We start from the raw sequence: 576,716 nt of genomic DNA, 5'->3' as shown, positions 1-576,716 counted from the left end.
TAATGTTAATAATCAAAAAAAAAGATAAAAAAACACAAACACAAACATACATACATACATACATACATACATACATACATACATACATACATACATATATATATATATATATATATATATATATATATATATATATATATATATATATATATATATATATATATATATCTGTGTGTGTGTGTGTGTGTATGTGTCTGTGTGTGTGTGTGTGTGTATGTATGTATGTATGTATGTATGTATGTATATGTATATATATATGTGTGTGTGTGTGTGTGTGTATGTATGTATGTATATACATATACATATATATCTATATATATAGATATATATAATATATATATATATAGATATAGATATATACATATACATATAAGGTGAACCATCACCCAAGTTAAAGTTTAGTGGAGACACTTTAGGCTGGAAAAGGCCATCTGGGAGGATGAGAGCTTTATGCGAGAAGCATATCCTGACCTATTCAAAGGGAAAGAATGAACATCGAGAATTGTGTTTCGCACAAGGGTGAGGGGGGGGGAGAGATGTCACACCCCCAGTTACTGTAAATATTTGTTTATTTACTTTTATTTACTTTTACTGCACAAGACTGGGTAGCTTATGGGCCAAGCAGAAAAAGAGCCTAAAAAGAATTTTAATGTTGAAGGTTGTATTTCAATTTATCTTAAAGGTTAATATGGGTCTTGGAATTCATAGGAAAAGACCCTATATGAAAATTTTCATTTACCAGACAATTGGAAGACATTTACTCTCTCTCTTTCCCTAGAGATAAAAATTCTCAGTGGGAAAAGAAACCAAGGAAGATAAGATCAGAAGCTAGAGGAAACTTGATAGAAGGAGAGAATAAAATTGATACCTTGAATAAGATATTGTTAAGGTGGGACAAGATGCTCCTAGATTAAGGTGTTCTTGAGCTAGACTAAGAGCCAATGGAGCCATTAAGAACAAACTTATGATTCTATGAGTTCTAGATTGGACTGGTGTGGTCTTGATGTCTAAGAACATGCCACTCTAGCTTGCTATCTATAAAATGTTCTGGAATGTGGAAATGCTTAGGGTGAGAATTTGATGTAATTTCCATTCTCATTGGTTGGAAAAAGTGGTCTAACCCCTTAGTGAATTCCTCGACTATATCAAACTTGACATATGAGTAATACATTTACTTTCATATGTTTCCTCGAGAACAAAATAGTGTATTCTTTTTATTTCAGAGCAGAGTGATTCCTATAGGAATTTATGTAATAGAAATAATGATTGCCTCAAAAGAAAACTTAGAGGTTTTTCTGTAAATAAACAAAACATAAAATAAGTGCAAATTAAGTTGGCAAGATTACATCAATTGTTGTGTGAAAGAAATGTGAAGAAGAGTTCTTTATCATTATAGTGTAAGTTTTTTGTTTTATTTACTTATGAAAGAAGCATAATGAGAAACAGGTTAGATTCCACAATCAACAGAGCATTAAGTCAGAATCAATCATATATATATATATAGAAGTATCATAAAAGGGCGGCTAGTAGACAGCAAGGGAATTTGGGTCTCGTACCTTTATAATATTGGTCATAGTACAACAAGAAGATTCAGATGACCACGACTTCAGGAGTCTTGAATTGCATCTACATTGTTATTTGTGCTCTAAACAATTAACTAGTATTGGAAACATAGCAAGAGTAAAGGGTAGATACCATACTGCTACGCCGGGTCAGTTTAGTTCTTAGGCCCACCTGATAAAGACAATAGCCAAGAACCAATTTAGGCCTAGTTAATCTAACCTAAGTGTAATTCACTAATGGGTATAAGCCATGCTGGAAATATTAAAGAACAATTCATATAACATATTTCTGAATAATAAATCTACGAGCATAGTTGTAAATGCATGTAAAACATTGTAACATAAAAGAATGATACATAAGATGTAAATGTCCCAAATATAAATTTTGTTGGAAATTGCTTATGAAAATTATGTCGTCAATTTAAATAATAATTTGCACAAATTCAACATTAATTTATGGGCTAAACTAGAAAATACAATCTGCAACTCAACTGTGATACCATTGTTATGTTTCAAATATAATATTACTGAAAAATTGCTTCAGAAATTTAAGTTGTTAATTCCTTAAATCATTTGCACAAATTGAGCCACAAATTTAATAGAAAAAACTGAAAATGTAAACTACAAATGAAGAATAGACAAGATACACATGTGGTAAACTCAACCTTATTTTATTAATATAGATAATACATGCAACTACTGGAAATGGTTGAGAGATTAGCGTCCCACAAATATATGTTACAGGCTAAAATTGGGCCTCCAACAACCACTGATCTCTTGAATACAAGCTGCGAATTTTGGATGAATTCACTAAGGAGATGGGTACTCACCCACTCTCATGTAACATCACCTGATGTTTTCCGTCATGGGGCTATTGCTGAAATTGGGAACCCTCGGTTCTCCAAACCTATCTACAAGAAAAATGCTCAACTCAAGGATGTCCCAAATGATCTCCTCCTCCTCTTTTATAGACCAGATGGATAGATTTTCAAGCCTATAGAAGAATCTTATTTTAAATTTTTATTATTATTTTAGAGTATCCTCCATTGACTTTACCTTAAGTGACTTTTAGTTTTATTTGATTTCACTTAAGTCACTTTTGGATTTTTCATCCAATTAATTAAATGACTAATTAATGTCATTTTAATCAGGGAAAATGGTAAATGTCCCACTATAATCTCTCTAACCAATGTAAGTCACTTCTCAACATCCCATCCTGTAGATCTCCTCGTTCTAGTTCCAATGAGCTATTACACTAAGGTATTCCATCAAATATTTCTCTTTGAATGCCACCTCAAGCGAAATTGATTTAGTCAGACTCAATAATAACCTCGTTTTCTGAAAGTTATCGAAATGCAATGGAATGAAAGACAAGTTGTGAGAATGATAAAATATTCCAAGAGAATTCCATGAGATCCCATAAAAACTCTTCAAAACTCCCGCAGAACCCCTAATGACATAAACCTGCTCCCATGAGTTGGCCATCATGTGCCCTAGAAATCAACCCTGGTTGTACTATAGAGGAAAATAAAAATGGGGACATGACAAATCCTCCCACCCCAATATTGCTTGCCCTTAGGAAATATGTATATGTCCACTACAAATGCATTTGTAAACTGATATCAAGATCCCAAATGAACCACTATACCATGTCATGCCTCCAAAATAACCAAACATGAATGGGTACCTCATTACTTGGATCCCAAACATACCACTGACTCAATCCACCATCCATGGATCCACCTGGATCCCAAAACCACCATGGCCAATCATTATCTCCACTAACTCAAGTATGGTTGTGCTCTTTCTCTAGTCATAGGTATTTCTATACCAATAGAATACCAACTCATTAACTCTCTCCAATATAACTCGTGGAATAGGCCGAGTGTTGTTGGGAAAAGTATCCAATACGGAATGACCCTATCCCACTCTAAGGGTGATAGTACCTCAGCAACAACTGAATGCAAAGCTATTCAAGATTACTTCTTTATGAGATGTAAGAGAGAGGAGAAAGGGATCCACTAACCGTTGTCTTCCGCTAATGGTTGATCCAGTCTTCCCTCTTTGCTGCTTGCTCCTAGCTCCTTGTTCTTTCACCGGCCCAGCTACACAAAGATCCTGTAAAAGCACAAGAAAAGGAAACTACAAGAAGCATACATCCATAACTGATTCAAGGATTAGAATAAATCAAATATACAAGCATCAATTCGCCATAGAGACACATGCATATAGAAGAACCTCAAATGCTTTTATTAATGGAAGAAGTAAAGTTCTGAGAGTGTTACAACCATAAGAGGCCCAATCCAGCAACACCTCCCAGCAGAAAGAAATCTCCTCTTCACCTCCTTCAAAGCAATCACCCAATAGTTCTATACTCAAACCAACAGCACTTCCTTACTTGCACAAAATTCCAGCCTCCTTAGACCTCATGAGAGAGCTCTATCTATAGGAGTTTTGGAGAAAGGATGAGTCAGCTTGAGGCTAGCATGAAGCTGACTAGTGTCCTCTCCCACTTCAGTTATACTTCAGTTCTTGAGTCCACTTGGAGTTTCTTGCTTCCACTTGGAGATCTAGATCCTCTTACTCATCACAAGGCGAATTCCCTGATCCAAGTGTCATTTTGGAAGCTTCCTGGGCATTTGACACCTTGCAGAATGACTGTGCCACTTGGCCAATCTCGCCCAGCGCAGGTAGCCTTCATTGCTTTTGACATTCAGCGCAGGTACAGAGTGGAGCAGTTGACATTCAGCGCAGATGCTCAGTGGAGCAGCTGACATGATCCAGAAATAGCTTGTTTTTTAGTGTTTTCAGGTGGAGAACTGATTTTCAGTGCTGTGGTTTGCTGACCTTGTTCCTCTAGGGGTAGGAACAACATGTTTAGGGACTTTGGATCCCTCAGATTATCGACATTTCATGCTTCATGCTGTAAGGCACAAAAATGTCTATAACAGTTGCCCCCTAAAGTATGAGGTCATTTATCGGGTGAAATGCTTTATCAGGAGGATCCGAAGTTCATTCAATCGCTGAGAGGTGCCCTGTAATAAAATACAATACAATACATTATTTTTTCATTCTGCTTTCATGATCTAGCTGAGGCGGGCATTCCCATGCTCAACTTTATAAATTCATTTTGGTACATAGAACAGACGATCGTCTGATGGTAGACTGATAATTCTCTGCTGAAATTATCATCCTTTGAGTAGGATGATCATCTGTTGCAATGATGTACATAACAAATGTCTTTATATCCTGAATATATATATCGCAGCCCGGATGGATGAAACTAGATCCGGGGTCTTCAAACTCGTTCGATCTTCACTCTAAGTACAAGTCGATCCATGTGAGAATTGCGTTGAAGTCGAACATGGAAAGACATCGCTTGATTACCGGTCAATAATGTAAACCGTTAACAAGCGCGAGAGGAATCACCAATAATGACAATGACCCTCAAGGTACTGCAGTACAATTCACGTGGTGTGAATAAAGGACTTGGCGTCGAACACCATGCAAAATCCTCTGGTCGAAGGTCATTGATGTATACCTGTCGCCGGAAGTGAGAAACTTGCCATTGAGGCATGCAAGCTTCAAAGTACTGGGGGGGTTGTTCCTAGATCAACTTCTTGGATAATGAGCTGAAGTCGACAAGAAGCGATCCGTCAAAGGAGGGCCTTAATGAATCCCACATCAATGACACGGAACGGAGCTAATGATTTTAGTGGAGGTGAAAACAATCTGTGAGATATGATTCAGGGTGGCGATCATGGGTGGATGAAGGATAATGTATGGCAGTGGATGGGACACGGTTGACTCTTTCTGAACAACATCTCTTGAACATATAACGACACTGATGTGATGGATCGGTAGCATTACCCCAAATGTGGATGGTTTGGCGAGGACCATGGTGATGAGACCGGTGAATGAAACAACCCAACCCGATGTGATACGGAGGACAAAGTGTCATGTTCAAGAGCGACTTGCTACCATTAAAGCTTTGAGGTTCTCCCAATTTTTCCCCAGTCATTTCTGACCAGTACCTCTTTATTTTTGTCAAGCTTGAGGAGGATAACATATGCTTGTTCTATAACCTGCCCTTCGGGCAAGCCCATCGCTATGTTTTAACGAGCCTAGCGATAGGGAAACTCGTTCTCGTCTAAAGACAAGTTTGTCGCTATTTAATCATTTTAACGAGTCTAACGACAAGGAAAACTTGGTCCTTTTCATTTTTAGAGAGTCTGAAAAGGTACAGAAAGTTATACTCCAAAATTCCTTTTTCGTCATATAATCCCTTAAGTCCGAAAAAATATAAAACAATACAGAAGGGATGAGTTTTCGATAACTTTAACGAGCCGAATAAAACAAGCGCTCGACCTTTTTGTGCAATAATCCCTCAGGTCCAAAAAGATTAAAATCTAGAGGAGGGATAGCTCTTCCGGTCACTTTAACGAGCTGGAAGGCCAAAACTCGGCAAACTTTTCATATTTTACGAGTCAGGAGAAAAGAGCTCAAAGAAGACTCGTCTTTTGAGGAACGAGTGATAAACAGGGATAGCAGCAGATTCCAGGTACAGGTTGGAATTTTCCAATCACGGCAGTGTCACAAGGATGGCTAAGTGAAATCACTCTTCGCAGCTGTTCCTCAAAATGGGTAAACAATCATATGGGGGTGAACGATTGGCCAAATGAAATGGAGGTGGCGGGTGCAAACACGACCAAGGCTTTTATGGCTAATAAATTTACGATCATAATGGTTATTTACAGGTACTGGGTTCATTTTTTAAAGAGCTTGAACGCACCAAAACACTGCTCAAAATCTTATGTTTATTTTTTAACGAGCATGAACTATGACGCTAAAACTGCTCGGATCTCGCTTTTCTATTTTTTAACGAGCATAAATTCCGCGGTAAAACTGCTCGAATTATATGGTCAAAATTTTGATTTTTTACCATTACTAGCTTTTCTCTCTTCAAATATAGTACTGCTTTTTCAATTGCTGCAACAAACTTTGTTAGAAATGAATAATATTTGCATGAAAATGAGATTATAACCCTAATATTTCACTTTAAACTGTGTAAAAAGCCATTAAAAGGTGTTTTTACCTCTCATTTACCATTTCATTTGCATTTGGTTTGTTGGAGCTCTGGAGGTGCCTCTTCCCCCTTGATTTTCACCAGCTGATTCCGGGAGATTCTGTGGACGATTTTCGGTGTCGTCTGGACCAGGTAGGAGCTAAACCCTAGCTCTTTCTTTTCATGGTTTTCTTTTCCTATTTTTTGCCTGTTTTCCGGTCTTTCTGAGCTCCTGGGGTTTTGCCAGGGCGCCCTAGGATCAGCGCAGGTTTCCCTTTCGAAACCTGCGCTGAAGGTCAAGCTGCCTTAAGGCAGCCTGACCCTCAACACAAGTGGGAGACTTCCTGCCTGCTCTGGGCTCAAAAAGACTGAGCTTTAAGGTTATTTTTGATGAATTTTTCGCCAGTTTTTCATCAAATCAGGAATTCACTCTTTCTCTTGTTTGCTTTGCAGGGAACCTTGAACAAAATGTCCCTTACATGGCGAGAACGAGAACATGAAGAGGAGGACATGATTGCCCTCCATGACCCGGTCACGGTGAATGCGCTGCGGAACTGTGGCCTGCTGAAGTTCTTCCGTATCTCTAGCATGAGAGCACAGATTTCTTTACTACAGTATATGCTTGATGCTTGGGATCCTGTTAACCAAGTGTTCCAGATTAGGGGGAAGACCATCCCCTTGACTATAGAGGACATGTACTTCTTGACTGGGTTGTCAAGACGAGGTGCCCTCATTTCCTTATCAGGTACGGCCCGGGGGACTGATTCCACCAGAGATTATGTCTGCCAGTATTGCAGGGAAGGTTCTCAGCCGAGCAGAGACGGCAAGATTGTTATCCGTGAGATTACTGATCGGGCTCTCAGGTCCATTCTGTTCACTATTGGTAGGATGGCCGGCAGCGCAGCTTTACATGTTGCCAATAGGTCTTATATGCAGCACGCCTTGGAGTGTCTCCAACTGAAAGTATTCAACTGGTGTGATGCGGTACTTGTTCAGATGAAAAGTCAATTGACCAAGGTAAAGGACGGGAAGCTGAAGAACTTTGGATTTGGTTCTATTCTGACTGCCTTCGCCTTGGAGAAAATCCCACTGATGCAGCCTCAGTACATCATACTCGACTTGCCTTCTCCGACCGAGCCACGCATGCAGAGGTGGGTTGACCACATGTCTAGGCATGCAGGTCAACCTCAGATTACTTTTACTGAGGCCTTCTTTAGGTGGTTCGAGCGTCAGGAGATGGCATTTTCTGAGTATCCATATGTGGGTATGGATTTCCGAGGTGATTCGGATTTGGTGCTACCGGATGGCGAGCAGTGGGGTGCCATTGGTAAACTCTTTGACCATACTACTGTTTATTGTTCTTACTCATAATGTTGCTGTGCTTTATTCTATCAAGACTTTTAATTGTACTCTTGGGTGCATGTAGATATTGGTCCTGTTCGTCCAGCAGTTCGTCCGAGATCGCCAGCTGCTGCCCCGGCAGGGGAGCCTGCTAGGAGAGTTGTTATTCGCGATCTTGACGACACCGAGACCCTTATAGCTGTGCAGGAGCAGGTTGAGAGCCTTACTAGTGGCCTTCCGGATGTACAGATTGACGAGTTACCTTTACAGATGCAGCGGCATACCATTGGTGTGCGTAGACGATGGACTCGTCTCTTGCGCATGATTGCACAGGCCGTGACGTACTATCATGAGCACCACTAGGCTAGGGTGCCCCCTAGCGTCTTTTTGAGTTCTTAGGTCATATGACCAACTTTGTCTTGGTTACAGAACATTATGTATGAACTTATATAAACAGCTTATATATTTTGATTTTCGGGTTTTATTCTGGTTGATTTACGTGATCCATATGTACAATCTTTGGTGATGTGTCCCTTTTTTTTTTATAAATGTTGCAAATGTCTATCTAACACATAGTTCGCTAATGAGTCAGTTAATGTGTTTAAGTTTCTTGAAATATGTTGATATTGAATTGAATCAAATCGTCTTTCCAAGATCTTAACCCTTAGGAACATGCGATAAATAGCTGGATTGCGAACAGAATATATACCATTGAGTTGCAGTATTACGAGCTGTGAGTCTAGCCTGACAATTAGTCGGCGTATGCCACGTGTGATGGCATCAGAGAGTAGTTCTATCAACGCGCTATACTCAGCGATGTTATTCGTTGATTGTCCAATACATACACCTCTGAAACTTACTAACTCGCCGCTTGGATCAAAAATGGCCCAGGCTGCGGAGGACAGGTTCCGCGAACTACGACTCGCTCCGTCGGCATATCCAACACATGTCTCTAGAAGGTTCGACATCTGCAACGGAAAAAAGGTGGATCATTCGACCAGAACAAACACTTTAGCGAAAACAAAATACAACAAAAGCATGCAGGTTACTATTTAAGCATAGTAACGCTTGAGGTACAACCCGTTGCGGGGCTGCGCCAGTGGAATTCCATCGTAATCCATTAACTCGTAGGCTCCTTTTGCTAACACCCTTTTAACAATATAGGGGCCCATCCATAAGGACTTGAATTTACCTGCTCCCAATTTATCGGATTCTTGGTCATAAAGCAAGACCAAATCACCTTCTAAGAAGACACGAGGTTTGACATTTTTGTCAAACTGAGCCTTGACTCGTTTCTTATGAGCTTCGGTAGCCAAAGCGGCGTCACGACGGGTTTCATCCAACTGGATTAATTCCAAGAAACGAGCCTCTTCTTCTGAGGTTCCGGGGAGAAGATCAATTGCGAGTTTAAGCGACGAAATTTCGCACTGGATTGGTAAGACTACTTCCAGGCCATACACCAATTGAAAAGGTGTGAACCCGGTTGCGTTCTTTACCGACGTTCGGTAGGCCCACAAGGCTGAGTACAGGATTAGGTGCCACCTTCTTTTGTGAACCCCGATCATCCTTTGCAACATACGCTTCAGGACCTTGTTGATTGCCTCAACTTGTCCGTTGGCTTGCGGATAATATGGGGTAGAGCTGTCGTGAGATAGCCCTAGCTTGGCAGCTAATTCGACCATCATGTGATTGCGAAAATGCGACCCATGATCTGTAACTATAGCCTGTGGTACGCCGAACCTGGCGACTACATGATTAAAAAAGAAAAGGGCGGCTGTTTCACCAGTGTTGTCCAATGTAGGCATCGCCTCAGCCCATTTGGTAAAATAGTCAACAGCGACTATAATATACCCATGCCCCCCGGTCGAGGTGGGGTTACATTGCATGAAATCGATGCCCCACTTGGCGAAGGGCCCAACAACAACTATCGGCTGTAAAGGTGCGGGTGGTCGTCTGGTTTTGCTATCAAAGATTTGACAAGCATGGCAACTTCTGACTGCGGTTATGCAATCTTTGAACATGGTTGGCCAGAAGTATCCTGCTCGTAAGATTCTTTGTGCTGTTGCATATCCAGACTGATGCCCCCCACATGCGCCTGAATGACAATCATTCAGGGCTTTTTCGGCCTCCTCATGGGTAAGGCACCTCCTCAGAACTGTATCGACACCACGACGGTAAAGTGTATCACCGACGATCATGTAGTCTTTTGCTTGGTATCGTATACGTTTTTGTTCGGAGTGAGAGGTGTTAGGCCTGAACTTTTGGGTTTGGAGATAAACTATGATATCCCCATACCACTCATCGCTTACAGATATCAGAAACAAACTTTCGTCCACGATTGACTCTTCCGATGTTTCATCGTTGGACGATGATGGGAGATCGCACAATAATTCTACGAAAACTAGGGCCTTCTTTGATTTGGATTTTACAAATTCCAGATCAAACTCTTGAAGGATTGCTATCCATTTTGAATATTTGCCCCCCAGCAACTGTCGCGACAGTATATAAGTCATGGGGTTGCAATCTGACAGGATGGTAGTTTTCCGAAAGAGGACATAATGTCGAAACCTTTGAATCGCTTGAACAGCTGCAAGCGCTAGTTTTTCAACATAAGAATATTTACTTTTGGTATCGTTTAAGTTTTTACTTAAATAATAGATAGGATGTTCTATTCCATCGACTTCTTGAACTAAAACCATCACAATGGTCGTATCCGCTGCAACTAGATACAGGTTAAAATCTCTTTGATAGTCCGGGGCGTACATTAATGATGCTTTTACTAGACAATCTTTCAGAGCATCAAAAGAAGCTTGCGCCACCTGGTCCCAGACAAAAGGTACATCCTTTTTCAATAGACGAGTATAACCCTTAGCAAGTTCTGCATAATTTGGAATGAACCTCCTCAGAAAGTTTGCTTTCCCTTGGAGTTTCTGAATCTGAAGCAAATTTGAAGGTGGAGGCAAATTAATGATTGCCTGAACCTTGCAGGGGTCGAGACGAATCCCATCCTTAGAGACTACAAAGCCAAGTAAACGACCAGAACCGACGCAAAACACACATTTGTGCGGATTGAGTCTTATCTTGTAGTGTCGGCAACGTAGAAATATCGCTCTTAAATGTTGCGGATGATCAGTCCGCTTTCGCGAATGAGCCGGAAGATCGTCGAGATAAGGTTGAACAATGTTCTTGATGTCATGGAAGGCATAATTCATCGCCCTCTGAAACGTCGCCCCTGCGTTCTTTAAACCAAAGGGTAATTTTCGATAAGCGAATGTGCCCCACGGACAAATAAATGCAGTCTTTGACTGGTCCTGTGGGCGGATATTTATTTGATTATACCCGGAAAATCCATCCATAAATGAAAAGATTTCACATCCGGTGCATTCATCAATTATCTGGTCGATGAAGGGTGTAGGGTAGTTGTCCTTCGGACAAGCTTGGTTTACATCCCTATAATCAACACACACTCTAATCGTCCCTTGTTTTTTCATAACAGGGACAATATTCGATACCCAATCGGTTAGAGGAACCGGGTAGATGAACCCAGCATGGAGGAGTGTTTCAACTTCCGCCTTAATGGCAGCGGCTTTCTTCGGGTGCACCTGCCGAAGCCGTTGCCTTACTGGTTTGACATCAGGATACATTTTAATTTCATGTTCAACGATACTCGAGTCAATGCCTGGCATTTCATCATATGACCACGCAAAGACATCTCTAAATTCGCGAAAAAGAGCGTTATATATTTCCAGTTCTGAAGGGGAACAACCTTTGCCGACATAAATATTCTCTACAACATCTGTTTTGGTCGAGATATTTATGGCTATAGTCTCTTCAATATGGGATAGGTTTCGCTCGGAATCCACCGTATTTACAGTATTCGTTAGGAACTCAAATACTGAAGGGTGATAAAGGTCACTTTGAGTATCTTCTTCATATTCCGGAAGAAGGGAACGATGGTGGTGATCATTCCATGGTGCCCCCTCAATCATCATTGATTGTAAGATTCCTTCGTCAGTCCCATGTACTTTCGACCAAGGATCTAATGGGGTTCCATATTCTCTAGACCTATCTACCCAAACGCTTGACGAGCGTTGATTTGGGCTCGCCTCCCATGCTTGAAACATTGATTGCTACAATATTTCTAAAGGGCTTGGGGACAAAACCATTGAATGATCCATGTTGACCTTCGTGGAAGATATCATGTTGTAGGTTGCTACAAACGGTACATTTCCTATATAAATAGGAGGTGGTAGTGCGAAAGTTCCCATCAATGTGGGGTCTTTCAATAATCCTACTCCGATATCTTGAATTGAATGGTTGCTCTCATGGATCATGGGAATGCTTCCTGTAACTTGTGAACCATTAGGGAGGAAATTCTGTTGGTCGACGATCGTAATCCCTCCTTCAAATGGGAATGCGATCTTCCTAAAATAAGTCGACACGACAGCTGCCATGGCATAAATCCATGGTCTACCCAGTAGGATGTTATAGTCAAGATTTCCATCAATGACTTCTACATCAATTTCTACTGTTTTTCCTCCTAGTTCAACTTTCAAGTTATTAAGGATACCGTAAGGGGTATAAGTCCTTCGGTCGAAGGCTTTTAATGTCGTCGAAGATCGCGACAAGGTTGGAGATCCTAAAGTTTTCCAGCAACTCATTGACATAATACATGTCGAGGCTCCCTCATCAATTATCGTTCTGTGAACAGTTTTGTTGAGTGCTTTCACTTGAATAAGGAAAGCTAGCTGAGCTGGTAACTGAGGATCATATCCCTTGTGATCAAAGGATACTAGATTGGAATCCTTAGGATCAACCCCACCAATTGCTGATAACAATGCCTGCCTTTGGGTTGGACAATTTTGTAGCACTTCAAGAGTCGACATAGCGGATGGCGATTGGGCCAAATCTTCCACTATATTATAATGCTGCGCCGCTCTGGCGCGAGGATTAAATGTCGACTTGTGTACTACACCCTTCGACGGTTTTATTGTTAATTCAGGGATGGTGGGTGTTACAACTTCTGTCGAAGTCGTTGTCGAACTGCTTGGTTGATCTTTACCTTTTTTGTTCGACACCTGAGGATTCCCATAATCTTTGTTCCTTGTCGAAATCAAAGCATCATTCTGCTGTTTCGAAACCGACAACATTAGGACTTGCGACGGGGAAGCATTTCCACTATCAACCAGATTTTGACCTGGGTTGGGAAATGGATCAGTTAACACAGCTGAGGTTTGGGAACTTTTAAAGAACCTCTTTAACTCAGCTTTGAATGGGCAATTCTTTGTGGTATGATCCTTATCATCGCATATTAGACATGGATAATTTTGTTTCCCTTTGCCAGGAGGGTTTGAAGAATCTTTTCCAGGGGATGACTCACCCTGTTTCTTCTTCTTCCCTTTGTTTTGTTTCTTCTTGCTTCCTGGTTGATTGGTTTCTTTGCCCTTATCTTCCGATACGGCATTTACTTCCGAAGCAATAATTTCTTCTTTTGCATTTTGATCCGAATTCTTACGGGCTTTCTTTGACGAAGCCTTTATCGATTTCGCGTTTGCCGTGCCAATCACGCCGTCACCGGCATGAGAGTCACTGTTTGATTTAGGAGGGGGAGGAATTGAAAACTCTGGTCTAGGGGCGTCAGGTATTTTGTCATAGAGTGTGCCGGACTGAGTATAAACTAAGTCCAAATATTGTGCACGAGCAATAACCTGCTCCTCTGTTACGACTCCCCCCTTGGCCACATCTTCCGTAATAGCCGGAAGTAATGACTTTATAAACCATTCAGCTAATAGTTGATCGGGAACATATGTTTTCACCATCCTACGACGACGACGCCACTCATGTATATGATCAGATATATGGGTAGCAGTTGTCTGTTTGAATTTGCTTAATATTTCTGTTCCCGTTTCATACCTTATCGGTAATTGAAAGTGGGTTAAGAAAGTCGTGGCTAGGGAACTAAAATTGTCGAAAGAGGCTCTTGGCAATTCAATATACCATTTAGCCGCTGGACCTGTCAATGTCCTCTGAAAAAGGCGAAGTCTTATCGAATCGTCGTTAAGGGTGTTCGACGAACACCACAGATGAAAAGTCATCACGTGATTCGACGGGTCTTCACCTGGATTTCCATTGAATTTAGGAATGTCAGATGGAAGTTTATGAGGAATCGCTGGCCACCAAGGGGCATAAGCAATCGGATCGTTGGTTAAACGGTGTAAATCGGGTAACTCTAAAGTTGCCACGAATGGTAACTATTGATTCAGGTTAGGCGAAGCGTAACCAGGGTACGATGGAATCGCTTGAGCAGTGGGTCTTTGCATACCAGCATAATATAATTGATGTTGGTATGACTGATACGGCTGGTGGACTTGACCACTGTAAAGTGGTTGGTTTTGACCGTTTTGGATATACGGTTGTCCACTGTTCGCAAAGATCTGTTGCTCAGAACCTTGGTTCACTTGCTGGAACTGCGGTTGTTGGTATTGTACAAGCCATGGTTGTGACGCCATGTTCTGTTGCGCCATGCTAACCATTGGACCAAGGTGTGGGGTAATTGTACCCGTTTGTACTTGTGTCGTCCCACCAGTTGGCGATTGTGGTTGTGACCCATGGTCAAGCGACTGTTGCATTACAACCTGAGAAATCTGAGGTTGACATGTAACAGGTATCGCTTGAACTTGCGACACGGTTACAATAGCCGGGGTGGTTGGGATGTTCATCACAGGTACACACTGTTGCATAGAATATACAATCCTTGGTTGTTGAGGTAGCATAGGTACCCAACTACTTGATGCAATTCCAGTATAACCAGAATACTGTTGAGAACTGCCATATGGATATCCTCCCGGAGGAGGTAATGAAAGGGCATACTGCCCCCCATATGGTAGCAATCTGGAACTCAGAGGGATTGTTAGTCCTTGAGTACTAGATGGCCCAAATTGACCTCCATGAGGGTCAATCTGTCGAGTTTCAACATAAGAATTACCGGGTATTACTCCGGATGAACAAACTGGAACAGACCATACTGTTGAAATAGTCCCTTGGTGGACTCCTTCTAGCTGTTGAGAGCTAGTTGGGACAGCTGGTATGCCGGCAAACATCGTTGGAGTGACGGCAGGGGCTTCTGCTGTCGCTGTGTCATTTGACACAGTCCTAGATGATGACGATTGTTCAGACATTTTAAGTCTATCCAATAGATTTCCTAGCGATTCTACAGGAACTTCCACTTGTGGTGGATTAACCTCTGATGAAGGAAAGAGAGTGACCCCTACTCCAAAATGAGTTGGAGTACTTTCTTATGGATCCTCTGCAATTTCCTCTATCGCAATCAAACCCGGTGGAAGAGGAAGACCGTCAGGTCCGTAAAATATTTCCGGTGCCGAAGAAGTGGTTGTTTCAACAGCGATAGTTGCTTGGGGAACAAAACTTTCTGGACCGGTTACAGATGGAACTGGTTCAGTTACACAAGTATTTTCCCCTAGACTAGGATCAGTATTACTGTCCTTCTGTGGCTGTTGAACTTCTTCTATAGAGGCAGGGTTTCCAGAAATGTTAGGAGTAACCGGAACCTCGGATGCAGTAGAAACACTTGTTCTAACTTTCAAAGGAGATTTTGAACCGGTTAAACGAGTTCGCTTTGCCCATACTGTTTTCGATTCTGGGGACAAAGACGGTTGACTCGTAAGCCTCCGCGAACGACGGGGTTTCAATTGACTTTCTTCCACGATTTCGGATTACTCGATCAACTAAAATATTAAAAGGGGAAATTTGTGTTTCCGAATTGAATGAATTTTATTAGACGCTTTTAGACACAACTTGCTTTTTCACTTTTTAAGAGTCGAGAAAAAGCTAAAGATGACTCTAGTCTCCTTCGATGTATTAACGAGCCCGAAGTGACAAATGCTCGGTTGGACGTTTTCAGTTATAGAGTTTGAAAAAGGCCAAAAGAAACTGCTCTGGAGATCTAGGCAGAGGGTGTGCCAAACCTTTCGCAAAACCACAGAATACGTTTTACGGTACGAGTGGTCGATCTTCGTGAATGCTGTGTTCACTGCATTGCAATCAGTAGGGCGGCCGACACGGTTTCCTATTGGATAAAGGCTTTATTCCTATAGGGGTCTCCAAATATATACGCGACGGTACGTGGGAGCACAAGTCCGTATTAGTGCCACCGACTCTCAGGAGGAATCACCCACCTTCGTCGAGATCGACAGTCACTACGTTTAACGACGCCGGAACACGTCTCTAGCTTAGACCTCTAGATGTTTGCGTTATGTTTCAAAGCGTTGTTAGGTTCATTCAATATATTTTAAGTTGATCTTTTTAAAGTTTGCCTTTCAAGGTTCACCACGAGATGTATTGATACAAATTCCTAAATGCAGTCTAAGATGAGAAGCAAGCTTTTTCAATCTTTTCGACTTATGAAAATATTAACTACTGAGGGAAAAGAGAGACAAAATATTTTCACACAGATCAAAGAGCACTCACTAATGCACTTTTTCCTTAAATCAACATACAAACTTATATGCAAAATGCAAAAATGCAAGTATTTCTTTTCTCTTTCTTAATGTTGGCGTAATGCAAAAAGAAAGCTGTTGTATAATTTTGAATTCAATTTCAAGTGAAAGCAAACAAGCTTGTCCAAAATCAAAAGACACCTTAAGATTTACTTGTTTCGACACTAGAAATATTTAAACTCAAACCAAATGACGAAAGCAAAAAACCCAATCAGCTATGAACAGCAAACAAACTAACTCTTAAGATCAAAACGACACTTTATCACAGGTCTAGATCTAAGAGGTCACAACAAGACTAGTTCACTTTCGTTATGGGAAACTGTAAATGTACAAGAAATACACAAAGAACAAACACAGTTTCTTTATACAACTGAGGCGGAATAGTGACAAGGAAAGTTGGTTTCAGATAGGCCCACTGACTGGTAACAAACAGCAAAAACAAGAGTGAAAACAGGGCAAGAAACAGCAGGAAACCCCAGCAGCACAAGGCAGGACTGGTCCAGCGCAGGTGGAACACTTCCTGTTTGACCTTCAGCGCAGGTGGCCCCTTCGGGAACTGCGCTGAAATGCAAACAGCCTTTGTACAGCCTGCACTGAAGAACGAAACTTTCGTTTCTGGTGGTTTCCGGGTCACAGATTGCTCAAAAATTCACAGTTTTTGCTCAAATCAGAAGATATCAGTCAAGGACACACTAAGGGATGACAAGGAGGATGAAAAGCTATCACTAAGAGCTTATTAGAGTCCTTGTGGATCAGCTCTTCAAATCATAAACTTGCCCAGAAACTGAGCTAGAGTAGCTGCCCTCTACTTTGTATTTGAATGATTCAAACACAGTTCGATTCGGTACTCCCTTTGTTTATGAAATGAATAGCAAAAAACACAAACAACCAACAAGATACGATCCCCAGGGGAGTCGCCAATTTGTTGTTGGGAAAAGTATCCAATACGGAATGACCCTATCCCACTCTAAGGGTGATAGTACCTCAGCAACAACTGAATGCAAAGCTATTCAAGATTACTTCTTTATGAGATGTAAGAGAGAGGAGAAAGGGATCCACTAGCCGTTGTCTTCCGCTAATGGTTGATCCAGTCTTCCCTCTTTGCTGCTTGCTCCTAGCTCCTTGTTCTTCCACCGGCCCAGCTACACAAAGATCCTGTAAAAGCACAAGAAAAGGAAACTACAAGAAGCATACATCCATAACTGATTCAAGGATTAGAATAAATCAAATATACAAGCATCAATTCGCCATAGAGACACATGCATATAGAAGAACCTCAAATGCTTTTATTAATGGAAGAAGTAAAGTTCTGAGAGTGTTACAACCATAAGAGGCCCAATCCAGCAACACCTCCCAGCAGAAAGAAATCTCCTCTTCACCTCCTTCAAAGCAATCACCCAATAGTTCTATACTCAAACCAACAGCACTTCCTTACTTGCACAAAATTCCAGCCTCCTTAGACCTCATGAGAGAGTTCTATGTATAGGAGTTTTGGAGAAAGGATGAGTCAGCTTGAGGCTGGCATGAAGCTGACTAGTGTCCTCTCCCACTTCAGTTATACTTCAGTTCTTGAGTCCACTTGGAGTTTCTTGCTTCCACTTGGAGATCTAGATCCTCTTACTCATCACAAGGCGAATTCCCTGATCCAAGTGTCATTTTGGAAGCTTCCTGGGCATTTGACACCTTGCAGAATGACTGTGCCACTTGGCCAATCTCGCCCAGCGCAGGTAGCCTTCATTGCTTTTGACATTCAGCGCAGGTACATAGTGGAGCAGTTGACATTCAGCGCAGATGCTCAGTGGAGCAGCTGACATGATCCAGAAATAGCTTGTTTTTGAGTGTTTTCATGTGGAGAACTGATTTTCAGTGCTGTGGTTTGCTGACCTTGTTCCTCTAGGGGTAGGAACAACATGTTTAGGGACTTTGGATCCCTCAGATTATCAACATTTCATGCTTCATGCTGTAAGGCACAAAAATGTCTATAACACCGAGGTCAACCCCACTCTCTTGATGTTGGGCTAATGCTATTGGAATACTTCTGAAAAATGAATCCAAATACTATTTCCCATGGAAACATGTATTAACCATCTTATCTAAGGGATTTTGTTGTATTTCTCCCCTGACTAAGAGTGATACTCCATCAATAGGATACTGACTCATGATCTCCCGCAAATCCAAAGCATGGACACCTGTGTAAGGAATAAGTCTACTATGTTGATGCTATTCCATGCTCAACTCATGCTACTCTGCTTAATCAATCAGCAAAACTTGTATAAGAAATCCTACCCCTCTCTCTAAAATGGGAAAAAGTGGGCAAGCTATATTGTAAGCCCTATTTATGTACTCTTAGAGAGGGTTGTTGCCCAAAATTACTGCATATTTGTCAATTGTCACTCCATCGATTTGCACCTCATCAATGGGTAGAACCAAAGATGGATGCACCACCATCTCCCTTGCCTAACAGGGAACTTCATGCTTCTTCAGTCTACCAACCTCCTACAAAACTATCATGTCAAACTCCAAAACCCCCTGACAACAAGTGTTTGCTAGCGCTACAATCTTGTTGGTTGTTTGTGCATCTATCTTCTCCTCATTAGTGGTTGGTACAAAATATTGTTGTGCATCCTCCTCTATCATGGGCTCAACATGAACCTCCAACTGGTTCTCCACAAAGGCTCATCATGTGTACTATGTGTATCATTCTCCTCAGTTGACTCATGCTCCACCATATGTTTCTCATAATGAATCGAAACTAGTGACTCATCACCATGAAAGTCTCCCATAGGATCTATTGACTTCTCACCATACACATTGAAATATAAATCTGGCATGTTGTCAACAAATCCACATGACTGCTATGTTGATTAGTGGTTGTCATTAATGTCAACCTAAGAAGCACCAGGGGCTACCCCAATCTTGCATGTAAATTTTGACTTGAAAACTCATCATATTATGATTCAACGATATTCTATATGGATTCTACTCGTTGAGATGTTTCTGTTTATATATGGCACACTCCGTAGTTCTTCACGGCTTAATAGTTATTCGTGTTTAAATTTAGTAACCCTGGTTAGTGGGCTAAAACCTAATGGGGTTATGGCATGGAACTCATCATTGGTTGTGGTCATTGAATAATCGATAATTAATAATTTTTTATGCTCCTAAAATACCTCCAACATTCACTTGTTGAGGACCCTCTCAACTCAAGACATTTCTATAAATAGTGACCCTCATATGTTCCTCTAGTAAGCATTTTTAAACGAACTATCTTGTGAGAAGATCTCTGTAATTTTTTGGCCCTCATGAGCTTCTAATGCAAGATTTGTTGCAGGGAGTTTAAGATTTTGTTGAGGTCTATTTAGGGCAAAAAATTATGATCAAGTTTGAAGGTATGTTTTGAAGCAAGTTTAGAGCCTTGGATTCTAGGATTTTGCTACTTCAAACAGGTCATCATGGAATTTTCGCTATAACATTTTCTATGAATATTCAGAAGTTGAAATTAAAATTAGTTTGATATGAAATATTTATAAACATCATGACCAAATTTCACATCTTGGTTCGTTATATTTTCAGAGTTATGATCTGAGGAAGTTAGGGTTTTTGCAAGATCCCAAATTCCATGTCAAACATGTGACATCAGGAAAATTGTCATAACTTTCTCTTTGAGCATTCGATTAAAATTTTGCAAATAGTGATAGAAAGAGGACAGACAATATTTTTTCGGGTATTTTTTATGGCCAAAGGTTGAAATAGTGACACGTGGAACTTCATGCAAGTTTGCTCTACTGAACCAGTGTATATTCAGGTCATCATGGGAGATTAGGCATAAATTTTTCTTGAAGAATCCAATATCAATCATACCTATGGGGTTGGAAAGAGAACTCAAAGGGCTACCACGGGATGAAATTTCAGAGATTGGATATTTGAAATTACATAGATACAACAGATTCAATATCGAGCTCCTAGAAGGAAATAAAATGTATGCATTCAAGGATCACTGCAGTAAGGACCACACATCAATAGTCAAGCGTAAGTCTGTTACAACAAGGTATGTATGATTACTGTTTGCATTTGAATTTTGAGTATAATCTCTGACATATGTTTTTGCAGGACAACGCAAGCATATTTTTTTGTATTTGTTTGGGTCTTGCTTGTTAATGCATGTTCAGGAAGGATGACACTTTAGAACAAATCAGACACATACTAGAAGGACATGCAATGCCAAAGTACCATTAATTGAAGCAAGCACAACATTACCTCAGTAGTTGAAAGTGATCCAAGAAGAAATTTCGATTCAAGTGTCAAGTTTTGTCAAAAATCCAGTGTTGTAAAATAGTCATCATTGTAAATTTGTAAAAACGTCATCATCGTAAATTGTAAAAGCGTCATCATTGAAAGAGTCATTATTGTAAAAGACTCTATCTACCTAGAGTCGAAGAGGCATTTTTGGGAGGTATAGGAGTCAATGATGGGATGATGTCATGGTTGGGTTGCAGGTCATAGTGTGATTAGGTGTTCAGTCAACTACAAGAAAATCATTGCAATCATATTGTATCATGGATCATTGTCCCCGGTACAGGAGTCCACACTCTTGTCTCACTTTTGATCATTATAGGGTCGTAGGGAGGTGCTAGGAAGGTGCATGAATTTGCCTACAGGTTGGAGCCTATGAACACTTCAGGGTGGTAGGTTGGTCTAGGATGTTGGGGCATCCATTCAGTTGACCACTGAAGAAACCAGGGCGTTGGAGCATCCTTCCAGTGGGAGCTGGAGAAGAATGCTTTTCTAGAATTCTAGGAAATTGTAACTTTCATTTTAGTTGGGGTTGAACATTAAAGAATTTATTAGAAAAGTGTTCGATGTTTTTTACCTGGAGGGGGTTTTGCACCTAAAATTCTTGTGCCTATTGTGTTCTTTTGTTTACTGTTGTTACTGGATAAACATTAATAATAATTGAATATTAACTAATTCTCTAAATATATTTAAAAGTGCTAATTGCTAATGAATATTGATTCACCCCCCCCCAGTATTTCCAACATGCTCATGCTCCTCATAGGCATCCTTGTATGAACCCATGGACTGGTCCAAAGAAGAATCCTTATCCTAAAGATCTGAAGGAATCTCCTCTTGCTCTACCTTTGTCATCTCCTTCGCATCATTCAAGCATGAGTGATCAGGTCCCCAAGGTTCTTTGCAGATGAAACAAAGACCCTTCCTCCTCAACTCATTCTTGTCGCATGGTTTTTCACTGCCAATCCTCCGCAACTCCTCCTGGGTCAATCGTCTCCTAAACAAACCAATATTATGCTTAACCAACCTTCTGAATAGTTCATAAGAAGTAGGTGAGACCAATTGTTATATCATCCAAATGGACAACAATCTATATTGCAACCTCCTACAAATGGCATCATGGACTTCCATATAAAAGGACAAAATGGACTACACGTGTTTTATGACTGTGTCAGGATGATGTTTCCTAATGCTGAAGATGCATTGGAGCATCTACAAGATCAAGTCGTCACACTCCAGCTCAAACATGAGGTTATAATATCTAATGAAGGCCATGACTTCTAGAATCTCTAGCCTCTTCCCAAAAGTAGGGCCCCCACTGCTATCCAAATCTTGAAAGGTCTCCATTATTAGTCTGAAGACTCTCTTCATAATGTAATCATTATAAGGAGGTATAGGTCTGGTCATCATTATGATACTACTGAAACAAGAGGCAACTGGAATTTTGACTCCTATACAAGGGTGCTCCAAATACTTGTGTTGTACTAAGGCAAGCATGGCTAGTTTTAGAGCCCAAATCAAGTTTTTCCATCTAACTAATGCACCTTGGAGAGGAGTGAAGAAATTTTATCCAACTTGACAAGGGATTTTATTGAAAACCCCATGAATCTCAAATTATTCCCGAGTGCATAGATTTTGTATCCCAACTCATTCACTTTTTGTGTCTGCACTTGTTGTAGCAACGTAAGTATCCCCTTGGAAAAGAATCTGTTGATTGTTGCTACTAGTTTAGTAAAATAATTGATGAAGGTTTCATCCATATTTTAGAGACATTTCTTTAATCAACATGCAATGGCTCTCAAGACATCAATATCGTTCCTATGACAAAATAAAGCTACAACAATATGCCCCTTATTTAGTCTACAAATTGCAAAGAAACCTGAGCTCAAAATTTCTAGAAAAATCACAACCAACTCATGTGACCTTAAAATGTATTTCAGTATAGACAACTAATTTACTCCATCTATACCAAAAGAGTACAACATCAATGGCCCTGCTACTAGTGTCCTTTATCTCTGATCTGTTCTTCACAAAATATTGGCAGCTACAATAGCATACATTGTTCTTAAAATGTAGCTGATCTTTGAGCAATGTAATTTTTTGGACACCCTCACAATGTTTTCTATCCACGGTCTGTTGTGATATGCACCAACACCTATATATCATCGCAAGAAGACCATATCATAATTGTACTGCCGAACTTATACCGATTTCATGTTGCTCCGACTTCAAACTGGGCCCGGTCGTTTTTGTTATCATTTCGGTTCACATCCCATGTCATTATCGTACATCAAAAGAAATTTTCTTTGCACATCAGATGACATGCATACATGCAACATCCAACGCCTACTGTCATGCGAATGACTATCAAAATAAACCATCCGTGAGCAACCATCACATAGGCATGCATCTGGCTCATTTGAAATTGGAAAGTCCGACCTATTTGAAATTTCAAAGTCATACATAATGCCTTCTTCCCTGTAATTTGTTTTTCCATTTTTCTGCTAGTCTGTAACAACCAGCTCAAAATAGGCACAAAAATAACGAGCTCAAAATATGCACAAAATTAACAGATGTCTTTTCTAATCACAGGGAATTGAACGGTGGTTATTCTCGACTATTCTCTACGGTGGTTATTCTCGACTATTGGCTACGGTGGTTATTCTCGAGCTACCCCTTGCGATTTATTCTAAACTATAAATCGCTTTGAATTTTTTTTCGTACAACTATTGGATAAGGTGGCTATTCTCCGGCTACTCCTTTCCTTTTAACGAGGGGCATATCAATGTGGGAAGACTATGACTGCAGACTCAAACTTAAATTTGTTATTATTCCTCTCATAAGCAAATTCATGTTTTAATGTTTATATGCATGTCAATTTGCTAATGAGATTTTTGAATTGTGAAACATGTAAATATTTGTGCTTTTAAAAATTTACTCTCATGTTGGAAATTAAATTAAAACACAAAGCGATGATGATATGTAGTTGTGCAAGAAAGTAAATGAATAAATACAATAACTCTCACTAATTTTTAATTAATTAGTTTTTTTTTTCCAATTTAAATTAATATTTTTAAGTGTTAAAAATGAGTAGATCTTTTGTCATGGGAAGATCATGGACAACATTGCTAAATATAAATCAATTTGGTTTGCCTCTATTGAATCCACCATTCAACTAACAGTGAAGGTTTGCCTCTATTGAATCCACCATTCAACTAACAGTGAAGATATACACTAGGCAACAATTTTATTAGTTCTTTAAGCAAAAGCATTTTATTATCTTATGAATTGTGTAATGTTGGATTAAAAAAATAATTATAAAATTATAAAACTAATTATTTTGTTTAAAATATTAAGGTTTAGAGTTTTTTATTATTACAATTATGAAATATTGTTTATATTTTATGTTTTCAGTTACTTTATTAGTTTTACATATTTTACATTCAATTCAACCATTCATTAATTATAATAAAATTAAATATAAAAATTAAAAATTAAAAATTTAATTTAATTTATTACTTTTACGTACTATACATATTATATTATTAATTTTATTTAAAATAAATAAAAATAAAGTAAAATAATGTATTTTATGTTTAATTAAATTGATTGATATACATAATCATTCTATAAATTATAATTTATAATCTATATGAATCACTATTCACATTTATTTTTGACAAATTCATATACATATCCAATTATCATATATTATAACTATCCAACATGTATGAACTATTTCTAACATGAGGCTATGTGAAAAATAACATATAGTAATTTAGATACTCATTTTTAAAAACCTAAAATTTATCTATAGATAGCCATTATTAGCTATTGGTATGCCACTTGGGAAATTAAACCAATAGCATAAGTTGAAATTTTTACAATTGTGTATTTTATTGTTTGCCAAATTGTTTCTCAAAATGGAAGTAAGACCAGAAAATTAAATAAAACATGAGTTGACAGAGATGACAATGACTACATTATGACAAATCTTCTTCTTGAAAGATTTGGCTCGCTTGATCATCATTCAGTTGGGGAGTCCATCGGAGTTTGTGGTTGGAGCTCATTATCATTGTTCAAAGAGGAGAAGTCAAAGTTTGCAAATTTCTAGGCTAGAATCAATACCTTCTTGTTGAGTCTATCCACCTTGTCCAATAATTTTGTTATGTAGGTGGCCATTTCCTATTGATATTTTTCTCTACCAATAAAAATTATTTCCATGAGTGTTTTAGTATGCTAGTAAAGATTAATGATTTACATGTAAGAGGAGTCACATGCTCTGGTAGAGTTACCCACTTCAAGTATCCATTCATTGGTTTCATGGTCCATTTTCCTATCTGGAATAAACCTTGTGGCTTTTCGAGCTTGTTCTTCCACATCAAAGATTACTCTCTAAATTACATCAGGGATAATTTCTCTATATCAGGTCATAACAACTCAAGCTATTGATTGAGCTTGGGTTTGGCCAAGAGGGGGAAGCAAAGTTAGGGGCAAGGGAGGGGTCGGGTTATGTTGTTCTACCTCCATGGTGAGAATTGGAGAGACAATGTCTTGCCATGACCTAGGGAGGGGATGAACTGAGTCTAGGATCCTAAGGAGGGAAGGAGAAATCAAAGATGGAGTTTAGATAGGGAGCAGAGGAAAAAGAGAGATAGTAGGAACTCCAGGAGGGAGTGCAGGGAGGGTGACTAGGAGGCTAGAGAGGGATAACCCAACTTAAAAATGAGCAGGGCACTCCCAAAAAAGAGAAACATTAGAGGTAGAGGGTAAAATTGAGGGCGAAAAATCTCAAATTGAAGTCATAAAAAACATACGTCCTAGAATTAGAAGTCTCAGAGAGGGGATAAATGATTAATCCACAACTCCTTCAGAACACTAATAGAAAAATATCTACAACTAAAGGTTGTGCAAAATAGAAATTACAATTGCAGCAAACCTAAGACTCCTTTGCCAATTTTGCAATGAAGTAGAGGTAGTGTGCCCTAGACTGGGTTTTTCTAGCTACAAAATATTATCAATCTTGCATGTAGTGATAATTCTATTGCAGGATTGACTTTAAATTTCCTTCCTTCCAAACCTATAATCTTTCAAAATAACATGAATGTAAAAGGCTAGGAGTGCCCACAAGAAATAATGGCATGGAATACAATAAATTGCAATGAGAGCCTCAACCCTCCCTCCACTATCTCCATTACTCCATGTCATGTCATGATATGTTATTGCCTTCCCGTTAATCACCATAATTATTACTTGGGTGCTCCTGTGTTCAGAATTTAGAATGAATTGTCCTTCACAGAACTCCCATGCAATGAAGGCCATCATCACAGTGCCCTCCCATGAACAAACCAAATTACCATAGTGTAGTTGTATGCTAGGCCATGCAGAGCATCATTTGATGGGTGGCCTACCACCCATATTAAATAGATGGCCATCATCTCAATGTGAGGAGGTCACCCCACCATATGTGCACCCATATTGGGGAGCTTTTTACATTTCTACAATTTCTTTGCATATGGTTCTTAGTGTGTCAAGAAGAGGATAGAGCTAATTTTTTTCCAACATATTTGCTTTGAAGTGCAAACCTTTGTTGGCTACTTTATCTACCAACTTATTTCTAGTTCTTTGTATATATGATAGTACAATGGCTACTGTTACTTTTAAAAGGACTTTGATTCTCATTAAGCCTACTACTAGTCTCAAACTATTAGAGACCTTATGGGGGGGGAGGGGTTGGATCCATTTTGTAGGTATTTTAATCATTAGGATAACAATTTTAGAATTCCCCTCAGTGATCATTTTTTTATAATTAAAGTGCTTTCCTATTATTAGACCTTTCTCCGGGGATGAGAGTTCTTCCACATTATTAATTTCATTGCCTATATTTCTCACACAAATGTGAGTAGTTTGTCCATGATATCTCTAAATACCCCTACAAAACTAAAAAGGTTGGGATTACCCCTAAAGGCCTCATAGAAGTTTAATTTTAAGAAAATAGTAGAGGTGGTTTCCATTTGTTAGGACTTAAGGGAATGGGTTGCAGTTGTGGAGCTTGAAAATTTATGAAGGATTGGTTGAGACCCAAAAGTGTGAGAATGTGTGATTCCTTGGAACTACATTCTCAATATTGTGCAAACCAAGGGGTTGTGAGGATTGGTTCTCTTACCCTTCCCATTATGGAGCTCCAATAGTGTCCATATTTAATGACTAACGTTTGAATATCCTTATGTTCCTTTCCTTCCATATTTCCCACATTATAAATCCTAGAAAAAATTGCCATGTTCTATTCACTATAACACTAGAAAAAGGTCCAAAGTTACATTCTTAAAGTGTTGAATGAATATTGGTTCCATTCCAATTTGATCATCTGAAAAATATGACCAAGTGATCCCATATTTCTGATGCAAATCAATACTTGTTAAGTAGATGCTCAGTTATTTCTATGCTTTTCTAGCAGAATCTAGAGTCTAGCTATACCTTGAAAACCCCTTTTTTTTAGATTGTCCTAGTTCAATATCTTGTTTTGCATGAGAAGCTAAAGAAAATGGATCACCTTGGGCCAGAGTTTGGAGTCCCATAACTTTTTCCATTTACTTTTGTTGGAGTGTTTCTATGCCAACTAGTAATATGTAAGCCTCCTGTTTGGTCAATTTAGTGTGTTCTAAATTGCTATTTAAAATGTCAATCCGGGATTCGTAAACTGACGAAGTGAAGTGTACTAATATGTACTAGATAACCATTTCCCTAGTATTTTGTTGTTTTTGAGTTTTTTTTTAATTTGTTTTTGGACTTATCTTTCCCTAATGTATGATGGCGAAAATGAAAGTTAAATATGGAATATGGATGGATGATGATGATGATTTCTACAGTGATTTTTCAAAACTTAGAAAGTGCTCAAAAATAAAGCTTTAAAACAACTGTAATGGAATCAATTCTTAAGAAAAACAGTGAACTAATGACAATGGCCCAGTATCCTTGCTGTTGAATGAAAAGAAAGTTAAAATTGAACTTAAAGCAACTCAAAGCAAAGCAACTAATTCACACTACATTAACTCTTCTGATCCTTTACCCTTCAGCTCAATCTACCTTGTGGGAAGCAATCATGAACAAGTCAAGCAATATGACATCTAAATGGCAAGAAATTAAATTGCATAAAAGAAACTAGTCACACTACTTCAACTCTTCTGATCCTTTACCCTTCAGCTCAATCTACCTTGTGGGAAGCAATCATGAATAAGTTTAAGCAATATGATAACTAAATGGCAAGAAATTAAATTGCATAAAAGAAACTAGTCACACTACTTCAACTCTTCTGATCCTTTACCCTTCAGCTCAATCTACCTTGTGGGAAGCAATCATGAATAAGTTTAAGCAATATGATAACTAAATGGCAAGAAATTAAATTGCATAAAAGAAACTAGTCACACTACTTCAACTCTTCTGATCCTTTACCCTTCGGCTCAATCTACCTTGTGGGAAGCAATCATGAACAATTTTAAGCAATATGATAACTAAATCACACTACAATAAGTAATATTTTGATTTCTTACTAATAGAGTCACCTGACTTAAAGAAAGAAACCATAAACGGATGAGTAGTATGATGTCTAAATAACAGAAAAATAAATAAGCAAATCACAACTTGAAAAAGGACAGTGCTGGAATTAAACTTCAGAAAATGAAAGTTAGCAGGAAGGACAAGATGATCTCATATGCCAATAGTTATCAAAAAGATGAAAATTTGCCCGGGCTGCCTAAGAAAACCTGCAGAAAAACATTGATCAGCTGACAGCTACAAGAAAACAGAAATGAAAATATAAATAGCAGTGAATTAAGGAGCATCAAAACAGCGTGTTATGTACAGGCTAATGATTATGAAAACAGAAACGTAAGGAAATCAAATAACAACTATACAGGGCTTTAGTGCACAGGGGCCCTCTGCCACCTCAGCCAGTCAATGATCAGTCACGAGAACGAGCTTTAGCAAAGGAGTCTTCTCATGTATTAAAGCAGCAACATAGATAAAACAAAGTACAGTGGGGTAATAACAACAACAGTTCAGAAATTACATATCATAAAGCTCTTTCACAGCGTTCATCAACGCATTATTTATAATGACAAAATGCTGAAACTAACTAACTGAATCCTACGCTATTAACTATGTTGCCAAAGACACGTAGATCTCCTCAGCCGAGATCTAGCGTAACTGTCATCATGTCTATTAAATCTTCGGAGTGGTAGCTGTTGGATTCAGGTTACGGGGATGGTCTCCAGGTGTGTCAGTGTCTTCGTGGGCTGAGGACTGTGCCACGTAAACGTTCACGTGCCCAAAACAGAGACGTGCCATCGTTGAACTCCTTGGTTGCCTTTGCCTTTGACCCTCGTTGACCGTGACCTTCCATGGATGATTTGGCTGATTTGAAGGGATACATTCCATGTATCCGTCACCTATAGCTTGCCCATGTGGCTCGTTTCTTCATAGGACACCTGTAGCACAGCTTTTAACAAAATAGCTACGGAATCATGTGCTGGCTGCGGAAACCTGTGCTGGCTGCGGAAACTGAGAAGTTTCCGCAGCTGCATGAACAAAAACTAAACCAAACAACAGTCATAAGCATAGTCAGAAAACCATGTAAAAAGCTCTTTTTAAACTACAATGCAATGATTTAACAGCTGGGTGGATGAAATAAGTGGAAAAAGAAGGCTGAGAGGGTGTATAGGAAGGTGCAGGTTTGAGGCTCAACATACCCCCACTATGAAGGTGTTGCATGTCCTCATGCAACCAAAATTGAGTTATTTCCCTCTAATCCACATGTTCTGAGGCTTCTGCAAGGACATCTAGCCCTCTTTTCTTCTTCTTTGATGCTAACATCATCATCCTTGGTTTCCTGACTAGACATTTGAACTTGAGGTTAATCAATGCTCCGCTTAACTTTTTGCACTTCTTCTTCAGTTTTCTATTTTTCTTTTGCAATAGTCCTAAATGAAGCATAGTGTTATCATGGAAAATCTTGTCTACCTTACTCTGCTCTTTGAGTGCTTCATTTTCCTGTTTGATATGCCTATTTAGGACTTCTAACTCAAATACCTCCTGTTTCAAAGACTGAACTTGTGCATCAAGTGGCAGAGTGGTACTCGGTCCTGCAGCTGATTGTTCTAAGGATTCCAGGTAATTATATGCCTCTTGTTGATTAGGATCTACCTCAGCTGTCTTTCTCGGACTAGGCTAAAAATCTGGCGGAGGAGGAAGACTGCTCTCTCTTTCCGGCCGAAAAGGGCTTTCCTCACGTGGAGGACTTGATTCAATGCTTGGCTGAGCTGGAGATTTCTCAAGTGTCTCTTCACCTAAATCAATAAAGTGAGACTGTTTTTCTTTGGTTTTATTCCCCTTCCCTTTTAGCCTAGTGCTCCTTCTTAAGTATGAACTAGTACTCTTCTCTTGTGCACTCTGTTTTCCTTTTTGCTTTTTCTTGGATATGGAAGCAGCTTGAAGATCTATTAATCTTTCTGACAGAGGTTGATAATCCTCTTCTATGGATTGCTCAGGGGATGGATAAACTTCTTGGATGGTTCTTTTGCCTTTTTCTTTTCTCTGCTTCTTACTTTTAGCTCTATCTTCTTCTTCTTTTTGGACTGTTTCTTGAATTTCTGTTGTAGGGGAGTCTTGGACTGTAATGTTCTTTTGTTTCCTCCTACTTTTCTTTGGAATCTTTGGTGGACTGCTTCCAGAGGCCTGAGACGGCTCTTGGAAGTAGTTTCTTGTCAAAAATTGCTCCCAAGTATCCTTATTTTTCTTTAACTGGTCCTCAATAAGAATTTTTATGAGCCCATGATGGTAGAGATGAGGTTCAATATTGCCTACATGTTTTTGAACTGTAAAACTCATCTTTTTCAAACTTAATAGCAGAAAATGAGGCAGAGTAAGAGTGTGACCGTCTATGAAATTCATCATCAATCTAACATGATACATATACATAGAGCCAAAACGACCTTCACACGTGATAAATTTCTGGATGACTAACAGTAGACTAGACCATTCCTCTTTTAGTGTATGAACAGGGATGCCTCTTGTAAATACGGTGGTATCCATACCTTGATTTTGTAGCATGATTCTCCATATTTGATCGTCCACACTTCTATTTTTAAACCACCTTTCACCTTCTTGAGGTAGGCCCGTGGCAGCTGCTATAGTGGCCTCGGTCACTGTGAATTTCAAGTCTCCAATCTCCATTGTTTGTCCATTAAAGGACCTCGCAAAAGCTTTGGTCACCTCCTTGTTATGGCCTTTAAACTTCTGGATGAATCGTAGCCATCTGACTTTCTTCAGCAATTCCTTAGTTTGAGGATAACCCTCCAAGTATTTCGGTCCTTCCGGCTCAGCTCTCAGTAATTTTCCCATCCTCTGTTTTAGATTCCAACTGAGAGTTCTTCTGCGTGTGAGGGTTAAGGAAAAAAATAGCTCTGTTACAGGGTTTAGGATAGACTGTAGTGACTGCAATGGGGTTTAGGATGACTGTAGTGACTGCAGTCAGGGTTTAGAACGAACTGTAGTGGCTGCAGTTAGAAATGGAGAACAGGGAATGGAAGTATCCAAATTACCGGAGGAACAGAGGGTGAGCAGCACTGAACAAGTTTAAAATAAAATGTGGATACATGCGAGGAGTATGGTATAAGTGGAGTGATAAGCGAGTGGAGTAATGGCGGGATTCTTCGAATCGGATGATTGTGTATGAGGTTTTACACGTCTCAACAGACGGCTGCGGAAATTACGGCTAAGAAGAGCCGTAACACAATAGGTCACGTCTCAAGAGTACGAGTAATAAATGGAAGTGCAGTCAGTCTTGAGTTTAAACTCGGGATAGTCATGAGACCGTTAGGGCAATGAATGCGAGGTGTGTGGAGTGATATCGTAGAATAGGAGTGGTAGTGGAGCTATCGTATCAAATCATTTCTCATAGTAGAACTTGTTATGGTTTAATGACTATGCGTAATTATGACTTGAATTGTTATTTGATAAAGATTTTTTGATCTTACCTTTGTAACTTTGTCATTTCTTGCTCAAGGCTTCTAACCAATTGCTCTTCTTTGTTATCTTGGAGATGCCCCATGTCTTTAGCTCAATTACACCTGCATTTCATGATTATGGCACTAACAATTGACTGTAAATTTTGAAAACAGAGTGATGCTGGCTGCGGAAATCGTTTCTGGCTGTGGAAACTGTTTCTGGCTGCGGAAACGGTCTCCAGCTACGGAAACTGAGACAACACCCCCTTAACTGCACAAAGATAGTTAGAGGAAAACCAACTGAATGAAAATAGTCCTGAAAGGGACTTTTATTGATGGAGTGAAATGGAATGAGTGGAGTGAAATGAAAGTGAAGTGGAGTGAAGTGAAATGGAAATGAGAATGAGATGGAGGTGAAGTGAAATGGTAAGTGAGATGAAGTGAAGATGGAAAGAGAAGGAGAGGAGATATTTTTTTTTTTTGGAAAATATAGAGTGTCAGGTGTCCCTGATTTTCACTCTATATTTTCTGTATAAGACCGCCAATCTAGGATTGGTTTTCAGGCTTATACACTTTTTTTTTTTTTCAAAAACTGAAAGAAACAAAGATTAGGCTGGTGGGGGAGAGGGATTCTTCTCCACCAGCCTGATTGCAGAATTCTCTTGGAACATTTTGACAAACTCCTCTTTTGAAAATGGCTTATGATAAATTTTCAATCGGTGGCCATTCACAATAAGAGGAGTCTGAAATTCATCAATGGTCTTGATTCTTACCGCTCCATTGTTAAAGACTTTGTCAATCTCATACGGCCCAAGCCAATGAGTCTGAAATTTTCCTTTGAAGTCTTTAAACTTGGAATCAAACAGTAAAGCCCAATCTCCCTCTTGAAACTTTCTCTCTTTGATATATCTATCATGCCACTTAGCTATTTGATGTTGAACTAGATTAGTCCTTAAAATTTCACCTTGTCTGATCTCATCTAGCTCATTTAGCTGCTCCATTCTGTGCTTTTGGGCTTCTGATAGATTCATCCCCAACTGAACTGCCATCTTGAAAGTTTTGACTTGAAACTCAATGGGGAGCAGGACTTCTTTCCCATAAACAAGTTCATAGGGAGAATGTCCTGTTGTGTTCCTCCATGTAGTTCTGTAGGCCCATAAGGCTTCAGGAATCCTTTCTACCCAATCTCTTCTGTGTAGATGAACAGTTTTGGTGATGATGTTCTCAAGAACTTTGTTTGTAGATTCTACTTGGCCATTTGCTTGTGGATGGTAAGGAGTAGATTTTCTGTGCTTGATTTTGTATTCTTCCATCAGCTTCTCCATCAAATTAGATGTAAATTGACTTCCCTGATTTGTCACAATTTCTCTTGGGACACCAAAACAAGTAAAAATAGCCTCAAAAAGAAATTGAACAACTGAATTTTCAGTGGCAGAAGGCAATGCTTTGGCTTCTACCCATTTAGTGACATAATCAGTGCAAACCAATATATATTTCTTTTGTCTAGATGGTGGATTAATGGGTCCAATGAAATCTAAAGCCCATTTTTCAAAGGGTTCGATGAGTACCTGTGGCTGTAATGGCATTTCATTTGAAAGAGTCGGTCTCCCAACTCTCTGGCAGTTGTCACACCTTCTGACATATTGTTTTGCATCTTTGAAGAGAGAAGGCCAATAATATCCTAAAGAAAGGATTTTATAGGCCGTCCTCTTGTCAGCAAAGTGTCCACCGCATGGTTCATCATGACATGCCTTGAGGATGTCAGGTATTTCATCTTCCCGAACACATCTTCTGATCACACAATCTAGCCCTGTTTTAAACAATTCATTAGAAATCCATGAATAACTTGAACTCTCCTGAATAATTTTTCTCTTTTCATTAGGAAATAAATGTGGAGGTAGCTTCCCTGTAACCAAATAGTTAGCAATATCTGCATACCAAGGAGTCTTAGTAGTTACTGCAAACAAATATTCATCTGGAAACTTATCCTCTACAGGAGAATCTTCGTTAGTATTTTGGATTCTAGACAAGAAATTAGCTATTGTATTTTGTTTCCCTGGCCTATCCAACACAGTAATATTGAATTCTTGTAAAAGTAAAAGCCATCTTGTAACTCTGCCATTAGTAACAGGTTTGTTCATGAGATATCTAATCGCAGAATGATCAGTATGGACAAAAGTTTCATAGCCTATTATATAATGTCTAAACTTGTTGATTGCATGAACACCAGCTAAGAACTCTTTCTCAGTCACAATATAGTTTAACTCAGTGGCAGTCAAATTTTTACTGGTGTAGTAAATGGCATAAGGAACTAAATCCTTTTGTCCCAACACAGCTCCTAGAGCTGTATCTAAAGAATCTGTAGAAATATGGAAAGGAAGTTTCCAATTTGGCCCTCTCAAAATGGGTGCTTCAGATATTCTTGTTTTCAAAGTTTCAAATGCGGATTGACAATCAGGATCCCATTTGAATTCACAGTCTTTTGTAAGTAATTTGAAGAGTGGAGATGCTATTTTGGTGAAGTTTTCAATAAATCTTATATAGTATCCAGTAAATCCAAGAAAACTTCTAACATCTTTTTGACAATTTGGAATAGGCAACTTGGAGATGACTTCAACTTTTGATCTATCAACTTTAATCCCATCTCCTGAAATATGATGTCCTAAAACAATCCCTTCAGTAAACATCATAAAGCATTTTTCATGACTTAATGATAGGTTTGTTTCTTTACATCTAATAAGGACTTTTTCCAAATTCTCTAATGCCTCTTCAAACGAATTACCATAAACTGTAAAATCATCCATATAAACCTCTACACAATCATGGATTAGATCGGAAAAGATTCCTAGTACTGCCCTTTGAAATGTTGCGGGTGCATTACATAATCCAAAAGGAAGTACTCGGTAAGCAAAAGTTCCCCATGGACAGGTAAATGTGGTCTTGTCCGATCTTCAGGTGCTACCTGAATCTGATTGTAACCACTAAAACCATCCAAAAATGAAAAATACTTTTTGCCTGCTAAAGTATCTAATACCTGATCGATAAAGGGTAAAGGAAAGTGATACTTCAAAGTTGCTTTGTTCAATTCCCTATAATCAATGAAAACCCTCCATTTACCATTCTTTTTGGGTACTATAACCAAAGGAGAAACCCATCGGCTATCTGAAATTGGATAAATGAAGTTCACATTAAGTAACTTTTGGAGCTCTTCTTTCACTATTTCCCTAAGGTTTGGATTCATCCTTCTCTGAGGTTGTCTAATTGGTCTACGGTTTTCCTCAATGTAGATGTGATGAATGCAAGTCTTAGGTCAATACCTTTCATATCAGTATACTCCCATGCAAATGCATTAGCATGTTTTTTCAAGATTTTGGTTATTTCTTCCTGTTGTGATCTTTCCAAATTTTTGTTGATATTCAATGTTTTCCCTGGAAAGATCTCAATGGCAGAACTACCAAATTCTTCCATAGAGAAAAGAGACATTTGTCTAGATGATAGATACTCAATGTCAGAATCTAACTGAAATCATGTGTGGTCATATTCCGAAGATGTTTCAAAATTTTCTAATGTGTTCAGAATTTGACTATCTTCACTAACTTCATAAATGGTAAAGACAGGTTGTACAGTGTCTTCATCATCAATCCACTCATTATCTCCTATTTCTGTAATTGCTTTTGCTGGAGGATACAGATTGAATTTCTTTGTCGAATTACCATCAGAAATATACATATCCCCAGACCTACAACTGATGAAAGCATCGGCTGTGGCTAGCCAAGGTCTTCCTAAAATGAGAGGATGTCCTCGTAAATTACTCTTGGGAGTTAAAATCATGAAATCCACTGGATACTCCCAAGAGTCTAAGGAGACTGAAATATCTTCTAATACACCATCTGGTTTAATAATTGATCGATCTGCAAGTTGCAGTAAGGTAGGTGTAAAGAGAATATTAGGAAGTTTCAGCTGTTCCATAGTCTGTCTACTCATAATGTTGATAGCAGCCCCTAAATCAATCAAAGTATTTGGAATTTCAACCCCATTGATATGTGTTTTGACAATTGGACTACCGGGATCTACATACTTCTGCATAGTAATTTTTCCCATCATGATGTCAGCAATTTTCCCTACCAGGTGGATTCTTCTTGTGTCTCTAGGTTTCCTTCCTGGTCTTTTAAAACTCAACTCCTTTATTGTTTTTGCTAGAATAGGAATCTCTTTAATGGCTTATAACAAGGGAATCTTGATACAGACGTTCTTCAATTCATCTAGAAAATCATAGTCAGGCAACAAGATTTGTTTTTCTACCCCTTTGTCAATTTGTAATCTTTCAGGAAAAGGAGGTGTGGATGAAGATGCAAGTTGCTCAACTATAGGAGTTGTGGGAGTTAGCTCTTTTTCTTTTTCTTTCTGAGTGTTTGGGTTTTGAAGAGATGCTTCAGAACCCTTATTGGCTTCAAGAGATTCTTCCTCAGAAATGCCTTGATTTGGACATCTATAGAAGGTTTATCTAAAACTCTACCAGATCTGAGTTGTACATCATTGAGAGGAACAATCATATAGGCAGGAAATTGTTGACCTTCTATCATGTAAGCATTTTGAGGGTTTTTATTATTGGGGTTTGGCAATGGTTGAGAAGGAAGTTGATTTTACTTCTGTTGGAATGGGAGCAAGAGTTGAGAATTTGGATTCTGTTGAGAAGGTTGTTGTTGTTGTGGAAATGGCAATGATAATTGTGGATTTTGATTTGGAAGTTGTGGAGCTTGTTGATTTTGAAAATATGGAGGATATTGATAAAATTGAGCAAATCTCCCATAAGGATTTTTCATACCTTGTACCCATGATTGAAAAGGATTTTGAGGTTGGGACCAAGGTTGTTGCCAAGGATTCCAATTTGGTGGGGGTTGAAAATTCATAGAGTTGTTAAACCCTTGATTTTGCTGTCCCTGCCAAGGTCTCCTTGCAACAAAACAGAGAGACTCAATTGTATTTGGATCTTCTTGAAAGACAGCTTTGAGCCCAGGAATTGAAGGACAATCCTTGGTCTCATGATTCTCTGAACAAATTACACAGGTTTCTACAACTTTTGCATCCAAGGGACATTCCATTAGAGCATGTTTCTTTCTACACTTTGGGCAAAAGATGGCTAAAGCCTCAGCTTCTGCTTTCTGCTTGTTGTGTATCTTAAGAGTGTCTAGTTGCTCACTAAGACTCCCTAAGATATTAGTTTTGAATTCATCAAGCATGTTTCCAATCTCAGCCCTACTTATTGATCCAGTTGCAGATTTGTTTGCTCTGATGAGAGAAGGATCTCTAGGCCCTTTTTGAGTTTTAGATTTCCCCCTTGAGAGATGGACACACAGTTCTGCTATATCATGGAGTGGAAGTTGAGATATGTCTCCTTTTCCCATCATGTTCAAAATATCTATCCATTCATCTCTAATGGCTTTTAATAAAAGGGCTTTCAAGGTTTCCTCATCTAAGTTACTCATTTTTGCTCTTTTCAGATTGTATTGAAATATTTCAAGTAAATCCTCCAAGTTTTCATCTTCTTTTTGTACTATTTTGAATACCTCATCCTTGTGATTGGTGGGCATATAATAGTCTAGATACCTATCCAAAAATGTTTGTTTCATATCATTCCAAGTCCTAATGGATTGAGTGAGTAATCCCATGAACCATTTCAAAGCTGCTCCTTTCAATGTTGAAGGAAACAGTTTGAGTTTTTGAGAGTCTTCCAGATAATCATAGGTTCGACACACGACCTCAAACTCAAATAGAAATGTTTCAGGATCCTCATTTCTTAACCCATGAAAGTTTGGGAGGACAGATGGTGAAATATTTTTCATTGTTGCTCGAGAATCTTCATCGACTATAGGAAATCCAAATGAGTTATCTCCATCCCTATTTCCCCCATTGTTACCTCTACCTCCTCCATTATTTCCTCCTCCTCCTCTACCTCTACCTCTACCAAATCCGTTTACTCCCTCTTCTGTCATGGTAGTTTCCCTAGAGACTTCAGAGTCCTCTGGTTCCTCTACTAAGGGCGAATGAGGAGGAATTTCTCCCTCTTCTTCCTCAGGTGATTCTACTTCTTCAATTACAATTTGTCTCCCTGTAGAAGGAAAGAAAGGATCTATTCCTAACTTCAAATTCGAAGGATGGTGTGGGAGAGTCAACTATTGCTTCTTGAATTCCAGGAATCCTAGGGCTAGGAGTGTAGGTTGGAGATGATGGAGGTGTCTCTTGTCTATTCCTTGAAGTAGATGGAGTTGTAAAAATCGAACTCTTGGCTCTAGCTAAAAACCTTCCCCTAGAATCTCTTGCTCTATGCATGTCATTTTTTCTTCAAGTCGGGCTAATAATTCTCTTTCTGATCTTCCAGGTCACTCTAGGTGCAAGAAGAGAGCATACTCAAGAAACTATTAAACCAATAACTTTCTCTTTTCTGATCCTCCAGATCACACTAAGTGCAAGAGGAGAGCATACTTTGAGAGGTTATCAATTTCCCTTCCTTGAAATTTTCTTGTTTTTTTTTTTTAAGAAATTGGCTACCTAATTTTCACTTCCCCGGCAACGGCGCCAAAATGTTTGGTCAATTTAGTGTGTTCTAAATTTCTATTTAAAATGTCAATCCGGGATTCGTAAACTGACGAAGTGAAGTGTACTATATGTACTAGATAACCATTTCCTTAGTCTTTTGTCGTTTTTGAGTTTTTTTTTAATTTGTTTTTGGACTTATCTTTCCCTAATGTATGATGGCGGAAATTAAAGTTAATTATGGAATATGGATGGATGATGATGATGATTTCTACAGTGATTTTTCAAAACTTAGAAAGTGCTCAAAAAGAAAGCTTTAAAACAATTGTAATGGAATCAATTCTTAAGAAAAACAGTGAACTAATGACAATGGCCCAGTATCCTTGCTGCTGAATGAAAAGAAAGTAAAAATTGAACTTAAAGCAACTCAAAGCAAAGCAACTAATTCACACTACTTTAACTCTTCTGATCCTTTACCCTTCAGCTCAATCTACCTTGTGGGAAGCAATCATGAACAAGTCAAGCAATATGATATCTAAATGGCAAGAAATTAAATTGCATAAAAGAAACTAGTCACACTACTTCAACTCTTCTGATCCTTTACCCTTCAGCTCAATCTACCTTGTGGGAAGCAATCATGAATAAGTTTAAGCAATATGATAACTAAATGGCAAGAAATTAAATTGCATAAAAGAAACTAGTCACACTACTTCAACTCTTCTGATCCTTTACCCTTCAGCTCAATCTACCTTGTGGGAAGCAATCATGAATAAGTTTAAGCAATATGATAACTAAATGGTAAGAAATTAAATTGCATAAAAGAAACTAGTCACACTACTTCAACTCTTCTGATCCTTTACCCTTCAGCTCAATCTACCTTGTGGGAAGCAATCATGAACAAGTTTAAGCAATATGATAACTAAATCACACTACAATAAGTAATATTTTGATTTCTTACTAATAGAGTCACCTGACTTAAAGAAAGAAACCATAAACAGATGAGTAGTATGATGTCTAAATAACAGAAAAATAAATAAGCAAATCACAACTTGAAAAAGGACAGTGCTGGAATTAAACTTCAGAAAATGAAAGTTAGCAGGAAGGACAAGATGATCTCATATGCCAATAGTTATCAAAAAGATGAAAATTTTCCTGGGCTGCCTAAGAAAACCTGTAGAAAAACATTGATCAGCTGACAGCTACAAGAAAACAGAAATGAAAATATAAATAGCAGTGAATTAAGGAGCATCAAAACAGCGTGTTATGTACAGGCTAATGATTATGAAAATAGAAACTTAAGAAAATCAAATAACAACTATACAGGGCTTTAGTGCGTAGGGGCCCTCTGCCACCTCAGCCAGTCACGAGAACGAGCTTTAGCAAAGGAGTCTTCTCATGTATTAAAGCAGCAACATAGATAAAACAAAATACAGTGGGGTAATAACAACAACAGTTCAGAAAATACATATCATAAAGCTCTTTCACAGCATTCATCAATGCGTTATTTATAATGACAAAATGTTGAAACTAACTAACTGAATCCTACGCTATTAACTGTGTTTCCAAAGACACGTAGATCTCCTCAGCCGAGATCTAGCGTAACTGTCATCATGTCTATTAAATATTCGGAGTGGTAGTTGTTGGATTCAGGTTACGGGGATGGTCTCCAGGTGTGCTGGTGTCTTCGTGGGCTGAGGACTGTGCCACGTAAACGTTCACGTGCCCAAAACAGAGACGTGCCACCGCTGAACTCCTTGGTTGGATTTGCCTTTGACCCTCATTGACCGTGACCTTCCATGGATGATTTGGCTGATTTGAAGGGACACGTTCCATGTATCCGTCACCTGTAGCTTGCCCATGTGGCTCGTTTCTTCATAGGACACCTGTAGCACAACTTTTAACAAAATAGCTGTAGAATCCTGTGCTGGCTGCGGAAAATTGTGCTGGCTGCGGAAACTTCTCAGTTTCCGCAGCTGCATGAACAAAAACTAAACCAAACAATAGTCATAAGCATAGTCAGAAAACCATGTAAAAAGCTCTTTTTAAACTACAATGCAATGATTTAACAGCTAGGTGGATGAAATAAGTGGAAAAAGAAGGCTGAGAGGGTGTATAGGAAGGTGCAGGTTTGAGGCTCAACACCTCCTTTAAGCTAAAAGATCCTTTAGGACAATGTCCTCATTAGAGGATATCTTTCCTAGACTGGATTTTAATTCTTCCAATTTCTAGTTCTTTTGTGATGATTCCCTATGTTTCTAAGCTTATGTTCACTAGAGAGTGCGTTCACTTCTCCCACCGCCTCCATTGTTGTTGAGATTGAAGTTGCACCCAATGCTATTGGACCACTACTCTACCTTTCAATATCAAACAAGTTTTTAGCTCATTCAACTCTCCTTTCTCCAAGTTGGGCCATTGCTACCAGGAATCCTCCCAAAAGAGGGCTAAATTTATGTGCTTGATTTCCAAAAACTTGTGAGCTTGAATCAGGTGTTTATTCTTCCAAGATATATTCTAAGGATGATATCCCTCAATTCCACCCCCCATCCAAATAAACAAACTATTATTTGTTCATGGCATGCATTTTTCCTTCCATACTTTAATCCATAAAGCTTCTAGGTTTTTAAGCCACCACCACCACGTTTTATCTCCTAGTGATTGAGTGAGAATTTTAGGGTCTCTTAGTCAGAGCCCCCCTATGTGGTTAGGATAGTATAACTTTCCCAGGTGACAAGGGCCCATTGTTTTTTACTCTCTAGCTCCTCCCCAAAGGAGGGATCTTTGTATGTTTCTTATTTTTCCTAGAATGGCTTTAGGGGTTGCCAAGGATGAGAATAGGTACATAAGGATGGCTTGCAAAAGTAATTTAAGAAAGGTAAGTCTAATAACAAGGTTGAGTGTCCTAAAGGTCCAACAATATATTTTTTTCTCCATACTTTGCACGAGCTTTTCCCAAACTTTTATTCTGAGATACTTCTTACAAGTGAGGCTCCAATGTATTTATACAAAAGGGAGCTTCATCATATACCCATTAATCTTGAGATGTTTGAATGGCCATAGGGGTATTGAATAAAAATATGTTACGCTCAAATATTTTAGGAAACCAAAAACCAATATGTAGGAAGATTTTAAGATTATCTCACCTCTGAGTAGGGTACAAGAGTCATAAGTAGGCATTTTGTAGTGGAAATGTTGAGGTATAAGCATGGTCAAGTGGGAACAAGTGACCCCCCTATGTAAACCTTCTTGAGATCAAGCATCATGGGCAACACCTAGAAACATTGAGTTAATCTCTTTATAGGGATTCTTTCACATCTAGGTTTATTAATGCATTATACTTAGGCATCATTGATGGGTCTCAAGTCTATCGTTGTAGTTGAGGGAAGGAAACAGGAACCGCTAGCCCTAAATATTTCTTATCAGTCTCAAGCACCATGGGAAAGTCCTTGAACCACCACATTAGACCTTTTCTAGATACCATTTTCTTCCAAGTGTCTAATGGACACCATGATTAGGTTAATTGCGCACCAAGAATGGGTCTATAGTCCCAACCTAGGTTATGATTTAACAATAAAAACCGTATGCCCAAATTATGCTTCATAGTCTCAATCATCATGTAAAACACTTCTAATTGATAACCATGAATCTAAAATATGGTTGGTTTACCATAGGATGTTATGATACTTTTAGTAACCATGATGGGTCTTTATAGCTTATCAATGGTTAGGGAAGCATAAAAAAGGACTTAGGAATTTATCAAAGCTTCCAAGGCTTAAACATGATGAAAGATAAATTGAAACACCACATACGACCTTTCTATGAGATGTTTAGCTTATAAGTGAAAAGTGGCTACAATTAATTGGTTTTGGATAGTAGTGAGGGGTCTAGGGGCCTAAGCCATGATTGAAGAGTAAAATAAGAGCTTTACACAATAAAATGAACATTGTAGTCTTTAGGCACTATGATTAAGGTGTCCAACAATGACACAAGCATTCTCTCTAGTGTCCTTGACCCCATATGGTATTTTAGGTACCATTTGGTTGTTTTACATAAAGGGAATATGCCTAGGGTTCTTCACTATGAATGGGTATTAATTTATATAATAGGACTATATATTCAAAAATAATTAGTGGATATACATGTTTGATGGGTTAGCTTCTTTGGTTTTAGCTTCTGTTAGGGTCCTATAATTTTTATAGGATTTCTTGATTATAAATGATCATTATTATATTTCGAATGTTGTAAATAATATTATATGTTGTAAATTATTTTCAAAAAAGGTCAAAACCTTGAGAAAATAAAAAATATGCTTATATGCCATTTTATCCAAAGTTTTAGTGACAATGTAAAAAGAAGAAAGGCACGAATGGATAAAGTATTGGACATATTTTATATTTCTAAACCTTTATCCTAAGTTCAAAGCAAGAATCAAAAGGCGCAAGTGGACAAATATCTTTTGTCGCTTATGGTTAAAGTACAACAACATTGAAGGCATCGAGATTTTATCCCGCTCTTGATCAATGGACTTCATCCGTTTTCAGCCCCCCCTCTCCATCCTAGCTTTAACGCTTGGGTGGGGGGTCTGGAAAGGTGGTATTCCCCACCAGGTCCCATGGCTACATGTCCTCTCCCCTGCATTACGCAGCCCACCCCCCCCCCCCGGCTGATACCACTAACCGCCCACTACCCCCTCCATAAACCACTTCCCCTCATTCGTTGACCATGTCCCCACTTCATCACCTCCGCCACTCCTATCCTGCCACGTATCCTCCACCCATTACTCCTGCGCCAACATACACTCACCATGTCCCTCCTCATCTTCCACTCCTATTCAGCCACCTAATCATATTTCTGCCAACCATGTGCCTCCCTAACACTTCACGCCTCCATGTCATTCATCTGTCTCATGATCAGTTGAAACTATGCTTTTTCCTATACGCCACATTGATTTCAAACATTGTTTCCAAACCAATGAGGATGAATTTTTAGAAACTGAAATAGTTTTTAAGTTTTTTCTTCCAACATCCTCATGTACAAAAACCTCTCTCAGTTTTCTAACAACTATTATGGTTTGGGATATACAGATGAAGCTTTGCAGACATATTTTCCCAAATTTTCCTGTTTAGTCATACTTTTTCAGAACATATTGTGGCCAATCAGAGATGACTCTTGAGAAACTGGAAAAGGTTTGTGTTCCTAATATTCCAAAGTATAATAACCTAATTCATAAGTTACATAGATATTACAGAATGAGAGATACATTTACATATTTATAGCCTATTTTTCGAACTGTGCAAAGTCTTGTTTCAGTCACCTTTTTGTAGAGAATATTGGGAACAGCTAGAGATGAATTTTGGGAAACTGAGAGAGTTTTATCTCAAGAACATATTTATCTACAATAACCTCTCTCATTTTTTATAGATATATCTCATATTGAGATATAAAAAGGGATTATTGGACCCTATTTTGCATAATTTTGGGAGGAAAATGCTCAAAGACAGTTAGCCACCTCATCAACTAAGAGTTGCAATCAAATTCGAATTTCTCTTCTTTTTCAATAGAAATCCATAATGATAGTGCCAAGTAGATACATTAGTTTTGAATGTCCTACATTTCATTTCTATTTGTGTAAAACAGTTTAGGATATTTGTAAAAAGATCTTGAGATTTTTATCAAGATATTTTAGTTTAGAATTTGTATAAATACTTCATCATTTGAAGTAATAGATGTTGGGATTTGTATGAAGAAATCTATTGTCCAATGTAAAGCTTCTCATTGAGCTCAAATGGACTAATCAATAATAAAAATACTCTTCACATGATACTTGTGTTACGATATACTGGTGATGTTTTTCTTAATGTAATTGTGTTTCCATTGTTATAATCTGTATGTTTATTGTCTGAAATCTAACTGTAAAACAGGAGATTTGAAAAATAACATATGTTATTGAGCACCTTATTTGGACTGCGTTTACAATCTGTATGTTTTCTTTTGAAGTCTAATTGGAAATTCTTAAATGATTTTCAATCACTATTGAATCACCTCTTTTCTCCATTCCATAATTCAATTTAAAGATCAGGTAAATGCAACTAGCTTGCCCTGTGATTACTCCTTTAAACATTTGATGCAACATCCAGCTTTATTTGACTCCATTGCCCAATGGATTCCTCTTGATCTTCCAACCAAACCATTTTCAAAATCAAACTCTGAGCCCAATAACTAGCCTAAAATTCCCAGTAAACAAAGATAAATCTCACAGAGAGATCCCTCTCTGAGTTTAGGAGGGCTAGATCCTAAACTCGAAAGTGGTTTTGATGTTGCCTCTGTGGTTTTTTCTTCAGCCTTGAAATTACAAAACGCTAACATAGTGGCGACCATACTAGGGAGGACATTTTATCTTCCTCATAAAAGTGTATCAAGTTCTAGATCTGATTGTTGATGGTGAAAAGTGATCAGACACAAGAAGGTTGAATTATTCACTTGGCGACTCCATGTTTCAAGAATCTGGAGCTCAAAGTTTGCATGGAGACTCCCTTATCAAAGAATCCATAATTGTAAAGCACTTATGGTGACTCCATTCTAGTGTTGATTGTTTTCAAAATGAGTTCAAGAATACAACGCAAGTATGCTCCTATGGAGAGATCAAGAATTCCAGGTTTTCCAAATCCCATGCCCAGCAGTGATTAGTTAACTTACATTCCATTGTTTAAAGATAAAAAAGGAGATGATGTTGTTATACATTTATTTAGGTTTCATATGCACATCCGTAAGCTTAAAATCAAATTTAATGAAGATTGTCTTATGAAAATTTTTATCGCAGCTTTGGAGGAAAAGGCTAGACCTTGGTATGAAAACATGCCTGCTGCTAGTATATGTTCGTTAAAGCATTTTCATATTATTTTTTGTGAGAAATACAAAGGGGGTTATCCATCTTTGTTGTTCATTCAAAACTATTGTGATCATTTTGAAAGTTTTATTCAATATCTGGAAGATTACTATGATGATGATCAGTTCACAAACGATGAAATACTAGAGGCTTTAGATGGAAATCCTTTCCAACATTATGAACAAAAAGTAGAAGTATTGCTTGAATTGTCTTCCCCTCAGGAAGAAATAGAGGATGTATGTTGTCTATATGTTCATGAAGATTCCCCATAGGAAATAATTCTTGCAGCACCACAACAAACTGATCAACCAGAGGTAAAGGAAGAAATTCAGCAGCCTGAACCCGATCAAGAAGAGGACAACAGTGAAAATCAGCAAGTAAAGGATATTGCTTTCATATTTGAGGAGATTCAAGAGCATTCAGAACACTTGACTACAGTGGATAATAACAAGGAAAAATAGTTTTCTCCCATTCTCTTTGAAGAGAATCAGTTTCAACACATAAGAAAAACAATAGTTTGGAATGAGGTTTGTTTTCCTGTTTTAAATCATCCTGAAGATCTTATGTTACATGTTTTCCATGATCCTTTGGTAATTTTATTGCAGTCATTGGTGAAGGGAAAATTTTCTAGATTCATCAATGCAGCTATTGGATCTAGTGGAGAAGTTAAGTTTCCATTTTCTGAATTTATTTTTCCACCTAAAGAAGTGGAATGCAAAATTCAGTTGAGTATCCATTTCCTTGGATGGTTGCACTAGATGTTTGTTATCACTTGATATGGAAGTCATTTTATCAAATTAAAGTAGGTAGTAGAGTGCAAATAAGCTCAATACTTTGAGCATTTTTGTTTTTCAACGCATTCTTTCCAGTTTCAGTTTCATATTGTAGTATGAATTTCAATTCAATGTATATTTCATATTTCAGTGTGCATAATGGTTTTGATTTCAGTTTGAGAGTTTTTCAGTAGCAGAGATTTCATGGCAGAATAGGTTGCAGGTTTTGGGATCAACCCAATGGATCAAGCTACTAGTTTACGGTGTTCTTGACACTTCAATAGGAAGTGTCATCCCTAGATGGAGCCATTGTTAAGGTCCTATAATTTTTATACAATTTCTTGATTATAGCTGATAATTATTATATTTTGGATGTTGTAAATAATATTCCATGTTGTAAATTATTTTAAAAAAAGGTAAAAACCTTGAGAAAATAAAAAATATGCTTATATTCCATTCTATCCAAAGTTTTAGTGACAATGTAAAAGGCAAAAAGGCATGAATGGATAAAGTATTGGACATATTTTATATTTCTAAACCTTTATCCTAAGTTCAAAGCAAGAATCAAAAGGCGCAAGAATAAAAAGACGCAAGTGGAAAAATCTCTTTTGTTGCATATGGTTAAAGTATAGTAACATTGAAGGCATTGGGATTTTATCCCGCTCTTGATCAACGGACTTCATCCGTTTTCGGCCCCCCCTCTCCATCCTAGCTTTACCATTGGGGGGCGGGGGGTGTCAGAAAAGGTGGTATTCCCCACTGGGTCCCATGGCTATGTGTCCTCTCCCCTACATTTTGCACCCCCTAGCTGATACCACTAACCGCCCACTACCCCCTCCGGAAACCACTTCCCCTCATCCACTTACCATGTCCCCACTTCATCACCTCTGCCACTCCTATCCTGCCACATATCCTCCGCCCATTAGTCCCGCACCAACGTACACTCACCGTGTCCCTCCTCATCTTCCACTCCTATTCAGCCACCTAATCATATTTATGCCAACCATGTGCCTCCATAACACTTCATGCTTCCATGTCATTCATCTGTCTTATGATCAGTTGAAACTATGCTTTTTCCTATACGCCAAATTGATTTCAAACATGGTTTCCAAACCAATGAGGACTAATTTTCAAGTACTAAAAGAGGTTTTCTCCTAAAACATCCTCATGTACAAAAATCTCTCTCAGGTTTCTAACAACTATTATGGTTTGGGATACAGATGAATCTTTGCAGACATATTTTCCTAAATTCTCCTTTTTATCCATACTTTTGTAGAACATATTGTGGCCAATCGGAGATGACCCTTAAGAAACTGGAAGAGATTTTTGTTCCTAATATTCCAACGTACAATAACCTACTTCATATTTTACACAACTATTACAAAATGAGAGATACATTTACATCTTTACGGCCTATTTTTCGGACTGTGTAAAGTCCTATTTCAATCACCTTTCTACAGAGAATATTGGGAACAACTGGAGCTGAATTTTGGGAAACTGAGAGAATTTTATCTCAAGAGCATATTTATATAAGATAACCTCTCTCACATTTTACAGAGCTAACTCGGATTGAGATATATAAAGGGATGACTGGACCGTATTTTGCAGTATTTCGGGAGGAAAATGCTCAAAGATAGTTAGCCACCTCATCAACTAAGAGTTGCAATCAAACTCAAATTTATCTTCTTTGTCAACAGAAATCCATAATGAAGTGCCAAGTAGATACATTAGTTTTTAATTTCCTACATTTCATTTCTATTTATGTAAAACAATTTAGGATATTTGTAAAAAGATCTGAGATTTTTATCAAGGTATTTTAGTTTAGAATTTGTATAAATACTTCATCATTTGAAGTAATAGATATTGAGATTTGTATGAAGAAATCTATTGTCCAAATTAAAGCTGCTCATTGAGCTCAAATGGACTGATCAATAATAAAAAGACTCTTCACGGGATACTTTTGTTGCAATATACTGGTGATGTTTTTCTTAGTGTAATTGTGTTTCCATTGTTATTCTTTGTCTGTTTATCATCTGAAATATAATTGTAGAACAGGAGATGTGAAAAATAAGATATGTTATTGAGCACCTTATTTGGACTGTGTTTACAATCAGTATGTTCTCTTCTGGATTCTGATTGAGAAATTCTTAAATGTTTTTCAATAACTACTGAATCACCTCTTTTCTCCACTCCATAATTTAATTTAAAGCTCTAGTAAATGCAACTAGCTTGCCCTGTGATTACTCCTTTAAACATTTGATGCAGCATCCATCTTTATTTGACTCCATTTCCCAATGGATTCCTCTTGATATTCCAACCAAACCACTTTCAAAATCAAACTCTAAGCCCAATAACTAGCCTGAAATTCCCAGTAAACAAAGCTAAATCTCACAGAGAGATCCCTCTCTGAGTTTAGGAGTGCTAGATCCTAAACTCGAAAATGGTTTTTGATGTTGCCTCCATGGTTTTTTCTTCAACCTTGAAACTACGGAATGCTAACAGCTTCAGATTGAAAAAACTATTTAATCAACTTGTTATTATCCTATAGTCATAGTAATCACTATCAATTTGGTTTTTCTATGTATTTAGGTCATTTTCTGAAGTTTAGTCATGACTTTATAAAGATCAAGTCTAAAACGTCATTTGGAGAAATAAGTGGTGTTTGGTCATGAGTGTCTTGTCATGAGTGAGGTGTCATGAGTTAGTTGTTGTGTTATTTACAAGATCATACCTCATCATCGCAAGTGGTGCTGCGTTTTTGAAAGGTGGGAATCATTGTAACTAAAGAATACTTTAGACCATGAGGAGGATTAAAAGGACATGCTTGGATTTATGAAACATCCACCAAGTTCACTCTTCACCTTTTCAGATGCTCCAAACATCAACCAAAAGTTTGCTGCACTATTGAGAAAGCATTAGGGTTAGGGATTTTGGTCTAGAGATGAATGTTTTGCATTTTTGGCGAAAGAAGGATTGAAAGGGGTGTGTGTTACTAATATAGTGTCAAAATCATCACCAACATGTGCATCTCGTTTAGAGACCCCACTGTTTCATAAATAATGAGAAATAGATGGCGATGTGCACAAGCGCTGCATGTGCACATAGTCAACATCTTTTCACCATATCTCTTAAACATTGTGCCCATTTAACATGAAATTTTTATAGAATATGCATGGGGATAAGATGAATAACCCACTTAATTTTAGGTTAAAACGCTTCATGATTTTCAAGAAATGAGCCACAGTCATCTACATCCATTGTTGGATTTTCTCAAAATTCGTTTGTCGGATTTAACTAAATTTTGTGTGGAGAAGCATTATGATTATATTAAATAGATGACAAAAAATCAGATAAATTTGATTTACCGTTTAGGAGATATTCAAGAAATACAGTTGTTACACACAGGCATTGTGCACAAAAACAAAGTCATTTTTCACCTTCTCACCCACCTCCAAATCTTGGCAATTTTATTTTATCAGCATTATGTGTATTAATTCGAAATTATTAGAGGTCCAGGAGAGGTTGGGAGAATTTTGATCTTTTTCTTTGGCTAGTTGGAGTTTTTCCCTCCATCGCTACGCACAGATTACATGAACAATTTGAGCCTTTTTAAGAACTTATTAAGGGTCAGTTTTCTTGTTACAGACATCTAAAGACCTGAGGATGTTGATGGACCTATTCATGGAGATCATAGTGACAATTGGTTTCAAGAAAGTCAGAGGATTATTTTCTTGATGTGTGCAACAACCTCATTGCGCACAAACACAATCACCTTTTTTAACATTTTTTTTCACCCCAACGTTGGCAAAGGAGAAGTTTTATGACTTCATTAGTCATGATTTACCATGCAAGGACTGAAATCATGATGTTTTTTACAAGTTCGATGTATTTTATATGTAGGCAAGATTGCATTTAATGGGTCAAAGATAGTTTCCTAGTTTCCAAAAAAGTGGTTTTCCTTTAGCTATTTTTATGTAATTAGTTACATATATTAAGGGAATGGATGGATTTTGATCCCCTTAGACTTAGGAACAATATTTTGTATATTTTTTATGATTTTGAATGTAAGGAGGGGTTGTTGGTCAGATTAGAGAAGAAATTCTTTGTGCACTGTATATTTTATCAATTTTTTCTAGTGAATGAATGGAAGAGAAGGCGATTTGTAGGGATTCACGAGTCAGGTTTTTCGTCGTTGTGTGCTCCATTGATTTGAAAGTCTTCTTATGTATTTTCATGCCTTTTATGTGTATATTCTTGCTTGGAAAAAACCAAATGTTTGGTACAAAATTCATCCTAATGACGCTTTGTTTAAGTTTTCCCAAGTTTTCTATGTTTTCTACTTGAAGCAACACTTTAGAATTCATCTATGCTTGATGCTCTATTTTATTTGTCTTTCACTCTTTCTAGATTCACCTCCTAAAACAATTTAATATAAACCTACTATAAAAATTGCCTAACTTGCTCTTGTGGAAACAATCCTCTCTTTCCCCTCATATCACTAGACAAAAAAGTTGATTTGACATTACTCCATGCCCAATGGATCTATCTCTTTTCTCATCAACAAACCTTTGAAAACCAAACTTATTGAGCTGATTACCTAGCCTAATATCCTATTTTTTGAAGTAAATCGAGTGAGAGAGCCGTCTCCAGGCTAGATTCTGGACTAAAGTGGTTTGTGGTTACTGTTGAAGGCCAAAATTGTTCCTTTTTCACACCTTCCCTAAAATTCATTCACTCCATACTCTTCCTTTTTTACAATAATAATATCAATGAGGTGTCAGCATTGCAAGGTTATTGGCAAAAGCAGGTACCTAATCATATTTTATTCTTAGTTTCATTGTTTCCTTATTATTTGATTTAATATTTGCACAAGCTACCAGATTGAATCAATTTTGCAGCTAATGATCGATTATGCAGCTTACTTGAACAGGTAGTTGACAACCAGCAGGTCAACATGGAATTCAACCTAGCAGAAAAGGAGCCAAAGACGAACCAGGCGAGTGAGAAGATTGACGATAAGGATGAAATTGATATTTTGCCTCATGATTTGATTCTTCAATAGCAAATCATGAAGAATTAATATTTCATGTTATCTCATGTTATTTTTATAGTTTCTGTCGAGTAGGATAGGCTTATAAATCTCTAAACAGTTTATTGAAAGAGGTTATAAAACCTGCTTCTCACCACGATGATGAAAGACTAGTTGTTATTTTGAAACACTCTTTGCATTTATAAAAGTGATTTTGATTATTCCTCTATGCATTGTGTATTAATGTGTGTTTAATATTTGATTGATCATTGCTTACATACCATGTTTAATATTTGATTGATCGTTTCTTACATACCACTCAGAGGAGGGCCCCCTGGGGACTGTAAGATCTCATTTTATTTTTAGTTAATATTGCAATGCTATATTTTAGTTATATATCATTAGATTAACAAAGCTAATCTTTCAATTTTGATTTTTAGTGAATTCTTATGAATAGATATTAAACAGTGTGAACAGAGTTTGTTAAAGATTTCTTCCATAGATATAATCATTTCGTTGTGTGAGGATGAAGAAAATAAATCAAAAGGGATCTATTATGCACATGTAGATTTCATAGTATAATCATTTAATTTTGAATTGGAATTATAGGAATAATTATTTCAAGGCTTTATCATTGCGATTTAGATTTGTAAAGTGTGATATTTTAATTCTGCACTTAAGATTTAGTTTCATTTATGTCAATGAGAAGTAGATCTAGATTTGCTAATATTTATTTCTGCAATGTTAGATTAGCTTTCTTTTCTGCAAGTGTAAAGAGAATTTTTATTTTATTTGTTATTTACTTATGCACTTTAATTTAGTTTTATTTCTGTGAGTGTGATATTTTCCTTTCTTGCAAGACTGGTAATTTCTTAGATAAAACATGTGCATGAAAACAGCGTAATTTAATTTGAAAATGTACTCACCTAATAAAGAATTCTAGTACAACTGGTGTACATACACTTCATCATTTTACAAGCCCTGGTCGATAATTTATGTAGTAATTTAAGCTCAATTAAATTACCAAACATTTTGGCATCATTGTCGGGGAAGTGTATATAGGATTCAGTTTATCTTTTAGGAGTCTTTTTATTAAAAAATGATAAAAACATATTTATGCATAGGGAAAGAGATTCTAGGGATAGGTTTATAAGTAGAGTTATAAGTTCCATTCCAACATCGTCACTCACCCCACCACAACCTCGTAGTGCCACACCATCCACCAAAACTCATATTCCATCATTTGTAGGTAGACTTAGGCTTCCTGAGGTACAAATATCTGAAATCCAATCAAAATATTCACCAACTTCTTCTACTGAAGTTGTAGTAGATGAACCTACATCCCCAACAGAAGGAGTAATCTTTTTATCTTCAAATGGGGAACCAATTCTAAGACAAGAATTGGAAGTCCCTAGTGAAGAAGAAGAAGAAACTTATTTTATTCTATTGATAGAAGAACCAGAAGAGGAGCTAGAAAACCCAATTTAAGAACCCTATATCATCTCTGAAGAATATACAATAGTAGGGGAAGGAGAAGGAGACGTACATAATGTGAATGGTGAATTTAGGATTGGAGGTGGAAGAGGTAATGGAGGAAGAGGTAGAGGAGGAGGTGGAGGAAGAGGTGGTAGAGGAGAACCAAAACCTTTTTGGTTTCCCATCTTAGATAAAGATACCACAGTTACAATGAAGAATAGTTCACCCTCCATCCTCCCTAATCCATGGAGTAAGACATGAGGATCCTGAAACATTTATTTTTGAGTTTAAACTCGTGTGTAGATATTACAACTACTTGCTTGATTCTGAAAATTTTAAATTGTTTCCAACCACTCTTAAAGATGGAGCACTTAAATGGTTTATGGTATTAGGAACACATACCATAAGAACATGGGAAGAAATGAAAATTGTGTTCTTAGATAAATACAAAGACTATTGTATGCCTCATAACATTAAAGATGAATTCTTTAAAATGATGCAAAAAGAGGATGAAAATCTTGAAGATTTCATTGAAATATTTACTTATAATGTTAAAAGGGCTAAAATGCATAATCTAGATGAAGAAACTTTGAAATATCTTTTGCTAAAAGCCATTAGAGATGAGTGGGTAGATCTTCTCAATTTAATGGGAAAAGGAGATGTTTCTTAGTTATCATTTAGAGAAATTTGTGAATTGTGTGTACACATTTCAAGAGGGAAGGCTAGAACTGGGAAAAATCCAAGACCCTGTTATGTCTGGATTAATAAGTTTGAAACTAGGAAAGTAAGTAGAGCAGAAATAGGAAATTTTCTTAACAACTTCAAAACAGATACCTTAGGGAGTATTAGTGAACAAATAGATACTCTTAAGGTTCAAAACAAGCAAAAAGCTAAAAATGTTGCATTAACGTTTTTTTGTCCCAAATGCAAAAAGAAACATGCCCTAAGAGAATATCCTCTTGATAGTATACAAATATGTGTTATATGTGCAGAAAGTCATATCATAAAGGAATTCCCTTCAATTCCTGGACTTAAAGCAATCTTGCAAAATGAATTCGAAGCAAGCCAAGCTGAGTCACCCTATTTTATTGGTAAAAGACCATGGCCACCACAACATCCAAATATGGTACAAGGTCTTAATCCTCAATACCAATAATTTTCACAACCTTAGAACAATTGGAATACTCAATTTCCTTGGAAAAATTGGGCACCTCAAAATCCATTATGGGCACAAGGTTGGCAGTATCCTCCCAGGAATCCTCAATATAATAAATTTTAATATTCATTTATTCCATATCAATCTCCATATTATCCTCCTCAATCAAAAACTTTTCCACAATTTCGAAATCAAACTCATACTTTTAATCAACCACTTCAATTACCATCCATGTCATACCACTGAAAAACCAATCAACTACTTGCTCAACCACTTCCAAATCTGGATAAAAAAAATTCACAACCTGTTTACAATATAGAAGGTCAGAATTTACAAGCCTGTGTGATAACTCCATTAGATCTAAACAATGTCCAACCTAGATCTGGTAGAGTTTTGGAGAAAACAAATTACCATATGTTGTTATTCAGTAATTTGGAGAGAATGAATCGCTTGAAAAAGAAACATCTCTTAATCAAGAAGAAATTACTTAGAAAGATAACACCCCTATACATTATACCTCAATAAATTCAACTCCCATTGCAGAACAACCTTCTGTTTCTGTTCAAAATCAACCCTTTCCTGTAAGTCTAAAAATTCGCAAAGGAATAGAAAAATAAATTATGTTGCGTGAATATGATATGTTAGATGAATTGAAGAATGTTTTCATAAAAATTCTTTTGCTACAAGATATAAGGGAAATACCAATATTTACAAAGACAATCAGGGAGTTAAGCATTAAAAAACTATGAAGAAGAAGAAAATAAGTTAAAAAAATTCAATCAGTGGGAAAATTGCAAATATTATGATGGGAAAACCAACAGTTCAAAAATATCTAGATCCAGGTAGTCCCATTGTAAAAACACACATTAATGGTGTCGATATTCCAAACACATTGATCAATTTAGGAGTAGATATCAATATCATGAGTAAACAAATTATGGATAAACTAAAACTTTCTAATATTGAATACACACCAACATTACTACAATTAGCAGATAGATCTATTTTCAAACAAGATGGTATGTTAGAAGATGTATCTGCCTCCTTGGATTCTTGGGAATATCCTGTTGATTTTATGATTTCAAATCCCAAGAATAATTTAGGAGGACATCCATTGATTCTAAGCAAACTATGGTTAGCTACAATTGATGCTTTTATAAGTTGTAGATCTTGTGATATGTTTATCTCTAATGGAAGCTCTACAAAGAAATTCACACTATATCCTACTACAAAAACAACAATAGAAGTAGAAAGTGAAGTTTGGATAGATGATGATAATGAAGATTTTGATATACAACCAATATTGTCTACTTCGCAAATAGATGAAGAAGATCAAATTTTAAATCTAATGAATAGTAATGATTCTTCCTCACATTGTGAAGAGATTGTATAGTTGCAAGAGAATGGGAAAGCTTGTTCCTTCATATGAGATGTCTCTACAACCTTAGGTACTTATTGAACCCTTTGAAAAGTGGGCTAAGGATTTTGTTGGTCCAATAAATCCACCATCAAGGAAAAAATGGTACATTCTTGTTTGTACAGATTACGTCACAAAATGGGTAGAAGTTAAAGCACTTTCTTTTGCTACTGAAAATGTTGTAGTTTCATTTCCTTTTTAGGATATTTTCACTCGTTTTGGTTTCCCAAGGGAAATTGTGATAGATCGAGGTACTCAATTTACATCCAAGTTGGTGAAAAATATAATGGAGGAATACAAAATCAAACATCTGAAATCCACTCCATATCATCCACAAGTAAACAGACAATTTGAAGCTACTAATAAAGTACTTGAAGCAATTCTTACCAATACTATACATCTGCATAAAAGGGATTGGGCATAAAATATTCCAGAATCTTTATCGGAATATCGTACCAAATTGAGAAATACAACAAGGCGTACTCCTTATGAACTTGTTTATGGAAAACAACTCATATTTCCTATTGAATTCCAAATAACGACCTTCAAAACAACAGTCAAATTGGGTCTTGATCTATCAGAAGCCCAAAAACAAAGAATGGAGCAATTGAATGAACTTAATGAGATACGACAATATGTTTTTCACAGAACCAACATAGTTCAACAACAAATATTTAGATGACATGATAATTTTATCAAATATAGGAAGTTCCAGTCGGGTGATTGGACATTGCTTTTTTATTCTAAATTTAAATATTTTCAAGGAAAATTTCACACTCATTGTCTTGGTCCTTATGAGATTGAAATTGTATTTGATAATGGAGCAGCCATAATTAAAACCATTGATGAAGAAAAATTAACTTTCCTTGTAAATGGTTATAAATTATGAATATATCATAAACCATTAACAAAGGAAGAGTTCATAAGAAATCTGCAAGATAATCTTGATTTGAAGTTGGTCAAAGAAGATTCTTCTTCCTCTCCAACTTAACCTTCTACTTTCTTTTTCAAGAAAATAAAAATAACATATATATATATATATATATATATATATATATATATATATAGATATATATATATATATATATATATATATATATATATATATATATATATATATATATATATATATATATATATAAACATGAAAACCAACATTGTTAGCATGTTTATACAAAAAATCTAAGTTGAAAACCAAGAATTCTTGGCAGCCTAGATTTTCTTTTAAATTCCCTATTCTTGTCCCATTTCTTTTATTCCTCTTTACATAAACAACACAGGTACATAATTGTCAATAATTTGCAGCTCTCATGAAATTCTGCAACTGACTTGACAGATTACAGTCAAAACAAATGAAGATTGTGGCCAAAGCAACCTGAATGGAGATCACAACTACAACAACCTAAGCAACATACAAAAAGAGCAAATTAGTAAGGCAGAATGAAAGGTATGTAAATATTAGTTAAATAATAAAGGACAAACATTGAGTTATGATATAAATAGATGATTATAACCATTTCCTCCACCATATTATGTAATGATTACCTTTGTCATGACATAATATTGGTTTTCGCCATTCAATGCATAGATTTTTTTATAATCATCATGAAATGTGAATGACATTAAAACCTTGCTATTGTTTAAATTCATTCACCTTTATCTGTATATATCCCATTTCTCCCATACACTATCCCATTTCCTTCACATTATATCCCATTTCCTTCAACTCTGTTTCATTGTTCTTTGCCGAAAACACCTCAACTGCTACCTAAATTTCATTCTTGTCCTTGCTACACTCCATAATCCTATCAAAAAAAACAATTAGGGACTAAATATTCCTCACCATTGGAGTTATTGTACGTTCTGAGCCAAATGGAACCAATTTTCTTGAAGCATATCCACAGGTCAAGTAGCAACTACAACAATCACAATGGTTACATTTCTTTGAAAATTTTAATGGGCACGATAAGGAGGTTACAAAGTCATTTGCTCGATCCTATGATGGGATAGAAACATAAATTGGAGATATCAGGCTGGTCTTGACATAGTCATTCATGGCAGAAGCTACAAGATTTCCAAGAAATGGGGAAGTTGGTTTAAAAATTGGAAGATTAAAGAGAAAGATTTGGAAATCTTCCTGAAAGCCCCAGGTGTGGACATCTCCATTTCTAAGAAGGGAATTACAGTAACAACTTTAAAAACTAAATGGATAAATTTATTGTTAATCATTCAAAAGTTCATAACCTATGAGGGTAGGTTTGGAAATATGTTATTTTATTATGCTCGGTTGATGATGCATTTTATTGATGGCAACGAAATCTATAATCCATATTTCATGCTTTGTAGTTTAAGAAAAATGGTCGCTAATATCCAAAGAAAAATACAGTCTATTAACAATGCCTTTTATCATCACGGGTTAGTAAAACTTTTAATTGAAGCCCATTTGAGGAGTAAAGTGGATAATTGGGATGATTTTCTGGTTCGAAATCACTTTAAAGAATTTGATCAAGACGATTCTGGTTCTAAGGTAAGAAAAAATTGATGAAAGCTTCCCTCAAACCCTAAGGTTCAAAATGAAATACCTGCACAAGAAATTCCACAAGAGGAGCACACAAAGAAAGACTATGATTATGAAACCCCTCTTGCAAATGTTTTAGATAGTCTTAGAAAGAAGAAATATGTCAGTACACATGAAGGTCCATCAAAGGAAGGAACAAAGCATAACAAAAGTAGCAAGAGAAAACAATCTCTCACTGCTGAAAAACCATCAAGAAGAAGTGCATGACTTATGAAATCAGCCATTAAATAGTGTCCAAGTTTTGTTGATTTAGAAGAAGAAGAAGTAGAGAAAATACCATCACCAATTGCAAGTCCAACAAGGAAGACCCCATAAATTGACCCTGTTCAAAAAGAAATATATGACTATATAGAATCTCTTGAACAGAAAGCACAAAGAAAAATTGTTGATTTATCCTCAAATCAAGAAGAAATTATGAGTGAAGAAGTTCATTTCAGCCCTCCAGAAGAATCCAGAATTGAAAATGTTCTTAAATAGGAAATTTATGAACTAGAAGTGTTAAACAAGTTTCTGAAGTAGGAACATGAAGCAATGAAGGTACAAAATGAAATTCAAAGGACTCAAAATGATAATATTCTATTACATCTTTACCACCAGTACAAGAAAAACAAGAAATTAAAGGCTGAAAGTAAATTTCTCAAAAGTAAAATCAGGGGTTTACAATGCAGAATTTTAATGAAGAAAACAAGCATGGCAACCATAACTAGAACCAAAAAGACAGAGAAAACTAATTTATATGTTCTTGCTCAAGCTTCGAAAGTAGCTCAGTGACAAAGTGGGTCACAACATTTTGAAATTTTGTGCATGAGAACATGCAATGTCTTCTTTGTGGGGGAATGTTGAAGACCAAAATTGTTCCCTTTTTACACCTTCCCTAAACTCCATTCACTCCATACTCTTCCCTTTTTACCATAATAATCTCAAAAAAGTGTCAGCATTGCAAGGTTATTGGAAAAATCAGGTACCTAACATATTTTATTCATAGTTTCATTGTTTCCTTATTATTTTATATAATATTTTCACAAGCTACCGAATTGCATAAATTCTAGAGCTAATGATCGATTCTGCAACTTACTTGAAGAATATGTAGGTTCTGAAATACCAGTTGAGGAAAAAAATGTATGGACAAGTAGCTAACAATCGGCGTAACGATATCCACCTATCTTCATGACCCAACAAGATGATAAGGATGTTGTGTGAGAAGGTTAATGTGGAAGTCAACCCAGTGGAAAAGCAGCTAGAGACGAACTAGACGAGTGAGAAGTTCGATGATAAGGATGAAGCTAATATTTTGCCTTCCAATTTTCTTCTCCGATAGAAAATGATGAAGAATTAATATTTTGTGTTGTCTCATGTTATTTTTAAAGTTTTTGTAGAGTAGGATAGGCTTAGAAATCTCTAAACATATTATTGAAGGAGGTTATAAAACCTGCCTCTCAGTACGATGATGACATGTTGGTTGTTATTTTGAAACACTCTTGGCATTTATAAAAGAGAGCTCTATTTTTCCTCTGTACGTTGTGTATTATTGCGTGTTTAATATCTGATTGATCGTTGCTTACCTACAACTCACAGGAGGGCCCCCTAGGAGCTGTAAGATCTCATTTTATTTTTAGTTAATATTGCAATGTTATATTTTAGTTCTATAGCATTAGATTGACAAAGTTTTGATGGTGTTGGACCTGCCAACATGTCAAAGGATCTCCCCAGTAAGAAGTCCCAATTAGACCTCAGACTATTTGGTGTAGGAGTCCCAGCAGTGGGTCGTACGGTAATGCCTTGACCACGATTTCACACAATCGCGAGTAAGATAACTCTGTTGGTAGAAAGGATGTGACATATATAGTGAGCCAAGGAAGGTGCATGAGAGGTTCTAACACACGGGGGTTGAGATGAGTGCGCCCCTTGAAAACCTGTGATAGCACATAGTTAAGAAGGGAATACACGAGAAAGGATGCATCACAACATGGAAGGAAATTTAGCTAGCAATCCAAAGTGATGGTTAAACCGACAATACATTTTAGAAATATTCATACATACATACACATAAATAGTTATACATGCATGCGTAAGCAAACAAATACATATATCATTTAGAGTAAAAAAAATAGCTGAAATACAATACTACATATGCATTAAACGTGTTGGATCTTGTTATATTAATAAGTGTAAGTTCCAGTCATACAATACATCCATGTCCAACCACTAGTTATGACAGCGGAACATTACATCCACAATTGCCTGCTCCTCCAAAGAGATGTACTAGCTCTACGCAGGGGATAAGCCAAGGCTCATTACAATAATGTCCAAGCTCTCTCTAAGATAGTTCTATCGAAAGCTTGGCTTAGCAAAAGCCTTTACAATGAGTTATGAGGGACTATTTATAACATAGGGTGGGTGAACCTTGACATTCCTCTTTGTGATAGTTCATCTACCCTCATGACTCTTCATCTACTCTATGACTGTTACATCCAACTATCGACACTTGAACTTACACTTGACAAGCTGTTACATTACAATGCACATGTACCCATGTGAGACAAAATGGCTTGAGAAAGCCACGCAAGACATCATTATGACTCAGACAATCATGAGAAGTCCAACTCTTCAACATCCTCATGATGATCAAGAGTAGTGTATTGATGCCAAGATCGGTAGTCTGCGATGTTGTCCGTGTACTCCAAGGTGACATCTTTCTAGAACCTGACTCTTGCCTCCATAGCATCCAGGTACACTACTCGGGCTCCTCTATCCAACTCATCTGAAAGCATGCACATCATTGTCTTCAACGCGACCGGACCAGCAACATACTTGTGCATGGTGTCTGCACTGATCGAAAAGTCTAGGCTGGTGGCTATGCACATAACCTCGTCAAAGTACAAGTCAAGCTCTATTCGAACATGGTCCTTTGTCTTTGCCTGGGTGAGAGTCCCAATAGATGGGATTGCATGTGCACACACCACAACATCCATAGTCTTGAATACACGTGCTTGGGAAGCCTGTAGACTAGTGATGAGCTACGGGAGCTCTTCATAGTTCTGGATCTAACTCCAAATGCGTGCCTTCAACTCGACTGCTCTAGGTTTCATCATCTTAGGCAAGTGAAGTGGGGCTCCCTTGTATCTCATCATCCACGTTTTCATGTAATCAACAGCAGCATGCATGTTTGACAAGATACGTGCTCTTCTAGCACATTGCTACTGCCATTCTTTGAGATGGGCGACTGCCTTATGCATAGTACCAAACTTGGAATACAACGCCTGCATAATTGTGTCAAGGGATAGTACTTCATCTAATATTGCCTTCTTCAGTTTTGCTCGAGCGGATGTTGTCACCAACTCTCCTCCTTGCTTGGCCTTCTGTAGCTCCTTAGCCATTCGCTTATTCTCAACTATCAAAAAACAAACGCTTGATCTATCGGCTTTGGAATATGTTCTAGTGGCATCGGCCAAGGTTGTTGGATGTTTGCGCATGTCAAGCATGATCACTTGTTCCTCATACTGTGTAGGAGATGTATGATCTTCCAGAGTTGACACTCTACGATATTGTACAACTCTATGTTGAGACTCGTCGAATGAGATGTTGTGCATCTCTCTGTCCGGCTGATATCCAAGGATCTCAGTGTCTCCTTGGTCACTTGGGGCTTACTCATTTTATAGATGCAGTGAAGCTAGTGGGTCGACCTCTTGGTGGTGAGGCATGAGGTCGATTTCCTAGTTTAACTCCTACTGATCCATGTCCGTATCCATATGTTCAAGCGCTTAATCTATCTCCTGAGAAAAGTCCTCCTCCTATGATGGTTTACCCTCTTTTCCTGATGCCAGTTGTTCTGATGAGTCCACTACCTGTACGGGTGTTGTTTCATTTGTATAATTTTGTAGAATATTTTTACAAATTAGCTAGCTCTGATACCATGTAGAATTTTGTAGAATTTTTTCTACAAATCAGCTAGCTTTGATACCATGTAGAACTTTTTCTACAAATCAGCTAGCTCTGATACCATGTAGAAATTTCCCACCTGTAGATCACCTAGTAATGCAATGTACTAAAGCAAAACACTTGATCTACTTCTACAAATAATTTATTGGAAGCTTAATCGAACATGAACAACATCAATAAGAACACATATCACTGATATGGAGAATTCAATCACACATAACACAAAAGCTATAACCAGGGGAAAGACTCAGCCTAAAACCCCAACTATGTATTATCATACAAGTGGAAATATAGTCTAGATTACACAAAGCCTTAGCTCGAAAGCTATCCAGCTCTCAGTACAACCCCTCTATTGCTTATAGATAGTAAAAGGCTTCTCACAAACCTTCTCCTCTGCCCTCCAAGCCTCCTATTTCCTTGTGCAGTTTCCTTGAGGTCCAGTGTTGCCACCTGTGTGAATTGGCCTCTTCACACACTCACTAACCTCTTATCTAACTGCACAAACTTGAAGGAGATAAATCCTCATCATGGATGAGCTTCCTTTATAGGAAAAATATTCATCCAACTGATAGTACATTGTCCCTTCTCGGATCTCAATTGGATCTCTGTCTGAACTGCTATGCATCAGTTATCCATGAGAGAATACTCAATTATCTACAAATAACAGTTGTCACATGCATGCAAGCATTAACAAATTGTATCTCATTAATTTAACAAACTTGTTAAATTAATCTAACTGAACTCGACTAAGTTAAAATAAGTCAATTGATCCTCTCAATATAGAACTCATCCTTAATTCCTCAATCAGTGGAGCAAATCAAGGACACATTCCCCAATTAGTGGAGAAATTATTGCATGTTCTCACAAAGACTTCAAGTTTGATTTTCCTTAACTAATTAACTCATGGAGAATTAATTAATTAATATTCAAACTACTGGTAAGACCAAATTCGAATTTTACTTCCTATTTTAGACCAGGGACTGTTTAAAAATAGGAATCCAACTTGAACTGCTAAAAATAGAACTTCTATTTTTAGCACTTCCATTTTTCATTCCCTGTTGCCCAATCCAGCACTGATGCCCAAACTGCTATTTTTAGCACTTCTATTTTTAGCAATTTCTTGTTGCCAATTTTCAACATCATCCGTCTACACATGTTGTGCCCCCTACTATCCCTATTGTTGATGTGCTTACCTCTCCTATTTGCACAACTCCTGTTCCTTTCGGAGTTTCTCCTTCAACTCATGAAACTCCTTCGTTGTTTCCTCCATTATCCATTTCTCTCTCTGCCTTTGCGCATTTCTCTTGTCGTGATGTTACCTCTTTGCCTCTATGGCCATAGATTTTTTCTCCACTAGTGGGTCTTCTCGGAACTTGCATCTTTTCTCTTCCTCCATGTGATTGACAATCTTCCTCTTGCCTTCATTGCGCAGCAGTATGTTCACCCCTACTGTTGCTGCTACTTATGGTGCTCTTTGGGATGTCCTTCATGTTGCTTCGCTAACCATTCCACAGTGAATCCGACCAGTTCATTGAGTCTAGAGGAGTTGTAACAATATCTTCATGGGTCCTCCTCCGCCCAATGACATGCCCCGTGGATCTAGTTGAATTGTACTCTCATGCAGTGATCTTTCACAAGACAGTGCAGGTCATATGGATTGTAACTTCGGAGGTCAAATGGATACTTCTTCATCTTCTCTACTTCAACATCCACATGCTTGAAAATTTGAATCTCATATAACTTGATGCGTAGCAGAAGAGTAGTGCAAAGTGCCTTCTCCTTCCAGTGCAGCCTAGCTGTCAATCTTACCGAGATGTGATATGCTACTTCCTGCATGACGAGTATGTCCAAGCAAAATTTGATAGAACATGAAGAGGATTCTCCGCATTGTACATCTGGATGAAGGTGCTAGACGTGGGGCATACCAATCAGCAATATCTACCAGTGCCTCCATTGCTACCTTTGACAAGCAAGGTGGATCTTGTTTGAATATCATCTTATAAAAGGGGGTGAGAAAATTATCAGACAGTTGTGTGATAACTCCTCTGAAGTTGCATTCGGACAACATCTTACAATAAGTGTTCACAGCAGTCTCCGTCGATCACCATGCCCACTTCAAGCCCGGGAACTCCTGTAGGGCACAAACTGCATCCAAGATGTAGGCGTACATGTAGATTTCTTCTTGCATACCTTTCGGCAGTTGGCGAGCCCTTGTTACTTGTTCCTTCAGCTAATGAGCCAACATGTCGGACCAGTTGCATACTTTTCCATCTCTAAACAGTTGTTCCAGCGCGACCACCCAACTCTGTGGGAAGGTTTCCATGCTTTCTTGGCCATACAGTTGACATGCAAAGATGACCAAGTATTGATATGCCTTCCGCAGTATCTTTGTCTTGTAGACCTGTCCAACTTGAATCTAGCCAACTCCTTTACCCAGTTCTTTAGAATGTCTCTGGAGTTGGCATTGTTGCTGGGTAAGCTAAAGGGATTCTCCATGACAGTCACGGGCTTCGACATATGATACATCTCATCATAATCATGTGCCCTAAAGGTTGTAATATTCGTCCCACTGACACTGCTCAAGGTCATCGTCTCGGGATCAGTGTACAAGATGATCCAGTGCATCATGTCTGAGCATGGGAACATGGGGTATCTGCATGCAATCCTGTACAATTTGGACTTGTGGATGTTCACGTATACCTGGGGGTCTTCGAGGTATTCCCCAAATGTGCTTGCAAATGCATCATTGAACTCTTGCTATTTCAGCTTGATGTCCTTGTCTAGAATCAGCTTCGTATCTTCATAGGTTGGTAGACTTGCAGACACTCGCTCAACTGTTGCTCCAGTTTCACTTCCGTCAATATCCTTTGATCTTGCTCTCTTAGAGGCCATTGATCCTGAACTGTTAAGAGGCGAATGAACACCTGCTAGATCTAGAGACAAAGCGACATGCATGGCAAGAAATCTGTCAGCAAAAACCAAAGAAAATTCGGGAATGACATAACACATACCTGGGGATTGACTGGCAAGGATTGCGCAATTTCTTCTAGGAGGCTGGGAGACTAGCTGTCAAACTTGGTAAAAGCATTCTGGGTTGTCTTGGAGGCATGAATGGTTGCTGGAATTGCGCAATGCACAATCCAGGCTAACTGTGGACTGTTGGAATTGTGCAATGCGCAATTTCAGTTGGCAATGGCTGTAGGCATGCAATTTTTTGGGCCAACAATCATTATCCCTCATAATTGCGCAATTTTTTGGGCCAGCAGCCACTGTCCCTCAAAATTTCACAATTTTCTGGGCCAGCAGTCACTGTCCCTCATAATTGCGCAAATCAGGCATGGGTATAGTTACTGGGTAGAAATGCGCATTTCCTAAGGGGAAGACAGAGCCTTCCCTCTCAATATTGCACAATGTTGTCTTGGTGAGGCAAAGTACAGGCCAAGGCTGCCGAGACCCATCAACGGGCAACTGAAAGAAAATGTGAAAGTGAATGTATGGTGATACTGAATGTGATAAAAAGAAAATTATCATGCATGAAAATAGTGAATGAAAGATTCAGAAAACAGAACATCATTCATGTGGGTGAAGTGAGTCGCGAATCGACGACCATGCGTGCAAAACAATTTCATGCATGCAACAATAGTGAGATTCTAACGAAAACAGAAACACTACTAGTACAAGCTAGTATGCATGTAAACGACAGCAAGCATTCAAAGAAATCAAGCAAACAACACTCACACAAGAGAAAACACAAAAAGTGACAGAAATGCTACAAATGACAAGTTGAGACCACTTAACAGTGAATAGTTGAGCTGGATGTGTTGAAGAGTCTTGGATGTGCTATCGGATGTTAGATCTCCAAGGTCAATGTCAAGAAATGAGCTTTGAAGCGTCAAATAAATAAGTTTGAAGCTCATGACGTGCATGCCACAAATCTAGGAAAAAGTGACACTTGGAGGAAATATTCTAAAATGATCTTTGCATGTAACCTCCAGTTGCTACAAATATTTGCCTAAAATCTAGGGATGCTTTTTGCATGTTGCTTTTTCTATTCTGGGAAAAAGCAACCCATGCATGCAAGTCAAGTTTTCTTGGTCCCGGGTGGAACTGGTCAAACCAACTACACATGCAAGAGCCTATTCAAATGCTAGGAAAAAATGTGCATTTCTAAAAGGGAGATGGGCTGGTTGCCCAGGAGATTTGCCCAATTTCTAGGCAGAGAAAATGATTGCTACACAGGATTGCACAATTCATGGGCTGAACAGCCCTGCTTGGAGGAATTGCACAATTTTCTGGATGAAGCTTGACTAGCAGATTTGTGCAATTTTGGAGCCCAGCAGATTGCCAGACAGAATTGTGCAATTTTTGGAGGGAAGGTAGGTTTCCTTTGTTATGAAACCAGCTCATAAAAAGATAGAAAAGAGAGATCAACGCCTTAGAATTCAGCCTCTTCGAGGGGCAACCTCCTTTACATTACACAAATGAATAATTCTTGGATGATTCAAATGACAAAACCTCCTTTCTATATATAGGAGTCTATGGAGTCACAATATAACCCAGCCGACCTAAAAATAATAATATAAAGCCACAAAAATAACAATAGAGGGATTCTATGGGGCACAATAATAAAAATATGGGGACAATAGGGGATCAACAATATTAATAAGGGATACAGCTACAATAGTAATGGGGTAATAACTAGTATTATAGGGACCTAACATGCCCCTCTCCTTCAAAAAAGTGTTGTCCTAAACGCTTGAGTAGTTTTGGATGATTCTGTATAAAATTCTCATCCTCCCATATGGAATCTTCAACGGATAAGTTATTCCACTTGATGAGATACTCTGAAATTGATCGATTTCGTAGCTGTCGAGTTCTTGTTTCTGTGATTGCTTCCGGTTCCAATATAATTTTTCCTTCCTCGTCAAGTTCTGGAAATATTGTTTGAACTGGGAGCTTTTCGCTTATAACCTTCTTTAAACATGAAACATGGAAAATTGGGTGCACTCGAGACGCTACAGGAAGCTCCAATTTGTATGCCATAGTACCAATCTTTTGCAACGCCTTGTACAGACCATAATACTTTGGTGATAATTTATTATCCTTCTTAGCTTGCTTAAGGGACATTTGTTTATATGGTTGTATCCGTAGGAATACCCAATCGCCTACATCAAAACTTCTTTCGCTGCGATGTTGATCTGCATGTTGTTTCATTCTATTCTGTACCAACACGAGGTTATCCTTTAAGAGTTGGAGGACTTGTTGTTGATGTTTGATGTGTTGTTCCACTGCTTGAACCTTAGAATTTCCTCTTAAATATGATGTGATGGATGGTGGCTGATATCCATAAAGTGCCATAAATGGGGTCATTTTTGTTGTTGTATGGAAGGAAGTGTTATACCACCATTCAGCCAGAGGCAACCATTTGACCCATTGTGTCTATTTATCAAATACAAAGCAATGAAGATATCCTTCCAAACATTTCTTTACTATTCCAGTTTTCCCATCAGATTGAGGATGATAAGATGAGCTATGAGCTAACTGAGTACCAAGACAAGAAAATAATTTTGTCCAAAAATTTCCAATGAAAATGGGATATCTGTCACTTACAATAATCTTTGGGTTTCCATGTAGCTTTTGAATTGTTTCCATAAATGCAGTAGAAACTGTACTGGCTTTAAATGGATGTGATAATGCACGAAATTGTGCATACTTGGTAAGTCTGTCAACTACCACCATGATGACACTCTTTCCCCCATTCTTGGGTAAACCTGTGATAAAATCCATTGAAACCTCCTCCCAATGTTGGCTTGGAATGGATAAAGGCTGTAATAGACCCTGGGTCTTAATTGTTTCAACTTTATTTTGTTGGAAAACCAAACATTCTGCCACAAACTTTTGAATATCTGATTTAAGGTCGTCCCAAAAAAATTCCTTCTTAACCCTGTGGTAAGTTTTTCAAAATCCTGAGTGCCCTCCTAAGGGAGAAGTGTGCAATTCCATAAGAATTTTTTGTTTGAGTTGCGAATTCTTACAGAGGTATAAGCGATCTTTGTACCATAATGAATCATTTTTCCAACTAAATGTATCAGATGTACTAGAATCTTGTTGTAACTTTCGAATAAGTGCCCATACTTCTTCATCATTATTCCATTCCTCCCTTTCTTTGTTTATCCAATCTGGTTGGATAATAGAAATGGCACACAACAATGCTTCCACATCCTCATCCTTTCTTGAGAGTGCATCTGCCACCACATTTTGCTTCCCTTTTTTGTAGATGATTTCAAAGTCATAACCCAACATCTTTGTGACCCACTTTTGTTGATCTTTAGAGGATAATCTTTGTTCTAAAAAGTATTTAAGGCTATCATGATCCGTTTTTACCTTGAAGTGTCTTCCCATTAGGTAGGGTCACCATTTCTTAAGTGCATGTAGTATTGCCAACATTTCCTTCTCATAAATAGCTTTGTGTAAAAACTTTACCTTGATTGGACGACTTTCAAAAGCAATGGGTCTTTCATCTTGCATTAAAACAACACCAATTCCATTTCCTGAAGCATCACATTCCACAATAAAGGTTTTTGTGAAGTCCAGTGTAGCTAAGACCAATGCTTGGCACATTGCCTCTTTAAGATGTTCGAAGGCCTTTGTTGCTTCTGGAGTCCATGAAAATGCATCTTTCATCAATAATGTTGTTAGAGGTGCCGCTATTCTCCCATAATTCTTAACAAACTTGCGATAATACCCTGTCAACCCAAGAAATCCTCGCAAATGCCTTATGGATGTGGGGATTTTCCATTCCTTAATGGCTTTAATTTTGCTAGGGTCTACCTTAACTCCTTCACGAGATACAATATGACCCAGATATTCCACCTCTTGTACTCCAAAGAAACATTTGGATCTTTTTGCATATAATTGTTTCTCCTCCAATAGTTGTAGCACCCTATCAACATGTTCAACATGATCCTTCCAAGACTTGCTGTAGATTAGTATATCATCAAAAAATACTAACACAAATTTTCTAAGGAAGGGTTTGAAAATGGAATTCATCAAACCTTGAAATGTAGAAGGTGCATTGGTAAGGCCAACAGGCATGACCAAAAATTCATAATAACACTCATGAGTTCTAAATGTTATTTTCGGAATGTCTTTAGTCTTCATTTTGATTTGATGATATCTTGAACGAAGATCCAACTTGGTGAAGTAAATTGATCAATGCAATTCATCCAGTAATTCATCAATAACAGGAATGGGAAACTTATCTTTAATAGTGAGCTTGTTGAGCTCCCTATAATCCAGACACATGCGCCATGATCCATCCTTCTTGTGCACCAATACTACTGGAGTAGAGAAAGAACTTTGACTAGGTTGAATTATACGAGCCTCTAGCATTTCCGCAACCATACATTCAATTTCAATCTTTTGGGCATAGGGATATCTGTACGGCCTGATGTTTGGAGGAACACTTCCTAGAATCAGATGAATAGCATGATCATGATCACCAATAGGTGGGAGACATTTGGGAGTCTCAAATACCTTGGAATGATTGTCCAATACTTTTTGGACATCTGGAGAAATATATGATTCCGATGTGGAAACATCTAGCGAACATAATTGAGCAATTACACCTCTTTGTTCCCTTTTTAGAAGCTTTGTCATACCGTTAGAGCTAATTATCTTTTCTGGTTTCCCTGCAATACCCCTTAATTCAACTTCCTTTCCTTCGATAGAAAATTTCATGAAAAGTTCTTGAAAATTAAAAGCTAGTGTACCCAAGGATTGTAGCCATTGGACTCCTAGTACAACGTCAATACCTCCCATTGGAATGGAAAGCATTGGGCTAGTCAATACATATTCTCCCATGGATAGCTTGATATTATGGCACTTTCCAGAGCAATTTATCGTCCCTCCATTTGCAATCGTCACTTGACACTTTGGTGCTGGATATAGGAAGAAATTCAATTCTTTTGCTACCTTACAATGAATAAAATTGTGGGTACTTCCTAAATCAATCAATACTATTACCTTTTTCCTCTTGAGTTGTCCCTTTATCTTGATGGTTTGAGGAGTGGTAATTCCAGCCAATGCATTACAAGATATGTTCGGATTCATTTCTTATTTATCTAGGCTTTGTTCCTGGAGTATATCCTCTTCCTTTGACCTTTCTTGCTCCTTTTCTTCTTCCTCTTCACAATCTATGTAGAATAATTTCTTCTCAACACACTTATGAACTTTAGTGTATTTGCTATCATAACTATAACAAATCCATTTTGCTCTTTTTTCTTCCAATTGTTGTGGTGTCAACCTTATAGGTTGTGGAAGGCTAGGGGTAACAACACTTCCATCTTTATGGTTGTGACTGGTATGCTTCCTGGTTGCCATAATTTTGCTTTCCATTTTTCTTGCTAACCTGAATTCCTTCTCTAATGAATCAGGTTCCCAAATGCGAACATCATGTTGGATATTATCCTTTAAAGTCCCTATGAACACATCAATCCTATGCTCCTCTAGAATATGTTTTACCCTTATGTTCAATTTTTGGAACTCCTCAATATGCTCCATTATTGAACCCTTTTGTTTGACACTTATCAATTGGCTACAAAAAGTGTTTCTTTTTGTATCCTCATAATGTGCTGCCAATTCTTCCGTAAAAATTTCCCAAGTGATAAATTGTTTATGAGAGCAAAGCCATTGATACCATACAAACTGATTTGGTTCCAAATATAGAGTTGCAATACATACCTTTTGTGTGTTTTGCACATTATTGAGATTGAAAAATTGCTCCATCTATAATATCCATGTTGCGCGATCCTTGCCATCAAACTTCCTCATATCGATTTTTGGAATATGGTGGGTCTTTGATCCAACATTAGAGTCTATGGAATCATGATTAACATTTTTTTTGTTTTCATCATGAGTTTTCTTTACTACCCTTTCACCATCAGTGACCATTTCTTGTAGCAACTTATTCATATTTATCTTCAATTCTTCCATCTTATCACCCATGCCATCCATTTTAGCATCAATTCCATTCATCTTAGCTTCCATGCCATCCATCTTAGGTTCTACACCTTTCTTTAAACAATCCATCTTAGCTTCTACACCTTTCTTTAAACTGTCCATCTTAGCTTCTACATCTTTCATCTTAGATTCTGTTACTTCTTGTGCAAGTGACACTCGTTGCACTTGGTCTCGTAATTTTGATATATCATGTTGCATTTCTTCCTCTTCTTCATGAGTCATGCTAGAGCTTTTAGGTTGCTTACTAGGTGTTTCCATTTTCTTTCCTCGGGGCATCAATTACCAATAATATTGCTTTACTATGCCCTTTTAATTCCTTGAAACTAATTTTTCAAACTAAACTTAAGCAAAAATTTTAAAAAAAAACTACACACATTTTTTCACTTTGTAGGAGCTTGATATTGAATCTGATGTATCTCTGTAATTTCGGATCATCCAGTTCTGAAATTATGATCTGTAGTAGCCCTCTGCGTCCTCTTTTCAATGCCACCAATCTGATCCAAATTGGATTCTCCAAGAAAGAGTTATGCACAATCTCCCAAGATGACCTGATTATATACATTTCCAGAAGAGCGAACTTGTATGAAGTGCCACGTGTCACTATTTCAACCTATGGCACTGAAAAATATATACAAGAAACTACAGTCCATCCTCTTTCTGTACCTTCTTACAAAATTTCAATCCAATGCTTAGAGAGAAAGTTATGACGAATTTCCCTAGGTCACATGTTTGGAATGTAATTCAGGAGTCTACAGAAAGACCAACTTGCTCAGATCATATCTCCGCAAATATAGCGCGAAAAGCTCTGACATTCGGACCGGAGGTTCAGTGCGATTTCGTCTCAAATGGGTTTTTTTTCTCTTCTGAAACGTCGTAGAAAAAAAGTTATAACGAAAATGCCACGATGACCTATTTGGAACAACAAAACCCTAGAATCCAAAGCTCTGATACCAAATGTTATGAAACCAACTCACAAAAAGATAGAAAAGAGAGATCAATGCCTTAGAATTCAGCCTCTTCAAGGGGTCAACCTCCTTTATATTACACAAATGAACAATTCTTGGATGATTCAAATGACGAAACCTCATTTCTATATATAGGAGTCTATGGAGTCACAATATAACCCAGCCGACCTAACAATAATAGTATAAAGCCACAAAAATAACAATAGAGGGATTCTACGGGGTACAATAATAAAAATATGGGGACAATAGGGGCTCAACAATATTAATAAGGGATACAACTACAATAGTAATGGGGTAATCACTAGTATTATAGGGACCTAACATCCCTCCAGAATTGTGCAATTTCTTGAGGGCGCTTCTCAGCCTACAGCTGGACCAAGTCCGGAGAAATAGCCTGTGAGGGGAATGCAACAAGCTTTGATAGACAGGTTGTGTTTCTGCAAGAAAATCACTACATCTTGTGTACTTGATGAAGCAAGACATGCTGCTGTGAAAGGTTGGTAGGGAAGCTCCAAAACGAAGCTAGGGAAAAAAATTTGAGGGTGGTTGGAGCCGCTACAACACTTGGAGACACACTGGTAGAACTCCAGTTCTCTGAATGGACCTTGTTCATGAAAAACAAGTCTAACACTTCTGGAAGTATTGTTCAGTTCTTTGTTCGTCTTGATTTCACACTAGTCTAATTGTAAGATGCAACATCTGCCACACTCTTGGTCGATGACACACATTCCAATCTAAGGAAACGCAGTTGTTTCAATTGGGATTGAGGGGTATATTGGTGCACAAGAAGTATAATTGTCAAAGTCTTAGTTTCATCTTTGGTGTTGCTCTGCTACCAGCAGGCCTGGACAGTACCCCGGTGGAGTCACGCATGAACACAAGTATCGCTCTATGGCCAATGACCCTTGTTAGTACCCCGACAAAGTTACTTGCATCACCTCTCTGTGCAGGAAGCCTTTATCTTCTTTCACTTTATTCATTTTTCATTTTTTTCATTTTCACTTTTCATTTTTTTCTTTTTTTAATTGTGCATATCTCTTATTCATTTCAGAGGTGGAAGAGGGATCAAGACATATTGAGAGCAGAAGAGGTTGTTCCTTCAAAGAATTATTTTATTATATACCTCTGACGTGCTTGGTAAGGTTTTATTCCTCACCTTACTCTACTTGACTGAGCTGACAAGGGTTAACCCAAAAACAACCGACTAAAGTAGGTAACACTAGTTAGCGCACAAGCGTTGTGTTTTCACCAAGGTTCATTTTGAAGAGTACGTATTTTCCTTCGACGTATCATGGAATAAAAGTAACAAGTTCTTCACACAGAGGGAGGATGACAGATAACCAAGTAGCGATAGCAGTATAAGACCTCTTATACTTTACCCAGCTTGTTTCAAGATTCATACATGGTTTCATGCGAAACTAACCTATGAAAAAAACAAGCAAACAAACAACAAAGTAAAGCAGAAGCAGAAGAAAATGTGAAAGCAAAGTAAGAAAACAAGCAAGCAAACAAACAAGCGAAGCAGGTAAGCAAACAAGCATGCAAGCAAACAAAATGAAAGATAAAACTACTCCTACTCCTAAGCTAACAGTGCATGGGCCTGATCACATGAAGTGATATTTCCAATGCAACCACCGTCACATTGGTTGACCCATGTTGGTGAAGGCTTGGTCTACGAGCAACCCGGTTGTGTGAACCAGAAAATAAGAAAGATATAACAATGAAGAAAAACACACTTCATGTATAAAAGTGTCCACAAGACATAAGTGAATGTAAGTACATGACAAGGAGTTTGTGGACTTATCATGGTGTTGTGCGACACTACGTGCAACTTTGAAGCATACGCATACTCTTGACTGTGACACGCAAGAAAACGAAAGAAACAAAGACAACTTGCATCGTGCACGTGTGCTTGCAATGTAAGATTCCTCCAATGCATGAGCAATGGGATCATGCAGTTCGAGTGGAGGAAGCATGATATGTGTGTGAGATTGATCTTCAATGCATACAGATGAGTGATGAGGAGCCTCGGGTGATTGAACAATTTCCTAATCGGAACTGAAACCAAGCTCAGGATAGCGAGCGCCTGACATAACCATCAGCTCAAGCTGAAGTGCCTCGAAAATCTTGGGTGTTTCGACTTCATCATCAGATAGATCATCATAAACCAGTGGCTTTGAAAAATAGACTGCGATAGAATCTTGATCGTGATCGAATATGGGATTAAATGGATCACAACAACCATGATCAGAAAAACCAATGATTTCATCGGCATCCTCATGATCTGATGAATCAAACAAAGGGGTAGATGAAAAGTGAACCAGTTCATCCTCTGTGTTTATTGAAAAGGCAGATGAAAAATCAAGTGGATTTTCAATGACTAATTTATCCTCTCCGTTGTCGGATGATGGACTGACATCCCGTGTGTCATGTGAGTGATCAACAATGGGTGCATCCGTAGATGAAGATACACCTATGAAATCATGGATTGCAGGTTCACCAAAAAATTTAGGAAATAAAGGAGGGGTCTCAGATGAAAAAGAGTCATCCCTCACTGAGTATTGATGCTCAAACTCCCAGTCATACGCTTCATCAATGATAGTGTATGTTGGTTGTACAAAACCAACTCTGTCAGTGGCTTGATCCTCATTCATAACAAGTGTAGAGTCCGGAATGGAAGAACACAAGATATTATCATCCGGAGGATTAGCCGAGTACGAAGACGGAGGTTGTGGAACAAAATGCATATGACAACTCGATGGACTCACAACCAAATCTACATGAAAATTAAGTGAAGTGATGTTGGGAGGATGTGACAGTTGAACAGGTGTGTGAGCATGATCTCCCACATCACTCTGCAATGGTGGAGTTGTTTGATGAGGGGATAGCGTACAGTCACTTGTGATAGTGAATACATCTGTTTGTGATTGCACAACTTCATCACTGAAGAATATTGATCGAGGCTTGATTTCAAACTTCTTCTTGGGACGAGCAGATTTCTTAAGACAGTACTCGAATCGGCTTCAAAGGTAGAAAAAATTCATCTAGCTCTTTAGAGTTGAAACTGCAAATCATGAAAGCGCTACCAAAAATCCATAGGTAATTCATGCGAAGCCTTCCGTTGTTGTAAAAATTTTTGGTCAAGATGGCTTGGATCAAAATTGTAGAAAGTGTCTTCAATGATATCACAGAAGTGCTCAAGTGAGTGCACGCTATCAGCTAGCAGGCTACACAACCAACAATGTGGAGATTCGCGAAGTGTGTATACAAGAAGCAAACTGGCCTGTTCATTAGAACATCCATCTTCCTCAAAAAGCATGGAAAGAAACTCATGTAAGAACTCAGGCCAGGCCACTTCTCCTTCACCATCATACGTGTATGTAGACAAGATCTTGAAAAACTCCCTTGTGATGGTAACATATTTGGTATGTGAAAAACATCATGGAGGGAGGAGAGTTCAAGACTCCATGATAGATATGCAAAGGTTCAAAACAAGATGAGAGGACATATCTTGTAATTTGGCCTTCCTTCTAGCACCAGAAATGTTGACGATGCTGGACTCGCCAACATGTCATGGGATTTCCCTGGTAAGAAGTCCCAATTAGACCTTAGACCGTTTGGTGTAGGAGTCCCAATAGTGGGTCGTACCGTAATGCCTTGACCGCGATTTCGCACAGAGGCAAGTAAGATAACTCTGTTGGTAGCAAGGGTGTGAAATATGCAGTGAGCCAAGGAAGGTGCATGAGGTTCTAACACATGAGGGTTGAGATGAGTCCTCCCCATGGAAACCTGTGATAGCACGGAGTTAAGAAGGGAACACACAAGCAAGGATGCATCACAACATTGAAGGAAAGTTAGCTAGCAATCCAAAGTGATGGTTAAACCAACAACACGTTTTAGAAAGATTCATACATAGAAATAGCTATACATGCATGCATAAGCAAACAAATACATATATCATTTAGAGTAAACAGATAGCTAAAATACAATACAACATATGCATGAAATGTGTTGGCTCTTTTTATATTAAGAAGTGTAAGTTCCAGTCATACAATACATCCATGTCCAACCACTAGTTCTGACAGCAGAACGTTATAGCCACAATCTCTTGCTCCTCCAAAGAGATGTACTAGCTCTGCATAGTGGAGAAGCCAAGGCTCGTTACAATACTGTCCAAGCTCTCTCTAAGATAGTCCTATCGGAAGCTTGGCTGACCAAAATCCTTTACAATGAGTTATGAGGGACTATTTATAGCAAAGGGTGGGGTGAACCTTGACATTCCCCTTTGTGACAGTTCATCTACCCTCATGACTCTTCATCTACTCTATGATTGTTACATCCAACTATCGACACTTGAACTTACACTTGACAAGATGTTACATTACAATGCACATGTACCCATGTGAGACAAAATGTATTGAGCAAGCCATGCAAGACATCACTATGACTCAGACAATTGTGGGAAGTCCAACTCTTCAACATCCTCGCGTAGATCAATAGTAGTGTACGAATGCCAAGATCCGTAGTCCGTGATGTTGTCCGTGTACTCCAAGGTGACATCTTTCTGGAACCTGACTCTTGCCTCCATAACATCCGGTTACACTGCTTGAGCTCCTCTGTCCAACTCGTATGAAATCATGCACATCATTGTCTTCAATGCAGCCAGACGAGCAACATACTTGTGCATGGTGTCTGCACTGATCGGCAAGTCTAGGATGGTGGCTATGCGCATCAACTCGTCAAAGTACGAGTCAAGCTCCAGTGGAACCTGTGCCTTTTTATTTGACTAGGTGAGAGTCCCAATAGATGGGATCACATGTATGTGCACCACAACATCCATACTCTTGAATACACGTGCATGGGAAACCTATAGACTAGTGTTGAGCTGCGAGATCTCTTCATAGTTCCGGATCTGACTCTGAATGCATGCCTTTAGATCGACTACTCCGGGCTTCATAATCTTGGGCAAGTGAAGCGGGGCTCCCTTGTATCTCATCTTCCACATTTGCATGTAATCAATAGCAGCATGCACGTTCAACAAGATACGTGCTCTTCTAGCACATCGATGTTGCCATCCATTGAGATGGATGACTGCCTTATGCACAGTACCAAACTTGGAATACAACGGTTGCATAACTGTGTCAAGGGACAATACTTCATCTAGTATTTCCTTCTTTAGTTCTGCTCGGGCGGACATTGTCACCAACTCTCCTCCTTGCTTGGTCGTCTGTAGCTCCTTAGCCATTCTCTCATTCTCAGCTATCAAAAAGCGAACACTTGAGCTAGTGGCTTCGGCATATGCTCTAGTGGCATCGGCCAAGGCTGCTGGATGTTTGCACACATCAAACATGATCACTCGTTCCTCATACTGTGCAAGAGATGTATGATCTTCCGGAGTTGACACTCTACGAGATTGCACAACTCTATGTTGAGACTTGTCGAATGAGATGTTGTGCATCTCTCCTTCCGGCTGATCTCCAAGGATCTCAGTGTCTCCTTGGTCACTTGGGACTTTCTCATCTTCTAGATGTGGTGAAGCTGGTGGGTCGACCTCTTGGTTTTGAGGCATGAGGTTGATGTCCTACTCTAAATCCTGTTGCTCCATGTCCAGATCCATCTGTTCAAGATCTCGCTTTATCTCCTGAGAAAAGTCCTTCTCCTGTGATGGTTAATCATGTTTTCCTAATGCCAACTATTCTGATGAGTCCACTACCTATACGGGCATTGTTTCATCCGTCTGCACATGTTGTGCCCCCTATTGTACCTGTTGCTACTGTGCTTCCCTCTCCTGTTTGTGCAACTCCTATTCCTTTCGAAGTTGCTCCTTCAACTCATGCAACTTCTTTTTTTCCTCCATTCTCCATTTCTCTCTCTACCTTTGTGCATTTTTCTTGTCACAATGTTGCATCTTTGCCTCTATGGACATAGATGCTTTCTCCACAAGTGGAACTGCTTGGAACTTGTAGCTTTTCTCTTCCTCCATGCAATCAAAAATCTTCCTCTTGCCCTTGTCGCGCACTAGTATGTTCACCTCTAATACTTTTGCTACTTCTGGTGCTCTCCGGGATGCTGCTTCACATTTCTTTGTGAATCATTCCAACACAAAGCCGACTAGTTCATTGAGTCTGGAGGAGTTGCAACAATATCTACATGGGTCCTCCTCCGCCCAATGACATGCCCCATGGATTCAGTTGAACTGTACTCTCGTGTAGTGATCTTTCACAAGACAGTGCAGGTCATGTGGATTGTAACTTCGGAGGTCGAATGGATACTTCTTCATCTACTCTACTTCGACATCTGCATGCTTAAAACTCTGGATCTTTTATAACCCAATGCATAGTGGAAGAGTGGGCCAAGGTGCCTTTTTCTTCCGATGCAACCTAGCTGTCAATCCTGCCAAGATGTGATATGTTATTTCTTGCATGACGAGTATGTCCAAGGAAAACTTTAGTAGAACATGCGGAGGCTTCTCTGTGTTGTACATCCGTATGAAGGTGTCGAAAGGTGAGGCATACCAATTAGCGATGTCTATCATTGCCTCCATTATTGCCTTCGACATGCAGGGTGGGTCCTGTTTGAATACCATCTTGTAAACTGGGGTGAAAAAATGATCGAACAGCTGTGTGATAACTCCTCTGAAGTTGCATTCGGACAACATCTTAAAATAAGTGTTCACAGTAGTCTTCGGCGGTGACCATGCCCACTTCAAGCCCGGGAACTCCCGTCAAGCATAGACTACATCCATGTTGTAGGCGGACATGTAGATTTTTGCTTGCATGCCTTTGGGTGGCTGTCGAGCCTTGTTACATATTCCTTCAGCTGATGAGCCAACATGCCCAACCAGTTGCATACTTTTCCCTCTCTAGCCAGTTGATCCAGGGCGACCACCCAAATCTATAGGAAGGTTTCTGTGCTTTCTTGGCCATACAATCGACATGTAAATATGACAAAGTATTGATACGCCTTCCACAATATCTACGTCTTGTAGATCTGGTTGGGTGTCATCCTGAATCTAGCCAGATCCTTTACCCTGTTCTTTAGAATGTCTCTTGAGTTGGCATTACTATTGGGTAAGCTGAAGGGAGTCCTAATGATAGTCACGAGCTCCAACATCTAATACATCTCATCATAATCTTGTGCCCTGAAGGTTGCAATCTTCGTCCCACTGACACTGCTCAAGGTCATCGTCTCGAGATCAGTGTGCGAGACGATCCAGTGTATCATGTCTGTGCATGGGAACACGAGGTATCTACATGCAATCTGGTACAAGCCGGACTTGTGGATGTTCACGTATACCTGGCAGCCTTCTAGGTCTTCCCCAAATGTGCCTGCAAATGCATCATTGACCTCTTGCCATTTCAACTTGATGTCCTTGTTTCGAATTAGCTTGGTATCTTCATAGATCGGTAGACTTGCGGAAACTCGCTCAACTGTTGCTCTAGTTGCACTTTCGTCTGTGTCCTTTGATCCTACTCTCTTAGAGGCTATTGAGCCTGAACTGTTAAGAGGTGGACGAACACCTGCTAGATCTAGAGACAAAGTGACATGCATGGCAAGGAATCTGTCAGCGAAAAACAAAGCAAATTCAGGAACGACATAACACATACCTAGGGATTGACTGGCAAGGATTGCGCAATTTCTTCTGGGAGGCTGGGAGACTGGCTGTCAGACTTGGCAAAATAATTTTGGGTTGTCTGGGAGGCATGACTGGCTTCTGGAATTGCACAATACGCAATCAAATCTAACTATTGACTGTTGGAATTGCGCAATGCGTAATTTTAGCTAACAATGGTTGCAGGCTCAGTGACTGCATTGCGCAATTTTCTGGGCCAGCAGTCACTATCCCTCAAAATTATGCACAACGGGCCAAGGGAAAGTTACTGGGTAGAAATGTGCATTTCTTGAGGGGAAGACAGAGCCTTCCCTCTCAGGATTGCGCAATGTTGTCTTGGTGAGGCAGAGTCCGAGCCAAGGCTACCCAGACCTTCCAACGGGCAACTGAAAGCAATTGTGAAAGTGAATGCATGGCGATATTGAATGTAAGCTGAAGAAAATGATCATGCATGCAAAAAGTGAATGAAATATTCAGAAAAAGGAACAACATGCATGTGGGTGAAACGAGTCGCCAAATCGATGGTTGTTCGTGCAAAACAGTTTCATGCATGTGACAACAGTGAGATACTAACGAAAACTGAAACGATGGTAGCAAAACCTAGTATGCATGTAAACGACAGCAATCATTCAAAGAAATCAAGCAAAGAACACTCACTAGAAAAACACAAAAAGCAACAAAAATGTTGCAAAAGACAAGTTGAGACCACTTACCTGTGACTATTTGAGCTGGATGTGTCAAAGAGTTTTAGAGGTGATGTGGGATGTTAGAGCTCCAAGAAAGATGTAAAGAAATGAGCTCTGAAGTGTCGAATAAATAAGTTTGAAGCTCATGACGCGCATACCACAAATCTAGGAAAAAGTGACACTTGGAGGAAAGATTCTAAAATGATATTTGCATGTAACCTCCAGCTGCTAAAAATATCTCCCTAAAATATAGGGATGATTTTTGCAAGTTTCTTTTTTTATTGCAGGAAAAAGCAACCCATGCATGCAATTCAAATTTTCCTAGTCCCTGGTGGAACTGGTCAAACCAACGACACATGCAAGAGCCTACTCAACTACTGGGGAAAAATGTGCATTTCTGGAAGGAAGTTGGGTTGGGTGCCCAGGAGATTTGTGCAATTTTCGGACAGAGCAGCTGACTCCTGCCCAGGATTGCGCAATTCCTAGGTTGAACAGTCCTACTAGGAGGAATTACGCAATTTTCTGGATGAATCTTAACGGCAGATTTGCGCAATTCTAGAGCCAAGTAGGCTGCCAGAAATAATTGCTCAATTTCTAGAGGGCAGGTTGGTTTCCCTCCAGAATTGCACAATTTATTGAGGGAGCCTCTCGGCCTGCAGCTGAACCAAGACCGGAGAAACAACCTATGAGGGGAATGCAACAAGATTTGATAGACAGGTTGTCTTTCTGCAAGAAAATCACTGAATCTTGTGTACTTGACAAAGCAATATATGCTACTGTGAAAGGTTGGTAGGGAGGTTCCAAAACGAAGCTAAGGCAAAATTTTGGAGGGTGGTTATAGTTGCGACAACACAAATTTCTAGTGAATGCTTATGAATAGAGTTTGAACAGTGTGAACAGAGTTTGAAATAGAGAATGTTGAAGAATTCTCCCATAGATCTAATCATTTCATTATGTGAGGATGAAGAAAAGAAATCAAAAGGGATCTATTATGCACATGTAGATTTCATAGTATAATCATTTAATTTTTATTTGGAATTAGATGAATAATTCTTTCGAGGCTTTATCAGTGTGATTTATATTTTCCAAGTGTGATATTTTAATTATGCACTTAAGATTTAGTTTCATTTATGTCAGTAAGAAGTAGATCTAGATTTGTTGATATTTATTTCTACAATTTTAGATCAGCTTTCTTTTCTGCAAGTGTAAAGAGAATTTGGATTTTGTTTGCTATTTACTTCTGCACTTTACTTTAGTTTTATTTATGTCAGTGTGATATTTTCCTTTCTTGCAAGAGTGATAATTTCGTATATAAAACATGTGCATGAAAACATCCTAATTGAATTTGAAAATTTACTCACCTAATAAATAATTCTAGCACAACTGATGCACATACACTTCATCTGTTTACAAGCCCCGGTCGATAATTTATGCAGTAATTTAAGCTCAATTACCAAACAGTTACCTGAGCAATTTTCCTCCTCAACCTAGGAAAACTACGGAGTGCTAAAACAACCTAGGCAAATAAACACACATCCATTTTTCCAACTCACTATTATTATTTTTTATTTCAATGACATATTAAACATTATCCAGATGTTTTCTAACTAAATCACATAAGGTTTATAAATCTTACAACAAATATAATGGAGATCATATTTTCCTCCTTGGTGATATTTATCCCCACTATCTCAGTTATTCTTCCTTTCATGTCCTATTCTACCAACTCTTCCTCTAGAATAATGTTGTGACTCATTCCTCTCTTTTTGGTTCAAGGCACATGACTTCTTCAGGGGATAGATAAGTTATATTCCTATTCCCAAAAGCTTTCTCCCTTCCTGCAAACACCCCCACAAGAGTGTCAAAAGTATCGTCCTTGAGTTGGGAACTAACTTGTAAGGATTGAAGATAGTGAGAATATGTAGGATAAAGGGACTTGACAAAGGTTGTGATAGGGATGTCCATTTTAATTCCAATGGATTCCATGTCATGCATCATAGCTCTAATTTATGAGCTACTTCCAATTCTGAGAGTGAGTCAAATAAATATTTCGACTTCTTTAATGCATCATAAGCATTTTTAATTGGAATAACATGATGATTCACCTCTTCCAGTTTGTTTGAAACAAAATCAATCACTATATGTTTGGAAGGGCTTGAGAAAATTAAAACTGAAATATCTGGCTGCAAAGCTATAAGAAAGTCACATAAAAAACCTTTTGAATCTAATTAGAAGAAAGTGTAATTCCCACACCAGGGTTCTAAAATCGAAACCACATAGGCACCTGATGATATAGTTTCTTGAAGCATGATAACATCCACTATGTGGGCTCGAATGATCCACTTTAGAGTCAATCTTTGGGGTTTTCCCCAAACCCCCTAATATTTAGAGAGAAGATCTTCATTTTCCTTCATGGGAGTGGCATTTTCTCTAATAACCTTGGAGATTATGGTATTTTTTCCACTTAGAATGTCTTCCCCGATCTTAGATTGGCCCTTAGAAAGCAAGGATTTGTGACTAGAATGACTGATAGAAGGAGCATACACGGCTAGACCTCCGGACATTGAAACATCAACACGAGTCGAGGAAGATGAATAAAGAGCATTTTACTTAACGTGGAGGCCAATAGAAACATAGGCCTCTTTTGAGGAACTAACGCCCTTGTTGGTACCATTCCATTACCATCTTTTTCTTCTAGAAACACCATCATTTGTCTACCTTTTTCCTCCATAGACCCCTTATATTCCTTGAATTGATTAATTAATAGCATTATAGTTGTTAGTTTGCATTAAAGTTAATTTATGAATTTTTATGTTAGAAATTAGGAATTTTCAATAAAAAGATTACAGGAAGTCATAACATCATGTAAATGGTTTATCATTTGACACGTGGCATGACAGGCAAGCCAAAGCAATGGACAGGAACGAGGCATGGAATGTACATGCATGGTGAAAAATCGATTCTACATCAAATCAAAAGCCCTTGGTTATGCGGTCCACGCTGGTTAAACCCCAGCCTTTTGGTTAAAAAGGCAGTAAAAGCCATGGTTTCCCAAACCGGTTTCGTTTTGTTTTTTTTGGAAATCGGTTTAGATTAGAAATGACCAAAAATCATTCCTTTGTAAAAGCAGAAACCTCTACTTAATGAATGTGCATTCGATTCAAATAGGGACAGGCAGATAAAGACTGCATATTATTTTGTTTTCAAGAACAGTTACAGCTACGATTATTATCTATATACATCGTTTGAGAACATAACTCTTGTATGTGATTTCAACCTTCAGCACTTGAATATAGTCACGGTTTTACTCCAGCAGTGTTTATGCGTTAATACTCTCGTTGCTTGAGTTTACTTCAGTGTACCATTGAAACATGGACGGGTCCTGCGTGGATTGGTATACTGTTAATTTCATTTCCTTAGCAGTTTTTGAATTTGAATAGAACGCATAGTGTTTAGTGTTATTTCCATGTTTATGATTTTGTCGATTTGATTAGAAATTCTCACAAATGGTATTTATGGTGATAGCTTGAATATTTTATCATTAGATCATTGAACCATATCTTGTAAGAGATTTGATCCATTGTTATATTTTAAAGCATCTCCATAGACTCTGTTTTTCATGCATTTAAACTTTAGTGTGCTTTTGATTTTTTTTATGAATGCTTAAGTGTTAACTAGACAGGGCTTTTGTGCATAGCATCCTTGTAAGAGGATTAAAATCTCAGTCTAGCAATACGTTGTATACTTAGGAAAGTTAGATAAGTTAGATGTTCTAAGTGTTAAGGTGAGAGGAAACATATTTTAACCTCCTGTAAAGGAGTACTGCAACCTATCACAATAAACACTTAGTTAGGAATCCTTTATGTCTATAGACTGTAGACACATGCCTCGAAGTTTACTGACCCTGGTTGATAATAAATCTAGTCTAATCTAGCACCCTAGATTGGCCACTACAGCCCTTATAATATGTCGAAGGAGGTTTCCCACAAGAGTTGGATGAAGAGTTGGAACCATAAGGAAAAGAGTTAATTCCTTAAACCATTTGCACAAATTAAGCCACAAATTTAATGACAGAAACTAAAAATGTGAATTGCAACTACAACTAAAGAATAGACAAGACACACATGTGGAAAAATCAACCTTATTTTATTAATATAGATAATACATGAAAATGTTGGAAATGGCTAAGAGATTAGCCTCACACAAATATCTACTACAAGATAAAAATGGGCCTCCAACAACAACTGATCTGTTGAATACAACCTACGAATTTTGGATGAATTCACCAAGGAGAGAGATGGTTACCCACCCACTCTCACGGAACATCACCTGAGGGTTTCCATACTGGGGCTGCTGTTGAATGTGGGAATTCCCAGTTCTCTAAACCTCTTTACAAGAAAATTGTTGAACTCAAGGATGTCCCAAATTACCTCCCCCTCCTCTTTTATAGATCTGATGGATAGATATCCAAGCCTCTAGAAGAATCTTATTTTATTAGTTTATTATTATTCTAGAAGCTCCTCCATTGACTTTACTTTAAGCGATTTTTAATTTTACTTTATTTCACGTAAGTCACTTTTGGCCTTTTTTGTCCAATTAATTATTTTTCCTTCATTAAATAACTAATTAAAGTCATTTTAATCAGGGAAAATCATAAATCTCCCACCATAGTCTCTCCGGCCATTGGAAGTCACTTCTTAGCATCCCATCCTATATGTATATCTCCTCATTCTAGTTCCAATGAGCTATTACACTAAGGTATTCCATCAAATATTTCTCCCAGAATGCCACCTCAAGTGAAATTAATTAAGTTAGGCTCAATAATAACCTTTTTTTTCTGAAATTTGTCGAAATGAAACAAAACAAAAGGCAAGTTGTGCAAATGATAGAATATGCTAAGAGAATGCCATCAGATCACGTAAAAACTCCTCAAAATTCCCCCAAAACCCTTGATGACATAAACTTGCTCCCATTACCTAGCCATTATATGCCCTGTAAATCCACCCTGGTTGTACTATAAAGGAAAATAAAAATGGGGATATGACATAAGAAACCCTTCTCTCCTAGAAAAACAATCAAAAATCTGATGGCGCTCACATAATATATAACGAATCCAAATATGGACTCATATCCCAATCAAGGGATTCCACAATGAGACTTAGATATGGAATTAAAATGAATGAGCCACCAAACATGGGAATACAGTCATAAAATCAGAGCTTACTTTTAGAAATGGAATCATAATCAATATAAACGATTTCTCAATAGCCCTTAGTTATAACCCTAACTATATAAGCAGAACCACTTAAGAATATGGCAATCCACCCAAATTTAACCTTTTTACAAAGAATATTATTAATAGAGAAAAATTGTAATCTCTTCTTGTGAAATCGAGAAATCTTTTGCATAGGTGTATAATTAGCTAACATATTAACTCTTAGGAAACCACGACATGATTAGAGAAACAAATACCATATCCTAGATATCAACCCTAGTTGACTACAATTCGCATTTTGACAAGAAGTCTATCTAGGAGTCGAGCTATGACCGGGGGCCATAACCTGTAAAGAACAAGGGTGTGAAATTAAAAACCTGGACATGTGCAAGAAAGTCGGAAATAGAATCAAAACCAACCACCTTTGCTGAAACCATACCATGTGAAAGAACCCAACTAGCAGCTGCACAATCATAAGAAATCATTGTAAGTAAATGATGTCCAGAAAGAAGAGTTACATAAAAATGATAGAGAAACTATTAGAGTTTCTTACCTTGAGGAACCAACAACCATCTAGAGCCATGCTACAAAAGAAAAGGGAAATGAATTACCCTAGTTAATAAGCAGTTAAACTTCTACACTTTTCTTAGCTAGGGATTCATTTAGTCACAATGAAAATAAAAGATACCTCAAGAATTGTGCGAAAATGACTCTCTCAAACTCCAACTCCATAATTATGGGATAAGCCTCATTTAGAAATTGCAAATTGACTATAAACATGAGTTCATAGCCGTAACAAAGAAACCTAAGGCTGAATGAAACTTAGACCAAGCAAATAAAAGGTTACATAGTATAGAAAATTCATTGAAGAGAGCCAGTAGGTGATGGACCATTCTATGTTGTTAAACCTATTAGGGTTTGGTTACAGAGCACAATTCTCATTTTTCAGGGTGAAGGATGGAAAATGAGCCATGAATGTGGTGGATGGGAGGGGTTGGTTACCCCTTAATTGTTGAAGAATGTAACTAGGTTTGGTATTCATAATTGTTCTTGAAGACAAAATGTAATATATTTGTCAAAAGAAAAGCAAAAAAAAAAGACTATTATTTTTTAATTGACTTATTAAATCATGGGTTTCATGCTTGAGTCAAATGTATAGGACAAGCCTTCATTGTAGGATTTAGGTTATTTTCAAATTCAATTTGTGAAGACTCCTCCATCAAGTCAAAGTCTCCTTATTGTTGAAAGAATTCTCTTCAAGTCAGCCTCAAAATAATGCATCAACAAGTTGGCCTGAAAGACACATATCTTCAAGGTTTCATGTCAGCTCATTACAAGAGGGAAACTGCCATAAATAGGAGTGTAACCTTTGACCAACAACACATAAATCAACTAGCATATCTCAAAGAAAAATGCAGATTTCGTAGAGATGTTTTTCATTGCTATTACAAAAGAAGTTCAAATTTTAGAGAACAAGTTTTTGGTGCTATAACAAGAGATAAGAAGTTCAGATAAGACAGATGGTTTGACGTCAGTATAGGGAAATCAAATAGGATATCTATGCTTCAACAATTTGGTGTTATGTAAACACAGTTCAGTACTATGTCTCCCATAGTTTGGTGTTGTTATAGGTTCGATGTTATTATAGTTTGATGCTTCCAGAATTTCAGTGATATGACACATGACTCGGTGCTACTATAGTGTCACAGTTTCGGTGTCATCTCAGTTTGGTGCCACTAAAGTAACCATAGTTCGAAAGCTCTCACGATGACTTCACTATCACAGTGACATCAGTTTGGCAATCTTACAGTAAGAAGGTCTCGATGGTATCATAATGATGATGTCTCAGTGCATACACAGTTTGAAGCTAACACAGTGACATGAATCATGAACAAAGTGAAAGGAGGATGACTTGATGGAGGAGTCTTGAGTCTAAGTTGTAAGGGTCTTGGTCGTCTCATCTTGAATCTACTAAAGGAAAAATTTTGACTGGTTTTTCCCCTAGAGAGGGGTTTTTCCTTGGAAGCATGCCTACATCTTGTGTTCTCTTTTATTTATTTCTTGGCATTAATATTAATGATAAGAAAATACAATTAAAGGATCTAATACTAATATGAAGACATCACAGGTTAATGTCATGATAAGAGAAATAGTTTAACTGCCACCTCATTGAATTTCTCTAACATGGTATAAGAGCGTATGGTAATGGTTAAAGGAAGTTTGAATGAGGACACTTCTAGGCTAATGGAACTAAGAGTACAATAATCTAGTTTAGTCTTTATCTAACATATTAAAGACACCTTGAAGAGGAAGGAATAAGTTCGAGTATCTCACCACAATGAAAACAATTTGGATCATCTTCAAATGAGGATTGAACAAGTTTGATTTCATAGAGAAATGTTCACAGTAAGATAGTATGGATCCTTTCAGAGAATGGTTTCAAAATTTATGAAAGTACACGACAATAATTTCGGTGAAGATATGGTCTAGATGCTACCTTAGTGACAGGGTTTCAGTGATAAGATCTTAGTCTCATCTCAATGAAACAGTTTCAGTGCTCCACAAGAAAAGGAGTTTGGTGCTACCACAATGGTTTGAATTCACTACAGTGAGAAGGGATGGAACTTGGTACAGTTGCCTATGAAGATCTACCAAGTACAAGCACAAGGAACCAACTTAATAAAATCAAGTAAGTACTTCGTACTCAACAAGATGCACTTGCAACAATTCTAATAAAATCAGAGGTATGTAATTCACAAGGTATGTATATTCATAAGCGTTTGAATTTCTATTATCTCTAATGGTTCATAAAATCCTTGTTTCTGACTAGTCTAGGATAAAGAGTGTACTCTCTAGATAACATATTAAAACCTTAATCCTCTTCCTCAAGGGATCACAAGTAATATAGAATGTAAAAATCCTAATATTATTGAAGGAATGACTTGAGTTTCAATATTATAGGATTCCATTCTCCATGGTTTCTTAGAAGATATAACTTAAGAAATTAAATCATGTTCTTGGTATCACATGTTTTTCTTGTAAGTATGTATTACAGGTATAAAATATCTTGGACGAATCCATTGAAAAACATCCCAAGACAAGGTTTGTCAAGGAACAAAGGTATCCCTTAAACTACAAAAATTTGATTTATTTATAATAAATGTTTATTCATTTGAAAATTTATTACTAACATTGTTGTGTCCATCTATATTGAATCATAATGATTCTTGTTTTGGGTGATTCATCACTTGATAAATCTACTCCCCTCATATTCTTAATTGAGTTTATAGAACCCTAGACAGGCTCTCTTGAAAACCCTAACCTAAGGGTATGGTAATGTTAATGTATGAAACCCTAAAATTTCTTAGGGTTACTGGAAAATGTTATTTGAAGTTTTTGTTGATGATATCATGTTTGGGGTTTTGGTATGATCATGAAAACCCTAACCTATTAGGGTTGAAATAGCGTTGTATGAAATATCTAACCTTTGATATATTAGGGTTTGTTTTGCTCAATTTATGAAACCCTAAATCGTAAGGGTTTGGTTGGGCCTATAAGCAAGTCCCTTGTTATGCATTTAAAGTCTTAGGAATGAAATCTTAGGTGTGTGATTCATTTGACTGAAACCCTATCCTGGTCTAAGTCGGTATATGTATAATGTATTAATATTGTCTGACATATGTTGTGATTATGATATGCTAATTAATTTCTAGATATATTTGTTGACCTAAGTGTTAATGGTCATGAGTCCTACGGTTTTCCCTAGTCAATGTTTTATGGTCTAGGATGATGTTGATTGGGAAGTATAGGGTTTAGCAGCTAAACCCTAATAGTAGTTAAATTCTCTAGTATGTATAACCATCTGAAATTTATGAATCTATATAGTGATTGATGAGAATTTTTAGATGAAAAATCTAGGGTTTACATCAAACCCTAGCAGAAGCTATTCATGTTGTTGATTGGTTTTAATTGTTGGAGCTCATGTATGAAATCGAGGGTTGACATGAAATCCTAGTGGAAAATCTAACACTTGAATTCTAAAAATTGTTAGATACATTACTTTCTTGAATTTTTTCTAGGAAATAACTTGTCATGTCGTTGAAAGAATATTGAAACCCTAGATATAATGAGTTTGATATCTTGATGAGTTGTGGATGTAATTTAAGGTTTGTATTAAAACCTAGGCAAGAAGTTGAAGTATTGAAGTATAGTCTCTTGTTGATTATGTTTGTAAATTCTAATGCTTTCATTATTATAATATTTTGATACAGCTAAATTCATGCTTCTATAGTGTTGGTTGTACTTGTTGTCAAAGTTGTGTAGGTACATCATCTTTAAGATGGTGAATATGATCATAAGTAAAGTTAACGTGATAATAATGATATCTGAATGACTCTGATAAGAAGGATGGAAGCCTTGAAAGAATATCTGATGTTGTATAGAAGAAGATGATATCCCTAGGATAAGAGAGAGCATGGATAGAAGAGATCTCCCTAAGATTAAGATGGAGCTTGGAAAATTTCCATGGTTGAGAGGGAAGGCATAACATAGTTTTGATTGGAGAATGAATTTTTGAAGGATATGTCATTGCATGTGAGTAGGAAAAGAAAATGTATGATTGAGGAATTGTCTGTCAAAGATTCAGTTGATACTCCTACTGTGAAAAGTTCAGAAGCAAGATCAATTTGTCTAGAAGACCCCGAGGTTTGTATTTTATTATGTACATGTGAAAGTATATTATTTATTGGGGTTGTGTTAGTACAGGTAAATCTCCCGAAGGTTTTGTTAGCATGTTGGTTACTGATTAGTTTGACCAGTAGAGATTTGTTGTCCTTTATCTATTGGATCAAGGAGTGTTGAGGCTTTGTGAGTGAAGCATTGTCTGGGAGAACATCTGGTTGGCACTTTGTGTTGATGTCTAGGTTCTGAAGTTGGAAGGGTGGCATTGGTCATTGAGCTCTAACACAAACCTAGATCTCTAGGTTGATGGTTAGCAAGTAAGCCTAGTGGTACCTAGAGAGGATGAAATCTTGAGTCCATATTAGTCCCACCCAGATATATTTCTCTGGTTAGGAATCTAATTCGTGGCCTTCTGGTGCCTAAATTGTTGAGAGACTAATGGATAGTTTCCCTAGTCAGGAATCTAGTCCATGGCTCTACGATGCCTAAACATCTTCGTAGATGATGTATTTTGATATCTTCTATGTACCTCTTTGATTAAATTTAAATATGAATACCTACCTAGTTAAGAGGGAGTGTTGAATAATGTAACTAGGTTTGGTCTTCATAATTGTACTTGAAGTCAAAATGTAATATATTTGTTAAAAGAAAAGAATAAATATTTATTATTATTATTTTTGAATTGACTTATTAAAGCATGGGTTTCATGCTTGGGTCAAATGTATAGGTCAAGCCTCCATTGTAGGCTTTAGGTTATTGTCAAAGTCAATTTGTGAAGACTTCTCCATCAAGTCAAATTCTCCTCATTGTTGAAAGAATTCTCTTCAAGCTGGCCTCAAAATAAAACATCAGTAAATCGTCCTAGAAGACACATCTCTTCAAGGTTTCATGTTGAATCATTACAAGAGGGAAACTACTGTAAATAGGAGTGTAACCTTTGACAACAACACAGAAATCAATTCGTGGATCTCAGAGAAAAATGCGGATTTCAAAGAGATTTTTTTTATGTTATTACAGAATAATTTCAGATTTCAAAGAACAAGTTTTTGGTCTTATAGCAAGATATAAGAAGTTTGGGTAAGGCAGATGGTTCGGTATCATTACAGGGAAATTAGATAGGATATCTATGCTTCCACAGTCTGGTTTTATGTAAACACAGTTCGATGTTGTTATAGGTTTAATGTTATTATAGTTTGATGCTTCGACAATTTTGGTGATATGACACATGACTCGGTGCTACTACCAAATCACAATTTGGGTGCCATTTCAATTTGGTGCCACTACCTCAGTTCAGAAGCTATCATGATGACTTCAGTATCACATTGATATCAGTTCGGTGATCTTATAGTAAGAAGGTATTGGCGGTATAATAATGATGATGTCTCAGTGCATACACAGTTTGAAGCTAACACAATGACATGGATCGTGAAATAGTGAAAGGAGTATGACTTGATGTAGGATTCTCGAGTCTAATTTGTAAGGGTCTTGGTCGTCTCATCTTGAATCTATTGAAGGAATAATTTTGACTGGTTTTTCCCCTAGAGAGAGGTTTTTCCTTGGCAGCATGCCTATATCTTATGTTCTCTTTTATTTTTTTGCTTGCAATTAATCTTGATGATAAGAAAACATATTTAAAGGATCTAATACTAACCATGAAAACATCACAAGTTAATGTCATGATAAGAGAAATCATTTAACTACCACCTCTTTGGATTTCTCTAACATTAATTGTCATGGTTTCATCCAAGTCGTCTGACATTAAACCCAAAGGATCAACGAAGGCCATTAAAGCATATATCACAATATATCTCACCACCTTCCTTCCCATGACACAACATGTGGATTGTCGAGAACATTCCAAATGAAATAGGCTAGCTCTCTAGGTAATCAAATACCTAGGTCCAAATATATGAAAGCATAACCTTACAATGGATAGGGCAACAATCGTAGTTCAAAATCATATTGATGACAAATTCCAAACATAAATGCCAAGAGACTTTACATTATAACATTAAATGCAACCAAGAAATGAGCAAAGTAGGAGCAATAATTGAAGTAACCTTTTATAGGCCCCCAAACAAGGTCTAATCAATGGTGATAAAGTCTAGCACGCAAGGTGAATTACCATTTATAGTTGCTTAGAAACATATAAAAAAATAAAAAAGTAAATATATCCCAAGGTTCAGTTGTGGCCACAACCACCACCTTATCAAAACTTGCCTTGGCAACAATTTTGGATCGGTCCCCGAGAAGTTAATCTTGCATCTCTCCGAACGATTGGTTTTCCCTAAGGGATTTAGCTCTCTGGAGAGTCAAATATTCCATTCACAAATGGTTTAAGACCCTTAATAAATCCCTCGCATATAATCTTGTTTAAATCCCTTCATTCATATGTTCATTGGGATTTATTTAACTCACAAAACCTCCCATCGCCTCATTATTCCTGTCATAGCTCCTTATAGCGGAAACACTCAAAAACATGCGTAAAACCCTTTCCTGCCTATCGCAATTAATGCTAAGACTCAAGGTTCACCATTACCTTCCAGACCTAACAGTAGTATCGACCCAAATTCATATATTTTCAAGTCCGAAGCTATATCGCATGTCGCTATCGGTGGGGTCCCGAGGTTTATATATATATATATGGTGCGCCACCGGCCTCTGGAACTGATGGCATTACTATCTGCATTATATACATTATCAGGTCTATTTCTCCAATCGCATATCGCATATCGGCGGAGCCCGAGCCTTATACACAATGTGCGTGGTGATATGGCGGGCCCGCCGAGCTTATCAAATATGATATATATGTTTTCGAGTCTGGGGACATATCGCATATCGCAATTGGTGGAGCCCCAGGCTTGTGCAGATTACGATATGTGATATGCTAGACTCGACGATATTTAGAGGGCCCAATATATAAAATTTGAGGTCCGACCTAAGTGATTGGGGTGGGATTTTCTTTGTTTTCCCGTGTTTTGTAAAATTCCTGACATAACAAAGGGAGCGGGTTTTTAGTGTAAAAGGCGAGCCTGTGGAGTCCCGATAGTGTAGTCGCACATCGAGGAAGTGGAAGGCATGGGTACTGTGACCCTCAGAGGGGCCGATACTCGATTAAGATTAAGTGAAGCCCTCAAAAACCGTGCCAAGCCTATGGATTGAGTGGGAAATTGTGTGTTGCATGTGTTTTGTGTGTAAATCCTTTTTCACACTTGTTCCTCGTAGTTTTATAAAAGTTAATGAAGGCAGCGTTTATGTTTTGTTTGAGAATTTTTGTTATATTGTTCACAATCATGAAGCTAATGATAACTATCTTTGCAGGCAAGAAGTAAAGGAAGCAGTAGTGGATTTGAAGAGTCATGTATGTAGAATCGTTGTGTTTAAAGGTCTGGCCTTAAGTGTTCTAGGTCAAAATCCCACGCCTTGCCTATACATTTCGAAAGCAAAGTTGTCTCGGTTTTCATCATGGGGAGGCGACACACAGTCACCCTTTTTATCAACATCTATTCACTTCCTCAGGAAATGAAGCACTCCAGCAGATACGCTTTCTACGTGTCAGCGGTTATGTTGACAATCCTATCTCTGTATACTCGGTTTGTATATCGAAAACAATGGGGGAAGATGAAGAGACAGGGAAGACCTAGATTCATGGGCTTTAGCATAATTATTACCTCCAAAGATGAGAAAGGGCTTTTTGTTTGGATAAGAACAGTTTTGATTTATTGTGAATAAGGAGGATTGTTTGGTCGAAGAAGGAGTCTGTAATTTCTGATTATTTTTCCTTTCCTTTTATTTGTTTTGAAGCAGAATGTTGCCGCTAGCATAAATATAAATTTGATTTGTGTTTGTGCATATTGATGGCATATTGTTCATGATTAGTCTTGTTTATTTGAATATGATTCAATTTATTCATTAACTTATGAGCGATCACTGATTCAAAACCATATTAAACACCAGTTGCAGGTTTATTTGTGCAGAAAGGAATGTGTATTCCTGTATGAGTAATCTAATTGCAATCAAATATAATACAACCTTGTTCATCTATGAACTCAGTAATTGATTCTTTGGACTTGGAATTTATTTATGGTGTTTAATCTATTTTATTATGCTCCTGCAGGATAGAGTAGAATAGTTAAGTTTAGCATTGGAAAGTAGAAGTAGTGTAGATAGGATTTAATACATAGAGGTTAGATGTTCTATTTTTTTTATTTAATTGAAGTCTTCCTCCCAGAAGCAATCTATCAACGCATTTAACAGTTTACGGGGTCCTTTAAAATCCATTGGAACTAGCCATTCCAAATGAAAGTAGGTCTAATTGGGGCTTGGGATCGGGCTAGTTCCCCTTGTTGGTATAGCAAACATTCGCCATGTCAAAAAATTGGTGCTAGAATGAGGGCCTGAACCACCATCCACGCCTTTTCAAGATTTCATCTATAAGTGCCACGCATGGATCCAAGAAGATTAATACATGGATTGTGAAGGTTGAAAAGACCCCTCCTCTCATTCGGAAAAGCCTCATTTTGAAGAAGAGACACTATGGGAGTATCCTGTCACTCAGGAACAACCAGTATGAAGACTTACTTGGGCTTACGGTCGTTCCCTATCATAGCTCCCTATCTTTCAGTCATTACCTCCGATAGCAAAAAGAAATCCAAGGGTCTATCACATAAACTAAGAGACATCTACAGCCCCTTCTCTTGAAGATATTGCGCTTGATTCTTTGTAGAGTATCGACTCTCCTTAGGAAGAAATTCCTGAGGATTCCCCTTTTGAAGGCAATCCCTGGCCTGATTTGGAAAATCCTAATGAAGAAACCCTCAACCAAAACATCCCTATCCTCGATATGGCTAATATTCCTCAACCGGGTGGAAACCAACTCCCACCTCCTTCAGGAGCACTACCTCCCTGGCTCGCTCAGGATGCCGTGGCGATACCTGGGCAGCAACATCCCTTACCCAAGAATGCAAAAAAGGTAGTGCCTAAATTCGACCTTGAGCGGGGAGACACCGCTGAAAACCATATCAATTTGTTCTTCCTGGCCGTGCGCATGTTGGGGGTAGCTGATGAAGATATAGTCTGTTGCCTATTCCCTTTTACCCTGACTGGTGCAGCTTCCACATGGTACTTTAGCTTGAGAACCGGATCGATCACCTCGTGGGCTACCTTTCAATAGGCCTTTTTAGACAAGTATGGCAATGACAAAACCCCTACTGCCTTAGTCCTAGAACTACCCTGTTTGAAAATGGAAACTAAAGAAAAGGTTAAGGATTTCAATATCTGGTTCAACACCCTATTCAACAAAATCCCAGCCATCGCCAAACCTACAGAAGAGGTGCTCATGGAATTCTACATCATTGCTCTCCCTGTCCCTACTGTGATGTGGGTCAAAAGGAGTAACACACAGACCTTACAAGGTGCTATCGATGAAGCAATAAAAGTCGAGAATGAAATGCTCAGTCTCACAGCATGCCACCCTACAACCAAAGAAAAGAAAGCCTCTCAAGTATCCAAGAAGAATAATGGGAGTGATAACAAAGGGCTGAAACTAAGGAAAAGGATACCACAAATGTAGAAGGTTTGCATCGGATCATTAAGAAGCTGACAAATACAGTCATCGATATGAAAAGGAATTCTGGAGAGAGTACGAGTAGGAGTGGAGGAGAGTATAACAACAAAAAACCCTTCAAACCTTTCTATCATAAAATACAGAAGGCAGTCATGGTCCACTGGCACTGCCTGCTCCACCCAATGAAGGGAATTTAAACATAGAAGAGTTGGCTCTTATCAGATCACTCCTCAACCAAGAAGAACCTTTAGTGGAACTGGAGCCATAACAATAAGATGAGGAAGAATACCAAGTAGAAGAGCCCTTGGAAGAAGAATCCAAAATCAACGTACTATGGGATTTATATACAAATGAGAACAATGATGACCAAGGAGACAATATGGCAGAAATCCACACTAATGAAATCCACACATGAAGCAAAGGGCCACTTGGAGGTGTGATGAAGCCTGTAGATCAGACCAAGAAAGATCTCCGCCCTGTGAAGGCACCTGATCCCAAAGTTCCTGTTGAGAAGAGTAGACCCAGTGGTCAATTGAAGAATGTACCCCTATTGCAAAGCATCCAGAGAAAGAAAATGCATCTCCCACTGCAACGAAGGCTACTCAAGATGGTAAACCCCCACCTAAGAATGGAAAAACCGGTATGTTTACTTTGCCCTATCATGTTTATAACATTGATTAAAATATTGTGGATGATCTTAAGAAATATAGGGCTAATATCACATACTTTGATTTGTTGAAATTAACGTAGCAAAGACATTTTCTCTTGAAAGCTATGAATGAGAGGAACTCCGAAACTCCCACCATCCCAAGCAACCAAACCAAGAAGTCAGTGTCCATACCTGTCGACACCTCCATTGCAGCCCAAATGCCATCAGCTATGGAAGCCACTCTGTCCAAAATGAATCGAAAACCCCAAGATGTCAATGCATCCATGATAGGGAGAAAGTCAAAATCCATGACCCCACCTTTCCTTATCACATTTGAAATCCTCAACATGAATGTGCACAATTTCCTAGTAGATTCCAGTGCCTCGTCCACTGTGATTCCTTATGTCGTTGCTAAAAGACTACATGTAATACCTGAGAAAAATGGGACCCGAATTATGCAATTGGATAGGACAAATGTGAAAGTAATTGGAGAATTGAAAGATGTGGTGATTCGGATGGCTGCTAAACCACAGTACACACAAGTCATTGATATAGTCGTTGTTGATATACCCGAGGCCTATGGAATGCTGCTTAGTAGGGATTGGTCAGCAAAACTCAATGGACGTTTCTCAACTGATTAGTCCCACCTCTTGTTGCCTCAGAAAGGAAAAGGTGATATGCTGAGGGTTGATCGAGAAAGATACATGAAGTATGTGGTAACGGGACTAAATGGTCCCAATGAACCTGTAATGTTTACCAACTCCATCCTTGGGAACTATAGTTTCAATGTTTATGCTACAGAAACCTGTTTTGGAGAATCCAATGCAGGAACAATTGAAGAAACTTTGACATACACACAGTTGGAAATTCCCTCCCATAATCCAACTAATGAACTATCATGTATTAAAGTAGATGATATGAATAATTCCTTAGATATTAGTTCAATTGATGTAACATTAGATTCTATATTCTGGACACTCTATTTTGATGGCTCTAACTGCCTTGAAGGTGCAGGTGCTAGGAGTATTCTCATTGACCCACAAGGGAACCAACATTTGATGGCCAGCCAGTTGGAGTTTGCATGCACCAACAATACAGCAAAATATGAAGGCTTGTTGCAAGGCCTGAAGAAAGCCATTGATATGAATGTAAAAAATCTTAAAGTTTTTGGTGACTCACAGACAATTGTGGATCAGGGAAGGAAAAGGATACATTGCAATTCACCACACCTGGTAAGGTACCATCATGAGGTATGGGACTTAATTAACAGTTTTTATTCTTTTAGTATCACATACATACCTCGAGGTCAAAACCAAGATGCTGATCTGATGGCTAATATGGCTGCTAAACTTTTGCCTGATTTTAGATTGAAGAAAAATAAATGTTCTATTGAATTGATTTTCAAACCATTCGTGCCTAATAACATCTCGAATTGGCAGGTGTTTGAAGATGATGAGCAAATCCTTGAGTTCTTGCACTACGAGAAGACATTCAAGAATGCATTCATTAATGAAAAGGAGAATGACAAGCTTATGAATGAGAGGGAAGATGAGGAAAAGGATCAGCCCAATGTGATTCCAAAATTAGTTGTTAAGATGGAGCACTTGTATGACTTGCATGATAAATTCAAGAAACTGACTAACTGCAAAATGCATAGCTCGTCCATGAGTATGAAACGGTCGACCTTAGGACTAAAGAAGACCCAAAAATTGTCAATCTAGGCCTTTGGTGCTCTCCACAAGAAAAGGCTGCATTTGTCAAGATATTTAAAGACTACAAGGACGTATTTGCGTGGACATATGAAGACCTAAAGACCTTCGATACCAGTGTTATGCAACATGTAATCCCTTTGGAAAAGGAGGCTAGGCCCTACCAACAAAAGCTGTGTAAGATGCATCTAAGCCTAGAAACATTGGTGAAGAAAGAACTAAACAACATGTTTGATGCTAAAATCATCTTCCCGGTCAGACACACCCGCTGGATACAATCTCGTGCCAGTAAGAAAGAAAAATGGAGACATCAAGTTGTGTATTGATTTTAGAAACTTGAATAAAGCATCTCAAAAGGATAACTATCCTATCCCTTCCATGGAACACATCCTTCAATGCGTTTCTGGGTCTGAAATGTTGTCCCTATTAGATGGGTTTTCATGATATAATCAAGTATTGGTATCTCATGGGGATCAGCTTAAGACAACCTTCAACACAAAATGGGGCACCTACGCATATTGTAAAATGCATTTTGGGCTCATTAACGCAGGCGCCACATTCCAGAGAGCTATGGACATAGATTTCCGAGGGTTGATGAAAAGATCAGTAGTGGTTTACATGGATGACATCACTGTGTATTCATATCACAGAAGGGATCATATTTATCACCTGAGACAAATTTGATGCCGAAGATATGGAATTTCATTGAATACCAAGAAGAGCATCTTTGTAGTCACAAAGGGGAAACTACTGGATCATATCCTCTCTAAAGAAGGGATTGTTATTAATCCTAAAAGAATACAAACCATCATGAGAATACAACCCCCTGCCAATAAAAAAGCCATGTAATCTTTCTTTGGGAGGATTAATTTCATTAGAAAATTTGTCTCAGGCTTCGCAGAAATAGTGCGCCCCATGCAGTTGATGATGAAGAAAGACGTTGTGTATAAATGGAGCGATGAAGCCAAGAAAGCATTTCGGCGAATCAAGGAAGCCATCGCTAAAGCCCCTGCATTGGTAAGCCCCTATTTCTTATATGAGCTCTGATCTCCAAGGGGAAAAACTCAACTACCCAGACGTAGAGAAACAGGGTTATGCAGTTTTCAAGGCCGTAAAACATTTCCGCCCTTATTTACTAAAGGCCAAGACCAAAGTCATCGTTCCCCATCCTGTTGTAAGAGCCCTCTTTGTGCAAAAAGAAATGGGTGAACGAAGAGGGAACTTGATAACCGCCCTTCAAGAGTTCAACCTTGAGGTAAAATCGACACAGATAGTTCGAGGGCAAGGACTTTGTAGGCTAGCGGCAGAAGCCTTGGCGGACAAAAAAGGGGCGTTCGAAGAATTAGGAATGTTGAGCATGAAAAATGCACAAATGGAACTCAAGGAAGAGCCCTTATGGATTAACGAAGCACTGATATATGAGCGAGAGACATCGGAAGCCCTTTTGGACCCTGAGTTATGGTACTACAACATACGCTTCTATTTAGCATAGGGATCATTTCCTAAACACCTGGATGCATCACAGAGGAGAGTACTTAGATTGAAATCCAATCGGTATCATTTGGCCAACAATGTCTTATACAGAAAAAATCATGATGGAATCTGGCTGAGGTGTTTGGAGAAGGATGATGCCAACCATGTATTGAAAGAAATGCATGACGACCTAGCAGGTGGTCACTACGGTGGAGAGACCACTACTCACAAAATATTAAGAGCTAGGTATTATTGGCCCACGGTGTTCAGAGACTCACATACCTACGCTCGCAAATGTAAGGTGTGTCAAACCGCCATAGGACGAGAAAGAAAGCATGTTGTTCCCCTCATGCTTGTTATGATTTATTGACCGTTCCAGTAGTGGGGCCTAGACGTCATAGGCGAGATCACTCCAAACTCTTCACAGCAACATAAGTATATACTCACAGCGACTGATTGCTTCACCGGATGGACCGAAGCATCCCACTTCGGAAGGTGAACAAAGATGAGGTAATATCATTTATTGAGAAAGTCATTATCAATAGGTATGGCATCCTTGGCGCCCTCATATTTGATAATGCTTCTTACTTTTCATCATTGAAATTGACTGAGTTTTCTATCAATAAATCAATCCACATAAGGTATGCAAACTATTACCCCCAAGGAAACGAAGTTGCTGAGTCTTCAAATAAAAACCTTATCTGCATAATCCACAAGTCCATCGCTAACAACCAGAGGAACTGGCACAACGCCCTAACAAATGCCCTTTGGGCCGATAGGGTCACCCCTAAAGTGGCCTTAGGAAACACCCCATACTTCCTCGTCTATGGACAGGAAGCCATCTTGCCTCCCAATGTTACCCTTCCCTCCTTACAACTCTCCCAAGCTTCAAGAGGAACCCCTTCAGCCTTGCTTCAAGAAAGGATCAACCAACTAATGAGGCTAGAGGAATTGAGAGATAGAGTCAGAATTAAATTCAAAAATCACCAAATGATTGTAAAAAAATGGTTTGATCATCATCTGGCAGGAGATAAACATTTCCAAGTAGGGGAGCTAGTCCTGAAATGGGACAAGCTGAGTGAGCCAAAAGGCAAATACATGAAATTCCAACATCTATGGCTGGGTCCATTCCAAGTTGTTGAAAAAATTGGTCAAGGGACTTATAGGTTGAAAACGTTATAGGGAGAGACTGAAATGCTCCCTGTTAATGACCAGCATTTGAAGAGATACTTCCAGTGGCCACTGCATGGTGGTCACCTCCTGAGTAGGTTAGAGTTCATTTCATTTTGTTGTTAATTTAGTTGTATTTTTGTCTTTTCCTTTTGTTTTCTGCAAAGTCTATTTTCCTGCTATTTTTAATCACAGTCCTTTCTCAGCCAACTGATTTCAGTCCTCTAGCCCCATTTTACCTCTCAGATTTGCTCTCATTCACCACATTCAGCCTTTCCCTCCCTCATTAACCTGCTGATGATTCTGTTGTTTCTAAACCCATCATTACCTTGCAAATCAAACAAATTTTCAATCATTTCATGAGAACTTGAAAATCAGTTGTGGAGTTCAAACCAAAGCTGCTCATTGGCATCTGTTGAGAACTGGGTAAGATCTGTTGATAACCTGGATATCTGGAGCATGCAGGGGCATCTTTATAAAACAAAAATGTGTAACTACAGCTGGATTAGCATGGAGGGACACTGCATTTTGAATAAATCCCACTCAGACCTAGCCTATACTTAGCTGTAGGGTTTGCAGTCATTCTCCATTGGCTCCATCCACCACACTAAATTGTCTGATACCTGTTATCCACAAGTAAACCTCCTTTCATGGGCTAAGCTCACTGTCATATACCCTGTGGCAAATCCAATTGTGCTCTAGTCCTTGTGCCTGAAACTGGAAGGACTTATCTAGAATAAAATGAAACGTCAATTCCTCGTGCCAATCTAGAAGGACAGGTTGTTTGGGATCCATTTAGAGTAAGGACTGTTGTTGGGCTCAAAGTACCGGTTGACACAGCAAGCCCAACCTTGCTTAAGCAGTTTAAAAATATGGCATGATCCATGACTGCGCCCCATTCAATCAATGAAAACATAGCACTAAAATTCTCATATAAAGTGCAAGATAAACATGCCTACATCAAGTTTGATGAGCAATAAAGAGTTGAGGTACACACCTAAATAGGTATGGGCAGACCAGTGATGACCCCAAAAGGATTTTTGAAAGTGGAAAATAGGTAAAGGAAGGTCAATAAAACCCCATAATACTGCCATTGGAGAATGCCTGTCAAAACCCTATCAGTAAGTAGAAGCTATTTGTCTTCATCCCACCTGAAGCAATTAATGTGAAGTGGAACCCATGCCTTTCATTTGTACAGTTTGCATTTCAAGTTTATCTTAACACCCTGATGCTTTATCGATCTGAGGTTTATTTGGAAACAGAGATAACTGGTTCACCCAGCGGTTCACCATTTGTTGTGGCCACAACCACCACCCTATCAAAACTTGCCTTGGCAACAATTTTGGATGGGTCCCCGAGAAGTTAATATTGCATCTCTCCGAACGATGGGTTTTACCTGATGGATTTAGCTCTCTAGAGAGTCAAGTCTTCTATTCACAAACAGTTTAAACCCCTTAATAAATCCCTCGCATATAACCTTGTTTAAATCCCTTCATTCATATGTTCATTGGGATTTATTTAACTCACAAAACCCCCCATCGCCTCATTATTCCCGTCATAGCTCCTTATAGTGGAAACGCTCAAAAACATGCGTAAAACCCTTTCCCACCTATAATAATTAATGCTAAGACTCAAGGTTCACCGTGACCTTCTGGACCCGACGATAGTATCGACCCAAATTCATATATTTTCGGGTCCGAAAGCTATATCATGTGTCACTATCGGCGGGATCCCGGGGTTTATATATATATATGGCATGCCACTGACCTTCGGACCCAACGACATTACTGACTGCATTATATACATTATTGAGTCCAGTTCCCCCATCGCATATCGCATATTGGTGGACCCTGGGCCTTATACACAATGTGCGCGACGATATGGCGGACCCACCGAGCTTATCAAATATAATATATATGTTTTCGGGTCCCAGGCCATATCGCATATCGCAATTGGCGGATCCCGAGGCTTGTGCATATTGCAATTTGCGATATGCCAGACCCGACGATATTTATAGGCCCCGATATATAAAATTTGAGGTTCGGCCTGAGTGATTAGGGCGGGATTTTCTTAGATTTCCCATGTTTTCCAAAATTCCTGACATAACAAAGGGAGCGGGTTTTTAGTGTAAAAGGCAGGCCTGTGGAGTCCCGATAGTGTAGTCGTACATCGGGGAAGTGGAAGGCATGGATACTGCGACCCCCGGAGTGGCCGATACCCGATTGCAATTAAGTGAAGCCCTCGAAAACCGTGCCAAGCCTATGGATTGAGCGGGAAATTGTGTGTTGCGTGTGTTTTGTGTGTAAATCCTTTTTCACACTTGTTCCCCGTAGTTTTATAAAAGTTAATGAAGGCAACGTTTGTTTGAAAATTTCTGTTATATTGTTCACAACCATGAAGCTAATGATAACTATCTCTATAGGCAAGAAGTAAGCAGGAGTGGATTCGAAGAGTCATGTATGCAGAAGTGTTGTGTTTAAAGGTCCGGCCTTAAGCATTCCAGGTTAGAATCCCACGTGTTACATGTACATTCCGAAAGCAAAGTTGTCCCAATTTTCATCATGGGGAGGCGACACACAGTCACCCTTTTTATCAACATTTGTTCACTTCCTCAGGAAATGAAGCCTCCAACAGATACACTTTCTACGTGTCAGTGGTTACGCTGATGATTGTATCTCTATATACTCGGTTTGTATATTGAAAACAGTGGGGGAAGATGAAGAGGTAGGGAAGACCTAGTGTCAGGGGATTTTGCATAAGTATTACCTCCGAAGATGAGAAGGGGCTTTTTGTTTCGTTAAGAACAGTTTTGATTTATTGTGAATAAGGAGGATTGTTTGGTTGAAGAAGAAGCCTGTAGTTTTTGATTATTTTGCCTTTGCTTTTATGTGTTTTGAAGCAGAGTGTTGCCGCTGGAATAGATATAAATGCAATTTGTGTTTGTGCATATTGATGGCATATTGTTCATGATTAGTCTTGTTTATTTGAATATGATTCAATTGCTTGGTTAACTTATGAGCGATCGCTGATTCAAAACCATATTAAACACCAGTTGCAGGTTTATTTTTGCAGAAAGGAATGTGTATTCATGTATGAGTAATCTAATTGCAATCAAATCTAATACAGCCTTGTTCGTCTATGAACTCAGTAATTGATTCTTTGGACTTGGAATTTATTTATGATGTTTAATCTATTTTATTATGCTCCTGTCGGATAGACTAGAATAGTTAAGTTAGCATAGGAAAGTAGAAGTAGTGTAGATAGGATTTAATACATAGAGGTTAGTTGTTTTATTTTGTTGATTTAATTGAAGACTTCCTCCTGGAAGAAATCTATCAACACATTTAACAGTTTATGGGGTCCCTTAAAACCTGTTGGAACTAGCTATTCCAAACGACAACAGGTCTAATTGGGGCTTGCGATCGAGCTAGTTCCCCTTGTTGGTATAGTGAACATTCGCCATGTCAATAGGTTCAAGTAAAGGTAGAAGTTCAATTAACTTAAGATTGACTTATGCTCTTGTTAGAGAGATAGGCTGTTAGATAAATCTTTAATTGTTTCTTTACTTTACTACCTTGTGTCCTCGAATGTATAAGTGGTTGTTACAAGTAGTCGATCAAAATTGACCATAAAATGTGCTTATAAAATAACCATTTCATCTATGAATTAGATTACACTCTCGAAAAACATCCATCCATCCATCCATATCTATATATATATATATATATATATATATATATATATATATATATATATATATATATATATATATATCCAATTTATTTGTTTTTTTTTCTCTAGTTAAGACTAACCTAAGTACCCACGGGGGATTTGAACCGGTGACCTATCGCAAGGAGTGCCTTAACAGTGCACCCATTCACCATCAATCCAAAACCCCGTGGGCATATCCAATTTATTTGTTATTAATGAGTGAATATACTAATTTCAGTTAAAACTTGTACCAATATTTTTTTAGTAATTGATAATAAATTTTTAAATATATTATCATTTTTATCTATTATTTATGTTGATAAAAAATAAAATTTTAACTTCATTATTTATCATTATCATTTCGTAAACAAACCACATTAACCAGTTTAGAACGCTGATGAATTAACTATAAATGCAATGTATCTAGAAAATTCAATACTCATTGAAACTAATTGTCAAATTATGAGAGAATAAAATTATAATTAGCATCATGTGAATCTTATATTGATATTTTAAAGCTTGTAGAGAGAAAAAACATAAAATAATGCACACACACATATATATGTATAATTTAACTAATAAATGAAAATGGTCTTTTTTAGATTTTTTTATGTTAATTTTAACCAAAATTTATTAGAGATTTTTAAAAACTTGAATTTAAGTTGTTTAATCTATAGAATTCGAGTGCCTTAGGGGTTTTTCAAGGTGTTGAATCCATTTATGCATTCAAAAATGTTTTTTAAAAAACAAAGAATCACAATTGTGGGATTCTGGTGAAAAAGACATACAATTAAAAAAATATTGTCTATTTGTATTTGTATATGTTGTTACTATTAGACTAGATACAATTATTCATAAACGTCACTAATAGGTTGGTTAGAATATGTTTCTAGAGACTCGAACCTACACAATTGGGGAAACAAATTATTCACCAAACCACTCAAGTTAAGATCCTTTGACTTAATTAATTTTTATAAGAAAAAAATATAAAATTTAATATATATATATATATAAAAGAAGGAAATAATTAATTTATAATATATTATTATTTATTTTTTATTAAAAAAAAAAATTATAATTTTTTTTCCAAAGACACAAAGCACATATTCTATTTATAGCCAAAATAAAATACATTTAGTGTAGATGTCATAGCATTCGAGTGGCACATAGGCCCAAGAAATATGTTTGGTTTGGTGAGCCCATTTTTTCAGTTACAAATGCAAGGAGTGTATCATCTACTTTTATTCAAAAATAACTTATCCTATATCATTACTTTCAAAAAGGAGAGTTCATGATAAAATTTGATAACATCATGCAGTGCCCTCTAAGAATATTGTTATTGAAGGACAAAGGTGGGAAGCTGGTAATATGTTTGTACTATTCAGTGCCCTCCTTTCCATACAAAAGAAAAAAACCTATAAGCTTTAGCCACAAAAAATACATTTATATAGCAAGTAAAAAGTAAGTTTGTGATGAAAGAATATGTCAGTTTTCCAACATGAAGGTATTGTGCAAGAAGAAATTCCAATTTGATTAATTATGCCCAGGGGAATATCTAGTGTTGGTTGATTGAGCCTTCATTGCTTTTCTTGATGTCCCATTGTCCCTTTTCCAATTCTTGTCCTCTTGAAAGATGATAAACCATTTTGTTTTGTTCCATGTAGATATGTGTGAAGGATAAGTGAGAAAAAAATCTTTCTTCTATGGATAACATTTTTTTTTGTAAATTAAAACTTTTTGTATTGTAAAAATAGTTCAGAGGAACATGTTTGTTACATCTATCCATCGGAGTGGATCTCTATTTTCTCCAATGAATATAAGAGTACTCTTAGCCCAAAATTCTCTTCTAACCCCAAAGAGCAAGAAAGCACAAACCATCCAACTAGTCCAAATTACAAAAACAATCCCTTTCTAATGGGCTGCCAAAGCATAACATATCAAAGTAACAAGCATTGAAAAGTGTAACTAGGTTTAGTCTTCATAATGACATGTAATTGTTACTTTTGTAAATGATGTAACGAATAAACATACAATTATTGTTGTAAGCCTTGCTTCATGGGTTTCATGAGCAAGTGATTTTATTTTAGTTGGCTCTCATTGAGAGCCTTAGGATTGGTCATTAAAAGCCAAAGAGTGTCATGTCTGAAGAACCATTTTGGTCGTAGTATAGGGTCTATAAATGTGCCAACATTTAATTTGTCAATCCGGATAATTTGTGAACTTTGAGACGCACCATTGGAAATGCCAAAGAAAGCCCCTGGAAACCTACAAAACAAATGATAGTCTATATTGCGTATTAATCTCATCAATAAATGAAATCTTGCACTAAATGAGAATTCGAGAAAACACCAATCCAAACAATTAAATTGTGCAAGAAATAAAAGGCAATTAACAATGCGAAAGGAAATTCTAATTACGAGCGAACTAAAGGGAAATCTGAACTAGAAATCAAGCAGTGCTGGCATAATAACAAAAACACTGTAAATGCTGGAATAAATTCAAAAGAAATTCAAAACCATTATGCTTGCACTAATTCTACCTACACTAATTCTGCCTGTACTAATTCTGTGTAAAGTTAATCAAGGAAATTTACTGTGTAAATAAACTTATGAAGGAAATTAAATTAATATGAATCTCTCCTTCCTTGTCCCTAAAAATAAATCATGGAGAATTGTCCAGAAGTTTAATGGAAAGTAAATATTATTGTTTTCAACATGACGCAATTTGCTTTCATTAATATTGGCTCCGTAGCATACAAGTAATATATGGTTTTTGTAAGCATAGTTTAAATGAATATGTCAGTACCTCAAAACCATAATCACTCACATCGTTTTCATGTTCTGGAATATAGATCAATGACAGCTCATCAATGCATAAGCAGATCTTGTAAATAAGAACAACTCGAGGGACACAATTTGATATGAAGAAATATCCCAAGTGTAAGCACAAATCTCAAGTACAGGAATAATTTCTTAATGCAGCAAATCAATGAAATTTGGAGCTGAAAGGAAAATGTTACAACAAATTAAATAACATTGACTTGAAGAAGGAAAAGAGACTAAAAGTGTTACACAGAAAATAATAATCTAAATGCTAATTAGTTTAAGAACTATAGAGTGGTGTCGAGCTGGTCTAGCAGCCAACCCAGCCAGCTCACACCCTTGCTTAACCTAGTTCACATAGTAATCAGAATCATTAGATGCAATAAATGAATAGACAAAGCATGGATAAAAATTGCTTCAATTAATTCCTAAAAAAACACAGTCTTTTACATCAAGCAGACAATGCTCAGCCCCAGCAAGACAAGAGGAGCGCTCCACTAGTTATGAACTGCGTTAGGCTACATTGGGATAGCTCCTCTTCCCTTCTATGCCTTCCTCTTGTGCGCACTGTCCCTGGCTAGATCAATTTCCTTTCTTACTGTCTAATTAATTGACTGACTCCCACTCCAGGCAATTTCTCAAACTTATATAGGCATCAATTTACAAATTGGGGCTTTCCAATAGCTAATTAAAAAAACACAAGAGGCAGATCATCGATCATAACAATTTGCCATGAATAACATTAGTTTACAACTGAATTTCGAAACAGTGACAATTATGGTGAATCGTTTCTCTTTTCTTGGAACAGTGATGTTGTTGGACTCCACATAGGATGGGTGCAACGCTGTCTCATAACCACTTGGCGTAGATGTGGACATGGCATTGCGTTAACTCCAGTGCTGATGTGGATGCCATTCTACTCTAGACTTTCAGGTAATCTGCTGTTATACATGGTTTGGGGAATATCTTGGTTTCTATGTGGTAGTTTTGGTGAATCGAATTCAGGAGGAACCATAGGCACATTAGCTAGATAGCGGCCTGATGCAGGAGATGCATGTTTTGGGGATTGTGATGGGCACAAGGCTGGCAAGACAAGATATCGAAAGGGGAAAATTTATCTTTAGGCCAATGATTTCCAACTTCAATCCTAGATAAACGTTGTGCTTCACTAAGCCTTTTCCCAAGGCCAGAGTTCTCTGTTTGCACAGTTAAAAGTGTGGCTTCCGAGTCCTCTTTCTCTGCTTTTAATGTTGCTATATTTTGTTGTCTTGTTTCATCATTCCTTTGATGCAGCAACTCTAAATTTGATTTTTCCATAAGGATTTCCCTAACTTTTCTTTCTTGCACCACAACTTCAGCGTCTGGACGCCCGATACCATCCAATGTTGGCACAACTCACTAAACCCAACACTCCATTAGCGACAGTTGAAGAACCTATATCAACATCTACCTCTAGGTACTTTTTCCCATGGTAATAATTACAATCAACTACCTTGCCCAAAATATAAGGTGTACTCCCAACACTCTACTTGACAATCCAGGAACCTTTTGGAACAGATGGAATAAGCTTCAGCCTGCTATTCTTAAATTCATCATTGCTATCTACAAAATGCTGCAATAGTGACCCTGGCAGCAACTGCTTCGATATGAAATATATGACCATGCTATAGTGTGTCGAGCCAAGTACTTGGAGGTTTATAACCAGTGAAAATAGTCCCTTTTCTGCAACAATCCATAATGCATAGAGATAGCAGAAAGATTATCATAGGATTGCCAATAACATTTGCCACAATTCGAGCCCCATGAACTGGAGGGTTTGAGTACAGGTACAACTTCAAACATGATGATATCATTGTAAGAGTTTGCATGGACAAGTGCAAATCCGTTGCCAGTAAAATACTTAGCCACATCACTGCCTTCATGAATAGACATAAGACCAGGTTTGAGTTCAACATAGTGCAGGAAGCCATAAAATGGTGCAGGCAGGTAAATGAAATGGTGCAGGCACATAAATGCAGTGGTGCAAGCACGTCCCAAAGTATAATCAAACCGGTTTTAATCCTGCAACATACAAACCTTAATTAAACTCTCATTAATGTTATTTTAATCCTGTTAAAACAAAGAAGTAACAAATACTCTTTGAAAATACTCATTTATCTAATCGAAAGCATGAGAGAAATAAATAAAAATAAGACAAAACTGAGACCCAACATCCCCCCATGCTGACCATCTTGCATGTCCTCATGCAAGGAAATCTGGTACTGTTACTTCCTCACAAAAAACAAAATTAGAAACATTTGAAGGCATTCAAAATGATGTTCCTTCAATTTTGCGTGATCACACTTGTGCTATTTAAAGCTTCCTCTAAAAATAGAGTGTTTGCTGGACTCTTTATTTGCTTTGACTGATTTCAAGAAAACCTAAAACAAAATTGCCATAAAAAACTAAATTGCATGGATGGTGTTATTACTTGAATAAAATAGCTAACTTTTAAAATTTCCAAAAGAATATCTCAGAGGCATCCCTTATCAGAAGTTACACTTTAAAATCCTCATTGTAAATATGAGTGACATGATTTAAAAGCCATAGTGTTAAAAGTAGACATAGTAATACCTTCCCACGGTGATCATTTTACCATTATCCATGTATAGTTGAAGCTCCTCTTGTTTGAGCATAGTGAATTACCTGCACTAAGGGTCCCACGTCCTTAAAAATCATTCCAAAAAAATAGAACTCCAAGGTATAACAATAGAAGGATTTTAAATTCATTCTCAAAGAGATTGATAATGAGTTCAGGGAAAGCAAAAACAACCAAGTAAATTATAGTGTAGAGTTAACTTTAATACCACAGGCATGGCCCTACTGCCAACAGGCGTCTATAGCCTCGACAGGGGTACCTTTTAACCTTATGAAATTCTTTTGTCCCACCTATTAGATGTAGATTCAAAGTCGTTTAAGAACACTTTAATTTTTCTCTTTTTTAGAAGTTAATTGAAGGCGGTTGTCCTGGCTTGGTAACAAACTATCGATAGTGCCATTCACAAGAACTAACAAGAATGAACAAGTTGGCTCGTGATGAGACCTCTCGTCTTCCAGTGTCTCAACTGAAATCCATTACCCTGGCTTGGTGACCAGTGCGGTAGTGCCATTCTCCTTAAGACCCATCATCATAGTAGGTCTACTCATAATGAGACCTCCTATCCCTCAATTAATTCATTTATGTGTTTAGAAACAAAAACTCTGATTACGAGCAACCTTAGATGGGTTACTTAATATGTGGGAAAACAAATCTACTCCTTAAGAGTGCAAGATGGTGTGAAAAGTTTTTAATTACTATTATTTACTAGTTGGTCATGCTACCCTAAAGTTATTTCAAAAAACATCTCGGATAATGACCAAAAATATTCCTTGAGTTGATCATGCCAGGGTTATTTATGAAATCTTATTAGAGTTTTGTAAGCATGGTCCACCATCGGAGGTTTTTCATCGGTCCCTTCGAAGAGGAATTTGAAAATATTTTCTGGATGATAGTTTGTTAGAATAGGAAAAAGTATTACATGTAACTTAAAACAATATCCTTGACTGACATGTTAATCCATAATCAAAGTCACTTTAAAATATGAGGTATTAATTGTAAATTTCTTCTGACAAGTTTTACCATGAGAGTGCATGATAATAGAAATTTCAAAAAGTTGTGCTTTTAGGGAATCACAAATTCAAGAGTGTTGATATGCATCTTTATTCATGCTTCTCCTATTATCTTACCTTATTTCTAAAGAAATAAATATCACCTTTAAGTGAAGGCATACATCCAATGAAGCCATGTGCGTAACAAAATGTTGATTATACTCACACTTAGTTTTAAAGAATAGACTTCAAGACATACCAAAGCATGAGAAACCAATTGCTTCAATTGACATGGTACCAAGAGTTTCTTAATGATGAGGAAATAAGGTGGCTTGATGACTTCTCAAAAATAGGATTCAATGGAATCCACATATGTATGATTCCCCAACTGATGCAAGTCTTCCACAATTTGATAATCATTTTCCTGGAGGCACAAAAAATATGGTGAAAGACAAAAGATAAATCCCTCAAATTCAGGCTCAAATATTTGATTTTCAAATTGACAAGAATGGTTGAAATAGATTCTAGGGTTTCGAGTTTCAACAAAATTTTCAGAACAAGTTCCAATGAAAGATTGCTCATCTAGTGGCCTTTGAATGATAACTTCTCGGGGTAAATATTCTGCGATAATGGGGGAAGTTTCCAAATTCATTCCCTTTCCAAACATGGAAGATGTAGTATTCTGTTCAACATGGGAATCAATCGTAAGAATAGGTGGTTCCAACTGTTGTGCAACCTCATGGTTTAGATTAGGGTTTATGATATGGTGTGGGCTAAGGTTTTGGTTAATGCTTGGACTAAGGCTTGGGTTTGGATTGGGAATAGGGTTTGGACTAGGGTTAGGTCTAGGGTATGGATAAGAGTATGGACTAGGGTTAGGGTATGGATGAGGGTATGGACTAGGGTTAGGTCTAGGGTATGGATAAGGGTATGGACTAGGGTTAGGGTATGGATGAGGGTATGGACTAGGGTTAGGGTATGGATTAGGGTTTGAATGAGAGCTAGGGTATGGGTAAGGATAATGAGTAGGGTAAGGATTAGGATAAGGGGTAGGGTATGGATTGAGGCTAGGGTAAGGTTGCACATGTGGCTAACACTGTGGGGGAGGATAACTTAATGGTGCATTGGAAAGAAATTGTGGTTGTTTTTGGTACTCATATGATTGAATTTGCATGGGAGATTGCCCTAGAGATAAGGATCCAAACGATTCTTAAGGCCATGGAGATATCTGGCTCGAGGATGAGGGCCAAGGAGAGGGCCACTATGACCATGAAGTAGGATATTCGATTGGAGGAGGATTAAAAATTTTCCATGAAATTGCAGGATTATAAACATGTTGAGAAACTTGCTTAAGAAAATAAGCATTATTCCAAGTATCAAATGATAAGGGGTTTTGTGTTATACCTGGTAGTCGATTTGATTCCTTACTTGATTTCCTGAGTACCTGCAGTAATCTTGGTAGTGATGGGCAACGTTCTATTGGATGATCCTCTTCACAAATTTTGCAAATTTTCAGGCTACTAAGTGGACACTTTCCAAGGAGGTGTTTCTTTCTATAGTTGGTGCAAAAGATAAGTGGTGGGTTTTCATCCTGCTCCCACTCTTCCTGCAAATCATCCAATTTCGAAATCAAAGATTTAATAATACCATTTTTATGTTTAATCAAAATATTAAAATTTTCAATTGTTAATTCTTCATTGGATGAATTGTATGTCTCCGTAGCAGCATAAAAATTCCTCATTTGAATGATTCCTCAAAATACCATTTTCCTGTTTTTAACAAGCCAACTGGTACATTTGTTAGCACATGAATGGTGTATATATATGTGTAGGGTGGGTGGGGGGTTCTTACAACATTAAATAAAATGAGAAACCTTAAAGCAACAGTGCAGAAAAGAAATAAATTCAAAGAACATAAAATTGCAAGAGAAACTAGGTGAAGGAAAAAAAACAAATGCGGCAGATCACCAAGGTCAATCCCCTGAGCGCCTCCCCGACAACGACGCCAAAATGTTGGGTGCATTATAGGGTCTATAAATGTACCAACATTTAATTTGTCAATCCAGATAGTTCATGAACTTCGAGACGCAGCACTGGAAATGCCAGAGAAAGCCCCTGGCAACCTGCAAAACAAATGCTAGTCTATCTTGTGTATTAATCTCATCAATAAATGAAATCCTGCACTAAAAGAGAATTCGAGAAAACACCAATCCAAACAATTAAATCATGCAGGAAATAAAAGGCAATTAACAATGCGAAAGGAAATTCTAATTACAAGTGAACAAAAGGGAAATCTGAACTAGAAATCAAGCAGTGCCGGCATAATAACAAAAAGATTGTAAATGCTGGAATAAATTCAAAAGCAATTCAAAACCATTCTGCTTGCACTAATTCTGCCTGCACTAATTTTGCTTGCACTAATTATACCTGCACTAATTTTGCTTGTACTAATTCTACTTGCAATAATTCTGCCTATTCTAATTCTATGTAAAGTTAATTAAGGAAGTTTACTATGTAAATAAACTTATGAAGGAAATTAAATTAATATGAATCTCGCCTTCCTTGTCCCTGAAAATAAATCATGGAGAATTGTCCAGAAGTTTAATGGAAAGTAAATATTATTGTTTTCAACATGACGCAATTTGCTTTCATTAATATTGGCTCCGTGGCATACAAGTAATATATGGTTTTTGTAAGCATAGTTTAAATGAATATGTCAGTACCTCAAAACCATAATCACTCACATCGTTTTCATGTTCTTGAATATAGATCAATGACAGCTCATCAACGCATAAGTGGATCTTGTAAATAAGAACAACTCGAGGGACACAATTTGATATGAAGAAATATCCCAAGTGTAAGCACAAATCTCAAGTACAGGAATAATTTCTTAATGTAGCAAATCAATGAAATTTGGAGTTGAAAGGAAAACATTACAACAAATTAAATAACATTGACTTGAAGAAGGAAAAGAGACTGAAAGTGTTACACAGTAAATAATAATCTAAATGCTAATTAGTTTAAGAACTGTAGAGCAGTGTCGAGCTGGTCTAGCAGCCAACCCAGCCAGCTCACACCCTCACTTAACCTGGTTCACACAGTAATTAGAATCATTAGATGCAATAAATGAATAGACAAAGCATGGATAAAAATTGCTTCAATTAATTCCTGAAAAAATCACAGTCTTTTACATCAAGCAGACAATGCTCAGCCCCAGCAAGACAAGAGGAGCGATCCACCAGTTATGAACTGTGTGAGGCTACATTGGGACAACTCCTCTTCTCTATGTGCCTTCCTCTCGTGCGCACTGTCCCTGGCTAGATCGATTTCCTTCCTTACTGTCTAATTAATTGACTGACTCCCACTCCAGGCAGTTTCTCAAACTTATATAAGCATTGATTTACAAATTGGGGCTTTTCAACAGCTAATTAAAAAAACACAAGAGGCAGAACATCGATCATAACAATTTTCTGTGAATAACATTAGTTTGCCACAGAATTTTGAAACAGGGAAAATTCTGGTGAATCGTTTCTCTTTTCCTTGAATGGTGATGTTGCTGGACTCCACGTAGGATGGGCGCAATGCTGTCTCATAACCACTTGGTGTAGATGTGGACATGGCATTGCGTTGACTCCAGCGTTGATGTGGCTGCCATTCTATTCTAAACTTTCAGGTAATCTGTTGTTAGACATGGTTCGGGGAATAGCTTGGTTTCTCTGTGGTAGTTTCGGTGAAGCGAATTCAGGAGGAACCATAGGCACATTAGCTAGATAGCAGCCTGATGCGGGAGATGCATGTTCTGTGGGTCGTGATGGGCACAAGGCTAGAAAGACAAGATATCGAAAGGGGAAAATTTATCTTCAGGCCAATGATTGCCAACTTCAATCCTAGATAAACGTTGTGCTTCACTAAGCCTTTGCCCGAGGCCAGAGTTCTCTGTTTGCACAGTTAAAAGTGTGGCTTCCGAGTCCTCTTTCTCTGCTTTTAATGTTGCTATATTCCATTGTCTTGTTTCATCATTCCTTTGATGTAGCAACTCTAAATTTGATTTGTCCATAAGGATTTCCCTAACTTTGCTTTCTTGCACCACAACTTCAGCGTCTGGACACCCGATACCATCCAATGTTGGCACAACTCCCAAAACTAAACCCAACACTCCATTAGTGACAGTTGAAGAACCTATATCAACATCTACCTCTAGGTACTTTTTCCCACGGTAATAATTACAATCAACTGCCTTGCCCAAAATACAAGGTGTACTCCCAACACTCTGCCTGACAATCCAGGAACCCTTTGGAACAGATGGAATAAGCTTCAGCCTGCTATTCCTAAATTCATCATCGCTATCTACAAAACGCTGCAATAGTGACCTCGGCAGCAACTACTTCGATATGAAATATATGACCATGCTATAGTGTGTCGAGCCGGGTACTTGGAGGTTTATAACCAGTGAAAATAGTCCCTTTTCTGCAGCAATCCATAATGTGCAGAGATAGCAGAAATATTATCATAGGATTGCCAATAACATTTGCCACAATTCGAGCCCCATGAACTGGAGGGTTTGAGTACAGGTACAACTTCAAACATGATGATATCAATGTAAGAGTTTGCATGGACAAGTGCAAATCCATTGCCAGTAAAATACTTAGTCACATCACTGCCTTCATGAATAGACATAAGATCAGGTTTGAGTTCAGCATAGTGCAGGAAGCCATAAAATGGTGCAGGAAGGTAAATGCAATGGTGCAGGCACGTAAATGCACTAGTGCAAGCACATCCCAAAGTATAATCAAACTGGTTTTAATCCTGCAACATACAAACCTTAATTAAACTCTCATTAATGCTATTTTAATCCTGTTAAAACAAAGAAGTAACAAATACTCTTCGAAAATACTCATTTATCCAATCGAAAGCATGAGAGAAATAAATAAAAATAAGACAAAACTGAGACCCAACAAACCCTTCTTGGGGATATATCAATGTATATGAGTCTACAAAATGTCTAGATGTCCCTCCAACAACAAGCACTTTCCATCCTCTTCAAGTCAGCCTCCAAATGAATAAATTAAACTCTTGTCGGATCACAGTTAAAGGGACACATCCCTTCAATAGATCATGTCAGTTTTTTTATGGAGTCCAACTACTATATATACACGACTAGTCTCTTCGCATTCATTCACACAAAATTCAGATATCTTCTCTGGGTTTTTCGGTGATGATGAACAATGAAACATCTCTGTGATTTGGATGTGAGAATAGAACTTGGTATAAGAGGCAGAGGAAGAGTTTGGGTGTCTAAGGGAATTCAGATCCCTCTACAATTTGTATTTTAGTGGCAGTGAAGAAGATGAGACAGTTCATAGTGCACCATAGTCACACATTTCGGTACTATGAAGGTCATGACAATGAGAAGAAGATCTTGAGGGTAGTGATGATAAGGTCTTGATAAGACAATGATGTGAATACAATGTCTTGATGCAAAGAATGTCGATGCAAAGGAAGAACCAAGAAGAAGAAAAGGCAATCAAGAGAAGCAATGTCTTAGTCTTAGAGTGGCCAATAGGTCAAGGGCCTTGGTCTTGGTGTTTGTCAATTGGAATCTATATAAGAATAATTTGTGTGGGTTTTCCTCTCAAAGAGTGAGAGGTTTTGGCCCTAGCTTATAGCCTACATGTTGCGTCTCTTGTTTATTTATGTTCATGCATTGGTTACTGTTTGATGAAGAAGAACATTAATAACCTAACATGGAGAAGATCCTAATATAAACAAGTAAAAACAATTCACAAATAGTCATTAATATAAGAGAAATCACCTAATGTTAATGCCCTAGATTTCTCAACAACATGAACACCAGAAAGCATAAACATCATTCCGGATTAGAGGACAAGATGGGAGCAAGGTCCCTGGCACTTGATTCGGGAGGTGCATCGATGTTCAAATCACATTGTATGTGTCCTTCCACATGTGCCAACCTTGTGTCCATCCTATCCAATGTAAAGCATTTGTTCCTGAACATCCTCTTGATGTCCTTCAAAGAAGCGAACACATTATATTGTTCCACTTGTTTTTCCTTAAGGACCATGTTGAGCAGCATCTTCATCTGCTAGTGAATGGATATTGAGTTTAAGTATTTCTTTTTTCATCCCCTGGTATGACAAAAATCCATAACCCAAAGAGAAACCTCATGAAAAATCTTAGATTATAAATGGGACTATCTTTCTACCCCTACATGTTTTTCTAGTTTTATGATTTCCCTTCGTGTATTCATAGGAAAAATGTTAAAATAGGTGGAAGTAGAGTCTTCAGATAAGAACATGGCCCTTCATTGGCCTCACGGAGCTTCTCGCACCCCCCTCCTGCAACACATTCGTTGTCTAGGAGGCATGGCTACTAAATGGGGTCACACCTGTAGCAATAGGTGAAGTTTCCACAACCTGGAAAGGAGCAAGAGAATATACCAAACGATGCACTAGTGGGAACTAGAACACAAAAAATAGAATTGTTAGTATATACCACATATATGATACCAAATTGTGTGAGAGAGCCCCATGCTCAAAAAACACAGAGCCCTCTTCACTTAGAATAGAAACCCTCATCCCTAGAAAATTCAACTAGGTACAAAAACACAAACCAACTAGAAGACCAATATTACCAAATTTGCATAGACCCAGATTAGGCAAGGAGGGTGAGAGAGACTTAATCCAATTGCATTGACTCGTCATGAGAGACCATAGGATAAAAATGTGGCAAGGCATGTAAAATCCTAGAAAAACCCCTAATTCGCTTAGACACCAAACAACCATAACCAGAATGAAAATTAACCAGACATACTCTCACCATTAACCCAACAATAATTCCTAACAAATAACCAAAGACCGTAATTGAGAAACCAGACAGAGCTAAAATTATATAATTCAAGAGTGAGAGAAAAAAAATTGACCACCTCGCTTGAGCTGCAAGATACGAACCTCTACTGGCTGGTGCATGCAATATTCGGAGCCCACTAAGAGAATTTAACATGCACGTGAAAAAACCCTCCCACCACTACTTCACCAACACCATGCAATTCATAGACCACTCCTATTTAGGACACAACACCCAAATAAATGATGACTTAGAAACAATAAACTCTCAACCTTCCACCAGTAGCAGGGAGGTCAGATCCTCAACCTTGCCTCTGCTCGAGGCCTCCACCCAAAAATCATGAATGGCGACAAGTTGCAAGGATAAATATCCATAAATGGTTAGATACGGGTCTGTGTTGGTTGATGTAGCTCGGGCATGTGTTTTAGCCTCAAGTGGTGTCAGTGAGGCTAGGAACACAAGAGCAAACAATATCTCCAAGCCCAAGTTATTCTTTTGAATGTAAGCGTCTTAATTAAATTAATTAATCAATTTTAATTATTTTCCTAAGTTTCAACTTGAGTAAATAGAGTAATCAATTAGTAATAATTGAGATATTGTTTATTTTCCTCTAGAGGCTTCTAGTAAAGTTTCTAACTGATCTTAGCCATTGATTATATTATTTTAGATCTAGATCTTGATAGTTCATTTCTCAACGAGATATTATAAAGGAAATGAATGGGTAACTTTGGAGATTAGAATAAGGGAATTTATTGCCGTGAAGATGATACAATGATAGCGTGAGGATTGACACCAGTGAGGGTTTCAACAACAATTGAAGGAGTAAATATTTTCATAGTTTTATTTCATCTGTATTCTTCCAGGTTTTTATATCTGGAGGAGGAAGTCTCCCAGAGTTTTTCTACAGACAGGGAGGCTGAGTTATTGAGGTCACGAGGGTTCAAGGAGAGGTTGTGTTTTCTCTGTGGAAGTCAAGATTCCTTGTGGAGGTCGGGATTGCTAGGAGGAGGTTGTACAGATTTCCAAGAGGGCCATATGATTTTACAATAGATCCAAGAGGTTAAATCCCATCAAGGTTGTGAGCATTAGAGAGCCATAGGATTGACATGTGTGAGGTCGTATTTTCCAGGAGAGGTCATGTCAGTTTACAGAGGGAGGTTGTAAGCCTTCTAGTGGTAAGATTGACTTGTGGAGGTGAAGATATACTTTTCCAAAGATTTTTCGTGGTTTGGAAAGTAGTTGTAATATTTATCAATTATAGAATTTGCTAAAGATAATAATAAAACCCTTGGATTTGAAGAATTTGGTTTCCCTTCGGCGTTTTTCTAAGGACATTTTGTCTAAAAATATTGTGTCCATTTTTGTGATTGGTTTTCTTAGTTTTATTATGAAAGCTTCCGTGGTTTATTTAATTGGTGAAATTTGCAATTGTGTTTTATTCGTTAATTGCAATAAATGAATTGTTGGGACAAATAATCTATTTAAAGATAGGAGAACAACAATAATATTAACTGCAACTATAATTTTCACTTGGTATCAGAGCAGATCTAAAGCGTAGGGTTTCACTAGAGTATATCAACGCGGAATTTTGGAAGAGGAAACCAAGGGTTTAATATGCAGATTGATTTCCAGAATTTCTTGGAGGAATTTATTTTCTCTCGAGTGCTTCAGTAATGGCTTCAACATGATTGAGGGTCAAGATAGGTTGGATGGTGCATATAACTTTGGTGTTTGGAATATATGGTGCCTTCTTATTTTAGAAGAGCATGGAATGAAGGAGTTTGTTACGAAACATATTGTTGTACCAATATATCCTATCATGTTGCATGAGTACCAGAAAGATGATGCCAGGGTCAGGCATATTATTCTAGATGGGGTCAAGGACCACATAGTTCCACATTTAGTGGAAGAAGATATAACCAAGAAGATGTGGGATGACATCAACAAGATTTTCCAGGATAAAAATACGATTCAGAAAATGATCCTAAGAGAGAAGCTTAGAAGCATTAGGAAAAATAAGGGAGAAAGTGTTGTTAGTTATCTCACATGCATCAATACAGTCAGAGATGAGCTAGTAGCCATTGGAGAGAAGTTCGATGACGAAGAGCTTGTGAGAAAAAAATTGAATGGTTTTCATAAGAAATGGGATGTATTCATGCAAGTGGTTAGTGGAAGATCTGATTTTCCTAGTTGGGAATGCTTGTGGAATGACTTCACATAGGAGGAGCTTCAACTAAGCCTTGTGCAAGGAAACAATGGCACTAGTATCAGTTTTGAGCAGAAAGGAGATGACAACAAGAATGTTGCTCTTGTGAACAAGGGAAAAGCGAAGAAAGGATCAAACAAAGATTCCAACTCCATGTAGGAAAAGAAGAACGACATGTCAAAGATCAAATGTTATGGCTATCATGAGTTTGGCCATTACCACATGAATTGTCCACATAAGAAGAAAAGTGAGAAGCAGTCAACGACAGTTGCAGATGAGATTTCTATATGGATGGAGGATGGGTTTGTAATCATCACTTGTAGCAATAGTCTAGGGGAGTTGTGGTAGAGTGAAATGGGCCATGAGGCAATAGGTGTTCCAGATGTGAGCACAGAGCATAACGATGTTAAACATAGAACACCTTCCTTGCTAAGAGGGAGTGTTGGTTGATGTAATTCGAACTCGTGTTCTAGCCTTAGGTGGTGTCAGTGATGGTAGGAACACAAGAGTAAAATATATCTCCAAGCCCAAGTTATTATTTTGAATGTAAATGTCTTAATTAAATAAATTAATCAACTTTAATTATTTTCCTAAGTTTTAACTTAGGGAAATAGATTAATTGTTTAGTAATAATTGAGACATGGTCAATTTTACTCTAGAGATTTCTAGCAGAGTTTCTAAGAGATCTTAGCCATCGATTAGATAATTTTAGATCTAGAAATTAGCCATTGATTTCTCAATGAGAGATTATGAAGGAAAATCGACGGGCAACTTTGGAGATCAAAATGAAAGAATTCATTGTAGTGAAGAGGGTGCAGTGATAGTGTGAGGATTAACACCAATGAGGGTTTCAGTAACAATTAGAGGAGTAAATATTTCCAACATTTTCTTTCATTAGTATTCTTTCATTTTCCAAGATCTATTGGATGAATTCTCCTCGAGTTTTTCTATAGATAGGGAGGTCGAGTTATTGAGGCCATGAAGGTTCCAGGAGAGGTTGAGTTCTCTCTGTGGAAGTTGAGATTCCTTGTGGAGACTGAGATTTCCAGAAGGAGGCCATACAGATTTCCAGGAGGGTCATACGAGTTGCCAGCAAAGTCGAGAGGTTAAATTTCGTCCAAGTTGTGAGCATCAGAGATCTAGAGGAACCACATGTGTGAGGTCATGTCAGGTTGCAAAGGGAGGTCACAAGTCTTTATTGGTCAGCTCGACCTATGAAGGTGAAGATATATTTTTCCGGAGCTTTGTCGTGGTTTGGCAAGAAGTTGTAATATTTATCAATTGCATAATTTATTGAAGATAATAATAAAATCCTCAAATATGAAGAATTGGTTTTCCCTTCGAGGTTTTTCCAAGGACATTTTTTTCTGAAAATATTGTGTCCATTTTTGTGAGTGGCTCTCTCAATTTTCTTATCAAAGTTTCTGTAGTTTATTTAAGGGGTGAAATTTGCAGTTGTGTTTATTCGTTATTTGCAGTAAATAATTTGTTAGTATAAATAATATGTTTAAAGACATAAGAATAATAAGAGGATTAACTGCAACTAGAAATTTCACATTCGGCATGCAGATGCATGTTGGGGGCAGGCCATGCCCCCTACTCATAAAAATCACATCGTGTCGCAAGGTGGCGAACTCAGCCCCAATGCACCCTCTTGAACATTGTGTACACCCCCATCATGGATTTTCTATGGATAACATTTTGCTATAATGGAAGGAGGGCATAAATTTTCATTCTAGTTGTACCCTACATCTATTTTATAAAAACCAAGGAATATCTATAAATATTGATCTCAAAGGTATGCAGAAAATTAATTAACGACAATAATAATTTAAGAGAAAATAGTTCAACGAAATTGGTTGATGAATTTCCAATATTACAAGAGAAGGAGACGAAAATGAGAATATATGAAATAAATAAATCCCCATGAGCCACCCAAAGAAGAGTTTTGTTGTAATGCTTTGTCAAAAAAATCTCATGGTTTGTCTATAACAATTTCAACTTAGGATTTGTTCTGAATTCATAAACAATATTGATATGTGGGAAGAGAATTCTAGACGACTAGACTCTTTATTGCCATTCTAATATAGAATTAGCCTTAATTTTAAAAAATTAAAAAAATTAATATATATAAGGAGAAAATAATTAATTTATAAAATTTATAGATTGAACAATTTATATATGTTTTTATTTTAATATTTTTTTATTGAAAATTATTTATTCAAAATATTAAAAAAAAAATTAATAAAATTTAAAACATAGAAAACAGAAGTATTAAGAAGAAAACAAAAGACGAGGATTAATTAAGAAGTATTAAGAAGAAAAGAAGAGTTTTATGGATTAAATGAATTTGGTGTGGATATTGATTTCACGCCATCCATCCATATGTATATTCTTTTTATTTTTATTTTTTTAAGTAATATATATATATATATATATATATATATATATATATATATATATATATAAAGTCAATTTTTTCTTTTAATTTTTAAACAAATAACATTGTGGAGAGATTCTTTTGTAGGAAAACTAAGGCTTCACTCTTATCAAATTTGTTGGCCATCAAGTACAAACAAAATAACTTTGATAACAACTTTACAAAACTGTGATACCACATATCAATGGCCCAAAACCGTGCAAAAGTAGAATATAGCCCATTTGCCTCATGTGAACATTATTAGGATCTTAAGTAGCATTACCACCCTTACCAAGGCGGTGGAAAGCATCATGAACATGTGATTCCATTTGTACCATGTGACCCTAGAAGCTATCCATCCGATCCTAAAGCCTCTTTTGGCCTCTACAAAGGGAGTCATGAAGGTCAAGGATATGTCACTGATTATGTTGAATATCATTGAGGAAAGTGATAACTTCATTCCAATCATTGTGGTGATCTTGTGCCTATTGATCAACCGTCGCTTGAACAAGACGTATTTGGGATCTTGGGAGTCAAAAGGGGGTGGCAAGTCCACTCGCCCTGGGGAATCATTGAGCGACTGATACAATTAATATCCTTCTTTAGTAGGTGGAACCACTTAAGGCCTTTCCCCATGACCCCTTTGGCCCCCACCTCATCATGGTCTTCCTCTTTAGCGTTGGATCGACAAGCCTCGTAGAGATCTCCATAGCCCCAAGACAAATAAGCATCCCTCAGCAGTCCAGCCTAGCCTCTCTACTTGCGCGCACACCCCCTTCACAAGAGGGAAGTAGTCTTCCTCCGCACATTGGTGTCTGTAAGGAAAACATATGGATACAAGTGACCCCAATTCCTCTTTGCGATGCAACATAAATGGCTATAGCCGGCACCTGAATTAACCAAGGTCTAAAATTTTCAATACCCACTCCTCTAACAAGAAATCTCAATAAAGTCAGGTAAGCTCCAAATAAGGTCTCCGCATAGAAATTTCGCCACCCCTCCATGAGAGTGCGCCTAACAAGGCGACCCCCAACCCTTAAGGACACCAACATGCAAACCATCATTAAGAAGAGGGAGCTACAGGGCCACCTACTACTTAAACCTAAAAAGATGAGAAAGGACTCCTTCTAAGGAAATCCACAGAAGAGGCGTGGCCCATTTTCTGCCCACCCTGACTGCCAATTGGACCACACTAACTGAGAATACCATAAAACAACCACTACATATAACAAAAGGAATTGGATTCCCTGGTAAAACATGTGACCCATTGCTCTGTCACCCTTTGCAACCAGAAACCTAACTTCCAAGTGGAGATCCTCCCCAAAATTCTCTATTCTATGAACGAGGCGCATGGCGAGAACCAATTCCAGACATCACTTCGAACTTGGATCCCATATCACAATCCGAATTACTAAGGATTCCCATACTCCTCCCAAGGACCACCTGCTGCCCGCGAGAGAGCTCCCCCACTTAACTAGGAACATATTGGCTCTCCATAAAGGCCACCTGTAATTCCCAAGCAAACAGTTTCCACTACAGAATAAGCTCTCATTCAACAATTCCATAAAATGCATGCAAATGCCATTACCAACATAGTTATAACCCCAATTACATCCATAATATTCTCTTGTGGGCCTCTAACCTTGTTTGCCTAACACTTCTCTGTATCACGTCTGTTGCATAGGCACTTAATGCCCAAATCTGATGTAATATTACCCACACTTGTCATCCAAATAGAGAAATGTAAAATATAATATTAAAATTTGGAATGCAATATTATTATTAACAAATGTCATTATTATTTACATGAAGATATTTGCAAAGTACACATAAATGGGATATTTATCCATGATATTAAAGTTATGCATAACCACCATATCAAATATATGAGTTAAAGGTTAACTAACTATAGTATTAAATAAATAAGTTAAAAATTACTTAATTGATAATAATCAATTAATAGAATTATAATTTTAAAGAAAGGTTAATAATATATACATGTTGAAGTTGAAAAGATTATTATTAATAAATTATTAATAAAAAATAGTGTTTATATTAATTATTTATATTTGATTTAATTGCGAATATAATTAATTTTTAGTTTATTTATAATAATAGTTATATATATATATAGCTTTAAGGGTTAGTTTAATTGGTTGAGTTTTTATTGTTAAAGTACGTTTGTATTGAGAGGTCAAGGGTTCATATCTCTCAACACTCTCGGGGTTAGGTTCCATGGTTGAGTTGATAGGAAGTGATCCCTTTGGGTGGATCTGCCTAGTACAAATATTCCATTGACGTAGAAGTCACCAATCTCTTAATATTCCATTGACGCAGAAGTCACCGATCTCCTACGTCCGTGGACCACATATTAAAAAATGAAAGAAAAGAAGTTACATATATATGATTATTAATGAGAAATTGAATATATATTAATATTGTTTATATTTTATAGTTGTTTGGGGAAAATTCTTTTGGAAAATGCATGAAAATGTAAGGTAAATGTGAATACAAGGTTTCATGTTCAAATCCATTATTGCTTACCCATGAATGAATGTTGGGGGTGGTTAGGTTCACCCATGGGTTATAGTGGTAGCATTGTACTATGGGGTTGTTCACCTAGGGGTTATAGTGGTATTACATTTAGGGGTTATAGTGGTAATGGTCAGAATCGACCCCACGACAGATCACATATAAAAAAAGAAAGAAAGAAAAGAAGTTACATATATATGATTATTAATGAGAAATTGAATATGTATTAATATTGTTTATATTTTATAGTTGTTTGAGGAAAATTCTTTTGGCAAATGCATGAAAATGTAAAGTAAATGTGAATACAAGGTTCCATGTTCAAATCCACCTTTGCTTACCTATGTATGAATGTTGGGGGTGGTTGGGTTCACCCATGGGTTATAGTGGTAGCATTGTACTATGGTGTTGTTCACTAAGCGTTATAATGGTAGTGGCCAAAATCAACCCCACTTATGGGTTATAGTGGTAGCACTTAGGGCTTATAGTGGTAATGGTGAGAATCAACCCTATGTCAAGTGAGTATGAGATTGACCACGTTCCTTTAGACATAGAAATATTGTTTATATTAAATAATTGATGTCATTAAATTTAATTTATGACACATTCTAATTGTTTTAAGTTTTGGATGTTTTAGCTAATATTTGATAATATAATTTTTGGTAAATTTAGGTTTTTTCTTGTTTAACATGTGTTTTTGAGTGCATAAATTCAGACAAATTCCTATGAAAAAAATTAGATAGAAAACATTATTAGAAATGGACCAAAACATAAAAGAGTTAAACAATTGCTTAATTAATGTCCCTTCCAAAGTAGAAAAATGTTTTTTACAATTTAGATAAATGAAACCTGTAAATAATATTAACAAAATTATTAAAATAAAAAATGCAAATTATATATATATATATATATATATATATATATATATATATATTAATTATTAAATTTTATAGTTGCTTAGTTATTTTTGCAAATTATATATATATATATATATATTTTATTAAATTTTATAGTTGTCTAATTATTTTTTTTATTTTTTTGTTTTTTGGTTTGTTAGTTGTTATACAAACAAGTTTAATATTTATAACTTGATAAATCATAATCTAGTAGCATCTATGCGATCAAAATCACCATGGCATCACATGAGTCTAGATGTGCATAAACCCGAGCTCACCACTAGATTTGTATAGATGACTTTCTCAATATATAATACCTTAATAAAAAAACCTTGCTTTATATTTGATGAACCCACATATTCTCTCTCATATATATATATATATATATATATATATAATATTAAGTTGAGTCCATCTGAATTCAATCATCAATGTATATATATATATATATATATAATATTAAGTTGAGGCCATCTGAATTCAATCATCAATGAATATATTTGCTTTTGATCATAAAACTCTAAATTGGTTAGTTAATAATATTTGTTAAAAAAATAATTTAAAGATTATAAAATAGAATTATTTTATTTATCCTATCTATAATATTAGATAATGGAAATAAAATTGTTTATGCTTGGCTAAGAGTTTGTCTTTCTCCAAAGTAAGTAAAATGGTTAATGGCTCTAGATCCAAAGGCATATGGCAAGAGTGAAAGTCTGCCCCTTATGGACCACCAAGGTGTCATTCCAGATGGTCTGGTTTTCCTTAAATAAAGGTGATGAGTTAGTCTCAAAGTTGATTGTCCTTACTGTTGGTTTCATAACTAAATTATGGTAGGATTTCCCACTATTTAAAAAAATATTAGACAATCTAAATCTTGACTATCCACATGAATAATGCATGTGTATATATAGATATATATATATATATGAATCATTGTGCCCTGCAATCACAGTAACTCACTCGGTAAAATACTAAAAATTATATATATAAATTTTGAATTTCATGGTTTACTTCATATAAGGGTGACTAATTAAATTATCTCAACGTCAAAACTTTTATCAATATTAATAGAATAAATTAAAATTATTTTTCCAACCATATTAAAAAAAATATTACAAAATTTTAGATCAATACTTCATACTTCTCTAATAAAATAGATTATTATAAAAATCCAAAAATATCAAATGATAAATGTATTTGTAAAATTGGCTAGATACGAATACTATATCTTTTTAACTTATTTTACTTTTAATTATAAAAAACACAATTTTATTCAATCCCCTCATAAAGTGAAAAGAGAATTGATGTGTTTCAGAGCTAAACCAATCTAGAATTAATATGAACCTTTAACCGGTTATTTAAACAAAAGATTTTTTCTATCTACAAATAACCCAGCAACACAACCCAATGAAAAAATAAAAGCGGCTAGTTAATAACAATTAAGAGGTTCCTTTAAATCGAATATTCACCAACCAGGACCATAATAGAAGTGGTCACACTACCTCTACTGTTAGAGAGATTTTCGCAGTTTGACATACATTCATTTATGAACCCAATTTCTCGGACCGAAAGAGTTGGCCAGACTTTAATTACAAGTTCTAACTGTTGTCATCGCGAACCTCCGCTATTAAACATCCAAAGTCACTCGATAGCACCCGAAAAAGATAGATTTTAGACACGTTCAATTTGTGAGGAAAATTTAAAAATATATATATTTATTGTCGTGCTAACGAATCCCACAGCACCCGCTAGGAATTTGTGAGGTGCCAAACATATCCTATCCTTCACGTCAACATATATATACTCTTTGTCGGTGTGCAATTTGAAATACCGAAGTGTAATTATTGTGTTGGCAAGCTTCAACTGCTCTGCGGATGTGTTAAGGTATGTCCTGCATGTTTTGTATTTGTTAAATATGTGAAAATGGTAGAGCAGAATTAAGATATATCGATCAACGTATTAGTTTAATCAGCTGTTAGATACTATGTGGGTCAAATTCCCTTTGATGAGACAGCAGAACTAGGTATTGTGGGTGTGTGTTTTAGTTTAATTAGTTATTATTTGGTGTTTCAGTCGAGTTCTACTTCCATGAATACGGGTATGCCATTAAACCTATGTCAACCCTGCATTTAGCAACTTATTTTTACCCACTGAACGAACCGTCACCATTAACAATTTAGTTTTACCCAACGTGCAAACCAGTGCCATTACAAGGAATTGCATTGTTGTCTTGATGCACGCCTACAAGGGAGGACTGTAGTTTAACGATGCTCTAGAAAGGCCCCAGGAAAGATGCAGGTCTTTTGCTGATGAGTCCAATTATGGCTGCATTGTCCCCATCAGCTTGACCAGCTGATGCAAAGCTTGTTATTACACTGTAGGGTAAATGATATTCATAAAATATGCCCAGATGAGAGTGTTCTCAATTCACCACAAGGGGTGAATTGAGCATAGTTGATCAATTCGCATCGGCAGTCTTTGCTGAGGTTAGTAGGGTTATACAGATTTGTGAGCCTGCCCTATATCTCTTCAGCCACTGATACCAAGTTGCCGCTGTTTACTGCCTTTCCTATCTTCATTTTCCGGCCTATGTTTAGTGGATTCCCATAAACTTGTTACCCCCTTCAAAAACCTCTTGAACTATTTGCTAGAAAAGCTAAATCTTCTCCAATTTTTGTGAATGAAATCTTCTTTCTTTTCTATTTTTTAAAGAAAAAATTGTAATTTTATTCAACCTTTAAACAGGAACAAAATTACATTTTGTGGATGTTTTACAAAATTACACTTTGTGGATGTTTTACAAAATTACACTTTGTAGATGTTGTTAAGCATTTGAGCGTATCGATCGTTCAACTGATGAATAATAAAAATAAAACTACAAAAAATTACATCAATTTGTTGGGGTTAATTGTGATAATAATCACTTAACTTCCCTTTTTTTCCTTTCTTTTTCTAGACTTTTTGCCAAACCCCATGTTTGGGGTCAGTTGTTACTATTGCCAATTGATTTTCAGTTGTTTGCAATGGAGTTTCTTTATCTGAATTCAAACTCTGAGATACATGGGTTCTCTTCATGCACCCCGTATCCTTTTCATTGAGTGATTCGTCTTTCTGCACCCCATGCCCTTTTCTATTACTTTGATCTCTACCAATTCAATGCCCTTCTAGATATTGGTTATGGTTTCTGGTTAGTTCACATCTCCTTCGGATGCTTGGATGCCTTGTGCTTGTGCATCCATATTTGCAGCATTCTCCATAGTCTCTTCTTCTTCTTTAAAAATGCGGGGATTGGGTACCCTCCATGCCTTTGGCTTATGGGCCCGACTCGTTTTTTTTGGGGTCTTTTTTACATGTGGGCATGTGTTCTGGAGATGTTTTGTTTGAAAACAAATTTGCATCTAAATGTCGTGTTCTCATAGTCTAATATTTGAGTCCACTGAAAATTTTCATATTTTAGTTGGATATGATTAGGTAGACCTTTGTTGAGGTCTATCTCTACACATATTTTGGAAAATGTGAATATACCTTTTTATGTTGTGTCAAAGTCCATCTTTTAAAATTTCCCAGAGTATTTCCAATATCCTCGAAGATATGATGGTGCCAGAAAGGAAGGGGGAGATTTGGTAATCTCACCCAAACCGACATTGTTGTAACCACCATGCGTGTAGCATCAAAATCATGAAACCATGGGCTAATGAAAAGCCTGACTCTACCCCAAAACCATGGCTCGTCGTTTATAACTTTCTCCAAGTCTTTTTATGTATCAAATTAAACTATGAAGAAACCCATTAAACTTCTATAGATGTCACAGTTGGGTGTCCAGGAAGTAAACACCCACTAATGTAAATCTTCAGACAACATCTAGAAATCATTGAACTTGCATATTAATGCCTTAGATTGAAGATTAACAAATAGCGATTTTACTTGTGTATGTTTTACTTCCGTGGATGGTGCTTGTTTCGCTTGTTCAACTATGTAAGGTCCTGATATTTTTTCGGTCTAATCAACATAAGTGACAACCTTTCCTTTCATTGCATCCTTGAATGAGACTCGTCCATTAGGGTTTTGGAGCTTGAAACTCCACCTTGCAGCCTCATATTTAGTATTATGGTGGAGTTCCTTGTAATGCCATAATCTTTTAGCTAAAGGGTGTCAGGTGTCTTGCAGTGATTTCCCCTCAAATATCAAACTTTGTAAGAATACCAATATACCTATTATTTTTTGTAGCATCGGGTGTGTTCTAGCCATGAAATTTGGTGGAGCGGCTAGAATACATATATATCCAAAACCCAGAAATAATTTTTGGAAATTCCACCTGGAGATGTATTAGCCTCTATTTAAATATTTCCTAAGTCTAAACTTACAGAATCTCGCTAAGTAATCAGAATTAATGAAGTGATCCAAAATGGAACTTAAACCTCTAAGTCTTCAAATATCGGAAACAAAGTATCGAAGCAAAAACACTAAGGAATGGCGGAAACCCAAGTGAAGCGGAAAATGACGTATTGTTGAATCAGAGGCGTCGGATTTGCCAATTCAATAGTCGGGATTGAATCAGAAATATCGCATCGGAGGTGGCCAGTGGAACATATCAGAGGCAGCCCATTGGGAAGTGCGATCAGCGATCTAGCGATTAAACGTGAGCCGTTGGATCGGGTGCGCAGATCCAACGGTGGATATCGCATTATCCAAGAGGACTTAATCGTAGGCCCAAAGACTATGCGATATGCCGGACCCGAAAGGAGTTATAGATTTGGGTGTAAATCATTTGAGTTCCAACTTAAAGCTTTTTCTTCAGGTTTTTCAATATATTTATTTGTAAATGGTATTTTGGACGGGCTTCAGGCAGTAAGTAGTTTTGGAGGAGCTCCGCCCGAATCCATACATTGGCCAACACGTAGCACGACGCAGGAGAGATAAAACCGTTCATTTCGGGTGGGTTTTCCCCGTCCAAGTGGGCCGCCCGAAATGGCCGTCAGTCGTTGGATTAACGAATCGTAGATCAACAGTGGAAAAAGCACGAGCTAGTTGGATGATTGGGTCGGATGCGAACCGTCAGATTGAAGGCAGATCAACGGTCAAAGGGGCTGTTGGCGGACGAGGCATGACAGCCATCCGATTCATATGTTTCGGGATTAGCGCCGGAGAAAGGCCGGACGGTTGGGACCACTCGTGCTCGCCGGTCCTTTCGTTCAAACTGTTTCTAATATAAACAAATTAGCTTCCACGCTTTAAGCGTTTTTGTAACAAAAACGTGTTATAAAACACGATGAACGTAGAAAAGTTAAAAACACAAGGGAACGGAGAGGTTGACAGAGCCCGAGAGGCAGAGAGCCAGGGAGTTGACCGTATAGAGGTGGAGAAAGCAAAGCAGAGCAGAACCAGAAGGGTTTGGAGAACCATCCAGGGTGTAACGACCTATTTATAGAAATAATATTGAATAAATTTTAATAAATAAATTATATTAATCAAAGTAATAAAATAATAAAAATAAACTAATAATAAAGTAATTTAATATAAGTCTAATATTTATATTAAAATAAAAATTAGAAAAAGGAAAGTTAATTAAAATCAATATATTTTGACACAACATGGGAAGGGTGTCGTGAGGAAAGGAAGCAGTGGGTGCTAGAGGAAGGACGACCACCGCTAAGAATTAGTTTATAAACCAAGAATGAGAGGAAGAGAAAAAAAAGGAGGGGAGAACTGAAGGAGGAAGAGGAGCAGAATCTGAAATTATCCACAGGAAGGAAGAGCGCGGATTGTTCTGAGGTTCTGGGCACGGGGGAATAGTGTACTTCGACTCAGAAGCTTACTGGATTGAGCAGTGAGGTTCTGCTCAGTTTGGCTGGGTGGTTTCAGTATTTTGGTAACCGTAAGAGAGCTGCAGAAGACATCAGCAACTGCAAGTACACAGAGAGTTGCAGAAGACATCAGCAACTGCAAGTACACAGGTAAGTACCTTCATTAAATTCTGCTAGTTAATTCTGTAAATAAAAGAAATTAGTTACAGGTTCATGAATCTACTTTAATGGCCCTTACAATCTGAAACTTTACATTTCTGGTTAAATATTTAAGAGCCTTACATTTGGTATCAGAGCCCGGTTTTCAAACCCTTGGAATCCTAAAGGCCCATTAAACAATACTCCCTGCCGCTGCCCTACTAATGAGAAAAGATATATATATTATAATTATATACAGTATTGATGACAGATGCACATGCATACTGTTTTATTTCGGGAAATAAAGCATACTGTTTTAAAGCTCAAGTCCCTAGCACAGTAATATGTTCAAGTAAGTAGGCATGCAAGAATAAGACTGTCAATAATAGTCAAATTAAGGGCTGTGTATTGTAAATTAGATTATGATATTTTTCAGAATTCAAACTTCTGTCCTTATATTGTCCAGATAAGAAGCCTATCTCTCCTTTCTCTAGGAGTACCACGAACTTAATTCATGTAATGCTTTCTATACTCACTGAAATGAAATGAAATACTCAATGTGCAAAATGAAAAGGTTTGAAAGTGATATATAGAAAACATTAAATGGTAGCACATTCCTGTAATATGTAATGTCATATAGCTTCGTCTTGCAAAAGACAACCTGCATCCTATTGTAAAAGCAGAAGAATGATGCTTAGGTAGATACGGTATCAATATTTAATTGTCCAACTAGAAGCATGCTCAAGCTGGGAACAGACAAGAAAATCAAAGTCCAAGTAATGTGTATGAAGAGAAATTTTAGAAGGTTGATTCAAAAAAAAAATTATTTTCATATTATGTTAGTTTAAATTGATTTTATATTACCTATATAGCCTTCTTCAAGAGCAGTTCCACCATCCAAACTTAAGTTCCAGTCCTCTGACCTGCTGCTACCCCTTGGAATGTGTTCCAATTTGTTATGTCCAACAGCCTTGACATTGAAGTGGCCCGTCCTGGTAACAGATGACCACCCGAACCGGAGCGTCGCAAATTGGTTCCAAGTGAGGGAGCCTAAGCTCCACCGCTTCCTGGGAGCGGTTATTAGGTGGACGTGGCCATAGGTGTAGCAGCAGGGGGTAGAAACTCGTGCTTTAGGTGCAAACGCCGTGGATTTCATGATCCCATGATGAAATGGACTCCATACCTCTAAAGCCACAGCCAGATATACCGCCCTTTTTGCAGTAGAAAATCGACCTCTCATCTCTGCGCATTTTGCAGTAGAAAATTGACCTCTTATCTCTGCGCATAAATTCAAAGGATCTATACTGGACACCCGCTCAGTTAATCAGGTTGAGAATTGTAGTTTATCCACGTGTCATGCATACTCCGTGGGCAAGTATCATAAGGATAAAAATCCGTATTGATATGTGAAGGGTTAGCAATCTGATGTGCGTAACTTCTATGTGATAAAAGTGGTTTGCAAACGGATTGTGGTTTGAACCCACGACTTCATATCCACCAGTGCTATGTCTTAGCAATACTCCACGGTGGCCATCGGACTTGTGGTAACCTATGAAAACGCCGCAGGTTATGTCGCGAGTTCGAGTTGGAACAGCTGCAAGCTGGTCCTCATCACTGTCGTGGCAGTTCATGTGAATACCCACGGATACGTGTGAGTTCGAGTAGTGGCCAGGTAAAGAAAAAAAAAAAAGAAAAAAAAATGTATTTGGGTGCTATGAAGCACCGCATATAAAATGGTTAATGTATTATGTGATTAAAAAAAAAATTGTTGATACATGTTATATGTTGAAGTTTCCATTCAACGCCAGCCATATATGTTATCGAAGGTCACAAACCAAGGCAACGTTTAATACAAAATCACGAAGCCGAAGGGAGGAGCCCACAAGGAGCTTTACGGATTATGTTATATAGTAACGATACAAATATTAAAAAAAAAAAAAAAAAAAAACCTTTAATAAAAGTAATTCCAGAATTTAAAGGATACACTTTTCTAAATGAAACTAAATGAAAGATAAGGGTGGTTCAGAGGTATTTTATGATTAGCTTTATATATCAATATAGTTGCTACTATAGATAACCCTTGATTTATTATACCATATTTCTTTCCATATTAAAACTAAAAAAAATAAAATAATAATAATAATAAAATAATTTTTTTTTGCATTAAAATAAGTATTGTTACGCATTAGGATAGAATACCTTGCATTAGGACAAGGAGGTCGCGAGACCACCCTCCTTGACCTCGGTACCAGTAAGATCTGCCTAGCAGATAAAAATAGCAAAACTATACCCGTTTAGAAATGTGAAATTGCAAAATATATGTTAAATCTGAATAAATACTTTAAATTTTTACAAATTTCCTTTATATACACAGGAATCATTACGATGGTAAGGACATATGAACGACGACGACGTGACCGGGCAGCATCACCATCATTAATGCCACCACCATCGTCATCACCATCACCACCACCACCACCACCATCAACACCAACTGCTCCAGCACCAGAGTTGACCGTAATAATGAACTCATTGGAAGCTTTATTGGAAACATTAAAAGGGTCAACCATGGCTAAGACCAAAGAAGAACTGCAACCCTTAACAACCAATTCAGCGGAACCAAAGAATTTTGGATATAAAAGATCAAAGGAAGATATTTCTAGGGAGCTTCAGAAAATTAAACTCCCAGAATTTTCAGGAGGTCGAGCTGGAGAACGTGCTGAGGCATGGTTAGAAGGAACGAACAGATGCTTTAAATTAAGAGAATATTCTTCTTTTGCAAAAACAAAAATTGTTGTATTTCAATTAAAAGAAAGTGCCTTGATTTGGTGGGGAAATCTGGAAAAACAACTACACCTCTCAACGGATAATGTTCCTTGGGAATTGTTCGAGGAAAAATTCCGCGCAAAGTATTTACCTCCATATTTTCAACAACAACAAGCCAGAGCCTTTCATACATTAGTTCAAGGTAATAAAACAGTCGAGGAATACGAGATAAGGTTTATGGAACTTGTGAAATACATTCACTACTTAGATTCTGATGAACGTCAGGCTGAACGCTTCATATTTGGATTAAATCCTCGCATCAGGGCCTTGGTGAACATGTGGAAACCATCATCAGTAGCTGAGGTGGTAGAATGTGGCCGTTACGCAGAAGAACATCTAGGAATCCAAAAGGATGTCGGGCCAGCAGAACCTGTACAATCAGGGTTTTCTGGAAAGGCTCCCCGAAATTCATTCAGAGGAGGCAGCTCAAGGCCACCTTATGGTAATAGATTTACCCCAAGAAATGTAGGAACAAGAGCTCCCATGGCAATTAATACTATAGCCGTTGAATCATCCAACACCAGTCCATGGACATCTCGTGGAACTACTAATAGAGGAAGAAATTCGAGAGGAAACAGCATGAGAGGACGAAGCTCTTCATCTAGAAATTCACGTCCTGATTCAAGAGGACCAACGCAGGTTAACTGTTGGGGATGTGGAGGACCGCATTTTCAACGTGATTGTCCAGAAGCTTCATCAAGTGTATTGCATAGGACTGGAAAGGAACCAATGTCAAATAATCAAGGTAATCATAGAATTCATGCCATAGTCAACGACGACCAAGCAGCACATCAATCCACCGTAGTAGAATCTTCAGGTATTATTAATGGTATAAAACTCAAAATCTTATTTGATACTGGTGCCACAGATAGTTTCATTTCGTCATATGCATTAAACAAATGTCGGTTGGCAGCTCGCAGACAAAATGATTTCAGACAGGTAGAAATGGCCTTAGGAGAACTCCAATCCGTAGACTTAAGTGTGGATCAATGTAAAATTGACCTAGGGGTCTGTACGACTAAATTGAAAGTTTATGTCACGGCCTTAGGAACTTATGATCTTGTCATAGGTATGGACTGGTTAGAAGCTCATCAAGCTTGGGTAGACTGTTATGGGAAAAGAATTCTAGGTATAAATGATGAAGGAGAAGCGATTCAAATTCAAGGAATCAAGAGAAAAGTATCTTTACGCTACATATCAGCAATGAAAATGAAGCGTTGCTTAAGAAAAGGTTGTCAGGCATATGTAATTCAAGAAGTAAGTAAAGAAAAAGGACCATCCTTAGAACAATATCCGGTGTTAGCCGAATTTCCAGATGTATTTCCAAAGGAACTACTAGGATTACCCCCTGTAAGAGAGCTAGACCTCACTATTGAATTGAAACTTGGTACTCAACCAATCTCTAAAACACCTTATAGAATGACGGCTCTAGAACTTCAAGAATTGCAAATTCAATTGAAGGAACTACTGGATATAGGACATATTCGACCCAATATATCACCTTGGGGTGCTCCTGTAATTTTTGTTAAGAAGAAAGATGGATTCTTAAGATTATGCATAGATTATCGAGACTTGAATCGAGCTACAGTGTTGGGTCCCTATAATACTAGTGATTACCCCATTACTATTGTAGTTATACCCCTTATTTATATTGTTGTGCCCCTATTACCCCCATGTTGTTATTTTTGTGCCCCATAGAATCCCTCTATTGTTATTTTTGTGGCTTTATATTATTATTGTTAGGTCGGCTGGATTATATTGTGACTCCTTAGACTCCTATATATAGAAAGGAGGTTTTGTCATTTGTATCATCCAAGAATTGTTCATTTATGTAATGTAAAGGAGGTTTCCCCCTCGAAGAGGCTGAATTCTAAGGCGTTGATCTATCTTTTCTATCTTTTCTTGAGCTGGTTTCATAACATTTGGTATCAGAGCTTTGGATTCTAGGGTTTTGCTGCTCCAAACAGGTCATCGTGGCATTTTCGCTATAACTTTTTTTTTGTGATGTTTCAGAAGTCACAAAAAAAAACCCATTTGAGAAGAAATCGCGCTGAACCTTGGGTCCGAATTTCAGAGCTTTTAGCGCGATATTTACGGAGATATGATCTGAGGAAGTTGGTCTTTTTGCAGACTCCTGAATTACATTCAAAACAGGTGACCTGGGGAAAATCGTCATAACTTTCTCTCTGGGGATTGGATTGAAATTTTGTAAGAAGGTACAGAAAGAGGACGGACTGTAGTTTCTTGTATGCGTGTTTCAGATCCAAAGGTTGAAACAGTGACTCGTGGCACGTCGTACAAGTTTGCTCTACTGAACTAGTCTAAAAGCAAGTCACTGTGGGAGATTTCACATAACTCTTCCTTGGAGAATCCAATTTGGGTCAGACTTGTGGCATTGGAAAGAGGACGCAAAAGGCTACTACAGGTCGCAATTTCAAAACTGGATGATCCGAAATTACAGAGATACATCAGATTCAATATCAGGCTTCTATAAAGTGAAAAAAAGGTGTGTAGTTTTTTTTTAAATTTTTGTGTAAGCTTGGTTTAACGGAATTCAAAGGGCATAGTAAAGCATTATTATCGGTAACTGATGCCCCGAGGAAAGAAAATGCAAACACCTAGTAAGGAACCTGAAAGCTCTAGCATGACTCATGAAGAAGAGGAAGAAATGCTACATGATATATCAAAATTACAAGAACAAGTGCAACAAATGTCACGCTCACAAAAGCTAACAGAAGCTAAGATAAATGGCGTGGAATCTAAGATAAAGGGCATGGAAGCTAAGATGGATGATTTGAAAACAGATTTGAAGAGAGACATGGCAGATTTGAAGGTCGATTTGAAGACAGACATGGAAAAATTGAAGAAGTTGCTACAAGAAAGGGTCACTAATGGTGAAAGGGTAGTAAAGGAAACTCATGATGAGAACAAAAGAAATGTTAATCATGATTCCATAGACTCTAATGTTGGATCGAAGACCCACCATATTCCAAAAATCGATATGAGGAAGTTTGATGGCAAGGATCCCGCCACATGGATATTATAGATGGAGCAGTTCTTCGATCTCAATAATGTGCAAAACACACAAAAGGTACGTATGGCAACTGTATATTTGGAACCAAATCAGTTTGTATGGTATCAATGGCTTTGCTCTCGTAAACAATTTATCACTTGGGCAATTTTTACGGAAGAATTGATAGCACATTATGAAGATACAAAAAGCAACACTTTTTTTAGCCAATTGATAAGTCTCAAACAAAAGGGTTCAGTAATGGAGCACATTGAGGAGTTCCAAAAATTGAACATAAGGGTAAAAGATATTCCAGAGGAGCATAGGATTGATGTGTTCATAGGGTCTTTAAAGGATAATATCCAACATGATGTTCGCCTTTGGGAACCTGATTCATTAGAGAAGGCATTCAGGTTAGCAAGAAAAATGGAAAGCAAAATTATGGCAACCAGGAAGCATACCACTCACAACTATAAAGACGGAAGTGTTGTTGCCCCTAGTCTTCCACAACCTATAAGGTTGACACCACAACAATTGGAAGAAAAAAGAGCAAAAGGGCTTTGTTACAGTTGTGATAGCAAATACACTAAAGGTCATAAGTGTGCTGAGAAGAAATTATTCTACATAGATTGTGAAGAGGAAGAAGAAAAGGAGCAAGAAAGGTCAAAAGAAGAAGATATACTCCAGGAACAAAGCCTAGATGAAGAACAAATAAATCCGACCATATCTTGTAATGCATTGGCGGGAATTACCACTCCTCAAACCATCAAGATAGAAGGACAAATCAAGAAGAAAAAGGTAATAGTGTTGATTGATTCAGGAAGCACCCACAATTTTATTCATTGTAGGGTAGCAAAAGAATTGAATTGCTTCCTATATCCAGCACCAGAGTGTCAAGTGATGATTGCAAATGGAGGAACAATAAATTGCTCTGGAAAGTGCCATAATATCAAGCTATCCATGGGAGAATATGTATTGACTAGCCCAATGCTTTCCATTCCAATGGGAGGTGCTGATGTTGTACTAGGAGTCCAATGGCTACAATCCTTGGGTACAATAGCTTTTAATTTTCAAGAACTTTTCATCAAATTTTCTACGGAAGGAAAGGAAGTTGAATTAAGGGGTATTGCAGGGAAACCAGGAAAGATAATCAGCTCTAATGGTATGACAAAGCTTCTAAAAAAGGAGCAAAGAGGTGTAATTGCACAATTATGTTCGCTAGATGTTTCCACATTGGAATCATCTATTTCTCCAGATCTCCAAAAAGTCCTGGACAATCATTCCAAGGTATTTGAGACTCCCAAAGGTCTCCCACCTATGCGTGATCATGATCATGCTATTCATCTGATTCCAGGAAGTGTTCCTCCAAACATCAGGCCGTACAGATATCCCTATGTCCAAAAAAGTGAAATTGAACGTATGGTTGCAGAAATGCTAGAGGCTGGTATAATTCAACCAAGTCAAAGTTCTTTCTCTGCTCCAGTAGTATTGGTGCACAAGAAGGATGGATCATGGCGCATGTGTCCAGATTATAGGGAGCTCAACAAGCTCACTATTAAAGATAAGTTCCCCATTCCTGTCATTGATGAATTACTGGATGAATTGCATGGATCAATTTACTTCACCAAGTTGGATCTTCGTTCGGGATATCATCAAATCAGAATGAAGATTGAAGACATTCCGAAAACGGCATTTAGAACTCATGAGGGTCATTATGAATTTTTGGTCATGCCTTTTGGCCTTACCAATGCACCTTCAACATTTCAAGGTTTGATGAATTCAATTTTCAAACCATTCCTTAGAAAATTTGTGTTAGTATTTTTTGATGATATACTAATCTACAGCAAGTCTTGGAAGGATCATGTTGAACATGTTGACAGGGTGCTACAACTATTGGAGGAGAAACAATTATATGCAAAAAGATCCAAATGTTTCTTTGGAGTCCAGGAGGTGGAATATTTGGGTCATATTGTATCTCATGAAGGAGTTAAGGTAGACCCTAGCAAAATTAAAGCCATTAAGGAATGGAAAATCCCCACATCCATAAAGCATCTGCGAGGATTTCTTGGGTTGACAGGGTATTATCGCAAGTTTGTTAAGAATTATGGGAGAATAGCAGCACCTCTAACAACATTATTGAAGAAAGATGCATTTTCATGGACTCCGGAAGCAACAAAGGCCTTTGAACATCTTAAAGAGGCAATGTGCCAAGCACCGGTCTTAGCTACACCGGACTTCACAAAAACCTTTATTGTGGAATGTGATGCTTCAGGAAATGGAATTGGTGCTGTTCTAATGCAAGATGAAAGACCCATTGCTTTTGAAAGTCGTCCAATCAAGGGAAAGTTTTTAAGAAAAGCTATTTATGAGAAGGAAATGTTGGCAATACTCCATGCACTTAAGAAATGGCGACCCTACCTAATGGGAAGACACTTCAAGGTAAAAACAGATCATGATAGCCTTAAATACTTTTTAGAACAAAGATTATCCTCTGAAGAGCAACAAAAGTGGGTCACAAAGATGTTGGGTTATGACTTTGAAATCATCTACAAAAAAGGGAAGCAAAATGTGGTGGCAGATGCACTCTCAAGAAAGGATGAGGATGTGGAAGCATTGTTGTGCGCCATTTCTATTATCCAACCAGATTGGATAAACGAAGCAAGGGAGGAATGGAAGAATGATGAAGAAGTGTGGGCACTTATTCGAAAGCTACAACAAGATTCCAGTACGTCTGATACATTTAGCTGGCAAAATGATTCGTTATGGTACAAAGATCGCTTATACCTCTGTAAGAATTCCAAGCTAAAACAAAAGATTCTTATGGAATTGCACACTTCTCCCTTAGGAGGGCACTCAGGATTTTTAAAAACTTACCACAGGGTTAAGAAGGAATTTTTTTGGGATGGCCTTAAATCAGATATTCAAAAGTTTGTGGCAGAATGTTTGGTTTGCCAACAAAATAAAGTTGAAACAATTAAGACACCTGGTCTATTACAACCTTTATCCATTCCAAGCCAACGTTGGGAGGAGGTTTCAATGGATTTTATCACAGGTTTACCCAAGTCTGAGGGAAAGAGTGTCATCATGGTGGTAGTTGACAGACTTACCAAGTATGCACACTTTTGTGCATTATCACATCCATTTAAAGCCAGTACAGTTTCTACTGCATTTATGGAAACAATTCAAAAGCTACATGGAAACCCAAAGATTATTGTAAGTGACAGAGATCCCATTTTCACTGGAAATTTTTGGACAAAATTATTTTCTTGTCTTGGTACTCAGTTAGCTCATAGCTCATCTTATCATCCTCAATCTGATGGGCAAACTGAGATAGTAAACAAATGTTTGGAAGGATATCTTCGTTGCTTTGTATCTGATAAACAGACACAATGGGTCAAATGGTTGCCTCTGGCTGAATGGTGGTATAACACTTCCTTCCATACAGCAACAAAAATGACCCCATTTATGGCACTTTATGGGTATCAACCACCATCCATCACATCATATTTAAGAGAAAATTCTAAGGTTCAGGCAGTGGAACATCACATCGAACATCAACAACAAGTCCTCCAACTCTTAAAGGATAACCTCGTGTTGGCACAAAATAGAATGAAACAACAGGCAGATCAACATCGCAGTGAAAGAAGTTTTGATGTAGGTGATTGGGTATTCCTACGGCTACAACCATATAAGCAAATGTCCCTAAAGCAAGCTAAGAAGGATAATAAATTATCACCAAAGTATTATGGTCCGTACAAGGTGTTGCAAAAGATTGGTACTATGGCATACAAATTGGAGCTTCCTGCAGCTTCTCGATTGCACCCAGTTTTCCATGTTTCATGTTTAAAGAAGGTTATAGGTGACAAGCTCCCAGTTCAAACAATATTGCCAGAACTTGACGAGGAAGGAAAAATTATATTGGAACCGGAAGCAGTCACAGAAACAAGAACTCGACAGCTACGAAATCGATCAATTTCAGAGTATCTTATCAAGTGGAAGAACTTATCCGCTGAAGATTCCACATGGGAGGATGAGAATTTTATGCAGAAGTATCCATAACTACTCAAGCGTTGAGGACAACACTTTTTTGAAGGAGAGGGGCATGTTGGGTCCCTATAATACTAGTGATTACCCCATTACTATTGTAGTTATACCCCTTATTTATATTGTTGTGCCCCTATTACCCCCATGTTGTTATTTCTGTGCCCCATAGAATCCCTTTATTGTTATTTTTGTGGCTTTATATTATTATTGTTAGGTCGGCTGGATTATATTGTGACTCCTTAGACTCCTATATATAGAAAGGAGGTTTTGTCATTTGTATCATCCAAGAATTGTTCATTTATGTAATGTAAAGGAGGTTTCCCCCTCGAAGAGGTTGAATTCTAAGGCGTTGATCTATCTTTTCTATCTTTTCTTGAGCTGGTTTCATAACATACAGTAAAGAATCGATATCCTATGCCTTGAATCGATAATCTTTTCGATCAAATGAAAGGAGCTGCTATCTTTTCAAAAATTGATCTTCGATCAGGCTATCATCAGCTAAGGATTTCTGAAAGCGATATTTCTAAGACTGCATTTCGGACATGTTTTGGACATTATGAATTTACTGTGGTACCATTTGGATTAACAAATGCTCCAGCAGTATTCATGAATCTTATGAACTGTGTTTTTCGCGAATATCTTGATCAATTTCTACAAGTCTTTTTAGATGATATTCTCATCTATTCCAAGAATAAGAAAGAGCATGAAGATCATTTACGAATAGTATTGTCCTGCCTTAGAAAACATTAGTTGTATGGAAAATTATCCAAGTGTTCATTCTTTCAAGAAAAGATTCATTACTTAGGTCATATCATATTAGGTGAAGGGATTTCAGTAGACCCTAAGAAGGTAAAAGCAATCATGGAATGGCCAATACCGAAAAATGCACATGAAGTACGAAGCTTTATGGGTTTAGCCGGTTACTACCGAAGATTTGTGGAGGGATTCTCCAAAATTGCAAAGCCGATTACAACCCTTCAGCGTAAAGGTGTTAAGTATGAATGGACTGAGGAATGTAATAAAGCATTCTCTGAACTCAAAAGACTACTGACCAGTGCACCAATCTTAAGAGTCCCTGATATGGACAAAGATTTTACGGTATGTACTGATGCATCCAAACAAGGGCTGGGTGCAGTATTGATGCAGGATAGAGGAGTAATAGCATATGCCTCCAGGAAGTTAAAACCTCATGAAGAACTCTATGCTACTCACGATTTAGAGTTAGCCGTTGTAGTACTAGCTCTAAAGATCTGGAGACATTATCTGGTGGGACGAAGTTTTACACTTAAAAGCAACCATCAAAGTCTACAATATTTGTTCACCCAAAGAGACTTAAATGCTAGACAAAGACGATGGAGTGAATTCCTAAGTGAATATGACTTTGGAATATCATATATTAAGGGAAAAGAAAATGTAGTAGCAGATGCTTTAAGCAGAAGACCACGGATATTCTCTCTCATACCTATCAAAGTAGATTTAAGGCAGCGAGTACTAGAATATCTCATAAAAGATAGTTGGTATTTAAGGGTGAGATCTAGTCTTGAAGGTAAGAAGCCGAAAGAATCTAAGTTTGAAGGATATGAACTAGAAGATGATGGAATCTTACGATTCCATGGAAGGATGTATATTCCAGATAATAAGGATCTTCGAGACACTATCCTTAAGGAAGCCCACAGAGCAGTGTATTGTGCACATCCTGGAGTAAGGAAAATGTATGCAGATACCAAGAAACTCTTTTTCTGGTTGGGCATGAAACGTGATATCGTTCAATTTGTTGCAAAATGTTTGGAATGTCAACAAGTAAAAGAAGATCATTGTCATCCAGCGGGTCTCTTACAACCTCACGACATTCCTATGACCAAATGGGAAATCATTTCTATGGATTTCATCACTGGACTACCTCTTACTTCTCAAAGACACAATGCCATTCTGGTAGTAGTGGATAAATTAACGAAAAGCGCACATTTCATTCCCGTAAGAGATACTTACGAAGTTGCTGACGTAGCTCGAGTATTCATAAATGAAATTATCAGATTTCATGGAGTACCTAAAAATATTATATCCGATAGAGACTCACGATTCACTTCAAGATTCTGGACTTGCATGCAGTCAGCCTTAGGAACTCAACTAAATTTAAGCACAGCTTATCACCCCGAAACCGATGGGCAAACAGAAAGGGTAAATCAAGTACTTGAAGATATGTTGAGAATGTATGTTATGGATCAGCAATCACACTGGGAAAAGTATTTATCCTTAGTCAAATTCGCATACAATAATAGCTACCACAGTTCGATTGGAATGCCTCCATTTGAAGCATTATACGATAGACCTTGCAGAACACCGTTAAGTTGGGACAGGTTAGAAGATCGAGTGATAATAGGACCAGAATTAATGCAAGAAATGGAAGAGCAGGTAAGACATATTAGACAACAGTTAAAGTAATCACAGGATAGACAAAAGAGTTATGCTGATGCTCACAGAACTGATAGGAAGTATGAAGTAGGGGATTAGGTTTTCATCCGCATCAGACCAAATAAGAGTTCTATTTGATTCGAAAAAGGGACAAAGTTGTCACCCCGATTTATTGGACCATTTAAAGTCATAGAAAGAGTTGGACCTGTCGCCTATCGTCTTGCACTCCCATCTCACTTGCATAAAATTCATAATGTATTTCATGTATCTGTATTAAGGCACTATAAAGCTGATCAATCTCATAACCTTCAATGGAAGGAACTGTAGGTTTCGGACGAAGGAATAATATCGGTCGAACCATTACGTATACTGGAACGTAGAGTTCGACAACTCAGAAATCGTTTAATAGACCAAGTTAAGGTCTAGTGGGACAAGTATAGCCCTGGATCAACTACTTGGGAAGATACGGAGAACATATGTCAAAGATACCCTAATCTGTGTCAATTTTGAAGAACTTTAAACTATGTTTTGTATATATTTACTTTACTGTAAATCAGAGGTTCAAAACCATTTTGAATGATCATATATAAACGTAAATTTTTATGACATGATATCTGTTTAAATTCCGCTGGTATAGGGATACCAAGACGAAATATGATATTGATCTTACTAAATTATAGTTGTCATAATAAAGTTTAAAATATTTAAGTGATTTTGCTTCTGATGGGAATTAAGATATGATAATTCTGTTTTATTATGCGTATCAATATGATTGATGAGATAGAAATCAAAGAATAATTACATTTTAATATGAAAGTCAATGACATGAATAGAATATGACAAAGTATGTTATACTGTAGTTGACATGTGTAAATTATACATAAGCTAATTGTTTTTGAATATGTTAATGCACATTTTATAAATGTATGGACAAGTGTTTATGATTGCAGATAATATCCGTTACCAAAATGACCACGTGATGACAGAACCTCAGAACAATTAAGGCTCAAAGAGATTCTATGACAGGGTATTAACCCTAATTCTATTGAGAGGGGTGGAGGTGTTGCCCACCGTTTATCCTCCGAACCCTGGAGTCATGGGAGGACTGTGCGAGTCACGCTCCCCTAGACGTGTGATGATGACTGTCAGATGCCTACTGGGAATCAGGTTGGTATAACCGACGCTGTCATCCTTAGAGTTTATGAATGGTTAGGTCAGTATAACTGACGCCATGGCATACTCCAGTAGAGGACGGATAGGATGGAGGCAGAAGAGATTAGGAAGGATAGGATGATTCTGTAATAGCTGAGAGACCTAATGAAATAAAACATGATCATTAAAGTCATAAACCTAAAGTATACAAACCACCAAAATTTATAGTGCTCTTACATTAAGTAAGAATTTAGTCTCAATACATAATCCTAAGCACTATCATGAATATTCATATAAGATAAAATTCTAACTTCGGGACGAAGTTTTCTGAAGGGGGGTGTATGTAATGACTTATTTATAGAAATAATATCAAATAAATTTTAATAAATAAATTATATTAATCAAATTAATAAAATAATAAAAATAAACTAATAATAAAGTAATTTAATATAAGTCTAATCTTTATATTAAAATAAAAATCAGAAAAAGGAAAGTTAATTAAAATCAATATATTTTGACACGACATGGGAAGGGTGTCGTGAGGAAAGGAAGCGGTGGGTGCTGGAGGAAGGACGACCACCGCTAAGAATTAGTTTATAAACCAAGAATGAGAGGAAGAGAAAAAAAAGGAGGGGAGAACTGAAGGAGGAAGAGGAGCAGAATCTGAAATTATCCACAGGAAGGAAGAGCGCGGATTGTTCTGAGGTTCTGGGCACGGGGGAACAGTCTGCTTCGACTCAGAAGCTTACTGGACTGAGCAGCGAGGTTCTGCTCAGTTTGGCTGGGTGGTTTCGGTCTTTTGGTAACCATAAGAGAGCTGCAGAAGACATCAGCAACTGCAAGTACACAGAGAGCTGCAGAAGACATCAGCAACTGCAAGTACACAGAGAGCTGCAGAAGACATCAGCAACTGCAAGTACACAGGTAAGTACCTTCATTAAATTCTGCTAGTTAATTCTGTAAATAAAAGAAATTAGTTACAGGTTCATGAATCTACTTTAATGGCCCTTACAATTTGAAACTTTACATTTCTGGTTAAATATTTAAGAGCCTTACACAGGGGGTCTGGTGGTCATGTAACTATGTGTAATTGTCGCTAACTGTTGTGTTGAGACTCAGTGTTTGAGCTCACACTTGTAATCTCTGTTTTGAAGACATAATATAGAGGTCGCACTGAAATCTTGGACCAGGAGACGTAGCCAGGAAGTCTGGTGAACTCCTTTATCATTTGGCTGTGTTGATATGTGTTTTATTGTGTCTTTTAACTGTTGATTGTCTATATTATTCACAATCTTATCAATCCATTGCACTAAGTAATATAGGAATTTCCTGCACATAAGTCTGTAATACCTTAGTCTTTATTTAAGATCGCATTTTAGATCAAGTGGTATCAGAGCTTAAGGTATTTGTTAAGGTTAGACAAGCTTGTGTAGGAATTTGAATGCTAACTAGATTAAAGCTCCAAAGAGGAGAAGGAGTACTTGTTGAGGCTAATCCAGAGATTGGAAGAGTCTTTTCTTAGAGGAGAATGGTAGAAGAAACTCCATTGGGATCAAAATCTCAGTTTCTAGACAGTTTTATGACCATAAGAGCTATGGTGGAAGAGATGTATCTGGAGTTCAAAAAGGGTCGAGGTGAAGGCACTTCAACACCAACACAGACAAAGGAGCAAAGGAACCTTTTCTATTTGCACCTCCAGAAGACAAAGGAAAAGGAGGAATGCCTCCTCCACCATCTCCTCCATCATCATCATCGTCCTCAGAGTCATCCTCTTCGCATAAAACTAGCTCTTCTAAGAAGAAGAAGAAAACTTCTTTAATCAAATTAGATGTAAAGTTTGATTTGCCAATTTATGATGGAGAACTTAATGCAGAGAAGCTAGATAATTGGATAAGGAAAATTGATGTATATTGCAGGGTGTAGAACGTTGAATCAGAAAGGAAGAAGATCCAGCTGGCTAGCCTTCGACTAGGAGGAACTGCACTGGTATGGTGGGAAGGCAAGACACAAGTTGATCTTCAAAAACATGGTAAAATCATTTCTACCTGGAATGAATTTGTTTTTGCTATCAAAAAGCAATTCTATCCTTTGGCTTACATGTAGCAGGCAATGATGAGTTGGCAAACTCTTCAGCAATTGAAGGGACAGAGTGTACAGAGTTATACTCAGGAATTCAGGAAAAGAGCTTTAACTCTAGGTATTTCATTGGACTCACCTGAGACTTTATTGAAGTATATAGGTGGTCTTCATAGTTATTTAAAGCATACTATACTTATGTTTAATCCCACTAGCTTAGATGATGTATCAGTTCAAGCAACACATCTAGAGGCTAGAGGTAAGAATGTAAACCCAGAGGTTGGGAAATCATCTAAATATTCTGTAAACAAGAACAAGGAAAAGAAGAAACTGAAATGGAAGGAGAGGAAAGAAAACACTGTAAAGAAGGATAAACCTTCATGCACTCATTGTAAGAAAGAAGGACACGATGAGGCACACTGCTGGTCTTTGCATCCAGAATTGAAGCCTAAGAAGTTCGGGGGTAAGGAGAGAAAGAATGTTGCTGCTATTCAGAAGGACTTGGGGTCAGACTCAGGTGATGAAACAACAGTTACAGCCACAGGTATTAAAGGTAAAGATTCTGAAGCATCCACAAGTAATTCTTCATAATCTGTTGATAATGAAAGTAATGAGAGGAAAAGAAATGAGCTATTTCATATTAGAGTAATTTCCAAGCATAATAAGATTGATACTTTATTTGATAGTGGATCACAAGTAAACTTGATTTCTGAAACAATTGTAAAGAAGTTGGGATTAGAAACAAAGCCTCATAAGAAGCCATATCCATTAGGTTGGGTGTGTGATAAAACAAAACTACAAGTCATGAGACAATGTAAACTTAGGTTTGCTATTGGATCAACATTTGTGGATGAGGTTGAGTTAGATATAGTTGTTAAATTGGCAACTAGGGCCAAACTCCATGTGGGTTAGCTTATTTATGGCAGCTGATATTTTTATTGGATCCCTCTTGTTGAGAGGTGTAGGATTGATCCAAAGATCATCTGATTTCGATATGTATTTATGGAGATATGAATTTATTTAGATTATGGTTTTATTATCTAGCCGACCAGCTCTTACGTAGGCTCAAGAAGCCCAAACGTCATGACTATTCATCATATATGTTTTAGTATAAATATAGAGGACTTGAAGTCATTTCATCATCATAATTCTTGAGGTGATCTCCTCTCCACGTCCTGGGTTTTTGGAGAAGGAGAGAACATGAGAATATGCTGGCCTAGATGATGCCCTAGCTCTCACACAGATAAAGCCCTCAATACGCTGCTCATAATGAATCTCTATACGCTGGCCATACGCATAGCATTATGCTGGCCATATAATAAATGCATAGATGGAAATATATACGCACAGTATATCATACATTGGGGCAATGAAGATATACGCTGGACACTGAAACGCAGTTATACAGCCCTATCATGTACACGCTGGAAATGGAGACACTTAGCCACAGATCTAGGAAGACATTTACACGCTGGCAAACAATGAGGATGTATGTTGGTTAAACGCAGTCAAGGCATGGACTACACACGTTAGATGGTACGCAGTTCACGCGATGTGATATGGTTCATATACACAGTTCATAAAAGATGTGATACAGTGGATTCAACGTTGTAATGAAGGACGCTAGCAAATGGATACACGCTAGGCATAGAGATTAATACGTAGGCATGGTTCATGGGGACAGTCATAGTCTATGGTGACACTCAACCCTAGCCGCAGGTCAAGCCCTCATCACAACGCAAGGAGAAATATATGCAGCGCACAGTCAAGGCAGCAAGGTAAGGATGAAATGCAGTCATACATTGGAACACATACATGTCAACGCTGGACAGTCATATACTTGTATAAATGCTGGATGCTGGGCAATAATGTAATTACTGGACAGTCTTATATATACGCTGCATCGTGGTCTTATATATACGCTAGGCTATCATACGCTGGTCATCAAGACAAGGGTGCCACTATCATCAAGCCGCAGTGATAAAAGGGTTCATCTCAGCTATAGGAGACATTACACAGTTTGAGGTAATGTGAACCATACGCTGATCTTATACACAGTCATACCTCGGTCCTGTCCTAAATTATACATCTCTGCAAGGAGAGGCTTAATATGTTGCCTTAATACGCTATATAATGAAGCTCTAAAAGGAGCCTTAACTGCTATCAGGAGGATCACATCTATCCACAGTTATACGCTGCTCATATACTCTGATCATGGAGACAGTTATGCGTTGATCATGGAGACATATATATGCAGGTCATGAAGACTGTTATACGTTATTCATGGTGACTAAGTGCTGTCATAGAAGAACTTTAGATAGCATGGATTTGACAGTGGTGCAGCCTCTTGGACAAGCTATTCAAGTGGCAAGAGGGTTGCACTAACAGTGCTGGAACCTCTCTTGGATCAATGAGAACAGCTCAGTGATATTTTGGTACAACACTGGGATAATGGGCATGTTAATAAAGGGCAGCATAATAATGTAATGGACAACATGATCAGTAAGACTACATGATGATATAAAGGGCAACATGATAAGTAATGAGACTGCATGATGCAGCATAATGGGCACGTTAAGTATGGAGCAGCATACTGATGAATAGGGCAGCATGATGCATGGGTAGCATGATGTATGGGCAGCGTAGTGATCATGAGAAGCATGATGATAGCATGATGGTGCTACATAGCAAGGTGCAGCAAATGGACGAGATGCAGCTCTATGATAGGTGAAGAAGTCACCTTAGAGAATCAGTTAAAGCAATATGTCTTCAACTGATCTCTGTAGATATCAAAAGTCAAAGTGTTGAATTCTATTGTAATTGTACTATCTCTCTCTCTCTCTTTCTCTGCTGAACTTTGAAGAACATAAAAGAAGAATTGATCAAGGGTTTCCCCACACATTGTGGGGTTTGTCCCTGGCTAGCGCCACATCTTGTGTCCTCTTGTCTTGGCATGTCTTCTGCGATTTATATTTATATTCTATCTACAGTTTACTTTATGCTGATGTGATTGCTAATATGGAAAAGAAATTAAATAAATTGCTCTAGCATAGAACATACCTAAAATTTACATGGTATCGGAGCTTAGGTGAAGACAATGCCCAAGCAAGAGTGAAAGAGCAATCACCGAAGACAGTTGGGACAAGACAGAAGGATCAATGGGTTCTTCATAATTCACCTAGAGTGAAGTTGAAGCAAAGAATGTTATCAGAATGATGCAGCGGAAGTTTCTGATGGTATACCTAAAGATCACTTCATTGGGAAGTACGGATCTAAGGGTGGATGGAAAGGTAGATGTCTTGGTTATGAGTTCGGCCCTTATGCGAAGGAGTGTCCAAATGACAAAGATGCAGGTCATCAAAGACACGACCGACTCTTCAAGGAAGCAAGGAACCCAGGTAAGAAGAATCAAATATTGTTTCTGATAAAGAAGTGTTATCTTGTATTGGCCCTCTCCTTAAGATTCTTTTGGAATCTGGCATATTGATTGTAGTAATTCAAGGCACTTCATCGGATAGAAGGGTGCACTCTCTAATTTGATAGAGATGGAAACAATCGTGGGATTACACTTGGAGCCGATGCCACCTATCTTGAAAAGGGAATGGAAGTCAAAGGTTTTATGGTGGCATTCGTCAATGGAAAGGTACGTGTTTGAAAATTGAATTTTCAAAGATGTTTTTGAGTTCAAGGTTGTATCAAGTTGCAGGAAGTCCACTGGTGACCATGTCCATCGACACATCACCGGAGGTCTGTGAGTCAGATGGCGACAGAGATGCCTGAATTCAAAAAAGAGCATGAAGGTACATGTTTGAGATGTATCGAAGGAAAATCTTACAAGGGGACCATTCCCCCTCATGCAGTAGGTCCACAGGTTTGAAACAACCTGAGGAGTTTGAGATTCATGATCGGGAATCTCATGTATATAGGTGGAAGTAAGCCCTATATGGTTTGAAGCAAAACACCTTGGGCGTAGTATGAGAGGATTGATAGTTGTCTGATGAAGCTGAGATTCACTAGGATTGAAACCGATCCAAACCATTACTCAAAGGTTGTGGATGATAGACCTCTCATACCGGCACCTATGTCTGACAGGTGTAGACCCTCTCATTTGTAGAAGACAGAGGGAGTTGGATTCCGAATGTGGAAAGATAAACTGCTAGCCTGTGACTACCTCGAGGATCTTAACTTTCAGAAGTTATATGGTAGTGATGTTGGACCAGATTTGGGAGATGCCTTTGAGTTTCAAAAACTCATTCGCGTTGATGTTCTTGGTGAACCTCCGTCTGGACATATGTTTTGCAGTTAGTATTGTGAGTTCATATTTGGTTGAGCCTCACTAGATTGGTGCCAAGAATCTTCTGAGATGTCTTTAGGACACAATCTCTCATGGATTGAGATACACTGCCGGAAATATGAAATTGCATGATTATTCGAACGCTGATTAGGCAGGTAGTGTGGAGGATCACTGGAGCACTTCTTAGTGTTGTTTCTCTTTGGATTCTGCTTCAATATAATGGATGAGCAGGAAGCAGAAGTTAGTTGCCATAAGAACTGCCGAGACTGGATACATATCTACGAGTATGATCTCGTATGAAGCTTCCTGGTTGGGAAGCTCTTCAATGAGTTGTTTTGATCACATACCATTGTGATTCTCTGTAACAACCAGAGGTGGGATTCGATTATTGAGGAATCCTGTATTCGACAATTGCTCCAGCTGATAGACATCAGATACTACCTTATCTAGGATATGGTAAGTCGATGAGTAAGGAGGCTCCATTGCACTGAGATGATGTATAGGTTAGAGCCCCGGAGAAAGATCAAATTTGTGATTTTCCCGAACGACTTGGAGTCGTCGAGAGACCTTTGTAAAAGGGTCTTGCATGTTGCATACATTGAGCTCTGGGAGCTCTGGGGGGCTTGTGGTTCTTACTGGAGCAACGTACAACCCTCCCCTAGTGGTGCGCACAGGAACCAGATGATTCGCTCTCTTGTGGGACAAGATGATTCGCTCTCTTGTGGGACAAGATGATTCGCTCTCTTGTGGAACAGGATGATTCGCTCTCCTGTGTAGCAGGATGATTAGTTCTCCTGTGAGGCCTGGATTGATGTGTTCTCCATGGCGATTGTAGCAGGATTGATGTGTTCTCCTGTGAGGCTTAGATTGATGTGTTCTCCATAGCGATTGTAGCAGGATTGATGTGTTCTCCTGTGAGGACAGGATTGATTAGTTCTCCTTTCGAGGCATCCTACCCATGTAGTCTAGGACTCATGGGAAGTACCTCTCATCTGATCAATGAGCAGGGAAATGAAGTTAGGGACCATAGTAGTACCGATGGACGCATCGTTGTATCTATCGTACCAATGTTTTAAAACTCCGACTCCAACTCGGTATCGACTCGGCCGGATCGATTTCAATGACTCGGTCGTTGTAAAAAATACATTAAATATTTATTTTTTTAATAAAAAAACATAATTTTAAAGATTTTAAACATAATTTTAAAGATGTCCATTCATGTTTCCAAACACACAACATTATAATATAGATGGAAGACAACATATGATTAAAGTAGGCTCATGAACCAATCCATTATATCAAAATGGCACCCAGTGCACTGCCCAATGGCAATACATAGTCAACTGTCATACATGATCAAAGATTCAAAACAAAAAACACATAACCAAGGAGGCTAGAAATGGCCTCTACAACAATAGTAAACTGTGACGAGACTCCAGTACTAGTACTACTGGCTAGTAGCTATTGCCAGAGGAGCCAAGATCATGTCGATCAATCTCGGGATCATCATCAGAGTCAGGCAGGGGGCCCCATGGCTCCTCCTCATCATCATCATCTCCAACTGCAACTGTAGAAGTGGTACCACTAGCAGGTTGTGCAACTGCAGCAGATGCAAGCTGAGATAGAGTAGATATGCGGTTGTGCTTCTGTCGTGGTTGAGCAGAGGAAGCACCTACAACTGGAGTCCTTGCTGGCTGTGAGACTGAGGCTGGTGGATCGGGATCTGCATTCAACTGAACAACATGTTCAAGTTCAACTGATGTCTCGATATCTAAATCTAAATCAAGATCCTCATCAGGATCAAACTCTGTTGGACGACTCTCCACTACCCAATCTGATGTTGGATCAATGTCTTCCAACACAATGGGATTTGAATAAGGTCTTTTGTTCAGCAATTGGTTTCATCTGAGCCGGAGGTTGTATTGGACATAAACTAGATCATTTAACCGTTTTTGATCCAAATGGTTTCTCCTCTTTGTGTGAATCCTCTCAAAGACAGACCAATTGCGCTCACACCCAGTTGCACTGCAAGTTTGACTCAAAATATGAATTGCAAACCTTTGCAATTCAAGACAATGGCCACCAAAGGCCTCCCACCATTGTGCTGCAAAAAACATAGGAGTGTAATGAGTTAGCTCAACAAAATTACAAATTATATCTAACTTTCAAATTATAAATGATTTAACAAACTTAAAAAAAAGTAAAACTATTAAGAATTTGAAAATTGAAATTTTTGTTTACCTGGCTCATCTGCTTCTCTTGCAATCTTTGCTAGGTTCTTCCCAAAGGTACCCGAGGCATTGGTGAAGGTTGTGACCTGTCGGTGTATCTCCAGCTGATCAGACTCCAACGGGATCATGCAATCAATGCAATCAACCAGTCCATCTTTGACCTCCCCCCTCAAAGCTCCTGACTCCTTAGCTCTATAATGATACCGTGGGTTCAAAAAATACCCAACTGCATGTATAGGGCGATGGAGTTGATTGTTCCATATTTCATCAATGATTGCCCAAATGGGCCCATACTTTGCCACTCTATCCTTGTATACCATCTTTATTTGCTCCTTTGCTTGATCCATAGCCTCATAAATGAAGCCCATAGCCAACCTTTCCCCATCCACCAACCGCAACACCTTAACTAGTGGCTCAGCAAGCTTCACAATCTCTGCTGCCTTTCTCCAAAAAGTTTCTTCATAGACTTTCTTTTTCAATTCTTTACCTTCCGGTTTGTTAGACCAATTGCTTTGATTCCAATCATCACTGAAAACATCTTTTGCAAGTTTCTATGTTGGGAAAGTTGTTAAAATTGGAAACCAGGGCAAAACTTCATGTGGGTCATCTTATTCATGGCTAATAATATTTTTATTAAATTCCTCTCGTCGAGAGGTGTAGGATTGATATAAAGATCATCCAATTCCAATAAGTATTCATGGAGATATGAATTTATTTTGATTATGGAATTATTATCAAGCCGACCTACAACTCATGTAGGCTTAGAAGCCTAACAGTCGCATCTATTCACCCACCAGCATTGTGTATAAATATAAGAGGACTTTTCCTCATTTGGACTCACTCATCTCATCACATCTCTCTCTCTCTACTGCGCAGATATGAGTCTCTTCTCTACTGCGCTGAAATGGGTCTCTCTCTCTCACACATGTGAAGCCGGAAGCTGTTGAATTTGAAGTTGCAACTGCAGAAGCAAAGATTGACTTGCGTGGCCTAGAATCTCTCCTCTTTGGAACTGCGATGTAGGTTCATCTGAACCTCCTTTGAAAGCCGCAACTTTTGGTGGTGGAATGAAGTCAATCCGACGAACGGTTTGCAAGATATCGACTGCCCTAGTTTGAAGCCGGAAACTGCTGAAACTGAAGCTGCAACTGCAGAAGTAAAGATTGACTTGCGTGGCCTAGAAGATCTCCTCATCTGAACTGCGTTGTAGGTTCATCTGAACCTCTGGAAGCCGAAACTTTTGGTGGTGGAATGAAGTCAATTCGACTGTCGATTTGTGAGATATGGTCTGCACTAGTTTGATAATGAAGCCGCTAATGCTGATGCTACTGATCTAGGGTTTGCTACTGCTGACATGAATCAGATTTATTGTACTATTTCTCTCTGCTGAATTATTGAAGATAAAAGAAGATTTGATCAAAGGGTTTCCCCACACATTGTGGGGTTTGTCCCTGGCTAGCCGCCACATCTTGTGTCTTTTGTCTTGGCTTGTTTTCTGTCAATCGTTTAATGTTCTATCTACGCTTTACTTTATGTACATGTGATTGCTAATCGGTGGAATATAATAAGAAAAAGAAGTAAACTGTTATAAGCATAGAACATACCATAACTTAACATGGTATCGGAGCTGAGGTGAAGACAAAGCCCGAGCAAGAGCAGGAGCAATCATTGAAGAGAAGATTGGCAAGGCTATCCTAAAAGAACTATGGGGTCCTCAACACTCTTTCCTGCCAAAGACAAGCTCAGTGAGAAAGCTGACTATCACGGATGGAAGATGTCTATCGATCTAACCCTTGAAGATCAAGGAGTGCTGGACCATGTAAGAGGAAATATTGTTGAGCCTTCATCAAATGCATCTGCTGCTGCCTGGAACAAATGGAAAAATGGAGAAGTCAAAACAAAGAAGATCATCTGGGACTCTATCGACAAGCGCTTGGTGGCCTACATCTCTGATCTAGACACCTCCAGGGAAATCTACGACAGACTGGTGAGTTTATTTAAAGTTAATGATGCAAATCAAGTTTTGTTTCTTAGAAATAAGTTGAGGGAAATCAAGAAGGGTAAAGATGAAAGTATGCAAGCATACTTCTTAAGAATCACCGAGATCAAGAACGATCTCCTATCTATTGGGGAAACCATTACTGACAGAGAAATGGCACTCACAACTCTCAGAGGATTACCATCTGAATGGTATGTGTTCAGGACTACTCTTCTGAACAATAATGTAATTCCTAGTTTCGAGGAATTAATGGCTAGATGCATTCAAGAACAAACAAGGGTAGAAGAGCAGGAAATGCCCTTGCCTAAAGGTCCTCCTGCTGCTTTTTCTTCTCATGCTAAGAAAAGAAATAATTCTGGGTCTAAATCGAAAAGAAAGGCTGGATTTAAGGGTGGAAGAAAAGGACGATGTTTCATTTGTAATAAAGCAGGTCACTATGCAAGGGAATGCCCTGATAGAAAGGACTCTCACCGTGACGATGATCAAAATCTCTCTCATGGTAATCGAAGGAATGGAAAATTCAACAACAAAGGAAAAAGGATTGCGGGAAATCAAGGAAGAGGGAAACCATTCAAGAAGGCTAGAAATTCCAGGTATGAATCTAACACTGTTGACGATAAGCAGGCTGAATATTATCTACCAGCTGCTCTATCTATCTCCGCTCCTTCAGACTCAATGGGAATTTGGCTCATTGATAGTGGTGCCTCAAGACACTTCACTGGTTACAAAGAAGTACTCTATAATCTGGTAGAGAAAGAAACTAACCTGGAAATTGTCCTTGGAGATGACATGAAATACCCAGTGAAAGGTGTAGGCAATGTTTCTCTTAAACTGAATCAAGGTAATATGATTCACTTACAAGATGTATTATATGTACCTGATCTAAAAAAGAACCTGGTATCCATCTCGGCAATGGAAGACAAAGGCTATAAGGTAACCTTCAGCGATGGTAAGGTACGCATATGGAAAAATAATGTTAAAGATGCTTTCACTCTTGGGTTTCGAGTTGATTCTTTATATCAAGTCGGTGGAAGTCCGCTAGGTTTCATGTCTTGTGACACAACACTTCAGTCCGAACTTTGGCATCGGAGGTTTGCCCACCTTCATTACAAAGCTCTACCCGATGTAAGACAGATGGTAATAGGGATGCCTGAATTCCAAGTAGAGAAAGAAGGTGTATGTCCGGGATGTGCCGAAGGAAAGCTCAAAAGAGGACCATTCCCTTCAAGTCAAAGCAAGACCTCCGATATATTAAAACTAGTTCACTCAGACATATCAGGTATGATGCCTGTGAACTCCTTGGGAGGATACTCATATTATCTCACTTTTGCAGATGACCATTCTCGAAAGACCTGGATATACTTCTTGAAAAAGAAGGATGAAGTGTTCCCTTGGTTCCGACACTTCAAAGCCCTAATCGAGAATCAAACCGAAAAGAAGATCAAGATCTTAAGAACTGACAATGGGACTGAATATGATTCTAATGAGTTCCATGGTTTTTGTAAAGAGACTGGCATCAAGAGGGAGACTACTACACCATATACTCCTGAACAAAATGGTGTGGCAGAAAGGAAGAACCACACAATTATGGAAGCTGTTCGGGCCATGCTACATGATCAAAGTCTTCCTAAGTTTCTATGGGCTGAAGCTGCAAACACTGCCGTATATGTACAAAATTGATGCCCTCATCAAGCATTGGGTTCCAAGACTCTTGAAGAAAAATTCACCGGTAAGAAACTTGATGTTTCTCATTTTAAAATTTTTGGAAGCCCTGTATATTTTCATGTGCCGAAAGAGAAAAGAAATAAATTGGGAGCATCTGGAAAGAAGGGAATTTTCGTGGGCTATGGTGAAAATACTAAAGGCTATAGAATCTATGTAGCCGGTCAAAGGGAAGTCATAATTAGTCATGATGTCACCTTTGACGAAGATATGGCTCTCAGCAAGGTGATCAATCTTTCGACTTTGAGGAGCTCTCAAGAAGCCGACACCGGGGAACCAAAAGAAAAGGATGGAACCTACATCAGATGGATGTCAAGACTGCGTTCTTGCATGGCTCGATCAAAGAAGAGGTCTACGTGGAGCAACCTGAAGGATTTGAAATTTATGATCAAAAATCTCATGTATGCAGGTTGAAGAAAGCTCTCTATGGGCTGAAGCAAGCACCCCGAGCATGGTATGAGAGGATCGATAGCTACTTGATGAAGCTGGGATTCACTAGGAGTGAAGCCGATCCTAACCTTTACTTTAAGGTTGAAGATGACAAGCCTCTCATACTGGTGTTGTATGTGGATGACCTCTTTCTAATAGGTGCAGACCCTCTCATTCACAAATGTACGAGGGAGTTGGCCTCTGAATTTGAAATGAAATACCTAGGACTGATGCACTACTTCCTAGGACTTGAAGTGTGGCAAAAGCCAGGAGAAATTTTCCTATCTCAAGGAAAATATGTGGTGAAGATATTGGAAAGATTCGGAATGGTGGACTGCAAGCCTGTAACTACTTCGATGGAGCTTGACTTCAAGAAGTTAAGCGGTAGTGCTGCTAGACCTGTTTTACGAAATGCTACCGAGTATCGGCAACTCGTCGGAGCATTAATGTTCTTAGTGAACTCCCGTCCAGATATATGCTTTGCAGTCAACACGTTGAGCCAGCATATGGTTGAACCCCACCACATACACTGGATTGGTGCCAAGAATCTGCTGAGATATCTTCGTGGCACTATCACTTATGGGTTAAGATACATTGCCAGAGATGTGAGACTATTTGGATACACAGATGCTGACTGGGCAGGCAATGTGGAGGACCGTAAGAGCACTTCCGGGTGTTGTTTCTCCTTGGGATCTGCTTCGATATCCTGGATGAGCAGGAAACAAAAGTTGGTGGCTTTGAGCACCGCCGAAGCAGAGTATATTGCTGCTAGCATGGCTTCTTGTGAGGCAGTTTGGTTGCGAAAGCTCTTCAGTGAGTTGTTTGGATTCACATTGGATACCACTGTGATCCTTTGTGACAACCAAAGTGGGATTCGTTTGTCAGAGAATCCCGTATTCCATGATCGCTCCAAGCATATTGATATCAGATACCATTATATTCGAGATATGGTGCAAAAGGGAGCTATAAGGCTCCATCATATCGGTACAGATGAACAGGTCGCCGACATTCTGTCAAAACCCATTGGGAAAGTAAAATTTCCGACTTTCCGTGAACAACTTGGAGTTGTTCAAAGACCCTCCAATGAGGGTCATGTATGATGCATTGAGCTCTGAGAGCTCCAGGGGATGTGGGGTGCTTCTTGGAGCAGCATATGACCACAGGATTATTCACTATCCCCTGGTGGTATACATGTACACCCCATGGCGACATTGTAGCAGGATTGATGTGTTCTCCTGTGAGGCCTGGATTGATGTGTTCTCGATGGCAGCCTGGATTGATGTGTTCTCCATGGCAATTGTAGCAGGATTGATGTGTTCTCCTGTGAGGCCTGGATTGATGTGTTCTCCATGGCAATTGTAGCAGGATTGATGTGTTCTCCTGTGAGGACAGGATTGATTAGTTCTCCTGTCGAGGCATCCTACCCATGCAGTCTGGGACTCATGGGAAGTACCTCTCATCTGATCAATGAGCAGGGAAATGAAGTTAGGGACCATAGTAGTACCGATAGACGCATCGTTGTAACTACTGTACTCCCTACGCTAGGATGACCTCCATTGATCTAGGATCAATGATACTGGTCTGGGACCAGTGGTAGGAGTTGTACCATACTATGACGCTGACTTCGAGTCGGTTGAGACTGGTCTGGGATCAGTGGTACATACTCTGAGACTGACTTTGAGTCAGTGGAGGATGATATTGGTCTGGGACCATTGGAGTTGTACTCACTATGACGCTGACTTTGGGTTGGTTGAGACTGGTTTGGGACCAGTGGTACATACTCTGAGACTGACTTTGAGTCAGTATGATACATCCTCGATCATTTCTTCTTCTTCATAATTCGGACAAAAGCAGAGTAGAACAGAACAATGCAAGAGAAGAGCAGAACAAAACAAAACAGTACAGATCAGTGCAGGGCAGAACAAGACAAAGCAGAAAAGGCAAAATAGAGCAGAGCAGGGCAAGGGTCAGGCTGTACAAGGCAGTGCATTTGATGGATGAATAGTAACGACCGATAGACAGATTGCAGATGAAGTTCTCCATGGTTGAGAGGGAGTGTTAAAATTGGCAACCAGGGCAAAACTTCATGTGGGTCATCTTATTCATGGCTAATAATATTTTTATTAGATTCCTCTTGTCGAGAAGTGTAGGATTGATATAAAGATCATCCAATTCCGATAAGTATTCATGGAGATATGAATTTATTTTGATTATGGAATTATTATCAAGCCGACCTACAACTCATGTAGGCTCAGAAGCCCAACAGTCGCATCTATTCACCCACCAACGTTGTGTATAAATATAAGAGGACTTTTCCTCATTTGGACTCACTCATCTCATCACATCTCTCTCTCTACTGCGCACATATGAGTCTCTTCTCTACTGCGCTGAAATGGGTCTCTCTCTCTCACACATGTGAAGCCGAAAACTGTTGAATTTGAAGCTGCAACTGCAGAAGTAAAGATTGACTTGCGTGGCCTAGAAGATCTCCTCTTTGGAACTGCGATGTAGGTTCATCTGAACTTCCTTTGAAAGCCGCAACTTTTGGTGGTGGAATGAAGTCAATCCGACGAACGGTTTGCAAGATATCGACTGCCCTAGTTTGAAGCCGGAAACTGTTGAAACTGAAGCTGCAACTGCAGAAGTAAAGATTGACTTGCGTGGCCTAGAAGATCTCCTCATCTGAACTGCGCTGTAGGTTCATCTGAACCTCCTCTGGAAGCCGAAACTTTTGGTGGTGGAATGAAATCAATCCGACTGTCGGTTTGTGAGATATGGTCTGCTCTAGTTTGATAATGAAGCCGCTAATGCTGATGCTACTGATCTAGGGTTTGCTACTGCTGATATGAATCAGATTTATTGTACTATTTCTCTCTGCTGAATTATTGAAGATAAAAGAAGATTTGATCAAAGGGTTTCCCCACACATTGTGGGGTTTTTCCCTGGCTAGCCGCCACATCTTGTGTCTCTTGTCTTGGCTTGTTTTCTGTCTGTTAGTGTCGGTCTTGAAAGCCCTCCATCAGTGATCAAAGCTCTTTGCATTTGCATTAGTAGGTGTCTCATCAGTGTCAAAGTTTGCATCCCGTTAGGCATGCCATAACCCTGATGGAGGAGCTGGTCTATTCATACCCCTCTTGGCTTTGCTGGATCAGGTCATATCAGTCATTGAGTTTTTCAAGCTTGTCTTGATGTGTCTTAATGTCAAAATTCTAGGTCTAGGGTTTTGGTCATTTGTCTCTGCAAGGTCATGTCTTTGAAAGTCCTTGAGTGACCAGCAAGCTAGAGGGAGGATGGTAAACATGTTTCTTTGATATTCTCATTATGTACAGTTCATTTTTAAACTTGGATTTAAAAACTCTGTTTTTAAAGCCAAATTCATGATAATTTTTTGTAAAAAGAATAAATTTCCAAAAAGTCTTCAAAAAGGGCAGCAACAACCCTGGTCCCCTCGCCACAGTCCTTCAGATGATCTACCTGCAAGAAGAAGCAATTCAAAGCACTCAAAAGGTCAAATTCAGGATAAAGGAAACCAAAAAATCAGTGTTTTAAAAAAGTGTCAAAATAGACTTTATAAAGTGGGTTTATGGATGGAATTTTTTCAAATGAAGATTATAAAAGGTCATATTCCCTCCTTTCACTCTCATTGTGCATTTCAAAGCTTGCAAGAGAGGTTGTGAGAGAGTGATTGGAGAAAGGGCGAAATTACAGTGATTTCGGGCAGTTTGGAGGTGCGCGACCCGTTCAAGGAGGTGCGCGACCTGTTGGGCGGTGCGCGACCCGTCCAGACCCTTCCCACAGTGCAAAATTACTACGGGCGCGACCCGTTGGGCGGTGCGCGACCCGTTGGGCGGTGCGCGACCCGTTGGGAGGCTTGCGCGACCCGTTGAGCCGCTGGCCTGTAAAACTCAAAGAAATTCCCTAATTTCTCTTCAAATCATCTACATTGCTCGAGGTAGGGTCTTTACTCATTGTTTTGGAGGTTGATGATGAAAATAAGGTTGTATGCTATGATTTTAACCTCACATTATGCGAATGAAAGGACATAAATGGCTGCTTGTTAATGTTTGTAAAATGCTAGGGTTTTGTGACTGTTTCAAGTGATTTTGTCCCATTTGGTTCCTTCCCTCTTTTCCCCTTTCATTCACAGTCATGCTTTCATCTCTGTCCCATATTATTTGTACATAAAATGTAAACTTTTTCCCCCATCCCTAATCTATAAACCCTACCCCTCTCCCAAGCACACAAAACCCTAATTCCCTCTACCATACACATGCAAAAATAAAAGCAAAAAGAAAAGATACATTTGCAAATAAAGAAAAGAGTCATGTGAAAATAAATGTTGCTGTATATCTAAAGTCATGTACATAACCCCTACATGCCCTTGACATCCCCTTGTACATGAAAACCTTCCCTCTATGTTAAAACAATGTACATGTACTCCTTATCAAAAAATTTGCCTTATGATACACATGAACTCCTATAAGTAAATTTGGTGTATGGTTTCCCTATGTCCCTATTGATACATGTATGCTCCTTCCATGTTTACTATCACACATGTTTTTTGTCCCATATACAAACATCTTTGCAAATGATTTCCTAAATTCAAATACATGTTCCTATAAGCATGATCATTTGTAAAATTTCCCTTGAAATTCCCTGTTATTTTCATATATTCCCATTCCTTGTTAAGAAGTTCCCTCCCCTAACATTTCCCTCATGTTTGGTTCCCCTTGAAACAACATAGATTTCAGCACTTTTGCAGGCAGAGACAGCAGTTCATTTTGTCCACTTTGCTCCAAAACCATGTCAGAAACCGAAACTTATGAGCAAAGTGATGACCATTCATCATCTACAGAGGTTGAGGAACAGAGGAGGCCTCGTAGAGGAGGTAAGGGAGGACATCATAAGCGGGAGGAGCCTACTTCTTTGGCAGAATTACAGGCTTGTCCTTTGGCAGTGAATTGTTTCCGGTACATGTCATGCTATCAGTTTTGTGAGAGGATCTCTCAGATTCAGCATCATAGAGAGTTGGCTCGCTTGTTTGTCTTACACCTCCATGATGGACATGTCACTCTTGCAGGGGTGAACTTCATATTGACACCTGAGGTGATTTCAGAGGCTACAGGGATACCGAATGTGGGTGAGGTGTGGCCTAAGCGCAGGTTGCTTGATTTTGTTCACTTTGAGCCCTATGTCCGACCATCATTTGTGAGACTATTGACTGGTGTTTTCCCATTCAGATTTCTCCGGAGCGAGTATGCTCCCCTCATGAGACTTATTATGCATTACTTTACCTGTGAGGGCAGATTTTCACAGGTGTATTCATATCACATTCGCCTTTTGATGCATTTCACCCGAGTGAGGATGATGAACCTCCCGGTCTTCTTGTTTCATAACATTCAGAGGATGGTGCCGATGTTGCAGAGGAAGACCCCGGCTTAGCAGTACAGGAGCCTTTGCCACTATGGTTTGATCCAGCTCATAGTCTCTCATCAGTTGACTCAGCAGGGCATCTCATGGGAGGAGTTCATCTCCCATGAGTTTTTCACAGTGCCACCTCAGCCACATCAGGAGGCCATTCATGAGGAGGGAGGACCATCTTAGCAGCCTGATGCTCCCGTCACCCGACATGTCAGCTCCATTCCTTTGGTCACATATCAGAAAGGCCCAAGGGCCTTATTTGCAGCAGCTAGGCGAGTACTATCTCCACAGCAGGTGGAAGGGGTCTCGCCTTCATCTGCAGATCAGCGAGTGTTATCTCCACATCAGGTGGAAGGGGCCTTGCTTTCTTCACCAGCACAGGTACTGCAGAGGGGCAAAGAGCCCATCATTCATGAGGATCCGGTGATTGATCTTGAGGCCAGTTCTCCTAGCCAAGAGGCAAAGGAGATCATTCAGCATCTCAGGGCCGAGAATGATGTTTTGCAGCTGAGACTCGAGGGTGCCCAATGGATCTAGAGCAGCGGAACACACAGCTAAAGGAGGAGAAGGCGCTTGATGAGCTTTGGAGGATTCGTAGTGACCGAGTCCTAAACCGTAGGAGGCCCGGTGATCCATTGCCTGCTGACCGGGAGTCATTGCTCATTCAGGAGAATGTTCACTTGGAGAGGCTGTTGGCTAAGGCCAACCAAGAGAAAAAGCTGCTAAGGAACATGAAGAATCACTATTGGGCGAGGATGCATGTTTGCAAGGCAAAAATGAAAATGTTCCAAAGGAGGTTGACCGAGGCACTAAAACGAAGAAAAAGGCCAAATCCACTCCGTATCTTGGCTGAGGCATCCCTTAAGGATCATGGCACTCACTAGCATCATCTACAGCACAAATCCCAAAAATTTTGGAGAATTTTGGGTAATTTTGGTATTTTTGGGAAATTTACAGGTTTTGGCTTCTCAACGGGTCTCACCCCCGGTGAGACCCTTTGTCATCGTAGCTCCGTTTTGCAAAAACTCAGCATTTTTAGATTTATCAGGCAAAATTACATATGCCCATGGATGGATTTGAGTTTTTATGGGGTTTTGGGCCTTCAGAAGGTCAAAATACAGGCAAAATTTGACTTTCTGCCCCTTTTTTGAGTTGCAGAAGTAGTCTTGGGAGAATTGACTTTTGACTGGGCAAATGACCTCCAAATCCAAAAATTCCGGTTGGGTTGGAAAGTAGACTCAGAGACCTTTCCAACGAGCTATCCTGCACCTCATTCTGACACCGGGAAGGCCTCCAAACAGGGCTCCAAAGTGCGCGACCCGTTGAGGAAGATGTGCGCGACCCGTTGAGGGAACTTTGCCAGATTTGACCAGTTCAGCTCAGAAATTGCAGTTTAGCTCCAGTTTGACTTTCTGAGGTCGATGGTGGTCCTCTTGACTGTAATTATGACACTTTTTGGATACTTTTACTCTTGTTTAACTCTTCTAGAAGTTTCTCTCATGTAAAGGGTAAAAATTGAATGTATGAACTGGTTTCCAAGTTTATAGAGGCAAGTTGTTTTGACTGCCTATTTTCTAGTGCTTAGTTTAGAAGTGGTTCAAACAACTCCTAGGATAGTGAGCTCGACCCATAGAGGCAGGGAAAGAGGTTAGATCATCTATATTATGTACTTTCTTGCTCATTTTCATGGTTGGACTCTTGAGGGAGAAGCTATCATTGTATTATTCACTTGTATCTCTGCAATTTTTGGCTAAGGAAGACCAGGGTTTTGCAGTCATCTTTGGGATTCTTGTGGACTCATGTGTTGATGATGTGTATCTCAATGTTATTGTAAGTGTGTTTATGTGAATCATTTCCTTTCCTTTACTGCTGCACATTAAACAAATGAAGTGTTAAAGTATGAATTCATGCTAGCCATGCTCTGCTTTTAAATTTGTTTAATTTCAATGTTTTCTACTGTCTAAAGGGAATTCAAAGTCATTGTTTGCTCTCTTTAGCCCCTCATCTTTCATTCCTAACCATCCACTTCAGTCAAAGACATCAGCACTGTCTCCTACCTCGCCCCAAGGAACCCCCTGCAGAAACTGTGTCCAATCCCCGCACCCAAAATTGCCCTCCTCAATTTGCCACCAAAAACCCAAAAACCCCAAAATCAATCTTTTTAATCAGTTTACTAGCCTAATATCAGTGTTACCGTGTTGGTCATCTCATCCCATTGAAGATCTGCCGAGATTGACCGGAGAGAGCCTTCTCCTGCCCCGTAGGGGCTACGAGGCTGAATGGTTTGATGTAGCCTTGAGGTTTACCTTTCTCAGCCTGAGGTGAAATTTCAAGCGCTAACACTGTCGATCGTTTAATGTTCTATCTGCACTTTACTTTATGTACATGTGATTTCTAATCGGTGGAATATAATAAGAAAAATAAGTAAACTGTTATAAGCATAGAACATACCATAACTTAACAAAAGCATAGATTGCAATGTCAAAAAATGAGTAGCAAATCTAGTGATGGCAGGCCTAATAATATCCTTGCCCCCAGTGTGTTACTTCATGAGGCTCAAAATCAATGTGTGATTGTAGATAAATTTGGTTATGCTTTTGGCATGATCTATAGTGTTTTTGACCCAATCTATTTTTCCAATATCCTCAAGCATGAGGTCTATGCAATGTGCAGCACATGGGGTCCAAAAGATGGTCTTGTGTTTTTCCTCTAACAGTTTACCAGCAAGAACATAGTTAGAGGCATTATCTGTGATGACTTGAACAACATTAGCCACCCCCACCTCCTCAACAACCTGATCCAATAGCTGAAACAACAAGTGGCCATCTTTTACCTTATCAGATGCATCAACTGATTTTAAAAACATGGTTCCCCGTGGGCAGAAGACAAGAAAGTTTATGATGGTACGGTTTCTTTGATCAGTCCATCCATCTGACATGATGGTACATCCTGTTCTTGCCCATGAGTCCTTGAACTCTTTCAAATACTCATTAATGGATTGAATTTCTTTCTGCAAACGATACCCCCTTAGCTCATGCATAGTAGGGCCTTTGAAGCCTTTTCCAGCAGCATGTATGGCATCAAACATAGGCTCATAATATGGTGAACGAGCAGCATTAAAGGGGATATCAGCATCATACCACCATCTAGCTATGTACTCACAAGCAGTCTCCCTCAATTCTTTCTTCCAATGGTCATCTAAAGTGGGTTGCATTTGACTTTTACTAACTTGAGGACCATGTGCATCTGATGGAGAGGAGGGAGTGAAATAACTTTTGATAGTCACATCACCCTTTTTCATTCTACCCTTTCCCTTATCTTGAACATAACCAAAAGATGGAGGAACATATCGGAAAGGGTTGGATATATTAGTTTGAGGGATAGAGGAAGAACCTTCAAAATCATAATTGGGGTTGGTAGCCATCATTTTTTGTATCTCCCTCTTCCTCCCAATTTCAGCCTGTATGTCTCTTTGCGTAGCCTTATCTTCTTTAAATTTCTCAAAGCTGGCCAGCAATTGCTTCCTAATCTCCCCAATTTCTGGTGAGGTACATGGAGTAATTTGGCCTCTAATCCCTGCCAAGTGTTGTTTCAGCCTATTAATGCCCCCAGGACCTTCCTTAATTTTCCTATGGCAAAATTTGCATTGCATTTGACTATCAACCATTTCAACATATGCCCAAGCAGGATCTCTCGCTCTAGGTGCCATTTTTTGACTAGGAAATGAAAGCAAACAATCTGAAAAAAAAAAAAAAAAAAAACAAACAAAAAAAACATTGATTTAATGTTCATTTCTTTGACAAAAAACACTCTCTAGGCTTTCTAGATATGCACCTAAAATTTAATAAGAAAAAACAGATTTATAGAGGTGAAAAAAATATCTCCAGGCACAAACTGCCTCCTCAAGCTTGCTCCAAGAATCAACTCCTCAATGCTGCTCCAAATGGCTGCCCAAGAAGCTCCTCACTCCAGCTACAATGCTTGCCCAAGACTCCTCATCGCTGCTCCAAAAACAAGCTCAAGAACTGCTCACTAACTCTCAAAGAAGTTCTCACTTAAATGCATGAGATTGCTGTGAGAGAATGAGAGCATTTGAGTGTGTTAAATAGGGTTTGGGAGGGGGAAATGGACCCCAAATAACATTTAACTAATTCATAAAACACATTGGAGTCCAAACCAATCAGTAAACACCTTAAAATTTCATTAAAAAAATGTCAAATCGCTGTTTTGATGGGGTTACGGGCCGCTGTTTATGACTCGGCTGAGTCAATACGAAAACGGTCGAGTTGACCGAGTTAGCCATGACTCGGCCGAGTCATGGCTAACTCGGCCAACCGAACCGTTTCTTCAACCGATTCACACTTTTGGGCAACGAAACGGATCAACTCGGTCGTTTCTGTTTCGAATCGGCCGAATTTTAAAACTATGTATCGTACTCCCTACGCTAGGATGACCTCCATTGATCTGGGATCAATGATACTGGTTTGGGACCAGTGGTAGGAGTTGTACCATACTATGATGCTGACTTCGGGTCGGTTGAGACTAGTCTGGGACCAGTGGTACATATTCTGAGACTGACTTCGTGTCAGTGCAACACTGGTCTGGGACCAGTGAGAGTGGTACATACTATGACGCTGACTTCGGGTTGGTTGAGACTGGTCTGGGACTAGTGGTATATACTCTGAGACTGACTTCGTGTCAGTGCAGGACTGGTCTGGGACCAGTGTCTATGGTACATACTATGACGCTGACTTCGGGTCGGTTGAGACTGGTCTGGGACCAGTGATACCCTCTCTAAGCGTGCAATACTGGTCTGGGACCAGTGTTAGGAGTGCTACCCACTATGACGCTGATTTTGGGTCAGTTAAGACTGGTCTGGGACCAGTGGTACGCACTCTGAGACTGACTTCGGATCAGTGGAGAATGTTATGAGACATTTTCGATCAATTCTTCTTCTTCATGGTTCAGCAGAGCTAAGTTGAGCAGAGCCAGCAGAGCTGAACTGAGCAGAGCAGAGCAAAGCATAGCAGAGCCAGCAGAGCTGAGCAGAGCAGAGCAGAGCCAGCAGAGCTAGCAGAGCCAGCAGAGCTGAGCTGAGCAGAGCAAAGCAGAGCCAGCAGAGCATAGCAGAGCCAGCAGAGCTGAGCAGAGTTGGGCAGAGCAGTGCAGGACACTGATGGCAGAGATAGTACAGTCGGAATTATGGATCACCGGATGGAGTTCTCCCTAGTTGAGAGGGAGTGTTAAATTGGAAACTAGGGCCAAACTCCATGTGGGTCAACTTATTTATGGCAGCTGATACTTTTATGGATCCCTCTCGCCGAGAGGTGTAGGATTGATCCAAAGATCATCCGAATCCGATATGTATTTATGGAGATATGAATTTATTTAGATTATGGTTTTATTATCTAGCCGACTAGCTCTTACGTAGGCTCGAGAAGCCCAAACGTCATGACTATTCATCATATATGTTTTAGTATAAATATAGAGGACTTGAATTCATTTCATCATCATAATTCTTGAGGTGATCTCCTCTCCACGTCCTGAGTTTTTGGAGAAGGAGAGAACATGAGAATATGCTGGCCTAGATGATGCCCTAGCTCTCACACAAATAAATCCCTCAATACGCTGCTCACAACGAATCTCTATACGCTGGCCATACGCATAGCATTATGATGGCCATATAATATATGCGTAGATGGAAATATATACGCACAGTATATCATACGTTGGGGCAATGAAGATATACACTGGACACTGAAACGCAGTTATACAGCCCTATCATGTACACGCTGGAAATGGAGACACTTAGCCACAGATCTAGGAAGACATTTACACGCTGGCAAACAATGAGGATGTATGCTGGTTAAATGCAGTCAAGGCATGGACTACACACGCTAGATGGTACGCAGTTCACGTGATGTGATATGGTTCATATACGCAGTTCATAAAAGATGTGATACAGTGGATTCAACGCTGTAATGAAGGACGCTGGCAAATGGATACACGCTGGGCATAGAGATTAATACGTAGGCATGGTTCATGGGGACAGTCATAGTCTATGGTGACACTCAGCCCTAGCCGCAGGTCAAGCCCTCATCACAGCACAAGGAGAAATATACGCAGCACACAGTCAAGGCAGCAAGGTAAGGATGAAACATAGTCATACATTAGAACACATACATGTCAACGCTGGACAGTCATATACTTATATAAATGTTGGACGCTGGGCAATAATGTAATCACTGGACAGTCTTATATATACGCTGCATCATGGTCTTATATATACGCTGGGCTATCATACGCTGGTCAGCAAGACAAGAGTGCCACTATCATCAAGCCGCAGTCATAAAAGGGTTCATCTCAGCTATAGGAGACATTACACAGTTTGAGGTAATGTGAACCATACGCTGATTTTATACACAGTCATACCTGTCCTAAATTATACATCTCTAGAGGCTTAATACGCTGCCTTAATACGCTATATAATGAAGCTCTAAAAGGAGCCTTAACTGTTGTCAAGAGGATCACATCTATCCACAGTTATACGCTGCTCATATACGCTGATCATGGAGACAGTTATGCGCTGATCATGGAGACATATATATGCAGGTCATGAAGACTGTTATACGCTATTCATGGTGACTAAGTGCTGTCATAGAAGAACTTTAGACAGCATGGATTTGACAGTGGTGCAGCCTCTTGGACAAACTATTCAAGTGGCAAGAGGGTTGCACTAACAGTGCTGGAACCTCTCTTAGATCAATGAGAAGAGCTCAGTGATATTTTGGTACAGCAGTGGGATAATGGGCATGTTAATAAAGGGCAACTTAATAATGTAATGGACAGCATGATCAGTAAGACTACATGATGATATAAAGGGCAACATGATAAGTAATGAGACTGCATGATGCAGCATAATGGGCACGTTAAGTAAGGAGCAGCATACTGATGCATAGGGCAGCATGATGTATGGGCAGCATAGTGATCATGAGCAGCATGATGATCTCATGATGGTGCTACATAGCAAGGTGCAGCAAATGGATGAGATGCAACTCTATGATAGGTGAAGAAGTCACCTTAGAGAATCAATTGAAGCAATATGTCTTCAACTGATCTCTGTAGATATCAAAAGTCAAAGTGTTGACTTCTATTGTAATTGTACTCTCTCTCTCTCTTTCTTTCTCTGTTGAACTTTGAAGAACATAAAAGAAGAATTGATCAAGGGTTTCCCCACACATTGTGGGGTTTGTCCCTGGCTAGCGCCACATCTTGTGTCCTCTTGCCTTGGCATGTCTTTTGCGATTTATATTTATGTTCTATCTGCAGTTTACTTTATGCTGATGTGATTGTTAATATGGAAAAGAAATTAAATAAATTGCTCTAGCATAGAACATACCTAAAATTTACAATAGTTCCATTGGATATATGTGGTATTGTTTTAGGAAGTCCATACTTGTATGATAGAAAAACTGTTTTCTATGGAGCTGAGAATAAGTATCAACTCACTAAAGATGGAATAGAATACATTGTAAGGGCTCATAAACTTAAAGATAATTACTCTCTCATAAACTCAGGGCAGATGAAAAGAATTGTGAATTCAAGTAAGCAATTTTTACTAATGGTTGTAAAGGCAAAGGATCCTGAAAAATCCAATGCATTTGAAGGCTGTGATCCTAGACAGAAAGCTGATTTAGTTAAAGTTGTTTCGGAGTATGATATGCTATTTCAAGAACCTAAAGGTCTGCCACCCAAGCGGGAAATAGTACATGATATTCATTTACAGCAAGATGCTCCACTACCTAACATTGGAATGTACAGGTTATCAGCTTTAGAGAATGCAGAGATAAAGAAGCAGGTACAGGAGTTGCTCGATAAGGGGTTTATATGACCAAGCACATCACCATGTGGATCGCCAATCGTGCTGGTGAGAAAGAAAGATGGTTCGTGGAGAATGTGTATTGATTTTAGAGCACTAAATAAAATAACGATCAAGAATCGTTATCCTCTTCCTCGAATAGATGATTTGTTAGATCAATTGAAAGACGCAGTTTACTTTTCTAAGTTAGATTTAAGAAGTGGCTATCATCAGATCAGAGTCACAGAACAGGATGCCTGGAAGACTGCTTTCAAGACAAAGCAAGGACTTTATGAATGGTTGGTTATGCCTTTTGGCTTAACTAATGCTCCTGCTACATTTATGCGAGTTATGAATGATGTATTTAGACCATTTATTGATGATTTTGTAATAGTTTATTTAGATGACATTCTTGTTTTTAGTAAGACATGGGATGAACATGTAAAGCATGTGAAGCAGACTTTAGATGTTTTAAAAAGAGAAAATCTCTATGTGAAACTGTTGAAATGTGAATTTGGCAGAACATCTTTAAATTATTTGGGTTATATTGTAGGGGGTGGTGAATTGAAGATAGATCCCTCTAAGGTTGAAGTCATTGTGAATTGGCCTAAACCCAAATCTGCTTCAGAAGTTAGGAGTTTCCTAGGGGCAGCACAATACTAGAGAGTTTATTGCTAACTTTTCATTGATTGCAGCTCCTTTACATGCTTTAACAAGTTTGAAATAGGTGTTTCAGTGGGGAGGCAAACAACAGAAAGCCTTCGACACCTTGAAAGAGAAAATCAGTACAACACCAGTACTAGCACTACTAGATCTTCAACATCCATTTGAGATTGAGGCAGATGTCAGTGACTATGCCATGGGAGTAGTGTTGATGCAACATAGGGAACCCATATGTTATCATTCTGAGACATTTACTTATGTAGTAGTTAATTATCCTACATATGATAAAGAATTGTATGCATTAGTACAAAGTGTGAAAAAGTGGAAACATTACATAATGGGTAAAGAAACAATCATACATACAGATCATCAACCACTTCAATATTTGCACTCACAAACTAAATTGCAGCAATCAAGACATTATAGGTGGATGGGTTTTCTACAACAATTTCATCTTGTCATCAGATATAAGAAAGGCATACACAATAAGGTTGCAGATATGTTATCAAGACCAATCATAAATGCATCTACTATACTTAAGCATAACTCAGTAATTCATGAAAGTTACATTGAACAATATGCTCAAGATGTAGATTTTAAAGATGTATATGCAACTTTAAGTCATGGCAAACAGGTAGAAGAATTGGATTATTATGTAAAGGACCAACTCTTATATCATTTGGGAAAGCTATGTATTCCACAAACTGAAAGAGTTAACATAATTCGAGAAGCACATACTTCTCTCATATTAGGTCATTTTGGTGTAAGTAAAACAGTTGCACAGTTGCAAAGGTTCTGTTATTGGCCAAGAATGCATGAGACAGTTTCTAGATATATCAAAGGGTGTACTATGTGTGCTACAAGCAAGCCCAGTAATAGAAAATTAGGCTTGTACACTCCACTCCCAATTCCTTCTCATCCTTGGGAAAGTGTTTCCATGGATTTTGTTGGGGGATTGCCAAAGTCTAGGAAAGGTCATGATTATTTGTATGTAGTTGTGGACAGGTTCAGTAAAATGTGTATTTTGATACCATGTAATAAGCAAGTTACAGCTGAACAAACAACAAAGTTGTTCTTTTAGAATGTATGGGTTGATTTTGGGTTACCCACTTATATTGTATATGATCGAGATTCTCGATTTATTGGGAAGTTTTGGTCAAGTCTATGGGATTTAATGGACATCAGATTGAAGAAAAGCACATCATTTCATCCACAGACAGATGGTTAGACAGAAGTGGTCAACATGACAGTGATCCAGTTGCTCAGAGGCTATTGTAGCAAGCATCCCAAACTTTGGGATGAGCATTTGTGTTATGTGCAGCATGCTTACAACCGTGCCAAACACTCTCCTACTAAGAGATCTCCTTTTGAGACTTGTTTTGGTTTTATACCAAAATATCCATTGGATTTTGTCTTTGGTAAAGACATAGCAGTTGATGGACACAGTGATGTGGACAAAGCAACTAAGTTCATTGAACAAATCCAGGAAATTCACCAGGCAGTACAGGAACAACTGGAAAGAAGTCAAGCCAAGTACAAGGCAAGACATGATAAGCATCGAGTTGAGCATAGTTTCCAAGTTGGTGATCAAGTCTGGCTGTATATCAGCAAAGACAGAATGCAGGGTGAAGGTAAGAAGCTTAAACCAATAAGGTATGGACCTTTCAAGATACTTGAAAAAATTGGTGAAAATGCTTTTCGCCTTGATTTACTAGCTTATATGCAGATCTATTCAGTCATTAATGTTGAAAACTTGAGATTGTATGAACCTTCAATGATTGAAGATCCTGAAGAGCAAGGTCAGTTGCCTTCTATTGAGGATCTGTTGCCTGAGTATCTCAATGAGTTGCAGGAGGACACAGTTCTAGACAGGAAGGTGAGAACTACGCATCGAGGGGATGTTGAGTACCTGAGAATAGGACTCAAGGGTTCAAATCCAAGCAAGGCACGATGGATAGAAATTGGACAAGTGAAGGAACAGTATCCTCACTTGATCGATGCCTAAAACCAACTTTTGGTGGTCCAAAAGCTTTTCAGTGGGGAGGCGTGATCCAAAATGGAACTTAAACCTCTAAGTCTTCAAATATCGAAAACAGAGTATCGAAGCAAAAACACTAAGGAATGGCGGAAACCCAAGTGAAGCGAAAATTGATGTATCATTGAATCAAAGGCGTTAGATCTGCCAGATCAATGGCTGGGATTGAATCGGCAATATCGCATCGGAGGTGGCCAGCAGAACGTATCGGAGGCAGCCCATTGGGAAGTGCGATCAGCGATCCAGCGATTAAACGTGAGCCGTTAGATCGGGCACACAGATCTAATGGTGGATATCGCATCGCAATAATCCAAGAGGAGGACTTAAGCGCAGGCCCAAAGACTATGCGATATGCCAGACCCGAAAGTAGTTATAGATTCGGTTGTGACTTAAAGTTTTTTCGTCAGGTTTTTCAATATATTTATTTGTAAATGGTATTTCGGTCGGGCTTCAGGCGGTAAGCAGTTTTGGAGGAGCTTCGCCCGAATCCATACACTAGCCTACACGTAGCACGGTGCAGGAGAGAGAAAACCGCTCATTTTGGGTTGGTTTTCCCTGTGCAAGTAGGTCGCCCGAAATGGCCGTCAGCCGTTGGATTAACGAAGCGTAGATCAACGGTGGAAAAAGCACGAGCTAGTTGGATGATCGGGTCGGATGCGAACCGTCGGATTGAAGGCAGATCAACGGTCAAAGGGGCTGTTGGCAGACGAGGCATGACAGCCGTCCGATTCATCTGTTTTGGATTAGCACTGGAGAAAGGCCGGACGGTCGGGACCACCCACGTCTGCCCGTCCTTTCATTCAAACTGTTTCTAATATAAACAAATTAGTTTCCACGCTTTAAGCGTTTTTGTAACAAAAACGTGTTATAAAACACGATGAACGTAGAAAAGTTAAAAACACAAGGGAACAGAGAGGTTGACAGAGCCCGAGAGCCAGAGAGCTAGAGGGAGTTGACAGTACAGAGGTGGAGAAAGCAGAGCAGAGCAGAACCAGAAGGGTTTGGAGAACCATCCAGGGGGTCTGGTGGTCGTGTAACTCTGTGTAATTGCCACTGACTGTTGTGTTGAGACTCAGTGTTTGAGCTCACTTGTAATCTCTGTTTTGAAGACATAATATAGAGGTCGCATTGAAAGGTTGGACCAGGCGATGTAGTTCGGAAGTATGGTGAACTCCTTTATCATTTCGCTGTGTTGATATGTGTTTTATTGTGTCTTTTAACTATTGATTGTCTATATTATTCACAATCTTATCGATCCATTGCACTAAGTAATATAGGCATTTTCTGCACATAAGTCTGTAATACCTTAGTCTTTGTTAAGATCGCATTTTAGATCATTAAGTCAAGGTGTGAATTCTCTAGAAATTCAGATGGATTCATCTAGAAATGATCTTAGCCATTGATTAAGATTTAATCTTGGTCGTTGGAGTCCCAATAGGAAGATATAAAAAGGGATCGATGTGATGATGGAGAATGCACCACAATCACTTGGAGAATTTGATTTTCCAGAGTGGAAGCAGTCAGTTGCTGGAGAGTTTGAGCTTCAGTGAGGTGATAGAGATAGTGAGGGGCAGGGACAGTGATTTAGAGGAAGTTTTCCAGAACCGGAGAGGCAGTAGCAAGAGGCCCAAGTTATTCCCAGTGAGGTAGCACAGAGAACTGCACAGTTGCTTCAAAGAAGCAGTTCGATTTGTTGGAGAGAAATTCGTTCTCAGTTCTAGAGGCCGGGCAGAGGGTTGAGAGTGCCAGAGAGGCGATTTCATTAGTAGAGACAGGCAGAGTGACTTCATCAGAGGCAAGTTGGAGGCTTGATGTAATAGGGTTTGCACAGAGCAGCGCAGAGATTGACACAAAGGGTCTAGGAGGCCGAATTTTCTGAAGGAAGTTGTGCCGGGATTGCTTGTGGAAGAAGGGTATTTCCCTTAAAATAATTTTGCCCAGATTTTATTTTTGTTTGGATTGCCAGTTGGGCATCCATAGATTGTACTCATATTTTCGCTGCTACATAATAATAAAAACCCTCACTGTTGCACTGGTTTTCTCAAGTTGGGTTTTTTTGGGGACTTTTGTCCAAAAATAACAGTGTCATTTTTATTGTGTGTGCTAGAATTTTCTCAGTTTCCAACGCTATTATTTCCGCATTATTTTATTTACTAAGGTTGCAGTGTGATTTATTTAATATTTGATGTAGCATATAAATGGTTAGAATAATTAACAATTAGAAAAATAAATTCTAGTTGCTGCAATAGGATTTCAGTTTTGGAATTTTCACATGGTATTAGAGCGTAAGTGATCAGTCGGTAAGCTCAGAAGTGGAGAAAGAATTTCGCTGCTCAGAGGGAGCAGCAGACCGAAATTCTTGATGCAGCGCAATGCTTAGATAGGTAGGTTGAATTGTTGGGCCAACAGTTCGATTTTCAGTTGTAGGGGTGCAAAATATTCTATTTGCCCTGGAGAGTGATTACAGTAGTCAGAGGGAGCAACTGCAACTTAGATTTTCACTAAGAAGATCCCTGGTTGGACGCAGAGGGTTTTGCAGTTGCAAAACTAGCGTCGGATGGAAGAGAAAAGCACACACAATAGAGAGAAGATTTCTTCCAAGGAACTTCGAGTTTCAAAAGTTTGATTTTCCATTGTAGATTGGTAGTTGTTGTGAGCAGGGTATTGTTTGTGGAAGAAGGGTATTTCCCTTAAAATAATTTTGCCTAGATTTATTTGATATTTGCAGTGTGATTTATTTGATATTTGTCGTAGCTGATAAATTGTTAAAATAATTAACAATTAGAAAAATAAATTCGATTCGCTGCTATAGGATTCCAGTTTTGGAATTTTCACAATACTCAGATTGTTCTAGATGGTCTACTTCAAATTTTCCACTAGATGCAGACCCCATATCTAGTAGACGATGTGAAAATTCCGAAAACTAGAATCCTATTGCAGCAACTAGAAAATATTCTCCTAATTGTTATTTTAATTAACAATTTATTTACTATTTCCTATAGAAAACATTGAATAACTCACACTGCAACCTACACAAATAAAACGATGGAAGAATAAACGTTGAAAGAAATGCTAGCACACACACATAAAATAACAATTATTTTTGGACAAAAGTCCTTGGAAAAACCCAACTTGGGAAAACCGGTGCAGCAACTGAGGGTTTTAATATTAAGCAACAATGAAATAATCTGAGTACAACTGGATGCCGAAACTGGAAATCCTACAGAGAAATACTGGCAAAAATCTGGAGAGGAATTTTCCTCACCCCACAGGCAATCTCCCGACACAACTTGCCTTCAGAATTTTGACCTTCTGAGGCATTGCGTCAACCTTTGTGCTTCTCTGCGTAGCTGGCTGGACGACTTGCCTTCTGCTGGATTCTGATGAAGTCATTCTGCCTTCTGTTGACTAGAAAGACGCTTCTCCAGCACTCTGGGACTCCTACCTAGCCCCTGGAACTGAAAACGTCAATCTCTCCTCGCAAATTGACTTTGCCTCTATAGGCTACTGCGCAGCTCTCCGCCAACCTTTCTGCAAATGTACTCTCAGAATTTGGAAATCTTCCTCTGGCTTCACTGTCTCTACACCTCTATCACTACTTCGACCTCACTGGATCTCTCTCCGACATCTGGTTGTTGCTACTCTGGAAATCGATCTGCTCATGAAATCGAACTGCTCAAGTATCTTCTCCATCAACACATCGACCTCCTATTATAATCCTTTGTTGTGTTAAACACACATGGGCAACAAGAACAATATGAAAGATAAAACATGAGAGTACAATTTTTATTAACAAATGATTTACATTTATAGTACATGTTGTGACCGTTGGGTTCCACATCCCAAGGTCTCTTGGACTCCTTTTGTCCATTTGGCTTCCACACTAACCCATTGAGGATTAGGTGTCCAACATTCCCCCCCCTTATTCCGAAGGGTTATGTATGAATCCAAGAAGAGAGCTGTAATACAAAATGTGCAAAAATGCATGGCAGCACTAGGCTGAATGTGCTCTTTGAAATGTTGGTATAAAGGGCGGTGGTTTAAGGATGACCACCAACACTGGAACGCTTAGTGCAGTTCCCGGAACTCTTCCAAAACTGGCAAGAAGCTGAAGTCTTCTGCTAGAGGAAGTGCTCCTATTGTTTTGAAGAGGGAAACCTTCAACCAATAAAGGGAGGTCTCAGCGATCATAAAAGGGAGAACTTCAACCTGAAAAGGGAAGTCTCAACCTGTGATGGTTTAAGGATGACCAACAATTCTGGAATGCTTAATGCAATTCCTGGAACTCTTCCAAAAATGGCAAGAAGATGAAGTCTTCTGCTAGAGGAAGTGTCCCCACTTTTGTTCCTGGAATTCTTTTGAAACTGGCAAGAAGATGAAGTCTTCTGCTAGAGGAAGTGTCCCAGATTACCAACTGAAGGCATGTTCACGGGCATCTTTGTCTCTGGCTACAACTTTGAAACTGGTGCGGCAAGTTGTGGCTCAGGCTCGCTTGATGTGACTTTGAAGCTTGTAGATGACCATCATTTCCCCCCTGTCAGATACAATGTGAGATGATGGAGAAAATCAACTGCAAGACTGTTCAATACTTTGGAACAAGTTCTGACATGTGTTTGGAATATTTTCTTGGTTGTTGATGCCCATTGCCAAGAACCGATCCATCCAAGATGAATCTTTGTTCTTGCAGGACGTTTATTTCTTAAGCATCTGTGTAAAGAATGATTGGTTTTATGACAATGCTTACATGGATGAAGATCAAAACAGTGATCTTTCAAATGGCCAACTCGGTCATAATGTTGGCATTTCACAATCTGTTGTTGTTGCTGCTGTTGTTGTTGTGGAAGAGGGGCAGAATCTGGAACAACTGGATGTGAACTGTCATGAGGAGCAGGTGAACTATCATGAATGAATCCAACACTCTGAAACTGAATGGGCTTTGAGTAGTTTGGAATATGAAAGGACAAGTCCTTGTCATATCCAAGACCAGTTTTGTGCTTGTTGTGGACAAGTTGTTCCCAAGGTCTGATGATGGGCTTGGAAGTGCAGACTGAGTTTCTGCATCTGCATGTACCACTGTTGCTTTATTGGGAACTGGATGAACTTCAACAATAGTGTCTTGCTGTTTATGGGAGTCTGCTTCATTGTTCTGAACAGAAACAGGTTCAGAATGACTCCACTGCTGTAATTCTTCCTGCTGTAGCTTTGTCTCAAGCTGCAAAAACTTAATATTCTCATGTGTATTTTGGAGACAAATTTTAATATTTGAAAGAGAGGTTTTGTTGATCTTAACCATCTCATCAACAGTGGAAAGTATTAAATTATTCAATAGTTTCAATACATCATCTATTCTATCCATTTCAGACCAATATAATCAGAGAAGTGATGTTATCTTCAGCTACAAATTGGTCTATAAAATGATAAATAATTGCAACTATTAGATGAGTAGCAGGATACCAATATCACCAAGTCACTGTAGCAGACAGCACAGTACCAATTTCAATGTAGCAAATGACTCGCTGCTTTAATGTACTTCTCAAATTATTCAAACTACTCACATTGTGAAAAAGAGAGTCAATCTTTAACTTTCTTTGCAAATGAAATTTTTCGACAGTCTTAGTAGAGCCTGGTTTGTGTCATCAAGATACTAAATATAATCAATTGCAAGGAAGCTAGATCGAACCCTGCAAACTGATTTCTCATCGCTGAACTAAAGCTTCAAAAGAATCAAGTATCTTCACCCAGTGTTAGAATTAGGAAAATTCTGAAACGATCAACAATGTATCTTTAACGCAGTGATTTGTCAAACCCCTTTTTGGAAGGTCAAAACTCAATAATTCTTCAAATTTAACATTTGTTTGCAAAGTAATGGCATCATTGATTTCAAATCCTCAACTAGCAATGGCCCCTGGATTTGTCCCCTTCGCAAATGCAACACAAGGAATACAATTTAGATGCAGATCACCTATGGATATAATGAGTATTTTAGCCTCCAATTTGACTCAATAAATTTGGCATAGGCAATATATTCGGAACACAAACTCGCCCTTGACACCTTGATATTTCAGAGCAAAATTAAATCTAAAAACACAACTCAATCCTCAGGTAATGTGACAAATAATACATCCCTTATTGTTTGATCATAAACCCTGTGATATGTAATTCAAACTTCAGATCTGGAAAATTAGATGAAGAACTGTTTTTAGCCATAACATACTTGTTCCTTCATTTAATATAACTCAGAAATTACAAAATATAGCAGAGCTTTAACATTTGACGAGGGAAACCTGGTGTAATTTCTCCACAAAGATCTCAGCCTTTGACAGTCAGATGGAGCCAAGAATAAACAATTTTCTATTTGCTATGTTCAACCCTTTTTCGTTGGTGTAAACACTAGCAAGAAACCCAACCTCTTCACTGTTGTAGCAGCTCCCACACACTGATGCTCTGTGTGACTCGGCCTTCCTAATGGAAGAAATATATATCTGAAAAAATATGCAGAGCTCTTGAGAACGCAGACTTGACTTCCACACTCATTGAAGTTTATGTTCAATGCTTTAAACATTGTGTATATAATGCAAACTGTTCCACCACTTCAAATGAACCATACGTATCGCAACACAGGTCACGAACTTTCGATTCACTTCCACGCCCGCCTGGTTTAGCACAAGCAAGGAGAGACGAAGGAAAGGAAGGTACCCGGCGAAGCTAAAGTCGATGCGAATAATGTCAAGATCGCCTTCTCAATCTGGCGCAGGCTTTTGATCAGATCAGAACGGAAGTTGTATATTTAACGATCCCAAGAGATTGAGGAGTGATTGATTGATTTACTGGACATAGCATAGAGGGTGTTCGAGCCCCGGTGAAAATAGGCAGAGGGGGACTAGAAAGAAATGCTTGCGCGTCCATTGACCAGGCAGCGTCCTTGGAATCCTGCGAAATACGCACCTAATGGTCGACCTCGTGAAATTAACAACATTGCTCAGACCTCAGATGACAAGGTTATTTGCAACTGCAATCGGCAGTCATATGCCCCAGGAGGCGCAAACGAGCTCGGAAGTAAGCAATCGAAAACACTATTTTCTTGCTTGTATCCCCACGCTTCAACAGTGAATCGTTTCATATACAACTCAACAGTCCTCCAACTTCATTTGCTCTATTTTTAAACTAGAATGGAGAAATGTAATGGACCAGGCTGAACAGGGATGGATCCTTCCCTTTATGCCCACGATGGCCTTATGTATACTGACAAGAACCAACGACCTCATTTACGTGCATTTCTTAGGAGCAGTAACAATGATTTCAGAATCTAAATGGAAGATCTAAACTATGTTAGCGATTTAAACAATTGATGGTTCTATATATCCCTCTTACCATTCGACAATTCTGTTGACTGTCCATGCCATTTTTAGATCTTTATTGTTACGGTTGGATCGGTGCTTCACACCTAAATCCACAAGATTTCACTGTTACCTTTGCTCCATCCTTAGAACAATGTGGTTGCTTCTATACACAGAACATATTCCTCAACGCAGGATAATCAATGATCCAGCGGAATGCAAACTCCGTGGCACAGAGGATGCCTAATTGACAGCGACCCTGACTGCCAAACCGCGCTGCGAGACCCGGTTTCTGCAGCTCGAACCGCAACGACACTCTCAATGCATCCAGATGAACAGGCTACCAACGTTTAGCAGAATGTCAGGTGAATGTCAGGCGACGGTTTAATGCTAGGCGCAGGTCTTATAAATGGAATATGGCAGAACAGCAAACGTTCATGGACAGACCTTCAGGCAGACAGAGAGCAGAGATGTCAGTCAGCAGTGGATTTCAGGCAGAAAATTCTCAGGAGGTAGCGCATGCAGTGTCAGGAGCAGCTAATTATATGGAGGAGCAGCGCAGGCAGTGTCAGGAGTATGGAGGCGCTTCTATATGGAGAGCAGACACCAGCAGCGGTATTAACAGGTTGCAGCTAAAATTTAGCTGAAGAAATATTCATGAAGTTCATGGCAGAAATAAACTGCACAGAAAGGCCATAAAACAAATGGCTCAAATTAATTATGCAGGGCAGGAATACGCCTGCTCTGATACCATGTTAAACACACATGGGCAGCAAGAACAATATGAAAGATAAAACATGAGAGTACAATTTTTATTAAAAAATGATTTACATTTATAGTACATGTTGTGACCATTGGGTTCCACATCCCAAGGTCTCTTGGACTCCTTTTGTCCATTCGGCTTCCACACTAACCCATTGAGGATTAGGTGTCCAACATGTTGGAGCACCAACGACTAAGATTAAAACATAACCGATGGCTAGGATCATCTTTGGATCGATCCTTGTGAGTTTCTAGATGATTCTCGCCTTGATTTAATTAATATTGATTAATTAACCATATTCCCTAAGTTTAGACTTCGAAAATATTTAAAAATTGGTTAATAATCTAATTAATTCATTTCTAGGCCGAATTTCTAGAAACGGTTTCTGGGTTTTGGAGATCTCATGTATTTTAGCCTCTCCACAAAATTTTATGGCTAGAACACATTCGATGCTGCAAAAACTAACACTCCCTCCTACTGAGGAATGTGTTCTAGTGCTATTGCACACCCAGTAGCAACACCCTGTCTCTGCATCATCTCCTGTCACGTTGTTGATGTCTGGCTGTTACTGCCCACCAGCTACTGTGCAACTCTGATTTATGCTGCATTTGTGTTGTTGCTGACCCTATTGAATTGCTGCCATTAGTGCATATGCACTGCATCTCCCTCTCATTTGTTGTCACTGCAATTGCAACAACTGCAACTGAGAAACATCCTAAATACTGAATCAACTATGATTAGCATGGTGCATTTGTCTCTTGAGTCCTAACTGCTACTATCCATTGCTCTGTCTACTGAAGACTGTGCTGTTGCTGACTCTGCATTGTGCCAACTGCACTGCTACCAACTTTGCACTACACTCCCCAACATCTAACTGCTACTAGTCTACAACTGTCACTCGGCCTCTCACTGCATCTACTGCCACTGATCCATCACGCTACTGAATACTGTGGGCCCCCATAGCAAGGTATTGATCCATGAGGTGGACCTCATGGATCCTTCCCATCTATAACACTCCGGGGCTACAACACAAAATCTTCCCACCTCACTCCTATAGGTATATCAACAAACATGGCGAAGTCTTCCTCCAGCTTGGAGGAAAGCCTCTCGATTTTTGTTGATGCTTCATGCTGGTCCTACTTCTCCTCGTCCTTCTTCTTGAGAGGATTCTGGGTACTGTAATGATTGAGCTCACCACATCTAAAGCACTTGACCTTCGATAGGTCTTTCTTTTTTCTTCTCTGCTCACCTTGTCCCTAATTGGGACCCTTTGATGCGAGGGTCACATTCTCCTCCTCCTTCACTTGCTTCGATACGCTACTGCTGCCACTGATGGAGCTCTTCAATAGAGCTCATCTCAACTCCTCTTGTTCCAAATCGGCCCACATCCCTTCCCACCTTGGCAAGGTATCTCTGCCCAAGATACTTTGGGCGAATACCTGCCACTCCTCGGAGACATTGTTTAGTGCCAATCACACTAGCTCTGTGGGTTGAGGTGCTGCCCCAACAATTGACAAACCTCTTGAATCCTGGTGAGGAAGGGGTCTATGCCTTCCCCCTTCTGCATTCGGATGAGCCTCGGCTTCTCTTCTAATTATATCTTCCGCTGCTCGAAATTGCCCTGGTATAGCGTGGAGAGTGTATCCCACATCTCTTTGGCAGTATCTTTGCCAGCTATGTGAGAAACAACATGATCCCGGACACCATCAAGGATCAATCTCTTCGCTTGCGCCATCTCCTTTCTGTATTCCCCTAACTGATCTGCATCTTGAGGTACTGCTACCACTGCATCAATTTACATCTTCAGGCCAAACTCATCCAGAAGGAAGGCCATCCTTGTCTTCCAGATGACATAGTTGGAAGCTCCATCCCAACCTGTCTTGATCACGAAGCCCAACAGTGGCCATCTCAACAAATGTTGAAAATTTCCTCTTCCCTTTTGCTCAACTATTGCTCAGCTATTCGTACTACCTTTTGGAGTGAGAGACTCTTCTCACAACGAATGTTGATATGCAAGGGAAATCAAACTTCTTGAGACTAGAAGTTTCGTGAGCAAATTTTTTCCTTAGTGTGTGCTCTTCTTCCTTCCACCCAACGCTGGCTCTGCTCTAGCAAATTGCTGCAAAACCACTGTGTCCAGCTAGAGATCTGCTCTGCAAAAATACTGGGCTGCTCCCTCTACCTCTGGAATCACTTGATCTGGAGAGATCAAATTTTTTTGTCCCTCTCAAAAAAATTGAATCTCCCTGGCAAGGTGTCTGTGTTGCGTCTGGGAGTTCTGATCTGTTGCTCACACTGAACAGCGAAAATCCTTTTGTATTTGCCTTTGAGCTCTCCGGCTGATCAACTACGCTCTGATATTATGTGAAAATTTCAAAAACTGGAATCCTATTGCAGCAACTGGAAATTATTCTCCTAAATGTTATATTAATTAACAATTTATTTACTGTTTCCTACAACAAACATGTTGATTTGGGGTAGTATCAGATGTGCTCTAGCCACGAAATTTGGTGGAGAGGTTGGGGCACATGAGATCTCTAATACCTAGAAAGGGTTTGGGCAGATTCTAAACAGATTAGGAGATATTTAAATAATTAATATTTTTAATGGAGTCCCTAAGTCTAAACTTAAGGAAAATAAAATATTAATGTGTGTTAATATGAATCTGTGTTAGAATGGTCCAAAAGACATGGATCAAGCCAGATTTAATCTTAGCCATTGATTAGGGACTTAATCTCGGCCGTTGAATCATCAACAGGAAAAGTATAAGAGGAGGCTTGAGGGTCACTTGGAGATCACACTAGATGATCAATCATCCTATTCTCTAGAGCAGGGTTTGCTAAGAGAGATAGAATCAGTGATCAAGAGAGCAGCTGAGGGGCATTGAGTACAGAGGAACAGAGAAGGCAGAGATTGTGCCGGGAGAGCAGCGCAGCAGCCAAGGAGGGTGACGCAGAGCCAGCAGGGGCACACGCAGAGCCAGCCAAGCGCTGCACAGAGCACCAGAGGGGCCAGCGTAGCTGACGTAGAGGCTCCCAGAGCTGACGCAGGGCCTCCTGGGGCTGACACAGGCTAAGAAAGGCTGACGCAGGGCTAGCATGAGACAGAGAGTGGCTGACGCAGTCCAGATTGGCTAGATGTTGGGGTTGCAGGAGCAGTTTTGTGCTGAGAAGATACCAGAAGGGTTTTCCGGGGTTTCAGCCAGGAGATTTCGATCAAACTGTGAGGTATAGCTGCTAAGGAAATTCTCTGTTGGGTAGGCCAATTACGACACCCAGATTGTACTTTGATATTGCTTAATAAGAAAACCCTCAGATAGCTGCACCAGTTTTCCCGCATTGGGTTTTTCTGGGGACATTGGTCCAAAAATAATGGTGTCACGTGGTGTGTTTGTTCTTGTTTGTTTTAGTTGCTAATCTGTAATATGTTGAGCATGCACTAGTGTTTATTTTCAGTATTTACTTTGTAAATAACTTGTTAAAGAAAAAATAACAAGTAGGTAGGAATAAATAAGGAAAAGTGCATGAAGGGCTTCTAAACAAGTAAATTTAGAAAATTAAACATGGTATCAGAGGGTGATTGCAGATTACAGGAGGACTAAGAGACATTAGCCGAGTGGAACAATAGCAGCAGAAAATAGTTGTCCCGAGGTGACAAAAGTTTTTGATAGTAGTGTAGAAGCCAAGGAAGTGTCACACAAATTCAGCCAGAGCCACGTAGAATAAGTCGGGAACTGTGCAGAGCCTCAGAGAGGCCAGCGTTGCTGATGCAGAGGGCCAGAGGGCTGATGCAGGGCATCCTAGGGCTGACACAGACCCATCCGGGGTGACGCAGAGATGAGGTAGAGAGGGGCTAACGCAGTTCACAGAGGCAGTTGTTGGGGTCTAGAAGGTTGCAGGAATATTGCAGAGTGGAGCTGGTGAGGTACTGTAGTCAGAATAGTACCTGACAGAGTAGGGCCAGAGGAGTTGTTACTGAGGGTTTCTAGCCGAGGAACTCGGATCGGTAGTGTACTTGCACAAGACGATCAGAGTAGGGGGTATCTCGACAAGCAGCAGAAGGATTTCTAGGAGGGAAATCAAGACTTAGAGGGAGTCCAGAAGAGAACTTCCAGACGGGAAGTAGAGACTCAGAGGAGTCGAACAGAGAACTTCCAGGAGGGAAGTAGAGGAGCATCATGGCACTTCATGGGGTAAGAGACCAGGATAAACTGGACAGAGCATCGAACTTCGCAATCTGGAAGGCTAGAATCTTATCTGTGCTTGACAAGAATCGTGTCAAGAACTTCGCCTTGAAGACAATAGCTATACCAATCGACCCAAATGATAATGACAAGTACGAAGAGGCGATGGTGAGGGCCAAGTGCATTATCCTTGACGGGGTCAAGGATCATGTGGTACCACATATAGCCGAGAAGGAAACGACAGTTGAGATGTGGGAGGCTCTTAAAAACCTGTACCAGCATACTTATGTGCAGAGAAGAATGCTGCTCGAGAACTAGATGAGGTCGTATCAGATGAAGAAGGGTCAAACGATTGACTCCTTCCTCGGAGGACTGAATGAGATCCGAGATCAGTTGACTGCTATAAGAGCGACACCGGATCAGGAGCTTATGGTGAGGACAACCCTGAATGTTGTCTTAGAAGAGTGGGAAGTGTTTGTCTAGAGCATCCTGGGCAGAGGGACTCTCCTACCTTGGGACGAGATGTGGGCAGCTCTTTGCCAGGAAGAGATCAGACGACAGTCAAAGACAGGTAGCAACAACAAAGGGATCAAGGTCAAGCAGGAGGAGGAGGATGTGGCCCTAGCATCTGAGGGAAAGCAAGAGAAGCAGAAGAAGAAAGATCTCTCCAAGATCAAGTGCTTCCACTGTGGGGAGATGGATCATTATGCGACCCATTGCCCAAGGAAGAAGAGTAAGGGAGAGTCTTCGGAGACTAAGGCAATGCCAACACTGGCAGAGAAGGAAGTTTTGACAGACGATAACCGTGCCATGAGTGCACATGCACCACTTGAGCGGAAGTGGGGAGACTTTGAGCTATAGTCTTGCGGACTACAGGCGATGAGGGGCAGGATCCTTGAGGTACCCAGCCTCTTAGATTAGACCTTGCTATGGGAGCCCCATCGAGGAGTAGCAAGACTGCCTAAGTTGAGTAGAGACGGATGCGGATGGAGCAGTAGAGAGAGCTATAGTGCATGAGTCCCAAGACAGCGCAGAGCTAGCAGGTTGCAACAGTGCGAGAGGCACATGAGTGTTGCACCAGTGCAGGAAGGCAAAGAGACGTGTGCAACGGTGTGACATGCAGGGAGTTGTTGCAACAACGCAGAGGTCAGAGAGGGAGCACTTGTCAGTGGCAGAGGGAGCTTCAACATCAGTGGGTGTTTCTAGCCCAATAGGGAGGTCAGTTGGGAGATCAATTACTTACTTCTCAGTAACTAAGTTGTAGTGCAGCAATGGGCAACGCGATGCAACATGATGAGATGTGCAGTGCAAATGCAGTGTTGGGAGGAAGGACCAACAACAACATGGATGTAGAGGGAGTTGTAGTACAGATGCAGCAGTGGCAGTGGCAGAACCATGGGCAGCAGTGCAGAGGATGTTGGGCAGGAAGGCCTAGCATCAACACAGGTACCAATGCCGGATGATCAGAGTAATACTCAATGAGGAGTATTGCTAGAGCACAGTCCTCGCTAAGAGGTAGTGTTGATTTGGGGTAGTATCGGATGTGATCTAACCACGAAATTTGGTGGAGAGGTTGGGGCACATGAGATCTCCAATACCCAGAAAGGGTTTGGGAAGATTCTAAACAAATCAAGAGATATTAAAATAATTAATATTTTTAATGGAGTCCCTAAGTCTAAACTTAGCGAAAATAAAATATTAATGTGTATTAAATTATTAATATGAATCTGTGTTAGAATGGTCCAAAAGACATGGATCAAGCCAGATCTAATCTTAGCCATTGATTAGGGACTTAATCTCGGTCGTTGAATCATCAACAGGAAAAGTATAAGAGGAGGCTTGAGGGTCACTTGGAGATCACACTAGATGATCAGTCATTCTATTCTCTAGAGCGGGGTTTGCTAAGAGAGTTAGAATCAGTGATCAGGAGAGCAGTTGAGGGCATTGAGTACAGAGGAACAGAGAAGGCAGAGATTGTTTCGGGACAGCAGTGCAGTAGCCAAGGAGGGTGACGCAAAGTCAGCAGGGGCTCATGCAAGGCCACGCAGAGGCAGCCAAGCGTTGCACAGAGCACCAGAGGGGCAAGCATAGCTGAGGGAGAGGCTCCTAGAGCTGACATAGGGCCTCCTAGGGCTGACGCAGGCCAAGAAAGGCTGACACAAGGCTAGCGTGAGATAGATAGGGGTTGACGCAGTCTAGATTGGGCAGATGCTGGGGTTGCAGGAGCAGTTTTGTGTTGAGGAGCTGCCGAAAGGGTTTTCCGGGGTTTCAGCCAGGAGATTTCTCTCAAACTGTGAGGTATAGCTGCTAAGGAAATTCTCTGTTGGGTAGGCTAGTTACGACACCCAGATTGTACATTGATATTGCTTAATAAGAAAACTCTCAGATAGCTGCACCGATTTTCCTGCATTGGGTTTTTCCGGGGACATTGGTCCAAAAATAATGGTGTCATGTGGTGTGTTTGTTCTTGTTTCTTTTAGTTGCTGATCTGTAATATGTTGAGCATGCATTGGTGTTTATTTCAGTATTTACTTTGTAAATAACTTGTTAAAGAAAAATAACAAGTAGGTAGGAATAAATCAGGAAAAGTGCATGAAGGGTTTCTAAACTAAGTAAATTTAGAAACTTCATCAAAACAATGAATAACTCACACTGCAACCTACACAAATAAAACTGCAGAAGAATAAACGTTGGAAGAAATCCTAGCGCACACAAAAGAACACAATTATTTTTGGACGAAAGTCCCCGGAAAGACCTAACTTAGGAAAATCGGTGCAATAGCTAAGGGTTTTAATATTAAGCAGCATGGAAATAATCTGAGTACAATTGGATGCCAAAACTGGCAATCCTATAGAGAAGTACTGGCAAGAATTTGGAGAGGAATTTTCCTTAGCCCATAGGCAATCTCCCGGCATAACCTGCCTTCAGAATTTCAGCCTTCTGAAGCACTGTGGCAGCCTATACGTAGCTGGCTAGACGAATTGCCTTCTGTTGGATTCCGATGAAGTCATTTTGCCTTCTGCTGACCAGAAAGACGCTTCTTCGGCGCTCTGGGACTCCTTCTTGGCCTCTGGAACTGAGAACTTCAATCTTTCCCAACAAATCAACTTTGCCTTTAGAAGCTATTGTGTAGCTTTGCGCTAGCCTCTCTATGGCTCACTTGCCTCTCTGCAAATGTACTCACCGGATCTGGAAATCTTCCTTCGGCTTCACTGTCTCTGCCCCTCTCTTACTGCTTCGATCTCACTGGCTCTCTCTCCGGCAACTGACTGCTGCTACTCTGGAAATCAATCTGCTCATGAAATTGAACTGCTCAAGTATCTTCTCCATCACCACATCAAACTCCTCTTATAATCCTCTGTTGTAGCACCAACGACCAAGATTTAAACATAATTGATGTCTAGGATCATCTTTGGACCGATCCGTGTGAGTTTCTAGATGATTCTCGCCTTGAATTAATTAATACTGATTAATTAACCATATTCCTTAAGTTTAGACTTAAGAAATATTTTAAAACTGGTTAATAATCTAATTAAGTGATTTCTAGGAGCAATTTCCAGAAACGATTTTTGGGTTTTTGAGATCTCATGTATTCTAGCCTCTCCACGAAATTCCGTGGCTAGAACACATCCGATGCTACAAAAACTAACAGATGGAAGTCTTCCCATTAAAGTTTTTAATGAAGATTTGGTATTTTTCTGTCTCATTTTGTCTCTCATTCAGATTTGGGAAAGAGAGATGAAAGGGTATCCCCAAGGAGGAAAAAAACCCATTCTTCGGTACTTCCAACCTCAAATCTAGCCTCATATCTAGTGCAAGGGTTTTTTCTTTTGGTAAATTCGAACCTGTGAAGCAACGATTTCTAGAGATCGCTGCTAGACTAATTCTTTCTTTCGATTAACTTAGAACTAGGATATTAGGCCAGATCTACTTGCATAGACGAAACTCTCCTGATCACTGGCCACACCACCTCTATAATATAAAATCCCAACCATGCGTAGCGTGCAAAAGCGACCAGATCTGATAAAAAAGAAGGTTCTAACGGCATCCCAAATCTATGCGACGACCACAACCACGCTGTGAAAGAATTTCCTTTGTCGTCAACAAAGATTTTGTGTGTATTAAGACCCCATTCACTGAATTCTTAGGCAACATGATAATATCATTTTCCTTAGGAGGTCCAAAATGCAAATTTACTACAGTACTCACATATCACAACATGTAGCGCCGAACAAAACCCTCACCCTCCACGAAAGTGAACTCGTGTCATTTCCAACCTACTCCAAAGTGCTTCGTTGCGAGAGGCCAACCTAAAACTTGATGGTGTTGCTTGGAAAGGCTCTGTAGACTTGAAAAACCCTAACATTCTTTAGAATCTTCATCTCTGCTGACAAGAACCCAACCTCCATTTTTTTTAACATTAAAAGATTTATCTCACTGATTTCTTTTTACCATAAAAGTGTCTATAAAAATATCATTGAAGTGGATCCCACTCATGCAAACCATGCATATCATACCATTGATGCCATGTGTTTCATGCTAGGAAATCAAATTTGGGCCACAACCCTAAAACCTTCAGGGCTCTTTTAACCTCAGTGTTGAATGAACCTCCCATTCCTTATATGCTATATTTTTGTTTCCTAAAGTAAGTGGAAGTCCATTTTTTCCATTAGGATTTTCCTTTTCTACAACCTCCTCTTTCTATGGTTGTTTAACCCCCATATGTTCCATGACAAACTTCATTTTGAAGTGTGAAAATTCCTGAAGCTAACACATCAGAAACCTTATTGCAATTTCTGGTTTACTATCTCCTACTTGTTCTTTACATTAACAAGTTATTTAATTGCATAAACATCGAAGTAAACACATATGCAACCTTCACAGATATATAGATCATGGACTGAAGTGAACAGAAACAATAACACAAGGGACACCTTTATTTTTGGACAATCGTGCCCGGAAAAACCCAAAGTGGCAAAACTGATGCAACAAATATGAGGGTTTTATTATTAAGTAGATTCTTGAATACAACTAGGGTGCCAGAATTAGCTCACCAAACAGAGAATTTCCTTGGCAGTAGTGCCTCTCTCTGGAGACAGATATTCTGGCAAATTAGCAATCGGATGATCAACCCCACAATGACTCTGACTGTTCCTTGTGCTGGACAAGGAAAGTTGCTCCAAGCACTGCTCTAGACCTGTGTCACTCTTCAGGAATTGTGTCACCCCCTCTCCGCTGATCTGCTCTCAGTCTGCCCCACAGAATCTCCCCAGCGATGCCTCGGAAGCCCTCTGCGTCCTCTGCGTCAGCCTCTACGGCTTTTGCATTAGCCTCTACGACCCTCTGCATCCTCTGCGCTGGATCCTTTGACCTCTGTTTCGGCCCTTCTTGGGCCTATGCTGTCTCTCCCGACACTTCACTGCCTCTTTGCTATGTATTCTTTAGCCTTGGATGAAAATCCCTTACTGAACCGCCCCTCGCTGCAACTGATTACTAACTCGATTTCCTCAGCAATCCTCGCCCCAGAAAATCGAATTCTTGATCTCCCTTGGTGTGTCTCCAACTGAACCTCAAGCCTCCTCTTATGCTTTCACTGTTAATGATTCAACGATCGAGATTAAGTCCCTAATCAACAGCTAAGATTAGAATTGGCTTGATCCTCGTCACTTAGAACTTTCTCACCCATATTATATTAATAGACTTAGGAATCCATTAAAAATATTAATTATTTTAATATCTCTTTATCCGGGTGGAATTTCTCCAAACGATTCTGGGTCTTGGAGATATCATGTTCCTTAGCCTCTCCACCAAATTTCATGGCTAGAGAACATCCAATGCTACCAAAAATAAACACTCTCTCTTAGCGAGGAATTGCTGGAATTTCTAAGTCTATCCGTTAGAAATTCTTCCTGTACTATCTGATTTATTTCTTCTTACTTGTTCAGTTACTTAACAATTTATTTACCATGTAAATACTGAAAATAAATACAAGTACAGTATCAACACATACAGATCATCAACTGAAAGAAACAAGCACACAAGTGACACCATTGTTTTTGGACTAATGTCCACGAAAAAACCTAGTGCGGGAAAGTTGGTGCAGCTATTTAGAGGGTTTTATTATTATGTAGTTTTCAGAATACAACCTGGGTGCTAGAAATGGCTCACCCAACAGAGAATGCCCTTGACAGTAGTACCTCTCAGTTGGAGACAAATATTCCGGCTAAATCACCAGATGAATGATGCCACAGCAACAATGCAGCTTTTGCTGCTCTGCGTCACTCTGATAGGGACTGTGTCACCCTATCCAACTCTCCATCTCCAATCTGTCCCACGAAAATCTCCCAGCGCTGCCTCTCTGGCCCAACGTCAGCCTATCTGGCCCAGCGTCAGCCTCTCGGGCTCTGCTTCGTCCTCTGGAGCCTCTGCTTCTCACACACTGTCCCTATCTGGCTCTGCGCGGGTCTTGTTTGCCTCTACGTGACCTCTCGCTGGCTCTGCGTCAACCTTTCCCGAATTTTGCGCTGATCCTCCCGATACTAACTCTGCCTCTCTGCTATGTATTCATTGCCCCTCAACTGCAAATCAGATCACTTCACTCAATTTCCTCAGCAAACCCTGCCCATGAAAATCGAGTTCTTGATCTCTATTGGTGTGTTTTCCAATTGACCCTCAAGCCTCCTCTTATAATTTTCTTGTTGGCCCATCAACGGTTGAGATTAAATCTCTAATCAATGGCTAAGATTAGATTTGGCTTGATCCATGACTTTTGGACCATTCTAACCCAGTTTTATATTAATTCACATTAATATTTTATTTTTCCGAAGTTTAGACTTAGGAACTCCATTAAAAATATTAATTATTTTAATATCTCCCAAACTGGTTAGATTCTGCCCAAACCATTTCTGGGTCTTGGAGATCTCATGTGCTTTAGCCTCTCCACCAATTTTCGTGGCTAGAGCACATCCGATGCTACCTGAAATCAACACTCCCTCTTAGCGAGGACTGTGCTTTAGTAATACTCCTCACTGAGTATCACCGGATCATCCAGCATCAGTCCCTGTGCTGATGCTAGGCCTCCCCACCCAACATCCTCTGCACTATTGCATCATGTACTACTACCCATGGTCTTGCCATTGCCACTGTTGCATCTGTACGACAACTCCCTCTGCATTCGTGCCGCTGCCCATGGCCCTGCCACTGCCACCGCTGCATCTGCATTGCATTCCCTCTCATCATGCTGCATCATGCTACCCATAGCACTGCCACTGTTAACTGCTGCATTGCAACTCAGTTACTGAGAAGTAAGTAACTGATCCTCCCAATTCTGACATCTCTGTCAGGCTAGAAACACTCCCAATGTTGAAGATCCCTTTGTCGCTGACAAGTTCTCCCTCTACTGACCTTTGCGCTGCTGCAACAACTCCATGCAACTCGCACTGCTGCCTCACGCTGTCTCGGGACTCATGCATTGTATCACTCTCTGTCGCTCTATCTGCATCCGTCTCTACTGTCATCTGCTAGTCCTGCTACTCCTCTTTGGGGCTCCCGTAGCAAGGTATAATCCAAGAGGTTGGATACTTCAAGGATCCTGCCCCTCATCGCATGTAGTCCGTCTGACTACAGCTCGATGTCACCTCACTTCCTCTCAAGTGGCGTATGAGCACTCATGGCACAGTCGTCATCTATCTGCACTTCTTTCTCTGCCCTGGCTGGCACTGCCTTGGTCTTAGAAGCCTCTCCCTCGCTCTTCTTCCTCGGACACTGGTTCGCATAGTGACCCAGTTCCCCACAGTGGAAGCATTTGACCTTAGAGATGTCCTTCTTCTTCCGTTTTTCCTGCTTTCCTGTAGATGCTATGGCAACATCTTCCTCTTCCTCCTTTTTGATTCTGACCCCCTTGTCGCTGCTTCCTGCCTTGGTCATCCGTCTGATCTCTTCTTGACGAAGAGTCGCCCATAGTTCCTCTCAATCCGAAAGGCTTGCCTTGCCCAGTAAGCTTTGGAAAAATACCTCCCAATCCTCTGAGACTGCGTTCAGTGCGGTCCTCACCAACATCTCCTCGTCCGGCGTGGCCCCTATGGAAGTTAGCTGGTCTCGGTTCTCTGTCAATCGCCTGAGGAAGATATCTATCTGTTCTCCCCTATGCATCTGGTATGACCGCAACTGATTTTCTAGAAGCATCTTCCTGTGCACGGAAGTATGCTGATACAATTTCTTTAGGGCATCCCACATCTCATTTTCCATACCCTTCTCGGCAATATGTGGTTCCACATGATCCTTGACCCCGTCAAGAATGATGCACTTAGCCCTGGCCATTGCCTCCTCGTACTTCTCATTTTCAGCTGGGTCAACTGGGATCGCTATCGTTTTCAAGGCGAAGTGTTTGATGCGATACCTGTCTAGAATGGACAAGATCCTGGCCTTCCAGACTACAAAGTTCGAAGCTTCATCCAATCTATCCTGATCTCTCAGTCCATTCACTTCTATTTCGCTGCTCCTCTTTCGAGTCTCTCTACTTCCCTCCTGGAAGTCCTCTGATCGACTCCTACTGAGTCTCTCAACTTCCTGTCTAGAAGTTCTTGGTTTGACTCCCTCTAAGCCTCGATTTCCCTTCTGGAAATCCTTCTGCCAATGTCGAGATGCCCCACTCCAATCGTTTGTGCAACTGCACCACTGATCCGATTTCTTGGCTAGAAATCCTTGACAGCAACTCCCTCCTCCTTGGTCTTGCCTTATTAGGTACTGTTCTGACCACAGTACCCACCAGCTTTGCTCCGCAATCTTACCCACAGCCTCCTATGCCCCAACAATTTGAAGGTTAGAGCCTCCAGGCTCTATGCAATCCCGACACTGGCAAAATCTGCACCTCTTGGCCACAACGTCGATCCTTCCTGACTTAGAAAGATGACCAGGCATTGCGTAGGTCAGGTCTTCTCCTCTCTGCCTCTGCGTTGATCCTCCTCTTGGCTCAAATTGATGACGCATGTCCTCTGCGTCACCCCTTCTTTGCAGCTTTCTGCTAGGAACAACTTTGTCACTCGGGACATCTGTTTCTACTGCTACTGCTCTACTCGTCTAATGCCTTCAGTTGTCCTGTGATTTGCAACCACCCTCTGATACCATGTTGTTATTTCTAAGTCTATTCGTTAGAAATTCTTCTTGTATTATCTGATTTATTTCTTCCTACTTGTTGAGTTACTTAACAAGTTATTTACCATGCAAATACTGAAAATAAATACAAGTACAGTATCAACACATACAAATCATCCACTGAAAGAAACAAGCACACAAGTGACACCGTTGTTTTTGGACTAATGTCCCCGGAAAAACCCAATGCGAGAAAATCGGTGCAACTATTAAGAGGATTTTATTATTATGGAGTTTTCAGAATACAACCTGGGTGCCAGAAATGGCTCACCCAATAGAGAATTCCCTCGATAGTATTACCTCTCAGTTAGAGATAGATATTCGGGCTAAATCACTGGATGAACGATCCCACATCAACAATGCAGCTTCTGCTGCTCTTCGTCACTTTGATAGGGACCGCGTCACCCTATCCAGCGCTCTAGCTCCAATCTATCCCACGAAAATCTCTCAGCGTTGCATCTAGGGTTTGCGTTAGCCTCTTTGGCCCAGCGTCAGCCTATCTGGCCTAGCGTCAGCCTCTCGGGGCTCTGCGTCAGCCTCTGGAGCCTCTGCGTCTCACAAGCTGGCCCTCTCTGGCTCTGCGCAACTCCTGGCTGCCTCTGCGTGGCCTCTGGCTGCCTCTCCGTGACCTCTAGCTGGCTTTGCGGCAACCTCTCCTGGCTTCTGTGCTAATCCTTATAGTATTGACATTATCTCTCTGCTATGTATTCACTGCCCCTCAGCTGCAACTCAGATCACTTCACTCAATTTCCTTAGCAAACCCTGCCCCAAAAAATCGAGTTCTTGATCTCTCTCAGTGTGTTTTCCAACTGACCCTCAAGCCTCCTCTTATACTTTTCTCTTTGGTCCATCAACGGCCAAGATTAAATCTCTAATCAACAACTAAGATTAGATTTGGCTTGACCCATGACTTTTGGACCATTCTAACCCAGTTTTATATTAATTCACATTAATATTTTATTTTTCCTAAGTTTAGACTTAGGAACTCCATTAAAAATATAAATTATTTTAATATCTCCCAATCTGGTTAGATTCTGCCTAAACCTTTCTTGGTCTTGGAGATCTCATGTGCTTTAGCTTCTCCACCAATTTTCGTGGCTAGAGCACATCTGATGCTATCGAAATCTACACTCCCTCTTAGCGAGGACTGTGCTTTAGTAATAATCCTCACTGAGTATCACCCTGATCATCCAGCATCGGTCCCTGTGTTGATGCTAGGCCTCCCCGTCCAACATCCTCTGCACTGCTGCATCATGTACTGCTACCCATGGCCCCACCATTTCCATTGCTGCATCCGTACGGTAGCTCCCTTTGCATCCGTGTTGCTGTCCATGGCCCTGCCACTGCCACTGCTACATTTGCACTGCATTCCCTCTCATCATGTTGCATCGTGCTACCCATAGCACTGCCACTGCTAATTGCTGCACTGCAACTTAGTTACTGAGAAGTAAGTAATTGATCCTCCCAATTCTGACATCTCTGTCAGGCTAGAAACACTCCCAATGTTGAAGCTCCCTCTGTCGCTGACAAGTGCTCCCTTTACTGACCTTTACGCTGCTGCAACAACTCCATGCAACTCGCACTACTGCCTCACATTGTCCCGGGACTCCTGTACTATAGCACTCTCTGTCGCTCCATCCGCATCCGTCTCTACCGTCATCCACTAGTCCTACTACTCCTCTTCGGGGCTCCCGTAGCAAGGTATAATCCAAGAGGTTGGGTACCTCAAGGATCCTGCCCCTCATCGCCTGTAGTCCGTCTGACTACAGCTCGATGTCACCCCACTTCCTCTCAAGTGGCGTATGAGCACTCATGGCACAGTTGTCATCTGTCTCCACTTCCTTCTCGGCCCTGGCTAGCGCTGCCTTGGTCTTAGAAGCCTCTCCCTTGCTCTTCTTCCTCGAACACTAGTTCGCATAGTGACCCAGTTCTCCACAATGGAAGCATTTGACCTTGGAGAGGTCCTTCTTCCGTTTCTCCTAATTTCTCGTAGATGCTAGGGCAACATCCTCCTCATCCTTCTTTTTGATTCTGACCCCCTTGTTGCTGCTTCCTGCCTTGGTCAACCGTCTGATCTCTTCTTGACGAAGAGCCGCCCTTAGTTCCTCCCAATCCGGAAGGCTTGCCTTGCCCAGTAAGCTCTGGAAAAATACTTCCCAATCCTCTGAGACTGCGTTCAATGTGGTCCTCACCAACATCTCCTCTCCCAGATCTCTGTTAATTGCTCGAGGAAGATATCTATTTGTTCTCCCCTCTGCATCTGGTATGACCGCAATTGATTTTCTAGAAGCATCTTCCTCTGCACGGAAGTATGCTAATACAACTTCTTGAGGACATCCCACATCTCATTTCCCGTACTCTTCCCGGCAATATGTGGTACCACATGATCCTTGACCCCATCAAGAATGATGCACTTAGCCCTGGCCATTGCCTCCTCGTACTTCTCATTTTTAGCTGGGTCAACTAGGATCAGTATCATTTTCAAGGTGAAGTGTTTGATGCGGTACCTGTCTAGAATGGACAAGATCTTGGCCTTTCAGACTACGCAGTTTGAAGCTGCGTCCAGTATATCCTGATCTCGCAGCCCATTCACTGCCATTTCATTGCTCCTCTTTCGACTCTCTCTACTTCCCTCCTGGAATTCCTCTAATCGAATCCTGCTGAGTCTCTCAAATTCCTGTCTGGAAGTTCTTGGTTTGACTCCCTCTGAGCATTGATTTCCCTTCTGGAAATCCTTCTGCCAATGTCGATATGCCCCACTTTGATCGTTTGTGTAGTTGCACCACTGATCTGGATTTCTTGGCTAGAAATCCTCGACAACAACTCCCTCCTCATTGGTCTTGCCTTGTTAGGTACTCTTCTGACCACAGTACCCCACCAGCTTTGTTCCGCAATCTTACCCACAGCCTCCTATGCCCCAGCAATTTGAAGATTAGAGCCTTTAGGCTTTGCGCAATCTCGGCACCGACAAAATCTGCACCTCCTAGCCATAGCGTTGATCTTTCATGACTGAAAAGGATGACTGGGAACTACGTAGGTCAGGTCTGCTCCTCTCTGCCTCTGCGCTAATCCTCCTCCTAGCTCAAACTGATGATGTTGGCCCTCTGCGTCACCCCTTCCTTGCTGCTTTCTGCTAGGAACAACTTCTGTCACTTGGGACAGCTGTTTCTACTGCTACTACTCTGCTCGTCTGATGCCTTCAGTTATCCTGTGATCTGCAACCACCCTCTGATACCATGTTGGAATTTCTAAGTCTATCCATTAGAAATTCTTCTTGTACTATCTGATTTATTTCTTCCTACTTGTTCAGTTATTTAACAAGTTATTTACCATTTAAATACTGAAAATAAATACAAGTACAATATCAACACATATAGATCATCAACTGAAAGAAACAAGCACACAAGTGACACCGTTGTTTTTGGACTAATGTCCTCGGAAAAACCCAATGCGGGAAAACCGGTGCAACTATTCAGAGGATTTTATTATTATGGAGTTTTCAGAATACAACCTGGGTGCCAGAAATGGCTCACCCAACAGAGAATGCCTTCGATAGTAGTACCTCTCAGTCGGAGACAGAGATTTGAGCTAAATCACTGGATGAACGATCCCACAACAACAATCCAACTTTTGCTGCTCTGCGTCACTCTGATAGGCACTGCGTCACCCTATCTAGCTCTCCAACTCCAATATGTCCCACGAAAATCTCCCAGCACTGCCTCTAGGGTCTGCGTCAGCCTCTTTGTCTTAGCGCCAGCCTATCTGGTCCAGCGTTAGCCTCTCGGGGCACTGTGTCAGCCTCTGGAGCCCCTGTGTCTCACACGCTGGCCCTCCCTTGTTAATTCTAGGTATGTTCTATGCTTAGAGCAATTTATTTCAATTTTCACAGTTAGCTCCATATCTTTTCCATATTAGCAATCACATAAGCATTAAAGTAATCTGCAGATAGAACATAAACATAAATCGCAGAAGACAAGCCAAGACAAGAGGACACAAGATGTGGCGCTAGCTAGGGACAAACCCCAATGTGGGGAACCCTTGATCAATTCTTCTTATATGTTCTTGAATAGTTCAAAAGAGAGAGAGAGAGAGAGAGTACGTTTACAACAGAAGTCAACACTTTGACTTATCTAGATAAGAGCATAGATCATCTCTAAGAAGATGATACATGAGATCAATTGAAGACATGCTGCTTCAACTAATTCTCCAAGGTGACTCCTTCACCTATCGTTGTGCTGCATTTCGTCATCATGCTGCACCTCACTACGTTGCACCCATCATCACTATGCTTTATCTCATCACGCTTCATTAATCATGACTGTACCCATGATTGTACTTCATTATGTGCCATTGCTGCACCATGTTGCCATCTTGACCTATGTGTTGGCTGCACCTTGCTTGCTTGTTGTCCCTTGCATGCTAGTTGTCCCTAGCATGCTTGTTGTCCTTAGCATGCTTCTTGTTGTACGCTAGTTGTCCCTTGCATGCTAGTTGTAACATTGCATGCTTGGTGTATTTGCTGCTAAGTACCATACGACTATCCCAATGTTAGTTAGTTGTTCCTTGCATACTTCTCTCCTTCGGAGACAGATGCTCCAGCTGTTTCGGCATTTCTCGGCAGTTTTTGGCAGTTCCGGCTATTCCCAGTAGTTCCGGTTGTTTCCGGCAGTTCCGGCAGTCCTGGCATTTCCGGCTTTTCCAGCAGTTCCGGTAGTTCTGGCATTTCCAGCTTTTCTGGCATTTCCGGTTGTTCCGGCTTTTCTGGCAGTTCCAGATTTTCTGACATTTCTGGCTTTTCTAGCAGTTCCGTCTTTTTTGGTAGTTCCGGCTTTTCCAGCAGTTCCGACTTTTCTGGCTTTTGTGGCAGTTCCGGCAGTTCCGGCTTTTTCGGCTTTTCTGGCAGTTCCAGCTTTTCCTGCAGTTCCGGCTTTTTTGGCAGTTCCGACTTTTCTGGCTTTTCCGGCAGTTCCTGCTTTTTTGTCTGTTCCAACAGTCTGCCCTCTGGATCAGGGCAATGTTATTCCTTAGGATCTCTCATCCTACTAAAACCCAAAGACAAGTAGAGAGAGGAAGAGATCCCAAGTGTGTTGAAATGACTTGAAGGCCACATCTATTTATACTAAAATGTTGAGCACATGTGGGGTTTATTTGGTTGCTGGCCAACCTTGACGAATTGTCTTATAACGCAAATAAATTCATAACTCCATGAATACTTATCAGAATCAGATGATCTTTAGATCAATCCTACACCTCTCGATGAGAGGGATCCAAGAAAATTATCAGCTACCATAAATAAGATGACCCACATGGAGTTTGGCCCTAGTTTCCAATTTTAGCTCTCCCTCTCAACTAGGGAGAACTCCATCCGTTGATCCATATGTCCGACTGTACTATCTCTGCCATCAGTGCCCTGCACTGCTCTGCTTTGCTCTGATCTACTGAGCTCTGCTCTGCTCTGATCTACTGAGCTCTGCTCTGCTTTGATCTACTGAGCTCTGCTTTGATCTGCTGAGCTCTGCTGAACCATGAAGAAGAGAATGTCTCATACCATTCTCTACTGACCTGAACTCAATTTCATCTGAAGAGAGTGTGTCACATCACTCTTACTGACCCGAAGTCGGTTTTATTTATCCCAGATCAATATCACAAGAGAGTGTCTCAAACCACTCATACTAATCTCAGATTAGTTTCATTGATCCCAGATCAATGGAGGTCATCCTAGCATAGGGAGTACGGTAGATACAACGATGCGTCCATTGATAGTACTACTATGGTCCCTATCCTCATTTCCCTGCTCATTGATCAAATGAGAGGTACTTCCCATACAGGAGAACTAATCATCCTGTCCACAGGAGAACGAATCATCCTGTCAATGGATGCCATGGAGAACTAATCATCCTAGCCCACAGGAGAGCTAATCATCCTGTTCCACAGTTGCCACGGGAGAACTAATCATCCCGGCCCATAGGAGAACTAATCATCATGTTCCACAGTTGCCACGGGAGAACTATTCATCTCGCCCCACAAAAGAACTAATTATCTTGTTCATAGCGCACCACCAGGGGAGGGCGAGTCGCCCTGTGGTCGTATGTTGCTCCAGTAAGTACCCCAGCCCCCCCAGAGCTCCCAGAGCTCAATGCATGCAACATGCAAGACCCTTATAAGAAGCTCTCTCAACAACTCCAAGTCGTTCAGGAAAGTCACAGATTTGACCTTTCCCCGGGGCTTTGACAAAATGTCTACTACCTGTACATTAGTCTCAATGCGATGGAGCCTCCTCCCTCATTGACTTACCATATCGCAGATAAGGCAGTATCTGATGTCTATCTACTGGAGAAATTATTGAATACGGGATTCCTCAATAATCGAATCCCGCCTCTGTTTGTCACAGAGAATCACAGTGGTATTCATCATGTGTACAAACAGCTCACTTAAGAGCTTCTGCAACCATGCAGCTTCACACGAGATCATACTTGTAGCTATGTATTCGATGTCGGCGGTGCCTATAGCAACCGAGTTCTGCTTCCTGCTCATCCATGATATTGAAGCAGAATCCAAAGAGAACCAGCACTGAGAAGTGCTCTAATGATCCTCCACACTGCTTGCCCAGTCAACATTCAAATAATCATGCAGTTTCATATTTCCGGCAGTGTATCTCAATCCATAAGAGATTGTGCCCCGAAGATATCTCAGAAGATTATTGGCACCAATCTAGTGAGGCTCGACCAAATATGAGCTCACCATGCTAACTGCGAAACATATGTCCAGACGGAAGTTTACCAAGAACATCAACGCGAATGAGTTTATGAAACTCAGAGGCATTTCCCAAATCTGGTCTGACATCACTACCATATAACTTCTGAAAGTTAAGATCCTCGAGGTAGTCGCAGGCTTGCAGTTTATCATTCCACATCCTAAATCCAACTCCCTCTTACTTCTGCAAATGAGAGGTTCTGCACCTGTTAGAAATAGGTCGTCCTCCTAAGGTGTTGGTATGAGAGGTCTATCATCCACAACCTTTGGGTAATGGTTTGGATCGGTTTCACTCCTAGTGAATCTCAGCTTCATCAGACATCTATCAATCCTTTCATACTACGCCCAAGGTGTTTTGCTTCAAGCCATAGAGGGCTTTCTTCCACCTGTATACATGAGATTCTCGATCATCAATCTCAAACTCCTCGGGTTGTTCCAAACCTGTGGAGCTGCTACATGAGGGGAATGGTCCCCTTATAAGATTTTCCTTCGGTACATCTCAGACATGTACCTTCATGCTCTACTTGAATTCAGACATCCCTATCACCATTTGACTCACATCAGGTAGGGCCCCAAAGGTAGACCTCTAGTTTTATAGATGCAATATGTCAATTGACATGATCCCCAATGGACCATCCTGCAACTTGATACAAATTGCCAACCCTGAACCCATGAGAAAAAGCATCTTTGAAAATTCTATTTTTTAACACGTACCTTTCCATCGATGAATGCCACCCTAAAACCTTTGACTTCCATTTCCGAGATGGACACGGTCCAGGTTCTTCTTGCAATTATGTACATAAAAGAGATTATTGTAAATGAATAGAGTTACCCTCATTCAATTGAGGGGTAACATTCCCTACACCCTTTTCGGGATAGGTGGCATCGACTCCAAGTATAATCCCATGGTTGTTTCCGTCTCTACCAAATTCAAGAGAGCACTCTTCTATCTGATGAGGTGCCTTGAAGCGCTACGATCAATAAGCCAAATTCCCAAAGAATCTAAAGGAGAGGACCAATACAAGATAACGCTTTTTTATCCTATCAAAAACAACATTTGATTATTCATACCTGGGGTTCCTTGCTTTCTTTGAAGAGTCGGCCATTTCCTTGATGACTTGCATTACCTGTCATTCCTTTGATCATTGAAGGTGTCCCTGGAATGATTGTTATCTTCATCAAGAGATTTGTCTCTACCATTCAGACACTCCTTCGCATAATGGCTGAACTTATTGCAACCAAGGCATCTGCCTTTCCTTCCACCCTTAGATCCAGACTTCCCAATGAAGTGATCTTTAGGTAGGCCATCAGAAACTTCCGTTGGGCCATTCTGATAATATTCTCTGCTTTGACTTCACCCTCGTTGAATTTGAGGAAGGATGAGGAATCCACTGATCCTTTTGTCCTTTCCCAACTGTCTTCGGTGATTTTTCTTTCACTCTTGCTTGGGCATTGTCTTCACCTCAGCTCTGATACCATGTTAATTTTAGGTATGTTCTATGCTTAGAGAAATTTATTTCAATTTTCACAGTTAGCTCCATATCTTTTCTAGATTAGTAATCACATCAACATTAAAGTAAACTGCAGATAGAACATAAACATAAATCGTAGAAGACGAGTCAAGACAAGAGGACAAAAGATGTGGCGCTAGCCAGGGACAAACCCCAATGTGGGGAACCCCTTGATCAATTCTTCTTATATGTTCTTCAATAGTTCAGAAGAGAGAGAGAGAGAGATAGTACGTTTACAACAGAAGTCAACACTTTGACTTATCTACATAACAACATAGATCATCTCTAAGAAGATGATACATGAGATTAGTTGAAGACATGCTGCTTCAACTAATTCTCCAAGGTGACTCCTTCACCTATCATTGTGCTGCATTTCGTCATCATGCTGCACCTCACCACGCTGCACCCATCATCACTATGCTACATCTCATCACGCTTCATTAATCATGACTGTACCCATGACTGTACTTCATTATGTGCCATTGTTGCACCATGTTTCCATCCTAACCTATGTGTTGGCTGCACCTTGCTTGCTTGTTGTCCTTAGCATGCTTGTTGTTGCATGCTAATTGTCCCTTGCATGATAGCTGTAACATTGCATGCTTGGTGTATTTGCTGCTAAGTACCATACAATTGTCCCAATGTTAGTTCGTTGTTCCTTGCATGCCGCTCTCCTTCGGAGACAGATGCTCCCGCTGTTTCAGTAGTTCCTGGCAGTTCCGACAGTTTTGGCTGTTCCTGACAGTTCCGGCTGTTGCCGGCAGTTCCGGTTGTTCCCGACAGTTTCGGCAGTTTTGGCAGTCCCAGCATTCACGGCAGTCCTGGCATTTCTGGCTATTCTGGCTTCTCCGACAGTTCTGACAATTTCGGCATTTCTGGCTTTTCCAGCGTTTCCGGCTGTTCTAGCTTTTCTGGCAATTCCGATTTTTCCGGCAGTTTCGGCAGTTCTGGGTTTTCCATCTTTTCCTACAGTTCCGTCTTTTCCGGTAGTTCCATCTTTTTCGATAGTTCCGGCTTTTCCGGCAGTTCTGGCTTTTCCGGCATTTTTGGCTTTTCTAGCAATTTCGGCTTTTCCGGCAATTCCAGCTTTTTCGACAGTTCCCGCAGTTTTGGCTTTTCCGGCTTTTCCCGCAGTTCTGGATTTTCCAGTAGTTCCGGCTTTTCCCATAATTCTGGCTTTTCCGGCAGTTCTGGATTTTCTGACAGTTCCATCTTTTTCGGCTTTTCTGGCAGTTTGGCTTTTCGGAGTTCTGGCAGTCTGCCCCCTGGATCAGGGCAACGTTATTCCTTAGGATCTCTCCTCCTACTAAAACCCAAAAACAAGTAGAGAGAGGAAGAGATCCCAAGTGTGTTGAAATGACTTGAAGGCCACCTCTATTTATACTAAAACGTTGAGCACATGTGGGGTTTATTTTGTTGCTGGCCGACCTTGACGAATTGTCTTATAACGCAAATAAATTCGTAACTCCATGAATACTTATCGGAATCGGATGATTTTTAGATCAATCCTACACCTCTCGATGAGAGGGATCCAAGAAAAATATCAGCTGCCATAAATAAGATGACTCACATGGAGTTTGGCCCTAGTTGCCAATTTTAACATCCCTGGCTCTGCGCAACTCCTCGCTGCCTCTGCGCAACTATGGCTGCCTTTGTGTGACCTCTAGTTGGCTCTGCGTCAACCCCTCTCGGCTTCTGTGCTGATCCTCCCGGTACTGACTCTGCCTCTTTGATATGTATTCACTGCCCTTCAACTGCAACTCAGATCACTTCACTCAATTTCCTCAACAAACCTTGCCCCAAAAAATCGAGTTCTTGATCTCTCTCAGTGTGTTTTCCAACTAACCCTCAAGCCTCCTCTTATACTTTTCTCGTTGGTCCATCAACGACCGAGATTAAATATCTAATCAACGGCTAAGATTAGATTTGGCTTGATCCATGACTTTTGGATCATCCTTTTCCTAAGTTTAGACTTAGGAACTCTATTAAAAATGTTAATTATTTTAATATCTTCTAAACTGGTTAGATTCTGCCAAAACCATTTCTGGGTCTTGGAGATCTCATGTGCTTTAGCCTCTCCACCAATTTTCATGGCTAGAGAACATCCGATGCTACCCCAAATCAACAGGAATGTGCTCTAGTAATGCTTCACCATAGAAGCATCACACTAATCCTCCGCATTGGTCCTCTATGCTGATACTTGGCCTCTTTCCCCACATCCACTGCATTGCTTATTCCTTTACTGTTGCCCATGACACTGCCACTACCACTGCTACATTTGTATTGCAGCTCCCTCTCAACATGCCGCGTCATGCTGCCCATAGCATTGCCACTGCTAACTGTTGCGCTACAACTCAGTTACCAAGAAGTAAGTAACTTACTTCACCCAAACATTGACATCTTGGTCTTTCTGGAAGCCTTGTGATGCTAAAGCAACCTCTGTTGCTATCTTGTGCTCCCTCTGCTTCCATTGCACTGCTGCAACTCTTTTGTGCCCCTCGCACTACTGCAACCTGGACTGCGCTGCTACAGACTTTTGCACTCTAGCACTCCCTTACCGCTCCATCACACCTTGCTCAACTCGACACCTGTCATCATGCTACTGTCTTTAAGGGCTCTTGTAGCCGGATGTGATTCAAGAGTTTGGGCACCTCAAGGATCCTGCCCGTCTTCTTTAGTCCTCTCGAATACAGCTCGATGTCTCCCCACCTCTTCTCTAGAGGCGCATGAGCACTCATGGCACAATCGTCATCAGTCTCAACATCCTTCTCCGCCTTTGTCGGACAAACCTTTGAGTTAGAAGCTTCTCCCTTGCCTTTCTTCCTGGGGCACTGAGAGGCATAATTTCCCAGCTCCCCACAGTTGAAGCACTTGACCTTGGAGATATCTTTCTTCTTCCTCTTTTGAACGCCCTGTTGTCCCGTAGATGCTAGAGCTGCATCCTCCTCCTCTTCTTTCTTGATTCGAACTCCCTTACCACTACTCCCCGCCTTTGTCAACCTCCCGATCTCTTCTTGTTAAAGAGCAGCCCACATCTCCTCCCAATTGGGGAGAGTCGCTCTGCCCAAAATGATTTGGACAAACGTCTCCCAGTTCTTGGAGACTGCGTTCAGAGCAGTCTTGACCATAAACTTTGGATCCGGTGTAGAGCCCACGGAAGTAAGTTGGTCACGAATTCCTTGCAACCTGAGAAGGAACGAATCTATCTCCTCTCCTTTTTGCATCTGATATGACCTACGCTGATTCTCTAATAATATCTTCTGTTGCACGAAAGAGCCCTGGTATAAGGTGGTTAGCATCTGCCACATCTCCCTTGCTATGTTCTTCTCAACAATATGTGGTATGACATGATCCTTGACCGAATCATGCATTACACCGTTTCCTCGACCTCCTCATACTTCTCATTTGCATTAGGGTCAACTGGGACAATAACTGTTTTCAAGGCATAGTCCTTGATGTGATGTTTATCCAGGATTTCCAGGATCCTGGCCTTCTAGAGGACAAAATTGGAAGCCCCGTCCAATTTGTCCTGATCCCTGAATCTGTTCACTGCCGTCTCTACTCCTCTTCTCTAGACTTCCTCTGAGTCTTGATTTCCCTCTCAGAAATCCTCTACCCAACTGTCGAATCACTTCTCTCCAATCCTCCTTTGCTGCTGCATCTCGGATCTAGATTTCTTGGCTAGAAATCTGTTTAGGTAATGCTTCCCTCTCCCTTGGTTTAGTCTCCTTAAACACTGTTCTGCACTCACAGAAACAGTGTCTCACCAGTTCCACAAATCAAAATCTTCTCAGCTCCCTTAGCCCCAACAACTGAAGAATCTGAGCCCTTCTAGCTCTACGCAATAACAATGAGAGTTGGATCAGCTACTCCTGGCCACTGTGTCAATCCTTCCTAGTTGAGAAAAATGACTTGGCACTGTGTAGCCCTGATTTGTCCCCCCTTTTCCTCTGCGATGGCCTAGATAGTTGACGTAGCTATTGCATGGGCTCCTCCCAGCTACTGCATCACCTTCACCTAGCTCAGAGTGCTGACTTAGGCACTCCGTGAGCCTCTGTGTCACCTTCTCTACATTGCGTCCCTCCTCCTTCTGCGTCTCTGGCTGTGGAACACCGTTGACTCTCGGGATAGTTGCTTCTCTGTTGCAAATTTTCATATTTTCTCGGTTGGTGCCTTCAAACGCCTTTGATCTGCAATCCCTCTGATACCATGTGAAAATTCCTAAATCTAACACATCAGAAACCCCTACTGCAATTTATGGTTTACTATCTCCTACATGTTCTTTACATTAGCAAGTTATTTGATTGCATAAACATTGAAGTAAACACAAATGCAGCCTTCACAGATATACAGATTATGCACTGAAGTAAACATAAACAATAACACAAGGGACACCGTTATTTTTGGACAATCGTCTCCAGAAAAACCCAAAGCAGGAAAACCGGTGCAACAGATATGAGGGTTCTATTATTAAGCAGATTCTTGAATACAACTAGGGTGCCAAAATTGGCTCACCCAACAGAGAATTTCCTTGGTAGTAGTACCTCTATCTGGAGAGATATTCCAGCAAATCAACAACCAGATGATCAACCCCACAGTGACTCTAACTGTTCCTTGAGATGGATAGCGAAAGCTGTTCCAAGCACTGCTCTAGAACTGAGTCACTCTTTAGGAACTGCATCACCCTCTCCCGGTTGATCTGCTCTCAGTCTGCCCCACAGAATCTCCCCAACGCTGCCTTTGAATCCCTCTGCGTCCTCTGCGTCAGCCTCTACGGCTTCTGCGTCAGCATCTATGACTCTCTGCGTCCTCTGCGCTGGCTCCTTCAGCCTCTGCATCAACCCTTCTTTGGCTTGTGTTGTCTCTCCCAGCACTTCACTGTCTCTTTGCTATGTATTCTTCAGCCTTGGATGAAAATCCCTTACTGAACTGCCCCTCGTTGCAACTGATCACTAACTCGATTTCGTCAGCAAACTTTGCCCCAAAAAGTCGAATTCTTGATCTCTCTTGGTGTGTCTCCAACTGACCCTCAAGCCACCTCTTATACTTTTCGTATTGATGATTCAATGACTGAGATTAAGTCCCTAATCAACAGTTGAGATTAGAACTAGCGTGATCCTTGTCACTTAGAACTTTCTCACCCATATTATATTAATACACATTAATATTTTTATTTTCTTAAGTTTAGACTTAGGAACCCATTAAAAATATTAATTATTTTAATATCTCTTCATCCGAGTAGAATTTCTCCAAACGATTTCTGGGTCTTGGAGATCTCATGTGCCTTAGCCTCTCCACCAATTTCATGGCTAAATCACATCCGATGCTACCAAAAATCAACATCAAGTATCTTGGCTATTTTGTATATAAACCTCCTTTGATATGTGTTTTTCGAAATGTGGATATGAAGTTGTTTTTTAGGTGCTGTCAGGCCAGGCAGTAACTCCATAAGGCAAAAATGATTCGTGTGTTATATTCCATCAGGTAGGTCTTCATTATATACATGAGGGAGAGACTGTTCAGTTCGTCTCCCGATGACTGTTCATATTTCTTATTTATCTATTTACATAAATTCACCCAATCACAAGGATTAGGTGTCAACATTCCCCCCCTTAATCTGAAGGGATGTTGGTGAGTCCAAGCATCATTCTAAATCGTTCAAGCTTTTCTCTTCCAAGCGCTTTGGTGAAGATGTCTGCAATTTGCTCATTTGTGGAACAATGATGGAGATGGATTGTTTTGGCCTCAACATGATGTCGAATCAGATGATATTTAGTATTGATGTGCTTTGTTCGATCATGGAACTTTGGGTTCTTGGCCAACTTTATTGCAGAGGTATTGTCAATATTGAGTGGAGTTTATTGTACTTGTTTTACCTGCAAATCTTAAAGAATTTTCCTGAGCCACACAATTTCTTTTGTTGCTTCAACTGCTGCCACATATTCTGCTTCTGTTGTGGAATCTGCTAGAACTGATTGTTTGCGTGATCTCCAGGAGATAGCTCCTGATCCAAGACTCATAGCATATCCTGAAGTTGATAGCCCAGTTTCTTTATCTCCATCGAAGTCTGAATCAGAGTATCCAATCAAGCTGAAGTCGTCCACCTGTGTATACTTGATTCCAAAGTCTTGAGTTCCCATCAAGTACCTTAGAACTCTTTTTGCAGTAGACCAATGTCCCTCACAAGGCTTTTGCATAAACCTGGAGAGGATTCCAACAGCAAACGAAATGTCTGGTCTAGTAGGAGTTAGGTAGTTGAGACTTCCTACAAGCTGTCTATACTTTGTTGCATCCTCAAATTCTTTTCCTTCAATAGATGTGAGCTTTAAGTTTTGTTCCATTGGAGTAGTAAGAGGATTCAACTCTGTCATGCCAAACCTGTTCAACAGATCTCCAATGTATTTCTTTTGAGAAAGAAATATGGACTTTGGATGTTGGGTTACTTCAATGCCAAGATAGTAATGAACATAGCCCAAATCAGTGATTTCAAAACTTTTCCCCAATTCCTTCTTTATGGATGCAATGTAGCTTTCATTGTTCCCTGTCATCAAAAGATCATCTACATATACCACAAGATTACAACTGTTTTACCAACTTTCTTGACAAATAAAGTTGCATCATCAAGATCAAAATGTTTGAAATTGAGTTTTAGAAGATGCTCAGTTTTTCATACTAGGCTCGCGGTGCTTGTTTGAGGCCATACAAGGACTTCACAAGTTTGCATACTTTATGTTCATGTCCTTTCATAACAAATCCTTCAGGCTGGGACATAAAAACATTCTCTTTTAGATCTCTATTCAAGAAAGCAGTTTTTACAACCATTTGATGGACTTCCCAACCGTTCTGAGCTGCTAGTGCAAAGAGTGTCCGGATGGTAGCCCATTTTGCTATGGGGGCAAAAGTCTCCTCATAATCGACCCCTTCCTTCTATGCAAAACCTTTTGCCACAAGCCTAGCTTTGTGCTTGTCAAGTGAGCCATCAACTTTTGTACTTGTTCTTGTAGACCCACTTGCAGCCAATTGGTTTGGTTCCTAATGGAGGATCAACCAGCTTCCAAGTGTCGTTTTTTATGAGGGCATCATACTCCTTTTGCATTGCTTCTTTCTATTCATAATGAGAAGTAGCTTCTTTGAAGGAAGTTGGTTCAAAATCTGTAGACAAGTTCAATTCACAATCATAAGAAACATCCATATCAACAGGTGAATTAGAGTCATCTACATCACCTCCATTTTGCTGGTTTGAATTTCTGGTTTCTGTCTTTCCAACCTCATCAGGATGTACACTTTCAAGTGTCTTTGTCAGCCACTTTGGGGGACCTTTCTCAGATGGTCCAGGCTACGCCGTTGATTGAGTTGGCACTGAATCAAGATTGAGTCTCCCAATTCTATCAATTACATCACTTAAAACATCATCCGTTGTTGGAGTTTCATGTGGGGGAGAGTGTTCTTCAGAATAAGATTCCACATGTTGATCTAGTATAGGAATCCCTCCTTCAAGATGTGGAATCTGATTATCAAATTCTTGAAATGATTTTGCTTTTGCGAATCTATCCAAGTGATCAAGTTGCCGCTCAACAACATTGTCAGTTTTGGATGATTCAAGAAAAATTACATCTCTAGATAGAACAAACTTTTTATTTACTTCGTCATAGAGACGGTATGCTTTGGAGGTTTTTGAATATCCCAGAAAGATAAACTTACGACTTCTAGTACCAAGTTTGTTTCTATGTACCTTTGGTATCAAGGCATAACAGGTGGAACCAAAGACCCTGAGATGCTTTACCAAAGGAACATGTCCATACCACATTTCATATGGAGTCTTGTTTCTTATAGCATTAGATGGACATCTATTCTTTATATATGCAGCACATAGAACAGCATCAGCCCAAAACATTATCTTTACATTTTTGAAGAAGAGCATGGATCGTACCATATTTAAGATTGTCCTATTCATTCTTTCAGCTACACCATTCTGTTGGGGATTATAAGGCACAATTGTTTGATGTTTGATCCTATGTTGGCGAAGATAGTTTTCAAATTCATTTGATGTGTATTCTTTTCCATTATCAGTGCGAATAGACCCAATATGAGATTGTGCATCATTTTCAATCCATTTATGAAAATTCTTGAATGTTTGAAAAACATCAAATTTGTTCTTCAATAAATAAACCCAACACATTCTGGTGTAGTCATCAATAAATGTCATGATATATTTATTTCCATTTGCAGAAGGAACAGGCATTGGACCACATAAATCTGAATGAATGAGTTCAAGTTTTCTATGTGCTCTTGAATGTGAATCATGAAAAGACTGTTTGCTATGCTTTCCTAGAATGCAAGCATCGCATTGCTTAAGTTTCCTAGGAATTGTAGGCAAACCAACAACACCATTTTTCTTCAATAAGCAGAGATTGTCATAGTTCAAATGTCCAAATCTAGCACGCCATAATAAACTTGATGGAAGTGTACCTTCTTCATGATGAGAATTGTATGAGAAATGTTGTACATGAGCAGAGGTTCCTTGCAGCTTGAGAAGCCTTTCTTCTTCTATTCCCCTCATGACAAGTGAGTGGTCAGATGCTTTTCTTACCTCAAACTTGCCATCAAACATATGAATGGAGTGACCTTGCTGGTGGATGTGGACCAGGGACAACAAGTTTCTCTTGAGTTGTGGGAGATATAGAACATGATGCAGAAGAAATTCTGGAAGACCAGGCAGTTTAAGTCTGATTGTGCCAAGCCTTGATGGCTTGATTTTTGATTGGTCTGCAAAGTATACTGCTCCATCAACATTGTCAATGAAATCTTCAAAAAAATCTTTTCTATGAGTCATGTGGCAGGTTGCTCTTGAATCAAGCAACCAATCATTTTTCCAAGAAGCAAGTGAAGCATTAAACAAATCTTCATTTACTCCAATGTTACATTGTGCCACAACATAGTGAGCGGATTCAGGTGCTTTACCTTTGTCTGTATCATCAGTTTTACCTTTCTGTTGGTTTCTTTTCTGCTCAATTTTTTCCCATGGTAGCTTGCATGTAGAGGCATCATGTGATCCATTTCTTTTGCAGCGTATGCAGTGCAAATCTGCCTTTTCTCCTTGAGAATGTCTGCCCCCCTTGCCTCTGAAATATCTTCCTCTTCCTCTTCGACCACCTCTTCCTCTTGTAGAATCTTGAGCAGGATGCTTTTCTTTATGAGCAAGGCACACAGCCTCTTCAGAAGATTCAGGGGCTATCTTCTTTCCAAAAGCTTTCTCTCTTTCAGCAAACTTTTTGACAATAGAGTCAGAGGTTATATCTTTGAGATTTCCATTTGCTTGTAATGTCTCAAGATAATTGGAGTAAGTAGGATAAAGTGCCTTGAGAAAAGCAATAAGAGGAATATCCAATTCAACTTTAGTGGATTTGATATCATGCATTATAGACTTTACTTTAGATGCAAGAGCAAGAGGATCATTATTTTGCAGTTCAAGAGTGAAGAGTTTAATCATGAGTTGAACAACTTCAAGTGCAAAATGTGAGTCATAGAGTTCTTTCAGCTTTTGTAAGGCTTCAAGGTAGTTGAATATGACGAAATATGGCGACTGACCTCTTCATTTACAGATGCTGCGATTAATGCATAAGCTTTGTTGTTCTTGTTTTCCCAAATCATGAGCTCTTTGTCTAAGGTAGGCTGTACTAGTTCATTGTCTCTGTCTCCAACACACACTCCTTTCCACAACTCATTGAAAATGAGGGTGTGTTTGATCATCTGGGACCATTCAGGATAGTTCTCCTTGCCAGTGAGAACTATTCCCACCATGGATATGATTGAATGCATTCTGTAACAAAAAACTTCTGCTGCAAAATTTTACTCTTAATGGGAAACAATATACATCTGATATGATGGGACAACAAAGTCAACTTGTATACCACGCGTGGCCAAAAAATAAAAAACTTCAACTTATGGCCAAAAAATTTCAGCATTCAATGCCAATGTTACCAACGTTTTATGTGAAGAAAACTTCAGTGTTCAGTACCAATGTTACCAACATTTTATGTCAAAAAACTTCAGCGTTCAATAAGACTATTGTTAATATAATGCCATGAACTTCAACGCATACAATGACAGCAGCTTTAATATACCACAATACCAGCCTCTTAGAACTAAAAGCCTGCCCAAAGGATGCTATAAAGAATGACACCAATTTGCATTTGCAGTTTTGATCATGCTTAAAAAATTTAAGAAAAAAGAATGCTTCTTTCCTCAAAGAGTAGAAGTCGGGATGCAACTGCTTCCTGAAATATAACAATCAAAAATTAAATTGACCTTTTTCACTGTGGTTAAGGCTTGTGTTCATTTCCATTCTAGTCAATACTCTGACTCCCCATCAACGAGGAGCATTGAAGATTGCACGGCTAATAATCTGAGTTGCCTCAATATATCGCTCCACACACCTCGAAATGCAACTGCTTTCACTTCCGCTCAAACTTGTACCGGGCTTTGTAACACACCTGGCAAAGCATTTAGTACGCACCGTCTCGAGAAATTCCTCGGCTCTGGAGCAGGCAGTGAGCAGCGATGTTCCCAATTTCAGAAAGGAACATCTACCTAATCTCACGGAAATTTACAACTACCTTGTCTTGAACAGCAACAACATTGAGATGTGGGATGAATTTTTCAGTTCGGTTCTTGGCAAAGAGATAACCTTTCTTAAATATACGACGAAGTTTGCAGGAGAGGTGGTGAGAGGATTGGCGCCGACTGTGGGATAGAGATGGGCATGGGCGCAAAAGATAATTCTAGGGATCCCATCAATGACCGCACTAGAATAGCCGAACAGAGATGTTTATGATCCACATTAAAAATCCCACAAATCGATTAGGACTCACAAACCTTTGAGCACTGGAATAGTCGGACAGTCGACGTCCCACGTTATGGCAGAAAACGTTATGTTGACAGTCCAGAGAGCGCAGGTAATGCAGCGTTTAGACCTGGCAGCGACTGTGGAGGGGGCAGGACTGTATATATGGAATATGGCAGATAGAGGGCGCAGGCAGTGTCAGGCAGCAGCGTTCAGGTGACAGCGTGGAGCAGGCTACCAACATTTATGAACAGGCAACATTTTTGAATGGAGAGCAGAGGAGCAGAATAGGGAGTTACAAAGGGCATAAAAGCTAAAAAAAGGAGCTGGCTCTGATACCATGTCAGGCCAGGCAGTAACTCCATAAGGCAAAAATGATTCGTGTGTTCTATTCCATCAGGTAGGTCTTCATTATATACATGAGGGAGAGACTGTTCAGTTTGTCTCCCGATGACTGTTCATATTTCCTATTTATCTATTTACATAAATTCACCCAATCACAAGGATTAGGTGTCAACAGGTGCACTAGTTTGTCTTCTGACTCTTTATTTGTTATTGGGATATAAATTTTGAGATTAAAGGAAGTGATCATTGATTCCTAGGAATTTAGAAACATTCTTACCATGTTTGATGATGCCTCACTTTTCTTTGACTCTCTTAAATTTGGACTGAAACTCCCTTAGTCTCTTTTGAAAATGAAGTGTTGATTTCTAGTAGCATTGGATGTGCTCTAAGTCTTAAAATTTCCAGGGAGGCTTAGACACATGCATTCTCCAATACCCATAAATTGTTTTGGGAAATTCCACCTGGATACAGTTTTATTAAAATAATTAATTATTTTTAATTGGATCCTAAGTCTAAACTTAGGAAATTAAAATAATTAATGGGTATTAATCTAAACTATGAGTGAAACTTCTATAAGAAGACGAGGATCAAGCCAAAATGATTTGAGCCATTGATTAGAAGTTAATTTGTGTCGTTGGTTGTCCAACAGCAGGATATAAGAAGAAGCTTGAGAGGCACTTGGAGAACACATCAAGAGAAGATCAGAAGATCGAATTTCTGAAGTAGAGTAGCTGTCGTTGAGAAATTTCGAAGTGATCTTTTGCAGTGAGGGGCAGGGATAGTATTCGAAGGGAAATCTTTCCCGTCGGAGAATACTCAACAAAGAAGGCAGAGAGAGATCCAACAAAGGCAACATAGAGCCAGAGAGGCTGACACAGAGCCATGTAGAGGTAGCGCAAAAGCCAAAAGGGAATTTGAAAATTCGCTGAAGGAATTGATTGTAGAACCTAGAAGTCAGGGTGTGACACCTGGGGGTGAAAATTGAAGTTCTTGGGCAACAAATCGATCAGCTGAAGGGGTGACGCTGTCCCTAGAGGGTGTGACACTGAGATGACGCAGTGACTATGCAGATGCAGCGTAGAGACAACCAGGGGCAGTTCATTCAGTGGCTGGATCAGCTAGGATTTCCAGTGATAGTGTGAGGTAACTTCACTTATCTCCCTGTCAGTGATATTCTCTGTAACTAGATTGTCGAGAAGGCATCTAGAGGTTGTATTCAGAAATTACTATTGCTTAATAATAAAACCCTCAACTGCTGCATCAGTTTTCCCACACTGGGTTTTCTAGGGACATTTGTCCAAAAATAATTGTGTAGATGTGTTGTATTTGTTCTTGTTCAGTTTCTTGTTTCCACGTATAATTTAATTAATTGAAGGCTGCAATTGTATTTACTTCGATATTTACAGTAGAGCACCGTAAATAACTTGCATGGATTAACAGGTAGGAGAAGTAACATCAGTTTGTTGTAGTTGGGATTTCGGTTTTAGGAATTTTCACATGGTATCAGAGGTGCAGTTGAAACAAGAGAGCGGTGCCAAAAGAGCCCAACGGTGAAGGAGGAAGGGAGTTCAAAATTCCTGCAAAGGCAGCAAATGGAATTCCCATAGGGATTACGCAGTTCAGGCCAGGAGGGCAATATTTTTGTGGTAAATCTCTCTCTAAATGAGTTGACAGAGAGGTAGGATTTCCAAATCGAGATTTGTCAGCGGGAGAGGGAGCAGCACAACAAAAGCACCAACAAAGAGGGGTTTCTGGTGGGAAGCAGTTTTCTGTAGGCAATTGTTGGGCAGAAAGATGTCAGAAGGAAGAAGAGAGACACTTGAGGGAATTTCTTCCTCAGAGAATTCCTAGCCAGAGAATTTGAATTCTCTTTTTCTAAGTAGCAGCGGGAGAGAGGGGGTCATTTATACTTTTTCTATTGGCAGAGATGGCAGCCAGTGGACTAAGAGATCAGGACAGGTTGGATGGGGCATCCAACTATGTGATCTGGAAGGTAAGAATGTCATGCCTTCTGGATGAGAATTTTCTCAAAGTCTACATTGACAACGTGGTAGCTAAGTTTGCGGATCCAGATCCGCTCAAGAATTACAAGGGAGAAATGTCAAAGACAAAGAGAATGATCCTTGACGGAGTGAAGGATCATGTAGTCTGTCACATCGCTAGCAGAGTGACTGCTAAGGAGCTGTGGGATGCATTGTGGACGCTATATTAGGGATCTTTCGAGCAACGAAAGATGTACTTGGAGCAAAAGCTGAGATCTATGTAGATGCAGAAGGGGGAAGGCATTGATCCGTTTCTTTTGAAGCTTCAGGAGACTCGAGATGAGTTGGCAGTTGTAGGATCAACACCTCAAGGTTCTGAGATGGTAAGATTGGCCCTGAATTCAGTATCTGAGGAGTGGAAAGTTTTTGTCCAGATCGTCTTGGGCAGGGCAACTTTGCTAGACTAGGATGGAATGTGGGCAGATATTAAGCAAGAGGAGTTGAGGAGAGACTTGGTCAAGTGCAAACTTGATGGAAGTAGCAGCAATGGGTCAAAGCCCAAGGAGGAGGAAGATAATGCAGCCCTCACATTTAAGGGGCAACAGGAGCAGCGGAAGAAGAAGAAAGATGTTTCAAAGATCAAATGCTTCAGGTGTGGTGAATTCGGTCACTACGCAACACAGTGTCCTTTCAGGAAGACGGACAAAGATGAGAAACATGATCCGAAGGTTGCAGCCACGAAGATTGAGGAGGAGTTCACCATGACAGCCCTTGCATCTCTTGGAGGGAGGTGGGGATATTTAGAGTTGTAGTTCGAAAGAACTGCAGATGGGCAGGATCCTTGAGGAGCCCAGATTTGTAGTAGCAGGATGGATTGGGTCATTTGATGCAGAGGAGTGTCAGGGTGACAGTTGCACTGGTTTGGAGCGCTAGAGACTGAGCAGCGCAGAGCTAGAGTTGGCAGCGTGCTAGTAGTGCAGTTAGGACAGAGCAGAGTCAGTAGCAACGCAGAGGCTTCACAGGGTCAACGTAGAGACTAGCAGTAGTCAGATTCCAGCAACGAGATGCATCCTACTGAACACTAGTTTAGTAATTTGGGATGCTTTTTCGTTGTTGACGCAGTAGCAGCAACAATTGGAGAAGGTTGCAGTCCAGATGCAGTATTAACAGTGGCAGTGCCAGCAACATCACAAATGAAGAATTGAGAGGGAGTTGCAGTATGGATGTTGTTGGGTAATTTAATTGGTTGTTAAATTACTTGCATTTATATGTCAATCCGGGTACATGAGCTTGCGAAGGACACTAAATCGTATGCGCTAGGAGATTAGCTTTCAATATTTATGCATAACTGAAATGAATTGGAAACTTCAAAAGGAAATTAGATTCTTTAATATAAATTATGAAAGTACTAAGTTTTGGAAAGGAAATTAATGTTAAACTAGAAAAGAAAACATAAAGATTATTGATCTAAGAAAACATGAGATTTTACACTATGAAAGTATGGAGATTTTGTTCTAAAACTTACAAAATTTAATCTATGGAATCATGAACATTTTAATCGAAGAAAGCATAAACATTTAATCTATGGAAAGCATGACTTTTTAATCTATGATAAACATAAACAATTAATCTATGTAAAAAAAACCATTCATGAGAATATGAAAGAAATGGAGAGCATCTATACTATTTTCACAGATCTTCGGGGGGCCCTCCTGAGCGCTGCAAGGTGTTGAAAACTCGGATCAAGAGAAGAGATTTAAATCACCAATTTCATTAAGAGCTGCACCATATTAAAAAATTACATTCAATAGAAAAAAATAGAGTTTTTCTCCTTCAATTAGCAGCAACAATTACAAATTATGATCATCCTTGACATCTCTGATCATCCCTCTCATCAAAGAGACTGCAATTTATAGAATTTTGAGACAATTAACAAACTCATAATTTTCTTGCTTGAGTTTTGGTCATGAGATCAAATCAAATAAAATTTCATGGATTTTTGGATCAAATATCAGCCCAGATTTGATCAAACTTATCTCTATGCCACGAATTTGCTAAAGAACAGCTCGTTCAAGCCTTTTTGTTGACTGTGCATTAAATGAAAAATTGAAAAACCGTATATCCATGTAATCTGCAAAATAAGGCTCCAAAGAACTTCGAAAATATCTCAAATGGTAACGAATTTGAGAAAACTGCTCATAATGAACTTAACTGGGCCTGTTTTGAACAAAACCCATGTTTGTTTTTCCGAAATTTGCTTGCATTTTCTCAGAAAACGCGTTTGAAGTTGACTGGTCAAAACTGTTGCGTTTTTCCCTTGATCTTTTGCTGGAGGTCCACATGTGCGAGATGGGTGGAATTTTACCAATACAAATCCATATTGAAGCTTCTAGAAACAATGTCCATGTGTCAGATTTCCTTCTAGAGTGGTGCTACTACCTCAACCATCGAGATAGCTACAAAAACTTGACAAAATTGCAGCAACTTGAACTTGCTAAACTGTCATTAGTAAAACCATGCAAAATTCTTCTTAATTCATTAAAAATAATGGAAATAATAATAATAATTTTAAAGCATGTAAACATGTATGTGGGAATTTGGTGTGTTTATGAAGAAATATGGTTAAAAATGATGACAATGGGTGAATGGAATGATGCAAAAATGGATGGTTTCATCAACAAAATTATGACAAATTGGAAGCCCAACATTCCCCCACACCGAATATTTTGCATGTCCTCATGCAAATAAAGCATTGCAAAGTTTCATAATCCAACCGTTCCTTGCGTTCCTTTATTTTGTCATTTCAACTACATCCTTGACCAAAGCTTCAAGAGAGCAATATTGATCCTCTATCTCAATAAGATGCACTTTTCTCTCTCAGTTTTTCAAGATTTCAGATCTTGTAGCATAACTCTTTGTTTCCACATTTGCTTGTTGTGTCGTAAGAAAGAAGAGTTACCCATCCTCCTTTGAAATTCAAATAAGTTGAAGTCTTCACATACTTGATTGCTCATGGATGCTATAAAGGTAGAAGTGATTGCTGCTGATTTGTTCTTCTCCAGACTCCAATAAAACAAACATTCCTGCATTACGTATTAGCTCCTTGCACATTATCAGGTTCTTGTCACTACTTAGTTATGCACAATTTGTTCAATCCTTGGTAGAATGTCATATTGTGAAGAACACATCAAGACTCTTACTACATCCAAATGTGCTTTCCCTCCTTGTGAAATTCATCCCATTAGTATTGTTGGCAATGATCATAAATTGCAACCCATAATGTTTGTCTTCTTATCATTCATGCATAGAAATATTTTTTTTTAGCAACCAATCCTACTTCAACAAATAGTTTCTTCAAGAACCCACAAACTAATGAAATAAGAAGACTTCCCAATGTGAATCTTTGACAAGATGAGTTGCACATAACACAAAATAAAATTTGTAGGTGAGGGTTGTACAATTTATCAAAGCCTAAAATATACTTCCAAGTGATTTCAAGAGTGTGAACAAATCCTTCTTGCAACAACCTTCTTCTTCTTGTGGCTTTGTACTGATCATTTCTTGGCTTCCATTAGAAATCTGAAGATGAACAATATGACACATAATCCAAATGCCCCGTGTACTCTTTTATCATGTGCTACAACCATGTACTATGATGGTTCATTAAGAAAATCATCTCTACATTTTGAATTAGTCTCATATGAAGGCCAAAAAGGTCAAATTGTTCATCAAGGAGATATGAATCAATTTATATTGCAGCAAGAAGAGAAAGTTAAAAATGAGAATGGTGGGAGACAACATTATTACTAGGGCAAACATAAGACCTTATGAAGGAAAAGATTATGCAATCATGGGATGGGGTTCAACCATAACAAGGTTTGTAGAGTATCTAATAAGGTATGAAGGCTGGAAACAATTATTGGGATTAATTATGCATGCAAAGTACAATATGAATGAAGGATTGAGAAAATGGTTTGAAGAATGTGGATATGATAGGGTAAAATACATAGATCACATGTTTTACAATAGCTTTCTTATTACAATTTCCAAAAATTTTAACAAATTAAAAAGTTTAAGGCTAGTTTTACCTCAAGTTTTCTTGTTGGATTTGAAAAAGAGAACATGACCTGATGGCTGATTTGGTGTTGATTTGGCTGTGGTACGTTTCTCCATCACTTTGATCTTGCTCCACAAAATGTACCATTTTTCATGTAGCAGACTTGTTTTTGCAATTTCTCTCAAATGGTAAATCCGATTCTTCTGAAATTTTCTGAGACTGTTACCATTAATATTATGCATTTTATCACAAAGTATCTCGGCCAATGAGTGCATGGATTTTGAGAAAATTGAGAAATGGCTGTAGGTGAAAGTGACCAATTTCTTGAAAAATACAAACTGGAATTTTTTGAAATTTTATGTATTTATTTACCCTACCTCAATGAATTTACCATAAAACTTTCAGGACCAACAGATTCACGGTTTGCAAGATATGGTCAAATCAATTTCTACCATGTTTCACCCTTTATGTTGACCAACATTGCAATAAAAACATATGCCACGAACCCATTTTAAGGCCAAATTGAGTGATTCAAAAGGGAAATAGTGTATTTTTACCCTTTTTACCGCTACATGCCTTCAGAGTCCACTTTGGATGATGAAAAGGAGCTGCTGTGCAAAAATACCAAATTTTGTCCTAATTTGTGCACGGTGGTAAAGTTTGAAAATCTACCTTAAAAACCCGCTGAAAAGTCCTGGAAAATTGCACTTTTTTGGAATTTTGCCTGCGTCTTACTCAATCTACCATATTCTAAGATAACCCAAAAGCTCAGAATATTTTTATTTTTTCTCCAATCTCGTGCAATATTTGTGCCAAAACTGCCTCTGGAACAAGTTGCTACAGCAAAAAAACAGGTTGTTACAGCAATAGCTGCAGAAACTGCAAATTTCTCTAGCTGCTGTAGAAAATGTCAATTTTTGTAGAAAGTTGTTTTCTCCGTGTTTGAATTGTTGATTTGGATTTTGTACTGTATGCTGACGTATAAACCATGACACATAATGCATATTGACTGAAATACACCCAATTTTATTGTTTTGCTTGAAAATGAAATGAATGAAAAAGCGTTGTAATGGTGCCATCATGCTGCTGTTGAATGAAAATAATATGAACATGTTGCTACAAGAAACCAATAAAATATACTGCTGCAAGTTGTTGTTGATTCCATAAAACCATATAGTCTTCATCCAAAACCAAAATTCATGGTACAATTCTTACCATGTGAATGAATGTGTTGAAGTCGAGCATGGAAAGAAATCATTGGATTACTGATCACTAATGAAAATCGTTAACCAATGCGAGACAACTCACCAATAATGTAAATGAGTGTCAAGGTACCTGAGTGCATCTTGACAGGGATGAATGAATGTGTTGAATTCGAGTCACCTGCAAGATTTGACAATCAAGAGACGTTGTTGTATTCCCATTGTTGTCAACGAGGAGGGTTACCATTGATGTATGCAAGTTCCAAGGCACTCCAAATAATCTCTGATCTTGATCCCAGAGAAGGAGTTGGATCGATGGGACAAGCTTTGTTGGAAGGTGGGCCTTAAGGAATCCCACATCAGCCAACTCGAGCATAGAACCAAAAATGATTTGAAGAACCATAATAAAAGATTGAAACCATCGTAAAATTGCAGAACTTATTGTGAATGTTGCTTGCGAGTTGCCTGGTTTTCAAGCAAAGCTCGTATCTAATTGCGCCAACAAGTTGGTTTTCACAATAGGACTTATTTTTCTCTTTACTTTTTTTTAATTTTTAATTTTTTTATATGTCCTACTCTACTTGAAAAAGAAATTGCGTTCAAGTACATGAATGCTTCCAATGGAACCATGTGTGTACCAAGATGATAGATAAACTCATATGCAGGTTTGAAATATACTCTTTGATATGTACTAGTATATGAGAGACCAATTGCCTTGATTGAGATGATGTCAGAAGATACTGAAGAATGGAGTACTAGGATCTAATGACTATCTTGAACCAAGATTCAATGTAATCTTGTCTTCCTTGGCTTCCTACTATCATGCCATGCAAGTCTTCAGAGATGTGATCTCCATTCATAGAATCTAGTGATAGGCATGCATGAAACTTTTCAATCTCAGGTTCCAACAACTTCTCTTTATCAATAGGCATCCATGATTCTTGGACCTTATCTGAATCTTCTTCTTCTGGTTGTTGTTCTTCAATGGCAGCTAGAGAATCATTTTGCAATACCTCAAAATTGTAAGTGGATTGAGGTGTTTTATTGTTGGGAATTTGAAATGGTTGTGTAGGTAGTGGAGTGGGAATGGATCTTTGGGGTGTTTGTGTGGGTGGTAAAAATAATACAAATATCAAAATTACATTTATGAAGACCGAACCTAGTTTCATTTCCTTCAACACTCCCTCTTAACTAGGGAGGTATTCATACAACATTACAAAGTGTTTGGCAATTTTCAATCTTGAAGAATTCACACGAGAAACCGGATTAACAATCCATCTATTATAGCATCATATCCATCAACATTGTCATAGTGCAAGGCCTTGACTAACAGCTCCATCTCTTTACAAGACCATGAACTACAATGCTGGCGAGACCAATGATTTATAGACACCTTCATCATTGTCTCTCAAGGTACATACCCACCGGGTGTTCTCTGAGTATGACCTTCTAGGACTATTCTTATCTTGGGTTCCCATCCCTCAAAGAATATCAGTCCTCTTGCCTACTCTTGTCTTAGATGCCCTATACATCCTCAAAGAGTATCGGATTCCAGATGATTACCTAATCCTCCCATTCTTTCTTCAAAGTGAAGACAAGAATGTTGTGTCTATCTTGTGTTCTACATTTCCATTCATGGCCTTCATCTAGAATTACAGCGGTTGGTCTTGGTCTAGTGCATGACCCATGAAATGGAAAACACAATTTTCACTCCTTTGTAATCAGGGGTGATCCAAAACTCCCTCTTGATCAGGGACCTATCAAATCGACTTCTTAACTGGGGACTCTTTCCTTCATCAACAACTTCTTCTTCATGGGTCCTCCAACTGCTTGATCTCCTTCCTTTAAAAAAATTGATGTCATGAAATCTTTGTTCGAACTTTTTCTATGTAGGGCACCATCCATCGATCACTTTCCTTCCTGGATTTTCATGTCTTGCTTCCTTCGTGGAAATTGGCTTTCTTGTCATTCATCAGGTTTTCTTGTCATCTTGGCTACTCTTTTTTCATCTTGTCTATGCTTCAGAATATTCTTCTCATGGATGATTTGATGTACTTGCTAGGTTACATGCTGTGACATAGTAGCCCATCATGACTTCATCTTGATATTGCTTCAACATTGATTTTTCTTTTGTTGGATGGCTTCTTCATCACAACATCTTTGTAGAGTAGAATCAATTATCTGCACCTTTTGTATCTCCAAGGCCTTCATAGGTGTCAAGGGTCCTTTCTTCCTTTATCAAAGTTGTCCTACCTTCTTTCAGGAGATATCTTCATGGCATTTTGTTAGATAGTGATTCTCGGTGATCATGGTGTTCTTCACATGCTTGATCTCTTTCTTCATTTTCTTTTTCTCAGATAGATAGGTCAACCATCTAATGCTTCTTGTGAGAGCATTCCTTCATTGCTTGCTTTCTGGACTTGTCAACATTTCTTCTTTCTTCTTAGTCAGCAATCTTATGCTCCTTATGTGAGCATATTATTTTGTTGATCTTCATTGCATCGTGGTACATGCCTTCGAACATGTTCTTGGTGAAAGAGATTCTTTCATGCTTGATCATGTTATAGAACTATACCCATGACTCGATAATATACAAATGATAACATGACTAAACTTTAATGCATACATATCTCATCTTGATTCTCCTTTGATCATCCTTGGGTGTGGCCCTTCTTGTTATAGAACTATACCCATGACTCGATAATATACAAATGATAACATGACTAAACTTTAATGCGTACATATCTTATCTTGATTCTCCTTTGATCATCCTTGGGTGTGGCCCTTCTTGCTTCATCTTAGCTTGCCTCCATCCTTTTATTGAATCCCATGAATGGGATTCCCAGTGAGACATCTGCCTTGGTTCATGGACCTTCTTTTGAAGATTCCATCGTAGGATCTTAAAGATCCTTGCTTTGCAAGTGTTTCCTTTCTTTTGATGATGTAGGTCTTCTAAGAATATTATAATGATCAATTTTCCTTTCATCATGTATGAGGTCCTATACTAGGTATGCTTTTTCTACATGAATATCTTGAGCTATATCTGCCACGCTGCTATATTCTAGAAGATATTTCTACTTATGCATTTTTTTTCTTATCATAAATGCTACATCTACATGGGTATCTAGAACTCTATGCACATCATGCTACTAGATTCTAGAGGATGTTTTTAGCCATGCAATTTTAATTTATTCCTACATGCTCCTATTCTATTCAAAACTTTGAAATAAGTCTAGAAGTAAAGAGTTTGACCTAGTCATAGTAGAGATCTGGAGGATCTTCCTTCTTTTTCTTCTTTCCTTCTTCTTTCATCTCTTGAGTTATGTGAGCTTCTTCCCTCTTCCTTTTGTTGTTGTCCTTCTTAAGCTTAGGACAATTCCTTTTGTAGTGTCCATATTCTAGGAATCCAAGACATTGGATCTTAGACATGTCTTTGTTGTTTGTTCTTCATGGACCAAACTTTCCAAATTTACCCTTTCTCTTGGCCATAGTAGCAAATGATTTCTCCTTTGATCCCACATCTTATTTTGCCTTGAGCCTGGTTTCCTTTGTTATGCATAGAGACCACATTTCACTGAGAGTGGTTGCTTCCTTCTTGGCATATATGCTTAATGTGAAGTTTCCCCACTCCTCAGGTAGAGCATTGAGTACTGCAGTTGTCATCTCTCTGACACACATGACTTCCCCAAGATCTTGAAGTTGATCTCTCATTTCAAAGATTTTCATGAAGTAAGGAGCTATTCCTTCCTTTGTTATCTTCATATTGTACAATTCATTCCTCAGAGATATCACTTCTCCAATTGTGGATACCGAGAATAGATCAACTAGCTTATCATAAATTTCTTTCGATGTTTCAAATTTGGAGACATAAGGAATGAGAGAGTCTTTGATTGATTATATCAGATTCCTTTGACCTCTTGTCTCATCCTTATTGTACTTGGCTAAGGCTCGAGTCTGTTCCTTAGCAGGGATAGTGACATTCTCTTTGACATGTTCTAGTAGTTCATTCTCCTTGAGAAGTAGATCAGTCCTCTTCCTCCATGCAAGAAAGTTATTGGTACCTACCAATTTATTGCTTTCCTTACAAAAAGACATTGATGTATATTCAGAAGGGGACATATAATTACTTGATAGAATTTGAGATGTAATGGATTTGCTTCCTCCTTGAAATCTTGATGGCTTGTCTTCCCTGGATCTTGATGTTCTTCAATTTGCCTTCAAGTGGACTTGCTTGGTGATGAGTTTTGTTTGAAGACTTGTAGCTTGATGTAAGTCCTGCTTCAATCTGCTCTTCTTTGTAGGTGCCTTTATATAAGGCTCTTCTTCTAGCTTTATAGACATCCTTGATGAATGATGGGTTGTAGACCCTTCTTGTCCTTGAAGTGATTTAGGCTTCTAGGCTTGATGCTTCAACTTTGTAGATGCTTCTTCTTGATGAGTGTTCTCTAGTTTCCCTTTCGTTAATGTGACACCTTAGCTATGATTCCATGTTGAAGAATCTAGGGAAAAATAGTGTAGTGTGATTCTTCATTATTTGATAAAAACTTGTGGAGTCTTTTTATTTTTCTTGTTAGCTTATGCTTCTTCTTCTTATTATTAGTGCATAGATGTGTACTTCATCAAATTGCTACCAAAACAAAATAACAAGAACACAAAGTTTGGCTCTCTGCCAGGGACAAAATCTCTCCACTCTTGAGAAGAAAACCCTTCGTAAGTTTTCTATTATTGAAGCTTCTTATTTGAACCACTACCAAACCCTAGACCCTTGACTAGGATATCCTCCAAGCATAAGTCAAATCCTTCCTCTTTCTGCACTCCAACTTCTGGCACATGGACCTCTATTTTCTGACACTTTGCTCCTCAGCACTTCGTCCTTCTTCTGTTGCTTGTCTAAGTTAGGAAACCCTAGAACATTATGGCTTCTTTACTTCGTTATAGAGAGACTCTTCTTCACTTTCCTTTGGATACCTTGTAGACCTAGATATACATCGAATGTTGCTGCCTTCTTCCGCTGTCAAATCTGCAAAGGTTTACTTGCTGCATGTGTGGACAGAAACCCTAAAACAGTCTCCTTTTTCTCGCTGTCCTTTCCTTCTTCTTTGCTTGTGAGGGCTTCTCCTTTGCTTGTAGAGGGAGGCCTTGTAGACCTTGTTAGCACCCAAAACGTTGAGATATGATGACCTTTACTTTTCTGCTGCTATGGCCGCAGGCAGACCTTCCTTAACCTCGCACGTGTGGTTGTAGCTGTTCTGGAAATGACCTTCTTACCTTCGTTGTTCTGCCTTCTTATCTCGCTGCCCTTGTAACCCTTTACCTTGGCTTTTCTTTGTCCTTCTTAGTCCTCTTTCTTGCTTGCGTATTTCAAAGTGAAGTGATAATAAATGAGGAGTGGACAACCTCTATAAATGGAGGTTTGTCGCTCCTCTTTAGGCTGACCTGACTGTCCATTAGGCCGACTTGACAATTACCCTATAATTCATCTTTAATTCATTATTTTACTGCTAGGAGACTTCGTTGATGCTAGGAGAGGATTTGACTTTGCTTGGAGGTGTTCCCATGACCTTGTACATTGACATACATGATGTAACATGCCCTCAAAGGGTCTTATCCTAACCACATTTTGATTTTGACTTTCTTTGTCATTGACATACATGATGTAACGTGCCCTCAAAGGGTCTTATCATAACCACATTTTGATTTTGACTTTCTAGAAGCACTTTAAAGTGTGCTTGACCTATTTTAAATGAGTAAGAGACTCATTGACAAATACTATAAAATAATTTCTCTTTTCTGGAATAAATACAAATATCAAAATTACATTTATGAAGACCGAACCTAGTTACATTTCCTTCAACACAAGACTCATATCTGAATCTTGTGGTGGGTTTATTGGTTTTATTCAAGTCCTTTCTTGCTTGCTTCAGTAGTTTGTTCCCTTTGTCTTGGCTCTTTGTCCTGTTCCACTTCATTTAACAACCCAAATTTATTTAGATCAAATTTCTAGGAGTCTTGTTTTTATTTCCCATTTCTTCTTTGCATTTAGATTTATATTTCACTTTGTTGAATCCCTAGACATCGATTTTCCCACCTTGACTAACCTACTACCTTATTGGGTAGTCTCTCATTGGGTGCCCATGTTCATGACATGTTTGGAACCTATTCCACACCTTTTTTCAAAGTTCCAAGGAAGCAGATTTGCCAAAGATTTTTTAAATGATCGGATCATCAGTGAACAGTTTATTGAATATTTGTAACCCATTCTACAAATTTTTAATGTAAATGATGCTAGTAAGACCGTGTGTGTATGTAACAACCTACGTAAGCCTATTATTTTGGTGAAAATTTCATCTTTGGAGGTTTTTTGTCTCACTGACTCGTCCGTGTTTCTAAACACAAATGGTCGACAGAGTTTTTTCCTCCAACCTCACCCCAAAGCTAGGATGGAATTTTTTGTCAAAGTCTTAGGTGAGTTCTAGTGTTCTAGTCGAGTCTTGTGTAAAAATGATTTGGGAATAATTTAAATAGATCAGAAGAAAATTAAATTTTCTGAAGCAAGGGTTTCATTTTTTAGCCCTCTCAGGCCTAGATCCAGCCTCTCCAAGGCGAGTGTTAGCCTCCAAAGACCTTGTGTCAATGATTTAGCCTTGTGTCACATTTTTTGGCCCTTTTTAGGGAGGCCTTGACCTCCCTTCCTTGCCTTAGCGCTGAGAATGTAAGGCCATTTTTGGCCTAGCCGTGGCCTTGGAGGGCCTCGACCTCCCTCAATGACCCTAGACAGCTGCCCTTGAGGCTAGCCGTGGGATTTTAAAGCCCTCCTGTACCCTCTTCCTCCTTCGCCCTCCTCTGCGTCCTCCTCTCCAACCTTCGCTCTCCCTTTTCTCCCTTTTTGCCATTCTTTTGGCCCTCATTCAGCCCTAAATCCTAGCCGCTAGCCCTTAGAGGGCCTTCTCCCTCCAGCATTAAGCCTTCTTGGCGTTCTTTCGCCTCCTTTGCCTCTCCCTTGACTTCCTAATCCTTCTCTTGCCCAACGCTAGCCCTACTGAGCCTAGAGTTGCCCTCTTTGGCCCTAATTTGAACTTTGTCCATTGCTGAAAATTTCTGGACTGAATACCTGGTGGATTTTGCAAAAAATTTGGTTCAAAAGATTGTGTTCTTAGGTGATAGCTGCCCTTGAGGCTAGCCGTGGGATTTTAAAGCCCTCTTGTACCTTCGTCCTCCTATGCGTCCTCTCCAACCTTCGCTCTCCCTTTTCGCCCTTTTTGCCATTCTTTTGGCCCTCATTCAGCCCTAAATCCTAGCCGCTAGCCCTTATAGGGCCTTCTCCCTCCAGCATCAAGCCTTCTTGGCCTTCTTCCGCCTCCTTTGCCTCTCCCTTGACTTCCTAATCCTTCTCTTGCCCAACGCTAGCCCTACTGAGCCTAGCGTTGCCCTCTTTGGCCCTAATTTGACCTTTGTCCATTTCTGAAAATTTTTGGACTGAATACCTGGTGGATTTTGCAAAAAATTTGGTTCAAAAGATTGTGTTTTCAGGTGACAACGTCATTGCAAAAGTTTGGCATAATTGGTCTAAGTGATCTACAAGGCCTTGGGCCTAGGGTTTGCTCTTTAAACCCCATTTTCCTCATTGTTTTGTTACATCTGTAATATTTTATTCATAACATTGATATGAAAGACCTAAAAACACATCTAATTAGTCAAAATAATTCAAAAATTGCATAATAAAATTTTCCTAAATTATTGGCCACCTAGGCATTGAGTATCTAGCCTAGATCTAGTTTTTCGCTTGCTGGAATATCTCTACTTAACTAAATAATCAGATCTGATATAATCTGAATATCGCATCTTAAAAACCCAAAAAATCAATTTTTTCAATTTGGGAAGCTTTCTCTAAGTTTTTGGGCATATTTTGGGCATAGTTCACTGTTTACATTTTTTCTTACTGCTGTAGCAAGTCATTTCAGATCTGATATATGTTGAACATAACATCTTAAGAGGGTTGAGAGCTCATAATTTCATATTGGTTAACTTGTTCTAACCAATGTGGAAAATGTCGAAGTCGGGATTAATTCGGCAAGGGTCCAAAAGTTGAAAAACTTGTTAAAGTTGCGAGTTTTTTGAAAAAGTCGGCAAAATTAAAAAAAATAAAAAATATTCATTTTTATTTTTTTAACATCTAGAGTATCCACAATATCATATAAATGCATTTCCACATAAACATGTAAAGAAAGCTAATATATACTATGTATATGAAGTCTAGTGCTACATCACATATCAAAATAGTGAATCAACTCCTATATCTTGGGTCTTGTTTGACTCTCAACTCTCAAGACAACGGACTTTTTGGGTAGACTCCCGATAAAATCGTGCATATAATGAATAAATCGCGATTTTTTTCGTTTTTGAAAAAGTTTGCAAAAAATCGGAGGATTAAATCGTTTTGTTGAAAAAATCGCAATTTTAGGATTTAATCCTGATTTTTTGCAAACTTTTTCCACAACTTCTAACACTTAGCAATTGTTGGGCGCAATTTGGCACACACCCTCACATTGATAGCTCATTAACTTCACTATTGTTTCTCTGATGTCATAAGTACTTTTCAGATCTGATATAACATCAAATAACTCCTCATAAGTGGTTTTTATTATTTCATGCTTTGAGTGATTCATTGTGGAGAAGATTGTTTCTTAAACATTGGAATCTAACGTTTACTTGTCTTGTGTTAGCTATAAGAATTGTTAAAACTTTGCACTAAGACACTCATATATCTAAGCATATATCTTCTATTCTTGTTAATAAGCTAAGACATTTTTCCATTGAGATCTAATTGACATTTTGGTTGAAGCATTGTTATAGTAATCCAAGTGTTGGCTTATATGGGCCTGACCGAGGTTCGGAAGAATTATTTAGCTAAGCAAATCCCGCAGCTATCGGCCCTTTCAGCAACAGTCCGCGAAGCGCAAACTGAGGTCTCACCTGAGGTAGCAGGGGAGGGTGCTGGAACTAGGTTTCCGCACCCTTGGGATGTCTGGATGTGGTTTGGAGGTTTTGTGCCCTGTTCTGCAACTTCGCACTGCGCTGTATTCGCGCAGATCCCGAATACCTCTTACTGTCTATTAGCGCGCAGTCTACAGATCTAATCTATTGGATGAAGTATTGTAGCTCAGATCTACTTATAAGGGTCTTTAAGCAAACATTTAACACATTTGGCCAGTTCGCGTACTTAGAATACACTTAGATTCACACATATCTATAACATAAGCATATGCACATAGATTAAACAGTTATATCAATCATTCATATAGTCAGATTCGCGATAGCTCAAATTGTAACACAGAATTTGCAGAAGAAACTTATCTTTATTTCCACTTATCACCAATACATCCAGATCTACCCTGCGCACTCAGCTGCAGGGGTCCGCGCACACAGCTGTGGACTCTTCCAGGCCTCTGCGCACATAGCTGCAGAGCCTCTATCCACTACCCAAACCCTCGACTCGGACTTACAAATGCTTTTAGAGTGCTTCCTTCAAAAACCCATTACAATTCAGATCCAAGATCAAACCCAAAAGTAACTGCTTTTCCCTCATAGAGCCGCGCTCTATTTATACCTATCTATGGTCCGTAGACTGACTTACTTCCTATTATTTTATATTATTTTTCGGGTGGACAACCCTTTGACTCGGTCTTTTACATTTTGCGCTCCGCATATTTCGGAGGTTTACAAAGGCTCTCAGACTCAAAATTGTTACACGGGACCTCCGCTACCCAACAGTCCCCCAACACAATCATCGTGACTCGTCCCGAGTCACTCGTTGGTGCGGCTAGACGTGCTGCCATGGCTTCGCGGTTCACCTCCCTCTGAGTGGTGCTCGTCGTCCTACTGCTTCTTGGTTGTCTCCTGGCACACTTCGTCCGGCTCCTTCTTCAGTGTTTTTACCACTCCTTGCGACTGATGATGCTCATTCTGCTCTACTCGGTTAACACAGAACACCCCCTCACAGGATTTTAGCTCGAGCGGGGGAGCCGCATACGGGACCTCCTTATACCACCGTAGCCACTTCCAACCTTTGTATTTTCTCTTCGCACTGTCTGCTGCAGCTTGTGTTGCAATTTTGCAAGACCGTTGTTGTTGTCCGCGAGATCCCAATCCTCAAGGTCTTTTAGAGACGACTTATTAACTTCGTTTCGACCTGTAGTCTCCGTTTTTCCATCCTTTCTCTGTATTGTTGTAGTTCGTCGTCCTGCCCCCGGGCGGGGCGACGACATCCAGACCAATTTTGCTTCGTGTCGCCCCTTTTCCAGTACATCCCCTACTGTTGATGCTGCAGCTTGTGGGATGCCCACAGCTGTTAACACCTTGCTCCTTAGGGAGTCCTACTTCTCCCTCGGCCATATCACCACCCTCGGGCTTACTCCTTGTGCAGAGATAATGAACAACTCCATATCGAGACCCAGCATATGTTTTCCAGAAGTGTAGGTCACCCGGTGGATGCCCCTCAGTGATTTATAAGCGATTTGAATTTCAAATGCACTGGTTCCCGCTTGTTCTAGCGTCCTCGTGTAAAATCTGTTGCAGCTCGTTCCATATCTGGCTCGTACTCGTTCTCTTAATTGCCCGCCGCCCGCTCCCTTTTGCCATAATGCAGACATCTTGTCATGAATAGTGACATGAACGGTCACCTTTCCTCTTAGCAACGCAGCAGCGTACTTTGTACCGCGCGACCGCGATCTTGGTGATGGGCCAGATCGATGCGTATCCTGGCAGTCACGCCTCTTTCCCCCAGACTACTTTACCATCCCGCGCTCTCTTTCAACTGGCTGGAGCGGTGAGACTGTCCTTCGAACGGTTAGTCAGGCGGCCAGCTCGCCTGTATAGAGCTTCAGGTGACTGCCATTCACTCGGCCTGGGAAGGGGTCTCCATTGAGTTTGGCAAGCTGAACCGCGCCCCCATCAGTAACTTCCTTGACAACATAGGGTCCCAACCAATATATTCGAAGATTGCCAAGGAATTTCTCGAACTTACTATCGTAGAGCAATACTAGATCATTCTCCTTGAAGGTGTGCACCTTGATATGGCGATCATGCCACGCTTTCTCGTGCAGTTTCTGTACTTGCTAATGGAATCCGGCCAAAAACCGTTCCTCCTCTAGTTCCTCTAACTGCGCGAGCCTTTCCTCCAAAGCCCCACGGTCTACCATACCTGTGATTACTGCGATCCGCAGACTAGGCACAATATATTCCATAGGCATAACGACCTCCTTGCCATAGACTAACCGAAAAGGTGTCTGGCCCGTCAACTTCTTGCACGTGGTGCAGTATGCCCATAGCACAACAGGGATGCGCAAGTCCCAATCATTTCGTCGCGCATTGCAGACTTTGGTCAACGTTGTCTCCAAGATTTTGTTGAATGCCTCCACGGTCCCATTCGCTTGCGAGTGGTATGGCGTACTCTGCTGGTGATATATTTGGAACTCCTCAGTGAGTGCATTGATTGTTTCATTCAGGAAATGCGTTCCCCGATTTCTCATGAGAATTTTGGGACAGCCAAACCTTGTTAGTACGTTCTCGAACAAGAACTTCGCAGCTGTCGCAGTCGTGCAATCCTTAACCGGCTGTGCCTCTGCCCATCGGGTCAAATAATCTGTCGCAGTGATGATATAGCGCGTGCCCGTCTTCCCTCGCGGCTTGATAGGTCCTATGAAATCGATTGCCCACTTTTCGAATGGCTGTAGCGTCATCTGTGGCTGGAGTGGCATTTCATCTCTCCGCAATGGTTTCCCCGTCTGTTGACATACGTCGCAGGCTCGACAGTATGCTTTCGAATCCTGATGCAAAGTAGGCCACCATAATCCTGCACGAAGAATCTTTTGGGTTGTGGTGCGACCCGCATAATGTCCGCCAGCAACCCCCCCATGTGCTTCGGCCAAGATCTGTCCTCACTCGAACTCCAGGACATATCTATGCAATATTTCATCGTTGCCCATTTTGTAGAGGTGTCCTGCAATCACGGTGAAGTCTGCTTCGTGTATCACCAATTCCTTCTTCTACTGAATAGAATATCCCTGCGGCACGGTTCTTGTAGTTAAGAAATGGATTATGTCCGCAAAGTGACCATCCGCTATGTGCACCGCATATAGCCGTGCATCCGGGACTCCGTCCTCTAGAGTTGTGGGTTCTTCGCCGATCTGAATTCGGGATAGGTGATCTGGTCCTGTGTTTAGATGGCTCGGCTTTACGATGACCTCAAAGTCATACTCCTGGAATAACAGTAACCATCTACAAATGCACCCCCCAACACAGGCTTGTTCACTAGGTATTTTAACGCCGAGTGATCGGTATACATCTTAAAATGGCCTCCAAGCAGATAGTGGCAGAATTTTTGAAGCGCATATACCATCACTAATCCCTCGCACTCAGTAGTGGAGTAATTCTTCTCAGCTTTTGACAATCGACGACTTGCAAACGCAATCGGGTGGTCAATTCCCTCCGCTCTTGGTTGAGTAAGTACTGCCCCCAGCGCGATACACGACGCATCGACATGCACATGAAACTCGACGTCCCATTTCGGAAAGACCAATATAGGGGCTGATGCCATCTTTTCCTTGAGCGTCTCTAGACTTTTGTTGCATTCCTCATTCCAGCAATAAGTAGCATCCTTCTTCAGCAATTGTTCCATCGGAGCTGTGATCTGGGCGTAGCTTTTGATGAACTTTCGATAGTAGCCCGTGTGTCCTAGTGTGGCGCGTAGTTGTTTGACACTTCACGGCGCTTGTAGATTGAGTATGATGGCGATCTTTGTTGGATCCACCATCAGGCCTTGCTTACAGACCACATGGCCCAGCAGGTTCCCGAATGGGACAAGGAAAGTACACTTCTTTAAGTTTAGCGCAATTTGGTGTCGGCGACAAGTATCCAGCATCAACTGTAAGCTCGCTACGTGCTTCTTAACCAGTCCAAACACGGTCCAATCATCAAGGTAGACCTCTAAGAACTTGTGTATAAATTCTTTGAATGCTGCTACCACTATTCGTGAAAATATCGTCGGCGCATTCTTCAGTCCAAAGGGCATCACCGTGTACTGAAAGCAACCCCATTCAGTGGCGAACATTGTTTTACTCCTGTCCTCTGGCGCGATCTTGATTTGGTGGTATCCTGAGAACCCATCTATGAAGTAGGCTTCCTGCCCCCCCCCCCCACATTTTCCAGTACCTCATCTATAAACGAAGTTGGAAATGGATCATTAACGCAGGCATCATTGAGCTTCCTGAGATCCACGCAGATATGAATCTCACCCTTCTGTTTCTTCTCCTGCACAACCATCGGACTTACCCAGTCGGATTCCTCAACTGGTTCAATGATTCTTGCTGCCAACATCTTGTCCAATTCTTCGCGGACCTTTGCTTTATATTTTGGGTTCAATCAGTAGGGTCGTTGCTTAACTGGTTTCGCGTCTGGCTTCAACGTTATCTTCATCATTCCCAGGTCTCCTAGGATCCCTTTTAGCTCCATGATTTTTGTTGGGAATAAATCTTGATATTCGCGAAGCAGTTTGACGACCTTCTCCACTGTGGCATCATCCCAATAGTCCCCCAGCGTTGCATACTTCGGCTCTTCTTCGGTTCCGATATTGACTTGTCTCATTTTCAACGGGACCGTGATATTTGGATCTTCGATTTCGGGTTCGCGCACCTCACGGCTCCCCTCTGATTCCAGAATGTTGACGTTTCGTGGATCGTCCTCATCATCTTCTACCTAGACATTATAGCATTCGAGAGCCTGGCTCAGCTGTCGCGACCAGTCGGGCTGCACAATTTCCTCTGGTTCCAATGGTGCCTTGAAAATGGCGGCCTTTACTAGTTGTAATGCTTCATCCACAGGATCCATCCATTGATCTTCAAAGAGAAATGTTGACAAAAACCCTGCGCGCAAGATATCCCATTCACCTGTGTCATGTCGGAGCTCCGCTTCAGTATACCAGTTTCTGGGAATGACGTCTAGGGTGTGATAAAATAAGTGCACCCATTTTGGCTGAGGTTCCTCCCCGTAGGCTTTGATCCATCTGGTAAGGTGCATGTGCGGGTCATCGCGTCCATCATATTTCTCCATTATGCATAGTTCTGGCTTCCCAAATCTGATCTTCATCATGCGGCTGTAGTCGCGCCAATTGTCGAAAGTCCCTTCATGTCCACGTCACCATCGCGCAAGCGTCACGTGCAACGCCCATCTCAACGCATCAAACCGTTGGTGCTCTGGTACTACGATTTTGAATTTGGTTAGGAATTCATCTATTATCGTCAGCGCATCATATGTCAGCAATTTGCGATCCTGAGCCCTTACACAGTACAAAGATTTAGTGTAGCGTAGTTACTCCGTTCAACCTGTTACGCCACCGCTCATCTTCTTCGTTTGAATTGGTGGTGCAAGATTCTACATAGCCTCGTGATATTCTTCTATCCTTCTTTGTCTTGCCCCATTCTTGCCTTTGTGCAGCTATTCTGTAGATACCATCTAATTCGTCATCGCTCTCTTTGTTGCGCACAGGTTCAATATAGCGCGGTCCTTCAGCTGGATCTAGCGGAATGACTATGCAGAGCGACTTTGTTTCAAATACCATTGTCCACTTCTTTAAATTAATAACCCCGTTCATATCGGTGGCCCAGTCGATTCCTAATAACGCAAGATAGGGCGTACTTTCATCCATGAGCTCAATAACTTCAAAATCTGTTCGAGTACTTGCGCCATCAAGGTCTACCGTAACTCCTTGCAGCCTTCCCATGGGCAGCACCTTCTGCTGATTTGCCATCCATAGTTGGATAGGGGACCATTGTAGTGTAGGCTTACCCATGCGTTCCCAAGTCTGTTTAGGCAGTACGTTGGCATCTGATCCTAGATCCAAAATGACTTGATCCATTTCATATTCACCGATCTGCGTTGTGAGTCGCATTTCCCTCCCGGTTCGCGATGCATGTCTTCCTAACTTTCGAATTACGCGAGGTTCACTCCATCCTGCGCATCTATTTATCAGTTCCTGTAAGCCCTTAACTGCCCTGTTGTCACAAAGCAATTTTATACATGTCTCTAAAAAGGTAGTTATCATCGAGGGATCCCTAACCGGCTCAGGCTAATCCCTACTACCTGGGGTAGAGACTTCCGCGAAGCTCTCTCGAGCTTCCAGATATGTCTCCCTACCCACCCGTGCGTCTTCCTTACTTAAGTTCCTTCTATTTGTTCCTGTGGTCGTGCCACTTCTTAGTACCATGTTGATGTTGGGATCTTCCTCGCGGGTTCGGACCTCATCATTTGTACGTTCCGGGTCGTTGTTGGTTGCGCTGCTCTTTTTTCACGAATTTGTGCTATCAGCATTGGACAATCTATCAGCTCGTGATCGAATTGCTCACAATAACTGCACGAAATTTTGGTGGGGTTGGTACAATCACACGCATAATGTCCTGGTCCCCCGCAATTGTAGCAGATTAGTTGCCTGCGACCCCTTCTCGGCCCCATTTCACCTTGTCCTCGTCCGCGGCCCTGGAACCCACCGTGCGCAATTGCTGAGGCTGGATCTTGACCTCGTGCCATAGTCTGCATTTTGTAAGCAGGTGACTGGTCTATTAACAATTGGTAGCTACGACAGTCTCTTTCTTCGTGGCCTATTGACCTGCAAAAGTTACAAAATAGCTGCTGGGGGGTCTGGTTGTATTTTGGTAATAGAAGGTAGTTATCAGTGTTATGATTTCCTCCCACCTGACAAATTGTGCACTAGAGCGGGGCTACGGTGCCTGGTCTTGCGTGTGCCTCTGGTCGCAGCAGTGTTGGTCCCCCCGTCGCCACAAGATTCACTGAGACTGGGCAGTGATATTTGTCGTGTCCCCGACTTCTGCACTTTATACACCATACTTCCTCCCGGATTTTCAGTCGCGGCACTTGTTCTTGTTTTAACTTCTTCATTTCCAAACACAAGTTTTGGATTTGCGCTTGGATTTGCTGAACTCCCAACCCCGGGTCTTGTAACGGAGTTTTGTGTAACCTCATCGCTGTCTCTAGTGATTCGGCCCGGGTTGAGATCTTTAGTTGTGATAAAGCTGTCCTCAGATGTGGTGTTATGGATGCCATAAACCAAGTGCAGCGTTGCGCATCTGTCAATGTCATGTTAGCCTCACGAATAGTATTTTTCAGTCTTTGGTCCAAATCCCACGGGGTTTCACCAGGCATCATCACAATCTCGTTGAACCCTATAATCGACTGTGTTTCTGACTTCGGTTGGCTAAACTCCTTCTTTAATTCAGTTTGGATGTCTGATGTCCCCGTCGTTGGGTGATCGCTTGAGTACTTTATTTACCATGTCAGTGCTCGGTCCCGCAGCGCGCTGACTAAGGTGGCCTTTTTGATATTATCATCCGCAATTCGCTGTGTGTTCCATACTGATGTTAATACGAACCAGAATTGTTTCGGGTCTTCGCCTCCTGCTCCTTTGAATACCGGTAACTGGATCGCGCTCGTCATTGTTACCCTTAAAATATTACTATTCCTAGTCTCTTTCGAGTCCCCGCGTTTCACATCAGACACCCCTTAGGCAGATCCCGGTCCCGGCAATGGAACCATTTGTTGGCTTATATGGGCCTGATCCAAGTTTGGAAGAATTATTTAGCCAAGCAAATCTCGTAGCTACCGGCCCTTTCAGCAACAGCCCGCGAAGTGCGGACTGAGGTCTCACCCGAGGTAGCAGGGGAGGGTGCTGGAACCAGGTTTCCGCACCCTTGGGATGTCTAGATGTGGTTTGGAGGTTTCGCGCCCCATTCTGCAACTTCGTGCTGCGTTGTATTCGCGCAGATCCCGAATACCTCTTACTGTCTATTAGCGCGCAGTCTACAGATCTAATCTATTGGATGAAGTATTGTAGCTCAGATCTACTTAGAAGGGTCTTTAAGCAAACATTTAACAGATTTGGCCAGTTCACGTACTTAGAATACACTTAGATTCACACATATCTATAACATAAGCATATGCACATAGATTAAACAGTTATATCAATCATTCATACAGTCAGATTCACGATAGCTCAAATTGTAACACAGAATTTGCAGAAGAAACTTATCTTTATTTCCACTTATCACCAATACATCCAAATCCGCCCTGCGCACTCAGCTGCAGGGGTTCACGCACACAGCTGTAGACTCTTCCAGGCTTCTGCGCACACAGCTGCAGACTCTTCCAGGCCTCTGCGCACACAGCTGCAGAGCCTCTATCCACTACCCAAACCCCTGACTCGGACTTACAGACGCTTTCAGAGTGCTTCCTTCAAAAACCCATTATAATTCAGATCCAAGATCAAACCCAAAAGTAACTGCCTTTCCCTCATAGAGCCGCGCTCTATTTATACCTATCTGTGGTTCGCGGACTGATTTACTTCCTATTATTTTATATTATTTTTCGGGTGGACAACCCTTTGACTCGGTCTTTTACATTTCACGCTCTGCATATTTTGGAGGTTTACAAAGGCTCTCGGACTCAAAACTGTTATGCGGGACCTCCGCTACTCAACACCAAGCTTATAATCTTGTGCTAAATCTTGAGAGGCTTTGGTGATCTTATTGTCTATCTTGAGTAATTGGTATCTTGTGGATTTGATATTGGCATTGGTTAAGAGAATCATTGTTGGCATTTATCTTATCAAAGTACCTTTGGAATATCTCTAATTGTCTCAAGTAGTCATTGGTGTATTGGATAAGTTGCTTGATTTAGTGATCACATTAGCACTTTAATAGTTGACACTTTCTTGGTTGTAAGATTTCATTTGATTTACAAGTACTTTTGTCTTTTAAGATTCGTCAATAATTTAAAAGTACTCAAACAAATCTTAACGCTAGAAATTCACTCATAATCGTTGCATAAGGATTCTAGGCTTGGCTTGCATTAAAAACTTACCTCTAAGCATAAGCTTGGTTAATAGACTCCTAGGACAACACTTTCTCATCTAGCTTGAGGGATTCAACCCTTCTTAGTGGTTAACATAGAAACCTTGCAGTGGTCAGAATCTAACCCTACTCCTTGTTTTTTCAGCATTTTCATTTCTGTTTTAGGATTAGATTTATTTTTCATGTTACTATATAGTTAATAAATGAAGAGCTTATATCTTTCCTGTGCTTAATGTTATATGATGATTTTTGGATGGACGCTGCTTATGTTTTGTTGTGTGTTGCGTGGATGTAGATTCTGGATTCTCACATTCCTACAATGCAGCAACGTGTCCCCAAGTAGAGCCAGATGTTGACCACTATGTGTCAACTACCCATAATAGTACACCCCCTTTTTTAACAAAAGGGATAGCGCTTGAGCGACGTGTCCGTGCCATTCGACTGTCATCATCAGCCCAATCATATTGTTTTGTAAACCCAGTGTGCATGTGTAAATTGTAAATAATCTTAGCAGATCTGTGTCATGTCTGTAAATTGCCTAGGCAAACCTAATTTTCCAGTGATAATCTACGTTCCAGAAGGTTTTTTGTCTCACCGATCCATGATCGGCAGAGTTTTCCTTCAGCTTAACCCCAAAGCCGGAATGAATTGTCATTAGAATCTTAGGGGAATCCTAGTGTGCTTCGAGTCTATGTAAAAGTAATTTGGAAATAATTCTAACTATTTGGTTAGGTTATTACGAATTGTTTGATCTGCTAGATTATAGATGTGTCGCAGAACTGGGTGGTCTATGAGGGTCTATGTCAAATGGGTATTCCCTCTTGAGATGTAAAATTGTAAAAGTCATGATATAAAGTGTCTTGAGGGTTAGAAAATGTTTTAATCCCCTCATGAGTCCTAAGTCCTAGGTCCTAGGTGATTTTTCCAAAGGCCAAGTTCGAGGATCCAAAAATAAAAAATAAAAGATATAAATAATAAAATAATAATAATAAATTAAAAAAAATTATAACTAAAAAATAAAAAATAAAATAAAATAAAATTTAAAAATAAATAAAAATTTAAAAAATAATAAAATAATAATAAGTCAAAATTTTGAGAAAATAAATGCAAGGTTTTAATTTTTTAATATATTAAAATGCATTTAAATTTTCGACGGATGAGATTAAAAGGGATTTTGATCCTCATCGACGGTCGAGATCATTTTGACATGGATTAGTCGAACTAGCCGTTGGGAAATTTTCCTTTAAATAGGGTGTCAGGGGTCATTTGAGATCAGATTGGATCTGTGAGTCTTGTGCTAAAGAAAGCTCTCTTGTAGTCTGTTGTCGCGCGGATTGACACGACAACGCTCAGACCGTGGGCTGTCACTCTGATCCCCGATCCCTCCGTTTAAGCCTGTCTCCCGCGGCTAAGGGGGGTAGTCCCTACGAGGCGAAGGAGACCAACTATCGACTAGTTGGGTGGGAGACACGATATGGCAAGCACTAAGATGATTTGATTTAGCGGACCAGTGCCTTTAAAGCGATTACTTGTTAGATGATATAGAATATAAAACCATGAACAACAATCACTTATCATCAAATAGCCTGAACAATGCTTAAATATTCAGTAAAACCACAAAGATCATGGAACTCAATAACGATATCCAGTAATTAGGAGAATAATAACACAATTATAAAACACCAATTGTTAACCAGATACCACATCAAGATAATCATTCATGTAAAGCATTCATTCCACATCAATAACTTTAAATCTCAGCATAAAAATTTCTCAAATAACTGAATTTTGACAAAAAGAATTTCCACAATATTTTCAGGCAAAAAGATTTAAAGCTAAATTTTCCAGCTAAATGCCAATCCTAAATTTTTTTATTTTTTTTTTTAGATTTTTATATTTATAAAAATAAAAAATCTAAAATCCTAAACGAGAACTAGAAATTATCCTAAAAATATAAAAAAAATAAAACTAAAACTAAATCCCCTTTTTTTTTTATATATGAGACTTTATAAAACCCTAAAAAAAACAAAAGACAAAACCTAACTATACGCTATCACACCTACGCATAACAAAAGCAGAGAAAAACCAAAAATATAAAAACGACCAAAGCATGAGGCTCAAAATCAAAACGCGAGACGACTTCGTGACAGGGCTCGGAGGCGGAATGAGGGCTTTCGGGCTGGAAACAGACAAACGCTGCTACGTTCCCCGGCAAAATGTGACAGCAGAGAAGAAATGAAAGTCGAAATGCTGAACGCGTGCCCCTTTTTTTTATATGCGAGTTCAAATCAAACCGTGACTGCAGGTATAACTAGACTGTGATGCCGTATGCGTCCCTAGCAAAGATTTGCGGCGGCGGATAAGGAAAAGTGAGGGGGAACGCTTCACGTCTGAGACATAATGTGAGGAACCGACTCCCAAATAACACTTCACCAAAGAAAAGAAAACGAGGATGCGGTATAACAGTAGACCAGCACGCGGGAAAGAAACCCAGGAGGGTTTGAGCGACGGATGCGAGGGCGAAACGAAGGCAGGAGAAAGCATGAGTTAGATTTAACATTGAACTATGAAACGAAACTAAATGGCTGCGAAACGTAACTAGGGCACGAATAGTGGATTGAAACCCCCAGCCGCGGATCAAACCAGAACATGACACAACGTAGTCAAAAATCAACGAATGCGGATCAGCTATGTCACGATTTTTGACCCTCTTTTTTTTATTCTGAGAAAATAAAAAGAATGCGAAAAGCAGCTCCACGCATAAATCAAACCCTGTACACTAAAATCACAATCGTAATATCGAAATCGACCTGTTGGAGATTTGTAGACTTACCTGATGCCTGTATGTAGCGCTTATCCCACAGAAAATTTGTCACGCCAAGCGTATGAGGCACCTGATCTGCAAGGAATGTCCGATCCCCAAGCAATTGCGGGTGGAAAACTTGAACAACGAAGAGAGAAATTTAACGTTTATTTCTGAGGAGTATGACGTGGGGCAGCGTTTCCTCCGAAGCTTAGTTGAAACCCTTTAACTGGACTGTGTTCTTTTCAGTGCACAGTTTGTGGAATTCAATCCCTCAACAGCCAGCCCAGCAGATGGGCAGACAATCAACACAGTACTAGAGGAAAACCCTTTTCTCGATTTTGTCTTAGTAATCCTGCAGGAAAAGAACACTGGCAGATATACACAAAATTTTGCAGTAAACCCTTGAAAATTTGCCAAAAATCACAAAAAATTATAGCTCTGGGACAGCCAAATTTAACAATAATTGCAGTAATGTTTTCAATATATCAGAAATTTGAACTTTACTGTGAACAGAAAGAAAATCTCTCAATGTAAAACATGAAGTAAAATTTAAATGATTAACCCAGGGCACAATCAGCTGGGCTCTGCACAGAAAAGCCTGCGGGAGTCGGCTGGTTCAGCCCAGAACTTCCCCAAACGCCCACAAATATCCTTCACCTAAAGATTTCCTGCACACCTCAAGCAACCATCAGTAAAGAGGGCAAGAAATGCTGCTAGATTTCAGGAAATAATGGAGATACCTGCCATTATTCCAGAAACCCTACAACATTCAAACCCTAGCAAGTGAGCAAGATACCTGTACTCACAATACTCTGAAAACAAGCTATTATTGACGGCTGAAAACTGAAATATGCAGAAAAATAAACATCTCACAGCAATTCCAGAGAGTAACACCAGCCAGATTTGAACCCCAAAGTCTTTTTATTAACCAGAAAATCAGATTACAAGAGAGCTTTTCAGTATAGACTCACAGATCAGATAAACCTGTAAAATGACCCCCTAAGACCCTATATAAAGGAAATGATCCCAACGGCTAGTTTTGAGTGATCCATGTTGAAGCGATCTCGACCGTCGATGAGGGTTAAGACATCTCTTAATCTCATCCGTCGATTTTATTAAAAAAAAAGAGATATTTTGCATGCATTCACAAAAATATTATTATTTTATTGTTTAGGGTTTTTGCTTTATTTTATGAACTTTTTGTTATTTTTTATTTATTTCATTTTTATTTATTTATTTTTTATTTATTTTTTATTTTTTATTTTTATTTTTTTAATTTTTTTAATTTTTTATTTATTTTATTATTTTAGTATTTCATTTATTTTCTTAAATGGATCATTTGAACTAAGCCGTTGGAAACATCACCTAGGACCTAGGACTTAGGACTCATGAGGGGATTTACAACATTTTTCAACCCTCAAGACACATTTCATCATGATTTTTACAATTTACATCTCAAAGGGATGAACCCACTTAATACAGACCCTCATAGAACACCCAGTTCTGCGACACAACTATAATCTAGCAGATTAACACACTAAGATTCTCCTAAAGTTCTAATGACAAAATCCATCCCGGCTTTGGGGTCAGGTTTGAAGGAAAACTCTGCCGATCGTAGATCGGTGAGACGAAAAACCTCCCGGGACGTAGATCATCATTAGAAAGTTAGGTCCACCTAGGCAATTTTACATACATGACTCTGATCTGCTTAGATTATTTACAATTCGTACATGCAGACTGGGTTTACAAAAATGATCAAGCTGCTGATGACTGTAGGCTGGCACGGACATGTCGTTCAGGTGCTATCCCTTTCTGCCAAAAGGAAGGGGGTGTATTGCATGGGCGGTTGACCGGTAGTGGTCAACATCTGGCTCTACTTGGGGACACATTGCTGCACTGTAGGAATGTGAGAATCCAGAATCTGCATCCATACAACACAAAAATAAGTAGCGTCCATCCAAAATCATCATATACATTAAGCACAGGAAAGATAAAAGCTCTTTATTTATTAACTATCTAAAGCAGAAATAAAAATGCGGAAAAAACAAGGAGTAGGGTTAGAAATACGATACAAAGGATGCCCTACAGCATCATATGTGTTCAATATAGTGCATACTGAGCATTTGCCTGCTTTCAGGCAAATCTGTCCGCTGCTTGTCGGATGTGCCATGTCCAATTTTGCATATGGTAGGACTCTTTCCTATCCGAAAATCAAGCTGCTCGCGGCCGTCTGATGCGTCAAATCTTCTTCTCATTTTCTTCCTCTTGCGCTTTTTCTTTCTGGCAGGATGAATTACTGATGATCTGGAACTTTCTGTCTCAAAACTATCAGATGAAGTACGCGTGATATGTCTTTCTTTAGCCCGCATCTGATCTTTATCATTCTTTTCCTTTAAATTCATCAAGCAATGCTGCATGAAATTTATTTCTTCTTTATGATTCGCTTGCATGTCAGCCAACTGATTGTTATGATTGAACGTCATAGAGTCAATTTCCCTATCATGAACAGCTTTCATGGTCACCATATTTTCCTCTAAGACTGACATCTTGATTTGCATGCTTCTAATTTCTGTTTCATATTTAATTTTCATGGCCTCAATTTCCCTAGCATGCTGATTTTGCATAATCTCTATCTCCCTATTACGTTTTTCAAGGTGGGTGCACAAAGTTCTCACGTCATTGACATAATTAGTTTGATTAGCCTCCATTAGATCTTGTATAATTTGCTTTTGCTCTTCCTTTTCATTGTCATTTGTCCCTGATTTTTCACTATCATGAACTTGGTCTGCGATATTTCCGGTGGATGACACATTCTGATCTTGAAAACTTTCTTCAACAGCTGGATTTTTTATAAGATTACTTTCTTTCGTTTGCACAATTTTAGAGGTAGAAGGCAAGCTGTTTGGACTATCATATCTATCTTTAAAAGCATTGAGAATGTCTTGTAAAGAAGTGAAAAAATCATTAGGAAAATTATTAAACCAATTCAAGGCATCACCCTCTAAAGAATGGACAAATAGACGCATCTTGAAATCTTCATGATTATATTGAGGAAGTCTACAATATATGATCATTACACAAGTAAACATGTTTAAATGATGTCTAACAGCGACCGGATCATCACCCGAGAACTTAAATAATTTAGAAATGGCCTCTTTCGGAAGATCATGGAGATTATTAGTAAAATGACATGGCTTACATGAATAATCCATGATGAACAACAAGGGATCAAATGGATGATAGAAAGAGATTTCTGCTCAAGAAAATTAAGAGATGAGAGAAGTGGAGTCGCCACTTGAACAATAAATCTGATTCTAGGATCCAAAAAGTAACCACAAGCAGATATGAGGAAAGCTTCTTGTCTGGGAAAAATGAGAAAGTGGAGTCGCCACCCAAACAGGAAACAAACCCAAGAGGCGCTGCTGATATGTGATGAAAAGATGCCAAAATATTGAATCTGCCAGCTCAACTGAGAGATGAGAAAGATGAGAAGATGAATGATTGTCGTTTGAAACACCGAGAACAAAGTGTCCCCGGCAACGGCGCCAAAAAATGTTGTCGCGCGGATTGACACGACAACGCTCAGACCGGGGGCTGTCACTCTGATCCCCGATCCCTCCGTTTAAGCCTGTCTCCCGCGGCTAAGGGGGGTAGTCCCTACGAGGCGAAGGAGACCAACTATCGACTAGTTGGGTGGGAGACACGATATGGCAAGCACTAAGATGACTTGATTTAGCGGACCAGTGCCTTTAAAGCGATTACTTGTTAGATGATATAGAATATAAAACCATGAACAACAATCACTTATCATCAAATAGCCTAAACAATGCTTAAATATTCAGTAAAACCACAAAGATCATGGAACTCAATAACGATATCCAGTAATTAGGAGAATAATAACACAATTATAAAACACCAATTGTTAACCAGATACCACATCAAGATAATCGTTCATGTAAAGCATTCATTCCACATCAATAACTTTAAATCTCAGCATAAAAATTTCTCAAGTAACTGAATTTTGACAAAAAGACTTTCCACAATATTTTCAGGCAAAAAGATTTAAAGCTAAATTTTCCAGCTAAATGCCAATCCTAAATTTTTTTTTTTTTTAGATTTTTATATTTTTAAAAATAAAAAATCTAAAATCCTAAATGAGAACTAGAAATTATCCTAAAAATATAAAAAAAATAAAACTAAAACTAAATCCCTTTTTTTTTTTATATGAGACTTTATAAAACCCTAAAAAAAACAAAAGACAAAACCTAACTATACGCTATCACACCTACGCATGACAAAAGCAGAGAAAAACCAAAAATATAAAAACGACCAAAGCATGAGGCTCAAAATCAAAACGCGAGACGACTTCGTGACAGGGCTCGGAGGCGGAATGAGGGCTTTCGGGCTGGAACAGACAAACGCTGCTACGTTCCCCGGCAAAATGTAACAGCAGAGAAGAAGTGAGAGTCGAAATGCTGAACGCGTGCCCCTTTTTTTTATATGCGAGTTCAAATCAAACCGTGACTGCAGGTATAACTGGACTGTGATGCCGTATGCGTCCCCAGCAAAGATTTGCGACGACGGATAAGGAAAAGTGAGGGGGAACGCTTCACGTCTGAGACATAATGTGAGGAACCGACTCCCAAATAACACTTCACCAAAGAAAAGAAAACGAGGATGCGGTATAACAGTAGACCAGCACGCGGGAAAGAAAGCCAGGAGGGTTTGAGCGACGGATGCGAGGGCGAAACGAAGGCAGGAGAAAGCACGGGTTAGATTTAACACTGAACTATGAAACGAAACTAAATGGCTGCGAAACGTAACTAGGGCACGAATAGTGGATTGAAACCCCCAGCCGCGGATCAAACCAGAACAGGACACAACGCAGTCAAAAATCAACGAATGCGGATCAGCGATGTCACGATTTTTGACCCTCTTTTTTTTATTCTAAGAAAATAAAAACAATGCGAAAGCAGCTCAACGCATAAATCAAACCCTGTACACTAAAATCACAATCGAAATATCGAAATCGACCTGTTGGAGATTTGTAGACTTACCTGATGCCTGTATGTAGCGCTTATGTAGCGTTAGGGGAAGTTCTCGGCTGAACCAGCCAACTCCCGGATTGCGTTTTCTGAAAGAGCCCAGCCAGTTTTGATCCTGGGCTTATCATTTGAAATTTTTTATGAATGTATGAAGGGTTTTCTGAAGTATTTCTCATTGAATTTAAATTCTGAAAATATTACTGTGGATTATTGACAAATATGGCTCTTAAGAGTCGAAAATCTGTAAATATTATAAATTTTTAGCTGGTTTTAGGGTTTTCAGTTTTGTTTCTGGCACATTTTACTTCTCGGTGTTCTGTTTTTGCCATTGCAGGTTGCAGGTATAGATTTTAAAAGTTTTTCAGGGTTTCCATCAGGCAATCTGAAGCGGATTGATTTAAATTTTTTACAATTTCTGAAGAAATTCAAGGGTTTTCTGCTGCTGCCTGGAGGGTTTCTTTTTTTTTTGTAGAAGGATTTTGAAATTTTGTTTCAGGTGTGCACTGTTCAAACCTCCAGGTATGCATCCTTCAAGCTGCAGCACTGCACACCGAAAAACTTCCATTCACGCAGTCTCAAACTCCAGCATTCAGACCTGCAAGGAATCGATTTTTTTTATGCTGCTTCATTTCTGAAATCTCTCCCTCTACTGCCCTGGCCGTTACTGTTAAAGTGGCCATCAAAACACCCACGCAACTCCTTACTCTTCCATCCACGCTTCTTTTCACAGCCAGCTCTCTCATTTACCCTCACCCTTCACGCTGTCACATTTATCACCTGCGTATTTTCTCTGAAATCCTTCACGCAACCCTTTGCCTGCGTTTTCTTTCCCGTTCCTCTTTACTGCGTCCATTTCCACCCATACCCTCTTCTCACGCTGGCCATTACCAGCATTCCAGTTCTGCATTCCTTTTCACCTGCAATAAACCCTTAATTCTCAGCACCTTACGCTGCCACCGTCATTCTCTGTCTGCACACTATTCCATTCTTCCCCCCACACAGTCTCCTTCCCCATGCGTGGCTCCTTCATCGATCTCCAAATATCTCCACGCAATTAACACCCAATCCGTCATTCCCTTCCCCTCTGCTGCTCATCTCTCCCTTCACACGGACCATCCCACGCTACCTGCGCAACTCTTCATTCGTTGCCAGCATACCCGCAGCTCCAACGTCCTCTGCTCCCTTTCCCTCTCCAGCTTTCCGTAATACACCGACATCCTCAAGCTTTATGCTCCTCGCTCTCCTCGGCCATCCGAGCTTCCACCTCTGCTATCCCTCCAAGCTCCTCAAGAATCCGTCTTGCAAACAAACCTTCATTCACTGTCGAGCAAACCTCGAACCCTTCCGTCGAACTCACCTGCACGACAAGCAAAAACAGTTCTGTGTTGGGTTGGTCAGTTCTTTTTATTCGGTTTGTATTTTAAGGAGTTAGGGTTAGTGCATATGTAATTCTTAGGATTTCATTCGATGTTCTCCTTTTTATTTTTTGTATGTGTTTCGTATGGCAAGGATTAGCATAGTTTATATTTTTTTTTTTATTTTCGTATATATGCGTTGTTTTAGTTTTATTTAGGATGTATATAATTTGTTAATCTTTAACTTAGGATTTCAACAAAAATAAATAAAAATTTCGATTTTGGGTTTCTTTTCATGTTTATTTGATTTGTATCTAGTTGGGTTAGCTTAGGTTTTAGTTCTTTGCTTTAGGTATTTTTAAGTTTAGTTTAGTTTTGATTTTTATTTTAAAATAAATCAAAAAATCATTAAAAAAAAAAATACCAAAAGCATAAAATGTTTAATTCTTAGGTTTTTAGTTACTCTTGTTTTAGAATTTAGTTTATATTTAAAAAAAATAAAAAATAAAAATAAATAAATAAATAAATATTTAAAAAACCAAAATTTTAATGTGAGATTAATATTTGTCATTTTTATGTAGTTAAATGTGCGTAAATTTTTACATCTAAAGATTAGCTATATGAAAGTGGTAAATGGTTAGCATTTAAATTTTATGGTTATATGAAGCATTTAATCTTTTTAAATTTATTTGCTAAAATATTATGCTTCTTGCATCTGGTTAAATTTATCAGTGTTTGGTTTATCTGATGATAAATGATTGTTAGTCGTGGAATTACAAATTTCATATTTCTGCAACATCTAATAAATAATCATTTAATCATTAACTCCATAAGGCACTGATACATTAATTTCCAAAATCAATCAGGTGCTAAATTGCCTTGCTGTGTCTCCCAACTCAACTGGTCCACAGTTGGTCTTCTTTTATCTCAGGGTCTACCCCCCTTAGCCTCGGGAGACGGCTTAAACGGAGGGATTGGGGATCAGGGTGATAGCCCCTGGTCTGAGCATTGTTGCGCTGCCTAGACAATCTGTGCGACAACAAGATCCTAGAGGCAAGATGCTGGCCCAAGCAAGGATTGCGCTGGGATTTTGCAGTGTTTGCCGGAGTCAGGCCACTCAGTGGATCAATTGTGACTTAGAGAACAAGGTAAACCCTCATATGTATTTCTTGTTTCCTTGATTTCTATGAAAGGTTAGTTCGTGTGACAGGCAACCTGTTGTACTCAAATTCTACTTGCTTAATAATACAAACTCTCTATCTGCTGCACCGGTTTTTCCGCATTGGCTTTTTCCAAGGACATGTCCAAAAATAACGGTGTCCCTTGTGTGTTTGTCTCATATTTGTTTCAATTTATGATCTGTATGTCAGTGTAGTCTGCAGTAATATTTTTCATCACTGTTTATAAATTAAATAACTTGCTGAATGTAATAACAAGTAGGAGATGATAAACTAGTGATTGTAGTAGGATTTTTGATGTGTAGATTCAGAAATTTTCAAACCTCCATTAGGGGAAAGGTTCTTACTTGGCCTATTGGATCACCTGTTAGAGATGAATTCACATTAGGATCAAGATATGAAGGACTCTATAGAGTTACTAGAAGACCACTTCTAGCATTGGTTCATGATACTAATCATCTGAGCGAGCTATGGCACCAAAGATTGACCCATATACATTATGATGCTCTTCCAAAATTGGAGAAATTGGTCTCAGGAATTCCCAAGGTTCAAGCCCAACATGATGGATTATGTGCAGGATGTGCCAGTGGGAAGAATACAAAGGGACCATTCCCCTCCAGTGAGAACAAGACAATTGACATCCTCCATCTCATTCATTTCGACTTGTGTGGTTCAATGCCTGTACACTCTCTTGGTGGCCATCTCTATTATATCACCTTCATTGATGACTTTTCAAGAAAGACATGGATATATTATTTGAAGCACAAGGATGAAGCCTTCGAAATGTTCAAGGAGTTCAAAGCTTTCATCATAAATCAAACAGGGAAGAAAATCAAGATATTCAGGTTTGACAATGGTAAAGAGTACACTTCGAATGAATTCATTGATTTTTGCAAGAAGGAAGGTATCAAGAAGGAAACGAATGTTCCCTATACTCTCGAAAAAAATGGATTAGCTGAAAGGAAGAATAGGTCTATTGTAGAAGCCGCTCGTGCCATGCTCCATGATCAAAAGTTGTTGAAGTTCCTTTGGGGAGAAGCAACAAATGCTGCTATATATGTTTGAAACAGGGTGCCTCATGAAGCATTGGACAATAAGACCCCTAAAGAAGTGTTCACAGGTGTCAAGCCCAATGTTATCCATCTCTGTATCTTTGGCTGCCCCGTATACTTTCATGTGTCGAAGGACAAAAGAAACAAGTTGGAAGCGACAAAAGGAAAAGGTACATTTGTTGGATATTGTGAAATTGAAAGCATTTAGAATATATATTCCTCGTCAAAGGAAGGTTGAGATTAGCAGGGATGTAACATTCGATGAAGATGTTGCCCTTGGAAAAGCAAGGGACCTTCCTCTGCCTCTTCCTGCTGAGAAGAATGATGATATGTATACTTTGGATGGTCCTTTTGTGCCCGAATCTGAGACAGATATTGTTGATGATCCCATGGAGCCCATGGATCCCTTAGATCCTCCTCCATGTGATCCTCCCGCTAGGAAGAGTCCACTTTGGCTTCGAGACACATTATAGGATGATGAGAGACGAGCTCCCATTCGAAGATCATTTAGAGAAAGGAAGAAGCCATGCAGGTATCAGGGATATGTTGTAGCCATGAGCACTATGATTCAAGCCAAACCTCCCACATTTGAAGAAGCCGTAAAGGAACAAGTTTGGAAAGATGCTATGGACGAAGAATATGAATCAATTATGAAGAATGATATATGGGATGTTGTATCAAGACTAAAGGGGAAATTTGTGGTGACTTCGAAGTGGCTATTCAAGGTCAAGCATGGAGTTGATGGTAGCATTGAGAAATACAAGGCAAGGTTCGTGGCTCGAGGATTCTCCCAGAAAGAGGGAAAGGATTATGATGATATGTTTTCACCTATGGCTCGATATACAACCATTTGTTCAATAGTTGCTCTTGTTGCAAGTTAAGGATGGACTCTTGTTAGCCTCACTTGCATGTGTTGGAAACAATTCTAGGTCCAAAATAATTAAATTAATTAAAATCAAGAAAGTTGGATTTAATCCTACCTTTCTAGATTGAGTTTGTTTCTCATGCTTAGGAGTTAGTTTAGGCCTAGTTGGTTGAGAGATTCTCTCCAACTAGTTAAGCTCCTAGATTAGTGTATGGTTGAGATATTTGCTCAACCAAAGCATTCAAGATAGACGCACTATCTTGAGACAAATATCCTCTTGTATTTATATGTATCATAAACATTATTTTAATAATGATTATGAGAGGAATACAGTAAGGCTAAGGCCTTTTCCACCTTTTCTATATCTGTGGTATTTTTTCATGTGTGTTAATTTTGTTTAATATTCTACATGTGGTATCAGAGTAGTAGCCTGTTGAGAAATCGATTGTGCATTCAGACACTAGGTATTCTTTTTATGCGGATTCTTTGCAGTTTTCTGAGCAAATTTTGAAGTTAAATATTCTACATGTGGTATCGGAGCATGGGATCAGAGGCCTGTGTGTGCTGTCGGTTAAGTGAGGGTAGTGTCCTCGAAGGCGAGTTGTGGAGCGCTAAGTAGAGGTATTTTTTTGTTCTTGCCATCTCCAGGTGAGGATCAGAAGTGGAGAATCAGATCTACCCCTGTATTGTGACCAGTGGCATGAGGAAATGACTAAGAAAGTTTGTTGGTGAGCTTCAGAATTCTGGTGATTTGCCATTTCTTTTGTTGATCTATCTGCGTGTTTTTCAAGTTGCTTGTCATGTTTTGCATCAAGCCTCAGGTAGTTGAGTCTCTGGCACATCAAATCTCCCTTTGTTTGACCAACATACTCAAATACGTTGGGGGTTGTCACAATGAGGGCGGGAACTAACAGATTCAAACGACAAATATGTTCAAGGCACTCTCAATATTTGCTGTGAGAGACATAAAAATAACAAAATTGAATCCCTCCTTCAGCAAGAAGGCTGCGTTCATCTTGAAGCCACCATCCTAGTCCTGCATTTCTGCCCTACAATCTCACTGCTGATCACGGTTGTATCACTTTGTTAAATTTCATGGTGGTTGCCTGTTTGTGCCAACAGCGTGGTGCACTGGAGAAGAGGAATGAATTGATCCATTGAGTAAGCCACTCCTGCGAATGGAGCGGTCTCGGGGGAGAACATGAGCAGTAAAAAAGGAGAAGACCTCTCTCTCTCTCTGTATCAGATCAGATCGGATCAAAGGTAACATTTCTCTCTATGCGCAGCTGAAGCGTGGAGTGATCTGTTGGGAATTTGTGAAGTGACATGCTCTCTTGAGCTCATGAGGCTCGAGCGACTCTCCAATGGTTGTGATCTCGGTGCCTCGACAGTCAACGATCTAGCGAAAGGGTATGGTTCAGATTTGAAGGGCCAGCGGTAACCAACGGTGAAGTTTTGGTTTTTGGTTGACCAACACCCCCTCCAACAATAGAGAGCGCCCTGCGTTGATAGAGATAAACTTACGAAGTGAAAAAAATTCGGTTAGTTTAACGCTTTCCTCCAGCTACGAAAATATGCACAAACCTACGTTAAAAAAAAAATCCTTCCATTGAAGTTTTAGTCAGTGTTCAGACTAAAGCAACATAGAGGACAACGTTATCAGGTGGCGTTTTTGTAATGTGGAACAAAGTGGCAGCGGAAGTGGAGGACGAGCTCCAGCTTTTCTAGTTGTTGTTGAGACAAGAATGAAGAAGAGTCCAACCACTTTCACATTGTTGATGCATTGTGCCTGAAAGTCCGCCTAGAAAGATAGCGTGGAAGATAAGTGAATTAATGCGTTAAAGTTTTTTTGCTGTGCGTACATATTGTTTTGGTGGTGTGTGTGCTTTCACATTTCAAAAAGGCCATAAGCATTCCCTTTATAAATTACTTCCATTCACCTTTTAATTCATGTTTTAAAATATTTTCATAAAGTTCTTTTAAATGAGAGTTTAAAAGAATTTAAAAAGGGATCAACGTTGATGGAGGAATAAGGTGGAGTTTTTGGTAATTATATTTTCAAATTTTGTAATATTTGTAATAAGGAGGATATTTTGGAGTGATAAGACATTTTGTAATATTTGTGAAGAAATAAGGTAATTTTTAAGAGAGGTGTATTAATTTTTTTATTTTGGAGAGATAAGGTGTGATTTTGTGGAGTGATAAGGTGAAATTATTTTTTGTAATTTTGGAGCGATAAGTGTTTTGTATTTGGAGTGATAAGTAAAATATTTTTAGAGAAAGTTATTGTTGTAATCCAAAGTAATATTTTACTTTGAGAGAGATTGAGTCAATGAACATCTAGTTTTTGAAGACAATTTGCTTCCAAGGAGTTCTCAAACTTTGTGCTTAAGAAGTTTCAACGAAGATGTTGTAAAGATGAAAGGTTGATGTACTCAAATACTTAATAAAGACATTTTTTTGTGGTGTTGAAGTGTCCTAGATCCACCCAAAATTAAATAAGGGGATCTTAGGTACCCCTTGTGTAGTGATTGATTGTGCATGTTTTGTGTCTAGTTTTGACACTACAATTATCTTATCTAACACACTCGAGTCTAAAGCAAGTGAATGAAACAAGCACATTAATCGAAGAACCTATCATTAAGAAGCTGCAACGAACATTCAATCAAGCACAAACAGTCACATGCATTTGTGCAACTACAACACATAATCAAAGTTGTCAATATCAACATTCTACATCAACAAGCAAATTCACGCAAGGCAATCAAGTTAATGCAACTATAAACTCACGCATTTCAAAAGACTACATCAACATTCAATGACAATTGGTCGTTGTGTAACTTGCAAAATATAATTTGTAAGTTAACTTGTAAACAAATTCAAATAAATTTGAGTTGAATTGTAAAGGTGCATTCTCGGTCGAAACCGACACCCAAATTGTGAATTTATAGGAGGTAAAGTGAGTCAATTCTCCTCAACTGAGTCAATTCTCTTCAAATGAGTCAATATCATTTGAACTGTAAAAATTTCTGTTTTCCCACCCTGGTTTTCAGTTTCACCTTATTTCTCCCATATAGTTAAATGCCCATTCCCATATCCATACATTTAACACTAAAAAACTAAATTTTTGCTGAAAACACAAATTCTGGAAATTTTACAGAATGCTGGAAAATGCAGAAATAAAAATCAGCAGGTACAAACAGCGATTTAAAACATTTAACCACAGTAATTTTTGGTCAATGTGACCCTGGAAAAACCCCCTACAACTCTTGGGGAAAACCAGTTTGAGAGCTCTTCTTTATTTCTGAAAATGTTTTTTTACAGTGAGAAATATTCAACAAAAAACCAGCAAGCAAATTTACAACTTATCTCTTTTCCCGTGCCTCACAGCAATCTGGAAATTACAGCAAACAGGACAGCAATAAATGTTGTACGGCCTCCTCGACTTTCGTGCCCACTTTCAACATTAAATGCTGCTGTATGACCAACATTAAATGCGTTGTACGGACTGCAATAAATGCGCGTACGACCCTCGTTTTGCGTACAGAAAAACCAGCAAACTGCTCGATTTTTGTGCAAACCACTCCTCGAAAATTGTGCCAAAATCTGCCTTTCATTGTGTGCTGAATCAACTGTACAAATCTGCTCAACTATTGCCTTGGAATGTGTGCCATGCTGCTGTCTCTTTCTCCTCCCTGCTCAGAAATCTCTCTTGCTCTCTTGCTCTCCTTCTCCCAATTTGCTCATGAAAGAATGAATGATCTTTTCCTCCTTTAATCTAACCCTAGGTGACTTTTGGGTGATCCCTAAATCCAATGGCTGTAATAGATTGAGATCTATGGCTGAGATTAAATGCTCATTTAAATCTCACTTTCTATTTTTTAATTCACCCCACTTTAATAAAGACCCACTTAGTCATTTATTTCCAAAGTCACTTTTCCTTTCTAATTTTTCATTGACTTTATAAAAGTCACTTTAAAATTAGTCTTTAGTAACTTTATCACTTAAAGTCACTTTTAAATTAGATTTGACTTTATAAAAATTATAAAGTCACTTTAGGAGAAAAATTAAATTCTTTTGGACATTTTTCCCTAGGCCAAAGATCAACGCCTTAGGGAACCCCCTGTCCTCCGGTACCAAATTTCAACACTCCCTCTTACCGAGGAAGGTGTTCCTCACCACACCCATCTTGTTCTTGAAGTAGTCATGCTTGCCCCGTGGTACGACTTTGGTAAGAATATCTGCAACCTGCTCATCAGTGGGAATATACTCAAGCTTCACAGCGCCCTTCTGAACACAGTCTCTGATGAAATGATATTTGATCCCAATATGCTTTGACCTATCATGAAATACTGGATTCTCCGTGAGTTTAATGCAACTCTGATTATCACAGTAAATCACTGAAGGTTTCAATGGCTGACCAAATAAGCCAAACAACATCTTGCGAAGCCAGATGGCCTCACAACTAGCTAGACTGGCTGCCATATACTCTGCTTTCGCTAAACTCAATGCTACTGACTGCTGCTTCTGGCTGAACCATGACACTACTGCTGAACCCAACCGAAAACAGCACCCTGAAGTGCTCTTCCTATCAGAAGCACAACCTGCCCAATCAGAATCAGTGTAACCTGCCAATCTCACTCCGTCCCTCTGCCTGTAGTCCAGACCATAATCCACTGTCCCCTACAAGTACCACAAAATGTGTTTTGCAACCACCCAGTGAACCTTCCTAGGCTCACACATAAACTGACTCATCGTGTTGAATGCAAAACAAATATCTGGTCTAATGTTGACCAAATACATCAAGGAACCAATCAGCTGCCTGTACAATGTGGGATCCACCAACTCGGAATCCGAAGCATGAAGCTTCTTCCAGTTTGTGATCATCGGTGTCGACATGGGTCTACAATCCTCCATGTGGAATCTGCCAAGGATGTCCACAATATACTTCCCCTGTCCCACGAAGAAATGCCCCTCCTCCTGCCACACCTCCAAACCCAAAAAGTAATGCATCAAGCCGATGTCCTTCATCTCAAACTCCGCCGCAAGATCTCTCTTGCAGTGCTCTATGAGTCTCTCTGCACCTGTAATGACCAAGTCATCCACATACAGCACCAGAATGAGAGGCTCCTCACCTATCACAATAAAGTAAAGGTTCGGATCTGCCTCACTCTTTGTGAAACCCAACCCCTGCAAGTATGTATCTATCCTGGAGTACCAAGCTCTGGGAGCTTGCTTCAGGCCATAGAGGGCCTTCTTCAGTCTGCACACATGGGACTCCTTCCCATGCACCTCAAAGCCCTGTGGTTGCTCAATGTACACCTCCTCCTGTATAAAGCCATTGAGAAATGCAGTCTTCACATCCATCTGGTGGATCTTCCAACCCATCTCTGCTGCTATCGATATAATGGAGCGGATCGAAGTATATCGAGCCACGGGAGCGAAGGTCTCCTCATAATCAACTCCCTCTACTTGGGAGAACCCTCTAGCCACAAACCTCGCTTTGAATCTCTTAATGCTGCCATCTGCAACATGCTTTACCTTGTAAAGCCATCTAGAAGTAACCACGGATTTGCCCTCAGGCCTCGACACCACCTCCCAAACATCATTCTTCATGATAGAAGAATACTCCTCCTGCATGGCCTCTCTCGAGACCTGCTGGCTAGTTGCCTCCTCATAGCTAGAAGGCTCAGAGTCAAGGATGCTGGTAACCATTGCCATATAGCTACAAAACCTCTCAGGTGGTCTACTCTCTCTGACCAGCCTCTTCGGCTCAGCAACAGATGTGGCATCTCTCAAGGTGTCTTGAAGCCACTTGGGCTTCCTCTTCCCTGAGTGCACTTCTCCCATAGGAGAATGAAACTCCTCCTCCCCATCATCATCAGGAGCCTGAACTCTTGACTGTCTGTTTGCTGTCCTCCTGCCTGCACCTGAACCTGTAGAAGCTGAGGTACCATGTGAACTGTCTATCAGTGGACTCCCTAGTGAACTGCTCTGTGAACTGCCCTGTATGCTGCCCGGAGCACCACCCCTCTAGCTCGGCGAGCCACTGCTCACTGACGGACCTGACATCCTCATAGATGTACCTCCGGATCCTCCTGATCCCTGCCCACTGGATCCCTGCAACTGACTCAACTACTGCTAAGGGTCTGGCTGATCCAGATACTCTAACTCCCGTGACCTCCTAAAGGCCCTGTCCTCCTCGAACTTCACATCTCGCCTGACAACAACTCTCCTCTGTGCTGGAATGTAAATCCGAAAGGCCTTGAGGTCTCACTGTAGCCCACAAGGATACCCTTCTCTGCGGTGGGCTCTAGTTTGGTCCTCTTCTCATTGGGTATGTAGGAGTAAGTAATGCATCCAAAGATACGAAGATGACCAATATCAGGCTTCTTTCTAGAAAAAGCCTCCTCTGGAGTCATGTGCCCCAAGGCACGATGCGGAATCCTGTTCTGCAAATAAATAGCTGTGTTGCAGGCCTCTGCCCACAAGAACGATGGCAACCCCTGATCATGTAACATGGCTTTGGCAGCCCCTACGATGGATCTGTTCTTCCTCTCCGCAACCCCGTTCTGCTGGGGGTTGTAAGGAACAATGAACTCCCTCCTAATGCCTGCCTCCGCACAAAAGTCAACAAACTCTCCAAGGCTCCTCTCCTCCATTGTCCGACCTCAGGGACTTGATCTTCCGACCTGTCTGTGTCTCCACAAGAGCTCTAAACTCCTGAAACCGCTTGAAGACCTCACTCTTGGTCTTCAAGAAATAAATCCAGGTCCTCCTGGAGTGATCATCAATGAATAAAACATAGTACTCATATCCACTCAAGGAAACATGAGACATCCGACCGCTCACATCAGAATGAATCAAATCAAGTATCCCAGTCGCTCTGTTGTCACTGTTGGGAAAAGGGGATTTGGAAAACTTGCCCATCGCACATCCTCTGCAAGTATCAAAGTGATCAGTGCTGAAATCTGGCACACCTATAGTGATCTCCCGCAAGGTCCTCAAGGCTCCATGATACATATGTCCCATCCTACGGTGCCAAATCTCACACAGCTCAGAACTGCTAGCTCTGCTGTTGGTACTACTGCTCAATGCCACAAGGGACTGGAATGCAAACTTGTACACCTTTGCATGGCGTACACCTATCACTCTAGCTGAATCAGCTGGAGTGCCCCTGGGATACATCAACACCTGTCCTCCCCTGAACAATACCTCATATCCTCTGTCCTCCAAAGCTGAGACGGATATGAGGTTCTTCCTCATCCTTGGCACATAAAGAACGTCTGACACCTTCAAGGGAGGTTTGGACTCTCTCTGAAATGTCAGTGTCCCCACCCCGACTGCTCTGACAACTCTGTCATCACCGAGTACTACCTCAATATCAGTACCACTCTCTGAAAGCTCTGAGAAGTACTCCCGGACTCCTGTCATGTGACATGAAGCCCCACTGTCCACATACCAGATACCTGAAGATGCTCCTCTAATCGAGGGAAAAGCATGCTCCCACTTAACCTGTGTGGTAGGTGATCCTGCACTAGGGGACTCATACGCATTGAACCCAAACTCTCGGTCAAAACGAATTGCAAAATCCTCAACCTCTGCCGAAGTTGTCACGTTCTGGTTCTTCCCCTTCTTCTTCTTCTTCTCCGAACACACAACTGCATAGTGTCCCATCTTTTGACAATTCCAACACTTCACCTTGGAATAGTCCTTCTGTGTGTCACCCTGTTTACCTTTACCTTTTCCCCCACCATTGCTTGTGGAAGGCTGTTTCTTTCCTTTGCCTTTCTTGCCTCCTGCTAACAGTGCTACATCCTCATCCTGCTCAACTGGCTTGGCTGCCCCAAGTTGACCTTTCCTGATCTTTGTCTGAATGCAATCATCCCAAAACCTCTCCCATGTGGGAAGGGTCTCATGTGCACAAACCCCATCAGCAAAGTTCATCCATGAACGGGGGAGGCCATTCACTGCAATCCGCACCAACTCAGTGGGTTGAATGGCCTCTCCAATTGCTGCCAACTCATCTCTCACATTAGTAATCTTTATGAGATATCCAGCTGCACTATCATTACCCATCTTCATGTTCTTCAGCTTCTCCTTCAGGACCATTTTCCGGTTCTCATTGGTACTCTGGTAGAGATTGGACAATGCTGTCCACATCTCATGGGCATTTCTCTTTCCTCTCACATGAGGAATGCAATGGTCTTTGACTCCGTCTAGAATCAACCTCTTACCCTTGTTGTTCTTTTTATTATACTCAGCAAACTGAGTAGCATCAGTAGGCACAACAACAGGGTTCTGTGTGGTATGCACCATGATATCCCAGACTTCTGCCTCCTTAAAGATACTCTGCATTCTCTCCTTCCAAACGCTGTAATTTGTATGCCCATCCAACCTATCCTCCACCCTCAACCCCAGTGACATCATGTTGTCCTAAAACTGAAAAATAGCACTGCTGTAGTAAAGATAAAACTGTTGTTTGTGAAAAATCAGCTTGCTGGAATTTTCTGAGTGAAAAATCAACAGCTGTAATTTTTTCTCCTTGCTATCCCAAACTACCCTTCAGCACTCAAGCTCTGATACCATGTAAAAATTTCTGTTTTCCCACCCTGGTTTTCAGTTTCACCTTATTTCTCCCATATAGTTAAATGCCCATTCCCATATCCATACATTTAACACTAAAAAAATAAATTTTTGTTGAAAACACAAATTCTGGAAATTTTACAGAATGCTGGAAAATGTAGAAATAAAAATCAGCAGGTACAAACAGCCATTTAAAACATTTAAACACAGTAATTTTTGGTCAATGTGACCTTGGAAAAACCCCCTACAACTCTTGGGAAGAACCATTGTGAGAGCTCTTCTTTATTTCTGAAAATGCCTTTTTACAGTGAGAAATATTCAGCAAAAAATCAGCAAGCAAATTTACAACTTATCTCTTTTCCCGTGCCTCACAACAATCTGGAAATTACAACAAACAGGACAACAATAAATGCTGTACGGCCTCCTTGACTTTCATGCCCACTTTCAGCATTAAATGCTGTTGTACGACCATCATTAAATGCGTTGTACGGACTGCAATAAATGCATTGTACGACTTACAATAAATGCACTATATGGCCCTCGTTTTGCGTGCAGAAAAACCAGCAAACTGCTCCTCGATTTTTGTGCAAACCACTCCTCGAAAATCATGCCAAGATCTGCCTTTCACTGTGTGCTGAATCAACTGTACAAATCAGCTCAGTTGCTGCCTTGGAATGTGTGCCAAGCTGCTGTCTCCTTCTCCTCCCTACTCAGAAATCTCTCTTGCTCTTTTGCTCTCCTTCTCCCAATCTGCTCATGAAAGAATGAATGACCTTTTCCTCTTTTAATCTAACCCTAAGTGACTTTTGGGTGATCCCTAAATCCAATGGCTGAAATAGATTGAGATCTATGGCTGAGATTAAATGCTCATTTAAATCTCACTTTCTATTTTTTAATTCACCCCACTTTAATAAAGACCCACTTAGTCATTTTTTTCCAAAGTCACTTTTCCTTTCTAATTTTTCATTAACTTTATAAAAGTCACTTTAAAATTAGACTTTAGTAACTTTATCACTTAAAGTCACTTTTAAATTAGATTTGACTTTATAAAAATTATAAAGTCACTTTAGGAGAAAAATTAAATTCTTTTGGACACTTTTCCTTAGGCCAAAGATCAAAGCCTTAAGGAACCACCTGTCCTCCGGTACCAAATTTCAACATGAACTTGTCATTGTAAACATTGGGTGCATTTTTGGTGGTATTCGACACCCTCATCCTAGTACAAAATTCAAGCGAGTGTGAGTTCAACCGTTCCATCAATAAACTAAATCAGGCACACAAGTTCAAGAATTCAAGCGAGTGAGATCTTCATATCCCACAAGTGTTACAAGCAACCATCAGGCAAAATCAAGCAAGCAAGCAAGCCAGTACAAGCGATCTTGTCTAAACTCATAATGTGTAAAGGAGGAAACCGTCTTCAAAGTGCAGAATTGGAGATTAAAGATTTGCAAGATTGCAATTATGATTTACAGAACAAAGTTGAAATACTGGAATGGAAGTTGAAGCAGAATCAAACCTTAATCAATCAAATGACCTACACATTAGAAGCAACTAAAGACTTTCAAATTGAGCTCGAAATGAAATAAAAACTCATTCATGCACTCCAAATTAAGTTAAGTAAAAAACAAGATTTACTTGATGCACAATGTGTAGAGAAGACAGATGCAAGTTGTGACACAGAGGACGTCATCACAATAGCAAATGAAAGTTGTGATACAAGTGATCTTATTCAGCATCTTAATGAAGGTTGCAACACAAATGATCTAATCAAGCAAGTTGATATAAGTTGATATAAGTTGTGATTTAATCAAGGTGGTTGTCAGACTGAAAGTCTCGACAACATTACAAAAAGCGGCCAGTGGGCATCCTCATTAGCCAGTGGCCATCGAGAAAGCATCCAATGGGCATCCTCATCAGCTAGTGGCCATCGAGAAAGCATCCAGTGGGCATCATTGGCAAATTCGCTAGTGGGCGTTCAACAACAAAAACAGCAGTGAGCAGTTTTCAACAAACAACAGTGAGCAATTTTGACATCAGCAAATTCTGCCAGTGGGCGTTCTCAATATTTTGTCAATGGACAAAGCAAATTCGCTAGTTGGCATCATCATTTTGTCAGCAGACAAAGGATGCTGATTGAAAGCAAAGGAAAGATGGATCCTTTTGCAGCTTGGCACGTGATGGGGTCGTCAAGCAAAATTCAGAGATGAATCAGACTTGCAGTTGATTCATGTTCTCTTTAGATTGGTTTTTTTTTCAACATCCATCTTTGGCGGTTTTTCAAGCAATGTTTTTGATGATCAATAGTTTCAGCATGAGAACTTGGAAGATGGTTCCTGGTTCTTATTTTAGACTTATCATTGAGGGGGGGAATGTTAGCCTCACTCTCATGTGTTGGAAACAATTCTAAGTCCAAAATAATTAAATTAATTAAAATCAAGAAAGTTGGATTTAATCTTACCTTTCTAGATTGAGTTTGTTCCTCATGGTTAGGTGTCAGTTTAGGCCTAGTTACTTGAGAGATTCTCTCCAACTAGTTAGGCTCCTAGATTAGTGTATGGTTGAGATATTTGCTCAACCAAAGTGTCCAAGATAGACGCACTATCTTGAGACAAATATTCTCTTGTATTTAAATGTATCATAAACATTATTTTAATAATAGTTATGAGAGGAATATAGTAAGGCTGAGGCCTTTTCCGCCATTTCTATGTCTCTGGTATTTTTTCATGTGTGTTAATTTTGTTAATTTTGTCACAACTTATATCCACTTGTTTGATTAGATCATTTTTGTTGCAACCTTAATTAAGATGCTGAATAAGATCACTTGTATCACAACTTTCATTTGCTATTGTGATGAGGTCCTTTGTGTCACAACTTGCATCTGTCTTCTCTACACATTGTGCGTCAAGTAAATCTTGCTTTTCACTTAACTCAATTTGGAGTGCTTGAATGAGTTTTTCTTTCATTTCGAGCTCAATTTGAAAATCTTTTGTTGCTTCTAATGTGTTGGTCATTTGATTGATTAAGGTTTCATTCTGCTTCAACTTCCATTCCAGTATTTCAACTTTGTTCTGTAACTCATTATTGCAATCTTGCAAATCTTTAATCTCTAATTCTGCACTTTGAAGATGTTTTCCTCCTTTACCCATTATGAGTTTAGACACGCTCGCTTGTACTAGCTCGCTTGCTTGCTTGATTTTGCTTGATGGTTGCTTGTAACACTTGCGAGATTTGAAGATATCGCTTGCTTGAATTCTTGAACTTGTGTGCCTGATTTAGTTTATTAATGGAATGGTTGGTGTCGAATACCACCGAAAATGCACCCAATGTTTACAATGACAAATTCAAATGATATTGACTCATGTGAAGAGAATTGACTCACTTAATTGACTCAGTTGAGGAGAATTGACTCACTTTACCTCCTATAAATTCACAATTTGGGTGTCGGTTTCGATCGAGAATGTGCCTTTACAATTCAACTCAAATTTATTTGAATTTGTTTACAAGTTAACTCATAAATTATGATTTTGCAAGTTACACAATGACCAATTGTCATTGAATGTTGATGTAGTCTTTTGAAATGCATGAGTTTGTAGTTGCATTAACTTGATTGCCTTGCATGAATTTTCTTGTTGATGTAGAATGCTGATGTTGACAACTTTGATTATGTGTTGTAGTTGCGCAAATGCATGTGATTGTTTGTGCTTGATTGAATGTTCGTTGCAGCTTCTTAATTACAGTGCTTAGATTATGTGCTTGTTTCATTCACTTGCTTTAGACTCCTTGAGTGTGTTAGATAAGATAATTGTAGTGTCAAAACTAGACACAAAACATGCACAATCAATCACTACACAAGGGGTACCTAAGATTCCCTTATTCAATTCCGAGTGGATCTAGGGCACTTCAACACCACAAAAAATGTCTTTATTAAGTATTTGAGTATATCAACCTTTTATCTTTACAACATCTTCGTTGAAACTTCTTAAGAACAAAGTTTGAGAACTCCTTGGAGGCAAATTGTCTTCAAAAAATGGATATTCACTCACTCAATCTCTCTCAAAGTAAAATATTACTTTGGATTACAACAATAACTTTCTCTAAAAATATTTTACTTGCCACTCCAAATACAAAACACTTGTCGCTTCAAAATTATAAAATATAATTTCACCGTATCACTCCACAAAATCATACCTGATCTCTCCAAAATAAAAAATTTAATGCACCTCTTAAAAATTACTTTATTTCTCCACAAATATTACAAAATTCCTTATCACTCCAAAAAATCCTCCTTATTACAAATACTACAAAATTTGAAAATATAATTACAAAAAACTCCACCTTATCTCTCCATTAACATTAATCCCTTTTCAATTTCTTTTAAACTCTCATTTAAAAGAACTTTATGAAAATCTTTTAAGACATGAGTTAAAAGGTTAATGGAAGTAATTTATAAAGGGAATTCTTGTGGCCTTTTTGAAATGTGAAAGCACATACCCCACCAAAACAATATGTACGCACAACAAAAAAACTTTAACGCATTAATTCACTTATCTTCCACGCTATCTTTCTGGGCGGAATTTTAGGCACAATGCATCAACAATGTGAAAGTGGCTAGACTCTTCTTGATTCCTATCTCAGCAACAACTGGAAAATATGGAGCTCGTCCTCCACTTCTGTTGCCACTTCTTTCTACATTACAAAAACGCCGCCTGATAACACTGTCCTCTACGCTGCTTTAGTCTGAACGCTGACTAAAACTTCAATGGAAGGATTTTTATTTTATTTTTTTAACGTAGGTTTGTGCATCTTTTTGTAGCTGGAGGAAAGCGTTACACTAACTGAATTTTTTACACTTCGTAAGGTTATTTCTATCAACACAAGGCACTCTTTGTGGTTGGAGGGGGCATTGTTCAACCAAAAACCAAAACTTCACCGTTGGTCACCGCTGGCCCTTCAAATTTGAACCATACCCTTTGACTGGATTGTTGACTCCCGAGGCACTGAGATCACAACCATTAGAGACGCTCGAGCCTCATGAGTTCAAGAGAGCACGTCACTTCACAACTTCCCAACAGATCGCTCCACGCTTCAGCTGCACATAGAGAGAAATGTTACCTTTGATCCGATCTGATCCGATATAGTGAGAGAGAGGTCTTCTCCTTTTTTATTGCTCACGTTCTCCCCTGAGATCACTCCATTCGCAGGGGTGGCTTACTCAATGGATTAATTCGTTCCTCTTCTCTAGTGCACCATGCTATTGGCACAAACAGGCAACCACCACGAAATTTAACAGAGCGATACAACTGTGATCAACAGTGAGATTGTCGAGCAGAAATGCAGGACTACGATGGTGGCTTCAAGATGATGGCGGTCTTCTCGCTGAAGGAGGGATTCGATTTTGTTATTTTTATGTCTCTCACAACAAATATTGAGAGCGCCTTTAACAGATTTGTCATTCGAATGTTGGTCAAACGAAGGGAGATTCGATGCGCTAGAGACTCAACTACCTGAGGCTTGATCCAAAACACGACAAGCTACTTAAAACACGCAGATAGATCAACAAAAGAAATGGCAGATCACCAGATATCCGAAGCTCGCCAACAAGCTTTCTTAGTCGTTTCCTCATGCCAGTGGTCACGATAAAGGGGCAGATATGATTCTCCACTTTCGATCCTCACCTAGAGATGGCAGGCACAAAAAAAATACCTCTGCTCAGTGCTCCACAACTCGCCTTCGAGGACACTACCCTCACTTAACCGACAACACACACAGGCCTCTGATCCCACGCTTCGATACCACATGTAGAATATTTAACTTCAAAATTTGCTCAGAAAACTACAAAGAAACCACATAAAAATAATACATAGTGTTTGAATGCACAATCGATTTCTCAACAACTCTTCATTAGATGGACGTAAAGACAACATTCCTCCATGGTATGTTACATGAAGAAGTGTACGTTGAGCAACCACAAGGATTTGAAGTAGTGGACCAAAGGACACATGTTTGTAGATTGAATAAAGCATTGTGTGGTTCAAAGCAATCCCCCAGAGCATGGTACACATGCATAGATAGTTATTTGGTAAGGCTAGGATTCACAAGAAGTAATGTCTATCCCAACCTCTACTTCGAGGTACTCCAAGGTATTGTGAAAGTTTCTGAATCTACACATCAGAAATCCTACTGCAATCACTTGTTTATATCTCCTACTTGTTTTTATATTCAACAAGTGATTTAATTATTTAAACGCTGATGAAAAACACTACTGCAGATTACACTGACCTACATATCATAAACTGAAATAGATATGAAACAAACACACAAGGGACACCATTATTTTTGGACAAACGTCCCTGGAAAAACCCAATGCGGGAAAACTGATGCAGTAGCTCTGAGGGTTTTCTATTATTAAGCAGTAGTTCTGAATACAACTCTAGATGCCCTCTCGGTTATCTAGTTACAGAGATAAGATATACTGGCAGAAACCTAAGTGAGATTACCTCACTTCACCCGACAAAATCCCTTTGATCCAGAAACTGCACTGATAATCCCCAGCTACAACTGCGGTGCCCCTTTGCAGTAGTTGCATGGGCCTGCGTGGAGCACTCTGAGACACTGCGTCAGCTCTGCTCTGCCTCCTGGAGCTCTGACGTCAGCCTTCTCAGCTGATCCTACTGCTCCTCGACTGAATTCAGACTTTAGCAAGAGGGCAACGCTTCCCCTACGTTGGCACTGCGTCAAGCAATGCATGGGCCCTCCTGTCCTAGCGTCAGCCTCCCCTGGTCTGCATTGCCTCCTCTGGTGTATCTTTGCCTCTCTCTACTAAGTATTCGGGGTCCCGGAGAAGATCATCCAAGCCCAACTATCCTTGCCCCTCAGCAAACCACGCCCCAGAAAAATCGAACTGATTTGATCAACTTGGTGTTTCTCGAACTGACCCTCAAGCCTCCTCTTATACTTTTCTTGTTGATGAATCAACGGCCGAGATTAAGTCCCTAATCAGTGGCTACGATTAAAACAGATTTGATCCTCATCACTTAGAAGTTTCTCACCCATATTCTTATTAATACCCATTAATATTTTTATTTTCCTAAGTTTAGTCTTAGGAACCCATTAAAAATATTAATCATTTTAATAACTCCTCATCTGGGTGGAATTTCTCCAAACGATATCTGGGTCTTGGAGATCTCATGTGTTCTAGCCCCTCCACAAAATTTCGGAGCTAGAGCACATCCGATGCTACCCAAAATCAACACTCCCTCTTAGCGAGGAATGTGCTCTAGCAATACTTCTCAATAGAAGTATTACACTGATCCACTCCATCAGTCCTCTGTGCTACTGATGCTTGGCCTGCTGCCATTCATCCACTGCACTGTTTCATTTGTATTGTAGCTCCCTCTCAAAATGCTGCATCACGCTGCCCATAGCACTGCCATTGCTAACTGTTGCACTACAACTCAGTTGCTGAGAAGTAAGAAACTAAAAAGCCACCCAAAAAAAAGCAGACATGCTGGTCAGTATGGATTCCTCGTGATGCGGAATCTACCTCTGATGCTAATCTGTGCTGACCCTCTGCTGCTACTGCGCTGCTGCAATCTGCTTTGTGCCTCCCATGCTGCTGCAACCTCCACTGCACTGCTTCAAACTCTGGCACTCTAGCTCTAGCATTGTTGCTCCATCATCCCTCGCAGCAGCTGACTCCCGTCATTCTGCTACTGTCATTAAGGGCTCCCGTTGTCATATGTGATCTAAGAGTTTGGGCATCTGAAGGATCCTGCCCCTGTGTAGTCCTCCCAACTACAACTCGATGTCGCCCCACCTCTTCTCCAGAGGTGCATGAGCACTCATGGCACAATCCTTGTCATCATCCTCCTTGTTATCTTTCGCTGGAGCAACCTTCGAGTCAGACTTCTCTTCCTTGCCCTTCTTCCGAGGCACTGAGTGGTGAAATGTTCCAGTTCCCCACACCTGAAGCATCTGACTTTGGTTATATGCTTTTTCTTCCTTTTTTGTTTCCCTTGTTGTCCCGATGATACGATAGATGCATCCTCCTCCTCCTCCTTCTCGACCCAGGCTCCTTTGCTGCTATTGCCTGCCTTGGTTAGCCTCCTGATCTCTTCCTGTTGAAGAGCTACCCACATCTCCTCCCAACTGGGGAGAGAAGCTCTGCCCAAGATACTCTGGACAAATGTCTCCTAGTCTTCAGTGACTGCATTCAGAGTAGTCCTGACCATGAACTCAGGATCTGGTGTAGACCCCATGGAAGTCAGTTGGTCTCGAATCCCTTGCAACCTGAGGAGGAAGGGATCGATCTCTTCTCCCTTCTGCATCTGGTACTGTCTCAGTTGATTCTCCAATAGCATCTTCCGTTGAACGAAAGTCCCCTGGTACAAGGTGGTCAGCGTCTCCCACATCTCCCTTGTTGTTTACTTCTTAGGAATGTGTGGGACCACATGATATTTGACCCCATCTAAAATCATGCATTTAGCCTTCTGCTTGAGCCTCGTATTTCTTGAGAGGATCAGCATCGACTGGTATAGCCACCACTTTCAAGGCATAATCCTTAATGTGATTCTTGTCCAAGACTGCCAGGATCCTGGCCTTCCAAATGACAAAGTTGGATGCTCCATCCAATCTGTCTTGATCCCTCAGTCCATTGACTGCTATCTCTGTTCAAACAAGTGTAGAACATATTCTCTTCCCCCTCTCTTATTGCTGCCCCAGTAAGACTCGGATTTGGATTTCTTTGGCGCTAGAAATCCTTTAAGGAACAAGTTCTTTCGAGACTCACTCGGAGTCCTGATTTCCTTCACGGAAATACTCCCGCCAAATAATGTTGAATCACCCCTTATCCAATCCTCCTTTGCTATTTCTCAGCAACGCAGACCAAGATTTCTTTTGGTAAGAAATCCATTAAGGCAGTGACTCCCTCTACCTTGGTTTCGTCTCCACAGACAATGTTCTGCAACAACAGCGACAACGTCCCACCAGCACCTTAGATCTGATTTGCACTGCTCCTCCAGCCCCGACAACTGAGTGATTTGAGCCTCTCAAGCTCTACGCTAGCCCAGAGAGCCGACGTAGTCACTGTGTGAGCTCCTCTCGAGTACTGCGTTTTGGGAAATTCCACCCAGAAACAATTTTATTAAAATAATTAATTATTTTTAATGGGACCCTAAGTCTAAACTTAGGAAAATAAAATAATTAATGGTATTAGTCTAACTGTGGGTGTAACTTCTAGAAGAAAACGAGGATCAAGCATAAATTATCTTAGCCATTGATTAGCTTCTAATCTGGGTTGTTGAATGTCAACAAGGAGATTATTTAAGGAATCTTCAGGGTCATTTGGATGATACATAGAGAGTTGATCTGTCAGATCGAATTGTTGAAGCTAGAGGCAGCGCAGTGATTTGTGGTGATCACGTAGAGAGGGGTAGAGGGAGTTTTGGTTGGAGGATTTTCTTTGGAGCCAAGAATACTTAGCAGAGAGGCAGAGAGAAACATAGAGGAGGTAGCGCAGAGGGCAGAGAGGGTGACACAAAGCCAAGAAGGGCTCACGGAGGCCCCACACAAAGCGGCGCAGAGGCCTCCAGCGTAGAAGTCTAAGTTTGCTGAGGATGACATTTCTGAGGCGTGAGGGCTGGAAAAGGCTTATGAGGGAAAATTGATTCCCAATTGAGCTGACGCAGGGCTATAGAGGCTGACACAGAGGCAGTGTAGAAGTAGTTGGGGAACTTGTTGGTTTAGCTGTCGGATCAGCCAGGACTTGTAGTGTAGAGTGAGGTAATCTTACCAGTTTCTTCTGCTAAGTGATATTCTCTATAACTGGATTGCTGGGAAGGCATCTAGTAGTTGTATTCATAAATACTTCAGTTTAATAATAAAAACCCTCAGATCTATTGCACCGGTTTTCCCACATTGGGTTTTAACGGGGATGTTTGTCCAAAAATAACTGTCATTTGTGTGTATCTTTCTCTATTGTTCAGTTTCTTGTTTTTGCATATTATTTAAGTGGTGTAGGCTGCAGTGTATGTATTTCGATGTTTGCCGTAGGAAACTGCAAATAACTTGTTCATGTAAATCTAACAAGTAGGAGAAATATCATCAGTGCTGCAGTAGGAATTCCCAGGTTTAAGGAATTTTCACAGCCACTTGGTCTAGTAGTTTCCCCTTTGGAACCCCTCCTAGGAACCCTGCTAGATTGAGTGGTAACAGGCCCAATTAAGAGCATCTTAGGTGTGCCATTGTTGGTTTTCATGGTTCTGCAAATCTTTTCACAAAAGAGACTTTTCCTTGCCAATATTTTGGTAGTAGACCTAGCTAAAAGGCCAAACTTATTCATTCAGAGATTGGAACTTCCAAATCTGTCATGATGCCAAATCCCAGGTATGTCAAGGCTGCTCAAACTGCCAACTAATAAACGTAAACACAACCTGCCAAACAACCCACGCCCTCTTAATGGGGGAGAACCTGAAATCAGGAAAGCTTGTGTATTTCCTATTATGTCACACAACTGGAAAGGACCTTTAGTATCCTGAATGGGATGAGTGTGTTGAATCTGCCATTAAACCAAAACTTGCTAAGGTGCTTCCATCTCCACAGCTTGCAGTACTCATTTACCAGCAAGAGTTGCCCCTTGTGCTCTCTAGTAATCTTTCATGATAGAATGCCGGCCTTGGGTTCTTGAGATGTTTTAGAGTTTGCTTTTTTTGCATTCTAAATATTACTTTCTGAGGATATCATGACTGCTTTTGTTTTGGATCTGAATCTTAATTTTAAAGGTAATTTTATGCTATATTTTAAGAGAATTTAAATGATAGACATCTGCATACATGTTAACTATCATGCAAACAGGTACTAGACATGATAAATCAGTTGCGTTCTGAAATTTCTTAGAGTTTACTAAACATAAATTGTCCTTTTCTTTTTTGTCTTCTATGTTGGCTCACTCCATTTTCTTGTAAGCTGATTTTTTATTTTTATATCGTTTAAAAAGATTGTTTAGTTTAGTTCTTTTTAAGAAGAATGATATTTTCTGTGAATCTTGCTTTTTTTGGTCTCTTAATCTCAATTTTTAAGGTACTTTTATATCATATTTTTGAAGAGACTTACATGATAGACATCTACTGTATATTTATTAACTATCAGGCTAGCAAATACTATACTCGATAAACCTACTGCTGTCTGACATTTCTTCAAGTTTGCCAATATTAATTGGCCTTCTCTTTCCTTTTGGCTTACATTTTCTTGTAAACTATTTTTTTGTAAAGTCTTTTGAGAAGAACTTTAGCTTTTTTTTATAAGAATGATGATACTTTCTCATGTTATCAAAGGTGATGAGTGTAATGACATTTTAAATTTATATGGACCAATTTATTGCAGGTTCTCTCTACTGAAATGGCACATAATGAAGTGGATAATAAACAAGTTATTTTCAAGGACTACTTTACTGGGATGCCCAAGGTGTCTGATATGTTATTAAAATCTACAAAACTTCCTTTGCAACTGAAAGATGGATCACAAGATGTACTTGTAAAGAATTTGTATTTATCGTGTGATCCTTACATGCGGTCCCGCATGAGAAATAGAGCTGCTTATGTTACAGCTACCTTTACACCTGGATCGGTAAGAGATGGTTCTGTTTGTTTTGCATCTATGCTGTTGAACTAAATCTATTTCATGTTCAAATATGCCCAGTCTTTACTCATTTGCAAATTTGCATGCCTAGAACATCTCCCGTGAAAACAATGAAATGAAGTGGCAATGATAAGCTGTTTTGAACCCAATATATGAATCTCGAGGTATCGATTTTTTTCTTTTCTAATCGATTGAGAATCTTAAATTCTTCTAGCGTTGCTTGCAAATGACTTCTATGGTCACTAAATAAAATAAATTACTTTAGGTAAGTTAACTTGCAGTAGTTTCTGGCATGAACCATATGACATCAAACCTGCTATTTATATGATGGAAAGTTTCTCTGTCTAAAACAGTTTTCTATCTAGTTAAAAGATTCTACCCTCAATCTAAGTTTTTCATTTTATGATATTGCTTTCATCACCCTTTTGTAATGAATGGAAGTACGTTTTCTTGTTCTAGATCAGGATTTAGTTTGATGCAATGCGAAACATGTAACCAAAAATTCATTGTATTATTAGTATCTCAACTAAGAAGCTGGCATTCCATTATTCATGATATTTCAATATGCAGGTGATAACTAGCTATGGTGTTTCCAAGGTTGTTATTTCAAATCATCCAAACTTCAAAGAAGATGATTTGGTAATCGGTATTACTGGATGGGAAGAATACAGCATAATACCTGGGGCCAATAACTTGCAGAAGATCAAAGATACAGATCTACCTATCTCATATTATTTGGGAGTTTTAGGTAATTGTGGAATTGGAAACCTTTATTGTCAAACCATTTTTGTTGAAGAATATGTTCCAAAAATATTATATCAAAATCATTATGGTCCATGCTAATTGTTTTACTACCTCTATTTTTTTTGGAGAAAGCTTATTTCCTAAAATTTTGGGCTTTCTTCATATGAGTGGCTACCTTATAATTCGATTACATCAAACCATAGTTATTACCACTTCTCATAGAATGGGAGATTTCTTTTTCTATGATTTTAAAAGTTATATTGAAATTCACAATTCTCTGATGTTCTTTTTGTCATCTGATACATATTTCTAAAATAATTACACATGCCTTCAAGTTATCAACACTTCTAGGATCACAAAAACCATGGCTCAGAGGCATTGACTGAAGTAGTGAATATCCTTCTTGAAAGCAACACATTTATGTTTTTCCCACTTGGATTTCATCTTGTTTTAACAAAATCATTCTTTACGTGGCAATGGAAACATTGTTATATGATCTAACAACCAAGAGCCATGCTGCCACAATATGATAAAGTTCTGTTTATGAAGATAATGATACTGATATCAAGGTTGGAGAAAGGGTTAGGGTATGGATGTCAAGGCATCGATGAGATGCTGCAAAACAACTGAACCCTTATCACAGAATTTGGATGGCCTTACTAACTTAAAACCTTAACAGATTAATCCTTGAGCATAGCCCAAAAGTCTTTTATATTAGACATAGATAAATTATGAGGTAGACAACTGTTACTTGCCAAGGTTTGAAGAGTACCTTAAGATACAAATAATGAGCCGAGATACTGTCACTTGAATAATGCCAATAGGTTTGAAATTGCTTAAGTCTTCTACCATAAAAGAGTCTTCAAATTAAATGCTGCCAGAATTCTATAAACGTTAGAGTTTGAGTTCTCAAATCAAGCTTAGATTGTTGCAGAGAAAGGTCATTCAAGAAGAAAGGTCGAATTGCCTTGAAAATCAAAACATCTTCCTTTCTCTACAGTCCCTACACAGACTTTTGCATGAAGGTCAGCTCTAAACTATGACAGATGTATATGTATATATATATATATATATATATATATATATATATAGATATATATATATCCCCTAAAGACTGATGCAGGAGATAGTGTCATTCGGTCACTGTACAAGCTGTAAATTACACCCAAACTTGGTTCTTCGTTCTGAATGATTGTCCAAAATGTATGCTGCAGAGGGTAATTAAGGCCATCCTCTGCTATAGCTCAAGTCAATCAACAGTTTTCATAAATGGAGGTATAAATGCTCGACCAAATTGTAATCTTGAACTGACCATGCATTAGCAGCCACTGAAACTTCAAGTCTTCACTGAGACTGACAACACATCTCCACAGGTCGAACCTTTCAGTGAAAAGACCACATCACAGGAGTTGACAATATACACATTGTCTCTGTCTTAGATCGGGTTAGTCATTTACGCACCAAGTATGCATAAGAGTCACGCTTATACGTTGGTTTTATTACTTGAATCTGCCTCAGAATTTTGAATATTTTATTTTATACACTCGGTCTCCGAAGAGGGACGATGGCGCCAATCCTCAGAGCAGTGCAAAGTTGGAAAGACTTGGCCGCAGAGAAATAAAGACTCTGAGACCAATCACATCATTGATCTCATTTCATTCTAGATCACATCAGATCATTCGAAGGTGCTTCACGATATCTGTGTGAAAATTCTTAAACCGGAATCCCTACTGCAGCAAACTGATGTTACTTCTACTTGTTAATCCATACAAGTTATTTACTGTGTTCTATGGTAAATATCGAAGTAAATATTACTACAGCCTTCACTTAATTAAAATAATATGCCGAAACAAGAAACTGAACAGGAAAAGATACAACACAAGTGACACAGTTATTTTTGGACAAATGTCCCCAGAAAAGCCCAATGCGGGAAAACCGGTGCAACAGATCTGAGGGTTTTTATTTTTATGCAATAGTAAATCTGAATACAACTTCTGGATGCCTTCCCAGCAGTCGAGTTACAGAGAATATTAGTGACAGAGTGATATGAGAGATTATCTCACACTATCACTGGAAATCCTCGCTGATCCAGCGTCTGGATGACTGCCCTTGGCTGCCTTTGCGCAGTGTCTACGTCAGCCCAGCGTCAAACCCTCTAGGGACAACACCACTCCTCTAGCTGATCAATTTGTTGCCCAGGAACTTCTGTTTCTGCTTCCCGGTCTCACACCCCGGCTTCTAGTTCAGAATCAATCTCCCCAACAAATTTTCGGACTTCCTTTCGGCTTTTGCGCTGCCTCTGCGTTAGCCTACACTGCCTCTGCGTGGGTCAAGATAGCTCTGTGTCAGCCCCTCTAGCTCTGCGTTGCCACTGTTGAGTATTCTCCAGCCGGGAAATATTTCCCTTCGGATACTATCCCTGCCCTTCACTTCAAAAGCTCACCTTGAATTTCTCTCTAGTAGTTGCTCTGTTTCAGAAATTCGATCCTCTGAAATCTCTCTATGTATCTTCCAAATGACCCTCAAGCCTCCTTAAATAATCTTCTCGTTGACATTCAACGGCCCAAATTAGAAGCTAATCAATGGCTAAGATCATTTTTGCTTGATTCTCGTCTTTTCCTAGAAGTTACACCCACAGTTAGATTAATACCCATTAATATTTTTAATTTCCTAAGTTTAGACTGATGGTCCCATAAAAAATAATTAATTATTTTAATAAAACTATATCTGGGCGGAATTTCCCAAAACGCTTTCTAGGTTCTTTGGAATACATGTGCCCAAGCCTCCCTGCAAAATTTGAGACTTAGAGCACATCCGATGCTACCAGAAATCAACAATCTGGGCAGAGAATATTTCAAATATTTGATTACACCTTTTAATCATGTCATCTCGTATGTATATCATCTCAGATGTTCCAGTGCGGCTTAGTCATGTCAAGGTTGTTCACTTAGATGCTTCAAAATCAGTTAGTCCTTCAGACCAAAACGCATCCTTGTGAGCATAGTTTTAAAAACCGTTTTGAAAAACCGGTAACCGGTCAAACCGGCCGGTTAGCTAGCTGGCCGGTCGGAACCGGCCTAAAAACCCGGTTTAACCCATCACTTGCCCGATTTTTTGACCTAACCGGTAAAAACCGGCCGGTTTTGTCCTAAACCGGCCGGTTTTAGGCACAGACTCTGTGACTCTTCATGTTGCTCTTCTAAAGCCGGAGACAAGTTTGATTGTTGCTCAACACTTGTGCTTTGTGTCCTTTCTGCATTTTCCCCATTATTCCTTCCATGTTCTGAGCCTTTAGTCTCTCTTGCTATATTAATGAGTAAAGGATCTTCCTCTGTTTCCACATTCGCATCTGGAGAACTACTGGATTCTTTGTTCTTTTCATCTGTTGTTATTGTCAGCTCTGTTGTCTGCATGCTAACTGTTGGAAGCATCCCATCAATGCTTCTGCTCTCTGGCTCTTTTAGCTCTTGAACACCACTGCTTTCAAGTTCAACAACTTTTGCATCCCCTCTTTCTTCATTAGTAGCCTCCGCTGTTGCATCAATGACAGAAGTCCTATTGAATTCTTTATGAAGTTCTTCCTGTAGTCTTATTTGTTTTAATTCCACTGTATCATCCTTTGCATTAAAAGTCTTAATGACTGCTAGTGCTAAAATAGTAGGTTGAGCTATGTCGGATTCCTCATATTTCTCTTTCAATGATGGAGATGACACATTTAGTTGCTCATCAAAATCTATATTTTTATTATTCTGGTCAACTTTAATATCCTTGCATTCAATTTCCACATCTAGTACAGCCTCTGCTGCAACATTGTCAGCCTGAATGTCTTTTTTTATTGTTGTAGTTGTACATGATAGTTTGTGATGTTCTCCTGTTTGGAGTGTGGCATTTGTTCTATCCATCATTGGAATATTAGCGTTTGATGTTACTGCACTGGCAGGTGGTGCTGGATATGGGTCTTTACCCTTGTCTTCTAGAGGGTCCTGCTTTTTTTCATCATATATACTTGCTGTCTCTTCTGCTTTCCTGATCTTAATACTTTGAATATCCATGCATTGCCCCTGTGCTGCTGTATTTAATGCTGTAACATCTACCTCTTTTGTTGCATCAGTTGCTATTGGATCCAGGACTTTGTGCAGTTCACCTGAAGTAATTGTTGGGTCTGCTTCCCAGGCATTGTTCCTTGTATGAAGCATCTCTCCATCTTTTACTTCATTGATAAATGGAGCTGACTGCATTTTTTTATGTTGCTCTTCCAAAGCAGGAGACAAGGTCAACTGTTGCTTATCATCAACTGTGCTTTCTGTTTTTTCCACATTTCTCTTGTTACTGTTTTCATATCCCATACCTTTATCCTCTGTTGCTGCATCAATTTGTAGAACAGTTCCCTCTGTAGTCACATCACTAGCTAGAGCTCTACTGGTTTCTTTTTGCTGTTTATTTATTTGTTCTGCCAGGTATGCTATCTGTTCATTTTCTTTGGTCGGAAGTATCCCAACAACTTTTGTTGTTGTAATATTTGCTGGATTACTTTGTGATTTTGTCTGTTGATCTTCCATAGCTGGAGACAGAACTGTTTCTTGTTGGTGATGGACTTGTCGATGATATGTATTGCACTCGGTGCCATTTTGATATAATCACCTTTGCATGGTATATAAATGAGCAAACTTTGCATATTTTGTCTCTATTGGCTTGGAATCATGGTTTTACATCTTAAAAATAGTTTTGTTTCATTAAAAATTAATTATTTAATGTATTTTTTTAAAACCGGTTCGTTTAGACCAAACCAGTCCTGGTTAGACCGGTTCCGGTCGATAAACCGGTTCATTAGGTGGACCGGTCCGGTCACCGGTTCCGGTTTTAAAAACACTGCTTGTGAGACAGATCAAATAAATAAACATGTCTCCTGTACTAGTTGCTTATGAATCGTCAATCCTTCTTCAACCAAAGATTCAGACGAGAGCCCTCAATATCTGCTTCGATTTCTCTTGGTAGCAGGCATTCAGAATATCAATGTTAGATTCATACTTTGATGAGAAGAATTTGCTTTTCCAAAATGGGCACAGAACTTCTGTAATGAATTCTCCTTGGTTCATGGACCTTCAAAAGTTTCAACAATGGTCAGAGGATGAGAGAAACCAGGAGACATCAATAGATCAGGAGCCTTCTCATTTGTTGCAACGAGTTCCATCTTATTATGAGGAGGTCATTGGTTCGATTGAAAGATGGTTAATTGAAGGTGATCCAGATAGACTTAAAAATGATAAAGATCAGATGCAGGATAGAGAAAGACATGTCACGCATATCTTACATACTTCATCTGATAGCTTTGAAACAGAAAGTTCCACGTCATCAGTAATACAGCCTGCCACAGACAAAAAGCGCAAGAGAAAGAAAATGAGAAGAAGATTTGATGCATCAGACGACGACCGGTCAACTCTCCCTATGGTAGGATGACCTCCATTGATCTAGGATCAATGAAATTGATCTGAGATCAGTATGAGTGGTTTGAGACACTCTCTTGCGATATTGATCTAGGATCAATAAAACTGATTTCGGGTCAGTAAGAGTGATATGACACACTCTCTTCATATGGAACTGACTTCGGGTCAGTAGAGAATGGTATGAGACATTCTCGATCAATTCTTCTTCTTCATGGTTCAGCAGAGCAGAGCAGTGCAAGGCACCGATGGCAGAGATAGTATAATCAGACATATGGATGAGTGGATAGAGTTCTCCCTAGTTGAGAGGGAGTGTTAAAATTGTTGACTAGGGCCAAACTTCATGTGTGTTATCTTATTTATGGCAGCTGATATTTTTCTTGGATCCCTTTCATCAAGAGGTGTAGGATTGATCTAAAGATCATCCGATTCTGATATGTATTCATGGATTTATGAATTTATTTGTGTTATAAGACAATTCGTCAAGGTCAGCCAACAGCCAAATAAACCCTACATGTGCTCAACGTTTTAGTATAAAGGGAGATGACTTGAGAGTCATTTCACACACACTTCTATCTTGATTTCTCTCCACTTGTCTTGGGTTTTGGTGGAAGAGAAATCTAGGAGTGGTAGCCCTAGATGATTGAGGAAGAAAGGCTACTCTAGACACACATGGAAGGTTGCCCTAGACGCAGATGGAAGGCTGCCCTAGACACACATGGAAGGTTACCCTAAACGCAGATGGAAGAGAGGCTGCCCTAGACACACATGGAAGGCTGCCCTAGACAAACATGGAAGGTTGCCCTAGACGCAGATGGAAGGCTGCCCTAGACACACATGGAAGGTTGCCCTAGACGCAGATGGAAGGCTGCCCTAGATGCAGATAGAAGGCTGCCCTAATGCAGACCTAAAGCAACCCTAACATTGGACGCCCTAATGCAATCCTAAGGTCTGAAATATAGTGCGAATTTGGAGCAAGGAAGGCTGAGGCAGGTCCGAGTTTGTGGATTGTTTTGGGTGCAGATTTTAGAGAAGAAGAGTTGCAGCTCTTAGTCATTACATGAGGCAAGAAGGATGGCTTGAGGTGACACATTGGAGCTATCTTACCATGCAAATCAGGCCGCAGACTGGTGGTGATTTTCATGATTGTTTCATGCATGATATTGGGGTGTATATCTCTATTTATAGGGACACAGTAAGGGACTATTACAGCAGCTATTGGGTGAGAAAGGACCTCCTAACTAGGTTGCAGTCATCTGTAAGGACAGCAAGGAAAACAAGGGTATTCTCCTTATACGTTAGGCTTGTTGGTGTGCCCTAACTAGTCAAGTACATGCACAGAACCATAGGCAGAAATCAGTAGTAGCATGCAGCGAATTGAGCGTTGTTTTTAGACTGATAGTTAGATGCATGGGACAACAAGGAAACTAGTACAATAGTGCTAATATATGGGATAGCAAGGTACATTGTGCTGTCAAGATATATGGGACAGAAAGGTACATAGTGCTGTGAAGATATATGGGATAGAAAGGTACATAGTGCTATCAAGATATATGGGACAGTAGTGTTGTATAGATACATGGGACAACTGTGACATGGCTGCAAAGGCACATCGATAGCAGTAAGCATTGGGACAGGAGCAAGACATGGTGCTGCAATAGCAATTGGGACAACAGTATGGTAAGCAAGGTGCAACAGGCACATGGTGGAAAAACAAGGTGTAGCAATGGAACATGAGGGTACATGGTGCAGTATAGTGATGGATACTGTCATGATTGATGAAGCATGATAAGATGTAGCATTGTGATGATTGGTGGAGTATGGTGCAACATGGTGAGGTGCAACATGATGACAAGATGCAACACGATGATAAGTGAAGGAGTCATCTTCGACAATCAGTTGAAGCAGGATGTCTTCAACTGATCTCATGTATCATCTTCTTAGAGATGATCTATGCTCTTATCTAGATAAGTCAAAGTGTTGACTTCTGTTGTAAATGTACTATCTCTCTCTCTCTTTATGCTGAACTATTGAAGAACATATAAGAAGAATTGATCAAGGATTTCCCCACATTGGGGTTTGTCCCTGGTTAGCGCCACATCTTGTGTCCTCTTGTCTTGGCTTGTCTTCTGCGATTTATGTTTATGTTCTATCTGCAATTTACTTTAATGCTGATGTGATTGCTAATTTGGAAAAGATATTGAGCTAACTGTGAAAATTGAAATAAATTGCTCTAAGCATAAAACATACCTAAACTTAACAATCATGCTACTGCTAGCCGTTACTACACTACAACTTAGTTACTGAGAAGTAAGTAACTGATCCACCCAACTACTGACATCCCTATTAGGTTATAAACACTCTCGATGTTGAAGCTCTCTTGCCACTATCAAGTGCTCCCTCTACTGCCTCTGCGCTGCTGCAACAACTCCCTGCCTCTCACACCGTTGCAAACCACTCTGTGCCACCCTGCGTTGTTGCAACCTCCTCTGTGCCTCTCGCACTATTGCAGCCTGCTAGCTCTGCACTGCTGCAACAACTCCCTGCCTCTCACACCGTTGCAAACCACTCCGTGCCATCTTGCATTGTTGCAACCTCCTCAGTGCCTGTCACACTACTACAGCCTGCTAACTCTGCACTGCCTAAGACTACTGCACTGTAGCACTCTCTGTCACTTCATCTGCATCTGCCAGTCCTGCTACTCTTTCTTCGGGGCTCCCGTAGCAAGGTATAATCCAAGATTTGGGGCACCTCAAGGATCCTGCCCCTCATCGCTTGTAGTCCTCCTGACTACAACTCGATGTCTCCCCACCTCTTCTCTAGAGGTATGTGAGCACTCATGGCACAATCGTCATCGTCCTCTACCTCCTTTTCCGCCTTCGTTGACGCTGTCTTGGAGTCAGAAGCCTCTCCCTTAGTTTTCTTTCTCGGACACTGGTTCACATAATGACCCAGTTCCCCACAGTTGAAGCATTTAACCTTGGAGAGGTCCTTTTTCTTTCTCTTCTTCTGCTTCCCCACAGATGCCAAAGCTGCATCTTCTTCCTCTTCCTTCTTGATTCGGACTCCTTTACTACTACTTCCCGTCTTGCTCAACCTTCTGATCTCTTCTTGGGGAAGAGTCGCCCACAATTCTTCCCAATCTGGAAGATTTGCCCTGCCCAGAATGCTCTGGACGAATGTCTCCCACTCCTCGGAGATTACGTTTAGAGCGGTCCTTACCATCAACTCCTGATCTCCTTCACTTGACCGAGGATGACCGCAGCTAATTCTCAAGTAACATCTTCCTCTTCACGGAAGTATGTTGGTACAATGTCTTCAAGGTGTCTCACATTTCCTTTGTCGTATCCTTATTGGCAATATGTTGGACCACATGATGCTTAACGCCATCAAGGATGATGCATTTCGCCTTGGCCATTGCCTCCTCGTACTTCTCATTATCGGCCGGGTCAACTGAGATAGCCACTATTCTCAAGGCGAAGGCCTTGATACGATGTCTACCTAGAATGGACAGGATCTTGGCCTTTCAAACCACAAGGTTCGACGCCCCGTCCAGCCTGTCCTGATCCCTCAGTCCATTCATGGCTATCTCTCTACTCTTTCAACTCCTCTGAGTCTCTACTTCCCTCCTAGAAGTTCTCTCTTCGACTCCCTCTGAGTTGCTACTTCCCTCCAAGAAGTTCTTTGCTAGACTCCCTCTGAGTCTTGATTTCCCTCCTGGAAATCTGTTTGCCAACTGTCGAGGCGCACCCCTCCGATCTCCTGTGCACGTGCAACACTAATTAGGATTCCTTGGCTAGAAATCCACCTCGGTAGCAACTCCCTCTACCTTGGTTTTGCCCCGTTAGGTACTGTTCTGTCTCGGCAGCAACAACACCCCACCAGCTTCACTCCTCGCAATCTTCCCACAGCTTCCTATGCCCCAGCAACTGAAGCACTGAGCTTCTAGGCTCTGTGCAATCTTGACATTGGCCGAAATACTCCCCTAGCCAACTACGTCAACCCTCCTGGTCTCTGCAAGGCTCTACATGAGCCTTTTCTGCCCTCCTCAGCCTCTGCGCTACCTTCTCTCTGGCCCGAACTGATGACGTAGTCCCTCTGCATCAACCCTTCTTCTGTCACGTTCTACAAGGAGCATCTTCTGTCACTCAGGACAATTGTTTCTGCTTCAGCTGATGCCTTCATCTCTCCTGTGATCTGCAACCACGCTCTGATACCATGTTGAAATTTCTAAGTATTACCTGTTAGAAATTTTATCTGTATTCTTCTGGTTTATTCTCCTACCTGTTAATTACAAACAAGTTATTTAAACATATAAACATCGAAATAAACACCTTACAGTCTCAACCATTTATAGATCAACAACTGAAAGAAATAAAAAACACACAAGTGACATTGTTATGTTTGGACAACTCGTCTCCGGAAAAGCCCAACTTGGGAAAACCGATGCAACAATTTTGAGGGTTATTTATTATGCAATATATCCTTGAGTACAACTGGGTGCCAAACAGGCTCACCCGACAGAGAAAAATAACCGGAAGTAATACCTTTCTATTTGGAAGCAAATATTCGGAAAATCTGCCCCACGAAACTCTCTCCAGCACAACTGAAGCACTTTTCAGCTCTCCTCGCCTCTGTGTCAACCTCAAAACCCTCTACGTCAACCTTCTGAGGCACTGCGTAGCCTCTACAATGTTCTGCGTCACTCATGCTGCCCTCGACGTGGATGACGCAGGCCCTCTGGCCTCTGTGTTGTCTTAGCTAGCCTCTGCGTGGCCTACTCTAGCTTCTATGTCTACCTCTCTGCCTTTGCGCTTGTCTCTCGACACTATCTTTGCCTCTCTGTCTAGTACTCACTGCCCCTCGTGCAAACTGATCACTAATTTGATTTCTCTTAGCAAACCCCGCTCTAGAAAGTCGAATGACTGATCACTCTGGTGTGTTCTCCAACTGACTCTCAAGCCTCATCTTATAGTTTTCCTATTGGTCCTTCAATGGCCGAGATTACATTTCTAATCAACGGCTAAGATTAGATTTGGCTTGATCCATGCCTTTTGGAACCTTCAAACCCAATTTTATATTAATACCCATTAATATTTTATTTTTCTTAAGTTTAGACTTAGGAACTCCATTAAAAATATTAATTATTTTAATATCTCCTAATCCGAGTAGAATCTTCTCAAACCATTTCTGGCTCTTGGATATCTCATGTTCTTTAGCCTTTCCACCATTTTTCATGGCTAGAGAACATCCGATTCCTCCCCAAATAAGCATACATCATGGCCCTAGCTACTTCCACAATAGTCTTATTCTTCCTTTCTGCTACTCCATTCTGCTCCGGATTGTAAGAAGTTGTCCACTCTCTTCTAATGCCCTCCTTAGTGAAAAAATCAATGAAGTCCTTATCGACATACTCTCCACCATTATCTGAGTGCAAAACTTTTATTTTCTTCCCTGTCAGGTTCTCCACCAGAGCCTTGAACTCTTTGAATCGACAGAAAACCTCGTCCTTGGTTTTCAGAAAATAAATCCAAGTTTTCCTTGAGTGGTCATCAATGAAGGTGACGAAGCATTTGGCACCACTAAGAGCTTTAGTGGACATAGGTCTGCAGATATTTGAATGTATCAATTTTAGTACACTCTTGGCCCTGTTTTTACTTCTAGGAAATGTCGCTTTGGCACACTTGCCCAAAGCACATCCTCTGCATACATCATTTCGTTCTGTACTAAGATCCAAAACTCCTGTTACAGTTTTCCTGAGAATTCTTAGAGCCCCATTGTAGGTTTTAACCCTGTACAGAAATTACCTGCATACGAATTCTTAAACAAAGAAAATAAACAATGCGAGAGCATAACCCATAAAACACATATGCACAGAGATTTTTCCCTGGATCCCAAAACCGGGACTACCAGCTTGATTTTTCATTATGTTCCTTTCAATGTTACAATACATATTTATACATGCCGAAGCATCCAATACCATGGACCGAAAACCATCGCGTCCAATACCATGGACCGAAAACCATCGCGTCCAAAAAACATGTGCGAAAATCATGCACAAAACCATAGGTGGGTCCGCCCAACCTAACATATGGTCCAAAACCAAAATTTTCCGGGGCACTGCCCCGGACCCCATAAAGTGGGGTTACGGGTGCCCTTCAAACCACCTATTAACTACGTGGAAAGAATATAACACAACCCAACAATCTCCCACTTGTTTTCTTTCCACAGGGGGCCACAGGAAAGCTTAGTCATTTTTTCAGCCCTGAGATTCCCATTGCTTCTCTACACCAAGAGAACTTCTCAGAGCTCACAGATTTTGTCAATGCATTTGCAGTATTCTTCAAAGTGTCCACCTTTACCAGCAACACCTTTCTGTCTTCTATCATATCCCTCACAAAGTGATACTGAACATCAATGTGCTTTGTCTTTGAATGATAAGCAGGGTTCTTTGCCAAGAAAATTGCACTTTGGCTGTCACAGTCTATTCTTATAGCTCCCTGTACTAACCCCATACTTGAACACAGTCTCTGCAACCAAACTGCTTCCTTGCTTGCATGAGTGGCTGCCATGTATTCTGCCTCTGTAGTTGTAGTGCCACTACAGATTGTTTCTTACTCATCCAACTGACTGCACCTCCAAATAGGTTAAACACATACCCACTTGTAGATCTTCTCTGATCCAGATCTCCAGCCTAGTCTGCATCAACAAAGCCATGAATATCCAACACTCTGTCCAATCCTGGTCTTCCTTGGTAGCACAAACCATAATCACTAGTGCCACGCAAATACCTGAAAACCCGCTTCACCGCTGTCCAGTGCTCCTTCCCAGGTTTTGACATAAACCTGCTCAATACTCCCAATGCATGTGCAATGTCTGGTCTAGTACAGACCATTGCATACATCAGGCTACCCACTGCACTTGCATATGGAACACGGGACATGTCCTCTTCCTCTTCTTGTGTCTTGGGACACTGTTCAACAGATAACCTCACACCTACAAGAATAGGAACCTTCACCGGTTTACTATCCTGCATATTAAACCTCTGGAGTATTGTCTCGACATACTTCCTCAAGTTTAACCAGAGCTTCCTCTTTGACCAATCTCTTTTAATTTCCATGCCCAAAATATAGTTTGCAGCACCAAGATCTTTCATGTCGAATTTGGAGGACAATTGGGTCTTCAAATCCTGGATAATTTCTTTGTCATTTCCAACTAGCAACATATCATCCACATACAAGACCAGATAAATAATACGGTCACCAATTAATTTAAAATACACACAATGATCTGCTTTGCTTCTGGTGAAGCCAAGTCCCCGTATAAATGTATCAAATTTCTGATACCACATCCTTGGTGACTGTTTTAACCCATATAGAGACTTCTTTAACTTGCATACCAGTTCTTTCTTACCCTTCACCGCAAAGCCTTCAGGTTGCTTCATGTAGATTTCCTCTTCCAAATCCCCGTGAAGAAATGCTGTCTTCACATCCATCTGTTCTTCCTCAAAATCAAAAGCAGCAGCAACAGATAAAAGTATTCTAATAGAAGTTACCTTGGCAACAGGAGAAAAAATATCACCAAAATCAATTCCCGGCACCTGGGAATAACCTTTTGCTACCAACCGAGCTTTGTATTTCTCCACGTTTCCTTCTGCATTTGTCTTCTTCTTGAACACTCATTTGCTGCCAATGGGTTTCCTTCCAGCCGGCAACTCCACCAGATCCCAAGCCTCATTTTTGTGCAAAGATGCCATTTCATCGACCATGGCCTCTTTCCAGAGTTTTCCATCCTCTGAATCCACTGCTTCCTTCACAGTTCTGGGATCATTATCAGTAACAGACAAAGCAAAATTTGAACTGAAAGCAGATGGACTATACCTTTCTGGCTGCCATCTTTCTCGAACTGATCTTCTCACAGCCGGAGTTTGTGGCTCTTCATCTTCTGATTCCTCCTCTGCTGCAGAGTCTGATTCTTCCTCCTTTGGCTCAAACTCTATCTTCTCAGGTTCCTTTGGTTGGACTTTATGTTGAATAACATCTTTTAGCTCTTTGAACAACACATCTCGGCTGTACACAACCTTCCGTGTGACTGGGTTCCAAAGCTTATAACCCTTTAAACCATCCTTATACCCAATAAAGATGCACTTTTCAGATTTACTATCCAACTTGGTTCATTTTTCCTTTGGAACATGTACATATGCATCACATCCAAATACCCTTAGATGTGAAAGAGAGGGTTTCTTACCAGTCCATACTTCTTGTGGAGTCTTATCCTCCAACGCTGATGAAGGTGATCTGTTGATCAGGTAACATGCAGTATCCACCGCCTCTGCCCAGAATTCCTGTCCCAACCCGGCACCACTGAGCATGCTTCTTGCCCTTTCCATCAACGTCTTGTTCATTCTTTCTGCGACTCCATTTTGCTGAGGTGTATATGGAGTAGTCTTCTGTCGTGCTATACCACACTTCTTACAAAATTCTTCAAATTCCTTGCTGCAAAATTCTCCACCATTATCTGTCCTCAGCACCTTTATCTTCTTCTCTGTCTGATTTTCCACCAGAGCCTTAAATTCTTTAAACCTGTCAAAGACTTCAGATTTCTTCTTAAGAAAATATATCCATGTATTCCTTGAGAAGTCATCTATGAATGATACATAGTACACAGACTTACCCAGTGATGGAACCTTCACAGGTCCAAACACATCACTGTGCACAAGCTCTAATATCTGTTTCGTCCTCTTACCACCAGAGGGGAAACTCACTCGATTTTGCTTCCCATATACACAATTTTCACAGAAATCAAAATCCAGAGAGCTATTATTCATACCTTCTACCATACCTTTACCATGAAGTATTCGAAGACCCTTCTCTCCAATATGTCCAAGCATTTGATGCCACAACATGGTCTTCTCTCCAGAGACCACTAGATTCTCTACTCCATTTTCAGGAACCATAGAACTATTGCACCCATCAACAACAGTGCTACCTTGCAGCTTGTACAGAGTTCCAACCCGAACTCCCCGCATTAATATCAGTGCTCCTCGAACCATCTTGCAGGTATCTTTCTCGAACACCGTCTTTACACCTGCATCATTCAACTTGCTTACAGAAATCAGATTTCTGGCCAATGCAGGAATATGTAGAACACCCGGAAGTGTTCTAACCCTTCCACCTTGCAACTTCAACTTTACTTTTCCCCGACCAATGATTCTAGCCTTCCTATCATCTCCTAAGAAGACATCACCACCATCGTATTTCTCATACTCACAGAACCACTCTCTATGGGGAGTGAAGTGAAAGGATGCACCTGAGTCAATCAACCATGCCTCATGATCTACATGTGTACTTGAAGAAGCCAAGTACACATCCCCACCTTCATCTGAGGTGGTTTTCGCCTCTGCAGAAGGAGCATCATCAGATCCCTTTCCTTTATCAGGAGCTTTAGATTTACAATCCCTTCTGAAGTGCCCTTCCTTTCCGCATTTCCAGCACACCACCTTTGTAGGTTTTCCTGGAGATTTAGATCTCCCTCTAGATTTAGATCTCCCACTCGATGACTTATTTTTGTTTCTGTTCTGGGACCGTCCTCGTACAGAGAAGGCATCACCATTCTGGTTGTCCATATTTTTCCGTCTCATCTCCTCCGTTAGCAAGGCTGAGACTATTTCATCAAACTGCAAAGCAGTTGCATTGCTACCTATTGCAATAACCAGACTATCCCACGAATCTGGTAGAGAACACAACAGACTGATGCACTTATCTTCATCTGAAATTTTAATATCAATAGATAATAACTGACTTACCACAGTATTAAACGCATTCAGATGCTCTGTCACCGAGTCTCCATCTTTCATCCTCAGGTTATACAGCTTTTTCCGCAGGAACAGTTTATTCACCAGAGACTTAGATTGGTACAAAGTCCCTAACTTGACCCACAAAGCCTTTGCCGTAGCTTCCCCTGATACATTCAGCAATATTGAATCCGAGACACACAATCGTATTGTGCTCTTTGCCTTCTGATCCAACTTCTTCCATTCTTCATCGGTCACTCCCGATGGTTTAGTACCCGGATCTACCGCGATCCACTGATCTTTATCCACCAACAGATCCTCCATCTTGAGTTTCCACAACTCAAAATTCTGACCGTTGAACTTCTCAATCTCTATCTTTCCATTGCTCGCCATCTTCTTTCACCACCAGAATCGATCTCGCAGATCTCCCACTGAACAGGGTCTACCACAGGCCCGAGCGAAACCCCTCAACATCAAAGGCGTCCCCTTGAAGCCAAAATGTTAAGTTCTGGTATGTTCTATGCTAGAGCAATTTATTTTCATTTTCACAGTTAGCAATCACATCAGCATTACGATAAACTGCAGATAGAACATAAATATAAAACGCAGAAGACAAGCCAAGACAAGAGGACACAAGATGTGGCGCGAGCCAGGGACAAACCCCACAATGTGTGGGGAAACCCTTTGATCAAATCTTCTTTTATCTTCAAAGTTCAGCAAAGAGAGAGAGAGAGAGTACATATACATCATAAGTCAAAACTTTGACTTGACAAGATAAGAGAAGAGATCTTCATCATGAAGATGATATAATGAGGTTGCAGATCTGAATCTCTGATGACAAGGACTGCAGATCTAAACTTAGGTGACGACATATTTCTTCAAGGTGATTTCATCACCGTACTGCATCCAACCATGCTGCATCCAATCATGCTACATCTTCCAGAATGCTGTCCTTTTCCGGCAGTACTAGCTGTCGCTGCTATATGAGCTGGTGCATCAAACTTCAGTTCTCTTCCTTTATTCAGTCATGCTCCAAGTTGAGGTTTCAGTACTGCCATACTTGCAAGACTGATTTGCGCAACCCTTAACACAATCTATGCTGCTGGCTATGGCCTGTGGCTTAGCCCAACAGCAAGTAAGGTCTACATATTGACTCAATACACAACAACCTTGCCTCCAAATCTGTTGTCCCACACTGCCCTTGACTGTTCCTAGTTAGGGCACTTTAGCACACTGCAACAGCCCTCAAACAGTCCATGAACAGTCCTCAAACAGCCTTCAATACCTGTGGCCCACCTTAGTGTGATCCCTCTACTTCTACGCTGGAGATTAGGGCACAATACAGCCCCAAAACAGACCCACGCAAGTGTTTAGCTGTGGTGGTATGGCCTGCGGCCTACCACACAGCCTACCTGTAACTTACGTTCTGCCCAAACAGAGTTTTCAACGTGCCACAACAGACCTGCCCTACTCCTTACCTAACTCGGCCTCCCAGCAAGTGAGAACAGACTTCAATACCGCTGAAGTGTCCTCTGCCTGAAGCCCAATCTAAGGTAAGAAGTTAGAGTTCCTTTTCCGTATAAGGTCTAACCATGAACAGCGTATAAGGTCTCTGTTTGCTGTGTGGATCATCCTTATAAGCCTGCGGCTTACTGTGGTAAGGGCATCATCTTTTGCTGCGTATTATGGTCTCCTCAATGGCTGTGGATCTAGCCTTACCCAAGCCTTCCTTTGTTGCGGATAGGGCCTTCCCTTTAGCTGCGTATGCGGCCTCCTTTACTGCGGCCAGATCTTCTTCAACTGCGTACAGGTGTTTCTCCTTTCAACTGCGGCTAAGTGAACTTAGTTGACTGCGTCTAGGGCTCTCATAGAAAACCCTTTCCACTACGTCCTCCTTGAGAGAGGACAACCCAAACAAGTGGAGAAGAGAGATCATATGAAGAGTGTTCTCAAATGACTTCAAATCCTCCTCTATTTATACTAAAAACGAGGAGGTTGAATAGACACGTCGACTGGGCTTCTAGAGCCTACATAAGAACTGGTCGGCTTGACTATAATTACATAAACAAAATAAATTCATATCTCCATAAATACTTATCGGAATCGGATGATCTTTGGATCAATCCTACACCTCTCGACGAGAGGGATCCAATAAAAATATCAGCTGCCATAAATAAGCCGACCCACATGGAGTTTGGCCCTAGTTGCCAATTTAACACTCCCTCTCAACTAGGGAGAACTCCATCCGCTGATCCATATGTACGACTGTACTATCTCTGCCATTAGTGCCTTGCACTACTCTGCCTAGCTCTGCTGGCTCTGCTCAGCTCTGCTGGCTCGGCTCTGCTCTGCTCAGCGCTGCTGGCTCTGCTAGCTCTGCTCTGCTCAGCTCAGCTCTACTGGCTCTGCTCTGCTCAGCTCAGCTCTGCTAGCTTTGCTCTGCTGGCTCTGCTCTGCTCTGCTCATCTCCGCTGAACTATGAAGAAGAAGAATTGATCGAGAATGAGTCATATCATTCTCCACTGACCTGAAGTCAGTCTCAGAGTGCATACCACTAGTCCCAGACCAGTCTCAACTGACCCGAAGTCAGCTTCATAGTAAGTACCACTCCTACCACTGGTCCCGGACCAGTATCGCAGTCTCAGAGAGTGTACCACTGGTCCCAGACCAGTCTCAACCGACCCAAAGTCAGCGTCATAGTATGTACCACTCTCACTGGTCCCAGACCAGTACTGCACTGACACGAAGTCAGTCTCGGAGTATGTACCACTGGTCCCAGACCAGTCTCAGGCTTCAGCCGACCCGAAGTCAGCGTCATAGCATGTACAACTCCTACCACTGGTCCCAGACCAGTATCATTGATCCCAGATCAATGGAGGAAATCCTAGCGTAGGGAGTACGGTAGATACAACGATGAGTCCATCGGTATTACTATGGTCCCTAACTTCATTTCCCTGCTCATTGATCAGATGAGAGGTACTTCCCATGAGTCCCAGACTGCATGGGTAGGAAGCCTCGACAGGAGAACTTAATCAATCCTGTCCTCACAGGAGAACACATCAATCCTGCTACAATCACCATGGAGAACACATCAATCCAGGCTGCCATGGAGAACACATCAATCCAGGCTGCCATGGAGAACACATCAATCCAGGCCTCACAGGAGAACTAATCATCCTGTTACACAAGAGAGCGAATCATCTTGTCCCACAAGAGAGCGAATCATCTTGTTTCAGTGCGCACCACCAGGGGAGGGTGAGTCACCCTGTGGTCGTATGTTGCTCCAGTAGATTCTGTAAGCCCCACAGAGCTCCCAGAGCTCAATGTATGCAACATGCAGGACCCTTTTACAAAGGTCTCTTGATGACTCCAAGTCATTTAGGAAAATCACAAATTTGATCTTTCCCCTGGGGCTTTAGCGACCTGTATATCATCTCAGAGCGATGGAACCTCCTTGCTCATCGACTTTCCATATCCCAGATAAGGCAGTATCTGATGTCTGTCCGCTGGAGCAATTGTCGAATACGGAATTCCTCAATAATTGAATCCCACCTCTGGTTGTCACAGAGAATCACAGTGGTATTCATCATGTGTACAAACAGCTCACTGAAGAGCTTCAGCAACCAGACTACCTCACAGAAGGCCATACTATCAGCAATGTATTCTGCCTTGGTGGTGCTCAGAGTCACCGACTTCTGCTTCCTGCTCATCCAGGATATCGAGGTAGATTCCAAAGAGAAACAGCACTGAGAAGTGCTCTAGGGATCCTCCATACTGCCTGCCCACTCATCATTCGAATAATCATGTGGTTTCATATTTCCGGCAGTGTATCTCAATTCATGAGAGATTGTGCCCTGAAGATATCTCAGAAGATTCTTGGCACCAATCCAGTGAGGCTCAACCAAATATGAGCTCACCATGCTTACTGCAACACAGATGTCCGGACGGAGGTTCTCCAAGAACATCAATGCGAATGAGTTTATGAAACTCAGAGGCATTTCCCAAATAAGGTCTGACATCACTACCATATAACTTCTTAAAGTTAAGATCCTTGAGGTAGTCACAGGCTTGCAACTTATCTTTCCATATTCAGAATCCAACTCCCTCTGTCTCCTATAAATGAGAGGGACTGCACCTGTCAGACATAGGTGCCAGTACGAGAGGTTTATCATCCACAACCTTCAAGTAATGGTTTGGATCGGTTTCACTCCTAGTGAATCTCAGCTGCATTAGACAGCTATCAATCCTCTCATACTACGCCCGAGGTGTTTTTCTTCAAGCCATAGAGGGCTTTCTTCCACCTGTATACATGAGTCTCAAACTCCTCGGGTTGTTCCAAACCTGTGAACTTGCTGCATGAGGGGAATGGTCCCCTTATAATATTTTCCTTCGGTACATTTCAAACATGTACCTTCATGCTTCTTTTTTTTTTTTTTTTTTTTTTTTTTTTTTTTTTTTGAATTCAGGCATCCTAGTCACCATCTGACTCACAGACCTCCGGTGTTGAGTCAATGGACATGGTCCCCAGTGGACTTCCTCCAACTTGATACAACCCTGAACTCAAAAACATATTTAAAAGATCTATTTTCAAACACGTACCTTTTCATCGATAAGTGCCACTGTGTAGCCTTTGACTTCCATTTTCGAGATGGGCATCAGGTTCGATCAGGTACATAAAAGAGATTCAGGGGTTCCTTGCTTTTGAGGAAGAGTCGACCATTTCCTTGATGACCTGCATTACCAGTCATTCTTTTGATCATGGAAGATGTCCCAGGAATGATTGTTATCTTCATCAAGAGATGTGTCTCTGCCATTCAGACACTCCTTCGCATAACGGCTGAACTTATTTCAACAAGGCATCCGCCTTTCCTTCCACCCTTAGATCCGAACTTCCCAATGAAGTGATCTTAAGATGGACCATCAGAATCTTCCACTGCGCCATTCTAATAACATTATCTGCTTTGACTTCACCCTAGGTGAATTATGAGGAACCCATTGTTCCTTCTGTCTTGTCCCAACTGTCTTCGGTGATTGCTCTTTCACTCTTGCTTGGGCATTGTCTTCACCTCAGCTCCGATACCATGTTAAGTTTTGGCATGTTCTATGCTAGAGCAATTTATTTTCATTTTCACAGTTAGCAATCACATCAGCATTACGATAAACTACAGATAGAACATAAATATAAAACACAGAAGACAAGCCAAGACAAGAGGACACAAGATGTGGCGCGAGCCAGGGACAAACCCCACAATGTGTGGGGAAACCCTTTGATCAAATCTTCTTTTATCTTCAAAGTTCAGCAGAGAGAGAGAGAGAGAGTACATATACATCATAAGTCAAAACTTTGACTTGACAAGATAAGAGAAGAGATCTTCATCATGAAGATGATATAATGAGGTTGCAGATCTGAATCTCTGATGACAAGGACTGCAGATCTAAACTTAGGTGACGACATATTTCTTCAAGGTGATTTCATCACCGTACGCATCCAACCATGCTGCATCCAATCATGCTACATCTTCCAGAATGCTGTCTTTTTCCGGCAGTACTAGCTGTCGCTGCTATATGAGCTGGTGCATCAAACTTCAGTTCTCTTCCTTTATTCAGTCATGCTCCAAGTTGAGGTTTCAGTACTGCCATACTTGCAAGACTGATTTGCGCAACCCTTAACACAATCTATGCTGCTGGCTATGGCCTGTGGCTTAGCCCAACAACAAGTAAGGTCTACATATTGACTCAATACACAACAACCTTGCCTCCAAATCTGTTGTCCCACACTGCCCTTGACTGTTCCTGGTTAGGGCACTTTAGCACACTGCAACAGCCCTCAAACAGTCCATGAACAGTCCTCAAACAGCCTTCAATACCTGCGGCCCACCTTAGTGTGATCCCTCTACTTCTACGCTGGAGATTAGGGCACAATACAGCCCCAAAACAGACCCACGCAAGTGTTTAGCTGTGGTGGTATGGCCTGCGGCCTACCACACAGCCTACCTGTAACTTACGTTCTGCCCAAACAGAGTTCTTTCAACGTGCCACAACAGACCTGCCCTACTCCTTACCTAACTCGGCCTCCCAGCAAGTGAGAACAAACATCAATACCGCTGAAGTGTCCTCTGCCTGAAGCCCAATCTAAGGTAAGAAGTTCGAGTTCCTTTTCCGTATAAGGTCTAACCATGAACAGCGTATAAGGTCTCTGTTTGCTGTGTGGATCATCCTTATAAGCCTGCGGCTTACTGTGGTAAGGGCATCATCTTTTGCTGCGTATTAGGGTCTCCTCAATGGCTGTGGATCTAGCCTTACCCAAGCCTTCCTTTGTTGCGGATAGGGCCTTCCCTTTAGCTGCGTATGCGGCCTCCTTTACTGCGGCCAGATCTTCTTCAACTGCGTACAGGTGTCTCTCCTTTCAACTGCGGCTAAGTGAACTTAGTTGACTGCGTCTAGGGCTCTCATAGAAAACCCTTTCCACTACGTCCTCCTTGAGAGAGGACAACCCAAACAAGTGGAGAAGAGAGATCATATGAAGAGTGTTCTCAAATGACTTCAAATCCTCCTCTATTTATACTAAAAACGAGGAGGTTGAATAGACACGTCGACTGGGCTTCTAGAGCCTACATAAGAACTGGTCGGCTTGACTATAATTACATAAACAAAATAAATTCATATCTCCATAAATACTTATCGGAATCGGATGATCTTTGGATCAATCCTACACCTCTCGACGAGAGGGATCCAATAAAAATATCAGCTGCCATAAATAAACCGACCCACATGGAGTTTGGCCCTAGTTGCCAATTTAACACAAAACAACTCTGATACCAAATGTAGGTTTTAACCCTGTACAGAAATTACCTGCATATGAATTCTTAAAAAAAGAAAATAAACAATGCGAGAGCATAACCCATAAAACACATATGCACAGAGATTTTTCCCTGGATCCCAAAACCGGGACTACCAGCTTGATTTTTCATTATGTTCCTTTCAATGTTACAATACATATTTATACATGCCGAAGCATCCAATACCATGGACCGAAAACCATCGCGTCCAAAAAACATGTGCGAAAATCATGCACAAAACCATAGGTGGGTCCGGCCAACCTAACATATGGTCCAAAACCAAAATTTTCCGGGCACCCCATAAAGTGGGGTTACGGGTGCCCTTCAAACCCCCTATTAACTACGTGGAAAGAATATAACACAACCCAACACCCATGATGCAAATGTACCATGCTTCTGTTCCATAGTTTGTTCAAATCCTGGTCTCCATAACTGCCTATCAACGCCTTTGGTGATTCTAGCTATAATCTGTACAACCTGTTACTTTTGATCCCGATCTGCACTTTCTTTTTCTAGCTCGGGTGTTTGACATATACTTTCTCTTTGATGAAGAAAACGTCATAGCCTTTGCCTTGAAGTTGCGATACAAAAAGTAAGTTCATCCCCAGTCCTAGTACATGCAACACATTGGTAGCACGGAACTGCTCTCCCGTTTTTGTTTGAAAAACTATGGTACCCTTCCCTACTAGAGTAGACTTTGCCTTATTCCCCATGGTGATGTGAAAATTCGTTCTTTCCTCTTGATAATCTAAGGAACATTCCCGAATTCATTTCATATGCCAGAAGGCTCCACTGTCTATATACCATACCTCTGATGATGCAGAGCTTGTCACACAAGCAACTTCTTCTTCCAAGTTGGAATCCAACATAGAGAAATCGAAATTACTGTCTCTTGAGCAATTTTTTGAAAATCTATGCGAGTCTCTTGATGTAGATGCCTCTGTATCATGGTCTCGACTCATAATTGATTTTCCTGTCCTATCTCTGATTACTTCCTCTGATACCATGTCAAAATTCTATCACTGTAACAACTGATTTTTTTTACCTACTTATTTTCCAATAAGTTATTTACAAAAACATTCAAGTAAATATTAAAATAAACTTTGCTGCAGATATCACACCATAATACAGAAACAAATACATGCACAAGAATCAAACACATCAACACATATATTTTGGACAATTTTCCCCGGAAAAACCCAATGCGGGAAAACCGGTGCAGCAAAGGAAGATTTTATTATTAAACAACTTTTCTAAGTACACTGGGTGCCAAACTGGCTCACCCGACAAATATAAATTCTCCGGCACCTCTCCTAGGCTTAGTGTCAGACCAGCTAGCCTCTACACAGCTCCCAGACCCTCTGCACCAACAATTTGCCTCTTTGTGTCAGCATTGAGCCTCTCTGCGTCACCCACGCAGGCCCTTTAGTGACTACGCAGTCCTGCTGCCTTTGCATCTCCCTGAGTGGCTTTGCTTCTGCCTTTCTGACCTCTGCGCTGATCCTCTAGCACCGCACTTGCCTCTTAGCTCCGTACTCACTACCTCTTGCTGCAATCCAGACCTCTAGTTCGAATTTCTCAGCAATCCCCGCTCCAGGAATCAAATTGACTTGTCTTCCTCAGTATCCAACTGACACTCAAGCCTTCTCTTATATTTTTCCTGTTGATGAATCAACGGCTGAGATTAAGTCCCTAATCAACGGATAAGATTAAAATAGACTTGATATTCGTCTCTTAGAAGCTTCTCATCCTTATCTCTATTAATACCCATTAATATTTTTATTTTCCTAAGTTTAGACTTAGGACCTCATTAAAAATATTAATCATTTTAATAACTTTTCATCCGGATGGAATTTTCCAAAATGATTTCCGAGTCTTAGAGATCTCATGCTCTTTAGTCTCTCCACCAATTTTCATGGCTAGAACACATCCGATGCTACCCCAAATCAACATCTGCCTGTGTGTCTCCAAATGATCCTCAAGCCTTCTCTTATACTTTTCCTGTTGATGAATCGACGATCGAGATTAAGTCTCTAATCAATGACTAAGATTAAAACAGACTTGATCCTCGTCTCTTAGAAGCTTCTCACCCCTCTCTGTATTAATATCCATTAATATTTTTGTTTCCCTAAGTTTTGACTTAGGAAACCTATTAAAAATAAAAATGATTCAATAACTCCTCATCCGGGTCGAATTTCTCCAAACAATTTCTGGGTCTTGGAGATGTCAAGTGCCTTATACTCTCCACCAAAATCCAAGGCTAGAGCACATTCGATGCTACCTAAAATCAACACTTCTCTTCTTACCTCTCCCTTCCTTGCAGTTGTTTTCTCCTCCAACTCCAGTGCCTCCAAATCCACCTCTAACCAATCAGGGACCGAGTCCATGACAAGCCTCTTAGTCTCAACCGTCCATGCAACATTGGTGTCAATATGGTCCATTGAAATGACTTCCACGTCGAGGGTTTTCAGAAGTTGTCTCACCCACAATCAGGTAAATTGCCTCCTCTTAGGTATTGACAAACACCTCATCTTTCCATAGGCACGAATCACAAAGGTTAGAGTGCAAAATGAGTGGAAAAATTGTCCTTTTCCTAAATTATGCGCGGCCTGGCACCTTACTCATGAGTTTTTGGATAAACTCCTGATTTTATCCCGAGTTTTATGATTAAATCACGATTTTTTCATTTTTGAAAAAATTGTGAAAAACTCAGCTGATAAAATCGGCGAGCTGAAAAAATCATGACTTCCTAATGTTATCACGATTTTATCGAGATTTTTTCCACAGAAGTTAGGAGATTAGGGTTTTGGATTTGGTCATAAATCAAGCATCTAAAAGAAGGGCTAGGCTAAGGGAGAACACACACAAGACATCTTGAGCACAAGACATAGTGAGAGTGAGATCTCGATTCTTTGTGTTTTGGTGGACAAGGACTTCCATTCAAGTGTGTTGGGTTTGAGGAAGATGCAAGGAGTTCCAAGGGAGATCTAGATCAGCCAGGAGATATATTAAGGACATATCAAGGGCTTGGTTAGCTGGATCAGATCTAGGTTCATTGTTGTATATGTAAATTCCTTAGACGGCCATCTTCCCAATAAGGGAGCTCGAGTAGGTTATGAGTTATTAATGAACTGTTTGATTGAGAAGAAAATTTGTGTGTGCTTATGTGATTGAGATCGGTTGTTTAATTTTCTTACACCGTTTTGGTTTTGTTAAGATCCCAGTTGTTCTTTTATTTAGTAGATCTGTAATCTGCTAGGTAGTACATTGCCAGGGTGTTAGGTTCAAGGAAATTTTAACACTTAGTGCAAATATGTTGTTGAGAATCACGTTAGGTCATTGTTTGTATTTGTCAATTTTGTAAAGAATAGGGAAGTATACAGTTGTTAGGTGAAGACTTTTTGTTGATCAAAGATGCCAAGGGGTTAAATACAGCCAGCTATTTGGATTTTATTTCTTTTTAAGTTTCTGATGAAGAGGATGTAAATAGCATTGTACGTACCCTTAAGGTGGTTCACAGACACTGGGTGGCCGCTATATCCACGGGAAAATCCAGGCAGATCAACCCGAAGGGATCTATCCACTGGCCAAACAAGCAAGGCTTAACCCCAAGGGCATCGAGGAGATTTGACTCCATGACCTCCCAACTGGCAAGGTACTTAGCATTGCCTGTTTATATGTAGCCAAAATTGTGAATTTGAACATAGGCCTTCCTTTGTTGTTGCCTTTTTCACGCTTGCTGTGTGTTTATTAGTGCATGCAGGGCCCTTCTAATTGGTGCACTTGGTCCAATTTACATCCATCTGATTATGGCCTTTGAAATCCCAACTCTTTCCTTTTGTGAAAAACTTAAATATGGTTCCCTTCTGCTCTTATTTTGTCCTTGTTGGGCTATCTTGGCTATATGCAGTAACATTTTTTTGTCTAAAACATGCACTTGCTTTGAATCTATAGTTCAGGTTGGAATCTTTCTAAATGAATGCTCAACAATAAGCTTTAAAACCTGTTAGAAATAACCTTTCAGTTTTTGTCATGCACTGTATCAGCTGGAGGTCTCATGTTTAGTTATTTATGACAGTTCTTTTGATTTTATAGTTTTCTCAACTATAACTCAACATACTTGTTCAAGGTTGATATCTTCAGAAAATTGTCGCCATTTTCAGATATTTTTTACCATCAGCAACTTTTATTATTAGCTGTTAATGCAAAATACGTTGCAGGAATGCCTGGATTCACAGCATATGCTGGTTTTTATGAGGTGGGCTCCCCTAAAGCGGGTGAAAAGGTTTTTGTTTCTGCGGCTTCTGGAGCAGTTGGACAGCTTGTTGGACAGTTTGCAAAGTTGCATGGGTGTTATGTTGTTGGGAGTGCTGGAAGCAAACAAAAGGTGATGATTTACTAATTATCTAATTGTGTGTTTGTCCATTGTTTGAAATTGAATGGCCACATCATTCAATACGGTACATTGGCATGGGAATTATCAAATATCCATAATTAAGCCATATACATTAAGTAATAAACTTCATTACTAGACACTTTCGTGCTATATCAACCCTGGATTCAACATTCAGTTAAAGCACATTCAAATTTAAAAGTGTGGATAATAGATAATCTGAATAAGGAATAGTCTTGCCAATTTGTACGGTCCTTCAGTTGTCCAAAATTAAAGGTTCCCATTAGTTCTTGTGGCACAAGGAATCACAAGTTGAACTATCTATGACCAAGCAGACATTATTTAGAAGTAGAGCACATTATAAGACTAGATTTACATTGTGTCAGCAAGATACCTAGAAAGCCACAGAAAACACATTCAGACCTAATGGGCATGAATGATGTATCTGCACATTATCCCAACTTCTTTTATTTTGGTGTCATGCAGGTGGAGTTGCTGAAAAATAAACTAGGCTTTGATGATGCATTCAATTACAAGGAGGAACCAGATTTGAAAGCTGCCCTTGAGAGGTCAGGCATTTTTAAAGTGATTCATCTCATAGCTGACTTACCATACTTGTAGGTTAATCAAAGGGGATTGCTAACTTTTCAGTTTCTTTGACAGATGTTGATATGGTTCAGATAACTAGCCTGGTTTCTTGCTTTTCCTTCCAAAATTTGTGTTTATTGATTCATATTTTTGTAATAAAAATAAGATAAAAGTACTGGCAAAAATACTTGAGATATCATCTGTATAGATTTTTTTTTCACCTGCACCAGGGAAAGAAACTTGCTTGGCAAGATGATCAACATTTGGATTTAAAGCATATAGGTGTGCATGCATAGCTACCAATGTTCATGGGTGTGTAATTTTACCGAGTTTGGTGTGCAATATGTGGCTGCATCACTTGTAATCTATACACAATATGTGCTTATGTTACAGTCTTCATCGCATTGTGTATAAATGGAGGTATAAAATTGCTGGAGAGTGATCAAGTTTAACTACATCTCCTATGGTTACAATAAAATATACATATTTAGGTGTGATGAAACCTCTGTCCACTACTTAGACTTGTATATTTGATAAAGTATTAGTTTAAGCTCACATAATGATAGTGTTACGAACATTGCAACTCGGATTAAATCCGCGAGGGTCCGAAATTGGAAAAATTCGGTAAAAATTGGCAAATACAAAAAAAATATTTTTTTTTTCAATTTTTTTAATATCTAAAGAATCCACAACATAAATAAATGCATTGACACATAAATATGAAAAGATAACTAATATATAAGATGTGTAATATCATGTCTAGTGCTACATCACACATAACAATGAATCATGTCCTTAATAGTACTAAGTCGGGTGTTAGTTTTTGTAGCATTGGAGGTGTTCTAGTCTCAAAACTTTCTGGAGAGGGTAAAACACATGAGATTTCCATAATCCAGAAATCTTTTCTGGAAATTCCACCTAGAAGTGTCTCAATTAGATTATTAGCCTATTTTTTAATATTTACTAAGTCTAAACTTAGGAAATCTGGTTAATTAATCATAATTAATTGAGATAAGGTGTGAATCATCTAGAAACTCACATAAATCGACAGAGAATTGATCTGGGCCCTTGATTAAGTTTTAATCTTGGCTGTTGGAGGTCCAATAGAAGATTATAAGAAGAAGTCGATGGGTAGATGGAGAACATACGTATGAGAACCACAAAGAGTTTGATTTCCTTGGAGAGTTTGATTTTCCAGAAAGGCAGCAGTGCTGGAAGAGTTTGGGCTTCAGTAGGCAAGCAGAGACTTAAAGGGGTAGGGACAATGATCCAGAGGAAGTTTTCCAGATTTGAAGAGGTAGCAGCAAGAGGCCTAATTATTCCCAGTGAGGCATCGCAGAGGATTGCATAGTCAACTTCAGAGGGAAATTTGATTTAGCTGTGGGAAAAATCGATCCAGCTTGCATGTAAGGCTCTGAAATATTTAACTAGAAATGTAAAGTTTTAAAACATAATATGTGTTTTCTTCAAACCTATTTGCAACTTAAATGGTTTATCCAACATTCATATAACTGAATTACTCAGTTTGGTATGGAGTACCTACCTGTATTTCGGCGGTTGATGATGCCTCATACTGCTCCCGCTTCCTGCTTCTCTTACCAAAAGACCAAAACCACCCAGCCAAACTAAGCATAAACTCGATACTCAGTCCAGTAAGCTTCTCCATTGAAGTAGACTGTTCCCCCGTGCCCAGAAACCTCAGATCAACCAACTCTCCTTCTGTTGGTAACTCAAGTCTGCAAAGATCCGTCCTTCTTCAGTATCCCCTTCCTTTGTTCTCCCTTCTTCCTCCGGACCCCCTCCAAAATTCATCTCTCTGGTTTATATATTGTTTCTTGGTGGTGGCCGCCCTTCCACCAGCAGCCCACTGCTTTGCCTCCTCGTGACACCCTTCCATGTCACGTAATAAATCTATTTCTTTTATGATTTAATAAAATACTTCTTTTTAATATAAAGATCCTAAGGTTATACTAAGTACCTTACCTTTAATTAATTTATTATATATTCTTTTTAATCATTTTATTAATTTATTAATATAATTTTATTAATAATCTAAAATATATAATTATATAACCATCTTTTAGGATTTAGCTTAATTTTTAACATTTATCTTTTATAATTATTTTTACGTTATACATTTTAAATTTATATTATTGGTATTGCCCATTAATCAAGACGCATTAAGCAATATAGATGTTGATGGGTGAATATAACTTCTATTCGAAGGAGTATCATGATATTTAATACTTATAGTTAATTTAGTATATAAATACTAGTGCGGTGCATGTGACACATGCATATGTAGTTATCATATGCATGCATCGTATGCCTGCTATTATTCTCGTGTTCTCTGTATTATAGATAGGTCGTTACATTTCAGAGGCCTGGAAAATCTTCCAAAAGGTCGAAGAATCATTTTCCTCAACAGAGACGGGAAAAACGACTTGGTCAAAGGCAATTCCGGGCTAGTTGTCAAAGGGTCTATGCAAGAAATGTGCAAAATTATGTGTAGAGGGTCTAGGAGGATGAGTTTTTTGAGACACAGTTGTGTTGGGGTTGCTTGTGGAAGAAGGAAAATTTCCTTAGATAATTTTGGCCAGATTTTCTTGTTGTGGATTGCCAATTTTTAGGCATCCAGATTGTACTTAGAATTTCACTACTGCATAATAATAAAAACTCTTAGTTGTTGCACCGGTTTTCTCGCATTGGGTTTTTTTTAGGACATTTATCCAAAAATAAATGCGTTAATTTTTATGTGTGTGCTAGAATATTTCTCAGTTTCCAATTTATCTTCTGCACAATTTAATTTGGTGAAAATTGCAGTAGAGAATTATTCATTTTTTGTGTGGGAAAAAAATTGTTAAATTAATTAACAATTAGGAGAATAATTTCCAGTCATTGCAATAGGATTTCAAGGGTGAAATTTTCACATCCCGAGTCCCAACTCAGCCTCAAATTATCAACAAACAATATAATAATATATCTCATATCATGAGTCATAATATCATATACAATGAAATGAACCAAATAAATAATACTACTAATTTCCTCTGCCCCTCTTGCGAGAGAATGTAACAACTTTCCCTCTAGATGAAGAAGGCGTTGGGGCTGGAACTGGCCGTGGACTCTGCTGTGCTCTAGAAGTTGAAGAACTAAGAGCTATAGGAGGTAGACCGCGTCCTTTACTGGTGACCATGGTAGGTGGTTTCACCTCCTCCTCCTGTTGCTCCTCTTCCTCCTCCTCCTGTTGCTCCACTACCTCCTCCTCTAAACAATTAGGGGTCGACTCCATGATAGGCCTCAGCCTCAACCTTCCATGCAGTAGTAGTGTCAATCCCATCCAATGAGATGGCCTCCACATCAAGTGTCTTCTCTGTGAAAATTCCTGAATTTAACACATCAGAAACCCTACTGCAATTACTAGTTTACCATCTTCTACTTGTTCTTTACATTAACAAGTTATTTAATTTCATAAACATCGAAGCAAACACTATTTCAGCCTTAAAAAATCTACAGATCATGCACTGAAATAAAGAGAGACAATAACACAAGGGACAACGTTATTTTTGGACAATCATCCCTGGGAAAACCCAATTCGGGAAAACCGATGCAGCATATAGAGGTTTTGTATTATTAAGTAGATTTCGTGAATACAACTAGGGTGCCAGAAATGGCTCACCCAACAGAGAATATCCAAGGCAGTAATACCTCTGTCCAGAGACAACTATTCTAGAAAATCAACAATCGGATGATCAAACCCCACATTGACTCCGGTTGTTCCCTATGCTAGACAGTGAAAGCTGCTCCAAGCACTGCTCTAGAAGTGTGTCACTCCTCCAAGAGTTGCGTCACCCTCTCCTAGCTTAGAGTCTACTGATATGCTCCTAGTCTGCCCCCAGAATCTCCCCAACGCTGCCTCTGAGGCCCAAGTCAGCCTCTGCATCTCACTGCGTCAAATTTATGGCCTCTACATCAACCCTTCTAGGGCCTGCGCAGTCTCTCCCGACACTACACTACCTTTATGCTATGTATTCTTCAGCTTTGGATGAAAATCCCTTGGTGAACTGCCCCTCGTTGCAACTTTGATCACTAACTCGATTTCCTCAGCAGACCTTGCCCCAAAAAATCGAATTCTTTGATCAAGTGGTGTATCTCCGACTAACCCTCAAGCCTCCTTTTATATTTTTCCTATTGAGTCTTCAACGATCGAGATTAAGTCCCTAATCAATGGCTAAGATTAGAACTGGCTTGATCCTCGTCACTTAGAACTTTCTCACCCATATTTTATTAATACACATTAATATTTTTATTTTCCTAAGTTTAGACTTAGGAACTCATTAAAAATATTAATTATTTTAATAACTCCTTAGCCGGGTGGAATTTCTCCAAACGATTTCTGGGTCTTGGAGATCTCATGTGCTTTAGCCTCTCCACCAATTTTCAAGGCTAGATCACATCTGATGCTACCTCGGTCCTTTGTGTTGATGCTTGGCCTGCTGCCCCACATCCACTGCACTGTTTCTTCCTATACTGCTGCCCATGACGCTTGCACTGCCACTGGTACATCGGTACTGCAACTCCCTCTCAAAAAATGTTGCCCATGTTGCCCATAACACTGCCATTGCTAACTTTTGCACTGCAACTCAGTGACTGATAAGTAACTGAATTCACCCAAATAATGACATCTTGGTTAGTCTGGAAACCTCATGATGTTGAAGCTACCTTTGTTATCATGTGCTCCCTCTGCTCCCATTGTGCTGCTGCAACCTCCTTTGTGCCTCTTGCACTGTTGCAACCTCCACTGCACTGTTACAGACTTCCGCACTCTAGCACTGCCTTGCTACTCCATCACACCTTGCTCCACCCGACACCTATCATCATGCTACTACCTTTAAGGGCTCCCGTAGCTGTATGTGATCTAAGAGTTTGGGCACCTCAAGGATCCTGCCCTCCCTTCTGTAGTCCTCTCGACTACAGCTCCAAGTCTACCCACCTCTTCTCTAGAGGCACATGAGCACTCATGGCACAATCGTCATTAGTCTCGACATCCTTCTTCATCTTTGCTGGAGTAGCCTTTGAGTAGAAAGCTTCTCCCTTGCCTTTCTTCCTGGGGCACTGAGAGGCATAATGTCCCAGCTCCCCACAGTTGAAGCACTTGACCTTGGAGATGTCTTTCTTCTTCCTCTTTTGTAGCCCTTGTTGTCCCGTTGATGCGAGAGTTGCATCCTCCTCCTCCTCCTTCTTGATTCAAACTCCCTTACCGCTACTCCCTGCCTTGGTCAATCTCCTGAGCTCTTCTTGTCGAAGAGCTGCCCACATCTCCTCCCAACTGGGGAGAGTTTCTCTACCCAAAATGCTTTGGACAAACGTCTCCCACTCCTTAGAGACTACATTCAGGGCAATCCTGACCATGAACTCTGGATCTGGTGTAGACCCCACAGAAGTAAGCTGGTCGTGAATCCCTTGCAACCTGAGAAGGAAGGGATCTATCTCCTCTCCTTTCTGCATCTGATATTGTCTCAGTTTATTTTCTAATAGCATCTTCCATTGCATGGAAGAGCCCTGATACAAGGTGGTCAGGGTCTCCCACATCTCCCTTGCTGTGTTCTTCTCAGCAATGTGTGGTACTACATGATCTTTGACCCTGTCAAGGATCATGCACTTGACCTTAGCCTGGGCCTCTTCATATTTCTTCAATGGATTAGCATCAATAGATTCAGCAACAACCTTCAAGGCATAGTTCTTGATGCGATGTTTGTCTAGGATTGCCAGGATCCTGTCCTTCCAGATGACAAAATTGGATTCTTCGTCCATTCTTTCTTGATCCCTCAACCCATTCATTGTAATCTTTGCTCCTCTTCTCTAGACTCCCTCTGAGTCGTGATTTCCCTCTCGGAAATCCTCTGTCCAACCGTCAAATCACTCCTCTCCAATCCTCCTTTGTCGCTACAACCCGGATCTCAATTTCTTGGCTAGAAATCTGTCGAGGTAGTGCTTCCCTCTACCTTGGTTCAATCTCCTTAGACACTGTTATGCACCAACAGAAACAGCATTCCACCAGCTCCTCAAATAAAAAATCTGCACAGCTCCCTTAGACTTGGCAACTCAAAGAATCTGAGCCCTTCAGGCTTTGTGCAATCTCTGCATTGGTTGAATTTTCTCCTCCCGACCAACTGCATCAATCCTTCCTGGCTCACAAAGATGTCGTGGCTCTACATGAGCCTGATTTTCCCTTCTCTGCCTCTGCGCTAGCCCTGATGGCTAATGCAACTAATGTGTGGGCTCCTCCTAGCTACTGCGTCTTCCTCTGCCGGCTCAGAATGCTGACGCAGGCACAACATGAGCCTTTGCGTCACTTCTTCTGCACTGTGTCTCTCCTTCTGCATCTCCGGCTCTGGAACAACGTTGTCTCTCGGGACAACTTCTTCTCTGCTGCAAACTCTCATATTTCTTGGTTGGTATCTTCAGTCGCCTATGATCCATAATCGCTCTGATACCATGTGAAAATCCCTGAATCTAACACATCAGAAACCCCTATTGCAATTATTGGTTTACAATCTCCTACTTGTTCTTTACATTAAAAAGTTATTTAATTTCATAAACATCGAAGTAAACACTATTGCAGCCTTCACAAATATACAGATTATCCACTGAAATAAATAGAGACAATAACACAAGGGACAACGTTATTTTTGGAAAATTGTCCCCGGAAAAACCCAATTCAGGAAAATCAGTGCAGCATATAGAGGGTTTGTATTATTAAGCAGATTTTGTGAATACAACTAGGGTGCCCGAAATGGCTCACCCAACAGAGAATATCCTTGGCAGTAGTACCTCTATCCTGACACAGATATTCCGGCAAATCTACAATCAGATGATCAAACCCCATAGTGACATAGAGTGTTCCCTATGCTAGATAGAGAAAGCTACTCCAAACAATGCTATGGAATTGCGTCACCCTCTCCTGGCTCAGAATCTGTTGATTTGCTCCCACTCTGCCCCACAAAATCTCCCCAGCGCTGCCTCTGAGGCCCAGCATTAGCCTCTGCATCCTATGCGTCTCACTGCGTCAGCCCTTTGCGTCCTCTGCGTAAGCTTTACAGCCTCTGCGTTAGCCCTTCTCTGGCCTGCGTGTCTCTCCCTGCACTGCACTGCCTCTCTGCTATGTATTCTTCAACCTTGGATGAAAATCCATCGCTGAATTGCCCCTCGCTGCAACTCTGATCACTAAACTGATTTCCTCAACAAACCTCGCCCCAGAAATTGAATTCTTTGATCACTTGGTGTATCTCCAACTAACCGTCAAACCTCCTCTTATACTTTTCCTGTTGAGTTTTCAAAGGCCAAGATTAAGTCCCTAATCAATGGCTAAGATTAGAACTAGCTTGATCCTCGTCACTTAGAACTTTCTCACCAATATTTTATTAATACACATTAATATTTTTATTTTCCTAAGTTTAGACTTAGGAACTCATTAAAAATATTAATTATTTTAATAACTCCTCATCCGGGTGGAATTTCTCCAAACAATTTCTGGGTCGTGGAGATCTCATGTGCTTTAGCCGCTCCACCAATTTTCAAGGCTAGAGCACATCCGATGCTACCCAAAATCAACATTTCAAGTTGCCTCACCCACAATCGAAGATTGACGTAGACGTAGACCATGTCATTAAGTCGTTGGGACTCCAACCTGTAAAAGGGTCATAAATTAATAAATTATAAATAATAAATTAATAATTATAAAAAATTATTATTTAATGAATTCAAAAAATTAACCGGAATATTTTTAAACTATTGCGCTTCTTGGTGTGTATTTTTTCAAATACACTTTAGTTGTGCTTGCATCCGAAGGAGATAAATGTTTGGTTGAGCACTCGAATGGCAAGCAACAAGCATTTGGAGATTGGGTACTTTGCCACCATAGCTTCTCCACCATGCATCTACAACAAATAAGATAAACATTGAACAAAAATTAAAATTTGAAAGTTTAAGCAAAGTATGAAGAGACAATGAAATTTGAAAATATAAATATTAATAAATTAAAGCTTACTTGGCATTTTGGTTTTCCTATCATGGATAGCCATGTCAAAGCTAAATGTGCCACCTGCCATCATGTATATCTCCAATTTTTTGGAGATTTCTGAATGTTCTGCTGGAGATGGCACCATCTTCTGAACACAAGTGAAGAATCCATCCATGACTTCAACATCAAATAAGAAACCACAAGAGTAAGAAAATGTGGGTTTCAAGTAGATCCTTGCAGGATGAATGCGATGATGGAGTGTATTGTTCCATCGCTCATCAATCACTCCCCATATGAGTTGTTGTTTCTCATACCCCTCATCCCCCTTATCCTCATAATATTTGCGAATGGATTCTTTGGCCCTATCCATGTCCTCATACAAGTAGCCCATTGCAAGATTGTCTCCATCAACTAATCAAAGAACCTTTACCAAAGGTTCTGTAATGTTAAAACCTCCTGCACTCTTGCCCAAAAGCTTTCCTGGTATGAAACTAGCCTGCATAAGGTCTCTCCCTATGGTTTGTGGCTATATGACAAAGCATGCCACTCCTCTGAAAGAAAAATTCTCTTCACATCCCACATAGAATTCAGGACGGATTGAAGAGATATGAATCTAGTGGAAAACCATGTAATGGCAGAGCATACCAACTCCTTCTTGTTGGTGAATGTTCTCATCAAATGAAGCATAGATGCATGATTATATATAAATTTTGTAATGATTTTTGATGATTCAACAATATCCTTGACAGAAGGAATTTTTCTTATTTCCTCCAACATCAAATCAATGTAGTGTGCAGAACAAGATGTCCAAAATAAGTTAGGATGCCTCTCCATAAGAATCCTTCTAACAACAACCTAATTTGCAGCATTGTTTGTTATGACTTGGACAACATGTGGACCCACCTCCTAAATGAACACGTCCAACAAATCACATAATAACCGTGCATCTTTGATATGTGCAAATACATCAACAGAGTTCATAAACATTGTCCCCTTGGAAAAATTAACCAAGAACTTAATAAGGGTCCTACCCTTTTGATCCGTCCAACCATTCGACATCACAATGCATTTTGTGTGTGCCCATGAGCCCCTAAACTCCTCCAATCTCTTAGTGCATTCAACATTTTCATTTTGAAGAATGTGCCCTCTAAAGTCATCATATGAAGGGGCTTTGTACCCTGGGCCAACAATAGCAATAGCATAAATCGAAGGCTGAAAAATGGATTATTCCTGGCAATGCTGAAAGGAATATCACTCCAAAGAAGACACCTGTCCAACAACTTGTCAGCGTCTTCCTTTTCCCCTTTTTTAAGCTCTGACGTGATAGATGGTTGTGCACCAGGTGTGGTTCTAGGAACAAAACATGATGAAGCAACTATGGGGTTGTGTGTAGATGTTGATGCTGAAGAAGAACCAATTGTGAAAATTTTTGAATCTATACATTAGAAATCCTACTACAATCACTGATTTATCATCTCCTACTTGTTATTACTTTCAACTAGTTATTTAATTTATAAACAGTGACGAAAAACACTACTGCAGACTACACTGACATACAAATCATAAAATGAAATTATATGAGACAAATACACAAGGGACATCGTTATGTTTGGACAACACGTCCTCGTTAAAACTTAACGCAGGAAAACCGGTGCAACAGATAAAGTGTTTGTATTATTAAGCAAGCAGAATCTGAGTACAACAGGTTGCCTCACACACCAGCTAACCTTTTAGAGAAATCTTGGTAGCAAGAAATACATACGAGGGTTTACCTTGTTCTCCAAGTCACAACTGATCCACTGAGTGGCCTGACTCCAACAAGCACTGCGAAAATCCCAACACAATCCCTACTTGGGCTAACGTCTTGCGTCTAGGACACTAAGTCACCCCTTTCGCTGGAACGATTTGCTCGAGGAAGATTGTTGTTCAGCCCTCCCAGCTCAGAACCTTGCTTCTCTTGAAAAAACTCGAACTTTTGATGATTATCCTGCACTACCATTGCAAGGGACCCTTTCGTCCCGTGTCAGCACTGTGTGAGCCCCTTCTGGGTTACATAGGTCTCTGCGTTGTCTCTCTTATGCTACTGCTGCCTCTCTGCTTGGTACTCTTTGGCTCGGAACTCCTTTCCGATCCAAATCTCTTCTTCTGCTCCTCTCACTGCAACTCAAATCACTTATTCGATTTTATCAACAAACCTCGCCCCAGAAAAAATCGAACTGACTGATCAACTTGGTGTTTCTCCAACTGACCCTCAAGCCTTCTCTTATACTTTTCATGTTGATGAATCAACGACCGAGATTAAGTCCCTAATCAACGACTAAGATTAAAACAGACATGATCCTCATCTCTTAGAAGCTTCTCACCCATGTTTCTATTAATACCCATTGATATTTTTATTTTCCAGAGTTTAGACTTAGGAACCCCATTAAAATTATTAATTATTTTAATAACTCCTAATCCGGGTGGAATTTCTCCTAACGATTTCTGGGTCTTGGAGATCTTATGTATTCTAGCCCCTCCACAACATTTTGGAGCTAGAGCACATCCGATGCTACCCCAAAATCAACCCTCCCTCTTAGCGAGGAATGTGCTCTAGCAATACTTGCAATGGAAGAATCACATTGATCCACGACATCGGTCCTCTGTGTTGCTGATGCTTGGCCTACTGCCCTTCATCCACTGCACTATTGCACCCTGTACTGTTGCTCATGACACTGCCACTGTCATTGCTTCATTCGTACTACATCTCCCTCTCAAAACGCTGCATCATGCTGCCCATAGCACTTCCACTGCTAACTGCTACACTGCAACTCAGTTGCTGAGAAGTAAGCAATTAAAAAAGTCACCCAAAAGTTGACATGTTGGTCAGTGTGGATACCTCGTGATGCTGAAGCTACCTCTGCTGCTAATCTGCACTGACCCTCTGATGCTACTACGTTGTTGTTGTATCTACTCTGTGCCTCCCGCACTGCTCAACACTCTATTGCACTGCTTCAGACTTTAGGACTCTAGCTTTGCCACCGTCACTTCATCATCCCTCGCACCAACTGACTCTCGTCATTCTTCTACTATCATTAAGGGCTCTCGTAGTCGTATGTGATCCAAGAGTTTGGGCACTTCAAGGATCCTGCCCCTATGTAGTCCTCCCGACTACAACTCGATGTCGCCCCACCTCTTCTCCAGAGGTGCATGAGCACTCATTGCACAATTGTCATCCTCACCTTCCCTGTCATCTTTTGCTGGCAAACTTCGAGTCAGAAGCCTCTTCCTTGCCTTTCTTTCGGGGGAACTAAGTTTTGAAATGTCCTAGTTCCCCACACCTGAAGCATCAGACGTTGGATATATCATTTTTCTTTATTTTCTTCTACCCTTGTTGTCCCGATGATGTGAGATTTGCATCCTCCTCCTCCTCCTTCTTGACCCGGGCTCCTCTGCTGCTATTCCCTACCTTGGTTAGCCTCTTGATCTCTTCTTGTTGAATAGCTGCCCACATCTCCTCCCAATTGGGGAGAGAAGCTCTGCCCAAGATACTCTGGAAAAATGTCTCCCAGTCATCAGTGACTGCATTCAGGGCAGTCTTGACCATGAAATCAGGGTCTAGTGTAGGCCCCACGGAAGTCATCTGGTCTCGAATCCCTTGCAACCTGAGGAGGAAGGGATTGATCTTTTCCTTTCTGCATCTCGTACTGTCTCAACTGATTCTCTAATAGCATCTTCCATTGAACGGAAGTCCCCTGGTATAAGGTGGTTAACGCCTCCCACATCTCCTTTGTCGTTTCCTTCTCAGCAATGTGTGGGACCACATGATCTTTGACCCCGTCTAGAATCATGCATTTGGCCTTCGCTTGGGCCTCGTACTTCTTTAGCGGATTAGTGTCGACCAGAACAATAGCTACCTTCAAGGCATAGTCCTTGATGCGATGTTTGTCTAGGACTACCAGAATCCTGGCCTTCTAGATGACAAAATTGGATGTTCCATTTAATCTGTCCTCATCCCTCAATCCATTAACTTCCATCTCTGCTCAAAAAAATATGGCTAGTTCTCTTCTCCCTCTCTTGCTGTTACTCCAGCAAGACTTGGATCTGGATTTCTTTGGTGCTAGAAATCCTCTAAGGAACAAGTTCTTTCCAGACTCCTTCTGAGTCCTGATTTCCTTCACAGAAATCCTCCTGCCAAATAATGTTGAATCACCCCTTCTCCAATCCTCCTTTGCTGCTACTCAGCAACCCGGACTTAGATTTCTTTTGGCAAGAAATTCGTCAAGGCAGTGACTCCCTCTACCTCGGTTTCATCTCCACAGACACTATTCTGCAACAACAGCAACAACGTCCCACCAACACCATAGATTGAATTTGCTACTGCCCCGACAACTAAAGAATCTGAGCTCCTGTGTTTCTTCGCAATCATTGCATGAGCTAGATCAACTCTTCTTGGCCACTGCATCACTCCTTCCTGGTCCAAAAAGATGACATGGCTCTGTGTGAGCCTGATCTGCCCCTCTTTGCTTCTGCGTTGACCTCAATAGCTGATGTAGTTACTGCATGGGCTCCTCCTAGCTACTACGTCACCCTCAGCTGGCTCAAAATGCTGATGCAGGCACTGCATGAGCCTCTGCAACACCTCTTATGCACTGTGTCACTCTCCCTCTGTGTCTCTATCTCTAGAACAACATTGTCACTCAGGACAACTGCCTCTCTGTAGCAGATTTCGCTGGATCTCTTGGCTGATGGCTTCAGTGTCTTATGATCTGCAATGCTGTGATACCATGTGAAAATTTTTGAATCTACACATCATAAATCCTACTGTAATTACTGGTTTATCATCTCCTACTGGTTATTACATTCAACAAGTTATTTAATTTATAAACAGTGATGAAAAACACCACTGCAGACTACATTGACATACATATCATAAACTGAAAATATATGAGACAAACACACAAGGGACACTGTTATGTTTGGACAACATGTCCCCAGAATAACTCAATGCAAGAAAACCGGTGCAACAGATAGAGGGTTTGTATTATTAAGCAATCAGAATTTGAGTAGAACATGTTGCCTCTCACACCAGCTAACCTTTTAGAGAAATCTCGGCAGCAAGAAATACATACGAGGGTTTACCTCGTTCTCCAAGTCACAACTGATCCATTGAGTGGCCTGACTCCAGCAAGCATTGCGAAAATCCCAGCGCAATCCCTACTTGGGCCACCATCTTGTCTCTAGGAGACTGCGTCACCCCTTCTGCTTGATCGACTTGTTGGAGGAAGACTGTTGTCCAGCCCTCCCAGCTTAGAACCTCGCTTCTCCAGAAAAATCTTGAACTTTTGACGATCATGCCGCATTGCCACTGCAAGAGACCCTCTCGGCCTATGTCAACATTGCGTGAGCCCCTTCCTGGGTTGCGTAGGCCTTTGCGCTACCTCTCTTCTCAGTACTTTTTGGCTCGAAACTCCATTTCGATCCAAATCTCTTCTTTTTCCCCTCTCACTGCAACTCAGATCACTTATTCGATTTTCTCAACAGACCTCGCCCCAGAAAAATCGAACTAATTGATCAACTTGGTGCATCTCCAACTGACCTTCAAGCCTCCTCTTATGCTTTTCCTATTGATGAATCAACGACCGAGATTATGTCCTTAAAGAATGACTAAGATTAAAACAGACTTGATCCTTGTTTCTAAGAAGCTTCTCACCCATGTTTTTATTAATACCCATTAATATCTTGTTTTCCTAAGTTTAGACTTAAGAACCCCATTAAAAATATTAATTATTTTAATAACTCCCAATCCAGGTGGAGTTTCTCCAAATGATTTCTGGGTCTTGGAGATCTTATGTATTCTAACCCCTCCACAAAATTTCGGAGTTAGAGCACATTTGATGCTACCCGAAAATCAACACCAATACGACTCTCACGGTCACCTCTGAATCCTACCACTCTACCCCCTACCATTTGACTCTTCACTTTTCTCCTCCTCAGCTCTCACCTTTGCCCTCTGTCTACAAATTGAGTGAAAAAAAAACAAAAATGACTTGTAAAATCTCTCTGTCGTGCGGCTCGATGAGTTTTTTAGTTCAGCTCATGATTTTTTTGAAAAAACCACGATAAAATCGTGTTTTTTTTTTCAAATAAAAAAAATTGCTAATTTTATTGGGTGATTAAATCGTCGTCACGGAAAAATCACAATTTTATCGTGATGTTTTCGAAACCTATGGAATGGTTTACACTTACAACATCACAATTTTTTTCCAGATTTCCCTATCTTTACATGTAACTTGTGGTAACTATTTCCAATTGCAGATCAGACTTGTCCTATGGCTCCTTGCAAAACCACTAGTGATTTTGGAAACTCTTAGAAATGCAGTGTTGCCCAACCGCTGGTAGTTTAGAAGTTGAAGAAACATGCTTCTTGGTTGAAGCCCTTCCTATCCAATAATGTCATTATGCTCAACACTAGCAAGAGTTCCATCCCAAGTGATGCAAGCTACGATCACAATGTTGCCACAACAAATGATGACTTAATAGTCTTACATATTGGACACAAAAAATTCCATCCCTAAATTTGATGAAGCCCTAAATGGGGTTGTTGTTGAAGTTTCTAAGTTACTTAATTTAGAAACCCTTCATGCACCTTTTTTGATTTATTCCTACCTACTTGTTAATTTTTCTTTAACAAGTTATTTACAAAGTAAATACTGAAAAATAACACCAGTGCATGCTCAACATATTACAGATCAACAACTAAAAGAAACAAGAACAAACACACCACATGACACCATTATTTTTGGACCAATGCCCCCAGAAAAACCCAATGCGGGAAAACCAGTGCAGCTATTTGAGGCTTTTCTTATTAAGAAATATTAGAGTACAAACTGGGTGTTGTAACTGGCCTACCCAACAGAGAATTTCCTTAGCAGCTATACCTCAGTTTGAGAGAAATCTCCTGGCTGAAACCCCGGAAAACCCTTTCGGCAGCTCCTCAGCACAAAATTGCTCCTGCAACCCCAGTGTCTGCCCAATCTGGACTGCGTCAGCCTCTCTTTGTCTCACGCTGGCCTTGCATCAGCCTTTCTTGGCCTCTGCCAGCTCTGGGAGCCTTTGCGTCAGCTATGCTGGCCCCTCTGGTGCTCTGCGCAACGCTTGGCTACCTTTGCGTGGCCCTGCGTGAGCCCTTGCTGGCTCTGCATCACCCTCCTTGGTTGCTGCGTTGCTCTCCTGGCACAATCTCTGCCTTCTCTGTTCCTCTGTACTCAATGCCCCTCAGCTGCTCTCCCGATCATCGATTCTATCTCTCTTAGCAAACCCCACTCTAGAGAATAGAATGACTGATCATCTGGTATTTTCTCTAAGTGACCCTCAAGCCTCCTCTTATACTTTTCCTATTGACATATCAACGGCCGAGATTAAGTCCCTAATCAATGGATAAGATTAGATCTGGCTTGATCCATGTCTTTTGGACCACTCTTAACACAGATTCATATTAATACACATTAATATTTTATTTTCCCTAACTTTAAACCTAGGGACTCCATTAAAAATATTAATTATTTTAATATCTCCTTATCTGTTTATAATTTTCCCAAACCCTTTCTTGATATTGGAGATCTCATGTTCCCCAACCTCTCCACCAAATTTCGTGGCTAGCGCACATTCGATGCTACCCCAAATCAACACTCCCTCTTAACGAGGACTATGCACTAGCAATACTCCTTACTGAGTATTACTCTGATCATCTTGCATCGGTACCTGTGCTGATGCTAGGCCTTCCTGCCCAACATCCTCTGCATAGCTACATCCTGTACTGCTGCCCATGGTTCTTCCACTGCCACTGTTGCATCTGTACAATAGCTCCCTCTGCATCCGTTTTGCTACTGGTCCTTCCTCCTAGCATTGCATCTACACTACACCTCCCCACATCATGTTGCATCGTTCTGCCCACTGTTGCACTGCAACTCAGCTACTGAGAAGTAAGTAACTGATCTCCTAACTGACCTCCCTGTTGGGTTAGAAACACCTAGTGATGCTGAAGCTCCCTCTGTCGCTGACAAGTGCTCCATTTCTTTGACCTCTGCACTGCTGCAACGACTCCCTGCATCTCGCACCGTTGCACACCTCTTTGTGCCTTCCTGCATTGGTTCAACACTCTTGTGCCTCTTGCACTGCTGCAACCTGCTAGCTCTACGTTGTCTCGGGACTCCTGCACTGTAGCTCTCTCTGCCGCTACATCCGCATCCATCTCTACCTAACTCAGCCAGTCCTACTACTCCTCTTCAAGGCTCCAATAACAAGGTCTAATCCAAGAGGTTGGGTACCTCGAGGATCACGCCCCTCATCCCCTGTAGTCTGCCTGAATACAGCTCAATGTCTCCCCACTTCCTCTCAAGCGACGCATGTGCACTCATGGCACAATCATCGTCTGTCAAAACTTCTTTCTCTGCCCGTGCTGGTGCTGCCTTAGTCTCAGAAGACTCTCCCTTACTCTTCTTCCTTGGGCACTGGGTTGCTTAATGGCCCATCTCCCCACAGTGGAAGCACTTGATCTTGGAGAGATATTTCTTCTTCTGCTGCTCCTGCTTTCCCTCAGATGCTAGGGACACATCCTCCTCCTCCTGCTTGACCTTGATCCCTTTGCTACTGCTACCTATCTTTGACTGCCATCTGATCTCTTCCTGGCGAAGAACTGCCCACATCTCGTCCTAAGGTAGGAGAGTCCCTCTATCTAGGATGCTCTAGACAAACACTTTCCACTCTTCTGAGACAACATTCAAGGTTGTCCTCACCATAAGCTCCTGATCCGGTGTCGCTCCTATAGCAGTCAACTGATCCTAGATCTCATTCAGTCCTTCGAGGAAGGAGTCAATTGTTTGACCCTTCTTCATCTGATATGACCTCATCTGGTTCTCGAGCAACATTATTCTCTGCATAGAAGTATGCTGGTACAGGTTCTTGAGAGCCTCCCACTTCTCAACTGCCGTTTCCTTCTCAGCTATATGTGGTACCACATGATCCTTGACCCCATCAAGGATAATGCACTTGGCCCTCGCCATCGCCTCCTCATACTTGTCATTATCATTGGGGTCGACTGAGATAGATATAACCTTCAAGGCGAAGTTCTTGATAGGATTCCTGTCAAGCACTGATAAGATTCTGGCCTTCCAGACTGCGAAGTTCGATGCTCCGTCTAATCTATCCTGGTCTTTTACCCCATGTAGTGCCATGACGCTCCTCTACTTCCCTCCTGGAAGTTCTCTGTTCGACTCCTATGCGTTTCTACTTCCCGTTTGGAAGTTCTCTTCTGGACTCCCTCTGAGCACTGATTTCCCTCTTGGAAATCCTTCTGCTGCTTGTCGAGATGCCCTCTACTCTGATCGTCTTGTGCAACTACACTGTTGATCCAGGTTCCTTGGCTGGAAACCATTGGTAACAACTCCTCTGGCCCCGCTCTGTCAGGTACTGTTCTGACTACAGTACCTCACCAGTTCCACTCTGCAATATTCCTGCAACCTTCTAGTCCCCAGCAACTGCCTCTCCGTGAACTGTGTTAGCCCTTCTCTGCCTCACGCTGGCTCTGCGTCAGCCCTGGGATGCCCTGCGTCAGCCCTTTGCCCCTCTGCATCACCCTGGATGGGTCTGCGTCAGCTTTGGGATGCCCTGCGTCAGCCCTTTGGCCCTCTGCGTCAGCAACGCTGGCCTCTCTAAGGCTTTGCGCAGCTCCTCGCTTCTTTTGCATGGCTTTGGCTGGCTCTGCGTCACACTTCTTGGCCTCTCCGTTGCTAGAAACATCCTCTGTCACCTCGGGACAATTGTTTTTTGCTGTTATTGCTCCACTTGGTTGATGTTCGTTAGTCCTCCTATGATTTGCAATCACGCTTTGATACCATGTTGAAGTTTCTAAGTTTACTTAATTTAGAAACCCTTCGTGCACCTTTTTTTATTTATTCCTACCTACTTGTTCATTTTTCTTTAACAAGTTATTTACAAAGTAAACACTGAAAATAAACACCAGTGCATGCTCAACATATTACAAATCAGCAACTAAAAGAAACAAGAACAAACAGACCACATGACACCATTATTTTTGGACTAATGTCCCCGGAAGAACCCAATGCAGGAAAACCAATGTAGCGATCTGAAGGTTTTCTTATTAAGCAATATCAGAGTACAATCTAGGTGTCGTAACTGGTCTACCCAATAGAGAATTTCCTTAGCAGCTATACCTCACAGTTTGAGAGAAATCTCTTGGCTGAAACGCCGGAAAACCCTTTCGGTAGCTCCTCAGCACAAAATTGCTCCTGCAACCCCAGCGTCTGCCCAATTTGGGCTGCATCAGCTGCTCTCTGTCTCACGCTGGCCCTGCATCAGCCCCGGGAGGCCCTGCGTCAGCTCTGGGAGCCTCTACGTCAGCTACGCTGACCCCTTTGGTGCTCTGTGCAGCGCTTGGCTGCCTCTCCGTGGCCCTGCGTGAGCCCTTGCTGGCTTTGTGTCACCCTCCTTGGCTGCTTCGCTGCTCTCCCGACACAATCTCTGCCTTCTCTATTCCTCTGTACTCAGTGCCCCTCAGCTGCTCTCCTGATCACTAATTCTATCTCTCTTAGAAAATCCCGCTCTAGAGAATAGAATGACTGATCATCTGGTGTGTTCTCCAAGTGACCTTCAAGCCTCCTATTATACTTTTCCTATTGACATCTCAACGGCCGAGATTAAGTCCCTAATCAACAGCTAAGATTAGATTTGGCTTGATCCATGTATTTTGGACCACTCTTAACACAGATTCATATTAATACACATTAATATTTTATTTTCCCTAAGTTTAAACTTAGGGACTCCATTAAAAATATTAATTATTTTAATATCCCCTAATCTGTTTAGAATTTGCCGAAACCCTTTCTAGGTATTGGAGATCTCATGTGTCCTAACCTCTCCACCAAATTTCGTGGCTAGAGCACATCCGATGCTACCCCAAATCAACAGTTGTTACCACTCAATCTAGCAGGGGTCTTAGGAGGAGTTCCAAAGGGGAAACTACTAGACCAAGTGGCAACAATGGGACAAGGACCCACTGTCACATTAGTCAATTTCCCCTGCTTTTTATGGACTTTCATCGATGGGAGGAGTCTCGATATAAGGAAATCACTATGAATGATTAGTCAATGATAAGATAGGTAGTCATTCTAAAGCCCATTGACTGGAGAGACTCAAATGATAGGATATACTTGCTCTAGAAGAAAGGTGCGGGGCTCTCCAAGAAAGGCTCAAAGGAGGCCTAGACCTAGGGATTAGAGATATTCCTAGATAAAGGATTCCCTAGACCTAAGATTCCTTAGAGGGGAGGGTTTCTAAGTGGCCTTGTGAGATTAAGAATGATGGAGATACGGGTACACAAAGGAGCCCAGGGGAAAAACTCAAACAAGGGCTAGGGTTAGAGGAGAACTTCAACAAATGTCTAGTCCAAGTAGGAGTGAATGAAAGGGTCAATGAGAGATGAATATTTGAACACAAGAGACCCCTTATAAGCCACTAACCAAATAGACCTAGGAAGAGAAATAGAGTTGGAACTAGGGCTTAAGTTTTCTCTATGTGTAACGATGGGATGAGCTTCAAATTTTGTAAGCACCTAGAGAAAACCCTAGCACAGATTTTGACCAATTTTGACTTGAAAATGATGGCTCTAATGCATTTCGCTTGCTGCCCTAGGATACATCTAGGGTTAGGGAAAAAAAGGAAGGAAAAAGGTGAAAATAGATCATCTTTAAGGTGATTACTAAGGACTAGGTCAGTTCCTTTCCTTTTGGGAGAGATGGAGCCAATGTGCTTTCAATTTTAGAGTTTTTTTACCCAATCAAGGAGTTCTTATGGCAACTATGCATGGCCCTAAGAGGCGTCAACTAGGTCACCAAGGAATTTATACACCTTATTACAAAATTTGATGACTTTTCAAGGTAGTTATCGAGATAATTTATCCATAGGAACATTTATCCACCATACCACAAACATCTGATATATACAACACTTCAAGAATCCAAATTTTCATGATTTCGCATTCAATTAGGGCACATTTCAGATTTCATGAACGAAGATTCCATACATTAATCATGCATACAATAGAGAAAGATAAGCATGATAGAGCACCTACAAGTATAGCGGATATATCCAGTCATCAAATAAAGAGAATAGCGAAGCTCCAAGATCAAGAAAAGATTATCCAAACATCAAAATGCATCAATAAATCCTTAACTCATCCACCAATTGCAGGTCTGAAATTATTTTTGAGAATAAGATCCAAATCCAAGTGATGATGAGGAATGAAATGAGCCTCTCATCAATATATATGATCCTCTAAGTGATTTGATTTGCCTAATTAGGCCTAATGATGCCCCTAATAATAAAATAATGTACAAAATAACATCCTTTGGTGACAAGCCCACCAAATAGCTCCATAATATGAAAAATAAGCCTCTCAAGAGGGCCGAAATGGTAATACAATAGCTAGGAGGGCCATTGAAAGGCCTAGTGAAGTCCTTCATGTGCCAAAATGAGTGGAAGGGCTCCAAAAATAGTGATGAAGGGGAAAACCCCTTGATCTCCAAGCAAATTACTTTTGGTGATCCCAAGTGGTAGTGGGGGCACAAAATCATCCTGATGTGTCTCCAACTAGATCGAACAAGCATGTATCCCATCTGCAAGCATTGGAACAATGATGCAAGCCCTCCCTTTGTCTCCCATGGTGAGACACAACCTCATCTGGGCCCTGGATCAACTGCCAAGTGTGTGGTGCAAGTGTGTGTTCGGCTCGACAAGGTGGTCTAGGTGCATCATCATCATCAAATAAGTGGAACACGAGCAAACAACGAATGGTGCTGAAGGATCCCATGCCATGGCTATCTGCTCTCTACTATAGTGGAGGCCCATGGCTCTCAATGCACACCCTATAAATGCCAATATGACCCTCTGGAGAGCTTGGACACCATATAGGGAGACCAAACCCCAAGATGAAGACCCACCTGCAATCCTACATAATATCTAATGTGTCTCCACGCCTTCCAGTACACCATATCATTAGTGTAATTGAGAAAATGAGCTAACAAGTCATGGAACCAAGTGGGCACTTCACAGTGGCATGCCCTTCCAAAATGGGCTTTAGAGTGTACAGGTGTCTCCAAGTTCAAGGAGGTTAATCAAGGACCCTATTAAGTGGTCTCAACCAAGTCATGGAACCAAGTGGGCACTTCATAGTGGCATGCCCTTCCAAAATGGGCTTTAGAGTGTACAGGTGTCTCCAAGTTCAAGAAGGTTAATCAAGGACCCTATTAAGTGGTCTCAACCTCTAAGGGAGTGATAGGTCCATGGTACATCTGTCATGTGGCAAGTGTCATGTGATATAATTATGGAACAGAGTGGGGCATCAAAGAAGGCTTTGTCATCAGTCAATTTAACAGGGGTCCTAGGAGGGGTACCAAAGGGACTACTACTAGATCAAGTGGCAACAACAAGACAAGGACCCATTGTCACCTCAGTCGATGTCCCCTACTCTTTACGAAATTTTATCAATGAGAGGAGTCAGAGGGAGATACAGTGTAGGATTCCCAGGATAGCGCGAGGCTAGCAGACTACAACAATGTGAGAGGCACGAGAATGTTGCACCAGTGCAAGATGGCACAGATAGGTGTGCAACGGTGCGAGATGTATGAGGTTTTTGCAGCTGTGCAGAGGTCAGAGAGGGAGAACTTGTTAGTGACAGAGGGAGCTTTAGCATCAGGAGTGTTTCTAGCCTAATGGAGATGTCAAAGTTGAAATTAGTTACTTCTTATTAATTGGGTTGCAGTGCAGCAGTTAGTAGTGTTAGTGCTATGGGCAACACAATGCAGCATGATGAGAGGGGTTGCAGTGCAAATGTAGCAGCGGCAGTGGCAAAGCCATGGGCAGCAGCATGGACGCAGAGGGAGTTGCAATACAGATGCAACAGTGGAAATGGCAGGGCCATGGGAGTAGTATAGGATGCAGTAGTGCAGAGGATGTTGGGCAGCAGGCCTAGCATCAGCACAAGGACCGATGCCGGATGATCAGAGTGATGCTCAGTGAGGAGTATTACTAGAGCATAGTCTTTGCTTAGGAGTGTTGATTTGGGGTAGCATTGGATGTACTCTAGCCACAGAAATTGGTGGAGGGGCTAAGGCACATGTGATCCCCAATACCCAGAAAGGGTTTGGGTAGATTCTAAATAGTTTGGGAGATATTAAAATAATTAATATTTTAATGGAGTCCCTAAGTCTAAACTTAGGGAAAATATAACATTAATGTGAATTAATTTAAAACTATGTTAGAATGGTCCAAAAGTCATGGATCAAGCCAAATCTAATCTTAGCCATTGATTAGGGACTTAATTTCGGCCATTGATTTGTCAACGGGAAAAGTATAAGAGGAGGCTTGAGGGTCACTTGGAGAACACACCAAGAGATCAAGATTTCGACTTTTTGGGGCTGGGTTTGCTGAGAAAGTTGAGAGAGTGATCAGAGTTGCAGCGAGGGGCAATGAATATAGAAGCAGAGAGGTAAAGAGACAGTACTAGGAGGATCAACGCAATAGTCGGAGAGAGGGACGCAGAAATAGCCAAGGGTTCGCGCAAAACCAGCCAAGGCTCACGCAGAGGGCCAGCGTGGGTGACGCAAAGGGCCAGAGGGCTGACGCAAGTGCCTCTAGAGGCTAACGTTGGGGTTTCGTGGGGCGAATTGGAGCTGGGTGTTTCAGCGGGAATATCTGCTTCCGAGTAGAGAGGTACTATTGCCGAGATTTTTCTCTGTTGGGTGAGCCAGATTTGGCACCCAAATTGTATTCTGAAACTGCGTAATAAATCAAACCCTCAGATAGTTGCACTGGTTTTCTCGCATTGGGTTTTTCGGGGACATTAGTCCCAAAACAACGGTGTCACTTGTGTGCTTGTTTGTATTTCATTCAGTTGATGATCTATAATGTGTTGAGCATGCATTTGTATTTATTTCTAGTATTTACATGGTAAATAACTTGTTAATTAACAGAGCAAGTAGGTATGAATAAATCAGTAAAGTGCATGAAGGGTTTCTAACATGTCAAACTTAGTAATTCCAACAAGTAGTAAGTGAGGAGGGATGTAAAATAAGGTATAAGAGGGACACATGGCAGCGGGCCTGGTGGGGAAAACCACTTTTTTGGACCCCCCCATCGTAAAGGTAGGATGGCAAGGGGAGCCGAAAAACACTATCGGTCATTGATCTAGGCAGAGTCAATTTGGGTCGTTCAAAGATGAAGAGATTTTAATTAATACGCGGGCTTTGAAAAGGACATGCCCGACAACCCTTTAAATCCACCCTATAACATATCGCATCCACCGGGGGCTTTCGCCTGATCGCAATCACATTGGAGGGGAGCACATAGGAATTTAATGCAGACACGGACCCGAAAGCCTTTCAAATCCACTCTATAACATATCGCATCCGGACTAGGAATTAACCACAAACCCAGACCCAAAATCTTTCAAAATACAATTTATAATCACGTCAGGTCCAGAAGGGGGTCGTTTATTGCATGGGCAGGCATAAGACGGGTAGACCCGAAAACTTTAAAATATAGCATAAAAGTCTTTTGGATCTGTCGCAATTGCAATATGGAGGGGGCTGGCGGAGTTTTTTAACATATGGGAATTGTGATTGTGGTCACAATCAACGGAATGAGTAGGAGTAATAGGGGCTATGACATAGAACTTTGCAATATGCGATAGCAGGATCTCACTTGCAAAAGAGAAGGGGAGAGGTGATTTTTATATGAGCCTTTGCGAAATGCGATATGGTGACACGTGGCCTGCGGGCACGATTTATTGCATTGGGAGTGGTGCGGGGTTTATGTTATAATATATGGTTGGGGCTTTTAATAAACATGCGATATATAACGCGATGCAATATAATAAAAGGGATTTTGGCATGGTTTGTGATATATGGTGGGAAATGGGGAACACGGCTAGAGTTATACGAATAGAATGGAAATGCGACCATGGTTAGAATGATATAATATGGAAATGCAGCTAGAGTTGGATATACAAAGGGTAGATAGATTAAGGCTAGAGTTTGGGAATTAATATGATAACAGAGGAAAAATGGATCACAGTTGGAGTCATACAGAGGATGTGGGCACTGCTCTTAAGGTTCAACCAAATGAACAAATTTCTTGTAGATTCTATCAAATTAAATGAAATTTCATACCTGATTCTCCCGTCCGATGTCGATCCATGTTGCTCTAATTCTTCTGTTTACATTACCAAACGAACCAATTCCTCCTTGCCTATCTGGGATCAACCTCTGTGGTTCTCAGATCTAGAGGACTTCGATATGGAAGTCCACTGGCCGCCGTGCCCAAAACTCCAAGAACTACTCAAATTTCCCAATTTTCAGTTCAAAATCAAGCCCCAGGCTCATCCCTCAAACTAGATTCCTTTTCCATCATGATTTTCTGTATTTCCTCCTCCCTGCACTATATTCCAAAGGTCAAGACAATCCTCTATTTTCCCAAAACTCACTCTCTTCCCCCCTTTCATGCTCCCCTTCTGTATTTGTATATCATTCCTTAGCGGCGACCGCTCTCTCTACCAGCGAACCAACATCTCCTTTACATGGTGACACCTTCCCTCCTTTGTAATGTGTGGCTATATTCATTTAAAGGTGTTGGTATATTGGCATGTGTATTAGGTTTAGCTTTATGATTTTTATTCGTTTTATATAAATGCCCTTGGTTCATAATATGTACTTTATTTTTTATTTACTTTATCATTTTGATAATTTATTAGTATAACTTATTAATATTTTGGGATATATAAATATATAACCATATTTATAATCAACTTAAATTTTACATTTATTTCTTTATAACCATATTTACTTTATACTTTTAAATTTATATCATTGAAATTATTTAGGGTATTTGCTCATTAATTATGACACATTAAGCAATATGTGTGGTGATGGGTTAAGATGTAACTTCTATTTGAAGGAGTGTCATGATATTCAACATTTATAGTTAATTTAGAATATATATACTAGTGCAGTGCATGCGATACATGCATATGTAGCTATCATATGCATGAATCGTATGCATGTTAATATTCTTGTGCTCTCTATATTAGAGATGGGTCATTACAGAGGAAATAGGAATCTGTGAAAATGGGGTGGTACTTTGTGGGTCTCAGCTAGAGTTAAAAATCATAATTGCATATTCATAATGGGGGTGTTGTTGCACAGATTGTCACGACAACGCTCAGACCGAGGGCTGTCACCTTGATCCCCGATCTCTCCGTTTAAGCCGTCTCCTGAGGCTAAGGGGGGTAGACCCTATGGGACAAAGGAAGACCAACTGTGGACCAGTTGGGTTGGGAGACACAGCAAGGCAATTTAGCACCTGATTGATTTTAGAAATTAATGGACCAGTGCCTTATGGAGTTAATGATTAAATGATTATTTATTAGATGTTGCAGTAATATGAACTTTGTAAAACAATCATTTATCATCAAATAACCCAAGCAATGCAAGATATTCGATAAACACACAATGCTTTAACAATGTTCCAACAATTAAACTTAAAAAAAAATCAAATGCTTTAAATGGCCATAAAATTTAAATGCTGATTAGTTACCACTTTCATATAGCTAACTTTAAATAAACGTTTGAGTGCATTTAACTATAGAGAAATGGAACATAGATACCACAAAAGACACCAAAAATGAAATTCCAATTTTCAGTTAAGCTTTTCCAAAATTTTTAATTTTTATATATTTTTATATTTTTAAATAAAACAAAACTAGACTAAGCAAAAACTAAAGTAAATGAAACTTAAAATTATTAACACTAAACTAAACTAAATAAAAAAAAGGAAATAAACTAAAACTAAAACCTAACTTAAAAATCAAATATTAAACTAATCTAAATCTAAAATTTAATTCTAAATAAAAAATTTCTTTATGCCTTTTTTAATTTTTTTAATTTTTATGATTTTTTTTTATATTGTTTTTAAAATCAAACTTTTAAAAATTAAACCTAAATTTAAAGAAATCTAAATCTAAAACTAAAACAAAAATTTAATAAATCTAAAACTAAAATGAACTAACGGCTAAACCAAAAATAAAGCTAAACTCTAATCTAAATCTATTCTAAACTAAGATTCCTAAAAAATAAAACCTTTTATGAATTTTTATTATTATTTTTTATATTACAAATGACTATCATAAAAATCAAAATATATGAAACAAATTTACATACACTCTAACTATACAAAGCTAAAAGGGTGAAATAAAAACAAAAAAGAAACTAAATCGAATATTTTTTAGGACTTTTGAAATTTTAAAATGTTTTAAATTTTTTATGAAATGAAATAAAAAATTAATCAAAAAAAAATTCAAACTAAAACAAAAAACAAAATGAAACTTAACCAAATCAAAACTAAACTCATGAAAATACATATAAAATCAAAACCTAAAGGCAAATATTAAACCAAATGAAAATCGATTGCTTTGAGTTTGCTTTGCAGCTGCAGGTCCGGCAGCTGAAGATTGCGAGGGCTTGGACAGCAGTTCGTTTGCAAGTTTGCACGGACAGATTCGGAGCAGCGTGAAAGGGTTAGCGTTTTTTGAAACTAGCATGAGGGTTAAGGAGATTTCAATGGAGAGAGCTGCGTGGTTAAGGGGGATGGAATGACTGCAGAAATATAAAAAGGGGAACGCAGATTTGGAACAGCGGATGAGGGCAACATGAATGGAGCTGAGGAAGCTTGCTGTGGATAGCTGAGAGGAAAAACACAGAGAGAAAAAATGCTTCCAGTGTGCTGCAAGTGGGAGAAAACTGCGTGGAGGTGAAGCAACAATCCCACAACCTGTTCTTAAAAAAAATTCGAAAATTTTCTATGAAATGAAAACCCTAGGCAGAAGTAAAAGACCCAGAAATTTCCCAAGACTCGGTTTGAAAATTTTCTTTCCAGATCTGAAGAATTTAAAACCCAAAATGAAACAGTAAAGAATAATTCCAAAATCCTCCCGAAGACAATAGTGAAAAACAAATTCAAAATTTTTTTATGGAGCATGAAACCCCACCAGGCAGCAAACCAATTTAAAAAAAATCACAAGAACCTAGAAATATTTTCTAGAAAACTTAAAAAGTTTTCAAACCGCTCTGCTTTAGATTTCTTGAAACCCTTAAAAATTCTAGATTTTAAAAATTTAAAACTCTCTGCTTTAGATTTGACCCTCACCGAAATTCCAGATTTGAGAACTTGATTAATTCCCTGAAAAAGTGATGCTGATGGAGCTCCAGAGATCCAGATCTTACCCTCCAGGGCCTAAATCTGAACTCTGCATAATTTTTCGACTTCAGATCTGCAACCTGAAAACAATGAAAACAAACAGCCAGAACCTGAAAATGCAAAAAATAACTGGTGAAAACCCTAAAAACCAACTAAGTAATTACAGTATTTACAAACTGAAAGCTCTAGGTAGCCAGATTTATCGTTATGTCACAAAAATATTTTCAGAATTTTAAACTTAATGTGAGGTGCTTCAGAAAACCTTTCATGCATCTGCAACAAAAATTCTAATGATAAGCCCGGGATTAAAACTGGCTGGGCTCTTTTAGCAAACGCAATCCGGGAGTTGGCTGGTTCAGCCGAGAACTTCCCCTAACGCCCAATAATCTAAAAAAAGGGTTTCCTGCACAGTTTAAATCAACCATTAACATAGAGGGAGAAAACAACAAAGAAATTCAAATCAAATGGAGATACCTGCCATTATATTTTATAAATTAAACTATCATTCAAACCCCAGAGATCAGACAAGATACCTGTGCCTAAATCAATCTTCATCAAGCTATCATCAATGGCTGAAAATAAAATTATGCAGAAAAATAAAACATCTTACAGCGTTTCCAGAAGAGTAACACCAACAAGATTTCAACCCCAAAGTCTTTCTTTATTGCACAAAAAATGACTACAAGAGAGCTTTCTTTAGCACACGACTCTAAGATCGAATGATCTCAAATGACCCCTAACACCCTATTTAAAGGAAAAATTCCCAATGGTTGATTCGAGTGATCCATGTCATACTAATCTAGACCGTCGATGATGATCAAAATCTCTTTTAATCTCATCTGTCGAAATTTTAAATGTATTTTAATATGTTAAAAATTAAAATTTTGCATTTATTTTCTCAAATTTTTGACTTATTTTATTCTTTTATTTTATTTTATTTTTAATTTTAATTTTTATTATTTAATTTCATTTTTTAAATTTTATTTTTTTATTTTTTAGTTATTTTTTAATTTTTAATTTTTTTTTTTTTTTATTTTTTTATTATTATTTATATCTTTCATTTTTTATTGTTTTTTATTTTTTATTTTTGGATCCTTAAACTTAGCCTTTGGAAAAATCACCTAGGACCTAGGACTTAGGACTTATGAGGGGATAAAACATTTTCTAACCCTCAAGACACTTGACATCATGACTTTTACAATTTTACATCTCAAGGGGGAAAACCCATTTGACATAGACCCTCATAGACCACCCAATTTTGCATCACAAATATAATCTAGCAGATCAAATAATTTGTAATAACTTAACCAAATAGTTAGAGTTATTTCCAAATTACTTTTACATAGACTTGAAGCACACTAAGATTCCCCGAAGATTCTAATGACAAAATCCATTACAGCTTTGGGGTTAGGTTGAAGGAAAATTCTGCCGATCATGGATCGGTGAGACAAAAAACCTTCCAGAACATAGATTATCACTAGAAAATTAGGTTTGCCTAGGCAATTTACATACATGACTCAGATTTGCTAATATTATTTACAATTTACACATGCAAACTGGGTTTACAACATAACATGATCGGGCTATAAATGATAATCAAATGGCATGGAAACGTCGATCAAGCGCTATCCCTTATTACGAAAAAGGGGGTGTACTGCTATGGGTAGTTGACATGTACTGGTCAACATCTGGCTCTACTTGGGGACATGTTGTTGCACTGTAGGAATGTGAGAATCCAGAATCTGCATCCACGCAACACACAACAAAACATAAGTAGCGTCCATCCAAAAATCATCATATAACATTAAGCACATGAAAGATATAAGCTCTTCATTTATTAACTATCTGGAAAAGTAAATCTAATCCTAAAACAGAAATGAAAATGCTGAAAAAACAAGGAGTAGGGTTAGAAATACAGAGGATGCCCCATGGCATCAGATGTGTTCAATATAGTGTATACTAAGCATTTGCCTGCTTTCAGGAAAATCTGTCGGCTGCTTGTCGGATGTGCCATGTCCAATTCTGCATACTGTAGGACTTTCTCCTATCTGAAAATCAAGTTGCTCGCGGCCATCTGATGCATCAAATCTTTTTCTCGTTCTCTTTCTTTTGTGTTTCTTCTTCGTGGCAGGTTGTATCACTGATGATGTGGAACATTCTGTTTCAAAGCTCTCAGATGAAGTATGTAAGATATGTGTGACATGTCTTTCTTCATCCTGCAACTGATCTTTATCGTTTTTAATTTTATCTGGATCACCTTCAATTAACCACCTTTCAATCGAACCAATGACCTCCTCATAATAAGATGGAGCTTGTTGCAGCAAATAAGGAGGCTCCTGATCTATTGACGTTCCCTAGTTTCTTTCATTCTTTGACCATTGTTGAAATTTCTGAACCTGTATTTTAATGGCATCTATTTGACTAGAGTGTTCAACCTTCATAGCACTGATTTCCCTGGCATGGTATTCTTCCATATCTTTTATCACTTTATCGTTCTTTTCCTTTATGGTCATCAAGTAGTGTTGCATAGAGTTTATATCTTCCTTATGATTTGCTTGCATGGTAGCCAAATGATTATTATGATCAAATGTCATGATAGTCATTTCTTCATCCATAGTTAATAACTTGTTTTGCATAGAATTAATTTCCCTATCATGATTAGCTTTCATGGTCGTCATATTTTCCTCTAAGCCTGATAACTTGCTTTGCACAAAACTAATTTCTGTGTCATGATTAGTTTTCATGGCCTCAATTTCCTTAGCATGCTGACTTTGTATGTCGGTTACGTGATCAGAGTGTTTAATTTTCATGATTTTGATCTCCTTATCACGTTTTTCCAGGTGGGTGCATAAAGTTCTCATATCATTGGCGTAATTAGTTACAAATTTTTCTTGATTGATCCCCATATTTTTTACTAGCCGCATTAGTTCTTCTATAACTTGCTTCTGATTTTCTCTTTCATTGTCGACACTGATTTTATAATTTGTCCTTGCTTTTCCACTATCATGGATTTGATTTGCAATGGTACAGGTGGATGGCACATTCTGATATGAAGAATTGTCTTGAAATCTTTCATCGACAATTGGACCTTTTATAAGATTACTTTCATTCTCTTGCACAATTTTAGGGGCACAAGGAAAGCTATCTGGATAACCATATCTATCTTGAAAAGCATTGAAAATGTCTTGTAAAGAAGTGAAAGAGTCTTCAGGACAATTATTAAACCAATTCAAAGCATCACCCTCTAAAGAAAGGACAAATAGACGCATTTTGACATCTTCATGATTATATTGAGGAACTCTACAATACATGAACGTTATACGATAAAAACTCCATAAATGCCTTATAACAGCGACTAAACCACCACCTGAGAACAAAGGTAATTTAGAAATGGCCACTTCCGGTAAATCATGGAGATCATCAGTAAAATGACATGGTTTAAACGAATAATCCATGATGGATAACGAGGGACCAAATGGATCATAGAAAGAGATTTCTGCTCAAGAAAATCAAGAGATGAAAGAAGTGGAGTCGCCACTTAAACAATGAATCTAATTCTAGGATCCAAAAAGCAACCGACAAGCAGATATGAGGGAGGCTTCTTGCCTGGGAAAAATAAAATAAGTAAAATGGAGTCGCCACCCAAGCAAGAAACGAACTGAAGAGTAGTTGCTGATATGACGAAAGATAAGGTGATGAAAAGATCCAAATGATGCCAAGAAATTTTGAATCTGCCAGCTCAAATGAGAGATGAGAAAGATGAAAGAATTATGAGAAATGAGAAGATGAATGTTGTTGAAACGCCGGGGATAGACAACGGCGCCAAAAAAATGTTGTCGCACAGATTGTCATGACAATGCTCAGACCGGGGGTTGTCACCCTGATCCCTGATCTCTTTGTTTAAGCCGTCTCCTGAGGCTAAGGGGGGTAGACCCTATGGGACAAAGGAAGACCAACTGTGGACCAGTTGGGTTGGGAGACACAGCAAGACAATTTAGCACTTGATTGATTTTAGAAATTAATGGACCAGTGCCTTATGGAGTTAATGATTAAATGATTATTTATTAGATGTTGTAGTAATATGAACTTTGTAAAACAATCATTTATCATCAAATAACCCAAGCAATGCAAGATATTCGATAAACGCACAATGCTTTAACAATGTTCCAGCAATTAAACTTTAAAAAGAAAATCAAATGCTTTAAATGGCCATAAAATTTAAATGCTGATCAGTTACCACTTTCATATAGCTAACTTTAAATAAATGTTTGAGTGCATTTAACTATAGAGAAATGGAACATAGATACCACAAAAGACACCAAAAATGAAATTCCAATTTTTAGTTAAGCTTTTCTAAAATTTTTAATTTTTATATTTTTAAATAAAACAAAACTAGACTAAGCAAAAACTAAAGTAAATGAAACTTAAAATTATTAACACTAAACTAAACTAAATAAAAAAAAGAAATAAACTAAAACTAAAACGTAACTTAAAAATCAAATATTAAACTAATCTAAATCTAAAATTTAATTCTAAATAAAAAATTTCTTTATGCCTTTTTTAATTTTATGATTTTTTTTTTATATTGTTTTTAAAATCAAACTTTTAAAAATTAAACCTAAATTTAAAGAAATCTAAATCTAAAAACTAAAACAAAAATTTAATAACTCTAAAACTAAAATGAACTAACGGCTAAACCAAAATAAAGCTAAACTCTAATCTAAATCTATTCTAAACTAAGATTCCTAAAAAAAATCCTTTTATGAATTTTTATTATGATTATTATTTTTTTTATATTACAAATGACTATCATAAAAATCAAAATATATGAAACAAATTTACATACACTCTAACTATACAAAGCTAAAAGGGTGAAATAAAAATAAAAAAAGAAACGAAATCGAATATTTTTTTAGGACTTTTGAAATTTTAAAATGTTTTAAATTTTTTATGAAATGAAATAAAAAATTAATCAAAACAATTAAAAAAAAATTCAAACTAAAACTAAAACGAAATGAAACTTAACCAAATCAAAACTAAACTCATGAAAATACATATAAAATCAAAACCTAAAGGCAAATATTAAACCAAATGAAAATTGATTGCTTTGAGTTTGCTTTGCAGTTGCAGGTCCGGCGGCTGAAGATTGCGAGGGCTTGGACAGCAGTTCATTTGCAAGTTTGCGTGGACAGATTTGGAGCAGCGTGAAAGGGTTAGTGTTTTTTGAAACCAGCGTGAGGGTTAAGGAGATTTCAATGGAGAGAGCTGCGTGGTTAAGGGGGATGGAATGACTGCAGAAATATAAAAAGGGGAACGCAGATTTGGAACAGCGGATGAGGGCAGCGTGAATGGAGCTGAGGAAGCTTGCTGCGGATAGCTGAGAGGAAAAACGTAGAGAGAAAAAATGCTGCTGGTGTGCTGCAAGTGGGAGAAAACTGCGTGGAGGTGAAGCAGCAATCCCACAACCTGTTCTTAAAAAAAATTTCGAAAATTTTCTATGAAATGAAAACCCCAGGCAGCAGTAAAAGACCCAGAAATTTCCCAAAACTCTGTTTGAAAATTTTCTTTCCAGATCTGAAGAATTTAAAACCTAAAATGAAACAGTAAAGAATAATTCCGAAATCCTCCAGAAGACAATAGTGAAAAAAAAATTCGAAATTTTTTTATGGAGCATGAAACCCCACCAGGCAGCCAACCAATTTAAAAAAAATCACAAGAACCTAAAAATATTTTCCAGAAAACTTAAAAAGTTTTCAAACCGCTCTGCTTCAGATTTCTTGAAACCCTTAAAAATTCTAGATTTTAAAAATTTAAAACTGCTTGCTTTAGATTTGACCCTCACTGAAATTCCAGATCTGAGAACTTGATTAATTCCCTCAAAAAGTGATGCTGATGGAGCTCCAAAGATCTAGATCTTACCCTCCAGGGCCTAGATCTAGACTCTGAACAAATTTTCGACTTAATATATGCAACCTGCAACCTGCAACCTGAAAACAATGAAAACAAACAGTGAGAACCTGAAAATGCAAAAAATAAATGGTAAAAACCCTAAGAACCAACTAAGTAATTACAGTATTTACAAATTGAAAGCTCTAGGTAACCAGATTTATCGTTATGCCACAGAAATATTTTCAAAATTTTAAACTTAATGTGAGGTGCTTTAGAAAACCCTTCATGCATCTGCAACAAAAATTCTAATGATAAGCCCGGGATTAAAACTAGTTGGGCTCTTTCAAAAAACGCAATCTGGGAATCGGCTGGTTCAGCCGAGAACTTCCCCTAACGCTCAGTAATCTAAAAAAAAGGATTTCCTGCACAATGTAAATCAACCGTTAACATAGAAGGAGAAAACAACAGAGAAATTCAGATCAAATGGAGATACCTGCCATTATATTTCAAAAAACAAACTATCATTCAAACCCTAAAGATCAGACAAGACACCTGTGCTTAAATCAATTTTCATCAAGCTATCATCAATGGCTGAAAATAAAATTATGCAGAAAAATAAAACATCTTACAGCATTTCCAGAAGAGTAACACCAGCGAGATTTCAACCCCAAAGTCTTTCTTTATTGCACAAAAAATGACTACAAGAGAGCTTTCTTTAGCACATGACTCTAAGATCGAATGATCTCAAATAACCCCTGACACCTTATTTAAAGGAAAAATTCCCAACGGCTAGTTCGAGTGATCCATGTCAAACTAATTTCGACTGTTGATGAGGATCAAAATCTCTTTTAATCTCATCCATCAAAATTTTAAATATATTTTACTATATTAAAAATTAAAATTTTGCATTTATTTTCTCAAATTTTTGACTTATTTTATTATTTTATTTTTTATTTTTATTTTTATTTTTTAATTTTATTTTTTAAATTTTATTTTTTTTATTTTTTAGTTATTTTTTAATATTTTATTTTTTATTTTTAATTTTTCAAAATTTATTTTTTATTATTTACATCTTTCATTTTTTATTGTTTTTTATTTTTTTATTTTGGATCCTCGAATTTAGCCTTTGGAAAAATCACCTAGGACCTAGGAGTTGGGACTTATGAGGGATAAAACATTTTCTAACCCTCAAGACACTTTACATCATGAATTTTACAATTTTACATCTCAAGGGGGAAAACCCATTTGACATAGACCCTCTTAGACCACCCAGTTCTGCAACACAAATATAATCTAGCAGATCAAGTAATTTGTAATAACCTAACCAAATAGTTAGAGTTATTTCCAAATAACTTTTACATAGACTTGAAGCACACTAAGATTCCCCTAAGATTCTAATGACAAAATCCATTCTGGCTTTGGGGTTAGGCTGAAGGAAAACTCTACCGATCATGGATCGGTGAGACAAAAAACCTTCCGGAACGTAGATTATCACTAGAAAATTAGGTTTGCCTAGGCAATTTACATACATGACTCAGATCTGCTAAGATTATTTACAATTTACACATGCAGACTAGGTTTACAACATAACATGATCGTGCTGTAGATGATAATTGAATGGCATGGACACGTTGATCAAGCGCTATCCCTTATTACAAAAAAGGGGGTGTACTGCTATGGGTAGTTTACACGTAGTGGTCAACAAGGGGAAAAGATTTTTAACAAAGGATAAATGTAAATACAATTTAAAATTGTAGCAGAAACAGTTCCTAGGCCTCTATCTGCTTTTGAAGTTCAAACTTCGTCCTGGCCTATCTTTCAATCCAAGAATCGGAATCAAGCGCAGGATATACCGTTGGAAAGTTGCTTCTAAGAACTTTCTGATGAAACACCTACAGTTTGATCTGATCCAAACATTGGCATGCAAAATATCCTTAAATCCCAATACTTGGTGTCTCTTTGGAAATAATTTGCACGATGAAATATTATTTACAACATCTCAAACATAATAGGTAAAACAATAACTCATCTTATAAAATTTATAGGACCCTAACACTATGTCCACAAGAGCTCTTAGTGGTGGCGAATACTTCGTCACTTTTATCGATGATCACTCCAGAAAAACTTAGATCTATTTCTTAAAGACCAAGGACGAGGTATTTGATCGTTTCCGAGAGTTTAAAGCTATTGTTGAAAATATGACAGGGAAAAAGATAAAGGTATTACGTTCAGATAATGGTGGAGAATATACGGACAAAGACTTCATAGATTTCTGCATAAAGGAAGGCACCAAAAGAGAGTGGACAACTCCATATAATCTTGAGCAAAATGGAGTAGCAGAACAGAAAAATAGAAATATTGTTGAGGCAGCCAAAGCTTTGTTGTATGATCAGGATCTACCCAGGTATCTATGGGTAGAAGCTTGCAACACAGCAGTGTATATCCATAATATAACTCCTCATAGAGCATTGGGGAAAAAAACGCCTGAAGGGGTCTTCACAAGGAAGAAGCTAGAAGTCAGTCATCTCAGGATATTCAGAAGTGTGGCTTATTTTCACGTTCCAAAAGAGAAGCGCAACAAACTGGATCAGACTGCACAAAAAGGTATCTCATAGGATACAACAGGACCTCAAAGGCATACAGAATCTACATTTCTAGCAGCAGGAAGATTGTAGTGAGACAGGATGCAAAGTTCATGGAGGATAGAGCTTTCAGGAAATCTCGTGAGATGCCTGCAGAAGATCAGTCAGGAGATGTTCCATTAGTCTAAGAGCAACAGGGGCAATAAGGAGGACAGGCAGGAGGATAGACACATGGATCTAGTACAGTGACCAGTACCAGTATCTCCTAAGAAGGAGGAAATGCATGCAGTTCTCAGCAGATGGAATGACATGATCAAGAGGAGTTGGTTGAGCCTCCCACCACCAGTGGTAGAACTAGCAGAGAAGTACGGCAGACACTAAGGGACACAGAGGAGTTTGTTGGAGCTCCTAGAACCGAGAAAAGGCAGCGTAGACAACCTGACAGATACCATGCATTGGTAGCTCAGGTCGAAAAACCCCCTAGCTTTCAGGAAGTTGTTCAACACCAAGTATGGGTGGATGCCATGGTAGAATAATACAACTCTATCATGACGAATGATGTTTGTGAAGTAGTACCTAGACCAGAAGATACATCAGTTGTAGGATCACGATGGATCTACAAGATCAAGTATGCAACAGATGGCAGTGTAGAGAAGTACAAGGCAAGGTTTGGGGCAAAAGGGTATACTCAAAAAGAAGGAATAGACTATGAAGAGACCCTCAATCCAGTTGCTCGATACACCTCTATTAGATCTGTTATATCCCTAGCAGCTCAAATGGGATGGGAGATTCACCTCATTCAAGACAACATTCTTGAACGAGGTGATAGAAAAGGAGGTGTATATAAAACAACCCGAAGGCTTCGAAACCCATGAGAAGAGAACTCATGTTTGCAGATTAAAGAAATCCCTATATGGACTCAAGCAGGCATCCAGAGCATGGTATGGTCAAATTGATAGTTACTTGTAGCAATTGGGATTTGTCAAGAGTGATGTTGATCTCTATCTCTACTATATGATGGTAGAGAAGGAGTCACTTATTTTGGTATTATATGTAAATGACCTATTCCTAACTCAGTCATCTAGGCTCATACAGGATTGCAAGAAGAATCTTGAAATTGAATTCTACATGAAGGACATGGGGTTGATGCATTATTTTCTAGGGTTGGAAGTTTGGTAGAAGAATGGGGAGATCTTCCTTGGACAAGGAAGATATGCTACAGAAATTTTGAAGAGATTCAGAATGCAGGATTGTTGACCCATGGCTACTCCCATGATCACCAATTGAAAGAAAATAGATGCATTAGGAGACAAGGAAGTAGACCCCACCTTGTACAGGCAACTCATTGGGTCGCTCATGTATCTGGTCAACACTAGGTCGGACATTTGCTTTGCTGTCAACACTCTTGGTCAGTTCATGGTAGAACCAAAAAGGGTACATTGGGCAATAGCCAGGCACATTCTTAGGTATGTGTGTGGAACAATCGGATATGGGTTGAAATATTCCCGAGGGGAGGACGTCAGATTGAATGGGTTCACAGATGCAGATTGGGCAGGTAGTTCAGTAGACTGAAAAAGTACCTCGGGGTACTGCTTCAGTGTTGGATCAGAGATGATATCTTGGTGCAGCAAGAAGCAAAAATCGGTAGCTCTAAGCTCAATAGAAGCAAAATATATGGCAGTCAGCATAGCTAGTGTGAAGTTATATGGCTCAGAAAATTGCTTGTGAGCTTGTTCAGAAAAAGGATGGAGGCGACCAGGGCTTACTGTGATAATCAAAGTTTTATCAGTCTCTCTGAGAATCCAATACTTCATGATTGGTCGAAACACATAGATATCTGATGTCACTTTATCAGAGACTGTGTTCAGTGTGGGGTAGTACAGCTGCAGTATGTCCCCATAGGAGAGCAGGTAGCTGATATGCTCACAAAGGCTCTCAGAAGAGCTAAGTTCACTCAGTTCAAAGAGCAGATGGGTATGGTAGAAAGTCCATTTCAGTGGTAGCAGTAGTTTGCAATGCAAGGATAGTTGGCAGTGGCAGTGACAGCGGCAGCACAGATGCAGAAATTCAAAGGGAGTTGTAGTACAGATGCAGTGTAGATAGTGGCAGGGTCAACAACAGTACAAATGCAGAATTTTCACAGAGGTTGGTGGACAGCATGATAGACATTAGCAGCACAGAGGGAGATGTTACAAAACATAATGATGCTTCAACAGTTTGCATTGCTAGAGTGCATTCGCCGCTAAGAGGGAGTGTTGATTTCTGGTAGCATCGAATGTGATCTAAGTCTCAAAATTTGTCGGGAGGCTTAGACACATGCATTCTCCAATACCCAGAAATTGTTTTGAGAAATTCCACCCGAAGACAGTTTTATTAAAATAATTAATTATTTTTAATAGAACCCTAAGTCTAAACTTATGAAATTAAAATAAGTAATGGGTATTAATCTAAACTATGGGTGAAACTTCTAGAATAAGACGGAGATCAAGCCAATATGATCCTAGCCATTGATTAGAATCTAATATGGGTCGTTGGTTGATCAAAGAGAGGATTATAAGAGGCTTGATGGGCACTTGGACGACACACCAAAGGCAGAATACTCAGTTACCCGACTAAGATCGATTTTCTGACTGGTCAAAGTTCGGCAAGAGATAATCAAATCAAAGGGAGAGTTGCAGGTGAGAAAGGAAGAGAGGGCATCAACATCTTTCAAGAGTGCAAGGCAGCAAGATGCAGAGCAGGAACAAGGTGATGCAGAAAGAGGTAGCGCAGAGGCATATTGACACAGAGCCTGCATGGGTAGCTAGACGCTGGGCCAGTGTGAGAAGTTTGACACAGAGGGACAAAGAAGGATTCCGAGGAAGAAGAGTACTTCACCTGGATCAGAAATTGTTCAGGAAGCGTCTAGTCTCACTCCTGTTTTGCAGGTTGTAATTTGTACATGAGAATTTGCTGAGGAATAATAAAGAAATCCTCATTTCCTGCACTGGTTTTCCCGCATTGGGTTTTTCTGGGGACAATTTTCCAAGAATAACTGTCATTGTGATTGTATTTGTGCCAGTATTTTTCTTTACAACTACTTTTTACAATAATTTAATTGTGAAGGCTACAGTAGAATATATTTTGATATTTGCTATAAGAACGCTGTGAATAACTTATTTGTGAGATAATAAGTAGAAGAAATAATATTAATCACTGCAGTAGAATTTCTATTTAGAATTTTTCACAGGAATATCAGTTGTACCTTTGTGCATGACTGAAAGATGTAGAGTTGGTCAGAGTAATATTTGTTGTGGACAGTGTTGTAACATGGAAGCATTATTGGTGAAGCTGCCACTATTCTTGCAGTGCGGTTTCTGTTTAATCCTTATAGGGACGAGTTATTACCAGTAGTATGGTTGGTCAAGCAAATTGTGTGACACCTGTAGCAAAATGCAGTGAGGTGTTATCCATCCGAAGGTTCAGCTATTGTTGTCATTATTTCCAGTGATTGTCGGATGTATACATGTTGTTGCTGGTATCATAATATTGTCAGAGGTCAACTTCTGGAAGAGAATTCAACTCACAGGTCGAATTTCTCAATTGAAGGGATTGTTTTATGGGCGTGCTCTTGGGCAGAATAAAGGCTGTGGTTGATCATTGCTTGTTGGACATGCTAGGTCAAAGTTTCAACTGATGCGTGCTTGGCACATTTAAGCTGCTATTTAACCAACTCAGAAGGTCGAGACCATTGTGTTAAAGGCTATTCTTTATAGGACATGGGTGTTGGTGTTATCATTTAATCTGTGTGCAAATTTTCTTAGGGTCGTTTTCTTCCTGTTGGACGCATGAGTGGCTTAACAACATATAAAGGTAGTCCTGTAGCATACAACAACCACAACAAAGTATTGAAGCAGACTTGATGGTGCCCTGAGTTGTGCGCATGACACCAAATAAAGACACTTGTAGTGGAGGTCAAGTTCACTGGTTGAATGAGCCATGATTTCTTGAAGGACGAGATGTCACTTTCAAATCTGGGATGAAGTTGCTGTTGTGCATGTGTCTCTGTCTGAAGGGGACACAAATTTATTACTTTCTCAATAATCTCTTGGTGTGTATTTGTAACTGTAGTAGCAGACTGAGATAGAGAGTACAACAGGAGATCCTTTTCTTGTGGAAATTTTGTTGAAGACATACAAAGCAACTAAGTGTCACTTGAAGGCTGCTTCATTGTCATTCAAACCAGGTTCCTCTGTAAGCCCTTTTGGTATATATTTCCTTTGTCAAGTAAATTAATTTTGTGTATAAACCAGCTTGTCATCAAAGCAATATGTACGCTAGTGATTTATGTTAATGTTGGGAATGATGTAATATCCGAGTTGCTTGTTTGAAATTAAATTACATATCATAGACTGCTGGCAAAACCATTCGCAGACAAACCCATATACTCTCAGAAAACTATGAAAATATCAATTGGAAATTTTATTATTTTGTGACAATTCAAAGATTACGATTAAAAGGGAGATAAATACCATTACCTATTGAGGTATGAATGCAACAGTGTTCCTGAATGCTAAATTGATATTGACATTGCTAGAGCAGAAGTAAAACCAGAAGGGCGAATGCCTTGAAGAGATTGAATCTACCATCTGTGGAGAATGAACTACGTTTGCACTATTGGAGGCTGAACCCATTGGATCAGGGCATTGAACCATTAATTTGACGCTGCCTATTGAGTATTACTTCTGGATTTAGTTTGAGTATCTCATTATATCATTGAGTGTTAAGATCTTCTTCTAGGAGGAAATTATTTGCATTATAAAGGGATTACGTGAATAAATTTGCTCCAGAATATTATGAGTATTGTAGTGTGTTCTCAAATACCTCTTTGTGCTTAATATTGTAATATTTGGTCTCCAAGATGAATATTGACAAATGCATGCAGTGGTTATGACTGATATAAGTGATTTTTTATGGAATGATGTATTTCTGTGCATAGTTTATGCTACTTTATACCTATGATCACTATATAATCATATTACAAGTAAATGGCAAGAAAAGCACACCTACTACAGTGCCTTCACAAATTCTTTGACGAAGTTATTGATTTGTGGTAGCATTAGATGTGCTCTAGCCATGAAAATTGGTGGAGAGGCTAAAGCACATGAGATCTCCAAGACCCAAAAATGGTTTGGACAGATTGTACCCGGTTTGGGAGATATTATAATAATTAATATTTTTAATGGAGTTCCTAAGTCTAAACTTAGGTAAAATAAAATATTAATGGGTATTAATATAAAATTGGGTCAGAAGGTTCCAAAAGTCATGGATCAAGTCAAATATAATCTTAGCCATTAATTAGAGATTTAATCTCGGTCGTTGAAGGACCAACAAGAAAAGTATAAGAAGAGGCTTGAGGGTCAGTTGGGGAATGCACCAGAGTGATCAGTCATTCATTTTGCTAGAGTGGGGTTGCTAAGAAAAAGTGAATCAATGTTCAGCAGCGAGGGGCAGTGAATGCATTGTAAATAGGCAGAGTTAGTACTAGAGAGACAACGCAGAGATTGGAGATGTTGACGCAGAGGCAGCTGGGTGCTACGTAGAGGCAACTGGGAGCTACGCAAAGCCAGAAGAGGCCAACGTGGGTGACGCAAAGGGTCTAAGGGCTGACGCAGAAGCTTCAATAGCTACGCAAAGGCTAGCAAAGCTAACGCAGGGCCAAGAGGCAGCGTTGGGGGGATTTTCGTGGCGCAGACTAGGTGTTGGTAAGCCGGATAGGGTGACGCAGTCCCTATCAGAGTGACGCAGAGTAGTGGAAGCTACAATTGTTGCTGTGGGATCATTCATCCGATGATTATTCAGCCAAAATATCTGTCTCTGAGGAGAGGTATTACTACCGAGGGCATTCTTTGTTGGGTGAGCCATTTCTGGCACCCTAGTTGTATTTTGAAAATTGCATAATAATAAAACATTTTGAATAGCTGCACTAGTTTTCCCACATTGGGTTTTTCCGAGGACATTGGTCCAAAATGACGGTGTCACTTGTGTGCTTTTTTTCTTTCAGTTGATGACCTGCAGATGTTGATACTGTACTTGTGTTTATTTTCAGCATTTACATGGTAAATAACTTGTTAAGTAATTAAACAAGTAGGAAGAAATAAACCAGATAGTACAGGAAGAATTTTTAATGGGTTAAACTCAGAAATTCCTACATAAGTCTCGCTGAGAAATATTGCAAAAATATTTCTAAGTGGGAAGCTTGAAATTTTCAAATTTATCTTGAGGCAGTCACTGAGGCAGCTTGCAACCCTTAGCATTGATCCTCTTGCTAGAAGAAATTTGAGAAGAATTTATTTTGGATGGTTTAGATCTGGAAAAGATGAGGAGCCAGAGCAAGAGCAGTCTCCAGAACCCTCAAGAAATAGAAGAAATCAAATGAGAAGAGAGAAAATCTTCTTTACATGTCGGGGAGGAAAAAGATGAGGAGCCAGAGCAATAGCAGTCTCCAAAGCCCTCAAGAAATAGCAAAAATCAAATGAGAATAGAGAAACAACTGGATATAAGGGAGGCTTCTTGTCTAAGAAATAATGGATGAATAAGTGGAGTCGCCACTCAAGCAAGAAACGAACCGAAATGTCCAAGTGCTAAAAGTGAAAATGAAACGATTAATGAGATGATGAAAGATAAGGCGATGAAAAGATCAAATGACGCCAGGAAATGTTGTGCCATTGACTAAAAGAATGATAGAAAGATGAGGGATGAATGTCGTAAAGCCAAGGCCCAATAAATTCGTCCCCAGCAACGGCACCAAAAAAATGTTGTCGTTTCTGGTAAAAATGATAAAGATGATATGAGGGGAATGAAGATAAAATGTCGTTGAAGCGCCGAGAATAAAATATCCCCGGAAACAATGCCAAAAAATGTTGTCGCACAAAGTGTCTAGGCACCGTGACAACGCTTAGAGTAAGGGCTGTCACTCTTAATCCTTACTCACTCCGTTTAGACTCTCTCCTAGACAAGTCAAGGGGGGTAGTCCCTAAGGTAAATGGATGAGGATAGCCTGTGAAACACAGGCTCTAGGAGATTTTGATGATGGACAACTTGACGAATGTGTAATAAGTCTCGGTAAATTAAAATAGATGCATTAAAATAAGACACAATTACAAGATTTAAATGACTACGAACCAGTGCCTTTAATATTTGTATTAACCATAGACTAAATAAAACAAGCTATCCAAAACAATTTTCCAATATGTGACGAATAGTGACAATCAGGAATGATCAATATAAACACCCAAAACTTTAACATGCAAGAGATTCCAGATTTAAAACGTTTTTCATTAACTGCTCAGATTGAGGATAATTTACCACTTTCTTATAATCAACCTTTAGATACAAAAATTTAAGCACGTTTAACTATAGAGAAATGAAAAGATGTTAACACCACAAAAGTTTTCTTTAGATTTTACCCCTAGCACAAAAAGACACCAAAAAGGAAATTTAAATCGACAACTTAATTATTCCTTAGGATAATTTTTTGATGTGCTAAGTTCTATGAAGCAAGACTTAATGGGAAAAATGATCAATGTAGACCTTTTAATGTGACCAAAATAAATCAAAAGATTTAATAATTTAAAAAAAAATAATGGGCCAAAGGCCACATAAAATAAATAAATAAATAAATCTTCTAATGTGAAAAATTGCCTTTTGATTTAAAAGAAATTAGGATGTCCCAAGGTCAAATATTTTTTTTAATGAAGCCCTTTATTTTATTTTTTTAGGTTTTTTAAAATTTTTAATTTTTAGGATTTTTAGAAATTTTAAAGTTTTAGGATTTTTTATGATTTTCTAAATGTTTTAAATTTCTTAATTTTTTTGAAATGAAAATAAAAAATTTAAATCATAATTTAAAATAAAAAGTGAAAAAAGAAAATCAAAATAAAAAAATTTAAGAATAAAAATCAAAACCAAATAGAAATCCAAAATATGTTAAACTAACCCTAGTGCATACATAACAATAAAAAAATCAAACTAACCGAACTAACCTAATGCACACATAAAGCTAAAAAAATAAAATCGAATGTTTTGAGTTTTGATGTGTGCAGGTGAGCCCGATGGCAAAATGGAGGTCAATGTAATGGAGGAAGGAGCGTTCGAAGGCAGCAGAATGCACAACGATAAAGGAGAGCGCAACAATGAGGAGAAGGGATCTGAGGGAAGAAGACTCAGACGTTCTGGCAGCGAAGTAATGAGGGAATTATAGCAATGGGTGTCGCGGCTATAGGTTGGACGGAAGGATGCAGTGACGGTGGAGGATTGGAGGGCATGAAAACGGACAATGAGAGTTCTATGGGAGAGGCGCAGGGATTGCAACAGAAAGCAGACAACGAGGGTTCTATGGAAGATGGGTTGAGTAGTAAGAAAAGAACGCGGATGGGTAGCGTAGGAAAGGACTGCAGATCTGAGCGGGAAAAAGCAGTGATTTGGCACCAAGAAAGGCCGTGGACAGGAAGCATGCAAAGGAAAATCGGAGGGTTTACAACTGCAATTTAATGGTGGGTAGCGAAATAATGTGGGTTACAGAGGAGACGCTCTGTTGCGAAGAGGGATGGAGGGTTTGCAGGTTATAGAGAATGCAGCGACAACAAAAAGACTGTGAGCTTTCTAAAAAAATAAAATGGCACAGTGAACTACGAACTCCACAAATCAAGCCTCAAATCAAAGAAATCAATTAGCAAATAAGTGGCCCAAAAACCCCTTAAAAATTTTCTGGAAATCTTAATTAAAGTCTTCCCTTATAAAATCTTCCAGATTTAAAACTCTTTGAAACCTTAGATTGCAAAAAAAAAAACATTCAATAATATCCCTGCACAATGATGTTGATGAACCCCAAAGATCCAAATCTTACTCTCCAGAGCCTAGATCTGGATTCTGCACAGTTTTCTTCTTCAGATATGTAGTTGCATGACAACAATAAACAACCAAACGATATATACAATGACCCGGAAAAACCCAAGTCAGAAAACCAAAAATAATTTACAGATTTGTTGATTTGGGGTAGCATCGGATGTGCTCTAGCCTCAAAACTTGGTGGAGAGGTTAAGGCACATGAGATCTCCAATACCCGGAAATGGTTGGGGCAGAATCCAAACAGTTTGAGAGATATTAATAATTAATATTTTTAATGGAGTCCCTAAGTCCCTAAGTCCCTAAGTCTAAACTTAGGGAAAATAAAAATTAATGTGTATTAATTTAAAACTGTGTTAGAATGGTCCAAAAGTCATGGATCAAGCCAGAATTAATCTTAGCGGTTGATTAGGGACTTAATCTCGGTCATTGATTTGTCAACGAGAAAAGTATAAAAGGAGGCTTGAGGGTCACTTGGAGAACACACCGAGTTGATCAAGATTTCAACTTTCTAGGGAAGGGTTTGTTGAGGAAGTCGAGAGAGTGACCAGAGATGTAGCTGAGGAGTAGTGAATAGAGACACAGATAGGTAGAGATAGTGCCGGGAGGATCAACACAACAATTGGAAAAGCTGATGCAGAGGGCAGAAGCCGAAGCTGCCGAGAACTGTCGGAGCAGCCGAGAAAGCTGACGCAGAAGTCGAAACTGTCGGGAACAGTTGGAACTGCAGGGAAAGTTGATGCAAAGGGCAGAAGCTGGAACTGTCGGGAACAGCGGAAACTATCGGGAACTGTCGAAACAACCCAGAAAGCTAACGTAGAGGGCAGAAACCGAAACTGCCAGGAATAGCGAGAACTGCCAGAACAGCTGGGAAAGCTGACGCAGAGGGAAGAAGCAGGAACTGCCGAGAACAACCGAGAACTACCGGAACAGCCGAGAAAGCTAACGTAGAGGGCAGAAGCCGAAACTGCTGGGAACAGCCAGAACTGTGCGAACTGCCGGGAAAGCTGACGCAGAGAGCAGAAGCCGGAACTGCCGGAAACATCCGGAACTACTAGAACAGCCAGGAAAGCTGATGCAAAGGGCAGAGGCCGAAACTGTCGGGAACAACCGAAACTACAGGAACTACCGAAACAGCCAAAAAAGCTGATGCAAAGGGCAGAAGCCAAAACTGCCAGGAACTGCTGGAACTACCGGGAAAGTTGACGCAGAGGGCAGAAGAGGCTGACGCTGGGGTTTTTCATGGTGCAGATTGGAGCTAGAGAGCTACCGGAGTGTTTATCCGGGGTTTCAGCTAGAGCATCTGTCTCCGAATGAGAGGTACTACTGTTGAGATTATTCTCTGTTGGGTGAGCCGGTTTTGGCACCCAGATTGTATTTAGAAATTGCATAATAATAATACCCTCAGATAGTTGCACCGGTTTTCCTGCATTGGGTTTTCCTGGGGACATTGGTCCAAAAACAACGGTGTCACTTGTGTGCTTTTTTTGTTTCCTTTAGTTGATGATCTGTAATGTGTTGAGCATGTACTTGTATTTATTTCCAATATTTACATGGTAAATAACTTGTTAATTAACAGAACAAGTAGGTAGGAATAAATCAGAAAGTACATGAAGGATTTCTAACGGGTTAGACTTAGAAATTCCAACAAGATCTATGCACAGGAATAACAGATATATCAGATCTGAGTAGTATGAGTCCAACTCCGCTCCTAGATCTGATAATCTAAGGCTTTCAACAGCTAGATTTATCAATTTAGCACATAAAAAATTAAAAATTTTAAAGTTTAAATGAGGTGTTGAGCTCAAAACCCTTCATGCATCACCCATAAAAAATATCTTATGATAAGCCCAAGATCAAATTAAGTTGGACTCTTCAGAAAACATGAATTGGGAGTTGGCTGGTCAAACTGAAACTTCCCTGAACACTCGATGATCTAAAAAATCAAGACTTTCCTGCAAAACTCAATTCAGCCATCAACATAGAGCAAGAAAACAATAATAAAACTCAGACAAATAGAGATACCTGCTATTACGTTCAGAATTTAGATTATTATTCAAACCCCAGCGACTGAGCAAAATACCTGTACTCAAATCACTCTTTAGAAGCTATTATCAATGGCTAAAAAAAATTACGCATGAAAATGACACATCTTACAGTATTTCGATGAAGAATAACACCAACGAAAAATTAACCCCGAAGTCTTTCTTTATTATCCGAATAAAAATTACAAGAGAGCTTTTCCATTAGCACACGACTCAGAGGTCGAATCATTAACTGACAAATGACCTCCTATTTAAAGATAAATCCTCTAACAACTAGGTCGAGTGATCCTTGTCAAAGCAATTTCGACCGTTGATGAGAATTAAAATTTCTTTTAATATCATCTGTCGAAATTTAAATTCTTGAGGAAATTCGAATTTTTCAATTAATTGCATTTTAATTAACTCAAAAATAAAAAATTTGGATTAATTTCCTCAAAAAATTGACTTTGACTTAAACCCCAGGGATCAAAGGCTTAAAATTTAGCAAAATTATTAATTTGCCTTAGTCCCGGGCAATGTCACATGGTTCGGGTTCGAGTTCGGGTTCGACAATGATTAGGTTCGGTTTGAGTTCGAATATTTTGATGAGGTTCAGATGAGGTTCATCATTAGGTTCGTGTATATATATATATATATATATATAAAATGAATTATAGGATAAAATAGTAAGAAATCAACATAAGTAAACATCAAAAATGCTATCATGGACATGGAAACTGCAAGGATAAATTACAAGCTTGAATTGTGACATGAAGTTATGAGTTTTGATATATGGACTTGTTCAATGGCTATGAGGTTCTCCGAACCTCAAAAAAATTTTAAGGTTCGCCAAAATTTGAGGCAAAAGGTTAAAGTTCGACGAACCTTGTGACATAGGTCCCGGGACCTTTAAAATTTTGATTTTTAAGGACCAACGAATTTTGCCTTCAAAAAATTTAAATTTACCTAGGACCTAGAATTAATTAAATTTATGGCTCAAGATTTTAGTTAATTTTTGGCCAAAAAAATTAAATTAATTAACCTATGAGGGGATAAATTATTTTTCCCACTCTCGAAACGCTTTACACAACGATTTTTCATATTTTTTACATCTCAAGGGGAAAACCCATTTGTAAAAGACTCTCATAGACTACCTATTTCTGCGACATAATATAATCCAGCAGACCAAGTAATTTGTAATAAAATAACCCAACCAAATAGTTAGGATTATTTCCAAATCACTTTTACATAGAATTGATCTAGAATACTAGGACTCGACTAAGTTCGCAGTGACAAAATCCATTCCAGCTTTGGGATAAGGTTGAAGGAAAACTCTGCTGACCATTCGAGAATGGATCGGTGAGACAAAAACCTCTCGGAATGTAGATCATCGCCAAAAAATTAGGTTTACCTAGGCAATTACATACACGACACGGATCTGCTGAGATTATTTACACTATACACATGGAAAATGGGTTTACATTATAACATGATGATCAGGCTGATGATGATAGTTGAATGGCACGGACACGTCGATCAGGTGCTATTCCTTTTGCGAAAAAAGGGGGTGCACTGCTATGGGTCGTTGACACGTAGTGGTTAACATCTGTCTCTACTTGGGGACACGTTGCTGCACTAGAGAAATGTGAGAATCCAGAATCTGCATCCACGCAACACACAATATAACATAAGTAGCGTCCATCCAAAAATCATGATATAACGTTAAGCATAGGAAAGATATAAGCTCTTCATTTATTAACTATCCTAATAACATGAAAAACACAAATCTTAATACAAAATGAAATACTGAAATAACAGGGTATAAGTTTAGAAATACAATACAAAGATGTCCCATGGCATCAAATGCGTTCAATATAGTGCATACTGAGCATTTGTCTACTTTCAAGCAAATCTATCGATTGTTTCTCATATGTGCCATGTCCAATCTTGCATACGGTAGGACCTTTTCCTATCTGAAAATCACGCTGCTCACGACCATCTGATGCATCAAACCGCTTTCTCATTCTCTTTCTCTTGCGCTTTTTCTTTGTGGCAGGTTGTATCACTGATGATGTGGAACATTCTGTTTCAAAATTCTCAGATGAAGTATGTAAGATATGCATGACATGTCTTTTTTCATTCTGCATCTACTATGTCAAGAATGATTGATCAGTCTCACAGGTGTCATGAGTTATAACTTGATATTTTATGATTGTTGGATCAAACATGCAAGCATCAACCTGATTCTTATTAATTTCCATTTTATCCGAGTCACCTTCAATTAGCCATTTTTCAATGGAACAAATGACCTCATAATAAGATGGATTTTTCTACAGCAAACAGAGAGGCTTATGATCTGTCGACGTTTCCTTGTTTCTTTCATCTTCTAACTGATGCTGAAATTTTTGTACTTGTACTGTTATGGCCTCCATCTGGTTAGAGTGTTCAATCTTCATAACACTGACTTCCTTGGCATGGTTTTCCTCCATGGTCAATAGCCTATTCTGAAGACATATCTGACCAACTTCCATATCTTTTATTACTTTGTCATTATCTGCTTCTATGGTCATCAAGCAATGTTGCATAGAGTTTATCTCTTTCTCATGATTTTCTTGTATGATAGCTAACTGATTATTATAATCGAATCTCATGATGGTCATTTATTTGTCCATAGTTGACACTCTGTTCTGAATCAAACCTATTTCTTCTTGATAACTTGTTTCCATGGCAATCACGTGATTTGAATGATTAAATTCCATGATCGTCATATTTTCCTCTAGGGCTAATAACTTGCTTTGCATAGAATTAATTTCCCTGTCATGATTAGCTTTCATGGTTTCCATTTCCTTAGCATGCTGACTCTGCATGTTGGTCCTCATATCCTCCATATTCTAAGCACACTTTTCTACTACGGTGGTTACGTGATCAGAGCGTTTAATTTTCATGATTTCCATCTCCTCATCACGTTTTTCCAATTGAGTGTACAAATTTTTCATATCATTGACGTAATCAGTTATAAATTTTTGTTGATTAAGCTCCATATTTTTTAGTAGTTGTGTTTCACTGAACTGCATGTCTTTAACCAACTGCTTTAGTTCTTCTATAAGATGCTTATCATTCTCCCTTTCACTGTCGACATTGATTTGATAACTTGTTCCTGCTTTTCCACTATCATGGCTTCGTCCTGCAACGGTACAAGTGGATGGCACATTCTGATATGGAGAATTGTCTTGAAATCTTTCATTGACAGCTGGATCCTTTACAAGATCACTCTCATTTTGTTGCATAATGTTAGGGGCACAAGGCGAGCTACCTTGATTACCATATCTATTTGTAAAAGCATTGATGATGTCTTGTAAAGAAGCGAAAGAATCTTCAAGACAGTTATTAAATCAATTCAAAGCATCACCCTCTAAAGAAAAGGAAAATAGATGCATTTTGACATCTTCATGATTATACGGGGGAGAACTACAATATTTGATTATTGTATGAGAAACATTGCGTAAATTCTTTCTAACAGCAACTGAATCACCACCCAAGAACAAAGGCAATTTATGAATGGCCTCTTTCGGTATATCATTGAAAAAATCAGTAACATGACACGGGGTAAACGAATCATCGATGATGACTTGTTTGAAGGGATAAGGAGGGACCAAATGGATGCTAGAGAGAGACCCCTGCTCAACAAAATCAAGAGATCAACAATAAGCGAGCTTCTAGTAGAAACTCTTGTAAGAAATGAAAGAAATGGAGTTGCCAGTTGAACATGAATCTAGCTCTAGGATCCAAAAGGCAAAAATAATTGGATATAAGGGAGGGCTTCTTGTCTGATAAATAATTGATGAATAAGTGGAGTCGCCACTCAAGCAAGAAATGAACCTAAATGTCCAAGTGCTAAAAGTGCAGATGAAACGATTAATGAGATGATGAAAGATAAGGTGATGAAAATATCAAATGACGCTAGGAAATGTTGTGCCGCTGACTAAAATGAATGATAGAAAGATGAGAGATGAATGTTGTAAATCCAAGGCCCAATAAATTTGTCCCCGGCAACGGCGCCAAAAAAATGTTGTCGCTGCCGGTAAAAATGATAAAGATGATATGAGGAGAATGAAGATAAAATGTTGTTGAAGCGCTGAGAATAAAATATCCATGGCAACGACACCAAAAAATGTTGTCGCACAAAATGTCTAGGCACCGCAACAATGCTTAGAGTAAGGGTTGTCACTCTTAATCCTTACTCACTCCGTTTAGACTCTCTCCTAAAAAAGTCAAGGGGGGTAGTCCCTAAGGTAAATGGATGAGGATGGCCTGTGAAACACAAGCTCTAGGAGATTTTGATGATGGACAACTTGACGAATGTGTAATAAGTCTCGGTCAATTAAAATAGATGGATTAAAATAAGACACAATTACAAGATATAAACGACTATAGTCCAGTGCCTTTAATATTTGTATTAACCATAGACTAAATAAAACAAGTTATCCAAAACAATTTTCCAATATGTGACGAATAGTGACAATCAAGAATGATCAATATAAACGCCCAAAACTTTAACATGCAAGAGATTCCAAATTTAAAATGATTTTCATTAACTGCCCAGATCTAGGATAATTTACCACTTTCCTATAGTCAACCTTTAGATACAAAAATGTAAGCACGTTTAACTATAGAGAAATGAAAAGATGTTAATACCACAAAAGTTTTCTTTAGATTTTACCCCTAGCACAAAAAGACACCAAAAAGAAAATTTAAATCGACAACTTAATTATTCCTTAGGAGAATTTTTTGATGTGCTAAGTTCTATGAAGCAAGACTTAATGTGATAAATGATCAATTTAGACCTTTTAATGTGACCAAAATAAATCAAAAGATTTAATAATTTAAAAAAAAAATTAATGGGCCAGAGGCCACATAAAAAAATAAAATTAAAAATTAAAATAAAATAAAATAAAATAATAATTAAAATCTTCTAATGTGAAAAATCGCCTTTTGATTAAAAAAAATTAGGATGTCCCAAGGTCACATAAATATTTTTAATGAAGCCCTTTCTTTTATTTTTTTAGGTATTTTAAAATTTTTAATTTTTAGGATATTTAGAAATTTTTAATTTTTAGGATTTTTTATGATTTTCTAAATGTTTTAGATTTCTTAATGTTTTTTGAAATGAAAATAAAAAAATTTAAATCATAATTTAAAATAAAAAGCGAAAAAAGAAAATCAAAATAAAAAAATTTTAAAAATAAAAATCAAAACCAAATCGAATTCCAAAATATGTTAAACTAACCCTAGTGCATACATAACAATAAAAAAATCAAACTAACCGAACTAACCTAATGTAAACAGAAAGCTAAAAAAATAAAATCGAATGTTTTGAGTTTTGATGTGTGCAGGTGAGCCCGACGGTGAAGTGGAGGTCGACGTAATGGAGGAAGGAGCATTCGAAGACAACAGAATACACAACAATAAAGGAGAGCGCAACAATGAGGAGAAGGGATTTGAGGGAAGAAGACTCGGACGTTCTAGAAGCGAAGGAACGAGGGAACTGTAGCAATGGCTTTCGTTGCTAGGTTGGACGGAAGGATGCAATGACGGCAGAGGATTGGAGGGCATGAAAATGGACAACGAGAGTTCTATGGGAGAGGTGCAAGGATCGCAGCGGAAAGCAGACATCGAGGGTTCTATGGAGGATTGGTTGAGCAGTAAGAAAAGAACGCGAATGTGTAGCGTAGGAAAGGACTGCAGATCTGAGCGGGAAAAAGCAGTGATTTGGCACCAAGAAAGGTCGCGGACAGGCAACACACAGAGGAAAATCGCAGGGTTTACAGATGCAGTTTAATGGTGGGTAGCGAAATAGTGTGGGTTACAGAGGAGACACTCTGTTGTGGAGAGGGATAGAGGGTTTGTAGGTTATAGAGAATGCAGCAACAAAAACACTGTGACCCTTCTAAAAAAAACGAAATGGCACAGTGAACTTCGAACTCCACAAATCAAGTTGCAAATCAAAGAAATCAATCAGCAAACAGGTGGCCCAGAAACCCCTTGAAAATTTTCCGGAAATCTTAATTAAAGTCTTCTCTTATAAAATTTTCCAGATTTGAAACTCTTTGAAACCTTAGAGTGCAAAAAAAAAAATATCGAATAACATCCCTACAAAATGATGTTGATGAACCCCAAAGATCCAGATCTTACCCTCCAGGGCCTAGATCTGGACTCTGCACAGTTTTCTTCTTCAGATCTGTAGTTGCACGACAACGATAAACACCCAAATGATATATACAATGACCCGGAAAAACCCAAGTTAGAAAACCAAAAACAATTTATAGATCTATGCACAGGAATGACAAATATATCAGATCTGAGGAGTGTGAGTCCAACTCCTCTCCTAAATCTGATAATATAAGGATCTCAACAGCCATATTTATCAATTTAGCACATAAAAAATTAAAAATTTTAAAGTTTAAAGGAAGTGTTGGGCTCAAGCATGACCCATAAAAAATATCTTATGATAATTCCGGGATCAAATTAAGATGGGCTCTTTAGAAAACACGTATCAGGAGTTGGCTGGTCCAACTGAAAACTTCTCTGAATGCCCGATGATCTAAAAAATCAAGACTTTTCTGCAAAACTCAATTCAACCATCAACATAGAGCAAGAAAACAATAATTAAACTCAAACAAATAGAGATACCTACTATACATTCAAAATTTAGAATATTATTCAAACCCTAGCGACTGAGCAAGATACGTGTACTCAAATCACTCTTTAGAAGCTATTATCAATGGCTAAAAAAAAAATTACGCATGAAAATGACACATCTTACAGTATTTCCATGAAGAGTAACACTGGCGAAAAATTAACCCGAAAGTCTTTCTTTATTATCTGAATAAAAATTACAAGAGAGTGTTTCGCTTAGCGCACGACTCAGAGGTCGGATCAATTGACTGACAAATGACCTCCTATGTAATGATAAATCTTCCAATGGCTAATTCGAGTGATCCTCGTCAAAGCAATCTCGATCATTGATGAGGATTAAATTTTCTTTTAATCTCATCTGTCGAAATTTTAAATTCTTGAGAAAATTCAAAATTTTCAATTAAATACATTTTAAATAACTCAAAAATAAAAATTTTGAGTTAATTTCCTCAAAAATTTTACTTTAACTTAAACCCCAGGGACCAAAGGTTTAAAATTTAGCAAAATTATTAATTTTCCTTAGTCCCGAGACCTTTTAAATTTTGATTTTTAAGGACCAACGAATTTTGCCTTCGGAAAATTTAAATTTACCTAGGACCTTGAACTAATTAAATTTTTGGCTTAAGATTTTAATTAATTTTTTGCTAGAAAAATTAATTAATTAACCTATGAGGGGATAAATTATTTTTCCAACCCTCAACACACTTTACATCACGATTTTCATATTTTTTACATCTCAAGGGGGAAAATCCATTTGTTAAAGACTCTCACAGTCTACCCATTTCTGCGACACAAATATAATCCAGTAGACTTGATCTAGAATACTTGGACTCGCTTAAGTTCCCAGTGACAAAATTCATTCTGGCTTTGGGGTAAGGCTGAAGGAAAATTTTGCCGACCATTCGAAAATGGATCAGTGAGACAAAAAACCTCCCGAAATGTGGATCATCACCAGAAAAGTAGGTTTACCTAGGCAATTACATACGTGACACTGATTTGCTGAAATTATTTACATTATACACATGGAGAATGGGTTTACATTATAACGTGATGATTAGGCTGATGATGATAGCTGAACAGCATGGACACATCGATCAGGCGCTATTCCTTTTGCGAAAAAGAGGGTGCACTGCTATGGGTCATTGACACGTAGTGGTCAACAGGGTCTCAGTTGCGTTGGGCCACCAGATTGGTCCAAAAGTTTGGATTTCTTGAGGGCAAGCAATCTTTGGGTGGGAGGATTTGTAATGTTCATTTTTCTAGTTTTCCTTGTGACATTGTTAGGATGGAATTTCAAAGTTGGGCGCAGACAGGTCATAGGTGTATATTGATGTCATCAATGGGCCTAGGGGATTTTAAAGAGGTTTGACTAGTTTTTATGAGGTTTGATGGCATTCACTTGGTATATTCCCTCATCCGCATAGTTTTTCTTTTCTTCCGGCACATTCCGACAACTTTAAGAAAACAAAGTTATTATTGGGCCTGACTCAATTAATTACGCTTAAGGTGGCATTCTGAGAAGAATACTTGACAAAACACCTTAGTGTAATAGCTCGTTGGAACTGGAATGAGAAGATCTACATTATGGATGGTTAGATGAGAGTTTTAGTGACCTGAGGAAACATGGTGGCCAATTTACCCTTTTCCCGCATTAAAAAGAATATTTTAATTAAAATAATAGAGGGAAAGCGTCCATGATTAAAATAATAATTAAATAGGATGTTCTAGAGGAGTCCATTAGTCATATAAAAGAGGAGGAGGAAGCCATTGTAGGACATCTTGGATTATTGATATTTTCTATTGGTGAGGTTATGAGAACCTAGTTCCCAACTTCTTTAGCCCCAGGATGGAAACCATCGGGTATGTTGTTGAGTGTTGGATGAAATCCCAACTCTCTTTGAGGAGACTTCATCCAGGAGTTTCATAGAGCTTCCGGATATTGGAGTGAGGATCATTCAGGTTCTCAATTGGTGCTTCGTTGTCTTTTAGTTGATTCAGTGGCAGTTGTTGTTGGAGGGGGAATGCAGCCGTTGTGGAGTTTTGAGGGATCAGGATCATCATAGCAGCAAAATATTTGGAGGTCCACTGAGCTATCATCTTTCCTATTTTGTCTTAGATACTTCAAGTTGAACTCTGCATGATATATTATAATAAATGAAGTTGAGTCATTCCTTGTGCTGCATTTTCTGATGTTACGTGAGTTTATGGGTTTGTTGTGCTTGTATAATTTTTGGCTTGTTATTTACTGGTGCCTTTTGGTGTAATCTTGTGGGTTTTTGGAAAAAATGTCGACATAAAATTTTATAAAGAAAATTATCGGCAAAATATCCCAAAATTCCCGAAAAGGGACACTTTAGAAGCTCATCCCATCCCATCTCATCTCATCTCATCTCAGCTAAACAATTGATGACTCGAACCATAGAAGAAGAAGAATGATCTACACGACAATAGGGGAGATTGATTTACCACAACCAAGTCCATGGAAGTCATAAGTGACCTTGGTAAAGATCACACAGACCCTATGTCCACTGACTAATCCTCACCCAACTTGATCCTCTGTAATCAAGTGGTAGAACACATGCATCCAATACTTACGGGGGTCAATTTACCATAACCAAGTTCATGGTAGTTATATCTGACATTAGGTAAATATCACATGCACCTAAGTCTCCTCTCCCATGTGGCCAAGATGGGAGGCAATCCCAACTATCTTAATTGAGTCCATGACCCCTTTGTAAGGGTGACTTGTGGGTAGGATGGGCATGTACTCAGCCATGTCCATGGCTGTAAGGAGTACCCTCACACCTAGGAGCTCTCTTGCTCTTCCCCCCTCACCATGTTCATGGCTAGTCAATGTGAAAATTTCAAGTCTGAAATCCTATTGCAGCAAATGGAAATTATTCTTCTAATTGTTAATTAATTTAACAATTTATTTTCTACAAAAGATAATAATAAAATCACACTGCAACCTTCACAAATAAAATCGCGAAAAAATAATAGTGCTGGAAACTGAGAAATAAGCTAGCACAAACACATAAAAAATTCATACAGGTATTTTTGGACAAATGTCCCCGGAAAAACCCAACTTGGGAAAATTTGGTGCATTAGATGAGGGTTTTTATTATTAAGCAGTAGTGAAATTATCTAAGTACAAACTATGGATGTCCAACTGGCAATCCAAATAGCAAGAAAATTTGGTCAAAATTATCTAAGGGAAGTTCACTTCCTCCACAAGCAACCTCGGCACAACTTCGCTTTAGAAACTCATCCTCCTAGACCCCTCACACTAGATTTTATGTAGTGCTTGCATAGACCCTTGGACGTCTAGCCCGAAACTACCTCTAATAAAGTCGTTTTGCCATTCTCTCTTGAGGAAAATAATTCTTTGGCCTTCTAGAAGACTTTCCAGGCCTCTGAAAGTTGAATCAATATTTTCCCACAGCTAAATCAAATTGCCCTTTGAAGTTGCATGCGCAGTCCTTTGCGCTGCATCACTAGGAATAACTCGACCTCTTATTGTTGCCTCTCCAGGTCTGTAAAACTTCCTCTCAATCATTTTTCTTGCCTCTCACTGTCTCTATTTCCTTCTGAAGGTCGAACTCTTCCAGCAACTGCTACCTCTTTGGAAAAATCGAAGTCTTCAAGGAAATTGAACTCCACAAGTATGTTCTCCATCTACCCATCAAATTCTTCTTATAATCCTCTGTTGGACCTCCAACAGCCAAGATTAAAACTTAATCAAAGGCCCAGATTAATGCCCTCCAAAGTCGGATCCTGCTTTGATTGTCACAGTATACACGGTTGTATAAAACACCTGCTCAAATAGCTACGCAAAGAGCTTTCGCAACCACACTGCTTCACAGCTAACCATACTAGTTGCAATGTACTTGACCTTGGCTGTACTGAGAGCGACATATTTTTGCTTCTTACTCATGCAGGAAATCACAATAGATCCCAAGCTAAAACAACACCATGATGTGTTATTCCTGTAAGCAACGCTCCTAGCCCATTCTGCATCTGTATATCCATGCAGTATCAACTCATCATCGGAGGTATATCTCAGTCCATAGTTGACCGTACCATGTAGATATCTCAACACATGTTTTGCAACCACCCAATAAGCATGCAAAGGTTCCACCATGACCTAGCTCAAGTTGTTAATAGAAAAAATACTCTAGTCTTGTATCGACCAGAAACATCATAGCCACAATCAGCTACTGGTACAAAGAAGGATCCGCATGATCTGGTCCTGCAACTTCACCACATAAATTCTTGAAGTTAGTATCCATTGGTATGGCCATGGATTTTCAATCCACCATCCCAAATCTCTCAAAGATTTTGACAACATATTTCCCTTAGCTAAGAAAAATATCTCCAGGTCTCTACCACACCTCAAAGCCCAAGAAGTTATGCATCAACCCAAGATCTTTCATCTCAAACTTCAAGGCAAACTCCCTCTTACATCGGATTATGAGAGGCTCTACACATCAAGAATAAATCATAAATATATAAAACCAAAATCAAAGGCAGACCTTGGGCAACCTTAAAGCAGAGGTTCATATCAGCACTACTTCTGGTGAATCCTAGCTTCATTAGATATCCATTGATCTGAGCATTCCAAGCCTTGGGGGCTTGCTTCAATCCATAAGGGACTTTCTTCAATCTGCAAACATGGGTTTCCCTGTCATGGTCCTCAAAGCCCTGCAGTTGTTCTACGTACACCTCTTCCTTGAGTATGTCATGAAGAAAGGTTGTTTTCACATCCATCTAATGAAGACTCCAACCTTGGTTAGCAGCAAGAGCAATGATGGACCAGATGGTAGTGTATTGGGCAACAGGTGTAAATATCTCATCATAGTCTTCTACATCTTTCTGGGAGAATCCTCTAGCCATGAATCTTGCTTTAAACTTCTCAATGCTACCATCTGCTGCATGTTTGATTTTGTATAACCACTTGGACGTCACAAGTTCCATAGTTTTAAAAACCGTTTTGAAAAACCGGTAACCGGTCAAACCGGCCGGTTAGCTAGCTGGCCGGTCGGAACCGGCCTAAAAACCCGGTTTAACCCATCACTTGCCCGATTTTTTGACCTAACCGGTAAAAACCGGCCGGTTTAGGACAAAACCGGCCGGTTTGTAACAAACCGACCGGTTTTGTCCTAAACCGGCCGGTTTTAGGCACAGACTCTGTGACTCTTTATGTTGCTCTTCTAAAGCCGGAGACAAGTTTGATTGTTGCTCAACACTTGTGCTTTGTGTCCTTTCTGCATTTTCCCCATTATTCCTTCCATGTTCTGAGCCTTTAGTCTCTCTTGCTATATTAATGAGTAAAGGATCTTCCTCTGTTTCCACATTCGCATGTGGAGAACTACTGGATTCTTTGTTCTTTTCATCTGTTGTTATTGTCAGCTCTGTTGTCTGCATGCTAACTGTTGGAAGCATCCCATCAATGCTTCTGCTCTCTGGCTCTTTTAGCTCTTGAACACCACTGCTTTCAAGTTCAACAACTTTTGCATCCCCTCTTTCTTCATTAGTAGCCTCCGCTGTTGCATCAATGACAGAAGTCCTATTGAATTCTTTATGAAGTTCTTCCTGTAGTCTTATTTGTTTTAATTCCACTGTATCATCCTTTGCATTAAAAGTCTTAATGACTGCTAGTGCTAAAATAGTAGGTTGAGCTATGTCGGATTCCTCATATTTCTCTTTCAATGATGGAGATGACACATTTAGTTGCTCATCAACATCTATATTTTTATTATTCTGGTCAACTTTAATATCCTTGCATTCAATTTCCACATCTAGTACAGCCTCTGCTGCAACATTGTCAGCCTGAATGTCTTTTTTTATTGTTGTAGTTGTACATGATAGTTTGTGATGTTCTCCTGTTTGGAGTGTGGCATTTGTTCTATCCATCATTGGAATATTAGCGTTTGATGTTACTGCACTGGCAGGTGGTGCTGGATATGGGTCTTTACCCTTGTCTTCTAGAGGGTCCTGCTTTTTTTCATCATATATACTTGCTGTCTCTTCTGCTTTCCTGATCTTAATACTTTGAATATCCATGCATTGCCCCTGTGCTGCTGTATTTAATGTTGTAACATCTACCTCTTTTGTTGCATCAGTTGCTATTGGATCCAGGACTTTGTGCAGTTCACCTGAAGTAATTGTTGGGTCTGCTTCCCAGGCATTGTTCCTTGTATGAAGCATCTCTCCATCTTTTACTTCATTGATAAATGGAGCTGACTGCATTTTTTTATGTTGCTCTTCCAAAGCAGGAGACAAGGTCAACTGTTGCTTATCATCAACTGTGCTTTCTGTTTTTTCCACATTTCTCTTGTTACTGTTTTCATATCCCATACCTTTATCCTCTGTTGCTGCATCAATTTGTAGAACAGTTCCCTCTGTAGTCACATCACTAGCTAGAGCTCTACTGGTTTCTTTTTGCTGTTTATTTATTTGTTCTGCCAGGTATGCTATCTGTTCATTTTCTTTGGTCGGAAGTATCCCAACAACTTTTGTTGTTGTAATATTTGCTGGATTACTTTGTGATTTTGTCTGTTGATCTTCCATAGCTGGAGACAGAACTGTTTCTTGTTGGTGATGGACTTGTCGATGATATGTATTGCACTCGGTGCCATTTTGATATAATCACCTTTGCATGGTATATAAATGAGCAAACTTTGCATATTTTGTCTGTATTGGCTTGGAATCATGGTTTTACATCTTAAAAATAGTTTTGTTTCATTAAAAATTAATTATTTAATGTATTTTTTTAAAACCGGTTCGTTTAGACCAAACCAGTCCCAGTTAGACCGGTTCCGGTCGATAAACCGGTTCATTAGGTGGACCGGTCCGGTCACCGGTTCCGGTTTTAAAAACACTGACTCACAACAGTGTTCCCCTCGGGTCTCGGAACCACCTCCCAGACATCATTTTTCATGATGGCCTCATTTCCTTGACCATGGAATCTCTCTAAAATTGTTCCTTCATAGCTTCTTCATAAATTCAAGGTTCAGATTGTATGATGCCACTCATCAATGAAGCATATCCTTGATATCTACAAGGTTGCTTTCTCTCTCAAAAGGTACCCCTAGAGGCTAAGTGTCTCTCTGCATCCTGTAATGTATCACGAAGCCACAAAGGTCCCTTTCTCGTGGGAGGATCACAGAGAGGAGGATCCAAATGATCCATGGGAACCTTAGGCTCATCTGCAAGATCCAGCTTGGGCATGGATGGTTCTATATCTTCATTCATAATATCATCTCTTCTCTCAGTGATGGCAGGGATAGGAGAAGGGTCTCTTGCTTTTCGAAGGGCGGGATCTTCATCAAAAGTCGCATCTCGGTTGAACTCAATGTTCCTATGGCCTCGAAAATATATCTTGTAAACTTTAGAATTTTCACAATAACCAACAAACATACCTTTCTTTCCTAGAGATTCTAGCTTGGACCTCTTCTCCTTTCGTACATGAAAGTAGATAGGACAACCAAATATTCTTAGGTGTCCCACATCTGGTTTCATACATTTGAAAACCTCTTTAGGAGTCTTGTCTCCAAAGGCTTGATGAGGACTCTTCTTTTGGACATACACAACAGTATTTGTAGCTTCTCCACATAGAAACATCGAAAGTTTTTAATCATGAATCATGGCTTTAGCTGCTTCCAAGATGGACCTGTTCTTCCTTTCAACAACTTCATTTTGTTGAGGGTTGTATGGAACAGTGACCTCCCTCTTAATCTCGACATCTATGCAAAATTAGAACAGTCACCTCCCTCTTAATCTCGACATCTCTGCAAAATTATTTGAATTAATTTGAAGTGTATTCACCTCCATTATCAGTCCTCTAGATCTTAATCTTCTTCCCTATTTGATTTTGAAGTCCCTAAACATGTTGAAATCCTGATTCTTGGTCTTCAAGTAGAAGATCCAAGTCTTACGGGGGAAGTCATCAACAAAGATAATATAATATAGGTATCCTCCAAGAGATGTCACTGGCATGGGCCCACAAAGATAAGAATGAATGAGTTGAAGGGAATGGTCCCTTGATATTCTTTCCACTAGCACATCCCTAACATCAGACATACACCTTCATGATCAACCTGAATCCTGGGTATCCCTGTAACCATCCTGCTCAAGTCAGGAAAAGCCTTGTAATGGTGTGCAAATCTACGGTGCCAAAGCTCATATTGATTAGTCGTGTCGGGGGCCAATGCTTGGATTTGTTGTCTAAGTTGCACGAAACGGGGAAACGGGTACGAGTTTCCGAAACGGGAAGCGATACGAAACGCGACCTCCCCAAATTTTGGAAATGGGGAAACGCGAATATATATATAAATATATATATATATATATATATATATATATATATATATATATATATATATATATGTATGTATGTATGTATGTATATTGAAAATATTTAAATATATATATGTATATGTGCAATCATAAAGCATAAATGATACATTATAATTTATTACACTTAAACATTAAGATTTAATTTACATCACATTTACTCATGAATGATCACATAATGAAAATAAAATATCGGAATATCCAAAAGCAACCTTTATTATATATCCAAATCTCAAAATCAACCTTATTTATATTAATATATGAGGTTGCAAGCACAATAAAGACTATAAGGCTGCAAGAGAGAGATCCAAATTAGGGTTTTCTGCATCCACATCCCGTTCTTTAGAAGGACCATTGTTGTATTGGGAGTCTCCTCCTACATAGTCGAACGACCTTAGTGGTGTTGATTAAATACACATTTCATACCCTAGTACCCTACATGATCTTGATTATTGGGAGTTTCCCATGCATAGTGGACTTGGTTCTCTTGATTAAATACAAGTTCCATACCCTAGTACATGATAAAATCCAATGGAAACATTGCAATCCCTCCAATCCTGAAATCCTGAAAAACAAATAAGTCTGTTGGATTTTGAGTGAGATCTAAAATTCTACTTTCTCCATATGAAATCCAATGAGGGCGAAACCACTCTCAAACATCCTGAATCATTTCATGGTAATGTTAAAAATTTAAGTAAAAGGATGAAAATGAAAATCATTTTCATCCTTTTACTTTAAGAATTTAACATTACCATGAACTGCATATCCCTCAAACTTCCTGATGAACTGCATATCAACACTAGGGCAAAAATTCACTTTTATAACTTTAGACACGCACCTAGAAGCAACAAGAAGTCACTAACATACCCTAAAAGTAAATTAAAAATAAAAAATAAAAAAACACAAGTTAACGCGGAAACGCATTTCATACGGCCGTGAAACGCGTTTCCGGTCGTACTGGCCACGTTTCCGTTTCGGGAAACGTGGCCTGTACGGCCGGAAACGCGTTTCACGGCCGTACCAAACGCGTTTCCGCGTTTTGTACCCGTTTCCGTACAGAAACAGACCTCTATACCACGTTTCCTGCAACATAGTTTGTTGTCCACAAACTTTGTATAGGCCTTTGTTTCAAACACCGAGTGTGAAGGTTACTCTCACGTTAAATATCGCAGACCAAGCAAGGACCTTTCCATTGATGAATGCAACTCTAAACCCTTTTTCTTCCAAAGTAGAAATGGAGACAAGATTCTTCTTTAGGCATGGCACATACAACATATCTTATAAATATATGGTTTCCTCAAAATCCAAATGAAAAGAAACTGAACAAGATCCTTTGACAGGATGAGAAGAATTATCCCCAACTAGAATTTTCAAATTTTTCTCCTTCTCATCCAAATTTGAGAGGACTTCACGATACCCATTAAAATATCTAGATGCCCCACTATCCATGAACCAACTATCCATGTTATCAGAAGACAAGCTAGAAAGATCAACAAGAAGAAAATATTCAGATTGCATATTAGCAACATTATTCTCATACCTTGTGTTCTTGGACCTATTTTGAGGGCGTTGGGTCTCTTCATCACTTGCATGGGTAGCAGGACCCATCTTCTCCTTCTATTGTTGAAGTTGTTATTGTTCCCGTTGTTGTTGTTGTTAGGCCTTTGAGCATTTCTTCTATCCGGACAATCTTGAGAAATGTAGCCAAATTTTTCACACATGTAGTATTGGAATTTTAAAATGTCCCTTCTATTGCTATTGAATTGTGGGGCTGAATTCTTGGGCTTCCATTTGGAAGGTCTTCCTTTCCCTTTTCCTTTCTTCACATTGGCTGCAAAGTTGTAGGCTCTCCTTCTTCTTGTCTCTGGATTCTTCCTCTAGAAATGAGTCTGGATTCTTCTTGAGTGAAATTTCCCAAAAGTTGATCAAATGTAGGAATCTCTAACCCACAACTAATACTTGTGATGCATGTCTCCCAAGACATGGGGAGTCCTCCAAGGGTCATCTGCACCAACTCTCTATCAAGGATGACTTCTGTAATGGAAAGAAGTTGATCTCTTATTTGAGATATCCTCATGAAGTAGGTTGTAATAGATTCTGACTTGTTCATCTTGATGTCATGGAGTTGACTCTTCAAAGAGATGACTTGGCTTAGATTGTTGAACTCATACATCTCCTTTGACTTCTTTATCTTGGACACATATGTGATGAGATGGTCTCTAAGAGAGTCAATGACAATTTTCTTGTCCTTGATCTCACCCTTCTTGTACTTGGACTTAGCATTGGCATTGATATTTTCAAGAGGCTTAGCTACTTGACCCTACACATATTCCATCACGTCATTCTCTTCAAAGATAAGATCCAATATAGCCCTATATGTTGCAAAGTTGGAAGCACCATTCAACTTCTCCTCAATCTTGAAGTAGGATGTAGTCATCTTGTCCAAGAATGTTGATCACCAATAAGCAAAAAAAAGGAGTGTCTTAAGGGAGTGCTCTTTGGTCTCCTTAGGCTAACCTTCACCTCTGTGAAAATTCCTTAATCTAACACGTCAAAAACCCCTACTGCAATTATTGGTTTACAATCTTCTACCTGTTCTTTAACAAGTTATTTAATTGCATAAACATCAAAGTAAACACTATTGTAGCGTTAAAAAATATACAGATCATGTACTGAAGTAAACAGAAACAATAACACAAAGGACACCATTATTTTTGGACAATCATCCCTGGAAAAATCCAATTTGGGAAAACCGGTGTCGCATATAGAGGGTTTGTATTATTAAGCAGATTTTGTGAATACAACTATGGTGCTAGAAATGGCTCACCCAACAGAGAATTTCCTCGACAGTAGTACCTCTATCTGGAGACAGATATTCTGGCAAATCAGCAACTGGATGATCAAACCCCACAGCGACTCTGGCTATTCCCTATGCTGGATAGCGAAAGCTACTCCAAGCACTGCTTAGGAATTGCGTCACTCCTCCAGGAGCTGCATCACCCTATCCTGGCTTAGAATCTGTTGATCTGCTCCCAGTCTGTCCCACAGAATCTCCCAGCACTGCCTCTGAATCCCTCTATGACTTCTATGTCAGCCTCTACGGCTTTTGTGTTAGCCTCTATGACCCTCTGCGTCCTCTGCATCAGCTCCAATGGCCTCTGCATCAGCCCTTCTAGGGCCTGCGCTGTCTCTCCCAGCACTTCACTGCCCCTTTGCTATGTATTCTTCAGCCTCAGATGGAAATCCCTTGCTGAACTGCCCCTCACTGCAACTGATCACTAACTTGATTTCCTCAACAAACCTCACCCCAGAAAATCGAATTAACTAATCAACTTGGTGTGTCTCCAACTGACCCTCAAGCCTCTTATACTTTTCATGATGACGATTCAACGGCCGAGATTAAGTCCCTAATCAACGGCTAAGATTAGAACTGGCTTGATCCTCGTCACTTAGAACTTTCTCACCCATATTATATTAATACACATTAATATTTTTATTTTCCTAAGTTTAGACTTAGGAACTCATTAAAAATATTAATTATTTTAATATCTCTTCATCCGGGTGGAATTTCTCCAAACGATTTTTGGGTCTTGGATATCTCATGTGCCTTAGCCTCTCCACCAAATTTCAAGGCTAGAGCACATTTGATGCTACCCAAAATCAACACTCCCTCTTAGCGAGGAATGTGCTCTAGCAATGCTTCACCATAGAAGCATCACACTGATCTTCACATCAGTCCTCTTTGCTAATGCTTGGCCTACTACCCCATATTCACTACACTGTTGCTTCCTGAACTGTTGCCCATGACACTGCCACTTCCACTACGACATTTGTACTGCAGCTCCCTCTCAAAATGTTGCCCATGCTACCTCATAGCATTGTCACTACTAACTGCTCCACTGCAACTCAGTTACCGAGAAGTAAGTAACTGTCTTCACCCAAACACTGACATCCTGGTTAGTCTGGAAGCCTCATGATGTTGAAGCTACCTTTGCTGCTATCCTGTGCTCTCTCTGCTGCCATTGCACTACTGCAACCTCTTTTGTGCCTCTCGCACTGCTGCAACCTCCAGTGCGTTGCTACAGGTTTTAGCACTCTAGCACTGCCTTACCACTCCATCACACCTTGCTTCACCCGACACCTATCATCATGCTACTCTCTTTAAGGGCTCCTGTAGCCGAATGTGATCCAAGAGTTTGGGCACCTCAAGGATCCTACCTGCAGTTCTGTGGTCCCCTTGACTACAACTCTATGTCTCCCCACCTCTTCTCTAGAGGCGCATGAGCACTCATGGCACAATCGTCATCAGTCTCGACATCCTTCTCCGCCTTTGCTGGAGTAACCTTTGAGTCGAAAGCTTCTCCATTACCTTTCTTCCTGGGGCACTGAGATGCATAATGTACCACCTCCACACAGTTGAAGCACTTGACCTTGGAGATGTCTTTCTTTTTCCTCTTCTCAATCCCTTGTTGTCTCGTTGATGCAAGAGCTGCATCCTCCTCCTCCTTGATTCGAACTCCCTTACCACTACTCCCTGCCTTGTTCAATCTCCTGAGCTCTTCCTGTCGAAGAGTTGCCCACATCTCCTCCCAACTGGGGAGAGTCGCTTTGCCCAAAATTCTTTGGACAAATGTCTCCCACTCCTCGAAGACTGCATTCAAGGTAGTCCTGAACATGAACTCTGGATCTTGTGTAGACCCAATGGAAGTAAGTTGGTCGCAAATCCCTTGCAACCTGAGAAGGAAGGGATCTATCTCCTTTCCTTTCTGCATCTGATATGACCTCAACTGATTTTCCAATAACATCTTTTGCTGCACGGAAGAGACCTGGTATAAGGTGGTCAGGGTCTGCCACATCTCCCTTGTTATGTTCTTCTCAGCAATATGTGGTATTACATGATCCTTGACCCCATCTAGGATCATGCATTTCACCTTCGCTTGGGCCTCCTCATACTTCTCATTTGCATTAGGGTCAACTGGGATAGTTATTGTTCTCAAGGCATAGTCCTTGATGCGATGTTTATCCAGGATTGTCAGGATCTTGGCCTTCGAGATGACAAAATTGGAAGCCCCGTCCAATATGTCATGTCATGATCCCTCAATCCGTTCACTACCATCTCTGCTCGTAGACTCCCTATGAGTCCTGATTTCCCTCCCATAAATCCTCTGACCAACTGTCGAATCACTCCTTTCCAATCCTCCTTTATTGCTGCAACCCAGATCTGGATTTCTTGGCTTGAAATTTTTCGAGGTAGTGCTTCGCTCTACCTTGGTTTAGTCTCTTTAGAAAATGTTCTACCCTAATAGAAATAACATCCCACTAGCTCCTCAAATCGAAATCTGCTTAGCTCCCTTAGCCCTGGCAATTGAAGAATCTAAGCTCTTCTTGTTGGAATTTCTAAGTCTGACACATTAGAAACCCTCCATGCACTTTACTGATTGATTCCTACCTACTTGTTCTGTTAATTAACAAGTTATTTACCATGTAAATGCTGAAAATAAAGACAAGTGCATGCTCAACACATTACAGATCATCAATTGAAGGAAACAAAAACAAGCACACAAACAACACCGTTATTTTTGGACTCATGTCCCTGGAAAAACCCAATGCGGGAAAACCGGTGCAGCTATCTGAGGGTTTTATTATTAAGAAGTTCTTTTCTGAGTACACTGGGTGCCAAACTAGCTAACCTGACATAGATAAAAAATCTGGTAGCAATACCTCTCTTCCAAAACAGGTATTCGAAAAGCCTGCTCCATGAAATCCCTCTCCAGCGCAATCTGAAGCTTAGTGTCAGCCCTGCTGGCCTTTGCGTTAGCTTGAAACCCTCTACGTCAACCTACTGAGGCTCTGCGTAGCCTCTCTGGCCCTCTGCATCACTCCTGTAGCCTCTGCGTGGATGATGCAGGCCCTTCTAGCTCTGCTGCCTCTGCGTGGCTCCCTCTGGTTCTGCGTCTACCTCCCTTTACTTCTGCATTGGTCTCTTAGCACTGTCCCTACCTCTTTGCCTCGTACTCACTGCCCCTCGCTACAATTGATCACTAGTTTTATTTCTCTTAGCAAACCCCGCTCTAGAGAATAGAATGACTAATCACTCTGGTGTATTCTCCAAGTGACCCTCAAGCCTCCTTTTATACTTTTCCCATTGACAAATCAATGGCTGAGATTAAGTCCCTAATCGATGGCTAAGATTAGATCTGACTTGATCCATGTCTTTTGGACCATTCTAACACACTTTTATATTAATACACATTAATATTTTATTTTCCCCAAGTGTAGACTTAGGGACTCCATTAAAAATATTAATTATTTTAATATCTCCCAAACTGTTTAGAATCTGTCAAACCCTTTCTGGGTATTGGAAATCTCATGTGCCCTAACCTCTCCACCAAATTTCGTGGCTAGATCACATTCGATGCTACCCCAAATCAACACTTTTGGCTCTACGCAATCAAAGTGAGAGCTAGATCAGCTCCTCCTATCCACTACCTCAATCCTTCCTAGCTTAGAAAGATGACTTGGCACTGCGTAAGTCTGATCTGCCTCCCTCTGCCTCTGCGCTGGCCTGGATAGCTGATGCAGCTACTGCGTGGGCTCCTCCCAGCTACTACGTCACGTTCCCCTAGCTCAGAGTGCTAACACAAGCATTGCGTGATCCTTTGCATCACCTTCTATGCACTATGTCACTCCCCTTCTATGTCTATGGCTCTGGAACAGCATTGTCACTCTGGACCGCTGCTTTTCTGTTGCAAAATTCTCTAGATTTCTTTGTTGATGCCTTCAACCGCGTATGGTTTGCAATCGCTCTAATACCATGTGAGAATACCTGAATCTAAAACGAGAAACCCCTACTGCAATTATTGGTTTACAATCTCCTATTTGTTCTTTACATTAACAAGTTATTTAATTGCATAAACATCAAAGTAAACACTATTGTAGCCTTCACAAATATACAGATCATGTACTGAAGTAAACAGAAACAATAATACAGGGGACACCGTTATTTTTGGACAATCATCCCTGGAAAAACCCAATTCGGGAAGACCGGTGCAACATATAGAGGGTTTGTATCATTACGCAAATTTCCTGAATACAACTAGGGTCCCAGAAATGGCTCACCCAATAGAGAATTTCCTTGGAAATAGTACTATTGAAGTTTCTAAGTCTAACAATTAGAAACCCTCCATGTACTTTCTGATTTATTCCTTCCTACTTGTTTTGATTAATTAACAAGTTATTTACCATGTAAATGGTGAAAATAAACACAAGTACATGCTCAACACATTATAGATCATCAACTCAAGGAAACAGAAACAAGCACACAAATGGCACTGTTATTTTTGGACTAATGTCCCCGAAAAAACTCAATGCGAGAAAACCAGTGCAACTATCTGAGGGTTTGATTTATTAAGTAGTGTCAGAATACAATCTGGGTGCTAAATCCAGCTCACCCAACAGAGAAAAATCTCGGCAGTAGTACCTCTCCTTCGGAGACAGATACTCCGCCTAAAACCCCGGATAAACACTCTAGCAACTCCTCGGCTCCAATCTGCCCCACGAAAAACCCCAGCATCAGCCTCTAGGGACTGCGTCAACCTCGTCTACCCTCTGCGCCAGCTTTCCCTGCAGTTCCTAGTAGTTCCGGCTTCTGCCCTCCATGTCAGATTTCCCGACAGTTCTGGCAATGCCCAGCAGTTCTGGATGTTCCCGGCAGTTCCAGCTTCTGCCCTCTGCGTCAGCTTTCCCGGTAGTTCTTGACAGTTCCGGCTGTTCCCAATAGTTCCGACTTCTGCCCTCTACGTCAGCTTTCCCTGTTGTTCCAGTAGTTCCCGGTAGTTTCGGCTTCTGCCCTCTACATCAACTTTCCCGGTTGTTCCAACAGTTCCCGATAGTTCCGGCTTTTGCCCTCTGCATCAACTTTCCCAGTTGTTCTGACAGATCCTGGTAGTTCCGACTGTTCCCGGTAGTTCTGGCTTTTGCCCTCTGCGTCAGCGTTCCCGGCTGCTACGCTGATCCTCCCGGCACTATCTTTGTCTCTCTACTTCTATATTCATTGCCCCTCAGCAATAACTCCAGATCACTCTCTCAACTTTCTCAGCAAATCCAGCCCCAGAAAGTCAAAATCTTGATCTCTTGGTGTGTTCTCCAAGTGACCCTCAAGCCTCCTCTTATACTTTTCTCGTTGACAAATCAACGACCGAGATTAAGTCCCTAATCAACGGCTAAGATTAGATCTGGATTGATCCATGACTTTTGGACCATTCTAACACAATTTTATATTAATTCAAATTAATGTTTTAATTTCCCTAAGTTTAGACTTAGGGACTCTATTAAAAATATTAATTATTTTAATATCTCCGAAGCTGTTTGGAATCTACCCAAACTCTTTCTGGGTATTGGAGATCTTATGTGCCTTAGCCTCTCCACCAAATTTCGTGGCTAGAGCACATCTGATGCTACCCCAAATCAACACTCCCTCTTAGTGAGGAATGTGCTCTAGCAATACTCCTTACTGAGTATTACTCTGATCATCCAATGTTGTTCCCTTATTCTAGGCCTGCTGCCCATCATCTATACTATTTCATCTCGTACTACCACCCATGGCTCTGCCACTGCCACTTTTGCATCTGTACGACAACTCCCTCTGCATTCATGCTGCTACCCATGGCCCTGCCATTGCCACTGTTGCGTCTACACTGCATCCCCTCTCATCATGCTGCATCGTGCTTCCCATAGCACCGCCACTGCTAACTGCTACACTACAACTCAGTTACTGAGAAGTAACTGATCTTCCAACTCTGACATCTCTGTCAGGCTAGAGACACTCCCGATGTTGAAGCTCCCTCTGTCGCTGACAAGTGCTCCCTCTCTGACCTCTGCGCTGCTGCAACAACTCCCTGCATCTATCACCGTTGCACACCTCTTTGTGCCATCCTGCACTAGTGCAACACTCCCGTGCCTCTTGCACTGTTGCACCCTGCTAGCCTCGTGTTGTCCTGGGAATCCTGCATTGTAGCTCTCTCTACCGCTCCATCCTCATCCGTGCCTACCAACATTCGCCAATCCTGCTACTCTTCTTCGGGGCTCCCGTAGCCAAGTATAATCCAAGAGGTTGGGTACCTCGAGGATCCTACCCCTCATCTTCTGTAGTCCTCTTGACTACAGCTCGATGTCTACCCACTTTTGCTCATGTGGTGTGTGTGCACTTATGGCACAATCATCGTTTGTCTCCACTTCTTTCTTTGCCCTTGCTGGCGCTGCCTTGGTCTCGAAAGCCTCTCCCTTGCTCTTCTTCCTCGAACACTAGGTCGCATAATGACCGAGCTCCCCACAGTGGAAGCATTTGATCTTGGAGAGGTCCTTCTTCTTCCGCTTTTCTTTCTTACCCTCAGATACTAGGGCAGCATACACCTCCTTTTTTATTCTGTTCCCCTTGCTGCTACTTCCCATCTTGGTCACCTTCCTAATCTCTTATTGGCAAAGAGCCGCCCACATTTCCTCCCAATCTGGAAGGGTCGCCCTGCCCAGTATGCTCTAGACAAACACCTCCCAGTGTTCTGAGACTGCATTTAGGGTTGTTCCCACCGTCAACTCTGGATCTGGTGTGGCCCCTATGGAAGGCAGCTAATCTCAGATCTCCTTCAATCGACCGAGGAAGGTGTCGATCTGTTCTCCCTTCTCCATCTGGTATGACTGGTGGGCCCCAATATTGCAGCAATAATGCTGCAACTCCTGGAACTCCCTTCTTTAATTTTATCAACCCGGTAGTTCGTAACAAACTTGGAAGCGACGGTGCTGTATGCACAAGTACTAGCTCTTGCCGCGGCTGTCACTTGGTTAGTTGGCCCAAGTCCGCTAGGAGCTTAAGCCAACTTCTATGAGCTCTTAGAAGAAGCTTTTTAACTGATGGACGAAAGCTAACTCAAAGAAGGCTAATCTACTTGTAGAAAGAAACTGGAAAGCTGAAAGGAAATGTAAACGCTAGCAAACCCTAATTTTACCAGCTAGCCCTACTGATGCAAGAAAGAGGATGCAAGCTATTGAAAGAGATGCCATTGACTTCTAGGAAGGTAAAATGCATGTGTCTAAGCTACTTCTACATTAACATCTGAAAAAAACATCTTTTTGTATTTTTGAATAAGTTGTTAGAATTATCATGCATGTGCTTTTAATTGGTTTTGACTGTGCAGAGGTAGATTGGCGAGAGGAAATGCTTGGAGGAAGTCGGGAAGGTTCAGAGAGGGCCTAGGGGGTCCCTAACACCCTTCCAAAGAGTTTCACAGAGTTCGGCTATCAAGAAACCTCATTCGTGAGCTTCTACAGGAAGTCTACAGGGGTTCTACAGGATGTCTGTGATTTTCTACAGGATGTTCAGAAATGGGATTTTGGAGGATGGATGGAGGAAGAAAGATGAAGAAGTGGGTATGGAGGTAAGATAGGGGTGTGAGGATGTCTAGGACTTGGTGAATGAGGCTGAGGAGTGGCTAAGACGATTGGGGTGGTTCAAAGATAAGAGAAGCAATGTTGCACAACAATATGGGAATTTAGGGCAGAGTGAGCAAATGGCAAACGTAAGGCAAGGATTCTAAGTAGAGGATGAAGCAGGTGGGATTGATGGAGAATGGGCAGATAAAGAAGGGTAACAGGTGCTCTGCAAGTTGTTTTTCAAACGAAACAAACAAGGATTTGGAAAATCAAAGACCTAGTTACGTTAGTCTATTTTGACCTAGATAACAGCAAAGAAATGGAACAAAAGTTTATTTGCACTGAAACCATGTGAAATAACTTATGCAACGAAGCAATCAAGAATTTGAACATGTAACCAACTTCTGCAAATAAGAATCGAACACTAATGATTGCATGGCAAAGCAAAGACTGTGTTTTTGTTGGCAGCAAGGTCACCTTGATCCCAGCTCCTGATCCCACTGAGGGAGAGGTGAAATTAGAGGTGTTTGACGGCCCTTTTCTGAAGCTTGTCCTTGTTAATAACCTATCAACTCAATCTGAACATAAAAATCCTTTTTTAATCATCAAAAACAACCTAAATAACAAACAAGATTAAATTCTAAATTGCAGATTTTATTCTAAGAATGCAGCAAAAACACATAAAGATAAACAGAGGTACTGGGCACTTGAGATGGGCCCAAACCCAAGAGCTACAGCCTCCTAAGAGAGATTTAGAGCTGGTGCAAAGCTGGATTCATCTTTATTGAGCAAGAAATAATAGTTACATAAAAAACTGTCCACAAGGAAAACTTGAAAATGTGTTGAAATGCAAAGATAATCTACTGACTAAAATCGAACTACAAACTAGCTAACTTCTGCCTACAAAGTGACTAACTGAAATGAGGCCCTAAGCCCTCTTATTTATACAAATTGAGGACCCCAATAGCCCTCCTAAATTTTAGGAACTTGGCTGCCAAAAGTTGTAGTTAACAGGACTTTTACTAGCACTTGCTCAGCTGCCCTTGTGATGATCGATTTGGTGGCCCTTGAACTCCGAGCTGATGGTGGAGAATTCGAGGTAAAGGCCCATAAATGAAGGGGACACCTTCCTACAAATCCTCTCCCTTGTTCTCCCACGAATTTGGCTGCCAAGTGCTCATTAAAACCTTTGATTTTGTCTCAAAATTGACTAAAAATCTGCACAAAGCACCCATTAGACTTGTTGGCATAATGACTAACCCAATTCACTCTATTAGCATAAATATAATAAAAAACATGCAATAAACTAATGAGAATGGTGGATTAAGTCGAATTAGGAGGTTGAATGAGCCCATATAATTATCCATTTTTGGGGCTCATCAATGACCGCAGTTGATTTTCTAGGAGCATCTTCCTCTGCACGAAAGTATGCTAATACAACTTGGTCAGGGCCTTCCACATCTCCCGTGTCGTATTCTTCTTGGAAATATGTGGTACTATATGATCGTTGACCCCGTCAAGAATGATACTCTTGACCCTCGCCATTGCTTCCTCATACCTGTCATTGTCAGCTGGGTCAACTAGGACCGCTATCATCTTCAAGGCGAAGTACTTGACACGATTTCTGTCAAGTACAAATAAGATTTTGGCCTTCTAGACTACGAAGTTTGAGGCTCCGTCTAGTCTGTCTTGACCTCTTACTCCGTGTAATGCCATTCCACTGCTCTTCTACTTCCCTCTTGGAATTTCTCGATGTGACTCCCTCACTTGATGACGCAGGCACTGCATCACCCCTTCCTTGCTGTTTTGCTGCTAGGAACAGCTTCTGTCACTCGGGACAACTATTTTCTGCTGCTGCTACTCTGCTCAGCTGATGTCCTCAGTTCTCCTATGATCTGCAACCACGCTCTGATACCATGTTGAAGTTTCTAGGTCTAATAGTTAGAAACCCTTCATGTACTTTCTGATTTATTCCATCCTACTTGTTCTGATTAATTAACAAGTTATTTACCATGTAAATACTGAAAATAAACACAAGTACATGCTCAACACATTATAGATCGTCAACTAAAGGAAACAGAAACAAGCACACAAATGACAACGTTATTTTTGGACTAATGTCCCCGGAAAAACCCAATGCAGGAAAATCGATGTAGCTATCTGAGAGTTTGACTTATTAAGCAGTTTCAGAATACAATCTAGGTGCCAAACCTGACTCACCCAACAGAGAAAAATCTCGGCAGTAGTACCTCTCCTTCGGAGACAGATGCTCCAGTTGAAACCCTGGATAAACACTCCGGCAACTCCTCAACTCCAATCTGCCCTATGAAAAACCCCAACATCAGCCTCTAGGGAGTGCATCAGTCTCTTCTACACTCTGCTTCAACTTTCCCGACAGTTCCGGCTTCTGTCCTCTGCATCAGCTTTCCTGGCAATTCCGGCTTCTGCCCTCTGCATCAGCTTTCCCGACTGTTCCGGCAGTTCTCGGTAGTTCCGACTTTTGCCCTCTGCGCCAGCTTTCCCGACTGTTCCGGCAGTTCCGACTGTTCCTGGTAGTTCTAGCTTCCACCCTCTACGTCACCTTTCCCGGCTACTACGCTGATCCTCCCGGCACTATCTCTGGCTCTCTGCTTTTGTATTCACTGCCCCTCAGCTGCAACTCCTGATCACTCTCTCAACTTTCTCAGCAAGCCTAGCCCCAAAGAGTCAAAATCTTGATCTCTTGGTGTGTTCTCCAAGTGACCCTCAAGCCTCCTCTTATAATTTTCTCGTTGACAAATCAATTGCTGAAATTAAGTCCCTAATCAACGACTAAGATTAGATCTGGCTTGATCCATGACTTTTGGACCATTCTAACATAGTTTTATATTAATTCACATTAATATTTTAATTTCCCTAAGTTTAGACTTAAGGACTTCATTAAAAATATTAATTATTTTAATATCTCCCAAGCTGTTTAGAATCTACCCAAACCCTTTCTGGGTATTGGAGATCTCATGTGCATTAGCCTCACCACCAAATTTCGTGGCTAGAGCACATCCGATGCTACCCCAAATCAACAAGTACCTCTATCTAGAGATAGATATTCTGGAAAACCAGCAGCCGGAAGATCAAACCCCACAGTGCTAATTTTTGGTATGTTCTATGCTTAGAGCCATTTATTTCAATTTTCACAGTTAGCCCAATAGTTTTTCCAGATTAGCAATCACATCAGCATTAAAGTAAACTACAAATAGAACATAAACATAAATCGCAGAAGACAAGCCAAGACAAGAGGACACAAGATGAGGCGCTAGCTAAGGACAAGCCCCAACGTGGGGAAACCCTTGATCAATTCTTCTTATATGTTCTTCAATAGTTCTGCAGAGAGAAAGAGATAATATGTTTACAACAGAAGTCAACACTTTAACTTATTTAGATAAGAGCATAGATCATCTCTAAGAAGATGATACATGAGATCAATTGAATACATGCTGCTTCAACTGATTCTCCAAGGTGACTCCTTCACCTATCGTTTTGTTGTATTTCGTCATCATGCTGCACCTCACCGCGCTGCACCATGCTGCACCTATCATCACTATGCTGCATCTCATCACGCTTCATTAATCATGACTGTAACCATCACTGTATTGCATTATGTGCCATTGTTGCACCATGTTGCCATACTGACCTATGTGTTGGCTGCATCTTACTTGCTTGTTTTCCCTAGCATGCTTGTTGTCCTTCGCATGCTTGCTATTGCATGCTAGCTGTCCCTTGCATGCTCACTGTAATATTGCATGCTTGGTGTATTTGCTGCTAAGTACCATACAACTGTCGCAATGTTAGTTAGTTGTCCCTTGCATGTTGCTCTCCTTCGGAGACAGATGATCTCATTGTTCCAGCAGTTCCCTGCTGTTCCAGCTGTTCCTGACAGTTCTGGCAGTTCCGACAGTTCCGATAGTTCCCAGCAGTTCCGACAATTCCGGTTGTTCCCGCCAGTTCCGACTTCTGCCCTCTGCATCAACTTTCCCATCTGTTTTGGCAGTTCCTGGTAGTTCCGACAATTTCGACTGTTCCTAGCTGTTCCGACAGTTCCGGCAATTCCGAATATTCCCAGCAGTTCCAAAAGCTCCGGCTTTTCCCGACAGTTCCGACTTCTTCCCTCTACGTCAGCTTTCCCGACTGTTCCAGCAGCTCCAACTATTCCCTACAGTTCCGGTAGTTCCGGCTTCTGCCCTTTGTGTCATCTTTCTCAACTGTTCCGGCAGTTCCCAACTGTTCCGGCTATTCTCGACAGTTCCGACAGTTTTGAATTTTCCCGGTAGTTCCGGCTTTTCCCGACAGTTTCGGAAATTCCTGGTAGTTCCAGATTTTCCTGGCAATTTCGACAGTTTCGGCTATTCCTGGCAGTTCCGACTTTTCCCCGCAGTTCCGGCTTCTGCCCTCTGGATTAGGGCAGCGTTATCCCTTAGGATCTCTCCTCCTACTAAAACCCAAAGAAAAGTAGAAAGGAAGAGATCCCAAGTGTTTTGAAATGACTTGAAGGCCACCTCTATTTATATTAAAACGTTGAGCACAATTGGGGTTTATTTGGTTGCTGGCCGACCTTGACGAATTGTCTCATAACACAAATAAATTCATATCTCCATGAATACCTATCAGAATTGGATGATCTTTAGATCAATCCTACACCTCTCGATGAGAGGGATCGAAGAAAAATATCAACTTCCATTAATAAGATGACCCACATGGAGTTTGGCCCTAGTTGCCAATTTTAACACTCCCTCTCAACTGGGGAGAACTACATCCGCTGATCCATATGTCCAACTGTACTATCTCTACCATCAATGCCTGCACTGCTTTGCTTTGTTGAGCTTTGCTCTGCTAAGCTCTACTTTGCTTTGCTCTGCTAAACCATGAAGAAGAAGAATTGATCGAGAATGTCTGATACCATTTTCTACTGACACGAAGTCAGTTTCATCTGAAGAGAGTGTGTCACATCACTCTTACTAGCCCAAAGTTAGTTTTATTGATCCCAGATCAATATCACAAGAGAGTGTCTCAAACTACTCATACTGATCCTAGATCAGTTTCATTGATCGCAGATCAATGGATGTCATCCTAGCATAGGGAGTACGGTAGACACATCGATGCGTCCATCGATAGTACGTACTACTATGGTCCCTACCCCCATTTCCTTGCAAATGAGAGGTACTTCCCATGAGTCCCAGTCTGCATGGGTAGGATGCCTCGACAGGAGAACTAATCATCCTACCCCACAGTCGCCACGGGAGAACTAATCATCCTGGCCCACAGGAGAACTAATCATCCTATTTCACAGTTGCCACGGGAGAACTAATCATCCCGGCCCACAAGAGAACTAATCATTCTGTTCCACAGTTGCCACGAGAGAATTAATCATCCTGGCCCACAGGAGAACTAATCATCCTATTCCACGGTTTCCACAGGAGAACTAATCATCCCGGCCCACATGAGAACTAATCATCCTATTCCACGGTTGCCACGGGGTATCACAAGGGAAGGTTGAACCTGTCATCTTGTACATAGTGCACCACCAGGGGAGGGTGAGTTTCCCTGTGGTCGTATGTTGCTCCAGTAAGTACCCCAATCCCCCAGAGCTCCCGGAGCTCAGTGCATGCAACATACAGGACCCTTATAAGAAGGTCTCTCAACGATTCCAAGTCGTTCGGGAAAGTCATAGATTTGACCTTTCACCGGGGCTTTGACAAAATGTCTGCGACCTGTACATCAGTATCAATGCGATGGAGCCTCCTCGCTCATCGACTTACCATATCTAGATAATGCAGTATATGATGTCTATCTGCTGGAGCAATCATGGAATACGGGATTCCTCAATAATCAAATCCCCCCTCTGGTTGTCACAGAGAATCACAGTGGTATTCATCATCTGTACAAACAGTTCACTTAAGAGCTTCTGCAATCATGCAAATTCACACAAGATCATACTCGTAGCTATATATTCGGTCTCAGCGGTGCTTATAGCAAACAACTTCTGCTTCCTGCTCATCCATGATATCGAAGTAGAATCCAAAGAGAAACAGCACTGAGAAGTGCTCTAGGGATCCTCCACACTTCCTGCCCAGTCAGCATTCGAATAATCATGCAGTTTCATATTTCCGGCAGTGTATCTCAATCCATGAGAGATTGTGCCCCGAAGATATCTCAGAAGATTCTTGGCACCAATCCAATGAGGCTCAACCAAATATGAGCTCGCCATGCTAACTGCAAAACATATGTCCGGACGAAAGTTCACCAAGAACATCAATGCGAATGAGTTTATGAAACTCAAAGGCATTTCCAAAATCTGGTCCAACATCACTACCATATAACTTCTGAAAGTTAAGATCCTCGAGGTAGTCATAGGCTTGCAATTTATCATTCCACATCCGAAATCGAACTCCCTCTTACTTCTGCAAATGAGAGGGTCTGCACCTGTCAGAAATAGGTCGTCCTCATAAGGTGCCAGTATGAGAGGTCTATCATCCACAACCTTCAGGTAATGGTTTGGATCAGTTTCACTCCTAGTGAATCTCAGCTTCATCAGACAACTATCAATCCTCTCATACTATGCCTGGGGTGTTTTGCTTCAAGCCATAGAGGGCTTTCTTCCACCTGTATACATGAGATTCCTGATCATGAATCTCAAACTCCTCGGGTTGTTCCAAACCTGTGGACCTGTTGCATGAGGGGAATGGTCCCTGTTGTCGCACAGATTGTCACGACAACGCTCAGACCGGGGGCTGTCACCCTGATCCCCGATCTCTCTGTTTAAGCCTGTCTCTCGCAGCTAAGGGGGGTAGACCCTATAGGATAATGGATGACCAACTGCAAACCAGTTGGGTTGGGAGACACGAGGGAAAACAAGCACTTAATTGATTTTATTAAGTTAATAGACCAATGCCTTATGATGAAACGATTATTTGTCAAATGCTACAGAAATATGAACTCACTAACAACCGTTTACCATCAAATAACTCAATCAAAGATTAACTTTTACCAAATGTGAGATAATCAATAAATGCATCAATGGCTTAATGATACTCCAGCAATTAAAATTTTGAAAGATAAAGTGCTTTAAACAACCACGTAAAATGCTAACTAGAGATCACATTCATGTAGTTAATCTTCAAATGAACATTTAAGCATGTTTAACCATATAAAGAAATGATAAATATTATTCCCACATCAAAATTTTAGCCTCAGCAGAAAAGATAAAACATAATAAATCCCTGAGCCAAGACTGAAACTGGCAAAATATTTCCAAATTATTTTGTATCTTTATATTTTCAAATAAAACAAAACTAAGCTAAACAAAATCTAAAGTTTAAATAGATGAAACTTAAATCAAAACTATAGAACAAAATAAAAAGTCTAAAAATTACTTTTTGTGCTTTTTGAATTTTTTTTTGTAAGGCTAAAATATCAAAATAGAAAGAAATTGAAATCCTAAATTAAAATCTGATCTAAAACCATAAAATAAAACTTTAAATCTAAAAATTAAACAAAACTTAAATCTAAAAATTAAATAAAACTAAAATCCTAACTAAAGTCTAAAAAAAAGGACTTTTTTTATTTTTTATGAATTTTTTATTTTTTATTTGATTTTTGATATAAAAAATAAAACTAAATTAAACTATAGAAAAAATAAAATCTGAATTAAAATCTAAAACTTCAACTTTTCTGTAAAAAAATAATAATAATAATAATAATAATAATTTAAATTTTTTTTTTTTTTGAAATATGACCAAAAGGAAACGTATCTAAACAAAAAAAAATTAAAACTAAATCTAAAATCTAAATGAACTAACACTAACTAACTCAGAAAACAAAAAAAAACATAAAAAGAAAAACCCCCTTTTTATTTATTTTTTTATTTTTTTGTGATTTTAAAACTCAAAATTAAAAGATTTAAACAAAACTGAAAGAAATTGATCTAAAACTAAATTTTTAATTTTAAAATCTAACGCTAATTTTAATGAACTCACATTTGAATCGAAACTAAAAAAATTTAACCAACGCCCACGAGAAACCCTTAATTCTTACCCACGTCGTATAGTTTCAACGATTTCTGCGTTGTGCGTGGGCAGGTGCAGCAGTGGCTGAGGAGACTGAGCAATGGACGGCGGAGGGAGTCTGCGTAGGAGTGAAGTGTGAGAAGAATATTGAACGCTGAGCGTAGAAGAGGCAGCGTTTTGGGTTTTTGTTTGCAGCTGAGAACCCAACGAGCTGAGCGTGGAATCAACGTAGAAATGGCAGCGTCTTGAGTTTTTTGCTTGCCGCATCAACACAATAAGAAACCCAACGCTTGCTTGTTGTTTGCAGGTGCCTGGAATATGCAGATCTGGCAGCGTGGAGAGATGAAGGAGCTTGACGCAGGCAGAGGGGGATGCGATGAAGCTGCAGCAGCAAGGAGGGAGAAGAGAGCTGCGTGAGGGTGTTGATGGAGAAACGTGCTGCAGAAACCAACGATTGAGCAAGGGAAAAACCACGGGAGGAGCTAAGATGAAGGCTGAGCAACGGGGGTAATGAAAAATGATTACAGGGATTGATACGTTGAGTGCTGGAGTGAAAACGCAGAGAGAAAAGATGACACTGCGGCAGAGGGATGTGAGTGCAGCGATTTATTTTTTGCAGCTATGGCAGCGTACAGGCAGCTGGCAAAGCGGCAAGGGCTTTACCCAGGTCACAAATTTTTTTTTCGAGAACTTTCTTCCTGCAATACAATCGAAACCCTCCAAATCTGAAAACAACTGAAATTGAAACCCTTGGACAGCAAAACAGCTTGGATAAACCCTCGGAAATCTTCAGAAAACCCTGCAACCTGTAATGGAAAGACAAACACCCAAAAATAATATGTGCAGAAAATGAAACTAAAACCCTAAATCAGCTAAACAATTACAGCATTTACAACTTTTCGACTCTTAAACAGCCAGATTTATCAATAATCAACAGTAATATTCTCAAAATTTCAGATTTACTATGAGATACTTTAGAAAAACTCTCATGCATTCATAAAATAAACTTAAATGATAAACCCAGGATCGAAACTGGCTGGGCTCTGCAAGAGAATGCTTGTGGGAATTGGCTGGTTCAGCCGAGAACTTCCCCAAACGCCCACTGATCTTCTCAATAAGGGTTTCCTGCACAGCTCACTTCAACCATCAATAAAGAGGGAAAAAACAATACTAGATTCCAGATGCAATGGAGATACCTGCCATTATTTCAGAAATCTTATTACCATTCAAACCCTAGTAAGTGAACAAGATACCTGTGTTCAACAATACTCTACATCAAGCTATTACTAATGGCCGAAAAATAAAAATATGCAAAAAATAAAACAGCTCACGGCACTTCAAGAGAGTAACACCAGCAAGATTTCAACCCCAAAGTCTTTCTTTATTAGCACCAGAAAAAATTTACAAGAGAGCTTTCTTTAGCACAAGACTCACAAATCGAATCATCTCAAATGACCCCTAGCACCCTATTTAAGGAAAAATTCCGAACGGCTAGTTCGAGTGATCCATGTCAAAATGATCTCGACTGTCGATGAGGATCAAGATATCTCTTAATCTCATCCGTCGAATTTTTTAATGCATTAAAAAATTGGAATTCTGCATTTATTTACTCAAAAATTTTACCTATTATTATTTTATTATTATTTTATTATTTTTTTAAGTTTTGAATTTATTTTATTTTTTAATTATTATTATTTATTTTTTAATTTTTAAAATTTTATTATTATTCTATTATTATTTTTATTTATTATTTAATTTTTTTATATTTTCTTAATTTTTAAATTTTTAAAATTTTTTTTTTTTTTAATTATTTATATCTTTTTTTTTAAATGGATCCTCGAACTTAACCTTTGGAAAAATCACTTAGGACTTAGGACTTATGAGGGGATTAAAACATTTTCTAACCCTCAAGACATTTTAATCATGACTTTTACAATTTTACATCTCAAGGGGGAAACCCATTTGACATAGACCCTCATAGACCACCCAGTTCTGCGACCAAATATAATCTAGCAGATCAACGCACTATGATTCTTCTAAGATTCTAATGACAAAATTCATTCCGGCTTTGGGGTCAGGTTGAAGGAAAACTCTGCCGATCATGGATCGGTGAGACAAAAAACCTTCCGAAACATAGATTATCACCAGAAAATTAGGTCCACCTAGGAAATTTACATACATGACTCAACTCTGCTAAGATTATTTACTATTCACACATGTAGACTGGGTTTACAACATAATATGATCAAGTCAACGATGACTGTCGAATGGCACGGACATGTCGATTAAGCGCTATCCCTTTTGCGAAAAAAGGGGGTGTACTGCTATGGGAAGTTGACAAGTAGTGGTCAACAATCCCCTTATAAGATTTTCCTTAGGTACATCTCAGACATGTACCTTCATGCTCTTCTTGAATTCAGGCATCCCTATCACCATCTTACTCACATCGGGTAGAGCCCCATAGGTAGACCTCTGGTGTTATAGATGCGATATGTCAATTGACATGGTCCCCAATGTACCATCCTGCAACTTGATACAAATTGCCAACCCTGAACCCATGAGAAAAAACATCTTTGAAAATTCTATTTTTTAACACGTACCTTTCCATCGATGAATGCCACCCTGAAACCTTTGACTTCTATTTCCGAGATGGACACCACGTTATTCTTGCGATTATGTACATAAAAGAGATTCTTGTAAATGTATAGAGTTACCCTCATTCAATTGAGGGGTAACATTCCCTACACCCTTTTTGGGATAGGTGGCATCAACTCCAAGTATAATCCCATGGTTGTTTCCGTCTCTACCAAATTCGAGAGAGCACCCTTCTATCCGATTCCCAAAGAATTTGAAGGAGAGGGCCAATACAAGATAACGCTTCTTTATCTTATCAGAAACAACATTTGATTCTTCATACCTGGGGTTCCTTGCTTTCTCTGAAGAGTCGGTTGTTTCCTTGATGACCTGCATTACCTGTCAGTCCTCTGATCATTGAATATGTCCCTGGAATGATTGTTATCATCATCAAGTGATGTGTCCCTACCTTAGACACTCCTTTGCATAATGGTTGAACTTATTACTACCAAGGCATCTGCCTTTCCTTCCACCCTCGTATTTGGACTTCCCATTGAAGTGATCTTTAGGTAGGCCATCAGAAACTTCTGTTGCGCCATTCTGATAATATTCTCTGCTTCGACTTCACCCTTGGTGAATTTGAAGAGGGATGAGGAATCCATTGATCCTTTTTTTTTTCCTTTTCCAATTGTCTTCGGTGATTGCTCTTTCGCTCTTTCATTGTTAGCTTAATATCTTCTCCAGATTAGCAATCACATCAGCATTAAAGTAAACTGTAGATAGAACATAAACATAAATCACAGAAGACAAGCCAAGACAAGAGGACACAAGATGTGGCACTAGCCAGGGACAAGCCCCAATGTGGGGAAACCCTTGATCAATTCTTCTTATATGTTCTTCAATAGTTCAGTAGACAGAGAGAGATAGTATGTTTACAACAGAAGTCAACACTTTGACTTATCTAGATAAGAGCATAGATCATCTCTAAGAAGATGATACATGAGATCAGTTGAAGACATGCTACTTCGATTGATTCTCCAAGATGACTCCTTCACCTATTTTTGTGTTGTATTTCGTCATCATGCTGCACCTCACCGCGCTGCACCATGCTGCACCTATCATCACTATGTTGCATCTCATCACGCTTCATTAATCATGACTGTACCCATCACTGTATTGCATTATGTGCCATTATTGCACCATGTTTCCATACTGACCTATGTTTTGGCTGCATCTTGCTTGCTTGTTGTCCTTAGCATGCTTGCTATTGCATGCTAGCTGTCCCTTGCATGCTAGCTACAACATTGCATGCTTGGTGTATTTGCTGCTAAGTACCATACAACTTTCCCAATGTTAGTTAGTTGTCCTTTGCATGTTGCTCTCCTTCGAAGACAGATGCTCTGGCAGTTCCGGCAGTTCTAGCTGTTCTCGGCAATTCCAACAGTTCCCAGCAGTTCCAGCGATTCCGGCAGTTCCGACTGTTCCCGACAGTTTTGGCTTCTGCCCTCTGCATCAGCGTTCCCGCTTGTTCCGGAAGTTCCCGACAGTTCTAGCAATTCCAGCTGTTCCCGGCAGTTCCGGCTTCTGCCCTCTACGTCAACTTTCTCGACTGTTCCAGCAGTTCCGGCAGTTTCGGCTTTTCCCGGTAATTCTGGCAGTTCCCGTCAGTTCTGACTATTCCAGGCAGTTCTGACAGTTCCGACTTTTCCTGGCAGTTCTGGCTTTTCCCAGAAGTTCTGGCAGTTCCCGTTAGTTCCGACAATTCCAACTATTCCCGACTATTCTTGGCAGTTCCGGCTTTTCCCCGCAGTTCTAGCTTCTGCCCTTTGGATTAGGGCAGCGTTATCCCTTAGGATCTCTCCTCATACTAAAACCCAAAGACAAGTAGAGAGGAAGAGATCCCAAGTGTTTTGAAATGACTTGAAGGCCACCTCTATTTATACTAAAACGTTGAGCACAAGTGGGGTTTATTTGGTTGCTGGTCGACCTTGACGAATGTCCCATAACACAAATAAATTCATATCTCTATGAAATCTTATCGCCATCGAATGATCTTTAGATCAATCCTACACCTCTCAATGAGAGGGATCTAAGAAAAATATCAGCTTCTATTAATAAGATGACCCACATGCAGTTTGGCCCTATTTGCCAATTTTATAACACAACGACTCCGACTGTACCCTATGCTAGACAACGAAAGCTGCTCCAGGCACTGCTCAGGAACTACGTCACTCCTCTAAGAGCTGCATCACCCTATCCCGGCTTAGAATTTGTCTTCTCCCAATCTGTCCCACAGAATCTCCCAGCACTGCCTCTGAAGCCCTCTACGACTTTTGTGTCAGCCTGTACGGCTTCTGCGTCAGCCTGTACGACCCTCTTCATCAGCCCTTCTAGGGCCTGTGTTGTCTCTTCCAGCACTTCACTGCTTCTCTGCTTTGTATTCTTCAACCTCAGATGGAAATCCCTTACTAAACTACCCCTCACTGCGACTGATCACGAACTCGATTTCCTCAGCAAAGTTCGCCCCAAAAAATCGAATTGACTGATCAACTTGGTGTGTCTCCAACTGACACTCAAGCCTCCTCTTATACTTTTCCTGTGGACTATTCAACGGTCGAGATTAAGTCCCTAATCAACGACTAAGATTAGAACTGGCTTGATCCTTATCACTTAGAACTTTCTTACCTATATTATATTAATACACATTAATATTTTTATTTTCTTAAGTTTAGACTTAGGAACTCATTAAAAATGATAATTATTTTAATCTCTCTTCATCCGGGGGAATTTCTCCAAACGATTTATGGGTCTTTGAGATCTCATGTGCCTTATCATCTCCACCAAATTTCAAGGCTAGAGCACATCCGATGCTACCCAAAATCAACAACCTCAACTCTAATACCATGTTAACTTTTCACAATGCTCTATGCTGTAATAATCACTTAAAACAATATTTTTCAATTCCAATCACTCCAATAACATATAAGCAATTACAGATAGAATAGTAAACAATAAATGCACAATAGAAGATAGCCAAGCACAATGAGACAGAGATTTGGTCAAAGCCTAGGGAAAAACCCGACAAGGGAGAAAACTCTTAATCAATTCTTATTCTTCTGTTAGTCAATCAATATTCAACATGAGATACTTTAGTCCAATAGTACATCTAATAACTACTCAAATTCAAATCTTTGACTATCCAATTCAACTAATCCAATGAGGGAGAAATCGTCAAATATGGTCAAAGATACCAGTGTGCATTTTTTTCCTGTGAAGGTATAGTGAACGGTATGCAAAAGTCAATGGTCAAACTACCTAGAAAATTTTGGACAACCGACAATAAATTTAACCTCCAAACCTCAGTCAAACTCGATCAAAACAGTCCTGAAATTCTTCCTACAATTCGGTCAACATTCATAGTCGACCCTGCAGTCAAACCCTAATCAACCATTGGGTCAACCTTAGTCAAAGTGCCCAGAAAAATTCGGTCAAAGTCTCTTGCAATTCATCCTCCCAAAATAGTCAATAATTCAATCAAAGTAACGCAAGACAAAGAAAGTCAACATTGGTCAACACAACCCAAAACAGAATAGAAAAATGTCAACATCAGTGAAACAAAAAATGTCCTCTTCCTTCCTTCGCACATGTGAATGTCTTCTACAATTTTTAGATGATTCGATGTGTTGGATGGATTCCCAAATGACCTCCAACGAAATTCTATTTATATGTGTGTGAGGATGAGCAATTTTCCTTGGTGGGGCTGACTTGTAGACTTCACTAGGCCGACTTGTCAAACAAAAAAACATAATTTCCTTTGACCAATTTTGAAATTTATTTTGAAGAAGAATGGTTCCTCCTTGGGGTAGCTAGGCTTCTCCTTGGGCAAGTTCATCCTGTAGCTTCCAATTTTAACACTTGGCTTATGCAATCATTGTTGTTGGCTTATGTTAATTTAATTTTTCTATTGTATGAGGTCAATTTGGCTTGGCTTGACCTTCAAAGTTGGAAATGAATAGGTAGACCACAAAGAGGCATCCATGGAACACAAAGAGGCAACTTTTCACTTCAAATCCTTGCGAATACAAACAATCAACATGTTATGTATTTAAAAAGATGTGCTTTTGGTTTCCATAATAGTTAGAGAGTTGATTGAGTTGGTGTGAGACCTAGTTCATGGATTGCCTGGAAGAGAGAGAAAGAGGAAGAGGAGCAGATGTGAAGAATAATTGAGGAAGAGGAGGCAGAGACAAATTACATAATAGAGATAAAGATATGGAGGTATTCAGAATTAAATACCAGGTAAGCCACTTATTAAAACTTTCATGTATGAGGGGATTGGTGTCTCCTTTCAGTTAGTAGCCTAAAAAAGAACGGTTTGGAGCTTGTAAGTGGAAGTGGGTGCTTCTAGTAAGTTGTAGGTTGTAGAACAAAAGCGAGGTTGAAGCCTCTTGTAGGTAGGAGTCTAAAAAAACAGATTAACTAAATGGTAGTGGGTTCTTCCAACGAGTTGTAGCTTGCAAAATAAAAGAGAGGTTGAAGCCTCCTGTAGGTGGGTTCTTACAAAAGCTGATGTAAAAAGGGAGTGGGTTCTTGCATTTACATCACAACAGCAAAAGTCTGTGGTTTTTTCCTTTATGAGTTTCCTCTTACATCTAGTGTCTACATGTGTTTCTTTTATGTGTAGATTCTCATGTTGTGGTTTAATGTTGTTTACATGTTAAATTTGCTATTTATATGATGTATTGTTGCTCATCTAATAGTTCAGATAACTAGTGATAAAGAAAGGAAATTTTGATAATTGATGACCATAAATGCACTGTATTGATTCACCACCCTTTTAGTATAGTCAAGTTTTCAACATGAAGAGCTTAGATTTTGCAGGGCTATGGGACTTCCAAACTTCCTTCCACCACCATTTGGTGACAACGCCTTCTCTGGGAGCCATAAGAGAAATATATCCTATATTAGGTGTGTAAATTCCAAAAGGGATTAAGCTCCAAACTAGTTCATCATCCCTATTGTTGATCACTACGTGTCAATGACCCATAGCAGTACACCCTCTTTTTTCACAAAAGGGATAGCACCTGATTGATGTGTTCATGTCGTCCATCTATCATCATCAGCTTGAGGATCATGTTATAATGTAAATCCATTTTGCATGTATATGATGTAAATAATCTCAGCAAATCTGTGTCATGTAAGTAATTTCCTAGGTAAACCTACTTTTCTGGTGACTATCTACATTCCAAGAGGTTTTTTGTCTCATCGATCCATTCTCGGATGGTCGGCAGAGTTTTCCTTTAGTCTTACCCCAAAGCCAGAATATATTTTATCACTAGGATCTTAGGCGAGTCCTAGTGTTCTAGATTGAGTCTATGTAAAAGTGATTTGGGAATAATCCTAACTATTTGGTTCGGTTATTTTATTACAAATTGCTTAGTCTGCTGGATTGAATTTGTGTCGCGGAAATGGGTAGTCTATGAGGGTCTTTTACAGATGGGTTTCCCCCTTGAGATGTAAAAAATATGAAAATTATGATGTAAAGTGTCTTGAGTGTTGGAAAAATAATTTATCCCCTCATAGGTTAATTAATTAAATTTTCTGGCCAAAAAGTAATTAAAATCCTAAGCGAAAAATTTAATTAATTCTAGGTCCTAGGTAAATTTAAATTCTCCGAAGGCAAAATTCGTCGGTCCTTAAAAATTAAATTTTAAGTGGTCTCGAGAATAAGATAAATTGATTATTTTGCTAAATTTTAAGCCTTTTGTCCCTAGGGTTAAGTCGAAGTAAAAATTTTAAGGAAATTAATTCAAAATTTTATTTTTTGAATTAATTAAAATGCATTTAATTGAAAAATTCTAATTTCCTCAAGAATTTAAAATTTCAGTGCATGAGATTAAAAGAAATTTTGATCCTCATCAACGGTCAAGATTGCTTTGACGATGATCACTCGAACTAGTCGTTGGAGGATTTATCTTTAAATAGGAGGTCATTTGTCAATTCCGACCTTTGAGTCGTCTGCTAAGCAAAAAGCTCTCATGTAATTTTTATTTGGATAATAAAGAAAGACTTTGGAGTTAATTTTCGTCGATGTTACTCTTCATGGAAATGCTACAAGATGTGTCATTTTTCATGCGTAAATTTTTTTTAGCCATTGATGATAGCTTCTGAAGAGTGATTTGAGTACATATATCTTTCTCAGTCACTCGGGTTTAAGTGATAATTTAAATTTTGAATGTAATAGCAGGAATCTCTATTTATCTAAAATTTTATTATCATTTTCTCGCTCTATTTTGATAGCTGGATTGAGTTTTGTAGGAAGATCTTGATTTTAAGATCATCGGGCATTCGGGGAAGTTTTCAGTTGGACCAGCCAACTCCTGATCCATGTTTTCTGAAGAGCCCAACTTAATTTGACCTCGAGCTTATCATAAGATTTTTACTTGTGATGCATGAAGGGTTTTGAGCTCCGCACCTCCTTTAAACTTTAAAAATTTAAATATTTTTTATGTGCTAAATTGATAAATCTGGTTGTTAAGAGCTTTAGATTATCAAATCTGAGAGCGGAGTTAGACTCACACTCACCAAATCTGATAGATATGCCATTCCTGTGCATACATCTGTAATTATTTTTGGTTTTCTGACTTGGGTTTTGTTGGGTTTTAGTTTTATCATTGTATATATCGTTTGGGTGTTTTTCTTTGTTGCCTTGCAGCTACAGATCTAAGGAAGAAATCTGTGTAGAGTCCAGATCTAGGCCCTAGAGGGTAAGATCTAGATCTCTAGGTTCATCAACATCATTTTGTAGGATATTATTCGAATTAATTTTGCAGTCTAAGGGTTCAAAGAGTTCTAAATCTGGAAAATTGAAAAATTTTATAAGAGAAGATTTTAATTGAGACTTCTGGAAAAAAAAAAATTAAAGGGTTTTAGTGGATTTAAAGAGGTTATGGGCCACCATTTTTGCAGATTGTTTTGCTGTCTAGTTTTAGGGTTTATTGTGCTAATTTCGAATTTTTTTTACAGCCTTCATTGCCATTCTTCTGCATATCCAACAACCCCTTCCCTTCTATCTGCACTCCATCGCTGCCTTTCCACATCCATCAAACCTCCATTGTTGCTCTCAACCCTCGCTGTCTGTTGTCATTCCCTGCAAACTCCTCATTGTTGCATGCCCTCTTCCCTAACTTGTGTTCTCCTTTATCATTGCTCCTTGTTGCTAGGCCCTGTGTCAAACATCTCCCATCCTCCATCGCTCCTGATTACTGTCTGCAGCTTCCCTTCCGTCCATTCCCGCAATCCTCAAACCTTAATCCACAACCTTATTCTCCTCTATTTGCTGCTCTAAACCCATGTCCTTCTGCAAACCTTTACCTGCCCGCTGCCCTTCCATTCCATCTTTCCTCATCACCGTCTCGCTGCGTTCCTCTCTTTGCAACAGCCGCAAACCTTCATGCATCCTTCCCTTCTCCTGTAGCCTTTCCACCTCCTCTCGTTACACTACCTGCAAGCATTTCTATGTAGCATATTCATCCCTCGTCGATCTCCGCTCCATACCGCGTCGTTCACCTACACAGCAAACAGCAAAAAAACATTTGACTTTTATGTTCCTTGTTATATATATGTTTAGGTTAGGCTAAGTTTCATTTTTTTGTTTAGTTTAGTTTTAGGTTTGTACATGGTTAGGGTGATAGCGTATTTGAAATGCATTAGGTTTTATTTTTTTTTAGTTTGGTTAATTTCATTTAGCAATTCGAATTTTTTGTTTAGGCTTTTGTTTTTCGATTTTTTTTATTAATGATTTGATTTTACTTTGTTTTACTTTTCTTTTCTTTTCCTTTTTTACTTTTCATTCTGATTTTGATTTTGATTTTTTTATTTTAATTTTCATTTCAGAAAACATAAATATTTAGAAAATCATAAAAATTCTAAAAAATTAAAATTAAAAAACATTTAAAAAATCTAAAAATTTTAAATTCTTGGTGACGTGAGAATTAAGAAAGAAATAAATTAAGGGATTTGTGCTTAAACATTAAAAGAATTAATGTGGCCTATGGGCCTTTAAAAATTCGATTTATTAACCCATTGATTTGTTTTACTTCTTTATTTTTCACATTAAAGCAATTGCCTAAGGAATAATTGAAATGCTAATTTAAAGTTCCTTGGTGTCTTTGGTGATTGTGTATAAAATCTTAAATTTTCATGAATTTCTATGGTCAAGATGCGATAAATGTTTTAAATCATATTGGAGAAAGTTAATTGTTATAGATCTAAATTCCTAACGAATATCATTCTTCTGGAATCTCTTGCATGATATAGTTTTGGGCATTTATATTGATCATACCTAATTGTCACCATTCGTCACATATTGGAAAATTGTTCTAGATAACTTGTTATTATGAAGTCTTTGGTTAAATCACATTAAAGACACTAGTCTGTAGTCATTTTTATCTCATGATTGTGTCTTATTTAGCCGAGACTTGCTTTAAATTCATCAATTTGTCCATTATTAAAATCTCCTAGATCTTGTGTTCCACTAGCTACCCTCATCCATTCACCTTAGGGACTACCCCCTTGACTTGCCTAGGAGAGAGTCTAAACGGGGTGAGTAAAGATTAGAGTGATAGCCCTTACTATGAGCATTGTCGCAGTGCCTAGACACTTTGTGCGACAACACCTATCATTCATATGAATATGACCAACAAAAAGAGCATTTGCATAAGTGATCCATGCCATGTGAAAGTCCTCATGTAAGTTCAGATCCCTAGCGAAAATCCATCCTTGGCTCTAGAGAGAAGTGGTGGCAGGATTTGCGATGTGGGAAAGCTTGGAGATGCCACATTCCCATAGGTGTTGAATTAAAGGAGCAGGGAGTATGTGGCTTTGTTCACTTCTTGGCCAAGGGTCGAGACCAATGTGAACCTTGTCTCCTTGACCAACTTTCTAAGTCAGCCCATTGTTGATGACCTCAAAGTAATTTAGGACCGCCTGCCATATCATGGAGATATTGGCCCGTGGCTTGTCCTCTCAGTGAATCCACTCTTCCAACGAGACAAGAACTATAGATTTTTGAGTGACAATGGAAGTCCAAAGATTTTGAGAGGAGATGAGCCTCCAACCACACTTGGCTGCCAAAGCCTTGGAAAAGAAAAATAAGTTCTTTAAGCCCAACCCCCCAAGAGTTTGGGCATTGTAACTTTATCCCACTTGACCCAGGGAAGAGCCCTATGATCCTAATTCCCAACCCAAAGAAAATATGAGAAAAGTCTACAATTTTTTTCCAAGAAAGATTTAGGGATCCAAGCCATGGACATCCAATAGATAGGAATAGCTTCAAGGACTGATTTTATAAGCACAAGCCAACCTACACGAGAAAGCTAGCGGAAGGACTAGCTTTTCGAGTGCTTTTCAATCTTGGCTATGAGCGAGCCACTCCTCCTTACTGTAACAATTGGGCCTAAGATGGAAACCGAGTTATTTCAGCACCTCCTCTAGTTGTTTGGAGTCAAAGGGAAGAGTGTGAGAGAGATGGTGAAGCTCCCCTACATCCAAATTGTGCAAAATTTTGGTGTAATTTTTTATATTTATAGATATAACAGTGGCCTTCCCATTAATTGAAAGAATATCTGCTAGCTCACTCACTTCCCTTGGAGAGCCATTGCAGAAGATCAGGATATCATCAATGAACAAAAGGTGATTGATGGACAGATTTTCTGATATAACAGTACCATGGAATTTCAACAACTTCCTTCTCACTATTGTATCTTTCAAGACTTTTTCTCTTTTTCCAGCTTTAATTTTACATACTGAATATGCACCCTTTGATTTTCTAATTTCTCCTCTAAGAAATTCAATTCCTCAAACAAATCAGTAAAATTACCTTGAACTAAATTTGTAGCCTCCATGTCATATTCAACATTTGTGTCCTCTTCCAACCATTCCTCTAAGAGTTTTCATTCTTCCTTGAAATCTATATCTATTTCCTCTAACATAAGACCTTCATAATCCCATACGAGCATTGCATTTGTATGATGTTCTTCATTATTGTCCTCCTTTTGGCTGTATTCCTGAGCCAACTACGTCTTGTTCACTATTGTAATAGGTTCCTGCAAATGTCCTTTAGTAATTGCATTACAAAACTGTGTATAGATTTCAATTATACCTTTATGAGATTGTGCTGCCTCATCTTCCTTCATTATAGGTTTCTGGTAATGTTTTTCTTCAATGCTTTGTAAAGATACTCCTTCCTCTTCTTCACTTGTAACATAATTCAAATTTTGCTTTTCCTCTATCTCTGTGATAGTTGTATATGGATGTCCATATTCATCTTGGATTAATTCATGACAAATCTCGTTCCAAGAATCGAACCTTCAAGACGATTGCTCCCTTTCGGAGGGTGATTCCCCACACAATGAAATCATTTGGGAATAGATCTTGATTCTCTAGGAGATCAAAACTTCTTGATAGTGCCCCCTTTTAACTCAACACTAACTTTAGTTTTAGAATTGAAACGATTAGATCCCAAATCACATGAATTGACAAGCCATTTCAATGTTGAGTTGAAATCACCATCTTTGCAATTTTCGTACATGGACGCTCACCACAATTTGATTTGGGTAGGCAAAGCAATAATAATTCACCGTGGATTGACCATATAATGGTTAATTAATCAATGTCTAGAATTTAGTTTTACATTTCTCAACGCAGGAAATCTCCAAGCCCATGCATTCCCAATATGGCTCAACACAAAAACGAACCATATTCATCCTTCCAACACAATTCCAACCATGAGATCTGACTTCCACTGGAGTTTAACAATCAATCAATACCGAAAGGTTGACTTAGGTGAGGGCCATCTTTACATAGGGTAACTCAATTCTTGTACACATCGATATAGTTCTTCAATTGATATTCAAATCCCTCAACTGGGAAATCGTAATACAAGATTACTATATAAAAAGTCCAAATCATCTTCATATGTTTTACCGTATGCATTGGACCTTTAAGCCAATGATGCTCAGTTCTCCATGGCGGTCTCAACAAACAGGCTAAAACACAAGCGATTGTTATCCTAAAGTTAGAAAGCAATGCCTGCTACTTTTCCTCAACGATTTTCTACCAATGCCAAAGTCTATATCTGCAATAGGAATTCAATCTATAATGAAAAACAGAGACATTCGATTGATATACAATCACATTAATTTCAATCCTCGCTCTGCTTATACAAAGTCATTTTCTTTACCTGTTTTTCTTACAAACCTTCCATGCATAGAACTACTCCCTCATTGAATTGCCTTGGATTCACTATGAGATTTATCTTTCTCACGTGATGGATTTCTCCTAATCTATCATCAATTCTAGACACACATTGAGACTGGAATCTATGGATTATGAATTACACTTACACCGAGACAAATGATGTCATTCTCTTTCATTTATTTAAAGTTTGTACATACATCTATACTCAAAAACTCTCGTTCCTCTCTATGGCCTGATTTCACATTCATTTTTCCATCCCAATGCCCTTAGGCTTACAATAATAAATAGAATTTTTGGAAGAAAGCAGATTTTCTAGATCCTAAAATCACTCCATGATTTATTCCCTAAACCTCTCATGCCTCAAAAGGAAATTTCGCTCGATAAAATATTATCTATTCAATTATCCAAGGCTTATCTTCTAGACTATGACTTATCGTCTCTAGAGAAATACATTCATTAATTTAGAAAAATATACTTATTTTCATTTAGGAATTATAATTCCTCCACAAATGTCATGACCCATTCTTTAAACTTTGTCTTCAAAAGCTTGGTAACTTTGGAATCTAGGATGATCTTGCCTCAAAATAATATTTTAATTCATATAAAGTGTCCTCCTCCCTAGGGCACACCTCCCTAGTCCTCCATGGTTGATTAGGGTCCCTCAAACCATAGGGCACCTCTTGTAGAGCCCATAAACACTAGCTTTAAGTAGGTTTCATCAATACATAATAGAAGAATCCTCTTGATGATTCAATACCTCATCTAAAACTAATCATAAGTGAAAGTGATGCTTCATTTGACCTTCTTTAGGCTTATAAGGCGAATTTTGACTTGGAACCTCATTCACTTTTGCTAGGTCTAGTTGCATCATGTAACCATTCTACTTGTTTAAAGTATGCCATTATTCTTTGTTTAAGGGCTTAAACCATAGTTTTAAAAATTTGAACTCGATTTTGAACAGACCCACCTTTCTAATCAGGCTTCAAACTGAAACAGGGTCATCTGTATTCAATGAACTAGATTTGAAAAAATACATAAAATAATATTTTTAATGAAAAAAATATTTTTAAGATTTCTTACCATGATTACAAACCATTAGAGACAAAATATGCAAAGTTTTCTCATCTATATACCATGTAAGGGTGAATATATCAAAATGGCACCAAGTGCAATGCGTATCAACACCAAAATATGTAATCAATGAGGCTCTAAATGGCCTCTAGAGTCCAAAAACAATGCTTCCAACTACTAGGCGATTAGCCTACCTCAAATCATTGATCAACATAATCATTTTTTAAACTCATCACTAATTTGCCACTGCTAGAAATGGGATCATCAACAAAAACTACATAAACATCATCTGCCTCAAAGTCTTCAGACTCAAATTCCTCAACCTTGTAAAATGGTAGAAATTGAAAAACTTAACATTTCTAACTAATGGTTTTGGTTTGAGTGAAGGGTTCATCTCCTCAAACTTATAATATGGTAGAAAGTGAAAAAGCTTAACATGCCCAACCAATTATTTTTGTTTATTCCTCAACCTTATAAAATGGTAGAAATTGAAAAACTTAACATTTCTAACTAATGGTTTTGGTTTGAGTGAAGGGTTCATCTCCTCAACCTTATAATATGGTAGAAATTGAAAAAGCTTAACATGCCTAACCAATTCTTTTTGTTTGAGAGAAGTTTAAATTTTTTATGCCATGGCTAAGGAGTTCAACAATCAATACCACCAACATCAAGGTAAATCAAGGGATTAGATCACATGCAAAAAAGGATTCCAAGCATAATCATTTCCAAGAATGGCCCTTTCCAATCACTCACCAAACCTCACTCCAGCAACCCTTAGCATATCCTTATGGGTCAAATCTCCTATTTCCAAGAGGATAAGAGTATCTATTTGAAATCTTTCCCTCTGCAATCTGATTAGAACGTAATTATTCACTTGTTTCTCCACAGAGATCCTATGGTTGTGTCTTGCTCTCTCCCTTCTTTAAATCCTCCTCATTTCTCCCCTCCGAGCTCCATCCTCTCTACTAGCATGCAACCTCCCTCTGAGCTTCTTTCCTTATTCTCTCCTTTGTCCTCCCAGTGCAATGGTGATTCCTATCTCAGTGCTCTCTTCATGCATCTCCTCTTGCCCAATTGCCATCTCTTTATCTGTGGGAGTGTTGTGCTCCTCTTGCTCACTTCGTGGCCTTTGCCCCATTGCACACATCACCCTCAAAATCTTCAACACTCCCAGTACACCCCTCTGCCTCTTCCTCCCTTCGCCCAATGGCTTTGAAACATGACTTCCCCCAATTTAGATGCCTCAAAGCAGAGCTAGAACAAGTTAAAGCTCTGGAGAAGCAATGGAAGGAGTGTTTCTCCTCAGAATTGGGGTTCTTATATTACCAATGCACCTCCCTCAGAAAATATCTTGACAAGATCACCCAGTGTTTCTCCCATATTGAACAAGCCTTGTACTCTTTGCGTGACATGGTCGGGAAGAGATTTGCAGAGAACTCAAGCTCTAATGACCGAAGTAGCATGCACTTATAGAAGGAGGAGAAATCCATCAATCAAAGAGAGGAAGGAGTAGACATATTGGTGGCCTCGGTGCAGGCGATATGGACAATCTCTCAAACTTGGTTACAATTTCATCAATATTAGGCCAAATTTCTCCCTCTGCTTCAATTGGCGTATTAGTCATTTAACTGACAGCTTCATGGATTTTCCTTCGATCGCCACAACCCTTGTTAATTGACAAACAGGGCCTCTGTTCCTATCGGAATTGTAATTCCAAAAGAATTACCCAATATCGGCGGGCTTCTATCAATGAGGAATCTGCATTTCTTTACTAAGAATACACTATCAACGGGTAATTTTCTCCAAAGGAACAAAATACACTATCGGTGCTCTAGAACCACTCTTGTGGCCTATAAACAGCCTTTGTGTTAATTCTAAAGAATTAACACTATCGGTGCTTTTATAGCCAACATATTTCATTATACACAATATACACTATCAGCATGTTTAATGCCCTTCCTCCTTCCTTTTCCCGATGCGATAATCAGCAATCGCTATTAGCGGCCTCCAAAGCACCAATACTTGGTTCCTCCCGCCTCCAGGTTTGCGATGCAATTGTCCTTGCAGACCCGATGCCTCTTTCCACCCTTCTATAAAGTTTCGGTTCTAGAATGTCGTGGTTTCGCACTTCGGCAGTTCCTAAGGGCTCTCTACTCTGCTTGCGCTTCTCCGATGCGATATTGGTTCGGACCTGATACAGACATGAACCAAATCCAATAAAGTTTCAAGTCTAGAACAGTGTTCCGCTTAAGAAAATATCATGATTTCTCTGTGTAAACAAAGTTTGCCCGCAGAACTCTATTAGAAAGCCTGCACACACCGATATGAAGGGAAAACGATCCTAAAGGCTTCAGTCAAGCATCACTTTGGAAAATAAGGCGAATTCATCAATTTTCAACTCAGAAGAAAGCATTTTAATAGATACACACATACCTTTATCAATTAGCACAAGGTCATTAATTCAGATAAACAGAGAGAGAAGTTTTCAAGGGATAATGCTTCTGGGCTCTGAACCACCTTTTAGAGTCTCGTTGTTTCTTATTTATAATTAATAGATAAAGCCTTCTCAGCCATTATCCTTTACAAAAGCATGGTTTTTTCATAGAGCGCTTTAAAGCATTCATGCATAAAACTTATTATCGCTTATCTATGAGCGATTATTACAGAATGTTTTATTCTTAATTCTATCTCTATCTTGAATTAGAAAAGCATGGAAATTGTTGGCTAAAGGACCCCACTTCTTTGCCTATAGATTTTTTTTTTTTTACTTTTGTAATATGTTTGAAGACTTTTTCCCTCTAAGTCACATGCTCTTGCATCAGACTCCTATCCATGAGTTCATCTACATAACTGTCCAGTTTCTATAGCATGTCTTCTGTAACCCAAGTAGCTTCAGCGATCGGCTGATCCTTCCACTTTACCAAATACTGGAAGTACTCTTGTCCCCTTGTTTTCTTAAACACCTTCTTGTCCAGAATTCTTTCTGGCTACAAATTCTTTGCTGTGGGTAATTGTTTTACCGAATCAATCTCTTGGGTCTCTTGATCTTGTGCTGTATCATCTGCATTTTCACCTTCATACTTGTACAAGTCTGCAACATTAAAAATTGGTGATATTCCAACATCAGGGGGAACTCAATCTCATAAGCATTTGCAAAGAATTTCCTTAATACTTTGCACAGTCCAATTTTCTTGAACTTCAATTTATTATACTCCCTCTTTGGAAATCTCTCCTTTCTGAGATGTGCTAAAACCAAATCCCCGACTTCAAAGTTCATCTCTCTTCTTCTCATGTCTACTCTGGTTTTTTATTTGATGTTGCTATCCTGTAGCTATTGCTTCACTTTTTCATGTATTGCTTGCATTTCTAATGCAAAGTCTTCACCCTCTACACTTCTCATCTCTTCTTTTCCCAAATTTCTTAATTCAGATATTCCTCTTGGATGAATTCCATAAACAATATGGAATGGACTTTGTCCTATGCTCCTGTTAGGTGAGTCATTATATGCATACTCAGCTTGTGCTAACACTTGATCCCATTGCTTTGGATGTTCTGCAGTAAGGCTCCTTAAAAGATTGCCTAAACTCATGTTCACCACTTCATTCTGTCCATCAGTTTGTGGATGATAGGCAGAACTAAAACTTAATTTAGTTCCTAGTTTCTTCCATAGTTTCCTCCAGAAATTTCCAACAAATTTGGAATCCCTATTTGAGACAATACTTTTGGGCAACCCATGCAATCTTACAATCTCCTTAAAAAACAAATTAGCAATGTGAGAAGCATCACTAGTTTTATAACATGGAATAAAGTGTGCCATTTTTGAAAATCTGTCCACTACAACAAAAATTGAATCATTACCTCTTTGAGTCTTTGGTAAGCCCAACACAAAATCCATACTTACCATATCCCAAGGCCTATTTGGAATTGGTAATGGGATATACAAACCTGTGTTTTGGCTCCTTCCCTTTGCATATTGGCAGACTTTGCAAGTTCTCACATACTTCTCCACTTCAGATTTCATTTTCGGCCAGAAATAAAATCTGTTCAACTGTTCAAAGGTCTTCTCTATGCCAAAATGTCCTTCAAGTCCTCCACTATGTTTCTCTTTGATTAAATTCTCTCTCATTTAACAGTTTGGTATGCACAGTTGATTTTTCTTAAATAACAGTCCATCTTGTAGGAAGTAATCCAACCATCTACTTCTATCCATCAAAACAGGATTTTTATAGGCCTCAAATGCCTCTTTAAAATCTGAATTGGTCTCATATAATTCTTTAAGAAAATCAAAACCCAACACTTGGATTTGACTCTCTTGAAGCAATATATTTCTCCTACTTAAGGCATCTGCAACTTTGTTTGACTGTCCATTTATATGCTTCAAAACAAAATGGAAACCTTGAAGATACTCTACCCATTTAGCATGTTTCTAGCTAAGCTTTGGCTGCTGCATTATAAACTGTAATGCATGGTTATCTGAATAAAGAATAAATTCTTTTGACATTAAATAATGCCTTCATTTCTTCAATCACTGCACAATTGCATAGAACTCCTTATCATAAGAAGAATACTTCCTTTTTGAATCATTTAACTTTTCACTAAAATAGGCTATTGGCCTATCTTCCTGGCTTAAAACACCTCCAATTGCTTCTCCGCTGGCATCACACTTCACTTGAAAAGGTTTGTTAAAATCAGGCAAAACCAAAATAGGCTTTTTAGTGATTTTCTTCTTTAACAGCTGAAATTTTTTCTCTGCTTCAGCAGTCCATTTAAATGGTTGTTTGTCCTTCTTTATGGTCTCAATAATAGGTGCATTAATCTTACTAAAATTCTTAATGAATTTTCTATAAAAGCTAGCAAGACCATGAAAACTCCTTACCTCAAAAACACTCTTGGGTGAAGGCCACTCCATAATTGCCTTGATCTTCTCTGGATCCATCTTCAGCCCTTCAGCAGAAATAACAAATCCCAAGTACACTAGCTCTTCTTTCATGAATGAACACTTCTTCAAATTCAACAGTAATTTTTCTTGCTGCAGCCTTTGTAAGACATAATTCAAATGCCTCACGTGCTCCTCCTTAGACCTGTTGTAGACTAATATATCGTCCAAATATACTATTACAAACTTACCAATGAACTCTTTAAGAACTTCATTCATGAGTCTCATGAATGTACTTGGTGCATTTGACAACCCAAAAGGCATTACTCTCCACTCATACAATCCCTCATTTGTCTTAAAAGTGGTTTTCCACTCATCCCCTTCTCTTATCCTTATCTGATGATACCCACTTTTAAGATCTAGTTTTGAAAAATATTTTGCTCCACTCAAGCAATCCATTAAATCTTCAATTCTAGGTAATGGAAATCTGTACCTGATTGTGATTTTATTGATGGCTCTTGAATCTGTACACATTCTCCAGCCTCCATCTTTCTTTGGGCTCAACACTGTTGGTACTGCGCAAGGACTCAAGCTTTCTCTGATCAACCCTTTGTCAAGAAATTCTTGCACCTGCTTCCTAACCTCTTCATTTTCTGTAGGAGTCATTCTGTAAGCTGCTTTGTTAGGTAGACTTGCTCCAGGAATCAAATCTATATGATGACTGATTCTTCTAATGGGTGGTAATTCATTAGGCAAATCATCAACAATAATATCACAATATTTCTCCAACATTTCTTGAATTTCAATGGGTAAATCAGAAACTTTAGTAGAAGTCATTATTACCTTGGGCTTGCAAATTATAGCAAAATTTACCTCATTTTCTTCAATCTACTTCAAGTATTCCTTTCCTCCAAGTAACAGAGTTTTTGGATCAGTCTTCTTTCCTGGTACATCTTCTTCTTGCAAAGGCAGTAACGTATGATTGACACCATACTTCCAAACTTGTAGGTGCTTCTTTTCCCATCATGCATGGCTCCTCTGTCATATTGCCAAGGTCTTCCAAGCAATATGTGACACACATCCATTGGCATCACATCACAAACGATTTTATCTTTATACTTGCCCACCTGAAATTCCACTTCACATTGTTCATTTACCAACAGTTGATGTCCCTTTTGCAACCATGACACCTTGTAAGGTGTTGGATGTTTCATTATCTTCAGCTTCAATTTCTCCACCACTTCTGTAGAGACCAAATTATCAGTGCTGCCACTATCAATGATTATCTGGCAACATTTCCCTTGGACTTTACACACTGTCCTGAACAAAGTCTTCCTTTGTGATGGTTCAACCATCTCCTTTGCTGGCTTGAGCAAAACTTTATTAACTACCAAAGATTCTCCTCTCTATGGTATATTTTCTTCTTCTACTACTGTTGTCATTGGTGCTTCTCCCTCAATTGGAGCAACAATTGCATTCTTCTGATTTGTTTCTGCATTCTCTAGGCACTCAAAACCTCTGTGTCCCAGCTTTTTACATCTGTAACATCTTATTTCTCTGCCTCTTCTTCCTTTAGAAAAACTCCCTCTGCCTTTTGCATCACCTCCTGTGGGTGCATGTTGGGTTGAGCTACTGCTAGTTCCATCTTTAGGTGCTGTAGATCTTCCTCTACCACCTAGACTTCCCCTTCCTCAAAAAGTACCTCTCTGTCTGGCAGACTGTTTCCTCATGAGTTTTTCTTCAGCTTCAAATGCTATCTGATAAGCTTCCTCTACTATTTTAGGAGATAGTAGACTTATCTTGAATGTCCATATTGAGGCCATTCATATATCTAGCCACCTTCTCATCTGTATCTTGGGCTTCTCCAGCTCTTATGCTTACCTTATAGAACTCCTCTGTGTATTCTTTCACTGTCAAAGATCTCTGTCTAAGATTTTGCATTTGTCTAAACAAAGTTTGTTGATAATTACTTGGCAAAAACTTACCTCTTAGCTTTGTTACCATCCTGCTCCAATTCTTGATTGGTTGCTTGCCAAGTCTCTTCCTTTCTACCTACACACCATCCCACCAAAGCGCTGCATGGCCTTTTAGCTTGGTGATAGCAAACTTCACTTTCTTCTCATCTTCTGTTTCTTCATAGTCGAAGAATTTCTCCATGCCATTAATCCAGTCTATCAATTCTTCTGGATTTAGTCCTCCTTCATATATTGATACCTCGGTCTTTGGCCTAGCTGTGGATCTCAACACTGACTAAAAGAACCTCATCTTAGGAGTAATTGCTACAACTTCCTCCTCTGCAGCTTCAACCTCAGGTTCACTAACATCTCCATCATCTATGTTCCTGCCTATTGTTAATGCATCCAATCTAGCTTGCATCTGTTGCACAGCTTCCATTACTTCAGCATTTGCAACAAGCCGTCCTCTTCCACCACGTCCTCGTCCTCTTCCAAATCTGAAAGCCATAGTAACTTTCCTTCTCCTGCTTCTAATATTCAATCCAATGTCAGATGGCTACTCTAATACCACTAATGGTGGCCTGGGTGTAGGCGATATGGACAACCTCTCAAACCTGGTTACAATTTCATCAATATCAGGCCAAATTTATCCCTCTGCTTCAATTGGCATATCAATCATTTAACTGAAATCTTCATGGATTTTCCTCCGATCGCCACAACTCTTGTTAATTGACAAACAGGGCCTCTGTTCCTATCGGAACTGTAATTCCAAAAGAATTACCCAAAACACTATCGGCGGGCTTTTATCAATGAGGAATCTGCATTTCTTTACGCAAAATACACTATCGGCGGGTAATTTTTTCCAAAGGAACAAAAATACACTATCGGTGCTCTAGAACCACTCTCGCGGCCTATAAACAGCCTTTGTGTTAATTCTGAAGAATTAACACTATCGGTGCTTTTATAGCCAACGTATTTCATTATACACAATATACACTATCGACATGTTTAATGCCCTTCCTCCTTCCTTTTCCTGATGCGATAATCAGCAATCACTATCGGCGGCCTCCAAAGCACCAATACTTGGTTCCTCCCGCCTCCAGGTTTGTGATGCGATCGTCCTCGCGGACCCGATGCCTCTTTCCGCCCTTCTCTATAATGTTTTGGTTCTAGAATGTTGGGGTTTCGCACTTCGGCAGTTCCTAAGGGCTCTCTACTCCGCTTGCGCTTCTTCGATGCAATATTGGTTCGGACTTGATATGGGCATGAACCAAATCCAATAAAGTTTCAAGTCCGGAACAGTGTTCCGCTTAAGAAAATATCATGATTTCTCTGTGTAAACAGAGTTTGCCCACAGAACTCTGTAAAACGACTTAGAAAGCCTGCACGCGCCGATATGAAGGGAAAATGATCCTAAAGGCTTCAGTCAAGCATCACTTTGGAAAATAAGGTGAATTCATCAATTTTCAACTCAGAAGAAAGCAATTTAACAAATACACGCATACCATTATCAATTAGCAGAAGGCCATTAATTCAAATAAACAGAGAGAGAAGTTTTCAAGGGATAATGCTTCCGAGCTCTGAACTGCCTTTTAGAGTCTCGTTGTTTCTTATTTATAATTAATAGATAAAGCCTTCTCAGCCATTATCCTTTACAAAAGCATGGTTTTTTCATAGAGCACTTTAAAGAATTCATGTATAAAACTTATTATCGCTTATCTATGAGCGATTATTACAGAATGTTTTATTCTTAATTCTATCTCTATCTTGAACTAGAAAAGCATGGAAATTGCTGGCTAAAGGACCCCACTCCTTTGCTTGTAGATTTTTTATTTATTTTTGTAATATGTTTGAAGACTTTTTCCCTCTAAGTCACATGCTCCTGCATCACATATTCAACTGTGCATAGGACTCCATGAGAATTGTCCAGATTTAGTTGTACATATTCTAGTGTTTTGCTTTTCATCTTAGTGAACTATGAAAAGTAAATGCATTCTTCTGTTGCAGCAATATGTTAGAATCTACAAGTTAAATGTGGTAGGTAAAATAGGTGATAATAAATCTCATGTAAAAGGAGGAAAATATAGATCAAGGATTTTTCTACGGTTCCTCTCCTTATCTGGTTAAAAGCATTGTATCAAGGCGTTAGCCTCTCTTTTTTCGAATGAATATAATATGACCAACTGTGTTAAAAAAAAAGGTACATCAAGGGATTCATGCTCTTGACTAAATCTCAATCCCATACCCTCATACATGATAGAATTCAATAAAAATGTTGCAACCCTACCAATCCTAAGAAAACTGCAAAGTCTATTGAATTTTGAGTGGGATATGAAATTCTACTTTCTCTATATGAAGTCCATAAGGTTGGAATCACTCTCAAACATCTTGAAACAATTAATGGTAATGTTAACAATTCAAGGATAAAAAGGAAAGATAAAGGAAATGTAAAAAATAAAATAAAAGGTACATCAAGGGATTCATGCTCTTGACTAAGTCTCAATCCCATACCCTCATACATGATAGAATTCAATAAAAATGTTGCAATCCTACAAATCCTAAGAAAACTGCAAAGTCTATTGAATTTTGAGTGGGATATGAAATTCTACTTTCTCTATATGAAGCCCGTAAGGTTGGAATTACTCTCAAACATCCTAAAACAATTAATGGTAATGTTAACAGTTCAAGGTTAAAAAGGAAAGATAAAGGAAATGTAAAAAAAAAAAAGGTAAAGGATGAAAAGGAAAGATAATGGAAATGTCAACTTTTACTTTAAGAATTTAACATTTTCATTGATTGCCATCATTGGTAGGGTTGAGTTAGGTTTTTTGGTTAGGTTTAGTGTTAACAAGGGGGAGTGTTGGTTTTATAGCTAAGGGGGCAGGGGAGGGGGGGAGTTTAAGGAAGAAAACAACTCTTTGTTTCCTCCAAAACCACTTGAAAATGGCTACCATGGGTCCCAAACTTCTCCACACATGTGAGATCTGACCGACCAAATTTGGAGCGGAACCAACCTGTTTAGGCAGATTGGTACCTTACTGATCCCTAAACTATATTTTTCTACCTGATCATTGGCTAAGGTTGCTAATTGTCTAGTTTGACTGATTACCCGTTTAAACTGGATGGTTTTTAAAGCTATGGCTTTTAGAAGATATCAACTATGCCACATGGCATGTCCTCATATGAATACTTTCTTCCAAACATGTAGAGCATTACCTCAAGCAAAGTATAATGCCCAATATATGGCTCAACGGTGAAACATTGCCTCCAAATATGTGGAATCCACTTTGGATAAAGTGTAATCCTCATACAAGGGGGTAGACTCATGATCAAGCAACCAAAATGCTCCTTAGAAATGGAATGCTCCCCATCAAGTGATCTCCTTTTACTAAATAAATGCTTCCACTGCCACATGGCCTCATCCAAGTTAGTTCGTTTCTCTTGTAGCCTCTTCCCTTGTCACTTGTCATGTCTTGGGCTTCCTCCAAGTTGCATGTTTTGTTCCTCTAGGCTTTGTCTTGTCACATGACATGCTTTGAACCTCCTGTAATGTACATGACATTACTACTTCTGGCTATAGTTGACCGCTCAGCCCACCATAAGTCATTCTCTAGACCCCTAATATGGTGGGACATTCCTTGTCTAGGGCTCCATTCCTCAACTATGCCAAGTGTGCTAGAGTGGAATCCCCAAGTGCAATGTGCTTCTAGAGAGTCTTGATCAACTTGTCATTATTCTTGAACTCCAAGGGTCTCCTTTTTTGCTCGATAAGATAGGAAAGCCCATGAAAATGGGAAATGGAGCATATATTTTCAAAGGGGAATAGATCCAATCACTTATGAGTTGCGACTCACATCACGAGGTAATTTTTATACAGGTTTTCATAGGAAGTCCTTATTAAGAGGTTTGAAATCTTAATTAGTTGGGAGAATGGTTGTTTTCCTGGTTGTTGGGTACATAAACCTCTCTGTGTATAAAGAAGCTCCTATTTTGAATTGTGTTGTCATTACATATGTAGAAAGTACCATTGTGCATGGTGAATTACACCTCCATTTCATGGTTGGTGTTAATGTATATGTAAAAAGATAGTGGGTTGAATGAGTGTATTCGTGGATGTCATTGGTTTTTTCATTTGTTATTTTTTAAATTCATATTTTTTCTGTTTACTTTGGGTCAACCTTGGCTGCAATACGTCTTCAACATTTCGGTTTTCCCCACTAAGCCTACTAGAATGATCATATTTTGGTTTTGGTATTGCAATGCTTGATTCTTTTACCTCTTATATGCAAGTGAGTTTTGTCATGATTGTAAAGTGGTTGTCTGTTCATTTTGTTTTTACACCTGTGAAGTCTTCTTGTCACCTAACTGACATTTATTGATGGGTCAAAATCTTGAAGGTCTTTTTCCCTGCAATTTTTAATTTTATTTTATTTAAATCATTCAAATTTTGAAAATGCACAAATTGACAATTTCTCAAACTATATCCTTGTTGAGTGTAGGAATTTTCAATTATGAAGGCTTTTGTTAATCCGTGATTATCATTATTTTTGTTAATATTTTGCAAACAAAAATTTTAATTAAAAAATACAAATATTTGTTTCACTCATTTCCAGTTACTTTCCAAATGGAATTGATATCTATTTTGAGAATATGCCTTTTCACCATATAAGTTTTCAATTAAACATGAAGGGTTTAAGTGGATCTGTTGTTAGTCATAGATTGTTATTATATCTGGTTTATTATAAATTGTTAAATATGAAGGGTTTAAGTGGATCACTGTTGTTAGTCATAGATTGTTATTGGTTTATTATTCATTGTTATTATATCTTGTTTACTAGAGAGCTTTTTTTTAATGATAATAATAATAATTATCTAATTTTAAAATTAGAGTTAAGTTAGATATCAAATTGAATATACCCCTTTGTAGTGATTTGATTGCTGAAGTTTATTCTATCTTATTTATTAGAGATTGTTTTTTTTAATGATAATAATAATAATTATGTAATTTTAAGATTCGAGTTAAGTTAGACACCAAATTGAATACACCTCTTTGTAGTGATTTGACTGCTGAAGTTTACTGAGATATAAATACTCTACTTTTTTCTGGATTTAAAGATCTGATCTCTTAAAAAATATATATACTCTTAACCATTGAACCCATTTAAACTGTAACATGGTTATATTTTTATTTTAGATATATTCAAAGTTCAAACTAATTTAAATTAACTGATTGATAGCATGATTGTATTTTTACTTTGGGATGTATTCAAACCAATTTAGGACTGATTGTTAAGAAGATCTCCGAACAAAGCCTTAAGTTTGACATATAAATTTGTGTTTCACTTATTTAACTGATTGATAGCATGATTGTATTTTTACTTTGGGATGTATTCAAACCAATTTAGGACTGATTGTTAAGAAGATCTCCGAACAAAGCCTTAAGTTTGACATATAAATTTGTGTTTCACTTATTCCCAGGCACTTGCCGAACGGGATTGATATCTATTTTGACAATGTGGGAGGTGAGATGCTTGACGCAGTTCTGGAAAATATGAACCACCATGGGCGTATTGTTTTTTGTGGGATGATCTCACAATATAATCTGGAGGAAAGACGAGGCATTAAAAACTTGGGGCATGTGATAACCAAGAGGCTAAAGATAGAAGGCTTCATTATCTATGACTATTGGGACAAGTACCCTCAGTTTGTGGAGAAGGTAAGGGAATACCTAAAAGAAGGAAATATAGTTTATGTTGAAGATATTGCTCATGGCTTGGAGAGTGCACCAGCCGCTCTTGTTGGTTTATTTGAAGGTAAAAACATTGGAAAGCAAGTTGTGAGCCTTAGTAATGAATAATGGAAAGTAAAAATAAATGCAATTATCAAGAACTAGACGAGGATTTTAAGTGAGGTGATATAGGTCTTATTTCATTCTGTGTGGGGCGAGTTTTAAACAGTATACAGTATATTTTTATTTTAGAATATGTTTAGTAAATGTTAGAGACTGGCAGTTACCGATTCATCATGTGGTTAAAAAAAAATGTTAGAGACTAGTTTTGAACAATATCCTTTTATTTAAACATATTAAAAGAATATGTTTAGCAAATTAAATTTCTCAATGTAACATCAAGAGAATTATTGTTTTGTGAGCATTTTGTTTATGTAATTTTTTATTAATGTTATTTTTGTTATTTTGGGTTTTTATAGATTTATAGTTTCATAGTAGAGCATCGAAATCGAAATTTGTACATTTTTTAATATAAAAGAATTAATAAATGATATGGAATTTAATAGATTAGAAAAATTATATATTTAAATTTTTTGATTGATATTATTGTTTTATCGATTTGGGTTTAAGATAGATCTAAATTGGTATAATTTATGTTGATGTAGTTTGTGTTTAGATATTTTGATTTTATTTTATTTATTTATCATTTTCAATTATAAAAATAACATTAACAAGTTTGTGTGATAATTAGATATTGAATCCTCTCGAAAGTTATTTTACAAAAATCAAGAATCAAAATACCTAATCAAGTACTTGATTGTATGCCTTCCATGTGATCTCCCATCATCTAACATAACTAAGCAATATGATACTGCCATGGAATGGAATCTAGGATGGCAGATACAAAGTGTTAATTCGTACTTGTAATGCAAATATACAAAACCTTTAGTTAGAATTCCTTATTAAGGTGTATAATATGTTAGTTTGTGCACATGTTTTCAGTTATACTTTCATGTATTCACACTTAAATAATAAAAAAAATTCAAAAATGCAGAAATTAAATGGGCTTGTAAATACCACATGTTATGATAATTGATATTTTTCAAGCAAAACAAATTATTAACAAAGTAATTAAACATGATGTTAATAGGCTATTATAATTGCAAATGAGATTTTCAAATTGTTAATTATATTCAAAATATTTAAACTAATAAGATACTACTAATTATATTCAAAATAATGGTTTATAATTAAGCCTTCTAGATGGTTAACCAAGAAAAAAACAAAGGAAAATGAACTAGGAAAACACTTCAAAATATCCATTGGTGGGGATGGGTGGGCCTTAAAACCATAAGAGATCATAGGGGGACATCCCATTGATCTAAAAAGATCAAACTATGATAATTTCATTTATTATAATAACTATTTGGAGAAAGTTCCTTCATACTAATAGCTGGGTATTAACATTCATCATCACCTTAACTTGAATTATAACATTGAGAAAAAGATAATTGGAAGTTGGAAAGCCTATTATGGGCTTGAAAACAGTTGTAAGTCAACATATATTTGGGTATGGAGTAAAAAAAAGTTTCTCTTGGAGATTATCATCATCCATGTTATTTTATATGGATGTGAGGTTTGGGGTTGCGATATATCTAGAGCATCATGGAGGAAGATCGAGTTGATTCAAAAACAATTTATAACCTACAAGCTCAAGATTAAAGGATATACTCCCTACCCTATCCTCTTGATTGAAATCATCACTTCCCCCATTGAAAGCATGGCTATGATTAAGTATCTTATGTATAAGAAGAAGTTATACAACATGGAAGCCAAAATCCCCACCTCCATCTCAAGCGAGGTTGGCATAAGGATGCCCAATCTTGGCTAGACCATTAGGGGGTAAAGGAGGAGATCATCACTGATTCTAGCCTATTTCAAAGTAAAATCAAAAGAATGAATAAAAGAGTAGCATGTTGAGCTCTCAAATCCACATAATTTGACCATTCCTACTAGTACAATCATTCTTCCCATATTAGGTATTGCCATTCTTCCATTCACCTATGTTGTGGAAGTTTCTCAACAAGATGCAAATTGGATTGTCAATAATCGACAATTTGATGATTAGTTTGAAAGTTAATTAGGCTCATATGTTTTTGGGTTTATTCATCATAAAACTAAGGTTAAAATGGTTTGTGAAAGTGAATTTCTTATGGCTTTATCATGCTTAAATTTGTTACTCAATTTTCATCTTAATCTAATTTGTAAAAAGTTATGGGGTTATTGTTTAATTTTTTTAAATGGATGTTGCTTTATCACATATTTTCATCTTGATGAAATAGCAACTAGGTACTTAAATTTTACTTGATTTTTTTTGGATAAAATGTATGTTTTTTATCTACATGTTTATGGTTGAAAATTACATGTTTGTACACTTGGAATAAAGTAAAATCGAAATCCCAATTTAAAGAGTTTGGGTGTGAATGTAACATGGATAGGAACATGAATATATGTACAAGTTTGATGCTCATGCTTATCACATGAATTTCTGTCAACTAGTGTTGGTTTTAAGTATTGTTACATACCCTTAAATCTATTGGAAAATTCAAAGTGGTAGCTTATTAATCAATTTTCCTTAACCTTAATATTTGCTTGTGAACTTAGTTAGTCTTCTTGTGTTATTTTACTTAGGTATTTTCATCAAACAAATATCAAGAACATAAATATTAACAATAAAGGACTCGAAAATTAGGCTCTCAGTTAGGGCAAATCCCCTCCAAGGGGGAAACCAGGAAAACTCCTCTTCTTATATAATCCACTTCAAGGTGAGACACAAAGACCCGACCATATACCAAGTCCTTCTACAAGTACCAAGTCATCCCTTCCGACAAGTATTTCCTTGATCTAGCACCAACTAGCTTCAAACTGCAACTTTGACCTCCCAGCTTCAATATTGCTTCTTCGACCTACAACTTTGACCTCCGAGCTTCAATACTACTTCGTTTACCTGCAACTTTGGCCCTTGAAACTGCTACAGAGACTCTAATCCAATCTCCTCTTGAGACCTTCCTTGAGCAAGAGAACTCCAACCAAGGTCAATGAGGTCATTATAGGGTAACTCTTCCTTTCAGCTTCAAGAGACTGCACCTTTTCCTACTGCAACACCGATCTTCAATTTCAGCCTTTCTTGGAAGTTGCAAAAACCCTAATTCATCACATGTGTGAGAGAGATTGAGCCCAAAAACAATATTTGTGTCCTTCCTTTCTTCTTCTAGACTTTCTCTCTCTTCTTCTTTTGTTTCCTAGCTACAAATTGAACGTTCTTCTTAAGATCGAACTTCTTGGTGAGTGAGTGACAAATGAGATTGAACTGCTCCTTTATATAGTCTTTCCAAGGGGTCGAATTCCCTCCTTTCAGCCAACTTGAAGCTACCAATGCCAACTTGCACTTTTGGAGTTTCCAAGACTTTCTAGACTCAAAATAAATTATTTTTCCAATTACATTTTGCCCGAAAGGGTCTTATAAACATGATGATTCCTTTGACTCATGATAATAAATCCTAAGACCTAACAAACCCTAGAAACATGAAGAACATTCTTATACCTAATAATAACTTTTTATTTTCTTTTTTTGTTTGTTACATAGGATACATATTGAAATGAGTACAACAATAATTATGATGACCGAAGCTAGTTACATTTTCAACACTCCATCTTAACTAGGGAGGTATTCATAATTGTACAACTAATAAAATATCATTCTCAAACTGAAGAATTTTCATAAGAAGAGTTGGATTGATAAGCCAAATTTTAAGCATCAATAATATAACCAACACTGTCATTGAGGCCTAACTTGACCAACTCAACTTCATTCAAGAGCATTATGCTAAGAGGCTTTACATGTGATACTACTACCTCTACAAGCCACATGCCCCGTCTAAATGTCTACAAGGTATGTCCTTTTAGGACTATTCTTATCTTGGATCTTCAATCCTGAGCCCTTAAAGAATGTCAATTCTCTTCAACCACTCTTCTCTTGGATACCTGTTTTATCCTCAAAGAGTGTCGTTACCTTTCCTTTCTTGGATTCTATGTCCTCAAGGAGACCACAAATGCTTATCCAATCCTCCACCATTCTCTCTTCATTACTGGAAGAGAATGCACATGTGATGTCCAACATCACTCCCTCTCAATTAGAGAGGATATCCGTATTCCCTTTTGACCAGGGAATAGATCCTTTCTCCTTTTTCAAGGACACTCGTTTGCTCCCTCTCAAAACCAGAGGAGATACCAGATTTCATTTCTATTTGAGAAGTAATATCCACAAGCTTTATAGCTTGTCTTCATAAGAGTATCAACTGCCAGTCTTCCATAGTTTCTTAGCTCCCTCTTTTCTTTGCATCTCATTATATCAAGTTGCTTCTTTTCAAGGTTTCATGGAGCCATCTTCACTCTTCAATTTTGTGAGAAGGTCTAGGGAATTTTTATTTATCATCACTTCCATCTTCAACATCATAGATGAAGGCATTGTGTTTGAGCCTTTCCAAACTTCAATTTGATCATAGATTCCTTATGAAAGTGATCTCCTTTGACCTTCAGGTTATCTTCTCGCACTGCTACCTTTTAATCCCAAGATGTACACATCTTGACTTCACAGTTTCCAGGTACCAGATGTTGAGCTTTCCTCAACATTTTTCATACATTTCCATACATATAGTTCACCTTGCCTCAACTATCATCATGTATTCCTGCAACATCCTTCCAGATAGAAAAATAATATGTTAAATAGATCACCAACAATAATTGAAATAGACTTACCTCCTCATGATGACCTTCTCGTCCAAATATCAACATCCTCATGGTCCATATCCACTTGAATCTTCCTTCATGCATCAAAGTTCCCAAGGATCAAACTTTATTACCAAGTTACAAACTTCTCTTCTAGAGATTGCACTAGATGTTAATCATTATTTACATATTCTAGAGAAAGTCTTAATATTTTATACATCCTTAAGTAAGTCAAATTCTTCCTTTTAAACATCATACAATCATACTAAGCATGTTACAAGATTCTACATGAATCTTATCCAAGAGTCACTTTTAATGTGCATTCCTATGCTTCTTATTCCATCATCTAGCTACATATATCTCACAAGGAGTCTACAACTTGACCCATTGCATTCCTTCATCCTTTAACAGTATTGTTTCCACATTACATGGAATGTATACTAACCTTGTCATAATTATTCTCCCAAGAACCTTCCAAAATCGTGGCCCTTCCACAATCATGATGATCCATTTAAGCAAGATGACTGCCTCTAACATAATGTCAAATAATTCCTAGATCATCATTATGAAAAATGGTCTATCAATCTTCTTAAAGACTAGATGATTTCTATAATGAAATTTCACTAAGTATACTCTACATATGCTATTACCACATGCTTTTATCTATGATGCTATACAAAATCAAGTAAACAACAACAATGAATATTATCCTAAAGGAAAGACCAACTTTACAAAGAGCCTCACAACCAAGATGCCTTCTTTAATAGTAGATATCTTTCACATCTTCTTTCTTCGGCTTCTTCTCAGGTTCTTCCATCTTCTCAGTTATGTGAGCCTCACTTCTGCCCTTTCTCTTATTGTTATTTTGGCTTGGACAATCCCTCTTATAGTGCCCATATTCATTGCACTTAAAGCATTGAAACTTGGAAATATCTTTCTTCTTAGACTTCCCAAACTTTCCTTTCTTCAGCTTCTTGATTCAAGCTTGAAAGTCCTGGGACTACTCATTTGATCCTATGACGTCTTTTACTTTGATCCTTGATTCTTCCAAAATGCATTGCACCCACAACTCATCAAAGGGAGTTGAATATTTCTTAGATTAGATGCTTGTTGCAAAGCTGCTCCATTCTCCTGGAAACAAATTTAATACACAGATGACCATTTGCAAATAAAAAATTCTCTCCAAGTCCCTCCAAATGATCTCTTAACTAAGAGATATTCATTAGAAAGGATGCCATGTCCTCATCCTTTGATTTCTTAATTTTGTATAGTTTATTACACAAAGTCATATTTTGTCTCGATGTACTTACAGAGTACAAGTTATCTAGCTTGTCATACATAGCCTTGGAAGTTTTTAAATTTGAAACAAATGGAACGAGAGGATCCTTAATGGATTCAATGATGATCCTTTGTACCCTTACTTCCCCTTTCTTGTACTTCACTAGTTCTTGAGTTTGATCTTTGTTAGGTTCAGTAATTTCACCAGTAACATATTCCATTACTTCATATTCTATAAGTGCCAGGTCAATCCTTTTCTTCCATGCTAGGTAATTTGATGCTCCAACGAGCTTATTGATCTCCTTACAAAAAGAACTCATGTGACCTTTAGATTCAGACATAGAGTAATAATATGATACTTACTTGATGATCAAGGTTCTCCTCTTCCTTGATGATGTATTCAACCTTTCTTGATGCCCTTAAGACCTTGAAGAAACTTTAATGATGTCCTTGAAATATGTTTATTCCTCCAACAACTTTCAAGAGTGATGAATTATGCCAAGATCCTTTTCATGCTTCTTTCAAAGATTCCTTTCAATGAGCCTTTATATATATCTCCTTCTTTCAAGAGACAAACTTCCTTGTAGTCTTCCTTCCAAGCCTTCTTTAATGAGAGCTTGAAATGTAGAAACTCTCCTTCTAGATCAATAAGTATTCTACTTCCTTTCTTTCCCAAATGATTCCCCTTGACAAGAGAACCCTTCTTTGTGTCCACAAGATAATCCTTCTAGTTGCCTTCTTGTTCACCTTAGCTCTGATACCATGTTGAAAGTTTCAAAGTGGCATCTTATTAATCAATTTTCCTTAACCTTAATATTTTCTTTTGAACGAACTTAGTCTTCTTGTGTTCTTTTACTTAGGTCTTTTCATCAAACAAATAACAAGAATAGAAATAGTAACAATAGAGGACATGAAAATTAGGCTCTCAACTAGGGCAAAACCTCTCCAAGGGGAAAACCCGGAAAAATCCTCTTCTTATAGAATCTGCTTCAAGATGAGACACAAAGACCTAATCCTATACCAAGTCCTTCTCCAAGTACCAAGTCATCCCTTCTGACAATTCTTTCCTTAATATGGCACCAACCAGCTTCAAACTGAAACTTTGACCTCCCAGTTTCAATACTACTTCTTCGACCTGCAACTTCAGTGTAGGTTTTAACCTTGTACATAAATTACCTGCATATGAATTCTAAAAATAGAAAATAAACAATAGCGAGAGCATAAAACATAAAATAGATATACATAGATATTTTCCCCTGGATCCCAAAATCGGGACTACTAGATTGATTTTTCATTATATTCCTTTCAATGTTACAATACATACATGTCGAAGCATCCATAAACCTCAATCCATTAACCCTTGATTAGAACATAACTATAGTTCTCTTCACCGAATCTACAAAATACCATGGAAAAAATACCATCATGCCCAAAACCATGTGTGAAATCCATGCACAAAACCATAGGTAGGTCCGCTCACCTAATATAGGGTCCAAAAAAAAAATCTTGGGGTGCTACCCTGAACCCTATGCAAGATCCAACGCTACCTCCCCCTAATTATCCCCTAACAATGGAGGTAGCAGCCCCCCCTGCTATGCCCAACACAACGTACAAGGGGGACTATCACCCCCCTGTGACCCCACCACAAGTGGGGTGGTCGTGGAAAGAATATAACACACACCTAACATTCAGCCCATGAAATTGCCACAAAAACCCTAATCGATTCTACTCTTGAGACCTTCCTTGAGAAAGACAACTCTAATCAAGGTCAATGAGATCACTATAGGGTAACACTTTCCTCCAACTTCAAGAGATTGCACTCCGTCCTATTGCAACACAAATCTGCAATTTCATCATTTCTTGGGAGCTACAAAAACATTAATCTTTCGCATGTGTGAGAGAGATTGAGCCCAAAAACAAGATTTTCATCCTTCCTTTCTTCTTCTAGACCTTCGCTTGCTTCTTATTCTATTTCCCAACTACATATCAAACTTTCTTCTTGAGATCAAAATTCTCGGTGAGTGAGTGACAAATGAGGTCAAATTGCTCCTTTATATAGCCTTTCCAAGGGGTCAAATTCCCTCCTTTAGGCCGACTTGAAGCTGCCAGGGCCGAATTGTACTTTTGGAGTTTCGAGGACTTTCTAGACTCAAAATAAATTCTTTTTCCAATTATTTTTTGCCAGAAAGGTCTTATAAACATGATGTTGACTCCTTTGACTCATGATAGTATATCCTAAGACCTAAAAAACCCTAGAATCAAGAAGAACGTGCTTATATCTAGAAGACCATAAAAATGAGCGTGAAACCCATTATTTAATAATAATAAATTTTTCTTTTCTTATTTTCTTTGTTACATAGGATACATATTGAAATGAGTACAACAACAATTATGAAGACCGAAACTAGTTACATTTTCAACAAAATCCATGTTTTGGTTATGGATATTTCAGTATTGTAAGCCAAAATTTGGATGGCTAATTGACTCATTTCCTTAGATACCCCCAATCTGGGCCCCAATATGTTTATTATGAGACCCTTCTACATGCCTTTTAAGTAAGGGAGAAATGCATACTTACTATGTTTGCATATATAATGATTCTTATGGGTGTCAAGAAGTTGGGCAAGTGGAATTGGATTGTGCTTTTGTGTAGAGAATGTTATTTGATGTGACTTGACCCTTGTTCCTCTACTACATTTGTCTACTTAGGTGGTGATTCTACAGAATATGATTGTAGTGAAGGAATAAAGTGACTTGTTCTCATTAAGGGTGTTGTCACTCACCGTCAAAATTGTTTTTAGCTGACCAAAGTACAAAAGAGAAGGAAAGTTGCAGCCATATTTCAAGCCACTGAAGCACTCAAAGATAAATCGAACCCCCTCCAATGGATATTTCTTGGAATTATATTTCCAACAGTATATGGAACTCCTCAAATGGACTCTGGAATCAAAAGTTAGAGTAGATTGAAAATTACCCTTGAAAACCAGAAAACGAAGGAAAATGCTTAAGTATAATCCTGGATCCCGCAAATCGGAGTTTTCTAAAGTAGCCGCAAGGGACCTCAAAGAAAACCAGCGATCAATGATTGCCGATATTGGAAATCGAAGATCGGTGGTCCAAGACACAGTATATATCAGTGATCAGGGTCTTGCAGTATCAGCAGGGTCACACGTCGATGATCCCGCATATCGAAGGTCCAAGGAATCAGAGAAATAGGTGATTGGCACATCACAATTGACGATAAAATAGATGAAACCCTTTCAAAGTTCTGATTGTGATTAAGATTTCCAGGATTTGAGCCTTTAGTGTTAAAGCGTTGGGAAAGCCTTGAAATGTTTAATAATGGAAATCGGTGGAAAATAAGAAGAGGGCTGACCTTTTCTCCCTCCTCGAGGGGGGCCACGTGGTTGAACATCATTGGATCTAATAAATGAAATGTGGCTACACATTATTGGTTTGGATACATGACACTTGGTAGGATATGGTTGGTTTCGATAAGGGACATGGGGCAACTGATGTCAGCATGATGTGGCATTACGGTGGACACGTGGCAGGCAAATTTGGCGTTTTGAGGGGTCATAAGGGGCCAAAACAGGGCGACAAGTGTCACCACTCACAAGGTGACAAATGGCAGAGGATGATATCACATCGGTGAATAGAGGATGAGCATTTTCGCTTCTAGTGAAACCTACAATTGCAATATGCCGATAAAGGGGCTCTAATATGGGTGCTGGCCTACAGTCACGAGGAGAGTGAAAGGACCAAGGGTTAAGAAGAAAAGGTGATTGGAGATTGGCAGTTGCAATGTGTTGTGCATCAAAGTAGAATTATCGATTGAAAACCTCTAATTGGGGGGCTCTGATATGGGGGCTATCCTACAGTCACGAGGAGCGCCAAAGGACCAAGGGTTAAGCAAAAAAGGTTATCAGAGTGTGGCGATTAGGGAACTAAAGTGTTGTGCGCCAAATTTAAATCGTAGATTGAAACCCTCCGATATAGGGGCTGGCCTATGGTCACGGGAAGAGCTAAAGAACCAAGAGCTAAGCAGAAAAGGTGATCGACATTCGTTGTTTCATGAAGCATGTTTAGTGTGAAGTCTCGATTTTCCGAGCTCCAATATTTGGCTAAGCACCCGGTCATAGTCCCCGGTCATATGATGAAAAAGTACTGAAAGGGATCAAAGCAAAATGGGCCTAAGGGGATCAGAACTCGTTGTTTCACAATGTTTTGTAGTGTCAAGTGCCCATACTGGAGAATCCCTGATATCACACCATGGTTATTTTATGAGGCGTGTTGCATTCTGATAACATGGTACACAACTTTGAAGGAATATGGGTTTGCAGCGACAACATTAAATTAAAGCATGGAGCAATGGTAAATTGGTATGGGGCTTAGAGAAGACTTAATGCTTCAGCATGGAGCTTCACTCAATCATACATTGCAAGACTGCCAGATTGATCTTTGTTTCCACTCTGAGACAAGTCAACACAGTTAATCTCTACCAACTCCATAAAGTGGTGAAGCCATATAGTTAAGGTTAAAGTGATAGGCGGATTGGCCGGATCTTTGAGGCAGAGACGTGGCTTAAGTAGAGGCCATAACAGGGGCGTCTGAGAGATATTTTCCTCCCATCATCATTTTGTTTTCCTTTTTCTTATTATTCTATAATTTCTATATTTTCAAGAACAAAATCAAATCCGAATCAAATCACTATGAGCAGCAGCCTTTGCATGATGAGGCAACTGGTCTATCATACATTTGGAGCTCGAGCTGGGATATTTTATAACTATTAATTCAAATCTCCCCCTCTTCTTATAAATAGGGGGAAGAAACACTTAATATTGGTTACGGAATTCTACACCCGCAATGCTCGAAATTCTCTGATTCCACTTTGGTTCTAACTGCCTGTTCATGAGGGACTCAAGCGATGTATGGCTAAATGTAATGGACTAGTATATTGGACTCATTTTGAGGATTAATGAAACTCTTTGGTGATTCCAATCATGGATGTAAGTAGTATGTTTTTCCCTCTGTAAATCTCATTTCATGTATGTTTCTCTTCTATTGAAATTGTGTAATGAAGTTGTCGGTCTCATTCTCTCATGGTTATATGTATGCTGCTAAGTAGTAACAATACATGTGTTATTTAAATATTTACTTATGTACCTTTAAGAGCACAAATTTACATATGTTGATTAGTGATAAGTGTATCCATGAGCTATAGAACATGAAACCTTAATTTGTGCTCCGCAATTCCTGTCATTCCATCTCTTCTTCTTTCCATCCTTCTATCAGAACATTGCTGCTTAGGATTTTGTCTTGTTTACAGCCCTATGCATCTATTTCCTTCCTTTCTCTCCTCCTCTTCACCTTTACTACAACTTCAATATTAAGCTGCTCATTGTTGTGTGTTGGCCATTAGAACAAGACATTCCTCTTTGAGATCAGCCTGATTCAACCCCTATATTTGGATCCATGTATCTACTTGAGTTCACCTTGATGAAAGACTATTGAACCAAGCCCCCCTTTATTATCTTTCCAAACTACGTGAAAATTGGAGTGCAGCAGAAACCCCTCACTGATAATCTTCCATGCACTCCTTTATCTAAGATGTCCTAGGCACTAGTCTACAATCAACCCATAGGTTGTCTCTAGGAAGCTTTCTATATCTCCTGAAGCACTTGTGCTACAGGTGCTAGAAAAAGCGACAACATCTTTCTGGCACCATTTCTGGGGAACGAAACATAAATATTTTTCCTTGGGTACGACAAATATTTACATTCCCTCTATCAAGTGAGCAAGGGAAGTGTGGGTTGAAGATCTCTCACCTTAGCTATTCCACTATCTGAATTCCATTATAAACACCCTAGAGACTCCATTGTTTGAATCTTAATTGTAAATACTCTGATGACTCCACTGTCAAGACATGGAGGAGAAGATAGAATAGATGGATAGGTTAATAAATAACTCCTTTTATAAACTGGAAAAACTGGAATTAGAAAGGATAAGCCGACAAAACTTCCAGACTTCTAATCCATGTTTAAATCCCCAATATAGAAGGCCTCCCCTACAGATATTGCAAGGGGAGAAAGAACAACATGATCACAGTCATCCTCCATTATATATAGAAGATGATTTGAAGAAACAGACACCAAATGAAAATAAAGTTCAGGGGAACTTATGTTCTTGTTTCTCTGATAAAGAACAAGAACTCAGAGCATATGAAGAAGACGAGGATATTGATGCAATGTGAACAATGACTATATCAATGATTACTGTAAACAGTTTTTTGATCTCATGCAGGCTCAACTGCACAAGAAATACTATCTGAGGTCATCTGGAAAGAGATCGAGAGGGAAAGATCAAAATGAAGGTACTCCTTCCCCATAGCCTCCTAAGCTAAATGATAAGGGAAAGGGGCCTTTAGATCCCAACTGCCTTAAGATTGAAGCCCTCAAAGAAGATAAGTCACCCTCTCCCTCCATCCCCATTTGGGATAAATAAAAATAGCCAAGTGGTGTTATTGGTTTCCCCAACCAAGAAGATATTGGTCATCAAACTATTCAAGAAAATGAGGCAGCTGCAATTTTCTCTCATCAAGTTCATGATCCAGTAGGTGAATGCATGGCATCTTTCTTTGGCTTGCAACATTATTCATCAATTCGAAGCCCAATTAGAAGGTTCACGTAGGATATTAAAAGAGAAGAGCATCAACAATCAAGTTGGGGATACATATCAATTTTTTTGTTAGAATATTTTTCAGGGTGCATACTTGTTTTGATTTTTGAATTCCAATAGCATGGAGGCATAAGGTCCAGTACTATGATGTTGGGTTGGTTTCATTGGAAGGTTGACCTAACTTGGCTTAATTTATGCCCAGTACATAAGTAGGTGTTGTACATAAATAAGTTCACTAGCTGAGAATTTATTTTCAGTTGTTAGAATTTAGTTTTTTGCATGTTAGTTTGATGAGGAAAGGACTCCCTGCAAATAAGGTTCCATAGAGATTTCATGATTGTATAAGTGCATTATAATTTTTGGCTCCATGCCCAATGGTGAAGGCTACTGGTTTGCAGGTTCTCAACACCTTACCAGCAAGGCATTGTCCCCAGTTGGAGCCAATGTTGTCACTCACTGCAAAATTTGTTTTCAGCTGACCAAAGTACAAAAGAGAAGGAAAGTTGCAGCCATATTTCAATCCATTAAAGCACTCAAAGCTAAATCATACCCCCTCCAATGGATAGTGCTTGGAATTATCTTTCCAACGATATATGGAACTCCTCAAATGGACTCTGGAATCAAAAGTTAGAGCAGATTGAAAGTTACCCTTGAAAACTAGAAAACTAAGGAAAATGCTTAAGTATAATCCCGGATCCCACAAATCAAAGTTTTCTAAAGCAACTGCAGGGGAGGTTAGAGCAAACCAGCAACCAATGATTGCCAATATCAGAAACCGGAGATCGGAGGTCTAAGGCACAATATATATTGACAATCGAGGGGTCCTGCAGTATCGACGGGGTCACATGTCGACGATCCTGCGTAGCGGAGGTCCAAGGCATCAGAGCGATAGGAGATCGACACATCGCAATCGGTGATAAAATAGATGACACCCTTTCAAATTTCTAATTGTGATTAAGATTGCCAGGATTTGAGCCTCTAGTGTTAAAGCATTGGGAAATCCTTGAAATGTTTAACAAAGGAAATCAACGGAAAACAAGAAGAGGGTTGACCTTTTCTCTCTCCTTGAGGGGGGCCACGTGGATGAACATCATTGAATCCAATAAATGAAACATGGATACACATGATTGCTTATGATACGTGACACTTGGTAGTATATGGTTGGTTCTGATAAGGAACATGCTGCAACTGACATCAGCATGACGTGGTGGTACGGTGGACACGTGGTAGGCAAATTCAGCATTTTAAGGGGTCATAAGGGGCCAAAACAGGGCGACATGTGCCACCAGGGGTTGGAATTTCAAAACAAACACACCTGCCAAATATGATGGTTTTCGCACCTCCCCACTAGTGTTCACAATTTCAACAAAGGAACTTGAAGGTTTTGCAAATTTCTTACCTGTATTTGACGGGAAAATAACCCCATTATGAGAAATTTGCCCATCAAATTCCATCCCTGCATGTCACCACTCACAAGGTGACACATGGAAGAGGATGACGTCACATCCGCGATTGGTGATCGGAGGATGAGCATTGTCGCTTCTTGTGAAACCTTTGATTGCGATCCACCAATAAAGGGGCTCCGATATGGGGATTGGCCTACAGTCACGAGGAGCACCAAAGGACCAAAGGTTAAGCAGAAAAGGTGATTGGAGATTGGTGGTTGCAACGTGTTGTGCATCAAAGTGGAATCGTCAATTGAAAACCTCTAATTGGGGGGCTCCAATATGGGGGTTGGCCTATAGTCATGAGGAGTGCCAAAGGACCAAGGGTTAAGCAGAAAAGGTGATCAGATTTCGGCGATCAGCGAAGTGAAGTGTTGTGTGCCAAAGTTAAATCGTCGATTACAAATCGTAGATTGAAAACCTATGATATAGGGGTTGGCCTATGGTCGCGGGAAGAGCCAAAGAACCAAGAGTTAAGCAGAAAAGGGGATCGGCGTTCGTTGTTTCGTGAAGCCTATTTAGTGTGAAGTCCGATTTACCGAGCTCCGATATTTGGCTAAGCACCCAGTCATAGCCCCCGGTCATATGACAAAAATCACTGAAAGGGATCAAAGAAAAATGGGCCTGAGGGGATCAAAACTCGTTTTTCGAAATGTTTTGCAGTGTTAATTTCCCATACTAGAGAATCCTCGATATCACACCATGGTTATTTTATGAGGTATGTTTCATTTCGATAACATGGTACAAAGCTTTGAATGCATATGGGTCGGCAGCTACAATATTAAATGAAATCATGGAGCGGTGGTAAATTAGTATGGGGCTCAGGGAAGACTTAATTCCTCAGCATGGAGCTCCACTCAGTTATACAATGCAGGACTGCCAGATCGATCTCCACTTCCACTCTGAGACAAGTCAATGCGGTTGATTTCTACCAACTCCAGAGAGTGGAGAAGCCAGAGAGTTAAGGTGAAAGTGATAGACGGACTGGACAGATCATTGAGGCAGAGAAGTGGCCTGAGCAGAGGCCATAACAGGGGCGTCTGAGAGATATTTTCCTCCCATCATCATTTTGTTTTCCTTTTTTTTATTATTCTATAATTTCTATATTTTCAAGAACAAAATCAAATCATCGTGAGCAACAGCCTTTGCACGATGAGGCAACTGGTCTATCAGAGATTTGGAGCTCGAGCTAGGATATTTTTTAACTGTTAATGCAAAGCTCCCCCTCTTCTTATAAATAGGGGGAAGAAACACTTAATAGTGGTTCTGGAATTCTGCACCCGCAGTGCTCCAAATTCTGTGATTCCACTTTGGTTCTAATTTCCTGTTCATGAGGGACTCGAGCAATGTATGGTTAAATGTAATGATCTGGTATATTGGACTCATTTTGAGGATTAATGAAACTCTTTGGTGATTCCAATCATAGTTGTAAGCAGTATGTTTTCCCCTTTGTAAATCTCATTTCATGTATGTTTCTTTTCCACTAAAATTGTGTAATGAAGTTGTTGGTCTCATTCTCTCATGGTTATATGTATGCTGCTAAGTAGTAACAATACCTGTGTTATTTAAAGATTTAGTTATGTACCTTTAAGAGCACAAATTCACATATGTTGATTAGTGATAAGTGTATCCATGAGCTATAGAACATGAAACCTTATTTCGTGCTCCGCAATTATTGTCATTCCATCTCTTCTCCTTTCCATCCTTCCTCTAAAGAATCGCTACTTAGGATTTTGTCTTATTTACATCCCTATGCATATATTTCCTTCCTTTCTCTCCTCCTCTTCACCTTTACTACAAATTCAATATTAAGTTTTAATTGTTTTGTGTCGACCATTAGAACAAGACATTCCTCTTTGAGATTAGCTTGATTCACCCCCTATATTTGGATCCATGTATTTGCTTGAGTTCACCTTGATGAAATACTATTGAATCAAGCCCCCCTTTATTATCTTTCCAAACTATGTGACAATTGGAGTGCAGCAGAAACCCCTCACTGATAATCTTCTATGCACTCCTCTATCTAAGATGTCCTAGGCACTGGTGTACAATCAACCCAGAGGTTGTCTCTAGGAAGCTTTCTATATCTCCTAAACCACTTGTGCTACAAAAAGCGACGAAAAAGGGAATGATGATTAATATTATGTGTTGCTTCCGACAAAGTGTGTGTTATTCTCCTCTGATGAGCGTTTTGAGTTTATCATTTCTCCTATTCTTATTGATGCATGATCATTAAACAAAGTACATAAGTTCTAATCACTACATTCCCATTGCACTTTTAATAGCATTTCCTCATCCTTTGATAGTGTATGCATATTGAATGTTTTTTTGGCCTTTTATCTATCCATGTGGTCTTGTATAAGTAAATGTGCAAGTGTAGCTTAGGTGGGATGCCAAATCACAATAGTGAGGTGGAATGTGGGCAAATAATTAGTGGATGGCATTAATGGGAGATTAAAATGGTGAGCACAAAATTTACTGAATTAAATGGAAAGTGGGAAAATGATAGATATACAATTCTTTAACCAAAAAGATGAAGTTGGATATTTAGCTATTAATAATGAACAAAAATATTGGTTGCCTACTATGGTGTTTGAGCTATGCTTCCCCTATGGGAGGTTTGACTTGATGATCTCTCTTGTTCCTGATGGTCCATAACTATTAGACCACGTGCAAAAGTATTTTCCATTACGTTGACATTTCACTTTAGTACAATTATTTTAATCCTTTGGTTTTTTTTGCATTGAATGTTTTATTGGTCAATTTTTAAGTCCTCGTCATGTTGTATAATTAGATATGCAACTGGAACTAAAATGGAGTGACAAATCACAATGTTAAGGTGAAATGTGGGTAAGTGGTTGGTGGATACTACTAATAGGATATTAGGAGATAAAAAAGTTGGCATAGTGTTAACTAAATGAAATGGAAAGTAAGCAAACAATAGGCATAGTGTGCTCCAACAAAAGAATTTTAAGTGATCAAGGTGTTGTGACAATAAAAAAAGTGTTGGACAAGAGTTGCAATAAGGCTAGTATATAAATATCAAGTCAAGACGATGACATTATGGGTCAATGGTGGTGTGATATTCTAAAAACAAGTAAATATTACTGAAATCATGAGCATGAGGTGGTAGTGTTGAGCAAGTCTATCAAAATTTCACATAGTAATAGAGAGGTGGTTCTAAATAATTTAATCCAAAAACAGAGTGCCAAATAGACAATGTAAAAAGCTTATAAAGAATTTCAAGAAGGCATCAAATAGGTGAAAGCATGCCAACTTCAGAAATAAAGTATTAAAAGGTAATGTGGAATTGGTAGAAAGTCAAATAGGGAAAGAGTATCCAATTCACTAATTGAAATAACAAGTATGATTTTTCATGTAAAATCTATTGGAATAGGAAATATGTTAAAACGGGAAGGATTTGGAAAAATCCAAATGAGATGTAAAAGGTTCCAAGGCACCGAGTTAAATGAGAAGGCAAGTAGAATTCAAAAAAATTGAAATTAGATGGATAAATGGGATAATTCACCCAATGAGGTGATAAGAATAATGGGTTTGACGAAAGGCCAATTGTGATGGGAAAGGTGCCAAGTTATCAATTTACTAGATGATGTAAGTGATGTTACCTATATATTGGTAGAGAATTGATCAGGAGCTGAGGACCAAGTGTCGTAAAATGGTCAAAAACGAAAGTGCTCAGAACTGGTTCGAACCTGAATGATTGGATAGAGCTCGTCCTCCTGATTCTGGCGCCGCAAATGGTTCAAAAAACGGTCGCCGTATGAGAAAGTTATGCCAAAAACCAAATTGCCCAATAACCCTCAATTTTTGAATATTTTTCAAAAAAAAATTATTAAAAAAGGAATATTCCATCTGGGCAGCCAATCACAGGCCGCCACGTGGCAGGCCTGGAAGTCGCCACGTGGCCCAGGGTGACGTCAGCAAGGGTATGTGCATTGTTTAAAATTTTTGAGAGTTCTGAGTATTGAACCCGCGACCTACAATCAACAACAACCATGCCTTACCAACGCACCACCGCGTTCACATTTGTTATATGTGTGGCGGAAACAATTTATGAAGTTTGAATTTGGTTTGAGCGGGGCCCTAAGGGGGCCAGCCCCTAACGGCCAGCCCCCATTCCATATGCCCTTGCGCCCATAACCACAGGCCTAACTAACCGCCAGCACATTGAAACAGTCACCGCAATAGTGTTTGCAACGTGGTCACATAACCATTGAACGCGGAGGTAAACGGCAGTTAACCTGGAGTTTGGGGCACGCAATCCTATGCACTAACCTCCGCCCCACAAACCCGCTCACACGTAACAGTTCACGCCCGGTTAATGCGCGGTTAGACTGGCGGATTTTTGGCGGAGCGCCAAATTTGGGCGGTCCCGCCATAATTGGCGGAGCTAACTGGCCCCAACTACAGTTAGCTGGAGTTTTTTTAGGCCAAACTGGAGGGAATCTTTAATGAGCCATAACTTTGGCTAGGAAAGTCCTTTTTGGACGAATTTTTATTTATTTATTTTGGGTATCTTCGATTTTCTGAAGCCATTGGCACAAGTTTCACAGCCATCTGAGGTCGTTTGCAGGTGTTTTAGCTTCGTGGAAGTTCCAGGAGCCACCAGGGCCAAATCAGTTTGGGAGCTACATTGGGAATTGTGCAATCAGTGAATGTGGAACGAAGGTCATTCCTAAAGTTTTTCAGCATTCTGAATCCATTTCTAAAGCTCATTTTTCCTGTTGAGGCATTCTTCTCACTGTTTAGCTTCAGGGAAGCTTTTAGGGCCACTAGGGCCATTTCAGTGCTTGAGCTGTTTGGGGGCTGTGTTCATCCATTTTTGGTGATTCAAAAGCCTATGTCTGCTATTTTTGACCTTCTGAGTCTAATGGCAGAGGTTTCAGAACCAATTGAGGTCATCTTCACCTCGAAATTCTCCATGCAATTCTAAAGGGCCACTAGGGCCAATTGGGGAAAGTACTGTATAAGGTACAATTACACTGTTTAGTGTTTGGGAAAGAGAATATTTAGCTAATTTCTATCTTCTGATTCTATATGTACAGTTAGATCTGTCTTTCGAGACACTCATATTCTTGTATTAGCCTTTGTAGCATTTTTAATACAAGAGGATTGACCTAGTTGGAGAGGCTTGGTCCAGCAGATGTAGCCCAGGAGGGGTGAACTGCTTTATCATTTTGATGTCTTTATTTGATGAAGATTATATGCTAAACAAAATTGATATAAAGTGTTAAACAACAAATATACATAACTTGCATACACACATAATCACCTATTCAGCTGCAGAAAGTTATTTGTCTTATTCCGCAAGACATCAAACTTCAAGTATGTGTATGTCAAAGACTTCTAAGTGTTTACTTCGTTATTGCTTTAGGCAGAGCCTATAGAGGGCCAGGTAGCCTCTGGAACACATCCTCTCTTTAGAGGTGACATGTCCGGTGAATGCCCCTACAGTCTATCTCTGTATAAGAAATAAGAAGTTTTCACATTTGTAGAGGTCACTTGGAGTGTATAACTCACATTTGAAATTATGGGAAATGGATACCTTGCACCCTTAAACAAGTACATTCCATTTTCAGATCAAGAATAATAGCATTGAAGCCAATGAGGCCAAACAAAGAATGAAAATAGAAAAGAGAAAAGATAAAAGAAGACGTTCCGATGTATCAACCTGAATATGTTCAAGATTGTGTATTTTTAGGAATAGCTATAGATATTATACCCTTTGTTTCCACACATGGGAAGTATATTATAAATGCAAACACACTAAAGGGTTAATTCAGGCAATAAAAATAAGTGAGCTGAAAGATATGAGCTGCAAGGATATTAGGAACATAGTCATGCTTGGATCTATAGTTGATATATTTATTGTTTATGCATCTTCAAATCCTTGTTGTCTTCATCACTATATAGTAGCATTGAAAATAAATTTCATCAATAGTAGTAACCCTTAATATATTTTAGGGGTTTTAGTATATGTTGTAGCCTAACATGAGGCCAGGATTCGAAAAGAGGGACAATAAGTGTGTGCAATCCATTGCATGCATTTAGATTTTGTGTCGTGACCAACAAGAGAGGAATGATGGATCTTATGGTGAGAATTTTCCCTCCCATCAACTATAAATTTTCTTTGAGTTTGGGGTAGATGGTTTCCAGAGATAGGAAGGTGAATGAAAGATAAATTCACTCACATCTATGCTAAGCTTGAGAGGAGCTAGAAATGGAATTTTGTAAGAATAAAAGAGATAAAGAAAAGTGCATCAAAAAATCAAGTTTGGATTAATTTATAACAAGACGATTCTTGTTAGCACCATGTGGTAAACATACCTTTCTCATTTTTAATACAATGGATTATAGTTGACTTACAACACTATAGAAAGATCCAATCAATTAAGAAATTGTGTGTGACAAGGTAATCTATTGTGGAATTCTCCTATGACTTTCCCTTGGACTTGTCGCATGAAACAACCTACTTCCATGAGTGAGACAAATCATGCGGGGAAATATATATCTTAGGGATTTGAACCTCATTAAGTGGCATGAGACATCTCCTCTACCAATTAAAAAAGACCTTGTTGGCAACATAAGGAATGTTATGCTTATAGAGAAAGAAGAGATCAAATGAGTTGGCACATGCATTGGATCAAGAATGATGATACACACACAAAAAATTTATTTTTTTTATATCTAGAGGAATCGACAACTCATAAGGATTACCTAGGTGAGGCCTAGGTTCAAAGTTGATTGAATTCCACTATAACCTCTAGGCCAGTGCCAATAACCCACAAGCTACCATGTGACAGGAAACATACAATTTAGTAAGGGTTAAGGCATCCAGAGGCAGACTAGGGGTGTGAAAATCTATTCATGGGTCATCTACCATTGTGGCCTTATCACAATGGACCAACATGTTTCTTTGTAGGAATTGAAACCCATGTGGATGTGCTCCCAACCACCCAGGTTGGAACCCTAACATGCTTTCAAAATGATTCTAGCACTTAGAGCCCTATTGATGCAAGAAAGTGTTATACACCAACTAGACAGGTCCACTTTCTGAAAGGGCCCAAATAGGCCTTTATTCATTGAAACGGAAAACCCTTAAGATATGGCATGATTTTCATAGGTTCTCTAAGCTTTAAAGGATAAATCTTAGTTTTCCATTAATTTATTATGCATTCAATGAGATGTAACTAGTATGTGGTGTCAAAATTTCATCTATTGCACCAACTGGAAATTATTCTCCTAACTATAAATTAAATTATGCATTTTATGTGCTACGACAAACAATGAATAAAATCACAACTGCAATTTTCACCATAAAAATATTGCGGAAATAAAATACTGGAAACTGAGAAATTCTAGCACACACATAAGAATTTTGACACACATTTTTGGACAATTGTCCCCAGAAAAACCAAATGTGGGAAAACTGGTGTGGCAGATGACGGTTTTATTATTATTCTTCAGCAGCAATTCTGAGTACAATAATTTAGATTCTCTATTGGCAATCTAATATGAGGAAAATACTGGCAAAATTATTGTGAGAATTTTCTCTCACCCCACAGCTAATTTCTGCCACCGAAATTGCCTCCCTAGCCACACGCTGAGCCTTCTACATCATCCTCTGCGCAGTGCTTGGAAAAATCTCGGGGTATTATAGCCTTCCTCTAACTGCGTCTTCTTGGGACTGGATATTTCCTCCTGGAATGCTGCTAACCTCCTCTACCACCTGCTACTCGCCCTCTGGCTCTATCTTCTTTGCTGAATCTCTACCACTGAGAAAATCGAGCTTCCTGGGCAACTGAGTATCTGTAATGGTTTATTCTCCATCACCACATCGATCCATTCTTATATCTTCCTATTAGGACTCCAACAACCAAGATTAAATCTTAATTGATGGCTCAGATCATTTATGGATCAATTCGTGTGAGTTTCTACATGATTCTCACCTTATCTCAATTAATACTAATTAATTAACCATATTCCCTAAGTTTAGACTTAGGAAATATTTAAAAAACATTTAATAATCTAATTGAAACACTTCTAGGTGGAATTTCCAGACACGATTTATGAGTTTTGGAGATCTCATGTATTCTAGCCTCTCCAACAAATTTTGTGGCTATAACACATTCAATTCTACAAAAACTAACACTCCCTCTTAGTGAGGAATGTGTTATAGTGTTGCACACCCTGCCACAACACTTTGTTTCTATATCATCTTTGTTACGCTGCTAATGTCTGGTTGTTGTTTCCCACCAACTACTGCGCAAATCTGATGATGCATCTGTGTTATTACTGACACTATCATATTGTTCCCAACACTACAACTCCCTCTCATCTGTTGCTGCTACAACTACAACATCTGCAGCTGAAAATATGTCCCTGCTACTGGAAAGGGTTCTCTACCATAACCATATGTTCTCTAAAATAGACAAAATTAGCTATCCCTAGAGCTTTTGTGAGTATGTCTGTAACCTGCTCTTTTGTGGGAATATACTATAGCTGGATCGCCCCATGTTGTACACAATCTCTGATGAAATGACATCGAATATATATGTGTTTCGACCTATCATGAAACACTGGATTCTTAGGGAGCTTGATGCAACTATGATTATCACAGTGGACTCTGGCTGCCTCCATCCTCTGCCTTAAAAAGCTTACTAGCAAGTTTTGAAGCCATATATATTCGCACGTAGTCGTGCTTTCTTCCATGTAATCTACTTCTGCAAATCTGAGAGATATCGAATTTCGCTTCAAGATGCACCACAAAACCATCCTTGATCCAATGCTAAAGTAGTACCCAAAGGTGCTTTTCCTGTCTACTAAACTGCTTGTCCAATCTGCATCTATGAACCCACTGTTGGGTCGCCAAAATACCATCTTTTTACCAACCTTTGTCTTCACTTTCACTTCACTTTTAAACCATATTTCTCTTTCCCATACCCTTACATTAAACTATTTTCATGATTACATCATATTTAGACCTATTATTTTCCGATGCATATGTTTTAGTGTTTTTGAATGAATTTATGATTAAATTTTGGAAAAATAACATGTTTTCACTTATATATGGAAGTGGGATAAGTTTCATTATGTTTGTAGGTGTATTTGAAGACTTTAACAATGTCATATTTGACCACCAAGCCTCAAATTCGAATTTCGTCTTCAACCCCTTGAAGATTTGATGAAGATTTGGGAGATTCCTTCAAGCATACTTTATGGAGATGAATCATGGAACTTTTGATAAGATTAATATCAAAGATATTAGATATTTGTGAGAGGGTTTTTAGAGAGGTTACTTGCTAAGTGTTAACACATGGTTGTAAGCACATGAGACATTTGTGGATTTAGGATAGATTTGTGGATCTCAAATCTTTGTTAGTTATCTCAATTTTATGTATAAATAGGAGTGCCTCCTACATTCCAAAGGAGGACTCTTGGAGCATGTATCCAACTTATGATGGAATAGAATAAAGCTTCATTTTACATAAATTTCCATTCTATAGTTTTAGATGTAAATTTCTCTAATCATTTAGATTTTGGACTTGATCTCATTTCAATGATTAAGTTTGGATAAAGAAGGACAACCCAGGCCTCCAAGTCGGGGCCTCTTCTTTGTGGACAAATCTCTTTTAATCTCCTCTTGATTTCTTAAATCATTTATTATGCTTTATGGTGTGTTTGGTTTTAGTTGAAAAATAAATCAAAGGAAGGACAACCAGGATCTCTAGATATAGAGCCTCTTCTGTGTTGATTCTGATTCAGTTAAAATCATTATTTGCTTTCTTAAATCAGTTGTTATGCTTTATGGTGTGTTTGGTTTTAGTTGAAAAAGGAATCAAGGGAAGGACAACCAAGATCTCTAGATATAGAGCCTCTTCTGTGTTGATTATGATTCAGTTAAAATCATTATTTTCTTATTTATGCATGTAGATCAAGTTTTTTATGGATTTACATAATTGTTTGTCACTTTGATCTTAGGAGAATTGAGCTCACTCCAAATGGATCATTGAAACATTTTATTTCATTACAAGTTTGCTTCGCTTAGATACAATTGCCTACTCATGCATATATTTTGTTGGCATCATCACAAGCTTACGAGTATCCCTGGTTGATAATTTAATGAAAACAATTTAAGCAATTGAACTACCCAACATTTTTGGTGCCGTTGTCGAGGATGGTGCTAAGGGATTAAGCATTAGGAATTTAATTCAGTACCAGTATTTTTCTTTGGTCTAGTTCATGGAAAACCTAACTCATGTTGAAAGGATGACATGGTGACAGCAAGATCTTACTAACATGGGGAAGTGTACATAGGAGTTAACTTTGAATCTCATTTTTAGCTACATAGATAAAGCATGATAAATAGGATGCATAAATTTGAATCAATCTTTGCACTATAAGAGTTTTGAACTAATCCATTTATGGACATGAGATCTAGAATGATATTCAAGCATTTGGAGGAGAGCCAAAAGAATGAGGACGACATTGAAGATCGGTTTCAAAAGGTGACTAGGCCACAACATTATTTCATTCATCAACAAATCCTAGAATTTAATCCAAATGTGCAATTGATCTCTCATATCCTTGCAAACATTCAGGTATATTTTTCAAATTTAGATGTGAGCATACTAGATATTTTGATCCGCAAATGGCTTCATTGAAAATACTCCTACACGTGAAAATAAAAATAAAATTCTCTTTCTCAAAATAAAATAGGATAGAATAGGAAAATAAAATTAAGCTTGGAAAGTTTTTTTTTTTAAGTTTTTGATTTTCAAATTTGATTTCATTTATTTTTTTGGAAATTTTGGTGGTGCAGTAAGAGCCACCTCATTCACTAACCATTGGCAGGAACATCTACAGTGAAAGGGATATTTGTGAAGAAGGAAAACAAGTGGAGTTTAGAGAGCTAAAATTTGAGGTTTGAATGATCAATTCTTCTTATTTTGTTTTTCAAATTCCACATTTCAAATGTATAAAGAAATAACAAAACTCTTCGAGTATGCTCTCTTCTTGTGCCTTGTGCCACCTGGAAAAATCAGAAAGGAAAATTGCATAAGTTAACTTTGAAAATTTACAATAAAACTCATAGATCTAAAAAATGGCTAGGAGATCTAAATTTACTATTCATTTTAAAAATATACATAATTTTTGATCTCCAACTTTAATTTGAATATTGTCTTAAAATTATTAAAAACATATATATATATATTCCAAATTAATATTAAAATTTCTTTTTACTTTATTTAAATAATAAAAAAATCATTATAAAAAAATTAAAATCAAATAAATATTTAAAAAAATTAAAACAATAAAAACCAACACATATATATAAAATCAACAAAACCAAAATATAAATAAAAAAAAAATTCCAAAAATAAAAACCAAAGAAACATAATAAAATACAATGAAACAAAACTACATAAACTAAACAAATGCATAAAAGAAAAAACTAATGCATGAAAAAAACAAAGAAAAACCATAAACCATAAAAACAACAAATCATTAATATAAAAACCTACACAAGGTAATTTACATATAAAAAGAGGGTTGAGAAAATGAGGCACAAATATAACCTTGTACAGTGTAGGTTCTCGTAGTCTCCAATCTGTGTTTGGGCTTCAGCCCCAAATCGAACCTGCAAATCAAAAATCAAACTTGCAAATAAAAAAGTCGAACAGCCATCCAGGTCTGAGTGCAAGTCATAAATGAAGGTTTGTATATTACTTGGTCGACGTGTTGAAGCTGCAAGTCATCATTCTCTTCAAGCGGTGGAAGAGTTTTAGTTAAAATGGAATATGTCCTTGGAGGGTAGCGGAATGTAAAGTTGTAAGATGTAATAGAAATTTAATTGGAGTTGTTTATAATGTGATTTTTTGGAGATTTTGGTGACGAAATCTGGTGGAAGAAATTGAGGTTAAATCTTGATTTGTTGCAGTTAAAATGGTTTTTTAACTGCATATTTGGATTCAGCACCCTGAAAAACCCCGGGACGCTTTGATTGTGCAGAAACTAGCGATCAAACTTGCCATTTCAATAAATTGCTGCCGGATTTTGACAAAAAACCCCACCGGAAAGCCTTCCAAAAAGTCGCATTATAGACAACTGCGATTTAATTTGTTGGGTGGAATGGTGTTGTTGGGCTGAAATATAATAATGGGGAGCTTTATTTTCAAATATATATTTTTAAAATTAAACAAAAAAATAAGCCATCATTCAATATCGTGTATTATGTATTTGGTTTAATGGTATGTTCTTTGATATATTATTGCAAGGTTATGAGTTAAAATTTGGGTAAAGGTATTTTATTAATTATGTGATATTTTGGTATCTTTGTTTAATTTTGTGATAATTTGGATGAACTGTGGTTGCCACGTTATTGCCACATTGTTGCTTAGTCACGGATTGGGTCATGTGGTAGTGTATCATTCACTCACATATTGTTTAGTAAACAAGTTGGCATTGGTCCACTTAGCGTACCATGTCATTATATAGTGAAAACTGCCATGTGGCACTCCCTAGTGCTGCTATGTGGCATCCATGCAACCCATTTTCAATGTTTTGCTAAAACTTTAAACATCAATAACTTTCTCATACGACGTCCGTTTCAGGGGATTCAAACATTGTTGGAAAGATATTGGAAAGATCTACACGATGAGATATGTTTCAATAACATTTGAGACAATAAAAATGGTCATTTTTTTATGGATTTTACAACCATTGGGCTTTGGAAAAGCATTAAATCATTAAAACATGTTTCTAATATGAATTTGCTTTAACTAGTTTTTGAATCACTGAAATTTGATATCAAACGAAGAAATTATCAATGAAACACTGATGGGTAGTCCAAGGTGCACCACTCCCTGGCAGGTAAAAAGTGCATTTTATTTTTATTTATCTTCCTTGAATTTGTTTTATTAGCACTAATTATGAATTTGTTGCGTATATATCATATGAAGAGGGACTGATCACCTCTCTCCTTCGAGAATCTTATGTTTTATTGCAGATTAGTGCTAAGTTTTTGCAGGTTCCAGGAAGATCAAAGAATACCAATTTATGCACAAGTGATTTTCAAAGACCAATCTATTTTTCAAAAAGGAACACGAAGAAGTCAAGTCCATTTCAAATCATGTCCATAATACCATTGCTACTCATTCATTTTCCTCTTTCTAATCTTATAGTCCATCCATCAATTTCCATCTTCCTAGAGCATAACTTCAAATCATTTTTCCTTTGCAAGTTTCACACTTTCCTGCATCAATTACATTTCATTCCTAACCCATGAATAAATTCATTCAGCTCACTTACAATGCTAAGTTACCTCATTGTCTCTTTCCTTTTGAAAAATAAAACTTGCTTCATAAATGCAAATCTTTCATCTATGATCCTCTAAATCATTACTTTATGCTCGTGTTAGATGATGGGGATTCATTAAGGCCCTCCTTCTAGAAAGGCTTCACCCATTGACCGCAACACATTATTTGGGTTTCAGACTAGAGTTATTTTTAGTACCTTGAGGCTTGCATGCCTTAATGGCAAGTTCTCTCACCAATGAACATTGGGAATACATCAATGTCCCATGTTTGTCGGATCTTCTAAGTGACTCAACTTCAACTCATTTATTCATACCTATTAAGATGTACTTGGGCATCTTGACTCTCATTGCCATTAATGATAAGTAGTCTTGTGTTGGTTAACGACATTCATTAATGGTTGGTAATCCAACAATTTCTTTCTATGTTTGACATCAACAAAATTTATTCACATAGAAAATAATTATTCTACAATGTGGATATGAATGAAGACTATAGGGTTCCATGAAATTTACAGTAGATTGTAGCAATGTTCCAATAAATCAAAATTTATCTCCAGAATTCAGCACCAACAACTTAGTTCCAGCAATAAGACGATACAAATGTACCAATTTCAGATCTCATTCTATGTTCATGCAACCAAGCAAATAAGATTGTTTCACTTCAAAGATAGATGATCCAACAGTAGCAGCCAAAACGATCCCAACCATACAAAGATCTCTTATATGCATAGCTCAGAACCTTCTCAAGTAGGTGAAGGTATGTTGTTTTCCATTCTTTAATCAATAATTCCTTGAATGCTAAAATACATGTATTTGGAAAATTTCCCTATTTGTCCTTTCGTATCCTTCCATATTCATGTTATTCTAGGTCTTCCTTATTTGCTACATTTTACAAGGATGGAAAAGACCTTCAGTTGGGGAGGGGGGGGTTGGGTAATTCATCATTCCTTATATTCATTACACTATTTTTTGATCCCATATTTCATAACCTCATATTTTGTTCACCAACATTTTTTTCCCAATTTAAAGTTGTTGTTCTTACAAACACCTTGATTGACATCCATAATGCATCAATGGTTTTCATATGAAGCATACATTCCTAAGAAAAACTACCATGTGGAGGATGTTCCAAATAATTTTTGCAGCCATTGAAACATAAATTTTCAATAAGCTATCCATAATTTTGTGGTTGCCTATACATAGCTATTTAAAGAGCATGTTTTTACAACAATTTCAAGCAAATGAGGCTAAAAAGATTGAATGGCTGATATACACATTACCGAATCATCATTTGTAATGTATTCATATGGTTGAATTTTCAATATCATTCTTTGTTGTAGTAAGAAGAAGAGTAAAAAGGAAAGTGTTGTCACACAAGAACCAACACTTGCAATATTTATGGTTGGCACACAAGAACCAACCATAACAAAAAAATGTTGCTACACATCAGAAAAGAAGACTCCATTACACATTTCAAGAAAGCCAATGCAAGGTTGCATGAGGGCATGCAACACCTTCAATTGGGGGGAATGTTGGGTCGCCCAAATACCATCTTTTACCAACCTTTCACTTCACTTTTAAACCACATTTCTCTTTTCCATACCCTTACATTAAAATATTTTCATGATTACGTCGGGTTTAGACCTATTATTTTCCAATGCATATGTTTTAGTGTTTTTGAGTGAATTTATGATTAAATTTTGAAAAATAACATGTTTTCACTTATATATGGAAGTGGGATAAGTTTCATGATGTTTGTAGGTGTATTTGAAGACTTCAACAAAGCCATATTTGACCACCAAGCCTCAAATTCGAATTTCTTCTTCAACCTCTTGAAGATTTGATGAAGATTTGGGAGATTCCTTCAAGCTTACTTTATGGAGAAGAATCATGGAACTTTTGATAAGATTTCTGATAACAAAATATTAGATATTTGTGAGAGGATTTTTAGAGAGGTTACTTGCTAAGTGTTAGCACATGGTTGTAACCACATGAGACATTTGTGGACTTAGGAGAGATTTGTGGATCTCAAATCTTTGTTAGCTATCTCAATTTTATGCATAAATAGGAGTGCCTCCTCCATTCCAAGAGGAGGAATCTTGGAGCATGTATCCAACTTATGATGGAATAGAATAAATCTTCATTTTACATAAATTTCCATTCTATAGTTTTAGATGTAAATTTCTCTAATCAGTTAGATTTTGGACTTGATGTCATTTCTGTCATTAAGTTTGGATAAACAAGGACAACCCAAGCCTCCAAGTTGGAGCCTCTTCTTTGTGGAATTGGACTAAAATCTATTTTAATCTCCTCTTGCTTTCTTAAATCAGTTGTTATGCTTTATGGTGTGTTTGGTTTTAGTTGAAAAAGAAATCAAAGGAAGGACAACCATTATCTTCGGATATAGAGCCTCTTCTGTGTTGATTCTGATTCAGTTAAAATCATTAATTTATTTCTTTCATTAGTTGTTATTCTTTTGGTGTGTTTGGTTTTAGTTGAAAAATAAATCAAGGGAAGGACAACCAAGATCTCTAGATATAAAGCCTCTTCTGTGTTGATTCTGATTCAATTAAAATCATTATTTTCTTATTTATGCATGTAGATCAAGTTTTTGTGGATTTACGGAATTGTTTGTCACTTTGATCTTAGGAGAATTGAGCTCACTCCAAATGGATAAATGAAGCATTTTATTTCATTACAAGTTTTCTTAGCTTAGAGACAATTGCCTACTCTTGCATATATTTTGTTGGCATCATCATAAGCTTACAAGTATCCTTGGTTGATAATTTAGTGAAAGCAATTTAAGTAGTTGAATTGCCCAACACCCACATAGTCTAACGTCATCCCCTCGGGTATATCTCAACCCATACTCGATTGTGTCACACACATACCTTAGAATATGCCTCATTGCTTTGCAATGTACCCTCTTCGACTCTACCATGAACTGGTTGAGAGTATTGACTGTGTTAGAGTCAGTGTTTGCATACTGCCACCAATGATCAAAATCTCTCTTTTATATCATATTAGAGTCCCATTTGAATTTTTTGCAATCCACTTAGGTCATCATGAAAAAATTTGTTCACTGATGGTAGCCCAAAATCCAAAATCACTTTCCTCTCTTAAAATTTTGTATTTGCTGGCCCACCTTCATGTGTCTTTCTGGGTATCCATTGACCATGAAAGCTCATTTCATCATATTTTATATCAGTCAAATCCACCTGAAATTCAATCATTTGAGGTTCCATTAGGTCACCTAGGTTTTACTTTCCCAAGGTCCAATAAATCACCATCTCATTGCATAAGGTAATTCATCATTCCTTATATTCACTATTTTTCGATCCCATATTTCATAACCTCATATATTGTTCACCAACATTTTTTTCCCAATTTAAAGTTGTTGTTCTTATAAACACCTTGATTGACATCCATAATGCATCAATGGTTTTCATATGAAGCATACATTCCTAAGAAAAACTACCATGTGGAGGATGTTCCAAATAATTTTTGCAGCCATTGAAACATAAATTTTCAATAAGCTATCCATAATTTTGTGGTTGCCTATACATAGCTATTTAAAGAGCATGTTTTTACAACAATTTCAAGCAAATGAGGCTAAAAAGATTGAATGACTGATATACACATTACCGAATCATCATTTGGAATGTATTCATATGGTTGAATTTTCAAGATCATTCTTTGTTGTAGTAAGAAGAAGAGTAAAAAGGAAAGTGTTGTCACACAAGAACCAACACTTGCAATATTTATGGTTGTCACACAAGAACCAACCATAACAAAAAAATGTTGCTACACATCAGAAAAGAAGACTCCATTACACATTTCAAGAAAGCCAATGCAAGGTTGCATGAGGACATGCAACACCTTCAATTGGGGGGAATGTTGGGTCGCCCAAATACCATCTTTTACCAACCTTTCACTTCACTTTTAAACCATATTTCTCTTTTCCATACCCTTACATTAAAATATTTTCATGATTACATCGGGTTTAGACCTATTATTTTCCAATGCATATGTTTTAGTGTTTTTGAGTGAATTTATGATTAAATTTTGAAAAATAACATGTTTTCACTTATATATGGAAGTGGGATAAGTTTCATGATGTTTGTAGGTGTATTTGAAGAATTCAACAAAGCCATATTTGACCACCAAGCCTCAAATTCGAATTTCTTCTTCAACCTCTTGAAGATTTGATGAAGATTTGGGAGATTCCTTCAAGCTTACTTTATGGAGAAGAATCATGGAATTTTTGATAAGATTTCTGATAAAAAAATATTAGATATTTGTGAGAGGATTTTTAGAGAGGTTACTTGCTAAGTGTTAGCACATGGTTGTAACCACATGAGACATTTGTGGACTTAGGAGAGATTTGTGGATCTCAAATCTTTGTTAGCTATCTCAATTTTATGCATAAATAGGAGTGCCCCCTCCATTCCAAGAGGAGGAATCTTGGAGCATGTATCCAACTTATGATGGAATAGAATAAATCTTCATTTTACATAAATTTCCATTCTATAGTTTTAGATGTAAATTTCTCTAATCAGTTAGATTTTGGACTTGATGTCATTTCTGTCATTAAGTTTGGATAAACAAGGACAACCCAGGCCTCCAAGTTGGAGCCTATTCTTTGTGGAATTGGACTAAAATCTATTTTAATCTCCTCTTGCTTTCTTAAATCAGTTGTTATGCTTTATGGTGTGTTTGGTTTTAGTTGAAAAAGAAATCAAAGGAAGGACAACCATTATCTCCGGATATAGAGCCTCTTCTGTGTTGATTCTGATTCAGTTAAAATCATTAATTTATTTCTTACATTAGTTGTTATTCTTTTGGTGTGTTTGGTTTTAGTTGAAAAATAAATCAAGGGAAGGACAACCAGGATCTCTAGATATAAAGCCTCTTCTGTGTTGATTCTGATTCAATTAAAATCATTATTTTCTTATTTATGCATGTAGATCAAGTTTTTGTGGATTTACGGAATTGTTTGTCACTTTGATCTTAGGAGAATTGAGCTCACTCCAAATGGATCAATGAAGCATTTTATTTCATTACAAGTTTTCTTAGCTTAGAGACAATTGCCTACTCCTGCATATATTTTGTTGGCATCATCATAAGCTTACAAGTATCCTTGGTTGATAATTTAGTGAAAGCAATTTAAGTAGTTGAATTGCCCAACACCCACATAGTCTAACGTCATCCCCTCGGGTATATCTCAACCCATACTCGATTGTGTCACACACATACCTTAGAATATGCCTCATTGCTTTGCAATGTACCCTCTTCGGCTCTACCATGAACTGGTTGAGAGTATTGACTGTGTTAGAGTCAGTGTTTGCATACTGCTACCAATGATCAAAATCTCTCTTTTATATCATATTAGAGTCCCATTTGAATTTTTTGCAATCCACTTAGGTCATCATGAAAAAATTTGTTCACTGATGGTAGCCCAAAATCCAAAATCACTTTCCTCTCTTAAAATTTTGTATTTGCTGGCCCACCTTCATGTGTCTTTCTGGGTATCCATTGACCATGAAAGCTCATTTCATCATATTTTATATCAGTCAAATCCACCTGAAATTCAATCATTTGAGGTTCCATTAGGTCACCTAGGTTTTATTTTCCCAAGGTCCAATAAATCACCATCTCATTGCATAAGGTCAGCAAAATATGAGAGTCAAGAAAATAATATCTTTTTCAGTTAAATAAAGCTTTCCAAAGCATGCAACCATGGTTACTGAAAGCCCCAAATTTGATTTCAAGAAGGGAATTTATTCCAGTTTGTAAATTTTAACTTCAAAACAGATGTAATAATTTTCATTTTTGTTTATGTAATTTTATGTCTATTATATGTAATAAGTTACTTTAAAGCTACATACCCAATTCCATTACCAAAAGCATCCAATCAAAAGTTAAAAAATCAAGATTGCCAAAGCATCATCCACCTGTCAAGAGAAAAAAGGTCAGAAAGTCAAAAAGCAATAATATGGAAATTTGGAAATGACAAGAAACATTAGAAAGTGGGTGTGCAACTCATAAATTAAATTCCATCCAAGTATAAATGCTCTCAAGACACCCATAAAACTTCATTCGCACTCTAACACTCTCAAAAATCCTCAACAAAAGAAATTTGTTGATTTTAAGGCGAAATTGGGCAAAACAAAGCAAGAGGGCGCATTTCGCAGGGTTACTGCGCGTTTAGACGGGTCGATACGTGTTTGACTGGGTTGCTGCACGTTTTCTAGATATTCCATTGTAAATTACAACGACATTGTTCTCCTGCAGTTTAAGGGTGCATTTGCCTGGGTCGTTGAACGTTCAACTGGAAGGAGCAAAAACGTGCTAGAACCTCCTCCATCGCCACCAAGTTTCCAAATTGGTCATCTTGTACTTCAAAAAATGAGGTTGGTGGAAAAATTATTCACTCCTTCCCTCTATTTTTCATCTACATAGGGTTTATAGTTGTTTGTTGTCATTCCTAAAATCAAACCCTAGTAATACATTCTCACAGTCTCAATCACATTTCGTAGCTTCCATTACCATTCCCCTCACTTAACAACTATCCCCTATCACCTCCCTCATTCTACACATCCTCATCCCTTCCTCATCATCTCTCCTCACATCATTCCATATTTCCCACACCCACAATCCATTCTACCATCTCCCTAGGGTTTTGGCAAAAATAAATCATCGCAGAAGAAGAACACAGAAGTCATAGTGAGGAAGAAAAACAAGAGAGGAGGAAATATAAGAAATGAGGGAAAATCATCAGATACGAGCCAACCAACACCAGAGAGCTCATGGCATCTCCCAGCACTGTCACAAGCTTCAAACATATGGGCTATTTTGAATTTTGTGAGAAGGTGGAAAGGACCCAACATCATTCTGAATTGACCAAACAATTCATCATCAACCTCCATGACAACCAAGCAACCCTTGCTGGTGTCACCTTTACTATATCTTCTACTATCATATTAGCTACTACTGGGATCCCAAATTTTGGGGAAAAATGGTTTAAACGGCGAGAATTGGATTATTGCTACTATGAGCCATATCTTAAACCCAACCACAAGAATGAAAGAAGGAGGATTTTCCCTTTCTCTTACCTCCTAGACAGATATGTTCCTATGATGAAAATCATCATGAAGTACTTCACATGTGAGGGCGGGTTTTCTAGGCTCTATTCCTATCATATTCGGTTACTCATGCATTTTAAAAGAGTCAAAATGCTCAATCTGCCCTACCATCTTTACTGAGATATCAACAAGATGTCATACATTACCTGAAGGAAAGATCATGATCATCAAATGCATAGCATATTTCACCATTCTCTCATCAATATGATAGTCCTACATCGCCTTGATCAGCTTAACATTACATGGGACACTTTCATATCCATTGAGATTTTCACAGTCCCACCTATTCAGCATGGCCAAGAGGCACCTTCATCTTCTCATCCATCCACCTCCATTCATCCACCTCAGCCCATACATCATTCATCTTCATCTGACGAGTCATCCACACCATCACCTCCATCATCACCATTTCATGAGCCTATTCATTCACTTGGCAGAGATGAAGGTAGTAGGCAGGAGCATATTGATCATGGTGAGAGCAGCAAGCCCAAAAGGGCTAGTTTAGGTACCTTGGCACATACCTATCAGAGAGGGCATAGGCAAGTGTTTTCCCCACTTGCCTTCTTCATCGACAAAGCAGGTACAAAAGGGTAAGGAAAAAGTTGTAGAGGTAGAGATCTAGCAGCAGGAGGAAGACCTCCATGAGATAGAGCATGACTTTCTATTAGTTGACTCAAATGGGCATGATGACAGTGAAAGCACAACTATTGTCATCAAGGAGAAGGATGCACTCATATCATAGCTCCAGGTCAACTTGCAAAGGGAAAAATGGATCATTTCCTAATATAAGCAGGAGAACAGGAATTTTGAGGTCAAACATGAGCTCATGGAGGTTCAGCTCAGAAAGGCAAAGAGAGAGGTTGAAAAGGAAAAGGCCTTACTTGATGAGGCATATGGGCAGTATGGTGAGAAACTTGATGAACAGGTGCTAAGAAGAAGGCCAAGTACTAGAGGCCTAAAGAGATCTTTGGAGCAAGAATGGAAAAGGAAGGCAAAACTAGCCAATGAGCTCACCTTGAATGAGCAATTTCCCAAGATGGTAAATGAAAACTGAGAACATTAGCTTGAAAGGGTAAATGGTCATCTAGAGAGCCTCTTAGACAAGGCCAAGAAGGAAAATTATATTCAAAGAAGGATGGAAAAATACTATGCCATGAGAAACAAAATTGCAAGGGCCAAGCTCAAAAGAGCCCATGCAAAAATTGAGGCCTTGACCAAGCAAGAGGAGAAAAAGAGTTTGGATATCCTTACCGAGGCATCACTCCGTGCCTCAAACATATAGCCAGCTATCAGCCCACCAATTTTGACCACTTTTTAACAAATTTGGCAAGTTATAATTTGTTGTATTTTTTGAGGAATTTTTGGCACAATCAGCGTGTCAAACGCATAGCACCTAGGACACTACGCCTTTTTTTTTAGCATCCAATGACAAAATGGTCAAAATTTTTGAATTCATAATGATGAGGACATGCACCCTATTATTTTTCTAAGAATTTGGAGCAAAATAGTAAGCCAAAGGGTCGAAAACTACCAAAACATCACCTTTCTGCCTCTTTTTTGGCCTGGTCGTTGCGCATTTACTAGTCTTGGGAGATTGGAATTTTGACAGGTAACATTACCTAAAAATTCAAAACTAAAGGTATATCTGGAAAGTAGACTCGGAGGGCTTTCCAAAGAGCTATCTTGGAGCAAATTGGGACACCGGGAAAGCCTCCAAAAGCAATCCTAAAGATGGTGTTGCGCATTTGACACCAAAAGGGCACGTTTAACCAGGTTGCTGCTCATTAGATGGTCTTCTGCTACTTTCACTGTTTCACTCCAATTTGACTTTTACCTATGGGAAATTCAACTTTTACTCATTTAATTGATCTAGATGATGTAATTATTATGTTTTTACTTTTATCTATGGTAGATACATTAGTTAAATGGCCTATGTAGCATGTAATGAATCAATTTGCTAGAGTGAGGGATGAGTCATTTTGACCACCCTACACTCCAGCGATCAGTTCAACCTTTCTAGCAGTTGCTTCTCCTCTCATGGATTCAACAACTGAGCTTAGGATGAGTTGGTTTTAGGCCTATATTATGTATTTTCTTAGTCATTTTATAGGTTGGAATCAGCTGGATGTTTGGCTATTGATCAGAGACACTAGTGTAATTAGTATTTGGTAGAATTTAATGAATGAGTTGCAGCTATTTTGTTGGAATACCTGTGGTATGGAATTTTGACTTAGTTTCTTCTTATATTGCATATGTTTGAATGTTTTGTACTCCCATATTGCATTTCACTTCTATGATATGTTGATTTTCAACTTGATAAGGAGAATACATTTTATATGCTCTGTTTTGGGGAAATCTACATAATTTGTCTAGTTCCTTCATTTTAGAAAGAATACATGGTTGACTTTCTCTTCCTAGCACCTCACCAGTCTTATCCATAAAACATAATAACCTTAAAGTGTTTGAGTGCCTACCTACCTTGCTCCATCAGATGTTTGCAATCATACCCTCATTTTCCCTGACCTAGTCTTTTTTACCTAATCCTCTTCCAACAAACCCAATCAAATCAAACAACCCTATGCACTTTACATCTAGCCTAAAACCCTAATCTATCTAGCCCTCTTGGTTGTGATCCTTTGGAGAGAGCCCTCTTCAGCTTGGTAGGGCTAGTTACCAAGTCAAAAGGTTGGTTTGTGGTTACCTTGGCTGGACTCTTCCTCAGCCTTGGAGATCTGGAGGAGTGCTAATAGACTGCAAAGCAAATATCTGGCCTAGTGTGGACCAAATACATGAGAGACCCAATAAGTTGTCTATACAAGGTGGGGTTGACATCCTTGTCATCTGAATTGTTTATCTTCTTCCAGTTGGTGATCCTTGCAACAACTTCCTGCTCAAGAAAATCAAGAGATCAACAAGAAGCGAGCTTCTAGTAGAAACTCTTGTAAGAAATGAAAGAAATGGAGTCGCCACTTGAACATGAATCTAGCTCTAGGATCCAAAAGGAAAAAACAACTGGATATAAGGGAGGGCTTCTTGTTTGATAAATAATTGATGAATAAGTGGAGTCGCCACTCAAGCAAGAAATGAACCTAAATGTCCAAGTGCTAAAAGTGCAGATGAAATGATTAATGAGATGATGAAAGATAAGGTGATGAAAATATCAAATGACACCAGGAAATGTTGTGTCGCTTACTAAAATGAATGATAGAAAGATGAGAGATGAATGTCGTAAAGCCAAGGCCCAATAAATTCGTCCCCGGCAACGACGCCAAAAAAATGTTTTCGTTGCCGGTAAAAATGATAAAGATGATATGAGGAGAATGAAGATAAAATGTCGTTGAAGCGCTGAGAATAAAATATCCATGGCAACGACGCCAAAAAATGTTGTCGCACAAAGTGTCTAGGCACCGTGACAATGCTTAGAGTAAGGGTTGTCACTCTTAATCCTTACTCACTCCGTTTAGACTCTCTCCTAAACAAGTCAAGGGGGGTAGTCCCTACGGTAAATGGATGAGGATGGCCTGTGAAACACAAGCTCTAGGAGATTTTGATGATGGACAACTTGGACGAATGTGTAATAAGTCTCAGTCAATTAAAATAGATGGATTAAATTAAGACACAATTACAAGATATAAACGACTATAGTCTAGTGCCTTTAATATTTGTATTAACCATAGACTAAATAAAACAAGCTATCCAGAACAATTTTCCAATATGTGATGAATAGTGACAATCAAGAATGATCAATATAAATGCCCAAAACTTTAACATGCAAGAGATCCCAGATTTAAAATGATTTTTATTAACTGCCTAGATCTAGGATAATTTACCACTTTTCTATAGTCAATCTTTAGATACAAAAATGTAAGCACATTTAACTATAGAGAAATGAAAAGATGTTAATACCACAAAAGTTTTCTTTAAATTTTACCCCTAGCACAAAAAGACACCAAAAAGGAAATTTAAATCGACAACTTAATTATTCCTTAGGATAATTTTTTGATGTGCTAAGTTCTATGAAGCAAGACTTAATGCGATAAATGATCAATGTAGACCTTTTAATGTGACCAAAATAAATCAAAAGATTTAATAATTAATAAATAAATAAATAAATAAATAAAAATAAAAAATTAATGGGCCAGAGGCCACATAAAAAAATAAAATAAAATAATAATTAAAATCTTCTAATGTGAAAATCGCCTTTTGATTTAAAAAAATTAGGATGTCCCAAGGTCACATAAATATTTTTAATGAATCCCTTTCTTTTATTTTTTCAGGTTTTTTAAAATTTTTAATTTTTAGGATATTTAGAAAGTTTTAGTTTTTAGGATTTTTTAAGATTTTTTATGATTTTCTAAATGTTTTAAATTTATTAATTTTTTTGAAATGAAAATAAAAAAATTTAAATCATAATTTAAAATAAAAAGTGAAAAAAGAAAATCAAAATAAAAAAAATTTAAGAATAAAAATCAAAACCAAATCGAATTCCAAAATATGTTAAACTAACCCTAATGCATACATAACAATAAAAAAAATCAAACTAACCGAACTAACCTAATGCACACATAAAGCTAAAAAAATAAAATCGAATGTTTTGAGTTTTGATGTGTGCAGATAAGCCCAATGGTGAAGTGGAGGTCGACGTAATGGAGGAAGGAGCATTCGAAGACAGTGGAATACACAACAATAAAGGAGAGCGCAACAATGAGGAGAAGAGATTCGAGGGGAGAAGACTCGGACGTTCTAGAAGCGAAGGAATGAGGGAACTGTAGCAATGGATTTCGCGGCTAGGTTGGACGGAAGGATGCAATGACGACAGAGGATTGGAGGGCATGAAAACGGACAATGAGAGTTCTATGGGAGAGGCACAAGGATCGCATCGGAAAGCAGACAACGAGGGTTCTATGGAAGATTGGCTGAGCAGTAAGAAAAGAACGTGAATGTGTAGCGTAGGAAAGGACTGCAGATTTGAGCGGGAAAAAGCAGTGATTTGGCACCAAGAATGGTCGCGGACAAGAAGCGCACAGAGGAAAATCGCAGGGTTTACAGATGTAGTTTAATGGTGGGTAGCGAAATAGTGTGGGTTACAGAGGAGACACTCTGTTGTGGAGAGGGATAGAGGGTTTGTAGGTTATAGAGAATGCAACAACAAAAAGACCGTGACCCTTCTAAAAAAAATGAAATGGCACAGTGAACTCCAAACTTCACAAATCAAGCCGCAAATCAAAGAAATCAATCAGCAAACAGATGGCCCAGAAACCCCTTGAAATTTTTTCGGAAATCTTAATTAAAGTCTTCCCTTATAAAATCTTCTAGATTTGAAACTCTTTGAAACCTTAGAGTGCAAAAAAAAAAAATATCAAATAACATCCCTACAAAACGATGTTGATGAACCCCAGAGTTCCAGATCTTACCCTCCAGGGCCTAGATCTGGACTCTGCACAGTTTTCTTCTTCAGATTCGTAGTTGCACGACAACAATAAACACCCAAATGATATATACAATGACCCAGAAAAATCCAAGTTAGAAAACCAAAAACAATTTATAGATCTATGCACAAGAATGACAAATATATCAGATCTGAGGAGCGTGAGTCCAACTCCTCTCCTAAATATGATAATATAAGGATCTCAACAGCCATATTTATCAATTTAGCACAAAAAAAATTAAAAATTTTAAAGTTTAAAGGAAGTGTTGAGTTCAAACATCACCCATAAAAAATATCTTATGATAATCCCGGGATCAAATTAAGATGGGCTCTTCAGAAAACACGTATCGAGAGTTGGCTGGTCCAACTGAAAACTTTTCCGAATGCCCGATGATCTAAAAAATCAAGAATTTTCTGCAAAACTCAATTCAGCCATCAACATAGAGCAAGAAAACAATAATAAAACTCAAACAAATAGAGATACCTACTATACATTCAAAATTTAGAATATTATTCAAACCCTAGCAACTGAGCAAGATACGTGTACTCAAATCACTCTTCAGAAACTATTATCAATGGCTAAAAAAAAAAATTACGCATGAAAATGACACATCTTACAGTATTTCCATGAATAGTAACACTGGCGAAAAATTAACCTGAAAGTCTTTCTTTATTATCCGAATAAAAATTACAAGAGACCGTTTCGCTTAGCACACGACTCAGAGGTCGGATCAATTGACTGACAAATGACCTCCTATTTAATGATAAATCCTCCAATGGCTAATTCGAGTGATCCTCGTCAAAGCAATCTCAACCGTTGATGAGGATTAAATTTTCTTTTAATCTCATCCGTCGAAATTTTAAATTCTTGAGGAAATTCAAATTTTTCAATTAAATGCATTTTAATTAACTCAAAAATAAAAATTTTGAGTTAATTTCCTCAAAAATTTTACTTTAACTTAAACCCCAGGGACCAAAGGCTCAAAATTTAGCAAAATTATTAATTTGCCTTAGTCCCGAGACCTTTTAAATTTTGATTTTTAAGGACCAACGAATTTTGCCTTCGGAAAATTTAAAGTTACCTAGGACCTTGAATTAATTAAATTTTTGGCTTAAGATTTTAATTAATTTTTTGCCAGAAAAATTAATTAATTAACCTATGAAGGGATAAATTATTTTTCCAACCCTCAAGACACTTTACATCACGATTTTCATATTTTTTACATCTCAAGGGGGGAAATCCATTTGTAAAAGACTCTCACAGACTACCCATTTCTGCGACACAAATATAATCCAGCAAACCAAGTAATTTGTAATAAAATAACCTAGCCAAATAGTTAGGATTATTCCCAAATCACTTTTACATAGACTTGATCTAGAATACTTGGACTCGCCTAAGTTCCCAATGAAAAAATCCATTCTGGCTTTGGGGTAAGGCTGAAGAAAAACTTTGCCGACCATTTGAAAATGGATCAGTGAGACAAAAAACCTCCCGGAACGTGGATCATCACCAGAAAAGTAGTTTTACCTAGGCAATTACATACGCAACACGGATCTGCTGAGATTATTTACATTATACACATGGAGAATGGGTTTACATTATAACATGATGATCAGGTTGATGATGATAGATGAACAACATGGACACGTCGATCAGGTGCTATTCCTTTTGCGAAAAAAGGGGCTGCACTGCTATGGGTCGTTGACACATAGTGGTCAACAGGGTCTCAGTTGCGTTGGGCCACCAGATTGGTCCAAATGTTTGGATTGCTTGAGGGCAAGCAATATTTGGGTGGGAGGATTTGTAATGTTCCTTTTCTAGTTTTCCTTGTGACATTGTTAGGATGGAATTTCAAAGTTGGGCGCAGACAGGCCATAGGTGTAGATTGATGTCATCAACGAGCCTAGGGGATTTTAAAGAGGTTTTGACTAGTTTTTATGAGGTTTGATGCCATTCACTTGGTATATTACCTCATCCGCATAGTTTTTCTTTTCTTCCGGCACATTCCGACAACTTTAAGAAAACAGAGTTATTATTGGGCCTAACTCAATTAATTACGCTTAAGGTGGCATTCTAAGAAGAATACTTGACAGAACACCTTAGTGTAATAGCTCGTTGGAACTGGAACGAGAAGATCTACATTATGGGATGGTTAGATGTGAGTTTCAGTGACCTGAGGAAACATGGTGGCCAATTTACCCTTTTCCCGCATTAAAAAGAATATTTTAATTAAAATAATAGAGGGAAAGTGCTCCATGATTAAAATAATAATTAAATAGGATGTTCTAGAGGAGTCCATCAGTTCTATAAAAGAGGAGGAGGAGGCCATTGTAGGACATCTTGGATTATTGATATTTTTTATTGGTGAGGTTTGGAGAACCTAATTCCCAACTTCTCTAGCCCCAGGACGGAAACCATCGGGTATGTTGTTGAGTGTTGGACGAAATCCCAACTCTCTTTAAGGAGACTTCATCCAGGAGTTTCATAGAGCTTCAGGATATTGGAGTGAAGATCATTCAGGTTCTCAATTGGTGCTTCGTCATCTTTCAGTTGATTCAGTGGTAGTTGTTGTTAGAGGGAGAATGAAAACGTTGTGGAGTTTTGAGGGATGAGGATCATCGTAGCAACGAAATATTTGGAGGCCCACTCAGCTATCATCTTTCCTATTTTGTATTAGATACTTCCATTTGAACTCTGCATGATATCTTATAATAAATGAAGTTGAGTCATTCCTTGTGCTGCATTTTCTGATGTTATGTGAGTTTATGGGTTTGTTGTGCTTGTATAATTTTTAGCTTGTTATTTACTAGTGCCTTTTGGTGTAATCTTGTGAGTTTTTGGCAAAAATGTCGACATAAAATTTTATAAAGAAAATTATCGGCAAAATATCCAAAATTCCCAAAAAGGGACACTTTAGAAGCTCATCCCATCTCAGCTGAACAATTGATGACTTGAACCATAGAAGAAGAAGAATGATCTACATGGCAATAGGGGAGATTGATTTACCACAACCAAGTCCATGGAAGTCATAAGTGACCTTGGTAAAGATCACACACACCCTATGTCCATTGACTGACCCTCACCAAACTTGATCCTCTGTAATCAAGTGGTAGAACACATGCATCCAATACTTAGGGGGGCAATTTACCATAACCAAGTTCATGGTAGTTATGTTTGACATTAGGTAAATATCACATGCACCTAAGTCTCCTCTCCCATGTGGCCAAGATGGGAGGCAATCCCAACTATCTTAATTGAATCCATGACCCCTTTGTAAGGGTGACTTGTGGGTAGGATGGGGCATGTACTCAGCCAAGTCCATGGCTGTAAGGAGTACCCTCACACCTAGGAGCTCTCTAGCTTTTCCCCCCTCACCATGTCCATGGCTAGTCAATGTGAAAATTTCAAGTCTGAAATCCTATTGCAGCAAATGGAAATTATTCTTCTAATTGTTGATTAATTTAACAATTTATTTGCTACAAAAGATAATAATTAAATCACACTGCAACCTTCACAAATAAAATCGCGGAAAAATAATAGCACTGGAAACTGAGAAATAAGCTAGCACAAACACAGAAATTCACACAGTTATTTTTGGACAATTGTCCCCGGAAAAACCCAACTTGGGAAAATTTGGTGCATTAGATGAGGGTTTTTATTATTGAGCAGTAGTGAAATTATCTGAGTACAAACTATGGATGTCCAACTGGCAATCCAAATAGCAAGAAAATTTGGCCAAAATTATCTAAGGGAAGTTCACTTCCTCCACAAGCAACCTCGGCACAACTTCGCTTCAGAAACTCGTCCTCCTAGACCCCTCGCGCTAGATTTTATGTAGTGCTTGCACAGACCCTTGGACGTCTAGCCCAAAACTACCTCTAATCAAGTCGTTTTGCCATTCTCTCCTGAGGAAAATAATTATTTGGCCTTCTAGAAGACTTTCCAGGCCTTTGAAAGTTGAATCGATATTTTCCCACAGCGAAATAAAATTTCCCTTTGAAGTTGCATGCGCAGTCCTTTGCGCTACATCACTAGGAATAACTCAACCTCTTGTTGTTGCCTCTCCAGGTCTATAAAACCTCCTCTCAATCATTTTTCTTGCCTCTCACTATCTCTATTTCCTTCTGAAGGTCGAACTCTTCCAGCAACTGATGGCTCTTTGGAAAAATCGAAGTCTCCAAGGAAATTGAACTCCACAAGTATGTTCTCCATCTACCCATCAAATTCTTCTTATAATCCTTTGTTGGACCTCCAACAGCCAATATTAAAACTTAATCAAAGGCCCAGATTAATGCCCTCCAAAGTCAGATCCTGCTTTGATTGTCACAGTATATCACAGTCGTATAAAACACCTGCTCAAATAGCTATGCAAAGAGCTTTCGCAACCACACTGCTTCACAACTAACCATACTAGTTACAGTGTACTTGACCTTGGCTGTACTGAGAGCGACATATTTTTGCTTCTTACTCATCCAAGAAATCACAATAGATCCCAAGCTAAAACAACACCATGATGTGTTATTCCTGTAAGCAACGCTCCTAACCCATTCTGCATCTGTATATCCATGTAGTCTCAACTCATCATCGGAGGTATATCTCAATCCATAGGTGACTGTACCATGTAGATATCTCAACACATGTTTTGCAACCAACCAATAAGCATGCAAAGGTTCCACCATGACCTAGCTCAAGTTGTTAATAGAAAAAATACTCTAGTCTTGTATCGACCAGAAACATCATAGCCACAATCAGCTACTGGTACAAAGAAGGATCTGCGTGATCTGGTCCCGCAACTTCACCACATAAATTCTTGAAGTTAGTCTCCATTGGTATGGCCATGGATTTTCAATCCACCATCCCAAATCTCTCAAAGATTTTGACAACATATTTCCCTTGGCTAAGAAAAATATCTCCAGGTATCTACCACACCTCAAAGCCCAAGAAACAATGCATCAACCCAAGATCTTTCATCTCAAACTTCAAGGCAAACTCCCTCTTACATCGGATTATGAGAGGCTCTACACATCAAGAATAAATCATAAATATATAAAACCAAAATCAAAGGCAGACCTTGGGCAACCTTAAAGCAGAGGTTCATATCAACACTACTTCTGGTGAATCTTAGCTTCATTAGATATCCATCGATCTGAGCATTCCAAGCCCTGGGGGCTTACTTCAATCCATAGAGGACTTTCTTCAATCTACAAACATGGGTTTCCCTGTCATGGTCCTCAAAGCCCTATGGTTTTTCTACGTACACCTCTTCCTTGAGTATGCCATGAAGAAAGGTTGTTTTCACATCCATCTAATGAAGACTCCAACCTTGATTAGCAGCAAGAGCAATGATGGACCAGATGGTAGTGTATTGAGCAACAGGTGTAAATATCTCATCATAGTCTTCTCCATCTTTCTGGGAGAATCCTCTAGCCATGAGTCTTGCTTTAAACTTCTTAATGCTACCATCTGCTGCATGTTTTATTTTGTATAACCACTTGGAGGTCACAACAGTCTTCCCCTTGGGTCTTGTAACCACCTCCCATACATCATTTTTCATGATGGCCTCATTTCCTTGACCATGGCATCTCTCTAAAATTGTTCCTTCATAGCTTCTTCATAAATTCAAGGTTCAGATTGTATGATGCCACTCATCAATGAAGCATATCCTTGATATCTGCAAGGTTGCTTTCTCTCTCAAAAGGTACCTCTAGAGGCTAAGTGTCTCTCTGCATCCTGTAATGTATCACGAAGCCACAAAAGTCCCTCTCTCGTGGGAGGATCATAGGGAGGAGGATCCAAATTATCCATGGGAACCTTAGGTTCATATACAATATCCTACTTGGGCATGGATGGTTCTGTATCTTCATTCATAATATCATCTCTTCTCTCAGTGATGGCAGGGATAGGAGAAGGGCCTCTTTCTTTTCCAAGGGCGGGATATTCATCAAAAGTCGCATCTCGATTGAACTCTATGTTCCTATGGCCTGGCAAATTATCTTGTAAGCTTTAGAATTTTCACAATAACCAACAAACATACCTTTCTTTCCTAGAGATTCCAGCTTGGACCTCTTCTCCTTTTGTACATGAAAGTAGACAAGACAACCAAATATTCTTAGGTGTCCCACCTCTGGTTTGAGTCTTGTCTCCAAATGCTTGATGAGGACTCTTCTTTTGGACATACACAATAGTATTTGTAGCTTCTCCACATAGAAACATCGAAAGTTTTTTATCATGAATCATGGCTTTGGTTGCTTCCAAGATGGACCTGTTCTTCCTTTCAGCAACTTCATTTTGTTGAGGGTTGTATGGAACAGTCACCTCCCTCTTAATCTCGACATCTATGAAAAATTAGAACAGTCACCTCCCTCTTAATCTCGACATCTCTGCAAAATTATTTGAATTAATTTTAAGTGTACTTACCTCTATTATCAGTCCTCTAGATCTTGATCTTCTTCCCTATTTGATTTTACAGAAGAGCCTTGAAGTCCCTAAACATGTTGAAATCCTGATTCTTGGTCTTCAAGGAGAAGATCCAAGTCTTACGGGAGAAGTCATCAACAAAAATAATATAATATAGGTATCCTCCAAGAGATGTCACTGGCATGGGCCCACAAAGATAAGAATGAATGAGTTGAAGGGAATGGTCCCTTGATATTCTTTCCACTAGCACATCCCTGACATGAGACATACACCTTCATGATCAACCTGAATCCTGGGTATCCCTGTAACCATCCTGCTCAAGTCAGGAAAAGCCTTGTAATGGTGTGCAAATCTACGGTGCCAAATCTCACATTGATTAGTTGTGTCAGGGGCCAATGCTTGGATTTGTTGTCCACAAACTTTGTATAGGCCTTCGTTTCAAACACCGAGTGTGAAGCTTTCTCTCACATTAAATATCATAGACCAAGCAAGGACCTTTCCATTGATGAATGCAACTCTAAACCCTTTTTCTTCCAAATCAGAAACGGATACAAGATTCTTCTTTAGGCATGGCGCATACAACATATCTTATAAATATATGGTTTCCTCAAAATCCAAATGAAAAGAAATTGAACTAGATCCTTTGACAGGATGAGAAGAATTATCCCCAACTAGAATTTTCAAATTTGTCTCCTTCTCATCCAAATTTGAGAGGACTTCACGATACCCATTAAAATATCTAGATGCCCCACTATCCATGAACCAACTATCCATGTTATCAGAAGACAAGATAGAAAGATCAACGACAAGAAAATATTCAGATTGCATATTGGCAACATTATTCTCATACCTTGTGTTCTTGGACCTATTTTGAGGGCGTTGGATCTCTTCATCACTTGCATGGGTAGCAGGACCCATCTCTTCCTTCTATTGTTGATGTTGTTATTGTTCCCGTTGTTGTTGTTGTTGTTAGGCCTTTGAGCATTTCTTCTATCAGGACAATCTTGAGAAATGTGGCCAAATTTTTCACACATGTAGTATTGGAATTTTAAAAAGTCCCTTCTATTGTTGTTGAATTGTGGGGCTGACTTCTTGGGCTTCCATTTGGAAGGTCTTCCTTTCCCTTTTCCTTTTTTCACATTGGCTGCAAAGTTGTAGGCTCTCCTTCTTCTTGTCTCTGGATTCTTCCTCTAGAAATGAGTTTGGATTCTTCCTGAGTGAAATTTCCCAAAAGTTGATCAAATGTAGGAATCTCTTTCCCACAACTAATACTTGTGATGAATGTCTCCCAAGACATCAGGATCCCTCCAAGGGTCATCTGCACCAACTCTCTATCAAGGATGACTTCTGTAATCGAAATAAGTTGATCTCTTATTTGAGATATCCTCATGAAGTAGGTTGTAATAGATTCTGACTTGTTCATCTTGATGTCATGGAGTTGACTCTTCAAAGAGATGACTTGGCTTAGATTGTTGAACTCATACATCTCCTTTGACTTCTTCATCTTGGACACATATGTGATGAGATGGTCTCTAAGAGAGTCAATGACGATTTTCTTGTCCTTGATCTCACCCTTCTTGTACTTGGACTTAGCACTGGCATTGACATTTTCAGGAGGCTTAGCTACTTGACCCTACACATATTCCCTCACATCATTCTCTTCAAAGATAAGATCCAATATAGCCCTATATGCTGCAAAGTTGGAGGCACCATTCAACTTCTCCTCAATCTTGAAGTAGGATGTAGTCATATTGTCCAAGAATGTTGATCACCAATAAGAAAAAAAAAGGAGTGTCTCAAGGGAGTGCTCTTTGGTCTCCTTAGGCTAACCTTCACCCATAGAAAATTTTAGGGGCGAATGTTCGCCCTTTGGCGAAATTAAGGGGTTTTAAATTTTTAGTGGGCGAATATTTTGTATCATAGTAAGGGAGAGGGTAAAAAAGGTAAATTTAGCCCTTGAAATTAGGAGTTACAACCTTCTATTCGCCCTTTTCAAGAATAGGTTTTATTTAAGTGAATCCATTCGCCCATTTTCAAGAATAGGTTTTATTTAAGTGAATCCTATGGGCCAAAGGCCCAAATACCATATTTATAAAAGAGGTATGGTAAATTAATAAAAATATAAATAAATGAGAGGTATGGTAAATAAATAAAACATTTTGTATATTTACTCCATAAGTCACCTTATATACATGCAAGGGTGTAAACAAATAAAAATATAAGTAAAGTGGAGGTATGGTAAATAAATAAAACGTCTTTTTATACTTACTCAAAAGGTATGGTAAATAAATAAAAATATAAATAAACTAGAGGCATGGTAAATAAATAAAACCTCTTTATATATTTAGTCCATAACCCTTGTTCTATTTATGAAGGCTCAAGAAAGAGGTTTTATTTAAGTGAATCTATGGGCCAAATACCATATTTGTAAAAGAGGTATAGTAAATTAATAAAAATATAAATAAACGAGAGGTATGGTAAACAAATAAAACATTTTTTTTATATTTACTCCTAAGTCACCTTATATTTACGAACACTCAAAAATGCATTATATTTAGGTGAAACCTATGGGCAAAATACTATGGGACAAATACCATGGACTAGATTGTTATTAATACCATGCAAAAAAACATTATTAACCCTAATATTAGTATTAATAAAAATAAAAATGGCACATGGTATTGACCCATGGTATTCACCAAAATGGCACATGGTATTGACCCATGGTATTCACCTGGAATGTAGCCTATTTAAATGGGGGAATTAAACCAGCATAGATCCATCTTTACTCTGGATCTACTAACCCCTGAGAGGTATCAAATATAGTGATATGCTAAACTAGCATAGAGTGAAAAAATATTTGATCCGATCAAGAGTAAAAATGGATGTTATAATTTAATGTATGTTAAACATTTTAGCTTGGTTAAAATAAAAAATAGAATAAAAATCAACTATTAATTTTATTAATTTTTATAAATTACTAATAGTAATTTTTAAGCTCGAGGTTTATGATAACCCATGGTAATACCATGGTATTCATGTGAGCATAGACTATTTAAAGGGGAAATTCTATCATCTTAGATCCATCTTAATTCTGGGTCTACCAAGTGCTCAGAGGGATAAATAGATTTCGTCCCCCTAAGAGTGGTAGATGTGGAGTTAAGATGGATATAGGTTGGTTTTTATGATAATGAAGATATTAAATAGACTTAGGAAATTATATTGTGAAAACATCTTAAGGTGAATGGGTAAGGCATAGATATTGGACAAGTATATTTGTATACTTCTGTTTTAAACTGAAAAAAATCCAGGGCTAAAAGGAATGGATTGATTACACTAGTCATCCTTCTATAACTTTCCAACATACGCTGGAGTAAACAGATTGTAATTTGGGTAATTTTTCTAATTGCAGACAGGAACATACTTGTGTATTGGCAGGGTGGTTACGAGGTCCCTAGAAGTGATGAATTTGAATTTTTCTTGGTTTTATATATAGTATTAGGTTTTTTCTCATGCTTTCTGTGAATGGCACGGGTGAATTTTATCCTACACCTACTAGGTTATCGATATGTAATTTCGGTAATTTTGATTTCAAAAGATATTTTAAAGAAATGCAATGATTTCATTTGTGTATTCAATAAACACAAGATTTTATAATTGAATAAAATATTCGCCATGCCTGGTGACAGATTCGCCAGAAAATTATATATACATATCATATTATTGATAAAACCGCCTTCCATTTTTCCTATATACCATGGAGATTCGCCCATTTATTATACATGTAAATTTAGGGGGGGTTCTTAAAATTTTCCCTGCCTTCACCTTTGTGAAAATTCCTAAATCTAACACATCAGAAACCCCTACTGCAATTATTGGTTTACAATCTTCTACCTGTTCTTTACATTGACAAGTTATTTAATTGCATAAACATCAAAGTAAACACTATTGCAGCGTTCACAAATATACAAATCATGTACTGAAGTAAACAGAAACAATAACACAGGGACACCATTATTTTTGGACAATCGTCCCCGGAAACATCCAATTCGGGAAAACCGGTGTAGCATATAGAGGGTTTGTATTATTAAGCAGATTTCGTGAATACAGCTAGGGTGCTAGAAATGGCTCACCCAGCAGAGAATTTCCTCGACAGTAGTACCTCTATCTGGAGATAGATATTCTGGAAAATCAGCAACTGGATGATCAAACCCCACAGCGACTCCGGCTATTCCCTATGCTAGATAGCGAAAGCTGCTCCAAGCACTGCTTAAGAACTGTGTTACTCCTCCAGGCGCTACATCATCGTATCCCGGCTCAGAATTTGTTGATCTGCGCCCAGTCTGTCCCACAGATTCTCCCAGCATTGCCTCTGAATCCCTCTACGACTTCTGTGTCAGCCTCCACGGCTTTTGTGTTAGCCTCTATGACCCTCTGCGTCCTCTACATCAGCTCCAATGGCCTCTGCGTCAGCCCTTCTAGGGCCTGCGTTGTCTCTCCCAGCACTTCACTGCCCCTTTGCTATGTATTCTTCAGCCTCAGATGGAAATCCCTTGCTGAACTGCCCCTCACTGCAACTGATCACTAACTTGATTTCTTCAACAAACCTCACCCTAGAAAATCGAATTGACTTATCAACTTGGTGTGTCTCCAACTAACCTTCAAGCCTCCTCTTATACTTTTCATGTTGACGATTCAACGGCCAAGATTAAGTCCCTAATCAATGGCTAAGATTAGAACTGGCTTGATCCTCGTCACTTAGAACTTTCTTACCCATATTATATTAATACATATTAATATTTTTATTTTCCTAAGTTTAGACTGAGGAACTCATTAAAGATATTAATTATTTTAATATCTCTTCATTCGGGTGGAATTTCTCCAAACGCTTTTTGGGTCTTAGATATCTCATGTGCCTTAGCCTCTCCACCAAATTTCAAGGTTAGAGAACATCCGATACTACCCAAAATCAACACTCCCTCTTAGCGAGGAATGTGCTCTAGCAATGCTTCACCATAGAAGCATCACACTGATCTTCCACATCGGTCCTCTTTGATGATGCTTGGCCTACTACCCCACATTCACTACACTGCTGCTTCCTGAACTGTTGCCCATGACACTGCCACTTCCACTGCGACATCTGTACTACAGCTCCCTCTCAAAATGTTTCCATGCTGCCTTATAGCATTGTCACTACTAACTGCTGCACTGCAACTCAGTTACCGAGAAGTAAGTAATTGTCTTCACCCAAACACTGACATCCTGATTAGTCTGGAAGCCTCGTGATGTTGAAGCTACCTTTGCTGCTATCCTGTGCTCTCTCTGCTGCCATTGCACTGCTGCAACCTCTTTTGTGCCTCTCGCACTGCTGCAACCTCCACTGCGTTGCTACAGGTTTTAGCACTCTAGCACTGCCTTACCACTCCATCACACCTTGCTTCACCCGACACCTATCATCATGTTACTGTCTTTAAGGGCTCCCGTAGCTGAATGTGATCCAAGATTTTGGGCACCTCAAGGATCCTACCCGCAGTTCTGTGGTCCCCTTGACTACAACTCTATGTCTCCCCACCTCTTCTCTAGAGGCGCATGAGCACTCATGGCACAATCGTCATCAGTCTCGACATCCTTCTCCTCCTTTGTAAGAGCAGCCTTTGAGTCAAAAGCTTCTCCCTTACCTTTCTTCCTGGGGCACTGAGATGCATAATGTCCCACCTCCCCACAATTGAAGCACTTGACCTTGGAGATGTCTTTCTTCTTCCTCTTCTCAATCCCTTGTTGCCTCGTTGATGCATCCTCCTTCCTGATTCGAACTCCCTTACCGCTACTCCCTGCCTTGTTCAATCTCCTGAGCTCTTCCTGTTGAAGAGTTTCGCACATCTCCTCCCAACTAGGGACAGTCGCTTTGCCCAAAATTCTTTGGACAAATGTATCCCACTCCTCGGAGACTGCATTCAAGGTAGTTCCCTATGAAGACCCCTTATGGCATTTTCTTCCCCAATGCTCTATGAGGAGTCCTGTTCTGAATGTATATTTTCATGTTACATGCCTCTGCCCATAGAAACTTGGGAAAATATTGGTCATATAAAATAGCCTTTGCGGCCCCAACTATGGTTCTTTTTTTCCACTCTATTACCCCATTATGTTGTGGAATATATGGGGCTATCCATTCTCTTTTGATGCCTTTCTTCGCACAAAAATCTGTGAATTCCTTATCAATATATTATCCACCATTATCTGAGTGAAGCACCTTTATCTTCTTCCCTGTCGCATTCTCCGTGAGAGCCTTAAACTCTTTAAGTTGATCGAAAACCTCTACTTTGGTCTTCAAGAAGTAGATCTAGGTTTTCCTGGAATGGTCATCAATAAAGGTGACGAAGTATTTGGCACCACTGAGAGCTCTAGTGGACATTGGGCCACAAATATATGAATGTATAAGTCCTAACACACCATCTTCTCTGTTGTCACTTCTCAGGAATGTTGCCTTAGCATACTTCCCAAGTACGCATCCTCTACACACATCATCATGTTTCGTGCCAAGTTCTGAAGCCCTTGTTATTGTTTCCTTGAGCAACTTGAGTGCTCCATGGTGAAGATGTCCCATTATCCTATGTCATAAATCATTCAGATCCTTCCCACCACTATTTTCACTGCCTATCAGTGCCATTGGAGAGTCAAGTTGCAACCTGTACAATATGTTTCTTGGGACTCTAATCTCTCTTACCTTCTTCCAGCTTGAGTGTTTCATAAACACTCTCTTCCCTACAAAGTGGATATCATATCACTTATCCTATAACTGGGATACTGGAATCAGTTCATACCCAATCCTGGCACATGTAGTACATCTGTAGCACTAGTGCTTACTCCTGACTTCCTCTGAAAATCTATGGTACCTCTCCCTACTGAAGTACACTTAGTTATGTTTCCCATTATAATCTAGAATTCCATCTTCTCTTCCTTGTAACTAGAAAAATATTCTCTAACTCTTGCCATATGAGTTGATGCAACATTGTCTATATACTAGACACCCTATGAGGTTGAGCCTAACAAGCAAGAAAATTCATCCTCCAATCTGGAATACAACTCTGAAGCTCCTTGATTATCAAATTGATCCATGGTCATATTGTGTGTTATTCCTCTTCCCCTCCTAATGCTAATTATGAATTTGCAACCTGTAGGAAAATCCTCTATGTCAAACAGGAATTTATTCTGCGAAAAAACTGAGTTGTTGCAGCTCCCTGTGCTTGCTAGAATCATTGATCTCGAAGATTCAAACTTTTTCTTCCTCCTGCACTAAAAAATCGAACTTCCCCAAGCAACTCGACCTACCTAGAAATGATGTTGGGTTAATTTATATTCTTTCCACGACTAGCCCAAGTAGTTACCTGGGGGTTAGAGGGGGGGAGGTCACAGGGGGTTTGAGGGGTACCCATAACCCCACTTTATGGGGTCCGAGGCAGTGCCCCAGAAAATTTTGGTTTTGGACCCTATGTTAGGTTGGGCGGACTCACCTATGGTTTTGTGCATGATTTTCGCACATTTTTGGACGTGATGGTTTTCGGTCCATGGTTTTCGACGCGATGGTTTTTTGGTCGATGGTATTGGATGCTTCGACATTTATAAATATGTATTGTAACATTGAAAGGAACATAATGAAAAATCAAGCTGGTAGTCCTGGTTTTGGGATCCACGGGAAAATATCTGTTTATATGTGTTTTATGTGTTATACTCTCGCATTGTTTATTTTCTGTGTTTTAGAATTTGTATGCAGGTAATTTATGTACGGGGTTAAAACCTACATTTGGTATCAGAGCTGTTTTGGCTTCAAGGGGACGCCTTTGTTGCTGAGGGGTTTCGCTCGGGCCTGTGGTAGACCCTGTTTAGTGGGAGATCTGTGAGATCGATTCTGGTGGTGAAAGAAGATGGTGAGCAGTGGAAAGATAGAGATAGAGAAATTTAATGGTCAGAGTTTTGAGTTGTGGAAACTCGAGATGGAGGATTTGTTGGTGGATAAAGATTAGTGGATCGCAGTAGATCTGGGTACTAAACCAAAGAGAGTGTCTAATGAAGAATGGAAGAAGTTGGATCGGAAGGCAAAGGGCACAATAAGATTGTGTGTCTCAGATTCAGTATCGTTGAATATATCAAGGGAAGCTACGTCGAAGGCTTTGTGGGACAAGTTAGGGACTTTGTACCAATCTAAGTCTCTGGTGAATAAACTATTCCTACGGAAAAAGCTGTATAACCTGAGGATGAAAGATGGAGACTCGATGACAGAGCATATGAATGGATTTAATTATGTGGTAAGTTAGTTAACATCTGTTGATATTAAAATTTCAGATGAAGATAAGTGCATTAGTTTGTTGTGTTCTCCACCAGATTCATGGGATAGTCTAGTTATTACAATAGGTAGCAATGCAACTGCCTTGCAGTTTGATGAAATAGTCTCATCCTTGCTAATGGAGGAGATGAGACGGAAAAATATGGAGAGCCAGAATGGTGATGTGTTATTTGTACGAGGACAGTCTCAAAATAGAAACAAAAATAAGTCATTGAATGGGAGATCTAAATCTAGACGGAGATCTAAATCTCTAGGAAAACCTGTAAAGGTGGTGCGTTGGAAATGCGGAAAGGAAGGGAATTTCAAAAGGGAATGTAAATCTAAAGCTCCTAATAAAGGAAAGGGATTTGATGATGCTCCTTCTGTAGAGGCAAAAACCACCTCAGATGAAGGTGGGGATTTGTACTTGGCTTCTTCAAGTACACATGTAGATCATGAGGCATGGTTGATTGACTCAGTTGCATCCTTTCACTTCACTCCCCATAGAGAGTAGTTCTGCGAGTATGAGAAATACGATGGTGGTGATGTCTTCTTGGGGGATGACAGGAAGGCTAGAATTGTTGGTCGTGGAAAATTAAAGTTGAAGTTGCTAGGTGGAAGGGTTAGAACACTTCCACGTGTTTTGCATATTCCTGCATTAGCCAGAAACCTGATTTCTATAAGGAAGTTGGATGATGTAGGTGTAAAAATAGTGTTCGAGAAAGATACTTGCAAGATGGTTCGGGGAGCATTGGTATTGATGCGGGGAGTTCAGACTGGAACTCTGTACAAGCTGCAAGGTAGCACTGTTGTTGATGTGTGCAACAGTTCTGTGGTTCCTGAAAGTGGAGTAGAAAATCTAGTGGTCTCTGGAGAGAATACCATGTTGTGGCATCAAAGGCTTGGACATATTGGAGAGAAGGGCCTTCGAATACTTCATGATAAAGGTATGGTAGAAGGTATGAGTAATAGCTCTCTGGACTTTGATTTCTGTGAAAATTGTGTATATGGGAAGCAAAATTGGGTGAGTTTCCCCTCTGGTGGTAAGAGGGTTAAACAGATATTAGAACTTGTGCATAGTGATGTGTTTGGACCTGTGAAAGTTCCATCACTAGGTAAGTCTGTGTACTATGTATAATTTATAGATGACTTCTCAAGGAATACATGGATATATTTCCTTAAGAAGAAATTTGAAGCCTTTGACAGGTTTAAAGAATTTAATGCTCTCGTGGAAAATCAGGGAGAGAAGAAGATAAAGGTGTTGAGGATAGATAATGGTGGAGAGTTTTGTAGCAAGGAATTTGAAGAATTCTATAAGAAGTGTGGTATAACAGGACATAAGACTACTCCATATACACCTCAGCAAAATGGAGTTGCGGAAAGAACGAACAAGATGTTGATGGAAAGGGCAAGAAGCATGCTCAGTGGTGCCGGGTTAGGACATAAATTCTGGGTAGGGGTGGTGGATACTGCATGTTACCTAGTCAACAGGTCACCTTCATCAGCGTTGGAGGATAAGACTCCACAAGAGGTATGGACTGGTAAGAAACCCTCTCTTTCACACCTAAGGGTATTTGGATGTGATGCATATGTACATGTTCCAAAGGAGAAACAAACCAAGTTGGATAGTAAATCTGAAAAGTGCATCTTTATTGGGTATAAGGATGGTTTAAAGGGTTATAAGCTTTGGAACCCAGTCACGCGGACGGTTGTTTACAACCAAGATGTGGTGTTTAGAGAGGTAAAATATGTTATTAAACATGAATTCCAACCAAAGGAACCTGAGAAGATAGAGTTTGAGCTTAAGGAGGAAGAATGAGACTCTACAGCAGAGGAGGAATCAGAAGATGAAGAGCCACAAACTTTGGGTGTGAGAAGATAATTTCGAGAAAGAAGGCAGCCAGAAAGGTATATTCCATCTTCTTTCTGTTCAAATTTTGCTTTATCTATTACTGACGATGATCCCAAAACTGTGAAGGAAGCAGTAGATTCAGAGGATGGACAACTTTGGAAAGAGGCCATGGTTGATGAAATGGCATATTTGCACAAAAATGAGGCTTGGGATCTGGTGGAGTTGCCAACTGGAAGGAAATCCATTGGCAGCAAATGGGTGTTCAAGAAGAAGACAAATGTAGAAGGAAAGGTGGAGAAATACAAAGCTCGGTTGGTAGCAAAAGGTTATTCTAGGTGCCAGGAATTGATTTTGGTGATATTTTTTCTCCTGTTGCCAAGGTAACTTCTATTAGATTACTTTTATCTGTTGCGCAACTTTTGATTTTGAGGTAGAACAGATGGATGTGAAGACAAAATTTCTTCATGGGGATCTAGAAGAGGAAATCTACATGAAGCAATCTGAAGGCTTTGCGGTGAAGGGTAAGAAATAACTGGTATGCAAGTTAAAGAAGTCTTTGTATGGGTTAAAACAATCACCAAGGATGTGGTATCAGAAATTTGATACATTTATACGGGGACTTGGCTTCACAAGAAGCAAACTAGATCACTGTGTGTATTTTAAATTAATTGGTGACCGTGTTATTTATCTGGTCTTGTATTTGGATGATATGTTGTTGGTTGGAAATGACAAAGAAATTATCTAGGATTTGAAGACCCAATTGTCCTCCAAATTCGACATGAAAGATCTTGGTGCTGCAAACTATATTTTGAGCATGGAAATTAAAAGAGATTAGGCAAAGAGGAAGCTCTGGTTAAACCAGAGGAAGTATGTCGAGACAATATTGCAGAGATTTAATATGCATGATAGTAAACCAGTGAAGGTTCCTATTCCTGTAGGTGTAAATTTATCTGTTGAATAGTGTCCCAAGACACAAGAAGAGGAAGAGAACATGTCCCGTGTTCCATATGCAAGTGCAGTCGGTAGCCTGATGTATGTAATGGTCTGTAATAGACCAGACATTGCACATGCAGTGGGAGTATTGAGCAGGTTTATGTCAAAACCAGGGAAGGAGCATTGGACAACAGTGAAGCGGGTTTTTAGGTATTTGTGTGGCACTAGTGATTATGGTTTGTGCTACCAAGGAAGACCAAGATTGGAAAGAGTGTTGGATATTTGTGGATTTGTTGATGCAGACTGGGCTGGAGATCTGGATCAGAAAAGATCTACAAGTGGGTATGTGTTTAACCTATTTGGAGGTGCAGTTAGTTGTATGAGTAAGAAACAATCTATAGTGGCACTATCAACTATAGAGGCAGAATACATGGTATCCACACATGCAAACAAGGAATCAGTTTGGTTACAGAGATTGTGTTCAAGTATGGGGTTAGTACAGGAAGCTATAAAGATAGACTGTGACAACTAAAGTGAAATTTTCTTGGCAAAGAACCCCGCATATCATTCAAAGACAAAGCACATTGATGTTCAGTATCACTTTGTGAGGAATATGATAGAAGACTAAAGGGTGTTGCTGGTAAAGGTGGACACTTTGAAGAATACTGCAGATGCATTGACAAAATCTGTGAGCTCTAAGAAGTTCTCTTGGTGTAGAGAGACAATGGGCATTTCAGGGCTGGAAAAATGACTAAGCTCTCTTGTGGCCCCCTGTGGAAAGAAAACAACAAGTGGGAGAATGTTGGGTTGTGTTATATTCTTTCCACGACTAGCCGACGCAGAACGACGAGGACCTTGATCAAAGCGCGTTGACCGAGGCCCATGGAGACTGCGCAGGAGGTCGATATAGCCCCTGGGAGTCCCGGAACAGGAAAAGGAGCTGATTTTCGATATAGGGCTGAAATGGTAGAGCCTTAAGCACTCGGTCACGTTGTGAGCCAGAGAACCATGGGCGGAGAAACGAAAAGCGCCATCGTACGAAGGTGGGACCCACAACCTGGAAACCGGCGATTTGATCGGGGCGTCGTTGAAAAGTAAGAGGTTTTGGAGAAAATGGAGCGATCACACTCAGCGATTGACGCGTGGCAGTGGAGGTGAGAGAAAAACTGCCATGATCGCATGTTATCAGTCAAGCAAGTCAACCGCGCTCAGCATGCGTATGATGTTGGATCTGGAGGAGCCCAGATCGGACGGTTGAGATTGCGTCCAATAGACAGAGCGGAATTGACAGGGAATTAAGCCGCGATTTAAGGGGATTTGAAATCCGTTGACAGCCATGGTGGAGAAAGAAACAAATCGACGAATAGGTTGGCACTGTTCTAATGGAGACACGTGGCTACTTCTCAAGCGTTCATGCTAATTCCAAACAGGGAACTCCCAACATACAGGCGGAAGGAGAGGAACCGAACAGGCATGGAGGTCGAATGGCTAAAGCCATGAACAGAGACAGCCGAAGGGGATTAAGAAAGAGAGAGCGAAGAGTCCAAGCAACGAAGAGAGACAGTGAACAGTGAACCCTAAGAGGAGGACTGAGAACAGAGAGCAGTAAAGCCAAGCAAAGGAGACAGAGGGCCGAGCTGACCACAGGCAGCATCGAGCACCAGAGAGCTTGAAGAATCAAGCCTTCCCATAGAGGAATCTGTCCGGATTGAACATCACAGTTGGCTCTTTCCACTGTAGACCGAGGGTCACAGAGCTGGTAGGAAGAACAAGAGTCTTTGTACTCCAAGTGGCTCGGGGAATCCAAGAACCACCCTGCCAAGCAAAATCTACTTTAGGAGAACTCATATTGAGTCCCTGTATTGTAATTTCTCTGCTGAAAGACACAATAAAACAAGGCCACCACTGAAGCTAGACCGGAGACGTAGCCCTGGAGAATAGGGTGAATTCCTTATTAAAAATTTATTGTGTCTTTGTGTTGCTTACTGTATTTCTCTGTTTTCTTTCCATTTATTTTCTGTGCATTGGCAATTTGATCGATCCGTTGTTTCAATAACATAGAGCACACACCAGCACATGGTCTGTAATACCTTTTGTGTAATAAATCTTCAACTGAGGTCACTCATAGGGTGATTATCAGATCAAGTGGTATCAGAGCTTTAGGCTGTAAGGTTAGACAAGCTTGTGTTGGTTTCGTTGTGGATGCTCACTAGATCAAAGCTCAAATTAGGAGAAGGAGAGTTGGTGGAAACTAATCCTGAAATTGGGAGAGTCTATTCTCGGAAGACAATGTCAGAAGAAGGTTCTATAGGGCGAGACTCTCAATTCATAGAAAGTTTCCTAGCTATAAAGTCCATGGTAGAAGAAATGCATAGGAACTTTAGAAAGCATAAGGGTGAAGATTCATCAGACTCTAAGCAAGATAAAGAAGAAGATGTTCATCTCATTCCCATGACCACTCCAAAGGAAAGGGGAAAGAAAAAAGCTTCCCTACACCTCCTAGTAGCCCTGTGCATAATAAGAAAGCATCTTTGATTAAGTTAGATGTTAAATTTGATTTGCCTATATGATGGAGAGCTAAATGCTGAAAAATTGGACAATTGGATTAGACAAATTGATCTATATTGCAGAGTACAAAATATAGACTCAGACAAGAGCAAGATTTAGCTGGCAAGCCTTCGCCTAGGGGGCACTGCCTTGGTTTGGTGGGAAGGTAGAACCCAAGCTGATATGAAGAAGCATGGTAATACCATCTCTGTCTGGAGTGAATTTATTATTGCAATAAAAAAGCAGTTATATCCATTGGCCTACATGCAACAAGCCATGATGAGTTGGAAAACTCTTTGGCAGTTGAAAGGGCAAAGTGTACAAGGTTATACTCAAGAGTTCAGAAAGAGAGCATTGATGTTGGGTATTTCATTAGAGTCACCAGAAACTCTTTTGAAGTACATTGGTGGTCTACATAGCTACATGAGGCACACCATCCTCATGTTTAATCCCACTAGTATAGATGAGGTATCTGTACAAGCTACTCATCTAGAAGCTAGAGGAAAGAATGGAAATCCAGAAGTTGGGGGACCATACCAACCCACTGTAAGCAAGAGCAAGGATAAAATAAAGCAAAAGTGGAAAGCAAGGAAGGCTAACACTGCACAGAAAGGCAAAGCTTCATGCACTCACCGTAAAAAGGAGGGGCATGATGATGAGCACTGTTGGATTTTGCATCTAGAGCTGAGACCTAAGAAGTCCGAGGGTAAGAAGAAGAAGACTGCTGCAGCTATTCAGAAAGATTTGGGGTCAAACTCGAGAGATGAAACAATCATTGCAGCCATAGGTATAAAAGGTAAGAATTCTGAAGCATCTACTAGTAATTCTGCTCAATCTGTTATTGATGAAGAACATGAGAGAAAAAGGCATGAGCTTTTCCATATTCGAGTTGTTTCCAAAAATCAAAAGATTGATACTTTGTTTGATAGTGGCTCACAAGTAAATCTGATTTCTGAAGCAATTGTAAAGAAATTGGGATTAGCAACTACACCTCATAAGAAGCCATACCCATTAGGATGGTTGAATGATAAAGCACAACTACAAGTGACTAGACAGTGCAAACTCAAGTTTTCTTTTGGGTCAGCATTTGTAGATGAGGTTGAGTTAGATGTAATTCCTTTGGATATATGTGGAATTGTTTTAGGAAGTCCTTACTTGTATGATAAAAAGGCTATTTTCTATAGAGCCGAGAACAAGTATCTACTTGTTAAAGATGGAATCAAATACTTTGTAAGAGCTCATAAGCTCAAGAATAATTATACTCTCGTAAACTCAGGATAGATGAAAAGAATGATAAATTCATGCAAACAATTCTTACTAATGGTTGTAAAGGAAAAGAAAATTGATAAAACCAATGTATTTGAGGGCTGTAATTCTGATCAGCAAGCTGATATAGAAAAGATTGTTTCAAAGTATGATGTCTTGTTTCAAGAACCTCAAGGTCTACCACCCAAAAATGGAATAGTACATGATATTAATTTGCAGCAAGATGTTCCTTTGCCTAACATTGGGATGTACAGGTTATCTGCTTTAGAGAATGCTAAAATCAAGAAGCAGATGCAGGAGTTGCTCGAGAAAGGGTTTATCAGGCCTAGCACATCACCATGTGGGTCACCAATCGTTTTGGTGAGAAAGAAAGATGGCTCGTGGAGAATGTGCATTGATTACCAAGCACTGAATAAGATAACAATAAAAAATCGTTATCCCCTTCCTTGCATAGATGATCTTTTAGATCAATTGAAGGAATCTGTTTATTTCACCAAGCTGGATTTGCACAGTGGATACCATCAGGTCAGAGTTGCAGAGAAAGATGCATGGAAGACTGCTTTCAAAAAAAAGCAGGTATTGTATGAATGGCTGGTTATGCCTTTTGGCTTGACCAATGCCCCTGCTACTTTCATGAGATTAATGAATGATGTACTCAGACCTTTTCTCGATGATTTTTTTATTGTGTATCTAGATGACATTCTGATTTTTAGTAAAACATGCGAATAACATTTAAAGCATGTTAAGCAGACATTAGATGTTTTGAAAAGAGAAAGACTTTATGTTAAACTCTCCAAATGTGAATTTGGTAAAACCTCTCTAAATTATTTGGGTCATATAGTAGGGGGAGGTGAATTGAAAATAGATCCCTCTAAAGTGGCAGTCATTGTAAACTAGCCTAAACCCAAGTCTGCTACAGAAGTGAGAAGCTTCTTAGGAGCAGCACAATATTGGAGGAAATTCATTTCAATTTTTTCCTCAATTGCAACTCCCTTACATGCTTTGACAGGATTGAACAAGGTGTTTCAGTCGGGAGGAAAACAGCAGAAAGCCTTCGACACCTTGAAAGAAAAAGTTAGTACAGCACCTGTACTAGCACTACCAGATCTACAAAGACCATTTGAGATCCAAACTGATGCTAGTGACTATGCCATGGGAGCATTGTTGACACAACACGGTAAACCCACATGTTATCATTCTGAGACTTTTAATCCTTCAGTATTCAACTATCCTACATATGATAAGGAATGGTATGCATTAGTTCAGAGTGTGAAAAAGTGGAAACATTACTTAATGGGCAAAGAAACAGTAATACATACTAATCATCAGCCACTTCAATACCTACACTCCCAAACTAAGTTGCAACAATCAAGACATTACAGATGGATGGGTTTTCTACAACAGTTTCATTTAGTCATTAGATATAAAAAGGGCATACATAACAAGGTTGCAGACATGTTATCTAGACCCATTATAAATGCATCTACCATACTTAAGCATAATTTTGTGCTACATGAAAGCTACATAGAACAGTATGCTCAGGATATGGACTTTAAAGATGTATATGCAACTTTGAGTCAAGGCAAAAGAGTAGAAGAATTGGACTATCATGTGAAGGACCGACTCTTATATCATTGTGGGAAACTATGCATTCCACAAACTGAGAGGTCAAATATAATTAGGGAAGCACACACTTCTCTGATATCAGGTCAATTTGGGGTAAGTAAAACAGTTGCACAGCTGCAAAGGTTCTGCTATTGGCCAAGAATGAGTGAGATAGTTTCTAGATATGTAAGGGGGTGTGCTATGTGTGCTAAAAGCAAGCCCAGCAATAGCAAAGTAGGCTTGTACACTCCATTGCCAGTTCCTTCTCACCCTTGGGAAAGCATTTCCATGGATTTTGTTGGAGGACTGCCTAAATCTAGGAAAGGTCATGATTATCTATATGTTTTTGTGGATAGGTTCAGCAAAATGTGTATTTTTATACCCTGTAGTAAATAGATTACAGTTGAACAAACTACAAAATTATTCTTTGAACATGTATGGGTTCATTTTGGATTACCCACTTCTATTGTATTTGATCAAGACACCCGATTTGTGGGAAAGTTTGGTCCAGTCTGTGGGAACTAATGGACACCAAATTAAAGAAAAGCACATCTTTTCATCCACAAACAGATGGCTAGACAGAACTAGTTAACAGGACAGTGATCCAGTTACTGAGAGGATATTGTAGCAAACACCCTAAGCTTTGGGATGAACACTTGTGTTATGTGCAGCATGCTTACAATAGAGCCAAACACTCTTCTACCCAGAGATCTCCTTTTGAGACCTACTTTGGTTTCATACCAAGGTTTACTTTGGATTTTGTCTTTGGTAAAGATACCATGGTCGATGGACACAATGATGTGGACAAAGAAACTAGGTTCATTAAACAGATCCAGGAGATCCACCAGGCAGTACAGGAACAACTGGAAAAGATCTAGGCCAAGTACAAGGCTAGGCATGATAAGCATCGGATGGAGCATAGTTTTCAAGTTGGAGACCAAGTCTGGTTGTATATCAACAAGGACGGGATGCAAGGTGAAGGAAAGAAGCTAAAACCTATCAGGTATGGACCCTTCAGGATACTTGAGAAGATTGGTGAAAATGCCTTTCGCCTTGATCTGCCAGCTTACATGCACATCTACTCAGTCGTGAATGCAGATTACTTGAGGTTGTTTGAACCTTCAATGATTGAGGACCCTGAAGAGCAGATTCAGTTGCCTTCTGTTGATGACCTGCTACCTGAATGTCCTAATGAGTTACAGGAAGATACAGTGCTGGATAGGATGGTAAGGACAACTCACAGTGGACAGGTGGAATACCTCAGGATTGGGCTTAAAGGTTCGAAGCCGAGCAGTGCAAAGTGGATTGAGATTGGACAAGTGAGACAACAGTTTCCTCACTTAGTCAATGCTTGAAAAAAAAAACCAACTTTTGGTGGTCCAAAAGCTTTTCAGTAGGGAGGCCATGATCCAAATCGGATCCATAAACGACTGTCAAGAACCCTGACTGTATCGGGACGAAACAGATCCTTGAAGAATCCAAAACAGCAGTCAGAAACACCCTGAACTAGTGGCCATGGCAGCCGGTGCGGAACGACGAGGACCTCGGTCAATGCGCGCTGACCAAGGCCCATGGAGACTGTGCAGGAGGTCAATATAGCCCTTAGGAGCCTCGGAACGGGAAAAGGAGCTGATTTTCGATCACGCATCACTGGGTGAACAGGGCTGAAATGGTAGAGCCTTAAGAACTCGGTCACGTTGGGAGCCAAAGGACCGTGGGTGGAGAAACAAAAAGCACCATCGTACGAAGGTAGGACCCACAACTTGGAAACTGACGGTTTGATCGGGGCACCCTTGAATGGTAAGAGGTTTTGGAGAAAACAGAGCGATCACACTCAGCCATCGACGCGTGGCAGCGGAGGTGAGAGAAAAACCACTGTGATCGCGTGTTATCAGTCGAGCAAGTCAACCGTGCTCGGCGTGCGTATGACGTTGGATCTAAAGGAGCCCAGATCAGATGGCTGAGATTGTGTCTGATAGATAGAGTGGAATTGACAAGGAATTAAGCTGCGATTTAAGGGGATTTGGAATCCATTGACCGCCAAGGTGGAGAAAGAAACGAATTGACAAACAGGCTGGCACTGTTATGATGGAGACACGTGGCTACTTCCTAAGCGTTCATGCTAACGCTGAACAGGGAACTCCTAGCATACAGGTGGAAGGATAATCGACGCAGGAAGGAAAGGAACCGAACATGCATGGAGGTCAAATGGCTAAAGCCATGAACAGATACAACCGAAGGGGATTAAGAAAGAGAGAGTGAAGAGTCCAAGCGACGAAGAGAGATAGTGAACAGTGAACCCTAAGAGGAGGACTGAGCACAGAGAGCAGTAAATCCAAGCAAAGGAGACAGAGGGCCAAGCTGACCACAAGCAGCATCGAGCACTAGAGAGCTTGAAGAATCAAGCCTTCCCATAGAGGAATCTGTCCGGATTGAGCATCACAGTTGGCTCTTTCCACTGTAGACCGAGGGTCACAGAGCTGGTAGGAAGAACAAGAGTCTGTGTACTCCAAGTGGCTTGGGGAATCCAAGAACCACCCTGCCAAGAAAAATCTACTTCAGGAGAACTCATATTGAGTCCTTGTATTGTAATTTCTCTGCTGAAAGACACAATAAATCAAGGCCACCACTGAAGCTGGACCGAAGGCGTAGCCCTAGAGAATAGGGTGAACTCCTTATTAAAAATTGCTTGTGTCTTTGTGTTGCTTCCTGTATTTCTCTGTTGTCTTTCCATTTATTTTCTGTGTACTGGAAATCTGATCGATCCATTGTTTCAACAACACAGAACGCACACCAGCACATGGTTTGTAATACCTTTTGTTTAATAAATCTTCAACTGAGGTCATTCATAGGGTGATTATCAGATCAGCATGGGAAACTGATTATCTGCACTGGCGAATTCTCCATAACCACAATGATCCCTTCTTATATCTTCTTGTTAAGACTCCAACGACCAAAATTAAATCTGAATCAATGGCTCAAATCGTTTCTGGATCAATCCCTGTAAGTTTCTAAATGATTCTCACCTTATCTCAATTAATACTAATTAATTAACCATATTCCCTAAGTTTAGACTTAGGAAATATTTAAAAATTGGTTAATAATCTGATTGAGACACTTCTAAGTGGAATTTCCAGAAACGATTTATGGGTTTTGGATTTCTCATGTATTCTAGCCTCTCCACTAAATTTCGTAGCTTGAACACATTTGATGCTACATAAACTAACATGTGTATGCAAGATGTAATTTAGTCTAGTCCTATCTAATCTATCTAATTTTCTATCCTTTCCTAACTAGGAACATGCATTTAAAGAAAACAATTTGACATGAAACAAAAGGAGAGTGCAATGAGAAAGGATAATATTCAATCAATTGACAATTGGCACCAAATCTCATGGCACAAATAAAGAACTCATTTCACGTCAAAATGTTAGACATAATTCAAGGAAAAGTGATGCAAAGGGAATGGAGAATAGCCCACCTCTACTATTCTCACAATAACCCAAGTTTTATTTTAAGATCAAAGAAATCCTTTGTATTTCCAAAGCTACATCCAACAAGTTAGTAGTGTGTATGGTAAGAAAGCACGGATATTAGAAACCAATAAAATGTCAATTAAGCCATAAAATGCACAAGATACAACAATTCATCCTCACGAGTAACCAAGATTGTGGGGAGGCAAGAATAATGACTAATCATCAAGAAATTTTCAAGAGTATGCAGCAAAATCTAACAATGCCGTTCTATTCAACATATGAAGATAGATTACAATGCCAAAAGAGGGAACCTTTGCAAGAGTTCAAAGGCCTCTTTTATAAATAAAAAAATCCTAATGATTTTTGGCTTTCAATCTACTTGACTCTCGACCTTCAAATTTTACAACACTTGGCCTTCCAATTGTATTTGACTATTCTATTTTGAAATAATTTTTCCTTACTCCAAACAAAATGAGAAATCACATTTGTTCTCTCAAGCATTCTTTCTCCCCAATTTGTCCTTTTGTGCTTGTAGTTCATCCTCCTCAATTTTCCCTTTTGTTCTTGCAAATTGAAAATGGGAATTTGGCCATGGAGGATTCCTCTTTCAAGTTTTTGAGGATATTAGTCTTTTCATTCTTCCTTATTTGTTCTTTTGTCATCTTACTCGAGTAAAATAAGTTTGTTCTTACTTTGCCTTGTTCAACCTTGCCTTGATGGATATTAGTCTTTTCATTCTTCCTTGGCTTGTTCAACCTTGCCTTGATTTGTCTTGTTGAATGTTTTCTTTTAAAGTCGTATGTGTTGAATGGTGTTGTCATTGATGTCAATGTCGTTATTTGAATGTGTTGGGTGCAAATTTTGTGGATACTTTAGATACCTCTTTCCCCCATTTTTTACCATTTTACCTTTGAACCTGCGAGCTTTACATCCTAATTATCAGTTTCCTAGTTATAAGAAGCAACTCTTGTTGTGACATATTATTTTTCCATTTTTGTTAAATATGAATGAAGTGATATCTTTTTTATGTCTAATCAGGGTAAGTGTGGAATAATTTCTCTGGCTTTTTTTCTTTTAGGTGTTGCCCATGAATTCAAGGCCAAAGGATGGACAACTGTGTTGTTAATTCACAAATATGCTCAAGGATTTATGGTTACAGACCATTGTTGTTACACTGTAAGTTATTATTACACCGCAAGTTGTTGTTACACCTCAATTTGTTGTTAAAGATAATTGTTGTTACACCTCAAGTTGTTGTTACACTGCGAGATGTTGTTACACCGCAATTGTCAAGCACTGTGGGTATTCTTCCACGATCAAGCTGTCGTGAAGCATGAATTATCTGTAGGCGGTTAAGGAATCTAGGTGGTTATGATTTTAAAAAATAACTTGAATAGGCCTTGTATTTAGAAACCAGTTGTAACAATTTCTACTTTCTTTTAATATTGATCAGCATGAGAATTGTGAGATTATCATGACTGATATGTTCCCTATTTTGGGCATGTCAACTTTATAAAAGAATTTAGTTCTATGGAACGGAACAGGAAGGAAACGCGAGAGAGTATCATGATTTTGATTCTGTAATTCACAACTATTTTAATACAAGAACATCATTGGTGATGCTTTTACAGATTCTGCATTGAATCTTTAACGAGTTTGTATTTCATGTCTGCGCCCTGCTAGGGAGGAAGGGCCCTCCTCTTTAGCAAGGATTGCAGTAGTAGTTGTAGCAATAGATTAATTATTTCTTTCTCGTAAGTATGAAGTTATTGTTGTCCCTATATAATTCATAGAGAAAATTTACTTCTGTTATTCATCTTTATGATATCTTGTTACACGTGATTGATTTAAGTTTTAATATTTGATCATATGGTTTAGTAATTGATATGTTGTGTGGCGCACCCTTTTCTTGGTAAAACATGAAGTGTGATTTCATTTTTGTAGAATGCTTTTTATTTCTACATGACTTTTTACTTTCTGCAATTGGTTCAACGACATTTCTTTCTGTTCTTTATTTCTATCCTTGGTTGTTATGTATCGGCATAGATAGTGCAGAAAACTTTGAAATAAATATACCTACCCTGGTTGACAATTAAATGGTTGCGGTTCAATCAATTAAAAAATGATTAACCGACACAACATTTTGGCGTCGTTGTCGAGGAAGGCAGTTGACGATACAGTCAACCAAGTGTGTTTCATTAATATAGTGTTTCTAGTGCACAAGTGTTGGGCGGTAAGATGAGAGGTAAGAACCTGCACATCGCTCTAACATACCTGGGCGGGCTCACCACTGTGATCATTAGGACACTTAGGGTGTGTGAAATCTTTGGATTTTCTTTAGACGTGTTTTCAACTTTATAGGCGTTGGGCAATAAGACGAGAGGTAAGAACCTATGCATCACTCTAATATATTTGAGTGGGCTCACCACTGTAGAATATGAGACACTTAGGGTGTAAAATAAATACACATAGGGTCCATGTGTAAGGCGTAGGAGTAGAAGAGATACCAAAACACAACCACTCTAATAAATCACAGGAAAAACAAGTCATAAAAGGAACAAGAAGAGTGCATATTTGAAAAACATTTATTCAGGAACTAATCTCAAAAGCAGAGAATGAATAGTGAAACTCACTGAGGGATACAAGGAAAACAGGGCCACAAAAATTTGTTATCCACATAGAAAGGCTAGGAGAATCTGGTTCCTCTATCTATGAACCTCATCATCCTCAAACTAGTGTACCCACTCCCAAACTGTAGGATCAATTCAAGAACAACAGTGGGAAACTAGTGGTCAAGACTTTAGGTTTGAGGTCCAAGGGGAAACTAGTGTGGAACACCAAGGGATTGGACCAAAAAAGCATTAATTTACTTATCAATATCCAGATTCGGCAAGCGCGGTGAAACAACCATCCCCGGAGCAGCTTGAGCTATCATCTCACAAATCTTCACCCACGGGACAATCACCTAGATGGTCTGGAGAAGGAGACTCATCACAGAAAGATTCAGGAGGATAAAAAATGGGTGACAACAATAACAACAACAAAATAGATGCCACCATTACTACCTTTGAGTTCCCAATAAGAGGTGAAGCTCCCATGAAAAACATTCCTTTGTCAGCTCTTCCAACTTTTCAAGGAATGACTGTAGAAGACCCTATCACCTTCTTGTTTGAATTTGATGTCTTGTGCATGAGCTATGATTATACTTCAGATGCTCAAAAGATGAAATTGTTCCCTGCTACTCTAAAAGGAGTAGCACTGAGATGGTTTATGGGACTAGGCTCTGCTACTATTCGGACATGGGGTGACATGAAAGAAACATTCCTATCCAAGTATCAGGGCTATTCTTGGCCCAGGGACTTGAGGGGAGAAATCTTCAGGATGACATAGAAGGAGGAAGAAATCTTGGAGGATTATGTGGAATGATTCCATTATAACTTGCATAGATCTAAACATAGTGATTTAGATCTAGAAATCTTGAAGACCATATTCATAAGGGGAATGAGAGATGACTGCCTTGATACCTTGAATCTACTAGGAAAGGGAGACATATCTCAGGAATCATTTGATGAGATAATAAATATCTGCCTAAGATGCTCAAGAGGGTCATTGAGAGGGAGAAGCATGGTACAGGATGCCTCTGTGAGAATACAGAAATCTACAAACAAAGGTGTGACCAGGGTTGAGATCATAAATTTGTTCGAGAACCTTAAAAATGATCTCCACAGTACCTTTTCTACTCAAATAATGACGGCACAAGTAAAGAAAGCATAGGATGAAGTTGATACAGCTTTAGTTGTGTTCTGCCCGAAATGCAGGGAGAAGAATTCCCTGAAGGAATGCAAAGTAAACATCATCAACTTGTGCAACATTTTTGATCTAGAGAATTATAGATACTATTTCCCGAAGCTTCCCAGACTAAAAGCGGTGCTCAAAGAATCAAGCAAGGAAGTTAAGCCTTCCTATTTCATTGGATCCAAGAAACCATGGAAACCACGACCCCCAGGTATCTCTCAAGACTTCTCTTATTTTAATCCATGGAATAATACATATAATGCTCAGCAATTCTCGTGCCAGTATTCTACTCCTTCTCTAGCACAATTTCCTTCACCTTAGAACAAGTGGTCTCCCTCTCCACCTTTCCAATACCCTCCATCTCAACCATATCCTTGGACTCAAAATTAGAGAGGAAATTCCCTAGGTCCATCCCCTCCTACAATACCAATGCAACAATAGTTACAGCAAACACCTCTTCAAACACCTGCTACTACACCTCCTATACAACCCCAATTACGTGTGCAACCTAACCCTAACCCAAACAATAAAGTAACCCAGAACATTGAGGCCTCGACTATCTTTCAGACTTATTATATCACTCCTATCATGTGTAACGAAATTCATCTTCAGTCAGGGAAAGTGATTAACCCAAAACACTCTCCTATTATAACTGAAGAAGAGTGTGAGTCACCCAAAGAAGATACCATAGATCTTCAAGCTATTTTCACACTTGCAACAGATAACTCGGGAAGGATTTTTGCACTTGTAACATCCAATTTGAGTAAAGTTGATACACCTGTAAAAAATGACTCGACTATGATAACTAAGGATCCTCTGTATCCCCAAAGATTAGCCGAAGCTGGTATGACTTCACAATCAGAATCTGATTTCCTTAGGGAGTTCAAAATTTTACACATACAGATTCCTCTAATGCAGGCTATTAAAGATTTACCTATCTATACAAAAGCATTAAGAGACTTGTGCATTAAAAAACCTGGGAGGAAGCCTAAGGACCCCACTACTATTCATGTGATGGGAAATTTGTTTGAATTGATTACTGATCAGCCTCTCTTATCCAAATATAATGATCGAGGAAATCCCATGGTTACTGTTTACATCGATGACAAGCCCATTACCAATATATTGATTGATTTAGGGGCAGACATTAATGTAATTACTAAGGAGCTCTTCACCACCTTGGGGTTACATGGACTAAGACACACACCTACATTGTTGGATTTAGCAAACAGGTCTTGTGTCAAACCTGAAGGGGTTTTTAAAGACATAGTGATAATAGTGGATTCTTGGAGATATCCAAGTGACTTAGTTATTTTACAAACTAAATCAAACCTGGGGGGACATCCTTTGATTCTAGGAAGGTCTTGGCTAGCCACTGCAGATGCATTCATAGGATGCAGGTCTGGGTCTATGATAATTTCAGATGGCCAGGCCACAAAGAACCTTAGTCTCTACCCCCCACCGAAACCAAGTATGGATTCGTGAAACCCCTTGTGGGATGAATTCGAACCTGAGTCAGACTACTCCCAGCCACTTCTCACCATCGAAAAAGCCCAGTACTTCAAGGATGAGACAGAAGATTATATCATTAATGGTGTTATTCGTAATTCACTTTATGTTACTTCTATTCAGGACTCTGGGGAGGAAGATTTTGCAGAAGATTTGAGCTTTGAACAGATGAAGACCAATCCAAACATCAACAAAAGTCCAGTTGAAATAGAACTAGTTAAATATCTAAATTTCAATCCAAACCTGACTGCTGAGAAAAACATATTGTTGTTACATCTATTACAGAAGTACAAAAAGGCGTTTACATGGTATTATACAGATATGAAAGTTATCCATCCCATCTTGTGCACTCACCACACCTATTTAAAGGATGGTTGCAATCCAGTTAGACAACCACAGCGATGCATGAACCCTACACTAAAGGAGGTAGTGAAAGAAGAACTGCAGAAACTCCTGAATGCCAAGTTCATTTATCCAATTTCTAATAGTCAATGGGTATCCCCACTTGTCATTGTTCCTAAAAAGAATGACAAGTGGATATTCTATGTAGATTATAGAGAACTCAACAAAGCCACTCAAAAGGACCATTTCCCTCTGCCATTTATAGACCAGGTCCTTAATACCCTTTTCGGGAAGATTATTTTTTATTTTTAGATGGGTTTAGTGGTTACAACCAGATACAAATTGCCCCGGAAGACCAGGATAAAACGACCTTTACCTGCCCTTGGGGAACCTTCACATACAAGGTTCTTCCTTTTGGACTTTGTAATGTGCCAGCAACTTTCCAAAGGGAAATACTAGGAATTTTCTTGGATCTATTGAATGACTGTCTAGAAATATTCATGGATGACTTTACACCTTATGGTGATGCCTTTGAAACAACATTAGTTAATTTAGAAAAAGTATTAGAATGATGTGTGCAGACTAATGTTGCTTTGAGTACTGTAAAGTGTCACATGATGATGAATGAAGGGATTGTGCTGGGACATCTTATTTCTACTGACATGATTAAAGCAGACCCTGCTAAGATGGAGGTAATCTTGAATATTCCAATTCCAAAGACATAGAAAGAGGTACGTAGTTTTTGGGTCATGCAGGGTACTATAGGAGGTTGATAGAAAAAAATTCAAAGATTGTATCTCCTTTATTCTCCTTACTTACGAAAAATGTGGAATTTGTATGGACAGGGAAGTGCGATTAAGCTTTTATGGAATTAAAAAATTGTGTATCAACAGCTCCTGTCTTACAAGGAACGAACTGGATTCTGTCGTTTCACATAGCTACAAATGCATCTAATATTGTTGTGGGAGTTGTTTTGGGCCAACTAGAGGACAAAAAGTCGTATTCTATCTATTACATAAGAAAGAACTTGACTCCAGCTAAAATCAATTACACGGTGATAGAAAAAGAGTTCCCTACAGTAGTGCATGCCATCAACAAATTTCGACACTAGATCACAGGATATCAAGTGTTTGTACACACTAACAACTCTATCATTCACTTTTTAATGAATAAACCAGTCACTAATGGTAGGATTACACAATGGTTATTGTTGTTACATGAATTTGGTATAACAATCCTAGATAAACCTAGGAAAGATAATGTAGTGGCTGATTTTCTTTCTAGTCTAACTAATGGTGATGAATGCATGCCTATTGAAGATTATTTTCCTGATGAATATCGTTTTTCTATTTCAACTCACTCACTGTGGTATGCAGACATAGCTAATTATATTGCTGCAGGAATATTTCTACAATACCTATCCTCCGGAGAAAAGAAAAGAAGTGTCCAACAAAGTGCTAGATATTCGTGGATTGAGGGAAATCTCTATTAAAATGGGCCAGACCATCAGATTAGGAATTATGTGAGGGAGGATGAAATATTTGATATCCTTAGATCTTGTCACGAGGAAACTTGTGGAGGACACTTTGCATATAAGAGGATAGGATACACTCAACAAGATACTATTGGCCCACAATATTTTAGGATGCTAAGAAATTCGTTAAGGGATGTGACAGCTACTAGAGAATGGGTCAACCGATCCCGTCAAATGAGATGTCTTTACAGCCTCAAATAGTTTTAGATCCATTTGAAAAATTGGCCCTAGATTTTGTAGGACCACCTTCATCCCATCAAAAGTCCTACATCCTAGTCTACAAAGACTATGTCACAAAATGGGTTGAGGCGAAAGCATTAACCAGAGACACAGAGTAGGTTATTTCAGACTCTTTTTTTAAGACATTTTTGTTTGCTTTGGGGTACCCAGAGAAATAGTGATAGATTGAGGGCCCCAATTCACATCTCATTTTATTCAAAAGAAAGTTTAAAAATACAAAATATGTCATAGGATTACTTCGCCTTATCATCCACAAGCGAATGGCCAAGTGGAGAGCACCAACAAGGTTATTGAGGGAATTCTTACCAAGATTATGGCCAACCATCGGAGGAATTGGGCTGATAAAATCCAGAGGTGATGTGGGCATACAGGACTACATGGAGGAATACTATAGGATTCTCACCATACGAATTAGTGTATGGTAAAAATCATTTATTTCCCATAGAGTTTGAAATCAAGACATTAAGAACAGCGCTACAAGTGAACTCGGATCTGGAAACAACACAGAAGCAATGGTTGAATCAGCTTAATGAGCTAGATGAGAAAAGGCTAGTTGTTATTCGACAAGCATACATAATTCAACAACAAAGGGCTAAGTGGCACAATAGATTCATTAAAAAGAAGAAATTTCAAAAAGGAGATTGGGCTCTATTATATGATTCGAGATTCAAGGATTTCAAGGGGAAGCTCTGCACCAGGTGGCTAGGTCCTTATGAATTTGACATAGTATTTGACAATGGGACTGTGAATTTAGTTACCATTGACAGTGTTAGGACACCATTACTCGCTAATGGGCACTGTCTTTGGCTATATCATAAACCTGCTTCAAAGGATCCATTCATCAATGTTGTCACAGATTTTGACCTTCATATTACAGGGGCAGGGGAAAATTCTCATGTGCTACCAAATTCTTAATTCTCTAATAAGTGTAACAACCGAAAACCAACTTTTTTTGCCAGCCGTTACACCCTGTAAAAATAAAATAAAAAATATAATTAAAAAATGTAAATAAGAATATGACTGTGAAAACCTCTTATAGGGGTGCAGGCAGACAAATTGTGACAGTTGAAAACCACCATGTGGTAGCTATTACATGTTCTTTTCTTTCTGTAACAACAACATTTATCTCATGCACATCTTACAATATGTTGTTACAATTTTTTAGTCTTTCCTCATTCTTTTCAAAATTTTGTAAGTATCCGTAAAGAGTAGTGTAAATAAGAAACTGATGTAGAAATAGTGTTAGCAATTGTATTTATTGTTACATGTGTAATAGCTGACAACCTACAACAATGACCTAGGCGAAATCGTCTGCCGCAATAAATAGCATTCATCAACATCATGCTACAAGAGCAATTGACACAACCAACACGTCACTACTAGAATTAATTATATTGTTGGTACCTTTTCGCCAGTCCCTTTTTGCCACATCACCTTAGGTACATCACGCAAATGGTATATCACTTTTTCCCTATGTTTAACAATTATGGCAATTAATATGGCACCTTCTTTGATGGCCGAGGACGACCATCACATTAAACTCGGGGGGAGGGTGAATCATTTCGCAATCTGCGATTTCAAACTAAAATTAAAAGCGATAATCTTGTAATCATTATTAAACCCTGCCATTATTGTTATCTCTTTATGCCAATCATGCCAATGACTAAATCACATTTAAAGCCAGACCTCCATGATCCAGGATCAATAATGAGGTCATAACATGTGTAGTATGATCCCCCTGACCTAAAATTATTGCTTTTATTGCCTACTTCACTGCCCTAATATCAACCTCAGCGAAGCATTGCACCCTCATTTCAAAATTCTCAGAGGAAGAACAGAGAGAACATAGAGTGCAGTAACTGAAATAGAAATGGGAGAAGCAGCAGTCCATCATGATCCCAATTCGATAGAAGCACTGCAAAATTTCCCTAAGGCATGCCAGATCTTTAAGGAAGTAGGATGGTTTGAGTTCTTTGAGCGACTTAAGGGATTAGAGGAGTCGGTTGCCATGGAATTCACTAAAAACCTTAATAGAAACCAGACAGAGGTTAGGGGGTTGAAGCTAGAAGTTACAGAAGAAGTAATTTCTTGAGTAACATCATTGCGATTTAGGAGAAAAAGGTAAATTAACCAAAAGATCAATGACCCCTCCCTTAATGCGGAATTGACAGGTTATCACTCCCTCATCCATGGGGAGACGTTTCCCTGTACATTATCGAGTACATTACTTGCGAAGGAAGGGCAACGATTGTGTTCAATTATCATTTCCCACTTCTAAACCACCTTCGACACAGACCACTGGTCATTCTCCCATATTTCCTGCTAGAAATATAAGGCACATGTCTGCTGCCATGAAAATTATTGTACACCAAGAGAGTTTTGTTACCAAGCACGACCTCATTAAGTTAATTATGTTGGATGGATTGGAATGCCAAGGCAGGAGCTAGGAGGAGTTTATGAGTAGAAAGATGAGGACTTCCCGCCAAAGGTAAGCTGAAATCCCCAATGACGCTCTAAGGGAAGTTAGGGAGACAAAAGAACAAGGGAAATCCTTGAGAGGTAGGATTAAGAAAAGATCATTGGAGAAGCCAATAAGTGGCAGGATACTGAAGAACAGGGTGAAAGTCATCTCACAGCCAGAACCTTCACCTCCATCTAAAAAGGAGCTGGGAAAGAAAAAATACACAGGGAAACTGAAAGAAGGGTAACAGGCCCATTCAGAAGAGGTCCCTCTACTAGGTAAGGATGAGACCCAACTTTTTCTGCATAAAATTGAAAATTTAGAAAAATAAAATGAAAAATTAAGGTAGCAATTAGAGGAGAGTAAAGTGGAAGCATGGGTCCCGGGCCTGGACACCTTGGTAGAGGCTGTAGACAAAATGAGGGCGAAAACCACATCGGGTTTTGTATGTGCAACATGTGCTAGGAATCTAGTAGCATCCAAATACAAAGTTTGTGTTGCAAACACTATTTCGATGGAAACTCAAATCGAACCCTGGGAAGTTGTTACACAAGAAACTGTTAACGACGTTGTTGTTACACAAGAACCAACAACCAAAACGGAGCATCCCAAGGAAAGCGACCTGGGAGCTAATACATAAGAACTTTCCAACGACATTTTCATTACACAAGAATCAACAGTAGAGGTAGAGGTTACCCAGGACGAAAAAGAAAGAGTTGACACACAAGAACCTGCCAATGACATTGTTGTTACACAAGAACCAGTAGTAGAGGCAGAGAATACCCAGGAATAAAAAGAAAGATTTGAACCAAAAGAACTTGTTGAAAAAGCAGCGGGTACATAGAAACTGGCAGCCGAAGCAGAGAAGCTCAATCCTCAAGATGTTGTTACACCCCCAAGTGATATTGCATGTGAAGGAACATAGGGTCCTAAATCAAGATGGTGTTCAGAGAAAATTTTATTGACATCAGAATTGCAGAAATGGAAACAGCAGGCACTCTCTTTACAAGAGGGAGTGATATCGCTAGAAGCACATCGAAGCGGTAGGTTCACTCAAGGAAAAATGGGCTGAGAAGAAATTGGCAGAAGAATGGGAAAGATGGGAAAAGAAGGAAGCCATGAAGGAGAAAGAGGAGCAATTGCAGCTGTTACAGCAGCAAGTTCGAGATTTAACAAATGATAAACACAAGTTGCATGAACTCGCCCTAAATTTGTTAGGGTGTAGAAGGCCCTTTCCATCCTACCTAGTCTTTCTGTGGAAAATATTTTATTTGTTTCAGTTGAAGGTGGTCTATGAAAATAGACCATATTTGGGTAATTCTACCTGAAATTTTTTGGAAGTTTTTCATGCTTGTGATTTTAATGACCAAAGCTTACTATGCGAGTTGTTTCTTCATAATATAATATGTGAGCATGCTAGTTTTCATATGGTGGCGAGCATTTTATCCTATATGGGGGACTTACAGTTGCATGCTTTTATTTCTTTCATGAGAAATCAGATAGAATGGCACCAGACCATGATTTCAGCGGACACCAATGAAGAGAAGGCAGCATTATGGATAAGGGCAGAAACAGGTATGGCTACAAAGTTGAGGCGTTATTTTAAAATATTTCTAAGTACTCCAAATGTCAGAGAGCAATCAAATATCTACAGAAGGAGAATAATGGGGTTCTACCTCAACGTTTTTACGCAGCTGAAAAGTCGAGCACTAACAGGGTGCCTTAAACTTACAGAGACAAGTAGCACAGGTCTACAGCAGGGTGACGCTTTTGGGTTTCAAGATTTCATGGTTGTTATTGCACAGGTTCCAGAGGACACCCAAATTGTGAAATTATTGGGAGCCTTCTGGATAAGGCTCAAGTTTAAATATCCTTTGATTTGGCTATCAATGGAAGAGTACCAACCCCTTTATCAGTTGTGTGACTATGAGGAGGAATCCTGGCCGCATCAGTTGATGGCTAATCAGGGCTATAGGTTCATTGATGACGATACTCCCAGCACTTAGAAGTTGACAAATCTACATCGGAAGTACATCAGCAATATCTGAGAATTTTGCATGAGGACATGCAAGTGTTTCAGTTGGGGGAAGATGTTGGGTGCGGATTTTGTGCATACTTTAGATACCTCTTTCCCCCATTTTTGACCATTTTACCTTTGAACCTACGAGCTTTACATCCTAATTATCGTTTTCCTAGTTATAAGAAGCAACTCTTGTTGTGACATATTATTTTTCCATTTTTGTTAAATATGAATAAAGTGATATCTGTTATATGGATAACCAGGGTAAGTGTGGAAGAATTTCTATGGCTCTTTTTCTTTCAGGTGTTTCCCATGAATTCAAGGCCAAAGGATAGATTGTTGTGTTGTTAATTTGCAAATATGCTTTGAGGATTTATTGTTATAGACCATTGTTGTTACACCGCAAGTTGTTATTACACCGCAAGTTTTTGTTACACCTCAATTTCTTGTTACATACCATTGTTGTTACACCTCAAGTTGTTGTTACACTGCAAGATGTTGTTACACCACAACTATCAAAGACCATGGTAACTATTCCACGAGACAGCTGTAGTGAAGCATGAATTATCTGTGGGTGGTTAAGGAATCTAGGCGGTTATGATTTTAGAAAATGATGTAACTTGAATAGGTCTTGTATTTAGAAACCAGTTATAACAATTTCTATTTTCTTTTAATATTGATCATCATGAGAATCGTGAGATTCTCATGACTGATTTGTTCCCTATTTTGGGCATGTAAACTTTATAAAAGAATTTGGTTCCATGGAATGGAACAAGAAGGCAACAAGACATAATATCGTCATTTTGATTCTGTAATTCACAGCTACTTTAATACAAGAGCATCATTGGTGATTCTTTTACAAATTCTGCGTTGAATCCTTAACTAGTTCACATTTCATCTTTGCACCCTACTAGGGAGGAAGGGCCCTCCTCTTTAGCAAGGATTGCAGTAGTAGTTATAGCAGTAGATTAATTATTTATTTCTCGTAAGTGTGAAGTTATTATTGTCGATGTATAATTCACAGAGGATATTTACTTTTGTTTTTCATATTTATGATATGTTGTTACCCATGATTGATTTAAGTTGTAATATTTGATCAGTTGGTTCAGTCATTGATATGGTGTGTGGCGCGCCCTTTTCTTGGTAAAACATGAACTATAATTTCATTCCTATAGAATTCTTTTGATTTCTGCATGTGTTTAATTTATGCAATTGGTTTAGCAGAATTTCTTTCTTTTCTTTATTTCTATCCTCAATTGTTATGTATTGGCACAGATAGTGCACACACCTTTGAAATAAACAGACCTACCCTGGTTGACAATTAAATGGTTGCGGTTCAGTCAATTAAATAGTGATTAAACCAGAACAATAGAACTCTCTTAATATTTGTATATGGTTTGCATTGATTGTAAGCTCCAACTGTAAAGAAGCCCTAGATGAATGAGAAGCTCCTATGGTGTGGTCATGATGCCCTGATTTTGACAAATAATTTAGATGGGGAAATCAATGTTTTAGCTCTCAAGACCATATTCATCTGATTTTCCTCATCATGTTGATTCTAACGGTAGTTCACATGCCTCATAACTCCTTATGGTTGAGGAGATATGTCTAATCAAATTTATTGCCCTGGATCTATAGTCAAAGTCCCTGAATTGAATGATGGAAGGCAACTTAATGATTAGATAAATATTGAAGAAAATTTTGATTAAATCATGAGGGTCTTATCAGTCCTTAAAATAAGATTTTTCCTAGACCAAATTGGTTGGCTAAGAAGGATTATCATTGAGGAAATCATTTAAAATTTTGGAGGTTAAATTGCCTTCAAAGGGGGTTTAAGTTTTGGCTCCAATTTTTTTGATTTTAAAAATCAAATTTCAAATTTTACTAAGGTCGAATAAGGGATTAAGGCCATGTCGTCTCCCTCTCTAGAATCCCCCTTCATCCTCTAGATATAGAGCTCATATTTCTCCATTAGAGGCGTCATTTTGAAGCAAATAATCAATCTAGGAATCATTTTGAAAGAAAAAAAAATCAATCTATCTTTTTGTCTCAATAGGCGAGGGGAAGAACGATTATTGTTGAGGAAGTAGGTCAAATTTTTAAGGGCATCTGGGAATAGAGTTTTTATTTTTGTGATTGGTTTTCATTGGGTTTTCTGATGCATAGTCATACTGGTGCGTGAGGCCTCTCGGCCTTCCAAGGCTATATATCTATGAAAATCCTAAGGTTTAAATTTGGGCTTCTATGGAAGTATTTCTAAGGCATATTTCAATGAAGAAAATTTGTTGGATCAGAGATCATTCTAAGGCTAATTAAAGGCATTTATTTGGGCTTCTTATGAGATGAATCCAATGTTATACAAGAAACCTAATCTCAACTTTCTTGAGTCTCTTTTGCACTAATTCTAAGAGAAATCTCTGGGGAAGGAGCTATGGATAATTTTGATGGTCACATTTGTTTAAAAAATAATACATCGCACATAAGTTGAGCTATTATGAGATGTATGTTAATCGTTCATATGTATGCTAATACACAACGACAAAATAGAAAAAAGATAGATCAACGACTTAAAAATTATCCCCTTCGATGGGAAACCTCCTTTACATTACATAAATGAACATTTTTGGATGATACAAATGACAATACCCCCTTTGTATATATAGGAGTATAAGGGGTCACAATATAATAAGTGCCTACATAATAATAATAATGTAAGGGCACAACAATAACAATAGCGGGCTTCTATGGGGCACAATAATAAAAATATGGGGGTTACACTAGTGGTATAGGGACCTAACATGCCCCTCTATTATAAAATTATATATTACAGAGCAATGGAACACATAAAATATTGCAGAAATATAAGCACAGAAAACACATAAAACAAGAGAGACACAAATATACGTGGTTCACCCAATTTGGGCTATGTCCATGGAGAAACAACCAGTCCTTCCTTTTATATTATCCAGCAAACTGAAGAGATACAACCTACAGCAAATCAACTGTAATTCCCTCTTCTCTCTCACTCAGAATACATATCTACATAGACGCAATACAATTCCCTCATATATAGCGAGGGGTTTCCTTCTAGGGAAAAAGCCCCTAAATTAAACATAACTTCTACTGTCAGATCTCCGTCTAATGAACGGCCTAGATTGACTACGAAATTACAACATTTTACAAGGCATTTTTACATTTATTTTTAGCTTCGCGGGGGCTCCCAAAGGTCGCAGCCGCCGCCCCTGCAACATATATTTTACGGGTGGCTTTGCCACCCCATTACAAATTGGGGTCCAATGTGGCAATACCTTTGAATACAAAAGATAATCAGGCTCCACACCCAACAATCTCCCACTTGGAGATTGATTATAGCAACTCCATCGCTGCTTCATTAGCTGGAAAATGACTCCACTTTGGACCTGGTTGTTTCTCATATTCTTCATCATACTTGAAGACTAATTGAAACTGAGCAGACTCTCAGTTTCTCCCTGGTTACAACTTTTGTTAACATATTTGCAGGATTCTGGCTAGTGTGTATCTTTTCCATCTTCAACTGTCCATCTTCCAATGCTGACCGTATGAAATAGTAATTAAGCTGTATATGTTTAGTCTTGGAATGAAATGCATATTTCTTTGCAAGATGTGTAACACTTTGGTTGTCACTGTATAACCTGCTCAACTCTTGCTTCTTACCCAATTCATCTAGAAACCTTTGTAACGAAATCATTTATTTACTAGCCTCTGTAGCACAACATACTCTACTTCTATTGTTGAGAGTACAACAACACTTTTCAATTTTGAGACACAACTGATAGTTTTCCACCTACAGTAAACACATACCCTATGGTGCTCCTTTTGTTATCTCTATCACCCGCCATATCTGCATCAACATATCCTTGTAGAGTAATGTTTGAACCACCAAATCATAATGCTTGATTTATGGTACCTCTCAAATACCTGAGAATCCACTTTACCACCATCCAATGTTCTTTTCCTGTATTGTTCATGTACCTGCTTTCAACTCCCACTACATATGCAATATCAGGCCTTGTGCAGACCATTGCATAAATTAAGCTTCCAACTACTGATGCATATGGAACTTTAGACATATGAGCCATTTCTTCCTGAGTCTTGGGACACTCCTCCTTACTTACTTTGAAATGGCTAGCCAAAGGTATACTAACTAGTTTTGCATTCTGCATATTAAACCTTTTCAACACCTTTTCTATGTACTCACTTTGAGAGAATGTTAATTTGTGATTCTTCCTGTCTCTAGTTATTCTCATACCAAGGATTTGTTTTTTAGCACCCAAATGTTTCATTGTAAATGAGTTTTCCAATTTTCTTTTGAGCACATTTATTTCCTGCATGTTAGAACCTACAACAAGCATGTCATCTACATACAATAATAATATAATATAACTGCCATCATTTTTCCTTTTGAGATAAACACAACGATCAAAGTGACATCCAGTATGACCTTGTTCAGACATAAACCTGTCAAATTTTAGATACCACTGCCTTGGAGCCTATTTTAAGCCATACAAGCTCTTCTTCAACCTACACACTAGTTTCTCCTTCCCTTTTACCTCATATCCTTGTGGTTGTTGCATATATATCTCTTCCTCCAAATCCCCATGGAGAAAGGTTGTCTTTACATCTAACTACTCAAGATGTAAATCTTCAGCTGCTACTAGACTTAAAATAGTTCTACCTGAAGTCATTTTAACAACAATAGAAAATATCGCATCAAAGTCCATACCCTTTTTCTGTGCAAACCCTTTCACCACAAGTAAAGCTTTATACCTTTTTCTACCTCCATCTTCTTCCTTCAACTTGTAAACCCATTTATTCTGCAATGTTGTTTTACCTGCAGGCAACCTAACTAATTCCCAAGTCTAGTTATGTGCTAAGGATTCCCTTCTTTCATGGCTTGCTCCCACTTCTTCCTGGTTTCTACCTGCATTGCTTCTTCATAACATTCCGGTTCACCAGAATTAGTCAATAGTACATAATATAATGAAGGAGAATATCGTTCAGGGGGTCTATTTATCCGGGTATATCTTCTAACATCAGTTTTAGGTGTTTGAGGTGCTTGTTGTTGTTGTGGTTGTTGTTCTGGCCGTTGATCATTATGATTTTCAAGCACCATCACTTTTTTTGTGATCTCATCAAGCACTGTGTATTCTCTGTTCTCTTTTTCTTGTTTCTTTTTTTGCAGTTGATCCTTATACAAAGCCTTTTCATTGAATATGACATCTCTGCTCCTAATGATTTTATGTTTTTCATAATCATAAAACCGATAACCAAAATCATTAACACCATATCCAATAAAAGTACATTTCTTTGATTTTTCCTCAAGCTTTGTTCTAATTCCTTTATTAATGTGGACAAAGGCTTCACAACCAAAAGCTTTTAAAAATGAGTAGTTTACCTTTTTACCACTCCATGCCTCCTCTGGAATACCACCATCCAAGGAACTTGAAGTCCCTCTGTTTGTTAGATAAACAACAATATCTAAAGCATCTGCCCAAAATTGTAAAGGCAATCATGCATGCAATCTCATGCACCTTGCATGCCACATGATTGTCCTATTCATCCTTTCTAACACACCATTTTCTTGTGGTGTTCATACAATTGTCTTCTCTCTGCGAATTCCATTCTCTAAACAGTACCTATCAAACTCTTTGCTGCAATATTCACCTACATTGTCTGATCTGAGACACTTCAACCTTTTTCTCGTCTCATTTTCAACCAAAGCTTTCCATTTCTTGAAAGTATCAAATACATCAAATTTATTTCGAATATAATAAATCCAAGTTTTTATGGTTGCCTCATCAATAAAAGTAACATAATAACGAGAACCACCAAGAGATGATACCTGAGTAGGTCCCCATACATCTGTATGCACAAGCTCTAATTTTTCGCTCTTCTTTTCTTTCCCAACTCTGAGGAATCTGACTCTCTTCTGTTTTCCATAAACATAATTCTCACATAATTTTAAATCAACATGCTTCAAACATGGGAACAAACTTCTTGACTGAAAAATATGTATCCCCTTCTCACTCATGTTCCTGAGCCTATGATGCCACAATGTCGTATCTGCTTGTGTAGATGTTAAAGCATTAACATAATTATAAATACCATTACATAAATACAATGTACCAACCTTTTCTCCTTTTTCTATTACCAGGGCTCCTTTAGTGACCTTCCAAGTTCTATTTGTAAACGTAGTTACACAATCTTCACCTCCCAACTGCCTTGTTGAAATTATATTTTTCTTCAGATCTGGAACATGCCTTACCTCCTTCAATAGCCATTGATTTCCATTTCTCTATTTTATGAAAACTGTACCCATTCTAATGATTTTACAGGGTTTATAATGACCCAATCAAACCTGTCCAAAATCTCCTTGAACATAATCATTAAAATGTTTCCTATCAAGTGTGGCATGGAATGAGGCCCTTGAATCTACCACCCAGACATCAATAATATTTTCTAAAGAAAGAATCAAAGAATATTGCAACACATCACCTGTCACATTCGCTTCATGATCGTTTTCTTACTGCGCGTCTCCTTATTTTCCCTTCTGAGACTTGCAGTCTCTCTTCAAGTGTCCTTTCTTTCCACATTTCCAGCACACTATCCCCGATATGGACTTGGATCTTCCTTTCCTTGACTAATTGCGATATCTTGGGCTCTTTCCTCTTTCCATTTTTCTTCCCCTAGTCTTTTTAGTCAAAGCATTACCTGATGTATCACCGGAGCTTTTCCTTCGCATTTCCTCGTTAAGGATTGCACTGACAACATCATCAAACTTTAAAGTACTAGATCTAGAGACAGAGTTACTAATGGCCATAACTAAACCATTCCAACTTTCTGGCAATGAGCACAGAAATGACAGAGCCCTAACTTCATCATCAAAAGTTACCCCTACAAAACTTAACCGAGGGTTTTTCATATAGTTTGGTCAATTTCGACAGTAAACCCTTTGTTGTTGTTTCCTTTGAAATATTAAATGCTACCGACACTGCTAGGCACAACCATATTGTTCCAAGTGCTTTTCTGTCGAGAATATCCCATTCTATGTCTGCCATACTTGTCGGCTTTGTTAGTGTCAATATCTGCATACTTCCATCAAGGATCAAATTTGCTCTTTTAATTTTCATTTTAGGGGTCCCATACTGAAATTTTTACATCATTTCATTCGGTCATGTCAAGTTGATCCACTGATGGTTGTCTTCTCTTCAGAAAATCTAATTTCTCCCTCATAAAGTATACTTGTTGAACCATCTTTAGGTTGTCTTCAGTCCTGGTTTCATGGTCAAATTAAAATCATGTTTTCATTAGGTCTTAGGGCATGTTTTCATTAGGTCTCAGGGTTTCATTTCCAAGGTCGAAGGCATGATTTAAAGGTGTAAATAAAGGGCGAAAAGGGGTTTAGGATGACAAATAAATCAAGAATGATGGCTAGTAATTCATAGTCACTATATAATTATCTTTTTAACTAATGTAATTTTCACCTCAAAAAACATGTTTTTGAGGTGAAAACAGAGTATTTTGAGTTAATTTATATTTTTTATGTAATTTTAAGTCACTTTATGTAATAAATGATCCTGGCTGCACCAATGCATCTCTCCTTGCTACAAGACAAAGAAACACCGCAAAATTCAGCTCAAATTGAGCATCATCCACCTGAAAAGGAACAAAGAAGAAAAGGCATTAAAAACAGAGATTTGAAAAAGGTCAAGAAACATTAGAAAGTGGGTTTTTCTAGTGAAAAATCAAAATCTACTCCTATATAAGGTGTCACATTTCATTTTCAAGTTCATCATTCTCATTTGGCAAAGAAGGAGTCAAAAGGTGAAGAAAAGAGGAGAAGTTGAGTGAGTTTTGGGCCAAGGAGAAGTGGCGTTGCGCTTCTAGAGTTTGGCGCTGCGCGTTTCAGGTAGTGGAGGTGGTGTTGCGTGTTTAGGGGGTGGCACTGCGAAAATAAGATGAGCGTTGCGCGTAGGGCGTTTCTGGTAGTGTAAAATAACACTACATTGTGCATTTAGGAGGGTGTTGTTGTTGGGTGTGGAGCCTGATTATCTTTTGTATTCAAAGGTGTCGCCACATTGGACCCCAGTTCAAAATGGGGCGGCAACGCCGCCCGTAAAACATTCGCTGCAGGGGGGGTCCAGGGGGGCGGTTGAGACCTTTGGGGAGCCCCCCCCTTGGCTGTGGATTTCGGGGGCAGCGCCCTCGAAGCTAAAAACAGATGTAAAATTGCCTTGTAAAAGTATAGTAATTTCTAGTCAATCTAGGCTGTTCATTAGGTAGATGATCTGACGATAGAACTTATGTTTAGTTTAGGGTTTTTTTCCCTAGAAGGCAACCCCTCTCTTTGTATGAGGGCATTGTATTGAGTCTATGTAATATATGTGTATTCTCCAAGCGAGAAGCAGTGATGTGAGACTGTGAGAGAAAACAAAGGATATTACAACGGATCTGTTGTAGGTTGTGTCTCTTCATTTTGCTGGATAATAGAAAGGAAGGACTGTCTATTCGAGGTGGACATAGCCCAAACTGGGTGAACCACGTATATCTGTGTCTCTCTGGTTTTATGTGTTTTCTGTGTTTTTATCTCTCCAATATTTTATGTGTTCCATTGCTTCGCAATATATAATTTTTTAACAAATGCTATCAGAGCCGAAGGTCTGTTTGGCTGATAAACTCACAGGAAAGAAGGGTTCCTCGTTCGAGTGGGAGCAATGGCGGAAGATAGTAAGTTTAGGGTTGAGAAATTTAACTGCCAAAACTTATCGCTGTGGAAGATGCAGATGGAAAATTATCTGTATCAGAAAGATCTGCACCTACCATTGGGCAGAAAAACAAATATGCCGACGGGAATGACAGATGAAGAATGGAACCTTCTCGATAGAAAGGCACTCAGAATAGTACGGTTGTGCCTCGCAGCGTTAGTAACCTTCGACATTTCGAAGGAAACAACGACAGAGGGTTTGATTAAGGCGTTGGAGAAACTATATGAAAAATGCTCGGCCTCAAACAATGTATTTCTTATGAAACGGTTATTTAATATGAAGATGTCAGAAGGTGGATCTGTTGCAGACCATTTAAATTATTTTAATACTGTTACAAGTCAATTAGGTTCTGTAGGGGTAAACTTTGATGATGAAGTTAGAGCTCTGTTATTCTTGTGCTCATTACCAAAAAGTTGGAATGGTTTAGTAATGGCCATTAATAACTCTGTTTCTGGATCTAGTACTTTAAAGTTTGATGATGTTGTCAGTGCTATCCTTAGCGAGGAAATGCAACAGAAAATCTCCAGTGAGACATCGTGTAATGCTTTGAGTGCAAAGTCTAGGGGAAGAAAAATGGAAAGAGGAAAGAGCTCAGGATATTGCAGTAAATCAAGGAAAGGCAGATCCAAGTCTAGATCGGGATAGTGTGCTGGAAATGCGGAAATAAGGGACACTTAAAGAAAGACTGTAGATCTCGGAAGGGAAAAGAAGGAGATGCACAGCAAGAAAACAATCATGAAGCAAATGTGACAAGTGAGTTGTTACAAGATGCTTTGATTCTTTCTTTCGAAAATATTACTGATTCCTGGGTGGTAGATTTAGGGGCCTCATTCCATGCCACACCTGATAAGAAATACTTTCATGACTATGTTCAGGGAGATTTTGGACAAGTTCGTTTGGGTGATGATAAACCTTGTAAAATTGTTGGAATGGGTAAGGTTCTTGTAAAATAGTAAAATGGAAACCAATGGTTACTAAAGGAGGTAAGGCGTGTTCCAGATCTAAAGATAAATCTGATTTCAACTGGGTAGTTAGGCGGTGAAGGTTGTGTGAAAAATTTCACAGATAAAGCTTGGAAGGTTACCAAAGGAGCCCTGGTAATAGCAAAAGGTGAAAAGGTTGGTACATTGTATTTATACAATGGTATTTCTAACTCTATTAATGCTTTAACTTCTAGAGGAGCAGATGCAGCATTATGGCATCATAGACTCAGACACATGAGTGAAAATGGGATGAAGATTCTTCACTCAAGGAATTTGTTGCCAGGTTTGAAGAATGTTGATTTGGACTTCTGTGAGAATTGCATTTATGGAAAACAGAAGAAAGTCAGATTTCTTAGAGTTGGGAAAGAAAAGAAGAGAGAAATTAGAGCTTGTGCATACATATGTATGGGGACCTGCTCAGGTATCATCTCTCAGTGGCTCTTGTTATTATGTTACTTTTATTGATGATGCAACTAGAAAAACTTGGATTTATTATATTAAGAATAAATCTGATGTATTTGATACTTTCAAGATATGGAAAGCCTTGGTTGAGATTGGGACATGAAAGAAATTAAAGTGTCTCATATCAAACAATGGAGGTGAATATTGCAACAAAGAGTTTTATAGGTATTGTTCAAAGCATGGAATTTGCAGAAAGAAGATAGTTCCAAGAGCACCACAAGAAAATGGTGTGTCAGAAAGGATGAACAGAACAATCATGGAGCATGCAAGGTGCATGAGATTGCATGCAGGATTGCCTTTACAATTTTGGGCAGATGTTGTAGATACTTTTTTTTATCTAATAAACAAAGGTTCTTCAAGTTCCTTGGATGGTGGTGTTCCAAAGGAAGAATGGACAGGTAAAAAGGTAAACTACTCTTTTTTAAAGCCTTTTGGTTGTGAGGCCTTTGTCCATATTGATAAAGAAAATAGAACAAAGCTTGAGGCAAAGTCAAAGAAATGTACCTTTACTGGATATGGTGTTCATGATTTTGGTTATCGCTTATATGATTATGAAAATCACAAAATCATTAGGAGAAGAGATGTAATATTCAATGGAAAGGTCTTGTATAAGAATCAGTTGCAGGAAAAGAAACAAGAAAACGAAAACAAGGAATACGCAGTTCTTGATGAAATCACTGAAAAAGTAAAGGTGCTTGAAAATAATAATAATCAACAACCACAACCACAGCAACCACCACAATAGCAATAGGCACCCCAAACACCTGAAAGTGGTGTTAGAAGATCTACCAGGATAATTAGACCCCCTAAACGATACTCTCCTTCATTATATTATTTATTGTTGGCTGATTCTGGTGAACCTGATTGTTATGAAGAAGCAATGCAAGTTGAAAGCAGGAAGAAGTGGTAGGTAGCCATGGAAGAAGAGATGGACTCCTTAATGCATAACCAGGCTTGGGACTTAGTCAAGTTGCCTGCAGGAAAAACTACATTGAAGAATAAATGGGTTTACAGGCTAAAGGAAGAAGATGGAGGAAAACAGAGGTACAAAGATAGACTTGTGGTGAAGGGGTTTGCACAGAAGAAAGGTATTGATTTTGATGAAATATTTTCTCCTGTTGTTAAAATGACTTCAATCATAACTATTTTAAGTCTAGTAGCAGTTGAAGATTTGCATCTTGAGTGGTTAGATCTAAAGACAACCTTTATCCATGGGGATTTGGAGGAAGAGATATATATGCAACAGCCACAAGGATATGAAGTGAAAGGGAAGGAGAAACTAGTGTGCAGGTTGAAGAAGAGCTTGTATGGCTTAAAACAAGCTCCAAGGCAGTGGTATCTAAAATTTGACAAGTTTATGTCTGAACAAGGTTATACTAGATGTCACTCTGATCATTGTGTTTATCTGAAAAAACAAAATGATGGAAACTATATTATATTGTTATTGTATGTAGATGACATGCTTGTTGCAGGGTCTAACATGCAGGAAATAAATGTGCTCAAAAGAAAATTGGCAAATTCATTTGCAACGAAGGATTTGGGAGCTACAAAACAAATCCTTGGTATGAGAATAATTAGAGACAGGAAAAATCGTAAATTAACATTGTCTCAGAATGAGTACATACAAAAGGTGTTGAAAAGATTTAATATGCACAATGCAAAACCAGTCAGTACACCTTTTGCTAGCCATTTCAAACTTAGTAAGGAAATGTGCCCAAAGACCCAAGAAGACATGGATTACATGTCTTAATTTCCATATGCATCAGCAGTTGGAAGCTTAATGTATGCAATGGTCTGCACAAGGCCTGATATTGCACATGTAGTGGGAGTTGTAAGCAAGTACATGAACAATCCAGGAAATGAACATTGGATGGCAGTGAAATGGATTCTCAGATATTTGAAAGGTACCACAAATCAAGCATTATGCTTTGGTGGTTCAAACATTTCTCTACAGGGATATGTTGATGCAGATATGGCAGGGGACAGAGATAACAGGAGAAGCACTACAAGATATGTATTTACTATTGGTGGAACAGCTGTTAGTTGGGTTTCAAAAATCCAAAGTGTTGTTGCACTTTTAACAACAGAAGCAGAGTATGTTGCTGCTACAGAGGCTAGTAAAGAAATGATTTGGTTACAAAGGTTTATGGGTGAATTGGGTAAGAAGCATGATATGGGCACGTTATATAGTGATAGCCAAAGTTCCATTCATCTTGCAAAGAACTCAGCATTTCATTCCAAGACTAAACACATACAACTCAAGTACCATTTCTATGATTAGTGTTGGAAGGTGGAGAGTTGAAGCTGGAAAAGATACACACTAGCCAAAATCCTGCCGATATGCTAACAAAAGTTGTAACCAGGGAGAAACTGATAATATGCTCAGTTTCAATTGGTCTTCAAGGATGACGATGAAGATGAGAAATAGCCAAGTCCAAATAGGAGTCATTGTCCAGCAAATGAAGCAGCGGTGGAGTTGCTACAATCAGTCTCCAAGTGGGAGATTGTTGGGTGTGGAGCCTGATTATCTTCTGTATTCAAAGGTGTCGCCACATTAGACCCCAGTTCACCCATAAAATACTCACTACAAGGGGGGTCCGGGGGGGTTTGCGACCTTTGGGGAGCCCCCCTTTGGCAGGGGATTTTAGGGGCAGTGCCCTCGAAGCTAAAAACAGATGTAAAATTGCCTTGTAAAAGTATAGTAATTTCTAATCAATCTGGGTCATTCATTAGGCAGATGATTTGATGTTAGAACTTATGTTTAGTTTAATGTTTTTTGCCTTAGAAGGCAACCCCTCTCTTTTTATGAGGGCATTGTATTGAGTCTGTGTAATATATGTGTATTCGCCAGGCGAGAAGCAGTGATGTGAGACTGTGAGAGAAAACAAAGGATATTACAACAGATCTGTTGTAGGTTGTGTCTCTTCATTTTGCTGGATAATAGAAAGGAAGGACTGGTTGTTCGGGGTGGACGTAGCCCAAACTAGGTGAACCACGTATATCTGTGTCTCTCTTGTTTTATGTGTTTTATGTGTTTAAATCTATGCAATATTTTATGTGTTTCATTGCTTTGTAATATATAATTTTCTAACAGTTGCGTGCCTATAGTAGGCGTTGCACGTTGAGAAGCAAGGACCAAAAGAGCCTCCGCTTCCTAAAAACATCCAAAATCACCCTCTCATCCCTCAACCAAGTAATTTTCCTCACTATACGTCATCAGTTATTTTCAATTTAAGTGTTTGATGGTAATTTACATTGGCAAAAGAGAAACCCTAACCCCCATTATTTTTCCCACCACCTATCACTAAATCCCTGAACCCCTCCCCTATATCACTCCATAAATTTTTATACCCATTCATCCTTCATCCCACAAGCTATACTTCAAAAAAGGACCCAAGCCCCTCTCCCTCATTTTCATGATTCATACCCTCCCCTTCATTTTCTAGCCCACCAAACACCTTGCAAGGTCATCTCCTACTCCCTTATTCCTAATCACTCTTTCTCACTTCCTTCATCCATTTTCTAGGAGTGCACAGCCTCAAAATTTGCAAACATGGACAGAGAAGATAAAGACTACGAGGAGAAGGAAAACACCGGCAATGACAGTTCAGTAGATAGACCTAGGCATCATTGAAAACCACACAAGGGAGGTAGAATTATCAGGAAAGAGCCATCAAACCTCAGAGAATTGCAGGCCTCTTAATTGGCTGTCACTTGTTTCAGGCATCTAGGGTGCTATGAGTTCTGTGAGCAGGTAGAGAGAGTTCAACACCACCCTGAGCTCCCCAGGTTTTTTGTAGCCAATCTTCGGGACAACAAGGTGACTCTTGCCGGGGTGACATTTACAGTTTCACCTTCCATTATTGCGGATGCAAACAGGATTCCAAATGTAGGGGAGAAATGGTACAAGGCACAAGACCTGGATGAACACTATTATGAGCCTTACATCAAACCCAGGTACATAAATGAGGAAACAATGCTTTTTCCTTTCATATTTCATGAAGACAAGTATGCCCCCATGATGAAAATCATCATGAAATATTTCACTTGTGAGGGCAGATTTTCGAGACTGTACACCTATCACATCAAGCTTCTCATGCATTTTACCAGGGTGAGGATGTTAAACCTCCCTTATTTCTTGTTCAGGAATATTGAGAAGATGGCGCACTTTGTACAGAAAAAGCCATACCCTCAGTAGAAGAGTAGCCTTATCATTATTCTCTGATCAAAATGATTGTGCTTCATCATCTTAACCTCATTAACATCTCCTGGGAGACATTTATTTCTCATGACATCTTTAGGGGTCCTCAAATTCCTCCATCAGTGTCTCAAGAATCAGGAGGACCTTCTAGCAGTGCTCAGGTGAAGACAGATGAGAAGGCCAAAGAGACTATAGCTACTAAGGTGCCTTGGACCTACAAGACATACCAGAGGGGCACAAGAAGATTGTTTGCAGCTGATAGGAAAGTGTTTTCTCCACAGGATGTGGAAGGGACCTTGCCTTCTTCATCAACTCATAGGAAAATGCTTGCTCCACAGGATGTGGAAGGGGATTTGCCTTCTTCATCAACAAAACAGGAACAAGTGCAGCAGCTGCATAAAGGGAAAGAAAATATGTCGAAGGAAAGTTTTGATGATGAGGAGGAAGAAAGAAACTTTGATTTGACAGAGCATGATGAGCCAGAGCAGCATTATATTCATCATGGCATGGAGACAATTGACTTAGAGGCTCAGGATGAAGAAATAATAAAGGACATCATCATACAGGAAAAGGAGGCTCAAGTTCAAGCATTGATGGACAACTTGGCGAGAGCAAGTATGTCATCACATATCTCGAACAAGAGAACAAATAGCTGAGTGACAAGTAGGTCCTCATGGAGCTAGAACTTCTCAAGATAAAAAGACAAGGTGACAAGGGTAAGTCAGCAATGCAAGAGGAAGAGGCAGCTATCACTTTGACTGCCATTGAGAAAGAGGCTGAGGGTGATAGAGAGGTTTGGCTTGAAAGAGTCAATTTTCACTTGGAGAAGCTATTGCAGAAGGCCAATAGGGACAACCAAATCATCAGGCACATGGCCTACCACTACAGGGCCCGGAACAAAATTTGCAACATGAGGGTCAAACAGATGAAAGCAAGGCTAAGACAGGCTCTAAAAGGAAAAAAAGGAGAGGATAGGCTTAGGTTGCTTACTGAAGCTTCCTTGTTGCATTAGGATACTTGATGATGGTGCTACTCACCAATTTTGGTCACGTTTGGAGGAGATTTTGCTTTTTGGAAATTTTGGAAATTGCACACACAGAAAATCTTGCTGAAAGTGGCACTACGCTTTTCCTAGGGGCAGCCAATGGAAAAATGACTTGCATTTTTGGATTCATAGCGATGATTACATGCACCCTATGGATTTTTTAAGTTTTTTGGGCAAAACTAGTCCACCAAAAAGTCAAAAAACACCCTAAAAATGACCTTTCTGCCACTTTTTGGACACACAGAAGCAGTCTTGGGAGAATCAACTTTTGAGGGCTCAAATGAGCTTCAAATGAATAAATTTCAGGTGTTTTTGAAATTATACTTGAATATATTTCCAATGAGCTATCATGAGCTCAATTTGGATGTCGAGAAGGCCTCCAAAAAGGACCTGAAAGTGGCGCTGCACGTTGGACCAGTGGTGCTGCGCGTAGGACAAATTTTGTACAGGATGGTCATTTCTCTGTGTTTTGACTGTGTTCATGTATTTTCTCTCATGGAGGATGTTTTTCTGATGTAAATTATTACTTTTCCTGTAAATATGATGGATAATTAGTAGTAGAGGGTAGATTCATTAGATTAAAAGTCAATTTGAGCACAAATGAATCAGTTTTCTCACTTTTAGAGGCAAGTTGTTAGGATGCCTATATTCCAGTTTCTTATTCAGTGTTGGTTAGATTAGATCCTCATCTTAGGGATTCAACCCCTGAGGATGGGAGGAGGTTGAAACAATGCCTATATCTTCTTCTTCTTTCTCATTGTAAAGGGTTGGACTCAGCTGGATGCATATGCCTTGATGGTACATCATTTTGTAGTAGTTTAGCAGGAGATTAATAAAAATTGCAGCTATTTCTTTGGGATCCATGTGGTATGGAGTTTAGTTTCAATTTATTCTCTTGTGATCATATGTTAATATGTTTTGTGTACTTCATTAATAATTTCATTGCTTCTAAGTGAATGTTTTCAAATTGATAGGCAGAATTCATAACATCACTGCTCTGCTTTGGGGAAATATTCACCATTATATGTTTTCTACAGTTTAGGAAGGATCCATGGTAATCACATGCTCTTCCTAGATTCTCACCAGTCTTGAATCACCTCACCCATCAAACCCTAGAGTGATAAGATTTATACCTACCTTGCCCCATTAAACACCCTACAATTTTGACCTAATTTCCTAGCCCTAGCTATCCGGCTCCTCTTGATCCAGCAAAACCCTTTCAAAATCAAATCAAACCTTGTGCTACTATACCTAGCCTAATATCATTTTCTTCATCCAGTCATCTTGGCTGAGATCCTTACAGAGAGAGCCCTCTCCCGGCCTAGTAGGGCTAGCCACTTGGCTAAGCGTGGTTTGTGGTTACCCTGGCATTGCCTTCCTTCAGCTTGAGGTTCAATCTAGGTGATAACAGGCTTCTTTGCCTTTCCGCTCAGTGGTTGGTACAGATCTCTCTAATACAAATAATCTTAAATCTACATCTTCCACAACTGGTAGTTTTGGCTGTTGAATTTTTCGACCCTAAACCTACCATCTTCCGCCATTGCTCCCACTCGAACTAGGAACCCTTCTCCCCTGCTAGTTTATCAGCCAAATAGACTTTCGGCTCTGATACAAGTTGTTAGGAAATTATATATTACAGATCAATGGATCACATAAAATATTGCAAAAGTATAAACAGAGAAAACACATAAAACAAGAGAGACACAGATATACGTGGTTCACCAAATTTAGGCTACGTCCACAAAGAAACAACAAGTCCTTCCTTTTATATTATCCAGCAAGCTGAAGAGATACGATCTACAGTAGATCTACTGTAATTCCATCTTCTCTCTCGCTCAAAATATAGATCTACATAGACGCAATACAATTCCCTCATATATAGTGAGGGGTTGCCTTCTAGGGCAAAAATCCCTAAATTAAACATAACTTCTACCATCATATCTCTGCCTAATGAACAACCCAGATGACTACGAAATTACAACATTTTACAAGGAAATTTTACATCTATTTTTAGCTTCGAGGGGGCTCCCAAAGGTCGTAATCGCCCCCCTGGACCCCCCTCAACGTATATTTTACGAGCGGCTTTTCTGCCCCATTACAAACTAGGGTCCAATGCGGCGATACCTTTGAATATAAAAGATAATTAGGCTCCACACCCAACACCCTCTCATTAAAAAACATGTTGTCCTCAATGCTCGAGTAGTTATGAATGCTTCTGTATAAAATTCTCATCCTCCCATGTGGAAACTTCAGCGGGTGAGTTCTTCCACTTAATGAGATATTCCTAAATTGATCGATTTTGTAGCTATCGAGTTCTTGTTTCTGTGATTGCTTCAAGCTCAAATATGATTTTCCTTCTTCGTCAAGTTCTAGTAGCACTGATTGAACTAGAATCTTATCACTGATAACATTCTTTAAGCATGAAACATGTAAAACTAGGCGTACTCAAGAAGATGCAGGCAACTCTAATTTGTATGCCATAGTACCAATCTTTTGCAACACCTTGTAAAGACTAAACCACTTGGGTGAAAATTTATTATCCTTCTTAGATTTCTTGAGAGACATTTGTTTGTATGGTTGTAGCCGTAAGAATACCAAGTCACCTACATCAAAACTTCTTTCACTACGATCTTGATATGCATGTTGTTTCATTCAATTTTCCTATAGTGAGGTTATCCTTTAAGAGTTGGAGAACTCGTTGTTGATGCTCGATGTGATCTTCCACTTCTTTAAACTTATAATTTTCTCTTAAAGATGATGTGATGGATGGTGGATGATATCCATAAAGTGTTGTAAATGGGGTCATTTTTTTTGCAGTATGGAAGGAAGTGTTATACCACAATTGAGCTAAAGGTAACCACTTGACTCATTGTGCTTGTTTGTGCTTGTTCACTATCTCAGTTGTCCCATCATATTGAGTATGATAAGATGATCTATGAGCTAATTGAGTACCAAGACAAGAAAATAATTCCATCCAAAAATTTTCAATTAAATGTGATCTCTATCACTTACTATAATATTTGGGTTTCCATGAAGCTTTTGAATTGTTTCCATAAATGCAGTACCAATTGTACTAGCTTTGAAAGGATGATATAATGGACAAAAGTGTGCATACTTGGTAAGTCTATCAACTACCACCATGATGACACTCTTTCCTTCAAATTTGGGTAAACCTATGATAAAATCCATTGAGACCTCCTCCCAATGTTGGCATGGAATGGCTAAAGGTTGTAACATACCTGGGGTCTTAATTGTCTCAACTTTATTTTGTTGGAAAACCAAACATTCTGCCACAAACTTCTGAATATCAGATTTAAGGCCATCCCAAAAAATCCTTCTTGAACCTGTGGTAAGTTTTTAAAAACCTTGAGTACCTTCCTAAGGGAGAGGTGTGCAATTCCAAAAGAATATTTTGTTTGAGTTGGAAATTATTACAAAGATATAAGCGATCTATGTAGCATAATGAATCATTTTTCCAGCTAAATGTATTAGATGTACTAGGATCTTATTGAAACTTTTGAATGAGTGTCCACACATATTCATCATTCTTCCATTCATCCCTTGCTTCGGTTATCCACTCAGGTTGGTAATAGAAATGGAAAAAATCAATACTTCCACGTCCTCATCCTTTCTTGAGAGTGCATCCGCAACAACAATTTTCTTCCCTTTTTTGTAGGATGATTTCAAAGTCATAACCCAACATCTTTGTCACCCATTTTTGTTGTTCTTCTGAAGATAATCTATGTTCCAAATTTTTTTTAATACTATCATGATATGTTTTTACCTTGAAGTGTCTTCCCATTAGGTAAGGCCGCCATTGCTTTAGCGAATGTAATATTGCCAACATTTCCTTCTCATAAATAGGTTTGTGAAAATACTTCTCCTTTGATTGGACGACTTTCAAAAGGAATGGGTCTTCCTTCTTGCATTAAGAGAACACCAATTCCATTTCCTGAGGCATCACATTCCACAATAAAGTTTTTTGTGAAGTCTAGCGTAGCTAAGACCGGTGCTTGGAACATTGCCTCTTTAAAATGTTCAAAGGCCTTCATTGCTTCTGGAGTCCAAGAAAATGCATATTTCTTCAGTAATGATGTTAGAGATGCCGTTATTCTCCCATAATTCTTAACAAACTTGCGATAATACCCTATCAACCCGAGAAATCCTTGAAGATGCTTTATCATTGTGGGGATTTTCCATTCCTTCATGGATTTAATTTAGTTAGGGTCTACCTTAACACCCTCATGAGATATAATACGACCTAAATATTCCACCTCCTATACTACAAAGAAACATTTTGATGTTTTTGCATATAATTGTTTCTCCTCCAATAGTTTGAGCTCCCTGTCAACATGTTGAACATGATACTTCCAAGACTTGTTGTAGATTAGTGTTGGGGCCTTCATTTTGAATTTTTGATTTTGGCAGGAAGAAAGGTCAAGAATAGGCAGCATGGAAAATGGTTCAGGATGCGAAGCTGATAGACAAAGAAAAGGGACAGGAACTGAGAGTGAACGGATAGTTGCGGCAAGGTGACAAAAGAGTACATAAGCAGTCGAGCAAGGGAAAGAGAAGGCAGTCTAGGGCGGAGTCATCTGGGAAGAACTAGTAGTGGGAGTTCAGAGAAAAGGATAATAGGAAAAATATAGCACGACGAAGGGGTTGGAGATGAAGAGGGTGAGAAAGGGCAAGATCCTGAGAGCTGGATTGATTGCGGAAAGGTGAGGACTACCCTCTGCTCTACTTATGTCCATTCCTGTCAGTTGCGTTCTATGAGAATTTACTCTTTGTGTATTTGATGAACAGGGTTCGAGCCTTTTGTAATCTATCATGTACTCTCTTATATTCTAGTTAATGAAAGAAGCAATTTGGGTTCCATATTGTATTGTTGTGTTCCTTATGGGTTATTTAAATTTTTAAATGAATGATCAATAGCTAGGTAGTTTCTTGCGATGGTATGAGTAGAATGACAGTCTTGGATAGTACAAATAATTGAGTGTGATGAGCTATTGTTGTATGCTATTTACATTTCCTTGATACCCTATTCAGCCCCATCTAACTTCGGTCGTAGCACACCTCAGGTGAGACTCCTTACCCTCGGAGTAAGGTGAAAATGTCGACGTTTTCCTAGACTACAACGGATCCTTGCTGGCCCCTTGAGCCTGAACCCAGGGTCTCTTCCCTGTTATCATTTTCGTGCCAACAATTAGTATATCATCAAAAAATACTAACATAAATTTTCTAAGTGTTTGAAAATGGAATTCATCAAACCTTAAAATGTGGAAGGTGAATTAGTAAGTCCAAAAGGCATGACCAAAAATTCATAATGACCCTCATGAGTTTTGAATGTTGTTTTTGGAATGTCTTCAGTCTTCATTCTAATTTGATGATATGCTGAACAAAGTTCTAGCTTGGTGAAGTAAATTGCTCCATGTAATTCATCAATTACATGAATGGGAAATTTATCTTTAATAGTGAGCTTGTTGAGCTCTCTATAATCCAAACACATACACCATGATCCATCCTTCTTGTGCACCAATACTACTAGAGTAGAGAAATAACTTTGAATAGGTTGAATTATACCAGCCTCTAGCATTTATGCAACAATACGTTCAATTTCACTATGTTGGGCATAAGGATATTTGTAAGGCATGATGTTTGGAGGAACACTTCCTGGAATCAAATGAATAGCATGATCATGATCATGAATAGGTGGGAGGCCTTTAGGAGTCTCAAACACCTTGGAATGATTGTCCAAGAATTTCTGTAGATCTAGAGAAATAGATGGTTTCGATGTTTGAACCTCTATTGAGCATAATTGTGCAATTACACCTTGTTGTTCTTTCTTGAGAAGCTTTGTCAATCCATTAGAGTTGGTTATCTTTCCTTGTTTTCCTGCAGTACACCTTAATTCAACTTCCTTTCCTTCCCAAAAAAAATTCAAGAAAAGTTCTTGAAAATTTAAAGCTATCGTCCCCAAAGATTATAACCATTGGACTCTTAGTACAACATCAGCACCACCCATTGGAATGGAAAGCATTAGACTATTCAATACATACTCCCCCATGGTTAGCTTGATATTATGGCACTATCTTGATCAATTTATAGATCCTCCATTTGCAACCATCACTTGACACTCTAGTGTTGGATATAGGAAGCAATTCAATTCCTTGTTTATCTTACAATGAATAAAATTATGGGTACTTGTTGGGATAGGGTCCCTAGGGTCAATTTTTGACAGTTTAAGCAATTTTGGTTATAATTTTATAAAGAATGTAAAATCTCTGCAAAATGTGGAATAAAAGCACGCAGTTAAGTAAGAGTCAAAGGGGCTTTAGCCCCTTGTATGGGTAAGTGATAGGATGGTTTTGAGAGTCACCCATAAGCTGTGGGCCATGGTATTGTTATAGAAAGGATATAAATATTTGAGTCATAGCAAGTCTAAAAAGGATAACTTTGGATGAAGATCTATTGAAAACGCAAGGTGCTAAGATAGGGAAAGTTTGTTTCTTGTACTTAGACGAAAGGGGAAGGCTCCTGCAGCCGAGTGCGCGAAGACCTTAGCAAGTCCGCAGCTGAGTGCACAGGCCCCTACAGCTGAGTGTGCAGGGTAGAAGAGTCTATAATTTGAACGTTGAATCTAATAAAGAAATTTTTGGGTTGAATTGAATGCATCTATCCCTTTTTTTTAATTATGCTTAAGTTAATGTATCTTCTATCTATAAATTAATGTGTTCTACTACGCGAATCTATTTCATATTTAATGTCTATGCATGAAAAGTGTAATGAACTATTTTCACGAAGATATTGGATAGATATGTTATTTATAACTATTCAGAAAGGGCGGATCTATGTGAAGGCAGATCTAGGGTTGCTATTTACTGAGCAAAATTCATGAATCTACCTCTTTTATGCCTGATAAGCACAATCATGTACCTTCGCGAAGACCTAGAGGTCAGTTGGATAGAGTTTTAGCAGCGGACAGTAGGAAGCTATAGATCTATGCGAAGGCAAATTTGAGCTATAAATACACATCACTCGGTCTTTGGATGCAAAAACCTGGTTCTAGCATCCCGCAATACTACTTCGAGTGGGGCTGCAGCCTGCGCTACGCAGGTTGTTGCCGAAAGGGCTAGTATTTAGGGTTTTGTTGGTTGGCATGAATAACTTTGAACCTAGGTCAGGCCCCCTTAAGCCAAAAAATGGTATTGTTGTCAAGACTGAGATCTATCTAAGAGATGTGTGATGTCAAATAAGTGGTTCCCTATGAAGAAAGAGATCGAGAAGTGGATTGACCAAAAAGTGCACATGTTTGAGCTCAAGAGAACAGGAGTCCTAAATTGTCTAAGGAGCAGTGGTTATAGAGATATTTGTACACAAACGAGACTGAAGCATTATTTTGTTTCTTCAGTGACGAACTACAGGAGTGGCTATCTAGATTTTCATATAGTCAGGGGACATGGAGGCTCGACAGCCCTATAGTGTGGACTCTGGAACTAGTGAGACGTCTAGAAGCATCATAAAGCAACATCACGCAGGCCATGTATCAATGGATTGATCGCACACTTGGAAGTTTTGTGACTAAGTTCGCGATCGATATAACTATCAATTATAGCGAAGCAGAATGTAGGATCTTCAAGAGATAGAGAGGTAAGTATTTGAAGTCATTTGAAACATGGATTAAAATGTTGTTATGTGAAAATCAAGTTATGCAATTACCTTGATGTTTGGAGCTACTCGAGGTGGGAAATTATTTAGAAGAAACGAAGGAACGATCTTAGAGTACAATCCATTGATCAAATCACCTTCTAGTGACAACAAAGGGATGGTGCTGACTACACCGCAAAGTGCAGTACAGTTGATTAAGTAGGGTATCCCAAGGATACCTCACACTTCCATGCCACCTCCACCTCCACCTCTGCCATTCAACATGGTGAACGCAATGAAGATGTCGGTTTTTAAAAGGGTAGGGAGTGAAGACCTCGAACAGTTTTGGTTTGTTGCAGGAGCTGTGTGGACGGCACAACAGATTACGGATGATAACATCAAGAAAGCACAGCTGGTCACGGCCTTACAAGACCAAGCTTTAACATAGTATATCAAGTATTGCACAGATCACCCCAATGTAACGATGGAAAAAACTTAGCAAGCACTGAATAAATAATTTAGAAAACCTAAGTGAGAGGCGCAATCAGTAACTGAGGTCAAGGAAATTTGAAAAAAGATAGATGAGTCATCCTGGGATTTAGATTAGAGATTGAGATGCCTGATCAGGCAGGCCAATGTGGTGATCTCAGATTCATATAATCTAAACTATTGTATCGCGTCGCTCTTACCACATTTAAAATTGCCGTTGTCAAAAAAAATATAGCAACGCAAGCAGAAGCCTTAGAAATCGCGACGAGGTTGGGAGCCTCACCAATACAGGATACAATCCTTAGAGTGCAGCAAATTCACTCATAGCTAGAAATCCTACACTTGGAGATACAGATCGTGAAGAAAGGAAAGGAAGCCCATCCTGAGGTGCGCATTGAGGTTTGGTGCTTGAAATGAAAGGGCCATGAGCACGCTAAGGACCATTGCCCAGTTTATCAAAATTATCTTATGGGGGGGGCTATCCCCCTAAAGCCAGAAAATATCGTTGGTCTGAGTGCAAGAATTGTGCCATGGTGTGTTATTTGTCAGGTTACAAGATATCATGCAACTAATAAATTCCATTTACTACAGAAGTTTGTACAGACCCCTCAACAATTTTTTTGCAATTTCTGCAAGTCTGTAGGTCATGATGAGTGTCACGCGGAAAGAGTCGTTAGTGCGGACACAACCGACCTTCCTAGAAGCCTAAGACTTTCTAATGACAAACAAGACAAATAAGAGCAATCCTTCCCTAAATATGCTTTTACAATATGAGAAATCAAGTGTTTAGATCCTACCTGTAATCCAACGTTGTTGTAGTAGTCCAGCTTCGTTGATCCGGATGAGCTCCTCCTTCCCTTCGAAACCTGCATTCACTAACAATCAAACGATTAAATAGCACCTGAATATCACATAAAATAAAACATATTTAACATATAGACCAAGGAGTATATGAAACAACTCATAAATAACAAATTGTTGAGAAGAATGAACTAATTTGTATTAAAAAGTAACAAAAGGAACCGTTACAACCTGAGCCTTGGTGTTGTGCAAGCTCCTCCCAGGGTCCACAAGAGTTCTCCCTTACTCTGATCAGCTCACCCACCTCCCAATGGAAACAAGTAAAGATGGTAATCTCTCCTCACAAGCTTCTACAAGGAAGTCCTAATTCCAGCAGCATCTACCCTTAGGAATGTTCAGCTCTCAACCTCCCCTCCCTCTGGCCCAATGCCTGTATTTATAGTGCTCTAGAGGAAGTTATTCAGGTCCACCATCAATGGGATAAGCCCCTCTTTGGATGGGATAGCTCCCCTCTTGATGGGATAAGTTCCTCTTAGGTAGGGATACATGAACCATCTGGAGGCGCTTCATACACGTCAAACAAGCTTCTAGAAGACTCTAGAAATGACCACAAGTAACTTTTTTGGAGTGAAACTTGCGCCTTTTGACCTTTACAGGAGTACGCACCCACCCCTTTACATACAGAGCGTACAAGTACGCAGGTATTGTGAACTTGGGTTGCGTACACGCAGGTAAGGCTAAGAGAAACTGCGTACCAGAGATAATTGACTTTTAATGACTTTCTCTCTTTCTTGAAGTTTGACATGGAGAGCAGAGGCATGAGACTTGCCAAGGAGGATAGTATGACAGTGGATGGAGCCATACTAACTGCAAATAGTCATGGTGACATTTTTTAGTGAAACAATGAGAGTCATTATCGAAGCTATGAATTGATGATGGATAGAACCCCTATCTACCCCATGTAGGTAGAAAGTCGGCCTCAAGAGAAGGGCATGGGTGGAGCACATGGAGAATTCCAAGGCCATGGAAGAGAAAGAGGAGGAGGGGATGGTAGAGGTCATGGACAAGTGATCTGTTATAATTGTGGCGAAGCTGGAAATTTCACGCGTGACTGTCAAAACCCAACGCATCCATCATGTCAATACTGCAAACAATTCAACCATGTGATAGAATAATTTTCGATCCTTATATAAAAGATGCAAGAAAAGAAGACGCAGCCCCAACAACCTACGCAAAACATCCAGATGATGAGGGTGGAGCCTTGCAAAGAAGATCATAGCATAGTAACAAGAAGTGGTATGGCCACTGGTGTAGATAGGGGAAAGCAACCTGAGACTGATGAGTGGGTGCGCAAGGTTGCCAAGAAAGAAATGGACTTTGATCTTAATAGAGCTAAAGAAACCTTCATTGAAGAAAAGAATAACTTCGTTGAGGCCTCCATCTCAGGAAGCCAGGAGAAAATGCGGGAAACTAGTATGACAACGGAAGTAGATCCTTCGTTGTTAGCTACTTTCCTAAAGGCCTCTATGAAGTTGTTGCACGATAAGAAAATAGTATAAGGACTCCAAGAACTAATAGACAAGTGTGCAAATAAGACTAAAGTTCCTTTGGAACAACGTGTTGTAAGGAAACTCGGTAAGCATAAGAAGAGGACAAGACGCGAGATGAGGGTGACTGCGTAGATAGGCAAATATGAAATGTACCAATTTATCCTGGATTTGGGTTCTAATGTGAATGTATTATCAAAGCAGACGTGGGAAAGAATGGGGAGAATTGCACTGTAGTGGTCTCCTATTTAGCTACGCATGGCAAATCAACAAAAGATTATTCTGATGGGGTGCTTATATGGTGTAACGATAGATATTGAGGGCGCAAGTGTGCTGGCTAACTTTGAGGTTATTGAAATAGTGGATGATAGTAACCCTTACCCCACACAACTAGGAATTGATTGGGCTTTTGACATGGATGCAGTAATCAACTTGAAGAAGCGGAAAATGACTTTTGAAAGGAAGGCACTTAGGGTTGTAGTGCCACTAGACCCTGTTGAGGGAGCGTGCTATACTGAAATTGCTTACGGATTTATTGAGGATGATGATGATATGGATCAGATATACAAGATAATAGTGCAATACAAATATTGGATCAATCTTACGGCCAATGGACGAATTGCGTGGGATATAGATAGCTCCTACACCTCAGATTTAGATGAAGAGCTCAAACACTGGCAGAATCAGTTGCATGAAGTATTTACATTGCGTTGCAATATGATGACCAAATCGTTGTGGTGTGTATCAACTGAGGTAAGGAAGCTTCCACATTATGATGGTTTGACTAATGTTGGCTGTTTTTGGATGAATTTGAAAGGGAAGTACCTGAATAACATCATTTCCAAGCACTTGAATTAGCCCTATGTGCTACACCTGCCCATTGATGGGGTACACACAAGGAGAACTTCATTGATTGGAAGGAATATAGAAGGATGATGAAATTAATGTTTGGGTATGCTAATACCAGGATGACTGAGAAATACAGTGGTAAGGATGATCCTCGCGAGCATTTGGCGCGGTTGAATAGAGCCACAACTAGAATGGGTGCACATTTTATGTCATACCTTAGATACAACCCCAATGAACTGGTATTTGGAAATGGAGCTTCACCATGGAATAGTTGAATGGGACATCTTAAGAGAGAGTTTCTTATTGACTTTCAGCTTTGAGGATGGGTTTGAATACATTGATGAAGCACTCCAAGAGATAAAAGCAACTATATTCAGAACACCTAAGGAACCGATAGAATGGACTCAACCGGATTGGAGTACACAGCTACACCATGCGCTGGAATGTTACAATGTGACTGCTGAAGAGGAAGAAGAAGACCCACATAATATTAACATTCCAAAGATAGAAGGATAGTGCGAATTCGAAGGAACAAAAGTCGAGAACCCCGATATATCATAGCCTTTGAAAACTAAACAAGTAAATATTGGATCTAAAGCATAGCCTAAGTTCACGAAGATAGGAGACTATTGGGACAAATATATAGTCAATAAGGTGGCTGAATTGTTACACAAATACCAAGATCTATTCAAAGCAAATTTCTCAGATCTAAAGGGGATTGTAGGAGATTTGGACATAATGAAAATCTCTTTGAAACCTGACGCAAAGCGCATCAAACAGAGACCTTATCGACTCAATCTGAAGTATAAAGAAAAGGTGCACCAAGAGCTTGATAAGATGTTGGATGCCGAAATTATTGAACCAGTAGAGGAATTTGATTGGGTGAGCCCAATGGTTGTCCAAGAAAAGAAACAAAAAGGTGAAATTAGGATATGCGTAGACCTAAGAAAGTTGAATGATGCATGTGTGCACGATCCATTTCCAACACCATTTAGAGATGAAGTGTTAGAAAATATTGGAGGGCATGAGGCTTATTCATTTACTGATGGATTCTTGGGATACCATCAAATTAAGATCACGCCAGAGGATCGCATCAAGACATCCTTCACGATATAGTGGGGTTTCTTCCACTATATAGTAATTCCATACGGATTAAAGAATGCACCCACAATCTTCTCCAGGGTAGTAATCGCGACGTTCAAAGCTTATGCTCAAATAACCGTGCCGATGGAAAAGTTTTTGAAGAAAGACACATTGTTCTGTTGGAATGAAGAATGTCAGCACATTCTAGACGTATTGAAGGAGAAGATGATGACTACGCTGATCTTGATGTTCCCGAATTGGAAGAAATAATTCCATGTGCATGTGGATGCCTCTTGCATTGTACTCGATGTGGTATTGACCCAAGCAAGAGAAGTAAAAATTAATCATCTGATAGCTTTTGCAAGCAGAAAGTTATCAAAGGTTGAGAAGAATTATTCCACTACAGAGCACGAAGGGCTGGCGATGGTCTACGTGCCACAAAAGTTTTAGCATTATTTGTTGGGTGCACATTTTAAAATGTATGCAGATCACTCCGCGCTGCATTACCTGGTCAATAAGCATGTGTTGTGGGGGGGGGGAATCTGTTGATTGTTATTGTTGTTTCAGGAGCATGACTTTGAAGTAATTTTTAAGCCTAGAAGGTTGAATGTAGGACTAGACCACTTGTCAAGGATTGAAATTAGCAAAGAACCAAATAGTTTGGAGGAAGGATTGTTGGGTGTGCAAATCTTTGTTGTGTGCATTGCGGATGACTATTTTGCAGTTATCATTCAGTTTTTAACCATGGGTATAGCTACAGAAGGGTATTCAACTCAGAAAAAGAAGGACTTAGTGGTCCTCTCTATGGATTTTTCTGTGATTCCAGGTCACTTGTATAAGATGGGAACAGATCAAATAATACGAAGGTATGTTCCAAAGTTTGAGCGTGCTAGTATCCTTGTCGAAGCACATGGAGGAGCAGTAAGAGGACACTATGCACGAAAAGCGACTACACAGAAGATTTTACGCACAGGTTTATGGTGGACGACATTACATAAGGACTCTAATGCGTACTGTAATGCATGTGTTGCTTTCCAAAGGATGGGAAGTCCTTCGCGAAGAGATGAATTTCCCCTAAACCCTCAGGTGTCATTGCCCGTATTTGATAAGTGGGTTATTGATTTTATATGATCGATACAGCGACCAAGAAAGATGACGAGCGTGCAGTGTATTATTACTGCAATAGAGTACTTAATGAGATGGGCAGAAGCGCAGCCAGTGAAGGATTGTTCTACTGCCACTGCCGTGAAGTTCTTGTTCGAGTATGTCTTGACACACTTTGGGTGCCCTAAGGTATTGATGAGTAATAGGGGTACACACTTTCTGAATGAAACAATCAGTGCGATTCTTGAAGAATTCCAGGTATACCATCAAAAGAGTGTGCACTATCATCCCCAAGCCAATGGTATTGTGGAAGCATTCAATAAGATTCTTGAGAACGTGTTGACAAAGATTTGCAACGCGCAAAGGAATGACTGGGACGTGCACGTACCAACATTTCTATGGGCATATTGAATGACCTGAAAGAAGTTCACAGGCCAAACTCTATTTCAATTGATCTATGTGATTGAGTCGGTAATGCCTATGGAGTATATTATGTCAAGTTTGTGTATTACAACTTTGACATAGATGGCGGATCACGAGACCTTGGAGGAATGGCTCGCGTAATTACTGGAGCTAGAAGAAGATTTCTTTCTTGCAGAATTTCACCAGAAAGTGCAGAAGGAATAAGAAAAATCCTGGTATGATAGGGATATTAAGCTGCGCACTTTCAAGGTGGATGATTTGGTGCTGCTATATGACAGCAAGTTCACTAAGTTTCTGGGGAATTTTCAAATGCACTGGTTAGGGCCATATGTTTTTAAGGAGATAAAAAATGGTGGTGCAGTTCAACTCGCGAAGCTGAATGGGGAGCCATTCCCTAGAAGAGTGAATTAAAGTTAGTCGAAGCTATATGCTTGGGATCCTGGCCCCGCGTAATGACTACATGGTCATAGGACAGTCTTAGCGCTCCGGGCAGTTGCAAGGAAGAGCGAGACCATAAACTACACTGTCCGAAGAGGAGGAAAATACAGTAAGGTGACTATGTGACGAACACAAGTAGTGCGACAGAAGAAACCACAACAGACGAAGATGAGATGGACGAGTTGCGCCACAGGGGGTGGTGTCGCGTAGTCGGGTCCAAAAATAGCCGTTGGAGTCATTATTCATGATTGGATAGAAAAAATCACGTTAGGAGGAGCAGGTAGAAGACATTTATGGTGAAAATATTTGGAGATCTGCCACCAAAGAGGCGTTTATGATCAGAAAATGGAGGGAACGATCGTATTTGAATTCGAAACCACCTATAAATCTAACATGTTGGTCTGCCGAAGAACACTTTTCCTTCTGACGATTGTGTATGAGCCCTCTTGTTCTTGTTATATGAGTCTACATGTTTGGGAGGATTTAGCTTCAAGCCCTATAGTTGCAACCTTACCTAAGTGGAACCAGAAGATTATCCTTGAAAAAATGTCTAAGCCAGTTAGTTCTGAAGCCATTGTTTCTCAAGCAGAAGGCCCTGAAGTTGCGTCCATGGAAGTTGTGCCCTCTTTGCTTATGGAACCAAGGTTGCCTAGGCCAAAGAAATTAGCTACTAAGGAGAAGCAGAAGAAACCTGTACCAATGAGGCAGTCACTAAGGAAGAACCCGGAGGTTCAAGAAAAATAGAAGAAGGACAAGGCAAAGCAATCGGAGGAACCAGTGGATTTGGAAGCAGCGGAACTTTGGGACGGAGTTGAGGAATTAGATGCTGATGAGGGTGAGCCTCTCACTTCGCTCATGATGTATATCCCTTTGTGGAAAGGGAAAACAAAAGTAACCAAGGACCCAGATTTGGGTAAATTCATGGTCTCTACACCGTTGTTACAAGAAGAAGTAGTATTTGAAGGCATGATCTTAGCGCGTATCCTGGTGTTGAAATTGGAAGATTGGGATCTCGCCAACCACAAGAAATTCCTTCACTTGGCCACCAATAAACATATGACCAAGATTTACTATGAAGAGACTGATGTCACAAGGATAGAGCCGATGAAATGGGTTAAAGACGTCGACCAAGCCAGATTACTAAATATGTTGTGTGTGCCACACTTTCACCGGTCAATTATCAATATGGTATGTGTGCGCCATTTGCTCGCAGTGGTGCATGACAGGTGTTTATGGTTAGGTGAACCCATCCCCATAACAGACATGCTAATTCATAGAATTATGAAGTTTCCCTATAAAGGGGCAGATCCAGCTAAGGAATTCGCAGGTAAGAGTAAAGAGAAGGAACTCGCCGATAAAATGAAGACTGAGTTTGGGCTGATCAAGAAGTCGCATGGGTACTCCATCTAGTCAATTTCATACCAAGTGGTGCAGTTTTCTGCTCAAATTTTGGCAGGAAAAATTATGAGAAAATGTGGCGCGGATGAGGTTCCGGCGCCAGTCATTTCATTGGTTGCACAGTGTGCGAAGAGGGTGCAGTACAACTGGGCGCAATACATTTAGAAGGAGTTCTTAGCAAATTGTCGCGAAGCACAGGAGGAGAGCAAGGTATTTCACTATGTCTGGCTCCTGTTGCTGATTGTATTAGTTGCATGGTGACTGCCAAAGGATAGTGTGTTTCCTCTAAATGATGAGAACTTACAGGAGGCAGTGAAGTTTGCTTCGTTCTGGGCGACAAAGGATCTGGAGAGGATCATGGAGTCCAATTTTTTTTGGATATTGATCAAAATGGACCTACGCATGGTGATAAGTTAGCAGCCAAGTTTGTCTCCAACCTTGTTTGAGCAGTTGCGGGCAAAATTTAAAGCCAACTTTCATAATATTTCAATCCGCGCAAGGCAAGACCCAAAGAATATATGGCACACATTTCCATACTTAGTGACAGAAGCTAATGTGCAGGAGATCATGGGACTATGGCCAGTGGAGTGGCAAGAGCCCATAGACCTTGGTGCAAGTACCAGTAGGGGTGAAGAAAGCTCTTCCGCGTAGACAACAGCTAAGAAGAAGAAGAAAGAAGCACAGTAAGAAGCAGCGTGCGAGAAGGCTACTCAAAAGAAGAAAGACGTTTCTGCTAAGGAAGCTACTGAAAAAGGGCGTGCTGAAAAAGAGTGTGTTGAAAAAGAGCATGATGAGAAAGAGAGAACTGACCAGAAGGAGAAGGTGGAAGTCGAAGCATCGGCTTCCCAACATACTGAAGAGCAGGCACAGTCAAAGTAGGAAGGAGGCGGGGGTGACTCGTAGAGCACTCCTTTTAGGTTGTCGAAGCAACAAAAGGAGACAATTGTTGGGCCAAGGAAGAAGCACAAATAATAAAATAAAGCACGCATTGACCATATGGTACTCACCAAAGGGGACCTCGATGAAATTGGGGATAAGGGCAGAGACACCACAATGGAACTATGGCAACATGTCGAACAACTATGCATGCATACGCTGGGGAGCGTCCAGAAGAATCTGTGCAAGTTGCAGATTCAGACAGGTGGAATTCAAGCGAGCGGGGTTCAAGCGAGCTTGCCGCAAGTGAGCCACAACATGTTGGAAACAGAAAGGACTCTGGACCTTAGAGTCATCTCCTTACCAGAAGGTACAGTCTGCATAGAATCAGAGGAAGACTACGCCCAACTGGGAAAGATCAAAGGCATGGGTGTGAACTTAGTCGTGCTACCACTTCATACCCTCCACTCATTTCATCAAGGGGTCTCGGACAAGCGTCGAATCAGAGAGCAACACGCACTAGTGGTGATCAGCAAGGTTAAGTTGAACAATGAACAAATATTCACTGAGAAGGCTCAGTGAAATAAAACGAAGAGCTAACAGTGCAAAGTCAGAGCCTAGAAGCAGCAATTACACAGGCATGTAGTTCAATCTAAGAGTTACATATTCTGGAGGATGCAGCAGATGCGGAAAAGATTAAGAGATTGTTTGCTGTAGTGCGCGAATTGAAATATGAAATGGGTCGAGTCACTTTTGACTTCCAAATGTAGGTATTGGAACTACAGCTGAAACTATAGTCGACTACTCCACTAGAGGTCAGGGAGCAATTCGACACAGCCATCAAGGAGCACATGACTACTCTAGAGAATGCAGTCAAAGGCTGCAACTTTATTTTTGACAATGCCATCGAGTTGTAGGATACTTTGTAGGAGGAACCAAACCTGCAGTGATTGACTACATAAATCTAAGAGACCCAGTAGAAATATGATGAGATCAGGGTTACTACTCACACCTTGGAACCAGTCAAGCGCTTCGCACTCTTACAAGAATGGGAGATGATATAGGCACAAGTTGAGAAATTGCAGCGAAAAGAATCAGTGTTAAAGGCTCAGCTTCAACCATGGATAGAGGAGGCAATACATATTTCTCAAACTATTTAGGAAAAGATGAAAGATTTTTAGCAAACTCAAAGGACCATGTTCTTTACGGTGGAGGGACCAACTATAGAAATACTGGTCGAAGAGGTGAAACAAGTTGTAGTACAGAGCATCGTGGAGCTAGAAGCATTGAAGCAAGAATTCAATGAGCTCCACCACAAAGTAGAGAAGCCAACTGAGTGAATTGAGGGCGAGTCACCATATTTGTGTTGGGGGTCTCTTGGGATAGGGTCCCTAGGGTCAATTTTTGATAGTTTAAGCAATTTTTGGTTATAATTTTGTAAAGAATGTAAAGTCTCCGCGAAATGTGGAAGCAAAGTGCATAGTTAAGTAAGAGTCAAAGGGGCTTTAGCCCCTTGTATGGATAAGTGATAGGATGGTTTTGAGACTCACCCATAGGCCGTGGGCCATGGTATTGTAATAGAAAGGCTATAAATATTTGAGTCATAGCGAGTCTAAGAAAGGATAACTTTGGATGAAGATCTATTGAAAGGGAAAGGTGTTAAGACAAGGAAATTGTGTTTCTTGTACTTAGGCGAAAGGGGAAGGCTCCTACCGCTGAGTGCGCAGAGACCTTGGCAAGTCTGCAGCTGAGTGTGCAGGCCCCTGCAGCTAAGTGCGCAGGGTAGAAGAGTCTGTAATTTGAACGCTGAATCTAATAAAGAAGGTTTTGGGTTGAATTGAATGCATTTGCGCCTTGTTCTTTAATTATGTTTAAGTTAATTTATCTTCTACCTATAAATTAATGTTTTCTACTGTTCGAATCTATTGTATCTTTAATGTTTATGCATGAAAATTGTAATGAACTATTTTCACGAAGATATTAGATAGATATGTTATTTATAACTATTTGGAAAGGGTAGATTTGTGCGAAGGTAGATCTAGGGTTTCTATTTACTGAGTCAAAGTCTTAAATCTACCTCTTTTATGCCTGATAAGCACGCTCGTGTACCTTCACGAAGACCTAGAGGTCAGTTGGATAGAGTTGTAGTAGCAGACAATATGAATGTATAGATCTGCGCGAAGGCAAATCTGAGCTATAAATACACATCACTCAGTCTCTAGATGCAGAAACCTGGTTCTAGCATCCCCCAATACTGCTTCGGGTGAGACTGCAACCTGCACTATGCAGGTTGTTGCCGTAAGGGCCAGCAATTAGGGTTTTGTTGGTTGACGCGAATAAATTTGAACCTGGGTTAGGCCCCCTTAAGCCAATATTACTACCCAAATTAATCAACACGATCACCTTTTTCTTCTTAATATATCCTTCTATCTTAAGAGTTTGAGGAGTGGTAATTTCTGCCAATGCATCACAAGATATGGTCAAATTAATCTATTCTTTCTCTGAGGTTGGTTCCTCATGTATATCCTCCTCTTTTGATGTTTCTTGTTCCTTTTCTTCCTCCTCTTCACAATCTATGTAGAATAATGTATTCTCAACACACTTATGACCTTTAGTGTATTTGCTACCACAACTATAATAAAGCCCTTTTGTTGTTTTTTACTCCAATTGTTGTAGCATCAAGCTTGTATGTTGTGGAAGACTAGGAGCAACAACACTTTCATATTTATAGTTGTGAGTGGTAAACTTCTTTGTTTCCATAATTTTTCTTTCAACTTTTCTTGTCACCCTAAATGCCTTCTCCAATGAATCAGGTTCCGAAAGGCGAACCCCATGTTGGATGTTATCTTTTAAAGTCCCTATGAAGACCTCAATCCTATGCTCATCTAGAATATTGGTTACCCTAATATTCAATTTTTGGAAGTCTTCAATGAGCTCTGCCATTGAACCCTTTTGTTTGAGATATATCAATTGGCTAAAGAAGTTGTTGCTCTTTGTATCTTCATAATGTGCTATCATTTCCTCTGTAAAAGTTGACAAGGTGATCTAGATCTCTTGAGCTACTAGAATTAACCAAGATCTTTTATTTTTGTGATGTTAATTGAATTGCATATAAAATATCATAAAACAACCACATTTGCATGCATTAAGGAATACAAAACATAACAACAACCATCAAATCAAGAACACAAAACACATTGATAATGGATTTCACCCAGTGTGGGTTACATCTCTAGGCCCTGGTGTCAAGAGTGGGGAGGCTACTTCATTAAATGTTGCAAGATGGCGATGAAGTACATGGAATAGTCTTTGTCATTACAAGGATAAATACCCTCACTCAAAGTGGCATGTCTCTCCACAAGATGTTCTTAGGAACTTTCACTCATACGAGCAAATTCCCTCAACAAGAGTGGCATGTCACTCCACGAGATGTTCTCCCTATAGGAAATCTCACTCAAATGGGCATTCCTTCAACATGACAAGCTAATAAAATCTCACAAGATGTGGCATACAAGTATCCCTCAACATAATAGTAATCAGGGATCTCAACAACAAAAACATCATCTCAGCAAATCATAAGAAAAACATGACATAACTGCATCATATACCTCCCCTTTTAGGGATGGCCAAAGAATGCAAAGCCCAGTTGCTAAAATGGACATCACCACTGAATTTGTGCTGTGAAATTGTGTTAAACGACTATAAACTTGCCCCTTCCTAACACCATCAAATTTTGGACCCTCACGCATCTTGAATATTCCCCCCAAAGATTCCTTCCTGAAGATAGCCAAAAAATCTGATGCTTGGATGAATATTTTGAGCACACACTTTACTCCCTACGAAATTCTATGAAAAATGACTATAAAGTTCACATAATTCTGCCTTGGTCAAAAATAAACCTCCAAGGGAATATTTTAGATTCCACAAGATTCTCTAAAGATTGCTTGTTGTTGGACACCTGAATTTCTACTGATCAGATGGAGATTCTGATTGCACGGTTGCAATCCTTACAAGAAAACGTGCAAAAATGGCTATAATCCTGACAAATTCTGTCACTAACATCTCTAGCCCTCAAGGGAATCATTTCAACATCTTAAGATTCTCCTGGTTCAAGGTTCCACAACCTTTACCCGCTCCTGGCTTCGCCATGCAGGGTTCCGCCTCCACTCTGCTACACTCTACCCATTCGAATGAAATGTGCACGTTTATACATAAAGTGTTGGGCAGATTTACCAATGGTGCTTGCTTGGCACACCAGTTGGCGGGTTGTTGTGAGAACGTTGATGGGGAGCAGGTCACAGGTTCAAAACTTGAGGAATCATATCAATTTTTGGTGTTGTTTGTTATACCAATGGAGGAGAACTGAGCCAGACTAGAGCAAAATAGGAATGATCCAGGTGGCTCCAGACACACTAAGAATTCAGCACTGGTCTCATAATAGCTCAAAAATCAAAGTCCTCAGATTCAGATGAAACTAGGACCAAATCGTAGTGCTGATTACCCTAATTCCAACGGTGAAAACGAAACTCAAATCCGATTTCATATGTTCTATATATTCGTGGTCGAAGTTCTGGTCAAATTTGGCCAAGTCGCAAGCTTAAGGAGGCAACAAATTGACGGGGACCCAGTGCACGGAATCTAGATACCGGTTTGGAAAAATTGTTGAATGGGTAATTTGTTTAATAACCTTTATTTTCGGAAAAGTAAAAAAAAGACTGATTTAATATTAAAAGAAAAAAAAAAAAAATATTAAATGGGTGCAGGTCAGGCCCGTTGAACCCACCCACCACACCGGACGCAAGATTATGTGCTAAAATGGGGTGGCATGTGGCCAAACCCCACCACCCCCGAACCATACAACATGTATTATACAAGTTAATGGGTTCGCCACCTGTCGGTGGACCCAACCCCCACCACCACTTGTCACATATATATGTCGCGGTCAAAACAAACCAGAGGTGGTGGGGCTTGAACCCGCTCAACCCGCCTCCCAAGTGCCTCCAACAATCACAAACCGACTACACCAAACGATCACGCCATGCCACAAGCATACCATGTTCCAAACGATAACACACCATGATTTGTTATAAACCACTGATATATATATATATATATATATAACAAACAATAACAAAAATTGATATGGTTCTGTGGGTTTTGAACTGTGACCCGCGTCTCGCCACCCACCAACCAGTGTGTCAGGAGGGCACCATTAAAAGGTAAATCCTCCCAAAAATTTACATATAAACACACATATTTCATTTGATTGGAGAGAGTGCAACAAAGAGGAGGTGGAACCCTACACGGTGGAGCCAGGAGAGGGCAGAGGGTGTGGAACCCTAAAACAAGAGAATCTTAAGACACTGAAAAGATTCCCTTAAGGGCCAGAGATACGAGTGACATAATTTTTCAAGCTTATAGTCATTTTTGCGTGTTTTCTCACCATGAGTCCAATCGTGTTGTCATAATCTCCATTTGAGTAGAAGAAATTCAGGTGTCCCACAGCAAGGAATCTTTAGAGAATCTTAAAAGATTCCCTTAGAGGTTGATTTTTTACTGAGGAGGAATGGTGCCAACCTATAATCATTTTTTACAGAATTTCACAAGAAGCATAGTGTGGTGCTCAAAATCTTCATCTGAGTAGCATATTTTTCAGCCACCTTCGTGAAAGAATCTTTAGGGGAATCTTCAAGATGCCCAAGGGTCTAGAGTTTGACGGTGTCAAAAAGGGGCAAAGTTTATAGTCGTTTGACAGATCTCACACCATGAATTCAGCGATGATGTCCATTTCAGCAGTTAAGCTTTTCATTTTTTTGGCCATCCTCGAGAGTGGAGGTATATGATGTAGTTGTCATGTTTTTCTTCTGATTTTCTGAGATGATGTTTTTGTTGTTGAGATCCATAATTACTATTATGTTGAGGGGTACTTGTATGCCACATCTTATGAGATTTTATTAGCTTGTAATGCTGAAGGAATGCTCATTTGAGTGAGAGTTCCTATATGGATAACGTCTTGTGGAGTGACATGCCACTCTTGTTGAGGGAATATGCCCATATGAGTGAGAGTTCCTGAGAATGTCTCGTGGAGAGACATGCCACTCTGATTAAGGATATTTTTCCTTGTAATGACAAAGATTATGCCATTTACATCATCATCGTCTTGCAGCATTTAATCAAGCGTCCTCCCCACTCTTGACACCAGGGCCCAGAGACATAACCCACACTGGGTGAACTCCATTATCAATGTGTTTTTTGTTCATGATTTGATGGTTGTTGTTATGTTTTGTCTTCCTAAAAGGATGTGCATGTGGTCATTTTATGCTCTTTTATATGAATTTTGCTAACATCGCCTAGGTAAAAGATCTTGGTTAATTCTTGTAGTTGAAGAGATCTAGATCAAGTTTGGTATCAGAGCGGTCTTCTCATTGATGTGAATTGCGAGTGTGAATGATTGAACGTGCAACAAGAAAGAAAATGGAGGATGAAAAAGATATGTACAAGGCCTTCCTCAAGATTTCAAAAATGGTGGACATAATGTATGAATCTTATGAGAAGAAAATGGCAAGAGAGGAACGGGAGAAAGAAAGAGAAAAGGAAGATGCTCCATCTACCCCTTCAAGTGTACCTTCATATTTTTCATCATCTTCTCATCATTCAGATGAGGAGATCAATCAGATCCTTCAAATAGAGAATGATGAATTGAGGCAACTTCAACGAGAAGAAAAAGATGAGAAGCAGAGATTGCAGCTTCATTTATGAGCCACAAAATAGGCCTTGAAAGAGTTGAAGTGCAGCGAAGGCTTAGCGAAGTCATCATCACCTGTTTCAGAATCAACAGCTGAGGTAAACAATGTTGATCATTCTTCAGTTTCATTTTCGCATGACACTATTTCTGTTGGAATCATGGAGGTAACCATTTCAGGAACTGTCATGAGACTCTTTACCAAGATGGGATATAAAGGATGAGGACTTGGTGTTAATGGCCAAGGAATGAGTCAGCCATTAGAGGTGGTACAAAGACCTTGCTTCATAGGTTTGGGATACACTTAAGGAGAATTCTCAAAGGTGTCAGAAGCTTCCATGACATTGTCGAAATCGTCGAGGAAAGAGGGTGATGGGAACACATCATAATCCTCCCTTGACAATGCACATTGCAGAGGAAGAGCTAAGGAAATATCTCATCACCAGAAATGCACCATACATGGCCAAAAGAGGTATAACAAGTCTCAATATTCTAGAGTTCATTTTGATTACAAGCATGTTGTTAATGATGAACAGAAACCATGGCATAAAAAACTATGTAGTTTTTTTGGTTTACATAACCATGTGGTTATTGAGTGTCAAAAGAGAATGGTAGAAAGAAAGAGGATGAGGCATGAAAGACCATCTCCAAATCAGGGAAGGAAGCAGGTTAAGAAGGTCTGGAGGAAGAAGACTTTTTGCAGTCATTTCAACAGAGGTGGACATCAAAGAGCCACATATTGGAGGCTCCATCTAGAGAAGTGTCTTAAGGACAAAGCGTCCATGCAAAAACTATTTGATGAAGATGTTCTACAAGAAAATCTACCACATTCTTGTTGGTTCACTTTGTTGAGTAAAAGATGGTTTTTCTAGACATGGTAGTTTTTCATTGCCGCATTTTGTGAATCATGTGTTTCAATTTAAAATGAAAAAGTGTTGATGTGTTTTCCATTGCTTATTAAATCAATGATGATGTTTGGACTTTTATTGATAGCTAAAGAGATCCAGATCACTAGGTGACAAGTGTTTTACGAGAAAAAAAACCATATATACCTTACAAAATTATTGGGTTCTAAATATAAATATGCAATATGTACCTTTTGTGAAGGTTGCACATCCTATAGATCAAAATATCCCTCCATTTGTAGTATCCATGTCACTGGATCCTTGCCATAAAACTTCCTCATATCTATCTTTGGAATGTGGTTCTTAAACCCCACATTAGAGTCTCTAAAACCATCATTCATATTCCTTTTTTCCTCATCGTGATTTTCAAGGATTACCTTGTCACTACTGGGAAGCCTTTCTTGCAACAACTTTGTCAACCCTTCAAACTTGACATTCATCGCAAGCATGTCTACTTTAAAAACCTCCATGTTTCCTTTTATACCATCAATGTCACTTTTTATTGCTTCTTTTAAACCATCCATGTCTCCTTTTAATCCATCCATGTCCTCTTTTATTTCATCTTTGGTTGCTGTTTGTGAGAGCAAAATTTGTTGCACTTGATACCGTAATTTTAATATATCCTGTTGTAATTCTTCCTCTACATGTGTCATAGTAGATATTTCTAAGGGTTAAAGGGTTGTATAATTCTTTTGTTTTGGAGTAATTTTAGAGCCAAATACTGATATATATGCTTTAATATTCCCTTGGAATCACTTCAAACTAATTTTTCAAACAAAAAAGTTATGCAATTTTTTTAAAACAAATACACATCTTTTTCTTACTTTTAGGAGCCCGATATTTAAACTGTTGTAACTATGTAATTTCGGATCTCCAAGGTCTGAAATTATTTCCTGTGGTATCCCTCTGAGTCTTCTTTCCCATGCCACAAGTTAGACCAAAATTGGATTCTTCAAGGTAATTTTATATCAAATCTTCCACAATGGCCTAATTTTGGACTAGTTCAATAAAGCAAACTTGTATGTAATGCCATGTGTCATTATTTCAAGCTTCGGCCCTGAATTTGATATAAAATAAACTACAGCCTGATCTCTTTCTGTCACTTTTTACTAAATTCCAATATGATACTTTAAGAGAAGTTTATGACTATTTTCCCTCGGTCACTTGTTTTAGATTGAATTATGGAGCATGAAAAAAGCCTAACTTCTTCGGACCATATCTCAGAAAATATAGGAAACCAAAATCTTAAATTCCGGCACGAGGTTCACCAAGATTTTGCCTCCACGTGGTCATAATTTCAGCTTCTAAATCTTCTTATAAAAAACGTTATAGCGAAAATTCCACAATGAACAGTTTGAAGTAGCGAAAACCTAGAATCCAAAGCTCTAATACCAAATGTTATGCAACCAGCTTACAAAATAGAAGAAAAGATAGATCAACGACTTAAAAATGATCCTCTTTGAGGGGGAAACCTAATTTACATTACATAAATAAACAATTCTTGGATGATACAAATGACAAGACCTCCTTTGTATATATAGGAGTCTAAGGGGTCACAATATAATCAAAGCCTACATAACAATAATAATGTAAGGGCACAACAATAACAATAGTGGGCTTTTATGGGGCACAAGAATAAAAATATGGGGGCTACATGGGCACAAAAATAATAATAAGGGGGATACACTAACAATAACAATAAGGGGGCTACACTAGTATTATAGATACCTAACAGAAATGTTGCAAAAACATAGCTCTGAGATGCGTGACTACAGTACACATCAAATACATTATGGATATGTCAAACGAACTCTCTTGATTTTTGAAATAGATATAAGTTGAATCTAAAGATTGGATCGTAATAACTCAATCTATCTATGTCACAAGCCCATTACGTTTTCCAACGTGCGAAGGTTCAAATTGACACGTTGGCAAAGTTTGAGATGGGCCATCCATGGACATTATCTGGTAGAATGGTTGGTCGAAATTCAGTTTATAACATGTGTGTTTTCAAGCATGAAACATACCTATGTGTAGTGGAAAAAACAATGGATTTATTTGTATTAATTGTGTATATGAATGTTTCTCTTCTCTTTTGGTGCTAGAAAAAAAAGGCATAGTCAAACTCATCATACCCTGTCTACTATAGTCAATAAATGTAGTAATAAACTCATCACAACATCATGACATATTTTCTTTGTGTTTGATTAAGAGCAAGGACATGATCGAAGATTCATTTTGATGGAATTTATCTACATATGAAGTGGAGTATTTTTTATTTAGTGATACATGTGCAGAGAGAATGTGATGTGATTTGAACTGGATATGTATGTGATGTGAAGATAAGAGAACTCATACCACTGCCAGTTATGACTATATAAAGAGTACATGTTGTGCAATTGCAATTGTAGTTGTCTGCAATACAATTAGAACTTAAAATATACATGTGTGGCATAATGTCAATGCGATCCAATCATATGGATAAGTGGTGCAAGGTCATTGGAAATTTTTGTTGTTGTATGAGCCTTATTAGTCAGAGTCTATTATTTCGGGTTGTATCTTGAGTGGTGGTTGAGTAAACATGCTATTATTGTAGTGAATGGCCGAGTAAGGGTCTTTGTTCAAAGAGAGAGAGTTGTGTAATTTTGTTGTTAGAGGTATTGATGTATTTAGTAGAGATAGGGTTAGTATATAGTTTGATGATATTGATAAATAGAGTGGCCAAGGACAAATAGATGTAATTGATATGCCTTAACTTCGATCAAAATTGGTATATACTTCATGGTTGTTGTTATCCTTGATTTATTCACAACAAGAGAATGAGGTGAAACTGGCTTGATTGAAGGTTGAGATGTTTGAGATTATCCTATTACTCTTTATCATCCATAATTTAGAGAAGTGATGCACTTGCTTAGGTGTTAATGCAAGGTTTTTAGTTTGTTGCAACTGACATCATTAAAACATATGCTTTGAGGTATGAGTTACATGTTTCCACAAATACTGAATGATGACCATAGCTACTTGGAGTGACTAATACTAGTGAACAGGATTGGATCGTTTGCTAAGTAAAGGGGTAAGTATTGCCATGGATTATTGTAATGCATGGACGTTTGCATTATAGTTTGTTGTACCAGGTTTACAGTACTACTAACAATAGAATGTACTTGAAAGCATTTTGTTGCTACTAGGGTTTATCAATTTAATGTGTTTTTGAGCAATATTGATGTGTTGGACAGAGTTTATTTTTTTTAGTGTTAGGAAAAACATGGGATTTGATAGATACATGTATATGTCCTAATAAAATTTGTTGAGATAGGTATAATGGTTGTATGGAAAATAAAATGGCCATTGTAGGTTGATATAGTGACAAAAACAGTGGAAAAACTTATTCAGTTATCTTCTTTCTTCAGGGTGATTGAGTGGTGGAAGGTGGAGAGTGAAGTCTCCCTCAAGTTGGAGCCTAAAAATACTTCAAGGTGGCAGGGTGGTGCTAAGGCCAGTTGGAGCTTGCAGGTTGTTGGATCATCCTTTCATGTGGATCTAATAAAACTAAGGCAATAGAGCGTCCTTCCAATTGGAGCTAGTAAATCGGGCTATTAGAGCATCCTTTCTGTTGGAACTGATAAAACTAGGGGGTTGGAGCCTCCTTCCAGTTGAATCTAGTAAATCAGTGTGGTGGAGCATCTTTTCAATTGGATTTGGTAAATCAGGGGGTAGGACCCTCCTTCCTATTGTTGCTAGATAATTTTGGAAGTTGGAGCTTCATGTTGATGTAATCTTTAAAGATATATATTAAAAGTTTTTGGTTTTTTTTTCTCCTGGAAGGGTTTCCACCTAAACATATCTTGTATGTTGTATTTGATGTTCTGAATTTTTGCATGTTTTTGCTGATTTATGTTTTGATATGGGGCTAATGTTATTTAATGCTTTGAATATTAAAAATTAACTAATTGAAGTGAAATATTCATTCACCCCCTCTCAGGATTTTCTAACAATTGGTATTAGAGTGAGTTCCTTCAGTTGTAGCCTTACAGCTGGAAGCCAGATCTCAGGTGAATCGAGATGGGAATGTCAACGAAGCACACATCCAAATGATCAAAGGAATTATTTGGTATTGTAGTAGTCTCGAAATCTATTACAACTAATTAATAGAATCAAGTTGGTCCAACTCCTGAGTTTGATGGAACCAAATATGAATATGGGAATCGAGAATGGAAGTATATTTGAAAGATCATGCATATGATGTATGTGTTAAAATTGAAGCTAATAGGATAAATTTTCCCAACAAGAAGCCCATCCTCCCCAAGGAGGAACCATTCTTATTAAAAAGAAATTTCAAAATTGGTCAAAAGAAATTATATTTTTACGGTGTTTGACAAGTTTCCCTAGTGAACTCTACAATTCAATCCTGCCAAGGGAAATTTCCCCTTCTCATAGACATATAAATAGACCTTCATTGGAGGTAATTTTGGCATCCATCCATCACATCGAATTATCTGAAATCACAGAAGACATTCACACGTTCGAAGGAGGGGAGATGACATTTTATGTTTGATTGAAGTTAGCTTTTTATGTTATGTTTTGGGTTCCATTGACCAACGTTGACCTTCTTTGTCTTGGGCTACTTTGACCGAATTCTTGATTTTTTTGGGAGGCTGAATTATAGAATACTTTGAATGAATTTTCCTGGGAACTTTGACTGAGGTTGATCATAGGGTTGACTAGGGTTTAACCGTTGACTATGAAAGTTGACCAAATTGCAGGATGAATTACAGGACTATTTTGATCGAGTTTGATCGCAGTTTAAAGGCCGAATTTATTGTTGGGTTGACCAAATTTGTCTAGACAGTTTTATTTTTGACTTTGATTGATTGTTGAAAACCACTATCTATTGTTGAATGTACCTCCACAGGTCAAAAATTGCAGACTAGTATCTTCAATCAGATTTTAGTTATTCTCTCTCATTGGATTGGTTGACTTGGGAAAGTCATTGTTTAACTTTCATTGATTATTGGGTGTAAAATTGGACTACATATATCATTTTGAACAATGATTAAATGATAGAAGTAGAATAATTGATTAAGGGTTTTCCCCTTGTGGGATTTTTCCCTGGTATTTGACCAAATCTCTCTCTCATTATGCTTGGTTATCTTCTATTGTGCATTTATTGTTTACAGTTTTATCTATAATTTCTTATATGTTACTGGCATGATTGATATTGGAATAAAATTGTTTAAAGGGATTATAACAACATAGAACGCTATGAAAAATTAACATGGCATAAAAGTTGAGGTGAATATTAGCCTAAGGAGACCAGAGAACACCCCTTTGAGACACTTTTTTTGTTGATTTGTGATCAACTTTCTTGCGAAAGATGACTACATCCTATTTCAAAATTAAGGAGAAGTTGAATGATGCCTCCAACTTTGCAGCATGGAGTGCTAGATTGGATCTCACACTTGTAGATAATGATGTGATGGAATATGTGCAGGTTCAAGTAACTGAGCCTCCTGAGAATGCCAATGTCAATGCCAAGACCAAGTACAAGAAGGGTGAGATCAAGGCCAAGAAGGTTATCATTGACTCTCTTAGAGACCATCTCATCACCTAATTGCCCAAGATGAATAAGTCAAAGAAGATGTATGACAAATTTCTTGGGATGTTTGAGGTTAACAATCTAATCCAAGTCATATCTTTAAAGAGTCAGCTTCATGACATCAATATGAACAAGTCTGAATCTATTACATCCTACTTCATGAGGATCTCTCAAATAAGAGATCGTATTCTTTCTATTGGAGAAGTCATCCCTGATAGAGAGATGGTGCATATGACCGTTGGAGGACTCCCCATGTCTTGGGAGACATTCATTATAGGCATTAGTTGCAGGAAGGAGCTCCCTACATTTGATGAACTTTTGGGAAATTGCACCCAAGAAGAGCCTGGGCTCATTTATAGAGGAAGAATCCAACGACAAGAAGAAGGAGAGCTTACAACCTTTACATCCAAAGTGAAGAAAGGAAAAGGAAAACCTTCCAAATGGAAGCATAAGAAGTCAACCCCTATAATCAATAATAATAGAATGGAATTTTCAAAAGTCCAATGCTACAGGTGTGACAAATTTGGCCACATTGCTCGAGATTGTCTTGATAGAAGAAATGCTTAAAGGCCTAGCAGCAACAAAAACAATGGAAACAATAACAACAACTTGAACAATAGAAGGAGAAGAGGCCCTGCTGCCCATGCAAGTTCTGAAGAAACTTAGCGCCCTCAAAATAGGTCCAATAACACAAGGTATGAAAATAATGTCGCTAATATTCAAATTGAATATTTTCTCATTGTTTCTCTTTCTAGCTCTTCTTTCAATAACATGGATAGTTGGATAGTGGATAGTGGGGCATCTAGAAATTTTACTAGGTATCGTTAAGTCCTCTCAAATTTCATTGAGAGGTAGATTAATTTGAAGATTTTACTTGGGGATAATTCTTCTCATACTATCAAAGGGTCTGGTTTTGTTTCTTTTCATTTGGATTATGGGGAAACCATTCATATACAAGATGTGTTGTAAGTGCCAAGTCTGAAGAAGAATCTTGTATCCATCTCTGCTTTAGAATACAAAGGGTTTAGAGTTACATTCATCAATGGAAAGGTCCTTGCTTGGCCAAGAGACCTAACCTGAGAGCAACATTCACACTTGGTGTCCGAAATGAAGGCTTATACAGAATTTTTGGATGATCAATTCAAGCATTGGTTCATGACACCACTAATCAATGTGAGCTTTGGCACCAAGGATTTTCACACCTTCATTATAAGGCTTTTCCTGACTTAAGCAATATGGTTACAGGGATACCAAGGATTCAAGTTGATCATGAAGGTGTATGTTAGGGATGTGCTAGTGGAAAGAATATACAAGGACCATTCCCTTTTGTTGTCGCTGCTACAAAACCCTCCAAAATTTTGGCCTACATACAATTTTGGAGCCTACTGTGTCTTTGCATGTTGTCATCGCAAACATTAAGTTTCTTAACATGTGTTTTCTCTAAGTATTCTTACTCCTTTTTGAAAAAAATCGAAGTGTCACAAGTCACGTATATTTGTGTTAATGACTCACTCTTGCCATGAAAACATGTATCACGCTCATTTCCAAATTTTTAAGAAATGTCACATAAGTGTCATCACCGTCGTCACAAAGTGTATCTTTGGTGTCACACTTTGGGTAAGTTGTCACAATGTTGTCGCATTGAGGAAAGTATGTTGTTCATGTGTTCTAGATGATCTATGTTGTGTCACCAAGTATTCTAAGTATGTGATCATACTCGAGTCTTATCACTCTTCACTTCGGTTCCACTCATCCCACACTTAATCAGATATGAAAAACTTCCTGACCAAGCAACCTAGAATCACCCAGCCCTCCCGAACTACGCACTGTATAGACTTAGTCCTCAAACCTCAACCTTTCCACTTGGCACTGCACAATGCGCAATCCCTACCTCCAAGAATGACATGACTACAGTGCTCATATCCAGCCCTTGAGCTCCATAAATATGCATTCATTTCCCTCAACCAGTCTCTTCTGTGCATTAAGCAGTCTCAAGCATCAAACCTCAACCTTGAGCTCTTGAACTACGCAACTATGTAATCACTCAAGCTTTAGACCGATGAAACTGTGTAGTGGGAAAACTCAAGCCTCGAGCCCTCAACCTAACCTCTTGAGTCCCTCAACTACAAAAATGAAAAGCCCTGGATTACCTTAACTGTGCACTACATAGTCTCAAGGCTAATTCCCTGACCCTGACATCTTGAGCTATGCAACTACGCAATTCTTGGGCCTGATATCCAACCTGTCACCCAGTTCCAACTCAGTTATTAGATTGTTATGCATCATGTTAGACTATGGATTTTATTAGATTGATGTCATCTTGTCATGAGCGGATTTCAGTTGCAAGTATTCGATTGTGTTATGATAGGATGATGATGAAGGTGTGAAGAAGGAGACCTTGCTAGAAGACACTTTCTAAGCTGCAAGAACAAGTTGATCAATCTAGAGAAGACAAAGGGACATTAGTTGTGACAATAGTTGGAGATCAAGTTTACATTGAAGACTCCTATCTTCAAGCCATAAGGAGGAAGAAGAAGACCATGTTCATCTTTCAAGAAGACACAAATAAAGTAGTGGCAAACAGTGTCTTGACACCACCATGTCATCACATAGTCTAGGTCATCAGTTTCATGTCATGTGTCATCATGTGCCATATCATTTTGTGGAATATGTAAATTATATATTGGAAAATGTAATGTAAAGTGGAATTCCAAGAGTCATCCATGTAATGTGAAAAGTCATGTAAGAAGTTGAAAGCTCATATATAAGTCAAACAATCATGAGGGTAGTCCAAGAATCACAAGGGAGGTGAATGATCACCCATTTGTTATATATACACCCGCATTTCTCATCAAAGGAACTTTTCACCTTGGCTCCTCCTACCAAGCATTAGAGAGGAAGAAATTTATTTTGGAAGAGAAAGTGGTTCCTCTAACACTCCACTAGTGGAGCTAGTAGTGTTCATTGTCTTGATGTCTCTTGGAACTTTTACTTAATTCAAAAGCTTGCTGAGCCAACACACTTTCATGTGTATGTCGTAAATATTATAAGAGTATCCTTTGAATCTTTGTGATGTGTGTTGTTTTCATATGTACTAAGGAAATTGAACTATTTTAGTGGCTTTGTTACTTATCTTGTTAAAGGCATGTTGTATGTGTTTTAAAAATCATTTCTTCTAACTGAACTATTTCGCTAGTTTTCCAATGATTCATCTATATGTCATGCTCGTGTGTCTTGTAGAAATTCCTTGTAGATTCAAACTGCTAATTGTAATTTACTAAAACAATATAGTTGAATCTACTCTACATATTAGTGGAAATAATTAAATGATCATGAAATCATGAAGCATACAAGAGAAAGAATTCAATCAACACATTACACAATGATTTCCTAGGGAAAGCACAACAAAAAACCCATGTTATCTATATATTGCATTACTCAAAAGATATGAGAATATTACAATGATTTGCTCAATCCTGAACAACCTTTGCACTTCTCTATCTGTCTCACTGCTTCCTAGAACAGCGCAGGCCAATCCTTAACCAAATTTTTGCTTGCCCAAGTCCCTATTTCCTTGTGTTATACAATCCTCATAGGCCTTACTCTAACTGCATGCACCACCTGTACAATCCAAATGATTATACAATTGATAGTACATTTTCCCTGAAATCCAATCTCAAATGGGTAACTCTTACATCTCACATGCATGAGTTATTTATGATTGAATCATCTGTTAACTAGTTGAACACATGAAGCAACACCCCATTGTCTAACCTCCTACTAGTTCCTCCATCAGTTGGAACTAGTTTAACTCACTTTAACTCAGTTAAAGTGAATTAATTAATTACAACTCAAAATAAACTCAACCAGGGCTCCTATAAAGTAGTAGACACTCTACATGACTCAAGTTAGACACTCAAATCGAATTAACTGATCCAACTAAGTCAATTTAATTTAGTTAACTTGTACAAGTTGTCTTGTGATGTGGAATTATAATTTTATTCCTAATTTAATTCAAGGACAAAATTAAATTAGGATTTTCTTGTTGCATTTTAAAAACGTCCTTTCAGTAAGAAAGGGATTATCAAATTCCCCAGTCCTACTTCTATGGAACTCGAATTTTCCTCTTGAAAATACCTTAGTCAAGATGTCTATGTCTTGTTCCTTTGTAGGAATGTACCCAAGTAACATGATTCTCCTCTCCACACAATCTCATAAATGGTGGTATCGAATGTCGATATGCTTGGACCGATCATGAAAGATTGGATTCTCATAGAGTTTGATAAAACTCTTATTGTCACAGTAAATCACTGTAGGATCCATATGCTGACCAAATAACCCAACAAGGATCTTCCTCATCCAAATAGCCTCACAAGTTGCTTGACTAGCAGCCATGTACTCTTCTTCTACCGAATTGAGTGAAACTGATCTCTTCATCCTGATGTACCAAGAAATTGTTTTTGACCTAATACTGAAGATTCCCCCTAACATGATCTTCCTCTCGGATGGACGCCCTGCCCAATCTGAATCTGTGAAGCCTTGCAGTTTCACTCCCTTTGTCCATATGTACCAAAGACCAAGTTGAGTGGTGCCTTAGAGGTACCTCATCACATGTTTAGCCACATTCCAATAAATTTTGGTTGGCTTAACCATTGCTTGACTAAGTAAGTTAAATGCAAAACATATGTTTGGTCATGTTTTCACCAACTACACAAGTGAACACACTACTTCACCTAAAGTAGCATCTTCCTTCCTCTAATTCCCTACTAGAGGAGTCTCCATGGGTTTGTTTCTCTCCATGTGGAACTTCTTCAGTATCTCATTGGCATACTTGACCTGAGAGACAAATAGTTCCTCATCTCTTTGCCATACTTCTATACCAAGGAAATAATGCATGAGCCCCAGGTCCTTCATCTCGAATTCTCTTACAATATCCTCTTTGCAAGATTTTACTAGCTTCTCATCACCTGTTAGAATTAAATCATCAACATATAATAATATAATCAACAATTTACCTTCAACCACAATATGGTAAAGGTTCGCATCTACTTCACTTTTGGTGAAGCCCAACCTGGTAAAATAGTTGTCAATCCTAGTGTACCAAGCACAGGGTGCTTGTTTCAATCCATACAATGCTCGCTTGATTGTGCACACTTGTGACTGTCTGCTGAAGGTCTAAAATCCTTTTGGCTGCTAAATGTACACCTCTTCCACAATCACTCCATTGAGGAATGTTGTCTTCACATCCATATGATGTATCTTCCATCCCATTTGCATTGAAAGTGCTATAATATATCTTATTGAAGAGTACCTTTCTAATGGAGCAAATATCTCCTCGTAATCAATTTCTTCCACCTGAGAGAACGCTCTGGCCACAGATTTTTCCTTGTGTTTCTCCACACTCCCATCTGCTACTTGCTTTACCTTGTAAAGACATCTGGAACTAACCACTGACTTGTCTACTGGTCTTGGGACCACTTCCCAAACATTGTTTCTGATAATGGAGTCATACTCCTCTACCATGGCATCAACCCATATTGGTTTCTACACTGATTTCTCAAATGAGGATGGCTCAATCTCTACACACTCACTCATCGGAGCTAATTAGCTAGTGTACTAATCTGGTGACCTCGTTTGTCTGCGTTGTGATGTGGGTGTTCCCATATTCTCTCTAGCATCATGCATCAATCTGTCAACCTCTCTGGTGTGCTTCCTTCCATCTCTGGAAGTATATTCATGAGTGGGTGCTTCCACTCTCTGCTCCTGTGCATGTGGTTGTTCCACAGCATATTGAGGTTCTTCCTTGGTGTTGATTTTTGGTAGCATCAGATGTGCTCTAGCCATGAAAATTGGTGGAGAGGCTAAAGCACATGAGATCTCCAAGACCCAAAAATCGTTTTTGGAAATTCCATCCAGATGAGGAATTATTAAAATAATTAATATTTTTAATGGGTTCCTAAGTCTAAACATAGGAAAATAAAAATATTAATGGGTATTACTAAAGATAAGGATGAGAAGCTTCTAAGAGATGAGGATCAACTCTATTTTAATATTAGACGTTGATCAGGGACTTAATCTCAGCCATTGATTCATCAACAGGAAAAGTATGAGAGAAGATTTGAGGGTCATTTGGAGATACACCAGCGGATACTCAGTATCCCAAGGAAAATCAATTTGTCAGAGAAACGGGAAATCGATTTCAAAGGGAGAGTTGCAGGGTGGAGGAAGAGGGGGCGATTAACAGCAATCATGAAGATCAAAAGAGGTGATGCAAGGCCTCTGAGAGACAGCGCAGAGGGAGACGCATATCATAGAGTTGTAGTGGATGATGCAGAGAAGGACAAAGTAGCGCAGAGCCAAGAAGAATGACGCAGGGCTGACGCAGTAGGGAAAGGAATTCCTCTAGGGTGTCAGAAATTCTCGGAGAAAAGTCTAAGGTTTTTTCTCCTAGTGTCTATGCAAAAATTTATGTAAAAGTGATTGTTTATGAAGATTAATAAAACCCTCCTCTGCTGCACCAATTTTCCCACATTGGGTTTTTCGAGGGATAATTGTCCAAAAATAAATGTGTTGATGTGTTTGATTTTTGTGCATGTATTTGTTTCTGTATAATGGTTTGATATCTACAGTAGAATTTATTTTAATATTTACTCAAGGGATTTCGTAAATAACTTATTGGAAAATAAGTAGGTAAAATAAATCAGTTGCTGCAGTAAAAGAATTTCTATTTAGAAATTTTCACATGGTATCAGAGCGAAGATTCAAAGACAGGAAGGGAAAATCAATTATGGGTCAAGAGCATGATGCAGAGGCATCCACTTTAGGAGACTCATGCATATTTTCAGAAGATTTCACAAGAGATAGAAATTTCAATTTCTCTATCTTGGCTTCTAGATTGGAAGAAGAAGCTCTGCATCATCAAGGGTATGGTATATAGATAGTGGAGCCTCCTGGCATATGACAAGAATCCAGGAATGTTTCTCATATTATCAGGAGGAAATAATGAATATTCAAATCACCATGGGGAATACGGAAAAGTGTACTCTAGTAGGGAAGGGTACTATAGTTTTTCAAACAAAAATGGGAGAGCGGTTTCGAGCTACTAATGTGCTACCTGTGCCAGGACTAGGGATGAACTCACTTTCCGTATCTCAACATCAAAGAAAGGGCTATGACTTTTTATTCATTAAGGAGAAATTATATGTCAAACACCTGAGTTGGAAAAAGAATGTACAGATCAGAATCAGAAGTAACTGGTTGTACAGGTTGCAGCTAGAATCACCAATGGCACTGATAGGCAGTAATGGAGACAAGGATTTGAGTGAAAAATGGAACAGAAGGATGGGACATTTGCACCATGGGGATCTAATAATTCTCAGGAAAACTGTAACAGGAGTTCAAGATCTTAGTACGGAATGAGATTATGTATGCAGAGGGTGTGCTCTGGGCAAGTATGCCAAATCAGTGTTTCCTAGAAGTAACAATAAGGCCGAGAGTGTACTAGGATTGATACACTCAGATATCTGCGAACTGATGTCCACAAAATCTCTTAGTGGTGTCAAATACTTCGTTACCTTCATCGATGGCCATTCCAGGAAGACTTGGATCTATTTTCTAAAAACCAAGGATGAGGTTTTTCGTCGATTCAAAGAGTTCAAGGCTCTAGTGGAGAATATGACAAGAAGGAAAATAAAGTGTTGTTCTCATACAATTGTGGAGATTATGTCGACAAGGACTTCACCAATTTTTACACTAGGGAGGGTATCAGAAGAGAGTGGAAAACTCCCTACAATCCAGAGCAGAATGGAGAAGTAGAAAGGAAGAATAGGACTATTGTGGAAGCAACTAGGGCTATGATGTATGATCAGGATATGCCAAAATTCCTGTGAGAAGAATCATGCAGCACGACAGTCTATTTCCGTAATACAACTCCTCATAGGGCATTGGGAAAGATTACTCCAGAGCAGGTCTTCACTGGGAAGACACCTGAAGTTAGTCATTTGAGGATATTTGGGAGTTTAGCATATTGTTGTATACCCGAGGAGGAGAGGAAGAAGTTAGATCAAACTACAGAGAAAGGATATCTTGTGGGATATAGCGAGAATGCTAAGGCATATAGAATCTATATTCCATGGAGCATGAAGGTAGTATTTCAGTGAGATGTGAAGTTCATGGAGGATAGGGCCTTTAGAAAATCTCAATAAACTCCTTCCGAGGAGCAGTCAAAAGATGAGCCGTTTGTCAAACCACTTCAACCAGTGGAAGAGAGTACGAGATATTCTCCTTCAAAATAGGAGGAATCACAAGAAGAGGAAGAGCTAATAGATGCACCTACTACTACAGGAAGAACAAGCCGGGAACTCTGACAAATTCTACGGGATGCAGAAGATTTCATTGGTGCACCCAGGAATAGTAAAAGGGAGCAAAGACAACTAGATAGATATCAGGCCTTAGTAGCTCAGGTTGGGGAACCTTCCAGCTTTCAAGAGGCTTCTCAACATCAAGTTTTGGATGGATGTGATGGTGGAGGAATACATCTTTATAATGGTGAATGATGTCTGGGAAGTAGTGCCTAGGCCTCAGGACAAATCAGTGGTAGGTTAAAGATGGATCTACAAGATCAAATACACTATAGACGGCATGTGGAAAAAATACAAAGCCAGGTTTGTGGCTAAGGGGTATGCTCAGAAGGAAGGAATAGACTACAGAGAGACCTTCGTCCCAGTAGCCAAGTATACATCTATTAGAACCGTGATATCTTTTGTAGCACAGATGGGGTGGGAGATTCATCAGATGGATGTCAAAATGACATTCTTAAATGGGGTGATAGAAGAGGAAGTATACATTGAACAACTAGAAGGCTTTGAGACACATGAGAAGAAATCTCATGTATGCAGATTGAAGAAAGCCTTGTATGGGCTCAAACAAGCACCTAGAGCATGGTATGGTCGAATTGATGCCTACTTGCAGAAGATGGGGTTCGTCAAGAGTGATGCAGATCCCAATCTCTACTATCTGGTTGTAGAGAATGGGCCTCTAGTCATAGTATTATATATGGATCATCTCTTCCTGACAGGATCATCCAGGCTCATCAAGGATTGCAAGAAGAATCTAGCCACGAAAATCGACATGAAGGATTTGGGATAGATGCATTATTTCCTGGGGTTGGAATTTTGGCAGTAGAAGGGTGAGATCTTCCTTGGACAAAGGAGATATGTTACAGAATTCCTGAAGAGATTCAAGATGCAGTAATGTAGGCCTATGGCTACTCCAATGATCACCAACTAGAAGAAAATTGATGCATCAAAAGACAAAGATGTTGATCCCACCTTATACAGGCAGCTCATAGGGTCCTTGATGTATCTGGTGAATACCAGGCCAGACATTTGTTATGCTATCAACACCCTCAATCAGTTCATGGTGGAACCTAAGAGGGTGCATTGGGCAGCAGCCAAAAATGTTCTCAAATATATATAGGGAACAATCAAGTATGGACTATTGTACACCAGAAGTAATAATATCAGACTGAGTGGGTTTACTGATGCAAATTGGGTTGGAAGTTTAGTAGATCGGAAAAGAACCTATAGGTATTGTTTCAACATTGGATCGGGGATGACTTCCTGGTATAGTAGGAAACGTAAATCCATAGCTCTGAGCTCAGCTGAAGAAGAATATATGGCCGCTAGCACAGCTTTGTTCGAAGCCATATGGCTCAGAAAATTTCTTGTGAACCTATTTAGAAGAAGGATAGAGGCAACAAGGATCATGTGTGATAATCAGAGTTGCATCAAGCTCTTTGAGAATCTAGTATTTCATGATCGGTCAAATCACATTGATATTCGGTGTCACTTTGTCAAAGACTATTTCAAACGAGGAGTTGTACAGTTGAGCTACACTCCTACAGGAGAACAGGTTGCGGACATCCTTACCAAGGCCCTTGGAAGAGCAAAGTTCATTTATTTTAGGGAGAAGATGGGGGTGGTAAAGAATCCATTTCAGTAGCAGAAATGGATAAGTGTCAGGTGTTGTAGTGTAGCAGTTAGCAATGTTGTGGGCCGCATGATGTAGCATTTGAGAGAAAGTTACAATGCAGATGCAGTGCTGGGAGGAAGGACTAGCAGCAGCACAGATGCAGAGGGAGCTGCAGTACAAATGTAGCAGTGGCAGTGGCGGATCCATGGGAAGTAGTACAAGAGGAAATAGTGCAGTGGATGTAGGGTAGCAGGCCCAGCACCAGCATAGGTACCGATGTGGAAGGATCAATGTGATGTTCAGTGGTGGAACATTACTAGAGCACATTCCTCGCTAAGAGGGATTGTTGATTTGTGGTAGCATCAAATGTGCTCTAGCCATGAAAATTGGTGGAGAGGCTAAAGTATATGAGATCTCCAAGACCCAGAAATAATTTTGGGAAATTCTATCTGAATGAGGAGTTATTAAAATAATTAATATTTTTAATGGGTTACTAAGTCTAAACTTAGGAAAATAAAAGTATTAATGGGTATAAATAAAGATAAGGATGAGAAGCTTCTAAGAGACGAGGATCAAGTCTATTTTAATCTTAGATGTTGATTAGGGACTTAATATCGGTCATTGATTCATCAACATGAAAAGTATAAGAGAATACTTGAGGGTCATTTGGAGATACACCAGCAGATACTCGGTATCGCAAGGAAAATCGATTTTCAGAGAAGGGGAAAATCAATTTTAGAGGGAGAGTTGTATGGTGGAGGAAGAGGGGGTGATTAGAAGCAGTCAGGAAACTCAAAAAAGGTGACGTGGGGACTCTAAGAGACAGCGCAGAGGGATGCGCAGATCATAAAGACGTAATGGATGACGCATAGAAGGACAAAACAGTGCAGAGCCAAGAAAAATGACGCAGGGTCAACGCAGTGGGGAAAGGAAGTCCTCCAGGGTGTCAGAAAGTCTCAGAGAAAAGTCTCAAGTGTTTTCTCCCAGTTTCTATGTGAAAATTTTCTATAAAAGTGATTGTTACTGAATATTAATAAAATCCTCCTCTACTGCATCAGTTTTCCCGCATTGGGTTTTTCCGAGAATAATTGTCCAAAAATAACTTTGTTGATGTGTTTGATTCTTGTGCATGTATTTGTTTCTATATAATGGTGTGATATCTGCAGTAGAATTTATTTTAATATTTACTGAAGGGATTTCATAAATAACTTATTGGGAAATAAGTAGGTAAAATAAATCAGTTGTTGCAGTAATAGAATTTCTATATAGAAATTTTCACACTTGGGAGCTAAAAGCTCCTCATCTGCATGTAACTGAATCTCCCTCTCAAGGGAACATCTCATGGCCTTCTCTTCATCGAACTTCGCATATCTACGAACCATTGTCATCCTATGAGATGGCAGGTGCACCCGATAGTTGTGAGGTGTATCAGTGCACCCCACAAATATGCCCAACTCAGTGGTTGGCTCTACATTTTTCCGTGCATCGTTAGTAACATTATAGTAAACCGATGAACCAAAGATCCTGAAGTGTGCCACATTTCGTTTCTTACCTAAAAAAGCTTTTTCTAATGTACTCATCCCAAGAATTTGATGAGGACTCTTGTTCTGTACATATACAGTTGTGTTGCATTCTTCAGCCCACAAGTGCAACGGTAGACCCTGATCATGTAACATTGTCCGTGGAACTTCCACAATACCTCTTTTACTTTTATTTTTCCTTTTAGCCACCCCATTCTGTTGTGGGTTATGGGGTGTTATTAATTCCTATCAAATGCCTTCTGATGCACAGAATTTCTTGAATTAATTCGATACATATTCTCCACTGTTATCGCTCCTAGGAGCCTTCACTTTCCTTCCAGTGTCTTTCTCAACAAGTGCTTTAAATTCACAAAATTTAGAGAACGTTTGATCTTTCTTTTGAATGAAGAAAATCCAACACTTACGTGAGAAATCATCTACAAATATTACATAATACATGTGCTTGTTCATGGAGGCTGTCAAGAATAGTCCACACACATCTGAGTGAACTCTTTCAAGGATCGCTTATGCTCAAATATCCTTATCATGAAAGGTGGCTTTAGTTTACTTACCCAATGTGCACCCTTTGCATGTATATCTCAACTATAATGTACCCTTGGGAAGTCCTATAGAAATATGTTGCATGATCTTCAAAGCTCTGTGGTGCAAGTGACCCAATCTTCTATGCCACAATTCATTGATGTCTTGGCTTTGCACCTTCTCTACTTTTGTGCTCAAAGCAACACAATCTTCTACATCCAATTTGTAAAGGCTCTTCCCTTGAACATCAATCCGCTTCACTTGTCCTGAGGCTATGTGAAAAAGGAAGTACTTTCCTTTGCTAAATATCACATTGTAGCCATGGTCCTCCAACATAGAAACTAAAACCAAATTCTTCTTCAGACCCAAAACATACATGACATCTTTTAATGTGAGAGGAGAACCAAACTCTTTCTGAAAAGAAATAGTACCGATGTCGGTGGCACTATACCTTCCATCATCTCCCATTTTGATGTGCATCTGGAGGTCCTTCTCCTCCAAGTCACTGAAAAATTCGGTGTTTTCGATCATATGGAATGAGGCTCCACTATCTATATACAACACACTACCCATCATCGATGTCACCATGCAAGAAATGAGGGTGAAATCCAACTCGAATTGTGAAGCAAGAGCTTCACCTACCACTCCTTAGAGCTTCTTTCTAACCTTCTTGCTCGAACACTTCGTGGCATAGTGTCCCAAATCATGACAGTGAAAACATTTAATCTTCGACAATTCCTTCTTCTTGCTGCCCTGACTGGAATCCTATTTTGAATGGGATGACTTCCCTTTCCCTTTCTTTGCCATTCCATACAAGGAACATTTCTCCTCATCATCATGCTTGGATGAGGATCCATCATTGGTGTTCTGTTGAATCTCTTCTTGCACTAAGTCAAACCACAAACGCTCCCACTCTGTAGCCTCTCCCTCCCATTTACCGAATCCTGGTAGTTGTACTAGCTCTTGGGAAGGCCTAGAAGTGTTAGGATGACTAGATCATCTTTAGAAATTGTAACACTGACACTTCCAATCTCATCCTAACATTGGGTGAACTTGGTTAAGTACTTTGGTATTGAGTCGCCCTTCTCCATATTGATTTTCTTGAGCTTGTGCTTCATTGCCATCTTCCAATTGTCACTGTTGTTTTGAAACAGGTCACCTTCCACATTGCATATGGACTCTCCTTCCCATGGAGGTTTGAGACAATATGATATCAAACTCCTTCTAGTATGATCCTTCTTGCCTTTGCAACACATTTCTTCCACTATGCCAGATCTTGAGCATTAGTCATTGGAGGCTTAGGAATATCAGTGTCTATGAATTCCTTTAGCCCATTGCCTTCCAACACTGCCTCCATCCTGTCCTTCCAAGCAATATAGTTTGAACTACCCTCAAGTCCATATTTGAGTCTCAATTTGTAGAATGACATCATGTTAGCCCTGAACAATGATACTACAAATTCATTTTCACCTGAAAAAGAAAAACTCGCATTCTCCTCTTCTAAGTGATTTTTGCTCCGATACCTGTAGAAATTCCTTGGAGATTCAAACTGCTAATTGTAATTTACTAAAATAATAGAGTTGAATCTACTCTACTTATCAGTAGAAACAATTAAATGATCGTGAAATCACGAAGCATACAAGAGAAAGAATTCAATCAACACATTACATAATGATTTCCTAGGGAAATCCATAGCTAAAAACCCCTGCTATCTATATATTGCATTAGTAAGAAAATATGAGAAGATTACAATGTTTTTCTCAATCCTGAACAACCTTTTCACTATCTCTATTTATCTCACTGCTTCCTAGACAATCCTAGACCAATAATTAACCAAAATTTTTCTTGCCCAAGTCCTTATTTCCTTGTGTTTTTTCCTTGGCAATTAGCCCCTATTAATTAGGGAAATTCATGAATTGGAATTACGCAATCCTCGTAGGTCTTCATCTGACTACATGCACCACTTATACAATTCACATGATTATACTGTTGATAATACATTTTCCATGAACTCTAATCTCAACTAGGTAACTCTCATATTTGACATGCATGAGTTATTTATGAGTGAATCATCAATTAACTGGTTGAACACATGAAGCAACACCCCACTGTATGACCTCCTACTAGTTCCTCCATCAGTTGGAACTAGTTTAACCAAATTTAACTCAGTTAAACTAAATTAATTACTTACAACTCAAAATAAACTCAACCAGGGCTCCTATAAAGTAGGAGACAATCTATATGACTCAAGTAGACCCTCAACTCGAATTAACTAGGCCAACTAAGTCAATTTAACTTATTTAGCTCATACAAGTTTTCTTGTGATGTGGAATTACAATTTTATTGCTAATTTAATTCAAGGAAAAAATTAAATTAGGATTTTCTTGTTTCATTTTCAACATCTCTTTTCTAGATTAGTACTATTACTTGTCTTTAAAAATCTCACTTTCCTCTTCCCCTTTCAGTAGAAGAACCTTGATACATTCTGTAGCTAAAAAACCACAATGCATATTCACTTGCTAATCCAAAATTACCTATGTATTATTCTCTCGTGTTGAACATTGAAGCCAAGGGGTATTTTTAAAAATATGGTAGTCGGGCCTTATTTCCGGAAGGGCTCCCACACCAAATGGTGTGAAGTTTAATTGGGAATTTTCATCGGGGACACCCTCTTGCATGTGGACAATATTCAGCACCGTCAAAATTTTGGCACTAGAAGGAGGACAACCACCTTTTTATGGTTGAAAATTCTCTGCATCCTAATAGACAAAACTCTATGAAAGGTAGCAAAATTCCAAATTCCACTCCTATACTTAATCCTGAAAATGAAGAAAGTCTAGATTGGGATAATCCTTTGAGGTTACTTACGATCAATTCTGGACTATAGGACCCATCACTCGATAGTTTACAAAATCTCTTGGTCCGTTCCTTGTCATTGTCATTCTACCTCATAATCCAATAAGAAAAGAAGTAACTCCTAATGGAATTCTTGTTTCATCGATGGAATATTTGGTTCTCACAACCCTTTAAGACTCGATTCATCCTATGGAGAAATGAGGGTAACTCCCACCTATTAAGGATAATCATGACAATGAAGGAAAATATTTTCAGTTTTTTGATGAGGAACATCCAGATCACATCGTAGATCCTAAGGATGAGGGAGAAGACTCTTCGGATTCAGATGAAGAAGAGGAGGACAGAGACAAAGGCATGGATGATGTAGATTTGATTAGATGACCCAAGGGCCACTCGCTCTTCCATCTAATCTTCACAATATTCCCAAACATCTGTAGAAATTCCTTGTAGATTCAAACTACTAATTGTAATTTACTAAAACAATAGACTTGAATCTATCCTACTCATCAGCGGAAACAATTAAACGATCATGAAATCATGAAGAATATAAGAAAAAGAATTCAATAAACCCATTACACAATGATTTCCTATGGAAATCCACATCTAAAAACCCTTTCTATCTATATATTGCATTAGTCAAAAAATATGAGAAGATTTCAATGCTTTTCCCAAGCTATAACAACATATGCACTATCTTTATTTGTCTCACTGCTTCCCAGAAAATCCCAAGCAAATACTTAAAAAAATTTGCTTGCATAAGTCCCTATTTCCTTGCATTATTTCCTTTGGAATTACCCCCCAATTAGTTAGGGAAAATCCTTAATTGGAATTGTGCAATCCTCATAGGCCTTCCTCTGACTGCGTGCACCACCTTTACAATTCAGATGATTATACATCTGATAGTACATTGTCCTTAAACTCCAATATCAACTGGGTAACTCTCATATATGACATGCATGAGTTATTTATGAGTGAATCATCAGTTAACTGGTTGATCACTACAGGCAACACCACACTATTAGACCTCCCACTAGTTCCTCCAACAATTGGAACTAGTTTAACTGACTTTAACTTAGTTAAACTGAATTAATTAATTACAACTCAAAATAAAGTCAACTAGGGATCCTATAATGTAGGAGACACTCTACATGACTCAATTTAGACCCTAATTAACTGATCCAACTAAGTCAAATTAACTTATTTAACTAATACAAGTTGTCCTGAGACGTGGAATTCCAATTTTATTCCTAATTTAATTCAAGAACAAAATTAAATTAGGATTTTCTTGTTGCAATTTCAACACTCCCTCTTCACAAGAAATGGATTATTTACTACCCCAATCCTGCTTCTATGAAACTATAATTATCATCTTGACAATGCCTTTGTCAAAATATTTGCATCTTTTTCTTCTGTAGGAATGTACTCCAACAAAATGATTCTCCTCTACACACAATCTCGTAGATGGTGATACTGGATGTTGATATTCTTGGACCGATCATGAAAAACTTGATTCTCATAGAGTTTCGTACAACTTTGATTATCATAATAAATCATTGTAGGATCCATCTACTGACCAAATAACCCAACAAGGATCTTCCTCATCCAGATAGCCTCACAAACTTCTTGACTAGCATCAATGTACTTTTCTTCTGCCGAACTGAGTGCAACTAAAATATGCTTTCGATTGTACAAATAAATTATTGGTGACCCAATACTAAATATTCTCCCTGATGTGCTCTTCATGTCAGATGGACTCCCTACCAAATCTGCATCTGTGAAGCCTTTTAGCTTCACTCCCTTTGTCCATCGTACCAAAGACCAAACTGAGTGGTGCCTATGAGTTATCTAAACACATGTTTAGCTGCCTTCCAATAGAGTTTTGTTGGCTTAAAAATTTCTTGACTAATTTAGTTAACTGCAAAACATATGTCTAGTTGTGTTTTCACCAAATACATAAGTGAACCCACAAGTTGCCTATAAATAATAACCTTCACTACTTCACCTGAAGTAGCATATTCCTTCCTCTAGTTCCCTGCTAGATGAGTCTCCATGGGTTTGCTACTCTCCATGTGGAAATTCTTTAGTATCTCATTGGCATACTTGCCCTGAGAGACAAACAATTCCTCATCTCCTTATAATAATTTCATACCAAGGAAATAACGCATGAGCCCTAGGTCCTTCATCTCGAATTCTCTTGCAAGATCCTCTTTGCAAGATTTTACCAGATTCTCATCACCTGTTAGAATTAAATCATCAAAATATAATACTATAATCAACAATTTACCTTCAACCACAATATGGTAAAGGTTCGCATATGCTTCACATTTGTTGAAGCCAAACCTAGTGAAATAGTTGTCAACCAAGCACGGGGTGCTTGTTTCAATCCATACAATGCTCACTTGGGTCTGCACACATGCGACTCTATTTTGAAGGTCTCAAATCCTTTTGGCTACTAAATGTACACCTCTTCATCAATCGCTCTATTCAAGAATGTTGTCTTCATATCCATCTAATGTATCTTCCATCCCATTTGCGTTGAAAGTGCTAGAATAGATCTGATTGAAGAATTCCTTGCAACTGGAGCAAATGTCTCCTCATAATCAATTCCATCTACCTCAAAGAACCCTCTGGCCATAAATCTGGAATGTGTTTTTCCACACTCCCATATGTTGCTTGCTTTACCTTGTAAATCCATCTGGAACTCACCACAAACTTGTTTGTTGGTCTTGGGACCACTTCCAAAACATTGGTTTTGATAATGGAGTCATACTCCTCTACCATGGCATCAACCCATACTGGTTTTTTCACTGCTTCCTTGGATGAGAATGGCTCAATCTGTACACTCTCACTCACTAGAGCCATGTAGCCAGTGTACCAATCTAGTGACCTCCTCTGGATGTGTTGTGATGTGGGTGCTCCCACATTCTCTCTAGTATCATGCATCAATTTTTCATCCTCTATGGTGTGCTTCCTTCCATATTTGGAAGTCTATGCATGAGTGGTGTTTCCACTTCTTCTCCTCTGCATGTGGCTGCTCCACATCATCCTAAGGTTCTTCCTTTGGAGCTAAAAGCTCTTCATCTGCATGTAACTTAATCTCCCTCTCTAGGGAACATATCAGGGCCTTCTCTTCATCGAACTTCACATCTCTACAAATCATTGTCATCCTGTGAGATGGAAGGTACACCCGATAGTTGTGATGTGTATCAATGTACCCCACAAATATGCCCAACTCAGTTGTTGGTTCTATATTTTTAGTTGCATCCTTGGTAACATGATAGTAAATTGATGAACCAAAGATCTTGAAGTGTGCCACATCTGGTTTCTTACCTGAAAAAGCTTCTTCTGGTGTACTCATCCCGAGAATTCGATGAGGACCTTTTTTCCACACATATACAATTGTGTTGCATTCTTCAACCCACAAGTGCAACGGTAGGCCCTAATCATGTAACATTGCTTGTGCAGCTCCGACAATACTTTTTTTCTTCCTTTCAAACACCCCATTTTGTTGTGGGTTATGGGGTGATATTAATTCCCGCTGAATTCCTTTGATGCACAGAAGCTCTTGAATTCCTTCGACACATATTCTCCATTGTTATCGCTCCTAAGATCCTTCACTTTCTTGCCAATGTATTTCTCAACAAGTGCTTTAAATTCACAAAATTTGGCAAACGTCTGATATTTCTTCTGCATGAAGAAAATCCATCACTTACATGAGAAATCATCTACAAATATTACATAATACATGTGCTTGTTCGTGGAGGCTGTCGAGAATGGCCCACACACATCTGAGTGAACTCTTTCAAGGATCGCTTACACTTGACTATCCTTATCATGAAAGGTGGCTTTGGTGTACTTCCCCAATGTACACCCTTGCATGTATCTCTCTACTCTAGTGTACCCTTGTGAAGTCCTATAGAAATTTGTTGCATGATCTTCAAAACTTTGTGGTGCAAGTGACCCAATCTTCTATGCCGCAATTCATTGATGTCTCATCTCTGCACTTTCTCTGCTTTTGTGTGCAAAGCAACATAGACTTCTACATCCAATTTGTAGAGGTTCTTCACCCGAACCCCGATCCACTTCACTTGTATTGAGGTTGTGTGATGAAGGAAAGCATATCCCTTGCTAAATATCACATTGTAGCCATGATCCTCCAACATTGCAACTGAACCCAAATTCTTCTTCAGACCCAGAACATACATGACATCTTTTAATATGAGAGGAGAACCAAAATTCCTCTGAAAAGTATCAGTTTTCATTATAGTTTCATTATACCTTCCATCATATCCCATTTGGCGATGTGCATCTAGAGGTCCTTCTCCTCCAAGTCACTGAAGAATTCTTTGTTTTCGATCATATGGAATGAGTCTCCACTATCCAGATACCACACATTACCCATCACATAGATCACCATGGAATTGATGACGATGAAATACACTTATTGTGAAATATTGTGGGATTCTTACCAGCCTTCTTATGCAGACACTTCGTGGCATATTGTCCCATCTCATGACAGTGAAAACATTTAATATTCAACAAGTCCTTCTTGCCACACTAACTAGAATCTGATTTGGAATGGGATGAATTCCCTTTCCCTTTCTTTGTCTTTCTAGCTAGGGCACGGTTCTCCTCATCATCATGCTTGGATGAGGATCCATCTTTAGTGTTCCACCAAATCTCTTCTTGCACCAGGTTGGACCACAGATGCTCCCAATCTAGTAGCATCTGCCTCCCATTTACCAAATCCTGGTAACTATGAAAGCTCTTGGGAAGGCCTAGAAGTGCTAGGATAACCAAATCATCTTCAGCAACTGTAACACTGACACTTCCAAGCTCATCCCGACATAGGGTGAAATTGGTCAATTACTTTGGTATTGTTTCGCCCTTCCCCATCTTGATTTTTATGAGCTTTTCCTTTAGTGCCACCTTCATGTGGTCACTATTGTTTTGAAATAGTATTTCCAAGAGCTTCCACATTGCATAGGGATTCCCCTTACCATGGAGGTTCAAGACAATATGATCTCGAACTCCTTCTAGGATAATCCTTCTCGCCTTTGCAACACATTTTCTCCACTCTGTCAGATCTTGAGCATCAGTTGCTTGAGTCTTAGGAATATCTTTGTCTATGAATTCCTTAAGCCCATTGTCTTCCAACACTGCCTCCATCATGTCCTTCCAAGAAATATAATTCAAACAACCCTCAAGGGCATATTCAAGTCTCAATACGTACAATGACATCATGCTAGCTCTCAAGTATGATACTGTTAATTCTATTTCACCTGCAAAAGACAAACTTGTATTCTCCTCTTATAGAGTGATTTCTACTCTGATACCATGTAGAAATTCCATGTAGATTCAAATTGCTAATTGTAATTTACTAAAACAATAGACTTGAATATACTCTACTCATCAGCGAAAACAATTAAACGATCGTGAAATCATGAAGCATACAAGAGAAAGAATTCAATAAACACATTACATAATGATTTCATGGGGAAATCTAGAGCTAAAAACCCTTGTTATTTTTGTATTGCATTAGTCATAAAATATGAGAATATCAAATGCTTTGCTCAAGCCCGAGCAACCACTACATTATCTCTATCTGTCTCACTACTTCCTAGAAGATCCCAGGCCAATACTTAACCAATTTTCTGCTTGCCCATGTTCCTATTTCCTTGCATTGTTTCCTTGGGAATTTCCCCTATTAGTTAGGGAAATTACTCATTTGGAATTGCACAATCGTCATAGGCCTTTCTCTAATTTCATGGACCACCTGTTCAATTCAAATGATTATACATCTGATAGTACATTATCCCTGAACTCCAATATCAACTGGGTAACTCTAATATCTGACATGCATGAGTTATTTATGAGTGAATCATCAGTTAACTGGTTGATCACTACAGGTAGCACCACACTACTATACCTCCCACTTGTTCCTCCAACAGATGGAACTAGTTTAAGTGACTTTAACTTAGTTAAACTAAATTAATTAATTACAACTCAAAATAAACTCAACCAAGGATCCTATAATGTTGGAGACACTCTACATGACTCAAGTTACACCCTCAATTCGAATTAACTAAGCCAAATAGGTAAAATTAACTTAGTTAACTAATAAGAGTTGTCACGAGATGTGGAATTACAATTTTATTCCTAATTTAATTCAAGGACAAAATTAAATTAGGATTTTCTTGTTGCATTTTTAATAACAACCAGAAAATCTATTGTCAAAGTTTGATTCAAACAAGAAGACTAAAGTCAAAGATCATATAGACGAGTTATACATGCATCTATGGATGCTTGAGGTACATTTCTACGATGTCTCTTGCAGAATTTTTCAGTATAATTTAGAAGGTAGAGCATCTATTTGGTATAATAGTCTTCCAGCCAATTCAATATGAAACTGGAGGTAGTTTAAGAAGTTGTTTCTTGAGAAATTTGTTGACGATAAGACTCCTACCATCTTGCTAAAGAACTTGGGAATCTAAAAGCGAGGGAAACATAATAAATTAGATATTTTATTCAAAGATTCTTGTGATTGTTGAATAATTTCCCCCCGTATGTACAGCCTCACGATGATATTACTAAAGATTATTATACATCTACCTTGTCGACTAACATTTATGTTTTCATCAAGAGAGTTGTGAAGGAAATACTAGCCTTGAACTTTGTAGAATCTCTCATTGTAGAAAAGGATTTGCGATCCATTGGAGTCATCGCAGATGATGATGATTCTAAGGACTCTAAGGAAGCTGGTAAAAAGAACCAGGCTTCTTCTAACAAAATAAAAGACAAGGACTCTTTTGACATGGAAATCTTAACCAAGTCTCTAAATTTACTCATGAACAAAGTTTCTGAATTGAAGAGATTTTCAAGCGACGCATCGATTACCAACAACATGTCTTCCAGGCCACTGTTCTTCAAAAGAAACAACAACTCACAACAAGCCAAATCTGCTCAAAGTTCCAACACAGTGCTCAACATCGAAAGTTTGGGCATGGACAATTTTTTCACTTTCCATCAAGAGAAACATTATGAGAAGACATGCCCACAGTTGAATCACAATATGAACACTATGATGGAAAACCTTGTCGATACACTTTTGACAAAGGAACAGTCTGAGTAGAACAAAGAGACAAACGAACATGTCATGGCCGAAGATAATTCAAGTGTTGGACATTCAGTTAACATGTTCGGTATTATATAAAACGCTGACAAAAAGAGCACTAATCAACCGGAAATGAGTGAAGCTCCCCATAAGAAGTCAACTAATCATTATGATCGAAGGAGTAAAGGACATGTTTCTGAGCAAGAAATCAAGAAATAGTTGTTACGCATAATTCTGCCGCCTTCAAATCTCACTCAGAATTCACAGAACAAGTCTAGAGGTTCTCCTACTTCAAAGAACACTTCTAGCAACAACAAAAAACAAGTCCAACACTCGTGTTGTTGTGGATAAATCTACACCACCTGACTCATCAACATAGCCCATTGCGATGCTTAGCATAGATTATAATATTATGGAAGATATGAAAAGAGTGTGTGTGAGCATTTCACTTTTAGAAATCACAAGGATAACGGGTCAGTGTAACCTGATTCTCCAAGCACTCTCATCGCATACTCGATAGGTAAAGAGGGTTCTACATCACAGGTAATGTCCAGTGACCCTCGTGATATCCTTGAATCTGTTGTAAATTTTGAAAATTTAAATTCCAACACTCTCTTCCCACCTTTTATGCTAAGATTCAAAATTTTCAATTATAACGTTCACAATTGTTTAGTCAATTCTGGTGCATCTACGAATGTGATGCCATTGTCAGTTGCTAAGAAAATCAATGCACATTGGGATAAGACAAATGCAAGGATTATACAGTTGGACTGATCATTTTTCCAGGATATAGGTGACCTAGGAGCGTTCTTATCCGTCTTTCATCTGATCACAGAGTTCATTAGTGTATAAATATTGTGGTTATTGAAATTCCAAAAGCATATGGTTTATTGTTAAGTATATATTGGTCCAAAAAAATTCAAGGATACTTTGTGACAGACTAGTCTCACTTACAGCTTTCGTACAAGGGCAGAAATAATCAAATTTGAGTTGATAGTGATCCCTACATGAAGCACATTGTGACACAACTTGAAGAGAAAAATAAATTGTCGGGCTTCGTAGAAGTCATTTTTGGGAATTGTTTCTTGGAGTTCAATCATGGATGATATCTAGCTTAGCCTTCGCCAATCCCAACAGATAAACAAGTTGAACTCCTTCCTAGAAATCCAACTGGTGATAATGACCTTTGTACAGAATACGTAGGTAGTACTAATGTAGGACATAGTTCTAATATTTCTAATCTTTGGATTTTATATTTTAATGGGTTGAAAACGTAGGAGTGCTCTGGAGCAGGTTGTGTTTTAGTAGACCTGCAACAGAGAAAATATATGATCTCAGTGTTTCTTGGAATTTGAGTGCACCAACAGCATCACAGAATACAAAGAACTCATCTTGGGTTTGAAAAATCCGTCGACCTCAAATTTAGGTACTCAAAGCGATAGTGACTCTGAGATCATCGTACAGTAGGCACATAATACAATACATTGTGTGTCATCTAATCTTAAATTTTATCATCAAGACGCATGGAAATTAATTTTGCAATTCCAATAATTTTATATTATTTTTGTTCCTAGGATTCGTAATGTAGTTGTTTATGCATTAACAAATCCTGTTGCTAGGTTGTCACCACTGACGCATGAATTTTCTATAGAAATTATTTATAAGCCATCCATACCCGATAATATCACTAACTTTCGTGTTTTCAATGATGAAAAACAGATAGTGGACTTCATGGAAGACACTGATGTATTTAAGAATGCAAACATTGAAGAGGGTGAGCATGATAAAGCACTGCAAGATGTAGCACACGCAAGCAAAGAAAACCCCATTCCCAAGGGTGTGGTGTCACTTGAAAAGTTGTATGACTTGCAAAATCACTTCAAGGGACCTATGAACACGAGTACTCGTAGTTCAACTCAGTCGCATGAGAAGATTAATATTTGTATGGAACAAGATCCAAAGTATGTCAATCTTGGTACTTATTGCTCACCCCAAGAGCGGCAAGCTTTCATTAGCCTTTTTAAATAGTATCAAGATATTTTCACGTGGACATATGATGATCTCAAAACTTATGACACACAAATAATATAGCATGTGATTCAAATCAAGGAAGTGGCCAAGCCTTTTCAACAAAAGCAACGAAAATTTCATCTGACACTTGAGCCTCTAATTTAGAAAGAGTTACAGAGTTGTTGGATGCTCGGATCATCTTTAACGTATGACATTCAATGCTGGTCTCTAATTTAGTCCCTATGAGAAAGAAGTCTGGGAAAATATGCTTGTGTGTAGATTTCTGCAATCTTATTCATGCCTCAAAAAAAGATAACTACCGAGTGTCATCAATGGAGAAGACTCTTTAAACAATATCCGGGTCAGAAATGTTTTCCTTGTTGGATGGTTTTTCACACTACAACCAGGTTCTAGTGTTGGAACCTGACATACATAAGATAACTTTTCAAACTAAGTGGGGCATGTTTTCTTTGAAGAGAATGTCGTTTGGATTGATTAATGCAGGTGCAACTTCTCAAAGTGCGATGGACTTCACATTTCAGGGTCTAATTGGTCAGAGCGCAATGGTCTACCTTGATGATGTAATAGTATTTTCCAAAAAAAGGTCAAATCACTTATGCCATTTGAAACATATTATTGGACAATGTCGTAAATATGGGATATCTCTAAATCCCAAGAAAATCATTTTTGTAGTTTCCAAGGGGAATCTCTTGGGCCACATTATTGCAAAAAGTGGGATTAAGGTGGACCCTGAAAGTGTCAAAGCTATTATGAAAATTCTCTTCCCCATGAGCAAGAGATCCATGCATTCCTTCTTGGAGAAAATTAACTTCCTTTGCAAATTCATCTTTGACTACGCACAGATTGTGAAACCAATGCAAGAGATGGTATGTGGTATACAAATGGGATATAAGGGAAAATGACGCATTATCCTGTATAAAGCAAGCTATCGCAGAAGCACCAGCATTGTTCAGTCCATATTTCAACAAAGATTTCCTACTCTATACTTTCGCTTCTGATTCTTCTCTTGTTGTCTTTCTCATGGAGAAAGATGATCAACATAATTAGTGACCTATATCATTCATGAGTGTCATCTTACAAAGGAATGAACTTAACTATCCTGCCATTGATAAACAAGCTTACGCAGTCTACAAGGCAGTAAAACACTTTCGACCTTACCTTCTAAAGAATCAATGTGTTATCTTTGTACGAAACCCAACGATTAGATCATTGTTTGTTCAACAAGGGTTGGGTGAAAGAAGGGCAAACTAAATGATTATATTACAAGAGTACAGTCTGGAGTTCAAACTAGTCCACACCATCAAAGGCCATGGCCTTTGTCGGTTGGTAGTCGAAGCAGTAAATGCACCAAAAGATGAGTCTTCTGGATGGGGACAGGAGATTTAAATGTACAATATCGAACGTGATGACCCCAGATACACAAACCTCTTGATACGTAGATGTGCGAGAGTATATTGAGCACGGTACTCTGCCCTCTCACCTATATTCACAACAGAAGAGGGCAATCAGATTGAAAGCTTTATCTTATCAGTTGATACATGGAGTGCTTTTCAAAGAGCACCACAATGGAGTCCTTCTTAGATGCTTAAAAGCACCAGATTTGGAGAATGTTCTACATGACCTCCGTGACAGGCCAACTAGATGACATTTTGCAGGTGATATAATGGCACACAAAGTTATGCGGCCCAATTTTTATCAGCCACACTTTTCAAAGATGCTCACGCTTATGCCTACAAGTATTCAGACTATCAGAGATGTGTCGGCTGAGAAAAGAATTAAGTTACCCCATTGTTGATCGTCGTTATAGAAGAACTATTCCAACAATGGGGCCTAGATGTTATCAGTGATATATTTCTGCACTCATCGAAGTGACACTGCTATATTGTCACCGCTACATATTACTTCATGCGATGGATAGAAGTGGTTCCCCTCAAGCAAGTGAATGATCAAGAAATCATTGATTCGTTAAAAAGAATATCATTACCAGGTTCGACATTCCGACTTCACTTGTTTTTGACAATGCAATGTATTTTTCATTGTTGAAACTTTATGATTTTGCACTGGAAAATGGCATTGTATTGAAACACTCATCTAATTATTATCCGCATGGAAACAATCTTGTTGAATCAACCAATAAAAATCTTATCCGCAAAATAAAAACGATTGTCTTCTCTTAACAAAAGAACCGACATTTTGCTTTGGCGAATGCCCTATGGGCTGAAAGTGTCACACCTAAAACTTCTCTGAAAACCTATCCTTATTTCTTGGTGTATGGAAAAGAAGCAATCCTAACTCCAAACATCTACCTTTCTTCCCTTCAAATTTCACAAGAATCACAAGGTAAGACTTGCCTCTTGGTTCAAAGCAGGATATACACTCCCCTTAAGCTACAGGAGGAAAGGAAGAAAGCAACAACAACAATAAAAATCTTCACAGACTCATATCAAGAGATGGTTTGACAAGAATTCTGTGGGGAAAAGTAAATTCAATGTGGGTGACATTGTCTTGAAGTGGGACAAATCCCACAAGGATAAGGGGAAACACACTTAGTTCCAATCCATGTGGATTAGACCGTATGTTGTTCTTAAGAATCTTGGCCATCACACTTATCGTCTCCAATATTTGGACGGGAAGACTGACTCTCTTCCTATATTGGTTTGTGCCCTACCATATGTACATAATCTATTTTCTTGTTTGGTCATGTTTAGTTTTCCGTTTTGTTCTGCTCGTTCCCTGTGAATAAGTGTCATGTGTAAGTGTTTTTTCTGTTTCCAATGAATTTGGCAGAATTGAAAAGAGTCTTGTGACACTACAACATGTGGCCAACCTTTGGTCCTTCTTCTTCATTTTAGTTATACCTTTTGGTTGATGTTTTTCTAACAGAAAATATGGTCCTTGCATAAGGAAAGCCTCGTGTCAAACTATGATATTTGTGTATACTATGGAACCCCCATACCTACGCTTAGTTATTTATGTTTCGATGTTGTCCACGCTTATCCAGTCAAGTAGAGAAGGACAAGGGGAAAATTTAAATGAGAAAACCAATATTAGAGGTCTTATATATGATTCTCTAAAGGAACAGCCTCTTCTTCTCTCAATAAGTCAGGATCCCTCTTCCGCCCATGAAATGAATAAGTGTCGATGCACAGTCTTATATAAAATAAATAAATAAGAGTGAAAGAACAGAAAGGCTTCATGCGTAGGAAGGTGAAGCAAGAAACTCCGCTAGGGTACTATCCAAGCTCATTGGCGACGGAGCAATGTTTGTGTTCCTCAAGTGACTCTGTCGGGGTACTGGCCAGGCTTGCTGGTAGAAAATCAACACCAGAGATGAAAAACTATACTATGAAAATCTAAAACTCATGAAGTCCATTACCCTCCCTATTTCAAAACATTGTCATATTGTTGGTCCTATGTTTTTTTTAGGGGGGAAAATGGATGAAGAGGACTATGTTTATGCACGGGGTAAGTAGGGAAGCAGGGTAATCTGAACAATGAATCAATACTCCATGAATAACTAGACCCTATACAAAATAATTAACCAAGGTAGAGAAGTTGGAATTCTATTAGTGTGTCTCCAAGTGTTGTCGCTACTGCAACACCCTCCAAAATTTTGGCCTACATTCAATTTTGGAGCCTACTTTGTCTTTTCATGTTGTCGTCTCAAACATTAAGTGTCTAACGTGTGTTTTCTCTAAGTATTCTTGTTCCTTTTTGAAGAAAATAAAAGTGTCATATTTTAGCATAGGTAAGTGTCACATGTCATGTATATGTGTTCTTGGGTTGTTTTAACTGATGATCTGTGTGTTAATGCATCACTCTTACCATGAAAACATGTATCACACTCATTTCCAAAGTTTTAAGCATTGTCGCACAAATGTCGTCATCATCATTGCAAAGTGTATCTTTGGTGTCACACTTGGGGTAAGTCATCACAATGCCATTACATTGAGGAAACTATGTTGTTCATTTGTTCTAGGTGATATATGTTGTGTCCTCAAGTATTATAAGTGTGTGATTATACTCAATTATTATCACTGTTCACGTCAGTTTCACTCATCCCACACTTAGTCAAATCTAAAGAAATTCCCAACCAAGTAACCCAGCATCACCCGACTCTCCTAAATTGCACATCGCGTAGTCTTAGTCCTCAAGCCTAAACCTTTCCTCCTAGCACTATGCAAGGTGCAGCCCCTAACTCCCAGAACTACGCACTGCGCACTCACAGTGCTCAGTCCTAACCCTTGAGCTCTAGAACTATGTAGTAATTGCCCTCAACCAGTCTCTTTTGTGCACTACACAGTCTCAAGCATCAAGTCTCGACCTTAAGCTCTTTAATTGTGCAATCTCTTAGCCTTTTGCCCTCTGTAACTACATAGTGGGAAACCTCAAGCCTCAAGCCCTTGACTTGACCTCTTGAGTCCCTCAACTATGCAGATGACAAGCCCTGACATGCCTGAGTTGTGAACTACGCAGTCTCAAGGCTTTGTCCCTGACCCTAATATCTTGAGCTATGCAACTGTGCAATTATGTGTCCTGATTCCCAGCCTGTCAACCAGTTCCAGCTCTGTTAATGGATTGTTATGCATCATCTTAGACTAGGGGTTTTATCATACTAATGTCGTCTTTCCATGAGCAGATTTCAGTTGCAGGTATTCTATTGTGTTATGACATGATTATGATGAAGGGATGAATAAGGATACCTCACTAGAAGACACTTTCAAAGCTGCAAGAACAAGTTGATCAATTTAGAGAAGACAAAGGGACATTAATTGCAACAATAGTTAGAGATCAAGTTCACATTGAAGACTCTTATCTTCAAGCCATAAGGAGGATGAATAAGACCATCTTCATCTTTCAATAAGACACAAAGAAAGCAGCAACAAAGAGTGGCTTGACACTGCCATGTCATCAGTGTCATGTCATGTCATGTTATGAGTATCATGGGCCATATCATTTTTTGGAATATGTAAATTCTATCTTGGAAAATGTAATGTAAAGTGGAAGTCCAAGAGTCATCCACGGTGTATGCACAAGGCTTAATGATAAATTTGAGGGAAAATGAGGTGGACAATTCAAAAATAGAGTAGGTAATTTCATAGCAAAAAGCTAAATTCTGCAGCTCATTATTTCCTATGGGAATGCCTGTGGTATTTGTAGATGAATTGATTTGGTCTTCAGATCGATAGATATAAATCTATGCTTTTTCCATCAAAGGGAGAGGCAGAGTGATCAATTTCGTTATGGTATATTGTGTGAAGAGGTTTGGCTTAGTTCTTTTTTGGCATAAATCTAATGCAGGATTGGTTCTGATGATCTAAGAAGTTTCTCTTTTATTTCATTTTTGTTCTGGCATAGGACTGATTATAATCTGTTGAATGCATTCTAGCATGAAGGATTGATCAGATCTATCTTTGATCGAGTGAGATTCCAGCATCAAAAGGTTGCAAGTGTTTCTTGAATAATGTGTGAATACATGATCCTCCAATCTAGCACATAGATGGTCTACCTGCAGGCCAATGAACCAAATTCCAAGATGTGATGAAGGCCCTAATGTGGCATAGTGTGAAAGATAGTTGATTACTTGTGTGTAATTTTGTGATCAAGCATACCTAATTTGATGCAATGTGTGGCAACATATTGTGATTCCAATTTATGTTTGATTGTGGGCATTTTTATTTGATGACCCGGTACATAAGTGTGTGAAGCATATGTTTGTGGGACAATAATAATGTTTATATCTATGTGTTACCTATGACCTGGTGTAATGTGTAAGAGTGAAGTGTGATGTCACTTCTGAGATACTATTCCAATGGATTGAAAGGAATTAATGTACGTTTGCATATTATGTAAGTAGTTGAGTGTGTTCTAGCTTGAATGTGTGGATTTGTCACATATCAATTACCTAACTTGCTACTACAAACCATATGTAAATTCTTTGGTTTGATCAAATATTTATGAGTGAAGAATTAAGTCTTGTATTGGATGTATTTTCAAAAGTGTTGTCTTGGTTTGGGTTGACCTAGGTTCGATATATACTACACACCAACAAAACCCTCAATCACTGGCCCCTTCAGCAACAACCTGCAAGCATATCACAATCTCACTTGAACTGACTATGGGAGGATGCAGAACCAAGTTTTTGCAGCCTTGAAGGATTAGGAGACATGGTATTATTATGTTTACTTATTCTTATTATTCATAAATCACTGCACCGCATTATATTAAACACTTAAACATGTAATATAAAACCATAAACCATCATTGTGTTGAAAGTAAATTGCAACTATAATAATTTCTACTCTATAACAGATAATAAGAAAATATGCACATGAAACACCAATGTATCGTAGTTCACCCCAATGTAGGGCTAAGTCCATAAGGATTTTTGCTAATATAATGAATCTTTGAACAAAAAACAATTCTTGTCCTACACACTAAGCTATAGGTTGTATGTGCACTGAACTCCAAACTCAGGCCTCTACGCACTCAACTATAGAATCTCGCCTTCTTTTCCAAATTATAGATAACAATAATACAACCATAACGTTGATCTGGATCTCCAAGATAAGATGATTATCTTCTTATTATTTTACCGTGTATATACTATTACATTGAAGGGTTACATCATCAAAATACCATGGTCTAATTACCATGGACTCCCTAAAACAAGAAATTATGGTCCAAAGCCATTGATCCAAAAGGAGGGACTTTGAACCACCCCAAAGCCCTTACACCGTGCGGCATACTTACTTCCTCTAATTATGCTTCATTGTGTGATCCACTGCACACTCCACCCCATAAAATACGGAGTCTTTTCCAGAATCTAGGCCAAGTTGGGTTGCACCCAACAGGCCACCAACACTCACATGTGACTCATCCTGAGTCACTCAACCAATTTTCCTCTGATATTCACTACAATGATGTTGTAGGTGCTATTGAACTGGTACAGAATGTTTGTGACCTACTTTTCTTTGCTGGGCACTTCCTCCAGCATGTCTTCTATCACATGTTCTTCGGTAGCCTTCTGCATCATTATTGTCTCTCTTTGTCGAAGCTCTTGAAGCTTCTCATCTACTATTTGGGACAACTGGAGAGCCTCATCCTACCATGGATGAGTTCTCTTTGTCAAAACCTACTTTTCCTTCCTCGACTCGTTTATCTTCTTTTGGAGGGCTTTTCTCTCATTGATCTTGGTGAGCTTCTGTGAGATTGGTAAGGTCTTCGTAATTGCCCGAATCTCTTTGAGATTTTATTGCTTACGTTGAATGTCTTCTTGAAGTTTCTGCACATTTGTATCTTCCTGCAGCAAAGTCCAAATTTGTAAACTTTCATCCAAAATCTTCCCACAATCTGCCACTACTGCGGAGATTTCGACCATGTCAGCTTCAGGTTGGTTTCCCTCTACTCTTGCACTTCCTGTGGTGTGGTTCGTTGTAGCTTCATCTAAAACTCGTTGATCTTCATCTCATATGAAAATTTCACTTCTGCAATCTCACGACATGTTGCTTCAATGACCTCCTTCAGCTTCTATATTGCTAAACTGCTTGATCCCTCTCCTGGATCACCTAGTCGATCTTCTACCGAAATGAAGCTCGCTGTCTCTCTACCTAAATGTTTAACTTTGACGTGCATTGTTCATGCTACTTTAGATCATCTATGACACTTCATGCAGCTTGTGTAATCTCTGCAATGGTACTGTTGTGATGTTCATGTTCACATACCTCCATTCTTTGGCTTGTTGTTATACATCGGCAAAGTCAAACTGCAGGGCTCTGACAGGTATCAATGTTATCTGTGCTGCAAGTGTAGGCTCTATTGATCTTTCCTTTGCAATATTTTCCTTTATCTGCACTGGTTGTCTGATCGTCTATGCCAAAATATTCAATTCTGCAATAAGCTCCTTGACACCTATTAGAAGTGTGCCATAGCGATCCTCTAACTTGTTCCATGATTATGTCGTCGTTCCCTGCATTTTATCCCTAGTCTGATCCAAGTCCCCCTCAGTGAGTACCACTATTTTTATGTCCTTTGTCTTGTCTACCTTATGCTTCTTTTTGCCTCTTATGGCAGCTTCAGCACCTGCCTTCCTCTTCTTCATGGCAGTTGGGTCTATCTCTGTCTTTTCAAACTCTTTGTTATGTTCATCACCTTCAAGAGGATCCTGGTGACCCTCACAGTTTTTCTCCTCTTCTTCTGACTCATGCTCATCCATATCCTTTCCAATCACTTCCTTATGTTGCGTTGTGTCCTCCTTTGTCAGACTATCTTCTGTTTATGTCTCCAGCATTGTCATCCACTCCGCGGGGCATTTTTGTATCTCTGCTAGGAGATCGTCTTCTATCACTAAATATGGAAGTGGATTCCATTTCTTCCTTGTATCCCTCTAAACCTGAATATAGATTCTATGGAAGTTAGCCTTAAAATTCGTGACATTGCTATATTGTTGGTATAGGTTTGGTGAAAGGCAAGAGTGTTGGTTCACCAACATGTGTAATTCCATATGGTATAATACAAAAAACATTTGATTCTCCCGTGCTCATGTCGGTTTAGTGGTATATCACAACGAGGCATACCGCGTGGCTTCACAAATATCTAAGGGTACTAGAGGGAACTGCAAATCTTCCAGCTCTCTACATGCAAGCATAGAAATTATCAAAATTAACCATGCGTAATGAAATGAAATACCTTTCTCCTGAGCCTCATAAAAATCATCCATAAACTCTTAGCATAGATATGCAACCCAATTGTATTGAACCCCATTAGCACACTATGCAGCTAATGAAACTACCGATGCAGGGACTTCATTAGCCTAGAACTTCCTCATGATTTTTCCAACCAATATGTGTGTTGTGAAATGAAATCCCTGGTCATTGACCGAGTTGATATCATAACATCACTTCCCTTTTTTTAGTCTGAACTTCTTATTCATGTTTTCGACTATTTATTTTTCCTAATCTTTCCCAACAGATTCTTCTACGGGGTTCCACCCTTGATACGGCAGTCTTGTGATTCTCCATATCAACATTGGGTAGATAGGGATCCTCTTCCCCATCCATAGGCATCCATCGTGCACCAGCATGAGCATTTGTTTCACACAGGTCGTGCTCCCTGGAATTTTTCCGAAGTATGGCATATTCAACATGTTCATCAACCCTGACTGCGCCAATCCAGCTGCCCACTGTTGTGGTTCTAAACTCGTCACACCACTCTCAGGGTATTGTACTTGTTTTGAATATATGTCTGGTGCAAACTGTGAATATTTCTTCCTGTCATTAAAATCATATTCCATGAACTTCAGTTGCGGGATATTCCCAAGGGTTTCTCTAGTAAATGGCACTGACTCCGGCAATAAAGGTGTGAAGGTGCCATACTTCACATTGTTTGACTCTTTTATTGGTTTTGCATTCGGGTTTCTTGGTGGAATACACGGTGGGAGAGGTGATGGAAACGTTACGCCATTTGTTTCCATTTGCACTTGTTCTACTCCTTCCTCACTATCTCTCACATGTTCAGGCTACTCAACAAGTTTCTTGTCTTGTTTCTTGTTCGTTCTTTCCTCTTTGGTTTATTTATTTCTCAGGTATCTATGTTGTGTGCGTGAAGATGCCGCAGCGGGTGATGTTGTTGCGGGAATATCAGTTGATGTTGCTTCAGATGTTGCTTCCATGACTTTGGATAATCCCTTCTCATTAAATATATGAATAAATTATTCATTCGACGGGATATTCATATGAAAATATCTGCAACTTCTTCAAAATAGCAATATTTCAATTCTCAATTCAGAAAAGTGCCAAATCTGGGTGGAACACGGTTTTTATAACAAATCTGAATTTCTAACCTCATCATTATCTCATATTGTGTTCACTAATTGCATATCTATCACTAGATTCAGTCAATCTTTCCTCATAAATGAAACTTTCTGCATGTTTTAACATTGACTTTCCCTTTTAATGGTCATATTTTTCTAGTGAGCTTTGACACATCCCATATTGTAGCAAACAACCCCTCTTACGTTAAGGCTCATACGAACTTTGACATAATTCAAAATATAACTAAATAACTTCCTATATCGAAGCTCTTTCTATAGCATAGTTTATAGTCCAGTGCACACTTTCAACTACAGGTGGAACTAAGAATTTTCTCCTTTCTTCTTCAGAGCGACGCTGTAGGGGAAGGGTTGTCCCTATACAGCTTCAATCTTCTGTCATATACTCTTCCTTGAATCAATTCTCCATTTAACTTTGCAGTTGTCTCACACAGGCCGTTCTCCCTGTACTTTTGCAAAAGTGTGGCACATTCAACATGTTTATCAATCCCGACTGTGCCAATATAGTCGCCCACTATTGTGGTTCTAACCTCGTCACACCACTCTCAGGGTAGTGTACTTGTTTTGAATATATGTCTGGTGCAAACTACAAATATTTCTTCCTGTCATTAAAATCATAGTCCATGAACTTCAGTTGCGGAATATTCCCAAAGTGTTTCTCTAGTAAATGGCACTGACTCCGCAATAAAGGTGTGAAGGTTCCCTACTTCATGTCCTTCGACGCTTTTACTGGTTTTGCACTCGATTTTCTTGGTGGAATATATGGTGGGAGAGGTGATGGAAATGTTGTGCCATTTGTTTCCATTTGCACTTGTTCTGCTTCTTCCTCACTATCTCTCACCTATTCGGGTTGTTCAACAGGTTTCTTGTCATTTTTCTTGTTCGCTCTCTCCTCTTTGGTTCATTTCTTTCTCGGGGATCTCTTTGTGTGCGTGATGATGCCGTAGCAGGTGATGTTGTTACATGCATATCAGTTGATGCTACTTCAGATGTTGATTTAGATGTTGCTTCCATGACTCTGGCTAAGCCCTTCTTGTTAAATATATGAATAAATTATTCAGTCGACAGGATATTCATGCGAAAAAATTTGCAATTTCTTTGAAATAGAACTATGAATTATCAATACAGAAAAGTGTTGAATTTGGTGGGACGCAGTTTTTTAAACAAATCTAAATTTCTAACGTTATCATTAGCTCATATTGTGTTCATTAATTGCATATAAATCGTTAGATTCAGTCAATATTTCCTCATAAATGCAACTTTCCGCATATTTTAACATTAACTTTCCCCTTTAACGATCATATTTTTCCGGCGAGCTTCGACACATCCCATATTGTAGTGAACAACCCCTCTTACGTCGAGGCTCCTACGAACTTCGATATAATCAGACTGTAGCGAAATAAATTCCTATATCGAAGCTCTCTCTGCAGCATAGTTTATAGTCTAGTGCCCACTTTCAACTACAAGTGGCTATAAGAATTTTCTCCTTTCTTCTTTAGAGTGAAGTTATAGGGGCAGGGTTGTCCCTATACAACTTCAATCTGCTACCATTTATTCTTCCTTGAATCAATTCTTCATTTAACTTTGCTAATTGAACTATGCCTCTATTTGTAACCTTGAAAATGTATGGGCCCAACCAATGCATCTTGAATTTTCTTGGAAATTTTACAAAGATGTTGTCATAAAGGAGAGAAAGATCTCCTACCTGGAACTTATTCTGCTTAATATGTTTGTTATACCAAGCCTTCTTGCTTTCTATACCTGCTGATGGAATCCTTCTATAAATCTGTCTTCCTCCAAAGCAAGCAATTGTGACATTCTTTCCTCCATTATATCAGGGTCTGCAAACTCTTGCCCCATAAAATATTCTTGCTCTAGTACTATGTAGAAATTCCTATATATTCACACGCTAATGCAATTTTCTAAAGCAACGACCTGATGATAATAATTCTTTCTCGGTTAACACTTGATGATAATACTCTAGTAGGTGATTCCTTTCCTGATGAATATTTATTTATAGTATCTGCTTACTCACCATGGTATGCAGACATTGCCAATTATTTGGTTGTAGGGAAGTTACCACCACACTTATCCCACCGAGAGAAAAGAAAAATCATTCAACAAAGTTCTAGGTATAGCTGGATAATTGGGTGTCTTTTCTACAAGGGACTTTATCAAGAAATCTGAAGATGCATTAGAGAAGATGAGGTTTATGATATATTAAAAGCTTGTCATGATGGCCCTTGTGGAGGGAATTTTGCTAACAAAAGAATGACACACAAAATTCTCAATATGGGGTATTATTGGCCCTCACTTTTTAAGGATGAAAAGAAATATGTCCGGGCCTGTGACAGCTGTCAAAGAATGGGTCAACCTAATCGTAGAGATGAAATGCCATTAAACCCCCAGGTAGTACTTGAACCATTTGAGAAATAAGCCTTAGATTTTGTAGGACCCATTAACCCTCCATCCAATCAAAGAGTTTATATATTAGTCTACATAGATTATATGACCAAATGGGTGGAGGCTAAAGCACTCCTTAGAGCTACTGAAGAAGTTGTTCTAGCTTTCTTATTTGAAGATATCTTTGTCAGATTTGGAGTGCCTAGAGAATTAGTCACAGATGGAGGACCTCCTTTCACCTCTCATGGTTTTAAAGCCACCCTTCAAAAATATCATATTCATCATAGAATGACTACACCATACCACCCCCAAGCCAATGGACAGGTGGAAAGCACAAACAAAGTAATAGAAGCCATTCTAACAAAAACAGTGAAGGAAAACCGGAAGGATTGGTCTCAAAGGCTCCTTGAAGCATTATGGGCTTACAGAACTACCTGGAGAAACACTACAAGATTCTCTCCCTATGAATTAGTTTATGGTAAAAGTGTTGTTTTTCCTATGGAATTTGAAATCAAAACCTTAAGGACTGCTTTAGCTATTAACCTTGATTTGATTGATGCACAGACAACCAAGTTGCAGCAGCTTAATGAATTGGATGAAAAAAGATTAGATGACATTCATCATACAACTATGATTCAACAACAAAGAACAAAATGGCATGATAAAATCATCAAGAACAAGTAATTCCAAAAAGGGAATTGGGCTTTATTATATGATTCTCAGTTTAAAGAATTTCAAGGGAAACTACGTACAAGATGGCTAGGACCTTACGAAGTGTATACTATTTTCCCCAATGGAATAGTAAGGCCCCTAACAATTGATGACTCTAAAACACCGTTATTAGTAAATGGTCATCGCCTCCATTGTAACAGCACCCCATTTCCAAAGAAGATTTTAAGGCCACATGCGTGGCAGATTCACATTATCTCATTTTAGAGGAGCCTCCTGCCCCTCATTGCATTTAATTTTTCTTTATTTTATTTTTAGTATTAGATTAAAATTTGTTTTAGTAATAATCCCTGCCAAGGGATGGCATGTTACAATTGATTCTTTTGCAAATTCTTGATCCAGAAAAGCCCTACCAAGAAAGGACAATCTTACTACAAGCAGATCCAAGCTTCATCTTGTGAAGCATTGCTCCCTCTCTCTTCAATCCATTCATCTTCAACATCCCCATCATTCATTCCCTCTCATTTCTTTTTCCTTTCCATTCCCTGTCCCCATTTTCCCATTGCTGAAACACCACTTTGCAGCAACATTTTCCCCATCTTTTCCGTTGCTGAAACACCATTTCTTCAGCAATATTTTCCATTATTGAAATATCACCCTTCAGCAACATTTCTCCCCATTTTCCCATTGTTGAAACACCACTTTGCAGCAACATTTTCCCCATCTTTTCCGTTGTTGAAACACCATTTCTTTAGCAATATTTTCCATTGTTGAAACATCACTCTCCAACAACATTTTTCCATTCCTTTCCTGTTGCTGAAACACCACTTTTTCAGCATTGCCCATTTTTCTTTTCATTGCTAAGACATGACTATTCAGCATTTCCTGTCATACAAACATCTTCTTCAGTTCTTTCGCTCTCACTTCTCCTATTTTTCATGCTACATTCTGTCCTTTCACTACCTTCTCCCATGATTAAACAAACCCTTGGTACAATTTCTCTCATAATTCTGAAGTTCTTCCATGATTACTGCAAATCTATTATGAACAGGCACTATATTTTTTTCGAAGTACGAATTAAAGGTAAAGGTGAGGTATGTAAACTTTATATGTAAATACAATTAAACTGTAGTTAATGAGAAGATGCCGATTCATTATTACCATGATCCCCATACACTTAAAGTCATTATTTCAGTCGTAGTTGGGGGGAGTATCGAAACTTTATGCCATCATTTCACACGAATTACCCATTATCTCACCTTTTCACCATCATTTACATGTCCTCATCCGTAAAACTTACTCTATTTGAGTGCAGTTACTCGGCTCTGTGAATGTGCATTTTATTGATCTGAAGAGCTATGGGAGGTCATGTTATACAATATGAACCCACCACGACAACCCTGCTAGAATTGTATCCAGAAGTCTACCAAATCTTTCAGCAGGCGGGCTGGCTGGATTATTTTCAGAGGCTCCAGGGATTTGATCAACAACAGGTTCTTCAATTTGCTCGGAATCTTCAAGAAGATCATTCTATTGTTCAAGGGGTTCAGATTTCAGTCACAGAGGATGATATAGCACAGGTTTCGGGTCTTCCTGTCACAGGCATTCGCTGGTTCAGCCGCAAACACATTATTCTTAATGCCCAGCAGGATTTTCTCTTGCTAGGAGAACAAGTTAAGACTAAAGCCCCGAGTGTTCGACTTAGCTCGTTGCCGCCTCCTTGGCCAAAAGTTGCAGAGTTTGTCAAGAACTACCTTACCTGTGAAGGCTGATACCAAGTAGTTTACCAGTACGACTTTGTCTTGTTATCTCATTTACGACATGCTAGACTGATGAATATTCCTTTCTATTTGCTCGGATGTCTTAGAAATATGTTGCATTATTGTAGACATGTTAAAAACCCCCTCCTTTCACTCACCCATCATCATCTTGTTCAATTACTCATCCAAAAAGGTTTTGCCCAACAAAACCCTCCCCTAAATAATCCACCCATAAACCCTTAGGAAGTTGTTGAACACCCTCAAAACCCTCATGAAGAGCAACCACAAAACCTTCCTGACCCTCTGGAAATACCTATTAACCCACCTACATACCCAATTGATCCAATTGACCCTCCTACCATACCAATTCCACCTCACAATTTACCAGAATCATCTATTCCTACTGTTGATATCCTTAGTGATGATTCTCAAGATAACCCTCCCTGCTCCATCACTGAGGAAACACCCACTCGCAAAAGAAAGAAGCAAACTACTACTGCTTTTCTATCTAGAAAGCGAATGAGGGGTTCAATCAAAGCAGCAACCACTTCTGATAGCCCTCCCCATTCCACTACTAAGGAAAAATCTACTCAAAAAAGAAAGGAGACAATTGATAATTTTTCTTCTTTTTTACCTAGAAGAAGAATGAGGACTTCAACCATAGCAGCAACTACTGCCACTACCCTAAATCCCCAACCCATCCTGCTAAAACCCTGTACACCTCCACCCTCCCAAATCCCCAAATTTTTACCTGTTCCACCCACGGGCACTGAAACACAAGAACCAGATGCCCAGGGTGTTGCGACATCATTTTCCTTACATTCAGTAGCTGCTCCACAAGAACCAGCTACTCATTCAGTAGCTGTTACACAAGAACCAGCTATAGCTGTTACACAAGAACCAGCTACAGCTAAAACACAAGAACCAACTGTTGATTTTGTTCTGGAAATACAAGAATTAGATGCCCAAGGTGCGGCAACATTATTTTCTTTACATCAAGTAGAATCAGATGTTGATTTTGTAGCTGCTCCACAAGAACCAGCTACTGAGGTTGTGACTGTTACACAAAAACCAGTCACCCCTCTTGATACACCTATGATAGATCAACAACCAGAACCAACAATGGCTTCTCTCTTACAAGAGAATGAGTTTCTAAGATCAAAACTAGAAGCTTACAAGCAAGAGCTAGTAATGGCAAAAGAAGCCTATGACAGGGAACTTAATTTGTATACCTTAGCTCGTGCAGCAGCCATGGCAGAGAAAAACACAAAAGATGATCAGTATAGAGAGTATATGTGCAGCCAATGTGGGGATATTTATGATCAAGCAGGCTACAAAGTGGTTCAAATCCCAATGCTTGGAGCTTCCCCTGCACCTACGTCTTTTGTAGTTAAAGAAAAGGAATGCCCTACTGTTACACAAGAACCAGTAGGACCTTCAAAAATTCCAAAAAGCAAAGCTAATCTACAAGAACCCTGGCCTACAGCAACTGTTAAATCTGAAGCTCTTGTTCTTATTAGTAAAGATGTTCAAACTCTGCCTCTTGATACAATTGTCCAATCTGAAGCTCCTATTTTTATTAGTACCTCTACTCAGACTCTACCTCAGCTTACCACTCGCAATGCTGGAACACAAACTCAACCATGGAATGAGCAGGTAATAATGAACAAATGGAAGAAGGAGTTTGCTATTACACAGCACAAAATCTTGTAGGAGCACAAATTACTTTGGCTGAACCACATATATTCAAACTGGGAAGCTTTGGAGCAAACACTCCAAGAATCTCGTGCCCATAAGAAGCAAAATAAGGAGTTAAAAAGAAAATTTCTCCTGATGTTCGATTTGGCACAAAAGTTGTTGGCTGCTAGGAAACCATCTCTAAATTACTCTCTTTTCCTTACAAAACAACTTACATTCTTTCAGATGAAAGAAATCAAAGATGGAAGACCCTATGCAGTGATCAAACCAACAGATTTTGTTTAAACTTTTGCAGAAGCCTCTACCAGTGATCAGCATCTAATATGTGAGTTATATCTTCATAATGAATCCATTCCTGAGAACAGACATCTTAATCTTAATCCTATTGTTGGCGATATCCAAATTCGGGCATTCACCTCCTTTTTTGCCAACCAGATTACATGGTAGAGTGCTTTTCTAGCTGCCAGGCATAATGAAGATAATCGTCTCCTTTGGATACGGTCAGAACCACAGAACGCTGCCACCTTTGTTGAAGAATATTATCAATTTTTTTAAAAATCAGGGATGATTCAACATATGTGGCAACTACAGGTAACATTACTTCCGGATTGTCAACAAATTATTAAATCCAAAGAGACTGCTGCCCTAAAAGAAAATAACATGTTTTGGCAACAATCTTCTGAGGAAAGGCAGCAACATAATCCCTTTAGTCCTACCAATCTTGAGACAGCAATCTCCCGGGTACCCAGTTACATCAAATGTGTTCAGCAATGTGCTGTAAATTGGATAGGTTATCAGTTCCATTTTCCCATTCTATGGATGCCAGCAGAAAAGTATCAGGCTCACCAGAGGTTGCCCAAGAAAGTTGAAGTAGCAGCCTGGGAAAGACTACAACATGTTCAAGGATTCATAGCTCCCACAGACAGTACATTCTACAGCTACTACCTAAGTAATTTGCATTCCAAGAGTCAGTATTCAGATTTTAATTAAAAGTGAAGTTGCCTGAGGACATGCAACCTTTTCAGTGGGGGGGATGTTAGGACCCTATAATGTACCTTTTTTCTCATACTTTTTGCTATCATTACATCCTTTTCCCACTCATATTTAAGCCTACATTATCACCTTAATCTATTTTTCCAAAGGTATATAACATTTCTTCTCTTTGCTATATGTTTAACTTGTTTTACATGTAAATTTACATTACTTTCGTACTTAACCACTAATCAAAAATATATAGTTGCTAAAATATTTTGAAGACTGCAATTAATATATCATTGTTGCTTGAAGACCACGTTGCTGAAACAATAAACAGTACGCAAATCCCGATGCTGAAACAGTCTGTGATCTGCGATGCTGAAACAACCTGTGATCTGCGATGCTGAAATAGTCCATGATTTGCGATGTTGAAATAGTATTTCATATATATCAGTAACAAGAAAGGATAATTAAAGGAGCTATTACACTGGCTGCAATAGTTTTACCTCAAAGCCAGCACCATTACAACCACTGTAACAACATTTTTCTATGGAAGATCGAAATATCCTATTCTAGCATAGAAGATTAGATCAGACTAAGAATAGGATTTGTATGTACACATGTAATCATTGTATTAAGAGGATTTCTCCTCTTTAAATAGAGGAGAAATCAACATTAGAGGGGGACGACAGAATACGGAAGGCTTAGCTAAAAGGGAATTACAGAGAAGGAGCGTGTTTATTTTTATTGTAACATGTTACATTTGACAGATGAATAAAAGATCACTTTGAGCACTTCTTCTTAGTTCCCGTTCATTTCTAGGGAATCTTGTGAGAAGGAGAGGGCCCACCTTCCTCACAAGATTCACCCATTAGTTTTTGTAGTGTGTTAATTATTGTTTTTATTCATGCCTTGTTAGAACTCTGCTATCTGTTGCTGAAACTCTGTTTCAACTGATTGTTGCATCGTTTTCATACAATTCATTCCTAGGTAATTGTTGTTCAGTTCAATTGGTAATTCTGTTTGCCGAATGAGTTTATGAAAGTGTGATAGTCAGAGACAGGTGCTGAAGATTCCTACTTTGGGGAATAGGGTCTTGTTCTCTGTTACAACATAGTTAGTCTTTTCTTTTGCAGATTGTTGAAAGGTTCCTTTTTCCTAGGTTGTTGTTTCTTAATATAATCCAGGATTCTTTTGATAATTGTTTTCCTTTGAATCTTGAATTCTGCAATAGAAAGATTTCTTTTACTGTAATTCAAAGTAGAGCTTCAGTCTGTTCAAAGCAAGGTGTGATTAGTGTAACTTTTACTACAACTTTGGATTGCTTTTAAGATTGAGCATATACAGTGTGTGATTGCATTTGAAATAAACAGACTTCCCTGGGTTGACAATTTATGTAGCACTTGATTGTTTAATTAAATAAGCAATTATAGTGACCAACATGTCTGTTACTTACTTTTATTCATTATGCACTTCCTCCAACAGTGCTTCTGTCACAAGTTCTTCGGTATCCTTTTGCATCATTGTTGTCTCTCTTTGTCGAAACTCTTGAAGCTTCTCATATACCGTTTGGGACAATTAGAGAGCCTCATCTTGCCATGATTGAGTTCTCTCTGTCAAAACCTGCTCTTCCTTCCTAAGCTTTTCTACCTTCTTCTAAAGGGCATTTCCCTCATTGATCTTGGTGAGCTTCTGCGATATTGGTAAGGTATTCTCAGTTACCCGAATCTCGTCCAACTGTTGCTTCTTTTGCTGAATGTATTCTTGAATTTTATGCACATTTGGATCTTCCGTAAGAGAAGTCAAAATATGTAAAATTTCATCCAAAATCTTCCCACAATCTGCCCCTGCTGCGGAGATGCCAGCCATTGCAACCTTCAATTCGGTTTCTCTCTGCTTTCGCACTTCCTTTGGTGTGGTTGGTTGTATCTTCATCTACATCTGGTTGATCTTCATCTCATATGAAAATTTCACTTCTGAAATCTTATCCTTGTATATTTTTACTGCAAGGTCGAGCTTCGCGACCTTATCCTCCACTGTTCCTCTTCTCAGACCTCAATGTCTAAAATCTCACGACATGTTGCTTCAATGACCTCCTTCAGCTTCTAGTGATGTTGGATTGCCTGATCCCTCTCCTAGATCGCCTAGTTGAGATTCTACTGCAATGAATCTTTCTCTCTCTTTACTTGAATTTTTAACTTTGACGTGAGTTGTTCACGCTACTTCAGATCATAAAAATATTATCTCTTGATGCAGCTTATGTAATCTATGAAATGGTACTGCTGCAATGTTCATGTTCACATACCTCCATTCTTTGGCCTGTTATTGTACCTCGGCGGAGTCAAATTGCAGGGCTCTGAAAGGTATCGGTGTTATCCGCACCGCAAGTGTAGGCTCTATTGATCTTTTCTCTACAAGCTTTTCCTCTATCTTCGCTGGCTACCTGGCCGTCTATACCAAAATATTTAGTTCTGTAATGTGCTCATTGACACCAGTTAGAATTGAATTGTATCAATCCTCTAACTTGTTCCATGATTACGTCGTCGCTTCCTTGATTTTATCCCCAATACGATCCAATTCCCCCTTAGTGAGGACCACTGGTGTTATTTCCTTTGTCCTATCTGTCTTCTACTTCTTTTTGCCTCTTATGGAAGCTTTGACACATTCCTTCCCCTTGTCCGAGATAGATGGGTTTGTCTCTGTCTTTTGTTTTTTTCGTCACCTTTAGGAGGATCCTAGTGACCCTCATCGTGTTTCTCCTCTTCTTCTAACTCATGCTCATCCTTATCCTTTCCACTCACTTCCCCGTGCTACACTGTGTCCTCCTCTGTCGAACTATCTTTTGTCTGTGTCTCCAGCACAGTCATCCACTCCATGAGCCATTATTGTATCTCTACTAGGAGATCATCTTCTGTCACTAGATATGGCAGGTATTTCCATTTCTTCGTTGTAGATCTGCGAGTCTGTATATATATTTTGTGGAAGTCAACCTTAAACTTCGCAGCATTGATATCCCACTGGTATAGGCTTGGCGAGAGACGAGGGTGTTGGTTCACCAACATGTATAAGTCCATATTTTATAATACAAAAAACATTCGGTTCTGTTGTGCTCACGTTGGTTTAGTGCTATACCACAGCGAGGTCTACCACGCAGCTTCATAAACATCTAAGGGTACCAGAGGGAATTGCAAATCTTCCGGCTCTATCCATGTGAGCATAGAAATTATCAAAATTAACCACGCATAATGAAATGAAATACCTTACTCATGAGCCTTGCAATAGTCATCCATAAACTCTTAGCATAGATCTATGGCCTAGTTGTACTAAACCCCATTAGCACACTGCGCAGATAATGAAACCACCGATGCAGGGACTTCATTAGCCCGACATTTCCTCATGATTTTTCCAACCAATATGTGTGTTGCGAAGCAAACTCCCTAGTCATTGATTGAGTTGATATCATAACCTCGCTTCCCTTTTGTCAATCCAAACTTCTTCTTCATGTTTTCAGCTATTGCTCTATCCTGATCTTTCCCAACAAATTCTTCTGCAGGGTTCCGCCCTTGAAATGGAAGCCTTATGATTCTCCATATCAGCATTGGGTCAATAGGGATCATCTTCCCCATCCACAGGCATCCATCGTGCACCAGCACGAGAAGTTTTCTCATAGAGACCATGCTCCCTAGACTTCTGCCGAAGTGCGGCACATTCAACATGTTCATCAAACCCCACTACGCCAATCTAGCTGCCCACTATTATGGTTCTAACCTTGTCACACCACTCTCAGGGTAGTGTAATTGTTTTTAATATCTGTCTGGTGCAAATTGTAGACATTTATTCCTGCCATTAAAATCATAGTCTATGAACTTCAGCTGCGGAATATTCCCAAGGGTTTCTCCAAATTTCATTGACTCCAACAATAAAGGTGTGAAGGTGCCATACTTCGCATCCTTCGACTCTATAACTAGTTTTGCTTTTAGTTTTCTTGG

At 39.1% G+C, this 576,716-nt stretch overlaps 1 protein-coding gene across 2 annotated transcripts; it reads left to right on the top strand.

Annotated features, from left to right (window-relative positions):
- Positions 1-126,993: 126,993 nt before the first annotated feature.
- Positions 126,994-407,987, top strand: LOC149232975 (2-alkenal reductase (NADP(+)-dependent)-like). 2 transcript variants are annotated; one of them, XM_089379619.1, is made up of 6 exons: positions 126,994-127,268; positions 271,806-272,048; positions 272,631-272,808; positions 299,098-299,264; positions 299,757-299,839; positions 407,299-407,987. In XM_089379619.1, the coding sequence occupies exons 2-6, from the start codon at positions 271,821-271,823 to the stop codon at positions 407,675-407,677; spliced, it is 1,035 nt and encodes a 344-aa protein (XP_089235745.1). In that variant the 5' UTR covers positions 126,994-127,268; positions 271,806-271,820; the 3' UTR covers positions 407,678-407,987. The 2 variants fall into 2 exon arrangements, with proteins under 2 accessions (XP_089235745.1, XP_089235744.1); XM_089379618.1 differs by lacking the exon at positions 126,994-127,268 and adding an exon at positions 249,612-249,893.
- The last annotated feature ends 168,729 nt before the right edge of the window (positions 407,988-576,716 follow it).

This window comes from Pinus tabuliformis, chromosome J (assembly GCF_031772625.1).
Source record: "Pinus tabuliformis cultivar Carrire ecotype Pingquan chromosome J, CPIR1, whole genome shotgun sequence".
NCBI lineage: Eukaryota > Viridiplantae > Streptophyta > Pinopsida > Pinales > Pinaceae > Pinus > Pinus tabuliformis.
The sequence above is the reverse complement of the archived record's forward strand: the minus strand, read 5'-3'. Positions and strand labels throughout refer to the sequence as shown.

Excerpts from the sequence above, each read along its gene's own strand:
- LOC149232975 (XM_089379618.1), top strand. The coding sequence starts at position 249,804 with ATGCTGGCCCAAGCAAGGATTGCGCTGGGATTTTGCAGTGTTTGCCGG. Across the intron at positions 272,049-272,630 it reads CTACCTTTACACCTGGATCG|GTGATAACTAGCTATGGTGT; the intron begins GTAAGAGATGGT and ends TTCAATATGCAG. Across the intron at positions 299,265-299,756 it reads GTGCTGGAAGCAAACAAAAG|GTGGAGTTGCTGAAAAATAA; the intron begins GTGATGATTTAC and ends GGTGTCATGCAG.